At 43.7% G+C, this 576,716-nt stretch overlaps 4 protein-coding genes and 4 long non-coding RNA genes across 11 annotated transcripts; 5 read left to right on the forward strand and 3 right to left on the reverse strand.

The window, feature by feature from the left end:
- The first annotated feature begins 90,064 nt into the window (after positions 1-90,064).
- On the forward strand, positions 90,065-362,706 carry Trio (trio Rho guanine nucleotide exchange factor). Of its 3 annotated transcripts, none has more exons than XM_048368060.1 (57): positions 90,065-90,230; positions 175,827-175,901; positions 185,082-185,196; positions 190,647-190,839; positions 193,129-193,641; positions 195,728-195,850; positions 199,267-199,458; positions 204,328-204,459; positions 210,309-210,539; positions 218,615-218,737; positions 229,182-229,373; positions 236,727-236,896; positions 238,014-238,188; positions 242,449-242,644; positions 243,283-243,449; positions 245,324-245,443; positions 247,136-247,327; positions 247,749-247,898; positions 249,337-249,451; positions 251,745-251,860; positions 254,564-254,686; positions 260,887-261,081; positions 261,176-261,291; positions 262,006-262,072; positions 262,655-262,764; positions 263,842-263,911; positions 264,635-264,724; positions 267,742-267,834; positions 270,052-270,163; positions 270,980-271,170; positions 273,104-273,205; positions 276,921-277,063; positions 277,649-277,748; positions 289,882-290,125; positions 317,379-317,671; positions 319,651-319,821; positions 322,357-322,452; positions 326,178-326,326; positions 327,920-327,986; positions 330,402-330,505; positions 332,472-332,541; positions 334,846-334,935; positions 336,451-336,543; positions 337,087-337,137; positions 337,396-337,473; positions 338,352-338,543; positions 341,608-341,785; positions 344,672-345,477; positions 349,309-349,556; positions 351,019-351,157; positions 351,853-351,880; positions 352,093-352,255; positions 352,520-352,641; positions 355,616-355,694; positions 357,321-357,521; positions 359,785-359,923; positions 360,422-362,706. In XM_048368060.1, exons 1-57 carry the CDS (start codon positions 90,065-90,067, stop codon positions 360,968-360,970), a joined length of 9,318 nt encoding a protein of 3,105 aa, XP_048224017.1. In that variant the 3' UTR covers positions 360,971-362,706. The 3 variants fall into 3 exon arrangements, with proteins under 3 accessions (XP_048224017.1, XP_048224018.1, XP_048224020.1); XM_048368061.1 differs by having other exon boundaries at positions 90,134-90,230; positions 351,019-351,145; XM_048368063.1 differs by lacking the exons at positions 90,065-90,230; positions 175,827-175,901; positions 185,082-185,196; ... (1 more) ...; positions 193,129-193,641; positions 195,728-195,850 and adding an exon at positions 198,268-199,152 and having other exon boundaries at positions 199,191-199,458.
- LOC125367412 lies at positions 134,548-158,908 on the forward strand. Its single transcript, XR_007214081.1, has 3 exons — positions 134,548-135,455; positions 147,824-147,832; positions 158,870-158,908. It is a non-coding gene; the product is annotated as an uncharacterized LOC125367412 (long non-coding RNA).
- Positions 341,794-343,336, forward strand: LOC125367411. Its single transcript, XR_007214080.1, has 3 exons — positions 341,794-342,435; positions 342,481-342,814; positions 342,901-343,336. It is a non-coding gene; the product is annotated as an uncharacterized LOC125367411 (long non-coding RNA).
- A 25,085-nt stretch (positions 362,707-387,791) lies between the features above and the next one.
- Positions 387,792-398,034, forward strand: Otulinl (OTU deubiquitinase with linear linkage specificity like). The gene is made up of 8 exons (XM_048368064.1): positions 387,792-388,014; positions 389,662-389,821; positions 389,905-389,936; positions 390,041-390,132; positions 391,111-391,260; positions 393,652-393,780; positions 395,798-396,067; positions 397,199-398,034. The coding sequence occupies exons 1-8, from the start codon at positions 387,972-387,974 to the stop codon at positions 397,370-397,372; spliced, it is 1,050 nt and encodes a 349-aa protein (XP_048224021.1). The 5' UTR covers positions 387,792-387,971; the 3' UTR covers positions 397,373-398,034.
- A 14,442-nt stretch (positions 398,035-412,476) lies between these two features.
- On the forward strand, positions 412,477-441,368 carry Otulin (OTU deubiquitinase with linear linkage specificity). 2 transcript variants are annotated; one of them, XR_007214147.1, is made up of 8 exons: positions 412,477-412,737; positions 419,461-419,543; positions 424,142-424,236; positions 429,662-429,805; positions 433,995-434,120; positions 436,701-436,967; positions 438,085-438,615; positions 440,866-441,368. XR_007214147.1 is itself a non-coding variant. In XM_048368463.1 (7 exons), the coding sequence occupies exons 1-7, from the start codon at positions 412,571-412,573 to the stop codon at positions 438,277-438,279; spliced, it is 1,077 nt and encodes a 358-aa protein (XP_048224420.1). In that variant the 5' UTR covers positions 412,477-412,570; the 3' UTR covers positions 438,280-439,855. The 2 variants fall into 2 exon arrangements, 1 of the variants encoding a protein (XP_048224420.1); XM_048368463.1 differs by lacking the exon at positions 440,866-441,368 and having other exon boundaries at positions 438,085-439,855.
- A 13,234-nt stretch (positions 441,369-454,602) lies between these two features.
- Ankh (ANKH inorganic pyrophosphate transport regulator) lies at positions 454,603-565,842 on the reverse strand. The gene is made up of 12 exons (XM_048368462.1): positions 565,442-565,842; positions 495,483-495,699; positions 485,414-485,532; positions 482,008-482,091; positions 477,245-477,415; positions 475,193-475,327; positions 473,381-473,473; positions 470,431-470,526; positions 459,167-459,296; positions 456,639-456,762; positions 456,186-456,285; positions 454,603-454,990 (listed from the first exon to the last, which is right to left on the reverse strand). Exons 1-12 carry the CDS (start codon positions 565,535-565,537, stop codon positions 454,877-454,879), a joined length of 1,479 nt encoding a protein of 492 aa, XP_048224419.1. The 5' UTR covers positions 565,538-565,842; the 3' UTR covers positions 454,603-454,876.
- On the reverse strand, positions 522,787-533,161 carry LOC125367771. Its single transcript, XR_007214148.1, has 3 exons — positions 533,149-533,161; positions 524,246-524,252; positions 522,787-523,571 (listed from the first exon to the last, which is right to left on the reverse strand). It is a non-coding gene; the product is annotated as an uncharacterized LOC125367771 (long non-coding RNA).
- On the reverse strand, positions 542,563-553,514 carry LOC125367772. The gene is made up of 3 exons (XR_007214149.1): positions 553,503-553,514; positions 549,984-549,988; positions 542,563-543,625 (listed from the first exon to the last, which is right to left on the reverse strand). It is a non-coding gene; the product is annotated as an uncharacterized LOC125367772 (long non-coding RNA).
- Positions 565,843-576,716: the final 10,874 nt, after the last annotated feature.

The following is a 576,716-nucleotide window of genomic DNA, read 5'->3' on the forward strand; positions in this document are numbered from 1 at the left end:
CGCCTCTCTCTCGGGGGGGGGGAGGGGGGTGGGGGGGGTGGCGGGGAGCCGCCGCCCAGCCCTGTAAAAAGCCAACCTGTGGCCCAGGGTGTGAGTTCCTGCTTTCCAAGAGCTGCGGCTGACCCAGCAAAACCAGGTGAAAGTGATAGGTAGTGCGGTGGATGGAGGAGCAGGCTTTCTAGTGCAAGGCCAGCCTGGGCAAAGGCCAAAGACAGAAAAAAAAAAACCCAAAAGGGTCAGGGCATAGCTCCCACGGTAGAGGGCTGGAGGCCATGGATTCTATTCTTAATACTGAAAAGGGGAAGAGAAAAAAAATCTGCGTATTTTGTGAGTAATGCACATGTCGGTTTGGACAGCTACATCTCAAGTGTGTCACTAACACAGGCCTCCTGGGCTCTAAAACCTGGAAGGCAAGCCCCAGGCCCCCATACGGAAGAGAGGGTTGCATTTGTCTCCCGAGACATCAAAAAGTTGCAGGACTCTGAGCAACTGCCCTGATTCCACCCGCATATGAAACTCCAGGAGAAGCACCAGCAATCTCCATCCGGCCACGGAGAACATTTCAAAGTACATTCGTCCTGAGTTTTGTAGACAATCTGTGTAAATTGACCTAGAAAAAGAGATCTCAGGTGTCGCCTTCCGTGTTCACCTAAAGACCACGCTGACCCCGGAGGCAAAGCAGCTGAGGGCCATCCCCCTCTGCCCTGTCAGCGACGGCTTTATGTCATCATCCTGCACCCCTCATTAGAATGTCATCCTCAATATGGTGACATTGGTGCCCTATAATCACCCTAATAATCACCTTCGAAGATTTTAGAACCCAGCCCTGCAAGAAACGGTTGTTCATTTCGCAGAGAGAAAAACCTCAGCCATAGTGAAGGGAAGAAGCTGCAGGCAGAATGCCGGGCAGCGCGGGCAGGTCTGAGAAGGGGAAATGGAAGATTTCCCTTGTCCAGGTGATAATTGTGCATTACCTCATTTTCGCTTAAAACGCTCTCTGAACTCGACCATTATCATTATTGCTCCTATTATAGAGGAGACACCAGAAGGGAAATGACAAGGCATGCCCGAGGCTGAATAAGCAGAAGAGGAGGATGAACTGTGCACAGTCTGCCTCCACCTGCCACCTGGCCTCCAGTACCTAGTGAGATGACGAGGAACTGGAGGTGTGTGGCAGGGCCGAGTGCCTACTGACCGACTAGCACACCAGCACAGAGCTGGCTGATCCCAGAACGAGAGCAGGGCTCCAACTGGGCTATTGCAATCTTACATTCTCCTAATCTGTGTCCTTGGAGGAAAAATGGTGAACTTGACATTTTGGTCTTTGATGCTTCCTTAATGCTAAAAGAACATCTTTTGCTCGCAGAGGAGTATATGCTGTTCAGGATCCCCCAGTCACTATAGATGTCACCGGCTCTGGTGTGGACCCCAAACCCCCAAGCACACCAGTCCACCATTAATACCGAGTGACTCCTGTGCACTGACTCATGAGGTTTCTGTCAGTTCCCCTGACTAATACAGTAGATTCATTCCTTTGGTGCAAAATCGTTGGGGAGAATGAAATCGCTGGCTGAGCCAACTCTTAGGATCTTCCCAAGGCTGTTTGAAACTTGACCTTCTAGAGGTGGAGTCAGCTCATGGATCCAGGGAAGATGCTAGACTGGCGTGGAAGATGCTCGAGGTAGAAGAGCTTCGGGACTCCTCAGGCCTAGCCTGCCCTGGTTGTGATGCGACTGGAAACTGCCTTATCCTTGAAGAACTGCACTCCGCTGCTTGAGGACAACGATCCCATTCTTTTCCTAAAATATGCTGAAGTAAACTGCAGTCTAAGCCCCCTACTAAGAGACTCCTTTAACAAGAGGTTCATACTTGAGCCTCTCGTAGGCCGCACACAGTGGGTACTCAGCAAACAACTCCTCTGGGGTTGAGGTGAAACAGTGAGGGAAGACTGAAGGAACGCAAGGTGGTTTGCTTTCCGTCTACCACGTAGTATTATAGGTGCCCACACTAACTGCGCAGAATCATAAAGTTCCAGGTCTGAGAATAAATAATCCAGATGATGATTTCATTTTATAGGAAAGATGATCGTGTCACGGAAAAGAAAACCCAGACTGACTCACCGGAGGATGCACAGCTACTGACTGACTGAAATAGCACTAGAAGCCAAGTCTTTTTGTACTGCACTTTAGTACATTGGGTTATAAAATTATGTATTTCTTCTCTGCGTTTTCGGGATCACAGTGCTCTATCATGTCCTGTCCACTCCCTAGTGTTTGGTAAAATTTTTTCTGCCCATTGCTATAGTCATACAATAGTAACTTCTTCCTATTTTACAAACAAAAAAGCAAGCAGGCTAGAGATTGAAATTATTGGATAGAGTTTTTTTTTTTCTTTTCAGTACTGATGTTTCCTTGCTACACTGGTGCTCTACCACTTGAGACATGCCTCCAGCCCCTCTTTGGGTTGGTTTTTTAATCAAGGTTGCGTCTTCATGCTTCATGCCTGGGCCAGCCTGCGCAATTCTTTCTTGTGTGTGTTTCCCCACGTTACTGGGAAGGATAGACACAGACTACTTTCCTCAACCATTGTGTTTCGCCTAAAGCTCGCATAACAGGTGTGTGCTGTTGCACTCAGTCATGGGCTGAGAAGGAGTCTTGTGAACTGTTCTGCCCAGGCTGGCCTCAAATCATCATTCCTCTGCTCTCCACTTCCCAGGGAGCTAAGATAGCAGGCTTTAGCCAGCACACCCTGGATGTTGCAGCAGGTCCGATGAGCTGGGCAAAGCCTCCGGGCATACCTGGGGTGGTCAGCACTGCTGGGAGGTGGGCAGTTGCCCGTGGGAAGCCATCTTTGCTCCTTGTCCGGAGATAATGAACAGGGATGAAGCCATCGCTCCTCTTCCCATTCAGCAATGCTCCCTGGAGGATGTGCGGGCCACACACAGCACTCATCCCTTGCCAGCTGGCCTCTTCCTTCAGGTCATGTTGGTCCAGGAGGCCCGTGACGACACCCCTGCCTGGTTCCCTGGCGCACATATCTGCTCAGCCAGCTCCTCCCGGTCCCTCCAGCCCTGCTTCCCTGCGGTTGTGCTTCGTGGCATCTGGCCTGCTGCTGTCATGCTGGCATCAGGAAGGAGCGATACCAAAGCACCGTCAAGAATTTATCACTAGTCACCCTCCACATCTTTTCCCACGGAAAACAATTTCCTACCAAGCAGAGCCTTCTGTCCTCTATGGAAACTAAAAGCACTCGGCGCTTTCCCAGACACATCAGGTGATCCCGATCTGAAAACATGGGGTGGGAGACTATACTGCGGCGGAAGGTGACAGCAGCAACACAAGCATTGTGTCTCCAGATGCCTCCCACTCTGTGTCCAGGAGCCAGGATGGTAGGAATGTCCTCAGCAGTGGTTTTGGGGCAGGATGTCTGACTCTACTCCTGCCTGTTGCTGTCCTCTTAGCCCCATTGTCCAACTTTCTTGGCTATTTTGAGCTGCCTGATATCCTCATGTCCACATTCTTATAGAGCATTTTTATATTAATAAGTGATGATCAATCTTTGTCACTTGCATTGAAGACTCCTGACGGAAACTAGTTCATTAGAGAGGATGTGTGTGGTTGGGATAGATAGACAGAGAGTGACGGAAAGAGTGATACTGATCATAAATAGAAACATTGAACTGATACCCCTTTGTATAACCAGTTAAAGATTTTTTTAATCTATTTTTTAAAATCCTGATGAATACAGCCACACCAGCCCAGCCTTTAAGTCTGTTTAATAACACACAAAACTGTTGTGTATTTAAGAAATTATGGAAGTAGAGAAAGAAAGAGGCAAAGTAGATTTAATGGTCAGATTTTATAAAGTTGCACTCTTCAAAGGGAGTTTCTTTGACAGGAAGAGAGGCATGGCTTCTTGGTTGCTAGCCTCATTTACCAGTTACAGAAGGGGACTACTCGCCACAGGTCTATTAGAGTATACACCCATTAGGTATATTTGAATATACCCACATAAGGCCCACGTAAAGTTAACACACATACAAATGGAAACTATTTATTGCATACCAAAGGAGATCTTTTTCAGTTAACTCACATGTTTGTGGGGTTGTCAAGTTCAAAATCAGTACAGCAGGCTAGTAACATAGATGGAACTGAAGGTGTGATGCAGGACAAAACTTTTTCTTCCTCTAGGAAGCCTCAGCTTTACTAGTACACTCTGTGATCAAGAGCCTCTTGCTCAGGGAACGTCAAAATGGAGAAGCAAAAGGTAAGAGGTGAACCAAGGCAACAGCAATACTTAGAAGACAATGTGTAGTAAACCAACTGTACAACTCGGGGGATTGGGGAGGGGGAAAGGTGGGGAAAAATGAGGAAGGAGGTAGCAAGTTTGATAAGAAATATACTCACTGCCTTGTGTATATAACTGTAACCCCTCTGAACTTCACTTTGACAATAAATGATTGTTTTTGGTTTTTAAAAAGAGCCTCTTGCTCACAGTCCTCCAGCAAAAATATGAGATGTGCTTCAAGGTGCCCTTGCCAAATTTTAATAATACTTTTATAGCCAAGACTTAGACTTTTCACTGAAACCAAAATCCTGTGTCAGAAAATTAAGCATACAAAACAAATGCTTTTCCAACCATCAGAGAACATTGCCAAAGAAGGTTTAAACTCTGAAGACACTTACTGGGAAGAAAACCCAAAAGCTTTCTCACTTTGCTTTATATGCCTAGAACTACATCATACTAACAATAACAGTATTGGCAGTATTGGAAAAAACAGCATCCAGACTTTAATTATCTGCTAATAAAAGTTAGTATGCAATTTGAGAAGGAAATTGCACTCATGTTAGATGCTGCCATGAAATATTTCTAACAAAAATTGCATTTTTTTCAGCAAGGTGTAATACTCTAGTAAAAATAATAACGATTAATAAAGTAGATTTAATATTTCATCAAGACATGTCTTCAACCTGTATATGAATAGCTTAAATGATAGAAGGAAGCTTAATGAGTAAAAAGACAGTAAGATGGCATATATGCATGATTTCTTGTAATATAAATTGTCTTTATACTGTGTTTTAGGTTAAATCTTTAATGTGTGGTCTCAAATTATCGAAAGCAAATGAATCTTTCCAATTAACAGCTGCTTTCCAGCACTTGGATAACCTTACTGGTATTTTTTAATTGAAATGTTAAAGCAACTTTGCAGCCAACTTGAGAAAAGTGTGTGTCAGTTTTACTTCAAATTCTCCACTGAAGAGGCAGCCAACTCAAAAGTGTTCCTTCTGTTGTCGGGATATTTATAGAAAAGCAAGAGTCCTCAAGAATCAACAGTTAAGAAAAAATTCAAAACCTTGGAAAGAAGAAAGCTTGCTTGACTTTTCAGTCTTAAGTGTCGAGCAATAGAGCTTTGCCACCCAGGTTCTTCAGGAAATTTGTATAGATTAGTGTTTGACATCCCACAGACGATGAAGTAAGAAGTTAGCTTACATATTAATGTCTATAAAAAAAAGAAATGATTTTTGCTACAGAAGATAACCACAAAAATCTTATTGTCATGGGGGATATTAGACAACTGAATGCCTAACCTTCCGTTCTTTCATTGATAAATACTTCAGAAACTACTATAATTCATGCACCAGCAGGATCTCTCATTAGTGAGATCAATATCATTGACACAGATCATATATATATATATATATATATATAATCATAGTCTTGGTTTGAGTATTGGGATCTGAATTCAATTCCACGCTTGTCTGGCAGATAATCTACCACTTGAGCCAGACCTCGGGCACTTTTTGCTCAGTTATTTTTTGACAGGGCTTTGCTTTTTGCCTGGGATAGCCTGGATCTGAATCCATAAATACTTCCTGTTGTAGCTAGGGTGACAGGTGCATGCCGCAACACCCAGCTTTTTCTGTTGTTTTTTGTGTTTTCTTTTTTTGTGTGTGTGGTGGTGTCTCATGAACTTTTTATATAAGCTGGCCTCAAACTATGATCTCTACCAATCTCAGCCTGCTGTGTAGTGAATATTACAGGCATAAGCCACCATGCCCACCCGGAAGCTTTCAGACTGTTTAGATATGATGCAATATAAAATGTAAACATCAGCCTCGCCCAAATGGCCGTGGAAGTCAGGTAGCTTGTCAGACACCTAGATTTCCAGAAGTTTTTAACCTCCTTTGAGTTTATCAGAAACCTGCTCAGGAATGTCACTTTCTTCCCCCAAATGAGTCACAAATTGTATCTGGGGGGGAAAAAGTATGTACCAGATCTTGTTTGGGACAGTTTCCTTTCTCAGTTGCCATTTTGAATTTAGAAAATATGCACACCAGCCACCACCAATCGACAGAAATAACCACAGAACTGTACTTTATCTCAAGATGATCCACTGGGAGAGGACTATCAGGAAGAAAATATGCCAAAGAATTACTAGAATTGGGCACTTAGGAAAATTCCTCCTGCCAATACAGAGGAAACTTTATCGTATGCTGTACATGTTCCATAGTCTATATTCTCCTTTCTGAAAACTTAATCCAGAAAAGAAAAATGAATTTCAATATGCCTCGTCCTTGTAGCACAGCTTTGATGAAACTGCTTTGAGGGGAGAGGGCGTGACACAGGAAGGGTGCAGGAAAGCCAACTCTTACTTTGTTCTTTGGTTTGTTCTTCATTTACCAAAAAGAAGGAAAAAAAAAAAGACAAGACAGCACCTATTGATAACTCTTAGTGACATCATATTTGTGTGCTCTGTTTTCAAGGTGGTTCAATCCCCTACAGTTAAAACTGGATGGCATTTGAGGAACACATTGTCTTGGTGTAGACTACGTGAGTGGAGAGTTTTTGTCATTAATGAAGAATAAAAAGAACCATGTGTTTTTGCTGACTAATTTTAGACAAAGTCATTGGGACAATAAATATCCTGGTGAATTTTGTTTAACTAGGAAAGGGAAGGAAGGCAGGGGTATACAACCAAACCGGGAACCAGGAGTGCAAGGCCCAGACCCTGTTGGTGCTCCCACGCCTAACACACACATGAGGCCAGGGACGCAGCCTCAGCCAACCTCTGCCTGCCGCTCTGAGCCCTGTGTCAGTCACCCAAGCGGGCGGAGCCTCTGCCTGCTTCGAGTACCTACAAGAGATGTCTTCGCTCCCATTCCTGGACGAAGAATCCTGACCCCGCGTTCAGCTCTGTCCAGCCAGCTCTGACCAGTAGATCCAGCAAGACTGAGGGACCCAAATCTGCCAAAGGAAATCCATGAGGTGTTACCTTGGTTGACATCGCTGCCATAACAAAGTACCAGACTGAGGGTTCAAGCAACAGGCCTTGATTTTCTCAGAGTCCTGAAGACTCCAAACCCAAGCTCAGGTGGCAGCACAGCAGTTTCTGGGGAGGACTCCACCTGGCTTGGAGATGGCAGCCTTCTATGCCGTCATACGGCTTGCCTTTCCTGCCTATGCAAAGATCCCTTCCTCACTCTTCAACTCACAGAGCCACTAGTCCCAGGCCTATGCGATTACAGCCCTACTCTTAGGAACTTCTTTACCTTTATCTCCTCCAAGCCATTTCTCAGAATCCAATCACACTGGAGGCTCAAGCGTCAACAGATAATCCAAGGGGGGGGGGGGCGTGGAACAACTCTCTGCATAGCACTGGTCTACGGCAAGCCTCAAGGGACCACTCCATTGGTGTCGAAACTTTCTTCTCCCTCTTTCAATGTCCATCTCTTGCCATAATTTTTCTCTTCTTTCTTTCATTCACTTACCAACCAAACACTGGAAGAAACTAACTACACAAGGTAATGAAGATGAATAATGTGTACATATACACACATATGTATATATGTATATATCCTGGCCCTTACGGAACTTGATGAGGTAAAAATGAAAAAAGACTGAGATCCAGAAATATCAAAGAAACACTCCAATGGTGTGTGTAGGGAAAGGAGGATGCTCCAAGCAGAGACCACCAGGTTTGCCAGAGATCCAAGGGAGACACGATACAGGGACCTTTTGATGGGACCCTAACCGTGAGTGAGACCTGACTCCCACTTCACATTCGTCTAGTTTTCCTTAATACATATCTGTTATCATTGGATTTTTCTCTCAGGCGCAATGAGAAACCTCTCCCTCTAAGGCTTTTGCTCACAAGAAAGAGCATTTGTAAACCCCACTGAATTCCATGAGCAAGTAAGGGCCACGCTCAGAAGGACAAATACCACATGCTTTCACTGATAGGCAGAATCCAGACATCAGCATTCTCCATCATCATCCTGACATGATTGTCATAGAGGCACTCTTTAAGAGAAAACCACTGAGGACAAGGGGGAAAGAAGATTCATAGGGGTGAATATGCTTAAGGTACATTGTATAATAATAGCATAATGAAGCCCACAGAAAACCTGATACAATGATGGGGAGGAGCGAAGAAAGACAAAGTGAATTTGACCAATTTATGTTCCATTCATGTATGTAAATACCACAAGGACACCCTTTGAACAATTAGTGCATGCAAAGAAAAGTGTTTCTAAAAAGTAAGTTTTAGGTCAAGAAATATGTAAAGTCAAGCATATTCAAATGTAAGATTTCTTTCACACTAGATCCTGTTCAATCCATCCACTCCTGATAGGACATCAAGCTACCAGCACCTTCCATCACCCCAGGACTCTCCGATGAAAAGAAACATCAGTTTGGAGAGAAAGCCAGGTGCTGGTGCCTCACACTTGTAATCGTAGCTACTCAGGAAGCTGAGATCTGGGGATCGGAGTATGAAGCCAACTGAGGCAGGAAAGTCTGTGAAACTCTAACCTCCACTCAGATACCAACAAAAGGTGAAAGTGGAGCTGTGGCTCAAATGGTAGAGCTGTAGCCTTGAGCAAAAGAAGCTCAGGGACAGTACACAGGTCCTGAGTTCAAGTGCCAGGACAGACACACAAAAAGAAAGGTTTGTGTGGCAAGATCATTAGGAAATCCTTTGTTTTTGAAGTAACCTTACAAATTCATGAGTTTTAGATTGACATAGGGATCAATCACTCAATACTAAATTCACACTTTATAAAACCAGACATTTATGATAGTACAAACAAGAACAGTATATCTTTTCTTTATGTGTAAAGATGTTATTTGCTAAGTAGATGGTGTGTACGAAATTTATTTGAAGGGGAAAAATTAGCTGATTAAATCCTTCTGTAAGTAATTATGTTTCTCAAATATTTGTAAGTACTTCAGAGAACTATATATTCATAAATCATTGATAAACTAATTGAATAGCATTCTTAAGCATTCATCAAATGTGATTCCTTAAGGATCTCCTGCTAAGCAATTCTTCGCCATCCTGGACTGGATTTGTTGTGTGTATTCAAAATTACAAAACACTGCATCTCTTTTCTTAATAAGCTAAACTACTGAGAAATGTAGGTATATTTTGTGCTTATGCAAATACACATGTCAATATTTTTAAATCTCTGTGTTCCTTATCTGAATTTCCCTCGCGTCTCCCCAATAATTTCACAGGAGTAAAAGTGAAGTGTTCTTCGTAGACAAGCAGGCCAGGTAGCACCCCCCCCTACCTGGAAAGCTGAACTCAAGCAAGCAAGACCGTGGCTGACCTCCTAGGCCGTGGACAACCTTCTGGTCCTAAGAGACTGCAGGATGGCATTATTCAGTTGCAGAAGGAGACCTAAATGAGGCAGTCAGCTCCACCAGAGTTTCAGTATTTCTTGTGTAGTGCTGAAGAATGGTCAATAAAACAATTTCCCCTTCTTATTTTTGCCTAGTTATATTTGTTTCATTTTTACTCTTCAGTATCATAAGTAAAAACAGTTCCTCTGAAAGTTCCTCAAAGTAGCCACTTACAGAGTAAAGCCAATCATTTTGAAATTTCAGAAAATTCATTGCCAGCAAGGAATCCCTCCAAGGTCTTTGTACTTTTTCAAGATGTCTCTTCCTTTTTCTTCAAATCACAGCACGGGTGGATGTGTCTATTTTACTACTTGAATAATCAAAAGTGAGAGCAAAATTCCCAGAAAAGTTGCAGACTTGGTTTGAGCTAAGCAAAAAGGATCATGCATTCTTAGATTCATTATAGAGACACTGATTATATTACTTTCCCAAAGTAGCTTTAATTAACTAGATTTAAAGAGCTACTGAGAAACACGTTGCTATCTATATCCATCAGTAGTAATCACATGAACATCGGATGACACATGATCCTTAAAATGTGCCAATACCTATTTCCCAGATTACATGGGCAGAAGGTGCTAGAATTTACTAGAAGGTTTGGGGTGTTCAAGTTACTAAGACATGATTTCAGATTGTTCAGAGCTCTGCCACAATCGGCAGTGTAATGAAGACGTTAATGTTCAAGCTACTTTGAATGTGCATATTTTAACGAGATGTGGTTACAAACTCCGAGCAGCACAGATGGTTGATCAAGTGCAAGCACTGTGATGGGCGGGAGATCATAAAGGAGAGCCGAGCCAAGTTATAAAATCATAGACCACTTGGATCAGCACTCATACACGGTTGCTCTGGTTACTCGCAATTACAAAAAAAAAATAAGTGTTAATGACAAAGGACCTTTCAGTTCAACAGTGTGCCATCACTTTGTGAGAGACTCGTCTTCTCCACCTTCTTTTGGTAGAGTTTCTTAAGAGCACAGAGTACAAGAAAGTCAGCAGCATCTCCTCACGCTTGCTTGCGTGATTAGTCTAAGGCCCTTCTACATTCAAGTCTGACAAAATGATGATTCGCCAACTAGGAAAACCATGGCCAACTCCTGGGAGTCATTGGCTTCTTCCATTGCTGTCTTTTCTTTCTGGATACCCCCACCTACCTGCTAAATCTAGCCTGCTATACTCCCAGCTCGAAGACAGAGCTCCTATGCAGGTCCTGTGCTTTTCTAGATCCTGAAGTCCCTAGAAGGAGAAGCAGACCAGAGAGCCCCAGACCCAAACTGCTCAGTCTGAGCCTTGTTGCAGATCCTGAGCTATGTGCTTTTTCTTGTTTGCTGCACCCTGCTCTGGCGTGCTTAGAACTCTCTCTTGCTCCCCAGGGCCCATCAACACTTGAATCCTTAAATAGCTACATGGACAAAGCTTGGAACCACTCACAGGATGAATCTCGGAGTAAAAATGGTTTAAATCTACTGTCAAATGTCTTCCTTCTGTTTCTTGTTTCTAAGAGATGCCTTTCAAAAGAAGACTTTGTTTTTTTCTGTCTTAGATTCTGAACAGAATAACATCTGTACGTTCCTGGCTCTGCTTGGAATAGTTCAGTATTTTCAACACTTTCAACTTTGATATGATTTAATAGGCAATAGGATGCAAGGCAAGTGAGATAAATAAGGATCCTGCTCTTCAAAAACTAAATAAATTACAGTATATGTGTACCCAAAAATTTGGACGCGTATGCTCCTAGTAGCATCATTCACAGTAGCAAAATGTAGCAATAACCTAAATTACTAAATGATATTCCATTGCATGAAAATACTATCTTGGCAACCCAACTGTCAAATGGAAGAAAAAAATATTCCCTCCACCCAATGGAATATTACTTGACAATAAGAAGGAATAAAGTACTGGTATATACCACACCATGGATGAATCATAAAAATACAGCTGACCCTAGGGCTGGGGATATAGCCTAGTGGCAAGAGTGCCTGCCTCGGATACACGAGGCCCTAGGTTCGATTCCCCAGCACCACATATACAGAAAACGGCCAGAAGCGGCGCTGTGGCTCAAGTGGCGGAGTGCTAGCCTTGAGCGGGAAGAAGCCAGGGACAGTGCTCAGGCCCTGAGTCCAAGGCCCAGGACTGGCCAAAAAAAAAAATACAGCTGACCCTTGAGCAACACAAGTTTAAACTGCATAAGCCCACTTATATGCAAATATTTTGTTTGTAAAAATTTCACAACTAGGGATAAAAGCTAATGGATGAAGGAAGAAAACTACAACACATGCAATAACACACAAAAATGTATATTCGTGGGCAGTTCTGTCCTGACAGTAAGGCTGCCAGTCATCAGAGGGCTTCCAGAGGAATGAGAAGCTATGTGAAATGCCACATGGGTAGCAAGAGGAGAGGTCGAACCCCAGACAGTCCTGAGCACACCCAGAAATCCCCAAAACATGAGGTGACCAGCAGATACAAGCAGCCAACTGTCAACTGAGAATTCCTCAGGACTGAGCGGGACAGGGCTGAGTAAATGCAACTTTCCATCCCTTTCCTCACTCAAGAAGAAGATAGGAAATGTGAAAGCCAGCCATGAGAATGCCACAAAAGACTGGGAACCATCATGGATTAGACCACACCTACTGCCTGCATATCACAAGGTTTCTACTGTGTTTACGGTAATAGATGGCCCTGTTCAGTTATGAAAAGACACAGCATGTATCTTGTCTCATACCAAGAATCTAGTCCTAAAAACACGTGGCATGCATGGGAAAGGGGTCCCGCCGAGATTTTCAAGAGCTTCATGTTTAATACCTAATAGAAGTTCCCAGTTGTTTTTTTCAAAAGTAATCTTTTCCAGCAAACTGCAAGCACACATTTAGAAAGTCTTAGATAACGTTTATAAACTTTTTTTTTTTTTTTGCCCTGGGGCTTGCACTTGATCTAGGCACTGTCCCTGGCCTCCTTTTGCACTCTACCATTTGAGCCACACCACCACTTCTGGCTTTTTCTGTGATAAATTGGAGATAAGATTCTCATAAACATTCCTGTCCTGGCTAGCTTTGAACAGCCATCTTCAGACTCCACCTCCTGAGTAGCTAGGCTTACACAGGTGGGAGCCACTGGTGCCCAGACTGTTTAAAATATTTCATAAAACTTTCCACCATGATCGATCTGTTACCTTCCTCCAACCTCAGCACTGTTTAAGAGTCAATTGCAAAATTCTGAGTAAGAAACCAATCACAAAAGATCACATATTATACAATTCAATTAGTATGAGATGTCAAGAACAGATTTATAGAGACAGGAGGTAGATTAATGATTTCCTAGCACTAGGACAAGGGAAGAAGGATTGAAAAGCAACTCCCAAGACTAAGGGGTTTCCTTGAAGGGTATTAAAATATCCTAAAATTGATGTTGGCAGCCCAACTCTATGAATATAGTCAAAAATCACTGAACTATACCTTTTAAATGAGAAAATTTTATGGTATGTGAAATATAAGTACCAGTAAAGCTGTCAAAGACAAAGAGAAGGAAATGTTCCATGTGACCTGAGGTCAAATTAGACACATGCTTGAATGTAAATACCAGTGTAATGAATTTCACTTCCCAACAGAAATCAACCCTATACAAGCAACATTTTCTAAAGCCAACTAATTTCCTTGCTTTGCCCACTCTGGAGAATTAACATATTGAGAGTGATAGGTAGAAGGGAGCCACCCAGTTCAGAAAATTATCCATAACAATACTTATGGATTTGGTAAGAATGGGGGGAATTCACATTACAGAATGGAAACTAAATGTAGTTTACAATCTACTTGACTTAAACATAATTATACACCTCAGGCGATAATAATACAGAGTTGGAGGAAATGAATTCAGACTTAGTAATTTCTTCCTTCTCCATTGAACAATGAGAGAGGAAGTTCATGTTTAATGTTCTGGTCCAGTCAGGTCCAGCCCGGTGCTACACCGGGGTTCTGAGTACCCCCAGGTTGCTGCCTCCGTCTGGTGGGTCCTTCAAGGTCCATTTCTTGTTGCAGAATCTCTGTTCTCTGCAGAAAGTCCATCAAACTTTACTTAGATTCTCCAAGTCATAGTCAACAGCATGCCTAACACAGTATGGAGCCTAAAGGACCCAGCCTTCATTTCCTACTGCTCCTAAAATCACTTCCATTTCTCTAGGAGGACACTACCTTCCTGCCAGGTCCTCTGCTGACCACAGTGTAGGTCCTGGCACTCTACCCCGTGTCATATATTAACAATGCTCTATTTAGGACAGTACGTATGATTTAGTTTACCTTTAGATTCACTTTGCCTGTGAATCCGTGGTTGAGGGTCCTGTGCATGTCACTGGGACAGTGCTAGAAGAGGGAGTGGACCTTGGGCAGTAACTGTACAGATGCCCTCTGGAGCTGGGGACAGACACAAGAGTAGGATACTGTAGGAGCTTTCTTCTTCTCCTTCCTCCCACCCTCTACTTCTTTCTCCCTGATGCCAGTTTGGGCTCTTAGTTCTCCAAAGGTATCACAGAAGGCCTGGGCTCCTCAGGTAAAGAGATTCTAAATAGAGAGTTCAGGACTTGACAGCTCAGACTTCTTCTGTACATCTCAAGTCCTTGGGATAGAAGCAGAGGTCAGACAGCCTTCCTTGTGGGGGGGAGAGGGAGGGGCATACGTGCCAGGGACCTCACAGGGAATTGGACCTAAAGCTCCCAAGGCATAGATAGAAGGAAGAGGTGAAGCCAGGACCAACAGGTTCTGCTGTGGAACTGCCTAAGTGCTGATGACAAAACAGAGGAATTTTTTTTTTTTAACTGAGCTGAGTGGTTCCACTACAGATTCATGCATTCCATCTCACAGCTGGGTTCTGAATGCTTCTTGACAATCATTGTCCTAATCAGCCCATGATTTCCTTCCATTCCCCTCTGCAGCTGTTTCAGCCACCACCACCACCACCGCCACCCCCCCCCCCCCCCCGCCATGCCACATCTCTACCACATCATGCCCTCTCATCTCTCCTCCAGTGCAGGGAGGGATGGCCCTGAAGCCATACAACTCCTTTCTTCTGCTCTGACTTGGGTCACCCCTTCTCCTGGGCTTTCTCAAGGAAAGGTCTTGAGATCACTAAGAATCAGCCCTGCAAAGGTAGGGGTTAGAAGTTCAAATCCTCCCACCCTCCCACCAGCTGGAGAGCCTTGAACAGACAAGACCACTCACTTGCATCATCACACAAAGGGTGTGATAGGAGCCGTGTGGAAATAGAGTCTCTGCACATGTAATCAACATGAAGTCATACTAAGTAAGAGTAGGATTCTCAATCGAGTGACTGTTGTCTTGTGAAGGACGGACAGATTTGGTGACACATGGATACACTAGGAACATGGGAGGAGAGAGGGAGCCACTAGCGTTAAGGAATGTCAAGGGCTCCATGTCACATGGGAAGTGAAGAGGAAATCATAGAGTGGATGAACCCAGCCGCCTCCAGAGGGAGCACAGCCCTGTCCACGCTGTGACTGCCAGACTCTGCCTGCTGGAATCCTGACAGAGTGACCTTACACAGTTTTAATCCACGCAGTTCACAGCCCAAAGGGGACTGTGTGATATCTATGCAGCCACTGGCTATGGGCAACTACTGGACATTTAAAATGGGACGGGTGTGGCTGAAGAATTGCAGGCTACATTTTATGCTTTTTAAAATTAATGTAAGTTTAAATAGCAACATTGACGGTGCCTACTAAATCAAATAATGCAGATCTAGATATCCATCGCCTGCAGGCAGGTCTTCCGAGATGTCCTATTCACAATGTGACCTCAATACGTCCACCACGAACGTCTTAGCTTACAGAGTTCCTCCTCCATCTCAGGAAATGCCACAACCCCAAACTGCAAGAAGGCTACTTGGCTCCCCACCTGCCGGTAGCCACCAAGTCACCTCCTAAATGTACCCAATGCTTGTACCCTATGGCTCTTCCAGAGCTGGCTCGGTGCCTCCTTCCTTGCTCCTTTGCACACCTCACTTGATCTTTATGCCCGGCTTTATGTTCTTTTCCATACTGTTCTTCACTGCCTATTTATCCTGACTACAGTCTACAGTGGTCTCCTTACCAATAGGAGATTTGCTTTAGAATCCCTTGAGGATCAAACTCCATAAATGCACTAGTCTGATGGATAAAATGATGTATTATTTGCACATGACCTGAACATATCCTCCTGGATGATTGAAATCATCTCAAGATGATTTAGAAGAGCTGATGTGAAGTAATATGTGCTTTACTATAATGACAAGCCAAAAAAAGTCTGTGCTGTATTCCATACAGACTCTGTGTTTTTCTTTTTCTTGTCAAATATTTTCAGTCTGTTGCCTGTGGGATCCAAAGACACGGACACTGCAGATGTACAAAGTCGATTTGCCCTTTTTTCTGCTCTTACACAGAAATGTCCTGCTGTGCGAAGGTGAGCACTGTATCGTGGCTGTAGGTTACCAGCTGTAGCCGTAGCACATAGCACTGTGCCTTAGTACAGTTGGTACCCATTAAATAATATCAGCTGCATGAATAAATGAATGTATGAGTGAATGAAGAATAGGACTAAACATAGAGGTTGCTAACAATGATAATACATACATACATACAATGATAATACATGCATATATACAATGATAACATACATTGGTTATGGTAATGGTTAACATTGTTGCTAAGTATAGATACTAGAAAAAGATCAAATAGAATAAATTAAAATTTTGTTTGGGTGGCATCTAAGTGATACTGCAGTTATTTATATGAAATCTTACTTTTTAGGCTTAATTACCATTCAGTACAAGTAAGGACTATGTATATCATTAACTGTATCAGATCGAGTTAGTTGAGTTTTATTTCATTAAAGCATACGCTTAAATTGCATAGGTTGTCAGTGTCTATTGAATCTACCTTGAAAAATGTTTATTTTTGTCCTTTTTCACTCCATAACATCCCCAACATCAAGAGCACTGGAAAAATAAGCAACAGACAGAGAAATAGGTGACCACTTTATTCACATTGTCTGCAAGGAATTACACTCAAGTTGTGATGCCAACAAGGTTTTCTTTTTACTACTTATTGTAATGCATTTGGCAGCGACAGAGGGTTTTATAGCTATCATTTTTACTTAATTACGCCTTCAGCTCTGCAAGTAGTTACAATTCTCAGAGTTCCAGTGACTTGTTCTAATAAAATGACAGTGGCAGGGAAAGACCATGTCAAGGCAGGTTTAGATGGGATGGAGCTCAAAGGCCATTGGCTTGCTCAGGGTCTGAAGCATGGTAAAACAGTGGCTTGACGTGGGTCTTCCTGCTCAAGAACTTCCCGTTTTCACTTGACTTGCTAAATGGTGCCTGCTGCTTCATCAAAAGAGTAGGGATAAAAGGCTGATAGTTCCAAGGAAAAAAGTGAAGAAAAGGGTCTAGCAGTGGTTTGGGGGGCTTTCCTAGGGCAGATTGTGAAAACCTCACATTTGCAACCTGGTCACTTGGAGCTCTCCCTCTCTTCTCCTCTCCTCTCCCTTCTCTCTCTGTCCCCTTCTTCTTTTCTCTGTCTCTGTGTCTGTCTCTCTCTGTCTCTCTCTCTCTGTCTCTCTTTGTGTCTGTCTGTCTGTCTGTTTGTCTGTCTCTCTCTCTCTCTCTCTCTCTCCTGAACCTAGATACTGGAAGGCCAAGACCAAGTAAGTGTTGGCACTAAGTCAGATCCCAGCTGAGCTCAGCCTTCCATCCAGCCATCCACACTGAGGTGATAGACTTTGGAGGAACACCGTCTAGGCCCCTCCAGACCAGCCATCTGCCAGCAGAAAACCACTAAGTGACCTCCATGCTCAGCGCATGCACAGAATAATTGAGCAGCTGAGCCCAGCCCAAATTCCTCACCCACAAAATCATAAGGCGGAAAAATGGCCACTGTTTTAAGCCAGAAATTTGAGGGATAGTGGGATTAATACTCAGCAATAAACCACCAAAATATGCCATGAGTTCACTTTATAATTTTCTTCTCTTTGCAGTGCCAAACAAATAGCCAAGGGCCAAGCTAATAAACAATTGTAATTAAGAAAATAATCCCTCCTCTCTTTAGATGTCAATTCCCACACACAAATGATTCCAACTGTTCTGTCTGTCAACGAATAGCCTATCAGAGGAGCTCATCTGAAATGTCACCCATAAAATAATTTTCTCTTTGCAACTTATAAATACTGACAGAAGGGTAATATCTGCAAGAACATAATCAGAGCCTACAGGACATTTCTGCTGCTGATAATTTCACTGCTTCCATTTTTAACACACAACAGCTTTTTTTTTTTTAACTATTCAACTCATCTCTGGGAAGGAAACAAGATAACATCTGTTTCCTCCACTGTCCTTTCCACACATTTAATAGCACCCAGCTATACAAGTTCGCATCTCTCGAGGCTGACATTATTCACGTTCACATTCTGATGGTTCTAAGAGGAAAATGGCCACTTCTATAGATCTATCTGACAGTGCCTGCCAGGAATGCAAAGGAGGTGTGGAGTGGGGAGAATTAGATTCTTCCAACCTCAGTGGCCAAGCAGTTCCCTGAATTGCACAATTAACAGAGCACAAACCTACAGCTGCTAGCAACAGCACCGTGGTATTGCTGACCAGGCGAGTCACTGCTGAAGGCAGGTTCCTTTCTTAAACAAAAGTGAAATGCGAGAAGGTGGAAACACAAGGCCTGAGGGAGATGCCTTTGCCTTGTTTGGGGAGCTGCATTGACCTAGCCACAGCTCTGGCTTTCCCCAGGTTTTTTGAAACCTGCATTCCCGAATAACCCTTTAGGAAACCTAGTGGCTGTCTCCCTGGGTTCCTGCTTATCTCACCAGTCTGACATGCGAGAGTCACTGAACAGGGAAGATGACTCACGGGCCCTAAAGAAAATCCAATTCATTGAATCAAATGTTGGAAAAGAACTGAAGTGAGTCATTAAAACTTTCCCTCTGCCTTCAGCAGAACCACACCTCTATCAAGCCAGCCAGAAGAGACGTAATCACGATTTTAATAAGCCAGTCAGAGAGGGATCATATGCAATAATAAACCCCACTTCTATACATACCTACATTCCAAAGACAATAACAGATGTTGCGAAATTGGACCCCAACATACAAACTGAAGAGCAGAATGAGGCAATGCCAGGAGCCCTGGCTCCCATAGTGCTTTTGTGCGAATGAGAAAAAGGTGACTCCTCTGGGTGAAAGAACTAGGAAAAGCCACTCCCTGGGGTAGCAGCTGCCGGAGCCAGTGCACGGGCTTGCGTGTCCACTCAATCTGTCCCCTGCTCCCCAAATCCCCACCCTCACACTTGTGCAGGGAACAAATTCCAAGATGACAGGCACTCGCCTGTGAGGCAAGAAATAAAATTTTCTATGTCCGCCCTGCCCCCCCCCTTTCTTTTTCTGGAAAAAAAATCCTTCTTTTTCTCCCTTTGTCCCCGTCACTTGTGAATGCTGACACGAGGTGATGGCTGATTTTTTTCTTAATTGATCTGTCGCCCTCTACTAATAACCTTGCAGCTGGCAGGTATTATCAGATCTTTATCCTTCCAGATACCTGGAAGATGCTCACTAACCATTCACTAAAACAATGAATAATTCCTGGAAGGACTAAGGCAGCCCTTGGCCTCCTACACCCACTTTGTTCCCCTTAAGCTGAAAGGAAGAGCGACCTCCCTTCCCTGGGGGAGACAACACACCAGTGGATTCCAGGTAGAAAGGGGAGGTTCTTGAACACAAAGACCCTGGTAGCTGTGGGATTAGTGTCTACCCATCCTGCCATTGCTTCCTGTTTGGACTCCCTTCAGGGACACTTGCTTGCCAAAGAGCATGCGTGACCACTGAGAAGAGAACGTTCTTTCTCTTGCCTGGAGTCCTCTTCCACGGAAGGAAGGCTCTGCCTTTCTAGCACCCGAGGTCACGGCCCCCTCCCCTCCCAGGGGGAAGACTGGGTTCACCACACAGCGACTTACTCAGCTGGGCATGCTCAGTCCTGTCACAAGCCTGCGAACCTGTCGCTCTCACTAGGAGAGACCATTCTGTCCACCGCCAAGCTGACATCAGAAACTTTTTGTTTTGTTTCGGTGTCTTTTGTTTTTGTCATTGATAGCGGTTAACACTTGAACGTTGGAGTCACTTGTCACAAACTCTAATCATCAATAAAACTGAGTAACTAAAAGTGGGACACTAAACAGGACAGGCTCTCATGGGCAGATGGCTGAGCAAGAAGTATGACAGAGCTAGACACCTCGCTGCCTGAGAGACCGCTTGTTTTGCAAGCATGAGGCCCTGGGTTTGAACCCCAGCATGGCACAAAGAAGAAGGGAAAAGTACAAATCTCACAAAAAAATTCCACTAGAAATACAACCTTGCTCAAGGGACACGTATCTCTCACAGGAAATACTTCTGGAAGGACCTAACAACCACCCATCCAACCTGGGACAGATGCTTCCTGGTGATTGATTCTGATTGCCAAGGGTTATCATTTGGAAAGTGCCTATTCTTCCTCATGCCACCTTTAAACGCTTCTTTCGCCCTATCTCAGGGAATATAGTTTACCACAGCAATATTTTGTGCTACAGTTTACAATGGTAAACTCCTGAATGAATTCATCATCTCTGAAGAAGCTTTCTCCTCCATTTGGGCCAGAGAAGTGCGTTTCTGTGTTGGGGGTGGCTATTTTTGTTTGTTTGCAGTGCTGAGGGTTCAACCCAGGGTCTGTTGCTTGCTGGGTAAGTGCACTGCAGTCCTATTTCAATCCTCCTTCATGCATTTGCAGTGCGGGAAATCAAACCCAAGGCCTTGTCCATTTTCTCTCCACTTGGCATTTAAACCAACAATTTCATTGCATGATTTCATCTACATTAAACATCTAGAATGGGTAAATTAATATAAACAGACACAGGCTGGTGGCAACCAGTGCTGGGAGAGGAGGGAATGGGAAGTCCCCTTTGGGGACAGGTTGCTGGAAATAACTTTAGAGGACAAGGAAACTACATGCTAGTGATGCTTGTTCAACATTGCAAATGTGCTAGATTCACAGCAAGCCACACACTGAACTGTCTGTGTGTGCATGTGTTTGTGAGCATGCATGTGTGCATATGCATGCTCGCACATGTGTGTACTGGTGCTTAAACTCAAATCCTGGACACGATCCCTGAGCTTTGTGGTCTCAAGGCTACCGCTCTACCACTGGAGTTGCACACAGCTCCACTTCAGGCTGGGAGACAGGAGTCTCACAAACCTTCCTGCCCCCACGGGCTTGGAAACATGAACCTGAGATCGCAGCCTTCTGAGTAGCTAAGACCCTAGGCATGAGCCACTGGCACCTGGCTGAATTGTGCACTTGCAAACGATTCACTTTATGCTATGTTACATTTACCAGCCCAGGCTGGTCTTGAACTTTCAGTCCTCCTGCCACATCCTCCTATTTTTTTTTTAAGTAGATGAGAAAAAAATAGTGGGAGTCTTCTTATGGCAGTGCTAGGCTGATCCCCTTCCCCAGGTCGCTGTCCGCTGGTGCAGAGCAATAGCCATCGGACTGAAGAAAGGGCATTTTGTGTCCATATTGCCCCTTACCCATGGCCTCTTCTAGGTGGTGGCCCCCTGTTCCCGCCCACAGAGAGCAAGGAGAGACCCACTGACCTTCTGTCTTCAGGTGAGTGTGAAGCAAGAACAGAAATGAAGTCTTGAGAACACAGAGAAAGTGAGAGGAAGGTCAGGAGCCCAGGAGTCTGGAACCAGGGAGCTTGAGGCCCACGGCAAGGGACAGATGCTCCTTGCTTTGCCTTTCAGGTTAGCTATCGACTTCTTTATTCTAGCCATCTCGGTCCTCTAACCTGACTCCATTTCCTTCCCAGTTCTTCCTACACCCTGACTTACTGTATGTATGGATTTCCTAGAGCTTTCGTAATGAATACCACAGCGTGGTTCAAACAGCCAAAATTCATTGTCTCACAGGTCTGCAAGTGGGAAGTTTAAGATTAAAATGTCAGCAGGACCACACTCATTCCAAAGGGTTTTAGGGAAGGTCACTCCTGGATCCTTCCAGCTTTTGGTGATTCCGATATTCCTTGACCTGTGGTAGGGTAGCAACTCTATTATGTCTTCCTCTGTCTTCATATCACGTCTGTCCATTCATCTCTGTGTCTCAACTCTCTCTCTCTCTTTCCCTTTTTCTCTCTCTCTTCCCCTCTGTCTGTCTGTGTCTGTCTGTCTGTCTGTCTCTCTCTCTCTCTCATCTCCTTTTAAGGGCATGAGTCATTGGAGTTAGGGCCTCCTGTAAACCCAAGATGATCTCATCTTGAGATCCTTAACTTAATTATATCTGTAAAAACTATTTTCAGATAAGAACACATTCACAGGCAGGGCTCGTGGGATTTGGACATATTTAGAAGAAAGGACACCATTCAAGCTATTATATTATGTAATGGTTACTCTGTGACTTATGTCATGTAAGTCTCCTGACAGTAGAGACCTTGCCTACTTGATTCAATTGTCAAAATAATAGCCGGCCCCTGGTTCCCCAGTGAATACTTACAGAATGAAGGAATGAGACAATGGCGGCTCAAGCCAAGTCAACCAATAAAGGACCAATAGGAAGGGACCACAGTAGCAATCAAGGCATGAAAGGTAGGACCTGGGAATGAGTATTCCCGGTAACACGGAGACCTCAGGCAGTCATGGTCCGACCTATCTCAGAGGTTTGTCATGGAAACCACAGAGCCTGTGCTTCTGGCAATCCCTGACAGGACTGCACTGCGGCGAGGCTGGGTTTGGGACCTAATACAGGCCCTAAAGAAACTTTCGGGTTGGTTAACTACGTCTGCCGCCCTCTGCTAAGACAGCTGGTGTGTTTGCTGCAATCCCAGCGTTTTAGCTCACTAGGAAAATGCACCTCTTGGTCCTGACTCCAGCCCTTCTAAAGCAGCACCCCTGGGGGTGTCTTTCAGTTCATTCCACTCTATTCCAACTCTTCCCCAAATCCCTAGAATTCTGGAATTGTTGAGAATACCGAAACTTGAGGACAGAGGAAACTATTTCCTTTCACTATAACCAGTAGAATTTTCCCCTTCCTCTACTGTGGTTAGCATCTTACACTGCTGGTTATTGGCTACCATGACTCTCTTCAGCTCTGCAAGTGCATCGGTTAGTTAGGTTACCCAATGTCTTGCCTCATCGTTCTCTGTTCCATACTGTCACCAGAATTGAGACTGCAGAGATGGAGTTATTTCTGCTTCTAACCTCTTGAATTGTTTCTCCATTGTCAAGAGAATAGACAGTGTTGATTAATTAGCCATTCCTTTTTAATTTTGTATTGATTGGGCACTGCTTTCATCCAGAAAACCAGTAGAATAAGTAAATAGTATGTTCATGGAAGGTGGACCTTTCCATCACTTCAGGGGGCTAACTGTAATTGGTTCCAGGCTTGTCAATGATAGGTTCAGAAGCAGACAGGTGACACAGTTCTGTCCAATAGGACATGAGGAGCACTTCCTATGGGGATTCTGGGAAAATTTCTCCACCCTGAGAAAAACACAGACAAAAAAAGGAAAACTCTCCCTGTCCTTGCAATAATGTGTCTCCAGTTGTCTGCATGATATCCTTAATGCGCTTTAATTTCAACTGAAGGGGAACTCCTAGTTACAACTGTAGTGGTTCTGATCGTTTCATTTTCACCCAGTCCATGAGGGAGGGCATCTCCCCCTAGAACTATAAGAGGGATACACCAAACACTCAACACCCATCATGGAACACACAAGATTGATTACAGTTTATTATTAGTCCTATATACTTTATACCATAGTATACACCTTGAAGAGGAGACACCACACCCCAGGAAGGCTCATGAGATTATACTGTAGAATAGAAACAAGCCAGAGCTATGGGAAGCAGGGCTTACAGTAACAAGAAGCGAGGTAACCCCTGGTGCCCATGAAAGAATGAGATGATTTTTAAAAATAATTTCATAATCTAGAAAGAAAAAAAACAGGATCCTCGCTCAGGGGCCATCAGGGACTGTCCTTAACATCCTTGTTAAGGTGGCTTTTTTATCTATGGGAGCAAAGTGGGGAGGAGAATTTGCACTCTTGGTCTCAGATGTCAAGCAGCACACAATATTGAACTAGATACCTACCAGTGATGAGCGGCCTTGCAGAGCTCACACTCCATCACAACACAATCCCACACGCTGAGCATCTCCATTGCTCTCCTGCCACCCTGGGCACCTGCTTTTGCTATTGTCCTAGCCCCTAGGGAGCAGAACAGAGACAAAAAGTCTCTCAGAGCTTCATCTTCCAGGTGAACAGCTCTGACCACGTTGCATGTGTTTCTCAATAGATCCTGGCACAATGTAGCCTCAGCTACCCACAGGCCTGCGTGATCTACCTTGATATTGGCTTTTTCCTTTTTCCTCGTCACATTATCCAGTCCTTTACTTCTGCTTCTGGATCAGCTCCCAAATAAGTCATATGAGGCTCTGCTTTTAGAAGAGCCCAAAATAAAACAAACTTCCTGCACTTGGACATGAGTGTATGAGGAAGTGTTGTCTTACGACCTTGAGAGAACAAAGCTGAGGGTGAAAGTTAACATGTTGAGGATGATGAAGTCGAAACAAAACAAGAGCTGGGGCCCTTTGGTGACACCCCTGAGATGTTAAACTCACTGTGTCTCCTTGCTCCATTCAGGTCAGGCCTCCATTGCCATCATCTAGAACACTTGCCGGGAAGCATCTTACACTGCCCGGCTGGTGTCTCAGGCAAAGGATACATTTTTATGTTAGCTAAGCAAAGCCAAGAGTCTTAGATTAAACGTAAGTTAGAGGGCTGGGAATGTGGCTTGGTGGTAGAGTGCTTGCATAGCATGCAGGAAGCGCTAGGTTCAATTCCTCAGCACCACATACATAGAAAGAAAGGAAAAGCTGGAAGTGGCACTGTGATTCAAGAGGTAGAAGCCTAGCCTTGAGCAAAAGAAGCTCGGGGACAGTGCCCAGGCTCTGAATTCAAGCCCTAGGACAAACAAATAAACAAACAAACAAAAAGTCAGCTCAAAGTGTCAGCTGTCATGCGTCATTCCGTCTCCCTGGAATCCTGCAAGAGGAGCACACAGAAGTCTTACGTTGGTTTCTTTGCCATAGCCATGCAGTGTTGTAAGTGCAATGATTTATTTGTCTTGGTGGTTTCTTTTGTATCCCCACAATCTGATAGCCTGTGATATATACAATCCTCTATCCACCATTCTAAAATCTAACTAGCTTGAAAAAACTGGAATAAATTTGCACCTAGTACATGTGATGGCAAAGCTAAACCTGAGCCTGATGCGAGACTATTAGTAGTCTGCTTCTAATGAAACTATGGATATTATGTGGCAGGCCACATGGAAACAGAATCATCTTTCTAAAATTAGAACAACAGTTCTGAATTCCAAAACACACCCAACCGAAAATGGCTGTAAATTAGACCCACACTATTCCCATTGGGGTTTGTTTCCCAACTACCAAAGGCAGTACCTCAGAACTCAGCTATTTGTACATTTCCACAGCAATAATATTCACAAATTATAGCCTAGGGCTGAAACAACCAAAGTAACTACCAACAGCTGAACGTGGTATATACATACAATAGAATATTAGTCCACCTTAAAAGAGAAAAAAAATCCTACAAATGCTATGATATGGATAGAGCAGTCAAGTTGATAGAGACAGAGATTAGAAGCGAGTTCCAAGGTTACAGAAAAGAATAATAGGAATTAGTGTTTGATGGAAGCAGAGATTGTGTGGGAAGATAAAATGATTCAAGGTAGGGACGACGGCTCACAACAATGTAAATATACTCAGTGCTACTTAAAATACGTTATATATGGTTCATCTAAATGAAAAGATATACATATATTTTAAGGGTATGTCTTATTTTAATCTGTTTTGTGCTGCTAACAAAATACCTATGACTAGGTAATTTTGAAAGAACAGATATTTTCCCCCCATGCTTATGACTGTAAAGATGAAGACCCAGGTTTCGGTATCTGGGGAGGATCTAACCGCATCATCCCATGGTGGGAAAGAACAGAGTGAAAGAGGAGGAGAAAGGAGAACACGCACAAGCTCTCCTAAGAAGCTCACCTCTACAATAGCAGCATTAACCGCCTCTTGAGGGTTTTTAATACTGCTACAGTTAAATTTCAACCTGAGTTTTGGAGGAGCTATCTAGATTATAAGACATGAGAATAGCTAGGCAGTGGTGATTCACCCCTATAATCCTAACTACTCAGGAAGCCGTGACCTGAGGATCACAGTTCGAAGCCAGCCCAAGTAGGAAAGTCCGTGAGACTTTTATCTCTTAATTAACCAGCAAAAAAGCCAAAAGAAAACAAAAAGACTCAGGGACAACGCCCAATGCCCAGGCACTGTTTCAAGCTCCCAGAGTGGCACCAAATATATATATCAGACCTCAGTGCATGGGATGCTGAACTTCCTTCTCTACCTGGTCTCCCTTTCTGTCTCCACTCTCTCTGGATCTGATATCACCCTCAGTCACCACCAGAAACTTTCGTGATCACAGCCCTCAAGCTAGAGACACCACCCGACTTTCCTCTGGCTCAGTTTTTGTATGACCTTATTTCCTACTGTGTTAGAATAATAACTTGTCAATAAACCCATTTATTTCAAAGGCCAAAGCAAATGTCAGTACCCAGGTCCTGCATGGATGCCAAACTCAGGAGAGTCTGCCCAATAGGCCAGTCTTCAACACCCATCCACTCGTGGCTAGTATTAATGTAAAGAAAGAAGCTAGCTCTGTATCTAACTGGCCCACATCCCCTGGGTATGCATTTCTTACTGGCTTTGCACAATATAAATATACTATCTTACATACTATCTTGCCATTCAGACAAGCACAATCCAAAATGAGTTCCACTGGACTAAAATCAAGGAGTTGACCACTCACTGTTCTTTGTCTCATTCAGCTTCTAGAGGCCACTTGCCTTCCTTACCCTGTGGTCCCTTCCTCCATCTTCAAAGTATACTTGTCCATCAGTACCTCTTCCATTAGGAGTCTTCATGTATCCATTTGGATTTTAAGGCCCTTTGATGATATTAACCTCAACAGATAATCCAGAAGAATATCCCATCTCAAGACTCTCTCAATCACATCTGCAGTCCTTGGTCAAACAGAAGAACACAATCACAGTTGTAGGGACTTCACAAATTTCATGGGCATCTTGGGGGAGGACATTATTTATTCAATTTATCATACCTTAGTTGGCAGACCAGAGGCTCACATACAAAATTTGACATCTGAAATGCTGGGAGTAAGTGACAAAATACTTCTTGCAAGACATATATAGAAGTCAAACACAGAACCATACCTAAAAGAGGGACAAAAACCTAAGCTTGAGAAAAACCAAGATGCATCATAAAAGCAAGGAAAATCTGTAAAGGCTATCAGGATCTAGATAGAGAGACAAGAGATAGGACAGTTACTGACGATTTGGGAAAAAAATAACTATATCTTCTCTATGCCAAGCACTAAGAAAATGTTAAATCAAATATGAAAAGTACTTTTTAATTCACAGTCAAGCTCTTAAGAAGTAATGAATAGGGGCTGGGGATATAGCCTAGTGGCAAGAGTGCCTGCCTCTGATACACGAGGCCCTAGGTTCAATTCCCCAGCACCACATATACAGAAAACGGCCAGAAGCGGCGCTGTGGCTCAAGTGGCAGAGTGCTAGCCTTGAGTGGGAAGAAGCCAGGGACAGTGCTCAGGCCCTGAGTCCAAGGCCCAAGACTGGCCAAAAAAAAAAAAAAAAAGAAGTAATGAATATGCCCAAGGCTGAAACCAGAAATATAAACGTGAATAAATATTTGGGTTTCTCAAGTTCTGAGGAATAATTAATAAGTGTTGGTAACCAAAGAATTTGTGTGGTTTTTGTAGTTGTTGCTGTTATTGTTTATGTGCCAGTCCCGGGGCTTGAACCAAGGGCCTGGGCTCTGTCCCTGGGCATTTTAGCTCAAGGTTATCACACTACCACTTGAGCCACAGCTCCACTTCTGGCATTTTGGTGGCTAATTAGAGATAAGGGTCTCATGGACTTTCCTTCCTAGGGCAGGCTTTGTACTGCAACTCTCAGATCTCAGCCTCCTGAATAAGATTACAAGCATGAGCCACTGGCAGCCAGCTAAGAATTTGTGCTTTAATGGCCACCAAGGCAGGAAAGAAATTCTTGGGTCTGTCTTAAATGGAGAATTTAACTGAGATCCCTGGGGGAGTCAAAAAAAAAAAATCTTCCCATTGTACTAGAAAAAAATGCCAGTGCATCTTACTGCATTAGTCTGGACTTTGGGGAGGATATTAAGGGAAGTCTTAATTATGGACTTGTCCTCATTATAACTTGTTCAATTTTGACCCAGAAACTAAAATTCTAGTATGATAAGTGCTATCTATCTCCTTTCTCTAATGGTACTCTTGTTGCTCTGCTGTTCTGCCTACTCAGATCAATATCATATTGGGTTCAGTGTACCCAGCGTACAACAGCAAAATGCAAACGTATTATATAAGGGTCATAAAGCAGACACTGTTACAAATAAAACTACTTTGACTGGAAAGAAACAAATCTCTTAGGGAGAAGTAGTTTGTTTTGAATTCCAAAAGAACTTTCCTTGGAAACATAATGTGTACAAATGCTAACTACAGAGTTTAGGGAACAGATTAAAACCTCTGTGAGGATAAGAGAAGGGCAGTTGGATAGAAGAAAAACAAAAAGTCCCTGGAAAATAATTAAAACTCTGGGAGTTGGGTAGCGTCTGTCCCACAGACAGACCTGAGGGAGTATATTTACGTATTCTGGCACATTATTCATTGTGTAAAGAACAAGATACTCAAAGGTTGTTTTATTCTGATATACAATAACGCAATTTCAGGGCTGGGAATATGGCCTAGTGGCAAGAGTGCTTGCCTCATATACATGAAGCCCTGGGTTTGATTCCTCAGCACCACATATATAGAAAAGGCCAGAAGTGGCACTGTGGCTCAAGTGGCAGAGTGCTAGCCTTGAGCAAAAAAAACAAACAACAAAAAGAAACACACAATATCATACCTGAGACATGGGCTATCTCTTCCTTTCTTTATCGCCCTACCTCTTCTCTGACACTATTCATGAAGACCCTTTCAATTTCTTTCTCACTGAACTCAGAATAAATCTCTATCTCCTTCCATTGTCACTCACTGTCCACACCACTTGAAAGGATTATATCATCACAGACCATAAGCAAATTAGACAAACTATCAAACAATGTTAATTCATGGTTAAAAACTACACAACTTTACTGAAATGTATTAATGACGATCTAGATAAACTAACAGTTATACCATGTTTATGGATTGGAAACATTCAGCACTATAAAGATATCTATACCCTCCTAACATATCTACAGGTTCAAATCTACTAAGAATCTCAGAGACACTGGTGGGGTGGAGGTGGGGGGTAGAGGGGTAGAAAACTTTAATGTAATTTTGAAGGACTTAAGACAAGTAGAAAATTGTATGGAGAGACCAAGATGCAAAGAACTGATCTGATACCCAGGAGATGCGTTACAGACACTATGCTTATCCATTGGATTTTATAGTGTTACCTTTTTATTTGGTATCTTATACTGTGACTGTAGGCTTCTTTTGATAGTTATTACATACTAGCTTGCTGACCTTTTATAAATGTATGCATTCATGCAATAAGTACCAGTTGAGGGTCCTTACATGCCACTGTCCATTGTAGGGCCTGGAAATGCAGCAGAGGGGAAGAAAATAACAATAATAACATTGACTGTCCTTAGGCTATTCACATGCTTAAATAGGAGAAAATAACTAAAATACTATAAGTAGTATACTAAATGATGATGAGTACTAAGACAAAAGAATCAGAGACGTGAGAATGATCACTGGGAAGGAGGAAGTTAGAATTCTCAAATTTTTGTAGGCTGTTAAGAAATTATCAGAAGCCCGCTAGGAAGAGCACTCACTCCAGGGTAAAAGAACAGAGAGTGCAAACGAAGGACCTGAAGTGTGGGCACACCTGGCGAGCTAAGTAACAACAAAATGGCCGGTGCGGTCATAGCACTGTGAATGAGGCACGCGGTAGCAGACAAAGTCAGACAGGAAGAAGAGACACAAAGCCTATGATGAAGATTTGGTGTTTATGAAGGGATGAAGGGAGCTATCCAAGAACAGAAAGGACGTTCTCTAATGCATTGACAAGAGCACAGGCTCAGGTATTAGGACACACTGGAGAGAACAAATTGAACCAAGAGCCTCGTGGGGGTGAGCTAGGAAAGCAAGGTTGGAGCTTTCGGCTGGTGGTAGCGGTGGGGAGTGGGGAGAAGTGATTGGATTCTAGATAGATATAGATATAGATATAGATATAGATATAGATATAGATATAGATATGGATGGTACCATTAAAATTTACTGATGGATTAGACATAGAAATTACAAACTCAATGCTGACTCTAAGATTTCTTTATGAAAACAAGTGGAAGGAAGGAGTTAGATAGAGAGCATGAGTTGAGAGAGATCACAGAGGATCAAAACCTCAGTTGTGGACAGGTTAAAATTACAACCACTAATGGACATCTGACTAGAGATACTGAGTAAGGCAGAACGACATGTCAGTCGGGTGTTCAGGGAAGATGTCAAGGTGGAACTAGAAACTGGGCCTTTGTCAACATGCACATGGAGCTTAAATCCTGGGGATGAACTGAGGTCAGCAAAGGAGGAAGGGTAGGCGGGAGGGAGACCTAAGTACGATAGTCTCGCAGTAAAGATTAGAGAAGAGGTAGAGACAACAGAGGAGATAGAGACAGGAGGAAAAATCTGGAAAATGAGTGAGGTACAAGCGGAGCGAACAAGTATTTCCTGAATAGAGTAAGAGGTAGAGCAGGCTAAGGACTAGTAACCCAATCAGATGATGACTGAGGCTCATCCATGCAATGTAGCGAGCCAGAGGCCACTGCCAACCTTGACAACAGGGGGTTGATTAGAATGGAAGCAATGAGAGTTTCAGAAGACATTCCAAGTATCAATCAACAGGTGAATGGAAAAATGAATGATAGAATATCCAGATGATAGTCATTACTCAACCATGCAAAGGAATGAATTACTGGCACATGCCACCACACAAATAAACCTTGGAGGGCTAGCAGCAAACGAGTCAGTCACAAAGGGCCATATGTTGGATGATTGTATTTATGCAACACAGCCAATATAGGCAAATCCATAGAGATACAAACCATGATGGGTGGTTTCCAGGGACTGGGGGGCCTGGGGAGCAGGAAAGTGAGGAATGAATGCCTCGTGGGTACAAGATTTCCACTTGGAGTGAGGAAACCTTTGGGGATTGGATAGAGCTGATAGTGGCACCACATTGGGAACGTACTTAACACCACTGAATTGTGTGTGCACTTCAGTAAATGTGTTGTGCGTATTTTATAATAAAGCTTTAAGACCACAGGAAGAGAGAGGTTAAACACAGTAAAAATGAAGCTATTCTGTATAAATAAGAAGCATTGGACAGAAGCTTTACCTGAAGTCAGGAAGAGTGCGTGGCCAGGCACTGGTGACACACACCTATAATCCCAGCTACTGAGGAGGCTGAGATCTGAGGATCACAGTTCAAGTTAGGCTGAGGCAGAAAAATTGGAGAAACTCTCATTTCTAATTAACTACCCAAAGCCAGAAGTGGAGGAGTAGCTTAAGTAGTAGAGTTCCAGCCTTGAGCAAAAAGGCTAAGGGACAGTATCCAGGCCCTGAGTTCAAGCCCCAGTACTGGAACCCAATGAAAGTAAGAAATAGGAAGGAAAGAAGGAAAGAAGGAAAGAAGGAAGGAAGGAAGGAAGGAAGGAAGGAAGGAAGGAAGGAAGGAAGGAAGGAAGGAAGGAAGGAAGGAAAATGTGCATACTATTGGGCATGAACAAGTAAGGAAAAGAACAAGGATTCAGGAGACAGAGAAAGGAATTTTTGGAGGATCACCTTGACCAGAAAACCAAGATAATATCATGGAAGGCAGGTGAGATGCGGGACAACATCTGGCCGTGGGGTTGTATGGGTAGGAGGCACAGTGAGCTCCTACCCAAGGCTCCTCTCATGTAGAGAGAGCTCCCCGCACATTCTTGCCCACAGCCTCAGGGACTTGTCCTGGGACCGGGCCATTTCTCAAGCACTTTGTATGAGGGGAGAAACCAGACGGTGGAAAAAGGCCTGAAAGAAACATTGAACTTTGAGGTGACTGAGAAATTTACCCAAAAGATGTTTTTGTTTATATCCAGAAAACACAGAATTACCTTGAAGCGCAAGGTTGCTTTTCTGAGTGGAAGTGGAGCATGATAAGCAGAGCATTTCCACTAAGAAGAAAAGATTCCAAACAAATAGAGAATTCTGGTTACTGTCTGCATATCTGAGTGATGGCGGGACATTTGAGTTCCTTTACATGCAAATGGAACAATGTTATAGAAAGCTGCTCTTTTTGTAGATGGCGTATGATAAAAAGCCTAAAACAATGTTTTGAAAGTTCCAGGTCATCTACTCTAGTGGTTTTCAATCAGGGATGATTTTGCCAGCCAGGGCACCTATGGCTTCATCTGGCAATTTATTGGTTCTCACAGGTGGACAGGTGTTACTGGCATCTAGTGGGCAGAGACCAACACTCAGCTAAACAATGAACAGTGCATATGATAAAAGCCCTCTGCAAAGAATTATGAGGCTCCAAGTATTAACAGTGCTTGAGGATGAAGGGATTGGAGTCAAATCCAAAATCCCACCCAGACACGCACTATTCGGAGGCCTCGCCACCCGGCTCAGCTAGTAGCAGCTCAGAATTCCTAACAGGATTTTCCCACCGCCTCAATCATGGCCACAGTCCAGTTCTGTATGAACTCAGAGTCCAGGGCTCTTGAAGCACTCTGTCACGTGGCATGGTCAGCCAAAGCAGAGACACAGAACTTGTGGCCATCTAGACGCTCTCAGAGAGAGAGGTGGGAAGGTGGAAAACTCTCTCCACCAACTTGTGTTGGTGTCTGGACCCCTTCCCTAAGAATCCTTAGTGAAAGGTGAAGTCTTATGCCTTGCAGAGGCATCCAGGCAGATGGTCTGTGCAGTCCAAAGAAATAACTTTACATTATATATAGTATATCCAAGAATAGAGTGAAGCAGCTTGGGCAAGGTAGTTGAGCTCCTTGGACATCGCTGGGCTTAGCTGTAAAATGGAGATAAGAACTGTACCTACTTTCTGGGTTGTCACGGAAATTAAAATATTTAGACTAGTGATTGACACTTAGTAGGTATGCTATATAATTGTTAGCTGTGTTTTCAAATATTTATGGAGGAAATCTGTTTGGGCCCTTTAAAAAAAAAAAGCCTGGCAATAACCCAGCTTAAAAAAAAAAGTTAGCAACAACAAAAGTGCAGTTGCTGCACTTTCTTTTCAAGCAAGGCAAACTATTCAAAACTGAACACGCATTAATAAATTGCAGAGTTGAAAGCAGTGCCGGGCTGACTATTAAGTTGGTTGCTAAGGACACTCTCCTCCAGGTTTGGAGGCGGGGTGAAGATTACAATGGTGGTAGAAGCAGACTGAGGAAGCAAGCCGTAGAATCTTGTCCTTTCTCTTGGCCTCAAGAGGACAAGCAAGGCAAGAGACTTCCCTGGCACTCAAGTGGACCCATGTGGTTCGGAGAGAAAGTCTTGCATGTGACCTGGAGAGAAGGCCGCCAGCAGCCTGCTTCTCTCACAAAGCTCAGAAAAGCCCACCAGGCCAGACAAGAAACATTAATGCTGCCCGGGTAAGCAATGAACACGAGCTCAGATCCAGAGGAACCTAAGAGCAGCAGAGCCAGCTGAGTTGTCCATAGGTCATTTAAACCTCCAAGGGGAGAGAGCGTTCAATATTTCTTCTTAGAAGGGAAGGAGGAGTTGGGAAGGTGGCTTAGTGGTAGAGCGCTTGCCTAGCAGGCATGAAGCCCTGGGTTCGAGTCCTCAGTACCACCTACACAGAAAAAGGCAGAAGTGACGTTGTGGCTCAAGTGGTAGAGTGCTAGACTTGAGCAAAAGAAGCTCATGGACAGTGTCCAGGCCCTGAGTTCAAGCTCAAGGACTGGCAAAGGGGGGGGGGGTGGAAAAGAATAAATGGAAGGAAAAAGAACTTCAGATGAGTAGTCACAAGAAATGTGAGTGCCTAGACACTGATGTTTCTACTAAGGTAAAATACATCTCACATAAAATTTACCTTTTTCTGCTGGTGGTTCTGGGGTTTGAGCTCTGGCCCTGTGCTTGTAAGGCAGGAGCTGTACTGCTGAGCCAGGCCTCCAACATTGTTTTTCTTGCTTCCTTCCCATGCATGCACCCAGGCCATAGCCCACCTGTTTTAGCTTCCCATCATAGCAGGGATGATAGGTGGGTGTCAACACACAGAGCTTCTTTTACTGAGAAGAAGTTTGCAGCCTTTTCTTTCCAGGCTGGCCTGAAACCATGGTCCTCTTGATCTCATCCTCCATGTAGCCTGAACGAAACGTGTACCACTGTGTCCAGCTATTATTTGAGAAGGAGTCCGATACCCTTTCTGCCCAGGCTAGCCTGACACTCCATTCTGCCTAATCTCAGCTCCCCAGTAGCTAGGATTATAGCCACAGCCACTAACACTCACCAAGCACAGGTACCTAACTCAATGTCATTATTGCATTCATAATGTTGCAGGACTGTCATCATTCACCAATTCCAGAACGTAATTTTCACCCCCAAAACAATCTCTTCCCACCACCACTCCCCATATACACACCGAACTTGCCATTTATCTCTTTCCTGCCCCTACAGACTTATTTATCCTGACACTTCATTTATATGGTACTAAACAATGTACTGTCTAATGGGTTGGGCTTCTTTCAAACTCAGGATGTTTTTGAGGGTCCTCCATGTTATAGTCTGAATTAGAACTTTATTCCTTTAGTGGCCAAAAAAAAAAATATTCCATTGTATGGGCACACCACATTTTGTTTGACCAGTGAGAAACTACAGCCAACGTTGAAATGAGTGACAATGGTGGTTTGACTAGGGTAGGACAGTCGGGAGGAAGAGAAATGCACAGATTTAGAGGCTGAATCATGAAACTAAGAAACTGATGGGCAACAGTGGTGAAAGGAAGAGAAGGGGCCAGCCCCTGGCCACTTCTCCAGATGGAAAGCTTCGGTGGCTTTGAAAGACACATAAAGAAGATGCCACTTCTCCTCAAAACCGAAAGCTTTTGTGCCTTTGGAAGATACTGTTAAAACAATGAAAAACAAATCACCCACCAGTAGAAAATTACACACACATACACACGTTTCTATCCATAGATTTGAATTAAGAACATGTAAAAATGTTTGCAATGTAATATAAAAACTAGTCAGGTTTGGGATTGTTTTTTTAATGAGCAAAAGATTTTGATAAATCTTACTAAAATGAATATGCAAATGAGCAACAGGCACATGAAAAGATTCTCAACATCATTAGTCATCAGGAAGACGCAGATTTAAAAAGCACATTGAGATAGCACCATACACCCACTAGAATGGCTAAAATTAACGGGCCTGGTAATGCCACGTTGGCAAGGAATTGGAACAACGGAGGGTGTGGATTGTGCTTTGGAAAACAGGTTGGCAGTTTGTTAAAAAGTTAAACATACACCTAACATATGACCCAGGAATTCTGCATGTTCTGAAGGGAAATAGAAGCATATGTGCTGAAAAAGGTGTGGATAGGAACACTCATGGCAACTTTGTTTAGAAAAATTCTGTTGCATCTCTACACTGGATATTCCCAACCATGTTTATAATGATATAGTGTCACACATAACCACATGGATAAGACCTGGCGATGTCATTATTAGTACTTCAATGATACTGTCACATTGTCTCTAAGTCAAAGGAATACCTAAGAATGTCATTGATCAAGTCCAAACGAATTTGCAATTGTGGATCCTGTAGTGTTCAACTGATGTCTCCAAGTTTGAGGAGTTTCTTTGTTTCTGCTTTTGGTTTTTGTGCTGGTACTGGATCTTGAACTCAGGGCCTGGGCACTGTCACTATGCTTATATGCTCATAAGCTTATATGCACTGTACCACTTGAGCCACCACTCCACTTCTGGCTTTTTGGTGGTTAATTGAAGATAAGAGTCTCACAGATATTCCTGCCTGGCCTGCCTTTGAACTGTGAGTCTCACATCTCAGCCTCCTGAGTTACCAGGGTACAGACATGTGCCATCAGTATCCAGCTTAATTCCCTCACATTCTTCCAAGTGTGACAATGCATGCCTGTAATCCCAAGAGATCGTGAGGCAAGATGGCTACGTAGTGAGATTTGTCTAAATAAATACACACACACATACACACACACACACACACACACACACACACATATATATATATATATATCCATGGTACACTGTGAGTTTGTTATAGCATGCCAGAGAGATTCAACGTTTGCAAACCATGAGACTAAATTAACCTAGAACACCTGAAAAAGAACAGTATCATCTGGTGAAAGGAACATAAAGGAACTTTCTAGAATGGTGGAACTGTTCTAAATCTTCATGGTGGTTCTAAATTATACTATGAATATATTTGTCAAAAAGCATCACAATGTATTCCTAAAATGGACGTGTCTTATTGTATGCAAATTACACCTTGACAAAGCTGACTTAAGAAGGAAGGTCAGAGATACCTATTGTGGGTATGAAAATATATATCTTGCACACACACACACACACACCACACACACACACCACACACACACACACACACACACACACTGATGCTGCTTCTCCCTGCTCAGTCACAGAGTGGTGTATATTTTGTGATTAGCATCATGAATTGATTTTATTATTGCCTTACTGAAGTTTTGAACTCAGGGCTTCATGCTTTCTAGGCAGGCACTCTACCAGTTGAGCTATACTCCAGACCTCTTTGCTTTAGTTATTTTTCTAACAGAGTCTCTTACTTAGGCGTGAGCTGGCCTAGACAGTGCTTTTCCTTCCTAAGCTTCCTGGGTCCCTAGGATTACAGCACACAGCACTGTACCCTCCAGCTAGGTAGGAGATTCCCAATCTCACCGGTTGCTATTAATTTGGCTGCCCAGTTTCACTTGATGACCATCAACCGAATACTCCAAAATTGTCTTGTTAAAAACCAAAAATTGCTGGGCATCAGTGGCCACACCTGTAGTCCTTACTGCTCAGGAGTCTTTTATCTGAGCATCATGGTTCAAAGCCAGCCTGGGCAAGAAAATCCATGAGACTTTTATCTTCAATTAACCACCAAAAAGCCAGAGGCTGAGTACAACTCAGGTGGTAGAGCTCCAACCTGAGTGAAAAAGCTAAAGGACAGCAACCAAGCCCTGAGTTCAAGCCCCAGAACCAACACACACACACACACACACACACACACACACACACACACACAAAGCACCTGAGATTCTTAGCTAATTTTAAAACAATAACTGAGGTAACAAATGTCTGTTTGATATGATATTGCATAATATATAGTCAGTTACTCACTCCAATAATTTTACAGTAAAAATTATACCTGAAGGCATTTATTTTAATGTAATACATGAAACAGCACCATCTCCTTCACTCAAGAAAAACTAATTGCTTATAAATAAGATTTCTGAGCAAACATTTCAGAGAAAGATTCTCACAATTAGAGTATTCTGCTTTAACCCTAGTTAAATAGAACATAAGGACCATTACTTTGTTTAATTACTGGTCATCTCTAATTGTATGATATGGTTTTTGTTGTTGTTGTTGTATCTTAAGGTTTGTGCTTTAATGACAGTTCCTAGCAATACATTTTTACCAAGCTAAAAGTATTCTGGCAATCTTAGGAGCATTTTTTTTATACCCAATAGTTTTATCTTATCTTGGGATCTGGAGCTAGCAGGCCTCAGGCCAGCAGCTGACTTGATTCCTTGACCGCAGGTAGCTCTTAGGTTAGGGCAAACTGGATTCCTGTCGCTGTTAAAGTCCCCAGAGGCAAGGGCTCCGAGAGGCCTTCAGCACCAGAAGACTCCTCGGCTCTGATATAAATCTCACATTTACCGTGTAGGCTAATTTTCTCTTCTTTGTACTGGCCGGTGGTGACCTCCCAGGACCACGCAGCCTGAGCTGCTTCTGGTGGAAGTCTCTTTACGGTGAACACATACCTGGGTCTACTGGCCCAGTGCTGAAGTAGAGCATGTGTTAACTGCAAAATCATGAAGAGGACACCTCCGTTTAGGCTCACAGTGTCTTGGTTTCCTGAATGAGGTACATGATTGCCTTCCTTACACATAGAAAATCAGGGTGATGTCCTTGTACCTCCACCATAGTCACTCCACACACGAACGCAGTGATCACACACTGGGCTGAGAAACTCAGGACAGAGTGCCCCAGTACTATGCAGTCCAGTAGCTAATAACCACATGGATGTTGAAGACCTTAGACACACTGTGTGTGTAAACTATTCCAGAATACAAAGACTTTGTTTGGAAATATAATGTCAAATAGCTTGTCATTGTGGTTCCATGCCTGAAATTGCAGCCACTTGGGAGTCAAAAGATAAAGGAACACATACATCGGCCCCAGGTTCAATCCGGCACTGCAAGAAACAGAAGACAAGCCCTAAAGAAGCAGAGATTATGAGGATTGAAAAGGCCAAAAGTGGGCTGGGAATATGGCCTGGTGGCAAGAGTGCTTGCCTTGTATACATGAAGCCCTAGGTTTGATTCCTCAGCACCACATACATAGAAAATGCCCACAAGTGGCGCTGTGGCTCAAATGGCAGAGTGCCACTAGCCTTGAGCAAAAGGAAGCCAGGGACAGCGCTCAGGCCCTGAGTTCAAGGCCCAGGACTGGAAAAAAAAAGGGGGGGGCAAAAGTTACCAAAACCTCACCATAACCAAAAGGCCAGGCAAGTTGGTACATTTCTGTGAGTCATGTTGAGCTAGAAGCTGTAAGTAAGTACATCATAATCATAAATACAAATGTGGAATGCTTTCTCTCATTTGTAGAAGTGAGAAGGAAAACAAAAAAAAAATAAGATCATGAACAAAGAATGTGTCTGTGTGTAAATTTTATTATGAAATCTCTTATGGTGTATAATTCAATGAATGCCCATAAAAAAGAAAATTATAAACACACACAGATCTGCAGTGTGGAGAACGTGAAAGCCAGCTGAGCTGGGGTAGCAGAGGTGTTTTCTAACATTCACCATTGCTGCCAGGGCGCTGCAGATTAGCTCCTTGACTCCTTGAGAAGCGTGGGCCAAACTCTGGAGAAGTGGCTGGACATTCGATCATCTTCAAGGCTCTCTGGTTGAGTCTGTGCCATATAGAGCCAATTGTTAAGTAGCCCGGAAGCTCTAGGGATATAGAAAACAGCAAAAGGAAATGAGGTTCCTGAACATGAGGGGCCAGAATAGGGCTCAGGCCAGCAAGAACTGGTCCAAGGTCATGGAGAAGGCAGAGACGTCACTGGAAGGTCATTGGAGGACAAAAGCCCAGGCAATAGAACTCACTTCCTGTCCTGCCTGGGGCCTGTCCTGCTGCTTCCTGCTAGTGTACATTTCCTTCCAATGCTGCTATTAATGAATGCAGAGGAATGTGAAAAATGTGTTCACTTTTTATTGAATTGTTTTCCCTATGAGCCACAGAAATAGTTATTCTAGCAGGAAATGGAAGCCACCTCATCCTCAAGTCCTCTACCACTTTTTTGTCCCTGACTAAGGGCACGGCTACAGGAAAGGGGGTCTGAAAAGTTAGACTCCTGACTAAAGGCCAGGTATGAGAATGAATGATGGGAAGGGAAAATGATGGCTCAGGGGATAGAAAATGCAACATAAATGAGAAGAGGGGTAGATGAGAAAAGCAGAGAAAGTAGAAGTGAATCGAAGCCTCCCTTATAATGTGTGCATATTATTTTTGCAACAAATCAACTTTAAAAGTCTTAAGATAAGTACTATAGGTTGGGGAGTGTCTGTGTAACACTGTTAAGTTTTTCTGAGTTGTTTGTTTGTACTGATCTTAGGGCTTGAACTCAGGACCTGGGCTCTGTCCCTGCACTGTTTTGCTCAAGGCTAATACTCTACCATTTGAGCCACTTCCAACTTTTCGGAAATCAATTGGACATAAGAATCTGAGAGCTGGGCACCAGTGGCTCATGCCTGTAATCCTAGCTATTCAGGAAGCTGAGATCTGAGGACCATGGTTCAAAGCAGCCCAAGCAGGAAAGTCCATGAAACTCTTATCTCCAATTAACCACCAGAAAACCAGAAGTGGCACTTTGGCTCAAAGTGGTAGAGCACTAGCTTTGAGTACAAAAATTGAGGGACAGCATCCAGGCCCTTGTTCAAGCCCCACAACCAACAAAGGGGGGTGGTGGATCTTACAAACTGCCCAAGCTGGCTTTGAACCACAATCCTCAGATCTCAGTCTTCTGCATAGCTAGGACTACAGGCACGAACCACCAGTGCTCAGCAGTTTTCCTGATTTTTAAAGTAACTTGTAGGAACGTGTGCATATCGTTTGCTTACTTTCAAACATAAAAGTGCTTTTAGAAAACACAAAGCCAAAATCAGCAAGGTTAGCATTTGTTAGTTCTGGGTGGATGATAGGTAAATTCATTTTATTTTTTTAATCTGTGTTTTCCTGCATTTTGTTTTGAAGCCAGGGTCGTCATATGGACCCCAAGCTGACTTTAAACTCTCATCCTGCTGAGTGTGCATGGTACATTCTTAAGAGTTCTTAAGTCTCAATTTCTTATATGAGAATTCAGTCCAAACTCTCAGTTTATTTCTAACCTGTGCCTCAGAAAAAAGAAAACCACTCCCTAGCCTAAGGTATCACAACTCCTTATAACAATCTCTCTCTCTCTTCTCTTTCTCTGTCCACCTGTCTTAAACACACACACACACACACACACACACACACGCACGCATGCATACCCACAAGCATACATATGGCAGCATATACAAAACAGACACAAGTAGGACTTAAGCTCTTCTAAACATTTAGTAAGCCAAGTATCGACTGAACATAAAACCTCAGACATTCACCAGGCTCTCCTGCAACAGCCCAGCTAAGCAGAGTCCTCAAGCTGCAGTCGGGCCACTGTCAGGAGCCCACCATCTCAAGGGGGCCAAGACATGGCTTGGCCATCACAGATGGTGATAGACAGATGCTCCTTGACTTTCCCCAAGCTGGGCTGGAATGAGTTCCTCCGGGACTTAATTTCACAAATGCTTTTAATTTCACTTCTTGAAGCAACATTAATATTTGAGTTTGTCTTTAACAGGATATGATTTCTTCTGACTAAAAGATGATTAAAAAAAGAAATACATTCTTAGATAAGAAGAACATCCCACAACAAGCGTATCCCAGAGTCCTAAACCATATCACGGGAGAATAGGTTATGGAAAGGGGCAAGAAATGGAAAGGAACAGGCAAGGATTCTAGAATTCTAGGAAGGTGGGGAGAGCCTACTTAGGAATGCCCTTTGCACTGAATTCATCTGCATAAGCTAGGACTGATACAGTAACAACTCAGCCTTAAATCATTTTAACTTTACCACTGCAAAGGTTTGCTTTCACCTCCAAGGAGCCTGACCCAGAGGCATCTCTCCCCCTCCGCAACATCCATGTCCTCTGCAAAAGGACCCTCTGGGGCTTTCCTGCTTTTCGCTGGCCTGAAACAGCATCACTCCTGTCTGCTTCATCATCACTTGGCCTTTTTTCTCCATCTATGGCTGTTTCCCTCTTCTCATAAGAACAGCAATCTTACACTCTAGAGTCTACCCTAATGCTCCTGCCATAATTTAATGACATCTGCAAACATTCCATGTTTACATTCACAGGTAGGAGTGGTGGGGATTTCAACTTTGCTTTTAGGAAGAAGAAATCCCAACCTGTAACATACACATAGCCTGCAAGAGCACTGCACTAGAGCAAGAGATTGCTGAGGGCTGCCAAGGGACATGTTTAAGAGGCAGACCTATATGTGGCTTCTATTAGTCTGGCCCCACTGATCAAAACCAGGCACAGCAAGGGAGGAGGGAAGCATAGATAAGCAGGTGACCCCAGTAAGCATCCACACCCACTGTGCTCTCTGTGAGCACTATGGTCTGGTGGCCAGCCTTTGTTCCTCAAGCCTCAGGAAGCCACAAGTCATGAGCTTGAAAGGGTAGAATGTGAAAAGTCATGGTGGAGAGGACAGATTAGAGAGGAACACTTGAGGGGAGTAACTTAGTTAAAATGCTCTAGAAATTCTCTAGAGCATCTTGGTTGACTCTGTATCTTAGCTATGGTAAACAATACTGCAGTGAACATGGTTGTGCTGGTGGCTTTAGTGCGGCCTGGTTTGTGGTCATTTGGATAAATGCCCAGGAGTGGGATTGCTGGATCATAGGGAAGCTCTGTCTTTTAAGTAACCTCCATAGTGCTTTCTAGAGTGATTGAACAAGTTTACATTCCCACCAACAGTGAAGTAGTAGTCCCTTTTGGCCATATGTCTGCCAGCAGTCTGTTATTGTTAGTTTTCTTGATAATGGCCATTCTACCTGGGTGAGGTGGAATGCTACCTCAATGGATGAATAGATCAAGAAAATGTGTTATAAATACACTATGGAATCCTATGCTTCCACCAGAAAGAATGGCCTAGCCTCATTAGTAAGAAATGGACAGACTTGGAAAAAAAAAAAAAAAAAAAACTATACTAAGCAAAGTAAGCCAGACCCAAAGAAACATAGGCTGCATGATTTCCTTTATTTGTAGTAATTAGAATGTGCCTATACATCTACAAGTAATCCCAACAGATAGCAAAAAGCAAATAATTACAGTTGAACATGACTAATTAAACCACACTCTAAACATTCACACAGTGAGAGCCGGAGAGGACCACAAAGGCTCAATAGCTATGTGCCTATCATCATATTAAATGATGCTTATCTAAATGAACTCCAGGAAATTGAAACAAAGGATTTTCTAGTATACTGTTTTGGTTTTTTTTCTTTTTCTTTCATTTTTGTCTTTGTTTTTTTTTCTCTTTTGTTGCTGTTTTTTATTTCTGTACCCTTTGTCTTGTATATGTTTATCTGATTTGGGGAAGGGTAGGGGAAGCACAGAAGGGATAGGACAAAGGGTAAACCAATTCAGCAATGACACTCCCTAGACACTCTGTTGGAAATGAATTGTACAACTTGTAGGGGAGGGGAAAACTGGGAGACAATGAGGGAGAATGTGACATTGTTCAAATGGAAATGTATTCATTGCTTGATTTATGTAACTGTAAACTCTCTGTACATCACATTTACAATAAAAAATTTCATATATACTTAAATTTAAAAATAAGAAATTCTCTAGAGCATAGGTGACTAAGAACAAAGAAATGCCACAAGTGTGTATAAGTGAGAAAAGAGATGAGGAAACAGCATAGAGGACATTGCAGAGGTGGAATTAAACAGATGGAGAAAGGAGAAGGCATAATTCCCGTGGCTAACAAACCCATCAGGAGCTAAAGGGTTTCAGTTGGGGGTTGACTCAAAGAAACCCTGCCTTGGAGAAATTTCTGAATAGAGTGCCACAAAGCACACTCTCCAAACCCAAAGTGTTTTTGCTACCTCTACTGGAGGTAGGAAGAAGCATGGCACAGAGAGGAAGAAGCAAATGTGAAACTGCCAATGTCTCTTCGGGGGCTTTCCATTTCATGAGAGGATCACAGAGAAAGAAATGGATGGGGGGAGACAGGGAGAGAAATACACTGGAGGCTTTGTGTTTCCACTGTGAGGCCAGTTCTGCAAGATTGTACCCAAAGTCCTACCCCATTCCTGGAAGGGAAGAAAAAGAGCTCTGGGGCTGGCCGAGTCCTTACCAGATCCTAGCTGGAAGTATGGTGCATGCTTAGCTTCTCTTTTTTCCAGCAAAAACATCCTACTGTGTGCCCTACAAGGTGAATAGCTCTCCTGGAGGGGCACCCCAACTTTGCAGGCACTAGTTTGTCCCCAGGAAGCACGCATGCATGTTTGCTTCCTATCCCACTACAACTCAAGAAGAATCAGCCTGCTACCTAGCACTGAAAGGATTATTGAAACACAATGCTGAAAGGGATTGATTCTTTCCAGAGGGGCCCCCTGGCTCCCCGAAAGGAGACAAGGCTGAGGGTTCCTTCCAGGTACCAAGCTTCCTAGGCACAGGCAGTACAGGTTATGCAAAGGCCCAAGGGCGCTTTGAGATCTCTGCGCTGTGTGCGGTGGTTTCTCCCTGGCATGCACATTCTTGGTCACCCAGTCACGCTGTGATCTAGATAGTTAGCATTCATTTCAGCATGACAGTGCCCAGAGTACGACCACTCCCTCTCTTTTCCCATTCCTGCTGGGAGGAGCAGCAGCTGGGTGATCTCTACTTGGAGATACAAATGCTTACTTCCTCTGGCCAGCCCATTAAACCCTGTTTCCTAAATTCACAAGGAAACACACACACACACACACACACACACACACACACACACACACACACACACACACACCGTCAGATCAGAGCAGACTAGAAAGCTTGGGAACTTGAATAATATATTCCTATTTGGCCGGGGGGGGGGGGGGCGGGGATGGGCGAGGGCAGGAGGTGACAGCCCTGAGGATTGAACTCAGGGCCTGGACACTGTCCTGGAGCTTTTATGCTCAAGGCTACTGCCCAACCACTTGAGCCACAGCTCTACTGCCTGCTTTTGGGTGGTTAACTAGAAATAAGAGTCTCATGGACTTTCCTTGCCCTGGATGGCTTCCAACTGTGATCCTCAGATCTCAGCCTCCTGAGTGGCTAGGATTACAGGCGTGAGCTAGTGGTGCCCTGAAAACAATGTACTCTTAACACATTGAAAATGGTGTTTCACCTAAGATGCTCCTGCTCTTTTTTCATCCCCCTTTCTTGCCCTCTTTTGCCCTGAAAATCTTTCTCATTCCTTACTGATTGAACTGGATTCCACCCTCCACAGCAAAGGGAGGTCAGCAGAAATGCTGGGGAGAATAGATTCACAGTTCTAGGAAATTAAAGACAAGTCAGAGGGAAATAGGATTGTAGCCACTCCCAACAGCAAGCAGATGTGGTTCTCCACTCTTATCTCATAAACTTTTCAAAGGTAGGGACAGTAATGTTCAGGCACCCTTCATCAGCTCAGACACAACTTGCCCGTGGGTATTTTTTAAGGGGCTCAGGACCAGCAGAATGCTTCCACTGAGCCTCGGGTATCTTGAATGGAGCTCAGTAAAGCGTAAGAAAGGCAGCCTCACCAACCATGAAGCCCCACCCTGAGGAGCTTCTCTCCAGCTAAGATGGCTAGAGCAGATTGCAAATGCCCCGCCTGGGTCTCTTCACCTTTCACAGTGGCACAAGTTGTTAATGTATTTTAATCACACGCACAAATACACATGCAAGGTTAATGATTTTTTAAGATCTGCTCTGAATTGGGAGTCAATAGCTAATAGCTCTTCAGCAGTTGTCTCAGCAGTGGTGAGAACAGCTGAAACCCCGCCATCTTCAAGGTTTGCTCTCTTCTGGTTCCATTTGGGTGGGTCAAGTATGTCCGGAAGTGTAGCCCTTTCTTCTAGACTCTCAAGTTTATTTGTATACAGATTTTCAAAGCATTCCCTCTGGATCATCTGTATTTACTTGTGTGTTTGTTGTATATTTGTTGTGTTTGTTGTGATTGTCCATTTTGTATCTCTCATTTTATTTGGCTGGGGGGAGTCTTTTCCTTCCTCCTTTTAGCCACATTATTTAAGGGTTAATCAACCTCATTCATCACTGGAAAGAACCAATATTTTTTTTCTTCCCTTGATTTGTTGTATAGTTTTATTAGCCTCGAACTCATTGATTTTTGCCATCATCTTTATTATTTTTTTCTTTCACCTGCTAGTTTGGGATGTGGCTGGTTCTTGGTTCTCTAGGAACTTGAGATGCTTTTTTTTATTTAGGATTGCTCTGTTATTTTGATGCTCATACCTAAAAACTTTCCTCCTAGCATTGTTTTGCTGTGTCCCAAAGGTTTGAATAGGTTGTATTCTCCTTTTCATTAGATTCTAGGGATCTGGAGATTTCCTTCCTTATTTCTTCAGTGATCTCTTAGTCATTCAACAATGTTCAGCCATAGTCCCTTTTTTGTGGGGTTCCAGTTTTATTCATTCTGGTCTGAGGGAATACAAGGAGTTGTTCGATTTTTCTTATGTTTGCTAGGACTTGTTTTATGTCCTAGAATGCGATCTATTTTGGAGATAGTCCCATGAGCTGCTGAGTGTTGCATTTCTTGAGCAGAGAGGCCTACTTTGTTCATTTTTTTTTTGAGAAAATGCTCTGCACATGTTTGAGTCTGAGCAATCCTAGTTTGAATATCTGCCAATTGTTCTTTGAGTAAAGATTCTAATAAGGAGCGAATTTAGCTCCCAAGTCAATTAAACTCCAACGTCGTTCCCATGAGACAACAATTGAAATTTGGTATACAGCAGAGCACGTTCTGTATTTTTTCTTACCATTCTATGATGTAGAATGTTTAAATATATATTTACAATATGGAGCTTAAAAGAGTAATCTTTACAGCTTCTTCAAGGGTATTATTTTTTCTTAAGTATTGGATTTTGAACTCAGGGTGTTGTGCTTACTACACAGGCACTCTACTGCGGAACCAGGCCTCCAACCCTTTTTTTTTGTACTGAGCTAAATTCTGTCTTCCTGCCAGAGCACATGCCTAGGCTACAATCTGCCTGTTTTAGGCTTGCCTTCGTAGTTAAGATAACAGACTCCAGGGGCTGGGAGTATGGCCTAGCGGCAAGAGTGCTTGAGTCCTATACATGAAGCCCTAGGTTCGATTCCTCAGCACCACATATACAGAAAATGGCCAGAAGTGGCGCTGTGGCTCAAGTGACAGAGTGCTAGCCTTGAGCAAAAAGAAGCCAGGGACAGTGCTCAAGCCCTGAGTCCAAGGCCCAGAACTGGCCAAAAAAAAAAAAAGATAACAGACTCCCACCACTGTGATTAGATCTCCGTAAAGAAGGAACCTGGTGAGGGCTGGGGATATGGCCTAGTGGCTAGAGTGCCTGCCTCGTATTCATGAGGCCCTGGGTTCAATTCCCCAGCACCACATATACAGAAAATGGCCAGAAGCGGCGCTGTGGCTCAAGTGGCGGAGTGCTAGCCTTGAGCAAAAAGAAGCCAGGGACAGTGCTCAGGCCCTGAGTCCAAGCCCCAGGACTGGCCAAAAAAAAAAAAGAAGGAACCTGGTGAGCTGCTCTCTCCAGGCAGGCTTAGAACTGCAGTCCTCCCAGACTCAGTCACCAAGTGTCTTGAATTACAGGCACAAGCACTCAGCTTCATCAAGAGTAATCTTCGGGGGAAACTAGGTTTTATTTTCCCCTATTTGCAAATGCAGGTGAGAAATAACATGTGACTCCTCTTACAGCCTTGATTCAAACTAAAGCTCCATTGTTTTTACTTACTTTTGTTTAGCCATTGGATAATGAAATGTCACAATGGCATCATCTTCGTGATTTTACAAAAAAGCAATCTGAGTTATGCTCCCTGAAAGGGTCCTTGGTAACACTGGCTTCCACGGACTGGGTTTGAGACATCTAACCCGCCATGCTCCGACTGTGGCCAGCTTTTCAGCCTCCTCCTGTCTCACTGTCTGACCTCAGGCTTTGCAAGGACCGGGAGATAACGATTCCAGGGTACGTATTTGCTTGCTAGATCACCTCTGGAGCTGGCTGGCATGGGAGGAGAGGAACGATGTGAGAAAGAGAAGGAAATCAATGCATGGTACATTCATGAGCAGATTAGTCCTGCAGATTGGTGGTCAGTCCCATGGGAAGTGGGAAGGACAGCCCACCCAAGGTGTGGGAAGGCTGGTGCATCTCACCTGCCATCAGCTACAGGCTACTTGCGAAGGCCTCCCTTCTCAACACGTTCCATCCACCCTGCCACGGGGCGACTATTCCAGAAAGCCCCTCTGGGGGAGAGTTGTAGATGCTTCTTTATTTGAAATATCATCACATTCCCTGGAAGTAGAAGTGGCAACGAGAGGGAGGAAGTGGCCCCTACCTCTGCCCACCTCGCCATCTTCCCAGCACAACAATCTACTCATCACCACTCAGGGGCTTTCCTTTCTATTATTCTTGGACCCTTCATGAGGAGGTCAACACTGAACCTGGCCAAGGTCCTCTCCTTCTTCAGGTCTTGGTGCAGATGACACTTCCAAACATACCTCTCTAATCCCTCTGATCTCTACCATTCTGCAACAATATATGTGTCACACTGAGGCCATGCACAGTTTTTCTTCTCAGACACCTGTCCTACAGTCTGCAATCAAATATTTGTGTGAAACTTGATTCATTGTCTTCCTTCGCGTTGACTCAAAATCTCTGCAAGGGCAGAATGTCTATGACTCATTTCCCACCTGGAAAACCAATGTCTAGAACATGCCTTGCACATGTTAGACTCATGGAACACGGTGTGAGGGCATGGGTAGGTGATCAAGATACACCTACTGGAAAGGCACTTATCTAGAATTTTCAGTGGCAATTCAAAGGAAGTGGTGAAGGTCATCATTTTCGAACACAATCCAGGCTCTTTTCTGCTATGCCTCTTCCTAGCTGAAGGTTGGGTCAAAGTGCCTGAAGGAATGACACAGCCTTGTGCCTGAGGGGGGTCACAGGTCGATGGCTGGGTCACGGTTCAGTCACTGTACCCCTGTCCCTCACCTCCCACCCCTGCCATGCTTCCCTCCGTCACCTGGCACACTGTAGGTCCTGGATTCCTGGAAGTCTGCTGATCCCACAAACACAAGGGCACGGGGACACGTGATCCAAAAATGAGAAGCAAAGGAGAGACGAGAGACAGAGGCTCCGTGTGGGAAAAGCTGTCAAAGGAAGCAAACACTGCATCTCACAGAGATGGCAACACTGCTATCTCAATGAAGAATGAATGGTGTGTGAGAAGAAGAACAGAGATGCGAGGAAGGCATTCTTCTTTCTGGATTTCACACAGATTCCATTTTCTTTTTTTCCACAGCAGGTCACTGTCTAACACATTTGGGGGCGGGGGAGGGGTGCTGATGACTTGAGGTGCCAAACCTCATAAACCAGAAAGAAAAACTTAACAAAAGAAGCCTTGCAAATCTTCTCATGACACATGATTAGGATTTGTGTGTCTGCTGCAATTTTCAAATACCTTTTCAGTACAATAGAAATCTCCATAATCGAATCTAATTCCCTTATATGACACTAACACAACCAAATTCCATGATGGACAGAAGGATCCGCAAGCCATTCATTCTTCAGGGTTATTAAATTTGCTGCTGGGAAAATGCTAATTCCTCAAAGCCATTTTTTCAAGCTCAGGCCTGTAGGAAACTCAATCCCAAATTTAAACACCCAGGTGCATGATTTCATATGTGCTTTGAATAATGGTATCTGCTCTCAGAAAAAAAAAATCAAACAGAATTAGGAAAAGCAATTGCTTGCAGGGTTTTTCATTTTGTATTAGTGACATGAGATCATTCATACACCGCAGCCACTGAACAATTCAGCATTGTGGAATCAGAAACCTTTTGACAAATCCACTACAGGATTCAAAGTGTCGTTTTTCTTCCTGTTAGGCTAGAGGTAGGTGTTCTGAAATGCAGGCAGCAACAAGGCAACTGTGGTAGCCATTTTCTCAGTGAAAACTACATGCATCTTTGGTTTTTTTAAAGGACTAAGACAGGATTCCGTTTTAATTACACAGGATTGGTGATGTAGGGTCAAGGAATGCAAATAATAAAACAAAGCACACCACATATGACACTAAAGTATCACAGAGAAGCATTTTGGTATTTATCAAAATGGTGATGAAATATGCTACTCATCAACAGCCTTTTCTTCTCTCCTAATCATGAAGCCTGTCTCCAGATTTCCCCAATGCCCTATATCTCAGGAGGGGCCTCCATCTTCAGGCATCTAGCACCCAGGAAGAAGGCAGCCCATGACCACGTGGTATGCCACGCAGAGCACCTTTCCTGGTTCTTGGACCTGCGAGAAGCAACTGGATGAGACCACATTGGCTCTCTAAAGGGACCCTACAGAATGTCAATAGGGGGCAGGGGCTCCTGAAAAGAGCTTTTACAGCATCCCCGGGACCACTATTCTGTAGAATAGCACCCTGACATCTGCCTAATGCACACTTAAGCCTCTGAGTCAATCTTTACAAGCTTAAGCATAATCAACAGCATCTTTCCACTACTACTAAAAGCCCGCCATTTGGTCTCTTGCTCTTCCTTCCTCCTCATGGTCCTCCCTTGTGACAGCCTTCCTCGTGTGTCCCCTGCAACCTTCTTCACCGCCACCCCCACGTTCTGAGTGTTCTCAGAAGCCAGTTTGCCCACCAATGGCAACAGCCGATCTGCAAGGCCACTCTGACCCATAAACCTCTAACCTCAGCCCAGAAATATTTCCAAGACCCAGAGGGCTGATTCCATCTTCCCTAACCCCCACCACCACCCCCACAATCCACAGAGCTCTCAGCGCTTACTTTAGTGTCATGAGAAGGATCAAAATGGCCTCAGAGAGCTCAGTGGTCCTGCTCAGAACCTGGGCGTGGCTCTTACAGTGATTACACACAGCTCTGGGGGTGCTGGCCACGCCACAGGCACTGTCGCTAGCTATTCATACACATCCATGGACCCAAACCTCAGAGCAATGTTGTCATACTATAGGCTATATTTTTTCAAATTATCTTCAAGTATGGAGTTTCAGTTCAACATGCCAGTTTGTGAGCACAATACATCGTTCAATCTTAAAATCACTTTAAAGATGAGGAATGGTATGTGAATGGTGTTTAGGTGACAAAGAAATCAAATACTTTTTTTGTTTTCTTTTTGGTACTGATCCTGGGGCTTGAACTCAAGGGCCTGAGCACTGTCCCTGAGCTTTTGTGTTCAAGGCTGGTGTGCTACCACTTGAGTCACAGCTCCGCTTCCAGCTGTTTTGTATAATTGGAGATAAGAGTCTCACAGACCTCCCTGTCTGGTCTGGCTTTGAACAATCATCTTCAGCTCTCAGCCTCATGAGTAATTAGGAATATAAACATACACCATCACCACACATGACCAGATACCTTATTTTTTTTTAAGGGCTGGGAATGTGGCTTAGCAGTAGAGTGCTTGCGTAGCATACATGAGGCCCTGGGTTCCTCAGTACCACATAGACAAACAAACAAACAAAAAGATACGCTGGGCACTGGTGGCTCACCCCTGCAATCCTAGTTACTCAGAAGGCTGAGGTCTGAGGATTGCAGTTAGAAGCCAGCCTTGGCAGGGAAGTCCAAGATATTCTTATCTCCAATTAAGAACCAAAAAAATTCCAAAGCAGGGCTGTGGCTCAAGTGGTAGAGCACCAACCTTGAACACTAAAAAAGCTGAGGTACAGCAGGCCCTGAGTTTAAGTCCCACTAGACTGAGACCAGCACCAAAACTAAATAAATAAGATAATCAGAACCAAGTGATTTGAGAGTCATAATATCAAAAATACCTTGCAGCATTAATATTCCTTTGACTTAATTTTAATGACTTAATCAAGACTTAATAATCAATGACTTTGGAGTCAGTCACGCCAGGCTTTGAGACTTGGCTGTCTGGGTAGCTTTATTTTGTGCTTTTTAACATCTTTGAGATCCGCTTCCTCATCTGAAAAATGAACTTTAAACCTCTCTGGGACTCCTCACGCCCATATAGGATGAGGAAATGGAGGCAGGAAAGTTGAGAAACTTGCACAAAGCACAACCTGAAGCAGAGTAGGGCCAGGATTTGAGGCAGAATAGTGAGGCTCGAGCCTTCTTGCCAGGGCTGGCCCGCCACCAGAAGATGAAGAGGGAGTATAGCCATTCTCTCTCTGCCCTTCTTGTTGTGTGGGCTGCACAGGTTCTCCATACCTAGCCTGTGGTGATGGACTGAAACCTCTGAATCTCCAAACCAAAGCATATATTTCATCCCTTAAATTGGTTTGCTCAGGTATTTTGCCTCATCACTGAAGTCTAATACAGAAAATCGGTACCAGAGAAGTAGAGGTCATTGCCATGACTACCTGACCACGTGTGTCGGAATCCCTAGGATGCTCTGAGCATGGGAGCAGGGCCTGATGGTGACCCTGTGGGAGCTCGGAGGACCGAAATGCTGGCAGGAAAGTGGCTGGTCAAGGCTGTGTTCGAAAGGTTTCAGGTGGAAGCAGAGGCTGTCTTGAAAATTGAACCACAGATCACTCATGTCATATACTGGCAAAAATATGTATTTTTTTAACTTGTCCTGAGAACTTGTGGAAATTTAATTTAAAAGTGATGGACTAATTTTTTTTTTTATCTAGCAAGGGAGATTTCAAGGTAGTTTAAGAACCAGGCTATCACATGGGTATTGCTAGTGACCCTTGTGAACTGGAAGTGGAGCGGAAGGACAGGTGTGGTGGATAACACATGTAATCCTGGCTACTTGGGAGGTGGTGGTCAGAAAGATCAAGGTTGATGGACAGCCTGGATTGCTGGGTGCTGGTGGCTCCTGTCTGCTCAACAGGCTGAGGCATGAGGATTGTGGTTCAAAGCCAGCCCAGCCAGAAAGGCTGTGAGACTCTCACTTCCCATTAGCCAGCAAAAAGCCAGAAGTGGAATTGTTGTTCAAGTGGTAGTGCTAGCCATGAGCAAAACAGCTAAAGGGCAGTGCCCAGGCCCTGAGTTCAAGCCACAGAATCAGCAATACATACACACAGACACACAGACACACACACACAGACACACACACAGACGCACACACACAGACACACACACAGACGCACACACACAGACGCACACACACACACACACACACACACACACACACAGAAAGGGACACCTAGGAAAAAAGTTTTTAAATACCCTTTTCTCAGTAAATAAGCCAGATGATGCATGGAGCAGTGAAGGGGGGAACCAAAGCTTCAAGAGACTCCAGGAAGTTAGAGAGCCCAGGAACAGGAAATGTCTGCAGAGGAAAGCTGCAGGCAGGGGAGACAGCCTTGTGGGCTGCAAATGGCCTGGCAATAGAATAGGCCCAGCACTAAGCCTCTGGGGCTCACACCATGTCATAACCCGATGCTGGCCATGGAACCAAATTCTTTGTCTCCCTGCTCAGTTTGAGTCTTGCTCTGGTCTCCTTTCTGTGCTCCTATTCCTCCCTTTTGGGATAGGAATTTTTACTCCGTGCTACTGAGTCTTTAATATATTTAGTTTTTTGGTTTAAAAAAAATTTATGTGGGTTCAGACCTAAGAGTTTACATTGAATCTTAGAGAAACTTTTTTTTTCTGGGATTGAACCTAGGGCACCTCACTCTCAACTTGGTTATTTCACTCACAGCTAGTGATCTGCCACTTGAACCATGCCTCCAGTCCAGATTTTCTCCTGGTTGACTGGAAACAAAGACTTGTGGATCTGTCCAAGCTGGCCCCAAGCTGGGATTACGAGTATGAGCCACAGACACCCAGCTAGAAACAGAGCTAGTGAGACTGTGGGGCTCTTGTTGATTTGTGTGATGAGATGTAGGTGAGTCTTTTGGTGGATTGGGTGCAATGTTATGGTTTAAGGAAATTTGTATTAGTGTCAAGTTGACTAGAAGTGGACTTGCAATAGGTAGTTTTGGTTGTCAACTTGACCTGATAGGTTGACACCCAGAAGATCAGTAAAGAACAACTACATCTAGACCTAACCTGAATGTGGGCAGAGCCATCCCAAAGGTTGGAGAAATCTCTCTGTTTGTACTAATCTCTCCATATGTATAATCATTGTATCCCCCTCCCTCTCTCTTCTTCCTTCTCCTCCTCCTCCATCACTGCCCTGCCATGATGGATTGAAACCTCTGAAACCATAAGCTAGAACACACCTTTCCTCCCTGAAAAAGGAAATGATAAGAAGAGGAAACAAAAGGTTCCAACTTCTGGTTTCTATTCAGCCATTATTTCTTCCCAAGAAAGGCTCTAATTTCAATTTTAATCATTTACTTAAATGATTAAATATGTATTAAGCACTTCCAATTTGGGGCTTAAATGCACCATAAAATTAATCCAACAGCCATAAATAAGTATGCTGTATTTGAGAATTGTGAGATGTTTAATTCGGGAAGGTGATATTCTGAACCTCTCTGGACTCTTCATGCTCCTCAAGAACAGACCATTACGAATGGATGGAATCTTGGGGCTGCGCTCCAAGGAGCCAGCCTCGGTCCTCTGCTCCCAGTGGGAATGCACTGGCTGGTCAAGATGAACCCCAGGGCTGAGCCACATTCTTCAAACAATGCAATCCGTCATGAGGGATCAAAGTCTAAGCTGATGTGTTATCTGCTTTATAAAAACAGCCAGGCACTGGTAGCTCATGTCCTAACCCTAGCTACTCAGAAGGATGACATCTGACGATTGCAGTTCAAAGCCAGCCCAGGCGGGAAAGCCCTTGAGACTCTTGTCTCCAATTAACCACACAAAAAAAGCCAGAAGTAGAGCTGTGGGTGATGTGGTAGAGTGCTAGTCTTGAGCAAAAGAACTCAGGATCAGTGACCAGGCCCTGAGTTCAAGCCCCAGGACCAGCACCGATAAAATGGGGGTGGGGAGGGGAAGCCAGAGGGGAAGCTCCTCTATACAACTCAAAGATAATGAAAAAATAGACATTAAATGATAGCAATAATGATAGACTTACCTTGTTGAGTTTTAAAAGGTACAGAAAATATGATTTTTTAAAAATCTAAGCAAGAGTAACATTTCTATATCGACACAGCTAGAAGTGTTCCTATAAAAGTGAAGCGGATGTATAGAGTAAGTCACGATAGAAAGAGACCAGTGCGGGAGGGGGAATTCAAAGTATAGTGGAAACCATTGGAGGAAATGAGATAGTACACCAAAGATGTTCAGCTAACGAAAGAAAAAAGATAGCTACTCACATTCACAAATGCAAATGAGCATGAGCAACCTGAACACCAAAAAACAAAAAGATCTTCACCATTACGAAGATGCTTCCCAAAAATGTGGTCCACGATCACAATAAATTCAAGCATGTTTTGACATAGAAAGGACAGAAAGCACAATTCTCTCAGGCTTACTCTTAAGAAGAGCACCCCCCCCCCCATGTATTCATTCCTTCCTCGCCATGGGGAAGGTACTATGATTGAAAATGTATCAAGCTGAAGTCACTGACTGGTGATAGTGAAGGTTTGGGGGTAAGAAGTAAAGACAATGGACTCAACACTGTGACAGCAAGGTGTGTAGGAGAGCTCTCACACAGAAGTCAGAACTTCCCCTTGGTTTAGATCAGCAAGCTGCTGGCCACGTGGGACAGAAATTTATTCTGTTCCCTTGTCTGGGAAGTTTGTTCATCTCGAAGGCAGGTGATGCCCTGTGGCTCTGGGTATTTTCAAGAAAAAGGAAGCAAATGATTCCCTTTTAGAGTGCTGAATGACCTGGACAGGCATTCTAACCTCAGCTTTTAAACAGATGAGTGGAAATTACCACATTTCTCCTGGATTACACATAACTGGAATTCCTGCTTGGAGTCATCAGTAAGGAATTTGCTTAATAACCAAACCTGTGGTCCCAAGACTGCCTGCCAGGGATGGGAAGAAATAAGGACAAGGGGGCAGGCCTGCGCCCTCATCTCCCGCTTTTTCTCTCCCTCTCTCCTTCCTCTCTCTTCTCTCTCTATCCTTCAATGTTCCTTCTCTCCCTCCTTCCCTTACTTCTTTCCACCCTCCCTCTCTGTCTCTCTGTCTCTGTCTGTCTCTCTGTCTCTCTGTTCTGTCTCTGTCTCTGTCTCTCTCTCTCTCTCTCTCTCACTGTTTCTCTCCCTTGTGGTCATTCTCCTCGTCTTTCTTGACTATTTATAGAAAAAAATTATTCCTTAAATCCAAATGTATGAGAGCAACATGTACAAATAACTTCATGGCTTAAGCAAATAGTTATGTAAATGATTGCAAAATAGAATCCGATGTCCAAAGTAAATTATTTCCACAGCAAACAATCCATGGAAGGTCTTTATTTTATTTTTAAGCAATTTTAAATCTACCTGTGGTTTGTAATCTCAATTTTAATTTTATTCTAGTGACATTTTTCTAGTGGAGGGATCTTGCCTGCACAGAAGCTAAGCATCCTCCATTATAGCCATTTCTATAGCAAGATCGTATGGGGAATTTTGCCTGTCAAGGTATGCCCTTTCAATCTTCACTGAAGTAGAAAATCAGACTGCGGGGATTGATGGTATGGCTCAACTGGTAAAGCTCTAGCCAATGAGCAGAAGTGTCAGGTACTGAGTTTGAGTCCTGCTCTCAGACCTAAGAAAAACAAACAAAAATCAGACTGAACTTTGCAGCACTTATCATTTTACTATCCCAGTAGTGCATCATTTGAAAAAGTGAACTTTTTAGAGACCAGAGAAAACGTGACTCTTGCTTTTGAGTTAAAACAACCATGAGTAATGAAAATGTAGGTATGTTCAGGAAGAGCTTTAATTGAAGATATTAAGGATCAATCCTTACTCAACTCTTTATCATTGCTCAGTTGTCTGGATTTCTCTGGCTTTGATAGTTTTTCTTTATTTTTTTTCTACTAAAATCTGTAGGGCTCCTTGTTTTGCTGAGGCAGATTAAATATATAAATGGAAATAAGCCTTATTGCTTACCACAGCTAGTATAGGTTGTGCTCTATCTATATATTCATGTGTTTTTATCAATTCTGAAAAATTCTTCCACCACCCTTATCTCTTGGCTATTTTCTTTACTTCTTTCCCTCCATTCTCTTTTCAAAAAAGTGACTCTTTCTCTACCATGTCTTTTTATTTTGTTGTTAATATGAGTATAGTTCTTTGATAAAGTGGGGATATTTGCTTTGTTAAGATAAACAGTATTTTAATTATTAATTAGCACAATTTCAAAATGACCAATTACAAATGAAGAATTTTTCTGGGTTAGGAATGTGGCTTAGAGGTTGAGTGCTTGCCCTAGCGTGCATGAAGCCCTGGGTTTGATTCCTACATACCACATAAACAGAAAAGGCCAGAAGTGGTGCTGTGGTTCAAGTGGTAGAGTGCTAGCCTCGAGCAAAAGAAGCTCAGAGACAGTGCCCTGGCCCTGAGTTCACACCCACTACTTGAAATAAAAAGAATTTTGCTGACCATGCTAACTTCTTATGCTTTACTCATTTCCTCATTTTAAGTAAAACTTGTCATAATTTACATAGAATCCAATTTATAAATTTTAAACAAAAATGGATAGATTCTGTCAAATATTATTATCCCATGCAATACACATATCATTTAAGATATAGAGGTTCTCCCCCATATCGTTTTCCACTTGTAGTTTTTCATTTGGTGAAGTATTGACATTTAGCATCACACCCTGGACAACCGCTGATTTGAATTCTAGCAGTCTAGATTGCTTTCATGCATTCCCGAATTTCTACATATAAATACGACTACATAGTTGCCCCTCTTCTATCTGTAGTATTTCTTGTTCAGGATGACATAGGGCAGACGCATCCACGTTGTTGCACAAATGAGTACTTTGTTCCTTTGATAGTTGAGTAGAATTCCATGCTACAACTTGTATATCCACAGAAGTTCCATGAATTATTATACACATGCATATAACCTGAATTGTTACATTATAAAATTGCATGTATTCAAATAAGATATAAACAAATAAAAAAAAAACAGTAGCCTCTATATTTTCTTGTTCCTACCTCCAATACATTCTTACTGTCAGGATCAGTCTATCTTCCTGCTGACAATCTTCTGTTAACTTTTCCCTTGTCTGTTTTAGGGAGCAATCCCTCTGGCTTTTCTCCTTTGTGAGTGATTTCTCACATAATCTCCACCATGGGCCTCTAAGGTGCTTCAGGTCAGGGTCTAAGGGATATTTCCGTGTGCCCAGGTGCACAGCTCTTCGCAAGTGGCTGGCACATGGGAAGTGCTGGACAAATGTTTGCTGAGTAGATAAATAAATACTTTCAATAGATCCTTACTTGGTAATTTATCATTTAAAATCTTCCACCGTTCTCCCTGACTTAGCAGTGTAGCGACATCCTATAATTCTCCAGATGGTCTCTACTAACTTTTATGCCTTAGCTATGATGTACATTGTTCCTGCCTACTAGAAGAGACAGAGACAGACAGACAGACAGACAGTCAGACACAGACAGACAGAGACAGAGAGAGAGACCGAGACAGTCCTTACTTACCATGTTGAACAGTAGCTAGAACCTTAAGCAGAGGACCCTCCACCACTCATCTTAGTCCTCAAGTACCATTGGCAAACAGGCAATTCCACATTGTGTCCAGTAGGGGGAGGCGTGCACATAATCTCCCACTGAATGTAGCGCTTTGCTGTAGCCCTGGAGACACCAGGTAAACCACGCATTTACAGAAACCTCTTAGTTGAGCGAAGTAGACAGCAGTTCAGCCATCCTTTTCCCGACTCATCCACAAACTATGAGTAATGTCTACCAACCAACGTGCAGTCTTTGAAGCCTAAATCAGACAGACAAAATCATTTGATCATTTTTAACCTTGTAGGACCTCAATCCATTTGCATTCATCTTTTAAAACATCAATAAAATGTGCTCTGAGATTGAAGGTTAAATTTTTTGTTGAAGTGAGAACGGTAATGGAAAGTTGAATATCTTGCCTTTTATACACAGAGGCAGGCTAGTTAAAAAGAAAAATGAAATCCAGGCTACCCATTTTCTTCCCACCCCACCCCTAGCTTCCCTCCACTTAGGTTTTCAGAATGTATTTTGTAATAGTTTACCACACATCAGTTACTTGGTAACATAATTCGGTTTGATTTGAGTGTTACTTTGAAGTCAATTGCGGGTGAAGTTATCACGAGACACACAAACACAGTGTCCCCACGCCACCAGGAAAGGATTGGGGGCTGCTCGACCTGTCTCCACACTGATCACTGAGTCCACGAGGAAATAGGCTGAGCCTCACAAGTCTGTGTCTTCATATAGCTGGAAGAGAACGCCCCATTCCACACATAACAAAGTGAAATCTAGAGACACGGATTGGGGGGGGTGGGGAGGAGGAGAACACAACCAGACAGTTATAAAGCAGTCTAGAACCCTGCGTTGGGATTTGTTTTAGCCAGGAGTTCTTCATCGGTGAGTCCTTTATTGCTCTCCTAGAGTCAACAAGATATACGTCCTAACAAAATCACATTTGTGACCAGGTTACTTAGAGACACTAAGAAGGCAAGAAGAATGCCAGGCCCTCTTGAATGATGTGTGTGTGTGTGTGTGTGTGTGTGTGTGTGTGTGTGTGTGTATTCTGACACTAGGGCTTGAACACGAGCATTCAGCAGCTTTCTTGTTCATGGCTAGTGCTCTACCACTTGAGCCGCTACTCTAGTCCAGCTTTTTGCAAGTTCATTAGATATGAAACATTACACTTTTTCTCCTCCGACTGGCTCCAAACTGAGATCATCCAGGTCTCAGCCTTCTAAGTAGCCAGGATTGCAGGCATGAGTCACTGGTGCCAGCTAATAATTCCTTTTTACCAACACAACCAGACTTGCAGTTTCTTAGGGCTGCTTCATTGACACCATTAAAAGAAAGAATTTGTGAAGGGTCTATCATCAAGGAAGAGCAACAGTGGGGCACATGTGAGCCCAAATCTTATTCATTTCTTCAGTAATTTTTTTTTGCATGAAAGCATGTTATGATATTGGACAGTTTGTTCATCTTTGAATCTCAAATATGAGTGTATAGATCACATACATCAAAATGTCCAAAGCTATATCACGATAACAATGCAGGGGGTGTAGCTCAGTGGTCGAGCATTTGTCCAGCAGGTGCAAGATCCTGGGGTCCATCCCCAGAGCTGTAAAATAAAATGCAAGAATCAAAATAACAGTAGATAAAGTTAAAGCACATCTCTTAACCATGGCACTCAGAGCTTCCAATAGGATACTTAACTATGGATCTCAAAGCACTAGGCTAAGGTTCATTGCTTTTCAGCATGGTATTGTTCTAAAGGACTATCATATTATGACTTCCTTCTTATAAGTCACATAAAACAAAGCTAATTGCCTTTTAAAATCTAGCTGTCAACTTTGGTGTTTAACGCCAGCTTAACATTTTAATTTTGAACTGTGCCTAATTTTATAAACTAGCTTTTAAAAATGCCTTTTGGAAATAAGTTTGTATAAATTCTAATTACATAAAAAAATAAAGTAACTGACTTAATGACAATATGTAACTCCTGGGCACATTCTGAAAAGATATTAAATTCCTTGATTTCCCAATGCAGATTTCATACAAAGCATCCTCACAAGGCTAGATGTGTGGCGTAAATGGAAAAGTGCTTACATAGCAAGCTCAAGGCCCAGAGTTCAAATAGCTGCACCACAAAAACAAAACAAAAAAGAAAAACCTCATAAAATACCATCTGAGATTCTGGGTGGAATGTGTAAAGGCCCCTATTGAAGAAGTAGAGCGAATTAGGGGGGGAATAGATATACATACATATGTATAACAGTAGGCAAAATTCTCTTCCCTGAAGTATCTATCACTATTAAAAATTAATCCAGGAAATCAGGTTTAGAATGAGGTAGGAGGAGGAGTGGAGAAGTCAGAAAGCAAGAAGTAGCAGACAAAGACTGTTTAAATATTTATGATTTTTTTTTCATTTGAAAGCATAAAAGAAAAGATTCTCTACTTTCAAGATCTGAAGTGATGTTGTAATTAAGTACTTCAGCTATGTTATATTATATTTGATGGGTTTTGACTTGAAAGGAGTCTAGAGGACAAAGCCCCAGCCAGCAGAGGTTTCACGCCGCTTCCCGCCCACCCCCACACATTCGACCCCAAGGCAGACAGCTCAGCTTGGTCCTTCCCAAAGGAGCACAAGTTCTCAGCTCCCAAGTGAACAAGGACATGGCAGTAGAACTTAGGTAGGGTCCTCGGAGAATGTCTCAGGAAGAGAACTGACACAACTACCAAGGGAGCGCCTTGGTTGCTTTCCACATGTCTCCTTCTCCCCGTCCAGAATGTGGACTTAGATGGCCGGAGATCCCACAGCCATTTTCTGTAGAGTAGTAAGCCATTTCCTGAGAGTAGTAAGAGAAAGATGAGAAGATAACCTGCATACCTGATGGCTATGTTGATGTCATGCCTGCCCTGAACTGCCTAACATGGGATTTATTTTATACACTACAACACCTCTGACTTAAGCTTTTTCTTATATATTGATTGACACAGCCAAGTCAGTGGCTCCCAGAGTCTAAGTAAAACTGCCTTTAGTTTTTGAGGAGGTCCTACAAGTGGACCCCCAAGTTCATAAACAGTACTCACTCGTATGACCTAAACAGTGCTCATTTAAGATGAAGGGACAGGACCCTAGGACCCAGAAGCTCACCCCACACTTGTTGATTTCCTGCTTACCCTTGATCTTGGGGTTATATTCTAAAAAAAATACATTTTTAAAAAGTTTTTTTTACATTAAGCCATCTCTAATATAATCTGTAATTTTTACCCTCTCATTGAGCTTGTTGTTCTTGAGATGGGATCTCACTGTGTAGTCCACGATAGCCTAAAGTCTAGAACATTCCAGACTCTATCTTCCAAGTTCTAGAATTATAGACACAAATCACCACCCCTGCCTCTCATTTGGGCTAAGTTAGACCAGTGCTCTTACACTTAAAACCCACTGGCCACTCTAGTAGATAAATGTATGTCATAAACCATCTATCATATTTCTATCCACAGCACAAGAAAGAAGAAAGAAGGTAAAAGAAAAGTTGTCATATTCTTAGAATGGAAAGCTTGCTGTTGATCGTAAACTGGAAGAGATCTTGGACTAGTTCTCATCAGAAAAAATAATAATAATGGCAAAAGTAATGATAAATATCTTTATTGTGACAGAGTGTGCTCAGTGCCAGCCATTTATTCCAAGTTATTATGTCTATCAACTCATTTACTCTTCATAGTAAGACTCTGAAGTAGTCATTATTGCCAGGCTCTGATGCCCGTTATACTAGCTTCTTAGGAGGCTGCGATCTGAGGATTATGATTCAAGCCATCTTGGGCAGGAAAGTCCATGAGACTCTATCTCCAGTTAAGCACCAAAAAAGCCAAAAGTGGGTCTGTAGCTCAAGTGGTAGAGCACTAACCTTGAGCACAAATGTTCAAGCCTTGAATTCAAGCCCCAAAGCCCCAGGACAAGTGCGTGTGCGCACACACACATACACACACACACACACTCTGAGAGAGAGAGAGAGAAAGAGAGAGAGAGAGAGAAATAGGTATTTTTGTTGTTATTGCTATTATTATTGTACAGTGAGAATCTGAGGCACAGAGAGCTTACTCAACCTGCTCCATGTCTCATAGTTGTTAAATAGTGGAGTTGGGGTGTACATCTAAGTCAGACACTTGCCCCAGCTCCAAACACAAGCAGTTACCTCACCATACTGTCTCCAGCAGCTACAGTCCACATTGGCACACGGTACCCAGTAAGACTAGTCTAGACCACATGTTCCTTGAGGAAAGATAGTACCTGCATTCCTTCACTGCTCTGGACCCAAAACACTGGCATAGAAGTGGCTCTCAAGTAAGTATTGAATGAATGAAGAAAGGAAAAAAGGAAAGAGAGCCTGCATGAATATGGAGACCACCACAATACCCCCAGGCAGGAAGATCTATGATTATGGTTTAAAAAATTGCTTTGGAGATGCGCTGTCTCCTTATGAAATACCGACAATCCATTTCCATGCAGACATCTGTCAGAAGTGATATGATGCCGTCCTGAGAAGGCTTATGAAGCTCTTTTCATCACACTCCCTGTAAGGACTCCTTTCCACTTTACAAGCGAGAAAATGGAGGCTCTAATGACAGCCAGAGTGCAGACTCAAGTTCTCCCTGGCCCTTACACCCATGCCACTTACTCTGGGATGTCCAGATACCCCGCACCACTCATATTCCACTGCCCACAGCCTTAAAGACCCTCTTGCATGTGTAGCTTCCCTGGCCTACAACCTAACCTCCTAACGTTCTTGTTCCAGGTCTCCATCATAGAGGAACAAACTACCCCCACACTCTCACAGCTTGAACACCTTCTTCTTGTGGGCTCCGTCCAGTGGTTCTTGTTCCCTCCAGCCTCTCATGACCTTACAGCCAACACCATGGCAGCTGAAACTGCAGTCACCCAAAGGTTGAGCAAGAGATCCTGTGGTGACCAGCAGTCAGCTAGTGGCGTGGGCATCTTGCATTGGGTGTCTGGATATCTGAGGCACACATCCAGAAGCATGGCAGGGAGTGGAAGCTGCCAGGCTTCTGAAAGGGCATAGCTCAGAACAGCCACATTGTTTCCACCATACCCCATAGATCCAAGAAGCCAGGGGCCCACCCAGATTCCAGTTCCCTCCTGGTGAGGGGGCGGGGAACTCACATTGCCAAACAGCAAGAGACATGGGAAATGTTGCAGCCATATTTGGAAACTATGATCTACCACTTTCAGCTTCCTTATTAACCTACAACTACCCAACTGCTGATAAGTTTCCATTGTTACACTGTTATTATGTGTTTAATTGGGCACAGAATGATTTGATTTATTTTGTTAACGGTTGCTATGGTGACATTTTTGGTCATGACTACTTTTAGTTCTTACCCTATTATATCTTTCTAAAGCTATTTTAATTAGCTCAGTGACAAGGGTCCAGGGTATGGGTAAATCTACCATCATTTTTCTCTGTCTCTCTCACTGTCTGTCTCTCTGTCTGTCACTCTCTCTCAATGTTGTTTTGTTTTATTTTTGGTCCTGGGCTTGAACTCAGGACCTGGGCACTCTCCCTGAGCTTCTTTAGCACGAGGCTAGTGCTCTACCACTTGAGCCACAGTTCTGCTTCCAGTTGTTTTGGTAATTTATTGGAGATAAGGGTCTCACTGACTCTCCTGCCCTGGCTGGCTCCATTGTAAGATTATTGTATGCAAGTGTATAAAGGCAAGTTAGTTAGCCACCCTGTGCTTCTATTTCCTCAAACAAGAGTGGGGTACTAATGATCCCTATTTCAGAGATCACTGAGATCACTCCATGCTAATACATTTAATGCTTTACAACTGTGTGTGATACACAGAAAGCAATTGAAAACGCTGTTTTCTTCATGTTCAGTCATTGTTGCCTTTGATCTCACATTAATTAGACTTTCTCTCACTGTGACAAATAGTTAAAGAAAACAACTTAAAGGGAGGGATTATTTTGGGGGTTTTCTAAAGGTTTCTATCTTTGGCTCCATTTACTCTGAGCTTATGGTGAGGCAGAATATGATGTGTCGTTGTGGGTCATGTGGCAGGGGCTAGTCGCCTCATGGCAGACAGGAAGTCAAGAGACAAAGAAAAAGGTAGACAAGAGCAAGGGACCCCGTCCCCCAATGACTTCCTCCTGCTAGGCCGCACCCTAACATTCCTATCACCTCCCAAAACAGCATCCAGCTTGGTTGCAGGCTTCACTAGGGGAGTCTTCGGGAGATAGTTCATATTTATGCCATCAGTGGTCTGTCAAATTATCAAGTACAGGAGGTCACTGTTTTGCATCAGGCTCCAGTGCTAGGTGCAACAGGCAAGATTAAATATCAAGATGGAGTCATGCTGAAGTTCCAGATCACTAAACTGAAACTAGGCTGTTTATCTGACCTTTTGAGTGACTGAGCTTAGAGAAGTAACAGCCAAAATTCCCAAACAGAGCAGTTTCATTTGGCATGGTAACAAAGTTCTCCTTTTCTTGATTCCTTAGCAGAAAAAAGGAGAAATGAACCTGAAGCTATCTAATCAATTATTTTCTGTCTATCTGCCTGCTTTCACCTTGTAAGGAAAGTAACTTTGAAATTACTAGCTTTCTTTTTGTTCTCTCTCTCTCTTTCTTTCTTTCTCTCTCTCTTTCTTTCTTTCTCTCTCTCTCTTTCTTTCTTTCTTTCTTTCTTTCTTTCTTTCTTTCTTTCTTTCTTTCTTTCTTTCTCTCTTTCGTTCCTTTTTGCAAGTCCTGGGCCTTGAACTCAGAGCCTGAGCACTGTCCCTGGCTTCTTTTTGCTCAAGGCTAGCACTCTACCACTTGAGCCACAGTGCCACTTCTGGCCTCTTTCTATATATGTGGTGCTGGGGAATCGAACCCAGGGCTTCATGTATACGAGTCAAGCACTCTTGCCACTAGGCCGTGTTCCCAGTTCCTCTTTTTGTTATTTCTAATTTCTTTAGCCCTTCTCTCTGTGAAACAAATCTCTTCTGCTCATCTTATTGAAACATCTATTCTATTTTGGAATGAAAGGTTGCCTAATTCTCGAATCACAGGTAAAACCATCCTACTTTTGTCTTTGACACGTCATGTTTCTCAAGAGCAGAGCCTGAGACAAGCAAGGATGTGACTGCAGACAAAGTCTCCCAGGGAAATCAGCGTCAGTGTAGGCATCATGGAAGCTCAGGAGGATGAGTTTGCCAGGGCAGAGAATTCCCTGGCACTGCTTGCCTTGACAGGCAAATAAGCTCATGACTCCAAAGCAGATCTCCAAATAGAGTGACAGGTGCGGCTCTGAGAAGCAAATCTTGGGAGAGGTGGATCCATTACCGAGGTGACCAATAATCTGGAGACCCTGCCGTGTTCACCAGAGCTGTCCTCTGCAATAGCTTCTCTGGCTTATCCTTTCACTTCCTCGGCCTCCATCCTCTAGCGTACAGTGTAGCTGCTCTTGCCATCTATGGCCTCGTCGTGCATTCAGCAAATATTTACTGAGTTCAACCATGTGTCAAAAACGATACTAGGGCCCCAGCATATGTCAATAAACCAAGTAGGAAAAGAATCCATCACGGAAAGATCTAGCGGTGGCAAATTTTTATCGTTTTTTTTTTTTTTTAAATAGAACTGATTCTTTTAGAAATAGCCCAAAGTTGGAGACAATGTAATGAATTCCATAATAGTGACTTTTGCCCAAAGTAAGTTGAAATTATAAATTAATAAAACTGATTTTTCTTCTAAGCCTATTAAGCTAATCTTTCCCAGGAAATAATTATCATAAGACTTCTTTAAAATATACGCCGTAAAATTACATAGATACATAATCACAAGGCTGAAAAACATGGAAAATAGAAAAAAAAAGTGAATTAATTACCTTTAATCCCACTAGCTTAACAAAATGACTAATAATATTTAGGAGGTGTTTTATTTCTCTTTTCTTGGTGTCTGGTCTATTTTTTTCTACATTTGAAATCATTTGACTATATTCATAATACTTTTTCCCCCTCCATGTTTTCTATAAACACAATCCCACAGTTGTGATAAACAATGTTTTAATGACCATATGATTTCACTCCACTCTACCCTTTCTTTTTTTTAATGAAGTTTCAGGCTACCCAGACTAGCCTTGAGCTCTGGTCTCATCAATGCCCCCAACCTTTCCTTCAGTCATCGCCTCCAAACTGCTGGAACTATAGGCATGTGGCTGATGTCATTCATCATGTACTCATTCCTTATCATTAGCCCTTTAGGTTACTGGTAGTCTTTTATATTATTAGTTATTGAATTTACCAAATCAGAAAACAGTTCCAAAACAGGAGTTCCAACTGCAGTGAAGCAGCAAAATTATCGAAATGAGTTCCCAGGCTTCCAGGATGGTGGTTCTTCGTGCCGGTGGTTCTGAGTTGGATGCATTAGGTTGGTCACATTGGCTCAAGAAAAGCAATGATCTTACAAGGCTTTTTTTTTTTTTTTTTTTGGTCAGTTGTGGGGCTTGAAATCTGGGCCTGGACACTGTCCCTGAGCTCTTCAGCTCAAGGCTAGCGCTCTACCACTTGAGCTACAGTGTCACTTCTAGTTTTCTGGTGGTTCATTGGAGATAAGAGTCTCACAGACTTCTCTGCCCGGCATGGCTTTGAACTGCAATCCTCAGATCTCAGCCTCCTGAGCAGCTAGGATGACAGGCGTGAGCCACTGATGCCCAGTACAAAGCATTTTCTTTTTTCTTTCTTTCTTCCTTTTTTTTTTTTTTTTGCCAGTCCTGGGCCTTGGACTCAGGGCCTGAGCAATGTCCCTGGTTTCCTGTTTTTGCTCAAGACTAGCACTCTGTCACTTGAGCCACAGCGCCACTTCTGGCTGTTTCCTATATATGTGGTGCTGGGGAATGGAACCCAGGGCTTCATGTATAGGAGGCAAGCACTCTTGCCACTAGGCCATATTCCCAGCCCCAAAGCATTTTTCTTTTTGTTGACTTTACCAGTCGGCCTCCATAGGAAGAATTCTTGGAATTTGCTGCAAACCCTCTCCCAAAGCACTCAGCAATCGTTGGAGGAGAAGGAGGCTGAGGGCAAGAGGTCCTGTGATTCAGCAATGTCACTCCTGCCAGGTCTCAGCTGAAGGGAAGGACCTTCCCTGGGCTGTCCTGGGAGGGCTCCTGTCACTGGGTTTACTGAAGGCCCTCCAGGCCACAGGCATCTGTTAGACACAATTCAGGACAAAGGCAGCTGTGAAAGCCCACAAGGAAGGAAATCCCCACTGGGACAAGAACTGCCTGGAAAGCCATCCTTAACTATTGTTCAGTTCCAAAAGGCCCCAGTTGAAAGCCACTGCTGATTCACCAGTCAGCCTCTTGATCTGTGGCAGAGTTAAAAGGAAGGAAAGGGACACAGAAGTATGTGTGTGTCCCCAAGAATGGCTGCCAGCAACGGAGGGAGGAGCTGACAGGCTGCTGCTGGGAGCCAGGGCTCCTCCCAAAGAGAGCCTAGCCCCCAGGTGACCACGGCCAGGTGGCCACGCAGTCCAGGCACCCACAATATGTCAGCAACTTGGCTTCTGCCTATGCAGCCTTGCCATTTGCTTCATGGCCCCTCCTCCCCTCACAGGGATGGAACTGTCTGGAAACTGTAGTAAGTCGAGGTGCAAAGTTTTCAGTGGCCACCTGCACATACTTCCTGAGCTTGCAAACAGGCAGAGTCTACACTTACCTCGCCCCTTGCCTGGCCCAGGAAATAAGAAGAACACGTTTTTCCAAGAATATGAACTGTTCAAAATTGGGTACTCATGCTGATGGCTGGCTGCCTTATGATTTTTCCCTGGCAGATACTTGGCACCAGTAGCAAAAGAGCTGAGGGTGAAGAGAACGCATGTTGAGTGGAGAGAAATGAGCATCGTAGGAGTCTTACAAGTGAAAAATAACCATCAAGCTACTGTCTACAGCTCTCCCTCAACAGTTTCTGCAACTCATCAGAAACTTTCACATAACAAGTGATATGGTCCCTGAAGTGGGCAAGTAGGACAAAGTGTGTGTGGGGCGGGGGGAAGTACCCCTGTTAGGCTGTTACCAACCAGTAGGAAATAAGTTAATTGTGCTCAGATAGGTATGGGCAAAACTGTGCTTCCTTACAGATGCATCATAAACTTTGCACATGTACACATGCGGAATGACATGTCCAATGTAGTCATGAAACACGTACAAAGTTTCCCCGTGTCTGTGACAAGATTGCCAAGCGACAATTAGTAATAATTATCTGGGTCTCCAACCCATCCCTTCAGATGTAATTCTTTTTTTTTTTTCTTGACAGTCATGCCTTTCTATTTTTCGCTATATTTTTTTTCTTTTGAAAATAACCAAACGTATTGTCATTATTGCCAGCCAAAGTATTTACTTCACATGGGAAGTTCTTAGAACCCCAAGGAAGATTAAAAAAAAAAAAAACCCTCATATAATTATCTCCATTTCTTCAGTTTTACCTTGTTTTCCCTTTGAAGGTCATACTTTGTTGTCTTTCATTTAACAAAAACAGGTTACTTTTCTTAAGAAGCTGGAATTAAATCAAATCATCTCTCTTAATATGCCAACATCTGCTATTTCATTAAATTATTGTGTCCTGAGTGTAATCATTACCTACAGATACTCTGAAAAATAAAGTCAGTTCACCAAAGTCATTTACAGTATTTAAATAAAATTAATGTTACTTGGCCCTGGACCAACTGTCACAGACTCATACTAAATTGTAATCACTGTGAGTGGAAATTCTTTCCTTGCTCTGAAACTAGCCTGTTCCAAGATGGGAGCATTATTTTCTATTACTTCACAAGGATATTACTTTGGAATGGATTTAATTTTACCTGATTTAAGTGTCTCAGGATGGCTATTGAAATGCAACTAGTTTTTCCATTTCAATTTTCATGTCTTACAACTCCAAGGAGAGTGGCCTTTTATGTGTGAGTGAATGGCCTGGTTCATTTGCTAACATGAAGGTCATCAGGTGTTTGTCCTCTTAAGGCAGAGCCAGTCACAGTCTCAGCCAGCCTTGCACAGGTAGACAGGTAGCCTGTCAAGTTGGTCTTAAGTTTGGCTGTGATGGCCAGGCCCTCATAGGGCCCAGCAGTCTGTGGATAGGATTGCAGAAGTCGGTGTGACCTTGAGGAGGGTGACAGCTGAGCATCTCTGATGATGATGCCTTTGCAGTTGTGGCAACAAATCTTTCATTGAAGAGACGTCTGGAAGGTGCAGCACCGAGTTCACCACAAATATGGCTCTGTAAAGAAGCAGATGCAAGGGGCTGGGGATATAGCCTAGTGGCAAGAGTGCCTGCCTCGGATACACGAGGCCCTAGGTTCGATTCCCCAGCACCACATATACAGAAAACGGCCAGAAACGGCGCTGTGGCTCAAGTGGCAGAGTGCTAGCCTTGAGCGGGAAGAAGCCAGGGACAGTGCTCAGGCCCTGAGTCCAAGGCCCAGGACTGGCCAAAAAAAAAAAAAAAAAAAAAGAAGCAGATGCAAGTACAACTGACATTACAGTACACGAATGGAAAAGAAGAAACTAAACACAGGACTCTATGGAGTTCAGGGGGTGAAGACAGATTTGATAATCTTGCATGAGCAGTCTATGAAGAGATACAGAAGGATGAGCTACAGTAATGACACACAGAGATAAATCTACATGCACTGAGCCACAGTATAAACAGCTTAGCTTGATGGGGGAGACCGGAAAAGGCAAAGCTGACAGGGAAATCTGGGCCAGAGGTTGTCTGCCATGTTGGAAATTAAGGCTATTTGTAGGAATCCATTGAAGGATTCTAAGTGCAAGCTTTCCTTCCTTCCTTCCATCCTTCCATCTTTCCTTCTTTCCTTCTTTCCTTCCTTCCTTCCTTCCTTCCTTCCTTCCTTCCTTCCTTCCTTCCTTCCTTCCGTCCTTCCTTCCTTCCTTCCTTCTTTCTTTTTTGGCCAGTCCTGGGGCTTGAACTCAGGGCCTGGGCACTCTCCCCGAGCCTCTTTGTGCTCAAAGATAACACTCTACCACTTGAGCCACAGCGCTACTTCCGGCTCTTTCTGTGTTTGTGGTACTGAGGAATTGAACCCAGGGCTTCATACATGCTAGGCAAGCACTCTACCGCTAGGCCACTTTCCCAGCCCTGCAGATCTTTCTTTTAAGTACACTTTGGAATGACTATAATAATTACAGAATGGGGAAAGAAAAAGGGAAGGGAAGTGTAACAATTTTGAATTTCGTAGTAACTCAAGTTTGAGAGGTGATGGTGACTTGAGATGGGAAAACATGGACAGATCCAAAATCGCCATCATTGTCTTCACCATCATCATCACATCATTATCATCAGGTGCTAAAATCAAGAGAATTAAATGCCAGACTGAACGTAAGAGGTGTGGGTAAGAGAGGGGTCAAGATGAAGGCCAGATGTTGGGATGGATGGATGACTGTGGCATTCGTTGAAATGAAGGATGTTTCAGGCAAAGGGTGGAGAGAGGGAGAAGAATGTGTGGACTTCCAACACCTTTCCGTTCTCTACTAAGCAGCTTCCATGTGTATCTGAAGCTCAAGGGGCATTTCTGACCAATGAACCAGGCGAGTGAGTCAGCCACAGGCATCCATTTGGGAAAAGAAGTCTCCTATACGTTTTATTTAGATGCTAAGAGGCTGAACCCAGGGCTCTGTGCTTACCAAGCAAGCACACTCTCACTTGAGCCATACCCCAAATCCTTTGGCTTTTGGTTTGTTTTTCAGGCACCAGGTTTCATGCTTTTACTATTCGATCCTCCTGCCTCTGCCTCCTCAGTATGCCACCATAACTGCCCCGCCCCCTCTTATAGATTTATGTAAGAAAGATAAATATGTCTAGGGCTATTTGAACTATAAGGAACATGGGTATGTAAGGAACAGTGTAGGAAGAGGAACCACTTGGGAAAGCCGGGAGGAAAATCAAGAATGTTTACAATAACACAAGCCAAGAGAAGAGAGTAATAATTAAAGACAGTTGGTAAACCATATCGGGGGTTTGTGGGGGCTCCAGAAACAGTTCTTTGATTTCTCTAATTGCATTCTGGACTGACTAAGATAAAAAGAGAGGAGGCATTTAGAGAGTTAACTACCACCTTCATTTTTGATAAGGCTGATAATGGAAGCTGTGGCTTAGATGTACGGCAGTGATGAACTCTTTGTACTGAGCCTGAATCTCCACTTGTCTAGGCACGTATAGTAGTGGGCCAGCACAGAATCCCCACGTGGGGCCCAGAGGAGAGCCAGGGCAGCATACCAGCTCCCCTTTGCAGCTGCTTCCTGCTCCCAACAGAAAAAGGGAAGGGTGAGAGAACCCCAGTTTTAAGCCCAGATCCAAACCCCTGGGTTGCTACATGTCCATCTGGTTGTTAACTCCATACACAAATAAAGAACATGGTGAACGGCAAGAAAAGGTGTATAATGTGGCCTGGGTAGCCATGGGTAGATAACACTTTAAGTACCTTCTTAGCTACTTGCAAGACACAGACATGAGCTCTGGGTTAAAATAGACAAAGACCGGGGCTGGGGATATAGCCTAGTGGCAAGAGTGCCTGCCTCGGATACACGAGGCCCTAGGTTCGATTCCCCAGCACCACATATACAGAAAACGGCCAGAAGCGGCGCTGTGGCTCAAGTGGCAGAGTGCTAGCCTTGAGCGGGAAGAAGCCAGGGACAGTGCTCAGGCCCTGAGTCCAAGGCCCAGGACTGGCCAAAAAATAAAAATAAAATAAAAATAAAATAAAATAAAATAGACAAAGACCCAGAGACAGGAAAAGACAAGATTGCATAGTTTAAAAGTCTTAGTCACGGGTATGTTTCTGTGGTCAGCAAGGGGTCTGAGAGCCCATCTTCACAGGGTTGATCCAATGGGACCTTGCTGCAATTAGACTGACTGACACCAGACTGGTGGCCAGGTCACCCACCCAGTTCCCTTCTGGGTCCCAAGATGACTATAAAGTAAGTACATCACAGAATGGTGGAAAGCAAAAGATACAAGTAAAGGCAAGGACAGCTAGCTTTTTAGAGTTAATTTGCTGGCACTGCTAGGAAGACATTGTTTTTCAGCAAAAGTAGCTTTTAAGCACTGGTCAGAACCAGAACGTGTCTTCCCAGTTCCTCCTTTAATCTCCTGGCCAGGTAGGTAAATCCCCCAGGCCTGGATGGAAATACTGTGACTGGAGAAGAAGCATCTCCTACCCCTGCCACCCATGCGCATACAGTAAAGACTGGAAAGAGTCTATTGGGTGAAGCTGGTGAAGGGAAGATGCATGGAGCCTAGCTGCAGGAAGCCAGAGAGAGAACAGGAGGTAAGCACTGGAGACAACCAGGCCCTTGAACTCTTTCCAAGAGTCTTTTTATGACTACTCCAGAAGGTACAGCTAGCATCTGTAGAGCCGAATTTAATTTCATTAGCACACATTAGGATAATCCAGGCTTATGGAGCTGAAAAAAGTTTCTGGTGAACTTCCTAAAAAAACAAACAAGAACTAGAGCCATGAAAATGTGTTATGTAAGGCTTAGTGCCAGTAAATAAACAAGGAATCTATCTACCTGGATCAGACCATGGAAAGCTGTGATGAGTTAAAAAAGAGCATTAACGCCTGCTGTCTGGACATATGTATTTCTTCTCAAGATGATTCATTGCCTCAGATGTCTGAGACAGAGAAAGAGTATACAGAGACCTTCAGAAGAGTTTTAAAGCAAACAAGTAAAACAAAAATCACTAATGCAGGGTAAGAGTAGGTTATTTGTCACGTAGGCTGGGCTAACAAACAGATTCTCAAATTTCAGTAGCTTAGCAAAACCAAACATGTATCTTACTCATGTCATATTCAGTTGCAGGTTGAGTAGCATTGTTCCATTCTCTAAGTGTCCCACCAAGGCACGTGGCTTTACAAGGCTGATGTGGATAGAGAAGAGGGAACCGAGGTTCACACAGAAGTGTGCAGATCCCAATGGATGGAAGGTGGCCCCATGGTCCCACCTGACTACACAAAGGCCAGAAAAATGCAGTCCTTGTGCCTTTGGAGAGGAATAAAATGCACACTGGTGAACACTAGCAGAAACCATCTGCTATGGTTAGGATCTGCAAGGTTCCCTAAAGGCTCATTGTGGAAGGCTTGGTCCCTCACTTTGTTGTACTCTGGCAGGTGGTTAAACTTTTATGAACTAGAGCCTACTTGGAAGTTAAGTCATCAGGAATATTTCCTTAAAAGGGGATGTGGGGATCCCAATCATTTTCCATCTCTCTGTTTTCTTCCTAGCTGCCAAGTGGTAAATAGACCCTCTAAGATGCACACCAGCCATGTGTGCTGTGCTACTACAGGCCCCAAACAGCAGGGCCAGCCCACTGTGAACTGGAACCACTGAAATCCTAAGGTAAAACAAAGCTTTCCTCCTCTTAAGTTTATTATCTTAGGTATTTTTGTCACAGTAATGGAAAGATCACTGAGATTTCATCACAGAATGAAAATTTGACATAAATAAAGCAATTCCTCACTGACCTTAAAGAGTTCATTTGTTTTCAAAAGGAACAAATAGTTAAGGGGGAAATGTCATTAAAACAGGTGAGTATTACAACCCATGGCATAAAAGCATTAGCAACACAGTGCCTAGCATATAAGGCTCAGCAAGTATCTGTTATCAGTTCAGATAATGCTTGGTAAGTCTTGAGATTTAACACACAGAGAGAAAACAACAAAAGGCTTCTTCCCTTCAAAGGCTGAAACATTCTGGTTTTGCTCCCTTTCTCAAGCTTTCCCACATGGTATATTTTTGGCTGCTGGTTTGGAGGCCATAATCAGGGAAAACAGAGATGCTTAGAAAAGCAGAGTGGTTCAGCCGGGTTACATCCGGCCACTGAATGTCTCAGCTTGATAGACTTGACTTTGTTCTTCCCTGTTTTCAGAAGGGAACATTAGAAACGGAACCTGATCTGTAGGGATGTTTCACCTATACTGGTGAGGTTCTTGTGGCTCTCCAAAGACCCTTAATACCACTTCAGTGTGGGCTAATATAGGAAACCTCTTTAAAAATATTCTATTGCAGAATCAAAAGAAAGTAATTGAAGAAGAGGTTTTAAATTAGTTTGTGAGAGGCAAAGACTTGACTCACATTCCTCTCCAAAAATAAATGATGGAAATCAAATTTGGATTCACAATTTCCACAAGCATTTATTGAACATTTGCTAAATCTGAAAGCATTGCCATTGTTGCACTGGAGAATATGAAAGATGTGCTAATCACAGCTCTCGAACAGCTACTTGGGAAAGACAGCCATTTACACATCTGATCAGGTGATAAGGGTAAGTGGTTCTGAATAGACTGACAAGTAAACATGGAGTTTGGAGGAAGAGGTGCTATTCAGGCTATCAAGAGCAAAGGCCTGAGGCGAACACAGGTTTGGTGAGGAGACAATGGATACTTCTTGGGTACCTCACCAGCCCTACCTACGGATGTAACTGAAGTGTGTCTGGGTCATGGCATTGCAGTGGTATTTGTTCCCGTTGCTACATCAGGCTGGGAGCTCTGGGAGCAGCACCTCTGCTTGATGGAAGCTCCAGAATGCTGGAATGTCCAGAATTGAGTCCAATTGGTGTTTATGTCAATTTCTCTATGTATTATTGAGCCATCCACCCATCCGTTCACTCATCCATTTTCTATCCATCCATCTTTAATTTTATTAAGAAAAGAGCTCAAGGAAGCATAGAGCGAATAGAAAAGTAAAAACTTAAAAAATATCGATAAGAGTAAGAGCCACATAACAAATTGGAGCTTATTGTAAAGTTGATGCAAATAAGCACATAACTTAATTCTGAGCATCTTGACTTCCAAGGTATAAAAAGAAACACCGTGAGTTACATAGTTTGCATTAGTTCAGGAAAGGAAGCACAACCATCTGTCAGCAGAGACCAACTTTCCTACTACTAAAGTCTAAAACAGGGAACACATCGGGTTTTTATGTATTAAAAGGAAAATAAATAACCAACATCTTCAAATGCAGATGAATTCCAACAAAGGTAGTGCACATAATATGAACTCTTTATTATGCCTGTAGCCTTCCAGGGTAACGCAATCTGGATATGTTCAGTCTAAGGTAGATTTTTAGCGTTCCAGACTGAGGAGCTCCAGCATGGCGTACACTTCTGCTTCTCTTTCCTACAGTCTTGCTTTGCAATGGCATCTCTGTTTTGCCTAGAGAAAAAAGGGGGGTGAGGTAGTGTCAATTAGATAGCAACAGAGAGAGAGAGAGAGAGAGAGAGAGAGAGAGAGAGAGAGAGAGAGAGAGAGAGAGATTGGAAACAGAAAGGCATGACAACCAGTAACCAAGAAAATGTCGTCCATGTGGGGACGGGAGAGGATATACTAAAAGAATGAAGAGCCTGGCTTCAAATACCAGTCACAATCATACATTTTTGGTAATGGATGTCAGTTTCTTGCCTTGCCATAGTTGCAAACAGCTGGGGACAGCTGATCAAGAAGAATCTTACTGGAAGTGGAGCTGTGGCTCAAAGCGGTAGAACCCTAGCCTTGAGTAAAAAGAGCCGAGTTCAAGCCCCACAACCACCAGCAAGGAGGTGTTATACCGGCCCCCAAAATGCAAAATACCTGGAGTTATTCAAACACAATATTTATTTTTCTAATACTACTGGAGCTTGAACACAAGGCCTTGTACTTCCCAAGCAGGTGCTCTTACCACTGAGCCACACCTTTAGCTCTGGGTTTTTTGCTGGTTATTTTTCACATAGTCTTGCTTCCTGTCAGGGCACAGGGCATGATCCACCTGTGTTAGGCTTCCCATAGCTAGGATAACAGACAGGATACCACATCCAGCTGTTTGTTAAAAGGGGGGTCCCAACTTTAAACTGGGACCCCAATAATTCAGCCACCAAAATAGCCAGGATGACAGGTTGGCAAGCTGTACCTGGCCCTCTCTTTTCCTTTTTGGTGGTACTGAGGTTTGACCTCAGGGCTTCATGCTGGCTAGGAAGGTGCTCTCCTGCCCAGCCATGCATTTTTGCATTTTGGTTATTTTGAGATGAGGTCTCCCTTCCTGCCCTGGCACCACCTGAATTACAATCTGCCTAGTTTGTGCTTCTCATCATAGCTGGATTGGCAGGCATGATGTGCCAACAGAAAAGTCTTCCTGCAGGGGCCGGGAACTGCAGTCCTCCTAACCTCAGCTCCTACATAGCTGGAATAACAGGCTCATGGAGTTGGTTTTTTGCGACAGGGTCTTACTATGTAGCCTAGTCCAGCTCTGAACTCACAATCTTCCTGACTCAGCCTCCAAATTGCTGGTATTATAGGTCTATGCCACCAAGCCAGGCTCATTACAAATCATCTGACAATACCTACTAATACTATTTTATTCTATAAAGCAGACTTTTGGGAAACACAACCGAGACCATGCCGATCATATCCAATAAGCTCAGTCTCATGTTGACTTAGCACTATAAAATTTCCAGTTAGTGAAAGCTACCTAGATCTGATTGTGAAATGAAGCAATCTGAACTTCTTATAATCCCTTTCCTAACATCTTATTTCTGAACAAGAAAAGGAATACCCATCACTATATGTGACATTGAGATCTATGTTTAGACCCAAGGCAGAAATTTGCTAGAATAAATTTAAATAGTCACTTCAAATCATTAGTAATAATAACAACAGCGACAACAATATTCAATAATGTGCATCTAGAAAATGGCAACATATTTTCAGTTCTTTGCCTGTGGGAAAATTTCGAATCCTTATACTAGCAATGTCAGATAGGCACTATTTGCATCTTCATTTAACAGATAAGGGAACTGAGGCATAAATCGATGAGACAAATTCCCCAGGGTTATACAAATAAGAAAAGAGCAGAGACCAAGATCTCCAGAGTCTTATCCCTAACCACTCTGCTCTGCTACCTTCTCAAGAAAAATCACACTTGTTCACTTCCGCACAGGGCTGGCATACATTTTAGGGTTTCATTCATTCACAAGATAACACAGCAATAGAGTGATCTGATGTTTTCTTTATGAAACTACCTAAATGTTAATTGATATGGACAGAAGTCCAGTTTTCTTTATTCCATGTGGATAGTTTTCTCTCCACTGTCTACATAAAAGCTGACTTTGCACCTATTGCTTGTACTGTGAGTCTTGGCTTTTGGCCAAAGGCAAGTCAAGTTCTGATCTAGAAACTTTCCTTGTCTGTCCCTTCTCTGTTCTCTGAGTTGCTTGGACTTCCTTGTTCCTCTGAATGTGTATTCTGTTTTGTAACCATAATTGTCTTGTCAAGTGGCTAGGTTTCATCTTTCTGAGACTGCCCCTTTTGAGCTCTTCTCACGCTGTCATGCTCTTAGAAGTGTTGAGTGTCTGCTGATGAACTTACAATTTCCAGATGCTGGAGCATCACATGGTCAGACCACATGTCCTCCCTCCGGTGGACACGCTCTGTTTTCTGCCACCTTGCTTTGCCCTCAGAGAGCTGACCATGAAGACTGACTTCTCCATCAGTCCCGCAGCTCCCTGGCTCCAGGTTGGACGTGGCCAATGGGAGGCACTGGCAGGAAATGTGAGCCTGAAAGGAGAGGAAATTAGAGCCTTTTTCTCCTGGCTTCCTCCTTGCAAACTGTTGGTTGCCATGTTTAAACTACTGCATCCAGAAACTGTAACAAGAACCGTTTTAAGAACCATTCATGAATCTCATATTCCACAAAATCTAGCAATTTCCACTTTTTTTTTTGCAATTGTTGGGCAGGCACTGTACCATTTAAGCCCCTTTGGGGATTGTTTCTTTTCTTTGTGTGTGTGAGTCCAGAACTAGGGCTTGAAAATAGGGCTTCACACTCTCACTCAGCTGGTTTGATCACAAAGGAGTGAGTTCTACAACTCAAGCCAGCCCGTTGGACATTTTCCTGGTCAGTTAGAAATGAAATCAGACATTTTTGGCCCAGGCTGACTTTGAATTCTGACCTTCCACATCATAGCCTCCTGAGTAGCTAAGATTACAGGCATGAATAATGAGCCCTTAGGTGGATAGGCTATTTTCTAGGTATAGTTGCACCGAACTGGCCTGGGCTCAGCTGCTCTTACTGGTGCAACCGTTATGCTTCCCTCATAGCTGGTATAACAGGCACGTGCCAACACATTCTGCCATTGGTGACATGGAGTCTCACAAACTTCTTTCTGTATAGACTCACCTCAAATAGCAGTCGTCCAATCTCTGCCTTTTAAGTAGCTGGCATTACAGGCTTGAGCCACGGTGACAGGTGGAATTTCTGCTCTGACTTTGTTACAATTGTCTCCTGTCATTTTGCAAATTCTTCAACACTTGACTGAAGAGGGCATGTCACTGCCAGACACATACTGTACATAGAACTGCAGAGCTCAATGGAAACAACTGCCACCAGCCTCTCCCTTAGGAAAGTGGGTGACAGCTTCCCACACCCTGGCTGGCTGTTAGAGGGTAGCTCTGTGCATTGCAGCTGGTCAAGGCCAGCACCTGCCATGGACATTTCCAGCTGGCCCCGGGAGGCCTGCGGGAGGCTATGGTGCGGTTCATGGACAGACTCTTGAATTTCACAGTTGTTGGTGTACTTTTCCTACTGTGAGGAAGCTTTTGCGAGGGCTTCTACTGTGGCAGGAGCCCACTTGAGGTCACTTAAAGTTGTTTTGTTGGGTGTTTTATTTCATATATGAATGTGGGGATCCAGTGCTAGTGATTGAACTCAGGGCTTCACACATGCTGGGCAAGTGCTCTAGCAAGGAACTGTGTCCCCAGCCCTAATTCTATTTTTTTTTAATGTATCATTTATGTTAGGTTCTGACAATTTTCTGAGATGCCAGGATATTCTACCTCCTTGTTTTGAATTAGCCATTTCCATGTGCTATGATTTTTTTTTAGGTCTTGAATATATGATGTTTTCTTTTTAAATTAATGTATTTATTGTCAAAGCGATATACAGAGGGGTTACGGTTTCACACATAAGGGAACAAATACATTTCTTATCAAACTTATTACCTCCTCCCTCATTTTTCTCCCACCTTCCCTCTTCCCCAACCCCCTCCCAAGTTGTATAGTTTACACCATTAATATTCTTTCTTTAAAGAAAATATTCTTTAAAAATATTTATTTTTCCCTTTTCTCCCTTTCCAGCCCTTGGCAATCTCTAATCTACTTTCAGATGAGATGGGACGCATTCAGGCCATAGACTCTAATCTACTTTCTACCTGTATGGATTTACCGTTTCATAAAATTTTATAGAAATGGGGGCTGGGATATGGCCTAGTGGCAAGAGTGCTTGCCCTGTATACATGAAGCCCTGGGTTCAATTCCCCAGCACCACATATATAAAAAACGGCCAGAAGTGGCGCTGTGGCTCAAGTGGTAGAGTGCTAGCCTTGAGCAAAAAGAAGCCAGGGACAGTGCTCAGGCCCTGAATCCAAGCCCCAGGACTGGCAAAAAAAAAAAAAAAAAAAAAAAAATCATAAAATTTTATAGAAATGGGATCATTCCATATTTGTCCTTTCTTTCTGGCTTCTTTCACTTACCATACTGTTTTTTTTTTTTTTATGGCTTATCCACAGTAGCAAGTAGCTTTGTAGCATTTCATTTCTTTTTATGGTTGAATAATATTTCATTGTATGGGTAGGCAACATTTCTTTATATACTTATCAGTTGATGAACATTTGGACTATGTCCATTTGTTAGCCATTATAAATAACATTCTGAGAACATTTACACATAGATTTTTTTTTCATTTCTCTCCAGCATATACCTATGAGAATAGCTGATTCATACAGCAGTAACTCTGTTAAACTATTTAGGAACTTTCCAAGCTGTTTTTTTTTTTTTTTTATAAGTAGTTGCATGTTTTACATTCCCACCAGCAACGAATGGGTTTTCAGCTTCTCTACATCCTTGTCACTTGCTGTTGTCTTTTTACTTCAGTGGCATGGGGATATGAACTGTAATTCATTGTGATTTCATTTTACTTTTTTTTTCCCTTTTTTGGAGACAGGGTCTTGCATTGGTACCCATGTTGGCCTCACACTTACTATATGGTCCAGGATGGCCTTAAACTCCTCTTGCATCAGCTCGTGAGTGCTGGGGTTACAGGTATGTGCCACCACATCTGACTTACATACAATCTTTATGTCAATAATAATTCCCTATCTAAAACCTTAGGAGCCAGATGGACTTCAGAATTCTGACCCTTAATGTTCATTAAAATAGCTCATTAAAATATTTTAAGCCAGGTGCTGGGGGCTCATGCCTGTAATCCTAGCTACTCAGGAGGCTGAGATTTGAGACTCGCAGTTCAAATCCAGCCTGGAAGGAAAATCTGTGAGACCACCAGAGAGTTGGGAGTGGCCCTGTGGCTCAAAGTGGTAAAATTCTAGCCTTGAGCTCAAAAGTTTAGTGACAGCATCCAGGCCCTCAGTTAAAGCCCCACTACACACACACACACACACACACACACACACACACACACACACACACACATGAAAAAAAGGTTTCTCATACTATGGTTTGTAAACTCTGAAATGTTTAATATTCCCAGTAGCACTACACATGGTTTGATGTTTCTGCTGCAAAAAAATACTAGTGTTCAACCTCCATGAGATAAAGTTCAGATAGCATTATGTAATGGTAAGTCAGTGTTTGCTGTCTGGTAAATGACAAAAAACAAACAAATCAACAAACATTATTTTCAGAACTTTTTGAATCATCCCATATCTACCATCTCCTTGTGGTTAATAGTCTGTACATAGCTAGGAGGTTTAAAGAGAGGAAGTTTCTATACTACATCAGCCACACCTTGTATTTTTCTCCAACACATGACCCCATAGCAAGATTTGATCCTGCCTCAGGACTTTTGTGCTTACTGCTCCCATTCCTGCACATTCTTATCCCCGAATATGCACCAAATTCATTCTCCTATGTCATTTTTATCTTTGCTCTGACGTCACATTGCTCTACCCCCTAGGAGTGTTCTCCCCTTTCCCTGTTCTGTTGATCTATCTTGTACTAACCCTTTAAGCATAAGGTATTTTACTTGTTTATTTTGTTATACCTCCCATCCTTTTATTTTTTTGTAATTTATTTATTAATTAAACAAATTTTTTTTTGACAAGGTGTTGTGCAAAAAGGGTACAGTTACATAGTAGGGCAGTGTGTACATTTCTTGTGATATCTTACACCCTGTTTTTCTTTCCCTTCCCTAGGTCAGGTAGACATATATACAATACACAATGTACCAAGAACATATACAGTAGCCACGTGGCCTACGCCAAAGAAAATTCGCCTAGGGCTTTAAATGTAATGTCGACATTAGACAATATGTCGACAATAGTCTTATATGAACATACATACATAGCTTTTGAGCTATTGTATTCCACTGAGAGGTCAATTTTTGACCTTTATATGTTGAGTAGTTGTTTGGTTTTAGTTACATAATGTTGGGTCGCTGACCCAATACTGTGGGAAATACCATTTGACAAGCAGTTTTTGGTTTCACAGACCTGGTCTCTACTGTCTCCCCGTCACCCCATCTTAACAGTCATATATCAGGTAGATCATGCCCCTTTGTTTTCTGTGTTCTAGGCTTGTCTCACTCAACATTATTTGTTCAAGTTCTGACCATTTCCCTGCGAATAACAATATTTCACCATTCATAATCGCTATGTGGTATTCCATTGTGTATAGGTACCATATCTTTTGGATCCATTCATCTGTGGAGGGGCATCTGGGTTGATTCCATATTTTGGCTATTGTGAATTGTGCAGCGATAAACATGGAAGTGCAAATGTCTTTTTGATATCTTGGGACCTGCTGTTCAGGATAGATGCCTAGGAGTGGTATGGCTGGGTCATAGGGTAGGTCTATATTGTGCTTTTTGAGAAACCTCCATACTGTTCTCCAAAGTGGTTGTACTAATTTGCACTCCCACCAACAATGGAGAAGGGTTCCTCTTTCCCCACAGCCCCTCCAGCATTTGTTGTTGCCTGAGTTCAGAGTATAGGCCATTCTAACTGGAGTGAAGTGGCATCTCAGGGTTGTTTTTATTTGCATTTCCTTTACTACCAGGGATGTTGAACATTTCTTCATATGTTTCTTTCCCATTTTTATCTCTTCTCTTGTGAAGTCTCTCTTTAGCTCCTTTGTCCATTTCCTAATTGGTTTACTGGGCTTGGAGGGGCTTAGTTTTTTGAATTATCTGTAGATGACAGATATTAGGCCTTTGTCTGTTGCTGTGCTGGTAAAGATCCTTTCCCGTATGTTTGGCTGTCTTTCTATTTTGGTGGCTATGTTCTTAGCTGTGCAGAAACTTTTTTTTTTTTCTTGGCCAGTCCTGGGGCTTGGACCCAGGGCCTGAGCACTGTCCCTGGCTTCTTTTTGCTCAAGGCTAGCACTCTGCCACTTGAGCCACAGCGCCCCTTCTGGCCATTTTCTGTATATGTGGTGCTGGGGAATTGAACCCAGGGCCTCATGTATACGAGGCAAGCACTCTTGCCACTAGGCCATATCCTCAAGCCCAGCTGTGCAGAAACTTTTTTTTTTTTTTTTGGCCAGTCCTGGGCCTTGGACTCAGGGCCTGAGCACTGTCTCTGGCTTCTTCCCGCTCAAGGCTAGCACTCTGCCACTTGAGCCACAGCGCCGCTTCTGGCCGTTTTCTGTATATGTGGTGCTGGGGAATCGAACCTAGGGCCTCATGTATCCGAGGCAGGCACTCTTGCCACTAGGCTATATCCCCAGCCCCTGTGCAGAAACTTTTTAATTTGTAGTAGTCCCATTTGTCCAGTCTCTCCCCTATTTGTTGTGCCCCTAGGACTATATTCAGGAAGTTGCTTCCTGTGCCTATAAGTTCTAGTGTCTTTCCTACTCTGTCCTTCAGTAGTTTCAAGGATTCAGGTCTGATATTGAGGTCCTTGATCCATTTTGAGTTGATCTTGGTGCATGGTGATAGGTTTGGGTCTACTTTGAGTTTTCTGCATATGGCTGCCCAGTTCTCCCAGCACCAGTAGTTGAAGAGGCTATGTCCCCAGTCCTGGGGCTTGGACTCAGGGCCTGAGTACTGTCCCTGGCTTTTTTTTTTTTCTCAAGGCTAGCACTCTGCCACTTGATCCACAGCGCCACTTCTGGCCATTTTCTGTATATGTGGTGCTGGGGAATTGAACCCAGGGCTTCATGTATGTGAGGCAAGCACTCTTGCCACTAGGCCATATCCCCAGCCCACCTCCCATCCTTTTAGAAGGTAAGCTCTGTGAAGCAAGAAGTTTGGCTTCTTTTGTTCATTCCTGGAATTTATAATAACTTACATGTCTACATGTTTCTGAGAAGTTGATGCCCATTTTGCTTTGAATTGTAGAAATTAAAAAATATTACATTCATTTTCACTCATGGGTGTGTTACTCAAGTATATAAAAAATTATGTTCTAGGAAATAGTCTTTTGTTGCACATGAATAATTAGTTATTTAGGGAATGTGGCTTAGTATCAGTTTAATAGAGCCCAAACTATGGTAATTCTTATTTTTTAAATATTAATTTCTACTAGCAAACAAATTTTGCTAAATTTGGAATACTTCTGGCTTAAAGAAAACTTTGTTCATAGAATGGAAAAAAAAGTACTCCCACCATTTTTTGTGCTTTCCCTCCCCCACAAGACAAAAGGTACAGAAATTAAAAAAAAAAAAGGGGGAAAACTAGGGGAAAAAGAACTACAAAAAGTAAAATAAAAAACCTCTTGTTTCCATTTCTTGGAGTTCATTTTGAAAAGCAACATTTCATATGATCATATGTACATAGCTATTGAGCCTTTGTGATCCTCTCCTAAGAATATTCTCCTTTGGTCTCACTGTGTGAAAAGGTGAACTAATTTGGCAGTGATACTCACTAGACACAATGTTGGAAGTGAACTATAGAACTTAGGAGAAAGGGGTTAGAAGGAAAAAAACTGGGAGAAAATGAGGAAAGAAGTGACAGTATTCAAAAAGAAATGTACTTATTACCCATCTGTACATCACCTTTGCAATAAAAATGAAATAAATAAAATAAAAATCCAATTGAGATTCTGGCAAGGATGGAGAGGAGAAAAAAATTAAGAGTCAAGATTTTTTTTTTTAAAAAGCACTTGCTAGGAAAGAATTTATGTTACAATCTCAAATTGCCAGAATGACTTAGCAAGTTCAGATTTACTCTCCCATCTGAGAGATACATTATCTGTATGCATAGGTGCATAGATGTATAGGAGGACCTGCCACATAGAGACTCAGTAAATATTTGCTGTATGAGTAAAGGAGGATTTCTAGAGTGTCCCAGTGACCCTAAAATATAAACTGGATATGGACTCTTTATAGGGTATCCAGTGAAAAATAGGAAGCTTGAAGATTAATTGAGGAACCAGTAACCCTAAAATATAAAAATGAAGCAGAGTAGTCTCGCTCAGGTTCTGCCCTGGACAAAAGCAGCAAGGCAAGCTCTGCACAAAAGCCATTCACTGCTCTTTTCCTTCTTTTTTTTTAATCTCGCATTACTCTCAGCCAATGCTGACTAATCCAGTAATCTTCTCTATAAGGGATTAAGTGATAAAGGTTTAAGGTGTTAGCACTCACAAGAGTATTTATCCCTTATGGAGAAATCTGGAAGACCAAGGGTTGGTCAGGTAAAATTTCCTAAAGCCTGTATATTTGGGGTTAGGGGTCAATTTGGAATTCTTTGAAAATTACTAGCTGAGAAAAGAAAGTCAGCAGTTCTTAAGTAACAAGTCTGGAATGTTTATCAATTAGAAGGCAAGGTAGTAAATACGGAATTGTCCTTTCTCCTACACATTTCTCTCATTTATATACTACTAATAATAAAATGCTGCAGCTTCCATGTTTGGACTGACATCAAAGCCATTAATAGGATCACAGTCCAAGGTTGGCCTGAGCATAACAATGAGAATCCATACAATAAACAAACAGCAGAAAGAGCTGGAGGTATAGCTTAAGCAGTGGTTTTACCAGACTAGCAAAAAAAAAAAAAAATCCCAGACAACAGAGAGAGAGAGAGAGAGAGAGAGAGAGAGAGAGAGAGAGAGAGAGAGAGAGAGAGAGAGAGAGAATAAAAGCAAGAATGAAAATGAAAACGACAGCAACTTCAATGATTCTGCTTGGATCTGTGTGGTTCCTTTCCCAGACCTTCAGGGTTATAATTTTCTCCAGCTTCTTCACACTCTAGATCTTCACGGTTCCTTTGGTGGAAGTGTGGGTAGAGCTGATAAAGAACCATAGCTGGTAGCTGGGTGCCAGTGGCTCACGCCTATAATCCCAGCTATTAAGAAGGCTGTGATCTGAGCATCAAAGTTCAAAGCCAGATAGGGCAGAAAAGCCTGTGAGACTCATATCTCCAATTAGTCACCAGAAAGCTGAAAATGGAGATGTGGCTCAAGTGGTATAGTGCTAGCCTTGAGCAAAAAAAGCTTAGGGATAGCACTCAGGCCCCGAGTTCAAGCCCTAGGACTATACACAAAGAACTGTGGTTGGCCTGTTGGTTGCAGACGAACACTCCACTTGCCCAAGTTAGGATCTTGTGTAAGCAGAAGCCCACAGCTAAGCTGCCCACTCATGCATTTGCATCATGTGCTCTAATAGTTACACAGTGGCCTACTTATCTCCAGCATCTTTTCTGTGTTCCTGAGGGTAGAGGACAAAGGGCAAAAGACTGTCTGCCTCTCCACTGGCCAGCAGCCTGTCACCTGACCACCAGAGTTAGGCAATACAGTAAAAAAAAATTATTTTAAAAAGTTGAGCCTGGATTCTAATAAGGAGAGACAGGATATTGAGAAAACAGCCTGAAATGTGTGTCCTGGCTGGCATTCTACATTTTGTTTCATGCGCTTAGGCCTCATTGAGGTTCTAGAGATAGGGGCACAGTAAGGCCCCTGTCCTAATTGCAAAGGATCATCTCCATCTCTTGTCAGGAAGAGATTGCACATGAAAGATGTAAATAATATAATGTAGCACATGATTAAATTCCAGAATCCAGAGATGGGAGAGATGAATTTGAATTATGAAGGAGCTTCAGGAAAGGGGATGAAATTGGAACTGAATGATGTAGGTTGGATAGGATCAACAGCAGCTGTCATGAAAGCCTGTTTAGATCCTCTACACACGCTCAGATGGCCCAAAAGTGGGGGGGGGGGGGATAAAAGACTGACGTACAGCCTCTTTTTTCTTATTGCAGTCTTGGTGAGGCAGAACATGTGTCTCATACTCCAACACAAATACACACACACAATATATGTACATATATATATATGATTTTTTTAGCTGATTACTTGAGACAGATAACCATAGCCTATATCCCAAGATTGCCCAAATTCATATCAACCATTCTCTGCCTACCCCGAACCCTAACGCTCTTGGTAGTCATTGCCATTAGTCACATTTTCCTTCAAGCCAACTCCTAACACCCAGAACTTGCCTCACCCAGGAATCCTGCAACATGAGCCAGTGTTTTCCAGCTGTCACGTCCTGGGTCCACCACCAATTGTTCTGTGGCTGCATGAGATCACCCAATCTGTCTTTCTCCTCTAAGCAATTTTTACCTTTTCAAATTGTTGACCTTTCTTTACCATTTTATGTTGGCATCAGGACTGTGTATTTTCATTCACTGTCCAAAATTTGAGTTTATGATTGGAGGTATGCCCTTGGCTTTTGAATTTAAAGAAGATCCTTTTGGAACTCTGGGTAGAGAGAACCGTTACAAGGAAAAGATTGTTGAATATTAAAAGCTGAATCTCTTGAGGAATACAAAGGTTATGGCACAAAAAAATGCTATAGAAGAAAGCATAATGAAATCGAAATGAGCTTTTCCTCCTGCAGAAAATGTGAACATTCCTCAATTGTAGGGGGTGGAGATGGACAACACTAAATCCCCATGTGAGTCTCTAGGAGAACCTGTGCTCAGCAAGACTGGGGGAAGTGAAGAACAGAGATCTTAGCCTACTGGAACTGGGCGGGGTCAAAGATCTTGAGTACTCCTCCAGCAGCTAAGTGCTCTCCAGAGTGCCTGGCAGTAACTCAGGACAGACATTGGCTTCCAGATGCCTTGCATTCCCAGGGCTGGGAGAGGAGCCAGGAGGAGACAGGATCCTAGCAATGCCCTGGTCAAAGACAGGTGTCAGGGGGGAGGGAACAACTTGCCAGCATGAACTCATGAAGACCAGGTTCACCTAGGGGTAAGTACTTGATTAACAGTGAAAAGCCCCAGAGGCTGAGTTTCCCTGAAACTTTCTGCCTCAGAGTAGAAAGGAAAGGAATTGGAGATAGAGATTAGGGAAAGAAACAATAAGAAAATATCGTCAGCACACGAGTTACTTACTGTTTATCCAATTTTTTAAAAAGCTTTAAAAATAAACTTTCATCTTAAAATAGATTTGTTTACTGAAAAGTGGGGAAGGTTGTTTGATTATACCTCACGCACACCCAGTTTTTGCCATTCTTAGCATCTTTATTAGGAGGGGAGGGTTTGTTCTTCACAATCAAGGAAGTACTTTTTCATTAAAATTCATGGGTGATTTAGATTTTCTTCGTTTTCAACCTAATGTATGTTCCTGGATCTCATCAAGAACACTAGAGGTGATATTGATCAAGATAGATTGTACTCACAAACTGACATGTGGAATTGAAATCCAGTTGTTCAACTATTTAAAGAGTAAAACAAAAACAGCACTGCTTTGAGCCAGGTATAATGGCACACCCTAGTACTTGGAGGATAGACGCAGGAAGATGTGGAGTTCTAGGCCAGCCTGGGTTACAGAGCAAGATCTGGTTGCAAAACCAAACCAAACCAAATAACAACACACTATCGTCCCTTTAGTAAAGTTCTAATTTTTCCTTAGGGTCCTGTTGGTCATGTTAGTTTCCCTGACTTTCCTTAATTTGGCCTTGATAGTTTGGGGTGCCATTGGTGAGGTAGCTTGCAGGATGTGCCTCATTCATCTGACGATTTTTCTCATTATTAGACAGGTGTTCTGGGTTTTGTGAGCAAGATCACAGAGGAAGAATGCCATTTTCATCCTATCAAACGGGATCAAGGGTACAGACTAGAAACATGGTTACTGTTTCTAGTGTTCACCCCAGGCACCTGGCAGAGGTAGAAAGGTCACACTTCTGTAAAGTCACTTCAGTTCCTCCTTTCCACTTTGTACTGTTTCCAAGTTACTGGGTGCAACCCACAGTTGAGGAAAGGAGGGTTCTATTCGGCCTCATTTAGGGCACAGTAACCTCACAAATTATTATCTGCACGGGAGCACTGTCTCTTCTCCCTTATTCATTCATTTATACCAATACAGACTCATGGGTTTTATACGTTCAGTTCTAAATAGTGTTTTATTTTCTGGCTCAAAAAAGTTCCAGCTTTGACCACGGGAGCTCCTTTAATTTTCTCCAGTGTCTATTTGACACCGCCCCCCCTCCACCGACCCCCCCCACCCTGGTTGTTAAAAATTATCAATTTTTCCCCTAGGGGAGACCTTCCTTATCTTCTGGCACAACAGGACGCTCGAGGCTCAGTCCCAGGGCAGCCACTTCCCCAGGGAGCCCCGGTTCCTTTATTAGAGAAAGGTATTAAAAAAAAAAAGAAAAGAAAACAACACACACAACAAAAACCCAGATCTGAACGCAGCGTGTGCTAAGTGTGTTGTAGGCACCAAGTCTACTCCCGCGTACACAGACGTCGGTACCCTCTTCGTATGAAGTCAAGCAGGAGTTCCCGAGACGAGACGCCGTCTCCAGCTCCCATTCAGTGCCACACGCGGGTCCCCGTCCACGATTCCTTCCCGTAAGCCTGTGCCTTTCAGCTTGCACGCCATTGGATGAACACGGTGATCATTTTCGCAGCGTTTGATCGGTTCAGCTCCGACACTCAGCCCCCTGCCCTCCGCCCCGTTTGCAGCCACCGACCCAGGCGTGGCTCCGAGAGCCGGCAGGTGCCTGTGTGCACTGACAAGGCTTTGGGGGGTAAAGGCCCGTTTGTTTGCTCCGGTCTCCCCAGCCCACTACCATCCTCTCCACACACTTTCTGGGGTGGGAGGGTGGCTAGGAGATGGGGGTTCCTGAGAGCCCCGTTTTGACACAGAAGGCATGGAATTCCGGGACCCGGGGCAGAGGATGATAACCCGTTCTCATGATCCCCCGGGCTCATTCAACAAGTATTGCCGAGCCCCGTGCGCGGTGGCCGACACCCCGGGGCCTGGTGCCCAGTCGGCGTCCGAGGGCCGCGCTCACAGCGCCAGCCGCGGGGAGCCCTGGCTAGGCGACCGGGCGCGAGGCAGGGCTGGAGCAGGCCGGCCTCGGTGGGGGCCGAGCTTTCCGGCTCCTCCCCGGGCTTGGAGGGGCGGGGAAGACCGGGCGAGGGCGACCCCGCCCTCCGCCGCCCCTCCCGGCGCGGCCCCGCCCCTTCCCGCAGGCCCCGCCCCCCGCCGAGCCCACGCTCGGGCCGTCGACGAGGCTCGCCGGAAATCGCCGAAGCCCCTCTTTTTCCTTCCTCCCCTTTCCCTACTCTCCCTTTTCCTTTCACCCGGGTTCCCTCAGCCGTGATTTCCTCCCTCCCCCTCCTTCCTTCCCCGTCGGAAATCAAGATGGAGGCTCGCGGCTGCCGCCGGCGCCCGTGATTCTCCAGCTCCGGCCGCCCGCCGATCCCCCTCCCCGCCCCCGCCCCCGCCCTCGCGACTGCGGGTCCGGCGCGGTGCCCGCCGCTGCCCGCGCTCCGGCCGGCGCCGCCGAGGCCGTGGCTCCGCGCTCCCGACCCGCGGCCGGCCCGCGTTTCCCGGGCGGAGTCCCGGTCTATGTGGGCGCGCTCCCGGGGCCGAGCCGCCGCCGCCGCCGCCGCCCGCCGCCCCGGGGCTCTGCCTTCGTGCGCCGGCCGCGGGCAGCGGGGCGCTGAGCGCCGCCAGGCCCGGCGCGGAGCGGGCGGCGCGCGGCGCTTAGGGGCGCGGGGCCCGAGGCGGGCGCGGCCGCGGGCGCTGCCGCAGCCATGAGCGGCAGCAGCAGCGGCGGTGCCGCCGCCCCCGCCGCGTCCTCCGGCCCCGCGGCAGCAGCAGCAGCCAGCGCGGCGGGCTCCGGCTGCGGAGGCGGCGCCGGCGAGGGGGCCGAGGAGGCGGCCAAGGACCTGGCCGACGTCGCGGCCTTCTTCCGATCCGGTGAGTCGCTCCGGCGAGGCTGCCGGACCGCCCCCCCCCCCCCGCACCCACCCCGCGCGCTCGGCAGACCCCGGCGTGCCCGGGCCACTCGCCGGCCCTGCCGGCCGGGCCCCGCGCGCCCTCGTCCTCCCCCCCTCCCCACCCCCCGTTCACCGAACCTCGGCGCTCCGCGACCCACTCCGGCGTGTCACGCCGTCCGCGTCGCCCCACGCGCCGCGTCTCGGCCCGGGCGCCGCCGCCTGGTCCCCGCAGCGCCCGCCCCTGCTTGCCGGGGAAGCAGCCGGGCTCCGCGGGTTGGGGCGCCGGCTCTTTGTCTCCTTCTCGGGAGGGCCGCGGAGGCGGCGGCGGCGGGGCGGCGGGGCGGCGTGGGTGGAGGCCCCTCCGCCGGAGGCCGGGCGGCCGGGGCTGGGCCGCCCCCCCCCCCCCCCCGTCAGCGGCTGCTGCTCCCGGGTCCGTCTTTTGGTCCACGGCTCCCCGGCTCCCCCGCCGCCCCGCGTAGCAACCTGTTTTCTTCGCCGGGTGCCGCGGTGGCCTGTCACCTCCCGGCCTCGGTCTACGCTTCTGTGAAACGGGGCGGCCATGGCCGCCGCTGCGCAGGGAAAGTGTGTGCGTGTGTGTGTGTGTGCGGGGCGGGCGGGGTGGGGGGAGGCGAGGCGAGCCGGACCTCTGGGGATGCCGCGTCCCCCTCCCCCCGGGCCAGCTTGGGGGTGTCGCGAGGGCGGCGTGGAGACCGAGCCCCGCCGGGCGGCCCCGTTGCCCACGCCCGGGCGAGGAGGGGCAGCGGCGGCCGGGGCGAGCGTGGAGCGGCCGGCGGGAGGCGTGCGGCGCGCGCGCGCGGGGGTGACGGGGGGGGAGGCGTGACAGGGCGTCCCCGGGACCCCGGCGGCGGCGGCGGCGGCGCCTCTTCCCGGCGCGACCCAGATCCCGCGCGAGCCCGGCTCGCGTCCCCGCGCCCGGGGGGCCGGTCAGCCCGCGCACCCGGGCGGCGGCGGAGCTGCGGGAGGCGGCGGCCTGGGCACCCGCGACCCCGTGCGCCGGCCCTGGCAGCCCGGGCTCGGGCCGCGAGGATGCAGAAGGCACGCTGGAGAGCTGTGGAGGGCGGGCCAGGTCGGATCCCCCGAGGGGCAGGCCGGGGCGAGTGCGGGGCCCTGGGGTCGTGGGGGGGGGGTGGTGGGGGAGCGATCTGCGCCGGGGAGCGGGAGTCGCGGGAGTCAGGCCTTCAGCTCGCGTTTCTCCGTGGCCTATTTCATGGTGAGTCCCCCCAGATTCTTCTGTGAGATCACTTCTGCAATCCTGGTTGGTTACGAGGAGCAGTTGGAGAGGGCGGCCAGAGCAGAAGTTAGCAGTGCTGGTAGATGCCTGGTTTAGTACCGTCTTCCCCTCCTGTTTTTTGAATCTTTGCCAGGCAGGGTGATTTTAAATTCATTTTTAGCAGGTTGGTTGTGGCCAAGAGTGATACACTCTGACCCTACTGTGTCAGCTTGGGTTTAGTGCTTGTCTCCTGTGCATTCCCTGCAGAAAGCCAGGGTTTAAGAAAGCATCGATTCCTTGAAGTGAAAAGCCAGCCTGCCTTCTTTTCCCTCTTTCCCTCCTTTCCTCCCTCCTTCTTTCCTTCCCTTCCCTTCCTTCCTTCCTTTTTTCCTTCCTAGAGTTTTTTTTTTTTTTTAAGATTCTAGGTATTATCTCTTAATAGAGAAACTGGAATTTGTTCCTTCATGCCTGATGCCAAAGTCTAGCCTGTTGTCTTTCTATCACCTATTATAGAGTAATAGATTCTGTGCAAAATTCAGCTGCTTCTGCACTAGAGAAGGAAAAAACATGTTGTTATTGCTTCTGAAACTAGACTTTCTTTATGCATGGTTTAGTGTAAACACTTCTAAGCCTTTCCAAAGACATCTGATTTGACTGGACACCCACAGAAAGGCTTGCGTCCTGTCAGTGGTTTTCCCTACACTATCCCCTTGCTTTGCCTCGCTCTATGCTGCTGGGGGTTTCTGTTTGTTGTGTTCATTTTGGGACAGAACCAAGTAATGTTGCCCCTTGCCTTCTTCCATTCTCCAAAGTGTCTTGACTTTTAGCTGATTGAATTGTCACCAAAAGCCAGGCCAGATCTTCAGTGTCCCATCCCAAAGGTAATATGGAATGACATTTGAGAAGTCATTTTCTCTGCTTTGGGAAGCTCTGAATGTGTCCTCTAGATCTTGGCTGTGACATCTAGGCCAATGATATGTAGCAAAGAGTAGAGAGGGTCTGGTAGGTTGGATAGAAGTGGGGCAGGGGATGGGTTAGGGGAAGAGATTGAACAGTCTGGACAGACCAGGAAGGCCCTGAGTGAAGATTCTCTCAGGAAAAGCAGTTCATGCAGAGAGTTCCTAGGGGATTCGATTAAATGTGGATGGTGAGGAGAAAGAAGTGGTCAAATCCGCTGATAAATCTGACTTAATTTCCTCAGATGCCCAAACAAGAGATATATAGGTTCTCTCTGGCTTGAGGAAATCAGGGAAGGGTATGAACATTTTTTCCAGGTTGTTTTTGAGCTGAATGAATACTTACAATTTGATATCAGTGTGACCTAGCCAAAGGCTTTGTATTGGTTGCCTTCTTTTCTTTCTTTTTTGTTGGCTGTGGGGCTTGAACTTAGTGCCTGAGCACTGTCCCTGAGTTCTACTACTCAAGGCTAGCCCTCTATCACTTTGAGCCACAGCTCCACTTTTGGTTTTCTGGGAGTTAACTGGAGATGAGTCTGACAGACTTTTCACCCCAGGCTGGCTTTGAATTGTGATCCTCAGATCTCAGCCTCCTGAGTAGCTAGGATTACAGGAGTGAGCCACAAGTGCCAGCTGGTTGCCTTTGTTTTCTCAGCCCTGAAGTTAGGTTTGCTTGTCTCTTCTTTTAATTCCTCCTTGCTCCTGCATTAAGCATCATCTTTGTAGCCATAGAATGAAAATTCGTACCCAAGGATGGACAAAAGGAGGAAAACTTCAGCCTAGAACTTTTAAGCAGAACAGTTCAAAAATAGAGTGGGATGCTGTGTGATTTCTCCATTAGTGGAGTTGTTCAAGCAAAAGTGCTGCCACCTGCCAAGACATGGAGTTGGGCACTAGCACAGGAGGATGCCTGCCTTCGAGAGGTATTTAGGGAGATGGCATAAAGGGCAGTTTTCCTTTTTGTGTAAACTTTGTGGTTTCCTCAAAACCCAGTGCCTATTACATAGTGTTCCCCATTTTTCTTTGGATTTTAGAGCAGTATTGGCTCTTCTCCTCTCTGCTCTAGGTCACCTAGCATACATATAGGTACACTCCAGCACCAAGGTCTTACCTCCTGTATGTTAATTCATTCTCCACTTGGAACCTTGGCACAGGAAAGTATTCATTTTGATAGTTCTGATCACTGATTTATAGATCTCACAGAACAAATAATGGTAAAGCGGATTGAACTGAAAACATTATGTGTCACAGGGAAGCTAAGAAATTTTCTGCAAGTGTTGGTGAATCTTGAACTTTACAGATCATAGCACTGAAAAAAGTAAAGCAGAATTCAAAGAAATGAGCTAGTACAAGTGACTGTGTGTGTGTGTGTGTTATAGATGAATCATTTTGTAGAGAGATTGTGTGACTCCTTTCCTCCCTTTCCCCAAAGGAACTCAGTAGAGGTGGGGTTAGGGCTAGGAAGCTTGCTCTGGATTCTGGAGCACTTTCCCGGATGCCTCTCATGGCCAGAACATGGCTTACATTAGTCCTCAATCCCACTGGGACCAATCACTTTTATTGCCAATCTATTTTGGGGCCCTTTCTTGTGGCAGTAAATCATTCTTTCAAAGCTCCTTATTTAACCTTGTAAGAGTGTGTGTGTGGGGTGCTTACATAAATGCATTATTTTTAACCTGCCTGGCATGCTTTGGTTGGCAATAAATGAGTATATGGAGAATAAAGGTTTGTGGTTATTCTGAAGTCATCATACTGGGTTTCTTTCTTACTAATTTTTATTCTGGTCTCTTTGCTGTAGCCTCTTGTCTTTCCAAGGAATACACTAAAAAAATAAGTCAGTTGTTTTGTGAGGGAGCTGCATGCATACTTTTCTGTCCTTAGATTTGATGGTTTTCTTATGTTGAGGGAAGCTTTTCTTCATATTTATGCTTTTAATTTAAACTCACTTAATTGACTTGTGTTGTATTTTTAAGCCCATAGCTTTTGTCATTGTAATCAACAAAATATTGTCTTAAGAAGTAGGTCCTTAGTACCTTTAATATTTTGAAAAGAAAGGTGAAAAAAATTACCTGATAGTGAATTTTGGAGCTCAGTTTTAGAGGAAAGTAGGGGCAGTTCTAATAAAAGTAATGCTTTAAATGACTGGAAAAATCAAAGTAGAGCAGTAAAATAATCATTGAAAGAAGCTTTTCGTTGAGACCTTGTATAAACTACTTATTGATGTGGGATAATATTTTTGCAGCTTAACATCCACGTTGCAAATGAAAATATAAATGGATCCACACACACATACACACGCCAGTCCTGGGGCTTGAAATCAGCATCTGGGTCCTATCCCTGAGCTATTTTGCTCTAGGCTGGTGCTCTACGGCTTTGAGCCACCGCACATCTTTGACTTTTTTGGGGTTTTTTTTTTTGGTGGTTAATTTGTGATAAGACTCATGACCATTCCTGCTGGAGTGATTTTGAATAGGGCTTCTCAGATCTCAGCCTTTTGAGTAGTTTAGGATCACACATGTGAGCTACCAGCCCCTGGTGGCTAAAATGATTTTTAGAGGCCTTTTGTATGTGTGTGTATGTACCTGCATGTGTGTGTACATCATCAGAACTTGAATTTAGGATCTCCCACTTGCTCTGCAGTTTTGCTCACGGCTGTTGCTATACTTCAGCCTCCCTCCAACCTCCCATTGGTTTTTTTTTTTTGTTTGTTTGTTTGTTTTTTCACTAGCTAACTGGAGATAGAATTTCATGGACTTCTGCCTGGGCTGGTTTCAAACCTTGATTCTTAAATCTCAGCCTCCTAGGATTTAAGATTAAAGGATGTAAGATTAAGAATGTGAACCACCAGCACCATTTTAAAGACTTTTTAAAATGCTTTGATAGATATGACATTGGTTACTAAAGTGAAAGATATGTTTGAAGCCCTCTTAATCTATATCAACTGGATCTGATATTTATTTTGTTTATTGTTTGACTCCTATTGGCAAAAGTAGAATTTATCTCATATCCTTGGCAGAATTCCAAAGAAAAGTCAAATTCTTAATCAATAGCCACACTTTTACTGCCTAGTTAAAATCACTTATGTTGATAGAGATGAGCTTGTGTTTTACCTTCCTCATTTTCCCCAATTCTCTAGTGAATTGGCTTTTGTGTTCTTAGATCCACTGTGATTGACAAACTTTTAATAACCACTTTCAGGAACTAGTAGCTCAGAAGACAGGGAAGAAATAGATTTCAGAATGCCACTGTTTCTGGTAGAAGGTGTATTCTACTGACACATCCCTTCTCCCATCCTGCTTCTCCCTGGTATTTAGCCCAATAGTTTTGCTGAACTGACAGGTGATTGTGTGACTCTCTTCCTAGATAGGATACTGCCTATTACTGTGTCGTCTTTTTTAGCTGCTGGGGTACAGCAGATAGGATTGGGCTACAATGAAAAAGCAAGGGTAAGCAGATTTAAAAACAGCCAGCACAATGCTCTTGCATTTTCAGATTTTGCCAAGGAGCTGTTTCACAGAGCAGTAGGAAAGGAGTGAACAGGGAGATGTCTTAAAATTCCTTCCACTTAGGAATTCTGACTGCTTTATTCTGCTGGGAGTTCCTATTCATATGTCCTAACTGAAGGGAAAGCAGGATGGAGTGGGAAAAAGACCCTGTGAGGCCTTCCCTGCCTCTGTCCCTGAGCTGTCCTGGGCTCCTGATTGTAGACCCTGGTGTTCCCAGAATAGGCCTTAGCTACTCACTGTACTGTCCAGCACCTGCCAAACTCTGACTTTACCCCAGCTGCCTGCTAGTTTTATAAAGATGAAATAGGATTCCTGACCAGAGGCTCTAGTGCTGTCTCCCAGCTTTATCATTTTATTAAGCCTTATTTATATGCAGACCTTGTTTATGGGGAATCTTGCTCTCATAATGGTTAGCAAGTATATAAATACTCATTTTCAATTCTCATTCACTACTGAAAGTAATTTGTTTATTGAACAGTTGTCTTGTTATCTTGATTTTTCTCTTTTCTGTTCCCTCTCCATGTAAGGAAGTATGTTGCACACAAATTAGTGACCATCTGCCCTGTAGTAAGTTGTATGTCACAGAAGAGAAAGTCTATAGTCAAGGTAGAAGGAGTTAAGCTGCTGAAAGATACCAACTTCTGAAGTTTATCTCTCTTGAGATTTCTTTAGTGAGTGGAATATTTAGTCTGATTGTAGATGTACTACATAGAGAAAGATCTTTTGGTGATAAATATACTTAGGTTTTAGATTACTGTTTTAATTAGCCTTATGCCTACTCATGGGAGGATTGCAGTCTATCGACATATCATTCTATTTGGGTTTTGTCATAAATGAGTACATATTAGTAGTTTCACTGACATGGAGACTTTTCTTGCTTTTAGTTAATATAGAGGCTCAATTGTAAGTCTAAGGGTACTTCAGGTTAGTAGTGTCCATTACAGTATTTTTCTTACTTTCTTACAGCCTGTAGTTGTATGTGGTTTCCCTTCAGGGGGGTTTCTCTAAGTGGTGGCGGATTTGTCCTGGCAACCGTGTGACCTTTTCCCTTCAGTTCCAGGAAAGAGGTTTGCTGCTTGGTTTCTGCCATGCTGCTGGGAAGGGCTATGAGCCCTTTGTTATCTGTGAAGCAGTAAAACAGTATATCTGTGAATAAATGAACTATAGCACATTCATTCCATTAGTGCTGAGTGAATAAAGGCAGTCCTGAAAGTATGATTCCACTTACATACGACATTCTCAAAAAGACAGCTATATGCCAGAGAACAGGTTGGTGATTGACAGCAGGAAGTTGAGGTGGGAGAGTGGCTCCAAAGGAGAAGTAGGAAGAGCTGCTGGAGTGTGAAGGAGCTGTGTTTATGTCCTAGTTGTGCTGGTTCCATGTGTCAAAGCTCATAGAACTGTATAACATCAGGCAGCTAAAAGGACTGATACTTGGAGAGGAAATTTTCTTACAGATCAAAGAATTATATATGAATTACTTAGAGCTTAATTAAATAGGAAGGGACAATCCAAAAGGAAAATAGGTATTTCAAAGGACATGTCTCACAAACATTCAACTCGACTAATAGTTGAAAGAAATGGAAACAAAACAAGGTGCCAATAAAATTCCAAACCAACGCAAATCATTTCTCTAAGTAAAACGGAACAAAATTGAGTTCTCTTGGAAAGACTGACTTGAAAGATGATAGTTGCTTGGACTCCTCTGTTTAGGACCTAAATTTTGATAATTGTTGGGGATAAATGAGGAAATTTTGAAAGATTGGTATAGGGTAATAAAGATCCTTCTTGGATTTCCACGGGAAGATTCACTTGGGGAATCCATCTGGCACATGACTGTCAAGTCTAAATATAAAGCAAGTCTACAATATAAAACACAAATCAATTGTCTTTTATTTTTCAAATTTTTATTATCAAACTTATGTACAAAGAGGTTACAGTTGCATACATTAGACATTGGATACATTTCTTGTACTGTTTGTTACCTTGTCCCTCATATCCCCCTCCCTCCTTCCCCTTTCCCTTTCCCCCCATGGGGTGTTCAGTTCACTTACCAACTGTCTTCAGACATGGACAGTTACCATTTCTGTTGCTTCAAATTTTTCTACTCAAGTGATTTTGCTGTCATCCATAGAGAAAAGACAAGTATGAGACTGGTTTGCAGTGCCTTGGTGTTCCTGGCATTAAAGGACTTTCTGCGATGTGTTTCATATATTGAGAAGGATTGTTACTACATTAGTATTTGTGTGAGATCATTTGCTCTTTGCTCTTGGCCTTCCTGTATGTAATTGACTTTGCAGCTACCTATTTTTACAGTACTAATGGCTAATAAATGGATTGATAAGGTGCTGGTGGCTTTCCTACATAAGACTCATAACTGTAAAATGAAAACTATTCTTTTTTTTTATTGGCTTGCGTTAGTTGAGGGGAGGAGGGAGGGATTTCATTGTTAAATTTCAACACATTTACGCTATATTCCAATCACTCTTACCCCCTCTGGCATTCTCCCTGCCCCCCCAGCTGTTCTTGAATTAGTATAAAACAGTTCAAGGCTAGCACTGTACCACTTTGTGCTGCAGTTCCACTCAGGTTTTCTGGTACCTTATACGAGATAAGAGTCTCAGACTTTTCTGTCCTGGCTGGCTTCAAACCACGATCTTCAAATCTTAGCCTCCTGAGTAGCTAGGATTACAGGTATGAGCCACTAGCACCCAGCTTTATAGCTAGGTTTTATTCCCTTGCTCTGCTCTGCTCTGCTCTCCTCTCCTCTCTCCTTTGTCCTCCCCTCCCCTCCCCTCCCCTCCCCTCCCCTCCCCTCCCCTCCCCTCCCCTCCCCTCCCCTCCCCTCCCCTCCCCTCCCCTCCCCTCCCCTCCTTTCCCTTCCTTTCCCCTTCTCTCCCCTCCCCTATCTTCCTTCTTTCTTTTTCCCCTCCTTCCCTTCCTTCCTTCCTTCCTTCCTTCCTTCCTTCCTTCCTTCCTTCCTTCCTTCCTTCCTTCTTTCTTTCCTTCCTCCCTTCCTTCCTTTGTTGTGGTTGGGATGTGGGGAATGGGTGTAGGTATGCATGCACTATTGGAAAAGTCATAAAATACTCTGCTTTGAAATTCAGTGGAATAGGTAGTTTCAATGCAAGAAGTAAAAGAATTTGTATTTTTTACTGTATATAAAGTGACATGTAAATGCTGTGAACACTTTAGGGCAAAATGTTTTAATCAGAAAATTATGTATATGAGATGTTTTTTAAGATGTTGTTCAAAGCAGTCTATGTATATTGTTGATTTCCATTGTTCATTTTGTTCTCACCTTGTCTTATTTACATCTGTAAGATTGCTTGTTCCTTCTGTCTTTACTGCTGCTGTTGTATATCTTCTCTGACCTTGTAAGAGAGAAATCCTGGCTAATTTGGATTCTGAGTTTTTGTTTTCTTAGTTCTTTTTTTTAGTTCCTTGTTCTGGATGACAGATGTTCTAGGGCCTACAGAGATAACATACTTTTATTTATTTCTTGGATTACTTACTAGTTTAACTTTTTTTTTGCCAGTCCTGGGTCTTGGACTCAGAGCCTGAATGCTGTCCCTGGCTTCTTTTTGCTCAAGGCTAGCACTCTGCCACTTGAGCCACAGCGTTACTTCTGGGCATTTTCTATATATGTGATGCTGAGGAATTGAACCCACGGCCTCATGTATATGAGGCAAGCACTCTTGCCACTAGGCCATATTCCCAGCCCACTAGTTTAACTTTTAAATGACAAGGCCCCCAAAGTAATTCCTATATTGATCTGAAGCTCCTACACAAATTCTGGGAAAATATTTAGGCCAGAATGATGTTAAGTATTTGTACTTAACTAATCTCAGCCACATAATCTAATAAGTTATCTATTGTTTGGACATCCAGAAAGCTGGAATAACTACTAAACAGACCTGCTTGCAGGTAGCTTTTAAACATTTTAAATGTTTTCCTGTGTTCATTACCCTTTTTAGTACCATAGTAGTGATAAACTAGCATGCCAAGGAGCATTACTAGCTCAAAACAAACCGAAATAAAAATGTACCAAAAAGCCATATTATACAGGGAGGGATGTATTTTACACTCTTATTTAAAAGTCATTCCACCTCCATCTATGTTTTGGTGCACTTACCCTAATTACACCAGTCCAGAAGCCTGGAGAACTGGTGGTTTCCAGGACGTGCCTTTTCCTGAGCATATCATTTCTGGTCAGTACACCCTGATAGGTTGCCTACATGGGAACAGCTCCTCATGGGAGAGGTTTCACCGTAGTCTTTCAGTGCTTTCATTTTCTTAGTAGGTACTTAAATTTCCCAACATTTGATCGAAACATTTGCAGGATTTGTTATTAGGCACCTCTTTATATCGCAGTGGCATTCTTGGTTAGGGCCAGTCTGTATCCCTTTCTCTGCTGAGTTTAAAATTGGGTTCAGCCTGTTTGGGAGATGGGTGCTGTTGTTCTAAAGCAATGAGTTGGAAGCTTTTGCAGAATTGAGGTGAAATCCCAGACACTATAAAAACTTGCATTGTTGATCCAAGGCCTTTATTTTGGAAACGAAGATACTGGACAGTCTCAAAGTGAGCAGCTGGACTGGACTGCTTGCTTCCCAATGTTCTCTGTCTTTCAGCATATGTGAGGGAGCAGAGGCTAGGACTGAGCTGTCCTCAGGTGAATCAAGGTCCAAAAGAGTAAAATAGGACAGTTAGAAAGTAGCAACCTGACTATATTTTCTTAGGATATTTAAAAACATTACATTTATTTCTCCTCCAAAAACCAATCCTGTCCTTGAAGAAAATCCAGTACAGTCTTTCCCTGTTATCTCTAAAACTGACATTGATGGTGGCATTTAACTACCTATGATTTGCCAGTCTGGAAGTGTAAGGTGTTTTATGTACTTTTTCTGCTATAGACTAGAATCTCCTTCAGCAGGTGGATGCTATTTCTGTGTTATGGATGAGTCTGTCAGCCTCTGCTGAGGATAAATGACCTGCCCCAGTTTGCTCTGCTTCTAAGGGCTGGAGCTGGAATTTAAATCCAGGTCTGCTGGATCACAGAGCCCTCTCGTGCCTTATCCATCCCTAAAAGGGAAGAAAATAAAAACACTTTTCCCTCCACTTCTTAAGTACACTACAGAGTCCAGTATTATCATTTAAATAAAGTTGAATATGTAAATCCTTGTGTGTTGAGGATCAAAGCTATAATTTACCAGTTGCATACCAAATAAAAGTGGAGGGAAAGATTCCAGGACATTACCGACTTTTTAAAATGTTGGTTTGGCCTATAATTTAGTGTGTGCCTTTCCTCTTCTCACCTAATTAAAACTGACGTTACTGTTACATAAAAAACAAACCCCCTAGTAGTGTCAGCTTTCCAATTGAGGCATATTGGCCATGTTGAGTTTTATTTGCTCACATTCATCTCACACTGAGGAGAAATCTTGGTTGTTTTCTTCTTTCTTTGACTGTCTGGACTGGATCTACGTACTGAGGAAATCTGTACCTGAAAACTTAGTAAGGGCCAAGCCACTTGGCCAAAGCAGGAACATTTCAGAAAAAACAGTTCTCACAAGATTGTCATGGTTTACATATTGTTTTGTTTGTGAATCATTTGAGAGTAAGGTGATATTGGTCCTTACCTTTAAATGGTTTGGTATGCAATTCTCAGAGTGAAGACATGCTCTCACATCATGATTGAGATCAAGAAATTATTTTTAGGGGGCTGAGGAAATGGCCTAGTGGCAAGAGTGCTTGACTCGTATACATGAGGCCCTGGGTTCAATTCCCCAGCACCACATATACAGAAAATGGCCAGAAGTGGCGCTGTGACTCAAGTGGCAGAGTGCTAGCCTTGAGCAAAAAGAAGCCAGGGAGAGTGCTCAAGCCCTGAGTCCAAGCCCCAGGACTGGCCAAAAAAAAAAAAAAAAAAAAAAATTTAGTCAAAAGCAAAAAAAAAAAAGAGTTGTCAAAAGAAATTATTTTTAAAGACAATCGCACTGTGTAACCCAGACTGGCCTTGAACTTGTTATCCTCTTGCCTCAGCTTCCTAGGTGCTGGAATAACAGGTTTGTACCGCCATGTCCTATCATCAGGTAAATCTACTGATTTAGCTAATTGTCCAGGAATGTCATTTTTAGCAATTAAAAAGATAGTGGTTAGAGCTGGGCTCTTTCTGGTAGCTCTTGCCTATTACAATCTAGGTTACTTAGGAGGCTGAGATTTGAGGATAGTGGTTCAGAGCTACCCAGAGTAGAAAAGTCTGTGAGATTCTCTATTTCCAGTTAATCACCAAAAAGCTGGAAGTGGGGCTGGGAATGTGGCTTAGTGGTAGGTTGCTTGTCTAGCATGCATGAAGCTTAGGGTTCAATTCCTCTGTACCACATAAACAGAAAAGGCCCCAAGTGGCTCTGTGGCCGGAGTGGTTGAGTGCTAGCTTGAGTGATAAAGCCAGGTCCTGAGTTCAAGCCCCAGAACTGGCGCAGAAGTCTAATGTGTAGAGTTATGTGTTGAAACAGCAAGACACTACTTTTATTGAAGTGTTTAATCTTTCCTCTCAGAATGTCTAGAGGTTGTGCTTTCTACTGTAGTGAGCAGATTGTTGTCTTTCAAACAGACAGATACTAGGAAAAGTATGCACACAACAAAAGATGATGGTCAAGTGGCCATGCATCTTATTTCTATGGTTGTGTAATTTTGAACATCTCCCTCAATTTGCCTCTCTTTTATCTTGGTATTTTTGAAGTTTATGGGGTAGTTATTTTGAAGACCATTCCTTAGTTTGGGTTATAAGATTCCTTACTGGATTCAGGCCATGCATGTTTTACAAAAGGGCTGAGTACTCAATCACCATATCCATTCAGGATGTGAGCTACAAGCTGTCCCTGAGGTGATGTTCACTTTTATCACTGGCTCAGGTGGTGACTACGTAGGTCATCATTTTAACCTCATAATTAGAGTTCCGTGGGAAGTTACTTGGAAGTGATGTAAAATCAAATCCTCTTCTTCCTTTCATTAGTTTCATTGGCTATATCATTTCTTGTTGATCTTTGCCCAAATGACTTATTACTGTTGGCTGCCAAATGTAATGTTTCTAACTTCATCATTCTATCTTTATTTGTCCTTTATTAGATATGCTTCAGGATGTTGGAGTGTTGGGTAGTAATAAGAACACCAACTTGAAAGAACAGAGCAAGGCAAAGTTGACTTCTGCAGAAGGATGCCTCATCAGCCAAAAATCTGGCAAGCAAGCACACAGAGCAAGGCAGGCTGCTCCCTTTTTATTGCTAACCCAGCAGGCTCTGCCCCTCTCTTCAGATTGGCTGAGCTCAGTTTCACAATCTGCAAAAAGATTTGGTCTATTTAACAGGACTAGGATGTAACTGAAATTCAATGAGTTTGTAACAGGATGTCTTAATTACAGTATAGCAAGAAAAGGACATAACTAAAATTTAATCAATAAGGGCTAAGCCACTTGGCCAAAGCAGGAACTTTGTAAACTGAACAATACAAACAATTCTTTTAAGATTGACAGAAAGGAAGCATAAAGTTTATTAAAGAAGGTAGCTGAACACCACACACCATACCGTGAGGTATTCAGGCAGGAGAGGAAAGTTTATTCCCTAACTGCTGGCCAGAACTGCTGGCCTGTGACCAGATCAGGTGTGGGAGGAAAGAAGGGCTGAACCACTCCCAGGCCATGCCTTACCTGGGGAGTGGGGAGGAAAGGTGTGGCCCGGTAGATTCAGATGTGACCTCAGAGAACGCGGAGATAACTGCTTCCAGGTGGGCCAGTTACCTAGGTAATGAGGTACTGGCTGGAGACTTAAACAGAGGTGGGGGGTTGGGGGGACATCTGCATGAAGCTATTCCGGGTGTGGACCTTACATTTCAGCCTTTTAACAATTATGAAAAAGGACCAAGACACTCTCTGGCTACTTCCTGCTGGCAAGGGGCATTGGCATTAGGGGTAAGAGGCAGAAATATGGCCTCTCTGGGAGAAGGCAAGCAGCAGCTGTCCCTTGGTGGAAGACGTCAGTCCTTGAGTGAAGTCTGGAAGAAGTCTCAAGAGGCAGGGGCTGGACAATTAAAAAAAAATTGAGAGCACACAAAAGGCAAAAGGAAGGGTTTAGGGCAGAAAAATAAAAAAAATCGGAATACTTGACTAGTTTGACTAGTTCTTATGTTTATCTCCTGCATTCCAGGCTGCCCTGGAGTTGGTGGAAAATGTCCCTAGCTACTTCTGCTATGTGGCGACTAGATAGGGGAGAGTATGCTAGACTAGGGCTGGATTGGAGAATGTAAATTCCTGTCCAGTTAGAAGTTAGACAGGTATGGACTCCGGCTCCGATTTATTTTGAAAGGGGTGAGTGTACAGTGACTCCATTTAGGATGTGACATCATTTTCCTCTTCGCTCCATGGTCTCTTCATTCCCCAGACTGGCTGAGTCCAGGGGTCTAGGTGCTCGTTGCTGGGATGGCTTGTCCCAGTTGGCATTCTTGGGGTTTCAACTCAAGGCCTGGGCACTGTCCCTGAGCATTTCTGCTCGAGGCTAGCTCTTTACCACTTTGATTCACAGTGCCACTTCCAGTGTTTGGCTGGTTAATTAGAGATTAGAGTCTTTTGAGCCATGCTTCCAGCCTGGCTCTTTGCTGATTAGTTGTAAGATGGAGTTTTAGAGGGATTTTTCTGACGGGGCTTGTTTTAAACTGCAATCAAAGGAGTCTTTGCCACAAAAGCCCTTTTTTATTCCCAGTTAAAGCAACAAGGAGACCAAGAGGACTAGAGCTTACCTGCACTGTGGCAAGAATTGACCAACAAATACTTGCCAGAATTCTGCAATGACAAAACTCAGCAGATATGATGAGAGTTTTAGCACAGATTAAGCATAGCTTGGCTGCCTGGAAAACCTGATTTCTGGTGACCCTAACAATGCCAAAGTTAGCCAAGTTACTTTAACCAAAGTTTACAGGAGGCTAGTGTGACCTGTACCTATTTAACTAGCATAACTGATAACATTAGCTAGTCTTTTCCAGGTCAGACTAGGTAAGCTTCACAGATCTGTGCATTACAGAAAGAATGTCACACAAGATTCTTAGTTTTTGTAAATCCAAAGCAGTCTTTTGCCAGGAATCAGCTGTGTGTGATGGAGTCAGGCAGGAGTCCAGTCTACTTTTACCAAGGAGGAAGTAGTCAGAATGGTCCAGGCATGAATGAGGCCTTCTAGGTTGGAAGAGAGGGACTGGGTCTGGGCTAGGCTGTGTCCCCTGGATGGATTGTCACACCTCCTGATGGGTTGCCTGCAAATTTCTACACAGACAAGTTAAGGACATTTGACATCTCCCAGTATTTTCCTGGTTGCTTTCTCTGAGTATACTGGCTTTTGCAGGCTGGTGTATACTTTAGATGGATATAAAGAATAACATGCTGGTTTTACATTAGTGTTTAAATCACAGATAACTTAATTACATACCAATTTTAATAAGCTTTATCTTATAAGACTTTAAGACGGACTCATACCATCTTTTCTCTACACTTTATTTCCTCAATTCCCTTTTCCAATGCTTTCTTCACTAACAAATGACTTGATTACAGTGCTAGATAACAAGCTTACACAGACATACACACATGTAACACATACACACTGTGCACATAGTTTTTACAGTGCGCAAAAATGAATTTCAGCCGTAGACTCTGGAATTTCAGCAGTAAATGACATTATTTTGCCCAATATTTTAGAACCATGTGGTCAGTTAGAAAAACAAAACCTTTTCCAGCAAACAAAAATTTTCAGATTATGGGCTGGGGATATAGCCTAGTGGCAAGAGTGCCTGCCTCAGATACACGAGGCCCTAGGTTCGATTCCCCAGCACCACATATACAGAAAACGGCCAGAAGCGGCACTGTGGCTCAAGTGGCGGAGTGCTAGCCTTGAGCGGGAAGAAGCCAGGGACAGTGCTCAGGCCCTGAGTCCAAGGCCCAGGATTGGCCAAAAAAAAAAAATTTTTTTTTCAGATTATAAAATGGGGAAGCCACATTTTGATAAACCAGTTCAGCTCAAGTGGGAAGCCATGGTGATTGGAGAAGGGGCCAGGAGAGGACACGAACAGAGAACAAGTGGTATGGCCTAATGGCACCTGGGCTGGTGCAATGATGCCAAGATGGTGCCTGTTAAACCTGATATCCACCACGCGGTCAGTGTTAGAGAAAATTTGCCACTTTCACATTTCTTTGCTGACAAAGTGCATCGGATTGTTGAGCCTCAGTTTCCAAAGCCTGTGAAAAGAGGCAGCTTTGTTAGCAGGGCATATTATCAGGATGGTATTACTTGGCATTTTATAAAGTAAGCAAGAAGGAGGCGGCAGAAGAGAGGGAGAGAGAGGAGGAGGAAGAGAGGAAAAGAGAAAGAGGGAGGGACAGGAAGAGAGAGATGTAGTGGGCAGGGATGCACCACTCATGGGTAGAGACATAGCAAAGAGAGACTGAATGTAAATGACTTCTGACCATTTACCATTGCAGTGGCAAAACCTCTTCTGAGAATATCTTGAGCAGGCTCCAAAGCAGGAGGGAGTCAGTCTGGTGAGTGAGTGAGAGCTTACTGGGTGGAAGCAGTGTCCCGACTTCCTCAGTGCCCTCCAGAGAGAGAAGGCCAAGCCCCCAAAGCCAAGTGTCCTCCGCTGTGGAGGTGACCAGGCCCAGGGCCCGTGAAGTTCTCTGGTGTGGTACCATGACTAGAAAGAGCGACAGAGAACCTGTTGACTAGTTTCACTCACCAGAGTGTAGACATGGTATGGACGTGGATTTGGAGGCCAGCAATGGTCCACATGGTGCCTTGCAGCAGTTTGTGGAAAAGAGGCCATCGGGACCGGGGGTACTCCTCAAAATAAAAATGGAAAAAAGGAGAAAAACGGAGGGGAGTTCCGCCTGTCCTGAATCAGCCCTTCCCAAGGTCACAGCACCATATGTAAGGTCTATTAAATATGTAGCTGATGAAGGAGAATACCACATGGTATTAGGGCATCGGTATGGAGCCCTCCCAGGGGTGGACCTTACAGGGAAGCATCCTACTTTAATAGAAATGATGTCTTTTCTCATACTTCTACCATAAGGAGGAGGTTTTTCTTCTGTTTAACTTATGCATATTAACTGTTGATCTCATGAATTCCTGCTTTATGCAATTTATTAAATCCTTTGCTATCTTTATTTAGTTTGATGGTCAAGTTGTCCATAATTTGACTAGTATGTGTGATGGCCTTTCTTTAGGCTGGCTCCTTTATATTTTGGGATATGTCCTATAATTTGTATTTACCTTATTTTTAGCACTTTTCTTCTTGACACAGTAGCTGTTCAAGGATCATCTTGTACTTCTTTATTTATGCCTGGGGTAACTTTACTTCAAGCACCCTGGTCATTTTATCAGTAGAATTTAGAAACATGATCAGAGCACTAGGTGTGCTCAGTGCGTCTATAACTTCTATGGACTGAGCTGGAGAGGGACTGTGTTTAGACACCTATATTGCACCTATGCACACACTTGCTCATAATCACATGCATGCATGCTGACCCAAAACTCTTTGTGTACCTACCTCTTCAATAATAACCATGTGTTCGTACCTCTCATTCCAGTCTACTGGGTACATTTAGTTTTTCCTTTTCATGTTTGCAGTTCTCTCTGAAAGTGAAAAACATGGCTTCTCCTGTGCTCAGTTTCTTTACTTCTTTTCAGTCAGGGCATTCAGAAAAGTAATTTCTGCTTGTACAAAATGATGTACAGACCTCCATCATTAGTTTTAAGTGGTTCAGCTTAGCCATCAGTGTCAGCTTCTGTTCAGCTCATGCCTTGTCAGTCATCCAAACAAAACAGATAAAGTAATACCCTGCAGGTCCTCAAAGGCATGTAAGGAAAGAGCTGCCTGACTCCATCAACAGCTTATTTTCTGGTGATGTCGAAGCACAAAACTGAAAAATAAGGAGTTAACAAAAAGAAAGGGAGATTAATTTCTGACAGGTACATAACAATGTACATATTATAGGGAAAAGTTTATAATGTTCATTTCAGTGTATTAACTTTCAGAGAGAGGAAGTAAAAAGGCAAACAAGAATGGAAGAGATGACGTGAGAGTATATGTATGGTACATGAAGTCGGATCCATTTTTTCTCACAAAATCCAGATCATTCTACAAGTAGGGAAAGAAGCTGGGTTCATTTGTCGAAGTCATGAGTCATGGCCTAGAAGATTGTTTACTACCCTCCATTGACTAAAAATGTTTCCACAACCACCTGCAGCAAATTTAATGCAACGATGGATATTTCTGCTTTGGTGCAGGACTTATGGGAATTGTGTGTGATACACTCAGTTCCTGAAATCATGAAACAGTGGGCAAGAACTTGTGTTGTAAGTGAAGTTTTTACTGCTCTGTTTTTCTGCATTAAATGATGACTGGCTAATGGGAGAGGCTCAAGTTGATTTATTATTTTTTGGACATACTGCAAATGTCCTCGTATTTATTAGATTATATTTCAGAAACTGAAAAGCCCTTCCTGGGCTGGCAATGTGGCTTAGTGATAAGAGTGCTTGCCTAGCGTGCATGAAGCCTGCGTTCAATTCCTCACCATCACATAAACAAAAAGCTGGAGTGGTGCTGTGTCTCAAGAGGTAGAGTGCTTGCCTTGAGCAAAAAAGAAGCCAGGGACAGTGCTCAGGCCCTGAGTCCAAGCCCCAGGACTGGCCCCCTTCCCCCCTCCAAAAAAACCCTTTCCTATTGACTAGAAGTTTTAGCAAAAAAAGAAGGTCCTTTGATATTTAAAAAAAAAATGGCATGTAAAAACGTCATGACAGGGTGGGGGATAGCTCAAACAAACATGTCAGTCTTGGAAAAGTTTTAGGGCATAGAGATGTTATGGAGTTAATGATATGGTGACAGTACCGGATGTACTAAGACTACTTGATTGAACTTTTTAGTGTACTTTTTATATTTTCTCTTCTTCCTCTCCCTCCCTCCCTTCCTACTTCTTCCCTCACCTTACTTAATTTTCATAGATTCCTGCAGTGAAGTGGTTCATTCTGGAAGAGTTTATGCTGGGTTTTTATACCAGAGGAAACCAAGATTAGAGAAACATAGTTGTCTGCTATAGCTATTCAGGACAGACTTGAGGTTACTGAGTACCCGGGGTATTGTGCTGTAGGTGGACTAGTGCTTGTAAGTGAAAGCACATATCTGACTAGTTATGGCTTCCCCTCTGAAATGCATGTGATACTGAGGCAATTGACTCCTCTTAGCGACTTCTTCCGACTGTTTGGTGCTAGAGAGTTGAGGTGGTAGTGGAAAACCACCTCTATTTGAAGAAAAGGGGAGAAGATCTCAACTTCATTTGAAATATGGTGTCACATTTTTTGGAATTTTATAAGCAACTCTGGAACAGCTTTTTGTAAGATGTTCCAGTCAAAAAGAAGATGTTTTACTTCCTACAGATTCTCTTAGACCTCGTGGTGTATTTTGGCATAATGAGTAACTCAGTTGAGAAGGTTGAAACTGACGGTACATTAGTTTTCCTATATGATCTAAAGAAGGTGAAGGAAGGGGATAAGTGGCTTTTTGGCATTGCTTCTACTGAAAGTTATCTTAGCAAGAAACCACAGCAGTTTTTATCATATGTATCTTGGAATTGAATTGACACTTCACGTAGAGTGTGTTAGCTTTAGTTAAAAGGAGACATCTCAGAAGGAAGATGAGTTTGTGTGGCTTTGCAATTACCTTGGGCATAGTTACTGAAAGAAATGAACCACTAAAGACTTTTAAAATTTTATTTATTTTTTTACAATACTGAGGTTCAAACTCAAGTCCTTGCTGTTTGTTAGGATGGTGTTCTACCACTTGAACCCCTCTTCTTGCCATTTTTTTCTGGTTATTCTGGAGGTGGAGTCTAGACTTGGAGCTGTGATCCTCCAGGTCTCAGCCTCTTGAGTAGCAAGGATTACAGGTGTAAGCCAGTAATGTAACCCCAGCTTGACTTTTTTCTTGGTAGCATTTTGAAACTTTCTTCCTGTTTAGTATATTAAGAACACATAAAACAGGTTGCTGTTTGTCTGCTATGTAGAGTGCCTGCAAAGCCAGCAAAGGACTTCAGAACTTCAGCCTCTCAGCACAGTACCTCCTGTTGAGTTTTGACCTTCTTGTGATGTTTAACCTGTCATCTTGTCCTCCATTTTCAAATAAATGCTAGCTTAGAATTAGAACTTGAAGTGGTTTTGCCTTCAAAGGAATTTATAAGCATTATTTAATGCATATGACACTGTAATAAATGAACTGTTTATCCTCTGAGCAGCGTCAGTATGCCAGGTGCCATAAAGCTGGAGAAGACTAAAATAATATTCTTTCCAGTGAGAATTTATAGGCAAAATGTGATTAAGCATTCTTCAAAATATGCTGGGGAATAATGTGGAAATAAAGAGATGATCACGTAGCTCAAGTCTAATAGGAATTCTTGTCATGGTGAAAATGAAATAGGAGATGCTCTTTAAAAAGAAATAGTTTAGCTGAAGGTGTGGAAGAGTATAGAGCACTTGCTTAGCAAGTATGAGGCCTTCAGTAGAAACTTCAATACCACCAGAAAAAAAGAGACATATTCGTTTGTTTTTATCACACGTCATTAGGCTTCTTCTGATGTTACCGGTGAGGATATTGGTGAAGATTAGAGCAGAGTCATTCTTAGTTCTTTCCTCATCCCTTTCTACTAGGGAAGTTCCTCTCTTTTGTTTATATAGTCTGGGATGATGCTTCATAACCAAGCTCACTTCGAGTCCCAAACATGCATTTGTGAGTTGTGGATCACAGCAGCTCACCCACATTTGGGCAGAGCTAAGGTCCAGCAAACTTCAACTTAGACTTGTTGGCCTCTGCAGCCCTATTACATGTCCTGCTCTGTCCCACATTCTTGCAGTGTGTTTGCTGTTCCATCTTCTTTGTCAAACATCATTGCTTTGGGGAAACTGCACTTGCCCATCCTGTTCCTGCCTCCTGGGGTCCTGTTGGTTTTGGCATGGCACCTGTGTAGGATTCTGGTATTGGTTTCTTAGGTTGCAGTTGTTCCTTCACTTGTGAGTGTGAACTGCTGTGACATCTGACCCCGTCTTGCTCAGTGCAGTCTCACGTAGAACACAGCAAACAATTGTTGGTTCATGCCTGTGGTTCCTGAACTTAGACTATCAAAATCACCTGGGAAGTTTTTTTTTAAAAAAAAATACAGAATCTCTAGATTTTCTGATACACTAGTCTAGAACAGGGCTCTAGAATCTGTATTTTGAAAAACTTCTATTGGTAATTCAGATGTACAGCTAGGTTTAGGAACCACTGAGTTACATACACTAAGGCATATTGGTTAGTTGTGGGTTTGTGGGACTGTATTAATAAAGTTGTTTTCCGTTACTGTAATATGTATTTGAGACTGGGTACTTAGTAAGAGGTTTATATTTAGCTTATGTTTGTTTTTTAAGTTACTAATTCTTTTTTTTTAAATTTTCATTGTCAAACATGTACAGAGCGGTTACAGTTTCATACGTTAGGCATTGGATACATTTCTTGTACTGTTTGTTACCTCCTCCCTCATTTCCCCCTCCCCTCTCCCCCTTAGCTCATGTTTTGGGAGGCTGAAAACCCAAACTGCATGCTGCTAGCTCTGGCGAGGACCCTTCTGACTTTTTAGCTATGTCTCAAAGGCTGACATCATGATGAGAGTACAGGGAAGGGGTGAGATCATATTACCAGACAGGAAGGCAACTTGCTCTCCCAAGAACTGACTCACGGTCCCAGGAGAACTACCTTAATCCCAGTGACATAAGCTAATCCCAGGGACAACCTTCTAGGCTCCACCTCTGAAAGGCCTACCACTTTTTAGAAAGCATCACCTTTCAGAAATCCTCTCTACCTCTGAAAGCATCACCATAGTGAGGGCTAAGCTGTCCATCCAGTGAACCTTTTAGGGACAAAATGAATCTAAGCCACAGCAAGGGACTATGACCAGTATTAAGTAAGGTATGCTAAGTGCAGTTTGCAGAACCATTCCATTTGCATTATCTGGGGCAAATGGAGAAAGTGTAGCCTCTTTACCATGGGAACATGCTTTGTAGAACTCATGGGGCTTTCTGCTTTGTGAGCAGACTGAACCCAATTGGCCCTCCCAACTAATTTAAAGTCACTGTGTTGCCATAGAGATATTATATAGTATTGAAAGAAATTAGAGAAATCACATCAGAACAGATGGGCTTGTCATTTAACACTCTTCTAGTCCATATTTTTTATCATGATAATTGGGAATGCTGAAAATATCAGTCCTTACTTTGTTTGTATTGTTGGTAAAAATGACAGTTCCTATTAACTAAGATCTAAAATATGTGTTATATATACTACCAATTTCAAATTCTGAAGAGGTTAACTTGGGGGAAATATTTAAGGCATTCAGGAAGGCATTTTAAACTCTGCTCTTAGAAGAAACATGTAGTGTGTGTTGTGTTGTGTGTGTGTGGTGTGTGTGTATGTGCTCTAATACCAGGATTTTAACTCAAGGCTTCTTGCTCACTCAGGTTTCTTGCTCATGGTTGGTACTCTACTACTTGAGCCATGCCTCTAGCCTGGCTTTTTGCTGGTTATTTTGAAGATGGGGCTTTTGATGACTTTTCTGTCTGAAGATTACTCTAAAACGTACCTGGAATTTTAGTAGATACAAACATTTGCCTGTGTCAACTTGCTTATTTACATTACAAGGCTGGCCAAAGTAAATATGTTTCCAAATACTCAAATTTAAGGACGTGATCATAATATTGGTATGATTTAAGAATTGAACAAAATTTAACTTGTTTTTGAAGTACTGGTAGTTACACTTTTATTAACACAACTGTTTCAGCTTGTTTCAGTCTCAGAAGTCTTAACAGGCTTTACTCAAGTACATTTTTATTTCTCATGTGTCACACACTAGTAGTTTTTTGCAAAAGAGGTATAATAAGTATGTTCCTGAGTTGCTCTTGGGTAAATGTGCTTTGACCAAATCTAGACTTTCACAATTATAGGTACTATTCTTCAATTCATTTCTGCCCACATTAGAACTTTGCCAGCTTGCATTGCTTCATTGATAATGGTTTTTGATGTTCCTAGTGGGACACAGGCCAGTCCTGAGTCTGACTGTGATTTTTTTCTTCAGGGTGACTCAGGTGAATTAAGTCCTTTGACACTGATGTTAGTACTAGAATAAAATTGTTTTAAAAATCCTTGGTACTTATATCAAAAAGCATCTGGAAAACAGAACAGAGGGCTTAGCTATTACAGGAGTGAGAGGAAAAATATGGGAATAAGATGTCACATGTACACATTAAATGGCAAGGATGGCTTAACTTCTGGTGATTATCCTGTAGCAGAATGGGTTAGTGCCACCTTGAATGAGTTAGAATGAATTTGCCCAGTTGTTTATATGTCTATTGCATGTCATAGTAATGAGATGAGACTGCTAGTATCATCTGCTCAAGAGTCTAATGTTTAGCAAGGGCAGACAGGCTATGCTGTGCCTTAGCTCGAGATCTTGGTTTCCTGAGATTGTGTGAAGCAGATTTAAACAGTGGCCTCTCAGACTAACTGGAATACTTTTGGGTCAGAGTAGATATGATAGTCTTTTTTCCCCATCATTCCCTTATTGTCAGCTACTTCTAGAGGAGAAATTTCCTGTCTGTAGTATTGTATGTTTTGTCCAGTTACTTTTTACATACACACCCCATGCCCTAAAGTGTTGGTATCTTGTGCTTATTGAGTTACATTAAAAACACAAAGGGGACCCAGGAGACCTGGCATGTACGGCAGGAGGATGGATCGATCTGTGGAAGCCAGTAGCTCTCAGTAAAGCAAGTCTTTCCCCATCCTAAGCTCTTCCTGTAAGCTTCCAATTTTATTTTTCCTATTGACTATTTAATGTCTTTGTTTTTAAGGCTCAGTGTTTTGTATACTCTTCAAAAAGTACTTTCCTATTTTGAAATGTGACATACCTAGATTCAGTCTTCCTGTCCTAGCTCTTCCCAAACACCTTCATCTGCCTAGGAGTTTTTTCAAAAAGCCATGAACTCATTTGACAACAGCCAGACATGTCCTCCTTGAGAGCCACATTAACTTCTACTGATAGACGCCCTCTTAGCCCTGTGCATCTGGATTTTCCAGCTGCCAGAAGTCATGAGGCAACTAGAATAGGATAGTTGGGAGCTGCAGAGGGCACATTTATCAAAACCAGACTCGGGAATTCATACATGTCTTTCTTCTCAAAATGGGCTCATTATCTTTCCTAATCTCTGTATTTCTTACATTTCTTACAGTTTCCCAAAGTTCTTCTCTTGCCTTTCTTCTTTGATCCTCTGAGTGAACTTCAGCTCATATTTATGCAAAGCAAGTGCTCTTTTCATTTTTGAGTTCTTTAAGCCATACTCCAGTCCTTTCGTTTGTGTTTTGAGTTTGAGATAGGGTTTGTTTATGCATCTCAATATTGGGATAACATTAAAGCCATAGTGAGTCAGGAAGGGAGGAAGGAAAACCAAGGTGTGATGTACCAGCTCATTTCTTAAAGTATGAAAAATAATTTCTGGCATAATACTTGAAGAAGTTTCTCAAATTCTAGTGTTTGTAAAATGAGAAAGAATCCTGAATAGCTATGAAAACTGGCTGTGTTAGCATTTGCAACTTCACAAGCATATATCATGGTGTGTCAGTGATATCTTGGGCTAAATCTGTGACATTTGTTGGTGTCTGGTGTTTAGAAGTTAATTTCAGTGAAAGTTGGAAGTCCTCACCCATATGGACAAGCTAGATGGAGACACTTTACATATACATAATTCATCAATCTGGCTTATTTTTTTTAATGTGATGATTTTCAGGCATTTATTTTTCCATCAAGTAACAATTGCATTCTTCTTCATGGTTGGCTAATACTCCATTGTGTTTACATAGGCCATGTTTTTAAGTTCATTCATCAGTTAATAATGCCTAGGCTGATTTGATAGTTTAGCTATTGTGAATAGTGCTTATATAAACATGGGTGTTCAGATATCTAGTGTGTGCTGACTTACATTCCTTTGGGTATAGCTCAGGAATGATAGAGCAGCTCTATTTTTAGTCCTCTCCCTCTCTCCTCTCCCTTTCCTTCTCCCTTCCCTCTCCCTCTTCCTCTCCCTCCCTCCCCCGCCCTCCCTTCCTCTCTTCCTTCCTTCCTTTTTGTGCTGGTCCTGGGGCTTGAATTGTGGTTAAAAATTCAAACCCTATATTAAGAATGTAGAATGTGAACATAATTCCCTCTTTCATGACTTAAGAAGAAATGGTTTTAATTTTTCTACTATTAGTTCCATGTTAGCTGTAGGTTTATCTAACTTGACCTTTTCTTTTTCTTGAGTAATGTTCATTGTATTCCTACTTTCCTTATGGGTTTTTATCATAAGGGAATGTTGAATTACTTAGTAACTTTTTCTTGCATGTGATCATGTGGTTTTTGTCCTTTATTCTGTTTATATACTACATTTATTGATTCGCGCATGTTGAACTCTTGGAATTTCTATAATGAAACCAACTTTTTATCATGTTGTACAGTCTTTTGCTAAATTTTATTTGCAAGTTGGTTGTTTTTTGTTTTTTTTTCCCGGATGTGGGGCTTGAACTCAGGGCCTGGGCAACTCACTATCCTTGAACTCCTTTGTTCAAGGTGCGAGCTCTACCACTTTGAGCCACAGCTTCACTGCCAGTTTTTGAGTGGTTAATTGGAGATAAAAGTCTCAGGGGAACTTTTCTGCCCAGGCTGGCTTTGAACTATGGTCCTCAGATCTCAACTTCCTGAGTGGCTATGATTACAGATGTGAGCCACAAGCACCCAGCTGTGTGCAAGTATTTTACTGAGAATTTTTGAGTCTGTGTTCATTAAGGAAAATGGCCAATAGTTTTCTTTTATTATGTCCTCATTGCATTTTGGTATCAGTAATACTGGCTTCCTAGAATGATTTTGTTAGCATTCCTTCCCTTTCTATTTCACAGACTAGTTTGAGGAATAGAATGTTATAGTTCTTTAAAGTTCCAGTAGAATTCAGCAGTGAATCTGTCCAGTAATGAATTTTTCTTTCCTGGGAGACTCTTAATTACTGCTTCAGGCACATTGCTTTGTATAGTTGTGCTTAAGTGGTTTATATCCTCCTGGTTCAAATTGGTCTGTTTTTTTTACAGATTTATTAGAATTTATCTATTAGATTTTTCCAGTTTATTAGAATATGGATTTTGTTTATTTGTTTTTGTTTTTGTTGCCAGTCCTGGGGTGTGGACTCAGGACCTGAACACTGTAGTCCCTGGCTTTTTTTTTTTTTTGCTCAAGGCTAGCACTCTACCTCTTGAGCCACAGCTCCACTTGTGGCTTTTTTCTATATATATATGGTGCTTAGGAACCAAATCCAGGGCTTCATGTATACGAGGTGAGCACTTTACACTAGGCCATATTCCTAGCCCCTAGAATATGGATTTTTAAAGTACTCCTTAGTTATCCTTTGAATTTCATTGGTGTTGGTGTAATAGTCTCTATAATTTTATTATTTTGTCCTGCTTGCTTTTGGTTAATTTGGATAAGGGTTCACCCATCTTAGTTAAAATCTCTCTAAAGAACCAACTTTGTTTCTTTGATTCTTTGTATTGCTCTTTTAGTCTCCATTTTATTTCTGTCCTGATCTTTATTAAATCTCTTTCTGTCCATTGGTTTTGGGCTTGTTTTATTGAAGAGCTTGAGGTGCTTTGTTAGGTTATTTATTTGGAATTTCTTTGAGTTTTTAATGAAAGCACTCATAAACTTTAAAGCACTACTACCTTATGCTGTATTTTTATTTTCATCTGATTTTAGGAAATTTTTAGTTTTTATTTTTTTTTACCTTATTTCTTTAATGATCCACTGTTTAACAAATGAATTGTTAATCTCCATGTGTTTAGATCTTTTCTAGAGTTTTCTTGTTACTGACTTCTGTTTTTTTTTTTCCATTGAGAAAATACAGGAAATTATTTCAGTTTTCTTTTTTTTTTTTTTTTTGCGCCAGTCCTGGGCCTTGGACTCAGGGCCTGAGCACTGTCCCTGGCTTCTTTTTTTTTTTTTTTTTTTTTTTTGGCCAGTCCTGGGCCTTGGACTCAGGGCCTGAGCACTGTCCCTGGCTTCTTCCCGCTCAAGGCTAGCACTCTGCCACTTGAGCCACAGCGCCGCTTCTGGCCGTTTTCTGTATATGTGGTGCTGGGGAATCGAACCTAGGGCCTCATGTATCCGAGGCAGGCACTCTTGCCACTAGGCTATATCCCCAGCCCCTCAGTTTTCTTGTATTGTTAAGAACTGTTTTATATTGTATGATGTGATCTATTAAGGACAAAGGTTCATGGGCCACTAAGAAAAACGTGTATTTCGTGGTTATAGGGTGGAATATCCTGTACGTGTCTTTTAGGTCCATTTTGTCTATAGTGACATTTAATCCTGAACTTCTGTTGTTTATTTTGTGTCTGGATGATTTACTTTTTGGTGAGAGTGAGATATTAAGTCGGCTGCAGTTATTGTGTTAGGCTCTGTGACCCAATAGTTATTTTCTTGAATTTTTTGAGATTTCATCCCTTTAGGGTCATTAGTATTTTGGAGTCATGTTTCCTTGTCTTTTCTTGCTGCTTGTGTTTCTCCTCCATTTTTCCCTCAAGTATGTAGTTCCATTTTCACATTGAATATATTGGCTATATTCATGTACCCTTCCTCTCTCCTTTGACTGCCACTCTTCCTTTGACATCATCTCCCTTCTCCGTATTTATTTTGTTAAAATATTTGTGTGTTGTTGTTTTTTATTGTTTTGTCATGGGGCTTGAACTTTGAGCCTGAGCCCTGTCCTTGAGCTCTTCAGCTCAAGACCACAGCACCCCTTCTGGTTCAATTGTAGATAAGATTCTCATGGACTTTACTGCCTGGGCCTGGCTTTGAACTGTGATCCTCAGATCTCAGCCTCCTGAGTAGCTAGAATTACAGGCCTGAGCCACTGGTGCCCAGGTTTGTGCTATATTCTTTTTTTTTTGGCCAGTTCTGGGCCTTGGACTCAGGGCCTGAGCACTGTCCCTGGCCTCTTCTTGCTCAAGGCTAGCACTCTGCCACTTGAGCCACAGCGCCCCTTCTGGCCGTTTTCCATATATGTGGTGCTGGGGAATGGAACTGAGAGCTTCATGTGTAGGAGGCAAGCACTCTTGCCACTAGGCCATACTTCCAGCCCGTGTTATATTCTTAATGGGCAGTTTTAATTATTTTTTTTCCTTTCTGTTTTCTTTCTTGGATGGAAAATTACCTATTCTAGTATTTATAGCATATTCATCTTCCTGTAGTCTTTCTGTGGTCTTCTCAATAGTATAAGACTTGAATTTTTAAAGAAAAAGCATTCCTTTTTCTTGGATATATCTGTGTATCTTCCTATGATTGCAGGTCTTATTAATAGTCACTAAAATGATCTTGTTTTAAGATGGAAAATTTGAATTACTCTTCTAGTTTTGTCACTTGAGTCCCAGAAAATAACTTGCCCCATTTAAAAATTGTTTTATGTTAAATTCTCTTGTGGATAATTAATCAAGTCTTTGGTATTCTTTGTTTTATCTCATGAAGTGCTTGAGTTATTGTCATAAAACACTTAATGGTGGAATGCAGTGTAACTTGTTTGCCCCTTGTTCTGCTTACTAGGGGTAATAACATTGTTTCAAACCTCTATAACTTGTGTTGTCTCATGTTGTATTAACCCTAAGTTCTTTTTTAAAAAAAGGGGTGTGTGTGTGGTCACCTATCAGTAGATTCAAATCTAACTTTGAAAAATTAAATAAGATAAATATGACATTTTAGAGTCAGCTTGAAAATATCTGTAAATTGATAGTCTTGTGTTATACGACTATGTAGTGATTATAATACAGAAAAATAGACAAGTACTTTGAGATAGCTTTATATTCTTAGCTTTTCTCAGTATAAGCTGAAAATAAATTTCATAGGAGAAAATATAGTAGTTTGTATTTACTATGGTTAGATTTGACTTTGCAAGTTTGCAAAGAAAATGCTTTTGGTAATCTTTATATACTGGCTAAATCCTTTATCTTCAGTTTAACCATTATTAAAAACAATCTTTGGGCTGGGAATATGGCCCAGTGGTAGAGTGTTTGCCTCATATACATGAAGCCCTGGGTTCAATTCCCCAGCACCACATATATAGAAAACGGCCAGAGTTGGTGCTGTGGCTCAAGTGGCAGAGTGCTAGCCTTGAGCAAAAAGAAGCCAGGGACAGTGCTCAGGCCCTGAGTCCAAGGCCCAGGACTGGCAAAAACAAAACTAAACAAAACAAAAAAAAACAATCTTTGAGGAGCTGGGAATATGGCCTAGTGGTAGAGTGTTTGTCTCTTATACATGAAGCTCTGGTTTCATTTCCTCAGCACCACCTATATAGAAAAGGCCAGAAGTGGCGCTGTGGCTCAAGTGATAAGAGTCCTAGCCTTGAGCAAAAAGAAGCCAGGGACAGTGTTCAGGCCCTGAGTTCAAGCCCAGGACTGGCAAAAAAAAAAAAAAAATCTTTGATGCTCACTTATTCGGAGCATTTGCCTAGCACCTACAATGTGCTAAGCAGCCACTAGAACTAAAACTTTTCTTAAAGTTGATTTGAGGTTGAAAGGGAATATTATGTATGTAGAAATGTATTTTATCATTTGACTCAACTAATTGTATTAAAATACCATAAAAATGTAAGTACATATCTATTCTTAACTCAATATACAATTTCATCATTAGTTGAAATTGGTGAAGATGAAATAGTAGCAACTATAAGTAATGAGAAATTGTTGAAATGTCATCCCCAATTTCAGCATTCACATTCTTAATTTGTAACTAACCTTTCCTTAAAATAAAAAATTTATGAAGATGTATTTGAAGAAGGACTAGAGATTAGGATCCTAGGCCGCTGATTCTAAAAATATTCAGAAGGCCAAACAAAGTCTGAGTTGCATATAAAAATAAGTACACTAAACATCTGCTTGTTATTACTTTAATGTACAAAGAGAGAATAATTTATATTCAACAAAAACTGTACAGTAAGCAAATTGTAGTGTTGTAAAAGGAACAAAATATTTTATAATAGCTTGCCAGAAGCAGTGTCATCATAAGAAAGCCCTTGGCCCTGTTTCCCATTGATAAATCAAGCCTGTTGACTAGGTCTCTCATTAGCCATTGTAAGTAACCTGTTTTGTTTTTTTTTAACCAAACAATGGGAATGGAATTTTTTTTTAGTGTTTGAGAGACTAAAAAAATTATAATATTCTGGAAAAACAAACTTCACAGTATTTGATTGTATATGCAAGAGCCTGAGGTCAAAATTAGCCAACTAAATTATTTGGGATAATGATGGACAAAGGCAAGATTTAGCCAGAAGCAGTTCGTAGGCCAGTGTTCTCTGGCTATGAAACTTTTAAGAAAGACAGAGAGGGGAGATGGAAAGAGGAAAACAAGATGGTTGGTCTAAATAAATGTGTCATAATTAGGTTTGGCACTTTAAAATACCTCAATAAATGGATAGCCAAGCAACATTGATTTGTGACAAATAGGAAACTCAGAACTAGAAATGCTTAGACAAATTTAACATCTTGAATAAAATTCCAGAGTCACTATATACTAGCATGTAGTGACAAGGACTCTGTTGTCTTGTACACAATGGTATTTGTCTTCTGAGTGACAGTCATTATCAAGTGGAGGCAGAGTGTTGGGCCTGGCATGCAAAATGAAGACCTTTCTTGTAGAACCGGATTAGCAGAGTGGGACAGACTAAAAACAGTTGATTAAGCTAAAACACAACTCTTAACTGGACAGAACATGAGGGCACTCTAAGAGGAGTAATCCTATTGTGAGTGTTGTGATTACACAGAGGCAGGAGAATGTTTAAAAATCATAGGATTGATTCGGGTGGATAGATTTACAATGAGGCAAACTGAAAGCCAAAAACACATTGTTAAACCGATGGATACATTTTGGAGGTGTAAGCACAGGTTTACAAACTACAGGATATATCAGTGATAGGTGTTATCCTTGAACCTTGGCTGAAGGTATCAGAGTAGATTCTGTAAAAGACCTGACTGAGTTGGGTCTGTAGAACTCTAGTGGAGCAGAGGGACACTCCATCCTGCATCCTATAAAGACTTCCAAATTTTATGAGCAGCAAAATAATTTTTTTTGGTACAGGCCTAGGCTTTGAACTCAGGGTCTGGGCACCCATCCTGAGCTTTTTTGCTCTGTCACTTGAGTCTTTTTTTTTTTTTTGCCAGTCCTGGGCCCTGGGACTCAGGGCCTGAGCACTGTTCCTGGCTTATTTTTGCTCAAGGCCAGCACTCTGCCACTTGAGCCACAGCGCCACTTCTGGCCGTTTTCTGTATATGTGGTGCTGGGGAATCGAACCAAGGGCTTCATGCATAGGAGGCAAGCACTCTTGCCACTAGGCCATGTTCCCAGCCCTCACTTGAGTCATAACAGTGCCAATTCTAGCCTTTCACTGGATAGATCCCAACATTTGTCTGCCTGGGCTGCCTTTGACCCTCAGTCCTCAGATTTCAGCCTTCTGAGTAGCTAGGATTACTATAGGTATGAGGTTCCAGCACCTGACAGCAAAAATATATAAAAACAAACAAACAAACAAATAAATAAAATAAATGCTTGGTTTGGAGAGGCCTATCACCATCCACTGGTGATTGGTCAGTATTGGTGTGTTCAAAAACACAGTATTCAAACATACGAATAGTGTAACTTCTTTGTTGCTGTTCCCTGAGCAGTCTATGCATTTTAAAGTCACTGAACAGTCATCTCAGGCATTGATGGTGTTCTTAGCCATTAAAATTCACTATTATTTAAAGAAAAAATAAGCCCCACTTTAAGAACACTTCAAGAACATTAGGAGAATCAATTAGGAGAACTCAGGTAAGGATTGGGTGAACCCTTCCTTTTAGTTAAAACAGAATTCTAAAGCTTCACATTTATCACATGCGGAGACCTAGTTTAACCATTTACCTCGATACCTTCATTTTAGTTTTCTGCTTTGCCTTTTATATGATTAAAAGCAGTAAAGTAGGGCCTTGTATTTGGTACTTGCTATAAGATATTGTTACTTCACTATTGGTAAAAAAAAAAAATGTTCTGCCTCCAGATATTTTGTTTTTGTTTTTTATTGAGAGAGAAGCCTTCTAACTTTGCTTGAGCTGGCCTAAAACTCAGTGATCCTGAGTAGTTGGGATTATAGGTGTATGCCACCATGCTTAGCTACAGTTTTTTCTTTATGACTGTTGGGATTCAAAAGAAATTTTTTAAAGGACTTTTCCATTTTCCTTCTTATTTTTCTTACTCTTTACCTGGGACTCCTGTCTCTTTCTACACTTATAGTCCTTCTACTTTTTAATATATAACAATGGATTCTATTTTTTGCTTGACCTTGGTATAAGTCATATATTTTGGAGCTGCAAATTCTCCATTATTTTACTATTAAAATTACAGATGCAGTAGATATCTAGATATACTAGAATACTAGGTCTTGTAGAATAACCCCAAGATATGGAAGCATAGCATGTTTTGCAGACCTATGTTTCTGAAGGTTAGGAATGATGAGATCACTTAAGTCTACTTTAATCTACCTGAGCATTTTTTTATCTTATTTTAGATTTTGTCAAGGTATCTTATTTCTGCATACTACCACACTTCCCCTAGAATTACCTGAGCATTTTAAATAAAATTAGATTTGTCACATTGAAAAATACATGATTATTTTGGAAATATGTCCATATAATACAGCATTTGTATTCTAGGTAGTATACTATAAATCATTTACCTCTTAGTCAAGAAGATATATAGGATATGTAGACTTGTGTATTTGTTTGAATCCATACACCTTATGAAAGAAATGTGATATTACAAGTCAGAGAATGTCATTTTACAGTTTTCCCATTGCATTAGAAATAATGTTTTCTAGCCAGACGCCAGTGGCTCACGCCTGTATCATAGCTACTCAGGAGGCTAAGATCTGAGGATTGTGGTTTGAAGCCAGCCCAGGCAGGAAAGTCTGTGAAAATCTTATCACCAATAAACTACTCAGCAAAAGCCAGAAGCGGTGCTGTGGCTCAAGTGGTAGAATGCTAGTCTTGAGCAAAAGGAGCTTATGGACAGTGCCCAGACCCAGAGTTCAAGCTCCAGGACTGGGGGGAAAAGTAAAAGAAAAGGAATAATGATTTCTGAAGAATGACAGTTACATTTAGGATAAAAAAAAAATCAAGTGTCTAGTTTTCATTTAAAAGTATGTTGTAAGCTAGGTATGTAAGAATATGTGCTTAGCATTCAGGAAGCCCTGGGTTACATCCCCCACACCATGGGACTTAAAAATTCATCATATGCTTTGAAAATGCTATCTTAAAATTAAGAAACATAGAACATTCCACAAGTAACTATTTGTTTTTACTGTCAAGCAAATGTAGATAGAAAAATTAATTCTTTAAACATAATCACTTGAAAGTTTGGCTTTGACTTAGGACAGTTCAATATTTTACATACACACCTACAAGTTTGTTTCCATGTCTTTTTTTGGGTGTGGGGGGGCAGTCCTGGGGCTTGAACTCAGGCCTTGGTACTGTCCCTGAGCTTCTTTTGCTCAAGGCTAGTGCCGTACCACTTGGGCCACAGTGCCACGTCTGGCTTTTTCTTTGTATGTGGTACTGAGGACTAGAACCCAGGGCTTCATGCATGCTAGACAAGCACTCTACCACCAAGCCACCTTCCCAGCCCCTTACAGGTTTGATATTAGATATAGTCACTTAGAAATAAAATGACCATTGAATTTACAAGAGCAGCTTGTTTACTTTGCGTGGCTCAGGTTTTTGACAAGGCTTATGTCCTGAGGTGTGAGAATCAGAGTAAATGCTCCTAGTTGAGCATTCAGGGAAGCTTATGTGGGCCAATGATTTGGAAAAATTAATATTCGTGTTAAATACTTGGAAAAGCACTCTTAAATCATCTCCCACATTTAATATCTATCTCCCACATTTAATATAAATCATCTCCCACATTTAAGTTGTTGTTTTCAATAGCTTATAGTCCACAGATTTGTTTGTCCACATTTAACTCTTCCCTAAGGTTACTCTAAGGCAGATTCCATTTGGCCTTTATTGCCTTAGATTTGCCAAACAGAAGCAGCCTGCTTGTATGCGTGGTGTTAAGACTACACAACCCAGGGGCAAGATCAAAAAGGAAATATGTCATTTGTAGGTGTTAGTTGTCACTACAAGAATTCTGGTACTTAAAAAGGAAGAGAAAATGAATCATGCTCAGCTTTGCTGATTTAGAGATGTCTGTTGAGATTGAATTTTTGAGAGGAGAGTTGGTACTGTGTGCTTTTAACTTTCCTATGGTGTTGTTAGAAACCAGTATTGCTTGGTTCTTGAAAGGTAACAAGTGTTGCTTTCTAATACTAACATATTTTTAGCTTATCATCCCTTACTGCTAGGCTGATCATATGATGTATTGTTTGAGCAGATACTTTCGAGTGAAACAATGTTGCTAATAATTATTCTAGAGCAGTAGGTATAAACTAGGACTGTTCTGTGTCCAGCCATGATAACATGGTGACTAGCTTACTAACAATAATGATTTGAAAATCTCAGTCAGTGTGTAGAGGAAAGTCATGGTAAGGTATTTATGACTCTTAGTGATAATTTTATAGCTTTTCTTTCATTTGGCTTAAAGTGATTCATTCCTGGTCATGTAAAGGCATGGACTGTTGATCAGTAGTGGTCAGAGCGATATGATGCTGAGTCAGAAGCTCCTGTTAGTGGTGCTCTGTCTGAAAACAAACCTCCATTACAATCCAAGCTATCCATCCCCTTAGTCCCTGAAATAGATGACTCTCGTTTTGTGTGTAAGCTGTGACTTGAGTTCTGAATTAGGATATGTTAGCACTGGGTTCTACTTGAGTGCTAATTTTTATCAGAACTCAGTCAGGGGCCTATTCTCTCCTCCCCCCCCCCCCCCCCAATTGTAACTGGAGGTCACTGAAAAGGGCTTTTTCACTGTCCACTCATTTGGAGTAAGTGAAGAGTTATTTTGGGCACAGCCCCTCCTGTTCCTGTCAACATTCCTGCTTGGATTCTCAGAGGGGCTTGGTACCCCAGAATGAGTGAAAGTCTGGACAGCAGTTAGTTCTCCAAATAAAATCCTGGCAACTTCTTCGTTGTATGTCAGAGGAATCAGCCTGTATTTGTTTTTAATTGTCCTGTAATGTTAGATGGTCAATTTAAACCTATCTAAGAAGAAATATGAATGCATTTCCCTTTTTGCATTATGAAAATTCTTTCATAGTTTAAGCATTTAAATAAACTAATAGTAATGTGTTTTAACACATGCCTTTCTCTATGGATTTTATACCTACAACTGTCAAAAATGTGCTGGATACATTTATTATGAGCTGTAATAGAGATAATGGTGAGCCTTTGAATTATATTTCCAAGTTTTCTCTGGCACAGCTTCTTGAAATAACCTAGATAAAAAGCTGGTACAAGCTGATATTTTCAGTCTGTGTGGCCTGAATTTCCATACCAATCATTATATGCCGCCTAGAGGTTCTTATTCTCATTAGATTAAAGGGTTATTTTAAAGGGAATGAGTGAAAGAGGGTCACTAACTTTACTCCTTGTTTCTTCTGTCTTTGTGAAGAGTGCAGACTGTCAGTATTCTCACCCAAATAAGTGACTCAAATTGCACTTTCCCCCCCTCATTTTTAACTTAAAAAAAAAGACCAACAAAAAAGTAGGGCGTGTTAGGTCTGACTTTTGAGTATGAGACTACATATAGATAGCTTTAACTTTCTCTTGAAGTTTATAAACGGCTTGCTTTTCTACTTACATTAAAATACAGATCCTCAAAACGTACAAAGAATATGTAAGAAAAATGGTGTCTGTGGAGATGATGAAAATGGTGATATTGCTTAAGATGTGTTATACTTATTGGTTTGTTGAACGGTAACTCCTTTGTACAACTAATTAAAGACAATAAAAATACAACAAAAGTAAATTCAAAAAGAATGTCTGTATGCATTTATTTTTATAGTTTTTCCTAGTTCCTTTATATGAATATTAAACAATGAAACATTACATTTCGTGTATATTAAATATTTAAGTGTGTAAATATTTTTAGCGGAATTTTAATGATATGTTAACACATTGAACAAAAACTGGTTCTCATTGTGACATTTTCCTCTATGTATATGTAACATGCTTTCTCTTCAAACTGAGATCCTCATATCTCAACTTCCTGAGTAGCTAGGATTACAGGTATGAGCCGCCAGCCACTCAGCTTGTTTCTTTTATTTGTCCTATTTTACAGCGTGTGTGTGTGTGTGTGTGTGTGTGTGTGTGTGTGTGTGTGTGTGTGTGTTGTGGTGTTTGAACTCAGGGCCTGGGTCCCTGAGTTTTATTGCTCAAGGCTAGCACTGTACCACTTTGAGCTACAGGACCACTTCTGGTTTTCTGGTGGTTAATTGGAAATAAGAGTTTCAGAGACTTTTCTGCCCAGGCTGGCTTTGAACTGTGATCATCAGATCTCCAGCGACCCACTCAGTTCCCCCCGCCCCAGCCTCTTTTTGTAGAGCTAACATAATGTGTGTGTGCTGTGCTAGGGATTAAACCCAAGTTCTTGTGCATGATAAGTACATACTCTGCCAACCACACCCTATACCCTGAGTCCCCCAAGACCTACCATCTTTAAAAACAAATGAAATGTATCTTCTCTAGGATGAATGTTGATGTTTTCTACAGATGCCATATTGTTTTGGTAACACATCTTACTTAGACACCAATGTCAGGGGCATTTGAAGGCAAACACAGCATATAGGAGAGTCATGTTCAAGTTCAGATTCTGAATGGGAATCAGGAGAATGGAAAGCAGAGAAAACAAAAGGAGAAAGTATTATGTTCTGGTTTTGTCTTGAAGGCATTGTATGAGCTCCTACTTAGCACTGTGATGGTTGGTTAGGGGGAGTGCTCAGGTCTGTTACTGGGCTTTTCTGTGGGTTATCTCTTGTAGCCCTGCCTTTGTCCCTCTGATGTGCAGGCAGTTTTCTTTCCATCTCATCATTGAGGAAAAGGAAGGCTCAGAGACACACACTCACTACTAAGGGTTACAGGGCTTCAAGAGTAGATATGTTGTGGTGTAGACCTGGCCTTGAGCTTCTTGTGCTCTTTTTTTGGAATTGCATTATCTTCCCCAAATTTTATTTTATTTTTCTAGCCAACCTCTCACAGGTGAGTTGTGTGTAGAGGTGTGATGAAGGTATATAGAAGAGAAGATGTCCCTGTCTGGACACAGTGAAACAGAAAGGATGAGATTCGGAGGGCCAGGCAAATTGAGTGCAAGTGGTTCAGGAGACGTTGATGACAAGTGAACAAGGTCCTAGCGGAGAGGGGGAGTGTTTCCTTGAGATAGACATGTGAGCATTTGGTCAGTCTCACTAAGCAGAGCCTCATGAAGGCTGAAATTCTTTTTAGGATTTGCCTTATCGTTTATCCCCCTCTTTCTGTTATTCCTCCTTTTTACCCTCTTCTCCCTCTTTCTCCTACTTTCTATTTCTTTAATTTGCTTTTTCTTTTTTGACAAGATCTCCAGCCCAGCTGGCATTAAGCTTGTGATCCTTTTGACTTTGTCTCCTGATGATTGGGATTGCTTATGTGTGACACCATTCCCACATAGTATTACGGTGTGATCTTGCTTAAAGTGCATTTAGTTAGTTCATGAACTTGGACAACATGTAAATTTTTGTGATTGTAGCCTTTTAGGGAAAGTTATCCAATATTGGCTTTGTTTTCAATAAATAATGTGGTTTCTTCTAGTCATTTCCTGAACAATTTATACAGCTTGTGGTTAGGCTATCAGGCAGTTTAAAGGCTTGGCAACTGCACCATATGAACTTGCTGCTCATGAAAAGAGGCTGTGTAGTTTCTTCTGACATAGGATAACAACAACAAAAGTGGAGGAGGGATAATGGTTGAATCAGTTTTACAGATTGCAGGAGTTAGTACTGTAAAAGGTATGCTTTCTGAGACAACAGTTACAAGTGTTAAACTCATATTTTAAGAATGACTGCTATAGGACCAAAAAAAACCCCTCAAACATAACACGGAAGACATTCTTAAATACAGTGTATAATTTATAACTTTTTAGTTTTAATTACCTTGTTGGGGGGGTGGGGTTGAACTTTGGGCCTGGGCACTGTCCTGAACTACTTTTGCTCAAGGCTAGTGCCCAGCCACTTGAGCTACAGTTCCACTCCCAGCCTTTTCTGAGTAGTTTTCTGGAGATAAGAGTGTCATGGACTTTTCCGCCCAGGCTGGCTAGGATTATAGGTGTGAGCCACCAGTGTCCGGCTTGTTCCTTATTTTTTAACTCTTTGTTCTTAACCTTCTACTTAAGTGCCCTTTAGAAGTTGAAAACTCTAAAGCTTCTTCAGTTTTAGCAATCATAATCGTAAGAAGCTCCTTAACATGGTTTACTTTCCCTAACTGTCCTTCTTAGGTAGTTTTCACACTTCACATTGATGGGGATTCAGAATCCTGGGTCTGGCTGGCTTCCTTAAAGAACTCTCTGGAATCCACAGATTTTTTTTCTTGTTTTTCTCCTTCTTGTCTTCTAAGACCTTTGTGGACCTGTATTTATGACTAATATTTTCAGAGTAAACATCACTTCCCACACATTGAGTTTCATGTTACTACTTTTAGCTCTTTCTTTTCAAATCTTTGGACTGGATTTTTTTCATCTCATTCAATAGTGATTTCTCTGAACTGAGTGGCCTGAGGAGTTGGTAAACTGGAGTTGTTTATCTTATTATTTCAGAAGGGGGCTGCTCTGTGAAGTATATAGGGCTCCTGCTGTTTAGTCATCTGCCAGACTCAGTGAGTAATGAAAACACCTGCCAAATGAGCTCACCATCTTTAACTGAGGAGGCACCTTGTGCCTAGGAATCTTAATATCAGCTCTCCGATTGCCACAAAGACACGCTTCAACTTTGGGACATGCATATCTGATAGAAATTCTTGCCAAAGGGTGGGCAGTAAGACTTAAGTTTTAGAAATGAAACAAACTATACTGTATAAGCCAACTGGCTTATACTGTATAGTGTCTTATTTGTCCAGAGATAAGGCAAAACTTGCCTGCATAATCATAAAAGGTTGATTAATGATACTATAAATATTTAGTAGTATTAATACTTAATTTTGTTGAGTACTAAAGTATAAAAATTAGTGAGAACTGTGAAGTCTACTTTGTGAGAAAATTCCATGAAGTAATAAAAAGCACAGTATTGCACATCTCCTCTGATTAAATCTTATGTTTTCTACATTTTATTTTCCTTTCTAGGACAGTACCTATTGAAATGTTCACTGTTCTTCTTTCTTTTTTTTTTTTGCTGGTCCTGTGGTTTGAACTCAAGGGCTGGGCACTGCCCGAGTCTCTGTGTTCAAGGCTGGTGTTCTACCACTTGAGCCACTTCCAACTTTTTCTGAGTAGGTTTTTTAAAGAGTATCACAGACATTCCTGCCCTGGCTTGCTTAAAACTGCAATCCTCAGATTTCAGCCTCCTGAGCAGTTAGATTACAGATCTGAGCTACCAGCGCCTAGCTAATGCTATCTTTTAAGAATCAAATTAATTCCTCCATATAGGGGAAGTGTTCCCTCAGTATGAATTTGGCGTTCTAACGATTTTTTTCCCCCGGTTGTGGGGCTTGAACTCTGGGCCTGGGTGTTGTCCCTGAGCTCTTCAGCTCAAGGTTAGCACTCTACCACTTGAGCCACAGTGCCACTTCCAGTTTTCTGGTGATTGACTAGAGAGAAGAGTCTCACTGACTTTCCTGCCCAGGCTGGCTTTGAACCAGGATCCTCAGATCTCAGCCTCTCCTGAGTAGCTAAGATTACAGGTGTGAGCCACCGGCGACCCACCTTTTTTATCAGGTGGAGCAAAAGAAAATGAGAAGCTTCACTTTACCTGCTTTGGAGCCAAAGTGGCATATGACTGGCATTTATGCCCCTCCTCTTTGGTTCATAGCCACCAGGCATTGGTCCTCTGGCACTTTTTCTCTGAACAAGCACCATTTCCGTATCTTCTTCCGCAGCCCAGTAGACAATGCTGGAGTACAGAGGGCCAGATGCTTCCAGGAGCTAAGATGTGGGAAGTCTTTTTAGGGCTCACGGTAGCCTGTTCTTCATCTCTGGAGTCTGACCCCTTATCATGTCCTGTTTGTGTGCTTCAGGCTGATTGAAGTCTTCTTTAATTGCTTCTTCCTTAATTGAGTCTCTGGAACTGCAATTTTGGGTTACCTGTGTTGTTACTTTTAATTTGTCTTCTCCAACAAGCAGATTGAGGTTTAAACAGGTTGTTTTCCCTCTTCTCTGTTTAACTGTAGATGTCCAATAAATATGAATAATGAAGAAATACATGACTGGAAGTTACTCTTTTGGAGGTACAGAGATTTGAACTGTGCCTCATGGCTTGTAGCAGTGTATGCTGATGAGCCACATTTCCAGCTAGTCCTTTTTTGTTTTATTTTTGAGGTAAGGCCTCACTTCCTGCCTGAGCATACACCTAGACTGATCCTGGATTGTGATCCTTCTGTTTTAGGCTTTCCATTAGCTGGAATGACAGGTACGTATCACCATTTCCAGCCATCAGTTGAGAAAGGGGTCTTATTGCTCCGTCTAGTCTTGCACTCAAATCCTCCTATCCCAGCCTCCAATATAGATAGGATTAAAATGTGAGTCATCAGCATTTAGCTGAAGACTTGTTTGGGGTTTTTTTGTTTGTTTGGTTTTTTACAGGTTGGTGTTTTTTTTTGTTTTGTTTTTACCAATTTATAGAAAAAACACTCTTAGAATAATTATTACATCCCCAAAGTGTTAAATCATTGCTTGCTATATTTTTAGAAAGTATGTTTATCTTGCAAAGTAAAACTCTCCTTCTTCCCCTCCAAAAATACCATTCAACAACTAAATAATGAGAAGGAGCAAAGATATTCCACACTGTTGCTTAATTATTGGTCTCAATTTTCCCCCTCCTGTAGTGGGCTTTTAAATTTAAGCTGGCGTAAACTCTGTACTGTCTTACGCTTTACTTGCTGAGGAATCCTTGGGGACACTATTTCTGCTCTCACCTTCTGGATCTCTAGAGGCTATTTATTGTTACTTTGGGTATTCTGGGACCGTCAGGAGCCTGGCCAACTATTATTTGCATTCATTCTGAAATAATCATTTGTTTAAAAATTTATCCAAGAGGCCATGGCTTTAAGGGAAGATAGATTCCAGATAGTTATTCCTGTAGCTCTGATGTGGTCTCAAGGGTCTGCTAAAGAGGACTGCTGATAGGCCTAGGTCTCAGGAATACTAAGCCAGCTGTCTGGACAGTTGCCTGTTCTACTGAAAATCCAGCCTCTCAGTAACTGAATGACTCGCACAACTTATCACATGTGGATTTTTGAATGTTTTTGTTAAAATCTTGTTGTTCACCTTAGCAACAGCCGTATGTTATAAGAATGGAAAGAATACTATGTATTACTTGAAATGTGTTGTCTTGAGACTTTGAGACTCCCCTATTCCATGGCCTCTTCAGGTACTGGATCGTAGAGCTTTGTTTTTGCAATGTGCCATTCACTGCCCCATATTCTCTGAAGGGCACCTGACAATAAGGTTGAGGCTTTGAACAGGCTATTTATTGTTTTTGTTAGATATTGAGAAAATTATATAAAGATTCAGGTGCCTGAATATGTTTGTATTTGCTTTCTATTAGCTCTGTCTTAATTCTGGGCTGTGTCGATGTGCAGTAGTTTTATTTTTCTTGCTAAACTTTTATGTCCTAAATATTACAAATATACTTTGAGACGAAAACTTGGATCTTATCTCTTAAAGTCTCATCATGAAACACTTCCTTTCAGGTTTTCTAGAATGTGTAATGCGTTGAAAGTTTTTGGTGTTTTGTGAAAATTTTGAGTTAGGTTGTGGGAGTATGGGTTGGTGGGAGCAAGGCTGGACATTCTCTAGGATAATCTTAAGGAAGCTCAGTGCTTTCTTTGTGGTTACCCTGTTGGATAAAACATCCAGCTCTTGGCGAAGAATTCTTTGTGGTTGCAGCCTTGTTGCTTACTAGTCATCTTTGCTCTTCTAATTCGATGCTTCCATTGAGCAGACACCTTATACTTGAAGTGTGCTCTGGGCAGTACTTGCTTTAGGCAAGTCAAGTGATCTGTATTTCCTGTTTAGCTCCCATCTCAGCCCTAAGCCTTGGTGCCAAGAACAATGATGGTTGTAAATAGGATTCATATTGACTAATGCAAGTGTTATAATCTTTCATACACATGTACCCTCTGGCCTTTCCTTGGGCAATATTTCCATTTAATAATTACACATACACACACACACACTTTTTTTTTTTTTGGCCATTGCTGAAGCTTGAACTCTGGGCCTGGGCACTGTCCATAAGCTCCTTTTGATCAAGGCTAGCACTCTACCACCCGAGCTACCATACCACTTCTGGCTTTTTCTGTGATTTAATTAGAGATAAGAGTCTCACAGACTTTTATATCCTGGGTAGCTTCAAACCTTGATCCTCAGATCTCAGCTTCTTGAGTAGCTAGGATTATAGGTATGAGCCACGGATGCCCAGCAAATAATAATTTTTTTTTTTTTTTTTTGGCCAGTCCTGGGCCTTGGACTCAGGGCCTGAGCACTGTCCCTGGCTTCTTCCCGCTCAAGGCTAGCACTCTGCCACTTGAGCCACAGCGCCGCTTCTGGCCGTTTTCTGTATATGTGGTGCTGGGGAATCGAACCTAGGGCCTCATGTATCCGAGGCAGGCACTCTTGCCACTAGGCTATATCCCCAGCCCCAAATAATAATTTTTAAAAAATATTTTGTTGGGCTGGGGATATGGCCTAGTGGCAAGAGTGCTTGCCTCGTATACATGAGGCCCTGGGTTCAATTCCCCAGCACCACATATACAGAAAATGGCCAGAAGCGGCGCTGTGGCTCAAGTGGCAGAGTGCTATCCTTGAGCAAAAAGAAGCCAGGGACCATGCTCAGGCCCTGAGTCCAAGCCCCAGGACTGGCAAAAAAAAAAAAAAATTTTTTTTGTTGACTGCTGCCTTCCAGTCTTTTTTTCTGTGTGATTGTAGAAGAGATCTTGGGTAGAATAGATTTTTGTCCTGTCAGTGAGTATCATTATATCAAATAACAATAGAGATGTTTGGAAGGGAGAATAATACTACAGCTGTTCTAATCATACCTGGAAATTATTTGTCATAAATTTGCAATGATATTAGCCATGATTTTTAAATATGGGCTTCTTCAGCCTTTGTACTTAGGAGGTTTTGTCCAAAGCCCAGAAGATAGGATTTTACTTCCTGGATTCGTGTATTAGACTTTTGTGGCTCTAATTAGTAGGTCATTTCTGCGAATTATTATAAAACTTATTTGAAAAATTAGTGTTTTCATAAGTCTTGAGGTATCTAGTAACTAGGCGCTTGTAACCTTCTGAAATCTGTGTTCATCTCTCAGTAGAATTGTTTTTGCGTGTTAATATCTCTTCTTCAAGTGAAAAATTGTTAATAAGTCTTTGGTGTTTTTCACATCCATCTCATACTGATGTCAGGAAACAAACAACAACAGTGGTTGGAGGGGTGGTGGTTTCCCCTAAAATATAAGTGGATCCTGCCATTAGTCACAAGCATTTTCAGTAATTTTATTCTGAGCACCTGGGCCTTGCCATTTTCCCCCATATTAAGACCCATTCTCCTTCCACCCTCCTTTGTTTCTTTCTTTCTGGCTTTTGTAAAGGCTGATACTGGCAAAGCAGTTAAAGTTGTCACAAATGGGTTGGGTTTAATATGTGTGGATTGGTTTCTAGTTAGGGGCGCATTGAAATAGACCAGTATTATATACTTGCTGTCTTACTGAAGTTTTTTAGTAACAAACCCATTATATAGGAGGTAGACATGGGGTGTATGTAATGTGAATTTTTAAAATTCCATCTTTTAGAGAAGAATTTTTTTTTTCTGTTTTGAGGGTACTATCCCATGAGAACTGCTAGAGAGAAAGAGATTGATTTCTACTTGTACTCAGCCTCCTGAGTAGCTAGGATTACTGGCATGAGCCACCAGCACCCAGCAAGTATGACATTTTAAACTAGATTTTGGTTTTTAAAACCACTTGGCCTGAAGTGGAGACATTAGCCTCTCCCTTGTTTTTCATGCCTGGTCACCAGGCCATCAAGCTGTAGGCCAGCCTAACCAACACTCAAATGTATTCCTTTTTTAGAAATGAAAGTACCTGGCCCCTGTGATACATACCTATGAGTCATCCAGTGGATATTAAAGAACTATAAAACCATGCTGCAAGATACTTTTCACTTTGTTCCAAAGCACAGTCTAAATTTGGACTCATTTGAAATTGAAGTGAAAGGCTATATTCTTGGCACTCCAAGGACGCATTCTGGTTGATGCCATCTTCTAAGGAATTTTGATATTTTTGAAAAATTTCACATTTTTGTACAAAGATACATTGTGCGCTTATCTGAGTTCTGGAGTAAGTATTGTGTGATTTCCTGTGATTTTAAAATAATCATGATGCTAGTTAACTATCCTTGAGTGCCAACTAGCCTGTTTTCAATGCCTAATTTCTTACCTAACATTTCATACCCAGTAACTATGATATCATCCCCATTTTATAAATGAGGAAATAGGTAAGGAGAACTTGGATACAGTTAGGAGATGGAGTAGTTTGAATCTACTTTTGATCTGTGCTTTGAATCACTGAGTTGTAACTTGTTAGTTGAACAAATAGTAGACAAGATCATATCATAATTTTTTGTATAGCTTATGAAATCATACCTACTAGCATATTTTCCATGGCTTTTTACAAATCTAACATTACAAAAATGTTTTATTTTTGAATGATCTTTCCTTATTTTCATCATGTTTCTCTTTTCTTGAAAAATCTAGTTTTATTTTCTATGTTGTAGTGTTGTAAGAAAGTTCACTCTTGAGAAACAGAGAAGCTACCACTGAAGAGGCCAAATTATGAGTCTGTATTGGAGAGTGGGAGGACTGCTGGTGCACTGTGGTCTCAAAGACCAGCAGCCAGCGCAAAGCTTATATAAGCCAAAACCACATAAGATGTTTGGAACTAAACCTAACAAGAGTGTTATACACAAGCATAGCAAACTAGATGAGGACACTTAAACCTAAAAATAAAAGCAAACCATCTCAGGAGGAAACCAAGGGCCAATTATCTAGGGACCCAGTCTCCTTACTTCATTAGACAGATCCATTCAGGGTGATCAGTTTTTCCTGAGTATGTAGTAATTTGATCAAAATTTTTCACATTTTTCTCTTTCATCAACTCTGAAAATCCTGACCTAATAACATCCAAATAAAGCTTGTGAAAGAGTGCTTGCCTCACATAAAGCCCTGGGTTCGATTCCTTAGCACCACATATATAGAAAAAGAGAGAAATGGTGCTGTGGTTCAAGTGGTACAGCACTAACTAGCCTTGAGCAAAAAGAAGCCAGAGCCAGTACTCAGGCCCTGAGTTCAAGCCCCAGGAATGGCAAAAACAAACACCCCCCCCCCCAAAAAAAAAAAACTTGTAAAATTTACCTTTTAAAATGTGGCAAGTGTGGCAAGTCTCTCATGTAACTTTATTGTACTGTAAGTGGCTAAAAAGCAATTTATGTTTTAAACAGTAACTAGTATAATAGCTAAAGTTCAAGAAATTAATGTTTTAGTTCACTTTGTTCCAGTTTTAGCCAATATGCTGTTTTTCTTCTTAATTATTTTTTCTTTTGCTTTGTCTTGTTTTGAGGTAGAGTTAGGAGGCACACAATGTGGACTTGAAATTTTTCAGTGTATAAAGAAAAGAACTAAAAGATACCTGAACATTTATTGATTGGTTGATTGTCAGTATTGGGGCTTGAACTTTGGGCATTGTCCTCTTGAATCATTACTGGTAAACTTACAAATAAGGATTGTAAAGGAGAGAGACAAACTTGCCGATCTTAATTTGTTTCTGTTTAATTTTCTTACAGAGGCTTTTTGGCTTTCTTGCTATATTTCCTCACCACTTTTCTGATTTGTCTTCACAAACTTCCAGACTTTTTCCCCCTAGAACCCAATTCTGTGTCTTGATGTAGTTATTGCTTTTTAGTCCATGAACTTTGGGGTAGAGAGAATCTGGTGGTGTGTTAAGCCACAGTTCTATGAAATGATTATTTTTATAAGCCTACATATTTTTGTGCACTATAAATTTAGCCCTAGAGATTTAGCTCGTTGTAGTGAAATTTTTTCCATGAGTAATTCTTTCATGTTGGTCTTGTGTTTTTACTATAGATGTAACCAGTTTGGCTATAATTTTTCCCTTGAAAAATTATTCAAGTTGCCACTTTAATGGAGTCACATTAAATTATATTTTGTTTTATTTTTAGTATTTGTTATTTTTGTGTATTAGAGTTATATTGGGAAATTAGTCTACATTAAGCTCTAATGAGTACTGGTGCATTAACTGCCACGTTGTGCACTTAACTACTCGTGAGTACATGTAGAATTATGGCACTAATGCGCCCATAGTTGGATGAAGCACCCAATACCTTTAATGCTACTTTATAATAAAATTAATAGCCTCGCCAGGTGCTGGTTATTCAGCAGACTGAATTAGAGAGAAATGATTTTAGTTTGAGACTAACACGGGCAGAAAAGTTTGCTATATTCCGTCTCCAAAAATAAACAGCAAAGCCGAGTGCTGGTGGCTCACATCTGTAATCTTAGCTACTTAGGAAGCTGAGATCTGAGAATCAGAGTTCAAAGCCTGGGCAGGAAAGTCTGTGAGACTCTTACCTCCAATGAACTGCCAGAAAACTGGAAGTGGCGCTGTGGCTCAAGTGGTAGAGCAGTAGCCTTGAGCTAAAAATTAGAGACAGTTCCCAGGCCCAGAGTTCAAGCCCCATGACTGGCAAAAACAAAACAGCAAAAAGTTGAAGGTTTGGCTATAATTATGGTAAATGGCCTAGCAAGCATGAGGCCCTGAGTTCAGACCCCATATCGCCAATAGACACTAGCCTAACTGAAAATGGGATGTTTATGAGAAAAGTTTAGTATTATGTAGAATTAGATTGGGAAAGTGGGAGAAAAGTTAATCCTGAAAACACAAAAATAGCAGTTGCCCTTAGTCATGAAGTGTGGCGAGAGAATATGTTTGGTAATGTGCATGTGTGTGTGTGTGTGTGTGTGTGTGTGTGTGTGTGTGTGTGTGTGTTGGTCCTGGGGCTTGAACTCAAGGTTTGGGCACTGTTCTTGAGCTTTTGTATTCAAGGCTAGTGTTCTACCACTTGAGCCACAGCTCCACTTTTGGCTTTCCTGGTAGTTAATTATAGATAAAAGTTTCATGGGCTTTCCTGTCTAGGCTGGCTTTGAACTGTGATACTCATATCTCAGCCTCCTGAGTAGCTAAGGTTTCAGGTGTGAGCCACTGGCACCTGGCTGGATATGTGCATCTTAGGTTGTACAGGTGAATAAGGTACTGGATTAAGCACTAGTACATCATGTATGAATTTTCATGCACTTAGGAATGTATTTTGCACTGTCTCCTCCAATTTGAAGCCATAACAGCTGAGCACTGGTGACTCTTGCCTATAATTCTAGCCACTCAGCAGATTGAGTCTTAAAGATTATTTTTCAAAGCCAGCAGAAAAGGCCTTGAGACTATTATTTCCAGTTAACCAGGAAAAAGCCAAAAATGGGAGTGTGGCTCAAGTGGTAGACCACCTGTCTTGAGTGAAGAAAGCTAAACCAAGAGCAGGAGTCCTGAATTACTGCAGTAAGCTGGGAGCTGCTATTCTGAAGCTACTCAGAAGACCATTCATACCTAGCCTGTTTTAGCCAACAGTAGCTAGTTTATGTAGCAGAATTGATCTGCATAGATAGCAGAGTTTCAGGTTTGTTGTAAGATAGACTACTAATTTTGAAAAGAGGTGGGATAGATTTTATTTCAGAGGGATTGCTTCCTTAATTACCATTGGCATTTGTTAAGATGTAACCTTCCTTCCCACCCCTTAAATGACAGGTAAGAACAGGAACTGGATAGACCATTTTGGCTAGAGGCAAATTCGCACTGGGTAGGATGCTTACACATTGACATGTATATCAAATTCAAACACTCTGATAAAGAAAAATACCATTTAGAAACATCAACCATGTTTCTTTGGGTCTGGCTCACTTCACTTAGTATAATTTTTTCCAAGTCCTTCCATTTCCTTACCAATGGGGCAATGTCATTCTTTCTGATAGAGGCATAAAATTCCATTGTGTATATGTACCACATTTTCCTGATCCATTCATCTACTGAAGGGCATCTGGGTTGGTTCCATATTTTAGCTATGACAAATTGTGCTGCGATGAACATTGTTGTGCTGGTGACTTTAGTATGTTCTTGTTTGTGGTCTTTTGGGTAGACCCCAAAAGTGGGGCTCCTGGGTCATAGGGGAGCTCTATGTTTAGCCTTCTGAGGAATCTCCATACTGCTTGCCAGAGTGGCTGAACCAGTTTACATTCCCACCAACAATGAAGTAGGGTTCCCTTTTGGCCACATCCCCTCCAACATTTGTTATTGTTAGTTTTCTTGATATAGGACATTCTTACTGGGGTGAGATGGAATCTCAGTGTTGTTTTGATTTGCATTTCTTTTGTGGCCAGTGATGTAGAACACTTTTTCATATGTCTCTTGGCCATTCTCATTTCCTCATCAGAGAAGTCTCTTTTTAAGTCTTTAGCCCACTTGATGAGGGGGCTGTTGGTTCTTTGCCGTTTTGTTTTGGAGGAATTTAAGTTTTTTAGTTCTGCATATATTTTAGATATGAGGCCTTTGTCTGTTGTATGGCCGGTAAAGATCTTTTCCCAGTCTGTGGGCTTTCTGTTTATCTTGCGAGCTATGTCCTTTGCTGTGCAGAAGCTCTGCAATTTGATGCAGTTCCATTTGTCCATCCTTTCTTTGATTTGTAGCATTTCTGGGTCTTTGTTAAGGAAGTTCTGTCCTGTGCCAAGGAGCCCAAGTGTTTCTCCTACTCCTTCTTTTAGTATCTGGGTATCTGTTTTAATTTTGAGGTCTTTGATCCATATGGAATTGATTTTGGTGCAGGGTGATATATAAGGATCTAGTTTTAGTTTGTTGCAGGTGTTGAACCAGTTTTGCCAGCACCATTTGTTAAAGAGGCTATCTTTCTTCCATCCTATTTTTTTTTTTTTTTTAGCTCCTTTATCAAAGATTAAGTAGGAGTAGTTCTGTGGATTCATTTCTGGGTCTTCAATTCTGTTCCATTGGTCTTCAGGCCTGTTCTGGAAGTGAGCCAGACCCAAAGAAACATGGACTCTGTGGTCTCCCTCATAGGGGATAATTAGCACAGATTTAGGCTAGTCACAGCAGAGGATCACAAGAGCCTAATAGCTATGCCCCTATGAGTGCATAAGATAATGCTAAGTGAAATGAACTCCATGTTAGGGAAATGAGTGATATATCACTGTTGTAATTACTTTCAACATGCCACGTGAAACCGTAGCTTCTATTGTTGATGATTCTCTTGTATCCCCTTCCTGTGGTGTACCTGCACTATCACTGTATTTTTATGTGAGTACATTGGAAACTGTATATACTGGTATTAGAACTACGAAAGTGAAAGGGAATACCAAAATCGAGAGACACAGGATAAAAAGGCAAACGACTACAACAGCAATACTTGCGAAACTGTTCGGTGTAAACCAACTGAACAACTCATGGGGGGAGAGGGAAAGGGAGGAGGGGAGGGGGGAATGAGGGAGGATAATAAATTAAAAAAAGGAAGGAAGAAAGAAAGAAAGGAAAGGAAGGAAGAAAGAAAGAAGGAAATAAAGAAAAAGAGAGAAGGGGGAGGGAAAGGGGGGGAGGGAGGGGGGCATGAGGGACAAGGTAACAAACAGTACAAGAAATGTATCCAATGCCTAACGTATGAAACTGTAACCTCTCTGTACATCAGTTTGATAATAAAAATTTGGAAAAAAAAAAAAGAAATTTGTTGGCCAAAAAAAAAAAAAAGAAAAAGAGAGAAATAATGGACAGAAGGAAGGGAGGGAGGGAGGGAGGGAGGAAGGAAGGAAGGACACATATACAGAGAGTGACATTTAAAACTATGAGTATTACAAGTTTACCCTGGTTTTCAGGGCATGAAATTTTTCCGAGTAGTTGTTGTATCTCTGGAGCTTATAATAAACATGTAAATCCTTAAAAAAAACAAAAAAAACACACACACACACAAAAAACCCCAACAATCAACCACTTACAAATGTGTAGAAAATACTTTATGTACCTTTTTGTTAAATGGTCATAAGAGATCATTTACAAAATACGTGTGACTAAGATAAATCTGTTCACATAAGCAGCCTGAGTTAGTCCAGAGTGAAGTCACAGATTGGAATTGGCTCTGTGGAACAGGTATGCTCGTGGTCTACCTGTCCCTACAGAGACATGCTCTTTTTATGTATTGTTTTGTTCTGAAGTGAGATGTCTGTCTTGTTATGTTCCTAGGCAGTTTCCATGAACTGAAATGATCCTCCTGCCCTGCAGCCCCTGGCACTGGGATATCAGGCATGCACCATCACACTTTGCCCAGGCCCTGACTTTTTTTGTTGTTGTTGTTGGGGTTTGCATTTACCTGAAATTTCAGTATAAACATTACCATAACCCCTTCAAGTTGAAGTGAGCCTGCCTTGGGCAAGCAGTGATTTTATGCTTTGCAGATACCTGGTTCCGTTTTAGAGAAACTAAGCTGTATGTAAAAAAGAAGTGCTCAGAAAAAAGTGAATGGCTGGCCTGACTTACTCAGAAATATCTCAGGACAGATTTAAACACACATACTTTCACTGGAAACTCGTGGTTTGAAAAGAAAGGCAGATAACATTGTGTGCATAGTCATTTATTCAGTTTGTATCCCCATAGTGCTTCTAGGATCTCCTTCATGCACTAAGGAACAATACCTTTCCCCTGAGATTCTTACATGTATAATTCATGAATTAATCCCACATATACTCCACAGGGGACAGCAGCAGGGTGAGTACCATAGCCTCTGCAGTGACCTGTCCCCCGAGACTCTATTCTTAGAATCGTTAGTGGGAAGGACATGGGATACAATCCTTGCAAGTATGTTGACCTCCAACCTCAGCTAATTGCATGAATAGGTTATTTATCAGATAAGCCAATTTGATGTGTGTACGCGCGTGCGTGTGCATCTACGCATGTGTATCTATGTCTATCTACAACCCATTTAAGTTGTTTTCCTAGGAATTAGTAAGAATTAAATTAGTACCTGCAGATCAATTGTTGGCCCTGTGGGGTACTTTTAAAATTCCTTTAAAATGTAGATAACACAATCAATTTATTTTCATTGTTAACATCATTACAGTGCAGATAGTTTTACATATTGCATATAGAGAATAACATACTATTTTTTTAGAGGAATGGTTAAAAACAGAGGTGAAATGATAGGGAAAGATCATTTGGATTATACACTAGATGGTAATTAGGACCTAAAGGAAGTAAGCCCAGATAGGAAAGTTGCCAATTGGAAAAGAGAATTATTAGGGAAATTGGTATTCTTCTGGGCAATCACCTGTTTAGGCTAGTACGGCAGTGGTCCTGAGCCTAGTCCTTTTCTCAGTGAGCTAAAAAGGTGGGGGTGGAAGAGAAATTGAGACTGTTGACTTATTGGAGAACTACAAGTAGAAATGATATGCAAAATTCAAGGGGACATGAGCTCTTACTGATATTGTACTAAACATGTGGTTTTCCTGTTTTGATATTATTATATTTTACTTCAGAAAATGTCTGAAACATAAAGACAATATGTAGCAAGAATTATACTCTCTTTTTAAAAAGATGTTGGTACATGTCTAATGTTTTTAGACCTTGGTAAAAAGTTCTCAAACTTGTCAGTAGTGTCTCTCTCTCTCTCTCTCTCTCTCTCTCTCTCTCTCTCTCTCTCTCTCTCTCTCTCTCTCTCTACTGTATTTTTTTCCCCTGCCAGTCCTGGATCTTGAACTCAGGGCCTGGGCACTGTCCTTATGCTTCTTTTAGCACTCTATAACTTGAGCCACAGAATCACTTCTGGCCTTTTCTATTTATGTGGTACTGAGGAATTGAACCCAGGGCTTCATGCTTGCTAGGCAAGCACTCTACCACTAAGCCAAATTTCCAGCCCTTAATAGTGTCTCTTAAAAGCTACACAGGCCTTTTATTTCTTGGGAGATGCCTGTTTGGAAATGTATGTCTTGTTTAAAGCCAAACAAGTGCTGCTACCACATTTATCACTGGTAAACCTTGATTTTTGAATGCATCATCCTATCTTTTCACTGAAGAGGTAATTAGGGAAAGTATAGAAGGCCAGGAAGAATCAAGCTTTCTGTTACTAGCTTTTGTGGTACACATAAAGCAGGAGGCACTTCTAGTTGGGTGGGCATAACTAGGGCAGGAGGAGTGTAACCCTCTGCAAGTTGTCTTGATCTGTGTGGTTTCGCAGATTAGTGATAAGCAGGTTCCTGTGAATGGATGGACTTTGTAGGGTTGCATGTGGTATGGAAATGTGTGCAGTGAAGTACACTGAAAATTTTGTGATTACATAGAGGTTTATAGAAATGAATGGTACAGTAATTGTTTCAGGTGAAGGATTTGGGAGAAAGGTTGCCCAGAACAAGACTGTTGTACTATTCTGTCAAGTCTTGAGCTCAGTCAGTCTTCTATGAAAATGCTATTCAGATTTTCAGGCACAAAAGTAAGATAATGGATACAGTATAACACAGAGAATTAAGGTCAACAATGTGCTTCACTCTGTTTCTTGCTGCAAAGTATACATAGGAATAGTACTCTCTTGTAGGTTTCTTCTGATGATTCAGTGCTTTGCTGTCACATACACATTGTATGTATTTTGGAAATACTTGTTTGGGGGTATTTATCATGCTGGATAAAAGTCCAGGGGAACATGCACCTCATTCACTTTTTTACTTCTGATATTTTCCCTCTCTATTTCATCATTACTGCAACAGAGACATGCCAGTATTTGTGTGCAAAGGGAAGTGCCTAGGCAGTAATGAGGTGCAGGATTTTATTGTCCCAAGTTATCAGCTACTGCCAGAAACCCCCAAAGAACCTCCTTGTGTCAACTGCAGCTGCAGGAAGTGTGGCTCCTGACTGAGTTGGGGCCAGGGTCCTGGGGTGGGGGGACATTGGTAGTATCTCTTCAGAGGCCTCCTTGGCTGTTTCTTTTGTGAATTAATAATTCTTTGAAAAATAGAACACATGATCAAGAGAAGTAGCAATTATAATTTCATCCACATAATGAAGCAACTTTGTTTAATTCAGAAACACTTAATTAGTTAAAGTAGCCTCTCAGTGCTTGAAGTAAACTTACATATGAATGAATATGCTCTTCACTGCATTTCCTTAGTGAGGATGTTCTTGTATTGGAAGTTCTTTGGCCCTGGATAGAGGCATAAAAGTCCCTGACAAAATAGGACTCTTAACAACCATAGTTACTAAATTTAAGTGAAAAACGACATGTCATACTTAGTAATGCCTTAGTAATTTTGACTGTCTACTGTGTTGGTGAAACTCAGCATAGACCATACCAGTTTTTCCTTATAAACTACTCTTGTTAAAAAAATACTTTAGGGCTGGGGATATGGCCTAGTGGCAAGAGCGCTTGCCTCCTATACTTGAAGCCCTTGGTTCAATTCCCCAGCACCACATATACAGAAAATGGCCAGAAGTGGCGCTGTGACTCAAGTGGCAGAGTGCTAGCCTTGAGCAAAAAGAAGCCAGGGACAGTGCTCAGGCCCTGAGTTCAAGGCCCAGGACTGGCAAAAAAAAAAAAAAAAAAAAGAACAAAAAAATACTTTATAAAAAGGTAGATAGATTGTTTAAGTCACCTAAACTCTTGATCTGATCTTGAGGACTTCCCATTCTGTGAACTTAACTTGTAGTAGTTAGATTCGCCACATGCTTCCTAGCCTCAGAAGTCCAACTCAACTGTCTTTCCTCTGACTGCTTACGAGGTCCTCATATCTTCCTTTATATGGTCCTTTCTGTTTTGGCATTCACAGAACTGGACAGTTGGCTTCTCTGCCCCTAAAAATTTGGCATTCCATTTTAATGGCATCTTTGTGTAACTTGTCCCTTACTACGTACATACTCATTGCCTGGCTGATATGTAGTTTGGATAGAACATCTAAAAGCCATTGTATTTGTTGTTATTTCCATGTCCTACTAAACAAGAAGAAAATAATACTCCCTAGACTATCTACCTGCTGTTTTGGTGTATATCCATTTAGATTCTTCTTTTCCTGCTTATTTTTGTTTGCATGTAACTACGTACAAGCATATATAATTATTTTACAAATTTTATACATTGTCATTTTCAGTAGTTTTACTTTTAGTGTTAGAACATAGAGAAATAGACCAGTAAACATTAATGTAAAACCTAGAATTTATAGAAGAAAGCAAAAGAGAAACTCTTTATGTTCTTAGGTTTAAGGACTTAATTAAACATGATACAAAAACCATGAACAGTTGTTGATAACATAAATTTTAAATTTTGCTTTTCAAAATACACTGTGAAGAAAATGAAAATGCAAGCCACAGACCAGAAAAAAATAATTTCACTTTATATCAAATAAGTTATTTGTATGAAAAACTTCAACAACTCCACAATAAGAAAACAAATAGCTAAATTAGAAAGTGAGCACAAGATTTAAATAAACACTCAACAGAAGATATATATATATATGTATATATATATGTGGCAAATTAATGTGTCAGAAGATGGTCAATATTCATTAATTGTAACATTTTGCTAAAGGAAGAGACCAGACCAAAATACTGTGGGAGGTATGATTCTAGAGAAATAAAAAAGCTAGAGAAATAAAAAAGCAGATCTTGAGCTAGGGGTGGAAGGAAGAATTGATTACAAGAAGGTATAAGGGAACATTTTGGAGTAATGCAAATGTTAACTAAATGTAGTTTGAAGATGCTTTCATACTTAAGTCCTTATATAATGAGCTGCGACATTAGTACCTTAAATTAACTGGAAGCCCAATTTTGGAATACAGAAATTTTGAACAAAGATTTGAGTTTCAGCCACTCATAGCAGCCAAGTTTAAACCACTCACAGGGTGTACTGGTTAGGCCATGTTCAAATAAGGCAAATGCCCAGCTGCCATCTACTAAAACATTTCTGTTTCTGTAGCTCATTCCATTTTTGGTTCATAAATGCTGCCTGCTCACAGTTAGAGAATAGAACTGTCTAATCTGTGCTGGCAATTTGTGAATCATTCTCTGGTCAGTTCAACTCTTCTAAATTTAATTTATAAAGTTCTAACCCAAGTATCCTATGTGTGCGTTGTGATGTTAGTTGCACAACTATAAATTTGCTAAAACTTCATAGTCCATTTCAGCAGTCAGAATGCTTGACAAATTGAAGTTTGTAAAATTTTACGCCATTTTGCTGTTTCACCTGATTTGAAGAGGTATGTTATACACCTATTTTCAGGATAAGAAGCGAAGGCCTGTTATTGGTGAATGACTTACAGGCATAAAACTATAACTGGTGGTCACATTCCTATGGTTCCAGCCAAGGTACATGAATTCCAAGAGAGAGAGAAGGAGAGGGAGAGGGAAAAAAGAAGAAGGTTACAGAGAGAGAAGGGAGATGAGTTTCTACTGTTGTGATGTAAAAGGTTTATCAGTTAACATGAAGTACTACAAAATGTTTAATAGGAATGATGAGATTTGATACTAAGGTTTAAACTTGGGGTCATATTCTTGCTAAGCAGGTAATGTACTACTTGAGCCACTCTACCAGTCATGCTGTGCATTAGCTGCCCTTGAGATAGAGTTTCACTTTATGCCTAGGCCAACCTGGACTTCATTCCTCTTATTTGTACTTCCTTTCATCAGTGGAATGAAATACACACACTTCTGTGTTCTACTGTTTGTTGAAGTGGAGTCTCAAACTTTTTCTTTGCCAGTCCTGGGGCTTGAACTCAGGCCCTAGGCCACTGGTCCCTAAGCTTCTTTTGCTCAAGGCTAGCACTCGACCACTCTAGTAGCACCACTTCTGGCCTTTTCTGCTTTTGTGGTACTGAGGAATCGAAGCTAGGGCTTCATGCATACTAGGTAAGCACTCTACCATTGAGCTACCTTTCCACCCCAGAGTCTCAAAATTTTTTACCCTTGAACTGTGATCCATGATCTTCAACTATCAAAAAGCTAGCATTATACAATTGAGCTACCGTATCTGACATCTATCACTAATTTTAACATAACAATCATGGCCTTTAACTTGCCCCTGCTGTGAATTAACCAATTAAAGATCATCCTTATTCAGCATTTAAACATGAACCAATGAAATATTTTGTCATTAATTTTTGTCACATACGTCTGAAAGTATGAAACAGTAGAGTAAGCATTTTACTAACTGTATATAGGACTTTCCAGTACAAACTTGTTTTAAATGTTGCTAAAATATACTTATATTTCTGTGTGCTTATAATATCATTTTTGTGTAAGACATGGCATTCCTTTTAAAAATTATTTTTAAAAGTGCTAATTGTGTCACTTGGTTTGGCTTTGTCCTCTGACTTTGAAGGAAACGGATTGCTCTTTGCAGGAGCTTGTGTCCACAGTTCTGAAAGCCTGTGCAGATGAGTCATGTTGGCACCATGTACAGAAGGTCCTGGCATGGTATTCTCTTCTTCCTTCACACACACACACACACACACACACACACCCCACATGCTGGGACGTGTGTGTTGTTTTCATTCAACCTTGGGTGTCTTGGGCATGCAAGGTGCTTTAAAAAACTGGTCCAAAGTTCAGATGCTAGCCCAGGCAGCCAATAAAAATAGCAGGAGTGTCTGAGGAAGAGCTACTATGAACCACAAGTAGGAATTGTTGACATTATTGAAGAAGAAAGGGAAGCTATTTAATTTTATATTTGCTTTTACTTCGCTAAAGGATTTTGAGAACAGAATAAATGACCCTGTTGACCATGGCCAGGCTCCTGATTATAGCCAAAAAATGTGGGTTAAACTTCCTGGCTTTAGTTTTTCACACTGAGTTTAATTTGGGCAAGCGCTCATATTGCTTCATTTATTTTCTAGCAACCAAACAAACAAAAAAAATTGTACAAGATGTATTTTCCCTGTTTGAATGAAGAAAAGTATACAGCTAGTATGCAACAGCGTGTAAACTTGGATCCTAGTGTACTCATTTAGTATAGCTTGCTTATGACCTGAAAAAAGTTTGTTGACTTCTGTGACAGCACTGATGAGAGATGTTTGGAGAGTTCAGAGTAGGTATATTCTCCCAACAGGAGATTTGTGGGTTTTCTGTGTTTCTTATATACATTGACAAAGATGAAAGTGAAGCTAGTCTGTTTTGTATTCCTAGGAAGTTTCTTTGGATGAAATGAAGAGAGAGGGAGAAAATAAGAGTCCCCTCTTCCCCTCCCTTTTCTCTATCTTTCTTTCTTCCTCCATTCTTCTTTTCCTTTGGTAGTTAAGTCTAGCTGATAGCTGGGAAAGAGCAACTTATTCTGCATGCCTGTGAACATTGTTCTTAAAACCATGATTGTGCACAGTTTGTTGTGCTTGTTATCAAAGTCATTTATATCAAGTGTTCCTTTACCACCAGTGTATAAATTCCATAAATACTATGCAGAAATTTTAAGGTATGATGAGGGAAAATTTGTTTCTGTAAAGTATAAATGGAATGATTTGAGATTTTTTTGTTGTTGTTGTTGTTCGTTGTGTGTGGGGCCTAAACTTGTGGGGCTTGGGTACTGTCCCTGAACTTTATTGCTCAAGGCTGGCAGTCTACCACTTAGAGCCATAGCACCACTTCCGGTTTCCTGGTGGTTAGTTGGAGATAAGAGTTTCATAGACTTTCCTGCCCAGGCTGGCTTTGAACCTTGATCCTCAGATTGCAGCATACAGTGTACATGTTTTCAAATTAAACTTGGAAAGACCATTGCAAAGAGTCAGAGAAGATTATGTGAACACCTGTGAGCATTTAGTGAGCATTAGAGGAAGTCTGCTTCTACCTCAATTTGAATGTTGAATGAAAACCGAATTGGCATATTGGGATTCATGTAAGTCTGTGAGGAACTCCCATCCATAAAGTCATACCATGCTGGGCCAGATGGATGCCCTAGTCAAGACTGACACAGGGACAGGGGTATAGGCCTATGTTCAGGAAAAGAAAAGAACATGTTTAACATGTTTTTCTAATGACTGTGTTTTGTGTTGTTTTTTTTCTTTTGCCAGTCCTGGGCCTTGGACTCAGGGCCTGAGCACTGTCCCTGGCTTCTTTTTGCTCAAGGCTAGCACTCTGCCACTTGAGCCACAGCGCCGCTTCTGGCCGTTTTCTGTATATGTGGTGCTGGGGAATTGAACCCAGGGCCTCATGTATACGAGGCAAGCACTCTTGCCACTAGGCCATATCCCCAGCCCCTGTGTTTTGTGTTTTAACTGAGTTGGTTTAAAACTGTCTCACCAGACATGTCATCCCGTTGATAAAGCTGTAATGCTTGGTTGGAGGCATGCCTCAGGTGGTGGAGCGCCCATCAGTGAGTGAGAGCACCAGATACCTAGTTTTAAATTCCCATCTTGGACAAAAAAGGAAAAAGAACAAGCTGTGCTGGCCTGTCAGACAAGCCACAGAGGGGCCCTGTAATACCATTTGGGTCCTGTCCTATTGTAGAAATTGGTCAGGTTCCTAATTCTTCAAATCATAGGCAGAAACCCAAGTTGCCTAGCATATTGGATGCTGGGAATCACTTGGTGGCCATTGTTGTTCTTTGCCTCACTGGCAGACCAGTTTCTTAGTGCATGGTCAGAGATGTGAGATAAGAGGCATCAGTTCTACATTTATTTGTCCCAGCCAAAAATCACAGACACTGTTACTGTCAGCTAGAAGTAATTCTTCACCATCTGAAAGGTCATGCTGTAATAAAGTCAGCTTAGAAATCCAAGTTAATCTGACTCACATAGTTTTTTTTTTTTTTTTTTTGCAAATTCTAGATGGAAATAATCTTACTAAAAATCTATATGTACTACACCAGCTCACCAGAAAGTTTGGGAGAACACAGCAGAAAAAAAGGATGAGATTCTTTTTTTTTTGGCCAGTCCTGGGCCTTGGACTCAGGGCCTGAGCACTGTCCCTGGCTTCTTTTTGCTCAAGGCTAGCACTCTGCCACTTGAGCCACAGCGCCACTTCTGGCCGTTTTCTGTATATGTGGTGCTGGGGAATCGAACCTAGGGCCTCGTGTATCCGAGGCAGGCACTCTTGCCACTAGGCTATATCCCCAGCCCCGAGATTCTTTTATAATACAAACCAGAAATCAATTTCTTTCTTACTTTGTTTTGCCTTACTTGTTTTTTAATGAGCAAATTAAACTTTTATATTTCATCTTGATGATATAGGACTTCATTGATTTGTTTGAGACATTAGTCACTGTGGGCAATGAAATACATCCTATCTTAAATCATTTGGACTCATTGATATCAGATCAACCTATATGGTATTTTGTATTTTTTAATTTCCTTTACAGTTAAAAAAAGTTAATGTTTCCATGTCTATGCAATACATCCTCTTATGTCACTCTCCCTTATTCTTGGATGAAAATTTGTCATTTGTACCATTTCTTTTTATCATATGCAATTTAAAAAGAAGCTAAAATACTCAGTTTTATTAGTAAAAATTGATAAATGAATTTCAATAAATAGCTTAGGGTGGTGTTTTGTGTTTTTTTTTTGTACTTTAAAGAAGATGATTTGGAGTTGGGCTTAATAGCTCTTAACTTTGGAATCCCACATCTTATTTGTAGGTCTTCTAAGTTAAAAAATCTAGCACATGCAAGTAGGTAGCATGGATCTTTTCTATACTACTGAAGAGAGTACCAAGTTGAAGAGTTCTGCATTGTAGCCAAGATTTCTGCCACATCCCTTTCACAAACTTTCTTCTGTAGTGTGTTCTTATTCCTGTTTGCTGAAGCATTCTTTTAATGCTGCTTGGTATATATAATAAACAATGACTGTGCTCTGGATATGCATTGCATTGCGTTATGGTTTTACTTTTTCCATTTATCTACTGACAGAAACTTGACTCTTTCCTCTTGGTTTCTTATTTAGACCTGGGGTGTGTGTGTGTGTGTGTGTGTGTGTGTGTGTGTGTGTGTGTGTGTGTGTGTGTGTGTGTGTGTGTGGTGTATGCGTGCGTGCATGTGTGTGTTCTCTGTGTTACTTGAGAGAGCATTATTGAACTGTGGGAACTTTGGTTTTCCATCCATAATATAACTTTATAGTAAACAGAAAGGTATCATGATACCTTCTCATGAAAGTATTTACCTGTGTGTGCAAATATTTATGTGAAGTTTTGCCAATAACGTGTGAAATTATGCTACTCCAAAATTTGTATGGAGACTGGGAAGCCAAATCATTAGTCTTTCTTTCTAAACAGACAATTAATCTTGAGAATACAAGCTTGTTTTGGGACTTGGTCATTGATTTATACTGATTTGATTATTTTTAACTTACTTATACTTTAGTAAGAATCAGTGTTTTTCCTTTCCTGACCCAATACTTCTGGGGTGATTCAAAAAAGCTCAAATGGTGCCTTGCATAGTGTCTAATGATTGTCAAAGTAATTTTTATTTTATTTTGAAACCATAATGCTCTACACAAAAGGTTGATATTAAGACCAAAGATGAAATACTGTTTCAGTGACCTGATTTTAATTTAATTGGATTGTTTTTTAACTTCTCTAGTAATTAGCATTAGGACCTTGGTTGAACTGACTATGCAAGTCAGGTAAACCATGGAATTGGTAATTGGAAAGGAGAACTGAAAACCAAGGCCAAGGGTAGGGTAGGTCAGGGAGGCTAGTTGAATGCTCTGGCTATATATAGCTCCGCCAGGAAATTGACAGCCAGGGCCGTGGCTGCCACAGACCTGGCACTTGGTCCTGTGTAGCTCATGACATTCAAGCTGGGCACACCAGTGTGGCTCCATGGGGCTGCCAGGACCCAGATCCCACATGGGTACCACAGCCTGTGTTTTTCATGTAGCACTTTGCTAGGTCTTTCTCTCTTTATAACTGTCTGTGATTTTTCTTCCCTTCCAGTTAATAACGTTGTCTTACAGAAGTTTGACTTGAGTCTGTAACTTAAAACTTTTCAAGTAATAATAAAATTTATGAGAGTGTAGAATTCTGGCATACCATTTTAGATGCCAAGTGAGAAATTAAGTTGTTTAATGAATGTAGTGTGCTTATATTGGTTTATTCAAACAAATTAAAAAAAAAACATTTATCTGGTAAGTGCAGTTTAGTAGGACATTTCTGACATCATGAGCTTCTCATTGAGGATATATGAGGAGAAAGGGGGGTTCTTCTTAGTGGTCTAAAGATTGGGAAGTACTGAGGCATTTATATTTGGATACAACTGTAAAAATGGAGTGAATCTTTTATCCTGAGGCTCTTCCCCCCCCTTCCTTTTACACAACAAGTGATCTTCCTTCTCACTTTCCCTTATAATGACAGTTGAATTTAAGCACTATTAGCATTAAAAACATATTTGGGAGGAAATCTAAGCCAAGCACCTGGGTTTCTAAAAGCCTTCAGCTGTGAGCAGTGGGTTTTATGCGAGATGTGAGTCTGGCTTGCAGACAGGAGAATGTGCACATCCTCTGGAGGGGTCACTATATCAGACAATGGAGAAGCTACTTTGTTAACCGAAGGCACAAAGCTCTAAGTCTTAGGTGACCCTGGATATCAGCATCTGATAGATTTCTGCAAATCTAGTTGGTTTGTATTTTCTTCCCTATTCTTCTTTTGTATAACTGAGAATGGGATTTCTTCATTAATATTTTTGCCAAAGCCATGTTGGAATATGATATGGTAGAAATATGAAGTTAACTTTATTTTCAGAGTACTTCTTGGTTCTATAGATGGACTAATTTAAGTACTGGCCATTGTTTTATATTTCTACTAAATAATATAGTAATACATTGAAAGAAACAAGTGCCACTTGATTCCCTTTTCTTTTTAAAAATATTTACTTATTTATATTTGTATTTATCCAAATTGGAATCCACGCTTTATTTTGTTGCTGACTTTGATTTTGGTGCAGACCCGTAAAACATTTTGAGCAGTCTATTCAAAGAAGACTATTTTCCAAATACCTTTCTTTTGTACTAACTACAAATACAGACTTTTTTTTTAATACAACCTGTCTCATATACATTCAAATTTATAATGTGATGTTTTAGGATCATAAATTTGCCTTTTATCATAGTAGGGAATTAAAAGATGTTGATTTGAAGAAAGCAAGCAGGAATCATGGAATCAGCAGAAGCTCCTAGAAGGTTTAGTAATGGTATAGCTCAGTCAGAATCTGACAAGCTGCTGCTGAATTAGCTTCCTTCCTTACTCCATGCCCTGGGAGCCAGCTGTGTAAGAGACAGACTGACCCACTGCTGCTCCTCCTGAGAACGAAAACATGTACTTTAAAAAGTTAAAGGTGTGTGTTTGTGTCCCTGTATGTATATTTGCTTCTGTGTGTGTTTACAGACATATGTACCATAGTACTGGGGCTTGAATTCAGGGCCTGGGCCTCTCCCTTGGTTTAGTTTTTCACTCAGGCTGATACTCTACTGCTTGAGCCACACCTTCATTTCTAGCTTTTTGCTGGCTAATTGGAGATAAGAGTCTCACAGACTTTTACTACTCTGGCTGGCTTCCCATGATCCTCAGGTTAGCTTGAATTTTAGGCATTTTAAGCCAGGTACCAGTGCCTGGCTTAGTTGCTTCAATTTTTTTCTTTAATTTATTTCCTTTATTGGTATTAATATTTTCTTTACTTGTACAAAGGAGTTGCCATTTGACAGAGTTGATTTGATTTTTTATTTAAGAAGTCTTCATAAGGAGAAAAGAAGTCACTGGCTTCTATCTATGAGAAGTTTTGAGGTTTTATTTTCATATTCTTCACGAGTAAGTATTTTGAGGAAAAGATGGTAACTTAGGGTCTATTCATCTCTTATGTGATTGATCAAAGTCAGTCAGTAAACCAGAAATTTGAAACAGGGTCCTTTCCCTCTCTGTATAAACATACTCTTTCCTCAGAAAGTTGAACCTTGAAACACCTTGCTGGTATGTTCCAGCAAAAGGAACATTCAGAACAGACTAGGCAGTTGCCAACTGTTTCCTGAGGAACCCTTTCCTTCTCCGTAGTCTGGGAAAGTGAGCAGATCCTGGTTGAAGTCTTTTTTTCAGGGCCCATGTGAAGAGCTCAGGAGGAGCATAGTTGTGCCAAGTGCTGGGCCAGAGAAGAGTAAAGGCATTTACACCACTGCCTGTTCTTCCCAGATGCTTCTATAGTGTGGCTAGGGGGTGTTCCCACTGCTTAAATGCATGTGTAGTCATCCTTATTTTTCACTATTCAGCCCATGAAATGTTTTTTAAAAAGTTAAATTTTTGAAGGTTATATTCCCTAATGGTAATATTTTTCTCCTTCTAGTTGTTTTTGGCTTCTAATATCTTTGATCGTTTTTTACATTTGTGGCGCTTGATTAAAAAGAGCTGCTGTAGGTCTTATTTTTTAAAACTAATTCTGAGGCTTGAAATCAGGATGTAGGTGCTGTCCCTTTTTTATTTTTTTAAGCTCAAAGCTAATGTTCTACCACTTGAGACACAGCTCTACTTTTAGCTTTTTAATGGTCAGTTGGAGATAAGAGTCTCTCTGATTTGTCTACTCAGGCTGGCTTAGAACCACAATCCTTACATTTCAGCCTCCTAAGAAGCTAGGATTATAGGTGTGAGCCATTGGCGTCTAGCTGTAGTGGTCTCTCTAATGAAAATTTTTGGAGTTAATTAGAAATGATTTTTGGAACAATGTTTCAATTACAGAAAAAAATAATATGATATTGTACCTTAAATAAGTATTCTTTAATATAAAAGAAAAATTTATTCAGCAGGATGTAAGCCAAACTAGTTCTTTCTCAGTGTTTGCTATCCTAGTACATACGTAAGTTAGACATCTGCTATGAAAATAGTTAGGTGCATTAAAAGACCATATTGGCATTTGTATGCTGGCAGTTGTTTCTCGATTGGGAGATTTTTTTTTAATATGATTAGGTTTTTGGTATAGACATGCCTTAGGGCCTCCCGATTCATAAGTAGAGGCTATTTCTAGAAAATAGCAAAGGCCTCATATATGAGCTTCTGCTTGCTGTCCAACAAACTAGCTAGTACCATAACAGCGCCATATGCAGGGCCATGCCTGGCAGAAGGACTCCTCTCAGGAGGAGTGACTCAGAGCCTAAAGCCAGAGCCAGCTTGGCTGTGCTGCTCAGTTGCTTCCAGAATGAGGGAGGCACTAACATGTTATACTTCAGGTATGTTATTTAAGAGCACTAAACCATCATGCAAACATTTTGGGTGTTTTGGGGTAAAACATTTTAGTTTGGATATTGATATTTTATTCATTTAAGTGTATCCTAACACTTAAAAAAGTAAAACATTTTTCAAAAAAATGTTCCTGGTTTTGTGTGCTAATTTTCATTATTTCATTTGGCCACTTCCCAGGATGTACTTGGAAAATGTGGTTTCCATTTCAGGTTATTGTATTCAGTAAAACACGATTCCTGATGAATAGTTTGGCAGTGTATGGCAGTGTATGCATAAATGAGGTAAACATAATAAACAAGGCTGAGGTCATAGAGTATGAATGTAAATACCAGAGGCCTTCTTTAAAGATACCAGAGGTGTTAGGGTGTTTACAACGGTGTATAGGTCTTTTAAAAAATAAGCAACTTACAGCTGATTTTCTTAATTGGTTGTTTATATTCTAGTATGTGCAGACTTGTTACTGATTGTGGCTAGACACTGAGGATTGCACTATAAATGGTCCTGTCCTGTAGTGTAGGGAATTATTTTTACTAAGAGAAAATAAGTTCTAATGTGTTTGTGCTCCCATATTGGTCCCAGTTGCAATCCTTATGGCAAAAAGGTAGCACCCTGTACACACTATCTAGGCGGATGCTTTTATCAGCTTAGGGGCCAAGGGTCCCTAGGGGTAGCAGTGGGTCCCTGGAGGGGGTAGTGAGGAGTGGAGTGGACTTCTGTATGGAGAGTGCACTCACTGAAGCTGGAAGCAAAGGAGAATGAAGCTTGAGGCTTGTGGGAGGTACTGGCAGGGAAGGGTCCATTAGGGCAGCTGGGGGAGGCACAGCCGCAGGAAGAGTCTAGAGATCGCTCCAAAGGGAGGCAGCTTCAGCTGAACACTTTACTACTGAAAGAGAGCTGCGTGTGGTATCCAAGCTGTCTGCAGCCAATACTGAAATTTTATTGACATAGAGCATGAAAAAAAGTCTTTTGAGTCAATGAGAAGAAAGCATTTACTGTGCTAAGCTTCCCTAATATTGTTCCTGCGTGGTGGTTTCACCATTTGCAACTGTGAACTTCCACTCATTCTGTGGTATATCCATTTGTCTCTTAGCATTTAAATCGGGTTATTGTGAAGCATGCTTCACCTATTGAAAATGCTGGCACATTATCTACATGAGTAAGTCTCAGAAATCTGAGCCCTTCTTTCACTGAAGTCTCTTATTTCAACTAGAACATTCCTTTTGAATGTGTGTGATAGGATCAGTGTATAGTTTTTAAATGGTCCAGTCTTCTCTGTAGCCACATGGTTTCTTATTCAAAGGAGTAACTGCAGTTCTCTTTGCCCCTCCTAATGTTTGAATTAAGACAGGCTTATATTATTTTTGAGGCAGCTGCTAACAGAAACCTTATTTTCTTAAGAGCTGTTGCTTGTTATTGCTTACTGGCAGTAGATGTCAGACTGAGCTGGTGACAGTTCTACTGCAATGAATGGGTGATTCGTCTTCAGGGAGAGACTTCTACGTGGAAGTCTATGGCTTTTTACAGTGGACATGCTCTTACAGTTTCTGCACCTGAGTTGGATGGATTGTGAGCATGTCTATCTGTGCTCATTGAAAAGATGGGATGAAGAGTGTACAGGGAGGAGATGGTGTTTTGGCTTCATGCTTCCTATCTAGGATAATTGATAACAAGATGTTGGATTGTTGTCATCACCACTGGCCAATGATACCACTTTCCTAAAGCTCTACTTGCCAAAGATTCCCATTTCAAGGAAATGATAAGGTAATGAAATTAGGTGCCAGTTTGAGTCTGGTATGTGTAGTTCAAGAAGGACAGGACTGAAGCTATCTAGGGTTAGAGTGTATATTGAGTGTTACTTGATGGTTCTGGAAAGCTACTCTTAATGATATTGTGAGAAAAATACTCATTATTTAACTCCTTGATTTGGTCAATTCCCTTGCAAATTTTATTTTCCCTTTCACTTGGAAAAAATGCTTTTATCAGATTAGCAGTGAGAAATGTTATTCCACTGTATCCTTTGAGACAATAGAGTGCCGTGTGTGTGTGTGTGTGTGTGTGTGCGCGCGCGTGCGCGCCAGTCCTGGGCTTGAACTCAGGGTCCAGGAGTGAGACTTTTTGCTTGAGGCTCATACTCTACCCCTTGACCACAACTCCACTTCTGGCCTTTTTGGAGATAAGACTCTCATGTACTTTGCTGTCTAGGCTGATTTAGAACCGTGATCCCCAGATCTTAAGTTTCCTGAATAGTGAGGATTAAAAGCATGAGCGATAGGTGCTCAGTTTAGGGTCCCTTTCTGTTTGTTGGTTTGTCCATCCACTGGCCTGCCTATGTGTGCCTTCATGCACATACACATACATACATACACATGCATGTATGTATGAATGATCTATCTGTCTGTCTCACCTGTCTGTCTATCTGTACCTATCTTATCTGTTGTTATTTAGTTGTACAAAGAGGTTACGATTCCATAAGTCAGATTATAAGTACAGTACTTGTTTTTTTTTATGGATTCATGTATTGTGTAAGTTTAAAAATCTGATCAGTGCTCCTCCCCCTCCCCCTCCCCCTCCCCCTCCTCCTCCTCCTCTTCGCCTTCCAATATAGTTGTACTAGTTTGCATTCCCACCAACAATATGTTAGGAGTCTTTTATCCTCACATCCACACCATCATTTGTTCTTGTTTGAATTCTCGGTGCTGGGGTAATCTCAATATTGTGTTGATTTGCATTTCTTTTATGTCCAGGGATGTTGAACATATTCAAATGTGTTTATTGGCCATTCTTACTTCATCTTTACACATTTATTGATTGGTTTATTAATTGTGGGGGGCAGTTAGTTCTTGAGTTCCTTGTATATTTTGGATATTAGGCCCTTGTTGAAGTATAAGCTGGTAGAGATCTCACAGTCTATTGGCTGCCTTTCTAGCTTAATAACTATCCTTTCCTGTACAGAAACTTAGTTTGATATAATTAGGATGCCCTTTTAAACATAAAAGGCACAGTAATTTTAGAATCAAGAGTTTGAAGTTCTGATTCCTTGTTTCTCTTAACTTTTTAAATCTTGATTTACTAACCATTGAATTGGGAGAGTGGATTGGTTTAATACCATTCATGGCTAGTAGATGCTTGTGTTGCTAGAACTTAATCCTTATTAATATTTTAAAGTAGCAAGCCAATAAAACCAATTTAACATTTTATTCACTCTGGGAACATGGAAAAGTGCAGAGAGAGAGATAGGCTTTCTGTTTCATGCCTTCTCTTACTGTTGGTGACTTCTCAGGCAGGCCCTATAGCTTTCAGTTCTCTTCAGTTCTAACAGATTTGTGCTCCAAGTCTTAAGAGCACAAACATCAATATTGTGACCTGTCATTTTCTTATGGTTTATCACTTTGTTTCTATCTCTGCCATCTGTCTCTTAGTTTCTTTAGAGGACCCCCTCCCACCTTCTGGAACATTCCTCAGCATGTTGGTGCTTATTTCTTCATCCTATATACTGTTAATTCCCTGAAGAGACTCTCCTAACACAACCACCAAAACCCTTAGCCATATTGTTCAGCCTGGCCTATCTCCCAGATCTTCTGCCCACAGTAGAAGTATATACCCACGCAAGCTACAAGCAGTACCCCTCACCACTACTGATACCCTTTCCTACTTCCTACACCTCAGCCCACTGAGCCATGCTGGCACCAAGGCTGTGCCTGGTTGAGTTGCTGTCAGCCCTGCATGATGTGGCTCAGGTTTGATCTTAGGATGCATGGTCTCTTCCTCTACTGTCCTTGGCTTTAAGGCCTGAGCCAACATTTGGACATATGTCCTTTTACTTTGACAATATTGGGGAGATTTGTATTTTATTTTTTTTAAGTGCATGACTATAAATCTCAATTATAGAAAATAGTTTGAATTAGATTATAATAGATTATAATAGCATGTAATAAAAAAGAATTTGAATTAAGATAAATGTTAATTATGTCTTATATGTAATAACAGAATTCAGTTGTTTTCAAGTTGGATTTTTTGGATAGAGGTAGTAGTAAAAAGATGGACTATTTGCTACCTTTCTGCCTTGCTTTGTTTTTAGCTTATGAGTTTGGGAAATTTTAATATATCTTCCACTTCGTTTTATGTTAGAAAACCAAAGGGCTAGAAATTATTAATATGCCAAATTAAATGGCCAAAAGTAGGGTTTGAAAGAATTAAGAACTTGTGCTATAACTTTCACAGATTTGGGATTTGCTTTTTTAATTAGGCACGGAATGTAAACCTTAGGCATGAGGTAACTGAAATCCTCTATTGAACTCTTTGCTGTTAAGAAGTGTGTTAAGGGGCTGGGAATATGGCCTAGTGGCAGGAGTGCTTGCCTCCTACACATGAAGCTCTCGGTGCGATTCCCCAGCACCACATATATGGAAAACGGCCAGAAGGGGCACTGTGGCTCAGGTGGCAGAGTCCTAGTCTTGAGCGGGAAGAAGCCAGGGACAGTGCTCAGGCCCTGAGTCCAAGGCCCAGGACTGGCCAAAAAAAAAAAAAAAAAAAAAAAATACTGGTTCACTGAACAAGATTCTTAATAAAATAATTTTTAAAAAAAGAAGTGTGTTAAATGCACTTTAGTGACTTCTACTACCAATCCAAAGTAACATTGAGTAAATTAGGAAACTAAAATAAGTTGATTCAAACCATTCATTACTTGAATGGTTAATTATAGGTTGACTGTGTAGATTAAATCCACACAAGGCCCCTATAGTGTTCTTGTAAGCAAGTGCTTTCTATGAGGATGACAGAGGGTTCCAAGTCCTGCCTGAACCAGAACACAACCGGGTTCTGTGAGTCAGTCCCCAGGGTGAGCCTCTTGTTACTACATGTGTTATGCTGTATGGAATTGGGCTTCTAAGCGCCTCTCATCCATCGTCCCTTATTGTCAGTAAGTGTATTGGGTTTTGTTTTTGAACAGATGGTAATCGTCAGAGCTGACATTTGTTGGACACTATTAGTATGCCAGGCACTGGGCTCAATGTTTTGCAAACCTTACCTTCAAACCACAGAGTAAACCTAATAATAAGATATTTTTGCCTCACTGAATGGATGATGGCTTTGATGCTCTAAAGAGTTTATTAACTTGCAGATAGTACCTCTGGGGTTTGATTCCTAACCTAGTTGAAAGCAGTGATCTTTCTCATCTAGACTGAACTCAAGCACTGGTCTTTCTCATTTGAACTGAGCTCCTTGAAAAGGATTGGCAAGTCCCTATAAGTGAGGTACTGTGCTATATGCAGGGAGCCCTAGTGAGTTCCTGCAAGGATCAGATTTAGGAGCTGATCTTGGCTGGCTGCTGGCCTCTGTTGCTCCTAGGGAGGGGTAGACTCTGAGCAGCAGTGTCTTCAGGTTGGTGAAGCAGACTTGGAACTGGAAAGGCTGCAGTTATTTCTGATTTAAGTGATTTCTGTTCAAGAACCACCCTAAAATTTTGGGGTAAGAGGAAGATTGTAATTTTAAAGCCAATGATAGCCAGCTGCTGGGTAGGTTTCCCCATTTACTGACCAGCTATCACACTGCTGAAATGGCAGTGTATGAGGGAGTGGGGAAGGTTAAGGCAGGCATCATTACTTCAGCTTGAAGGACAGCTGAACGTTCTGGGTTTTGGAGGAGGAAATCATCAATGGACAATGTGTTCATATGGTTCAGGCTTCATTTATTTCTTTATGTAAGTTTAATTTGCATTTGTTGAGGTCAAGCAACTGGGCAGACCTATGAGTACAAATACTGTGTTGTCGTGGCTAGATGATGAGGTTTCAAATGACTGCAAAGGGCAAGCGTGTTTGCTGCTAGAATACATTTTGTTAGTGGGCTTCTTGGTAATACCATAATTCTGAGCTGACTCCTGCCTTGCCTTTTGAATAGAGTATTTAAATAACTAGAACAATATCCTGGACCCAGTGGCAGCCTTATAGGAAGACCTGCCTAGCTGGGCTCCCTGACACAGGCATTTCAGTTTATGGGAGGAGGAAACATAGAGACTGGGTTTAAATTACTCCCTTAGAGTGGAGAGCTGAATTGGTCTGGAATGAGAGTGAATGTTCCACTGGTTTCCTTACGTTGTTCCTAAGAAGATCGAGTCCTGTCTTCCTGCCCTCCATCCCCCCATCCCTCCCAAGTTTCAGCAGCTACTCTGTTTAGAAATAGTGTGTTTGAGAAGGCATAGAGAAACAATGAATATGAATTTGGTAGAGAAATCAAGCTGTTAAATTATTAACTCATCTTTTGGGACATTTTTGACACAAAGGAGAAATAGGGCGATTTATAGCGAGGGAAAGGCAAGTGTCTGTAGTGCAGCTCTGTGTGGTGCTGTTGCTCCTCCTGCAGTTCATCTTTGCACAAAGGAGGTGATGTAATCCGTTTAGCTGCGGACCATGTGACGAGTGTGTCATCATCACTGTCACTGTCTTCACATGGATATCTCTGTGCTGCCTGTGCTACATTGAGCTCTTCACTGTGCATTTGTAATTAAATTTCATTTTTGGGCCAGGATTATACTTAATCTGGGCATGCATGCCTGTTAAAAGGACAGCTTGACTTCATGGAAGAATTGCGCTGGTGGCTTTTGTAACAAGGAAAATGACCAGAGTGGCTGTTGTACAAAGCTATGGAGCTTCTATGCATGGCCACAAATAATTATTGGGGGTGGGGATGTTCCGTTGCCACTAGCAACCACTTGACTATTTATAATAAATATAATAAAATGCTGGCACCTCAGGCTTTTCCTTTATTTTGCTTTCTCATGAATTCTTAGAGTAATCTATCTAATCTGTACACCGAAGAATGAAGGAGACAACTGCAGTGTTCAGCTAGGTATACATAAAGTGTTTCTTTTCCAGTAGTTGAATTTCGCCACACATATGCTGTCTTTAGCTGTGCCCGCTGCTGTGGTCATAATTCTGTCATCTGAATTTGGGGCAGTCTTAACCATATGACAGCTGCTGTGGTTGTGCTGCATTTGCTCAGGTCTGGGTTAGATAATTTGCATTCAGGTTTTTTGTTTGTTTTTAATTCTCCAACCATTATCTGAACCACGTGACTCATGGAGGACAGGAAAGATAAAATGATTAGCTCTCGGTCCCTTCCATGTCAGAAAAGGGTCCATACAGATGACAGAAGGGAGGTTAGGGGAACACTTTGAATTTGATCCCCAGTTATTTTTTTTTCTTTAAGGAAGTATTAGGTTTAGGATCTTCCTTCTCAAGAGGTTTGGGTGTAATTCTCTTGCCAAATGTTAGAGTCCCAGAGTGTGAGTCCTTAGCTACGGAAACTAATGATACCATGAGAACTTTTGCATTCTTGGGCCGGGCTTTCTTGGGGGTATTAGTACAGTAAGTAAGTGTTGCTTCCTAGAAGATTTAAGAAATGACAAGACTGAGTTGATTTCATGTGTGGCAACGTTTTTGTGTATGTGCTGGTATCCAGGCTTGAACTCAGGACCTTATGCTTTTGTTCTGTCTTTTGGCTGTCAGCTGGCACTCTGCCATTTGAGGCATGGCTCCAGTCTGACATTTTGATGGTTAATTGGAGATAAGAATTCTTCTTTTCTTTTCTGCTCAGGCTGGCTTTGAATCTCAATCCTCTCCATTCTCAGCTTCCTGAGTAGGTAAGATTACATTTAGGAGCTACTGACATCTGGTCTCAGGGCTGACAAATTTGAAGCAAAAATGTCTGGATTGTATGATCAAATCAGCACCTTAGAAACACAGTGGGAGTGGTCAGGATCATGATAAGTTGTTTCAGGACTGATTTTGATTTGTACTTGTAGAAGGCACACAAGGTAATAGAGGATAATTCCAGTATAATTAAAAACCATACCCGCTGGATCCCAGATTCTTGAAGCACTGTGCTTGTGAATAGGAATGGGAAGGAGAATTTTACAATGCTATAATCTTACTTATCACCTGGAAACCCTTGCATTGGTATCACCCTTTGCCATGAGGTACCAATAGTTGAATTGCTTCTCCAAAAAAGTCCTCATCCAAGCCCAGGCTCCTGGTTAGTTGTGGCTGAAGATTTTTTTTTTTTTTTTAAAGAAAAGCAAAACCACGGCCAACAAAGAGCCTGACCACTTTCCAGGTTGCCGACTAAGTGGTGATGTCCAGGCCACTGCTCAGACAAATTTCCTCCCATGCATGCGCTCAAAGCCAGGCCGATAACTTGCTACAAGAGTGGTAGGAATGTTCCTGAAGGTTAAACTTAGGCTTCTTCAGGTGATCTCTCCTGTGTGCCTAAAGAACTTTACCTATGTCCTGACTGCAGTACTAATCCAAAGCATTTGTTCTTTATGTTTTGAATGCCTACATGCTTTCTCTGCTGCCTTCTTGAAAAAGAAGGAAAGATGACAGGAGAGCTCAAAAGCATTTCTTGGACATTTGTTTTAAAACAAATAGACATTAACTTTAAAACTTAATTTAAAACTCCCTTTACATTCATTTACTTAGGTGTGAACTAAGATTAAGTCCTAGACAGCAGTATCTTTGAAGCACATTGCTTGGTTTTCCCGTAACACTGGCAGGGGAGCGGTCATGAGGTTTTGTAGCCTTCCTGCCTTGGCCAAGCTCTCTGTGTGAGTGGGGAGCTCACACTAGGGCAGACTCCCAAGACTGATTTGTACGTTATTGTAGGACCCCTGACTCCAGTATAGTCATTTGCACCACCACTGTTCACCTCACTGGGTAGCGTGGCCCTGCATATTCATTTGACCAAGAACTACCTTATGTGTCAGTACAGTTTTTAGTCAGTGATGTAAATTACCTTTGTTATGTATCATCTTTCCAGTGGTACTTAAGATGAACTTTTATAAAGAAAAGGAGTGTTATATTTACCAAAGGGGCATGTGTATGAACCTGCTCTTTCCAGTATGACAAGAAAGTACTAATTTTTCTAAAAAGTACTTGTTTATGGTTTATGATTTCCAGATATCTATTTGAGGGTATGCAGTAGCAAAATAGTATATACATAATTTAGAAATGAGGACGTAACTTAAAATTCCTTAGTGATGGGAATGTTAATCGAACATATTTGAGCCAGACATGAGTGACTTAACATCTGGATATAGTCCTAGTTACTCAGGAAGCTGTGATCTGAGATTGCAGTTCGAAGCTGGTCCAGGAAGGAAAGTCCATGAGACTTATATCTCCCATTAACTCTCCTCCTCTCCCCCAAAAAGGCCAGAATTGGAGCTGTGGCTAAAGTGGTAGAGCACTAGCCTTAAGCAAAAAAAAAAAAAAAAAAAAAAAAAAAAACAGCTCAGGGACAGTGCCCAGACCCTAAATTCAAGCCCCAGAACCTGCGCGCGTGCACACACATATTTGAAGACTGTTGTCTCACAGCAATAATTTCCATAGTGCCGTCCCTGGACACCCTCTCCCCGCCCCTCCGCCCCCACTGCCCCAATTGGGAGCCTCAGGATGCTTTTCAAGATGTCTGAGTTAGACAAATGAAGTCTTAGCTTTTCTTTACTCTCATTCTCTTCCAAGTGTGTAATGACCTCTTCTAGAGGTCATATAACATCACCACAAAACAGATCCAAAGGCAAGTGCATGTGAAAACTTGGATGTTCTCTACTATGACGGACTTTATTAAAGAGAGTCTCAATAGTGTAAACTGCCCTGTGACTCACATCTGTATCCTAGCTACTTAGGAGTCTGAGATCCAGAGGGTTATGACTGTGAGCCAGCCCAGAAAAGTCCTTGAATCTCCATCTCCAAAATAATCAGCAAAAAGCAGGATTAGATGCGTGCCTCAAGTGGTAGAGCATCAGCTGAGCAAGCAAGCCAAGCAAGCACTAGGTCCTGAGTTCAGACTCCAGTATCAACAACAAAAAGAGCTGGCATAGTTTATGCCTTCTTTCTAATTTTAAATTATTATGTTAATATGCATAGATTTATTATATATTTGTTATTATAGCTGAGAATTTAATACGTCTGTCATAATAAAGAACACTCAACTTTCCTTATGTTTCTGACTTTGATCTATTATGATGTTACATATTATGTGACCTCTAGGAGACTTCAATATACACTTGGAAGAGAATGAGAGTAAGGAAAAGCTTATTAAACATTAAAACTCAATAAAATGTTCTTTCATTATTTCCAGGTTCAGTTCTTATATAGCAAATAATACTGCATGAGATACCTAGTTATTTATATGGGTAGACCAGATAATACTAACCAGAGCTCTTGGGGATGCTAAGAGTTTTTTTAAAGGGTGTAAAAGGGTCTTGTGTCTGAAGCCTTTGGGAACTGCTTCTTCCTGCCTTAGAGATGGATGGGTTGGCTATGCCTGGAATGTGCAGTAAAGTGCTGAGTAAGGCCCTGGGAAGGAATCACATAGACAGAACACAGTGAACTCCCACTACGGTAGCACAGTGGCACAGCCTTCTCTGGAGAAGAGCAAGGAGGTTTTTTTGTTTTTTAAACTTGTTTTATGTGCTCCATCATCCCCTACTTGTGCTTCAACACTTACCAGTAGCATAGATTGGTTATTGTGTACTAAATCAATATTTATGTTCTTCCTAATAACCTAATACCAACTTACAGCACCATTTCTCTTGGGAAATGCATTCCTGAAATTTAGAAGAAACAGACTTAACTGAGGTTTTTTTGGTTGGTCATGGGACTTGAAATCTGGGCCTGGGGCACTGTCTCTGAGCTCTTCAGCTCAAGGCTAGCACTCTATCGCTTGAGCCACAGAGCCACTTCCTTAATTGAGTTTTGGTCAGGCCAGTTGGAGGTTAGAGGCTTGATTGAGCTTGTGCAGGCCCCCTGCAGGCCTTTTTTGGAACCTCTCAGGGGAATCTTAAATAAGAGGAACTATTAAGGGAATTTGAGGTAGAAATAGAAAGGGAAACATCTGGGGTATCCTGTTCTTTCAATCTCAAACTTTTAACATGTAGTAGGAAAATCTATTTTACTCTTTTGTCCACAGAGTTTGGAGCTCAGAGTTGTTTTCAGATTAATCTCTTGTCAATTAGTTAGCTTGTTATTTAGTGAAGGGTAGAAATTATATTTATACTTGTTAAAAAAAGATGTAGATTTATATGACAGGGAATATAATCTTTGAATAGGACGTGGAACACACCTACTTAGGAAAACAGATTAATAATCATGGACTTGAAAAGATGCATGTGTTCTGCCCAGCTGTTCCACTTTTAGCCATATACCTAAGTCTGGACACGTTCAGGTAGCGTGCTCAATGATTGACAGGATTGTCCATGGCAGTAGCATTTGTAATAATAACACAAACTAGGAGAGAATTCAGATATCCATTAAGATTGTATAGCTAAGTTTGTATAGGTAAGATTGTAAGCTAAGTGGTCACAGATGCACACTATGCCAAATGAAATTTCCCTGAAGCTCTGCATGTACATTGATGAGATGACTTCCTTAGCCATACTATATATCTGTAGAACTTGGGTTGGTACCAGTGGTAAAATTTATGCAGCTTGATTTCTGTATTGAATGAGCTAATATCAAATTAACTTACGTTTGGTTGCTAAAAGAAACCATTTTGTCCTTATATAGTCTATTAAATACCATTGCCCTCTATCACATAAGGAAATAAAAACTTCCTGTCCATGTATATTTTTTAAATGGAGGTAGCTGTCTATTCTATAAAAAGTTATTGGAAAGAAAGCTACAAGTCTTCGTTTCTTTTATACAATATTTTTTATTGTTATATAAGAGTAGATGACAGAGTGGCTTTTACCTACAAAGAAGTGGTATAAACTGGTGATGTAAAAACTTCATTGTACACAGAGATGCCCCACAGGGGGCAGGGTGGAGGCTTGTACTGACCCATAGTCCTGTTGAACTCTGTCTGGAAAAGCAACACAACCACTTCGACAACCCAAGGAGCAGGGAAGAAGGAAGCCCTGCTAGCCTCATAGTTGTACTTCTCTGCAGTCAGTGGTGTTTTCATCCAAGAATTGAGAGGTACACTGAAGTGTTTTAGTCATGAAATTTTTGTAAACAGACTAAGCACGATGAAATCAGCCAGTCAAGTTAACTCCACACAATGAAAACCAAACTTGCTTTGAATTGCACCTGATGGCTAGGTATAACTTGAGGTGAACTACTGAATATTCATATGACTGCTTTCTATCACATGAACTGAACACAGCCATACCTCTAGGAGAGCCAGGTACCATAAATACTGAACTCTCTGAATGTCAACACAGCTTCATAGTGCCACCCACAACTTTCTGCCTTGGTGCAGACTGTAAGTACAAAGGGTGGAGAACAAACATAAAGCAAAGAGGCTGAGCCAAAGCATTCCAGTCAATCCAAAGATTTACAGATGTTAAAGGGATTTAATCCCCAACTGCATGAAGACTGGAGCTTAAAATTTGGATTATTCAATTTTGAGCCTATCCATAGAGGTAGGAACGGGTGTCAAGAAAGGTAGGAACAAGTTCTTGTCACTGAAGTCCACAATTCTGTCCAAGAGACTTTCAGGGCTTCTCAGTGATCATAACAAATCTCCATCAATCCCTTCTACCTTCAAGACTGTGTCGATCAGATTTCTATGAAAATGTAAATCAAGGTTGAGAGTCTTAATAAGCCATTTAATAAATGGAGTAACCTGTGGGTACAGCTAAATTAAAATATAGTATTTAGAATCATTTTATTTGTACATATATCAAACATTAAAGTTTCTCCTAAAATTCAGCAAAATTAAGACATTACAGAATTTTTAACTGAAGCTAAAAATTAATTTCTATGTTAGCATATATTTAATTCGAACATAAATTTAGCAAGAAGATATTTCTTTAACAATAACCAAGAATTTGGCAGAGCTTTCTATTAGCAAATCCCTTCAAGAACCTGTGAACTGTGTTTTTTATTCACTTGACATCCATAAAGGACATATTTACAAACAGAGCTCCCCTAAACTGTAGAGATTCCCCCACCAGCAAATATTCACACAATGAGTTCCTGATGTGAAGAAGCTTATATAGTCTTCAAAAAACCCCACGTATTAGACCAAATAGTGGACTTCACTGTGTGTACAAACCAAGCAAAGTCTGAAGGACAAATGTCTCACAAATACATATTACTGTTATTTATACAAAAAAATAGGCATCATGATTAACTAGACAAACCCATTTAAAGGTATTTCTTGTCTCACTGAAACATTCTGTCAGTTATGGGCACAAAAAATAAATCTTTGACATAAAAATACAAAGGGTGCTCTAGAACTTTGCAGTAAGGATTAAAAACTCAAACCAAGAAGGGAACAATAATGTAAGTAACATGGTCAAAGATTAATATTAGGATTAATCATTATAAAAACACATTGTTGCTTACAAATAGAAATGTTTTGCCTACAAGTTACTTCAATTAACAATTTTGTTACTATTTTCTTAATGTGGTTTTCTGTAGGCTGTGTGGATTCAATCAGAGCCAGATGAGTTCTGTCCATCTGTTTAGCCAAGAAGCCAGTAAAGGAACAGCAGGAGCAAATTTGTTACCCTTAAGAAAAATAGTCCAAAACAAACAACAACAAAAAAAGAGTGGAACTTTTTAACTTGTTAGTATTTAGGCTGAATTTTGAATGCACTCTACTGCAGGATTTTACCTGGAAGGCATAGGGTAACAACTCAAAACAAGATTGTGGGTAGAGTTACTTAGGGGTCCAAGCACAGACTTGATCTTGTGGAAGGAGTCTCTCACATCTTGCATTTCTCATCTGGGATTTGGGAGCTTAGAGTGTAACCTCTAAGAACTAACTTCCCAGAACTAACAAACAGCTCCTAGAATAATACTATTACCATTATCATTGACAAATCTAAGGCTGACTCTTGGCTGGACAAGTTTGCCAAGTGCTTTCAGTGATGGACTGGGACAATTTGGAGTCATTTCCCCAAATTCATTTTAATGTATTCTGTAAGGAAAAGAGTATTAATATAAAAGAACAAGATTGAGACCTGTTTTTGTTTTTTTTGTTGTTGCTAAAAGCCACCGAGAGACAGAAACAGAGACAAAGACATTTTAAAAATCACGACAATTTCTCCTTGGATTGACTGTAAGTAAATAATAAACATGGTGTAAGCAACTAAAAAGTCAGACCCCTCTTCTAAGATCTTTGAACAGTTCAGCTGACTCCTTTGCCATACTCCTGCATCTTGTAGTGAGCAGTCCCAAGTTCTTGCCTTTTCCTGTGGAAAGGGGCATACCAGAATACAATTTTAAATGAAAACAGTTAAGTCCAAAACCACCAGAAGGAAACAAAATTCATTTTTTAAAGAAACTACTGCCTCTAAAGGCATGGCTACAAAAACTTGAGTAACCTCAAAATGGTCCTTATTTGAGACATAATTTTACATCCCTCTCTTAAAAGCCTGTGCATTGGTCAGGAACTCTTCTACTTCTCTGAAAGATACAGATGGGAGTATAGTAATAAGTGCTATTACTGTGGTTTTAGCAGACAAGGTCCTGACAACTAGATCTGGTAGTAAAACCAGTGTGAGCTTGTCTGGTATTCAGACAATGGGCACTGACTTCCTGTCCCTGTCCCTTGGCCTCTGGAAAGCCTGTAGCCAAATGCAAGAAGGAACTCCCTCCCTACAGAACTATCAGGCTTGGGCCTAAGGCCTGAAGGAAAGAACAGACCACCCTTCCCTCTTCCACCTTCAAAGGCTCCCTTTAAGTGATCTTCCCGCCCTGCTGTGGCATAGAGACAAACAGTGAACTTCAGGCTGAACAAAGATGCTTGGGACACACACTGCCCTCAGCACCACACCCTTGGCTCCATCTGAGGGCAAGGCTCATTTGAAACCCGTTTTGTAAGTGCCAAAGCCAGACCATATGGTTTAGGGGAGGCTCACAGCATGACCTCAACCAACTCTGCAACCAAAACACTGCACAACCTTCACAATCTTAAGAGGAGAAAGACAAGGGGTGCTGTTACAATAAGTAACTTCTAAGAGGCCTGGTGTATCAAATACTCTATTATCCTCTGATGGCAAAACAAAAGGCTTTTAAGTCAATTTTTTCTAATTCTTTTAGGTGCTAAAACGAAAAGTTACAACAAAATATGCAGATTTCATCTATAGGAAGGTGTGTATATATTGTATGCACGTTTGAAGCCAGCTAGCACACTACCAATACCTCAGAGACCCTCCGACTGTCTCACTTTATCCACAAATCCTCTGTCTCTTCCTAATCATTATGAGGACTTTTGAGGATGACCATTCATTCCCTTGCTTTCCTTTTTAGTTTTGCCATTTGTGAATCTGTCACAAGATACTGCTTCATTTGCTAGCTTTACATAAGTGCATTCACACAATGTGCATTCTTACTACAATGTGCATTCATACTAAGACACATTGGTGTCTGTTTTTTTCATATATATATATATGAGAGAGAGATAGAGAGAGAGAGAGAGATGAAAAGTGTGGTCCCAGAATATAACCTCAAGAAACTTTCCCAGACTTTACAAGCATACTAGGTAGCATAAGGCTGCCAGAGGAGTATATTTTCTTTTCACATCTTTGTTCTGGTTTTGGCTGTGAATATGAAATGCTCTTCTAGACATGTCCCCCTCCCCCCCCCCTTTTTTTTGCAGTGCTGTGGCTTGAACTCAGAGCTTCCTCTTGCTATAGAGTCAGGTACTATACAGCTTGAGTCTCACTTCCAAGCCCCCCCCCCCTTTTTTTTTTTTGCTTTTGAGCTAGGGTCTTTTTGTCCAGGCTAACCTGCCCTGCAATCCTTCTATTTGCTCTTTCTGCTGTTGTTGGGGTGACAGCCACACACACCACAGCTTTTTCTGCTGAGGTGGCGTCTCAAAAGTATTTTTGTGTTGTTGTTGTTACAGCTGGCTTGAAACTGCACTCCCCCCTCCCTTTCTCGGGTTTGCATGTAACAGGTAGACACAGACACCGACACCGACACAGACACACACACTTCCCATCCAGCACTTGGTTATGATGAAATCTCTTAAGCTTTTTGCCTGGGCCGGAACCACTATCTTTCTGACTTAGTGGCTAGAATTAGAGATGTGAGCTACCAGTGCCCTGCCTCTTTATTAATTGATGATTCTAGAAGAAGATAGAACTTTCCTTTATAATGCTACTTTTTATTTACTTTTCAAATCAGGTAAAGAGTGTATTTCTTTTTGGACAATGTTACCCCTTCCCTCACTGTCATTCTACTTTTTTGACTGTTGATTTCCTCTTCTATTGATCTTTTAGCTCTAGTGTATCATTGGTATGTAATTGAAACACCAAACTTAAAGTCTATAGATTATTTTGTTTGCATTAAGAAACATATAATAGAGAGTGAGGGCATGGGTCAAGTGGACAGTAGAACACTTTTCAACAAGAACAAGACCCTGTGTTTAAAATCTCAGTATGGGGGGGGGGTTGAAGGGGGGAAGAGAGAATTAAAATGAATAGGGGTGTGTGTGTCAGAAAGAGAGAGAGGACAATGCAAATGAACAAATGTAATAGTTTTAAAACTTCTTTTTTATCTTATTGGTAATTTTGGCTTGTCCTTTATATTTTGTTGGTAAGTCATTAAAAGTTGAAATTTCCTACCTTCCTTGAACCAATCAAGCTCTTACTTATAAAGGATGTAAGTGAAAAAACAAACTATGTTGATATTCTTATTCTTGGCTTGTGAATATTTCTATATTAACAGTTGATTCATTTTTGTATGCATCTTGTAAATGTGGATTGTGCTTGTGTTTTATGATTTTTAAAATATATGCCATATATATTATATGTAACCTTGTCTCTCTCCTCTCAGATATGTTCATAGAGGAGCCAGGGCTCATTTTTAAATAAATCCTTTCTCCACATCACTGGTCTTAGTGATGGAACAATTAAAACTCTTTATAGCACAAATGTTCTGCCTCCTTGCACTCAGGCTTAATCCTGCAGGCTCTGCAGTGAAGCGCTGGTCTGAGGGTGACGTCACCCTCCTGCGCATGAGCGGAGCTAGGAAGGCATGGGGAGGAGGGGGAGGCTGGCAGAACAGACATTTATGCCCTGCTCTTTGTGTTCAGAACTGTGTGCATTCTAGAAGTTTCTACCTATTCATCAATGAGTAAAATTCAGTTGCCACCAAGACACATTACTACCAAGAAGCTACCATCTTACTTTTAATGTGTTTTTTGTTGTTTTAAACAGATGCCATTGTAACCCCTTTTTATTATTGCTGCAGGCTGTTTTTGTCTACAAGTTTTTTTTATTTTTAGTCTTTCCCATGGCCAGTTTTCTCACTTAGTAAATACAAATGTGGAGTAGCAAAGAGATTCCGAAAGTGGATAGGAGCACAGCAGGATTTGTTCTGTGAGCTGGCTGACTTCTTGCAAGAGATGAAACAGAACAATTGACTGGGCTAATTTATTCCAAACCTTAATTTGTCAATAAATAACCCTTTAAAAATATAGCACTGTTGTTACTTAAAAAAAACTTATCTGACTCATTTGAATATTAAAATTTTAAATTATTGAATTTGCTAGTTGTCTTTGGAGGCATGAGATTAAAACATTTACCCTGTGGTTCCATTAAAAATTAAATTTGATTTACTTCTAAGTTCATCTTATTTTTTTCTTACTACTTAGATGAAAAATACTATTGGGGTAATTATTATGTAAAAGCTTTAGTTGTGAAAATACTTTATTGCTTTTTCTTTTTAAATTATAAAAACATTGGATGAGGGTAGTTCTTTTTCTGCTGGTTTGTGGTTTAAAATCTGATTCCACTGAATTGAGTGACCTGGTGAGTCTTCAGTGACTAGCTCAAAAAGGGACTTACCCAGTAACAGTGCAATACCATACAGTGTAACAAGAATAAATTGACCCAGCCTCTGGGGGATCAGATCATTGACATTCCAGACCATTGATTCAGCTGCAGAATTTTTCATTGTTGAAGAATAATGTGTGGAGTATTCCTTCCCAGGGCAGAGAGATTAATTTTCCTTCTTAAAAACATGAATCAGGCTGGGGAGTAGGGCATGGGTTTAAGTGGTTTAGCATATGCCAAGCAGAGTGCAAAGCCCTGACTCAGTACCTGTATGGGAAGAATGGGCTGTTTCTCTTTTTCTATTTCTACTTACTTTATCTCTGTTAAAACAAATCATTGGGAGGGGAAGAAGAAAACAGTTGGAGCCCAGCCGTAGGCTTGTCTTTAGTTAGGTACTGATAGCTCAAACCTGTACTCCTAGCTACTCAGGAGGCTGGAAGTGGGAGGATTATTGGTTCAGAGCAAGCTGAGGCAAACAAGTTAGAAGGACTGTATGTAAAAAACAATATAGGCTGAGAAGAAACCACAGCTGAATTCTTCAATACACACTATAAGAAGGCCCTACAAGTTTAGTTTTAACGGCTATAGAATCTAGAACTGATAGGATAGCAAATAAATCATTAATTTTTAAAGACATTTTTATACCCATGCACAGTTTCCATAGTTTTCTAGGGCATGGAACAGATGATGACTTTTTGATCTGAGGATGGGTTTGCCTTGCTTTTATTGTAAGTTTATGTGATGTATTTGATGTAATTTTAGTGCTTATACATGCTTCTTGAGTCCTGGACTTGTGTGTGTTTTTACAAGATGAAAACTTTTTTATGATTATACTTACGCGACTACTATAGGAGCCACAAATTCCTTGTGTAAGTTCATTTTCTATTTCTTCCTTCTCTTTTTTCTTCTCTTAGGAGCTTTATTTAACATTTGCAATAAAATTAACATTTTTTTCTGTTGCATACTCACCAAAATATCTTAGAATTAATAAGAATGTATTTTTTAATATTTAATTTTATTGTCAAGATGATGTTCAGAGGGGTTACAGTTACATATGTAAGGTAATGAGTACATTTCTTGTCAAACTTGTTACTCCCTCTCTCATTTTTCTCCCACTTTCCCTCCCCCCTCAACCCACCCCCCAGTTGTACAGTTAATTTCCAACATATTGTCTGTGAGTATTGTTGTTGCATTGGTTCAGCCTTTGTCGTCTCACCATTTCGATAAGTTAACCTTTTCCTTTCCTTCCTTTCCCTAATTCATATAAACATATATACAGTAACCAGGGCACCCAAAAATCAAATACAGTGACAATGTATTTTCTAGCCTATATTTGGACTATGGGTTTATCACAATAAAAGTACAAATCTTTCTACACTAATTTGTCATTGAATTATGTACCTTTCTTGTAGAAAATTTTGAGTCTGTTTAATTTGAAGGTGAAATTAAGAAACTGCTGGGCTAGAGTATTAACTGAAGAAGCCCTAAGAAACTATAAAGGCAAGGTCATGGGAGTGAATCTGTGGCTCCTAAAGGAGCCTAGGAAGTTCAAGGTTTTATTGAGTTTCACTTTCTTCACCTTGTTTTCAAATCACTGTGCTATTCTTCCTGTAGTGTGAATGAATGCTGTGTTTTTGAGACTGCATATCCTTCCCCAGAGCGTTGATTTTGTTTGCCTGCTTGTTTTATCAGACAACTAATTTGACAGGGCTGTAAACTCTGTGTTCTTTATAGCAGGTAGTCACTTGAATCTCTGTTCAAGTATTTAATCCTTAACAGAACTACTTGGATCCTGCCCTGTATAGTGGATGCTAAGTGGAAAGCTGCCTCAAATACATACAACAGCTCCAACTCCTGTGGTTCTCATTATGTATCTTAAACAGATGTGGTTCAGAAAGCCATCAGTAAATGTCAGAAATGCTTTGAAATGACTGAAGTTACATACTCATGTGATTTTCTTTTTTCTTTTTGGTACTGGAGCTTGAACTTTAGGCCTCACACTCCTGTTCTACTTTATTGCTCATGGCTGGCATTCTGCTACTTGTGTTATGCCTCCCATTTGTCATAGTTAGAGATAAGGTCTGTTGGACTTTTCTGCCTAGGATTGCTTTGAAACCCCGTCTTAAGATCTCAGCCTCCTGAGTAGCTAGGATTATTGACATGAGAGACTGGAGCCAGCACAGAGCATTGTTTTTACTGAGGGGTTATGACTGGCAAGCGGGGCCAAGTTTCTGTAGTGTAGAGTCTAGGACTGCATTTGGTCATGGTACTTCTGAGGGCTGTGCTATGTCCTAGCTTATGGGAATAAGAGTATATATTCTGTATATAATCTGTTCAAATACTTAATCCTTAACAGAACTACTTGGATCCTGCCCTGTATAGTGGATGCTAAGTGGAAAGCTGTAGACTTGGCCAAGTTGATAAATAGACTTTGGGCTCTTCTTCCTTCTAGAATTTCTCCTCTATTTCAGCTACTGAGGTAGCTTTGGTTATATCCTAGTTCTTGATTCTATAGCCCACTGGACTTGCCCTGCCTCAGGCTGATAACTTATAAAAGTGTACCAATGTCATTCCCTTTACCCAAGTCCATCTCCCTGCTTTAATCGAGACACTTGAGAGTGTCTCGATTGATTGAGCTAGAGTTTCTCTAGTCTAATCTAGGCTTCAGCTCCTGTTCATCCTGCCTCAACTTCCCCAGTGCTGGAGAAGGTACCTCTCTGCAAAGTTACCACTTATAGATGTCACCTGTGCCAGGGCTGGTCCTGGAGGCACAGAAGAAGCCAGATCACTGGCTCATCTTTTAGTTCTTATTTCAATTACCTAGTATAAATGTGATAGTTGTCTTATCAAGGTAACATTTGGGATGTTTTTCTTATAATATTTGGTAAAAACAGAAAAATAGAGGTGGAGAAAGCAGTCTTTTATTCTTCCTTGAGGTTATTTGCAAACAATGATAGCGGTTTTGATGAACATCTCTGAACCTAGATTACCTCTGTTAGGAATACTTCCAAGAGAGTATCCTGAACCATGAGCCAAGAGGGAACAGGGGCCCATTCTGCTGTCTGTAATGCCCTCACTGCCAGGTTTATTTTTAACCATCTCTTAAAGTTGGAGAGGAGGAGGCATTGAGCTCCCTCTAGAGGGTTTAATGTGCCACAAATAGCAGTTTTTACAAAGCAGTCACAGTGTCTTTGCCAGTATCTAAATTAATCAGCAAAAGCAAAATGAAGATTGGGTAAATGATTATGACTGATGCTTTGTGATCAAAATTTTGATGGTCAGAAATGGATGTTTTGGGACACTAGCCCGTGGACCTGTGTACAACTCATTACTCAGCACCTCATAACCTGATTTTCATGGAATTGAGATGACAATAAAGATGTTTTTAACTTGAATTGTTGGGTAGGAAGAAAGTGGCTGTGTTGGCACTGGATACATTGGCTATTGAATGTCACTCAAGCAATCCAGTAACATTATTTTCTCATACATTTCAGGATTTCGGAAAAACGATGAAATGAAAGCTATGGATGTTTTGCCAATTCTGAAGGAAAAAGTTGCATACCTCTCAGGTAAAGCTAGACTTTCTAATTTTATTTGATTTTTCTGTCATGTATGTTTGACATAATTAAACTAGCTTACTTGCTACAACATATTAAACCTTGGCATTTCATTGTTTTTTGTTTGTTTGTTTGTTTGTTTTTGGCCAGCCCTGGAGCTTGCCTCAGAGCCTGAGCACTATCCCTGGCTTCTTTTTGTTCAAGGCTAGCACTCTGCCACTTGAGCCATAGCACCACTTCTGGCTGTTTTCTATATATGTGGTGCTGGGGAATTGAACCCAGGGCTTCATATATACGAGGCAAGCACTCTTGCCACTAGGCCATATTCCCAGCCCCTTTATCTGCTTTAGTCTCATAGTATTTTCCTGAGAAATTATTGCCCAAAGTGCTTTCATCTAGCCAGTGGGCACATCATAAATCAGGTCATCAAGTTATGTTTGTCATTTTACAAACATTTGGCCTTTATGTTCAAGCAATTAAAAGTAACAGCTACGTTTTAAAAGCCAGTCACTGGTAGCTGACTCCTTTAATCCTAACTACTCAGGGGTCTGAAATCTAAAGATTGTGGTTGGAGCCCGCCTGGGCAGAAAAGTCCTTGAGACTCTTTATTTCCAATTAACCACCAAAAAGCCAGCCATGAAGCTGAAGCGATAGAATAAAGTAATAAGTTGTGATAGATAGTGATATACAGATAGGCTGAAGTGATAGAGTGCTAGCCCTGAAAAAAATGCTCATGGACAGTGTTTAGGCCCTGAGTTTAATTCTCAAGACCAGTATAAAAAAATAAGTCAATAATATCAGCCTTAGTGAGGAGAAAGGACTGTGAATGTACATAAACATGTCTTAGATTTTTACTTCTGAGCTTTATCTTTTGTAGCTTTTTGTTGCCTTGTCTTCTGGGAGGTGAGAAAAATCACTTACACAGAAAGCTTCTCCTCTAAGGCTCTCTGGTTCTAGAGTTCCTAGAACCAACTTTACAGGCCATAAAATCTTTATGATCTGTAGCAGTTGAGTCCTCCTATTTCTGTGGAAGCCTGAGTTTTAGACCTGGCCCCTCAGATGTATGGAGACAGACTCTGGACAGTCTCCTGGGCTATTGGGCACCTAACTGTCCTCTCATTCTGCACAGGAGGGCAAGTTTCAGTGCTTTGTGGCTGTCTTGGAGCATTCTGCACAAACAGAACAAAACAAAGGTTTTCATGATTTTCCTGCTGTTGTTTAGCAGGAAATGAGTCTGTAGATTGTCCCAGTTGCTAAGCAGTCTTGCTGGATGCTTTTTCTCTTGACAGATTTTTATCTTTTTCAGACAGGCACTCTTTGCATATATGATATATCCTCTTAAATATGTTACATTTTCAGTGTATAACTGCTATCTGCTTTCATTTGTTTTGGAAGTTCTTTGGGCATATTGTTTTGGTATACATTTAGAGTGAAGCTTCCAATGGTATTTTTGCCAGTATTCTTTTACTTTGTACCCAGTAATGTTTCTTGGTCTCTAGTGAATAAATGCTTGATGATTTTGGAGCAATGAATCAAATTCATAATGCATTTCCAAGGTTAGTAGTAGAGTGTTGTAAGAAGTTCATGAAGAGAAAATAAGTCAAGTTGTTGGAAATACTTGGTTAAAACAAACGAATTCCTGGCTTGTAATATGCTGAAATTTTAAAGTAGCACTCATTTTCTGTTTTCTGATCATTTACTGACAAATTGCAGAATAAGGACTCATGCCAGCTTATGGATTTTGTAGTTTATAGATAGCTTTAAAGTTAGTTCAAAAGGCTCTGCTTTGCTGGGCACTGAATCCTAAGTACTCTGGAGGCTGAGATTGGAAGATAGCAGTTGGAAGCCAGTCCAGGCAGGGTAATCCATGAGACTTGTATCTCCAGTTAACTGCCAAAAAGTAAAATAAATAAAAGCTGGAAGTGGAGCTGTGGTTCAAGTGGTAGAGTGCTAGCCTTATGCACAAAATCTCAGGGACAGCACCCAGGCCCTAAAATCAAGCTCCAGGACCAGCACATGCCCCTCCTCCCCAAAAGTCTCTACTTCTAAATATTAGAGCATTAGAGGGGAAGGCTTAAAGCCAATTCTGTAAGTCCTTTTGTTTCATATGTTGAGTATGGGTCTAAAATGAGAGTCCTGCTTCTCTGTCCGCTCCTGGGTTTCAAACCTTTGTTGTTCCACTGTCTTCCTTAAGCATACTAAATGGACATATGCGGACAAGTGAATGTTCAGATCAGTGGATTTTATTTGCATAGTATCAGTTGGCATTTTTATCTGATTTCCTGGCAAATATGAAACTTCTTTACCTTATAACTAATCAAGGATATAAAACCAGTAATGTTCCAGAATTTGTCATAAATCTTTAATGAAATTTTAAATTCTTCAGGGTTAAAATTGGGTATCTTTGGCAAGAAGGGATGTTTTGCAATGGCAACAAGTGAGGACAGAATCATTTTAAAATATTAGTGATGGCAGGACTTGGACTAGCTTTGAGCAAAGTGCTGCCACACCGCCTGTGACAGAACTGTCCAGATGGGTTGCATAAGCTCCTTGCTGGTGATCTTATGTGATAAAGGAAGGCATGAAGAAAACTCCTACAAAATTAAAAGCAGACTGACTACTTGTATTTTTTTGAAAAGTTCCTAATATTTCAAACACAATTTTAGCTTTCTAACACCCACTGCTGACCGCCCATATCTTTTTGGGAAAACTTCTTGCACTTTCTGTACAGGCAGTCTACCACTGAGATAGGGAGCTGAGCCATACCTCCCCATCTAAACACTGCTTTTTCTTTTTATTAGATAAAATGTGTATACCCTTTAAATCCAGCGTTTTAAGGTGTATGACATTACCTTTTACTTTTTTCTTCCAGCAGTGCTAGGGTTTGAACTCAGGGCCTTGTGGTTTCCAGGCAGCCTCTCGTATCATTTGCTTTCATTGTATCTTGAATAGGGCTTCATGTTTATGCCCAAACTATTCTAGACTCTGATCTCCTCTTTACACTTCCTACATAGCTGCGATGACAGCTGTGTGCCATGGCACCCAGCTTTTTATTAGTTGAGACGCAGTCTGACAAACTTTTTATCTGGGCTGATCTCAAACTGCAGTCCTACTGATCTCCATGTCCCAAGTAACTGGGATTGCAGATGTAGCTAATTGCATAATCACTGTCTTTCCAGAACATTTTCATCACCTTCCAAACAGTTACACTCATTCCTCCTTTCCTTAGTCCTGGCTAGCAACTATTAATCTACTTTCTGTTTTTTGTTTTTTTTTTTTTTGGCCAGTCCTGGGCCTTGGACTCAGGGCCTGAGCACTGTCCCTGGCTTCTTCCCGCTCAAGGCTAGCACTCTGCCACTTGAGCCACAGCGCCGCTTCTGGCCGTTTTCTGTATATGTGGTGCTGGGGAATCGAACCTAGGGCCTCGGGTATACCGAGGCAGGCACTCTTGCCACTAGGCTATATCCCCAGCCCTACTTTCTGTTTTGATCACATTTTTAAAAACCATATTGGGGAATATTATAGTACCTTTCTGCATGCAGAATTCTATGTGCAGGTAGTGTACACCTGTAATCCTGGCACTTGGTAGGCAGAAGCAGAAGAGTCTCAGATTCAAGCTTGCCTGGACTGCATAGTAAGACCCATTTTAAATAAAACAAAAAAAGATTTTTGTGCTAAGGCTTTTGTAAAAATAGGCCAAAAGATAAATGAGTGTAAGACATACTTACTGTAAGTCTATAAAACCAACAAATCAGCCGGGTGCAGTGGCTCAGGCCTGTAATCCTAGCTACTCAGGAGGATAAGATCTGAGGATTATGCTTTAGAGCAGGAAAGTCTGTGAGATTCTTATATCCAATTAAGCACCAAAAAAGCCAGAAGTGGACCTGTGGCTCAAATGGCAGAGCACTAGCCTTAGGCAAAAATAGCTCAGGGACAGCACCCAGATCCTGAATTCAAGCCCCAGGACTGGCAGTCAGTCAATCAATAAATTCCATTTTTTCAAAAAGAAAAGAATTGTAAGATGAATTTCTCATGTTTACTTGAAAAACTTTGATTAATCTCCATTCTTTCTTCTCATGTTTACTTGAAAAACTTTGATTAATCTACATTCTTTCTCTCCCCTACTATTTCTCCAGATAATTCTTTAGTATGTTTTTATTATCTTTAAGTAATTGTACAAAGGAGTTGGCCCTTCAACATAGCAGTTGATGAATACAATGAATCGTGATCAATGCCACCCATTTCATGATTCTGTCCATCACTCCCAACTCCACTCCTGTTCTAGATAATTTTTAAATGAATTTTAGATCTTATATCATTTTACTTGTAAATATTTAGAACATATTTCTAAAGGATAAAGGCTTCTAAAACATTGGGCCTACAGCTTATATTTATGATTCTCTTGTACCAAGGCAAAGCCAGTCATATTGCTCAAGAGACCAAGTCCCCTGGAGTATTTATTTCCTTTAAGATGAGGAAAATGAGATGCGATTTAAGGAAAAAAAGTTTTGCACAGACATTGGTAACTATATAGGACCCTTAGGACCTTTTAAGCCTTCTCTATCATATTAAAATAAAATTATTTACCACCTGTTTTCCTATAGGAAACCAGGAAATTACATAGTATAAAATATAGGCAGAGTCCATTCAATGAGTGTTTGTTAAATACACATTATGTTTACTGATGTCAGTCTGGATGCATACATACCCTTTGGAGTTTACCTTCTGGTGGAGAAGACTATGTGTAACTTATTAATTAGAAGTTAAGAAGTGCCTTGGAAGAATGAAATGGTGTATGGGAGAGGGGAGGGTTGAGAGAATATGGCACTTGTATGATTGAAAGTAAAAATGGCATCATTATTAACAAAACTGCCCTTTTAGTCTTTTTTACTAAGGCAGAATTTGGTAGGTTATGGCCCTTAGTGGGCTGTTGGTCTTTGGTTCCAGGCAAGCAGAGGTCCTGTAGGTAGGCATTCCATGACATTGACAGGTTCAGGTAATGTATTTCCTGCCCTTTTCTTTACATTGTTTCGTGATTCTTAAAAATTTTAAATATAATTTTATTGTAAGGGTGATGTACACATGGGTTACTAAACTAAACTAAAAACTAAAAATAGAAGAATAATTCCAATGTTTCAGGTTTCTTTGTAGAAGTTATATAAGGTAATGAGTACATTTCTTGTCCAATAGTGTTACCCTCTCCCTCCTTTTCCCCACTTTGCCTCCCTCCACTCTTCTTCCCACCAAGTTGTACAGTTCATTTCCAACATAGTATCTTGTGAGTGTCTCTCTTGCATTGGTTCACTCTTTGTCCTTTGTCTTACCATTTTGTTACAAAGGCTGACTTCTGTCTTCTCTCACCATCAGGTTAGCAGCAGACACATCTAAGAGTACATAGTACATGTACATGCATGTGTGTGCACCTGCACAGTCCTGGGGCTTGAACTCAGGGCCTGGGCTCTCTCCCTGAGTTTTTGCACTTAAGGCTAGTGCTCTTATACAGCACCATTGAGCCAAAGCACCATTTCTAGATTTTTGGTAATTGGAGATAAGAGTCTCACGAGCTTTTCTGCCTGGGCTGGCTTTGAACTGCAGTCCTCACATCTCAGCCTTTTGAATAGCTAGGATTCCAGGCATGAGCCACCAGTGCTGGGCCTGTAGTGTTATTTTTAATAGTTCAGGAAAAGGAACACAAACTTGAAACTCAAAATTTCCTGCTTTATACCCAGGTACCTCCTTTGCCACTGGCAATCATTTTAAATCTTGGAAAGTATGATTTAAATAGACATTTCTGGAATAGATTCTAGGCTCCCTGAAGTTCAGAGACCATGTTTCTCTTAATTAATACTGTATTTTATCCTTTCTAAAATTTTTGTTTGAACCTGAGAGTATTTAGGGGGAGCCTGAATAGTCCCAGCCTGTCCTAAACATGAAATAAAATCTTTACAGAGATAAGTTATTAGGTGAAAAAGATTCATTGGCCATTAATAAATAGCATTTAATAAATAAATATGCATTTTTTAGCCATATAATAATGTTCAATTAATCCTCCTGCCTTACCTGCCCAAGTTGGGACTGTAGGTGGGTACTACCATGGTGAAATTGTACAACTGAAACTCTATTCTGGGAAAAGGAAAATGACCACTACTACCCCTTTAAGATTAAGCTTCAGGTTTATTCTATAAGCTTTTTGGGCAGAAGGCAGTATTGTGGTTTCCACTTTGGGCCTTGTGTTTGCTAGGTAGGTGCTTCACTACTAGAGCCACTCTGCCAGCCCCTTTGTTTTTGAGATGATCAGTTTGTGTCTGGACTAGCCTGAACTATGATTTTCCTCTTTGTCACTGGGACCACAGATACCTATTACTGTATGTAGTCATTGTGCTTTCCTTATGGCTAATACTCATAGGTTGAGATGACGTTTTACCTGGGCTGTCCTTGAACCTTGATCCACTGATGTTCCTCTGTCATGTAGCTAGGTTTACAGGATTGAGCCACTGTAACCAGTTCGTATAAGCTTTTCTTACACTTGAAAGTGTCTGGTAGGTTAACTTGCCTAGCATGTCTTGGGCTCCTTGCTAGCACTTTCCAACCTGGAAACAATCCTTGTACTTACAAGTTGGAAGGTACAACAAAGATGGCCAGAATATCTGGCATATGGTTGCCTTTAGTTGCAATGTGCATACCTACTGACTTCCCACAATGCTTTCTTTGGAAGAACTTGGATTCTGCTTCCTGCCCCTGTGGTGGTAGAGTGTGCATTGGTTGTATTGTGTGCATTGGTTGTATTGTGAGATGCAGAAACAGAGAGGAGACTCTAACACTGGCCGTTGGTATTTATTCTCTCTGTGGAATCAAACATTAAGTTGAATTTCAAAAAAATTTAACATTCAGATTGGTGAGCCAGAAAAAAAAAATTAAATGCTGGTCTTCTCTTTACCCAAAGTGAGGGAAATGTTTTAGTTTAAATGCTATATTTCAACTACTTAAATGTCTATAAGTATTGATATTAGTATTTTTTATTAAAGAGAGTCCTTTTTATAAAGAGTGGAAGATAAGGGGAAGAAATGATAAATATTATCTTTGAGATAAGAGGTATTTAAAAAAGGTACAGACATTGATTACCCTAAAAAATAAATAATATATTAGAGATTACATGTTAATGATCTTTTAGCCATTATGCTAGTATTGTCCTCTCAAATGACCAGGAACTCTTTCTTTAGTTACTCTTTTCATATTTTCATCACCTTAAAAAAGCATGAAAGCCACTAGTTTGAAATTATAATAGTGATTGTTAGGGCAGAGAACTTGGCTGTACCAATGCTGCCGTCAGTTCCTTGGTCCTTGTTTTAGCTCTTGGAACCTCAGTATCTTCATGAAGTTGGGATGTAATACCTGTTAATGGAGTGTCACTGTGAAGAGCTTATCAGCAAGTATATATGGAGGCCATGACACCATAACTAGATCTGTTAATACCTGTGATTTTGGATTGTTTCCTTTGAGTGCCTAACTTTCTGCATTACAAATCACTTTTTAGATCATATGATTAAGTATGGCAGATGGATCATTTTAAGCATTCATAATCAGAATTATGTTTCATTACTGTGAATCCACATTGGTAAAATACTAGCATCTCCTGCTTCTGAATCATTGCTCTCTATCTCCTTCCCTCCCTGGGATTTGTTAACTTGTTGCCTCATGCTCTCAGGACATATATTTTGATCTTACTAAAGGAAATAACCTTTGCTGATACTTTTTATTTCTACTGATGATTTTTGGTGTACAGAAAATAATTAAGTCTCATATTTTGGCTTACAGTTTGAGATCGTCTGTTTGTTTTAAAAACAAAGGGTTTGCTTGAGTAAGCGAAAATTTCCTTTTATACTTTTTAACAGCCTTGATTGAATTAATAAAGTGACAGTTCTAACCAAGAGTGTTTGGTGACACCAACTCAACTTTTTTTTTTTTCCCACGAGACTTGGGGCTTGAACTCAGAGCCTGGACGCTGTCCCTGAGCCTCTTTGTGCTCAATGCTAACACACTACCACTTGAGTTACAGTGCCATTTCTGGCCTTTTCTGAGTAGTTTACTGAGGATAAGAGTCTCATGAACTTTCCTACCCCACTGGCTTCAAACTGTAATCCTCAGATCTCAGCCTCCTGAGTAGCAAGGATTGCAGTTGTGAGCCACCAGTGTCTGGCTACCTATTCATCTTTATTAGCTTTATTAGGATGGTGTACATATTAATGAGAAACCTTTCTGCCTCTCTGTCAAGGTCAAATACTCTGAAGTTTGTACTCTTTAGTATATGATGTAATTTTCTCAAGTCCCCCCCTTTTTTTTTTGCCAGTCCTGGGCTTGGACCCAGGGACTGAGCACTGTCTCTGGCTTCTTTTTGCTCAAGGCTAGCACTCTGCCACTTGAGCCACAGCGCCACTTCTGGCCATTTTCTATATATGTGGTGTTGGAGAATCGAACCCAGGGCTTCATGTATATAAGGCAAGCACTCTTGCCACTAGGCCATATTCCCAGCCCTCAAGTCCTTGTGTTAATCTAGTTCTGCTTTACAATTCTTGTATGTTCCCTCTCTCTCTCCCTCTATCCTTCTCTCCTCTCTCCTCTCTTATTATCATCTCTGAGTGTGTGGCTTTGTCAACATTGATAGCAGATACTATCCATGCCAGTTTATATAGGGTAATAGTCATTATAGTATAAAGTTTGAAGCACATTTTTTTTCCTCTTTTAAGACTGATAATCTAATTTGGCTGGTGGAAAAGAGAAAGTTTAGAATGAAAGGGAATGGGACAGTAGGGGGGAGTGAGAAAGAAGAAAGGCTCAAGAGAGGTGATTATTAAAGAGAAAAGGCCCAAGACAGTGGTTTTTGTTAAAGTGAATGAAGTTCTTTCCAAACAAAGGAGTTTCCTCTAACACATTGTAAGAAAAAGCAAGGCTATTTGTAATATCTGCCATTTATTTTTCCTAACTCAGATTTTCCTCCAGAGCTCATGAGGGATAAAATATCCCAACCCTGCCCCAGTGATACAAGGTTTCTTGGGTTTTGCACAATCCTCCTGACTGTATAGTCAATTCAGGTATAGTTTTGAGTAATGATGATGGGGTAGGTTCATAATGGCATGTAGAAAGTTCTACATAATCTCGATTTTGCTTAAGTGTTCCCAATGTTTGTTTCTTTAGGTGGTAGAGATAAGCGTGGAGGTCCCATTTTAACATTTCCAGCTCGCAGCAATCATGATAGAATACGGCAGGAGGATCTCAGGAGACTCATTTCATATCTAGCCTGCATTCCTAGGTAAGTTCTCTGTGGCTTGTGACTTGTCACCCTTTTCACAGTTCCAAGAGATTTGGTACCATTTTCTTTAAAAAAGAAAAAGAACAGAAAAAAAAATTTGGTGATAACTAAATTTCAAGGAAATAAAGAATAAAATTAGGGTCATATTTTCCTGCTTTCCATTTTGTGGCCATTATTGACTTGTGAAAAATATTCTGTATTCAGGGAAAAGAAGTCAGGATTTTTGTGTTAATGAACTTTATATATTGATTGTAGATTTGGTATATTATGTAGCTGGGATTTTAGGATCCAATGTGTGTGAATCAGAAATCAGTCACTGTGACAAGTCTGACACCAAAGCATACTGGATACTGAAATGGTGCTGCTTTTCATCACACATTTCTATCTTATGCTGAGTTTCTCTGTGCCTTTCAAATAGTCTCTTGATTTATAGCATGAAGTTCTGAGGTAATTAAAAATCCTTAGCATCCAGTATACTATCGTCTCAGTTTGGAAGCTCCATTAAATCTGAAGACTTCATTAGTGATAATCAGAGAGATTTTTTTTTTTAGAGATGCTGAACACTGAGGGTAAGCTGTGGTTTACTTTATAAGCAGTTCTGAAGTGAGGAAAAATGAGTTGGTAGGAAGGTAGCCTTGATCACTGAGGAAATTAAATCTTTATTTCTGCCGTAGTAATATGTGTTATTTAAATTTGGTTTGTAGAGCTAGCTGACAACTATGGAGATTTTTTTTGTATATTAAAATTTCAATTTATTTTTCCAATTATGTTTTGAGAAATAGAATATTACTCTGATATAATCCAATGATGTAGCTATGCCTCATACAAGAGATAGAATATGTGTATGTGTTGAGGATTGGAAGTATTTTTCCGTGAAGAAAAGGCAGTTAGCTTTTTTTCCCCCAGAAAATCCCATGATAAAAAAAAGGACTTCTCCCCCGCACCCCCCCCCCTTTTTTTTTGGTGCTGGTCCTGGGGCTTGAACTTAGGAGCCTCAGTGCCATCTGTGAGCTCAAAGCTAGTGCTCTACTACTTGAGCCACAGCTCCACTTTCCACTTTTTTAGTGGTTAATTTATCCAGATAAGAGCCTTGTGGACTTTCCTGCCCAGGCTGGCTTCAAACAGTAATCCTCAGATCTCAGCCTCCTGAGTATCTAGGATTACAGGCATGAGCCCAGTGCTAGAAACTTGAGGAGACATATCATTCAAGAGAATAATATAAGAAGATCAAGTGTAATGTAATGGATTTTAAAAAGGTTGACGTAAATGTTAATAAATCTCCTGGATTATGTTGTTTGCAGCACTAACCAGGGAAGACGGTTATGCTTCCCTTTGTTCACATCTTCACAGTTGCTGCTGAAAGTCAGCTTTTGGTATGGATGATTTGACCTGCTGAGGGTGCTCTTGAGTTTCCCTATGAGATGTAATTGATGCAAAACAGTCACTGTGTGTCCCCAGTGACTAGTTGAGCCCTCCTTGAAAACATTTACATTTTCTTTTATTCTCATACTTCTTTGGACTATTTCACTTGATAGGCTTGGGAAGGAGTTTATTTAGAAATAACTGGTTTATAACTATCCATTAATGAGTTCTTAGGTTCCGTGCTCATGATGGACAGAAATAACAAAAGGTAAAATGGCATTGTTAAAAGGAATAAAGAAACCAAGAGTATCTCAAAAGTAACCAGAACAAAATGTTTGGAGGTGTGGCTCAAGGGTTAGAACACTGCTTACTCAGTGTAAAGCCCTGAGTTCAGATCCCATTACTGTTAAAAAACAACACAAAAAACTGTCTTACAACAAAAGACTTCATTGTTATGAAATGTAAATGGAAATTGAAGCTGAGGCTGAGGATATATTGCTCATAGGTCATTGGTTCTGCTTCTAGAACTTAAAGGAAAGAAAAAGAAAGGATGGAAAAGAAGAAGGAAAAAGTTGAGTTAGATATTCATCCAGATGATTTAAGCATACTTTTAAAATATTTTAAATAAACGTTAAAGAATTAAAAAATATTTTTAAAATATTTCTGTAATTGGACAGGTGACCACTGGCTCATCCCTATAATATTAGCTGCTTGAGAGGCTGGGAATGGGGGCATCATGATTTAGGGCCAGCTGGGCATGGTGGCTTTAGCCTGTCACTCTAGCTTTGTGCGAGGTTGAGGTTGGGAGGATTGTGGTTCCTGGACAGCACTTCTTCATTGGAAGAAGCTAAGCATGATGATATGTGCTCATCATCCCAACTATAGCAGAAAGCATAAAATTTGAGAATCTTGAGCAGGAAACAAGCCCCTTCCTCAAAAATAACCACCACAAAAAAGAGGCTGGAGGCAGCAGTAGTGTTTCTGACTAGCCCGTGTGATGCCCAGAGTTGAAGCTTTCAGTATTGCCCCCTTCCCTAAAATACTTATCTAAGTGGAATACTGTGTACAACTTCAGTAATTTGCTATTTGATTTTGAAGTCTATACTGATAAAAATGTAAAAAATTACTTTTTATTTATATCAGATAATCAATTCAAGTACATTATAGAGTATCTGAATAACTTAAAAAATGAAACTTTTCCATGGAAAATTGTGTGCATACACAAGAGTAAGAGAATAGTGTAATAAACACCTATCTATATACCTATCAATGTTTCAGCATTTGTCAGTATGCTAATATTATTTTTCTCTAAGTTTCCTTTGATGTATTTTGTAACAAATATTAGACCTCTTGTCATCCCTCATAAATACTTAAGTATATTTGATGATTCTTCTCTTACTAAAAAGGTTATGTTACTTTATCTCATTGTTTTGTGCTGTCCTTATATTTATAGGCTCAAGTGACAAAAATGCCATTTTATTTGTCCTTGGTTCAGGACCAAGTTAATGTGTAGATGATGCCTTTGTCAGCTTCTCCCTCCATGATGTGCTCCTGCTTACTGTGCTCACGAAGCCCTCAAGGAGCACGAGACACTTTGGTTTCAGGCAAACAACAGGAACAACCAGTACCATCAGTAAATGAATGGTGTGGGATTTTTTTTCTTTTATGTGTGTTTGCTCATATATATTTCTAAGTCACTTGTTGTAGATTCCACAGTGTCTTTTCTATGAGCCCCAAGACCTCTTTATCTGTTCCTTATTCCAGCATTCCTCTGAGATGTCAAGGCATCCCTCAGGCACATAAGTCAAGGCTCTATGTTCATGTGTGGAGTAATGTGCTGATAGGGAAAGCAGGGGCCCCAAATTGGACCAGTTACTTAATTACTTTGTTTTGCTGGTTCTGTGGCTTTGAGCACAGTGACTCATACTCTCACTCAGCTTGCTTTCTTATTGTTGCTGCTCTACCATCCTCCATCCTGCTTTTCGCTAATTATTTTGGAGATGGAGTTTCTTAGACTTTCTTGCCTTGGCTGGCTTCGAACCATGATCCTCAGATCTCAGCCTTCTGAGCAGATAGGATAAAAGGTATTCATCATCAACACTTGAATGCTTACTTTTCATTGTGTTTTTGATGTACAAAATGTAATAATATTTCTATATTTTGGGATTGGGTGAGCATCAAATAAGGTTATTAATCCAATGAAGTGTGCAGTAGCTGCCTCAGAAAATGTAGTGATTTCCTTCTTTGGTATTTGCTTTTCCATTTGTCTTTATTTTTCCAATATTTTTGCTTTCTAGAGGCAGCTGTTTTCTTCTGCATGTCTTCCCAAGTGTCTTGAGTTCTACAGGTGAACACAGATGTGATCTGAGCAGTGCCTGCACTGTGTTGAGTCTTATGACTTGGGTCATAAGACTTTGGAGTCTTGGGGCTGGAAATATAGCCTAGTGGTAAAGTGCTTGCCTCATATACATGAAGCCCTGGGTTCGATTCCTCAGCACCACATATATAGAAAAATCCTGGAAGTGGCCCTGTGGCTCAGGTGGTAGAGTGCTAGCCTTGAGCAAAAAGAAGCCAGGGAAAGTGCTTAGGCCCTGAGTTCAAGCCCCAGGACTGGCACAAAACCAAACCAAACAAGACTTTTGAGTCTTATGACTTGAGTCATAAGATTCTATTTAAGACAAAACAAAACCATAGCAGCAGGGTGGATCTTATAGGGTTAATTTGCAGAGGAACTTTTGATCTGATCCAGCCCCAGCAGTTCTTGCCCACTCTGTTGGGATTCTTGCAAGGAAGTGGGAGTAATATCTCTAGAGAGTTATTGCTCTTGTTGTTTAAGTTACATTTTCTTCCTGTTGTGTTCTGGTACATTTTACCTTCTTTAGAATCCTTTATAGCTAAACTGAAACCATTTGGACTCTTGTTGCTGATGAAATGATGTGAGGACCATTAATTGACTCATTTGAGAACACTGACATATAAAGGTGTACTTTCTTTAGGAAGAAAGTAGAGTTTCTCTATTGTGAAGACAGACCTTCGTTTCACGTTTTCTTTATTTTACAGATAACATGGAACTCTCAGGCAATACTAAAACAACTTGTTATGCGAAAAGTTTTGCTTTCCAAGCTGAGTACTGATAGCTCACACCTATAATCCTAACTACTCAGGAGGCTGAGATCTGAGGATCAAGGTTCGAAGCCAGCCCAATCAGGAAAGTCCAGGAGACTCTTCTGTCCAATTAACCACCTAAAAAACAAAAGTGGAGCTGTGGCTCAAAGTGGTAGCGCAGTAGCCTTGAGTGAAAAAGCTTAGAGACAGCACCCAGGCCCTGAGTTCAAGCCCCAGGACTGGCCAAAAAAAAAGTAAATAAAAAAATTTAAAAAGTAAAAAAATAAGTAAAATTATACTTTCCAAAGAACAGTGTAAATCTTCAAGTTAGCAGCAGCACTTAAGAGACTTTCTGTGGGCAGCTTCATGTGTTTATTTGATCTTCATATATAGCAGCTAAATTTGGGGATATTTGTAAGACTGCTTTCTTAACAATTACTAACTTTTAACATCTTGATAACAGATGCTTTGAAAGTTACTGTGAACTCTCAGCCCGGCTCCTGTGCTATTTTTAGTCCTGGGGAAAGTACTGGGTTGTAAAAGTTTGAAGATGGAAGAAAGAGAATAGTTAATTCTCCTATATCTTTGACTGCGTTAGTCACACTGAACTAGTATGTACAAATAGTTCATACACAAAAATCTTGAGAAATGAGTGTGATGGTGGTTGTTTTTTCTCAAAGAGAAAACAGGACGTAGAACCAGTAGAGAAGTAAAATTCTAGAGGTTTTTGAAGTTGAACCCTCTTTGAATCCGTCATTGCTCCTGCATGTATGTCTCATTTTATTTTTACTAGGGAGGAAGTCGGTAGAGTTGGAACTGAGTTGCCCACGTGAGATGGTGGCTCTCAAGGGTTCTTGAGGTCAGTGCACAGCTCTGAGCATCAGGCAGGTTAAGAAAGCCACGTTGGACCCTCAGCAGGACTCTGAACAGGCTAAGTGGCAAGGGCAGAAGCCGATGGCTTCACTTATTTTCTTTCTCTACAGTGAGGAGGTCTGTAAACGAGGCTTCACAGTGATTGTGGACATGCGAGGGTCCAAGTGGGACTCCATCAAGCCCCTGCTGAAGATCCTGCAGGAGTCCTTCCCCTGCTGCATCCACGTCGCACTCATCATCAAGCCGGACAACTTCTGGCAGAAACAGAGGACGAATTTTGGCAGTTCTAAATTTGAATTTGAGGTAACTTCCCCTGTGGAGGCAGAGCCTAAACGCACAGGCATGGTTTATTAAAAGCTGACTGTGTTAGGATATATCAGATCTTAAACCACGTCGTGAACAGGACTTGCGTGATTTACTGACACAGTTGCATTTGTTATTCCAGCAGGGTCCTTTGAATTAGGGTGTTGGACTGCTGAGAATGTGGCAAATAATCATGGAAGGAAAAGCCTGTTGCTTCACTTGACCATCTGTGTTGCTCAGCCCAGGCTTTGCATGGCTACAGGCTTCTGGTGGCTTTATCCCTGGAGATGAGAGAATGGCAGGGAGAGAGCCCCATTAGAGATGTCCTGAGGGAAAAACATGAAGGAGATTGAATTTATCTTGTCATTGATACCAGGAAGAATGGTCTGTTATTTCATGTGTAAAAACCTGTCAGTTATGAAAATGGAGATATTCTTACAAGTTACACAGAGTCCTGAATTCAGTCCTGTTGTCTTTTAGGTGGTTATAAAAAGCAAACCTCACCTGCTAACTTTATTCTCTACTAATCCCTTCTCCTTAAGCTACCACAGTTCTGACAACTTGTTTAATGTGGTCAGTTTAATGAGATGATTATTGGAACAAAGAATCCCTAACAGCTTGAAACTTGGTTCATACTCTGTTCTGTAATAAAATTAGATGAGTTTCTAGTAATGCCACAACAGTTTCTGGTTGTATATCTTATTTCTTCTTGCCAACTCTGCTTGAATATTAGGTTCCAGTATACATGCAATTTAACCTAAATAATAGTAAATACATGAAAATTACTCTTTAAAGCATAATACAGTACTTTTCAAGGTGTGTTCTCATGTGTATTGCTTAAATTTCTAGTTTTTTTTCCTAATTTCTATCTGAAATCTGCGTTTGGTCTTAATTTAAATCTGAAACTATATTGAGAGGGTTTAGTGAAAAAATAAAGGTATGTTTTTATGTTCCTACATGATAATGTGTGATTTGGGAATATAATATGTTGATTCTTTGTTATTTCACAGGTGGACACTTTAAAGTGTGTTGTATAATTATGAATGTTTTAAGTAAAAATAATGGTTTGCATTCAAATAAGTATTTTAACAATCTAATTTTCAACTCTCCCTCTGGGTTCTTAACAGTACCTATCTCAGTTTTCCTACTGAGCTAGTTGTCTTCAGGTGCACCAGCCTTTTTTTTCTCTGAGCCTCCATGGAGGTGGGAGATGCAGCACACAGACACGTAAATAGAAGTGCTTGGTTAGAAGTACTTCATCTTTCCAGCCCTCTGCTTTTTGGTGTTTATTATGCCAGCCAGCTAAGACAAACTAGTTTCTAGAGGGATGACAGGGATAGAAAGGGGGCTTTTCAGCCTTTTTCTGCTTATGTACTTGTGTAGGCCACATTTCTTTTTCTGTCTTTGAATTTTATTTATCACCCCTACCCTATGCTTTCCTTGTGACATGATAGGAATTCTAATCTGCTTCACATTCTGATAGCATAAGTTTAATATTTCTTGCTTAGACTATAATGGACTGAAGTTTTATTACTGTTAAATTGATTTGATTATGTACAGCACCCAGACTGCTCAGAATTGTAGCAGATAATTACAATGTATGAGAATTTCTTTAGCCTTTTGATCTGTGAAAAGAACTTTCACTAGTATCCTGGGATTTTTTTTCCTATATTTTGGAAATGTTACTCATGTCTCATCATATGTTCCTTGATCAGAAGTGGGGAAGCACAAGATGAATATTAAGAAAATTGATTGGAACAACATGTATCATTTACTAAGCAGCTCACAAATAAGTATGTTTAAACATGTTTTTGATGTTGTAAACAAGACATTAGTATGATGGCAGCTAAGAAGAGCCTGTATATTTACTGGGGATGAGATGCCAAATGGTGGATATGTGAAAGAGCAGATAGAAGAATGCATTGATGAAAGGGAAACTTCTGAGATGTCTACTCTGTACTTACACTTTAAAATATTTCTTGGTTTAAGTAACCCTAAGAAAGTAGGTTCACCTTTAAATTTTTAGACAGAAATTAATGCTTTAGGTATTGTGAAATCCATGATTCTTTAATTCTAGCTAGCAAATATCTGTGTCTGTAATGAGTTTACTTTTCATTGTGCTGTTATTTTTCTCATCCACGTTTGTATTTTGGGACCAGAAACAATTATACTATATTTTCTGTAAGTAGATTAGCTTTGAAAATCTGTGATTAGGCACTGCAAATTATAACATGTTAATACCATACAAAACTAGTTCACCTTCTCATATTTAATTTTTTTTTTCTTAAGACAAATATGGTCTCTTTAGAAGGCCTTACCAAAGTGGTTGATCCTTCTCAGCTAACTCCTGAGTTTGATGGCTGCCTAGAATACAACCATGAAGAATGGATTGAAATCAGAGTTGCTTTTGAAGACTATATTAGCAACGCAACCCACATGCTGTCCCGGCTGGAGGAACTTCAGGACATCCTTGCTAAGAAGGAGTTGCCTCAGGACCTAGAGGGTGCTCGGAATATGATTGAGGAACATTCTCAGCTGAAGAAGAAGGTGATTAAGGCCCCAATAGAGGACTTGGATTTGGAGGGACAGAAACTGCTTCAGAGGATTCAGAGCAGTGATAGCTTTCCCAAAAAGAACTCGGGGTCGGGCAATGCAGATTTGCAGAACCTCTTGCCCAAGGTGTCTACCATGCTGGACAGGCTGCACTCAACTCGGCAGCATCTGCATCAGATGTGGCACGTGAGGAAACTGAAGCTGGACCAGTGCTTCCAGCTGAGGCTGTTTGAACAGGATGCTGAAAAGGTAACGGTGGGGTGGGGGGGAAAAGGACATGCCAAACTACAATATGGAGGCAAGTTCTTGAGTCCACCAGGCTTAGGCAGTCAAGTGCCATTCAGAGATAACACTTAAATTTGGTTTCTAGCATTACTTGAGAAGTGCAGTGCTAGCTTAGAGATTCTGAGCTTAAATTACTGATAGTTGGATGTAAAATGCCAGCAAAATGAACAAGAATATTAAGTATTCCAATTTTGAATGAAAATTTCATAGGATTGTGCTATTGACAGCAGTAACTGTCTGCATTTTACTAATAGTTGCTCTTCCAATCATAAAAAGCAAATGGTGAAACCCCATTTAAGCCTATATAGTTGAGTGTGCTTTCAAAATAAAAGCTGAATTTCTGCGTAAAAATGTAGTAATTATGTCTTCTTGTTTTATTCTTACATACCAGACAACCCAACTGGTTGAAGTGCATTCTGAATAGCTACTGGCTGGTGTATTCTTTGCATTGTAAAAACAGGACTCTTGAAAATAAGAATATACCACAAGCCACAAACATGAGTGACTTCATTGATTTGTTTATTTATTATTTTTTTGTGTGCCAGTCCTGGGGCTTGAACTCAGGGCCTCTGTGCTATCCCTGAGGTAGGCTAGTGCCCTACCACTTGAGTCACAGCTCCACTTTTTGGCTTTCTTTGGTGGTTAATTGGAGTCTCATGGACTTTTCTGCCTGGGCTGGCTTTGAAACATGATCCTTGGACCTCAGCCTCCTGAGTAACTAGTATTATTATATATGTGAGCCACTGGTGCCTGGTGATGTGTGTGTGTGTGTGTGTGTGTGTGTGTATGTGAATTCATACACACCCTCCCCATATTAACATGGACAAGTGGATATTTTGTCAGTAAAATAGCTGCATCAGAAATACAGCTTATATAAATCTAAAATATAAAAATCATTCTATTTATATAAAATCTTTGATACAGAATATAAAAGACTATATAAAAAGTTGAAAGGTGGTCTGGGAATGTGGCTTAGTGGTAAAGTGCTTGCCTAACATTTAGGTAGGCATGAAGTCCTGGGTTCGATTCTTAGTACCACAAAAACAAAAATCCAGAAGTGGTGCTGTGGCTCAAGTGGTAGAATGCTAGCCTTGAGCACAGATTGGCTCAGGCACAGAACCCTGGTCCTGAGTTGAAGCCCCAGGACCAGAAAATTAAAAAAAAAAAAAAAAGTTGAAAGGTGAAAATCTTGTATTATTTATTTGTTAAGTTTTAAGCATTCTGTTAATGTGTTTTGGCTTAGGTAGTGCTTTGTCAAAGATAATAGAATATTTTCTAATTACTATAAAAACTGGCCATTGATTCTGCTCAGGACTCTGCAGTTAAGTTAATTGACAGTTGCCTCTATTTCTTAACTATTTTTCTTGGGAATCTGTTACACTGTTGCAGGAGATCAAGCTCAGGGCTGACCTTATACATGCTAGGCGAGTACTTTAACCATTGAATTACACTCCTAGCTTTCCCTTTTAAACTTAATTGATAGTCTTACCCAAGTAATAACTGTCTTCCAAACAGCAAAAGGAAGGTCATCATTAAAATCCAAAAGTGCTTTAATCTTTTTTGGTCAGTTGTTTATATTTGTTCAAGTTTCTTCATAATTGTTGCAATGATGTTCAGGTTTCTTCATAATTGTTGCAATGAAAGGTATAGTATTTTAGTTCAGTGTACTGCTGTTAGTAATCTGTGAGCCAGAGCCAAGCCCCACCAAAAACCTTAAGGAGAAGACCCAGTTTCACTGATGGTTTTCAGTTGGAGAACAGGATAATCCGTGCATGAAACGGTTCTGGTGGCAGAGGCCCATGTTTGCTGAAGGAAGGCAGGGATATTTCATGATCCCAGAGGTTTTATCTGCTTAGTTCCTGCTCATTAGATAAGATTTTCTTGTCAATGCTGCAGGTTCTGGAACCACTGACTTCTTAGGAGTCCAGACTCTTTTGAGTCTAGACACCTAAGAGTTGTCAGTGGAAGTAAGTCACTCTTTAACGGCTGGGCACCATCAGCTGTTTCTCTCTTCTGCAGTGATTGCAGGTTGTCTTTTTCCTTCTGGTAGATGTTTGACTGGATCACACACAACAAGGGCCTGTTTCTAAACAGCTACACAGAGATTGGGACCAGCCATCCTCACGCAATGGAGCTTCAGACGCAGCACAATCACTTTGCTATGAACTGTATGGTAAGCTATGGTTAGACCAGGCAAATCTTGGCCATGTGAAATGTTTTAGCACACAGATAGAATGTACAAGCTCAAGTCCTAGTGCCCTCACAGAGGCAGCATGTGGCCTGCAGAGTGACTGTGGACCTGCAGGGTTTTAGTGCTAACTCTTCTGTTTACTAGGACCTTGACAGACTGTTTGATATCTTTGACCCTTAGTTGCATAATTGTGAAGTGGGGTTACTGTTATACATACATTCCCATAGTATTACATCACTTACTTTGCTTTTGTAAACGGTAAGCATGGTATATGACATAAACTCATGCTCTATAAATGGTATTATTACCTGTGATAGTGTCAGTATAATTAAAAATGAAGCTAAACCAGGCAAGGAACTCCTAAAAATATGAGCAGAATTTGTCTCCCTATACTATTCCTTTTTCTTAGGTTTATTTTTATTTTTTTATTTTTTGGCCAGTCCTGGGGCTTGGACTCAGGGTCTGAGCACTGTCCCTGGCTTCTTTTTGCTCAAGGCTAGCACTCTGCCACTTGAGCCACAGCGCCACTTCTGGCCATTTTCTATATATGTGGTACTGGGGAATTGAACCCAGGGCCTCATGTATACGGGGCAAGCACTCTTGCCACTAGGCCATATCCCCAGCCCCTTTTTCTTAGGTTTAAATATTTTTTTCTTTATTTCATTTTTTTACAATATATTATTACTTTGCCAAGTTAAAAATTTTAATTAGTAGCCCAGAACCAGTAGCTCATGCTTATAATCCTTGCTAATTAGAAGGCTGATATCTGAGTGTCCAGCTGGTTTGAAGTCAGCCAGGGCAGACAAGTCTGAGTCTAGCCTAAACTGGAGGTATGGCTCAAATGGTAGAGTACTAGCTATGAGCAATGAGCTTAAGGCTGGAGTTGAAGCCCCAGTATTGGCACACGCTCGCACGTGCAACACACACACGCGTGCGCAACAGAAAACCAAAGAATTTTAATTAGAAAGAACACGGGAGCTCTGTACTGTGTTGGATGACAACTACCAGGGAAACTTTCTTGACGGGTACTGCTCTTAGTTTTCAGTACATCCATGAATCTTTAGCAGCTATCCATGATATTTTTTTATGCAAAATAAGGCCTACTAACCAACAGCCCTTTTTCCTGCTGTCTACAATGTTTTAAATTTGTTTTTACAAAATCAAAAACCAGTATATAAATTAGTCTTTTGAACAAGCTATAGTAAGAGATACCAAAAATTATGCTTGTTCTACCATTACAGGTATATATAAAAGGTATTATAATAACATATGTATAGGTATTTTTAATAGGAATTTGCACATTGCTTTATCTGCAAATAGTCTGTGGGCTACAATGCCTCTTTATATTTGCTGTAAGTGATGGAGAGATGGAAAATGTGTAATGTGTAGACTGGTACAAAAGTAATAATGGTACAAGAAATGTACCCAAGGCCTAACATATGAAACTGTAACCTCTCTGTACATCACTTTGACAAAAAATAAGAAAAAAAAAGTAATATTGTAATCTATAACAAAATCTCAGTGTGAATGAGTGTTATGTGGTTAACCTAGCAGAGCTACCTGAACGGACTGGGACTGCCCCTCTCCAGATCCTAAAGGTATCTTCATGAGCTCTTCTAAAAGATCCTTTGGATTTGTTTTTGTTCTGAAGAATTCAGATCAATCAGCATTAGCCAATCCAGTCAACTGTCACTTTAAGAGGAAGGCAGTTAGAAAGAATGTTTACGAGAAAAGATTGGCATTATGTGTTAGCTTACCCTAGTGGTGACAAAATGCCTAGGATAAACAACTTGAAACGAGGAAAGATGTATTTTGTGTCAAACGTTTGCTGGGTTTCAGACAGTAGTCACTTGACTCTGTTGTTTATAGGCTGCTGGTGCGGCAGTCATCCTGGCAGGGAGCAGGGCAGATGTATTCACCTCATTTTGCTTCTTGTACCAAGAAAGCAAAATAAGAGAAAAAGGGGCAAAGGGATGTGGAGGTTCCAATATATCCCTTAGGGGCATGCCATTAATGACCTGTTTCCTTCAGTTAGATCCTACCTGTAGTTTAACAGTTTAATACCCTTTGTGAGATGTGTCCAGATCCAAACTGTGCATTGCTTTTGATGTAAAGGAAATTATTTAGACCTTTAATACGACCACACAAGTCATAGAGGTTCGTTTTCACTACTCATGGCGTTGACTGTCACAGCCTCACAAAGCATCCTCTCTCCCTGCACTTCAGAGCAGATTAGCTGCTTCTAGTCTTTACATGCTGCCCAGAGAAGTAATTCAGCCTAGAGTCTTAGAGCTTTGAGTCCTTGACAGAGAAAACCCCACAAGAATCTCATTGGGTCAGAGACAGAGGGAATGGATGAGTAGAGAAGCTCTGAAGAGAATTGTTTCAGTCACTTTGGTAGGGATGCAGACACCCACAGGACAGGGAAGAGGTTACTGTAGTGTCACCTGCAAGGCAGTAGCAGAGGGACACTATGGGAAGGGTAAAAAGGGAAGAAATGTAAAAGTTTGGACAGATTGGGTAATTAGATTAGGACAAGAGGAGCTAAAGATGTTATGTTAGTATGTTTTGAGAATCCACGGACAGAAGCCAAGTGGCACTAGTGACTGAAAAATAGTAAATATGTGAAGAATACCTTGGGATTTGTTACCTCCTTTCTGCTAACCTGGATGTAATACTGAATCTAGGGAAAAATGAAGGCAGAAAGGAAAATTCCACAAGGAGAATATATTTTACAAAATGAAAAAACTATTTTTGTTGTTATTTTTTAAGGTTCTCTACCATTATTTTTACATTAATCTAATGAACTTAAAAAATTTCAACAGTAGAAAAGCCTTATTTAGAATTTAAACATGGCATTGCTATGGTTACACTTCAATGCATAATCTTGAGAGAAATTAGATTTGGAGGCTTTCCATTGGCACCTAAAAGATGTCTTGGGCTTATGCAGAATAGAGAGCTCATTTTCACACAAATAGCCTTAGATACATATTTTTCAGTTTCTGGGTTCAAGTTAAAATTGAAGTCTTGGGTGTCTTCAGTTCTGCATAACTCTTAGTAGTCTTGCCACTTGACTTCTTTATCAGGTTTAGTAGCAAGACCTGAGGAGTACTATATTTGTTTATGTACCGACTTGTGTATTTGATTGATTTTTTTGATTTATAATTATGCCTTTCAGTTAATTGCTTTGTAATTTTCCAGGTTGAAAAATAGAAATTGGAACCAGTATTTAGGGGTTATGAAAATTCTGACAGCAAGTGTAATATAGTATGCTAAGTGATTTTACTGTTAAAAGTAGTGTAACTTTTAGTAGGCCATCTTATAAAGTGCTATCTGGGTTTCTTAGAAAGAATTCTCTTTACATTTCCCTAGTAGGCCCTTTTCTACTTCTTTTGCAGAACGTATATGTAAATATAAACAGAATAATGTCAGTGGCCAATCGCTTGGTGGAATCTGGCCACTATGCCTCTCAACAAATTAAGCAGATTGCAAATCAGTTGGAACAGGAGTGGAAGGCGTTTGCAGCAGCCCTGGATGAACGCAGCACCTTGCTGGACATGTCCTCCATTTTCCACCAAAAGGCAGAAAAGGTCAGTGCCCCCCGGAACTACTAACCACCAAGTATCAACCAGAAATTTTGCTTCTCCTGGCATTTTGAGATGCAGAACAAATACTTACAAGTTTTTGTGCAGCCCTTCCTGTGGGCTCTAAAAGTACCTTCCATCTTGACTCTATCTTACTTAGGCAGAGTTGTTTTTCACTGCTCTGGCTTTTTATTTTTGGGGGTGTGTGTATCGGGTTAAGATAGGGTCTCCTTATGCACCCCAAGCTGGAGATTCCATTGCCTCCTCCACCAGTGTGCTGAGATTACCATGCTTAGCTTTGGACTTTAATTTTTACATTAGTGAAGAGGAAATGAAAGTATCTGCTTGAGAGGATTATTTTACCATGTAAATAGAATCATGTGCATTAAGTGACCTGTACAGAGCATGGTATATAACAAATACAGTTGAGTAGCCCTTATTTTTGGAACCAAGAGCTCTATCAAAATTTGGGGCTTTTATAAACATTTCACTGATGAAGCATTCCTATTCTGAAAATTTAAACTCTAAAATGCTACAAAATCTCATTTTTTTTTCTTTCAGCTGAAAAAAGTTTTGAATTTCAGGTTTTCCAATTAGAGGTGCTCAACCTGTACTAATAAACAGTAGCTGTGCTTTTTCCATCCCTCCCTTTTTGTCCTGGTAGAATGTTTTGGTAGCAAGCAGCAGTGGAACTCTCAGTGGTTTGAATGTCAGAGTCAATGTCAGAGTGAGTGTTTAGGTGATAGACTTGGTGTCTTGGCTGGGCTGTGTTTCCCATGCTTGGTTTGGCCTTCTAACAAGCTATATGGGCAGCACCAAACAACAACTCAATGACTGTGCCCCTTACTAATAAGACAAGGGTCATCTCTGTCTCTCTCTCAGGAAAACAGTTCTTGTAGGAGGCTTCTCCATCTCTTAGATACTTTCCCCTCGTTCCTGTTGGCCAGGATCGGGGTACATGCCATGCATGGTTATAAGGGCATGGAGAAAGAATGGATCTCACTTTTAGTCCTCTTCAGCCTGAGGGAGATTCTGCCAGCCATGGTTAAGTGTAAAATGGCACACAGGTAATAAATTACATAGATGCTAACTTCATGTTATCTTCAATTGCTGTTTCAGAGTGTCTTTTTGTTAAGGAATGTGTAATACTTGCACTTGACACTCCCCAACACCTACATACACCTGACTCAAGCAAACCTGCTAAAACAGATCCACTGTGGAGGCAGCAGGAGAGATTGTTGTGACTCAGACTTTATTGGTGGGAGCATGCTGCACATAAAATGCCTTTTCACGACATAGACAAAGATTGTAAGACCTTTTTGGATACTGGGAAGACTTAGGGGGAAGAGGTAAATAGATCTAAAACCAGTCTCTGTTGAAGAGTGGAATTGTCACCTTAGGTAAAATAGATGCAAACTTGGCCAGGGATTTCAGCAGAGTAGTTAGTATTGTACAAGGGCAACAGAGACCTCAGCAAGAAGCTCAGCTCTAGATACCTTTAAAGTATGAAGCAAGAGAGGAAACTAGTACAGTATGTAGAGAGAAAATCTTAATATCATCATATAGAAGCTAAAGTGTAGACTTTCAGGTTTTGCCGGTAAGTGACTACTCTATTACATTGCACAGATACACATTTCCATCCCTGCATTTTGTTCAGAGTGTACTTCCAAAGTGAGCCAGAAGTCTGTTTTATGGTTCTGTGACTTGAAGGGATTTCTATACTTGATAAAAGCCCAAAGTTAGGCAACAACCCAGGAGTTGCATAGTTCTTTGACATTTACATAGCTTTTTAACACAAAATTTCATTTCAACCTTCCATTAACCTAATAAGGTAGATGGGCTGTTTTAACAGTGTATGTGGAGAGTGATTTACCTTTGTTCCCAAAGCTGGGACTTTGATTGGCAACTAAAGCACTTTGCACTTATATTAATAGTCATTGCAGTCATTGCATTAATATAAAATTTCATTTCCCATAACAAAAGTAACTTTTACTATAAAATGATTCATACATGATAGTTATATATAGTAAACATTTGGATGATTTGCTTTGTTTGTTTTGGAAATTCAAAGGGAACTAATAATACTACTTTAGTATTCCATTTTGACTTTCTGGAACATGATCGCTCCTTATGTCACTCTGCAAATTACTTTCTTCCTTGAAAACTTTTATTTAGAGCAGGTATCCAGGCTTGTAGTGGTAAAAACAAAATTCTTCTGGAATAGCAAGGAATTGGGATAAAAGAGACAAGAATAGGATGTTCATAGTGTACAGATGGAGGGCACTCACTGAGTTCAAACTGAGCTTGTCTCTCCCATGTTTCTTCTCTGGAGCTGTCAGAGTGAAATTCAGGATGCATGTGTAGAAATGCTTCATCTGCCCTAGGGTATTCTGGGCAGAGGAGGGCATCTAGTGATGTAGTGGGAATGATGAAAAAACAAAAGCCAGATGGTAATCTCTAGAAATTACAATAGAAAATGAGATGAATCATAAGAAAGGAACTCTGAAGCTTGCATTTGTGTGCGTGTATCATGTTCACACATGTACTTTTTAGCCAGTTCGATGTTTCCAAAGAGGAGAAATCCCTTCTCAGTAAATATTTTTAAAGTTCGTAGTGGAGGATTGAGGTGGAAGAAGTGGGATTGAAAAAGCAGTGACAATGAGATTCACTGATTTTTTTTTTTTTTTTAACGGATCCTAGCTCTAGATTGTGGGAGGAAGAACAGGCAGGAGAGCTGATCCCCTCTGCTCTTAGCCTGTGGGGAGCAGGGAGTTAATTAATGCTTACAGAAAATCAATCTGCTAATTAATTATTGAAGGTCTCCTCTTGAAAAACTATGCATCTCATTCCCTCTCCCCTTGTCTGCTTGCCTGAATTTTGCAAAGTGTGTGACCCAAGCTGTTCTTATTTTCTACTCAGCTACACTTTTTAAATACTTAATTTTAAAAGCCATCTTTTTGCCCAGTATCAGCATCTCTCCTCTCTGGTGTGACAGGGATCCATTCCAGGTGTTCTTGTGCATAGTAAATTACAGTGCCTGCCTGTTGCTCATAGAAGACAATACTATGGCACCTGTTTTATACTGTCAGTTAGAAGCAAGGGTAGGGAGCTGTACACTCTTCTGATCAGTTGGTATGGGAGAATTTTAAGAGAGAGAGTAGAAACTTTTTGTTGATTATATAATGAAAAGGAAGTTTTAGGGTCTTTTGTGCAGGTATAAACTCTTTACAGATAGCTTGGTTTTTTTGAGCTCATGTCATCACGAGCTTGATGTTCTAATAATGAGGATTAACTTCAATTCATATTCAAAAAGGATATTAAATGAAGTAAAGGAAAAAGAGAACATGAAATAGAGCTCAAGAATACTTACAGTTGTTCAACCTGACTTGATTGACATTTATAAAACACCACCCAAGCAACAGTTAGGACTAAGTAGTCATATGTGAATATACGTGGGAGGAGAAGAGGTGTGAAGTGATTTTATTATTACTTCCAATTCCTGAGAGTATTACTACTTCCTCAGTGATGCATAGTAATAAAAATGTTCCCTGGTGCTTGTGGTGGTTTGGTATACTTTGAGTCATCAGAAACTTATCTGTTGTTTGGTAACACTTCATGTTATATACACTGATTTTAGGCCCTGCAGCTGACTACAGTTATTTTTCTAAGCCAACATTAATAATAAAGGGATTTTTGAAACAATTATTGGGTGACTTTTCTGTTTTAAGATCCTACAAAATACCATAAGTAAAAAAAAAAATACCATAAGTAACTGGGAAATTACTCTCATTACTTTTTTGGAGGGAGTGACTATTGGTGTTTGAACTCTGGGCATTGTACTTGCTAGGCAAATGTGCTATTGCTTGAGCTATGCCTGCAGCCCAACTCCTGTTACATTTTAAGAGAATTATGGTACTCTTCTTTTTCGGTCAGGACAGTTTTAAAGTATTTCATTTTAAAATAGCCATCCAATGTATGCCTTCCTAAGTATAAAAATGGAAGAGGAATTAAAGGAGGTTAAAACTCAGGAAAATGTGTTGCTATTCAGCTTAATTAGCTTCTAATTAGGCTTTCAACACTTGCCTTTGACACTTAACTTTGAAGGATTCTCATAGCCTCTCCCCAGGAAATTTGGTAGAGATTTATTCACTACTGATGGGTAGGTATCAGTGGAGAAAATTGAGGTGAGATTAGAATTACAGTCAGAAGCAGAGCTAGTATGGCTCAGACTTCTAGTTTACATGTAAATTGGAAAGACATGGTTCCATGGCTTTTTAAAGCCTTTTGGAGGTTCACAGTTTAGGCTGCTTTTCTTCCCCTTCTCTCCCCTTAATTCCTGTGCTAATTTCCTCTTGAAAGGCTAGAAAAATGGGCTGGCTGTACTTCTGAAGACTAGGGAAGTGGTTTTAGTTACCTTAGTCATTTCTGTTTTACAAAAGGAAAAGTAAGACCCCTTGTGGTGTTGAGGTAGATAAACAAGTTCTTTTGACATCTGCTATTGCTGAACACAAGGCAGGTAGAAATGTAGATTCAGACATGGATTAGGAAAGCTGGCCAGGAGGCCATAGTGCAGTCTTGCCCCAGAGACATGCCCAGATGCTGGGCAGCAAAAACCTGAGACTTTGATTAAAATGTACCTTCCTCATCCTTGCCCAGGCCCAGCCTGTGCCTAATGGTGGAGTTTAAGAACACATCACATTCAGGAATTCATACCATGGCCATTTGAAATAGAGATTCAGCAATGTTAACTTCTTAACCTTCTTTCTTATCTTCTTAACCACCAACCCTAATTTTCAAATTCATGTTTCAGATGGTCTTTTCAACTTAGTAATACTTTGATAGAAACAATCAATACTATTTTTTTTATCCTTCAAGTACATGAGCAACGTGGACTCGTGGTGTAAAGCCTGCGGTGAGGTCGACCTTCCATCTGAACTGCAGGATCTGGAGGATGCTATTCATCACCATCAGGGGATCTATGAGCACATCACTCTGGCTTATTCTGAGGTAAGAAAATCCAGTTTTACTCAGATTACAAGGCAGAAGTGTTTTTGCATCATAGCAATAGAATCTGAAATAGCAGTTTGGGCAGGCTCAGAAAAAACCTAAGGCTAACAAATCAGATTGCACTGTAGCCACCGGCATCTGAACTGATTGCGTGCATCTGGAGTGAAGCTAGATAGTAGGCAGCCAGCAAACTTTACATGGCCCTGTGACTTTTGTAGATTTGAGTGTTTATATTTTTATCTCCTCAATAAAAAGCAATCCAGCCAGGCACTGAGGACTCATGCATGTAATCCTAGCTCCTCAGGAGGTTGAGATCTGAGGATCACAGTTCAAAGCCACTAGCAAAGTCTTTGAGACTCTAATCTCTAATAAACCACCAAAAAAGTCACACGTGGAGCTGTAGAGTACCAGCCTTAAGCAAAAAGGCTAAAGCACAGTACGATGGCGCATAGCATCACCCCCCCCCATGAATAACAATGTAATCTTGTCTATAGATTTAAGAAATTTATGTTTGTATGCTAGTCTACTTTCATTCAGCTTACCTTCCTGAATTAGAAGGGAGAGTAAATGCTGCAGCTTCCTGGTCTGGATTGCAGTTCACACACCCATTTTTTTTTAATTTTTAAAATCTACTTTATTGTTGTTATAGGGGTGATGTAAAATTACATGAGTCAGGGAGTGAGTACATATCCTTTTTTAAAAATTTATTTATTGTCAAATAATGTACAGATGTGTTACAGTTTCATATGTAAGGCAGTGAGTACATTTCTTATCAAACTTCTTACCTCCTCCTTCATTTTTCTCCCTCCTTCGCCCCTCCCTGCCCTCCCCCCACTCCCCCGAGTTGTACAGTTGGTTTACAGAACATTATCTTGCAAATATTACTGCTGCAATACTTTTACCCCTTATCTCTCCATTTTGGTGTTCCCCTTCCCTAGTTCTGATAAATATACATACAGTACCCAGTGTACCAAAGTCAGTTACAGTAACATCAGGGGTAAAACCATGGGGAAGAAAGACAAAAGAAAAAGAAGGTAGAGCTTTTACCATTAGTTTTAGGAATCTAAATGCAGCATGATTTTTAAGGTACATTCCATTATTTAACATGTTTATTTTCTGTTACCTCCTCTGTAGGTTTTGTAGTACAGACTTTATGTAACAATGTACTTCATGATCACACATTTGAGGCATATACTGTTATTGATCCTGCTGTTGTGAGGAAACTGAGGTATAAAAATGATTTGACTTGTGCCAGGTCAGCAGCTAGTGTTGTGGGTCAGCTCTGTGAACTCAGGCAGGCTAGCTTCATGTTCCCTGTCACTACTCTCTGCTACCATGTACAGCCTCAGCCACATGTGGGTTATGAGTGTCATCCTTGCCCCATCTTCTTCACGGGACCCTCTATACAGGTGGCCTCAGTGACAATGGTTATACTCTTGGAAATGTTGAGGAGGTAGTAATTCTATGCACTGCTTTTATGTAAGTAAGACTTTCTCTATTTTTCTTTTTTTTAAAATTTAAATTCTATTGTAAAGATGATGTACCAGAGGGGTTCCAGTTACATAAGTAAGGTAATGAGTGCATTTCTTTTTGAACAGTGTTACCCATCCCTCATTTCCTCCTACTTTTTCCCCTCCCAATATAATGTCTACTGAGTATCATTGTTGAATTGGTTCACCCAATTGAACAATGATTTACAGACCCAAAGAAACATAGGCTGCATGGTTTCCCTCATTTGTGATAACCTAGAGTATATCTATAAATCTACAAGTTAATCCAATGAATAGTAAAAGACAATAATTAACATACTTGGACGTGATTAAGGAAACAGCACTTTCAATTTTTCTTTAGGAGGAAGCATCTATATGTCCTTTGTTAATGTGAATGATTATTTTGAAGCTTAAGAATTTTTTATTTATTTATTTTTTTTTGCCAGTCCTGGGGCTTGGACTCAGGGCCTGAGCACTGTCCCTGGCTTCTTTTTGCTCAAGGCTAGCACTCTGCCACTTGAGCCACAGCGCCACTTCTGGCCGTTTTCTGGATATGTGGTGCTGGGGAATCGAACCCAGGGCCTCATGTATATGAGGCAGGCACTCTTGCCACTAGGCCATATCCCCAGCCCCAAGAAAAAATATTTTAAAGTACCTCACAGAGGCATTGTAGAGGTTGCAGGGAAGAAGTGGCCATTTTCATTTTAGTGTGGCAGTTCTTCTGCTTCACTGATCCGCTACTACTTTCATGCCCTTGAATACCAGTCTTTTGACTCTAATAGTTGTGGGTTAAGCGGGCATGAAAATTACTATACTTGGCTCCAGAATGTGGTTTATCCTCTTCCCATGAGAGCTGATAGGTAATTGTTTCTAGCCACCCTTCTCCCTAACAAGACCCACTGTTACTTTACCACTATTTCATATTTCCCATGGAATTAAAAAAGTAATCAACTTCGTATTGTTTCTGAATTTTACATGCAGTGTTTATTAGCTAATTTGGTGGACTAGTTCCTTAGGAACTATTTATATAAATGACAGTCTTTATAGTATAATTGAAAATTGAACAGATTTCTAATGTTTTATCACATTGATTCATGAGGATTATGCAAGTTCTAAAAATCATTAAGTTCTTTTCCCTAGTGTCGCATCTTTGCAACAGCTAATTCCAACCTATAATACAGAAAGTGAATGACCTCATATGTGCTCATGTAGTGAAACTTTCACTCATCTACTTATGTCTATCTTTTTCTGTGAAGCTGTTCTTTGATGGAAGTGGTAGGCTTGCAGCCAACCATCTTCATACCCCTGCCAGATCAAGTGAGATTGAATGGCTTTTACTCACAAGATTAGCTTTCAGGAGCTGGTTACAATCTCTGTGTATGTGACCAACTGAGAAAATGCAAGGTATACCCTGCATTACCTTGACCCTGACCATTGTCCCCTTCCAGCTGAAATGACCAGTTGCAGTACACCTATTGTCATCAGTAATCTATAGAGGTTGTACTGAAATAGAATTGATTTTATGAAGGTTTATCAGAGAGATGGCTAGTATGAGCATGTATTTGGAGTCGTGTTCGTCAGTATGTGTGAGAAGTGTATTTTTCTCTTGGGTCTTTACTGCCACTGCCAGGTACCAGTGGTGGCAACATCAAAGACCCTTTAGTAAATGCTGTCTGTTAATTTTCAAAAGGTTTTGCTTAATGATTTATCTTTATGTCTTCTCAGTAGACATTCCTTACTACCTTTCACCAGTATTAGTAGTGTAATCTTTCTAATCAGTAATGGCATCTTCTATTGAGACCAGCTCAACAGCTTCAGAGAAAGAAAGAGTCATATTATTCCATTCTTAGCAGAAGAATATTAATCTCACATGGATGCCTTTGGGAAACTTTGTGGGGGCCAGGAATCCACTTGTCATTTTGCATGGGTGGTTTAAGACCCAAGATAATGGTTTAAAATGTAGATTGGCTTTCTACTTGAGTAAAAGTCTAGAGATTGGCATTCCAGGACTAGCATGTGGTAACCTGTGTTGTTAAGAAGATCTTGGGATCATTCCATCTTTCTATATTGCCTTGTTTAGCTGGTGAACTATTATCTCTAAATTTACCTATAGTTATAAATACGTGCTGAAACTCCTTCTGTCAGATCTAAGTTCTTTTTTTAGAAAAATTTTTTTATTGTCAAGGTGATATACAGAGGGGTTATTACATATGTAAGGTAGTGAGTACATTCCTTGTCAAACTTGTTACCTCCTCCCTCATTTTTCTCCCACCCTAGATCTAAGTTCTTGATAGCAGAGAAAGAAGAATGAACATGCCTGCTATTTTCGCTCCTGAAACAATATTTAACACCTTTTATTTCTGTAAACTGGTCACATATATAAATAAGGAATGCTGGGAAATGCAGCTTTTTGGCTGGATTATTGCCACTTCAAGGAGGGCCAGTAGACTCGAGAGAGTCAGCTTTCAGTTTCTGTCACATTTTCTAATCTTGTCTGTTACAGATATATAGTTCGTATTTCTTGACTTACATAGGAGAGGAACTACTCACTAGGAATATTCTCCAGGGCCAATTAATATGGAATACATGATTTAGAACAGTGGTTTCCAGTTCTAAGAAGTGTAGCTCTCCCTACTAGATAACAAAGTTTTATGACGTGTTCTTTCCCATCTTGGAATAAAATTTTAACCATGTTCACATATAACTTTTAAGTATAAATTGTGTATATGCTACAGTGTAAGTTAGAGACAAAAGAAAGGTGATTTGTCTATGAAGTATGTTTTGGTCTATCTACACTAGGGGAAAACCATTTGCCATTAATACTGGCCCCATGTATAAAATTGTTGTGAACTACAACTACAGATACCGGCCAGACATGTTATATTGGGAATGGAAATGCTAAGAATGGTGTTACTTCGGTGATGTAATGTTTTAAAATGTACGGTCTTAAGGAAAGACAAGCACTGCCTTGCTGAAGCCCGCTACACAGACCTCGTCTCCAGAGCCCTCTGACTCCCAGAGCCTTCTTCCCACTGACGGCCAAGCAGTGCCCAGACAGATAGGTCTCCCACTCTAGTAGTCATGTTTCCTGCTTTTGTTTGAATACATTTTAGTTTAGTTAACACCACCCGGGTTAAGATAGTTCTTCATTTTTACCCTGTTGTATTAGCTGCACTTGATTTTTTTTTAAACTTTTGCTGGAAGGTTGTATTAGGTGAATTTTGAACTATGAGGTCTCCATAATTAGCAGTCAGTACTTCCAGCAAATGTCTCAAGTACAGTTATTAAAAAATTCCTACACAACCATAGTTCTTTGAGGTTAATTAAGAAAGGTTTGAAAGCATCAGAGACCTTCCTTGTGGCAGGCTTTGAGTTTCAGATGCCCCAGATGGAGTAGTATTCTCCTGTGCGGTTTGTGCTCTTCATCAGAGTCTGAGCTATTTGTTTTCCTTAACTAGAGATCCCAGGGGTTTTCAGATGCGAGGCTGTATGAGTAGAAAGGCCTGTGCGATGACTCGTTGAGATGTCCTAGCTCACGCAGCCTGTGACGCTGTGTGCCACACGTCCTTGGTGCTCTCTAACTGCAGCATATTTTCCAAGGCTTCTGGCATAATTACTCATAAATGTTAATAATCATTTATAAATATGAAAACATAGGTCTTTCTTTGCACATTCTAGTCTTACCTTTTCTTTTTTATGTAGTTAATTTAATGTTTTTTAAATTGTAATTTGATGATTAGCTGTTCCAATATAACACTGAACTCTTTTAAATAATAGCAGTTTAATCAGAATTCCTTTCTTAAAAAAGTAACATACTAAATAATGGCACTGTTTTTTTTATTTTATGAAGTCAAATTGCTTTTCAGGTATGTCAGAGAAAGTTTGAACATATTTTCTTTCCTTAGTGCTAGGTTTTTTAAACCAAGATTTTTAAGATTCAGCACTATAATTTTACTCCATTATGATGATCCATTGTATTTTATCATAGTATCGTGAGAGAAAATTGTCCCTCTTGAAACTTAATTCAGCTGCCCAAAAGTGGAATTTAGATTTGTTGATTCATGTTATTAAAGGCAAACTGTTTATTAAGAATACTATCTATTTTCAATGTTAAATGACAATGCATGTTTTTTAACTTGATATATTTTGGTTTTGTATTGTTATTAGATAGTGGATGGGTTGATTTAAATTTACATAAAATATGCCTTTGAGTAAACGTGTGTGTGTGTGTGTGTGTGTGTGTGTGTGTGTGTGTGTGTGTGTACAGTGTATACACATGTGTACCCAAGGATGGCTTCTGCAGCCTTTGCTGATTAAAGTTGTACATCTTGGATAATTGCTCATTCACATTGCTGGCAGGTGAGCCAAGATGGGAAGTCACTCCTTGACAAGCTGCAGCGGCCCTTAACTCCTGGCAGCTCTGATTCCCTGACAGCCTCTGCCAACTACTCCAAGGCTGTACACCATGTCCTGGACGTCATTCATGAGGTGCTGCACCACCAGCGGCAACTTGAGAACATCTGGCAACACCGCAAGGTCCGACTCCACCAGAGGCTACAACTCTGTGTTTTCCAGCAAGATGTGCAGCAGGTCAGTGCACACAGCCCTGTTGGGCTCTTCTTTTCATAGGCATTGGCTTGAAATTTTATATTTGTCTGTTATCCTCTTACGTAAACGGTGAGCTACTGATGCTTTTGTTTCTGTTAGGTAGATAGTTCACTTGTGGTACGTAGTACATGTTTAGTAATTGATCACTGAGCAAAGTAGACTTTTATGACTTTCTCTAGGTGGCAGTGGTATAAAATAAGAGTAAGTCCAGGGTCTCGGGCAACAAATGACCTTATTAGAGAACGTTTTGAAGAGTAAAGCTGTGGGACCTTGTTAAATGCTCTATAGCTTTAGTGACACAGTAATAGCTATGTCCTTGTCCTAAAATGGAAAGAACATAAGGTGATAAGATTCCTATTCTGGGGGTGTAGAGTTTTGGGGATGCAGGAGTGCCATGAATGAAATCCAGAAAGTTGGTCTGAAGCCACAGTGATCTGTCTTCTTCTGAAGCCACAGTGTGATCTGTCTCCTTCCTGATGGTTAGCAAACCTCTGTGCATAGTTCAGGTATGTGAATCTTAGATTGTAGCTTTCCAGAATCATCTGAATGGATTGAGCTTTTGGAAAGTGCTGTGTTCTGATGAACACCTTCTCCTTTTAATGTGAATAGTTCAGAGTATTTTTAATGGTCCTGGAATTTGTGATTTTCACATGCTATTCTTTTGAGTTCTCTGAGGATTGTGGGTGGGAAATACTTGAGGAATGATTGTTCTGATGCTACTCAGCTTCTTTTTTTTTTTTTTTTTTGGCCAGTCCTGGGGCTTGGACTCAGGGCCTGAGCACTGTCCCTGGCTTCTTTTTGCTCAAGGCTAGCACTCTGCCACTTGAACCACAGCGCCACTTCTGGCCGTTTTCTGTATATGTGGTGCTGGGGAATTGAACCCAGGGCCTCATGTATACGAGGCAAGCACTCTTGCCACTAGGCCATATCCCCAGCCCCGCTACTCAGCTTCTTTCTTAACAATGCATTTTTTGTCAGTCCAAGAAGAAGCTGACTGCCAGAGAAATCATGAATAGAGGAGGAAAAGAAGAGGGTGAGAGAATGGAACTTGCAAGGTTGAAGACAGTAATACTCATTTTATGAGTTGCTCAAAACTTTAGAAACCAGGAATGTTAACAGCTTAAATATAATTATGAAAAGATTTTTCTCACCTACCTCATGTCTCTTGGATCACGCATAATGAGATAACCCATATACCTTCTGAAAGGGTCTCACTTCCTTTACTGAGGAAGCACCCACAGGCTTCTCCCTTTCCCTGGTCCTTTGGGGTACCTGGCGGCATAGGACTAAGTTACTGGACAGTGCAGAAAGGAAATCTTTTGGGAAAGGCAGAGGCGCACTGATCTGGCACCAAGTACTTTATGCACAAATTTGAAAATAGCAAATATGTGGAAAGGTAATTATGATAATTATGAGGCCAGTTCTTCAAGGAAGCACTTTTCTCCCTCAAGAATAGGATGTTAAGCTGGGTGCTGGTGACTCTTACCTGTAATCCTAGCTACTCAGGAGACTGAGATCTGAGCATGGCAGTTTGAAGCCAAGCCCGGTCAGGAAACGCCATAAGACTCTTATCTCCAGTAAACTACTCAAAAAAGCCATAAGTGGTGCTGTGGCTCAAGCAGTAGAGTGCTTGCCTTGAGCAAAAGAAGCTCAGAGAAAGCTCCCAGGCCCAGAGTTCAAGCACTAGGACAAGGGGGGGGGGGGAGGATAGGATGTCAATGTTAGGTTGAATGTCAGCAGAAGAAAATATTTTGAAATCATACAAATGTGACCCTATTAGTATTCATAGAACCTAAATAGTGCTTGCCTGGCACTGGTGGCTCATGATTAATTCTAGCTACTCAGAAGGCTGAGCTCTGAGGATGGAGGTTCAAAGCCAGCCTGGACAGGAAAGTTCGTGAGACTCTTTATCTACAGTTTACCACCAGAAAACCAGAAGTGGCACTGTGAATCAAAGTGGTAGGTAGAGTGCTAACCTTGAGCTGAATAGCTCAGGGGCAGCACCCAGGCCCAGAGTTCAAGCCCCACAACCAGCAAGAAAGAAAAGAAGAGAGAAGAGAGAGTGCTCATTAAGGGAAATATTTCTTCTTAATTATCTATGGGATGGTTTGGACCTGCTATGCAAATAGAAAATTGCTTAGTAGGCTTGATTTGGAAAGCAAAGAGCAAAACTGGTAAGATTAATCAAAGCAGGCACTTTGACAGTAGAGTGTCAAAATCAAACTGTTTTTAGAACTCAAGTAATGGATAACAGTGACAAGTTCTTGCCATATCATGCACAGACTAGAGGAGGTAAGCTGAGAATATGTAATAAAAAGGGGGGGGGAGTGGTACTTTGGAAAGAAATTATCAAAAGAGGTAGATTAATAAAAACAAAGCCCATCTAAATTCACAAAATACTACAAGCCAATTAGAATGCTTTTTCCTTGGCTGTTTTTGGTGATGAAAAATATCAGCAAATATTGTCAAGAACAATGATTCCATAACTGAACAAAGTAGGTATGAAGTGATTATCATTTTATAAAAACTGTCCTTCAAAAATTCTTTATTTGTTGAGAAATACTTGAAAGGACACGAGTTTGATTTTTAAAACATGATTGTTCTGCTTAGTAGTTGATTTGGAATGGTAATAAGAGTATAAGGACAGGGAGATGGTGAAAGCTGCTATTGTGTAGCACTTGTCACACATCCAAATCAAAGCCTGGGTACATAGAGAGTGGGAAGTTTTGGTACAGCAGGACCTTTCTTTTGACATCATTAACTTAAATGAAACTGGTACCACATTTCTTTGTGATCAAATAATTAATACATGTGTTCCCAGTATATGTTTACTACTAGAGTAGCCCTTGGTGAATGTTTGGTTGAATCAATGAGTAAAAAATTGGGTTCCACATATGATTTAGTTTTCTATGCTACAGTACTTGTCCATATGGGGTAATAGTCATGGAAGTAGTTCAAATCAGGGTGGTATTAGACTTGTTTTTTTCTACCTTACCTGTCCAGTTTGAGTTTGGGGGATTCAGTTACTCCAGTGCCACAGGGAAGTGTATGTCCCCACGAGTCTACTTTCCTGAAGCAGGCTAGTAAAACCTCTCAAGCAAGGAGACCTTTTGGGGAAAAAAAGCTTCTGGTTCCTGGCAGTTCTTCATGTATGAGCACCTTTCCTGTGGAATCATCTCATGGAAGAATTCCCTTCAAGTTACTGTTGGATCATTAACTGTTTGGTAAACATAGCCAGGTGTGGTGCTGTCATTTTTAATTTCAGCTACTCACAAGGCTTAAGTAGGAAGATCACTTCAGCATTGAACTTTAAGGCCATCCTGGGCAACATATCAAGTCCCTATCAAAAATCAGTTTTTATTCTTAAAATAAATAAATAAATAAAGCTTACACCTATAATCCTAGTTATACAGGAGATGAAGTTTTGAGGATCATTGTTCAAAGCCAGCCTGGACAGGAAACTCTGTGAGTCTGTGAAATTCTGATCTCCAGTTAAATCACAGAAAAACCCAGAAGTGGTGCTGTGGCTCAAATGAAGAGTGCTAGCTTTGAGCAAAAGGAGCTCAGAAACAGTACCCAGACCCAGAGTTCAAAGTCTCAGGACTACCACCTCCCCCCCCCCCCAAATTAATCATGTGGTTCTTCAAGGACAAGATATGTTAAAAGACTTAAAGTTCCTTTTCTCAAGAAATTATAATCTATTTAGAGCCATTCTGTTTTCCTTTTTGTTTTGTTTTTTGCTGATGGTTTAATAGAATTTCTGTGTTTAGTTATGTCAAGCATAATGTTGCTGGGCATAAATTTGAATCAGGTCACCAAGTTGCCACTGGTGGTAATTAGGGATAAATGAAACTTTACCTCCCTCATCCATGATGTCCAGCAACCTTGCAAATGCAGTTGGAGGGCATGTCTCTGCTTTAGTAATCTGGATAAATTTATACATTCCTGAGAGCTGTCTCTATATAGTCTCCTCAACCTTCATAGGTTCAGTGTCAAATGAAAAGTCCTATAGTATTTATCCCCCGGTAATAATAATTATTTAGATATAGGAATCCACAAAACATGGTGAATATTTGGTGGTGGGGTTTTATTACAGAAGACTTATTTTACAATACATACAGGTTATATAAGTTGTCCAGAATTCTATCATGGAAGTATGGGTGTAAGTACCTGTGGCCTCTCCTGGTATTGGTTTAATAGCAAGTTGGTTAGTGTTGGCTGATTGACATTTCTTAACTATTCTGAATAAAACATGAAGTTCCCCCCCCCCCACCTTTTTGTACTGCATGTATGTCAGCTGTGCCAACTCAAAGAAGAGGCAGTATACCCTGAGCTTAGGAGAATTCTGTGAGGTCAGGCTTACCTGTGCCCGAGTCTGTAGACTGGCTCCCCTATAAAGTAACAGAGGATCCACGTTCCTGTGTTGTATTTGTTAAATGAAAATTGAGATCATTTCTGCCAGTGGTATACTGTAAGAACTATGTCTTTATGCATACACATATTTGCTTTAATAGCAAGTGCTCATATTTGCTTCAATACCAAGTGCTCAGATAATAACTTTGTTATAACTTTGCAGTGATTTCCTTTTTAGAACAAATAGGGATTTAAGGCTCAACAAAATGCATGATTTCCTACACATTTGGCTTAAGCACTTGGGTTTTAAGCGTGGCCATTGTATTTTGCCCATGTAATTTGTGTCCATTAGAGGGCACCACTGTACAGAGAAAGGAGCTGCTACCATGCTGTCTGTCTGGGAGAAAAAGTTGTCTTGGGTTCCCGGCTTTTCTGTTTTGTTTGTTGGGCTTGAAGTTGGAGCCTGAGTGCTGTCCCTGAGCTCTTTTGCTCAAGGCTAGTACTCTACTACTTTGAGCCACAGCGCAGGTTTTCTGGTGGCTATTTGGAGATAAGAATCACACACACTTTCATGCCCTGGGCTGGCTTTTAACTGTGATCTTCAAATCTCAGCCTCCTCAGTAGCTAGGATTACAAGCGTGAGCCACTTGAATCCAGCTGCTCTTCTGTTTTAAAGAGAATGATTTCATAAGCACGTCTCTAACAATTACATTAAATGCATTGATTTTTCATAGTCTTTGTTGATCTGAGATATCTATCCATACTTGTAAAAGAAGCAATAGCTTTGTAGAAGAGTTTGGGAATGTTTGTTGGATTTCATAACTATAGCTATTATTTTAATGTGTTTGGAATTTATTCATTCTCCTTCTAATCAATTTGTATTTGTTGGAAGAAACTGAATTTCATCTGTTATTTACATTTCTGTCTGAGAGAACTGATGGTAAAAGAAAAATGCAAAAACAAGTGTTTATGTTTTACTTTGAACTCGTGTTCTTATTTCATATTTCTGTGAAGTTCATATTTCTGTGAAATCATCAGATATGTACTGCTCCTTGATGGCTTATTTTAAAGTTAAGGAATATATGGATTATATTATGGTTTGGGGGGGTTTTGTTTGTTTTTAATGTCTCCCTACCCTTCATGAAGATCTTATAGATGGTGGACTGATGCCTGGGTATTACTTAGCCACTTCTAAATCCTCAGATTTAAAATACTTTATACTTGCCTTCTGCAGGATATTAACTTAATGCCCAAAGGTATATTTCAGTAAATATACTCATTCTTAGGGGTACGGTGGGCTTAAAGTTGAGACATTCTTTTAGGAGGGAATAGGACTTGTGTGTTTTATAAGATATACTAAGAAACGGTCATATAAACAGTTCAGCAGCTTTAGATCTGTCATGAAATAATAAATACAGCACTAGTGAAGGAAAAGGAAAAGGACTCCTTTGTTACCTTGTGTTGAGTGCACTAGGTGAAAGCAAATGTACTAGATGTCAATTAGATGGAAATGGGCCAGACATGAGTCATGTATCTGCCTCACTGATATTAAGATGCTTTCCACAGATATTGTCAAATACAACTCCTCATGATTACTACCACTGAGTAGGGAAGGAAACTGAAGCTCATAAAGGTTACAGAATATTCCCCCAAATAAGCAGTCGGATTCTGTCTTTGTACAGAGGCTCAGAGATGAAGTAGTAGCAGTAAGAGGGCTTTCAGAAGGAGAGTTAGCAATCCTTGGTGACGAATTAGATTGCATTGACAAAGCACAGCTGGATCCAATAAGAATTACTCTACTAATATAATGCCATGTGACTGGCAGAATGCTGATTGAGAAATGAACTGTAGTTGCAGGTAGGCATATAGCTTTGGACTGAGCATCTACTGCCTCCACATCCCCTACCCCAGCTCTGCTTCTGATCTCAGGTACTACCAGTTCTGCAAGAGTCTTTACTGAGAACCAGAGGTTTGTGAAGGTTTGCAGACATTGTATTTATGTGACGTACTAGCATACAGAATAGCCATCCGTTTTGAAGAACATTGGTAGTGAGCAGTGGGGAACAAGTTTGTCTCTTTTTCTGTCAGCTTAGCTGATCTTTCTGATTTATATGATGAAAGGCAAGGTGCCCCTTGTGGCAATAAACAAGTTGAGCCTGTTTTATTTGCATCATTGAAGGCTAAGGCTGTCCTCTTTCTAGGTTGCCCTTGAGACCACTGATTTTTGCTTGATATGGTATACTTTTCTTTCACCCATGATCTTTCAGTTTTTTCAGGTAGCTGATGCCATCAGAATCTTTATGTCCCCTACAAGTTTATGTTGAAATGTAATCACCATTTATTGGTATTGATAGGGTCTTTAGGAGGTAATTAGATCAGGACTTAATCCTTATGAGTGGAATTAATGCTTTGAGAGGCCTGATGGACCTCGTGCCATATGAAGACACATAGAAGGTAATCATCTTTAAGGAAGAGCCCTCACTAGACACTGAATCCCCGTGGACATATTAGGTTCCTGAACTATTCTCTTGCTTACAGGTAATCTGATCTGAGGCATCTTGCTAGAGCAGCTCAATGAACCAACACCATAGTTGCACACATCCAAAGTGTGAGTCTTCAGCACTTTTTTCAGGCGAGAGGAGTACAGCCAATATTTGTCTTTGAACGTAGGGGCTTGCAGTTCTTTACAGCAGAACTATGCCTCCAGCTCCATTTACCCCCCCCCCCCATTGGTTATTTTTGAGAAGGGTTTTAAATAATGCCCCTCATATACCTGGACCTAATCCCTCTATATTAGGCTTTCTCTTCCATGGTACATACCATGGCATTGATTTCCTTCTGTTGAGATAGCTCCTCATGGGCTTTTCTCTCCAAGCTGGGCTGGAAACAGTACTCTCATTCTTAGCTTCATAAGTACCCAGAAATATAATCACTGAGCCTTTAGCACTTTAATAGCACATTAACAAATATTTAAAATATTAAAAAATTTTCAGATAAATGTTTTTTGTTAGAGACTCATGTACTTGTTTTTTGCTTTTTGGTCAAAGACTGAATTTGATGTAGTACAAATATTTGTTAGATACTGTCAGGGTCCTATGATTTCTCAGTACGAAAACCAATGAACTATTTACTGCGTCAGCTATGTAGAGCATCAAGTTGCACTGCATTGCTTTTTTCTTTAGTACATTTCAACTAATAAAAACCTTTAAATAATTGAGTTCATAGAGTACTTATTTTTGTTACCTTCCTACTTCATAGTATGTCTTGTTTTCTGAGGATTTACTTATATTTTTTGATCTTATAAAGTACACATAGGGAAAAAACTTAATTCTATAGTTAAACTTTAGTTACTTGCATTGTGAAGCTTTAAGTCTTCAAAAATTACCTAGTTAACTGGCTCCGAATGCTTTGATAACTATTCCAATGCACAAAACTCATTCAGTTGAATGGCTCAGTTGTATATCAAATGTAGTGAGATTTAATTGAATCATTACTGCATGTAATATTTATACATAGAAAGATTTACTTTAATATAAGACCTGAGTAAAGTCCTGGTAGGCTGATTTAAGGTGTAATTATCAAATGTGTTAAATTAGTATCTAAGTACTTTGTTCTGATTTGCTAATCTCTTAATGGGTTGACAACAGACTTCACTGGATAAGGCGAGCATTGTTTTTATGACACGTGGCTGCATTTCATTGTAGGTGCTGGACTGGATCGAAAATCATGGAGAAGCTTTTTTGAGCAAACACACAGGCGTGGGAAAATCTCTTCATCGGGCCAGAGCTTTGCAGAAACGCCATGAAGATTTTGAAGAAGTAGCACAGGTAAATCAAGTCCTTTCCCTGTTTTCTCTCCTAAATATCTATGCAGTTGGCTTTGAGCTACACTCTTAACCACCTTTGCTAGATGCATTTGAAATAACTCAAAAGTTTTAAACACTGATTTTAGAATAAGGCTGTCATTGTCTAGGCATGATTTAGATCCGCAGTATTGAATGCTTGTGTCATACTTGTTATTCTACTATTTATTGACTAGTTTGTCACATTTTGATTCATAGTCAGAGAATAATAGTCCTGTGATGGAACCAACATTGACTTTGTCTTATTTGTAACTGTGTGTGTTCTTAGGAAATAAGAGCTGGTGTCTCATGTGTGAACAATCTCTTCCTCTCCCCTCCTCCTTCCTTCTCCCCCTCCCTTCTCATATACATCGGTATGTGGGAATTATAAGAAAGTAGGGGAAAGTTGTCTTGAAAAGAGAGGTTGTCTAAGTAGGAAAATCTAAATTCAGACAGCATCGTGAAAGTAAGGAGTATCAGAATTCTTAAAGAAGAGAAAAATGACATCTATGAGAATATCTATTGAAACACAATGACTTTTCTTTAGTAACCATAGATTCTGGAGGACAGCAGAGTAGAGCCTGAAGCTTGGATTCTATACCCAACTGAATTATCTTCTAATAATGATGGTAATATAAATAAGATATAGTAATCTGTCCAAAAATATCAGTAGTTTCAGTAAATGGTAGATTATGCTTGTTTTTAAGACTAAAGATTTTTCAGATTAAAAACACCATACAGAATAGTTAATTTCTATTAAGTATTCAGTGGGCACATCTAAAACATAAAAAATACCCAGAAAGTTTGAAAGTATAAAGTGAATTAAAGAAAGATCATCAGAAAATAGTAACTCTTAAGAAAACTAAGTAGAATGCGGCTGCTCCTGGGAAGAGTTTCAGTCCTTGCTCAGCACTTCTTGCTCCTGGGATTCCAAGCATACCTGACCCTAACTGCAAGTTGGAAATGCTGATACCTGTATTGTGAGCTACTTGGAAAGATGAAATTGGGAGGAGCACAGTTTGAGGTCAACCTGTGCAGAAAAGTTCACAAGACCCCTTCTCAACTATGAGCTAGGTATGGCTTCAAGCATTTATTATTCTAGCCACAATGGGAAGCCTAAAATAGGCATGTCATTTTCCAGGAGTTCACCCAGGCCAAAAACAAGACTGTATAAAAAATAACAGCTCAAAAAGCATGCCTACAGCCTGTTTAGCAAGTGCAAAGCAACTGAGTTCAAACCTCATTATTAGTCCCCCACCAAAAAAAAGCCAACCTAAAAACAGGGATTGCCTTCAAGTGTTGCCGCACCAAGTCTGCCAGCCCCCGAGTTTATTCCCTAGTTGACCTCTTCCCTCCACCCCGCACCTCCCCTCCAAGAAAAAGGTTGGTTAGATTATTCCTGGGGGTTGTGGTTTGAAGGTTCTTTGTAAAATTAATTCTAAATTAGTTTTAGCTTACAGATCTTAAGTTAGCAATTTATTTAAGCTTTTTTCACATAGTAAACTTCTTTGAGTAAATGGTGACATGATGAAGTAACATAAGAAATTTAAGGAGGAAGTAGTGAAAGCCTATGGTTGAATTCACTGAAAATGCACTAAATATAGACTTGATTATGTAGAACAATTCTAGTCTTCTGGGAAGGAGGAACCCAGAAAGAACCTCATGTTTACTTGCTGCAAGCAAGTCATATGGCCCAGTATAACTTGTGCAGACATCAGATTTACAGGAGTGCTACTTTTCAGCGTTTGTTTCAGACACTGGTGACACTTTCTGCCTAGAAACCACTTGGATCACTTTTGCATGCACTTTTTCAGAGGCAAGAACTTCCCTGTGATTAATATGAAGATGCTTTATTTTGTGCAGTGATTGTGAGTACATCTGTCTTGTTAAGTGAGTCCATGCTAATGGTGTTATAGTGTGTGGTATGTACAACTCTGCATTTTCATTTACTAGTGTAAAAAAGAAAAGTGCTTTCCAACTGAAGCTTTTTGCAAATGACTATTGGAAAGAAGTTGCTCCTTAGCAGCGATTTTTTTTTTTAACCTTTTAAATAGTCTCAGGCAGTGTTCTTTTTTAGATTTAACAGCTCTGTTGCAACAGGCAGAGAATTTCAGTTCAGTGATCACGTTAACTTTGAGAGCACCGAAATGCCCTGCTATTAGTGACCCTTTGTCATTGCATCTTCCCATAGGACTACTCTTTAAGTGTTTAACTTACTTGACTGCCTTCTACTTATCCCCTGGGATTCAAATTGCCTTCCAAAGACAACTTGTCATAAATTCATTCTCCTTGAAGTCATTCCCCAATTCTCTTGACAGCTTTTTATGTATGCCATAGAATTACCTTGTCTTACTGGATCAGCAGCTGCCATTTAGAAAACAAATGACCTTAAGTTCATTCCAGATTTTTAGAAGATACAGATGTGCCTCCTGAACTCCTTCGTCTTTAGGACGATACTGTACCCACAACATGTGGGCATAGATATGCTTCCATATTCTTAACATACTCTAAATTTCTCCACATATGCAGTAGGCTTTCATTTTGTAATAAATTCAGTGCTTATTTTAGGTGTGTTTGTTAATCTTGTAAAATCAGTTAATAGTGGAGAATTCAGGGAAAATTATTTTCTGTTCAGAATATCCTTTAGTTGGCATATACTTAAAAGGTATTATCTTTTCAGGTAGTTTTCTCTTATTCTAAAGTGATACCAATGCCTCCTTTCCTCCAGTTGCCGTAAGACTACTGTTGTTTTTTTTAAAATCCCTGACAGTAACAGCTGGTCAGTGCAAGTCCTTGCTCTAGAATATTGAGACCATTCAAATTATCCAGGCTTTGAATGAATACCAATATAGTACTTTAATATTGGAACCTAGCCCCAGATTGATGTTGTAGGTGAATGTACCCCCTGACTCACTTTACCTTGTTGAATCTACCCACACTGAATAAAAACTCTGGTCAACTGCTAGCCTGTCATTAGTGATTTTAGTTTTATCACAGTGAGGTCAAACAACTTTTCACTTCCATGACATGTATTTGTTAGGTGACAGTGTTGAGTTTGTCTCTGTAACATTGTCTTTTCCCTTCCTGGATGGGTGGTTATCTTTGGGAATTTAGGAACCTTTTAAATGGCCAGTAAATTTTCTAGACCTTTCCTGACACACCCCCTCCTTCCCATTAGTTTGATAGTAATAGAATGCCTTGGATACGTCTATACATGGACTTTTCTTTGCTAACTTTAAACAAATAAATAGAATAGGAATATTTGAGATTGGTAATACTTGTTTTCTACCTTTCCTGTCTGTTCTAAAATCAAGAAAACCATCTTTTCACGTTCTGAATACAGGTCTAGCCTCCTTTAATGAGAATCAGCCTCTAGCAGCTAAGGATTATAGGAAATGGAAAAATCTACATTACACCTACTTCTGTTTGCCTGAGTCCTACTAATTATGCAACTTAAATCTGCTTCTCTAGAAAAAGCGGAACTGGTTTGAGTGGCAGTCTGCCCCTTACATTATCTCCTTTAATCTTCAAGAAAAGAAGGAACAGAATGGCTCAAAGACTGACTTTTAAGGGTTAAAGTAGTAACTCCGGCTTTCTCACGATCCTTGCCGAGAGCTCTGGGCCTATACTTCCCAAGTACCCTGAGGCAGGTGGTTCAGCCTGTTCATGTAACTTTGATCATGTGTGCATGTTCTGTTCTTGGCAACCCTTCTTGTAACCTTGAGATTAGGTGCCTCTGTGTGGCCTTATTTAACCATAGTTGGCAAGTTGCCACTTTTGTCTAATGGGGATATAAACAAGCACCACTGGAGGACAGGCTGGTAGACAGAATGTGAACCTGTGAGCAGTTTGCTGTTATGCTTGGTGCTAGGCTGCTACTGATTGATCTGCAGGCAGAGAGCTTAAATAAAACCTGGCCTCGATCCCTACCCTGCCACAAATCTTATTTTGTCTTTCCAAACCCTCATTCAGTCTAGCTAGGGCTGAGAGCCTATACCCACACAGGTGCCTTGGGATAGGACAGTAGTGAACAGAAGGAAAAGTCCATCTCTTCCCCTAGATGACATACCCCTCACCATACGTCTCTGGGAAGGCCTTGCTTTTTAGAAGAGTCCCAGCTATCCTGACTGACGTGAGCAAGTTACTTCACCTCTCTCCATCTCCATTTCCTTATGGAACAAGTGGGGGTTAAATGGTCTCATGTCATAAGGCTAGTATGAGCCACAGAGTAACTATTCAAAAGCCAACACTTCGGTTTGGGATGGCTAATACTAAGCACGTGGAAGTCACTGTTTTTCTATTTCTAAAAGATCTAGGAAGGCCTGGCTGGCCAGGTTGTCAAGGTGCCAGTGATGATATAGCCTGCCAGCACTTGGTACTGTGCTGAGGGAGGCCTTTAACCCTTTGTGCAGTCTCATGTTCTTTAAGCATAAGCTGACCACTGGGGTGTACCAGTGCAGTATGGTATCCCAGGATTGCAAGGTAAATTCCCAGAGAAGCCACATTTTGAAGAATTGAATCTTGGAGTCTTTATTAGAATGCTAGCAGTATGCAGGCAGCCAATTGTTACAAAGGCCTGCAGCCTGCAAATATACTTAGCACTGTTAGGAAACAGGCCAGATAGAAAAGAAAGAACAAAAACAATACCAATAAACCAATTCAGCTCCAGTAGGAACTGGAGATGAGCCAGGAGACAGGACACAGGACAGGAACACCGAAATATGTGGTATGGCATAATGGTGCCTAAGCTGCTCTGTGCCTAAATAGGGTCAGGTCAGGGGGCGGGGTCACAGGAAACTCAAGAGTCCCAAGCATTGGACCGACAGGTTCAGTGACCTATAGACCAAGTGCCCACCCCTGCCTCTAAGGATTCAGGCACATCCATTACCTGGGAGTGGGACTTCCCTAACTCTAGGAATTCAGGCACACCCATGAAGACAATGTGCCAGAACCTACAATTCACCATGTGGCCAAGTTGGCACGGGCCAGACCTGACCTCCTTACTTCACTAGATTACTCAAAAATATACTTGTTCCTTTAGCATGCTGTTTTCTCAGTGCGATTTTCTACTGACTAAAATGAAGGAAAGCCCTCAGAAATTAGGTAATGCTTTACTAATGGAAACCATTGTCAACTGAAAATTTACTTATCAAACACAAAAGATAAATGACTTCAAAGCTGTAATGCTGATCAAGAAGAAAACAATGGCGCTGTGACTCTAGTGGTGGAGTGCTAGCCTTGAGCTGAAGAACTCAGGGATAGCACCCAGGCCCAGAGTTCAAGCCCCGTGACTAACAAAAGAAACAAAACAGGACCCAGGTCTTCAGTAAAGTACGTTTTACATTCTGCACAAATCACTGTTATCTCTGTTAGGTACCACGCCCCATATGCCTGCTGAGATGCAGACCTGGCTCTGAAGTCACATTGTGAGGCAGTTAGGGTCTCCATCATCCTAGAATAATGATGGAGTACAATCTCTGAAAGAGAATCTGGTAGGTAGGTAGAGTGCGTGCAGACCTAAACAGGTGATGGATACGGTTTTGTCACTAGGAGGACTATTGGTATGGCCAGAGGTTATACCAGGTATTTGGAGTTCAAACTCCAGAGGGTGAAAGAAAATTTGGATGAGATAATTCCTGGAAAGCCATCAGGAATTTCAGAAATTGTACTGTAGGTGAAAACTGGCTTGTAAATCTCTCACATAGCTTACTCTTACCACACACACACACACATTAGTAAGCTTTGTATTTCAGGACACTTTTAGATTTTGAGGGTTCCCATACTCTGCATCTAGCTTCTCCATTAATACCTTTAATTAGTAAACCAATAAATTATTATTAACTAGTATCTATACTTTATTCAGGTTTCCTTAATTTTTCTCTTAGTGTCTTGATATTTTAAGGTCCCTTACAGCATATATTCTACCTTGCATTTAGTGTCAGTTTTTCTGAGCTGTCTCTCGGTTCTCAGAGTTTTAAAAATTAATTTTTATTGTTGGTAATCCTCATTATTACTGCTGTTATTCTAACCCCTAGTCTACTGACAAAGGAGGCCATACCATGAGAGGGTCTACTTTCATGTTGCCTAGTTTAACACCTCCATAATTCTGTAAAGTGAACTTACTGCCACAGATAAGGCTTGAGGGGAAACCTGCTCGGGGCAGGAGCCGTCCGGGGCTGGAGCGGTCCGTGACAGGCTGAGTCTTGTCAGTCAGGCTGTAGAAGTTTGGTAAAGTTGTTGATCTTCAGGTTCTGATTCCGCCATACATTCAGGACTGCTTGTGCCACAGTCATCATCCTTTATTGTTGCCACACTGGCTGGGTCTGGAGCCCAGAGTTGCTTAGTATCAGAGTAGCTATGGCTTCACCATGGAGCAGCGTGAAAGAACTTTGGCCCAACAGAGCTTTTGCTGTAACAAAGCTCCTTTGAAATGGACCGTTTTCTTTCCTGCATGAATTATAACTTGGCTTCTCAGTGTGTCCTACTAAGTGTATACAAAACCCTTTAACTATGCTTTTAGGCTTCATATTAAGATTGAGAACCCACTGTGCTTTCCTAAAATATCTGATTACAAAGAATATGTATAGTAAATACTTAGGTATTTTTAAGGGATTTGTAGATAACTCATATTCTAACTAATTGCTAAGATGCTCTAAAAGACCCTGTATTAAGAACACTCACCACAATCCTAAATGTTATCGACATTCTCATGAGGATTTTGGAAAAGATGGTTTTTCGGGGTTGACAGGGAGAAAAAGATAGTGGTGAAGTTTGTCTCACAATACGTACAAAAAGGCTTGACTTGCCTTTAAAGTGCTAAACAATACATTGGGGTTAATGATAACACAGGCTTTGTCAAACATTGCTTTTGGATTCTAAGTCCCCTGTCTACCAGTCTTGTACCAAAATTGAGGTTCAACAGGCCTCTTCTGTAGTACAACCTGTGGTTGGAAGACACAGTAATGTAGCATGCTGTTGTAGGATATGATTGAGATGATAATAAACAGACCAAGTTTCAAAGGATCCGTAGTAACTACACTCCCCTGGTGGCTGTTTGCACTGTGCCCCCCCTCCCAGCCGTGGCACCTGAGGTTTCTGTTGCTCTGTAAATGTGAATCATAACGACATTGTTGACGGTACCCTCACCTATCCCCCTGCCTGTAACTTCTTTTAACAGTTGTTTTACACTTGAATAGGTTGGAAGCATACATAAATAACATCCCACAGTCCACCCCCAGACCATTTACTTTAGTGTGTACTTCCTACTATGAAAGAATATTTTACTCAGCTGTCTTTAAAATCAGGAAATTGGCTGCTATCAAAACCATGAAAGTGATGCCAGACACTGATGGTTCACACCTGTAATCCTGTGTATTATTCAGGAGACTGAGATTTGAGCATCATAATTCAATTCCTAACCCAGGTTTTTTTTTAAAAAAGTCCACAAAACCTTTAACTCCAAAAAATGAAGCAAAATGAAGACTGAGGGCATGGCTCAAGTGGTATAGCATCAGTTGTTAACAAATAAGCTGAGTAAGAGGATGATCAGGCACCGAGTTCAAGTCCCAGAACCAGCACAAGAAAGTGACATGCCAGCTTTGGGCCATTGGAGCCCATAGGTTCTTTGTAGCAGAATATCCACTTCAAAAATCACCTATTCATTTTATGTCTCTTTGGACCTTAAGTTCAGAGTAGTTTCTGGATTCTTCCTTGACTTTGGAGGGCTGACCCATGGCAAGATTTGGGGCCCTATTTTGGGAATGGTTCTTATATGGAGTTTCTCCTAAGCGATGGGCATCTTGGCGGAAATGTCACAGAAACAGTGCTTCCCAAGGCATCTTGTCAGGTGTGTACCATTTCAGCTTGACTTCTTAGGTATATCTTGGGTTAAGATAGTATTTGCCAGGCTTCTTTTCTATAAAGTTATTCTTTCCTGCTTTGTAATTACTAAGTACTCCGTGCTGATATAGTTTGGAAGTCTATGTCCCATTCCATATCCAGTGTTACTTCATTAATATCAGTGTGGATTGGCAGTTTCATTGTGTTAAGTGGTTTCTGCTCTAAGAACTGTTACTGTTTATTCTTATTTGACTGGCAATCTCTTCATGCTGCTTCTGTATTCTGACTTGTCCATATTGGCCTTAAACTTTTCCTACTTTTGTGTATTATAAAACACTGTGGACTCATGTACTTTATCCTACTGCAACCCTTAAACCAGCTGTTTCTCCAAGGAACTCTGGTTCCTTTTATAGGTAAATAGTGTTTCGAAGAGAAAATCTAGTGCTAAGTAAACATACTTAGTGCTGTTGACCTATTGCTACTTTGGGGCACTTCTAGTGGACAGAGGAAGAGTGGAAATGTGTGTGTGTATGGCACACACAAATGCATGTTCCTGCCCGTTTGTTCTGGTTCCAAGCTACTTCCAGTGCCAGGCTCAAGGTTTTTCCCTTTCAGTATTTATAACTTTGCTAAATGGAGGGTTTTAGCTTCGTTTTCCTTAATATATTGACTGAGTTGATTGATCTTCTTGGATCTTTCAACTTGGAGACCATTCCCTTCCCAATGAATTTGCAGTGGTTGGATGTTACCTTCCAAAGGGTTTATTTGTTGGAAGCTTGGTCACGTGACCTAGTGTGAGGTCCTTAAATCAGTTGGTGGCATGGTAACTTTAGTTGTTGAAAAACCCCTCTCTCTGACTTCGTATTTCAATATGTGATTTTCTCTCACATGTGCTCCTACTACTGTAATATCATCTTCTATTAAGCCCCAATTCGGGGCCAAAGAAATTGGGCCTCTTGATTTTGAGCTTTTCAGTTCTATTAGCTAAATAATCCTTTTTATACAATCTGTCTCAGATATTTTGTTACATTAGTGAAAAACAGAGTAAGACAAAAAGGTGATACTAAATAATAGTGTTTTCCTAATAGCAAATGGCTGAATTGGGGTATAATGGTAAGAGAATTTGGAGGGGGTAGACTAGGAAAACACTACAGTGTCTTCAGTGAAGCATTAAAGCATCAATGAACCAGTACAGGTGATTCATTAAGGACTCAGAAGATAGGGAACTAACCTGAGATGGAAATGAAGGTTCTATTGGAAAATGGACAGAAGGCCAACCTTTTTGCATTGAGATTAAGTACTAGCTGTCTTGTATCTATACCCTTAAAACTTTACAGAAGGCTAAAATTAATAATAATAGACTGGTGTTGACTTGCTAAGGAGATGAGCCAGAATCATAATCATCAAGTGTTAAGGTTTGAATATAAAATATTCCTCATAGACTCATATGTTGAAACTTGGTCCCCAGCTAGTAGCACTGTTTTGAGAGGTGCTGAAGGCTTTGAATGGTGGAGCCTTCCTTTTGGAGGAAGTGCTAGGAGGTGTGTGGCAATATCTTTAGGGGCTATATTTTGCCCAGTCCTCCTCCTATATCTCTGCTGCTTTCTGTCCACTGTGAGGTGAGTAGCATCTGTCACCCCATATGGAAACCTTGCCCACACTTTGGGCAACCTCTTACCTTCTTGGATGAAACACCTTGCTCAACTGTTGGAGTTAGATACTGGAGGAATAGGATGAAGGATTCAACTTGTGGTTTCCCTGACCTTCCTGAAAAGCCTTAGTTTAGTTGTTACTGCCCAGAAGTCCTCTAGCATTGTCACATCTCTCTCCTCATTACTCATGCCCCTTGCAGATAGTTTCTAGTACTAGTCTCAAAACTAGCACATTTGCCAATGTGAAGAACCTACTTGTAGTCTCATATTTACCAAGAATTGAAATAGGGTAAACATCAGAGTATTTTACACAGCTATTAAGTTTGCTTTCAGCTCTTGAAAACTGACTACTTTATACCCATTATAATTATTATTTCCTTCTCAAAAATGTTTGCCTTTAGTAGAAAAAAAAGATAAGCATGGAATTAACTAACTAAAACCATGTAGGGGGGAAACAAAACCATATATTTCTCCATCATATTTCTTTAACTTGTATTTTGTGAATCAACAATAAAGCAGCATAATATACTGAATGACACAGAAGTAGTATTCTCTACTTTGCCATGGAATAGGGAAGCAGGCATTTGTAGTTATTGCTTGTTTCCTGTTTCCACTTTTGTAAGTGTCTGGAATCTTTTATTTATTTTTTGTAATGGAACAATCCCTTAGCTGCACCCTGTCGCTGCTTCATATGCAAGGATTTTGTCATGAAGTCCAATGATTAATAAGCGTATAAGATAGTATTAGAAAAAGCTGCTGATACAGATGCATAGAACTCCTGCAATTATCTCCCTATCATATATATCTTCTGTCCAGCTTAAGTAAATGGACAGAAATATCACTAATTGGCTTTGTGTTACTGTGTGTTAAGGCTCCTTGCCTGGCTGATGTGCTACTTATTCATTCACCTTCTGTTTCTCGGGGTGTTCTCTTTTACAGAATACATATACCAATGCAGATAAATTGCTAGAAGCAGCGGAACAGCTAGCTCAAACTGGGGAATGTGACCCAGAAGAGATTTATCAGGCAGCCCATCAGCTTGAAGACCGGATACAAGATTTTGTTCGGCGAGTAGAACAACGAAAGATTCTACTGGACATGTCAGTGTCCTTTCATACCCACGTAAAAGAGGTGAGATAACGGGACAAAAATGTTAATTTTCACCTAACAATGTCTTTGAACTTCCTAGAAGAAATGTAAATTTGATCATATATGAGATAGTAGGCAAAAGGTAGCAATTCTTAAGTGCATCTGTGCAGACAAGGAAAGAGCTGGGTTAAGTCTAGAGAAGCCTCGTCGTCGTGCTTGTTGTGCAGTCAGTTTCCACACTCTTCACATTGCAGTTTAGAAGGTGGCAAGTCAAGGCGGTGGTGTTCAGGGTTCTTGGGAATCCTACCCAGAAAGGGTGGTATGGTAGTTTGGCAATCTAGTCAAAGACCCTGGATTCTTAATTGTTTTACTTTCTTCCCCACTAGGGTTTATATGCTTATTTTCTTTATCTTAAATGTTTGTATACCCTAGCTGAGAGGGAGGAAGAGAGTTAGAAGTGTTCTATAGATTCTGAATTTCCTATCCCAGAGGACAGAAAGGAGGACATTTGTTCTGGGAAGACAGATGAGGATGTGTTTTCATGTTAGATCTAGCAGGTAATTCATGGAGATTGCAGCTTCAGTGTTCCCTTCAAACCAAACCTCTAAAAGTAATAAGCAAGTGCTACTTTACTTCCTCTCTAGAAATCTTCATGACTTGTACTTTGTCTCCTACCTTTTTTTTTCTTTTCCTTAATAAATATTTGAAAGAAATGTTGATTAGCCTAACAAATTTATGGTTGGTTTTTGTGAGGATTTTTAGATCTCTACATTTTGTACTCACCTCTCAAATCTTCTTATTCCCTTATTCCAGTATATTTGTAGCATTTATTCTTACCAATTCTGGTTATGCTTTTACTCTTGTTTTTTCCTTGTTACCTGACTTCCTTTTCTTTCCAATGGGTTTCTACATTGTTTAGTCATTCATACATTTTACTTGTTCATCTCAAAATTTCATGCAAGCCCAACTGCATAATATGCAAGAAGATAACAAAATGGCTAGCAGAGTGTGCGTATTACACACTTGGGATGTTTTAGATTTCAAGTTCCTTGAGGGCCAGGACCAAGTCTCATTTTGCTTTGTGTTCCACTTCCTACTTCCAAGACTTATATCCTTTGTTTGTGGATGTAAGTGGGTGTTTCCAGCACACCATTCTGAAATGTAATAACAGACTTGTTGATTGAATGATGCTAATTTCAAATATAGTAAAAGCACAACTATTCTTAATCTATTCATACTCATCTTCATTCCCAAAATTAGTTTCTGGCTTAGTTGTCAATTACCTTTGACATTTGTGGGTTATTTGAGGTAACGAGGAGGTAACATTGAGCTCTGCCAGTTTGTTTCTGGAATTGATTCAGAGACCTTGCATTAATTTTTGTTCTTAGCAACCATGGTTTCTCAGGAAAGCACATTCCTATTTGAATTGGTCTGCTGAAATTCTAGCTGGGTCAAGTCTAGAGAAGCCTCTTCATTGTGCTTTGCAAACTTACACTGGGAGGGAGGGAGGGAGGGAGGGAGGGAGGGAGGGAGGGAGGGAGGGAGGGAGGGAGGGAGGGAGGGAGGGAGGGAGGGAGGGAGGGAGGGAGGGAGGGAGGGAGGGAGGGAGGGAGGGAGGGAGGGAGGGAGGGAGGGAGGGAGGGAGGGAGGGAGGGAGGGAGGGAGGGAGGGAGGGAGGGAGGGAGGGAGGGAGGGAATAATGGATAAAGGGAACCTTTCATTTTATGGGGGGGGCCACTGGGAGAGGTAACTAGGTAGGGCTATTGTTATTGCTTCTTTGTGGGCAGTTGGCTTCTCTGAACTATTTGAGCTGTTTCCCTCTGCTCTTGCCCAGTTTACTATAGGACTGTACTGAAAGCACACTCAGTGCTTTCTTGGCAGCCACTGTTAAAGGGTCCAGGGTTTTCTCTCAGTTTATCCATGGTAGATAAATTGAAACACACACAAAAAAAAGTCTAGAGGTGTATATTGCTCACTGTTTAGACTAGCTTCCCTCCAGTGGATTCTCTTGCTTAATGTTGGTTCCCATCAAAAGCTTGTTCACAATGCTTAACTTCCTCTGGAGCATCTCCCAGAGACACCTGCTCTACTCTTCATGGAAACAACTGCAGTACATAGAATGTAATGGTTGTCCATTGATTCAGGTTCCACTGTCAATAAGGGATCTAGTCATTCATGTTTGCTATCAAAATATAATCTTCATTAAAATAACTCAGAAGCTGGGTATTGTGGTTCATACCTGTAATCCTAGCTTCTCAGGAGGCTGAGATATGAGGACTTCTGGTAGAAGCCATTTCAGGCAGAAAGCCTGAACCAGCAAAAATCCAGAAGCATGTGATACAATTGATATCACACCTGGCTAGAAAAAGCAAAAGCCCCCAAAATGGATGAAAGTTATATGAGAAAGACTTAGGTCTTCTAAGCAGGTTCAAATCTTAGTTCCAAGACATGCTGTATCTGGAATAATCGGATATTCTGGTAATCAGATAGGTGCTGTTAAGTCACTAGGGAACTGTGGGGCAGAGACTTTAAAGGTTTCCATCATATTTTTTAAGAAAATAGAATTTATGAATTTATTCAAGTTGAGGTTAATCCTGTGCAGAGTTCTAGAGAGAAGGAGTAAATGAACATGCTATAACTGATTAAATTTGTCTTAATAGGTTTTTGGTTGGATAAAAAGCACACAGTGGAGTTAATGGGTGAACATTTGACTAAGTCTTTCAACATTTAAAACATTTAGATAATGATAAGGGTTGTCGGTTACAACAGTGACTAGAAAGGAGATTGTTGAAAGTGACAAGCTAGAGCCTTACCAAGACCAACATTGTCCTCCAAAGATTCCAGGAAAATATTTCCAGGAGAAAAGCATGACTCTTTACTCAGAATGTGAAAAAGGAAGTAATTCCCAGTTCAAAACCATAAGCAGATCAGAAGTGATAACAAAGATGGTAAAAGGAGAAGATACATTGATCATCTCAGATGGACCTCAAGCCTAAGAGACACTTTGTCTTAATCTCTATTACCTCCTTTTTATAGGGTAGAAGACTCCACAATTGGACCTTTGATTGTTCCTTCTTAACATGAGGAACTGCCCTAAACCTGCTTCAATTTTTTTCCTGTTTTTTTTTCTCTTACGTACATTCACATTGATATTATATCATGCTGCTTACTGATTGACTCTCTGCTCCCACCCATACCCTGATTGACATCCTGTATCAATTGTCTTTCAACATATAAAGTCATCTTTTATTGCACCCACTCAAGAATAGAAAGTCACCACTCAAATCCCTACAATTCCTTCTGAGCATACACCCAGAGTACAGTTTGTCATTTCAGGTAGATGGTGTGACCCATTCCCTGTCTCTCTGAAAGAGAATCTCATTTTATGCACATAGTAGATGCCCTCTGAAATTTTATTTGCAAGTTGTCATTGTAATTGCCCACTTCTGCTTCTAACTTACAGTCGCTCTGGGAAGCTATGGCTTTAATACCAGATTGGTTTTATAGTACCGAGATGATTGTCTTTTATCAAAAATAAGAGAAAGGAAACAGGTACAGTGGCAGTAGCTTTTGTGTCCAGAGCCCTTGTAGTAAGTGAGCACTTTTGCACCTCTGTTTCATACCTCTGGATTTTTATAAACCAGCATTGGAGACTAATGAAGATGAAGACCCCAGTTAATAAATAGGAACCCCAAGGATTTTTACCATGGTCATAGATGGGATCCCGCTGGTTTATTGGGCTCTCCTTCCATGTCCCATTTCTTGATGAAAATCAACTTGTACACGAAAACAAATTTGTATCTGCTGCTGACCTATCTTGGAGTACAGAGGGGATCACAGCTACAACTATTTTAAAGTCTCAGAGCTCTGATACCATCATGCACTTCCATCGGCTGGTCTCTCAGTCCATTTCCAGGATCCCCTGCCATCCAAGAGTTCTTTTAGGAGCCTTTGCTGACCTCCATACTCTGTCTTTTAGTCCTCTGTTAGTAGGAAAAAGAAGGTCTCTTCTTGAGGCTAGATCTTTCAGTCTTTCTCACTGCAGAGTTTCAGGGAGCCTGATATGAGTCTCTCGTATCCTTATTTCAGAAGTTTTCTACATAGAACCTCATGTGTTTCCCTAGTTCATTCTTATCTTTGTAAGCAAGTCATGGGCTGGGCCTGGACACACACATTTGCAACCTGCGTTCAAGTTCCCTTCCTTAGAACTTCTCTCCTGGCTTGCAAAACCCCTGGAAGTCTCAGTGCCCATGGCTGAGTCAGCCATGTCTCTGAAGGCCTCTAGGTGGCAGTGCTGTCTACACCTCCACCTCGACCAGATCAGTTTAGGGGGCCATGAACTTGTACAGAAGTGTACTTTTCTTTGCACCTTGGGGAAATTATTAATTAAGAATTTCATAGACATCCTAGAGAATATTTTCGTTACTTATTCAAGGCTACACCTTAGATGTCATGTGTACCATTTTAAAAGCTTACAAATAGATTTCGCTTGCGCGGTATTGCAGTGTGTCAGTTCTTGGTTGGCATTGCAAAATACCTGTTTGAGAATAATTTCTCCAAATTGTCTGGTTCTTGGAACCAGACAGAAAAATTCCAAAGAAACAAAGGACTTTGAGCCATCGTGGTTCTTAGATAGCTTTTTTTCCCCTTTCTTTTCAGTTGCAATCCCATGATCCTGTAATCTCCTGTTGAGTTTTAGCTCTTACTGACTTCCCTGACAGGCCAGGTGGGTGAGCACATTCCACCAGGGAAACATATCCAGGATATTAGACAGGATATGCCAGCTGTTTCTTCTTTTCCTTTTTCTTTTTTAAAACCACCAGATGGAAGGGCAGAAGTTTGACCCCTGAATACTCCAGGCTCTTCCTGTAGAACTCAGAAGGAAATAATTTCTACAGATTCTAACAAACTCATGTAATGCCTTTTCTTCATACTGTGTTTTTTAGGAGCGAAAAGATTTAAATGGCATGGTGTTTCATTTACCAGACAAAGTAACATTATGAATAGTTAATAGGAACCTGGATACATTTTGAAAAATGCCTAGAAAAAGAGTATTTTTATACTTACTTTTCTGAGACTAAAAATAGTAAAGGTGGCTATCTTTAACTTATTTACTACACATACATCCTCTCATTTAATCTTCCATCTATCTATCTATCTATCTATCTATCTATCTATCTATCATCCATCCATCTATCTATCTATCTATCTATCTATCTATCTATCTATCTATCTATCTATCTCTGGTCCTGGGGCTTGAACTCAGGACCCTGGTACTGTCCCTGAGGTTCTTTTTGCTCAAGCCTAAGGCTTTACCACTTGAGCCACAGTTCCACTTCCAGCTTTTTGGGTAGTTTAGTGGAGATAGGAGTGTCACAAACTTTCCTACCCACGCTGGTTTCAAATATGCCAATTTTGTAGATGAGAAAACAAAGACATGGATCTAGGAAAGTAATATACCAAGGGTTCTACTCTAAAAGTGTTAAGTGGGGGTTTTAGCTCAATCATCTGGCTTCATAATATACATTTTTCTTATGAGCAGTGTTTTCTCTTAATTGTACATATATATATATAATTCTTTATAATGCAGGAACATTATATAGAAACCCACCTTCACATTGTGCTTGAGCCAGTTCAAAGAGCTTTTTATTTCTCATCTTCTCTTTACCTGTATAAAGGTGAGATTGGTTACAATATAACCTAAAGGGTACTTTTGCTAGTGCTTTTTAGGGAAAAGGAATATTGTGGCCATCTTCACTCACATAGCCACACTGCCCTGCTTGTCCTACAGGCTCTGGGTCCTTGGGTTGGACTCATAGCAGGTCTAGAAAGAACCACTGAAGTTCTTAGGCAGCCCAGAGATCCCTGAGGTTCACAGGGCAATCTGGGCACTACACCAGGAAAGACAGCCTGTGTCAGGGACAGGCTTGATGCCCTGGCAGACCTGATGCGTAGGCGAGGACACTTGAGGACACCCTCCTTCCTAGACCCATGTAGTAGCAGTTCCTGGAGCAGCTTCAGTGAAGCCAAGTATTTAGGTGGGAGCTCAAGTTCAGATTTTGAGAGAAGAGAGTGAAATACATGTTTCTGATTTTTTTTTCTTTTCAGAAGAATAAATGCAGTTACAAAGGCCTACTACACTTTTAAAAAATAATTTTAAGAGTGTGGAAGAACTACAATGTCTGCATGCTCTGGGCTTTAATTATGGGGAGTAGATGGATGATTTCTGTAGCTGGTCAGTCACCTGCCTCCACTCTGCTGCTTGGACATGGAAGGCAGGCTGTCTTTACAGTAGAAGTGCCCTGATATAGTACTGTATCAGATGTTTTTGGTTAGATTTTTTTTTGACTCAATAAAATATCACAAGCTTGTTTTGGTAAGGTATGTGTTATTGCTCCAAACAGCCAAATTGGTACTTGATTGTCAGGGTTTCCTTGAGCAAATCTCTGTTCAGTTAGGTTTTTTGTCCTTATAATTTCAGTCATTGATGTGTCTAGTGCATGGTTTATAGAGGGCCTTCCTGCCTCTTTGTCTTTCATTTGCTCCTCTTAGTAACTTCTGTAGTGGAGGCAGTGGACTCCATAGATGCCGTGCGATTCACACTGTACAACCTCTGAGGAAACTATAAGTCCTTATATGCAAAGCATATTATCAAGCCACCAGGGCCTGTTTGGTCTGACCAGTTGCCCTTTTGATTCCAAGAATGGTGCCCCAGAGATCTGAAGGAGTTGAGTTGTTGGCCTTCCAAGAAGTGAGCAGTGCTCTGATTCCCAGCTCCCAGCAGGCCTGAAATAGTTCTTACTGCTCTTGCGCCAATGAACTGGACCTGACTGGCCTTGCAGGCCTGGGCTGAGTGCACTGTGTCCCCACTCTTCCAGATATAATAGTGAATAAATGTCATCACACTGTGTGCTACCCTCTCTTCTGAGGGCTGAAAACTTTGTGCTTCTGCGTGATGTTTTAATAATGAATAATGGAGTGGCAAGCCTCTGCTAAGAATAAAACTTCATCTGCTAAGGCTGAGGACCAGAGAATGTCTGTTGTGTCCAGCGCATGTTCCTGTTTTCTGAGGGAGTGTTTATATTTCCATTGCACTCCAGACTGAGCCTTAGAAGAGGGGGAGAGCAGCTTCCTTTTCCTTTTTCTCTTTAGTGACAGTCCCTTCTGCTTTGCTTGTTTATTTTTTCTCCACATAGTGGTGGCATAATGCTTTTTTTGGTACATGTGTTCCCCTGGCCGCCAGACTGTTTGTGGTGCTTCCTCCTCTCTCCCTCCCACCCTCCCTCCCTCCCTTCCTTCCTTCCCTCTCTCCCTCCCTCCCTCTCTCTGGGAGTACCTTCCCATGCAAGTGCCCAGTCTGTACTGCCTGCTCACTGTGCCCCTGTCCATCTGCAGCTGTGGACATGGCTGGAGGAGCTGCAGAAGGAGCTGCTGGACGATGTATATGCCGAGTCCGTGGAGGCTGTGCAGGATCTCATCAAGCGTTTTGGGCAACAGCAACAGACCACGCTGCAGGTGACTGTCAATGTGATCAAGGAAGGGGAGGACCTCATCCAGCAGCTAAGGTGAGCCTTTCTCCCTGCCAGGCACACATGCATTCGGAACTGCTGGAGTTCCCCTCCTCCTGTATGTTTCTGAGCAAGTAGCTCTGATTCTCTGTCCTGCTAAGTGGAGCACAGATGACTCCTGTGAATTCAGAGGAGAACAGCAGCTTTCTTTTTTTCCTCTCCCTTCTTGCTTTCGCAATTTTTTTTAATTCCATAATTTTTCTCATTACAACATTGACCCATAAGCCTCAATATTTGGCTCTAAATATGTCCTGTTAACATCTAATAACTACTGAAGTTTCTTTTTAAATAAATTATTCCAAACCTCCTAGGGAGGTCCCCAGGCCCTCAGGGATCTGCCTGTCTCATGCATGGCGTCACATCTGTCCTTTACTGTTGCACTTTACAGTGCTGGGGATCAAACCCAGGACTTCTCACATGCCACGCCAGTGCTCTGCCTCTTAACTATGTCTGTAGCACCAACACATCCGTCCGTGGCTGGTAGTACATGGGTGTAGTAGGACAGTAACCCTCAGTGTCCTGCAGAACAGGCAACAATGCCAGATGTGGTTTTTGTTTCCTTTAGAAACAAATTCAAAAAATTCCTTTTTATTGGTTCATGGGGACTATACACTAAGATGTAGTCCTCTATGTATTACTTAAGATGATTGGTAGAATCAGTGGCTGATAGCTTTACATGATGCTAGATTTTCTTAGTCTTGTAAAAGCTAGAAAAGGTTTCATTGATTACATTAAGGAGCAACCTCTCAAGCAGTGTTCTAAACAGGTATTAGCTGTTTGCTCTTCTGAAAAGGGAAAAGTGGTGAAACTAAAACTTGACCAGAATAATTTTCCATAATTATTAGACTGCTGTTGAGAGTGACTTAAAAATATTCCATAGAGCCACAGATACTCTGCAGCACATCCTCAGGTTTGGCAGAGCAGCCGAGAGGAAGGAGACTGATGTTGTTTTGCAGAGGGAAGACTCTTCCATTTTCTGAGACAAAGTCCAGCTTCCTGCCAGCTTCTTCCCCTGAAGATTTGAGTTGCCGGATCTGATGTCTAACAATGTGAGACTTTCTCATCCAGTTCCTGTTTGTCCTGTTAAAATCTCGTTCTTTCTTTGCCCTTACAGGGACTCTGCCATCTCCAGCAACAAGACCCCCCACAATAGTTCCATCAATCACATTGAGACAGTGCTGCAGCAGCTGGACGAGGCCCAGTCACAGATGGAGGAGCTCTTCCAAGAGCGCAAGATCAAGCTCGAACTCTTTTTGCAGCTACGCATATTTGAAAGGGATGCCATTGAAGTAAGTGTCCCATATCCTTGTGCTCCCATCTGGTGGAGAAGCAGAGCCCCTAGCACCCTTCCCCTTCCTCTATCTACCCCGTCCCCTGCCTCCTTGTCCACAGCATCTGTGCAGGGAGAGCAGAGGCAGAAGGAACATCACAGAGGAACTCAAGTCTGCCTTGTTCTCCACCCCCAGAGACCAGGGCCTCATTTTGGGATGGGAGACTGCAGTAGGGTCAGATGGGAAGAGCAGGGAGATAGGATAAGTGTAAGAATCAAAGCAGAGCAGCATTGAGGGGGGGATTTGGAGACAACTTCCTTGCCCAGGTCCATGTAAGGCTTGATCAGTGTGCCGTCACACTGTGTATATGCTTGATCAGCACTCGCCGTCCCTGAAGCAGACAGTAGCTACCACCCGCACTTCTTCCTCTTGCTCTTCCCCCCCTTCACTGTGTTTCTCTTCCTCCCCCCACACTATCCTTGTAGTCCATCCATCCTTCTCTTTTCCCTCCAAGAAGGAAAGTGATCTAAACCATCATTTTAAGTAACAGCAATCCTAATTTTCCCTCCACAAAGCTGCTCTGAGATTTTCTATCATTTGTATCTCAAAGTGGACTTTCATACTTTTGTATGTGGATAAGAAAAGTACCTACTCCTTTTAACTTTATTCAACAAAAAGTGGTAGTTCTGAGGAAGATCTTTTCTTTCAAACTTGATTTGTACACAGAAGTAACTACAGGTGGACAAAACTCTCTGAAACTGATGAAAGGAACTCAGTAAAAATGGAGATATAGGGCTGGGAATATGGTCTAGTGGCAAGAATGATTGCCTTGTACACATGAAGCCCTGGGTTCAATTCCTCAGCATCATATATATAGAAAATGGCCAGAAGTGGCACTGTGGCTCAAGTGGAAGAGTGCTAGCCTTGAGCAAAAAGAAGCCAGGGACAAGTGCGCAGGCCCCGAGTTCAAGCCCCAGGACTGGCAAAATTAATAAATAAATAAAATGGAGATACGATGAAAAGTCTGTTCCTCATTTAAGAAGCACTGATACAAATAAAGTAAGAATTATTTCTGGATAGCAAACTCTTCTAGAAGTAGTGGTGTTATTTGTGGACCATAGAAAGCTATCAGTATAGGCAGACAGCCTCAGGCAGCTAATGAAACATTTGAGGAGTATGCATGTCTGTGGCATCATGGACCAAATGATTTTGAAGGCTTATATGGCATACAGGACATTCATTCCCCCACAAGCCTCCACCCCTGATAGAACAAGCTAATGGGCCAGACCCCAAGTCGTGCAGGAGGAAGTCAACCCACACTTTAATGTCAGGCTGGAATCAGATATGGCTTATAGCTTTTCAGAGGCTGTGGCTTAAGAATGGATATGACCCATTCTCTTTGAACATTTTGACACGTGGAAATCTGAGCCAGGTAGGCTTGTCAGAGATCTTCTCCTCTCCTAGGAAAAGCCTCACCTCACTGTCATAGGAAGTATGGAATTGGGTTTATGGAAAAATAAAATTCTTCGGTTATTGGGTTCATCTCTTTGGTTTTTGTTTATTTGAAACCTCTAAAGGTTGTATAAGGGGGTTTACAATGTAACATGTCCATTTAAGTGTGCAATGCTTCTGTTATTCTCTCCAGCCTCATTTCCCTTTTTCCATTTCCTTTCTCACATATGTGCATTGAGTATTCAGACTATATTTGTCCCTTGTTCACTTTCTTATTCATTTCTCCCTTCCTCTAGCCAAACTAGATCCTTCAGCTTGATGAGTGGATCAAAAAAATGTGAGCTATACACACACACACACACACACACACGCACGCACGCACGCATATTTGAACATGGCTCATTTTCTGAAAGTCTCTTCTATGTCCTGTTTTCAGTTGGAATAGCATGCACATCACACAGAGTATCAAGGCTTTCATGGGGTTCTCTTTTTAGAATACAAGGATTTCAGCTTATTTTACACATGCATTTTTGAAAGATAGTCTAAATAAAATCTTCTCTGATGATCTGAAAGAACAACAAAATGATTAACATATCATCCTATGACAGTTTAGTATATGTATATTTAGGAAGAGATACAAACTGTCTACAAATTTTGAGGCACTTTTTAAGTTTCCTAGTTATTTCTCCCAAGAATCAATGTTCACATCATGACTATACTTTTTGGGTTTTGTTATTGCCGGGACTCCTCTTTTTTGAGTTTTTTTTTTGGTTTTGTTTTTTTTCCTCTCTCTATGGTGTTGTTAAGAAGCTATAATGCTAAGCTTTGGATCAAGATCTTTTCCTAATGGCCTTTTGATTGTGGCCCTTAAGGGTTTTCTTTATGCTCAGCAAAGGTCTTTGCTGATTTAACACACTAATCTTTATTATACACAGTTTGAGTGTATTGTGAGCCTCTTGTAATCTCTAGTAGACAGTATTGCCAGTCTGGTTCGTTGTCACACCTAAGCCTCTCCAATCTGAGGGTCTGTAAAGAAATAGCCTAAGAGAAAACTCTCATTAGAATAGACAGAAAGATGAAAGTTAGGGTTGGTTTTTTTCCCTTCCAACATTTTTTTTACTCAGTTACTTCCTGGCTTATGTCTCATTATTTATTAATTGTACAGTCTTAAGTACAGTGTGTTATGTTATCAAATTTTATGAATATATGCATATTATATGTAAATGTTAGTAATAAAAGAATAACTCAGAATGATCTGTGCAGGGGGCATTTGGGGAACTCTGAGGCATTGATTATTTTTTCTGGAAATAACTGGATTCTTAGGTAAAAACTTCCATGCTAGCTTGGTTAATGTTCATATGGATTCATAGAGTCATATCATAGGAAATTGCTATTTGCATTGCAATATATAGTATGTTCTTTCACAAGAAGTTCCTTTTATTTTTGGATTGTTATTTTTAGAGCTTTTTAAAACTGTGATGTAAAAATTCTTAAACATAGAAGCAGATTCAGAAGGACAATAGAGTTTCCATTTGCCTATCTCCCAAATTCAACAAGATTTATCACTCTTGCTTCAAATGGCCCTTGTTTTCCACTGTGCTAACATATTGTAGAGAGTGCCCACTTGTCATTTCACTCCTAAATGCTGTGACTATTTCTTATGTACCCACAGTGCACTTGAATAACTCACTCATTTAAGTCATCTCCTCCTATCTTATGATACCCGGTATGTGCTCAGATTTAAAGTGGGGCCTCGCTTAGGAAGCACACAGGGTAACTAGTCTTGTTAAATCAACTCCTCTTGCCCTTCTTTCCCACACCCAATTCCACGGTTCATTTGTTAAACAGTAAGAGCAACAACAACAAAATACAGTGACACTCTACAATTTCTCACTTCCTTCCCTAGTATTTCTTCTAAACTTAGATGCAAAAATCTAATTAGACTGTGCTCTGTTTTTGTGCAAGAATATTCCAGAGGTGCAGTGTCACAGCTCTGCTAATGAGAAGATAAAACCCACTGGCCCACTTCTTTAGGGAGCTGAAACTGAGTGTCTTCACATAGTGAGTTCCAATCCTTCTGCTGGTAAATCTCCCCAGTACTTCTGATGAAACAGAACTCTTCACTTCTGTGTTGATGATGGTTTCCTGGAGTAGCTATTTACTATAATTTGAAAACAGATAATTTTAAAATTCTGTTCTTTCCATATTTAATAGATTTATCTATAAATGTTTTATGAAATGTTCAAATAATTATTTCCTTTAGTAATTTTCATGATAAAGGTGGTTTCCCATTCTGTTTCTAATCAAAACCAAAAGAATATTTAAGCTTGTAGGAATAGATGTTTGTATACTCAATATATTTTACTCATTGTTGTAAATTTTCTTTTTGAATAATTGTCTCATCTTTGTGAGTACTCTTTTTATGTCTACCTGTTGGTTTCCTTTTTTTATCAGCTCTGGTTACACTATAATCCTAGCTACTCAGGAGGCTGATATCTGAGGGTTACAGTTCAAAGTGAGCCCAGGCAGGAAAATTTATGAGACTCACATCACCAAAAAGCCAAGTACAGCTATGGTTCAAGTAGTAGAGCTCTAGCCTTGAGCAAAGGAGCTCAGGGACAGTGCCTAGGCTCTGATTTCAAGCTCTAGGATCAACACAGACACACCCATACACACACGCACAAACCAGCTTTAATAAGGCTGTTTATTGTACCATAAAATGTAACCATTTTACCTATACGATTTCTTTGTCCTTTTGGCATTGTCTGTTCCTTAGTGAGCACAGTGAGTTTTGGTACCATATATTTGTTTCATTTCCCTTGTCAGATCATCTCAGACCTTGAGTCTTGGAATGATGAACTTTCTCAGCAAATGAATGATTTTGACACAGAAGACCTCACAATTGCGGAACAGCGCCTCCAGCACCATGCTGACAAAGCCTTGACCATGAATAACTTGACTTTTGATGTCATTCACCAAGGGCAGGATCTTTTGCAGTATGTCAATGAAGTCCAGGCCTCTGGTAAGAAAGTTGCTTCTGTCCTATAGCAGCTGTGGATTATTAGTGTCACTGGTGGAATTAAGGTTTCAGTGTGATAACTGCAAATTCTGTAGCCTTTATAGCTACTATTGATATCTGTTCTTTTAAGAGGAAATGTTTTGCATTTTACTTCATACAATAAAAGTTATCACATTTAACTTTATGGTTAGGAAACTTATTCATAAACAATTCCATGTACTATTTCCCTGTCATGAACATATTTTACAAAATAATGGGTTTATTTCTGAGTAAATCCTAACAAATGTTTTCACAGTATTTAGTTTGCCTTAGTTTATATTTTGCCAGCAGATGTCACTGTAAGCTCAGAAATGTAATTAGTTCCCATAGGAACTTATTTAACAACTTGTGTATTCATTTTATACAAAGTGAAAATGCTGCACTGCCACTAAATGGCAAGTGGATTTATTTGAATTCTCTACATGTCTTCTCCTACAGTAGTATGCTAAGAGACAGATAAATCCATCTCTGCTCAGATGAGACCCCTCCCACAATGTATAGAGCCTAGTGTGCAAGTCATGCACAGCCAGACTCTGTATGCACTAGTTTTGAACAGGTGAAGATGAGCATTGGATTTTAGGGTCTTCTTCCAATGTCCGCAGGTGTGGAGCTGCTTTGTGATAGAGATGTGGATATGGCAACTCGGGTTCAGGACCTGTTGGAGTTTCTTCATGAAAAACAACAGGAGCTGGATTTAGCTGCAGAACAGCATAGGAAGCACCTGGAGCAGTGTGTACAACTGCGCCACCTGCAGGCAGAGGTGAAGCAGGTGAGCAAAGGGCAGAATGTGTGGATGTGAGGATGCTTTAGGCCCTTCACATTGACAAGATGGAAATTCTGTCCTGTCACTATCTAGGAAGGTCTTCCCTGATCACAACACAACTGTCTTATATGTAAAGTAATATTCCAGCCCCTCCCCCCAGTGTAATATCTAATAAGACAAATGAAGCCAGCAGCCCAGACAGTGGCCTGTCTGCTATGTAGTAGGGATAAACATCCCCTGCCTAGAAGCTGTAGCCCTTGAAAATCATGGCCATGAGGTTGTCCTGTTATTGGTGGTCTCTCCCTTGAGATCTTGAGCACATTCTTCCTAGGCTAAGGAACTATATGGGTTTTTTCCCCCCAATCTAGCAGGATTGATAAAAAGCTGAAGCTTTTCTTCAGTTATCAAGATTCTGTGAAGTACATGGAAGAAATAAAAAGGACAAATGAAAAGGATTGTTAGGCGCTAAATGCCAAAGGGGTTGTACAAGTAAATGTTGCATCTCATTCTGTGGGCCGAGTCCCCAGATGAAGTGGCTCTTCATAGGAGAAGTGAGTCTATCGTGGTCTCTGGGTATACAGCCAGCCAGTCCTGCTGTGGTTGGATGCCATTATTAGAACTGACCCAAAACACTTGTTGGTCCTTTCTGTTTTTACATTTTAAGTGAAACAAAGCATTGTGACCTGCCAACTAAGTGTTTCTTCTTGCCCAAATCAAAACTATTTAAGAAATAACGGAATAAACTAGTGTTCCTCCTACAAGTTGATGTTGCTTGTAGAACAAGTTAACAGGTAGTACATGCTAATATCTGGTTAGTGACCCTATCTTGGTTATAGGTGGCTTTTCTCTCATGATTGAACTATAGTAGTTGTAGTTCCAATCATCACCTCAATATCCAGGCATTTGATCCCTGTGTCAGAAAAGCAATATTGTCATAAACTCCCACAGAGACTATAGCTTTGATCTCATGAGCTAGAATTGTAACATCCTATAAAGAAGCTGTGCTGAGAAGTATTATTTTTAAACTCACCCCAGCTTGCTTGATTTCTTCCTTCCTCCCCCCTCTCTCTCTCTCTCTCTCTCTCTCCTCTCCTCTCTCTCCTCTCTCTCCTCTCTCTCCTCTCTCTCCTCTCTCTCCTCTCTCTCCTCTCTCTCCTCTCTCTCTCTCTCTCTCATGCCAGTACTTGAACTTAGGGCCTTAAACTTCTGCTTTGGTTTTTTCACTCAAGATTACCACTTGAGCCACATCTCTACTTTCCAATTTAGTTTTATTTTTTCAATAAACAAGAGGAGAATATTGTGTATATAACTAAAGGTCTTGGCCATAAATAGCTATCCAGATTGAACTTCCACAATTTCTATGGCCTCTGCTGTCAGAATTGATTTTGTGTGTGGACTTAAGAATCTGTTGTTGAGCCTTGTAATGCAGCTTACTTCACGTTTGGTTTACCGTGCCCTTAACTGACACTAAATTGGAAAACAAGTTGCGGAAGCAAAATAATTGCCTTTATCAAACAGTTTGCAAATTTTGTGTATTCATTAGGTCTGGAAATGTTTGAAAGAAAAGGAAAAAAATTTTTTTTTGAGCATCAGGGGAGTCTTTGTGTTGCTATGTTTGCTAATGTGATCTGCAAACTGTTCTGACCTGTGCTCTTACATTAACAATCCAGTGCCCGTTCCCCACTGGCCACTAAAAACAGGAGTGCAGTTCTTGCGGTAGAGCTCTTGAAGGAATCGGAACTATCCCAGTGGAATCCTCAGGAAATCAGTATTTCACTCCTTCTGGGAGTCCCAGACCACCTTGCAAACTCACATCCCCTCGGTTATGTGCTGCAGCATGCTCTAGAGAAGCCACCACTTGGAGTTACCCTGTGTTTCAGGTGCTGGGCTGGATCCGAAATGGAGAGTCTATGTTAAATGCTGGCCTGATCACAGCCAGCTCACTGCAGGAGGCAGAGCAGCTGCAGAGAGAGCATGAGCAGTTCCAGCATGCCATTGAGGTAAGGCAGCACCCATCTCTGTCGTTGGTTTGTCCAGCCACAAGACCAGCCTGCCATCTCCTATATGGAATCCACTATTGGAGCCAGAGACTCCATTGGTAAAAATGACAAAATCAATTGGTAATTCTAGGAGAAAGAAATAGTACAGCAAAAAAAAAAAAAAAAAAAGAAATAGTACAGCAACCCAACCCCAGGGAAGTGATGACAGAAATCCTGTCCAGTGGTCTCATAACAAGGATACAAGTGGCTAGAGTCCTCCTGTCCTGCTGAAAGGACCCTGGCAGGATGTACTTCTTTGATCAGGATCACATTGAATCAGGGAGTTCAAGACGTAAATGATCTTCTGGGCACATTTTTGCTGTGTAATGAGCTTCAGCAAAGAGAGCTCTGGGGGCTCTTACCAAGACCAGATGCAGATTGTAAATTCAGCAAATGATGCTGTGTGCAAAACTCTTTATGATTGATCTCTCCTTAAAAGTAGCATATTTCACCACGACAAGGGTTTTGGGTCAGTGTTGGGCCAAAAACTATAGTAGAAAGCGTTGGCCAGTTTAGCATGCACACGTTCACTATCAACAGACACACTGGTTTTAGGATTGGTTTCTTTGTGGGTAGGACAAAGTTCTGATGATTGTTCTCAGAATAAAGTTAAAAGCAAATAGAACAGTTGGTGACAGAAAGCTTGTTTCTGGCTCTACTAACATACATATTGTAAGTTGGAGAAAAAAGTCACAGAAATCACTAGTTTCCCCAAATTAACTTACTTTCTTATTTTCATCTACATGGTGCCAATGGACACATGTTGACACTTCCTGAGGCATCAATTCCAGGCCGCTCTTGAGAACTTCATAAATATGCTGAGCCAAATGTTTCCTAGTAATTAAATTGCAAGTTTTTAAAGTGACTTGTGTCTGGGTTAAGTTTGAAACTGTATATTATGTTGAATGTTTTATGGCATCAGTCCCACTCACTTCAAGTGAAATGGAAGATTTTTGTCTGTCTTTTTGAATCCGAATTTATCCCAGCCCTAGCTGCTCCCTCCCTAGGGTTCTCGTTCTTCCTTGGACGGTCCTTGATCCCCAGGCCCTCAGGAAGCCCATTTTCTACCCATGAGTACATGTGATCAAAACTGATGCTGTGTTTGTCATGTCATTTTCTTAGATTTATTACATGGCAATAGACCTTCAGAGAATTGGTACACCCTGAGCTCCTCATTTCTAGTTTTCTTTTCTTTTAAAAATCACTACTAGTTCCTTCAAAAGTTTTCACTGGAGTCTAGAGCTTCATTTGAAAATGAAAATAAAAAGTGTTTACTCTGGCCTTTTTTCCCCTTGTTCATTTGCCTCCAGCATCTATTATAAGAAAGACTAATAGAAGTAATAAAGTTGGAACTGTTCAGTGGGCTTTTTTTGAATATCACTTGTTAAAGTCTTTTCTGCTCAGCTAAGAACCCCACTCCTAAGATTCATTCTATGAGGTCTTGATATAGTTTGTCCTTCATCACATAAACTGAATATAATCTCAGTTGTGCCTAGTTAATAGAACTTTTTCACTGGATTGGGTACAGATCATTTCAGAAGCATCCTAGTGAGTCTTAACTGAAGTTGATTCTGTAAAGTGAAGAGCATCCTGGTTCCTTCAGACAGCACATGACACCCAGCTGAATAAGCCTCTTGTCTTCCTTTTCCCTAGAAAACACATCAGAGTGCCCTGCAGGTGCAGCAAAAGGCTGAGGCCATGCTGCAGGCCAACCACTATGACATGGACATGATTCGCGACTGTGCCGAGAAGGTGGCTTCACACTGGCAGCAGCTCATGCTCAAAATGGAAGACCGCCTCAAGCTTGTCAATGCTTCTGTTGCCTTCTACAAAACTTCAGAGCAGGTCAGGGGAGAGATTCATTACCAGCTGACATTTTACCTTGGACTTGATTTTTTGTGGGACAGCTCAGTCATCCTTAATATGCTCATCCACATTAAACCAGTCAGTTGCAAGTTAAGCAAGAAAAGACACATCCTGGAATTAGAATTATTCTTGCTACATTACCTATCAAGAAATAATTGGTTGGAAAGTAGTTGTGAAGATACCTTTCAAATTTATGATCCAAAACATATCAGAAGGATATAGGAAATTTAGCTTTGGTTTTGTCCTTTCTCTGAAATGTCTCCCTGCTTTCCTTGATCCTTGCATTTGTCCTTAGCTAGGGAAAGACCATGGCTCTTTGCTGTATTCTTGATTAAAAGTGCTTCCAGTGATGTTGATCACATGCTGTGGTCCTAGAGCTTGGAACTTCTTCGTCTCATAGGTGTGCAGCGTCCTTGAGAGCCTAGAGCAGGAGTATAAGAGAGAAGAAGACTGGTGTGGTGGAGCTGATAAACTGGGCCCTAATTCTGAAACAGACCATGTCACTCCAATGATCAGCAAGCATCTGGAGCAGAAAGAAGCATTCCTAAAGGTATGGAGCCAATGGTATTGGGTACTGGGTACACTACACAGATCCAGAGGGTCCACTTGAGGACAGTGAAGAATGCCGCGACTGTGACCTAGGACCAACACCTGCAGTCTGCACAGATTCTTGTGGCCACACATAGGTAGCCCCATACTTGACTTGTGTGGAAAGTGATGGGGTAACAGCATCAGTGATAAGCTAGTTAATGAAAGAAAAGGTTGAAAATATTTTTTTCCATGTGAGATTATACTATCTAATTTGTGTGGTGAAAGAAATAGAAATCTGTATAGATAAAGATCAGTTGATTCTACCATAGTGGTTTTCTTTTTAAGGAAGTTTAGGTGGAAAACCATTGTAGCCTCCACCATCTCAAACAAAGTGGTAAAAGCCCCAACTGTCACTTTGTTACTGTGACTAAAGTTTACTAAATGCAACCACTGTTAAATACCTGAGTTGGAATCACTCTAACTTGCCTTTTATGCTTCAGAATCCATTTAGTAGAAAAGAAAAATCACTTAGTTAATATAATTAGGAAAGATATTTAGGTAAAACTGCAAAAGAAAACTAACTGTAATGAGTTGCAGCTGGTGGTTCATGCAGGTAATTCCAACTACTCAGGAGGTGGAGATAGGAAGATCAAGATTTGAGACCATCCTGGGTGGGGAAGCACTTGTCTTGTCTGTCTGTGGTCTCACCTACTTGGAAGGCAAAGGGAGGAGGATCTTGGACCAGAATCGGCCCAAGCACAAGTAGAAGAGTTTATCTAAAAAAAAACAAACTAAAAGCAAACAAGCTCTGATTACAGCCTACCCTTACTAGGCAAACTTCAACACCCAAGTACTGGCTTTTGCATCACTGAACTAGTCCTTCATGGATACCAGGAATTTTCTGCACATTAATGAAATTACTTGGTCTATTCTGCTATCAGCACATAAACCAATTAATCTATTATACAGTAACACAAAGTAACAAGCCACCTTAAAACATACTGGTTTAAACCTGGGATTGACATACAAAGAACCAAAAGCTAAATATGAACATGTTTATTCATTTACACATTGATGACTGCTTTTATCTACTGTGAAGAATGGAAAGTGTTTACTCTCTACCCCTTATAGAAGTCCATGTACAGAGTAGCTGAGCCTGTAGCACAGAGTCTTTCATAGGGCTATAGTCAAGTATCGTACAGTAGGGCTGCAGGTGGCTGCATCCCTACTCGAGTATACTGCAGGGGAAGGGCTACTCTTGCTCTCCAGCTACCTTCATTCCCCTGCCTCTCAAGTTTATCCATTGGAAATAACTTAGCAAAATATTGTTTTAATTGAAACAGGATTTAACATTCACATTGTTTCAAACAGGTTGGCGATATGACATGCACTAAATGACATATGTGCTAAAATTCATGTTAACTAAAATTCACATTAACATTATTATTATTTCTTAGGCTTGTACGCTTGCTAGAAGGAATGCAGACGTCTTCCTAAAATACCTGCACAGGAACAGCGTGAACATGCCAGGAATGGTGACACACATCAAAGCTCCAGAACAGCAAGTAAAAAGTGAGCACAGGATGAGCTTTAAGTCTCGGGCTTCATCTTACTGTTCACCTCATGTTGGTGAAGCCCCCATTAATGATGTCAGTTTACTAATAAAATACAGAATAAATATATAGGGGCTGATAATAGATTGAAAAATGTACAAAGAAAATACAGCATTCTGGTTATTACTATTAACTATTTCTTAAAGTAAATGAGCATATAAGTAACGGAAAAAAAGAAAACTATAGTATGTATAGACAAAATATTTTAAAGTTAATTCAAGAAATATACCTAAGGCATGTTTAACAAAAAACAAATTGCAGGGCTGGGAATATGTCCTAGTGGCAAGAGTGCTTACCTCCTACACATGAAGATCTCGGTTCGATTCCCCAGCACCACATATATGGAAAACGGCCAGAAGGGGCGCTGTGGCTCAGGTGGCCGAGTGCTAGCCTTGAGCGGGAAGAAGCCAAGGATGGTGCTCAGGCCCTGAGTCCACACCCCAGGAGTGGCAAAAAAAAAAAAAAAAAAAAAAGGCAAAATATTATGTAGTTTAATACCTTTTAAGTATAAAAATATATAAAATATTTTATTTGTTTACATATAAATGCATAGAACAGGCTCTGGGAAAATGTATACCAAGTGTTTGTATGAAAAAGTAAATAAGAAAATAGACACAGCATAAATAACTATCTTGACTTAAGGCCACATAACCAAAGTTGAGTTTTATGAGGGGGAAAATTTGTGATAAACAATTAACAAATGATTGATCTCACACTTTTATAAAAATAGATACAGTTTCAGCAAGCTTTCCACATTACATTTTACTCACTGTTCATCAGATTTATCTGCTGTCATAGACGTCTTACTAGTTCAGTCTAATCCTCTTAAGTTCTATTAGCAAGCATCTGGAAGATAAATTCCTAGTTCCAAGTGACACCTATCCTCTGGTTTACCTAATACCAAATTTCCCTATGCTGTGGTTGCACTCAGTAATACAGGTATATGTTCCTATCCCATTCTCCAATAACAGTGGAAGAGGGCCTCATAGTTTAAGACTGATTAAACATGGGTACATAGTGACTGTGTTTTCAAACTTATATACTTCAGGGCTATGAGTAGAGTTCAGTAACAAATCATGTGCTTATGCATGTGCAAGGCCCTAGATTCAATCTCCAGCAAAACCTCCTTCCCAATGAAAATGAACCTCATATTTTATTTATTAATAGATCATTAGCCCTTTTTCTGTTTACTATAAAATATGTCTTGTGCCTTACATGTTCCTAATAGTTTGAGATTTTTTTGCAAGGGGTAGGAGGAGTCTTCCATACTGGGGCTTTTGTTTGTTTATGCCTATACTGGAGCTTGAACTCGGGGCCTGCGCACTGTCCCTTAGCTTTTTCACTCAAGGCTAGTGCTCTACCACTTGAGCCACAGCTCTACTTCTAGCTTTTTGCTGGTTAATTGGAAACAAGAATCTCACAGACTTACTGCCCAGACTGCTTCAGACCTCAGTCTTCAGATCTTAGCTTCCTGAGTAGCTAGGATTATGAAAGGATATGTCCCGACCATCCCAGGGGACCATGCAGAGATAATCACAGACAAGAGAAAAGGTTCATAAGGAGGTTTATTAGTAGGGCCGTAGTTCCCACGGGAGAGGGAGCTACATGGCGTCTGCACCTTATCCAGGTGGCAGCTTCTCTCTGGGGATAAAGGGGAAGTAAGTAGGTCTTAATAGTGAGTAGGAGTGGCTCATTAGGTATGGGTGGATCTGGGGCTAATGGGAGGAGCTGAGGACCTGAGGCTAGGGAAATGCTAACAGATTACAGGCATGAGCCATAGGCTCCCAGCCCCAGTAATTTCTTCTGCCTTTTTATGTCACATTTTGATGGTGGTCATGGTTTGCTCATGACATTTTTAGTTTTTCTATATTAAGAATTTTTTTCCTTACAGCTTCATGTTTCTCTGCTTCTTAGTTTCTTTCTTCATGCCCCTTTCTTTCCTAAAGCTTTGTTGAAATAAAAAGCTTTGGAATAAAGCTTTGTGGAAATATAGAGAATGAAATAGCCACAGCACACAAAATCTAGTGCTCTACCCTTTTGCTTTGTCTTTCCTTCCCCTCCCTTTCTCCTTAGCATGTCCCACTGATCCAGCCAACCTGAGATGTTACAGACTGAACCTAAGTTTCTGCTGATGTTATAATCATAGTACATTGCTATGGAATTTGCATAAAAGTCTAAAAAATATGAGATTTTTTTTCAGGTGCCTTAATGGAAGTAAACACCAACACACAGCTGTTCCTTTTTTCTCTCAGATATCTTGAATGAACTCTTCCAGCGGGAAAACAGGGTATTACATTATTGGACCATGAGGAAGAGACGGCTAGACCAATGCCAGCAGTACGTTGTTTTTGAAAGAAGTGCCAAGCAGGTCAGCAAGTTAAGCTCCTCTACCTCTACTTCCCCCTCATGGTCATATCTCCATCAGATAGGCAGAATTTGTCATGGAAGACATATCAAAAACCTCTTTGTAATGCCCAAAACAGTCTTGCCTTTGAAATAACAGGTATAAAAACAAATGTTAAAAATAAAGTCAAAACAGAGTCTCACACCATGGTGACCCTCAACAAGTGTGCCGTATAGTTTCCTCTGCTGCCTTTGCCTCATATTTAAGACAGGCAATACAAGTAGTAATTATAATTATTACTTTAAAATATTGTAAAATCCTTTGTCATGTGATTATGTAAATCAGGATTTGATTTTATATTTATTTGTATTTTCAAGACAATTTGTTTTTTAGATAAAGTCAATCTAAAATTAAGTTAGAATTGTGACAGAATTTCTGATAATTCAAATTAGTTTTAAAAGGTTCTTACTTGGCTGAGACAGATAAAAAGGGGTATATTTGACGTGTCCCCTTTTGAAATCACTGGCAGTAAAGAGTGTTGTCAAGGTCATTAGTCATGAAAGATGATTTTAGGGTAGTCTGTTTATTCTGTCTAAAATTCTGGTCACTTCCCTTTGGCCTTCATAGGATAAGCAGCATGTTATACTATTCATTCATAATGAGGGTGGGGTAACGAGGAAAATGCAGAAGAGAAAGCATACTTCTCCAACACCTATGGGAGACATGACCCGAGCTGGAGGCTCACTCAGGCCTCAACTGTCTTTTAAATCCACATGTGACACTCTGAGCCTGCCACAGAGGAAGCATTCAGTAAAACATTTTGCCCCCATGAAGATAAGAATTTCCTCATCATGGTTTTGTACTTAGGAAACAGATTTTTATCACCATTTGATACATTAGCCTTATGATGGATTGGGGCCAGAGCCCAACACTGCTCCTTTGCCCTGAGTTTGGTAAACTAGTGTTTATTGGTTGTAGATCTGGAGCTCTAGTGGCCTTTCTCTCATCTTCACTGACTTTACCAGATGCAGCACTAAAGTACCAACAGTGAGGTGGCTGGAGTCATGTTTTGTTAATGTTGGATTACATTTTTCTAACTTTTAACTTAAAGGTAGTTCAAATATACTTCAGAATTATTAGAGGACTGCTTTCGTTTCTAGCTAGAAATGGTTTTATATTTTTTCACGTTAAAATATAAGGTATCACTCAACTGAGGAGAAGCAAAATGCTAATTAATTGTCCTGACATAAAAGATAAGCTTATAGCATTACTGATGATGATCCATTAGTCTTGCATCCCTCCCAAGTTCTGCTCCATACCACAATCACTACACTAGTAATTACTGCTTACTGATGGCAGCCTTGAGATCCCTCACTAATTTTATAATTCTCAATGTAGAACACTGATATTACTAAGATGTCACTCTCCGTGGTGGAAGTCTTGAGAGAGACTTATTCCCACACACACTCCCCACACTGCCTCTGGACACGTTCTTCCTCTCGGGCATCTCAGGCCCCTCCTTCCAGGTTCTCTTCTTATCTTCACTCTGAATGCTGTCTTTCTCTGGGCTTAGTTTGTACTGTTTTTGTTTCTCTTTCCATTCTTTTTATCTCTCTCCCTGGGGTATCTCTCAGCCCTGACCTTCATTTCTGGTCTTCAGAGTTGTCAATCCCAGATACCTCCTTGACATTTCTCTACTTTGGCCTGAACAGAAGCAAAACACCAGAAGCCTTGGGTCCCTGCTCATGGTACTCGTTTAAGAGGGACCAGGTGTGTTGTTCCTCCTGCTTTTTCCTTATCTTCCCACTTTCACTTCTTTGGGTCTGAGGGATGCCAACCTCAGAAGTGTCTCATGCCTCATCTCTGCCTTTACACACCTCTCCACTGTCTTCTGGTCTGGACTTCTGCTCCTTCCACTAATTCTGCTCCAATTCCTTTTCTACACAGTACTACCTTATAGCCTGTGCTACCCTCCATAGCTCACTTCCAGCCTCTCCTCCTCCACTCAACAGCCATAATGTGTACTAATCTCTGTTATTCCTTAGCCTCGGGTCCTCACACTACTTCCTTGACCTCCTTCTGTTATGGTCTCTTAACTGCCTTTGCCATTGCAACTGTATTCTGAGAATTTCCTTCATATTTGTCTTCCTTTCTGAACTGCAGTGTTAGAATCCAGGCTTCTATTACCAAAGGCCTCCTGGATTCAGCTCTACAGTATATGCTTGGGGGAAATTTGCTGCATGAATGGAGAAATTGGCAGTGATAACATTCATTCATGTCAGTATTAATAGTGTTTTAGAGGTGGGATAGCCATAGTCAAGCATGACGGAAGTAAAATGCCCAGTCTGGAAGCTAAAGTTCTCAGGGGGTTACAATTTACTTTCATTTCTGCTATGAAAATGCCCCAAACACTGGATATTTATAATTAAAAGGTTCACAGACCACTTATTAGTCACACCTTCTCTGTATTCTTGAAAAGACATCTTGGTTGTGGTTTCTTTCACTGTACTATTAATCTGCCCTTAGGATATAAGAAACTCTTAACTTTTTATTCTTCCAACTCAGAATGACAGGATTATGCTTTTTCCAGGCCCCCCCCCCCTTTTTTTTTAACCTTTGGAATTTTGATTCTCTACCATGTCTCTTCAAGGGGATAGCTTGTGCGTACAGGGTACTCAGCAATTTTCATCTTCCTCTTAAACGTTTTTCCATTCCTTCCCTCAATAGGCTTTAGAGTGGATCCACGACAATGGGGAGTTCTACCTTTCCACACACACCTCGACAGGGTCCAGCATACAGCACACCCAGGAGCTGCTGAAAGAACACGAGGAGTTTCAGATAACTGCCAAGGTAAATTCCTCCTGGAGTGAACTGTGTGCAGTGGTCTGTTAGGCTATCTAGGTTTTTCCACAGTAATCTATAGCAAGGCACCTCAGGTAGGTGAGATATTTCTCAAAGACATCTTTTAGAGCACCCTGTGAAATCAGAAACAGGATGAGGAAGGTGGGTTGTTAGTGTGAATAAGGTGATGCTTCCTCCTTACACTTGCCCCTTCAGTTGTCCTTGTCCCCTTACCTTTGTTTCTGTGTCCTTTTGTCCTTCTGATTTCTATGAACATGTCCATCCCCTCTTTACCTTTATCCCTTCCATTGTTTATTTCTCGTCTTTTTCTCTCTCTGCCATGTCTATTCCCCTTTTTCCAAGTTATTTTCTCAGCTTGTGTTTTGTGAAACACTTTTGGGTGGTGACACCTTAACTTTTATGTATTGTGTTGCCCTTACCTGTCTTCAGTTGATGGAAATGTCACAGTAACATCCCTTAACCTCCATCACTCATGAGGCTGTATCTGTCTTATGACTGGCAGAGTTTGTGTCAGTGTCTCTCTGGCTAGGTCTTCTTGGATTTGTGATCCAGGAGACATTACAGATTTTTTTTTTGAAAAATGAAAATAGAATTAAGTATTTAATGCAATTGTATCTTTATGTAAGTATGCAGTATGTGTGAATATATACATATTTTAAAGAAAACATGTAAGAATACACACATGAACTTAAATGGTTCCACAAAGCACACACTTGCAGAGACTGTTGGCTTTTTTTTTTTTTTTAACCTCAGAATGATATTGCTCCCTCGGCCTATGGTGTTTTTGTTTTTCAGAATTTATGAATGAATATTCTTGGAATTATTTTTAGAAGTGATTCTAGTCTTTGTAATAGATTTGAGTTCTTAGGAGAATCTAAAACTTAGGTATGGAAAACAAATACTCAGACTGGATAAAATACTTTGGTTAAAAAGGAGTGTTCTTAATAAAGTAGCAAGAATGATTATTTTCTGAGGCACTTTGCCTGGCTTTGAAAACAAGTAAACAGGAATTTTAAAACCATTAAGAGAAATTAGCCACTTTGTATTGTGCTTTTCTCTGTGTATTTTGCTTTCTGTGACCATTTCTGATACCCATTATTCTTCACTGTTCTCTGCTCCCTATTTCCCAGGCTGTAAGTCTATTTTCCTGTAGCCCGGAGGCTACTTTGGTGTTGAGATATCATTTGGGTTTTTTGTGATAAAGGAGGCTTCTTTCTTGATTATATCTGTCATTCTCAGTATCCTCTAAGAAAACATTGTTCTTTTATTTACAGAGAATTCTTAGCTCTGACAGAACCATCTTCTAGTTGTTACAATAACTACCCTTTAAAAAGGCTTTTAGTGTTCATAGATTTAAAGCTATAAAGCCAAAACAAAATTCTATCTATAGAAAAGTTTATTCAGTTATAATACTTATGTACTTTGTAAGTAAAACCTGTCTTTGTAACAAATGGTAGCTTTATACCTTTAATCCCAGTTGGTCAGGGGCAGAGTATGAAGGATCATGGCTCTTGGCTAACTTTGGCAACAAGTTTGAGATACCTCATCTCAACCAATAAAAGGTGGGCATGGTGCCATGAGCATTTCAGCCGCAGGGGAAATATAACTAGGAGAATTTCAGTCAAGCCTTACCCAGGCAAAAACACATGATCCTGTTTGAAAAGTAATTGAAGTATAAAGGGCTGAGGGCAAGGCTCGAGAGTACATGCCTTGTGAGCGCAAAAACATGGTTTCAAAACTCCTCAGCGTATATTTTTTAAGTACTTATTAAAATAAGTTGAGATGGGATAGGTTCATTGGTTAGAAGATTTATTATACTTTTTAATCACATTCATTCACTCAAGTCGCCCCTACTCAGTGCCATAAACTATTGAGAGCTGAGCTCAGGAATTACACACGCTATTTAGAGATGCAAACATTAAAACAGAAAATTAGTCAATCATATCTCCAGGTACATATCAAGTAAGAAAAAAATAATAAAGGAAGGGCCGCCGGAGGGGCCAGGATCAACATCTTGGAGAAGCCTTTTGACCATCTGATTAGCTTGTTTTTGTTGTTTAAATGAAGTTTTTGAACAGAAGACTTAGCTCACTTGGCTTTGTTTTTAGGAAATTTTTCACATTTTAATCTAGCTTCTATAATCTCAGCCTGTTGGTATTGCATGTTGACAACTACTGTATTTGTGATGTGTGTTGAACATATACAAAAATCTTCCTTTAGCATCTTCTTGCTTTTTGTTTTCCTAATGGCAAGCTACATTTTTGTTTTATAAATCTTTTCATGCAGCACTTAAAACACTAAATGGTTTTCACAGCCCCTTAAAGGTATACATACAGTAAGTAATTTACAGTGCTTCCATGGGTGCTTTTGTCACTATGGAAAGGTAATAGCAAAACAAGCAAATATCCTTGGACTGTGGAGGTGACATTCCCTTAGGGAGGGGAGACCATAAATAAACAAACCCCTGGTTTAGAAGGAGTGATAATCTGAGCAGAGGCTAGTTGCACTTCTAAGGTTGTTGGGGTTGACTTGATAGGAAGGTAGCTCTTATCTGAGCAGAGATAATCTCATGACACTAGTTATAATGTTTAAAAATCATGGAATTAGCCAGGCATCAGTGGCTCACAACTAAACCTAGTTCAGGAGGCTAAGATCTAAATATTCTGGTTCAAAGCCAGCCCTAGCAGGAAAGTCTCTGAGACTCTTATCTTCCTATTAACCACCAAAAAGCAGAAGTGGAGGTGTGGCTCACATGGTAATGTTGCTGCTTTATAAGAAAAAGGAAGGGCTGGGGATATGGCCTAGTGGCAAGAGTGCTTGCCTCGTATACATGAGGCCCTGGGTTCAATTCCCCAGCACCACATATACAGAAAATGGCCAGAAGTGGCGCTGTGGCTCAAGTGGCAGAGTGCTAGCCTTGAGCAAAAGAAGCCAGGGACAGTGCTCAGGCCCTGAGTCCAAGCCCCATGACTGGCCAAAAAAAAAGAAGAAAAAGGAAGGCCTTGAGTTCAGACCCCAATGCTGAGACACACACACAAACTATCATGGAATTATATGCAATTTGTATCATGTAGAAGCAGAACCGTTTTGTATTCCCTCTTATAAATGCTGAATGTAATTGTTATGTGTAAATCCATTTCATTTTATGTTCTAAAAGAACTATTTGTGCAACTCAGGGTTTTCAGTAAAGTAATATTGCCAGTTTAAAGGAAAAAAAAGACAACACTGAAGGCATCTAGAACATCTGTCTTGACCAAGCATTAGTCTAGGAACCAGAGGAAGATAAGAACTTAGAGCAGGTGATGATCTGGGGACCAAATACCCTACTCTAGGTATTAATACACCCTCTGGAGTGTCTTTATAGCTGACTTGACAGGGTGCCTAATGAACTTTGGCTCAAAACTCACATTTTACAAATTAAGATGTTTGAGTAATTTGTTTTGAATTCTCAACACCTTTTGATGACTTCTAAAGCCAATTTCATGGATGTGTGTTAGTATTAGGACTGAACTCATGGTTCTGTCCCTTAGCTTTTTTACTCAAGGCTGGCACTCCACCACTTGATTGTTTGTTTGTTTTTGTTGCGAGTCCTGGGGCTTGGACTCAGGGCCTGAGCACTGTCCCTGGCTTCTTTTTTGCTCAAGGCTAGCACTCTACCTCTTGAGCCACAGCGCCACTTCCAGCTTTTTCTGTTTATGTGGTGCTGAACCCCAGGGCTTCATGCGTGCTAGGCAATCACTCTACCTCTAAGCCACATTCCCAGCCCTCCACCACTTGAAATGCAGCTATACTTCCAAGCTCTTTGATAAATAAGAGCCTCATTGACTTTTCTTCCCAGGCTACTTTCAAACTGTGGCCCTCAGAGATCTCGGCCTCCTCTGTAGCAAGGACTACATGCCTGAACCACTATAGTTTAGCTAAAGCCAGTTTAACCAATAAAACCAGGTTCCATAACAAAGCTGATTATACTTCTTTGAAAATGCAAATGCCCAAATATTAGCTCATAGTATAATTCTAGCTGCTTGGGAAAAGTCTGTGAGACTTCAGTTACATCAACAGAAGAAGCTAGGCATGGTGGCATGTACCTGTCATCCCAGCTCTGGTAGGAAGCAAAAAGTACAAGGATAATGGTCCAGGCATATACCTAGGCAGAAAGCAAGGATCTACTTTTTAAGCAAATAAATAAATAAACAACCCAAAGGCTTAGAGGCATGGCTCGAGTGATAAAGCCCTTGTCTTATAAGTGTAAGACCCTGAGTTCAATCCCCAGTTCTGCCGCCAAAGAAAAGGTTTAGAGATTTAAGTTTCAAAGTAAAGACGTACTGCAAGGCACTGTGCTTTTGGTAGGGTGTATTTGTATTTGTCTGACTATTTTTTTTTGTCTGACTTTTTTTAAGTGCAAAAAAGGGCTGAAAGGTATTGCTTAGTGCTAGAGTGCCTGCCTAGCTGGCACGCAGCCCTTTACTCAAATCCTACTTAATAGAGAGAGAGTGATAGGACATATTCCATTTTGAGGAGTCTCAAAGCCTGTAGTAATAATCAGTAAAATGAATGTGATTTGATGTGAAAGATGGGGTAAGAAATCAGAGCTGAGGGGGCTGGGAACATGGCCTAGTGGCAAGATTGCTTGCCTTGTATACATGAAGCCCTGGGTTCGATTCCTCAGCACCACATATATAGAAAAGGCCAGAAGTGGCGCTGTGGCTCAAGTGGCAGAGTGCTAGCCTTAAGCAAAAAGAAGCCAGGGACAGTGTTCAGGCCCTGAGTCCAAAGCCCACGATTGGCAAAACAAAAAAAAAAAAAGAAGAAGAAGAAGAAGAAATCAGAGCTGAGTAAATTTGTTGCCATGTATACCTAACTCTAAGTTTTAGGGGGTAGTCTTAACTTTATTCAAAGTAATAAAGTTGCAAGTCAAAGATTCTTCTATGTACATATAAAATGAGTAATGAGTATGCCCAACCAAAACAAAACTGAAAATTACCTCTCGTGAAGATAATTACTGGACTAGAGAATTTTCCTTTGTATCTCTTGAAGTTTAAAAAAGGAACTGAAGGTGCACTATGGATGCATTTCAGGAAAGCCAAAAAATCCTCTTGCCTATGTCCTCAGGGTTGTGGATTAGGGGGTCATGCAGAATAAACAGGCAGGAGGCACAGAACTGTCTGCACATGTGCTTCATAAGAGGACACAGGCATCCCCAGGAGAAGAGTAATAGAACTGTGAAGAAAACCTCCTGAGGGAACATTCACTCTTCACATTCTGACTAGTCTCCTCACAGGTGAAGACACTGTTGACAGTTGGTATTAGAGTCTTGCTTTATTATTTTTATTTTTTTGGTTCTTAAAAATTACATTCACTAGGGGCTGGGGATATGGCCTAGTGGCAAGAGTGCCTGCTTCATATACATGAGGCCCTGGGTTCGATTCCCCAGCACCACATATACAGAAAATGGCCAGAAGTGGCGCTGTGGCTCAAGTGGCAGAGTGCTAGCCTTGAGCAAAAAAGAAGCCAGGGACAGTACTCAGGCCCAGAGACCAAGCCCCAGGACTGGCAAAAAAAAAAAAAAAATTACATTCACTAGCTTGAAATGGGTGGCTCATGCCAGTAACCCTAGCTACTCGGAAGGCTGGGATCTGGGGATCAAGGTTCAAAGCCAACACTAAACATCCCCATCATTTTGTTTAATTTGCTTTATGCTGTCTTCTCCTTTTCCTTAATGAAACTATGTATGTTTTAAAAAAAACAAACAAACAGCTTTTTGAGTTTTGTGTCAGTAGCTCATGCCTATAATCCTAACTACTAAAGAGACAGATCCGAGGATCACAGTTCCAAACCAGCCTAGATAGGAAAGTTCATGAGACTCTTATCTCCAATTATTTACACAAAATGGAAGTGGAGTTGTAGCTCAAGTAAGGAACCACAGTGCTTAGGCCCTGAATTGAAGCCCTGGTACTGGCGCTGCCTCTCCCCACTAACCTCTCCCCCCGCCCCCAACAAAAGAAACCATGCACTGTAAAAGAACTGAGAAAGATGGTGAGTCTCCACTCAAGGGTAAGTTGAGTGGATTTTAGACCACAAGCCATCTTTCTGTTAGCTTCATTTCAGGCAGCTTCCCACTGCCACTGTTTTTCTGGGTTCTGACAGTTGGGTTTATTTGCTTCACAATACTTTCCTGTTGTTTTTTGCAGCAAACCAAAGAGAGAGTGAAGCTATTGATACAGTTGGCTGATGGCTTTTGTGAAAAGGGGCATGCCCATGCAGCAGAGATTAAAAAATGTGTCACTGCAGTGGATAAGAGATACAGAGATTTCTCTCTGCGGATGGAGAAGTACCGGACCTCTTTGGAGAAAGCCCTCGGGATCTCTTCAGATTCCAACAAATCGGTGAATTACTTTGTACAGACTGATCAAATCCTGGTGCTTCTCCCCAGTGTCATGTCTTCTGATTTAATTAACTGGCTTCATTGACTCATTCCAGAGTAAAAGTCTTCAGCTGGATATCATCCCAGCCAGTATCCCCGGGTCAGAAGTGAAGCTTCGTGATGCTGCTCATGAACTCAACGAAGAAAAACGGAAGTCCGCCCGCAGGAAAGAGTAAGCAGTCTTTAAGAGTTTATTAGCAGTGGTTGAAAAAGCAAAGGAAATGCATCTGCACAAAGAGGCTTCTGTGTATGCTTAGCAGTTGAGTGGCTCTGAAACTTTCTCTTCAGAGGGCTTAGACCTTGCAGCACACACAGCCCCTTCACTACCTGGTGAGACAGTGTCTTCATTTGTTTCTCGGTGCCTCTCTTTCTTTGGAAGTTTGAAAAGTTGTTTCACATTAGTAGGAGAAACGAGTAACACAAGTGGAGGTTTTTAGAAGTTGTACGTAGAGCAAAAGGTTGCTCTGCTCAGTAGTTACCACCTGAGGCACTTTTATCCCTGAGATGTTTGACAGGTGAGAAGAGAAGAGGTTTTGGTTGTCACCAATTGAAGGAGTACAGATGCCATCCAGTGGGTGGAGACCAGGGAGCTACTAATCATCCTCCAACCATGCCATAGAGTTATCCCACCTGAGGTCAGCGAAGTGAGAAATCCCTGACCTATGGCTATGTTGATAAGATATTTTCAGAAAACTCTTTGTCTTTGATTTCATTAGTGGGTACTATTCTTCTGTCTGTCCTTGATTTACTTTGGTAAAGCCATTACTTTAGTCCTAAAACTTTTGATACTCTCCCTCTTATTTCATAAATTTTCATAAAAGGACCTAGAAAATTAAGCATGTATCCTGGAAGGAACTAACTTACTTGCTGTCTTATTTTATTTAAGGTTCATAATGGCTGAGCTAATTCAAACTGAAAAGGCTTATGTAAGAGACCTCCGAGAGTGTATGGATGTAAGTAGGCTGGGTGTTTGTTGAGATTGAATTTAATTTTGGTGTTTCATTCCTACCTATTGGTGGTTCTTAGAATGAACCAAGTTTAGAGTTCCTATTTCTCCTCTTCTGTGACATTCTAGGAGTGCTTGTAGCTAATCACAGAGATGACACAGCACTAACTTCTCATGCCGTGCATCACATGATGGCAGGCTGACATTCTCTCTGTGCAGAATGTTACAGCAGCTTCAGAGAAGTGTGCCTGCTAATGATGATGCCACTGAACTCACTAGTGTCCTAAATGTTAGCCTTTGACATAGCTTAATTCTCAAATTTGAAGCTGGTAATAAGTTTAGAATAAAAAGAATAAGAAGTCTTCTCAGGAATTACTAGCAAGTGAAGTTTTTTTATGTTTTATTTATGTAAAATAATTTATATCTTATTTATGTAGAATAGTTTTAATGTGTCATGAAAGATTTCATTTTCAAATTACATTTATTTATGCATTAATTCTGAGTGTGTATTTACAGGTGTCAGAAATAGCTGTCTCTTGAAAGTTTAGTGTTGAGTTGTGCTTAATCCCTCTGTCTCCTTCCTGGCCAGACCTACCTGTGGGAAATGACGAGTGGAGTGGAAGAGATCCCACCTGGCATTGTAAACAAAGAGCTCATTATCTTCGGGAACATGCAGGAAATCTATGAATTTCATAATAAGTGAGTGGCATTAGCTTTGAGAGTGATCACTCTTGAAATCTACACAGTCTGCTGAAATTTCATCACAAGAAATAAGTTTTCTGTTGAACTAAAGTGCAGATTTCAGTGATTTTTTGTTGCAATTTGAATGAAGCTTTATAAGTACTTCCTGCAGAATCATAAGGAAAACTGAAAGTGTGTGTGTGTATGTAGGAATGCTAACTTCTCTTAAGTTACTGAGTAGAGGTAGAGGAAAAGAGAGCTCCCCAGGGGCCTACATGCAGGCTGCTGGTGTTTATTATACTGCTGCTTTTATCATAAGAGAGAAGGGGAAACTAAGGATCAGTGTGCTCTAAAAGTTCTTTTTTTTTTTTTTTTGGCCAGTCCTGGGCCTTGGACTCAGGGCCTGAGCACTGTCCCTGGCTTCTTCCCGCTCAAGGCTAGCACTCTGCCACTTGAGCCACAGCGCCGCTTCTGGCCGTTTTCTGTATATGTGGTGCTGGGGAATCGAACCTAGGGCCTCGTGTATCCGAGGCAGGCACTCTTGCCACTAGGCTATATCCCCAGCCCCTCTAAAAGTTCTTTGATAAAATATTTATACATGTGAGCTCAACATGACATTTTCTCTCATGTGTACATTCAACTCAGTATTTAACCTGTCTTAAACTTTTACCATTGTTTTTTTTACGGTGAGGACATTCAAATTCCTTTTTAGAGCTATATAATGAATTATTAAGTACATTCATCTTGCCATGCCATAGAACACCAGAACTTACTGTTCCTATGAGGCAATAGCATTGTACCTGTTGACCTTTACGCCACCTCAGTCCTCTGTACATTCCCAGCTTCTAGTGACCATCATGCTATTCTGACCTCCTGTGAGATTTGCTCCATCTGTCTAGGCCTCGCTTATTTCTCCTGACATAATGTCCCTCACATCTATCCATATTGTCACAAATGACAGGATTTCTTGCTGTTTTACAGTTTTTTATAATTGTAAAAATCTATACATAAACAGGGTTTTAATTTTGTTTATGTATTTCCCTAATAAAATGTTTTTAAAATACCTTCTTAATGTAATGTTTTTATTTTCTACAGCATCTTCCTAAAGGAATTGGAAAAATATGAACAGCTGCCAGAAGATGTTGGACATTGCTTTGTTACCTGGGTAATGAGGCTTCAGATGCTTGTTCTTTATCAGTTATGTGGTGACGCTGAAGGAAGTTAGAAAGGAGGCTGCTCATTTCTTTAAGTACTATCTTAAGTGCTGATGTCTCTACACATAGAGAAACATACATATTCGCCTACTAGCTGATACTAGGGAATGAGTTTTTGTTTTTGTATTATCCTGGAAGTACTTACGATTGAACTTAGAGCTATATATACTTGCTCTGCAAATGCCCTGCACTTCATCTTATACCCCTAATTCCCTTTTCTTGTAGTGCATTCAACCCTCTTGCATCTGTCTACTAGGTAGCCAGGATTACAGGCAAACGTTACCATGGTTGGTCCTGGAATGAGTTTCTATGGCTAGTAGTGATGCTCTGAAACAGAACATTGAGTGTGCTTGGCTACTGCTTTAGTGTAAGAGTTCATTCCTAGGTAGTACAGGAAATAGGCAAGCAAATGATCTGGAAAGCCTTTAGCCAGAATCTGTGCTGTGGGAAGGGGCAGGACAGGTACCCAGTTGACTTGACAGGAGGGACCTTCTGGAGGTGTAGATAGTAGCAGGATGTGCCTCTTGGATCAGTAGCTTTGTTTCTTAAAGACTTTTATTTGAGGCTTACATTCTTTAACTCACAGCTTATTTTCTATGCAAAAGATTTTCATACTTTGACTTACAGTTTGAATTAGATATTCTAAAAGGTTGTTTGTTTTCTTTTTGCTATAGGCAGACAAGTTTCAGATGTATGTCACATACTGTAAAAATAAGCCTGATTCTACTCAGCTGATATTGGAACATGCAGGGTCTTACTTTGATGTAAGTAATAGATTACTAAAGAAGCTGCAAACAATTTAAGATTCTCTTTGGTATACATAAATGCATCATTGCTCATAAATTTTATTTTCATTTTTATCTTTTTTTTTAATTAAATTTTGACAAGGTGTTGTGCAAAGGAGGTACAGTCACACAGTAAGGCAGTGAAAACATTTCTTGTGATATCTTCCACCCTCATTTTTCTTTTATGCTTATGCTGGGATAGTTTTTTTTGTATGTTATTATGTATTTGTACAAAAGGGTTGCAGTTTCATAAGCCAGCTTATGAGTACAGTGATTCTTGGTCATTGTCACCCCTTCCTTCATTCTCCCCCATTTTCTCCCTCCTGTCCCTACCCTCAAATTTTATAATTTATTTTTTATATAATATACATTGAATACAATAACTGCATTTGCTCACCATTCCTCCCTCCTCCCACTCATGTGCCCCCCTCCCCACACTTCTGTGCCCCCTCCACCCTTTATCCACCCCCTAAAACATGTTTCTCCTTCCTGGTATTCATTTTTATAAAGAGTACATTAATTGTTCAGAGACTTAATGCCTTTAAATTTCCCCTAAGTATACCCTCCTTTAGTCAGTTTGTTTGTGTATAAATGCACTGAGTCCTGTATATTATTATGCATATAAGTTATATTTTAGATCTAGCTTCCACATAGGAGAGAAAACATGTGTCTTTTGTCTATCTGAGTCTGGCTTACTTCACATAACATGGTTTGTTCTAGGGCCATCCTAGAACAAATCGTCCTGCAAATGGCCTAATTTTCTTTCTAATGGAGGAGTAGAATTTTATTGTGTATATGTACCACATAGTCTTGGTCCACTCATCCACTGTATAGCCTCTTGGCTGATTCATAACTTGGCTTTTGTGAATACTGCATATGTTGGGATATTCTTATGTTTTCTTTGCTTTTAAGAGATCTTACTGAAGTAATGGAATTCAGGATTTATTATATACATATATGTTTGTATGTGTCATTCCTTATATGTTGTCATGAATTGTTGCCTATAACATTCATAAAAGCTATAAGGTATTAAGCTGCTTTTTGTCCTCTATAAAGAAAAAATAAATTGTATTCTTTTTAATCATTTAGCTTTCCTATTTTAATTCAACATGTTATGATTCTCCCCAGATTATTTACCACTAAAATGTTTGAACTGTAATGACTAGGATCAGTTACAAGGTTTATTAATCATATTCCTGTGTTTTGAAAGATTTTTCAGGAGAATTATCTGTAGAAAGGGGTTAAGTTTTATGACATAATATACAAAATGCTATTAGAGTTCCAGCCTTAATAAATATGTGCCAAATACACTTTGATTGATCACAAGGTCCTTATGAATGTATGTATACATTAGTACACAAGGCCATGAAGATATTGGATTTGCTTTTCTATTTATATTTGTGCATGGACAAGTGTGATAACCTGTTCTTAACCTGGAAGTATAGGAAATTGAATGTACTTCACTTCCTGTCTTTAAGATGAGCTCTACCTAGTCACACACAGTTGGACTCAAGGAGGATATGCATAGAGGAAGAACTGAAGGGCTTAGCTCTCCTGAACATTTAAAGTACTATTTATCGAAATAAATTCCAGGAAATGGAAACATGGGGTTTTGGTGGTGGTGCCTGGCGGTGGTCGTAATGGTAGTATTTGGTTTTGCTTTGGGTGGTGTGTTTTGCTTTTGGGTTTTTTGTCCTTTGGTGGGGGCTAAGAGTGCAGAAAAGGTGGGAGGAAGGGTAAACAAATGCAATCATGATAGTCAATATATACTATATGGAAAATGTACAACTATGTAACTTGTAGGCATGGAGAGGAAGGGGCAACTGAGGGAAAATGAAGGGATGATATTGTCCAAAAATGTAAAGCCAGGTGCTGGCGACTGAGGTCTGTAATACAAGCTACTCAGGAAGATGAGATCTGAAGATTGCAGTTCAAAGCCAGCCCAGTCAGGAAAGTCAGTGAGACATCTCCAATTAACTACTCAGAAAAAGCTGGAAGTGGCGCTGTGGCTCAAGCCATAAAGTGCAAGCCTTGAGCCAAAGAAGCTCAGGGACAGAGCCCAGGGCCTGAGTTCAAGACCAGCACACACAAAGGAACTGCATTCATTACTTGACTTACGAAAGGGTAACTCTCTGTAAAGCACCTTAATACCAACAATGAAATTATATTAAAAAGAAAAATATGAGACATACCTATTTGAATTATAATTATCATAGAGCAGTAATTGTGTATCATTGCCTTTGTAAATGCAAATCTGACTCCCAGCCTAATACTTTTAAAAAAAATATTTCACTTGCCCTTCACCAGCAGATGAAATCCATCCCCGTGGTCATTTTCAGACATGGAATTATTTAAAGCTTTAGCAATGAGTTTGTGGTACATCTAATGTTTAGAATCAAAGACATTCTTAAAACCTTTGTCCCAGAACATGTCTTTAGTCATATTGGTCTGACATATGTCACAAGTCATATGTTATTTTACAAAACAACCTTTCTGGTCTAACTTTCCTCTGTTCTCCTTCAGTTGCTTTTCTATGGCAACCAGCATTACTGAACATCCATTGGGTATAACTGTAACTCTGTGCCCTGTCACTGACGCTCAACATAGAGTGGAGAACAGCACAGGCAGGCATCCTGTCATTAGTGCTCAACATAGAGTGCTGAATAGCACAGGCAGGCTTTCCAACTTTCCATGAAGGATCCCACCTCGTGCGTGTAAATGACATGAGTCAAATCAGCAATCCCCATATTAGATCGACCATGGACCAATAATATTGATCCTCCTTTACGTTCATGCTGTTCTGCCCTTCTCCTGCCTAAAGTTTTAGAAGCAAAGTAGTTTCTGTTAATATTATTCTAATAGTCTTTTAAGAAAAGAGAATTTTATTATTTCTGCAGATTTAATATTTGTCACTTTGGAAAATCAATGTGCAATTATCGCAATTTAGTTAAATACTGTGACACTAATAAAGTTTGTGTTTGTTTCGTTAAATACAGGAGATACAACAACGGCATGGATTAGCCAATTCTATCTCTTCCTACCTTATTAAACCAGTCCAGCGAATAACAAAATATCAGCTCCTTTTAAAAGTATGTATGATGCATCTTCAGCCAACAAAATTCCATGAATTATGAACCATGTATTTCTAGAAATAACATTTTGCAATTTAGTTTCTTTCATTTATAACTATTTCTTGCCCTGCCTAGTAGTGTCTTACTGAATCTGTTAGAGATAAAGAGCACATTGCTTGATTGTACACCTGAACTGCCTTGAATAATCCTTCTCTGTAAGAAAAAAAGAAATACTAGTGGAATCATCAGGTTTTAATCTTGTGGTAGCCCTAGTCCCCTGCTGTAGCATACTGACTATGAACCAGGTACTGTGTCCTGCACTGTGCATATAGTAACATGCAGCAGTGCTCTTCTACAATACACGGACCAGCCATTGAGCATCAGGAAGGTGCCCAGAATCATCATTGATACCTACCATCTAGGCTCAGCTTCGAACGAGAGTTCTCCATTAAACATAGAGTACCTGCCCTTACACACTTCCCTCTGCCTGCTATCCTTTTAGCACACACATGATTTAAAGAATATGCTCATGCCAATCACAGATGCTTGAGTCAAATTGACCTCTGTTTTTCCTTGATGGTGAATGATTATAACTAAAATCACACTTGCAGAAACTCAGTAAGAATTATTTTGAACAATAACAATACAGAGGTTAAGAAAACATGTCACAAAGCATTGTTTTACCAATGCATATTTTCTTGACTACATAAAAGTTATTTACAGTTTCTGCCTAATAATGTACCATACAATTTCCTTGATTGATAAATTTTATTAAACATTGAAATAAACCATTAGTAAAGTGACAATACTTTTATGATTCTGCTATGTTTCTGATGCTATCCTGAACTGTCCTGAATGAATTTTATACTACAGTAAGCCCCATTGTATAATAAGACCCTTACTCACATTTCAATAAGAAAAACCTAGCAGGAATAAGCAGTGGCCACATTCTTTCATGCGATAATCGTGTGGGGCTTTTCTGTTAGGAAAGTGCTTTTGTCTTTTGTTGAATCTTCCCATAGTGCTAGGGGTGAAATGCAGAGCCTCATCCATTGTGGGCAGGTGCCCTGCCCTGCATTTCTCACCCAGCCCCACTTTTGAACTTTTATATTCACATCTTATTCAGGTATATGGCCATCACTAGAGAAACATGTTGCTATGAGAGTAAATATGTCAGGAGCCTAATATGATTATCTTCAAATTTTCCCTGTGCTTTCTAAACTTCTAAAAAGGCACTTTATCTTTTAATGTTCCTACATTTAAGTATTTTCTTTTTAACATGTGGCTCTACTAAGCTCATGCTTCTGTTTCTAAATTTTTACTCATTTTTCTCAGAAGTTCATTTAGGAGAACAGTAATTAGCTAAATCAAACTCCCAAGGAAAGTAAGTATTCTGCCTGTGTAGATAGTCTCAGTTTTAAAGCTGTTCTTTCCCAGTTGCTCAGAATGATAATCATCTAGTTATAAGTAAAGGAGCTTATCAGATGGCTTGAGTTACTCTAAACTATCCACGCTGAGGTCAGAGATGACCACAACATCCTGTTTCCCTTCTATTGGTTATTAGGACTCAGAAGACTGTTGTTAATGACTAGTCATAGTCAGTAATTAATACCCAAGTAAGAAATGTCTCAGTGTCCATCATTATGTGAACTTCACTATTCTTGCTATAATTTATTTAATAATGTATGTTCCTCTTGATAGCCTTGAAACGTAATTACATGTGCAGATACCCCACAGATATCACCCATTAGAATTTTCCTAAACATCCTAAATGCAGAGGAAAAGTGTTTGACCATGGGTGTTCATGCTCATGACCGTTCTGCCACAGGGTATGGCTGGTCCAGAGTAGATAGGCATTGCTTCAGTGATACTTTTGTGATGCATAGTCAGCATGGCAGTTGGACTCTGGAATAGCCATCAGCTGTAACCAATTACACATTGCAGTACAAAGATCTTGTCCTTTTTGAGGCTTGGAGGTTGACAGGTATCCTAATTTTACCTTGAGTAATGACAATATCTAGTTTACTCTGAGTTCCTCATTAAAGAAAAACAAACTGTCATCCATTAAATAAAAAGTCAGCAATTCATTGTGAATGAGAAAATGTTACAGTTCAACACGGCCTGATTTTTATCTTAAAAACCATGCGTTTTCATAGACTCCTTCATTTCTGCAAAGATCTCTTTGGAAGGACATCTTGCAGCTTTCCCCTAGTTCATTGTTTTGGTCTTCTACAGGAACTGCTCACATGCTGTGAAGAAGGAAAGGGGGAAATTAAAGATGGCCTCGAGGTGATGCTCAGTGTGCCAAAGCGAGCCAATGATGCCATGCACCTCAGCATGCTGGAAGGTAACAAGACTCAGCACATCCGCAACATGCACGTGTATGGCTCCTGTTACTGCTGGTCTCCCGACCCGAAAAGAGCTGCTCTCCACTGTGTACTCTAGTAGCACTTGGTGACACTTGCCTTGGGCCATCAAGTCTTTCTGTTAATGGAGGAGTAAATAAACAGATAGATCAAAACCAAAATTATAAAAGTTAAAAAAGCTTCTCCCATCTCTGTATATGTTGCTGAGCTTTAGACACCGTGGGCACAAGTATTTGCTAATGCAGTTGTATTTGATGTGAAACATGATAAAGATAGTTATGATGAAAAATTATACCAATTTTAATTTTCATGGATGCTTCTATATTTCCACGGATGATGATTGTGTATTTAGTAGAACATCACAAAGCTTATATTTATCAGATTACACAGTATCATTTGTAAGAAATAACCCAAATATTGCTAGCCTGTGGTCATTTCATAGGTAACATTGAGCAGTATATTAGTCAGGACCTCTCTACTTATGTAAGGAATGAAGAGAAGTTGAGATTTCCACCAGATGTCAAGTAGTGTGAGTGCTAACTGAAGGGCGAGGGGTAGAAGCTAAAGAAAAAAGCTATGAAGAATCACTGATTTATTTTTTTTTAGAAATATACAAATTGGTGTTCTGGAAGAAATTCTTGGTAAGACAGGTCAGTGGTTCACAGAGTAGAGTCAGATGGCAAACTAGTGTGAGGTCTAATTAGTGGGCATTTTACAAATGGCGGAATAATGATAATACTTCTGCACGGTTTCTTCCTTTTAACTTGATCTACCTACTCTGTTTTTCTTGTTTGTAGGGTTTGATGAAAACATTGAGTCTCAGGGAGAACTCATCCTGCAGGAATCCTTCCAAGTGTGGGACCCAAAAACCTTAATTCGAAAGGGTCGAGAACGACACCTCTTCCTCTTTGAAATGTCCCTAGTATTTAGTAAAGAAGTGAAAGATTCCAGTGGGAGAAGCAAGTACCTTTACAAGAGCAAATTGTTTGTAAGTGTGGGTCTTCAAAACTCTATGTCTCCGGGTGACACAGGTTAGAACCACTTTGTAGGTGAAGACAAATTACTGTTCGTTTTCTTCAGCTTAATCTCCCAAACTATTCTAAAATGCTTGTCTTCAGGGAAGTTCTCTGTCCACCTCCAGCGTCCACTAGAGGGCATGCTAGAGCTTCATGGACTTAGGAAACAACCCCATAGCACCTAAGCAGGATGTGAAAATATAATGTTTTATCTCTTCTGTGTGCTATGTAACTAATCACTCATTTCGTTGTAATTAACTTTTTTAGCTATAAGCATTAGAATATATTAAAGTAAACTTATTGGGTGACTCACTATAGATTAGTGATGGGGCTTGACTTTTTTTTCATTAAAAATAAACTTACATAGAGTAAATGTATGAACAAATTTGCAACCTCATAACAGCATAATATTATTAGAGAATATCTGTTAGGAAAAATAAAGTTTGAAAGACCACGTGCCCTCCCTGTGTACAGACACTGCTATTCTGCAGTATTCCATTGGTGGGTATAATTCCTGTCTGACCTTGTGAAGTGCTTCTGGTGATAAGCATGCCTGGCGTCACCCTAGGCCTAACCTGGCTGGCCACCCAGCCAGCCTCTACAAAGCCACACGTGTTGTTTGAAAAAACTGAGGCAGGGAACGCCATCCCAGGGAAAGTGAGGCAGGAGAAAAGGACAGGAATCACTTAAGACTGATAACAGACATTGCTAGATATATGGATAATTTGTATGTTATAGAAATATATTATATCTGTATATTCACTAAACTCTCCCACCAAGTATAGAAACTCTGCCCCCAAGTATAGAAAGCATCTGAATAATCATCTGGGATTTATCAATTCAGCCTAATAGTTTTCATGCCAGTTTCTTTGACTGACATTATGTTTGGGATTATCTTTCAGGCCACAGTTTACCTTATGTCATTTTAGGTCACATTCTAACTGGGAAGAAAAAAGAGCAAAGTTGTTGCCTGGTAATTTCCCTAGCTAGCTTAATCTGCCTTTAGAGACCAAGCTAGTCTGTTTCAGGTGGTGGTACATCTTCACTTAATTTAACTTTTAAAAATGAAAATTCCCTCAGAGGTCAGTTGTGGGAGCTCAAGATCATGAATCATTTCCTTGGCTGGAGGGAAGTGCATTAGGGAAGAATTTGGTTGTGGGGGAAGGGCAGAAGACTTCAATCTTCATCTGTACATGCCCATACGCTGCATATATCAAAGCACTTTTATCTCTCAGCCCTTAAAATTACTGCTAAAATACAAAAAGCTAACATCATCGACAAATAAGAGAGCTGAACTGTTAAAACATTTGCCTTCTGTGAGGATACATGATAATGCTGATAATTCATGGTGTCAGCTTTACTTAACTAGGAAAGACTTATTGCAAGATTAAAAATTGTCACCTCTTGGGCTGGGGATATAGCCTAGTGGCAAGAGTGCCTGCCTCGGATACACGAGGCCCTAGGTTCGATTCCCCAGCACCACATATACAGAAAACGGCCAGAAGCGGCGCTGTGGCTCAAGTGGCGGAGTGCTAGCCTTGAGCGGGAAGAAGCCAGGGACAGTGCTCAGGCCTGGAGTCCAAGGCCCAGGACTGGCCAAAAAAAAAAAAAAAAAATTGTCACCTCTTGATTTGGTACAATAGGATATTCATATCTTCTGGTTTCCTTCTGGATGTTCTACTTCTAGATCTGTATTGAGATCTCCAGAAGTGGGCAGGACTTGGAAGATGAAACCACTTATTTGTCATAGGAACAGAATTTCCTCATTTTTACCAAAAGGAGTTCTAAAATTACCAATTAATGCAAAATAATTCATTGCTATAGCCTGTCATGACCAAACTATCTTGTCTGTTCTACATCCTGGCAGTTTTACTGTCACCTAATTCTCTACCTCTTTTTATTTAGACCTCAGAGTTGGGAGTCACAGAACATGTTGAAGGAGATCCTTGCAAATTTGCACTGTGGGTCGGAAGGACGCCGACTTCAGATAATAAAATCGTCCTTAAGGTATGTTCATTTAAAGCTGAGAGATGTGCTGTGTGAAGTTTATTGTGGCTGCGAAATTTTATTTTTCTTTTTGCTGGAGCATACAGGTTTCCATATAATTTGTCCCATTTTATGTTCTGTTGAGATTGGTGGCTACCATAAAAGAAAAAATTTAGTGGAAAAATTCAACTTAATACGCTTGTAAATTTTTGCTGTAAGAGAGCAAATAAAGGAAGATCTTTTCAAGTTTCTCCTGTCATTCTACTCTTAGAAATTACTAGTTGATAAAGTACACTGTAGACACCTGTGGAATTATTCTAAGAAAGTATTAATGTATGCTATTCAAGATAAAGTTGGTTTTGGTTTTTGTTTTGCCAATATTGGGGCTTGAACTCTGGGCCTGGGCACTGTCCTTGAGCCTCTTTGTGCTCCAAGCTAGCTCTCTATCATTGGAGCCACAGCACCACTTCTGGCTTTTTCTATTTATCTAGTTCTGAGGAATTGAACCCAGGGCTTCATACATGCAAGGCAAGAACTCTACCACTAGGCCACATTTTCTAGCTCAAGTAATTTTCTTTTTAAAGATCTGCAGAACGTATGATTACCAATCGAATATATTCTCTTAAGTGCTGACTGCAAACAGTCCACTGATCTCATGTAAAAACAAGACCTTAGAAACATAATGGTTTCCATAGTCTCTGAAGTGTAATTTCTAAAAGAGCAATGTACAGATGAACAACTCAAGAGTTTCTGCCAATATCTAACAGAGATTTAAAATGATGCAAGACACACCATAGCTCACATGCACATTCACACAATGAGTCTCCCTCACATACTGAGGTTTCTCTCCAATACTCGCCACAAATCCAGTACTCTCTACAAACCTTTAGCTACATCTTCCCCATAAACATTCTAAAGTCATTAATGGCTTTTCCAGATAGCTAAAGAAGACAGTTTCGTCTGAATTTTCTCAAATACAGAAGGCAGGTAAGTATAGTAAGACACCCTCAGAGTTATTTGTGTATTCTCTGGAAAGTTTAGTACAATTAAAACAGACTTCAAGTTAAATTTTCAAAAATATTTTCCTCCCTCAAGGCTGTTTAATCTAAAAGCACCTTTTGTGTTTTTGAACTTCAGATAACAGTATCAAACCCTGTCCCTCATGCTCACACCCCCTTTTTTCTGCTCACAAACTAGAAAGATAATGAGCACCAACTCCATGAAGACTCATACCATTGGGACCAAACATCCTGTCAAAGGCTCTCACAAACGCACAGGAGAGTTTTTTCCCCCCTTTGGAAATACAGGGTCAAGTGTACATTGAGAGTTGTTGGCTCTGATTAGGTGTATTTTGAATAATATATTTTTCTCTAAGATATAAAACTATTAAAGTATAAGTCCTTAAAATGTCCAGTTTTTATTAAGAATCCATATAAGCTGCAGTGGCAGATGTCAAAAGACCCTTCTAAGAAACAGTGCCCGATAAGGACTGATTTTATTAGGATGTAAATAAAACAATGATACGGTTAAAAAATATAACTTTCTGCAGGCTTTCCCAGATGAAAATTTTCTGGAGATTGGGATAACATCTTTCCAACTTCTAAGAAGGAACTAGAACAAATGATAGAATCATTAATTTCAGAAATTTCTTTAAGGTGTTGGTGGTAGAGATAGTAATGGAAATGAGAATGGAGGAGATAATTGTTAATGATGACAGAAATATAAGTGGTGGTAGATTTTGGTGATGATAGTAGATAAGATGTATAGATGGTAATGAGGTATAGATAATGGTAGTGACTAGTGTCAGTAAAGGAGGAGTGATATAAATGGTGAGAAGGGTGTAGTTAGTAGTAGTAGAGATGGTGGCAGCAAAATATGTAAATGGTGTAGCATCTGGTGTAGTGGTAGTGGTGTAGAGGCACTGCTGCACATAGAGGTATAACAAAATGATGAGGAAGGTGATTACAATTGTGATAATGACAATGATGATGATGGCCTAGGAGTGAGTTCTCTCTTTTTTAAAAAAAAATGTGTATATTTCAGAAAGAAGAATTATATCTCTAAATCCTCACTTAAAATAGTTTGAATATACATTGAGTATGAAATAAATTATTCTTTCCTGTCAGCCATGTCGTACTTTTTACTTGGTATTTTAGTTTGAGTTACTTTTCTCTTATTATCTGAAAAATTAGCTGCATCTAACTATTATCTATATATTGAACAATTTCTATGAGAATTTTCATCACTTCTAAACCATGGTTGTTTGTAAACTACCAAATATCCTTCCTAGATATTTTTATTTTTTAACCACCAAATACTAGTTTGAGGCATTTAAATCTCAATAGAGGGGTTGGGAATGTGGCCTAGTGGTAGAGTGCTTGCCTCGTATACATGAAGCCCTGGGTTCGATTTCTCAGTACCACATATATAGAAAAAGCTAAAAATGGTGCTGTGGTTCAAGTGTTAGAGTGCTAGTCTTGTGCAAAAAGAAGCCAGGGACAGTGCTCAGGCACTGAGTTCAAGCCCTAGGATTGGAAAAAAAATCCCAATAAATCTCTTAAGAGTTTTCCCAGCTACTACTCTAAATAACTTTGAAGACATATTATCGGGTGAACATGTTTTATATAGAAAGGAGAATTGTCTGTTTCATTTTCTTTCCCAACATGAGTTTTGTTTTTCTGTTTTAAAAAACAAGGTTTTTGGTGAGAAATGTTGGGTTCCCCTCCCTTCATGATCTCATCTGTGATCCCACTGGTAGTTACTCTCATCATCTACAAGGCATGATCATAGAAGGAAGATGGTTTTCTGTAAGAAAGTTACAAAGCTGGTACTAATGCCTAGAGCGTTTAAGAAGAAATGGAAAGCGGCTGGAGCCTATGCTGCCACTCGCCTTTGTTCCCCAAGGGCTCTCTAAGCACCTATGTGTGCCATTCCCAGAACCTTTCCTTGTTGATATGAGGTAGATCCACCTCAAGTGACTGGCAGTTGGTGGTCTTGTGGTCTTGGACACATGTCTCATGTACTCACTCCTAAGTTCTTCAACTGTAAGCGGATAACAGGTCCCCTCTGCAGAGCTGCTGTGGTTGTGAAATACCTGCCTGGCAGTGGGAAGGGCCAGCAGCTACCATCCCAGAGTTCAGTGGATGAGGCAGCAGGGTTGTGGGGTTTGCTCGCCTTTCCTGCTCAAAATATACTGGCTGCTAAGTAACACAATCTGTTTAACTGGTCTTAGCAGTGTTTTGTTTGGGAATAGCTGTTTTTACATTTCTCTTAAGGCTAAGGCTGCTTATCAGCTCTTAAAATGAGCTAAATGCAGCTGATCATGTATAGTCCTCTCTACTCAAGTCGCTGAGAAATGAGGATTGTGGCTCAAAGCCCGCACAGGCAGGAAAATGGATGAGACTCTCATATCCAGTTAACCACCAAAAAGCCAGAGATGGAGCTGTGGCTCAGTTGGTAGAGCACTAACATTAAGCAAAAAAGCTCAAGGACAGCAGGCGGGCTCAGGCCTTGAGTTCAAGCCCCAGTGCTGGTACAAAAAACATAAAAGGTAAAATAAAATTAGTTTTCATTTGACTACTTAAAATTTGTATGTTGGCAAATTAAACACAGAATGCTTGCTTTTCTGCTGAGTTCTTTTGGAAATGGGAAACTTGAGGAATGCAAAACTGCATAGCTAGTTTTCCGCATGTGGTTGATAGACTGCATCCTGAGTGACTCTTAACACTTTGCTCAGGCTTCCAGTATTGAGAACAAACAGGACTGGATAAAGCACATCCGCGAGGTCATACAGGAAAGGACGGTCCATCTGAAAGGAGCCCTGAAGGAGCCCATTCACATTCCCAAAACAGCACCAGCAACGAGACAGAAGGGAAGGAGGTGAGGACCCCATGCAGTGGGGTATTCTTACAAGTACCCTTGTTGGATGGAGGGAGAGCAATGCACTTAGCTTACTATTTCTCTCAAGCATTTTGAGATACCTGTTTTAAATTACTGCCAGTATGTGACTGGTCACTCTTAGAGATGACCAGGCTTTTTTTCTTTTAAGATAGGAAGTTACACTGGGAAATGAAAAGCTTTGTACAATTCAATTCCCTCATTGTTTTCCTTGTCCCTGCCTGCTATTCTGTGCACATGTGTAAATTATACATGAGGCCTTGGACAAATTACAAAACATCTAGACATTTTGGTTTTCTCATTTTTAAAATGAAAATGATTCTATTAGATATGTTTTATTATGGTGAGACTTCAGTGGAATGATATATGTTAAACCTGTAGCACATTGCCTAGAAAAAAAAGTATGCTTAATACAAAGTCATTGATCATCAGTAAGAGAATGCTAGTCAGGAAAGGTTTGCAATTAATATATTCAGCAGATCTCTTATTTCTCCAATGACTGAGAAGATGATCCATACCAGTCCAGCAATGGCAACTTTTCTACCGAAAGTTTTTTTGTGTCACCAGGGATGGAGAAGACCTTGACAGCCAAGGGGATGGCAGCAGCCAGCCTGACACCATTTCCATTGCCTCTCGGACATCTCAGAACACACTGGACAGTGACAAGGTGAGCTACCACCTGCACTGCAGCTAGTGCCACTTCTCTCTAAACATGGCCGGTTGTCAACACCATTTCCAAATGGTCACTGGCTGCAGGTTGGTGAGACTGCTTTAATCCTGAGGACTCACTGGATATCACTCAACTTTTTCCCTTTCGACTTTCCAGTCAGTCATAGGATTTTTTGTTAGAATGTTTAAGAACAGTGTTCTTTAAATTTAAGCTTTTATATTCTATTCTTAAGCTGAAGAACTTAGTATTTAGAACACAGTCTAACACTGTGGAGTTTCTGTGGCTGTAGCAGGAGTGCTGACGTCTCCTCAGAACTTGAAGTACACAAAAAATGTGCCTGGAATTGCCTACAGCAGTGATAACCCCTGAAAGAAAAACATTTACATGCATATGCCTTCTTCAAAAGTGGTTTTGCTTGATAGAGTTTTTTTTTTATCCTGTAAAATAAATTGATAGCATAACTTAAATTGCTGGTTTTATAAGACAAAAAACCAGAAGGTCCTGTGTCCCAGCATTAGGGACATATATTTTGACAAAGTGCTCTGTTTCTGAGATAAATGGGCTACCCTTGTTACTAGAATTCTAAGTCATATTATTCAATTAACTATTCAGTTCACTCATTAATTAACAGAGGTGGGTTTTATTTAAGTTTTGGTTAGTTCAGAATTCATGAATTTCTTAGTTTGTGATGCAAGCTAGTCTTCGTTACCTGAGACCTGAGTCACAGCAAACAAGCTTTCCTGTCTTGAGAAGTGACTGGGAGCAGTTGGGGATTATTTTGGATGGCCCAGTTAGGCCATTTCTTACTGAGTTTTTCAGAATTCATATTTGGCATTATAGTTCCTAGGACAGAAAGTAAGTAGATTTAAAAGTCTGATTTGCTCCAGTGATTTCATTTTCAAAATACTTCGTGTGAATATGGGGGGTGGAGGGTGTTTTTCATTCTACTTTTTTATACCACTAAGTCCTTAAAACTATCTCACATAGTAGGACTAGAGAATTTTTTTATGCCTTGTTTTGTTCACAGCCTATGTATTAGCATTCAGAAGATATTTATTTATTTAAATAGCAATAAAAATAAGTAAGTTAAAGACATTTTCAAGCATTCGGTGTCTAAGAGCATTTCTCCATGAGGCCCCATCCCATAGCCATGTACTTTTCAAAAATACAGTTGGAACTTGGAATTCCAGTTATTTTGGAGAGATGTTTTTTGTTTCTTTAACAATTGTGGGGTTGAGTTACCTAGTCAGTGCATGAAACAGACATCATAGTTGCTAAGTGTAAAATGATGGTGTTTACATGCAGGTAATTTCTCGGGTGCTCTTTTGAGAATCACTTCACAATCCAAGCTTACATTCTTAGGAGGTATGTTTTCACTGGGCACTGGTGGCTCATGTCTGTAATCCTAGCTACTCAGGAGCCTGAGATGTTAGGAACAAGGTTCAAAGCCAGCCCGAGCAGGAAAGTCTGTGAAACTCTTATCTCCAGTAAACTGCCAAAATGCACTAGCCTTGAGCTCAGGGACAGTGCCCAGGCCCTGAGTTCAATCCTCAGGACCAGCACTGAAAAAAAAATAAATAAATAAGGTACATTTACATGGGTCTACTCTGGGTTTGCCCTAAAATAAGTTTATAAGTTCATAATCATTTATTAATGAGTCATTAGAAGAAAATTGCCAGTGAGATAAATGTAAAGTAGTTAGATCTTGGAAGGTTGACCTAGAAAACAAGGTCACTTGTATTTTTCAGGTAGCATACAGATAAATGGGTTGCTGTGTGAGTCTGGGAATGTCCCTCCATTCCGTAAGGGACTCTTGAGTCTCCAGCTTGTCATGCAGAGGTAGATGTAGATAAACAGGGCCATACCTTGCCTACTATCAGATGGAGAATTCTTTCCCAACCCCCAAAGTGTGAGAGACATGTGCAGATTAGAAATTATAGGGAAAGGTTCTATTCTGGAGTTAGGAATAATAAAACAAGCACTATCTCAAGTCTGTTATACCTTGATAGGGCTTACATAAATTTGGAACAGCCATTTCTATTTATACTCAATATAAAAGAAAGACTAATCACTACCAAAAGTATAGGTTTGCAGAAATGAATCATGTTACCCTAGGATCTACTGGGGTATTAGAATTTAAAAATACTTCCCTTTGATTATTTTATCTGTGATGATATCTCCTCATCCGGTGCATTTTCTCACTCACTCGGCCTTACTCATCCTAGCAGTCTTGAAGTAGTGATGTGGTGGCACTGAGACCAGGGGTCTTCTTAACAGGCTCTAAAGTGGAGGGGGGGGGTGAACACCACACATCTGCCTAAGTGTTAGAATTCACTTGCTGTCTTTAGTTCTGTGTTACAGGTTAGTGACTTTGCATTCAAGAGATGTGGCCAAAGGCTTGCTTTTAGTCCTTGCCCTGTTTGTGCTTCTCTGGCGGGTCAGTAGATGACTTGAGAAAGAATGTGTTGTGAAAATTAAGGACTTACCTCTTGCCACGAGTCAGCATGTGAAATGCTTTGTTTCTGCAAACAAAGCTTATCCACTACCCACCCTTTTCTCCTGGAACAGCAACTTTTTCTGAGTTGCAAGATTCTCTCCCCCCTGCATATTTAAAGTTTAAGCAGCCTCTGATGATGTGGGCAGATGGTCTGGCAAGGGAAGTCCATGACATTTTGCATGTTCAACTTAATTTATGTCATGTCTGTTGTGAGTTAGTCGTTATCGTGGAATTTGGTTCCATTTCAGAAACTGGGTGGGGGGATGTTTTTTTACTCTGGCTCTTGGAGAATTCTGAGAGAAAAGTTAGTTATCCGCCAGAGCTGTTAATAATCTTCAGATGAAGCACAAAAGGTTTAGGTTAAGAGCATTCAGGAAAGGCTCCAGAGGGCCCCTGCTCCCACCCCTGTCCAGGGAGCAGTGTCAGCAGAGTTCTGCTGGATTACTCAGGATACAAGCCACAGATTCTCTGAGCACATTTCCTCCTTTGAGGACATCAGTTTTAAATATTCGATCTTTTTGTTCCCAAAGTGAGTTTAACACCAATTCTTACTGATATTCATAGCACTTGGGCTGACAAAATAATCTTATGAAAATATAATTTGAGTTCCAAAAAATAAAAAGAAAGAAATGGTTTCCAGATTCTTATCTCATCTGTCCTGAGCACATCTCCCTGAGGTAAGCTGAGCCCGCCCTGGGGCACTGAGGAGATGAGGCCCGGGAAGCCGAAGCTAGAATTGGAATGTGGATTCAATCAGCTGTCATCTTCCAGACCCTATTATTTCATACTAGAGCTGAAAATGGAACTAAATGTGTTCGGTATGTTAAGGAAGTATATATTTTCTAATTTTTTATAACTCTTTGCCTTGTTAGTCTGTGATCATTTAACTAAAATTTGTGATATGAGAAAAGTAGTGTGAGGCTGGGGGGCAGAGCTCAAGAAGAGTGCCCGCCTAGCAACATAAGGCTTGAGTTCAAACCCCAGTTCTTCTTAAAGAATGGGGAGGAGAGAGAAGAGATGGGAGGGAGCGGAAGAAAGAAAGGTAGGGAAGGAGAGGGAGAGGACAGACAATGGGGGCCATGCATGTCATCTAAGTAAACTGAAGTGTCCTGCCAAAAAGGCGCAAGCAGCAGGCCGTTGGTGAGCAGTCCTAGGACCTATGGTGACATAGTTCTTTCTTTGGAGAGAAGAATCCAATTGAGACTGATACTTTGCATCAACTCCACCCAAGCTTATAGCATGAATATATGAGTCCACAGCTGGAGTTAATTCTTTTTTTTTTTCCTTTTGTACCAGTAATGAGACTTGAGCTCCAGATTTCTTACTCAGCTCTCGTACCACTCATACTCAGCTCTGTTGCTACTCGTGGCTGGGCCCTACTACCTGAGCCACAATTCCAGTTTTAGCTTTTTGCTGGTTAGAAATATGAGTCTTAAGGATTCGTCTGCCTAGGTTGTCTTCAAGTCTCAGCCTCCTAAGTAGCTAGGATTACAGTGAGCCACCAGTGCCCAACGTCACATTATTCTGTATTAAGCTGTAACTTCATACTGAAGACATGACTATGTCATTTTAAAAGTCAGCTTTTTCTGTCAAATGATGTTCTATATACTGCAAAAACTTGGTTGGACATCTGTGAATTATAAAGTCAAGTTAGTCTGTAAAATGGCTTATGCCAATTTTTAAATACTCTTTATTTCATGATCTTGAAGAATGAAATATAACAGTTTTAAAATGCTGGCATTTGCCTGAGGAAGTACTGCATTCTTTGTGCCTGAACTCTGCAGCTTGAGCTCAGAGCTCCTGCTTTTACTCAGAGAAGGCACTTGACTTCCTAACCTCTTCAGTTTTGCATTTTCCAGCACCTCATGTAGGTTGCTGATGTAAGCACAAAAGGGAGTCATTTAATTCAGAAGTCTTTCACAGGATAGAGCATGGTTTTCATCTCCTCAGAGTACTAAGATCTCAGTTGATATTTCTATGCTCAAAGTGTACATAGAAGTAATGGAGAGTATATAGTATGTCAGAGAGCTGATGGTTGAGAACAAGGATACATTGACCAACAGACCTGTAGTTTCTGTGTGGCCTCTACACCACAGCATCTGGTGATCTTGTACAAATTACCTCAGGGATCTGGGCTTCGGTTTTCCTATCTACTAATGGGAATAACAATGCTACTCCTCTCATCAGTCTGTGAGCCCCATCTAGCACAGTGGAAGGAAGCCCTGTATTACCTGTCTGTGTTTGTCTTTGTGGTAAAGAATAGTTGCTTACTTCCTCCCAACAGGGAGGTTGGTTACTACTTGGTTACTACTTCCTAAGTCGACCTACCTTTGCTCTAACTGGACACTCAGAGACATAGTGGATTTGGAAACCGATTGTTAGGATCTGGCATCTGTCCCGAGAACGAATTATACAGTTTTAGTGCTTGGCCTCATGTACTTTGATGATTCACCAGCAATACACTATGTACTGAACTGGCACAGTTACTACAGAAGATAGAGACTTGTATAGTGTTTTCCTGGCTATTAATCTTTAATCTAATGAACTAATTGTCTCCATAGGCCCTATACAGAGAGTATTCACAGGATAGGTCCTTTAGCTCACAGGATTTTGTTGTTTTTGTTTTTTTGCCAGTCCTGGGGCTTGGACTCAGGGCCTGAGCACTGTCTCTGGCTTCCTTTTGCTCAAGGCTAGCACTCTACCACTTGAGCCACAGTTCCACTTTCAGCTTTTTCTGTTTATGTGGTGCTGAGGAATTGAACCCAGGGCTTTATGCTTGTTAGGCAAGCACTCTACCACTAAGCCACTGAGAGCTGATTACCTGTGATATTTCTTTCTTCCTTTCGCTAATTTTTTTTCCATTGTTCTACGTGACTATGGCTTTTCATAGCGTTTTCTTGGCTAGTTTTTTGACTACTCTCATAAAACCGCAAAATAAATGTAGTCCTTGATAAGTTTACCCAATCAAAAAATTACCACACTAAAGTAGAAAGACACATATCTAAGTAAAGACAGATATTTGTAAGAAAATAAAGTTTGATTAAGAAATGTGGCAAATTTATAATGTTTATAAAAATGATGGGGCACTGAAATGTACTTCTTAGTGTAAATTTTAGATGCCATGATCAAAGTTACTACTGAAGGTAGTGATGCAGCTTGCTTTTTTTAAGGCTCTTTCCTGGTTAAGGGGCCCAGTCAACAAGGTAATGTTACTTGGTTAATGTTAGTTCTTCAGAATTGCTTCCCCCCCTTAAAAATGGGAAGGAAATCCAGAATTTCTTTGGGTGAAATTATCTTTAAAAGTTTCTTGCTTTCCAGAGCCTAGAAATACACAAAAATGGATGTTGTGTCATCCATCCATGTCCCTCCCCCCCCCCCCCAATACACACACATCACTGTAACAGAGCTTTTAATTACTAAGTGCCACCTGCAGCTCCTGGCCAGCACAGCACAGCATCTCTCATTCTAGTATGGTAGAAGTGAGGGGAATGTGGCATTGGTCCAGGTCTGCTTCTACAAACCCTTTAAGCCATATTATATGTGTGTGTGTATGTGTGTGTGTATATATGCATGTATGTGTGTATAAATATATATGTATGAGCTATCCTTACTTGATTTTTTTTCTCTTACATTTAAAGTTTGCCTTTTTAGAACTAATATTCATGTATTCATGTAATTCATGTATAACTCATCTAAGAAGGCCTTCCAAGATTTCTTTTCACATCAGAAAACCAGTATGTGTGGGGCTGGGGATATAGCCTAGTGGCAAGAGTGCCTGCCTTGGTATACCCGAGGCCCTAGGTTCGATTCCCCAGCACCACATATACAGAAAACTGCCAGAAGCGGCGCTGTGGCTCAAGTGGCAGAGTGCTAGCCTTGAGCGGGAAGAAGCCAGGGACAGTGCTTAGGCCCTGAGTCCAAGGCCCAGGACTGGCCAAAAAAAAAAGAAAAAAGAAAACCAGTATGTGGGCATGTTAGTAAGAGCAGAAGTTATATCCCCAAATACTGCAATCACTAATTCTTTTGTAGACAAAATGTGTAGAGTCTCCTAAAGTGATGGTTTTGAAAAATATTTTCTCTGTTTTTTTTTTTGTTGTTGTCACTACTGTTTTCCCCCATTGTAGTTAAAAGGCTATAACACAAAATTTATGACCTTAACCATTTTTAAGTTCTCAGTCAGTTTTTTGTGTATACCCCATGTGTAAGAGCCTGCCACAGTAGTCCTCTTTTAAACTCTTGAAGTTGCAGGTTTTCATGAACACTTCTCCTTAAACTTGGTTTTACATAACCATCTTTGGCACTGGTGGGAGCCTGAGAGGCCTGTTGTGTGTATTGTTAAGATGGCTGCTGATCGGCCCAGCTTCCCTGAAGCTGCCCAGCAGTGGTAAGAACCCAGGGTATAATAGCATTTACTCAGGGAACTGTGCTGGCTGCCTGTGGTTGCCTTTTTGTGTGTGACCATCACCAGTAATGCAGCTGTACTCTGTAATCCCCTTTAACCAAGTAATCATTTTTGGTCTACTCTGTGTGAAACCTTCACAAAACCACAGGACCCTTTTGGGAGGCTTCTAAATGTAACTGGCTGAAGGGTATGGGGTATGACTGTATACAAAAGTTTTCTTGAGGAAAACGATAGCTTTTATTAGACTACATTCCTCCATTCCTTTGGAATTGTTCTCACAGAATTGGCCAGATACCCACCTGTAAAATCTTCAACCCATTAGTCCTTAGATTCTTATAATGGAATCATTTTCAAGACAGCCTACCACACCATTATAAGCGAGCTCTCTCCTGCAGCAGAACTTGCTCAAAATTCATTTTGGAGCTTAATAATTCAACCCAGGTGTTCGCTATTGTCCATGAGAGATATATGTTCTTGTAACACAGACTGCCTCATTATAGTACACAAGGGTGTCGATGCTGAGGAGTGAGGGGAGGCTGGGGCCAGGTCCACCAGTGAGAAGTCCTATGGCTCTGTTTAGTTTAACATCGTTAAGAGTTGGGGCAAGGCAGTCATATCACTGGTTTCTTTGGAAAATATAGAAAGTAAAATTCTGTTTTGTGATAATTGAATATTCATTCTTTTGGGGAAAGCACGGCCATTGTTTATGTCCAATCATTCTGGAGAGAATTCAAGACTATTTGCTAGTTGTCCATAGTCTGGGTCATTGGTGCTACCAGCTAGGCCTGCTGGAGTATACTGGTCTGGTCTTAGGAAGAAGCACACAATGGATGATATTTGTAGCCTATGACCCAATTAAAGCTAATTTACTGCCATGCTCACTACTTACCACATTAATACCTTAAAGGTGAAAAGCTCAAAGATGTTTAAATCTCTCATGTGAGTTTTATAGGTATTAATGGGACTGTGGAATGAGTAACATTGCTGAGTTACATGCATACGGTAAGAAGTCTTTAGTAGAAGACTGTAAACTACATAAAAGTGAAAAGGATGCTGTGGAGTCGTTATGAAATATAGCTAGAAAAGAAAAATGAGATTTCAAACTAGATAAATAAAATGTTTAAAACTCCTACCAGGAATGTAAAGAAATTGGGCTACTGGGGTAGAAATATCCACATAAACAACTTTTATACACAACTGAATTCTTCTTAAAAAGCAGTAGTGCTGGGAATGTGGCTCACTGGTAGAGAGCTTGCCTAACATGCATGAAGCCTGGGTTCGATTCCTCAGCACCACATAAACAGAAAAACCTGAAAGTGACGCTGTGACTCAAGTGGCAGATTGCTAGCCCTGAGCAAAAAGAAGCTCAGGGACAATACACATGAGTTCAAGCCCCAGGATTGGCAAAAAATAAAAGTAACTAGGTTATTAAAAAAAAGAAAAAGACAGTAGTTATACCAGGCGTGGGGGGCTCACACCTGTAATCCGAGCTGCTCAGCAGGCTGAAGTTTGAGGATTTCTGCGCAATGCCAGCCAAAACAGCAAAGTCAGTGTGAGCAAAAGAGCCAGAATTGGAGCTGTGGCTCATGTTCTAGTGTGTTAGCCTTGAACAAAACAAGCTCAGGAACAGTGCTAAGCCCTGAGTTCAAGCCCCAGGACTGTCACACACACACACAAAAAGCAGTCATTTATACCGTTTCCTCAAAATAGATATTACAAATGTTCTTATATCAAGAAAGGAGATTGCTTTTTAATTAACAAAGTCTTCTTAGATGTTTGCTGGCAAGAAGCTTAAAATATTTATATTAAGACAGAAACACACAGGACAGCTTTTCTCTGAGAAAACCATACATTTAATCCTTCCTTTCATGATATGGCTTTCATTTTTCCTTATGGACAAAGCCAGCTGACTAATTGAGAAGTGCAAAGTATATATTTTACTGGTAATTTCCGCATTGTTTGAAATATTTTCTGGGACTGAGTTTTGTCATCAAGTTCTGGAAAGCCTTTGAGATTTTTTTTAACTCAGTATATGAGTCTTTGCACATATGTTTCCAATCACTTTTAGTTACTCTGTAAGGAACTTTAAAAAAAAACACAAAACTGAATCTATGCCAGAAATAAAGTCTAGCTTAACTCTCCCTCCTGAACAGCTCTTCTCCCTTTCTCCCCTTCCTCCATCCACAAACCCAAACCCCTCCTCAGCTTATGCTGTCTGAAGTTGCAAAAACTCTGAACAAGACAGCAGGCAGAGAGGTAGGACAAAGCAGGCAAGCCTGCCCCCGGCCTGTCCCCCAGCCCAGCGTCCAAGCAGGCCTGTCAGGGAGCCAGAAGAAGGGCTCAGTGAGGAATGGCAGGCCGCTGAAGTCTGGGGTTTATCAGCAGATACTGTTTTTCCTGAAACAGGAAAAAATCCTCCTCTCTGTTACAGAGGTAACTACTTCCATAATCTGGAGTGGGTTCTATAAAGAAAACTCCTCCAGGTTGGGCCATTACCCTTGGCCTTTTTACATTAGCACCTTTGATTGTTCAGAGGGAAGTGTAAATTTAGCATGATCTTTCTACATAAAAATTGGAAAATTTAGAAGGGGATTAAACATTTGTGGGTGTTTTCTTTGAGGCCTAACAAAGGTCATTCCTTTTATCGTCATTAGCATTTGATCCTGGAAGGGCTTTGTTTTGTTCTTTGTGGCTCTTTGTGTTAAGAAACAGACTTTTAGGGCTGGGAATATGACCTAGTGGCAAGAGAGCTTGCCTCCTACACATGAAGCTCTCGGTTCGATTCCCCAGCACCACATATATGGAAAACAGCCAGAAGGGGCGCTGTGGCTCAGGTGGCAGAGTGCTAGCCTTGAGCGGGAAGAAGCCAGGGACAGTGCTCAGGCCCTGAGTCCAAGGCCCAGGACTGGCCAAAAAAAAAAAAAAAAAAAGAAAGAAACAGACTTTTAGAATAGGAGGATTGTTGACAATGCAGATCAAGGACAAGGCAGTGTACAGTCCTCACCATGGGCAAGTGGCAGAGGATGCAGAGTCCCAGTTCTCTGTGCATTTGTATGACTCTCCAGACAGGATAATAGTATTCCCCAGCATGAGGCAGGACCACTCCTCCTTCATCCTCAAAGACATTTTCACTTAATACAGCAGTCAGTAGTCCCTAGTATGCTAGAAGCTTCAGTGGCTGTCACCCCTCAGGTGACATGGACACCTAAGTATTCTTCAGGTGGAAGTCAGGCACAGTGATCCTGAACTTAAGAGAGGAAAAGCCATGTTTTATAATGATTTTCAGTGTCATCGCCCTCACTGTTAGAGCAAACTTGAGTAAGCATTTAAATACTTGTGAGAGACAAAGAGCATACAAAATACAAAGCATGCTTTCATAGGAGCTCTGCTATTCACTGCCTGCTTTGTACAAAGCTGTGTGCTTGCCATTTTTGACATTTAAAGCTCAGTGGTGACCAAGACTAGCCCCCTCTCCTCCTTCCTTATGCATGAGCATCATGGTTCTCAGATGAATGAAATGGACCTACTTTCTGATGATGAGGATAGAAAATACGCATGCACATAGACAGAGCTCACTTCAGAACTAAAGTACAAGTTGCCACAGGCCAAAGCACTGGGAACTAACTCCCTAGAGGACTAGAGTAGGGACCTCAGACAAGGTGAGCACATGGGGGCTCTGTGCACAGTTGTGCTATGGACCTGGTACATGTAGAACCCAACTAACAGATGGACATTTCAGCGGTGAGCACGTGAGCCTGGCAAGGTGGATAGGGATCGACCCATTGTGGGAACTTTGAACCCAATTTCAAAGCATTTGGCCCTAAGATTTTGAAAATGGCCACTTGGAAGGTCACAGGCAATATCCCAAATGCAGCCATCAGTGTGTCCGTCCTCAGGGAAAGAAGGTAATCAGAAAGCCACTCTGGAGTCCATTTAATAGCAGTTGAAGGAGGAAAGAGTAAGATTTGTTTAGTTTGGGTAGTTTGCTAGTGATACCATCACCCAGGAGACAACACTAGAGGAGGAACAGATGGGAGTAGGGACATAATGAGTCATGTCCCAGCCTCACAGTGTGGGAGGGAGAGGGATGTGTGCCAAATTGCCCAGCAGGAGCCAGTAGCTGAGATGTGGCTAGAGAACCCACATGGGTACATGGAGAAACAGACAGAACCTGAGGACAGGGAGTCAGTCACAAGTTTCTTCTGTAGATGCTAATCAGTCCTATCCCCAAGAAGCTTACAGTCCAAGAGGAGACACACCAGCACACAAACCATAGCCAGCAGTAAGGAAACCGTATTCTTTATTTTTTTTATAGATAGGTTCCAAGGGCCTAAGAATTAGTAGATTTTCAGATAAGAAATGAGAGTGAGCATGGTGAGAGGAAAGAAGAGAAAGAAAGGCATTTCAGGTTGAAAAACTAGCGCAACCAAATATGGGATGGCCAGAAAATGGATCCAAAGTCTTGAAGGGTCTGATGGGACTCACCAAGGAGAGGTGTGATTTCTCCAAACCTCTTTACCTGAGGCAGTCTTTCTCCCTCCTCAGAAAGTGCTATATGCTCATCTTTTTAACTTAGAGAATACTAACAAGTATGTAAAGGCTACCCGGAGGTTCTTGTGAACTGTTATAAAAATGGAATACAATGCACAAAAAGGGAGAGAACCCTCCAGGGATCCTAGGAAGATGTTTCAGGTCACCAGCCTTGTGGCCTTTTGTTTCTTGTTCTTGGGTCTGCTTCCTTCTTATTGCACACGATGCTTACTTAGTCTCTGTGGTCCTCCAAAGTTGGGAATGCTCAGTTACCATTCCAAAGCAGAGCACTGGATTAGCGCTTTCTCCCATTTTATCATCCTATCTTACAGTAATCCTCTAGCCTTTAAGCAGTTTTCATTAGTTAGCTGTAAACTTGAAAAATGAGTGCACAGTCTTTTTAAGGAATGTTCCAGATACAAAAAGATGTGGAAACTCATGAAATATTACACCTGATTTTAACAGTGAACACTCAGAAAATTACACCGCAGGTTAAACGAGAATTTACATTACCATCTGCCTGATTCCAAAGGAAGTGTAGGGATAGCAGAGCCTTGGCGCCTCCCCCCACCCATCCAGGGATTCCTTGAACCCCACTGCAGAATAGAAGATGAAATTTCTAACAGAGTTCATAGCAGTGCCTGTTCAAACCCAGTGACTTCTACTTACTGACCTGTCCCTCTTCTTCTGTCTCTACCCAGCTCTCTGGTGGCTGTGAGCTGACAGTGGTGATCCACGACTTCACAGCTTGTAACAGCAATGAGCTGACCATCCGGCGTGGCCAGACGGTGGAGGTTTTGGAACGGCCCCACGATAAGCCTGACTGGTGCCTGGTGCGCACCACTGATCGATCCCCTGCAGCCGAAGGCCTGGTGCCCTGTGGCTCTCTGTGCATCGCCCACTCTAGAAGTAGCATGGAAATGGAAGGCATCTTTAATCACAAAGGTAAGACTGGAGGGTCAAGAGAAAGCATACATTGCCACATAGTTCTTGGGTATGAGCCTCCTGGTCAGTGATACATTCAGTGCGTTATCACCATCTCGTAGGACATGTAATAAAAATAAGGGTTTCATCCGTTCTTCATAAATTTATCTCTTCACTTCCTGAAGTGGTGGAAGGGAACCTAATGTCAGCTTAGAGGACAGGGTCATTCAAAAGTGAGAGGAAATAGAAGGCATAGAACAGGAGGTAGATTATTAGAAATAGATAAGAGAAGTAATAGTAAGGGAGGTGGCACCTTACTCAACCATTCCTCAATTAGATTTTCTTATGGTATTGTCTTTGTTAGCATTATATTCTAGAAGTCAAATAAATGCATGTGTGAGAATATAACCCCTCATTTTTATAGCCATGAAAACACAAGCATCTTTTTAAGCATCCCAACTCCAACAGCTGCCTTCTGGCGAGGGAATGGAGCCCTGAGTTGTGAGGGGCAAGGCTGCACCATGGAGCATTCGGTGATACGTTCCATGACTGAGAGGGGAAGGTTTTTTTTAAGCTTTATTATTAAATACCAAGATAATGGATCTTGATCAGTGTCATTCATTTCGTCATTCCTTCCCCATTTTCTCCCTTTCATCATACCTTCGAGTTATAGAGTTCCGTTTTTAAACAATTAAGTTGACTATATGCTGACTGTATTTGCTCTCCCTTCCTCTCTCTCCGTTCCTTTCCCACCTTCCCCTCCCCTTATTGCTTGATGCGTAAAATCTGTTTCTGACTCCTGATACTCACTTTGTTAAGCAGTTCATTAGTTGTTCAAAGGAGTTACACCTTTAGACTCCTAGGTAGCAACTAAGGGACCTTTTTTGAAATTTTTTTTTTTGGGGGGGTGAACTTGAACTCCAGGCCTGGGTGCTGTCCCTGAGCTCTTTTGCTCAAGGCTAGTGCTCTGCTATTTTGAGCCACTTCCGGTTTTTGAGGTAAGAGGGGTTTTTTTCATTATTGTCTTTAAGGTAGTAAAGAGGTTTCATTTCAACATGTCAGTTTATGAATACAGAGCCTCATGATCAAGGTCGACCCTTTTATCATTCTCCCAACCCCACAAATTTTCCTAGTTCCATTTACACACACACACACACACACACACACACACACACACACACACACACACACACACTGAATGTAATTCTTTATAAGAGGGTTTTCAGTTTGAAACTAGACTCCACCACAAACTACTCCATTGAGAAGGGCAGTTTGTAGGAAAGCTTGTTTTTGTAAGAATGCTTTTAGGGCATCCACTGTGGAAGGACTGTTGTAGATGACCATTAGATGGTGCTTCCTTTGGTCTTGCTCTGGTTGCTGCTTTTCTTCCTCACAGCATCTTACTTAGTCACAGACTCAGCAGACATTGGACATACTAAAATAGAACAGATTCAACAAATCTTTGTGCTTCACCATTCTTATTTTGTATGGGGTTTGTGCTGTCTACTGTGAACTCAAAATCTGGGTCTGGGCTTCAGCTTGGAGTTCCTGCCTGTGACTGCAGCTTGTCTGAGGCAGAGCTCATGCTAAGAACCACTGACCTCCTTCCTTGCCCTCCCCTGGGAATATGTGGTTACTGGTTGTAGAAATAGACATCAGGTAGTCACCTTTAATCTCCAGCCGATCTACAATTTTTTTTTAACTGTAAAGTCACATGTTACAAGTTTTTACTGGACTCATTACTCAACATTCAGAGAATTAGGCACACAATGCCAGGGGCTATTTCTCAAAATCACTTATAATTTCTTTAAATGAATGACTGGATGAACCTGGACTCTGTGCCTGGAAGTAGTGATCTCTACATCTGATTCTAATGACTAACCACTTGAATAAGCACTATGTGAATATAAAATAAGGGTGTGTTTCCATTAAGGCCAAAATTACAATGTGTTTGAGCCCCTGATATTCTCACTCCAAGGCTTATTTTCCATTACCCCACCTATTTTCATGCCTCCCTGTCTAATGTTTGGGCTCTGTGAGATCATGGCTACATGTCCCCCACCCTGCCCTGGATTTGGGGTGAAGCCAGGTTTCACCATAGCTCCTGCTTCCCCATTGGTACACAGGAGAACGGATGACTGTGATCTTCCCTTGAGGTTTATAAACAATTCAGACTGATAGATCTGCTGTCAAGCCACACCCAGGCCTCACTTGAACCTTCAACTAACCTCCAGCATGGAGGATATGCCAAGGTGTCTCCCCATCCAGAATATAAACAGTCACAAAAGACTGCCTCTTCTCCAACCCACCCGGATAATAGCAGCCCTTTCTCATGGTGGTACAGTTGACAAAGGAGCGTTCTCTCCTTGGAGGGGAACTGACTCCTGCTGCAGGCCTCATCTGTTCTTCTCCGGACGTTCAGGTCACAATGGAGATGTGTGCATCATGATGTGACTTCTTGGAGTCCAGGTTCTTGAGCTGGAATGGCATCCAGTCAGTCATGCTGAGCTGTGGATGTCAGGTCCACCTACCTTTTTGTCACCTTCCCTGACATGAGGCCGGCTACTGCAGCCACTCATCTCTAGCCATCATCTGCAGCAACATCTGTAGCTATCAACTCCTATCTATACCACCCCCAAAAGCACCGGCTTTGCAGAGACCAGGGTGCTTCTCTACCTCTAGAAGTTTCTGTAACCAAACCCAGTGATCCCCAGTCTGAGGTGTCTGCCACTTCCCTTTGAATATTTCAGATGACTTGGCTTATTAATGCTCTGCCCCAGATGGTGAGTCTTAAGTTACCTCCAACAAAGACTGAAACTGCTCATGACTTAAATGACTTCATAAATGTTAAGAGTATTGACAAGGCTGTAGCAGCATTAACCGGCATTGTGCTTCTGCTGTATTTAGACATTTATGTCATGCCAAAAGGCCACTGTGATCAGAAAACACTCTGCAGGCACACTACTACTTAGATATTTCAGACCCTTACCTGCCCACACATTTTGAAAATACATTTATAATGGAGGATCCTTGTAAAGTTTTTCAATTCACTTGGGAAAAAAGCATCTTACTCTGTTTGAACAGCTGTTAATGTAAATCCCTGTGGGAAGAAAAACTGAAGAATATGGAGTTATACCAAGAATTGAAAACAAAAACATGGTCCCCCTTTTGAGCTGTGTGATTCCAAGACTAAGTGATCTATCCAGACCTGTGATTAAGGCGCATCTTCTGTGAGCATGTAATTATGGAGCCACACAAATAGGCTATTATTCTGTTCAGTGCTTTGTGTTTGAGGTATTTTTACATTCCAACTTTACATTAAAATATTCATTAAAAAGAAAAATCCATGAGCAGGTATTGACACTATCCATATTAGATCATCACAAAATTATATGTATGACAGTCATAAACAGTGAATGAGAAACTGTCTTCCCATACTTTAGATGCCCACAGCTTGCTGGCTGGGAGTGACAGTGCGCAGAACCAGAAGGAAGGGTTAAGGCTTTGCTATATAGGTAGATCCTGTCTCAGAAATACTTTTTATACAGCTACTTAAAAATAATGAAAGTTAGGCGCTGGGAATATGGCCTAGTGGCAAGAGTGCCTGACTCGTATACATGAAGCCCTGGGTTCGATTCCCCAGCACCACATATATAGAAAATGGCCAGAAGAGGCGCTGTGGCTCAAGTGGCAGAGTGCTAGCCTTGAGCAAAGATAAGCCGGGGACAGTGCTCAGGCCCTGAGTCCAATGCCCAGGACTGGCAAAAAAAAAAAGAAGAAGAAGAAGAAGAAGAAAAATAATGAAAGTTAAAAGCCAAAGTAATAAAAATGCCCTGGCTCAGAGTTAGGGAAAGCAAACAGTTCGTAGAGGAGCATACATAGACTATGGAAGATGCCAGCATGCCTGCAGCAGTTCCAGGTTCAAATTTCACTCTGGAAGCTGCCTTAAATCTCCTATTTTATAGATACCAGTCTATTTTTTTCAGAAAACTTAGGAGTTCCTTACTTTTTTTTACTCTTAACACAATTTTGTATAAGCTGTAACAAGTAATAGAGAAATGATGTATTTGGTATGAGATGCTCTGAGTTTGTTGTGTTGTGACTAATTTGAAATGAATAAATGCTGTACATGGAGAAAAAGCAAGGGATACTTCCATCTAAGTTTGCACTAAGTTTAGCAGAACATGTCCTGGCAGCTCTTGATATCCTAGTAGCCATGTGTCTGTTGTAAAGCACGTACCATGCAACTAGTGTGGTTTGACTTTGGCCTCTGTGTTCCTTTGTTGGTGCAAGTGTGAGATTTGAAATGGTTATTTTGTTCCTAGATTTAACTTTCCCAGAAAATGAGTTTTGATAGATTTGATTATTAATCTGGATTGCCAAACTCAAGTACCAGAGAAGAGAAAATGCTGCCTTAAGTAATTCTGCCTAGTCCTGGAACAGTGGGCCTTGTAAGTCTTGGGCTGATATCCCTAAGCAAATACAATAGATGCACTGGTATTATTCCCAGAAAACATACATAGGTTCAGAATTTCTACATGCAACTCAAAGAGCCTACCCACACTCAGAATTCTTTTCTAGACAAGAACAGGGGGAAAAATACAAATTTTAAGATAAAAAAATACTTTTAGATATTTTGCATTTCGCATTTCAGAAATAGAACATGAAATGGTGTAAATTGAGAAATCTTACTCCCACAATGCTGTTTGTCATAAATAGGTAATCCTTGGGCTGGAAATGTTGCAAGTAATGCAGCACTGGATAACTTAGCACCTGTATTATCGGTTTGTGTGCAAGCATATGTAAGATAGCATTGTAGAAATATTGATTATTCAAAAGGAAAATCAGCTTTTAAAGGTACATGAGCCAGTAAAAATCACAATAAACATGGTATACAATGACAATTGCTTTCATATACTTTTTACCTCAATAAGATCCATGATATTTGAGCTAACCTATACCCCTTTTGTTCTCTAGCTTCATTTTATCCAGTTAGGAAAATGTGAAATATGTGCCCTTCACATAGGTCACGCTTTAAAATCACTCATATGTGAATTAAGTCATGATTCTCTCTGTGTGACTTACCTTTAGTGAGATTTTGAAGAGGATTTTCAGTTAGAACAGGAGCATGTGGTGAAACATTTAGGTTCAATATTTCCCCAAAGATTTTTCATTTTTATTATAGATTTAGTCAAAGAAGTACAAATTAGAAGTACTTCACAGAAAAAAAAGGAAGTAGCAGTAGTTCCCAAAAGACAAGTAACATCCCTTCACTCTGCATGTGTATAAAAATAGCTTTTATGGGGTACTGTTTTGCCTTCCATCCAAACCATACACAGTTGCTTATCATCACCTACAAGAAATACATTCATGAGACAGTGCCATCTGTGTCTCTCTATGTTCTCTACGTCTCCTAGTAATTTCTGAAGGATTCTGAGTCTGTAGAATGTTGGATTTATTAAAAGGAAATAATATTGAAGTTCTGTTTTTAGATACAGATTAGTTTCTACTGGTTTAAAAATAATTATAGCATTTCAGTCCTGGATTACAGGGCATGTGGTTATCAGGTGAGGGAGGAAGTTGTATTCCTCTTTTAAGCATCACAACAGAAACCCAGACTGGGTGGTGCTCTCAGAAGCTTATTCTCCCACAGTTCAAGAGGCCAGAGCCTAATATCCAGACATGCCCTGTTGGTTAAGGCCTTAGACCTTGATTTGCACGTGACTATATCTTGCTGCCTCAAAAGCCCCTCCCTTGTACAACCTCTCTGTCTTCACATCCAACTTTCATTTCCTTGTGAAGACTCCACCAGATTGGATCAGAATCCATCTTAAGAGCCTTGTTTTAATCATCTTTAGTCATATCCTGAGGTACTAGAGTTTACAACTTCCTAAGAATTTAGGATGACATAATTTAGCCCATAACAAAGGAGCTATTGGAACTTTAGAAAATTCACATTAGCAAAAGATAAATATAATTTGCTGAGGACTGCAGTGTGCTGAGCACTGTGCTGCTTTTCTCTACATTTCACCTTCACCTGTACTCCCTTGGCCAGGGTGAAGGGAATTCTAATCATCCCATTTTATAATAAGAAAATAGAAGCACAGAGAAATTAAGCAACCTAACCAAACTTTTAGTAGGGGATAAAAAAGATTTTTACAAATAGTGATCAGTCTTTGGGGCTCAAGTGCACACTGCTCTGTGGATAAGTTCGAATCTCAAACTGTTACCTAGAACCATCCCTGGTCCCACCTCCTAGATAGTACCACAATGTCTATCTACTTGTTAAGATTGAGTCTCAATAACTTTTTTCACCTAGCTGACCTCAGACGGAGATCTTCCATCTCCTCCCATGAAATTGTGATTACAGGCATGCACCACCATGGTTGGCCAGTTTACAGTCTTTATATAGGAATAGAAGATCTTTGTTTCACAGCTGTTCTGCCCCTGTCCCCAAAACCAAAAGCAGCTACTTGGTCTCCTCCTTAAAAGAAGTAAGAGAATTAAACTTGTTGTCAGGTCCCCATGTTGTCCGCCCATGAACGGGTGACCTACATCTCCTACTCTCTGAAGTTGCACATAGAAAACTAGGACATCAGAAGCCCATACCGGCTATCCAGGGGTGGCTTCGGTGCTCTAATTTGCTGAACTAAAGTTTGTTTAGGTTGTTTGTGTTTTTTTTTAGAGAGAACACTATTTGGATGGTTATCCTCTCAGATTGCAGTTCTGCAAATCATGCACAATGCTCATGCAAACAGAGAATGTCACATAGTGGCTTAAAGTTAAGTGGGAAAAAGGGTATTTGAGTGTTAAAGAAAGAAAAAATATTCACATAGTTGGTAGTAAGTAAAGCAATGAAAAGGGGCCTATCAGATTTTTGGCACCCAAATGAAGTGTTTGAATGCCTTGATAAAGGTGCTTTTGTGGGTTGACAACTGCTCGAAAGTAGCAGGAACTGGCCTGCTGAATGGAGCCCTAAGAAGCAGGGGTTTCATCATCCCAGGCCCTCCAGAACAGGAGGTATTATCTGTGGGGTAAAGAAACCAGAGAAAACTTCCTCAGAACAGGAGTATCTTTGTGCATGGAACCTGAGAGACTCCATCATGGGGCCACAGCTGTGCTTGAGTCCAGATCTGTAGGCATATTGTGCAGAGCGGAAATGTACAGGGGAGAAAAGGAGGGCAGGCTGCGGAGGTGGGGAAGGAGAAACGGTCCAGGATGGCTGCTCCAAGAGAGTAGTCCTGAATTTCAGAGACCCAGTTGTAGGACAGTGTGCTCCTTAGAAGTAGGGTTGAGGGCTGACTTGAAAATAGAATACCTAAACTGAAATGGTATTATTGATAATGTCTTCCAGTCTCAAGGAAACACTAGCAATTTTTAAGACAGTGGTAATTCCTGTATTTATGCTATTCATGACCTAACGTCAGAGTTAACTGGTGTTTTGTGTATCTCATCACTACCTAATTGAGAACATGTGCTTCCTCTTCAAGTACCATACCATAAAAACATCAGTTCCTTTGGCTCATCCTAATTTTGGCTTTAACTATGTTTTTAGTCTTCATTTTTAAAACCACCTTTGTAAAGTGGTCCATTTAAGTACTTTTGTTTTGAGACATGACATCTTTTGACAAAAATGACCTGTCTTATAATTTCACAGGTAGACTAATAACAGGGACTTGCATTCCCAACCTTAAGTATTTGAGGAGTGAATATTACAATAGAAGTTTTACAAAATGATTTTTGGAATTAATTTTGACCGTGAACGCAAGAGTTTCCTTTCAAGTAGTCAAAATAGAACTATCTTTAATTTCACAAGGATAAGATTGGTTCTTGTTATTTTGCACCTGCTTTTGCCCCCTAAAGAAAAGTAACACTTCCATTTTTGCCCCCACCCCAGTTGTCCTAGCGTAGGCCTCACGTGTCATGCTGGATTAGTGTTCATCTTGACTTCATCTTAACTTGATGACGTCTTTAAAGACTGCCTACAAAGTCAGATCACATTTTGAGACAAAGGAGGTCAGAAGTTGGCACATGAATTTGGAGAGAAACTATTTAGCTATAACTTTCTGTCTTGATTTTACTTACTTGGGGGTTATATGGGATATCACAATGACTCCAAGAGTCAAAATTCAATGTTCTTTTCTTTTTCCCCCAGTGATAGGTATTCAACCCAGAATCTTATACATGCTAGACAAGTGCTATACTTAGCTATATGCCAAGCCGCCCCTCAATCTTTTTAAATATACACTTGCTTCAATTTATGATGACTTTATGTCCCAGAAACCAGTAAAGATATCACTATGACATCGCATTGTAATGTGAAAAGATTGTAAGTTGAAAGTGCATTTAATCCATCTGACCTGCTAGACATCATAGTTTCACTAAGGTAAACATTCTCAGAATACTCATTTCAGCCTACAACAGAGCAAAATAAGTTGTTGTATAATAACAGTGTTGCCTATCTCATGTAATTTATTGAATGCTGAGCAAAAAACTGAAGGACTATACTGAATATGCTTTCAAACCATCATAAAGTCAGAAAAAATTGTTAAGCCAAATCCTTGTATATCGCTTGTTTCTTCCCAGAAATTCTCCCCAGCATTTGTTCCTCATAAGCAAACATTATATCCCTTAAGCATTATCTAAGACTGTCAATCTGCTATTTTCTTCGTGACATTTTAAATTATATTCCTAGCCTCAAAACTAAAATGTCAAAAAAATGAAAGATACACCCTTAAATTTTTCCTTTTCCTCCACAAAGTCCACTTTCTAATTTCTACATTACACATCTCCTATTCCGCCAAGTTTCTGACATGCTTATCTTGTACCCACCTCACTTTGTGTTCTCATCTTTTGTTGTAAAATTCAGCTCTCTGTGTTCTAAGCTGACCTCATACTTCCATCTCTTTCAAGGACCTGATCCTATGAAAGCCAGGCTGTTGCCATCATCTCCTGACTTGATCGTGTTCTCACACCGCGTGTAGACTCAGGGAACACAAAGAGTGAGATTGAACTCAAAGCCTTCTAGCTTTCTTTCCAGTCACATCGTGTTCACTTTTGACCCCATCCCCCACAGCCATAGTTCCTTCCACTTTACTTCCCACCAGCTACTGAAGGCACTGACTTCTGGGTCCTGGATGAACCTTTCAGACTTAGAATCCTGGTCATACACAAATCTGAATAAAGTAGAAATAAGCCTTGGAGACCAACCTGGGGAGTTGATGCCTGTAATCATAGCTCATATGTATAATCATAGCTACTTTGAATGTGGAGATCAGAAAGATAGCAGTTCAAGTTTACCCTAGACAAAAAGTTCAGACAATCCTATCTCACCCAATAAAAGTTAGACATGGTTGCACATACCTGTCATCTCAGCTATGCCCAGATCAGCCTGAGCATAAACCTATGAAATCCTATTTGAAAACTACAGCAAAAAGACCTGGGTAGATGGTGTATGCGGTAGAGTACCTGCCTACTAACTACAAGGCTGTGAGTCCAAACTTGAATACTACCAAAAAAAAAAGGAAACCTTGGAATCTAGACCTTACTTCTAAGTTCCGGCTCTTTCATTTGCTGACCTGTGCATTTTTGCTGGTTAGCGCTTCTGTCTGGTAGGTTAGCTGTTTCAAAGTATGATCAGTGGTACCTTAACTGAGTATATTTTATGTTCACATACTGTGTAAATGACCTTAAACACTCTGTGACCCACACTTCTGTGGACAGAAGGAAGACAGAATAAGAAAATGCTCTCCTTATACCGCTTATCCTGCTGCACTGCAGCTTTCTGACAGATGTGAGCTTGAAATTCAGAGAGCTGTCACTGGGGAACTTTCCCATACATCTTTAGACAAAATCACTCTTTCACAGAGAGCTTATATTTCCCATAAGGTACTTCATTTTCTTGACAGCTCGTTTTCTATTTTTTTTAAATAATAGCCCTTGCTTGGCAGTCTGCATTTGTAGGAAGAGACCAAGTAAACTGTTGAATAAAGTTTTGGAATGCCAATTAGCTTCATTTTCTGTAGGTCATAATTTCAGTATTTTTTTAACCAGCAGAACATGATATTTATTTGGTTATGTTTTCTTACATAAAATGTGTTCTATGCAAAATTCTACCTCTTGCTTAGTCCCGGCTTAAGTATGCCCTCTGGATCTATTACAGGACTGTTTGTATGGAAAACAAGCCTATGCTTTGCTTTAGGTCTTTTAAGAAAAACATGAGACCTATTATAGGCCATAAATGCCAAATCTCACTTTCTAGTATCTGAAACCATTTTCTTTGGGCGCCATGGATATGTGACATGTTGTTATTGTTACTAACAGTGCTAGTTGCCTTAAGAAAACAGAATACTATACTTTACAACAAAAGTAGGGAGGTTATGGTAACTGAGGAAATAAAAAAGACAACATTCTTTTTAAAGCATTAGAAGAGCACAGTAAAGGGCTAAGTTCAACAGACATGAGTGTTGAGAATCTTCCAGGTGATTCCAGAGCAAGGGACGAATCCTTGAGCCCTGGTTTAGAGAGTAAGTACCACGAATGCTGAGTTGACTTCACAAGGAACAAGAGGGCTCACAAATTCACCATGAAGTGAACATTTCAACTTTGTGGCTTTTACACCGAGGATATTCTCCCTTGCAGCCACTGCTGTGTGAAACAAGGGAGAGAACATATGGAAACTTTCAAATGGCAGCAAGAATTTGTAAAGGCAGAGGAAGATATCTAGTTTCCAAAGAAGACAAGAATGAGCTTTTTAAGATACTACTAAATGTGCCTTTAAAAATAACATAGAAGGATATTTAATTTCACTTTTGTGGCTGCTTTCTGGAAGAAAGAATGAAGATATGCTTTTAATAAGTAAGCAGCATTGCAGCATAGTGATGTAATCAGTTGGCTCTCTGGCCATATTACATCTCTTTTTTATCAAGTCACATCGGGAGGTGCTGTTTATTGTGTGTCTCAGGGAGAACCTCCCTCCAGATGTACACAAAGCCCAAGTCAGTGAAGCCAGCCAGAAAGCCTGGCGCAGGGAGGGCATCTGTCACTTTACATTTCACTGAGTGAGGAAACTGCAGAGCTGGCTAGTGCAGGGGAGGAGAGACATCTGGTTTCCAGAGTGCCTGAAGAATTTTCTTGAGCTCCAATTAGAATCATTGTGGTAGATGTAATCTCCAAGGTCTGGATATTCCCACATGTGAGCCCAACTGTAAGACAGCACTCAGCAAGCAGAAGAGAGACACTGCACACAGCCTGGCCATGGGCTGGCACTGTCGGAGCAGCCGACTCCCCATCAGCGTGCCCATTTCTGTTGTGTTCCACATCTGTGTCTGAGTGTCTGTTGAACCGGTCGCTCTCTGACTTTGCTGCCCAGAGGTAGAGCCGGGGCTTTAGCCTCAAGTCAGCTCTCCATTCGCCATGCCAAACGGAACTAAACCAGTTGAGACGCTGGACTCGCTTTCCTCTGTCAGCACAGCCTACTGCAGTGGCGGGCAGCCAGGCACCTGCAAGTACTGGATCCTCGACCTAGGTACACAGTTTTCTTGGTGCTCAGCCTGTACCTCTTTCTCTGTCTATTTTCTTTCAGGTGGCTGCTCAAGTGATTGAAACAGAAATGCTTCCTCCTCCGGAACTGAATGAAGTGTGTTCCGTGCTGTTGAGGGGCTGTGTTTGGGGGGGACCCTGAGAACATGATGAGAAACCAAGAGCAGTACTCTGCTCAACCATTCCATGCAAGGCGTTTTAAGTATTGGATACTGCTTTTGATTTTCTGCTAGTGAGCAAACGTTTGATAAAAGTGTAAATGTATCTTAAGTCATAGCTTTTGTTGTTGTTGTTCCCCTGTGGAGGGAACTTTGAATCTCGGCAGTGTTTCAGTCTCTTCAGAATTCCTTTAAAGAATACTATTAAGTTTTTTTTCAATGTTAGAGGGCAGTGGTTATTATATTTTTTGTTATTATATTCTTTTATGATACTTATCAAACTATTAGGAAATGCTTAAGATATTTTGTGTATCTTTTAGTTGATTTTATGTATGCCTCAGACTTAATTTTATCTGGGGCATTTCAGACTTGGCTTGAGAAATGTTCTGACATAGATACTTGGATTCTCTGGTTCTCCCTCATAAAAACTGTGGCAATGTAAGGTAAATAAACTGAGATGGAACAATGTAGGCCTCTCAACATCAAGGATAATTGTGCTAGGTTCTGGTTTTGTACACACAGCTAGAGAAAAGAAAGGAAAATAGGATTCCTTCTTTACGAAGGAAACAAGTGCTGCTTGATGAAACAGGAAGATAAGGAACAAAGGGGAGGGGAAGAATTAGGTGTGCAGATCCTCACAGAATCTGCCAGTGACACCCCAGAAGCAACCAGCTTTTATCAGTGACTGTGATGTCTGTCTAGCCTGAACCAACAAAATGGGTTTCTCCCAGGCCATCACCTTCCTTACGAGCAGGGCTGGTTTCTGCCGGAACTTTAGCCTGGCCTGGTTTACATTTAATTTCTGCCTCCTCCTGTTCTACTAACTCTGCTGTTCACATATACACTTGAGAAGTAGACAGTGGGTCTATAGAGAGACACAGGAAGCTAGTGAGACTTCCTGGGCTCCTCCTAGACCTTGCCAGCTTGATAGAAAAGAAGCATCACTTGGAGCAGAGGAACCCACTATAGAACAGGGTGTGTCAAATTAGAAAATATGCATTTGAGGATCTGACAGGGAAGTGGCACTGATACCACTATGTGTACCTCTGAATGTCAGAGAAAAACAAAATTGTCTTTGATTCAAGGTTCTTTATTAAGGAAGTATTGACTATTTAATGTGTTCCTATGAATATAATGCTTTAATACCTTTTATATTGCAGTTCATAAAACTAGCAAAACATAGCCACTGACAACAGTTTTTCAAATCACTTTTATGTTAGTCTTCTGCCTTGAACGCTGCAGAATTCCAGCAACAATCAAAAGTTATTTGCATAGTAACTTGTTTCACACAAGACTTTATTGCCCTTTCTGTATCCCTTCATGATCCACATTTTAAGGTATTTGTGCATTATTGTATAGAGGGAAGATTTTATTTCGTACAACCCCACCCATGTGACCTTGGATAAAACTTGATGAGTCTTACTGATTGATTTTTTTTCCCACCTGCAGTGGGAGGGGGGGTGCCTTTAAACAAGCTGCATTTAAAAAATGATTTTAATTTGATTCCTCACTTTCGAGGAGAGGTGAAGTGCTGCCTTAAAGAGCCACAGAAACCTGCTGGTCCCCAGTGAGAGGCCTTGGAGAAAATGACCTTTCCTAGTTCTGGAATTCTATCCCCTCTCTAGACTAGCAAGCATCTTGCTGGTTAGCTGCAGTCTCTTTTTTGTAAAGTATATCTCTTCAGCTAGGTTTCATTGGGAACACAAATTTATGATTTTTATTCTGAAGGATTTCCTCCAGGTGCTCAAAGTTGGCCTCTAGGGTGAGTGAGCACGTTCAAAAATGCAAGGATTCTTTAGGGAGCTGGTAATGAGCTATGGAATTTGTCCAGAGAGACATCCTCAATTTCCTGTTCCTGTCCGCCAGCACTGGGGCTGGGGGCCAGGCAGCCACAGTCCAGATGCTCCTGGTATTTTTTTTTCTCACATAAAAATCACACAAATGTGAGCAAAGTATCTTATACTTCCCTAGTTTCTCCAAAACTGAATGGAGTAACTATAACAAAACTAGACAATTCAAAGGTATAGAGCCGCAGAGTAAGAAATGTTTCAACACATACTCTTCTAGTCTTTTCCTATTTAAGTTGATCTCCCTTCCCGGTGTTAGTGGCTCACATCTGTAGTCCTAGCTACTCAGGAGACTGAGATTTGAGGATTGCATTCACAGCCAGTCCAGGCAGGAAAGTTGGTGAGACTCTTATCTCTACTTAACCACCAAAAAGCAAGAAGTAGAGCTGTGGCTCAAGTGATAGACACCAACCTTGAGCAAAAAGAAAAGCTCAGGGACAGCACCCAGGCCCTGAATTTTAGCTCTAGTACTGTACTAACACCAAAAAACAAAACAAAACCTCCTTTTTATTGATCGCTTTAACATTTGATCATAAATCATTTTAGTCATACCCATTGTCTATTTTCTCAGATCTTTGGTCAAAATAAAAGCTACTGTTATTGCATCTTAAGTAAGTGATTTCTTATATAGTGAAAATAGACCTATCTCTTATCAGCATGAAAGGGAAACATCAGTTATTCTTATATGTAAGACTTCCATTGAAAAACTTTGAAGACTTAAGTTTATTTATTAATAAAGTCCTAAGGCAAATTCCCCTTTCTCTCTTATCTCTTAAAGCTGATAAGCTATTTTGAGAAGCAGGCCAAAGAGACTTCCTAAGGTTGAATAAAAGACTGTAGTGGCAAAATGGGAAGGTGCTGTGCTAATGATAACTTCAGAACTGAAAATTGAATGCCTTTTTCCTTGTTTCTCTCTAGCTGAAAAGAAAGACAGCCTACAGTGCCTGCGCAGTCATTCTGCACCTCACTCCTACACAGAGGCTGTTTGGTTACTTCCTGTGGGGGCTCATTTTATCACATGGGCGCTAATGAAAGCCAAGGACAGGATCGGGTAGTAATTGGTGTTCCAAGCAGAGGCGTTCTTTTCATTCCCTTTGTTACCCAGCCTGGAACAACTGTTTCTTCTTGGAACAACTCCAGGCCTCCCTTGCTTCCTTCCTTCTTACCAGTTGAGTGGTTTGAACAACAGATGAGCAGGACAGAACTGAAATTACATGCGTTCTTAGAAAGCTTCCTAGGCCTAAGGTACCAGAGTTTTTCCTCCCCCTCCAAAGGCAGGCACTCTACGCCTGTCTTCTTTTTGTTATTTGGATTTTGGTGTTGTTTGATATGTGATATCCCACCAAAGTGGACGAAGTCTTCAAGAAACTATAAAACGCTGATTTAAAAAAAACAGCAAAAAAAAATTTAGTATATAGTGAGGGCAGAGAACAATATGTCATAAAATCAAAGTTACAGATTGCAGCCCAAACCTTTTGTGTGCTTGGGAGCCGAGTGGACTGTGCTGATGCTACCCACACTGGGCTTTCTCCCCTAATCAGTGGTTAACTGATGACCCTCCCCCCCCATACACGCATCCTTAGAGGACTGTCGTACTTCTGTAAACAGACATGTTACTAAAATACAGTTGTAAAAAGGCATTCCTAACACATGTAGGGGCTTTCGTTTTTGTAATACCCAAGGACTCCAGAATATAATGTGCCAGGTACTGGCTTTGTGGTTTGGGGGGAAATGGTCTGCTTCCTCGTTCTGCACAGCTGTAACCCTTTCTGAACTCGTATTCCCTCCCTGGGGACTGACGCTAGCTAACCTGCCCTGTGGAGAGGTGGAAGGTGGACACTGCAGTGTTTGGCAGGCTCATTACAGGCATTCCAGAGCCAGATTTTTCTCTTAAAGCTCATACAAAGGAGCATATTTGTTACGTGACATTTATAGTTTGCATGTTTTGGTTTTGTGTGTCTTTATGCAATTCATACTTTCAAGGCAGTAAAAAGAAATTGTTTTTCCATGCTGACATTCTGAATCTGGACTTAATTTAATAATAATAATAATTTATATCTGAATGAAAAAAAAACTGTCAGTACCTAAGATAAGTCAATCATGTAATTTAAACTACTACCTGTAGAACATGCTTTTAAACTATTTTGTAGTGGAGGGTGTTTGTAGTGGCCCCTGTTTCATTTAAAGATGTTTTTTCAACTTAAAAAAATACATGTTGCCCCCAAAGAAAGCATTTTTTTCATTTCCTCTAACTTACTTGGTTTTCAACATTAATAACAGAATAGTAGCCAAAAGCATATTAATTGTGCAAGAATACAGCCCCAAATATACACTTTCTTCAAGTAAGACTATATGTTTTAGTGAATACTCTGTGTTGACATGAGGAAGCATTGTACCCGTGATTAAACATTCATGGCTCACAGTGTTGGAATCTTGAAAGGCAAATCAGACCTTAGAATGGAGTGAGAGCACCAGAGTGACTGCCACCATGTTGCCTTCAGAATTCATTTTTGTTCCCACACCTCATGATTGCCTAGTCAGCACTGTGAGAAATACTGCATTGACTTGGGAGTAACTTCCCAAACAGAATTTAAATATCAAGAACCCTTTGTGCCAGAGTGTGTGTGTGTGTGTGTGTGTGTGTGTGTGTGTGTGTGTGTTATACACTGATACTGGGGCTTGAAATAAGGGCCTGTGCTTTTACTTACCTTTAAAAAAAAAAATCCCTCAGAGCTGATACTCAACCACTTGAGCTATCATTCTACTTCCAGCTTTTTTGTGGCTAATTGGAGATAAAAATCTCATTTTTTCTACCAGAACTGTCTTCAAACAGGGATCCTCAGATCTCAGACTCCTGAAGAAATAGGATTATAGCCATGAGCCTCCGATACCTGGCCAAGAATTTACTCTTTTATAACAGAGAACCTCCTTATCCTTAAGTCAACAAACAGTTACTAAATCCTGAGTAATCTAATAGGCACACTGTTGTTGTTTTAATGCCCTCTTTTTAAGTGGCATTACTCTTAAAAGTAGTTGTGTGGGAACAACACCCATTTGACTCTTTGGGAATAAGGAAAATTGCAACTATGGAAAACAGAAATAAAAACAAGTGAATAGCGAAAACTTTAAAAGAACTCCTGGTTTCAGAGCATTTAAACAGACCAGAGCACAGACTGGCACTGCAGGATCTCGCCCTACAGGATGTCATTCATTGCCTGTGTGGACATGGGACTCACATAGCTGCCTCCCCCTCAGTCTTCTGAGTAAGTGGCCCACAGTCCTCCAGAGCAGCCCTAGTCCTGGGTTTCTATTGTTCACCTTGCAGAAGGAGGAGGCGGAGGTGGTCCTGGGCCTCTGCTCTTGACAGAGTCAGGCTGAGGTATATTCTCTAGAGCAGTCCCCCGCCGGACTTCACGTGGGCAGTGAGTCACTTGCTGGCTAGCAAAGGCTGATGCACCCACCCCACCAGCACGAATAGCCATGTAAAAGAACATGAAGAGTTTGTGCCCAGGTTGGGAGTGGGTGGCAGAAAGTTGTCTTGGGCTTGCGAGATTTGTGTGTGTGTTTCCAGTTTCATTTTTATGAATGCCTCTCTTTGATCCAGCAAGGTTATCTTGAAACATCTGCTTTTGTCTTAGCATAGAAGTTAGGAAGGAACCCAAATCCCCACCCATTTATCACTGGCAAGATGGTTACTTGGGGATTTTTCTCCCCTTTGTGACAGCTCAGACTCCAGGTTGCAGGAAAAAAAAAAAAAAAAGCCTGCTCTTTTTCTGCCAATATATATGTGAGGGGCTTAACTCACATAAAAAGCTCTGAAAGTGGCCCTGTCCTTACAAAACAGAAATATGAACTAGAAACTTCAAATAAAGTCAGTATTTGTCCATAGTAGAAAAGGCTTCTAGTAAAAACTGTAGCATAAAAATAGAGTTTTAAAAAATAACAACTGGGACTGGGAATGTGGCTTAGTGGTAGAGTGCTTGCCTAGCATACATGAAGCCCTGGGCTCCATTTTTCAGTACCACATCAACAAAAGGCTGGAAGTAAAACAAAAAAACAGCCAAAAAACTTAGCTGGGCACTGGTGGCTCACACCTGTAATCTTTACTACTCAAGAGGCTAATATCTGAGAATCACAGTTCAAAGCCAGCCTGGGCAAAAAAGTCCCCAGGGTACTCTTATTTCCAAAAACTGCTCAAAAAAAATAAAATGGAAGTAGTACTGTCACTCAAATGGTAGACCCAGGCCCTGCATTAAAGGTCCAGGACTGGCAATAATAAATAAACAAATAAACAACTTTCTGGCTGCTTTTTTTCATAGCAGTGTGTTTTTGAAAAATATTTGGAAGTCTTCCAGGCTAGCAGTCAGCCTGGGCTGCCTAGTTCTTATTGTCGTACCTCAGGAAGGAGATGGAAGAGAGGCTGGTAAGCCAGATGCAATAAGGAGTGTTGTCTCAGTCTTCTTTTGCTTCTGTCTTTGCTAGGGGGTAGCCCAAAAAGTCCTAAGAGACACCAATTGGTATTACCTTGGTTTCTTGTCACCATAGATGCTTATGCCAGCCCCAAGGCCTAGCAGTTACCAAGCTCATCCTGGTTATACCGTGGATCATTTTATAGCCGAGGATTCCTGCTCCATCCATTCCGTAGATTGAATTCCTTACATCAGTCCATTATTTCCATTATCTACTATCCATGATGAGTCTTCATTGTTTCATCTCTGAAGTGTTTTAAAATTTCTATTTAGTAATATGTGAGATCCTGTTCATCCGACTAGCCTAAGGATTCTACCATCTGTTTCACTTTTTATTTAATTTCTTCATTTCTCTATTAAAATATTTAGTGAGGATTACAAGGGAAAGACATTTAAAGTGAAATGGCTTTCAGACTAGAAATACTGACAGTCAGAATTCACTCTCAGGAATAAGTTTGAAAGAAACAGTGATGTTCAATGTGCTGTATTTGTGGGCACAGACACATTTTTCTGGTGCTTCGGTAATGTGTGTGTTTGGAAAGACACATTGAGAATAAATTGTATTACAGACTCCGGGAGCCCTCCGAGCATATCTGCACATGTGACGTGGTCACTGTTGGTTGAATAGGTAGTCCCGCCAAGCCTTAGATCTGTAGCACTTTGAGGAGATGTGTTGGTGAGGAGTATTTGATGTATTAATAAGGATGTCATTGTCTTCTGGGTCACTAAGACTAGAGCACAAAGGTGTGTGTGTGTGTGTGTGTAAGTGCTCAGGCATGTGTCTCACTCTTAAGTCTTCACAAAGAAAAAGTTGTAACAATTGCTTCTCACTGAGTTGGTTTTCGTTGGTGCTGGTGGCCACATTGCATTGTAGTTCAGGGGGTCACGCCAGCAGTTGATGCTGGTAACTTCTTCTGTGTGAATGTATGGGAGGGGCCGCCGGGGAGCTGGGGATACAGTGGTCATTTATGCACATTTTCTCAGGCACCAGAAGCCATATGGTCCTCATTACTGCATGAGCCATGGCAGTACTCTGCTGGGCCTCTGCTTGAATCTAGGGATTACTTTTTTTTTTTTAAGTTAGGGCATTCCTTTTTCTCCTTTGTGTTTTCTGTGTTTATTTCGTATTTGAAATCAGATATAAAGTTCAATTTTTTTTGCATTACAGACCTATGCTGCACCAAACTGCAAATATGTAAAGTTTACTTTTCACATTCTTTTGTCACATTTTCAGTTAATTACCATTCTCCAGACTTGTACTCAGTGACTCTCCACAGCTTCTGGCTTTTGAAAAATAGTTTCCTGTGCTGGAATGACATCCGCATACATACCATGCAAAGCCAAGAGTGAAATACAGGACCATGGTGTGTGTGGAGAGACAGACTTGAGTGGACACACTGTCCAGTCCAAGGCTGATGCGTCCACACTAATGGGTCCTATTGCTGCGAAATAAGCTATGGGTTGCTTAGTCTCATGGAAAAAGCACTTCTGAGCACAGTAAGGATAAGAGGACCAGAGCTAGAAAATAGAAATTAGTCAAGAAAAGTTTCGAAGTGGAAAAAGCACTTCTGAGCACAGTAAGGATAAGAGGACCAGAGCTAGAAAATAGAAGTTAGTCAAGAAAAGTTTCAAAGTACTTAGCTTCTGTAACCTTTACCACCAAAGGTATAACCTTATCACTGGGCCAGTCAGTTTCTTGTTCGTCACAAATTCTCCAGTGATATTACCCAGTTTTGTCTTAACTTTCATGATCTTAAATTAATATTGTGAACTATGAGGCAATGCTAGTCATCCTGCAAAGTGAAGACAAAATGTGGTCCCTAAAAATATACCCCTGGAAAAATGACCAATTGATAGACTAGCTCACTATTAATGTGATAGAGAGGATATATGTGACAGTGGCTTTTTGTTTGTTTTTGCATTGTAAGAAAAGTACTTTGATTCCAAAACCAGAGAATTAAAATCTGCCTTGAAGAAGGTAAAGATGATAACCATTTACTGAGATATTTTGCTCTAAAATAAATTCTGAATAGTTTCTCTGAATTTGAGCTAATTCAATTAACAGTCATAAGCTAGCAACTTATTTGGTCTTTGCTTCCTAAGTAATTTAGATTTTCATGCATACACTACTACCTTCCTGTAATATTAAAAGAGCTTCTTGATTAGAAAACAATTTGCTACATTGAATTCTTGATAAGCCAAAAGTTTGAAAAATGGCTACAGGCCAAGTAGACTTCATTTAACCCTGCCAAGCTGGTCTCAGATAGACTGATGGAATTATTTTCAGACTTTACAAGCAGCTATCCCCAAATGCCTTTGGTTCCTTTACTTGAATGCGTAACTGAACTTCATTTCTTCAAGTCCTTACAAAAAGAATTGGAAATAGCCTGTTACCTTGAGAATTTGCCTCTTGAGTTATAATTTTCCTAGAGTTTTTATCAAAACGTGCATCCTTTATTATTTGTCACATTTTTTTAATTCCCACAGTGGGCACAAAGATGGGAATCACTTTTTAAACTAACTAGGTAGGAGTTGGGAATTTGGCTCAATGGTGGAGTATTTCAAGAGGGAAAAAAGTAAGTTTGGGGAGACTCTACAGAGAATTTGAAATGTAAGACAGATGTTTATTGGAAGTCTCCCAGTCCTGAGTGCAAGCGTCTCCATGGTGGCCATGCCTCATCAAGACACGACTCGGCTGTCAGCATTGGTCCCCTGGTAGATGGGGTGTGTGGGGGTGTGTGGGGGTGTTTCTTCGCTTCCTCACCCCAAGCAATGTGGTAAGGCCAATGAATTGCTACGTAATTCTACCTAGAAAAAATAAAAAGAAGGTAAGAAGGTCATTGACTTTGAAGATCATATACCCAGCAGGTAAGAAACAGGTTTGGAAGCCTGCCTCATGGCCTTACTGCCAGTGCGTGTGGAGTGCCCACTCAGCAATACTGCAGAACCCCTGCTTGTATGTCAGGCAGGCTTCAGATGCACAGCGTGAGCAAAGCAAGGCAACTCTCTCCTCCCTGGAGCATATGTCCTGTTGATGCTATAAAACCAAAGAAATGCAGATTTGGGTGAAACATTTTTAAGTTCAGGGTCTAGGGTCTTTAACTCAGTTTACTGCGGTACTTAGCAATCCAAGTATTACTCTAGGAGGCTTAAGAGTGTCTAAAACATTCTGCTATTGTGAAAATGAGGAGAGAGCTAAAGTGAAACATGATCCTCCTTCGTCTCCAACTAGCAGGATACGGACTCTTCCCCCTGTTTTCTGAATTTTTTTAAGTGCTTTTATTAATCACAGATGTCCAGATTTACAGACTGGGAATAGAACGATTTCTCTTCTCCCAGCAATTTTGGCACTGTGTGCTCTCACATGGTGAGACTCTTCTGTGTGGGGCTGGGGGTCAGCACTTTTGCTTTCCTCTTTTTCTTTAACTTTGAGCTTCATTTTGAAAAGGAAAAATAACCTTTGTATGAACTCTAGTCCTCACAAGCCATTTATCTGAGGATTTTTGCCCTCCAAATCAGAAAAGATAAACTTTAGTTTGCTCTCCTAGACCTACAAGCAAATCACTTTTGAGCATCTTTTTGAGTGACTGATGGGTCAGTAGTATTACTTTACTCTGAGGTTTGCCATCCTTATAAGAGACAAATAATTTTTAAAACAGAACTAGAATGATGTCACTCATCAAATTTGTTTAGTCCATTGTCAGTGTTTTCAGGACACCTTTCCAGGTCTGTGATTATGATCCTAATCCCTATTGTCTGTCAGTATAGTCATAGATTACATAAATGCAGTGTACTAAGTCCTGTACAAGGGAGTCCTGGATACTTCAGGCCCACTGACATTGGTGAAACACACATTACAGTTCATAAAGCTAGTTCAGTCCCATTAAACTAGTGCATCCCATTACAATCCCGTGAGATGTGAAAACCAGTTGTCACCATGTCTGCTTGGGGTTGTAGGTGTCAAGTGAGAGAACCCGCCTCAGATCCAGGCCTGATGAGTCCAGGGTGCTTTGTAACATGAGTCATCAGCCCTTCTTCTCCACCTAGAAGCAGTGAATTCTCTCCAACTGAGAAAAAGGAAGCATATTCTCCACTGTGGTATAGTATGAGCTGAGGGCATTCCTACAGACAAGGCAGTGCTGAGGGAGGACTCTTCCTTCCAAGAAGATCAGCAGTGAGGGAAAGGCAAGGAAGCAGGAACAGGCAGATGGACCTACCCTAATGTTGCTCAGGTCATCTTGGTCCAGAGCATTCTTCCTGGCCCTGTATCCTTTGACAGGCCTATGAGCTCTGCCCTGTGAGAAGGAAGACAACTTGTAACCAGAGAGTGAGAGTTGGGCAGCAAGAGGAAGGTCTTGGTCTACTTCTGATTTCCACCTGAGAAGTAAATAATTCACAAACTTGACTAAAGTTAGGTAATGTAGTTTGTCACAAAGCTATTCAGGATATGTAACTGACTCCAGTTGTTGCTTCCACTTGTTGACTTGAATTGTCATCTAGGAAAGGAGAAATGGTAATAGCCGGTAGTTGGTTCATTTGTTCTCCTGTGCACCATTTATCCAACACATGCATGCATGTGCAGACACACACACACACACACACACACACACACACACAACTTCAATGATACACCAGTAATTGAGCCTCTAGTTAAAAACAAACCAACTATAACACTGCACGAAGCCCAGAGTCTGTGATCCCAGTCAGCTTCTTACCTCGACAGCCAGGCAGAAATGCTGGGAACTTGTCATGTAAGGCTCTGACACAGGACGACTCCTGAGAATTACCCTGGCTGTTGAGAAAAGCTGTCCACAGTCAGATCGTGAGGCATAGGAGAGGAGGCAATGCCTAGGGAAAAGAACACTGCAAACGGTGAACTCCAGTGTGGAATTTATGCTTCACTCCACTAGAGGTGCCATTAGGGGGTAGGGTCTTTGTTTGGGGGTTTTTGTTTGTTTTGTGCTGGTCCAGTGGCTTGAACTCACCTGGATGCTGTCACTGAACTTTAGTGCCCAAGGCTAGTTCTCTACCTCTTGAGCCACAGCTCCACTTCCAGCTTTTCATTACTAGAAATAAGAGTCTCGGGGACTTTCCTGCGCAGGCTGGCGTTGACCCACAATCCTGAGTAGCTAAGATTACAGGGGAGAGCCACCTGTGGCAGCCTAGCGTGTGTTTTGTTCCGTTGTCAATATTAGAGCTTAAACTCAGAGTCTTGAACTTGCTCAAAGCTTGCCTTCTTCAACACGGGTGCTCTACTATTTAAGTCATGCCTCCAATGCAACATTTTGATGGGTATTTTAGAGATGGGGTCTCAGGGGTTTTTCTGCCCAAGCTGGCTTGGAATGCCATACTCCTTGTGTAGCTGGGATTACAGAAAAGATCCACTGGGATCCAAGGGAGGCACCTACTTTAATTCAAATTTTCCAACAGGGCATTTGGTCTGATGAGCAAATTTGTTCTTTATATAACTAAAAACAGATACTTTCTATTAATGTGGGAAGTTACACTACTTTTTAAAGTTTTCAAAGTTTTGTGTCACAACCTGGCATAGGGCTGTTAAGATCTATGGATTTGAATTTTTGTACTATGCAGAAAAGTTTTAAGCGTATCTTTCCAAAGGGGGTTAAAAAGAGGGTTAAAAAGCCTAAAGAAATGGACATTATAGCCATGAAATTGGGGGGGGGGTCATGTATCTTTTTACCATTGGCTTGGACTTTTCAAAATTTGCTTCACCAAAATTATGGTTATGGATAGAATCATCTTAAAGACAGATGAGGACTTCTTGCCTCCACATCTTCAGCCCTCTGAAATGAAATATGTTTCAAAGTAAAATTCAAAAGTTGGCAAAATGTTCTTGGAGATAGTTGCTAGCACAGTGGCCTTCTCTAGCAATGGCTATTCCACTTAAGTAGTACTACTTTGATGACTTGGTAAGTCCAAGCTCAGGGAAAGAGCTGCTCCTTCCCTTCACAGTTCCCTTTCTCAGTGCCATACCCCTTGGCATCCATGTGTGGCTTGAACCTTCCTGGCTCTAGGATGGACTGTTTGGGTGGCCAGGGTTTCCCACAGTTGACCTGCCAGAAGAGCAGGAAATCACTTTGACCTGCTTCCCAAAGGACAGAGGACCAAATTCCACAGAGGTGGTAGGAAACGATGTTTCTCATTTCTTTTTGTTTTGAAATGTTTATGACCACCAGTTCCTTTCCCAGGCAAGGCTAAAAGGTCCTGATAATGCTGCTAACAAAGCTGCCTCTGGAGCCCACAGTGTTACTGGCTGCGGTTCATTCATTTGTGTATGCTTGCTTGCAGAGTGTACAGGCTCTGCCGAGTAGCAGAGTTCTGAGTGCCTTGGGACAACCATGCATCCTGGCCTGTACCCCATTCTTTCTTCCCTCTAAGACCTCGCTAGCTTCTCTAACTAACCCTGCAAGCAAGGGTGGACAACAGCACTGGAACACAATCTGAGAGGCATCTACTTTAAACTTGGGGTTCACTACATTGCTTCCATTTCAAATTGGCCCCAGAGTTTTTAGGCTCAAAAAAAAAAAAAAGTGGACTTAGATAAGTTATCCATCATTTATTTCTACTGTGTAAAAATAAGTATCCATGGAATAAAGTGTCATCGCACCTGTGCTCTCCAGGCCCTCCACCTCTTTGTCCTTTCTGTTGTCACTGCACTGAGTCCTGAACAGAGGATTAACTCTTCGTCTTCTGTACCCTTTATCCTAAGTAGGAAGTGGCAGGGAAAGAGGTGGGCTCTCTGGCTTAAGAAAATGGACTGGTGTGAAAATATTTTGTAGGTAAAACTTTAAGTATGTGCAAAAAAAATGTGTAACATAAAGCATATGTACACTTGTATTACTCCTGAATATCTCTGGGTAGTTTTTAACCAAAATTTGCCTCTTGGAAAAATCAAGATTTTTTTTTCTTTTTGTGCTTGTCCTGGGGCTTTAGCTCCTAGGTGCTGTCCTTGCTTTTTTGCTCAAGGTTAGCACTTTACCACTTGAGTCACAGCTTCACTTCTGGCTTTTTGTTGGTTAATTCGAGATAAGAATCTCACAGACCTTCCTGCACCGACTGACTTTGAACCATGTGATCCTCGGACCTGTCTCCTGAGTAGGGAGGATTACAGGAGTAAGCCACCTGTGCCTGGCAGAGTCTAGATGTTTTTAAGAATGGGTGATGCTACTTATAATACCTCATGTTGTTTATAGGAGATTATGCCCTTCACCAGGCTCTGTCTTGGCCCCAGGAGAAATGGAGTAGCAATTAGATAGTCATTGGCTGTCTAGAGCCCTCCGGGGAACTGCTATTGATGCTATGTGTAATCACAGGCTTGCCAGATTACCTCTTATGCCTTTTAACTGCAGCATGTTTGGTCTTCGAGGCCACAGAGGCAAATACAGCTAATCCAGGTGTGTCTATCAAGGAGTATTTCCAAAGGTGAACATGTTACAGGTCCTAAAGTTGTGCGTATCATTCCGGGTCATCAGGTGCTCAAGAAGGGCTGCGCAGAACTCATTCATAGCTGCTGCCTTTTTTAGTTTGTAGTGACACTTCCTCTAGTTCTGTGGATCCTTTGACTGTCTGCTGTTACTAAATCTATGAATTTTGTTTTCTCTTGAAAACTTATAACCCAGGGTTGGCTCTACTTTTTAGAGTCCAGTAAGAACTATGATTTATACGTGTTTCCTATAGAGCATTTTTGGTTCGTTGGGAAGGTTTCTCCTTCCCCCTTTGATTTTAAACTGCATTGCATTATTGCTGGTTCTTCCCTAAATGTGTGAGATAACTTTTTCTGAGGCTGCTAGTGAAGAAGCCATATGTGGTCTGGCTATGACTGGGAGGCCATGGGCTGGCTCTGGCAGCAAACCCACCAGCTGTGCCCTACACCCAGTCACCACCTTCACCCCGCATGCGACCTGTTCATGTGTATCAACTTATATAGCTAAAAACTTTCTAACTTTTACTTTAAAATCTTTTTTCATGATTTTGTTAATCCAGAAGATGGGTGAAGTTTTGTATTGTCAAGGGTCAACAAAATAACACCAGGAAATGCGTGCTTTGAAAGGGGTGTGGTGGATCAAGAGGAAGGAGGAATAAGAAAGGGGAGTAATATAGTAAAAAATTCACTGCGGACTAGGAACATGGCTTAATGGTAGAGTGCTTGCCTAACATGCATGAAGCCCTGGGTTTGATTCCACAGTACTACATAAACAGAAAAGGCTAAAAGTAGCACTGTGGCTCAAGTGGTAGAGTGCTAGCCTTGAGCAAAAGAAGCTCAGGGACAGCACCCAGGCCCTGAGTTCAAGCCCAAAAACTGGCCAAAAAAAAAAATCAATGCATATTGTACAAAATTAAGAAAAATGAGAGAAAGGGGGTTGAGAGGATGGGGTGAGAATGCTCAAAGGAGTGACATTAACCAAGATGCATTGTATCATAAACTGCCTTGCTGAATGGTAATTCCTTTATTCCAACTACTTAAAGATGAAGAAAGTGTAAGTCTTCCAATGTGTGATATTTTAAGCAATTTATGGTGTTTCAAATCTGCAGTAATAATGCAGATTTCAGAATTTAGCAAACTCAAGTTTGCTAAACATTCATGAAGTAAGAGAGAAGGCCAAGCATGAAGAAGCACAGGTCTAGGGCAACCTGGGCAAAAAATTAATAAGACCTCCCATCTCAGCTAATAAATCCAGGCATCTTTACACATATCTATGATCTAAGCTACACAAGAGATAAAACATAGAAGGGTCGTGGCCCAGGTCCAAGGCAAAAATGTAGGATCTAACCTGAAAAAATAAACAGAAAAGAGGGCTGGAAATATGGCCTAGTGGCAAGAGTGCTTGCCTCGTATACATGAAGCCCTGGGTTCGATTCCCCAGCACCACATATGTAGAAAATGGCCAGAAGGGGCACTGTGGCTTAAGTGGCAGAGTGCTAGCCTTGAGCGAAAAGAAGCCAGGGACAGTGCTCAGGCCCTGAGTTCAAGCCCCAGGACTAGCCAAAAAAAAAAAAGTGAGAACACTTGCCTAGCTCCTGACGCTGTATCTTCAGAACTCCAGCCCAGGACAGGCAGACAGACAGACAGCATCAGCCCTTTCCTTCATGTTTATACCCTAAATCTAACAAGCAAGCTCCAGGCTGCATGAGCTTCTGTCCAGGTGGTGCACTAAAGCATGCTGATTGGACGACATAGACTCTCCCTGCGGGATTTGTACCATGTTCAGTAAAACTCCCTCTTTGCCTCTCCTGTTAGACTCGCTGTCCGTGTCCAGTAACGATGCCAGTCCACCTGCCTCCGTAGCTTCCCTCCAACCTCACATGATCGGGGCCCAGAGCTCACCTGGCCCCAAGCGGCCTGGCAACACTCTGCGCAAGTGGCTCACCAGTCCAGTGAGGCGGCTTAGCAGCGGCAAGGCTGACGGGCATGTAAAGAAGCTCGCCCACAAGCACAAGAAGAGCAGAGAGGTCCGTAAAAGTACTGATGCCGGCTCGCAGAAGGACTCGGATGACAGCGCAGCCACCCCACAGGACGAGACAGTTGAAGAGGTGGGTCTGTATTTTTGGCCTATGGTTACAGCTATTTAAATCATGGGAGGTCAAAGGCCAGAGCCTTTCAAACATTTCCTTTCCTTTCCACTTAGGAGTAGTTGCTTGTCTTGTGAAACAAGAAAGAACTAATTTGGTTTAACCCCCAGTCAACAGCATCCTATGTTTGATGCTAGCCTGGGGTACATAGTGAGACCCTCTGTCAAAAGTAAAACAACAGGGGCTGGGGATATAGCCTAGTGGCAAGAGTGCCTGCCTCGGATACACGAGGCCCTAGGTTCGATTCCCCAGCACCACATATACAGAAAACGGCCAGAAGCGGCGCTGTGGCTCAAGTGGCGGAGTGCTAGCCTTGAGCGGGAAGAAGCCAGGGACAGTGCTCAGGCCCTGAGTCCAAGGCCCAGGACTGGCCAAAAAAAAAAAAAGTAAAACAACAAGGGGTTGGGGGCATGGCAATAAGCGAAAACATCAGGTACCAAGTTCAAGTTCTGGTATCAGACCTTAAAAATAAATAAATGAAGCCAGGTTCACATCTGTAAGCCTAGCTACTCAGGGGGCTGAGATTTGAGGATTAACTCCTAAAAAGCTGGAAATAGTGCTGTGGCTCAAACTGGGAGAGCATTAACCTTCAACACAAAAGCTCAGGGAGAGTGCCTAAGCCCTGAGTTCAAGCCTCAGGACCATAACAAAAAATAAAAATGAAAAATAAAACAACAGAAAAGGAAAAGGATGGAGAGAAGGAAAACCCATTTGAAACCATTTCTCTATAAGCATAATTGGACTCCACATGACTTCTGAAAAGAAATCAGGCCAGACTGAGCTGCTCCAGCTGGTCAGCTCTCCAGACCTGCACCATAAAGAAGTGGGCACAAGGGGGTTCAGCCCGCTCTTCCTCACTCTATCTCCAGGCAAAGCCCGCCAGCCACTGTGCACTGTATACAGATGGTGAGTAGCCTGATGCTAGCACCACACACCATGTATCTCCTTGTAGAGAAAGTCCATTGAAGAACTTTTGGAGTATTGACATCCTCCAATTCTTCTTCCACAATTTATACTTACATCTTGTCCTGACTTGAAAGTATCTAAATTGATGATTGCCTTCACTGACCATGTCACCAAAGTTAGTGACTTTGAGGGCATTTTTTTCCCTTTTGTTTAAATTACTCTGCAAGAAACAGCTCTTTTATAACCCTTATACAACCTTTAGAACTGGCAAGATCAATGAAGGGCCCTCAAGCTTCAAAGTCCACACAGGCTCAAAAAAGTTAAGACAGTGGCTGGGGATATGGCCTAGTGGCAAGAGTGCTTGCCTCGCATACATGAGGCCCTGGGTTCAATTCCCCAGCACCACATATACAGAAAATGGCCAGAAGGGGCGCTGTGGCTCAGGTGGTAGAGTGCTAGCCTTGAGCAAAAAGAAGCCAGGGACAGTGCTCAGGCCCTGAGTCCAAGCCCCAGGACTGGCAAAAAAAAAAGTTAAGATAACAGGAAGCAGGATCAGACTTGTTTCGGTTCATTAGTTTGGTGGATGTGTTTTGGACCACTTTTTCCTGGACATGTTTTTAAGCCACAGGTTTTTACTGGAGTGGGTGGGTCATTATATACCTGAATTTGTGTTTTATAAATCTATATCCTCTCAGTAGAGATATAACTGATGTTTTAAATGGTTGTTATTGTTACTGTTATCATCATCATTGTCATCATGTTCTTGAAGATGTGATGGGTACAGATAGATGTGGCATCGATAGATATGATTAAAATGGCATGTTCATCCGAATTGGCAAGCAGAGTAACTGGATTGCAGCAAGGGGATGAAAAACTACCACCAAGGCCAGAAAGAGCTTGTTTTGCTTTCTGCTATCCCCGCTTCTGGCCACTTATGACGGGGTGTGTGAGCTGACACTAGATGATCGGGTATGTGAGCTGACACTAGAAGTCAAGGCCTACATTTTAATGGGCAATCGCTGATTTGATTTCAGAGAGGCCGGAACGAGGGCCTCAGCAGTGGCACCCTCTCTAAATCCTCCTCCTCGGGGATGCAGAGCTGCGGAGAAGAAGAAGGGGAGGAGGGCGCTGACGCGGTGCCACTGCCTCCGCCCATGGCCATCCAGCAGCATAGCCTCCTGCAGCCGGACTCGCAGGATGACAAGGTACAGGGGAGCCTGCACCCATCTGTGCAAGGGGTGGGAGCCCTTTAGCAGCTGCTTCACGCCAGCCCCATCGCAGGGGCTTCATAGAAGACCCCAGGGTGTGGACAGGGTCTCCGGCAGCCCCGTGCTTTCCCAGGCAGAGTGAGACTATGCACCTGAAGTATAAAGAACCAGTCCACTGAGACTAAGCACTAGGAGTCCTGGGCAGTTTCTCATATCCGTGGGGTTGAGTAAAAAACGAACGTTAATGCATGTTGAGTGACACATCAGGAATTTTTAAGTTTCCAAATTCATTGATTAGTTTCTGAGAGGATGAACCAAGAGGAACCCCATGCAGCCTTCTTGAATTAATGCAAACAAACAGTAGGATACCTTATTCCTTCTGTGACGTGCTTTTGCACACCGTTTTTGATTTAAAAGAATGTGTATGGCTGTCTTAACTACTTTCCCAATATGCCACAGTGTTGATAGGATTTGCACCCCAGAGCAGGAGTATCATTATTACCAAAGTGCAGAAACTAGGAGTTTCCTTCTTGGACACACGTGAAAGCGTCAAGCCATGTGAATCTTTTCTTTCCTGAGTTCTTACATGATTTTAGATTATTTCATCCATTTCACTTGTAGAGCTGTAAAAGTAAACCATCATAAAGGAAACCTGATGAATGTAACTCACTTATCCACTCTAGCATTCTAGTATCTTATAGTGCCCATCAAAATTGTCAGGTGTTAAAAATCATGCTCTGAAGTCATTGCTGGATTTTTGTTTTGGCAGCAACTTAAAGTTTTCTGAAGAAAACAGATGTGCCTCAACATTTTGTTTCTCCATATTGTTTCCCTTTTCCTTCCCTGACTCCCTTGTCAGTCCTGGCAGTCACTGGCCACCTTAGTTACCCTGTGGTTGATGACCGCAGGTCTGCCTCAGACAGTGATTGGCAGCTGTGAGCCTGCAGCACAATGCTGTAGTCTTAAACCAAGGCAAACATTTCCATGGCCCCTTACCTATGCTTTTTCTTCCCCCTTCACAGGCAGGCCTGCACAGTGAGGTGAGGGTGCCGTAGGTCTGGGCACAAGGGTTGTGAGCTAGAGCTTAGCTTGGTTTGGGGTTTGTGGAGCTCTGAGTGCATCATTACTGTAGGCCCAAAGCCCCTGTGCATATGGAACTGTTGAAGAGGGTAAAGGCTGTGTGGGTGTTCTCTGAGTCCCTAAGTTACTCTGTAACACTCAACTATGCCTTCCCTAAAGACAGAAAATTGGAATTTATTAAGTCTGGGTGGTGCCAGACAATGAGGGACCAAGCTTGTTGGCTTATTCATCAAAATAAAGAATCATGTTCTTCATTTAAAGAGTAACTGCGCTGTATTCGCTAGTGTTTTCGAATCACTAGCTACTGTGTTACATCATTGAATATTATCAATAAGAATTTTTTTCATTAAAAAAAATCTAGTGATGTTCCCAAACAGTATATTATCTTGTTGACTAATTTTTTGTTTTGTTTTGTTTTCTCTTTTTGTAAACTTTCACTGTAGCACTATGTTGATTTGTGTTCTGTGTCTGTTTTGGCTCAGTTTCCTTACCTTTCCATTTGAATTTTTTTCTTTGTTTTGTTCACTTCATAGTCCAAATTTCATCAGACCAAACCAGTATTTGTTTTGTACAATGCATATTTTGATCTACATATGTAAAAGCCTTGTAAATGTATAAATATGTATGTCTACTGTGAGAAATGCATCACTAGGACAGCTAGCCATGTGTCGCATGCATCTCCGCTGTCCATAATATGAAGCAAGGTTCATATTACTTATGCCCCTCCTCGAGTTCCCAGTAAATCAACGGTGCATGTAATCTGCAAACCTACTGTGTTTGCTAATTACTGAAACTGGCGATCAGTAGCCCTTCCCCGAGAGTTCCCTACTGTCCACCCGTTACACCCTTGATTCTAGCCATAAGTGGCATCTAGCTTGTGAGGCCTCAGCTCTTCTGTACTCTGCACTAAGCATTGGGGAAATGGATGGCACAGGAAATGGTGAGCTTGTCCCCCTCTCTTCCCTATCTGGTCACTGCACCCTGGTTCCTTTCCTTATCTCTTGATTTTTTTTTTTAATCTCATGAATACAGTGAAGCCATTGTTACTAGCTTGTTTTATTGCCTGACTATTTGAGGATTCGCCCATTAGACTTAAGTCTCTCTTCTATTGACCAGATTCTGATTCCTGGCCAGCAGTTTCAATGGCAATGTTAGGGCATCCTGGCCCAGTCACCTCTCTGAAAACCATTATAGTCTTACATGACAACAGATTAAAAACAGACATTGTCTGCTTTCCACATGTAGCCTAAACAGGTTATATCTAATGTTTCATATCAGATTATTGTAAATTTAAAAGAATGACTAAATAAATGCAAACAAAGACAAACTGTGGTCTTTTTTGTCTGGAATTCCTTTTTAAAAAGACTTGGAGCTTGCAAGGGAACTTGCCGTCAGTCCAGTTATTAACCTGCGGCTTCTCCTCCCCTTCCCTCTTCCAAACTTCTCCTGTAGGCCTCTTCTCGATTACTAGTTCGGCCCACCAGCTCCGAAACACCAAGTGCAGCTGAGCTCGTCAGTGCCATTGAAGAACTTGTGAAAAGCAAGATGGTAAGGCTTCCTGGGTCAGGTTGGAGGTTTGGAAACTTGTCTCCTCTGCTACAGGTGGGCTTGCTTTTGCCTGGGTCTCGCTGTGTTCTACAGACAGTGGTCCCATATTATCCTTACTTCTTACCCACAGTGAGTTTGAGAGTCCGCACACACGCTGCCCTCAGGCTTACCACTGTGTTTGAAGGACTGTGCTCCCATGTAAGAGGACAAATGAACACCGACGTAGGGAGGAATTGCCTAGGGAAGCATCTAGGAGACATCAAGTCCAAGCTTCCAAGGCCTTTTCTTCTGGGGTTTTGCAGTAGCACTGACATGGCGGCCATTCACCCAGACCTTGAGGTCCAGACTTGTTATTTGGGCTGTCTTGTTTGCTGGCCCACAGCAGCTGGCCTTAGCAGCTGTGTCTTCAGAGTTGCAGACACCAAGTGACGCAGAGCCCCCACCATGCTGCTGGCATAGACTGTGCTTGTCTCAGCCTGAGGCCCCAGGTAAGCAAAGCCCCTCCCTCACTGCACACACATTGGCTGCGAGCACAGCAAGGTGTGCAGTCTGTCCTGCAGGAATAGGTGCCCAGGTCCGTGGCATGGTACACAGCTTGGCTTCTGTGGCTGCCTCTAAAATCCTATACTTGGATTTGGAGTGCTGATGAGAAAAGACTTTGTGTTCATATATAATGGCTTTATTGTCTTACGAAAAATTTTATATTTTAATTGCCATGAAAGCCCCAAGTTAAATATAGGTTCTGTGCTTCTCACTGACTGAAATAAATTCATTTCTATTAACAATAAAGTATGAAAACACCTGAAGGAACTCCAAATGTTTGGCAAGGCCCCTCGTGAGCCTTTCCATGGAGATGCCAGTTCATTCTCCATGGCACAGCCTTTGTCCCTCTTCCAGGTATTTCCTGCTGGCACAAACATGTGGGAGGAAGACACATTTGTCACTTTTCCTTTCAAAGCTAATTTCCTTTTTAAGATTCGAAGACTGCCAACATATGGTACATGCTAGTGTATACACTAAGTACTTCCTTTTCATAACTGAAATACCCTATTCCATGGGTTTTATGATGATAACACCATCTGATGGCTTGCTCTAAGTGCTAATAAGCACTCTAATACAGTCCCCACGGCAACCCTTGAGGTGAACATGCCTGAATGTTTACAAATTAAAAAACCAGGGCACTCAAAACTTTGACCAGCCAGTAAGGGTCAAAGATGTGATTTACTATAGTTTATTTCAGCAGATTTCTAGCATGTTTATTTCCAGTTGTTGTCTTTTCAAATTCATTTCCAATGAAAGAACCCAAATGAAATCGGACGTTTTCTTTAAAAAAAAAAAAAAACTTAGAAAAGACTGTACAGACCTATATTCAGATAAACACAGACACTGACTTCCCGACAAAACACAGCAAAGCCAGAGGGGTCTAGAGAAAACTAATCCACAGCCTAGTATTGCAGCATGAAAGTCTTAGGATTGCAGTTGTATGGCAACTTTGTACTAGTGCCCTCCTTGTTACTCACTCGCTCACACAGCCTTGGGTGAGAAACCAGAGGACAGCTTAGAGGCAGTGGACGTCACCGAGGTGAAAAGAACATATAATCACAATTGTCCTTATCAGATTGTTAACACCCTTGCAGATCACCTGTCTTGTTCAGGTCATAACTGAGGGCAGCCAGCCCAAAAGAGCTTTGAGTTCCTGTCCCGGATCCTGACAGGGCCATCTAGTTTATAAAGATGGTTCTCATGGATAACAGTGAGATCTGTGACTTTCTCCTTGCTCTCTCTCCTCCACAGGAGGAATAATAGCTACTAATGCTTATTTTTTCTTAGTGTTCAAGTGAACAGAGAGAGTTCAGTCTAATGAGCTCCAGCTGCCTAGGCAGCATGGCAGAATGTCTTCCATCACTCTGTAGATCTGGGCTTCTGACAAGAACTTCATGATATGATGAGTTATGAGAACAGGGCTGATGCTTATGGCCAACATATGCATCCAGTAAAGGTTATTTACTATTTAAAAGAGTACAAAAGAGATCTCCGTGTGTGTGTGTGTGTGTGTGTGTGTGTGTGTGTGTGTGTGTGTGTGTGTGTGACTCATGGGCTCTATTTAAAAACAGTTTTTTTGGTTTGGTTTTTACTGCTTCATGGTTTCATTTAACAAGATTGCACTACAGAGCATTGTCTCATAGCTCCTATTAATGTTGACAATTCAGTCTCTTATTATTAGGGGGAGAAAGTAGAAAAAGTAACTAGTATCAAATCAAGTAATTCAGTTACTAAATGTTCTTGAGTTTTGCATTGTGCTGTTTGTCCAAAGATAAATTAATTGCATTTTCCTAATTCCTTCATATACCCAGCTAGATGCTTTGGAAATTTTAAAGTTCCTATAATCCCTAGGAACTTTGTAAATCAGGTAGAGAAACAAAACTAATGTATGCTATTTGGAAAGTAATCTAAAAGAAGAAAGAAAAAAAAACTAAAGGAGAAAAAGAAGAGAAAGTAACCAATTGCTAACCATTGTCACATTATTTCACAGTTTTATTTTGTATGCCTACCAAGCTCTGTGCAAAGTTCTACAAGTGGTACAAGAAAAGCAATCAATCACCTGTCGAAGCTTAAGATTCAGTAGGGGAATGTGTTAGGTTTCCATTACTATAACAAAATGCCTGAGATAATCAACTTCAAAAGAGAAAGTTTATTTCTGCTCATAATTGTAGATGCTTTATTTCCTGTTATCTGACCCCATTCTTTTGGGGCCTATATACTACAAGGCAGCATGTTATAACAGGAATGCATGTTGGAGGAAATGTCTTTCACCTCATGGTTGAGAACAGAAGACAAATAAAAATACCAAGGGTATCCCCTTCAAGGACGTTTTCCCAGTGACTTGAGATCTTCCAGTAGGGCCTGACCTTTTCGAATTTACACTACCTCCTAACACTACTGTCAGCAAGAGACCAAGCCTTTACCCATGGGCATAAGGGGCACTTACCCAGACCATGGCAGGGAGGGAGAACTGTAGAGAAGGGATTGAGACCAGTGTGACCACTGCTTCCTACAGGAGGGACATAATAAAAGTTGCAAAGTAAAGATTAATTTTAGCTGTTCGCTGAGCGGTCTGTGTACCCTGAAGTATGCTTCATAGGCATCCTGGGTGTTCAAGAACAGCCCAAGTATGTTTGAACTGTAGATTTCTGTTGTCGCCCACCAACATAGGCCCATTTCTCGGGACAACATTGGCTTGACATACAAAGACACACACTTATGAAATGCCCATGCTTTCATATAGCCAAGAAAAACTGGCAAAAGAAGTCATATATCCACAAATTAATACAGTGCTCTGATGTAAGTTCTAGCATTTCTCATTAATAAATAATAATGAAATTTTAATGTATATAAGTGCATTATCCTTTTCACTTTAACTTTCCCTTTTTATCTAGCTCCTCTAACTCAGCTTTTTTATTTTTTCAAATGTTTATCATCAAACTGATGTACAGAGAGGTTACAGTTTCATACGTTAGGCATTGGATACATTACTTATACTGTTTGTTACCTCGTCCCTCATACCCCCAACTCAGCTTTTTTAGTACTCAACTTTTTTGTTTTTAAATGCTGTGTAATGTCAACATACAGATTATATAATTTTAAGAGCACATTTGTCTTATCCTGATTTCAGCTGTCATATACTGCAGGCAGTAAACATTGTTCATTCTCTACATTTCTTCCAGGCGCTGGAGGATCGTCCTAGCTCCCTCCTTGTCGATCAGGGAGACAGTAGTAGCCCTTCCTTCAACCCTTCCGACAATTCCCTTCTCTCTTCCTCCTCGCCCATTGATGAGATGGAAGAAAGGAAATCCAGCTCTTTAAAGAGAAGGCAGTAAGACAGAAACATTTTTGTTCTCATTTTTTTATGTTATTTCCTGTCTTTGACTCCTTCAAAACTGGGATTCATTCAAGACTGGGATTCATCTCTGAATTAGTGAAGATCCAGGGTCTCATTGAGAGAAGAGGGAGGGAGAGACAGAAAGAGAGAATGTAAAGTACCCTCCCCCCCCTAAAAAAAAGGGTGCAGTAAGCCATAGCTTCCATTTCTGTTGTTAGATTTGTAAATAATAATGCTACAGGAAGAATTTTCTTGTCATATGTAGTAAGAAACTCCTAGAGTTTCTGTTGTATATGTAGTTGGGGATTTTTTTTAAGGCCACATAAAATTAGAACTAGTCCCCAAAACGTATATGTGTCTCAAATATAACTTAATGGTAGTATTCCTCAATTCTGGTACAATGGCTAATGATAATAAGAATCTTGAGAAGTTAAAAGAAGTTTAACTTGTTCCCTAGAGAAGAGGAAAAACTGCAAGGTACCTGAGGGAGGAGACTTGATTGTATTCACTAATATATCTCAGTGACGAGTGGCATTGGGCATACGAAAGGTACCAGTTGATGTTCACTGAGTGAATGAACTAACAAATAAATGAATTTTTTTCAGGCTGGTTGAGATCTTTTCCATACTGATCAAATTATTATCTTCTATTATCTGAGTGCCTTTAGTTCCAAAACACTTCAAGTGATGCATTCAGATCCATAATGTTAAACATCTGAATTAACATTTTTTTTCTCTACAAGCTTAAGCTTGTAATCAGAGCCACCTGGGAGGGAGATAAAGGTTTGAGGCCACCTGGACAAAATAGGAGGAGGAGGAAGAGTTGTTCACAAGATACCAACTCAACAAATGGCTCAGTATGGTGGTGCTTGCCTATTATCCCAAGCTACCATAGAAGCACAGTGGTGGGTGGGTATGGGAGTGTTCACCACACTTCATGATGAAGTACAAATAGGAAAATCACAGGTGAGCCTGGCATAAACCAATAAAGATCCTTTCTTGAACATATCCAGCATAAGCTAGGCGCTGGTGGCTCACTCCTATAATCCTGCCTACTCAGAAGGCTAATAAGCTTGGTTCCTATCTAGCCGAGGCGAAAAGTCTGTAACACTCTTATCTCCAGTTAACCAGCAAAAAGCCAGAACTGGAGGTAAGGCTTCAGTGTCAAAACAGGAGTTGTTGGAGTGGCTCAAGGGATAGAGCCCTGGTAGGCAAGAGGCCCTGAAGTCAAAACTCAGTACCACCAAAACTATATATATATAAAATTTTCTTTCCTAGAACAACCATTTAAAAACCAGTTGCTTCCCCTATTGTCATACCTTCATAATAAAGTTGTGTCCAAGCTTCTTTTGCTTTCATCAGACTGAGGTATGCTGAAGGCTGATGGTAGGCATTCAGATGTGTGTGAATGCTTTTTGACCCCAAGAGTTCTTATAGGTCACTGACTTGAACCTGGAAGTGACTGAAACATTCAAAAAGCTTGCGTCCAGTTGCGTAAAGGTGATACATTACTATAAGATCCTAAAACATATCTGTCTGACAAGTGAAAAGTAATCTGGTTTGTAAACACTGTTTTTCTTTTTCCTAGTTACGTTTTGCAAGAGTTAGTAGAGACTGAAAGAGACTATGTACGTGACCTTGGCTATGTGGTTGAGGTATGTATATCTTCACAGCCACAACCATTATCTGAAAGAAGTCGTGTTAGACAGTTTAACAGTGATATTTTCTCAGAAACCTTAAAAACACTTTTTAATTAATTGGTTAATTGATTAGTTCACTAATTAAAATGCAAACAAAATATTTCAGTTTGGCCAGTTGTCTTAGCAATAGTCTGTATTCAGTTGTAAAACTTCTTTTTTTGTATAGTACATCCTCATGTAATTTTTTTAAACAACTAAGTTTTTTTTGTTTTGTTTTGTTTTGTTTTTGGCCAGTCCTGGGGCTTGGACTCAGGGCCTGAGCACTGTCCCTGGCTTCTTTTTGCTCAAGGCTAGCACTCTGCCTCTTGAGCCACAGCGCCCCTTCTGGCCATTTTCTGTATATGTGGTGCTGGAGAATCGAACCCAAGGCCTCATGTATACGAGGCAAGCACTCTTGCCACTAGGCCATATCCCCAGCCCGGCATTCTAGTTATCTTACAAGAGTGGATGACACTATAGAAATGACAACATCATTGGTTGGAAAGTCGGTATGGTCCAGCTGTGGATTTATTTCCACTTGGCCTCTGGCTATGTCTGATTATGTGTAGTTTTATGTAGATTACCTGTATTAATATTTTCATTGACCTGAAATTGCTGAGTGCTGTGTAGCCACAGCAAAACCACTGCCTTTTATACTAGTAAGCAAAAATCATAATCATAAGGCTATTTTTATTTTAAATTTTTTGTTTATTCTTTAAACTTTACAAAAAGGTACAAGACAATACCTTTCAGTGCATGCTCAATTAAAAGTAACAGCTGTGGGCCAGGTGCTAGTGGTGGCTCATACCTATGATCATAGCTACTCAAAGGTCTCAGATCTGAGAACCCCAGTTCAAGCCAGTCTAACAAGCCCACGAGACTTTCATACTCCAATTAACCAGCAAAGAGATGGAGTGAAAGCGTAACTCAAATGGCAGATGACCAACTGTGAGCAAAAAAAACAAGCAGCAGCTCAAGGCTCAGAATTTAAGCCTCATTACCAGCACTAAAAAGAAAAGTTAACAGCTGTAGGTCTGATGGTGGGGTTAGCTCAGAGATTGACTACTCACCTAGCATATACAAAGCCCTGGGGCCTTTCCCTACCACTTCAACAAAGACAGAGTGGGGGGGGGGAAGTAATAGCCTATAGGATTTAACAGCTAGCACTGGTGCAGTGATTCACACCTGTAATCCTAGCTACTCAGGAGGCTGAGATCTAATGGTTGAAATTCAGCCAGCTAGGTCAGTAAAGTCGTTGAGACTCTACACCTCCAACAAGAAAAAAAACCTGGAAGTACGGCTATTAATCGGGTGCTAATAACCTTGAGGGAAAAAGCTGAGGGAAAACTACCCAGACCCTGAGTTCAAGCTCCATAACCAGCCAGCACAAACATGCTCACACACAAAGATTGGACATATTTGATTCGTTTGTAGTCGATGATAACAGTGAGGCATATGTAACTTAAATACGAAAAAGGCTCTGGTGTAGGCTCTCATTGCAGTTGAATGGAAGTTTGGTTTTGAGGGAAGGTCTGTGGTAGCTCAAGCAAGACATGCAACAACACACATAACTGAATGGAAATTTTAAATCATGTTTCATCTACATACTTGTCAAAAACATTTTTTTTTTTTTTGGCCAGTCCTGGGCCTTGGACTACATGCCTGAGCACTGTCCCTGGGTTCTTTTTGCTCAAGGCTAGCACTCTGCCACTTGAGCCACAGTGCCACTTCTGGCCATTTTCTGTATATGTGGTGCTGGGGAATTGAACCCAGGGCCTCATGTATATGAGGCAAGCACTCTTGCCACTAGGCCATATCCCCAGCCCTCAAAAACATTTTATAAGGGACTGGGAATGTGGTTTAGTGGTAGAGAGCTTGCCTAGCACACATGAAGCCCTTGGTTCAATTCCTCACCACCACATAAACAGAAAAGGCTGAAGTGGCGCTATAGCCCAAGTGATAAAGTGCTAACCTTGAGCAAAAATCAGGCCCTGAGTTCAAGCCCCAGGACTGGCAACAAAAAAAAATAATAATTTTGTAAAAATAATTTTGTTAAATCCTTACTTTAAATTATATAATCAAGAAGAAAGGAAAATCCTTTATGAGATAACTGCTCAGAATAGGAAGTGTGGTTCTGATCAGATATTTAAAATTTACTAGCTAATATTTATGTGAATAAAACCATGTACATTTATTTAAACTGTTTCAGTTCCTTATAAGAAAGACTAGGTTATAACTCTGTAGTACACTTTTCAATTATCTTTATTTGTTTTTAAATCAAGGATTGGTTATAAAACAGTGCATGCTTGTTTTTCCCTTCTCTAAGCAATAATACTCTACATGATTTAAATATATTGCATAATAAGCTTGTTTTTAAATATTCTACCATAGGGCTACATGGCACTCATGAAAGAAGATGGAGTACCTGATGACATGAAGGGAAAAGACAAGATTGTATTTGGCAACATCCATCAGATTTATGACTGGCACAGAGAGTACGTAAGATACATGTTGTGCTGGGGTATGCGGAACATCAACAGGTGATAAACTTCATCAGGCCAGGCCAGGGGTAAAGGAGAGATTTATGGATCCATTTCATTTTATTACCTGGGTAGCCTCATGGGGGAACCTTGTACAAAGGACATACTAGGTACCAAAGGGTTTAGTAGTAGCATTTCAAGCTTGAGAGAGAACCTTAACTTTTTACTATTGGGCTATGCCAGGCTACCAGGTTTCTAGGTGGATGTTCACCACCTGGGCTGTGAACTGTTTCTGACCCTGAGGCATTTGCTTCCCTTCTCTGTGAATACAGCTTCTTTGTCTGTACGACCTCGGGGGGATTTTTTATTTTAACAGTAAATGAATTGATACTTTTAAAAGCACTTAGAACAACATATGCATAGAGTAAGCCTTATAGTAAATGTTGCTAGTTAGAATTGCAGCCCCTTTTGAGTATAAGTTACTATTAAAGGATTTTAAATTTATTTATTTGTCCAACTCAGTATTAATAGGAAAAGTAAACACAGTTGCCTAAGTAAATGAAACTTGGTCCTACCTAGTATCTTGCCCATTCTTACCCTGACCAGGAGGACAGCCACTGAGGTTGCTGCTCCAGCAACTTGCCTCATTTGCCAGAGCTTGCCACCAAACACGTTCACGTTGCCACTGATGGTGTCCATTAGAATATTCTAGCTTCAGACCCTCATTCCCACGACCTACCTAGACAGGCCTCCTGCTTTCTGCCGTTATAGGCATGGCTGTTCCCTCTGTCAGAGCATGCAAATCTATGCCTTCTCTTTAAAGCTGAAGCCAAGTGCTGCTTGTTAGTTAGGCCTGCACATTGCATGCAGTTGATGGGTTTACTTTCCCCCACAGCTTGCAGCTTGTGCCCTTTATAAAGTCCAATGCAGAGATAAGAAAGTATTGCCATGATAAGCGTCAGCAGTGTTTTGTTATCTGTTTTTCTGTCTCCTTATAAAATGAAAAAGCCTATGAACCCAAGTGAGGGAATCTTTATTTTTATATCATGATGTCTAATTAATTGACTTGAACTCAGAGATAGTTGATTGCTCAACTTTAAAAATGACACTCCAGTGTATAGATCTTACCAAAAGCACACTGAAACCAATTTGAAAGGGATGTGTTGTTTTATTATTTAGTCTCCTCAAAAGGCTTGTCTTTAAAGCAACACAACATTCCTGGGATAGCCAGAGAAAAATTGCTCCAAAAGATTCTGTCTGCCACACTGTTTGCAGAGTTTGGGGATAGTAAAACCACAAGTGCTGCAGAATTCCACATGATATTAATTGTTATACTGGGCTGCTGGTTAATAAACACAACATATGCAAGTGATAATTCAGTTAAATACTGAAGGTAAGTATAGCAATGAAGAAATGAAGAACAAATTACCTTACAACTATTTTGAACCTGTGATTGTATCTAATTTTAATCTTAATGGGAGCTAATATTTACACCCTACAAGTTGATTTTGATATTTGAGAAAATTTCATATAACTGGCACAGATAGCATGTTCAGTATTTAATACCTGTTATCCAATTAGAGTCCCTAAAACTATCAGAAAAAGTGTGACATTTACAGGTATGTGGACCAACTTTTCAGAAGTAAAAATTGGTACTATGCTTTGTAGTATTCATTTTTTAGTCAGTATTCAGCCAAAGATAATAGTGTGTGTGTTCTTGAAAAAAATGAGACTAGGATTGTTAACTTACCAACACTAGGAAAGATTACCAATAAAGGGAGAATCTCATTCTGCCTTAGCTTTTTAAACCGTATGTCTTTATTTTGCTTTATATCCTAACAATGTTCTCTGTGGTCCATATTTGACAAGTATATACTTTTCTCTCATCAACTGCCCTTGTCTACATAGGCAATTTGGGAAATACACATCTAAAATTAGGAATCCAATTAAAAATAGTTCTGATGTTTTTCTGTCTTTTCAGCTTTTTTTTAGGAGAGTTGGAGAAGTGCCTTGAAGATCCGGAAAAACTAGGATCCTTATTTGTTAAACATGTAAGTACAATGGCATTATTTATACTCTGTTCTGATACTGTCATATTCTAAATACATGAGCAATAAAGTCAAGTTCTCTGACTTGTCTACCTATGAATTAACTACTTTCCCTGTCCTGGCTGGAGCTTGCTATTTGGCTTACAACACTACCAGTTGGTCAGAGGGGGCCTGAAGCAGGAACTCTACAGGAGGACAAGTACTTGGTGAACCTGCATCTGTACCTGCAGTGGGCCTAATGCTACAGAAAATGTATGCTTATATCTAAATGAGCTAGCATTAAAGTTTTAAAAAAAAAAACTACTTTCAAAAAAAGTATTTTCACAAATCTCTGGATTAAAGAAGACAGCAAGGATATAGGTGTAGCTCAGATGGTAAGCAGTGTCTAGCAAGTGTGAAGCCCTGAATCCTCAGTACCACAAAAAATAAGTAAATAAATTAAAAACTAGGTTTTCATGTCTGTTTCTACATTCAGCCTATTCTGATTTTTTTCTTTCATATACTTTAATGTAATGAAATTAGTTGGTAATGAGTGTCTTGATAGATTTTCAAAGTAATTGTAAGTAATTTTCTTAGGTACTACACCAAAACTTGACAAGTGATAGTCTCGTAAAGGTTAGCTGCAGTGTAGAGTCAGGAAACTTGTCTGTGAACTTCTCCCTTACTGTGAAATGAAAGCTTTGAACTGCTCTCCAAAGTTCTTTCCCTGGGTGACATCATAGCTTGATGGATTAGGCAGAATTTCTAGATGTTGGTACATTTTGTTACACAATACCTTCAAATCAAAATTTAATATTGCTACCTGTCACTTAGGAAAACTAAGTACTGTCATGTTCACAGTGGTAGACACATTTTCCAAAATTCTATTTTTTCCTTAAAAGCTGAAATTTTCACTGTTCACATACATATTGTCAGTTACTTGCCTTGAAATGACAGGCTTGCATTGTGCGTGTTCAATAAAATGTCTACCAGATACCCAGATGTAATTATACTTTCTCACCTTCATTCTTTGAAACTGGTAGTCCATTAAAAAAGCAGTTGGTTTAGCTTGCACTCAATCGCAAAAGTTCCTCGAAGCAGTGATTCAGGGAGTGGAAGAGTTGTACAGACCTCCCTCATGATACAACAGTGTCTTAAACTGCAGACTGGCCGTAGTGGCAGATTGTGTTCCATGATGCCAACAGTTCCATCCACGGCTGGTATTGTGCATTGGTGCAGGTGTCAACACAATGAGAAAGGCAAACAACATCTCAATGTTATTCTGGAAATAGTATTGATCTAATGGGGCTACTGGCAAACCCATGGAATCCCCAGGGATCTTCTTACCTTACTTTGGGAAGCTCTGAATTAAGGGACAGTTCATTGTCCTCTTATTCCCTGCCTGTAGGACTTGAGACTAAAGTCTTACTAAGAGTCAGCCACCTGTGACTCATCGCTATAATCCTAGCTTCTCGGGATGCTGAGATCTGAGGAATGTGGTTCAAAACCAGCCTGAACAGGAAAGTCCGTGAGACTCTTATCTCCAACTAACCACCAAAAAGCTGGAAAAGGAGCTACAGCTCAAGTGGTAGAATGCTCGCCTTGAGCACAAAATCGTTCCCAAACAGCATCCAGGCCAAGTTCAAGCCCCAGGAGAGAGAGAGAGACACACACACACACACACACACACACACACACACACACACACACACACACACACACACACACACACACACGACCTACTACTAAGAGTCAGGCTTGGTGATTTATACCTGTAATCTTGATTACTTGGTAGATTGAGATTGAGAATCCACTCTAGGCACGAAGTAGACAAGACCCCATCTCAACCAATAAAAAGCTGTGCACAAGTGGCATGTACCTGACATCCCAACTATGGAGAGAATAAGTAGGAGAATTACAGCCCAAGCTAGCCTAGGCTTAATATGAGACCCTATCTTTTAAGAAAAGCAAAAAGGACTGGGGCATGGCTTCAATAGTAGATTACCTGTTGAGCAAACCTGAGACCCTTGGGACAGACCTCCAAAAGCACCATCAAAAAACGAAAAAGAAAGAAGTAGTACCTACCAAGAAACCTCCCTACCAGAAAGAGGACTATTTGAGGATTGAAATAACACTGCTGCCGGTAGTATTGCTGGGATGACAAAGTGAAAGGTTGATCTGTGTGACAGAGCCATGAGAGTCTCAGCCATGTGTCCTTGTGTATTAAGACATTTCCTTATATGAATGTCAAAGGGTGTGTGCCTATTATATCCAGACTTAACCAGTGGTCATTGGTTTAACTCATCTGTTTGCCTTTTTTGTTCCTAGGAGAGAAGGTTGCACATGTACATAGTTTATTGTCAAAATAAACCAAAGTCTGAGCACATTGTGTCAGAATACATTGACACTTTTTTTGAGGTAAGACACAAGATACAAACAAAATATTTCTGAATCTTATGTTATATTTTAATTTCTAAAAATTAAAATACAGTTGGATACCTTCCTAGGAGATCAAATAATCCTCAGAATATTGGGCTAACTGATAAGATTTCTGAAGTTGTCTTTTTTCCCCCTGTAAATTAGAGAAACTAGTTAATTCAGTTTGAGATCCTCCGCCTGGAGGACTGGAGTATGTTGAATAATATGATGCAGAGGGATGAGGAAAGTGAGCATAAGCAAGAGGGTCATTCTGATTACAGTACTGTGTATGCATGTGTGAGATGTCATGGTGAAACCCTTTAAACAGCATACACTAAAAAAAGATGAATGACAGGAATGTAAACAGATCCTCTCTAGGATATAGGCACTGAGAGGGGCAGTAAGAAGTAGGGACAAATGGAGAAGGTAAATGAAGGTTAAAAATTCAAATTATGAGCTGGGTGCTGGTGGCTCATGGTGTAATCCTAACTATACTCAGGAGGCGGAAGACTGAAGTTCAAAGCTAGCACAGGCAGGAAAATCAGTGAGACTCCAACTAACCACCAAAAAGCCACAAGTGATAGGGTGTTATCATTAAGCAAAACTCAGGGACAGAGCCTAGGTCCTGAGTTGAAGCTCCAGGACTCACTCTGTCTCTGTCTGTCTGTCTCTCTCTGTCTCTGTTTCTGTCTCTGTTTCTGTCTCTCTTTCTGTCTCTCTGTCTCTCTGTCTCTCTCTCTCTCTTTCTCTCTCTCTCATACACACACAGCAGGTGAAAATACTTCATGTACAAGTTTCATTTTCACACATGTAAATGGGACAAGGAAGCTTGTTGAGATTGGTTTAAGAATGGGGAGAGTAAGGGATTGAGCCTGGCCAAAGTACACTGTATGCCAATGTAGGTATGTCAAAATGTAACCTCCTCATACAGGTAATTGATGCTAATAAAAGTGTGGGGAGCCGGGTGCCAGTGGCACGTTCCTGTAATCCTAGCTACTCAGGAGGCTGAGATCTGAGGATTACAGTTCAAAGCTGGCTCTGGCAGAAAAGTCCCTGTGAGACCCTTATCTCCAGTTAACTGCCAGAAAACCTGAAGTGGCATGGTAGCTTATAATAGTAGATGACTACCTGGAGCAAAAAAGCTCTGGTACAGCATAATAACATATGTGTTTGACTATTAAGAAAACAGTTAAAAGAAGGCCTTTATAATACTGGAATTCAGTAATCAGGAGAATAGCAAGTTCTAGGCCAGCCTGGGTTGTTAAAAAAAGAGGAAAGGAAGGTCTTTGAACAAATATAAAAGACTTCTTTGAAAAACAGCTTAGAGAGATTACTCTAAAACTTGGAAATCTTGAAAATTAGTAAAGCACTATTTGGATTTACTGCAAAGCAGCTATTTTTCTTACTATTTTTACCAACAGTCATACTTAGCCTTTCTGATAATTACAAGGAATAGAAAGCTGCCTTTTAGTGAACAACATGTTTGGATTTTTTTTTTCTCCTTAAAAACTCCAGGACTTAAAACAACGCCTCGGCCACAGGCTGCAGCTCACAGATTTGTTGATCAAACCTGTGCAGAGAATTATGAAGTACCAGCTGCTGTTGAAGGTGAGTGGGTGGAGGGGAAGTCCTCAGAAGCCTAGACTCCGGGGGGCAGGGAACAACTGAGAAGTCAGGGGATAATACTTTCTGAAAGGAATACAAAGCCCCCCATTACTCTTGACTTTATGTACTTCAGAGTATTTTTTTGCAATTTGTTAAGATGTTTTACACTGTTCACAAAATTTTTCATTTGCCTGAAGTTCCGGATGAAAATGGCAGACTTTGCTTCCCTGCCATCAACCTTGGAAAGTAGCTCTGTTAACCTTAAATAACTTATTCTTGGAGCCTTGGACAGAATTAAGTTTTTTAGACTACCTATCTCAAAATTGGCTTATTAGCAAATTCCTAAATCATTTAGAATTCTTAAGCACAACTAATGGCAATGCACATGAAACAGGATCTGCACATGAAGAGAGACAAGACCTTGTCTGAAATGGAACCCTTACAGACTTTGCCATCAGGATACCTTCTTTGTTGTATATTGAAGAGAAAAGGAGAAAATCGAATTGAATCTCTGAACCTTACTGTATCTTTCCTTCCCCCTCACAGGACTTCCTCAAGTACTCCAAAAAAGCTAGCCTGGACACGTCAGAATTAGAGGTACTTTCCATATTAGCTGTACCCTTGCAAGCAGACCTCCTTCTAATTCCTGAGTATCTCAGAGGGGTGGGGGCATGTCTGACCTTGAGTAGGGGTCACAGCAGGAGGGGCAGGGTCTCCCCAGTGCAGCCAGTTGCTCACTCTGCTAAGAGTGGGAGGGAAAAGCACAGAGCTTGGCAGCACAGTGAGGGAAGAGTAGCACTCGGATTTCTTCTAGAACAACCTAAAACTCTTGCTCTGCTTTGTCCTCACCCACAGAAAGCCGTGGAAGTCATGTGCATAGTACCAAAGCGGTGCAACGACATGATGAATGTTGGGCGGCTTCAAGGATTCGATGTAATTCGGATGTTATTCTCTGAATGGCTCCTCTGCTCCCTCCTCTTTTGTCTTGAATTCATTCCACATGTAGAAAGATGATTTTGGTTTATATCTTCTCTCACTTCTCTTCAACCTGACTGACATTTTTTTCAACCTCTTTTTCAGTGTATTTGATTTGCTTTTAGAGACTTTTCTCTGTTCAAAACTGCAGCCACCACTGGCAGAAACAAGCAGGACTGTGCTTTGTCCCCTATACCTCTTATGTCGTAACAGCTGAGTTTCCTTTCTTGGCATCTAAAGCCATGGGAGCTAGCCACAAAGTATGACCTAGGTAGCCTTTGCTCTTCTGTCTCCCCTGGGAGCTTGATTTTAGGGTCAAACTGTTCTTTGGTTGCCACATTGCTATTATATATCACCTCTTACAAACCCTGGGTAGTATAAGTTCACGGCAGATTCCTTTCTTACTATTAAGCAAAGTGATGGTATGCATTTTGCTTTTCTTTCCATCTGTTTGGCTAGAGCATTGGGGTTTAAATGGCTGATGTGGTGGAGCTGAGGGAATCTGGCACAATCACGCATGGCGTTTTCAGCGACACACATCTCACTGCGCCTCTTTGTCCTGCCTGGCACACTCCTCGGGAGCCACTGCTCTTACTCTGATTTTAACTGAGGCCAGTGGTATACAGATGTCGGCCAGATTTTTAGAGTCATTCTGTTTGGGACCAAGAGTTCCCTTATAGTAAAAGAATGTTCCAGGGTGGGTGGGTGGAAAAGCTATGTAAGTTTATAGGAAAAAAATGTATTAGTCTGTGGCATAAATTCTAAAGAAAGCAGAGCATCTGATAACCTAGAATGCATTTTTTTTTCTTCATTCCTTTGCTCCCTTCTTGTTCTAGGGTAAAATTGTTGCCCAGGGTAAACTGCTCTTGCAGGACACATTCTTGGTCACAGATCAAGATTCAGGACTTCTGCCTCGCTGCAGAGAGAGGCGGGTTTTCCTCTTTGAGCAGATTGTCATATTCAGTGAACCACTTGATAAGAAGAAGGGCTTCTCTATGCCAGGGTTCCTGTTCAAGAACAGTATCAAGGTAAGGTTTGTTTGTGGGAGTTTTTTTGTATGCCAGTGAATATATCTGTCTCATTGATAAAATGTTTTCTTAGGGCTGGGAATATGGCCTAGTGGCAAGAGCGCTTGCCTCCTACACATGAAGCTCTCGGTTCGATTCCCCAGCACCACATATATGGAAAACGGCCAGAAGGGGCGCTGTGGCTCAGGTGGCAGAGTGCTAGCCTTGAGCGGGAAGAAGCCAGGGACAGTGCTCAGGCCTGAGTCCAAGGCCCAGGACTGGCCAAAAAAAAAAAATGTTTTCTTATAAAAACATCATAATATGTTTGAAAACCTTCTAGTTTGTTCCATCCCTTTTCTGTTTACATTTTGGAGCTACTGATGTCTCACACACACCTTTGTGAAACACGATTCATTCGGTAGTGTTTATGAACTAGGGATATATACGGTATTTTTTTAGACTCAGATACAGCTTTTAAGTGTCACTCTGGCCAGAATAAATAAATAGTTAGCTCCATGTCTCTTTTTCTCATTCAACAAGGAGGTATGAGCACTCTGCCACACATATGCATAAGACTAATGATGGATCAGACAGGTACCTTCCCTTCCTTGATGATAGCCTTCTGGTGGGAAAGAAAGACAGACAAAATAGTTGCAAATGACCCTACATAAAGAAGACAAACCAAGGGTAAGACCAAGAAGAACAGAGGCAGGCTGAGGTCCCAGCTGATGGTCACTGAGATGTGTTCATTGCCTCGAGTTCCTGCCACCTCTGCAGCTGTGCAGGCCTTGAGGTCAGAGGACCTTCTTTGTGAGGATCACATACACTAAACCAATAGAATCTCCACTGTGGACATCAGGGAACATCTTAGACTGTCCAAGCCTGCAGACCTCACAGCACAGTGGTAGGACCTTCTACCCTCGTCCTTCTGGCACACTGCCAGCGTTTCTGTTGTCTCTGCAGCAGCCTCTGTGTCTGAACCCAGGGCAAGGGTAGATCTGTCTGTGTATGTTCCCCTTGAGGTAGGGATCTTCTGCCTACCAGTTCCTGCCGAAACTTTGGAGCCAGGCACTGGGACACAACCACCTCCTTCACTCACATGAAGGCACATTCCTGCCACCTGAACTTCCCACCCATCCTCTTCACAAGTCCCTAGGTCAAAAATTAGCCTGGTGACAGCTTCTCTTTTTCCTTTTCCTTTAGTGTGTGTATGTGCGTGTGTGGAGGGGAGTACTGGGGTTTGGACTCAAGGCCTTATACACGTGCTCAGCACCTTGCCTTGTTGATGCTCCACTACTTGACACACCCACCCCCCATACTGCTTTTTCCTGGTATTTTGGAGATCTATTCTTTTGTTGTTGTTGTTGTTGTAGGGCTTGAACTCTGGGCCTGAGCGCTGTCCCTGAGCTCTTCAGCCCAAGGCTAGTACTCTACCACTTGAGCCACAGTGCTACTTCCAGTTTTCTGGTGGTTAATTGAAGATAAGAGTCTCACAGACTTTCCCATCCTGGCTGGCTTTGAACCGCACTCCTCTTGAGTTGCTAGGATTAGGGGTGTGAGCCACCTGCACCCACTTAGAGATCCATTCTACTAGGCTTTCCTGACTGGGCTGGCCTTAAACTGCCATCCTTCAAATCTCAGCCACCTGAGTCTCCACAATTACAGGTGCAGGCCAGGCCAGCTGGACATTCTTATACAACATCCAGCTGGACAGTCTTGTATATATTCTGCTGTTTCTGTGAAATAGTCTTTCTGTTTTTAATTGTAATATCACATGTATTTCATGTTTCTTGAGTGCCTGCGTGTTTTTATTGTTATTATTAAGGTGATACGCAGAGGGGCTACTATTTCATAAGTTCAGGTGGTGCCCATTTCTTTCTGGGCACTGTCACTCCTTCCTGCACTCTTTCCCAGTTTTCCCCTCCCTTTTCTACACAAAGATTGTGTAGTTCATTTTCAACGTAGAATGCCTGAGTTTTTTAATGTTGTCATTTCATTCCTGTGGAAGTAAGTGATGAACTTGGAAACATCCCAGGTCCACATTTCTAGTTAATTGTTCAAGCTCTTAGTCAAAATATTAATGTCTGATAATCCCCACTTACTGAGTTTTTAAAGGCATCCAAAAGCTTCACAGTACAAGTTGAACACCCCTTATAGGAAGTACTTGGGGCTAGCAGTTTTTCAGAGTTAAGAATATACACAAAAATATAATGAGAGATCTTGGGGATGGGACCTAGTTCTAAACACACTTTATGTTTCATACACTCTTTATACGCATACCCTGAAGTAATTTTACAGAGTACTTTTTACCGTGCTTGGTTTTTTTGTCCTCAAGGGAGCAATAGCTCCACTTCCAGCTTTTTGGTGGTTACTTGGATATAAGAGTCTCATGAACTTTCAGATCTCAACTTCCTGAGTAGTGATAATTGAAGGTGTGAGCCACCAGCGCCTGTCTGTGCCTGTGTTTTGTTGTCTGCAACCGCCACATGAGGTCAGCTATAGAATCTTCCACAATATCATGTTGCTCTCAAGAAGTTTTATATATCAGACATTCAGGGTTTCAGATGCTTAGTTCAGGATTACTCTACATAGTAATTTCAGAGGACATGAAATGACAGCTCAACCAAAAGTGATTGTTTCCATCCTGATATAGGATGAAGTTTCTCTTTGCAGTTGGCCATTGGTGATAAATGTGCTTTTTTAAAATTATTATTGTAAACAGTGACACAAAGTTTACTGTCTTCAGTGTACTGTTTAGAAGTATTAAGAATGATTGCATTGTTGCACAACCTTCCGACTCCAGAATTTTCTTCATCTTGCCAAACTGGAGCTCTGTTTTCATTAGACATTAAATCCCTGTTCCTGCTCTGCAGTGCTCATTCCACTTTCTGTCTCCATGAACTTGACAATTCCTGGAAGCTCACAGAAGTTATACCATAGAGAAGATCTCTTTCTCTGCGCAGCTTTTTGCACTCGTCATGTTGCAGTATATACAACATGGACCTTATACAAAATTTTGCTTATTCATTCAACAGTTACTTAGTTACTTCTGCCTCTTAGCTCTTGTAAATAATGTCTTTTAAAGGTGAGTTGTCTTTGCCTGGAGGAAAATGTGGAAAATGATCCCTGTAAATTTGCTCTGACATCGAGGACGGGTGATGTGGTAGAGACCTTCATTTTGCATTCATCCAGTCCAAGTGTCCGGCAAACATGGATCCATGAAATCAACCAAATTTTAGAAAACCAGCGCAATTTTTTAAATGGTAAGTTCATTCCATTACTCAAAGATTCTCTTCTCTCAAATGAGTATTTATCCTTCTTATCTATCTTCCTTCCATCACGTATTGGTAGTGATATAGGTTAGCAATTACCATATGTCAGGTACTATCCTGACCTATTTAGCAAGCATTGGCGTTGTCCCCAGCTTATGGATGAGGAGGCCAAGAGAGAGAGTGGGTAATTTGTGTTGAGACCCACAGGAGGTAGGTGACAGTCAGGATTTGAAGCAGCCATTCAGCTCTTGGCTCATACCCTCAGAGTATATACTGTTTGGTTCTGCCATGCATAGAATACATACTAGATACTGTTCTGGGAAAATGAATATTCAAAAAGAACATGAGGCAGGTGAAACCCACCAAAGATGGGGTTATTGACAATGCATTGCACACACTTATCTCACTCGTCTACTAGAAAAACAAGGTATGAAGCGGTGAGTTGGCATACACCTGAAGTCACAGCACTTGGGAGGCTGAGGCAGGAAGATTGCAAGTTGAGGTCAGCCTGGGCTACATGGTGAGAGCATGTCTCAAAAACAAAGCATGGCTTTATCTTCCCAGTTTCTATGACTCGAGTGATTCTAGGTGAGCTTCAAAACTAAGAATGGTCAACTCCCTTGCCATGTCCTTTAATACATGTGATAATCTCCTGTAATTGCTGGCTCCCACTCTGCTTTTAGTAGGACAATAATGAAGAGTGTGGCAGATTCATTGGGTCTGTGTTTTCTGTATGCCCATGTTCTACACCCCTTTGTCTATAGTCCAATTTAAAAGATACTGTTATGTTCACTCATGAGAAAACCACCAACATACTCTGCATGTTCTTGAGCCAGCAACATAGGCACATAAGCACTTAGTGTAAAACCAAAGCCTAGGCATCTTTGGCCAAGTGATAACCAGATGCTTGGTGTTCACTCCAGGCTACTGTCCAGCTCCTGGGCTAATTACATCTACCCTTGCACTCAGAATGGGAACCTATGGCGCTGAGTGAGCACTGGTGTCTGTCTCTGTCATGCTGTCTGTCTCTTTCTCTCTCTCTTCTGGTACTGGTGTTTAAATCAGAGTTTTGCTACATTAGCACCACTTGACCTGTGCCCCACAAGCCCTTTTTCTTTAGTTATTTTCCACATAGGATCTCATGCTCAGGGCTATTATGAACCTCCTGTCTAACTTCTCCCGTGGAGCTGGAATCGCATCAGTACACATCAGTACACTTTTCTTATTGATTGAGATAGGATCTTACTAACTTTTTACCCAAACTGCCCTTGAACCCTAATCCTTCCAGTCTCTATCTTCTGAGTATCTAGTTATAGGCTTGAGCCAACACATCCAGCTAACACAAGTCTTCCAACATGTTGTGCTTAAATATTGTATTAAATACCAATTAATAGCATAGGATTGAGGAATCTCTGTATTTTTGTCTTTCAAAAGAATCAACTCAAAGCTGGATGCCATGGCTCACACCTTGTAGCTCTAGCTACTCAGAAGGCTGAGATCTGAGAATATGGTTCAAAATCAGCCCATAAGACAAGAACGTCCATAAGATTACTCAGCAAAAAAGCTGGAATGGAGCTATGGTTCAAGTGGTAGAGCGCTAACCTTGAGCATAAATACTCAGGAACAGTATCCAGGCCTTGAATTCAAGCCCTAGGACCGGCACACACACTTAAAAATAGTGAACTCAAATTGCACGCACCATTAAGCTATGATGTTAATACATTTATTGACACCCACACAAGTTGCTGAGGAACAGAATCCTGAGTGGAACAGAGCCCTAGATTCAGGAGCCTCCTGGTCATTGCACCTAGTCCTGGGCCATGTCCTGACCAGCAGTTTATAAAGGGTGTCAGGCGCCAGTGAGTTTCCTCACACATGTCCAGGCCTCCTAGGTAGCAGTGCACATCTGCTTGTTGTGATTCTCAGAGTCTGAACACTTTAAAAATTTGTGTTAGTCTTTCCATGTTTCTTTTTTAGTGTTAGTCCTAAGGTTGAATTCAGAGCCTAGGCCCTGTTCTTCAGCTTTTTTGCTCAAGGCTCGCACTCTACCATATGAGCCACAACTCCACTTCCAGCTTTTTGGTGGTTAAATAGAGATAAGAATCTCAGGGCCTTTACAGCCTAGGCTGACTTCAACCCTTGATCCCGAGTTCTCAGCCTTCTGAGGAGCTAGGATTACAGTCCTGAGCCACTAGCACCTGGCTTTCCATATCTTACTGTACGCTTCCTGTCTTCCTGCAGAAGACCATGTGATACAATTGCACAAGTTGAGGGGTAGGACAGCTTCCTAACCAGCAAGCAACCTGATGGAACTGCGTAACTGCCCTTGTTTGCTTTGTTCCATCCGAAGAACTGTGTGGCCTGCAAGTCACGCCTGGATGCGGCGGCCGAGGGGCTACTTCACCCCTCAGCCACTTTCTTCTTTTGCCTATCTCCTCCTCGATGTAGAGAAGACCTTTGGGGAGGTCACACTGCCGTTTCCCACTCTGCACAGTCCTGTGCACTGTATGTAGCCTAGCCATGCTCTGGGCCTCCCGGGCCTCTGGGCCATACACCTGTTTCCACAGAAGGGAAGCAGCAGTTTTGCCCGCCAGTTCTGAGGGCCTGATCTCAGCATTCTCAGCTTTGTTCAGTGCCTTCTCCTGCTGCTGCTCACACCTGACGGTCCCTCTTTCCTCTGTCTGAGACAGGACAGTGGCACTGACGGCTTTCCTCCAGCCATTCCTGCTAGTCTGGACATTGCTAGGTCATGGTGACTGCACAGCCCCTCTGTGTGGACGCTCGCGCCCTGCACGTCCTTTTGTGCGCATGCTCTGCTGTTCGCTTTCCCTTGGTGCCTTAACGGAGTCTTCTTCTGCTTCTCTTGCATGGTTGCAGCCTTGACATCACCTATCGAGTACCAGAGGAACCACAGCGGGGGCGGCGGCAGCAGCAGCGGGGGCGGCAGCAGCGGGAGCGGGGGCAGCGGGGGCAGCGGGGCCTCCAGTGGTGGCAGCAGCAGTCATGGCGGAGGCCTCAGCAGCTGTAGCGGCGTCCCCAGCTCGAGCAGGAGCAGGCCCTCCCGGATCCCACAGCCTGTCAGACACCACCCCCCTCTGGTCTCCTCTGCAGCCTCCAGCCAGGCAGAGGCAGACAAGATGTCAGGTATGTCCGCTTCCAGCCCCTCACTGCCTCCCTCCACCAGCAGCCCGGCCCTTGACACTGGCCTTGGCCAGCCTAGCCGGGTCCCCACAAGTGGAGACTCTGAAGGTCCTGAACGAGAAGCAGAGCCCATCCCCAAGATGAAGGTGATGGACAGCCCTAGGAAGACCACCGGGAATGCTTCTTGTTCAAGCCAAGAAGGAAATGCCAAGGAAGCGCGGGGCAGCCTGGGCCCACTGCCCCTGGGCAAGCCTAGGCCTGGCGCCATCTCACCGCTGAACTCTCCTCTTCCCACCACCTTCCCTTCTCCTTTGGGCAAGGAGTCCTTTCCCCCCAGCAGTCCCCTGCAGAAGGGGGGCTCCTTCTGGAGCTCCATTCCTGCCTCCCCGGCCAGCCGACCTGGCTCCTTCACCTTCCCGGGGGACAGTGACTCCCTCCAGCGGCAGACACACCGGCACGCAGCCCCCAGCAAGGACACAGACCGCATGAGCACGTGCTCCTCGGCCAGTGAGCAGTCTGTGCAGTCCACGCAGAGCAACGGGGTAAGAACGCCTGTGAGCCTGCGCCTCGCAGCCCACCGCCTCTGTCCTACCAGCTCTTCTAAACCTTCTGTGTCAGCGCCACCCTCCTCCGTACTAACTCCAGCTCTCCAGCTCTCCGAGGCAGTAGCCGCCTCCTCCAGCACGCCCATGCACTGCCCGAGTAGACACGCCTGTGGCCTCTCTGTGTGTGCATGTGCGTCCACGCGCTGCGGGCCCGGGCCCACGCACACAGCCACCGAGTGAATGCAGACGCCGCTAACCCCTGCTGGGACTGTGGACTGCACCTGCTCTCGTCTCTACTAACTTGCTCCTTGCTTTGTTCCTGTCTCCTTAATAAGAAAACGCTGATCATTAACACTCTCAATGTAGCATCTTTAAGTACTTTCATCTTTCCAATCAGCAAAGTATCTTGGAACTGTTTTTATCCCCTGCCTCACTCATGCTGTTTTTTGTTTTTTTAACTTTTTTGGCTTTTATGATTGAAAGGGCCTTTTTTCTGCTATTTAAATTGTAATCACAGATTAGTGAGCTTTTTCTTCACTGCTTAGTTTTGTTCTACACCTTAAGTTATCTTTGCAGCATTTTTGACTCATCTGATGAAAACAGTATTCCTTCAAGAAACCTTCTAACAGCAACTCAAAGCAAACTGAGCTGGCAGAATGGCACGGGGGGTGGAAATAAGCTGTCTGGTGAGAGTGTGTCCTCCACCCAGAGTTGAGCTGTAGAGAGAACGGGCCTGGTGCCCCTGGACACACAGCTCTAGCAGAGGCTGCTGGCACCCAAGCAAGGCAGGCTGTGGCCATGCCCCACTTCTCTCCAGCAGGGGGCGCTGTGGGTAGTGTGCGTGCCTCTGTGATGGCGGTCCTGCCCGTTGTGCTGTCCCTTACCTTGTGTTCTCAAGCAGAGAGTGGCTCTGCTGGGTTTCCCCTCTATTCTGTGACTTCCTCAGTGTCCTCCAACTGCTTCTCCATGGGAGATGAGCTGGCCCATAACCCTTTCCTGAAGGCATGCATGAGTGAATAGAACTGTTCTAATGAGTCTGTGTTTGATTGCTTTATAAATTTTTAAATACATTTCCCTGAAAGGGTCTGTGTATCTCTATCTCTTTGTACATATGGGGGGAAAAAAATCTAGATTTTGCATGTCTTCCTCTTTCCTCTGGAGTTCTGTTAAATACTCATTCGGGTTGACTTGGTCTTATCCTTTGTTCCCATTTTTTTTTTTTTGGTGTTTTGTTAAATTCACATCACAAGTGGTTTTGTTAAACTTTATATTTAATTGAGGAAGAAATTAAGAAATGGGTAATGATACTTCTATTTACATGTGTCCTGTCCTCAAAAGTAAGAGTTTAGCAGGTATCTTCTGTGGTGGACTTTGCTGTAAGCACCTGGCTCTGTTTCACAGAGCAAGAGAGACTCCAGCTAGATTACAAGTACAGTGAGCAACCAAGTGCAGTTTTAGTCAGAAAAGAAGGTGCAGACAGTCCAGTGATGAACCGCACTGGTCAGCACCTCAGTCTGCTCAGCATGTAGGTCTGTGCTTATAGCTACAACCCAGACAAAACCAGCTTGCCATCATCTGCGGACTTCATCCTAACCTGGACACATCTCCACTAAACACAAGAGACGTTTTCAGAGCCTTGTGCCTCAGACTCAATCACAGGAGCCAGTGCCTGGTCTTCTGTGGACATTGCAGAGTAGGCATGGATTAAAGACCGCAGCCCAGCTCTACCTGTGCATGCTCAGTCCTGAGAAAGGCATAGTCTACCGTTAATATATGGTCCAGCAATTGCCTCCTACTTTTTTTTATGTGACAGCGAAGTTGTCTGGTTAGACAAATCAAACTGCCTCGCAGAAATGGCCAGGGAGCCTGGGAAGACTGAATGGCCCAAAGTAGGGCTTTGAAATGTCTTACAGCACTTTTTGGTATTCTGTTAAAAGAACTCATTGCCGCTGGTAGCCATTAGCAGATCAGCAGAGCCTTCTTTCCCCTTAACCGCTTCTGTGGAGCTGTCTGGGGTCACAGTCTAGCAGCTCTTTGACCCACAACTGCATCTGTCCTCTGCAAAGTTCTCCTGAGATCAGGGTGAAGTGGAGGAAGTTGCCCTTGCTTCGGCTGGCTCTGTGGGCTTTTCCTCCCGCTCACCTCCCAGGCAACAACAAAAGTGCCCACACACAGGAGCCACTCCAGACCCTGGCTTTCCTCCACTTGCAAGTGGTCTTTGCTTACATACCACCTCCCACTCTGCCGGACTGCGGACTAAGGCCCACTGACAGGGTGCTAGTGAGAACTGAAGTTGATAGATTCAAAATGCCTACCACCTAGCTTAGCACATATGTCGTGTTCAGAAAAGTTAATAGCTATATGATTATTGTGACCAAATACTAAAATGCTCCCTGGCGTGACTTACTAAGTAAGCAAAAGCAGCTTTGCCATAGAAGTTTGTATTTACATTTTCTAGCACATTTGACTGTATAATCTCAAAACAGGGATGTCATTTTCATCAATATGAAAGTACATGCTGAAAGTATGATTGTCTGAATGAATAGGCAGAGGCTGAGGGCTGACGTGCATGGCACGCTTTGAGTTGAAGGGCCATAGACTAGCAGTAGACATCCACGAGGGAGAGGAACAAGCCACAGACCGCTCCGTGGGTGCTTGTGGTCGCTGCTCTGTGTTCTATTTAATGTCCGCTGTAAGTCATATCCACAGTCCTGGTCTCTACAGTTCCCGAGTTTGGTTTCACAGACTCAAGAGAGTGGCTGTGTCAGGGTTGTTTGCTGCACAGTTGTCTGAGAGCCCAGCAGAGGCTGATGTCTGCTGAGTCCTTCCCTCCCTCCCCCCATCAGCATTTTGCAGCAGCAGTGTGGAATTAAGATCACAGAAACTGTGAAGTAGAAGCCATTTTCCACATCCTTATTTAACAGAGACGACGTGGGTAGACTCAGCTCATTAGATAAGACTGGAACAGGTACTTGCTGTTTATATTGCTTCTACTCAGCTTGTGAGCCTGGATAGATAGCCTTAAGAAATCATGTTTGTTTTACTTTTGTATTCTTGCATATTGACTGAGTCACCGAACAGCTGTTGATGCTGACTGTATGTCAGTCACTGTGACCAAAGAAAGAGCAGGGTAAGGCAACCCCACATGCACATGAGGATATCTTCCAGAAATCCAAATTGCAACACCAGGACCAAACAGCACTCCTAATACTGTGCTCCCGTGCATCAGTACCTTGGGGACACTTGAATCCAGCAAGCTCAATAAGAGAACCACCCATAAAGGGACACGATAGAGACAGCGACTGTTCTTAGGAGCAGAGAGTAGTTTGTGCTTTCCAGCATCCACACTGTTCTTCATGAAGGGGAAAAAGCGGTAGAAGAGGTTAGGCAGGCCAGCAGCCTGTGTTCTGGAAGAGGCATTCCCAGTAGACATTTTACTGGAAAGACTGAGGGACGTTCGCATTATCTGATCTGTCAGTGAGGTGAAGGGTACTCTTGCAGCTTTTAAACTCAGTAATTTATGGTTTGAGTTAGACATTCTCCGTCCTGGGATCTTCATGATGGCTCCGCTACTCCTAGGAGACCCCAAGGAAACGAACTGAAACGGTATCAAACGCCCAGAGTGAAGTGTCATCATTGCCGTTGTTTGGGGAATCGTTTCTAAGCTGCTGTCCAGAGTAATCTTGGCTTTCCATTGCTGGGAAAGGGGCTGCTGAGTGAGCTGAAGCCCTCTCTGTCTGATGAGCCCTGCCGTGGGGCAGTGACTTCTGCTGTCAGATCTTATCTCAGTGCCTGTCTGCCTTGTTTTCTTCATCTTCTCCTCTCCAGAGTGAAAGTAGCAGCAGTAGCAACATCTCCACCATGCTGGTGACACACGATTACACGGCAGTGAAGGAGGATGAGATAAACGTCTATCAAGGAGAGGTCGTTCAAATTCTGGCCAGCAACCAGCAAAACATGTTTCTGGTGTTCCGAGCCGCCACTGACCAGTGCCCTGCAGCCGAGGGCTGGATTCCGGGCTTTGTCCTGGGCCACACCAGTACAGTCATCATGGAGAACCCTGATGGGACTCTCAAGTGAGTGCTCAAAGTGAAGCCAGCCATGTGGCAGGGCCCTCCCTGTGCACTGGCAGAAGAAAGACCCTGAAGAGCATTTGGCTCTATTATATATCATATATATCATATATGTATCTTATATATATATATAATATTTCATATATATCAGTGCTGAATTTGAAACTGTTCCCCTCCATGAATCTCCCTGAAATGCTTAACTGTGCTAAGCATGACTGGGTTAACTTTTTTTAGGAACTGGAGTTTGAATTCAAGGTCTCACACTTGCAAAGTAGACATTCTACTACTTAAGCCATGGCCTAATCCGTTCTAATCCGTTGGTTTATTTTTCATATAAGGTCTTCTGTTTTGTCTTGTCAGTGCCTTGCACTGCAATGTATGCCTCCCACATAATTGGTACCAAAGACACCACCATGCCCCAACTTCCTGGTTGAAATGGGTTCTTTACTTTTTGTTCATGCTGACCTCAAACCACAATCCTCCTGATCTCTGCCTCTCAAGTAGCTAAAATTACAAATGTGAGCCATTGTGCCAGGCCTACTGTGTGTTTTTGATGTCACAAAGACCAGACACAGGTTGGGAGTCTGCACCAGTGTCTCAGTAACTACCTCTGGGCTTTGTTTCTATTTTTGTTGTTGTTGCCAGTCCTGAGCCTTGAACTCTGGATCTAGGACTGTTCTTAAGCTCCTTTTGCTCAAGGCTAGCACTCTACCATTTGAGCTACAGCACCACTTCTGGCTTTTTCTGTGATTAATTGGAGATAAGAGTCCTATGGACTTTCCTGCCCAGGTTAGCTTCAAACTGTGATCCTCAGATCTCAGCCTCCTGAGTAAGTTTACAGGAATGAGCCACTGGTGCCCAGCTTTAAGCTATCTTCTTAAGCCCTGCATTAGGATTTTTCAGGAAAAAAGACCAATAAGGTCCATGAATATAGAGAAACTGGTAGACTTTGAGGACTCAGCTCTGCGGTTAGGGAGACAGAGCCGCCTCCTGCAAAGGAGGCATGGTTTGTGTTTTGTTGGTTGTTTTTTTTTTAAATTTATTTTGTTTTTGCAGTGCTGCAGTGTGAACCAGATTCTCAAGCACACTAGGCAAATGCTGTACCGCTTGGCTGCGCCCAGGCCAGGCTTTGAGTCGTAGCCGTGCCTTCACTGGTCACGTGAGGGAAAGCAGTGTCCTTCCCACACTCAAATGTTCACCTCGCCCCAAAACCCACAAAGAAGCAGCCGTAGTGTTTGACCAGATAACGGGTACTCAGTCAGGTTGGCATGCCAAATTAACCATCACATGCCCCTTTTTATTTTAATTCTTACCATTTTCTTTTAATCTCCCGTTTCTTAGGTATCCCTCTGAAGGCTGTTTAATGGAGATTGCTGTTACTAAAGGATTTTCAGTGCCTCTGTACAGCATGAATTCAATATTGTTGACAAAGCATAATGCAACAGTGTGTGCTTTTCCTCCCTAGGAAGTCAACATCTTGGCACACAGCACTCCGTTTAAGGAAAAAAAATGAGAAAAAGGACAAAGACGGCAAAAGGGAAGGCAAGTTAGAGAATGGTTACCGGAAATCACGGGAAGGACTCAGCAACAAGGTATCTGTGAAGGTGTGTGTGAGATCCCTCCGAGGGCAGGAGGGCAGGGGAGGGGGACACATCTGTACCCCTGCACTGGGGCTGGGCTCCTGCCTTGCCTCCCACCTGCCCCCTCAGCAGCGTCCTGCAAGATCTCATTAGCAGCTTGCTGGGCTGTCGGTGCCTGTGTCACCAGGAGCCAGGGGCCCACGTGGCTTCAACATACACTGTGACATTCCCAGAGGGAAAAGCCTCGACTCTCAGACACAGAACGCAAAGAAGCCTTGGCTCCGACTTCCTTGTTTCTCCGCTAGGCCAGAGGGGAAGTAATGAGATGGTTAATACAGGGTCATTGGCTCAAAGTTTCCTTGAGGGCAGGTTTAGCTGGCTTTCATCTCTGAAAATCACATTGTTTTTTTCTGGAGAAAAAGTGACTACCTCCTGAAAGCAAGCTGGGTCCGAGACCCTTCTGCAGTGGGAAGGGACCCAGCCCCAATGCCTTGGCCTGTGAAGTAGGGGGTTTAAATAGCACGTTTGTGTTGGTGGGCAGGAACAATAAAGCTCAGCAGTTTTCACATACATTTAACCGCAGTGAAGGGTGCTCTGTTTTTCTTGATTTGCAGGCAAACCAAATTCTTTGAACAAGAATTGTAGCCCGGGAATCTTAGTAACCTATCTGAAAGTATCTCGAGTTTCTAGTTAATGCCTGTTTGCCTTTTCTGTTTCAGCTTCTCAACCCCAACTACATTTATGACGGTGAGTTGTGTTGTCTTGCCTCCAATCTTAGTGATCACGGATCTGTGGGTCCTGTTTAAGAGCATCAGGTGCAGCCTAGAACAGGACTTCCGTGTCACTCTGCTCTCCAGCTGCACGTTAGCCCTTACTGACTCATTAGGGGCCCATGGGAGTGGAAGGATATGGGAGGAAAGCAAGGGAGCTCAGTGTTGACTGGATCCTTTCCTTTGCAGTTCCCCCAGAATTCATCATCCCATTGAGTGAGGTCACGTGTGAGACAGGGGAGACAGTTGTTCTTCGATGTCGTGTCTGTGGCCGTCCCAAGGCCTCAATCACCTGGAAGGGCCCCGAACATAACACCTTGAACAACGATGGCCACTACAGCATCTCCTACAGGTAAGGGCTTCACTGACTAGGAACACAATTGGTCTCGTTCCATGGTGACTGGAAAGGCCCTGTTCACTGTGCCTGACATGCTCCATTTCCTCAATTACCTTTGGCTCTGAAACTGCCCATGAGGGCACAGTTCATACCTAGGCATGCCTTGTGAACTATGGAACTTGAGCTCTTAATTGCAGTGGGTGCTGAAGGAGGGGAGGTCGGAGCTGGTGCCCAGGTGACAGGCCTTCCTGATACCCAGTGTGCTCTCCCGTATGGCAGTGACTTGGGGGAGGCTGCTCTGAAGATCGTTGGTGTGAGCACAGAAGACGACGGCATCTACACGTGCATCGCTGTAAACGACATGGGGTCCGCCTCGTCTTCAGCCAGTGTGAGAGTTCTAGGTAAGTCCCCTGGGCTGGCGGGCACTTCTGCACTGTCTCCTGGAATCCGTCATGGGAGCTGACATGTGGAATGTAAAGTCACTTTAACTGATAGTAGAAGCCAGGTCCCAGCTGAAAGAGTACCTTCCAGAAGAGGCGCAGGTAACAGGTCCCAGTCTCAGGTGTCACAGGGGATGGGCCTTCTTGGCACCGTGCAGGAGCACAGGAAAGACAAGAATATGAGTAAAAATGAAAAGGGTGCTGATGGCTCACATCTATAATCCTAGCGACTTAGGAGGCTGAGATCTGAGGATCATGGTTCAGAGCCGGGCTGGGCACGAAAGTCTGTGAAACTCTTAATCTCCAATAAACTACCAAAAAGCCAGATGTGGAGTTGTGGTTCAAGTGGTAGAGAGCTAGCCTTGAATAAAAGAAGCTGAGGGACAGTGGCCTTATGCAGGCCCGTGGCTCAAGGGTGGTGGGAAGAGAACAGGCCAGGCATATGTCTCGCTTAGTAAGAAATAGAAGTTGTGGCTAGGAAGGACCAAGGGTCTCTGGCTGGAGCTTGAACTCAGGGCCTGGGTACTGTCCCTGAGCCTCTGTGCTCAAGACTAGTGCTCTACCACTTGAGCCTCAGCACCACTTGCTATTTTTGGTTCATTGGAGGTGAGAGTCTCACGGGGACTTTTCTGCCCCAGCTGGCCTCAAGCAGAGATCCTTGGATCTCACTCAGCCTCCTGAGGAGCTAGGATTACAGGCATGACCCACCAGTGCCCAGCTCTCTGGCTGTTTCTTGAACTGGCTTGTAGTCAAAAGTGACATTTATGTTTTTTTTTGTTTTTTGGTTTTTTTTTTTGGCCAGTCCTAGGCCTTGGACTCAGGGCCTGAGCACTGTCCCTGGCTTCTTCCCGCTCAAGGCTACCACTCTGCCACTTGAGCCACAGCGCTGCTTCTGGCCGTTTTCTGTATATGTGGTGCTGGGGAATCGAACCTAGGGCCTCCTGTATCCGAGGCAGGCACTCTTGCCACTAGGCTATATCCCCAGCCCGACATTTATGTTTGATACACTTTTCTACACTGTTTTCAGTATTTGAATAAAAATATTTCTAAAAGGTTGGGCCAAAGGGGGTAAGAATGTTGAAGGAGATATGATACTGATCAACATGCATTATATGCATAAACTGCTACTTAAAGCTGATTTCTAAAATATTGAAAACAGAAGAATATACAAGTCCTTTCAGTGAAAAATAGAGGGACAAAATATTCTTTAGATAAAAATCCAGTATTTCTTCAAAATTACCTGGTACACTAACTTTATATGTGAGGCTCATGCCATAATTCTTCACAGGGCAGAAAATGCGTGGTTAGAAAGTACTAGCCCAGAGTGACTAGTCAGCCTCCTCATCAGCAAGCCACTTGAAAGGAGTGAGAAGAGTTACTCCTTTCATTACGAAAAGTGACCGTACGCACTGTGTTCTCTGGTGTAGTTATTGAAATGAAGGCGTCGCTTCCTCTGCCTATGTTTCAGTGAGGTCTTGAGGCTCTAAGTGTTGCTTGGGCTGGTACCTCCAGACCACAGATCTGGGGCACATGTGGGTTCTCTCTAGTCGAGTGGTGACCCCAAGCGCTCCTGCAACTCCTACAGCTCTGGCTGAGGAGTTTTCAGCAGGCCGATGCTCTCTTTGCATGGAGGAGATAATTTCCAGCCACGAGTGGCGTGGGGAAGGTGCTGAGGAAGTGGCTTTGCCACACAGAGTCTTGGAAGACAAATCAGTTTGCATGTGCCTATTGACCTGGCAAGAGCTAGCTGGGGATGTAGATGAGCAAGTGTTGTAGCTGAGCTGGAGCGCAGGACATGTGCGAGGATGACAGAGGAACTAAGTGGACTGACGCCAGTGAACAGTGCCCAGAATTCGAGGAAAGCTTAAGACTGGCGGAAGCTGTACTTCTGGGGTCGTCTGGCAACTAGGTCACCTGGTTACAAAATGAGAGGCTTAATCGTTCTTTTTTTTTTTTTTTTTTTTTTTTTTTTTGGCCAGTCCTGGGCCTTGGACTCAGGGCCTGAGCACTGTCCCTGGCTTCTTCCCGCTCAAGGCTAGCACTCCGCCACTTGAGCCACAGCGCCACTTCTGGCCGTTTTCTGTATATGTGGTGCTGGGGAATCGAACCTAGGGCCTCGTGTATCCGAGGCAGGCACTCTTGCCACTAGGCTATATCCCCAGCCCGGCTTAATCGTTCTTGCAAGAAGAATATAGAAAGAATATTTTATTTTCTTTGTACATACATAATACTGCATTCCTTTTGAGTTGGCACTTGCATGATAAAATTCTATCTTTGCAGTGTGCTTTTTATTTATTAACTCTAAAATCCTATGGTCACAATCACATGATTTCTGGTGGTTATAAAATGGAGGCATAGCTTTGAGCCAGGTAAACAAAAGGAAACAATCTAAAGCAACACTTCCCATTAGTAACACAATGAAAACCACATATAAAGTTTTATATTTTTTCTAGAGATCATATATATATTACATATATATTTTTTTTTTTTTTGGCCAGTCCTGGGCCTTGAACTCAGGGCCTGAGCACTGTCCCTGGCTTCTTTTTGCTCAAGGCTAGCACTCTGCCACTTGAGCCACAGCGCCACTTTTGGCCATTTTCTATGTATATGGTGCTAAGGAATCAAACCCAGGGCTTCACGTATACAATGAGGCAAGCAATGAGGCAAGCACTCTTGCCACTAGGCTATATTCCCAGCCCCTAGAGATCACATTGTAAAGCAAAGTGAAATTAATTTTATTAGCACATTTAATTTAATCTATTTGTACCACTTGATTCTAATATAAGATCAATATTTTACTTTCTTGCTTCATGCTAAGTCCCAGTGTATAAGTTACACTGTAACACATCTTCACGTCATTGAGAGCATTTAGGATGTTTAGAGGCCCTGCATGGCTGCCGGTCTATGATTTCTCACCAAGGTGCTTTTCTTACAGGTCCAGGGAGTGACGGGATCATGGTGACCTGGAAGGACAATTTTGATTCCTTCTACAGTGAAGTGGCCGAGCTCGGCAGGTACGATGTGAAACCAGATTCCCTGGGTTAATGAAGTTACGTGGGGATGTTCCCAACAGTAGAAGCTGCTGTCTGCGTGTGCAGAGTAACCTGTGAGGGCCAACACTGGAGAAGGAAGGAAGCCGTTTTCAGCTTGGTTCCTAGGGAGAATGAGGTACTTTGAAGGCCATGGACTCTGCATGGGTGAAATGAACAAGGCTGTCCTCTGTGCTTCTAGAAGAGTGCTATCTAGGGCCCCCCCTGGGAGAGTTCAGAAAAAGGACACGAGCTTCTTGTGGAGTTTGTTTTGGGAAGCCCAGTTGAAAAGACTGTGCATGTAGATTTAAGAGAACTGCTATATAATTAGGTAGATTATCAGGGTCCCCTTGACCAAACTGAGAAAGCAGTCTCAACATAGTGGGGCTACTGTCCCAGAAGAGGCAGCCACAGCCAGGCGGTTCAGTAATGCCACCGAGAAAGGGCCAGGCTCCTTTTAGCCTCTGGCTCTGCCATGTGTACTGCACAGTACGGCACTCTCCCACTTCCAGGCATTGTGCTCCCTGGGCAGAAGACGAAGGTCGAGAAGCAGGAGCACTTGCCTTATTGCTCTGAAGAGCGAGCTTTCCAGGAACATCCACTGCAGCATCCTCTTACATCCCAGGGGCCACACACGTCACCCAGCTCCCAGGAAGGACCTCCCAGTTCCATAGCGCAGCATCCCCAGCCCGCCCCAGGTGCAGTGTGGACAGTACAGCAGGGCTGTGCTCGTCCTCCCAGGGCCGCGGCCAGCTGGCACGCCCCTCCTCACGAGTTCCAAGCACCCTACGCAGGACTCCAGCTTCTTTCTATGCAGACATTTCCCCGGGCTTTCTCACATGATGGCACAAGCAAAAACGACAAAGCCTCTTAAACCTCTGCCTCGGAAACCAGCAATGGCATTTCAACCATATTCTGCAAATCAGAATGAGTCACGGGGCAGCTGCCCAGTAACTGGGAAGGCGAGGAGACTCCACTCCCCAGTGGGACTAGCAAGTAGTAGCACCTTTAAACCATCTCAGCTGGCCCTGTCACAGGCTTATGCATAGTCTTCCTCAGGACCCAGTGCACTAGCCTTCCGCACTGTCCACATCCCAACCCGGTCAGACAGCCGGCTTGAGCATGGTGTCTTAGGTCAGCTTATCCTGGTACGTTTACAGTGCTGCTCGGGCTCTGGTGTGGGTATGAGTGCAGCTCCAGGGTCCCTGGTTGTGAGCTGCAGGGACAGCTGCCCGCCCTCCTTTCAGCAAGTGTGCAGAGGGCCACTCACCCCAGCCTCTGCTGTGATGATGAGAGTTGTGACAAGGACAGTGGTAGAGGCTGCCAAGGGTCCCAGGTGCTGTCACTTCTGTCAGTTCAAAGGTCAGGAAGCCATGGGGCCTGCCCAGTCCTGGCATGAGAAATGGAGGATGGAGGAACGGTAATCGTGTGGCAGTCGGGGTTTGGACAAACACAGGATTGGAGACCTGGCTGGCACCCATCTTCTCCCACAGTGTGGACTGGAGTGGGGGCAGCACCCGTGGAAGCGGCCCTATGTCCAGCCCATAAATAAGTCTTTTCCTCTTCACATACTTCAGAGTTCTCTGAAAGTGACTTTAACATATTTTGCAGGGGCAGATTTGCTGTTGTTAAGAAATGTGATCAGAAAGGAACCAAACGAGCAGTGGCCACAAAGTTTGTGAACAAGAAGTTAATGAAGCGTGACCAGGTCACCCATGAGCTCGGCATCCTGCAGAACCTCCAACACCCCCTCCTTGTTGGCCTCCTTGACACATTCGAGACTCCCACCAGTTATGTCCTGGTTTTGGAGATGTGCGTACACCTGACTTTGTTCCCTGTAGTCTTTGGCCTCAACTCCAAGCACTTTTATTGATTCTGTTTCTTCTCTGGGGAAAGATACTAAGGGTTGTTTTTTTTTTGAGGTGGGGGGTTATTTTGTTTTAGATTTTTGGTCATGGGGCTTGATCTCTGGGCCTGGGTGCTATCCTGAGCTCTTCAGCTCAAGGCTACCATTCAACCACTTTGAGCCACATCGCCACTTCCCGTTTTCTGGTGGTGATTGGAGATCCGAGTCCTTCTGACTTTGCTGTTCTGGCTCGCTTTGAACTATGATCCTCAGATCTCAGCCTCCCACTTGCTGGGCAGGTACTCTACCAGGTGAGCCACAAGTGCAGCCCACCACTAGGAACATCTCCATCTGTCCTTCCATGTGGGGAGCAGGGTCGATAGAGGAACCACTGGGTCGGGTGGCGGGAGATTCACCTTCTCTTGCATGGAATCCCTCGGGGCCCTGCACCTGGCATTGTTTTATTGTGCTCTTTTTTTGAAAAAGAAATTGTGTCAAGATGCATAGCACTTAGAAACTGATTTGTTGTATGGTAACTCCTTTGTACAACTACTTAAAGACAATGAAAATATCATTAAAAAAAAAAAGAAATTGTATACTTAACACTTGGGAAGTAGAGGCAGGAGGAGCATATCTGGAAAGACCCTATCTTTAAAGAAAAAAAAAAAAAGGAAAAAGGATGGGAAAGAGGGAGGGAGGGAAGGAAGAAAAGAGATTATAAATGCCTCTACCCTCTATTCTTCATAGGGCAATGCTGTTGCAAGGCCTAAAGACCTTGGGTCTGGCCTACCACCCTACCCAATACCCAGTCCCCTGGGGTCGGGGATGTCTCAGAAGGACCTAACCATCCTAAATCTTCCCCTGAGGCCCAGAGACCCAGTTTTCCAGACCCTGCCCCTGGGATGGGAAGCACCTCACATAGCAAAAGGGGAATCCGGCAGCATGGCCAAGGCCTCCCCGCTGGGTTCTGTGCTCCGTGGCTCTCCCTGGCTCATGGAAGACCCCTTCTGTGGACAGCTGCCCTGGGGATATACAGAGCCGATACTCATGGACAGGACAGGCCAAGCCCCCATGAGCCGCCGCCTGGGGCTCCTTTCTGGCACAAGCTACTGTGCCTTTTCCCCGTGGATTTTAACGGCACTGTTGCTCGAATCCTTGAGAAGTCTCCTTTTTTCTAGTCCAAAGCTTCCCTTTGCTCAGCTGGTTTTTTTTTTTTTTTTTAATTTTCTTCTCCATGCCAGGGTAAAAGCCCAGCCCTAGCATGTGCTCCTTCTGAGCTACTCTTGATCCTGACAGAATGGATTGCAGTAGCATCATTATTAACTTCGTTCCCATTAATTACAGGTCGCCATTCTTCTGTAAATTCCTGTTTTGCAGAGGGCAGCATAGGCTAGGGTTCAGGGGCCTTGACCCACTTATGGGACCTTAGGAACATTCTGTACCTTTTCCTGCCTCAGTTTCCTCAACTCTAATATGAGGGCAAAAGAAGCCCTTTTTCAGAGAGTATTGAGAGTAAAGTGAAGTGATAGAAAGCTTTTAGTCCAAGCACATGGATGGTACTTTTTTAACCTTCAAAGTGAATTCAGTTGGGTGCCCTTGGCCACACCTGTAATCCTAGCTACTCCGGAGGTTGAAACCTGAAGGATCACAGTTCAAAGCCAGCCTGGGCAGGAAAGCCTGTATCATTATCATCTCCAAAAGTAGTAGAATACAGTTGAGCAAGCATGATGCCAAGTTTTGTTTTTTAATTAAAGTAGGAAAATGTGGAACATTAAGCACTTGCTTCCTGTGCAGTGATATCTGGCTCTACTACGTGATCTTGTCCTGTCGTCTGGACACATGATCTCATCCAGCCTCTTTACAGATGAGGAAACCGAGGGAGGCTTGGGGAGGCAGAGCATCCCTTTCTTTCGTGCACCTACAGAATACCTGTGTGCCAGCTGCCGTCCAGCAGCCTGCCACGTCATTTCCTCCCGTTGACAACAAGGAGGGCTTGGGGCCTGACTGCTGCTCTTCTCCGCCTGCTTTCCTTGGTGGCCAAGATCCTTGCGCCCACTTGGATTTTCACAGTGAGAGGGTGGAAACTCACCCTCCTGTCAAGCGGTGCTTGCCGTACTGACGAGGCAGCCGCGGCGAGGGCCAGCGCCACGTGTTGAGCGCTCCCCGACCTGCACGGGTCTTTGTAAGCGGACGCACGTCATGACAGCTCCCCCCGCCTTCCTTCCGTAGGGCTGACCAGGGTCGCCTCCTGGACTGTGTGGTACGATGGGGAAGCCTCACGGAAGGGAAGATCAGAGCACACCTGGGGGAGGTTCTGGAAGCTGTCCGATACCTTCACAACTGCAGGATAGCACACCTGGACCTAAAGGTTAGTGGGTCGAGGGCTGGACGAGGACAGGTCTGACCAACGCCCCGCTCGCCAGCCTGGCCAGTCCTCTGAAGTGAGGCCCGAGCCCGGGGGCCGGGTGGACATGGCGGGGAGTGGAAGGCAATTGGAACCCAGGTCCATTTCAGTCTCGCAGCATGTCAGGAGACTTTTGGAAAGTTCCTGTGAGTTCTCCTGAGTTAGTGTGGCACCTGGTTCGGTGGAATGTTAGAAGGGGAAGAAAGTGTTGCTCTGTTAGTGTCGAAGGTAATTGAACACTCAACGCTAGGCCTCCCAGCTCAGAGCCGCCCTGGCTGAGCGGGTCAGCGCCCCCTCGGGTCACTTTCTCCTCCTCCCCCGGGAGAGGGCTGCTCCTGCCTGGCACGTGCTGTTGTAGTGATTCAGACAGCCGTCCACCTCACTGCAGGACGCTGACAGTCATCCCAGCCGGCTTGAGCTCGGGGATGCGTGGAAATGATGCTTGTCTTACCTGTGTTCTAGCCTGAGAATATCCTGGTGGATCAGAGCTTAGCCAAGCCCACAATTAAACTGGCCGACTTTGGAGATGCTGTCCAGCTCAACACGACCTATTACATCCACCAGTTACTGGGGAACCCGGAGTTTGCAGCCCCTGAAATCATCCTTGGGAATCCTGTCTCCCTGACCTCGGACACGTGGAGCGTTGGAGTGCTCACCTACGTGCTTCTCAGCGGCGTGTCCCCCTTCCTGGACGACAGCGTGGAGGAGACCTGCCTGAACATTTGCCGATTAGACTTCAGCTTCCCGGAGGACTACTTTAAAGGGGTTAGCCAGAAGGCCAAGGAGTTTGTGTGCCTCCTCCTGCAGGAGGACCCGGCCAAGCGCCCCTCGGCTGCACTCGCCCTGCAGGAGCAGTGGCTACAGGCGGGCACCGGCAGTGGCAAAGGCTCGGGCGTCCTTGACACGTCCAGACTGACCTCCTTCATTGAGCGGCGCAAACACCAGAATGATGTTCGACCTATCCGTAGCATTAAAAACTTCCTACAGAGCAGGCTTCTGCCTAGAGTTTGACCTATCTTGAAGTTCTTTCTCATTCTCTTTCACCTGCCAATCAACTAATTTGAATTTTGAAGAGGAAAACAATCAAACCTTAGTCCTGGCTGCCGACGTTGAGTTCATCGTGTGCCGCTGCGTTGTCAGTGAGCTGCGCTGGGGTGGAGGACCTGCACTTACCTCTGCGAACGCAGAGATTGCATTGCTGTACCACAGTATTTTATTCAGGTTTCTGCAAAAAAAAAAAAAAAATTTAAAAGATACTTTTTTAAATGAACATGGATAGAATTTTGCAAATTTAAACATTTTGAAGATTTGTTCAAGGAAACACAGTGCCTGTGTTCAACCACCGGCATTCACGAACAAAACGATGACGCCGTCCATCCCGGGGAAGGCCGGCCAGGCAGCCGCGCTCTCCTGGCCTCCTCGCCAGCCTCCGCACCTGCCTGGCGCTGGCCTTCCCCGGCCGCCCCGGCCGGGTCTGTCCTGCCAGACACCAGACGCGGCTTCTGAAACGTGCATTTCAACCTCAACTTTTGCATAAAATAGAATGAATTGTTTTGCTCTGATGAAATGTAGGCCTTACTTGTACATAAGACTGTTCCTGCCTTCGGTCTGTCATTCCCCCTCTTGTCCCCCACCCGGCACCTGGGCCTTCCTTGAGGTCCAAGGGTCTGCCCGGTAAATGAAGACCTCAGGGGAGGTCCCACTCCACGACCCCCCTCCCGCCCCCGCCCCAAGCCATCCGTCAGATAGATTGTTGAGCGGTATACAGTCAGATGAAAATACTGTAAATGCACTCGTTGGGGGGGTTTTTTTGGTTTTATTTCATATCATGTGCAATGTTGTGGCTTTAACATTTTATGCAACTATTTATGAAGACCTCCGTTGTATCTGTAATAAATATATAGAAAAAGCACATACTTCGTACGGTGAGCTTTATGGTTCTGTGTGCGTGTTGGGGGAGGGGTTGTAGCCCTGTGCCATCAGTTCAGAGAGACCTAACTCTTCGTGAAATTTGTCAGTTTTGAAAACTGTAAAAGGTGATTTCATACTCTGAATAAAAACCTGGATAATAGGGTAATTTTTTTCAAATTTATTATGCTATTATTCAGAATGCCAAAGTATTATTTTTTTCCCAAAATCAGTCTGGACATTTACTACTTTCTAAACTTTTTGACATTCAACTTTCTGTACAAAAATTGGCTGGATTTTGAACTTTTTGGTAAGAAATTAAAGCCAATTTCGCACCGGCCCCCCGGGAGGCTGGTACCTAATGCCCGAGTCACTGTGGCAGTCCGCGCTGGTGTGGGAACGCTTGGAACACAGACGCTGGTTTCTGGCATGTTTGAATTTTTCTGGATGTCTTTTTATCTTTGTGTGAAATACAGTAATAAAATAAAGAGACCAGCCTGCTTCCCAAGCCAGCTAGACATCTGGGTCTTGAGCCATAAACTGGCATGATGAAGCCTCACAGCTTCCAGTGGAGTTAATTTATTCTTTTGTTGAGTTTTTGTTTTCTTCTTGTAAAATTGTACAGAAACTTTTTAAAAAGAAATTGGATTCAAAAACTGGATGTGTATCCGTAACCTCATAACTTTCATTTGTGTATTGTTTCTTTTATTTCAGTTAATTTTTTACATTATTTTGCATGTATATTTCTTTGTACAGAGACTTTACATGTTTACACAGTATGATGTGATGTAAATATTTTATTTTACCATCAGTTATTTTAAAAAAATTAAACATATTTGCCTGATTTTTGTCTTAGACCTTTTATTTCCAATGATCACCGCTGTTGCATCTGAAATAGACCCCTCGGGGAGAGATCAGCCGGCCCCTCTCGTGGCGGGAGGGACAAGACACCCTGAGGTAGGAATGTGCTACACCTGGCCAGCAGCCAGAGCCAGCTGGGGTCCTGAAGATGGGTTCTCACAAACAACTTCCAAGACACCTGTGTTTGACCAGAATGCAAGGCACCCCACTTCATAATGGCTATGGAGTTGGAGCTGAGGGAAGAGTTGCTGTGTCCTAGCCTCAGAAAAGCCAGGTTAATATGCTCATGTATTCAAGTTACAAGGAAGGTCCTGGGGGATCCCACCCCCAGCTTGAGAGGGGCTCAGTCTGCCATCCACAGCTCCCTTCGCTGGCAGGAAGCCGTGGTCCATGCCCACCAGTATCTCTCGTTTTGGTTCTTTTTGGTTTTCCATCTGGGGTGGTGTCACAGCACTCCATAAAGATCGGGTCTTCAGCTCGACTCTGCTGGCTCACACCTGTAATCTTCCTAGCTCCTCAGAAGGCTGAGATCTGAGGATCGTGGTTCAAAGCCATCCCAGGCAGAAAAGTTTGTGAAACTCTTCCTCTCCAATTAACCAGCAAAAAGTCAGAATTGGAGATGTTGCTCAAGTGGTAGAGTGCTAGCATTGAGCGAAAAAGCTGAGGGACTGTGCCCAGAAACTGAGTTCAAGCCCCAGTACTGGCACCAAGAAAAAAAAATAAATGGGTTTTCATCGGTTTCTGAAATCCTGAGCAGAGATTGGTATTGGAAGGAGGATGTGTGCCCCAAGTGTCAAGTCAGGGTGCAGCCCTCCCGCACCCCAAAGTGACACAGCCAGGAGGGAGGGAGCCAAATGCAAGCCAGCTGTCCCCCACCTGAAGCACAACATGGAGCCTGGAGGGACGCGAAGTGTTTTCCCTTTAACTGTGTACTGCCTGAGTGAGGAATCTGGCCTACATTAATCAAAAAGGTATTTAGCTGGGTAGGGTGGTGCATGCCTGTAATCCCTACTTGGGAGGCTGAGGAAGGAGAATCATGAGTTGTAGGCTCACGATCTGCCTAAGTGAGACTCTATCTTATTTAATTTTGTCATGCAGTAGTAGCCCCCCACAAAAGTAACATGATGATAAAAACCATTGTGGACCCCCGAGGTTTTCCCAGCTCCCAGCTTCAGTGAATGTGTGCAGGTTTTCATAACATAAACATCTGAATTTGCAGATGGTGAATGTGCATCGGGTCCTATTCCACCACCAGTGTGTAATTCCTCTGGCTCCTCTGCGCCTCACCAGGGCTGGTAGTGCCACTGTTTTTCCTTTCTAAAAATCTGGCCATTTGGGGGCTGGGCATATGGCCTAGTGGTAAAAATGCTCACCTTGTATACATGGAGCCCTGGGCTCAATTCCTCAGCAGCACCACAAACACAGAAAAAGCTGCAAGTAGGGGCTGCCTTGAGCAAAAAGAAGCCAGAGACAGTACTCAGGCCCTGAGTTCAAGACCCAGGGCTGGGGGGAAAAATGTGGCCATTTTGACAAAGACGTGCTGCTAATGCAGTTTGGGTTTGTTTTGTTCGTTTGTCTTGTCTTGAGATTTGAACTCAGGGGTCTGGGTGCTGTCCATGAATTTTTTTTAATGTGAGCTATAGCTCCATTTCCAGTAAGGTAGGGGTGTGTGTGTGTGTGTGTGTGTGTGTGTGTGTGTGTGTGTGTCTGGGTGCTGTCCATGAATTTTTTTTAATGTGAGCCATAGCTCCATTTCCAGTAAGGTAGGGGTGTGTGTGTGTGTGTGTGTGTGTGTGTGTGTGTGTGTGTCATGGACTTTGTAGTTCAGGCTGGCTTCAAACCATGATCCTCAGACCTCAGGCTGGCTTCAAACCATGATCCTCAGACCTCAGCTTCCTGAGCAAGGATTGCAGGCATGAACCAGTGCCAGGGATAATGTAGGTTTGATTTTCTTTTCCCTAGTAACTATGTTTCTGTATATCCTCTTCTGTGAGTTGCTTCTTCATGTCTTGTTTGCCTTGGTTTGCTTTGGGCTTGACTGTTGGGTTTTGAAAGGTTTTTTTTATTCATTCTAGATGTTGAAAATGTACTTTCCAAGTACTTCCCTCTCTTTACAATGACTTTTTAACAGGATATTCCACAGAGAAGAGATTTTTAATTGAGATGAACTCCAATTTCTCTGTGTTGCATTTTATAGATCAAGCTTCTGGTGTTGAGTCTAAGAACCGTTGTGTTTGCGACAGACTCTTGCCAGCTGGGTAGACCAAGTTGGCCTCAAACTCAAGATCTGTCTGCCTCTTCCTCCCACGTGCCACAAGTGTGTACCACCACACCTAGCCATGTAACATGTTTTCAATAGGTAGTTTAAGTGTGTACAGTGTTTTAGGTGTTTGGCCTCACGCGTGCTATGCTGGTGCTCCATCACTCGAGCCACTCTGCCCGTCAGCCCCTTTGTTCATTGCTTATTTGCAAGATAAGGTCTCGCATGATGCCCTGGCTGGACTGGGCTGTGCTTTTTGTCACTGGGTGGACAGGTGCATGCCCCCCCCACACCCCGCCATTGTGCTCCCCCATAGCTTTAGCTGACGGGCAGGTGCGCTTGGGCACCTGCTGCCTTTCCTTTCAAGTGGAGAGCTACATACCGATGGTGGGGAGAAGGTAAGCCCTTTACATGGTTTACTGTTGTGTATCTTTTGTGAACTCGTTTTTGTTGAAATCATACTTAACCAGCAGCACTTAAGAGTCTACTACTTTAGACCACCCAGACCAAAAATACATAAAACAGGGTAGGAAGGGAGGGGCAAAACTGACTGCTGAGTGCCGGTGGGTCTTAGGGACTGTGTACAGGGCGCTGTAGCAAGACAGCCAGATCTGGATGGAGGGAGAGGCAAAGGGTTGCATCAAATACTACTAGAATGATGTAGCCGAGGTTCGGACACAACAGGAGCTGGGTCTTCAAGGGCCACCAAGGTCTGCAGGCAGGGGCTTTGGAATTGCTCCAGTCCTTCATAGCTCTTGTTGGGCGAGGCAGGTGCCACTTCCATACAGTGTGAGTCGACAAAGCATTGGCTTCTCAGGCATGCCCTTGCACTGCCTCTTTGTTATTTACAATTCAAAAACCTTAGAGGTTGACCTTTCAGCCTGTGGCTCTCATCCTCTCCAGGACTGCCTGTTTCCAGAGCCTTCCAGCTCTCCCTGCCCCAGGACAGGAAAGGGGAAAGGCAAGAACACATGGGAATGTCCAAGAAAAGTAGAAACATTTGAACCCATCATTCCATTTATCATTAATTACTGCTTCTAAGAAAACGGAAACTTCCAAACAAATCATCCCATTTATCATCACTGCTAGATAACTTGTGTCATTGTTCTAGAAAACATATACATCTCTGCTCTATGTTTAAAGGCTGCAAGCCTTTTGCTCAGTTTTACGTTATCCATCAGTTTCTTCAGGACTGCATTTATCTCTTGTTAGTGTATGTAAGCCAGAAAGACCATGGCAGAACAAGTGGCCTAAACCAGGCTTTGCAGGCACACCCAATAGAACTGCCTAGACTGTGCGTGGTTAAGATAGGATTTCCATATTCACTTTATATTGCTTACGCTGAGGGAGAAAAGATGCAAAGCATATATGTTTTTGCACACATGCAAATTACCTCCCCGCATTCAGCTCTCCCATGGCAGGAATGGTCTCCATGGGCTCACCTCCCCCCAAAGTGAAGCCTTGATGGCCTTTCCCAAGTGCTTGGTGAAAGAGAAACAGAGAGCAGTCATGGACAGGTGCAAAGACTGATTTTGCCTTCCTGTGTTTCTTTGGCCACTTCTGCGGTCCTCGTCTGCGGGGGACAGCTGGTCACTGCCACCTGTGACAAGCTCTATCTGTCCCTCGGTGGCCTCAGTTGGCCTCACTCCCTTGTAGCATGGTTGGAAATCACCACAAACATGGTGGTTTGAAATAGAAGAAAACCCTCTCACGTTCTGGAGGACAATAATCCAAAAATCAGTATGATGAGGAAGAAGGAAGGCAAAGAAAGTGTTCCCAGATCTGCCCCCACCCCACTGCCTCTGACGGTGGATGGGAGAATCCAGTCCTTTATTCTTCCAGTCTCTCGTGATTGGTGGCATCTCCTGTGGCCACGAGTTCCAGCATCTTCAAATTTCCCTCTACTCCAATGTCATGCTGCTGCGCTGTGTTAATCCCCGTCTACCTCTCTTTCCTAAGAACATTCAGCACTTACCTGGATATTCCAGGATAATCTCTCTATACCAAAATCTTTCATCACATCTGCAAACACTTTTCTAGCCAGACAGGGTAACTGTCCTCGGCTGAAGAGCAGGTTGCAGCTATCTTTCAGTAGGCATCTTCACCTGGAGCGACATCTGTGTGACAGCAGTTCTCCCCTGGCCACCGGCACAGACCCCCAGACCTGACATGAACCTGTATGCTGGACAGAAGGCCAGGAGCATTGCTGATCCTCCCTTTCTCCTGCCTTCTTCATTCCATGCAGGCCCTGGGGTCATCTTCACAATGACCCCTTCACCCCTGCCCACTGCACTCGATGTGGCTGTGCCTTGTGCCTCCTCCCTACCGGCATTCCCTCTTCCATCTGATCGCTGGGACTGCTGGGGGCTCCTGCAGGCTGCTGTCTTCTCTCTTAGGACTGTTGCACCTACCCAGCGGCTTGGGACCCGCAGGCCTCCTGCCCCTCTCATCAGGTGAGATGTCTTTGAAGCTAAGTCTCCCTGTCCTCCTAGAAGCAGCCCTTAGCCCCTCACAGGCTGTAGTCGTGTGTTTTACTTTTCCTGCTTTGAACTTACGTACATTAACTGTACATCTGTGGTTGTTTCCTGTTTCCTCTCCAAGATCTTAAGTTCTGGGAGGACCGGGATCTTCTCTGTCTCATTCATTACCAGCCCAGCCCTTCCTGTGCACTAAATGCTCCCAGCTGATTTTTAAGCCGTGTAGATCTCTCCTGGGCCTTCTCCTTCCCACCGTGACGATTGCATCTGACAAGTAGGTAACCCCTCGCTCCGATTCACTTCAGCACCGCCAAGACCTCCAGGCCCCTCGTGCTGCGGTGCAGGCATTGCGGCCAGCCCCCGTGGACCGCAGTGCTCAGCCTCCACGGATGCCCAGCGCGCACACCCAGGAAGCCTGCGCTCAGGGACAGCATGCGCTTCCTCCTTCGCCAGGAACTGGTGAGTTCCATGAGCCTCTATGAAGCCATGTCTCCATCAGATCCATCAAAAAAAAAAAGCTTTCTGAGGCCTGGGAATGTGACTTAGTGGTAGAGTGCTTGCCTCATACGCATGAAGCCCTGGGTTCGATTCCTTAGTACCACATAAACAGAAAAAAACTGGAATTGGCACTGTGGCTCAAGTGGCAGAGTGCTAGCCTTGAGCAAAAAGAAGCCAGGGACAGTGCTCAGGCCCTGAGTTCATGCCCCAGGACTGGCAAAAATAAAAATAAAAAGCTTTCTGAGTCTATGAAAACGTTCTGTCTGTCTACCATCAACTATAGCTGCCACAAATTTCACATGGCCACTGGGCGCTTGAAATCTGACCATGGAAGTTACGTCTATCTCTTGTGGGTTGTGCTAATTAGAATTAGCTTAGAAGTAGTTCCTGTGGTAGAAACCCTGGCGTCTCCTCTCCTAGTCTGGATGGACCCCTGAGTTCCGATAGCTACTGTCTATGATTCAGCCTTGGTTTCTCCATTGGCTGAAGAATTAAGGGGTAGGGAAGTGTTGAAAGTCAACAGAACAGGTCTATTTGAAAATGAAAGAAATGGGGGCTGGGGATACAGCCTAGCGGCAAGAGTGTTTGCCTCATATACATGAAGCCCTGGGTTCAATTCCCCAGCACCACATATACAGAAAATGGCCAGAAGTGGCGCTGTGGCTCAAGTGGTAGAGTGCTAGCTTTGAGCAAAAAGAAGCTAGGAACAGTGCTCAGGCCCTGAGTTCAAGGCCCAGGACTGCCAAAAAAAAAAAAAAAAAGAAATGGCAAAACAGACTCCTTGTGCAAACAGAATGCAGCCCTGCATCTACAGTCTCGGGGCCTGCGGGAGACAGAGGCCTCCTACCCAGGCATCCCGAGCGTGTGTAGGACCAGGTCATCTGAAGTAGTGTCTCCTAAGACAGAGTTCTACAAGTTCAAAGCCAGCTGGCCTTCATAGGAAGGTACTGTCTCAACAAAAAGAAAGAGGGCTGGGGATATGGCCTAGTGGCAAGAGTGCTTGCCTCATATACATGAAGCCCTAGGTTCGATTCCTCAGTACCACATATATACAAAAAGGCCAGAAGTGGCGCTGTGACTCAAGTGGCAGAGTGCTACTAGCCTTGAGCAAAGAGAAGCCAGGGACAGTGCTCAGGCCCTGAGTTCAAGGCCCAGGACTGGCAAAACAGAAAAGAAAAAGAAAATTGCCACATTAGAAAAAGGATTTCTGTGGGGATGGAGCTCAAATGGTGTAACTTTTTAGTAAGTTCAAGGCCCTGAGTTCAATCCCCATGTAAGGGAGAAAGGAAAAGGAAGAAAGAAGCGCCAGAAAGGGAGGGAGGGAAGGAGGAACAGGGAATTTGCAATGCTAAGTGGCAAAGTCCTTCTGCGTGCAGTAAACTCCAAATCCGTGTTGATTCCTAGCACGGCCTTCTGCTCTTCAATAGCGTTCAAGAAAACGGATCTACTCTAGGATTCTCATCAGTCCTCTTACCAGCAGAGCTGGAGGTCATCTCCTTCCAATCAAATAGCTTCCTCTACCCACAGCAGGAATGAGCAAAGTGTCTGGAAATAAGCAAAGCAAGCATGAGGTAAGCCATGGAAGCAGGTAGCTTGGGACTTTAAATTAAAGATCTGGACATCCATTCCCGTCCAGAAGAACCTGGCAGCAGCTGGAGCTGCCTCGGGTGTTTATTTGGCTTTGTTAAGGTGAGGCTCTGCGGAGGGTCAGGTCATTATCACCACCATCACAGCCATAAAGATGAAATCCTTGCAGTCCTGGGAAGAACTTGAAAGTGGAGGGTTAGCTGAAGGACACAGAAGGCCCCTGGAATGTAAGTCCTGAGATACAGAGTGGGGGGGTTGGAAGCAGGGGTTAGCACCAGAAAAATGTCCATTTGTGGGAGAATGGATGAGTCAGAGCAGAAGAGCTGGGAGTGTCTCCTTTTCTCTGTCCTGTCCTGGGAAAATCATGTTTCTTCAAGCACGGTAAACACAGCGTGTTTGTTAGTCTTCAGTGATAAACAAAGCAGATCCGTGTCCACAACCCATCAAACAGTGTTCCACAGAGCAGAACACTCAAACCCACAGAGTACAGCAGCAACTGGGAAGGAAATTGTCTGGCTAGAGACAGGCTTGGGAATGTGTCACTGGGAAAGGAAACCCCCTTCTCAACTAGTAGATGCTGGTAAAGCAAAAAATAATAGAAAAGAAAAAAGAATTATTATCCAGCCAACCAGGACCTTGGCAATAATAAACAAGGGCCTCTGCCCCTTCTCTCTGTATACTGACTTTGTAAACTGTCTTGGATGACAGTGTGTCTTTCCTTGGCAGGGGGTAGATTTGTTTTCCGAGCATCTCCCACAGGGGTAAGAGTCCAGCCAATCTGCCTACAATCCACTCATAAAATCGGGGGTTCCCAAGTTCTGGGTTCTTCCGCTGTGATGTTCTGTGGTCTGCATCTGCTTGGCTACCTCCACATCCCTGGATTGTGGAGGCCCAGGAGCGTGGTGTGCACACAAAGCTGGGAATTCCTGCGGGACTGCCACAGCTGGACCCCTTTGCCTCCGACCCGGAGGGATCACATCTTCTGCTAGCACGTGTGAAGCTACGGCAGGCTGACTTAGCTTACAGGTAGTAGCCTAATAGCTCAGACCCTTCACGGTATTTGCCATATACAGTTACATGTATAATAGCATAAAAAGTAATTCATAACTCTATTAAATTGTAACTATTGATGCTTTGCAGGTAAATTGTTTATAATCACTACAGTATTAATACTAATTAGTCATTAAACCTCTCGTTAGATCTGGAACTTCTCTCTCAGTCTGATATAAAGAGCAATTACTAACCATCTGCCTCCCTTTTGACCAGTAATTACCTCTGGGAGGTCCTGGAGTTGTTGGGAAAATCAAACTGGAGAGGAGGTGAAAATAGAGGTGGTGGGGGGGAGTCTTGGAACCTGCTGTTTGCTGAATGCTTGTATCCCCTAAGTGTGCATGTTGAAGTTTAGCCCTATAATGGTGGGACCTCCAAAAGTGATCAGGTTATTCTGGTTGAATGTCATGAAGGCATCAGTGTTATGAAAGACATCTTGGGGCTGGGTATGGGTATGGTAGGGTATGTCTGTAACCTAGGAGGCAGAAATTAGGAGAATCCTAGTTTAAGGCCACCTGGTAAAAGCACAACACTCGGTCTGAAAAGTAAAAGCAAAAGGGCTAGGGGTATGTCACAACTGGTAGAGTGCTAGCATCGCAAGCACAGGATCTAGATTTCAGTCTCAGGAAGGAAGGAAGGAAGGAAGTGTAAGGCTCGCTGGAAAGGAAACCCACCACATGGTCCAGAAGAAAGGAGTTTATTAGGGAGAGAGCAAACTGCCAGCAAGATGGAGGCACTGGGAAATAGAGGGGAAGGAAGAAGGGAAAAGGAAAGAGAGAAAGGGAGCCCAAGAAAGTGAGAGAGAAAAGGAAATAGGGCGAAAAGGAAAGAGAGCGGGGACTTGTGTTGAGCCAGATTAGACAGGAAAGGGTGGGAGATGTGGCCAGGTGGATTGGATGGGACCTCAGAGAAGGGGGGCGGGTAACTGCCTCTAGGTGTGCCAGTTACCTAGGTAACTCAAGTACTGGGCGCAAACAGGTGGGGTATCTGCATGGAGCCCTCCCAGGGGTGGACCTTACATTAAGGAAGGAAGGGAGGAAGGGAGGAAGGGAGGAAGGGAGGAAGGGAGGAAGGAAGGGAGGAAGGAAGGAAGGAAGGAAGGATTATCTGAGCAGCTCGTTTTGTTGGAAAAGCTGATTAAAGCAGGAAATTAAAGTAGAAGGAAAAAGATAAAGGCAGAGCAGGCTCACGCTGTCCCTTAATGAAATGCCTGCTCGTTCTCCTCCGGTTCTTTCCCTGCCCCTGTGTCTGCTGATTGCGTTTCTAAGTCACTGTTGTCAAGTAACTATACCTGAAAAGCACTGTCTACCATGTTAACAGCCGGACTTGCTGGAGCAGCCCTTGTGCTCCATCATTGTCTGCTGGACTCTTCCCTCTGCCGCCCTTGCCTTGCCCACAACCCATGAGCAGATCCACCTGTTTGTAGCTGTAGCTACATCTCTACCAGGAAAAAAAAATCATCCTATTGACTTAACTAACTCTTAGAAAAGTAACATCTGATACAAAATTGGCTACGTAATTTCATTCTTTCTTGGGAGGGCTTGACTTGTTTTTTCCACTGATGCAGTTCTCATTTGTATCAGTTGGTTGTACAAGGGAGTTTCGTTTTGACCTTTCCCTCCATGAACAATGTACTTTGGTCAGACTCTCCCAACCCTCTCCCCCTCCGCATCTCCACTTCACCAAGCTTCTGGGTTCCATTTTCACACTTGTGCACCAAGCATTCCATCCACGGTCACCTCACCCCCTTTGTTCTCCCCATTCCCTCTCCCGGGCCCCCCACTTGCCATTCCTGTCATTCGTTTTCTTAGCATATGCTAGCTCTTCCAAGGTTTCCTTGCTCTCCCGTGGTTCCGCACACATACACAATTCCGTGGTGGCTTCCCCCACCCCCAGGGGCCAGGCCTTTACTGTTTCAAAACGATGGCTCTTGCATCATCTTGCAGTGACTAACGCAGCAAGTATCTTTCTAAACATTCTTGCTTTATGAGGGGGGAATTATCATTCTCTGAGATTAATTTCAAGTATCCTGCACATAAATATTCTCATTTCTGGGAACAAAGTTATACCCAACTGCCATATGGAAACCTCATAAAATCTTCTTGAAGATACTTAAATTGTGGCCAACCCACACAGAGCAGAAGAAGCTTTATCTGTGAGTACTCGACATCAGATTTAGTTATACTAGAAATAAATTATAATCTGGAAATAGTGGAAAGCCAAGCTGTGGGGGATGGGCTAATAGCCAACTCCATTTTTATGCTTGGGGTCCTCCCTTCATCTTCTTTTTTGTAAACTATTTGTCACATATGGCATTTATGTATTTATTTATTTATTTGCCAGTCCTGGGCCTTGGACTCAGGGCCTGAGCACTGTCCCTGGCTTCTTTTTGCTCAAGGCTAGCACTCTGCCACTTGAGCCACAGCGCCACTTCTGGCCGTTTTCTATATATGTGGTGCTGAGGAATCAAACCTAGGGCTTCCCGTATACGAGGCAAGCACTCTTGCCACTAGGCTATATTCCCAGCCCCGGGTCCTCTCTTCTTAAACCTTCAGGTGTCCTGTCCCAATCTGGCTTGCTTGCTGTGCTGGGGAGCGGGTTAGAAGCTGGAACACAGTGGGATGGCTGGGTACTGTCCTCCTGGGGCTCCATTAGTTCCCTTGAGTTAGCCTGGACTGGAGCCGTAGCTTTAGTGGTGGGACAGTAACTTAGCATGTGGAAGGTCCTGTTTTACATTCCCAGTACAACAAGAAAAAAGAAAGTGGGTTTTCCACTCCGGCGTTTACTTTTAAAAACTGGTGTGGGCTGGGTGGATAAGCACCGCGCCGCTCTGTCCTTGTCCTCTTTGACTCAATACCAACAGTTAGCTTCTGGTTAATCGGTGCTCCCACCCAGTAAAGACTGCTGCTCTCCAAGTAACTTCTAAATGCAGCGTGTTAGGCTCACTGTCTCTCCATGCGCCGGGTTCATAGGGCCAGTGGCTGCCTGGCCCTGCCGTCTTCAACTTGCCAGGCATGAGGAGAAAAGTGAACTCGTGGGCATGGGTGCGTGGCACAGAGCCCTGTGGTGGAGAGAGGGAGGAGCTACACTGCAGATTTGGGAGCACGGTGCTGAGAGCCTGGGGCCTGAGCCTCGGGAGACAGCCACAATCCCACCTCAGCAAGCACTCCTGCCGTGACCGCCTGACACGTGCAGGGGACCCTGAGAGACAGGAGGCCATGCAGGAAGACACACTAGCATGGAGACCAGCGCCTGGGAGGCTCGAGAGGTGGGAGAGGCTGGTGGGCACTGTCTCCCAGGACAGAGAGGGAGGAGCAGAGCTCAGCGCGAACACCAAGGTCACCCTACGCCTGTCAGCATAGCTACTCGGGAGGCTGAGATCTGAGGATCTCAGTTCAAAGCCAGCCCGGGCAGTGAAGTCCATAAGACTCTTATCTCCAATGAACTTCCAAAAAGTCAGTAGTGGAGCTGTGTGGTTTAAGTGGTGGAATGCTAGCTTTGAGAAAAAGGTTCAGGGACAGCACCCCGACTCTGAGTTCCAGCCCCTGTACCAGCACATCTGTACCGAAAGGCCCCATGGGATGAGCTAGCACCGCCTGGCAGGCAGGACAGGTGTTAGGAATTTGGGGAAGAACAAAGTCATTTAGTTTGCTAAAAATGATGGGGGAAAAAAGGAAATACTATGTTGTAGTCTGGACGGACACAAATCAGGAAGTTCTCCACACACCACCCCCACATCTTTCAGTTCCCTTTAGGGATCCTGGCTGGCCTTGTTTTTCCATGTAGCCAGCTCGCAAACTCTCCCCGCTGGGGACAATGACATTAGAGGCCACCAGGGCCTGCTGGGGCTGAGGTGAACCAGCCTGGGGACAGTGCTGTCACCTGGCTGTCCCGCCCTGGAGTAGAGACCCCACCAGAGCGACGGCACACAGGCAACCAGGCGTTTGCACGTCCACGATCACAGTGGCATCATTCACACTGGCCGAAGGGCAGAAAGCAGACATGCGGACCCATGACAGGTGACTACAGGAACAAAACGTTATGTTTCTATGCGAGGGAATATTGCTCGGCCTTAAAAAGGAAGGAAATTCTGACACATACTACAAGCAAGAAGTCAGGATGCCCAGTGAAATAAGCCAGTCACAAAAGAACACATAATGTAGCCTTCTACTCCGGTGGAGTCGTCAAACTCACAGACACAGAAAGTGGACAGTGGTTGCCAGGGGCAACCAGGAGAGTTTGTGTTTTAATGAGCATGGGATTTCCATTTTGGAAGATGAGGAAGTTTTTAGAAATGGTTAGGCGGTGATGGTTTTACAATAGTGTAAATGTATTTAATGCCACGAAACTCTACACTTAATGGTGGCTAAAATGGTAATATGTATGTGTATGTAAATGTATGTGCATGGGACAGAGTCCCACTAGGTAGCCCAGGCCGGCCTAGAACTCCCAATCCACCTGCCTCAGCCTCCCAACTACTGAGGTTATAGATGAGATTACAGGCATGTAACACTATGCCTAGCTCTATGTTACCATATTAAAACATACATACACACACACACACACACACACACACACACACACACACACACACACACTGAATTGGATCAGGACAATTGGAAGTGAGTGGACTTTTTTTTTCACAATTCACAGTGGAAACCCGGCATTCATTCATGGTCTCATTTAGTAATATCAATATCTCCCCCAGGCCAGGCACCGTTCTTGGGATACGAAACATCACAACTGACTCATATGTTCTTTTGAAAATCTCCTATTAGCTGAGGACGCACAAGCGGATGTCAGTCCATCAAGGAAGCTTTCTGTCCGTACGAGTGGACATTCGAATGGCTGCCGGGACAGGAACAGATTCACTGTCCACTCGTGACGTGAGGCTGGTAGGATCCGAATAGGCAACCTCTGAGTGCAAGGCTTTGAGAAAGCCACAGAAAATAACATTGTCCAAGTTTGAATGGCTTGGATATCCACATTTTGTCTTCAGAGCTCAAATGGCCAAGAAAGTACAAAGCACAAAACCAGGTTTTCTTTCCCTCCCTCCTGCCCTCCCTTCCTTCTTCCCTCCCTCCACCAGAGCCTCAGCCAGGAGGCTCTGAGCACAGTGCTAAGCACTGCCTTGGCCTGCTCATTCTAGGCGGATGCTCTGGTGACTGCCATTTGTGTGAATGTCTGGGCGTAGGCTGTTGCTGCCAAGGACTTTTTGAGCTCCATCTTTAGCTTTTCTCACACCTGGTCTCAAAGTACTCATTTGTAAATAGTCAGGCTCTGAGCTAGCCCCTGGGGTGCCCAGGTCAGAGTTCTTGTGCCCAGACAGCTCACAATTTCTTTACTTAAAAGTGACACCAGTGATTCACACCTGTAATCCTAGCTTCTCAGGAGGCTGAGATCTGAGGATCAAGGTTTGAAGCCAGCCTGGGGAAGCAAAGTTCATGAAACTTTTATCTCCCAATTAACCACCAAGTGGAGCTGTGACTCAAGTGGTAGAACACTACTAGCCTTGAACACCAAAGCTCAGAGACATCAACCACAACCAGAGTTGAAGCCCCAGGAGGGGCAAAATAAAGTCAACTTAAATGAAACCCTCATACGTGTCAGTGTGTAAGTCACCAATCTGTATGTTAATTCTATTACTAGCACTGTGTTTATGTGTCAGGGGTTTGGTGGGTCTCCCCCTCCCCCCACCCCCAGCCTTCCTTTTCAGCAGCTGGGGTCTTTCTGATGCTTCCAACCTCTGCCTTTGCTTTTCTGGCCCTGGGGTGGCTTGGCTTGAGATCCTCCGATTTCCACAACCTGCGTAGCTGGATGACAGATGCACATCACTCTACTGGCTATTTATTGGTTGAGATGGGGTCCGGGGAACTTTTTACTTTCCTTAGGCTTGAGCTGTGATCCTCTCATGCCTTCCAGGTAGCTAGGACTCCACACTGTATTACTGTGCCCAGCTTATTCAAATCGTGCAATCCCCAGGAAATCATCTAACTCCCTATGAGCGCCACTTTTCAAATGAAGAAACTGAGACACGAGAATGTGAAGTCACCGATGCAAAGCGAAGTGGCCAATGCGTGGCAAACCGGGGAGATCTGGCTCTGAGACGCAGGCCTGGGAGTACCCCAGGGCCAGGGCACTGCACTCGGGGTTCCCAAACGACGGCAGCGGACTCCCGAACCCAACACGACATGCTAAGTGTGGATTCACTGAAGGGATTTCAGGCTAAATCCAAACAGCTGTGTCCACAAATATTATCCTGCAGGGGATGGAGAAGAGAGCTGGCTGATGGGTTTTGTGGTTAAAAGGCTTAAGTAAATTTCATTTTATTGTACCACAAGAAATGAGTCTTGGTATTTTCAGTTTCTAGAACCCTCTGTACTCATCACTGTTCCTAAAGTTGTTTAGGCTTAATTAGGCTCAATCCTGTTTTGGTCACTTATTTTGGGTAAGTCAAATGGCACCGCCGGGCAGCAAAGCGCGGACGCCCGGCTCAGCTCTCCCACCTGCGGTCTCCGCGCACCCCCGCGGCATCCCCGGGCCGCAGCCCCGACGGCGCACGGAGGCTCCGCCCTCCTCCCCGCCCCGCCCCCTCGGCCTCAGCTTCTGATTGGCCGCGTGGCGCATCCATCGGCGCCGTGGGCGGGAGCGCGGGCGGCTGTCTCCGCCCCTCCCTCGCCGCGCTCGTCCGCCGGGTGCAAGCGCAGCCAGCCGGGCGCCGGCGGCGGCCCCCCGCGCAGGACGGAGCCCGGAGGCCGAGGCTGCGCGCGTGTCCGCGGCGCGCGGCCCCCATGGCGGCGCCGAGGAGCCCCCCGCGGGCGCGAGAGCGGCTGCGCGCCCCCGCCGCAGGTGGGCGCCGGGCGGACGGAGGGCCGAGGCGTGGGGGGGCGGACGGGGAGACGGGGGACGGGCGGGGCGGGGCCTCGGGGGGGGCGGGGGCGGGAGCGAGCCGGGCTGGGGGCGCGGGCCCGGGGTACGCGGTGATGGGGGTGTACGCGGTGATGTGGGGGTACGTGGTGGTGATGTGGGGGTACGTGGTGGTGATGTGGGGGTACGCGGTGATGTGGGGGGGCATGTGTAGTGGGGAGGCATGTGGTGGTGGGGGTCGGGCCTCCTTCGCCCTCCCCAGCTGTTCCTCGTCTTTGACGGATCGCAGCTTCCTTCTGTTTCCTTCGGCGGTGGCGCCAGGAGTTCGAGTCCACTTGAGGCCCTGGGGAGCATCGTGGCTGTTGGGGGCCGCGGGGAGTCCAGCTTTCATGGGGGGGGTGGCTTGTGGATGGCGGGCCCCAGTGGGGTCTGGGCGTGGGGACCGCGCGGGACGTCCTGGCACCCAGGAGCCCTCCCCGCCTAGCGTTCTGTGATCCACCGCCCTCCGGCTCTGAGAAGGTTGGAGAGGGAACTCTTTAACCTTTCTGCACCTTGGGTTATTCTAGAATTCAACTCCATCCCGTGGGTGTGTTCACTGTAACTTTTTGTTATGTTCCTTCCTTGCCTTCTCCTTGCCAGAGTTTGGCAGAGAAAGGCAAGTTGGAGGTGAAGGTAGGGGCATGGCTGGGGCGGCAGAAACTGCCTACTCTGCCGAACATCCTCGCCAACGTTTTGTTCCTCCCCCCCCCCCCCCCATCAAGTTCAAGGTGTGCCCGAGCTGTCATTCCAGGGAGGAAGCCTTCCCGCTGCTCCTGCTTGTCTGAGGTCTGCAGTCAGCAAGCAACAGAAGAGACTGGGATCCAGAGATGAATTATGGGAGACTGTTCCTCCCGAACAAATGATCTGGGACCATAGTTTCTCTTCTTTGCTGGTTATGTTTGGAGAGAGAGGGGGGGCGAGAGAGAGAGGAGAGATTTAACAAAAATCAGTGGTCCAGCCGGTTGCTTGTGCCTTATGCCTGCAATCCTAGCAACTTGAGTCCAAGCTGAGATCTGATTGTTGTCCAAAGTCAGCCCAGACAGGAAAGCCTGTGAGGCTCTTTATCCCCAGTGAACCAGCAGAAAGCCAGAAAGTGGAGCTGTGGCTCAGGTGGTAGAGCACTAGCCTTGAGCGAAAAAGCTCAGGGACAGCACCTAGGCCCTGACTTCACCACCCAGGACTGGCATAAGTGGACACATGCACACCGCGTGCACACACACACACACACACACACACACACACACAATTAATGGCCCATGCTAGGACAGAGACAGCTTTTTTTTTTTTTTTTTTTTTGCCAGTCCTGGGCCTTGGACTCAGGGCCTGAGCACTGTCCCTGGCTTCTTCCTGCTCAAGGCTAGCACTCTGCCACTTGAGCCACAGCGCCGCTTCTGGCCGTTTTCTGTATATGTGGTGCTGGGGAATCGAACCTAGGGCCTCGTGTATCCGAGGCAGGCACTCTTGCCGCTAGGCTATATCCCCAGCCCCTAAAGAGACAGCTTTTTTTATTTCCCTTTTGATAAGAAATATAGATGTGCTTTTAAGATAACAGCAAGATAACAAGTAGCATGGACAAACCAAAAGGACAAACACGGAAGAAGCAGAACCTACAGGGATGGAGAAGAGGTCTTTTGATAGCTACATTTACTCTTTCTTGTTGAAAGTGTTTCAGTAGTGAGAATCACGAGCCCAGCATCTCTACACGCTATTACTAGAAAGACGTCCTCAGAATTAGAACATTACCCCCCAGGAAGAGGCAGGGGCCAGACCTCGGAGAAGATGCCATTGGGACTTCAGAGGAAGCTCCCAGCTTGCTCTCAGCGCACGCTCAGGCCTTCCAGGCTCTGTCCGCCGCTGTCCTGTTTAACCCCGTGTCTGAGGAGCACCCCCTTTCCTCGATGGCCCTTGTGGGCTGAGGCGCAGAAAATGGGGGACCCGCCACAGGTCCTCCCAGTGCAGCTATATCCAGAGAGGCCGAGAGGCTCTGTTGTTGATTTTAACATTGCTCATCTAGGTGAGATTAGGGTGGGGAAAGGTCGATTAACAGTGACATCAAGGGCTGCTCTTTCTCAGCCCCGTCCTTGTCTTACAGGCACACTCACGTCAGTGCAGTTCACAGCGAGCATCAAGTGCCAGCGGTTGCTCGGGGTTTTACGGTCCTTGCCTTATTCCAGAATGCACATTGACCCCCTTGTAATCAGCTGAGGGTTGTACAAGCCTGGGGGGGTTGCACACCTGCCGGAGGCCAGTGTGTTCCCCAGCACCGAGCCCTTGGTGACAAGCGGCTCTGGGTGTGAGGCAGATGTTCCCCACCCCCCTGAGCAGCCTCGAACCTGTCCCCAGGGGTAATTACAGGTGGTCGTCAGGCAGGCAGGTATGTTTACCTGGTAAGCACTTGTGGGTTTATGGGGAGACAAGGCAAACAGGGACAGCCACTGACTGGTCACTGGCTGGTCTGGTGGGGACTGGGCGGGAGGGGCTCGGTCTAGGACGAGGGCCTGCAGGGCCACTGCGCTGATCAGCTGCTCTGTGAGTCGGGGGTGCCGGCAGGGCACTGTGCCCAGGAGAGAGCGGGTTGCCCGTGTGCCATTGGCGGCGCCTTCCTGGAGCTTGACTAGCAGGTGCAGTCACGCTTAGATGGGAGAGGTGCAGGACTGCGGTCTGTTCGTACCCCTGCTGGGAATCCTAGGAAATAAGGAGCCCGGAGACTGGCATGTAAAATGCTGTTTTCTCAGTTGAGAATGTCATACTCAATCTTGTGTTGTTGACCTGACCCCTGGCCGTGGCCGGCAGTCTGTGTGGAATCATTGCGTGAGCGGCCACAGTCATTTAAAATACCCCATTAGCTTCACCTCCTCTTGAGGGGTGATGGGTGTTTGATGGGTGTCAGGGTTAGTCTTGTGGAGGGAGTAATAATGTCGGTGGAAGTCAGTGTGTCAAGAGAAGCGAGTCACATTGGAATGAAATGTTAAAAAGAAGCATGCAGCCCTCTCCTAGCTATCTTGGGTTAGAGCTGGCCACCAACCTAGGCGTGGGTGCAAACCAGTGGGGACAACCCAGCTCCCAGTGGTCCCCGAGTGCTGAATAAGTTGTACGTATTCCCTGTGCCTGCTCACAGAAGGCTCCAGTGGCTTTGTCACCCACGTTTATGAGCTGTGAATTAAATTGTATCTTGCCTGGTAATGAAAGACTCTATCCATAGGTCATAGACAAATGCCCAGTAGATTAGGGGGTGTTCCTCAGTCACAGGAAAGCCTCCGCGTCTGTCCGTGTGAAGTTAAGGGACTCTGGGGGCTGCTGAGTGGCCACTTGGATCCGTGGACTGGCCTGGGCCTCCCTCTCAAATCAAGCGCTAGACGGAGCTTTGTGTCATTTGACTTGACATTTGCAAAAGGAGCTTGGAGTGGAGTTTGCCTCTAGGGAGTAGGGTGGCCACTGACTGGGAAATGGAAACAGTATAAAGGTTGCCTCCTGTAGTCTCCTACCCCACACAGGGCAGGACCTGCGCATAGAACTGCCTTCCTCCGAAACAGATACAAACTCCTTTACCCAAGAGGGTTTGCTTGATCACTTTTATTCTTTTGCACTTATAATATATCATCAGCCTAATTTGGGGTTACTGGTTATCATGATAGAAGAGTCTTATAGCCTATGCTTGCCTTCCTGGCTTCGTATTCCAGTACATTCTCCCATGTATATGCGCTGCGCCTCGTTCGTCCACTCGTTCGTTCAAGTTTGGAACCTGTAACATGGGGACACATAGTTCTTCCTGTCCTGCTTCCTCCATCCCGTCGCTTTCTCGTGCCATTGTGAGGTCCTTGTGAAAAAGGTTCTTTGCACAACGGCCCGAATAGCTTGTAGGGATTGGAGTTTTGCTGGCATTAGTCAAGATGGTTCGTGTCTTCTGTTTGTGCACAGGATGTTGTTGCTGTGTGCTTGTTTTGTGTGTGTGTGGTCCCGGGTCTTGAACCCAGGGTCTTGCACACGTGAGGCAGCACTCCCGCCCGTGTGCCGGCTGTGTGGAACGCTTCGCGATCAGGTGGGCATTGCTACCTCACGGGTGCCCCGAGGGACCGCCCCTGCCACCTAACCCGAGCCACCGAGAAAGGGAGGCCTGGGAGGAGAGGGGAGGAGGGGGGAGGGGCCTCCTGTTGTGCTCACGGGGGGGGGGGGGGGGGGGAGAGGAAGCTGAGGTCCAGTGCTCAGCTCTCTAGGACCGGGCTCAGCGTTCCCTCCTCCCGCCACTACCTGGAAACCCGTCCCTCCAGGTGACCGCTTCTCCTTCTCGCTTCCTGCTTGGTGTTCACGCGGGGCACTGAAGGGAGGAGACGCAAACGCGCCGGCAGCTCAGCGGCTCTGATGCGCGCAGAGCTGGAGGGGAACCTGAGAGTCGGGGTGTCCTTGTGTTCCAGCCGTCAGGGAGGAAGAGCAGCGAGGAAGTCCCTCCTGGCGACTGGAAGGAGCCTTCCAGAAAGGTGCCCGTTCCGGATTTGAGGCCGGCGTCCACGCAGGATGTCATGGGCCTTTGCTGGGAGCAGCCCTGTGCGCTGTGACTATGGAAAGAGGGGGGAGCAGACCCTGGGGCGGCCTGGGGGGGGGCGGCCAAGGCCATGGGGGGACCCGCCTCCCCTGTGCCTGGGTACAGGGAAGGTAGGGAGAAAACAGACCCAGCCTCCACCCTTGGTCAGGCTCAAGTCAGGCACAAAGACAACTGTGTAAACTGGAACAAGTGCGGGGGTGGGGGGGGGCGGGGGGACCCCCTACCCACCCACCCCGCTGAGAAAGGAAAGCAGATTTGTCCAGCCTAGGCTTGGGGATGCATCAGACAAAAGATGCTTGACGTTGAGAGCAGAACTGAACCAAATGACCTCGGCCGTGAGCAGGACAAATGTTCCAGACCCAGGGCAAGCCTAGGCCAGAGCAAGGCCTAGGCAGAGGCTGAGGCCTGCACAGGAAGCTCGGGAGGCAGACCAAGAGGAAGGGCTCCTGACGGACCCAAGGGACTGCTGGCCCCCCTTCCCAGAGTGCCTGGAACACAGGCAGGGCCTGCACTGTGGGACTCCATCGCCCAAGCTCGAGGCGTCCCAGGCAAACTGGATAAGTTGGCCCACCCTCCCTGGAGGCCAAGGGCCTGCACGGGTTCCTTCCTCATGATGAATGTCTGGAAAATGCTTTCCTAGATAGGTTTAGTGTCCTGCTATAGGAAGGCAGTCACCTAGGAGGGGACACAAAGCAGAAAGCACGCTGGACCCTTTGGAGCACTTGACACACACGTGAGATTTTCCTTTATCTGCCTTGACTTCTTCTAATGGAGACCTTGGACGTGAATCAGCATGTGCTGAGCCATTTGAGATAACAGAAGAAACCAGGGGTTGGGGAAGCCCTTGCTCTGTAGCAGATTCTCAGCACACATCGAAGTCTCCTGAAAAGAGGATGCCGGCGCCCTGTCCACGGAGTCACAAAATCCACAGGGACCCCACAGCAGACTGCCCCATCATAGCCTCTCAGGTCGTTCCAGGCTCTCGTCGTGGCATAAATGGGGCTCAGATGTGAACATTCAGCAGTCTCAGGTTCCCAGCAGCTGCTTCTGAGACGTCCCAGGGGGATGTTGATCCCGTTCCTCTAGATTTGGAGTGGCGAGGCGCGGTCAGGTCTGATGAGTCTGTTGGAAGTCGCTCCTGTCTTTAGGTCTGTGTAAAGTTGCATGGGCTCAGGTGAGGCCCAGCTTCTCAGTTGGTCCCAGGGAGTGGTTGGGGGCTAGAGGGTGAGGCTCGGCTTAGAGCAGTGATTGGCACCTGGATTCTTGGTGACAGATGAACCCGGTGTTGGGCTTCTGGCTAGGATGGTAGGAAAGATCACAGGGTACGTGTCTTTAATCCTCTCACCTCTTGGCCAGGGGCCTATCCAGGCTAGTCAGTGGCTGCCAGTCGATGAATCTTTCCACTCAATAAGAAAAGCCAGGGAAAGATTTTTAAAATAGGAGATGACACAATCCATTTTTTTAAAAGCACTAATCTGCTCTTGCTAGAGTGGAAAACAATCGGGGAAGCCGATTAGAAATGGGAACCATTACCAGCTGTGCCCGAATGCTTCCCGTGGATGGGGGACTGGCTAGCACTGGGGTGAGAACGGGGCGCGCTTGCCTCGGGGTGTGCCTTGCTCAGGGCCTTCCGGATGTCACATAGGCATCGCATGTGGAAGCCGTGAGCCCCGTCAAGTCGCATCGCACCAGGCCCTGCCTGGGCCCGCGGGCACGGACGCCGCACCAACGAGCCGAACACCCTGCCTTCCTTTCTCGTGCTGACTGGACAGGCGCACCTCTCAGTGGTGAGGCTCGATGGGCGTCCAGCTCGGGCCTCCTTCCTTAGGAGGACGCAGGGCCACCGTTCCCCCTCTGTGCAGGGAGGTCCAGGTCCTGAGCGGAAGAGGAGGCGGGGAAAGGGACAGAGAGAGGGAGAGGCCCAGACACAGGCCCCGGGCGGCGCTGGGGACGCCCAGGGTGGTCTCGCAAACCTGCCCGCCCTGCGGTGGCTCAGCCTCAGGCAGGGACGGCGAGGAGGGATGGCTGAGCCTGACCGCCAGGGAAACCCTCTGCCTTCAGAGGGTGAAACCCCGGCCCAGGCCCAGCGAGCTTCACGGGGACGGGCGGGGCACCCAGCAGCCGCCGCCTCCCGGGGGTTGTTGCTTTACAGCTGTGTGTTTGGCAAGCCGTAGCTCGTGGCCACATTGCGCGGTTTTGCTGTGACCTAAGAATGACCAAAGGAGAATATATTTTTGACATAAAAGTGCACTATTTCATTGTCCATAAATAGAGCTTTTTTGGAACACAGCCCTGTGGGCTACTGTGCTGGCTGCGTCTCCACTGGAAGCAGTGTCGAGTGATTGGGACAGAGGCCGCGTGGCTGAGGGAACCCGAGGTTCTCCCTGACCCCTGACCTGGAAGGCAGGAGGTGACCCCTTGTCGAGTCCTGTCCTGATCAGGCCCCACCTGGGGAGTCAGTTCAGGGCATGAGGGGACCCCCCCCCACTCCCAATTGGAAAACACCTCACAGGAGGGGCTAGAGGCGCTGGGTGGAAATAACAGCACTTCAGAACCTGTCGTTTGGGAATGAAAATTAGTCACCTTCGTTGTTGGCAGAGCCACTCTTCGGGGAAGGCAGCAGTGAGTGAGACTGGAGGCCTCTGGCCCTCGGTCAGAGCGTGGGTCAGCCGTCCCCCCTCGGCCCCCCACGGCCCCCCTCGGCCCCTGTGGCTTCAGTCGGTCGGTCTCAGAGACGAAGCGTGCTGGTGGCAGCTCGTCAGATGGCCGGCTCTGGCCTGAGTTGACGTTCAGCGTTCGCTCTGGTTTCCTGTCCGCTCTGTGGTAGCTCTTCCTCTTTCTGTGCTCTTGCCCGTCCCCCCTCTGCCGGGACTCCATCACCAGAGCCTCCCGATCGAAACTGCCTTTCCCTATGAAGTTCACATCTCCGCGCTGGCCTTGGCGGCGTTCACACGTGCGTGGAGGAAGCGGGCGTGCAGGACCAGGCCTGCGAGGAGACAAGGGCCGAGGATCGCCCACTCCCGCCCGGGCCAGGTAGAATCGGGCTTCAAAGAACATTCCAGTGCCTGCATCGCTCCACAGTCTGCCCTTCTGTGAGACGGCAAAGGTTGTCAGGCCTACGAAGCAAGAATCGGCGTTGTTCTTCGTAACCCCAACCAGCAAGGGTTTGGGCGTGGTCACAGATCTGCTCACGTCCACCTCTTCCTTCCTGAGCGGCAGCATCTTACCTGACTGGCCTTGATCTGCCCCCGGCCTGCCCTCACTCTACGCGGGCTCCTCCTACACACTGCTCACCCCGGCCGCGCCTCCTACGGAAGCCTTCCCTGGTTGGGGTCGGAGTCTCATTTCTCCTTGGCGAGGCCCCTGGGGCTCCGCTCCTTGAGGAAGGCCCATCCGCGTGTCTCAGCCAGGAGAGTCCCATGGTGGAATCAGCGCTGTGTTATTAGGACTAGGACAAATACTGATCCACGAAGAGGAATAGTCTGAAGGAATGGGTTGCCAGGGCGTGGTGAAGAGCATTTGCCTAGCTTGCCTAAGGGCCTGTGTTTGGGCCTTAGCACTACCAAGGGGAGCCAGGACGAGGGGGAGCAAGGAAGGAAAAGGGGAGAAATATTCTGCAAAAGATTATAGCTGTCATAGCTGGAGCTTGGTGGCTCGCTTCTGTAACCCTAGCTGCTCAGGAGGCTGAGATGTGAGGGTCCCAGTTCAAAGCCAGCCTGGGCAGAAAATTCTGTGAGACTCTTATCTCCAATTAACCCCCCAGAAGCCGGGAGTAGGTGTGTGGATCGAATGACAGAGTGCCAGATTTCAGGGGGAAAAAATCAAGTATTTGGTCCTGAGTTCAAGCCCTAGTATACATACACACACACACACACACACACACACACACACACACACACGCACACGTGCATGCACGAAAAGAAAATGAACTCCCACCAAAGGGAGTGGGGTCCATGGCAGGTATAGTGCGCATTTGGATAGTGCTTTTTAGTTAGTTTGGTTCTTTACATTATTTACTTTTGTGCCAGTCCTGAGGCTCGAACTCCCAGCTTATCGCCCAGCCTTTCCAGCCTGTGGCAGGGGCTCTGCCTCTTGAGCCACACCTCCACTCCCAGTTGCTTTTGCTGGTTCACTGGAGTTAAGAGGCTTCCAAATGCGTGTGCCTGGGCTGGCGTGAGCTGCATCTTCGGGTTGTAACCTCCTGACTAGCTGCGATTTGGGGGCGGGGGGCCCAACACCCACTGCGGGCAGTGCTTTGGAGGTTTTCTTCCAGCCAGTGGGGCAGCTTTATCCCAGATCCTGAACTAGAAAATGGCAGCATGAAGACAAAAGGTTTGGGCTCATTTTTTTTTTTTTTAATTCTGTGTTTTTATGGAGGACGAATGACAGCTTACTTTTGCACAGAGCACATCCCACCCACGGCTTTGGTGGTTTTATTATGGGCGGGCTTTTAAAATCCCGAACATGACTAGAACACGAAGCTTCCTTTTACAATGCCGAATTGCTTTTAACACGCCTACAGGATGTACCCAGTAAAATGAAGACAGCTCTGACTGAGGGTGTTATGAAAAGCACATGTCTCGGTGAGGCAGGGAGCAATTTCCTGTTAGGTTATGGGTGTGTTGGGGACCCCTGGGTGAGCCATGCCCCATCTGTGGGGTTGTGGTAACAGCTTAAGTAGGCTCGCGTGATAGGCTACGGGTAAATGTCTTACTGCTCGTGATAAAAAACTTTCCACTTGGTGATTCTCTTCCTCAGCGATAATGATCTTGTAGCTGGCTTTCATATCTTACTAAGCGAAAGGGCTATCCCTGCTTAATTGAGCAGACTTAATGCCTAAAATACAAAAGTTAGGTTTTTTTTGACCTCACCATTTCGAAGAGTAATTAAGGTAGTGTTGACTTCTGACCATCATAGGGCAGTAAAGCAGGCCGAAACATCTGTTGCTTATTTGTTTTTACCTTACCTTTTTTTTTTTTTTAAGTAGGGAAATTTTAACTGAAAGTCTGTTCTCTGTGTGATACAGTAGACATGTAAATTCAGTCGCCTTTTCCAGCCTTCTGGCTTAGTTTGATGCTGGGTCTACCCTGCTTGGGAGGAAGTCACTGGGCTGGATGTGTGCAGGGAGAAACTGCCGCGCTAGGAATAAGCTTGTGATGAGGAAGTAGCTGAAGTTGAAGAACCCACGGGTATGTGAAGAATTAGCCATCGTGGGCCAGCGACAGCTGGAAGTTTCCGAGGCTACTGCTGAGCTTTCCTCAGAGTGTGTTACCCGGGCCGGGCCCTGGGGGTGGGGGGACCTGTTGTCTGCATTATCACTTTGTTTCCGGCTCTTCAGTGACTTTTGGTTTTGTTTTCAGGGTTTGGTAGGTGTGGTTTTTTTTTTTCCTGTTTAAATTATTTCAGCTTTGAAATGTAGAGAATGGGGTGGAGGATGGAACCCCAAAGAATGCAAAGAAAAGCAGTACTTTCTTGTCGTTACAGCAGTTGTCTGTCGTGTTTAGCTGGAGCGATCACAGATGGGCTGCAGTGTCAGAGGCCTCTGGCTTGCTTGCTTTTAGGAGGACATGGAGTGTTTCCTCAACAGCATCTTAATTGCTGAAGTAGTTTTCCTTCTGAGGGTGAGGCCTGGGTTTCACTGGTGGTTGGGGGAGATGCATGGGACAAAGTCAGTAAAACTTCCAGCATCACAATGCACGGTACAGTATTATAGATTCATTTTAGCCAGCACTCGAGCATTTAGTGCGAAAGAATGACAAGGAAACTCGAGCTTTTGTGTCTGTCGACACGTGTGACGGAGGATCATGTCCTTAATTCCTGGCAGCACGTTGGAGCCCTTGCTCACAGTGCACACTTCCAGGTTTTGGCACTCTTTGCCACAACTTGCCCCCGCCATGCTCCCTTGTGTTCTTTTCATGCCATGAGATGACTGAACCTAGAGGCGGAGCCTCCCTCTCTACATTGTCAAGTAAGGTTGAAGCCAGCGTGGGTCGGAAAGTCTGTGAGACGCTCATCTCCACTTAACCACCAAAAAGCCAGAAGAGGAACGGTGGCCCAGTGCTAGAACTCCAGCCTTGAGTTACAAAGCGAAGCGACCGTGCCCGGGCTCGAAGTTCAAGCCTTAATACCAGTTCACACAGAAACGAAAAATCTACAGGTGTAAAGGAAATGTAGCCTTTCATTTTTGAACGTAAGGAGCCTTACTAGATTTCTAGGTGACAGTGATATAATGATTTAAATAGCTAATGAATGGTTTGAAATACGGAGACCCTTGTTTGAAAATGTCCTCGTAAGTAACTAGATATATACTTTTAATTTGCTAGTAATATTTTTTTTTCAGGTAAATTCTTGACTGAGTGAAAAATGCATGTTAAGTACTCAGGCAGTGAAAAAAATATCAGAATAATAGATTCCATATTGCTGATCACACTTCCCTAAATGTTGTGCGATGGAGGAAGTTATTTTGCCACAAGCCCCCGAGGGCTGGCCACCGCTCAAAAATCCACTTTGTCATTTGTACCTCAGCATCTGGCATGCTTAAGCAGAAGGTCTGGGGAATCTCGCGAGACCAGTGGCAGTTGGCAAGTGCATCGTTCGTTTTTCTCTGTGGTCCAGTCAGAGCTCACAGTGCACATCCTAAGGTGCATATCTAGACCCATCTTGTGTCTCTTCTTTTACACGGTCCGTGTTGTGGAAATGACGTCTGCATGCCTGCCGTTCTGAGCCACTTGTTCCGGCAAATAAAGTGACGCCATGTATTATGGCCTACAGTGACTCAACAGCACAGCAGTGGGCAAAGTTGGAACCCAGTGGTTACGTGGTTTGCTGGTCTGACATGCATTTGGGCTGAACTGCGTTGTGGAGTTGAGGGTGGCTTCCGCACCATTTGGGTGTGTGTCAGGCACTGTACAGGTACTTTCAAACTTTCACTTGTCCACAGTAGGATCTGTATTTAGATCTTCATTTTCAAGTCAAGAAAATTGGTGATGAAAAGAATTAGGTTGCCACATTCACAAAACTTGGTACAGTCGTGGAATTTGGAAGCCCATACTTTATGTACCTCCTCCTCCTCCTTTTCCTCCCCCCCCTCCTTTTTATTTGCTGGTCTTGGGTTTACACTCAAGGCCTGGGTGCTGTCCTTGAGCTTTCTCAGGCTAGTGCTCTACCACTTGAACCACAGCTCTGCTTCTTTCTTATTTTGCGTGATTAATTGGAGATAAGAGTCTCATAACCTTTTCTGCCTGGGCTGGCTTTGACTGTGGTCCTCAGACCTCAGCCTCCGGAGTCGCTGGGATCTCAGGAATGAGCCACCGGTGCCTGGCTGCATTATTCTTTTTTTTTTTTTTAATTTTGTATCCTATATAATATGTTCTTAATCATGACACTGTGGGAGAACTGGATATTTATTTGATTTTTGAGTTGGATCTCTGAATACTTAAATACTTGGGATCCTTTAGAAATGTGCTGTGGATTAGTGATGCCATTTTGTAGGCAACATGTGCTTGCTTGGCTGCGTGTATATTTTATAGAGGTTGTGTCTCTTATCAGTCACACCCGCACAGCTTAAAGCAAACTTGTAGAGTTGTGGCATGTTTTCTTCTTCTTCATTTTGTAGGAAACGACCAAGTACATTCTTGGACACTAGTTACAAACCAAGCTCTTGAACGCGCCTGGCGCCTGGCGAGGGGCTCCGTGACGCTGGCGGCTGCTTTCCTGACAGCCACCCTCTTCTACTTCAGAGGGCTGCATTTAGGCTTAGGGCACTGGCTGAAATGGTAGGTTATTTTACATCACTACGTTTCAAAAATGCCCTCGTGGTACAAAGCTTCATTTTGCTATGGTCCCCTTTCTCTTTCAGGTGGATTGGATATCTGCAGAGAAAATTCAAAAGTAAGTCTTTCCAGCCATATCGTTCCCTGTTTTGAAGGTGTGGAGAAGGCTCGCACAGAGGAGAAAGGAGAAGGGAACTGCCTTTTCTATTTTGTTTTGTCCAGGAAACCTCAGTGTGGAGGCGGAAGTTGATTTACTCGGTTACTGTGCCAGAGAGTGGAGGGGAGACACCCCCCGGGCCAAGCTGATGAGGAAGGTGAGTCTGTCTGTCTGTGGAGGTCGTGGAATACCTAGACAAGCAAGTTCCGGACACATCCCATTCGGAGTCACCAACGCCAAATAGGGCACAAGTGACAACTGTGGCTCTCTTTCAAGAGACTTTGGCCTTGGACCTTTGACCTGTGCCTTTGCATACCTAGGTGAATTAGGTCTGTAATTCAGAAAAGTCTAGCATTGTGCTGTGTTTCTGTCTCTCCTGGCCTGTGCCACATCCGCAGGCGTAGTGGAGACTCATCCGTGAAAGCGTCAGTTCCCTGAACATAAATATTTTGACAAGTTTTAGAATTTTTCCATTGACTTCATTTTAGTAGCTGTTCCTGACAATCTTCCCCATCTTGTCACTGGCAAAACACAAACACGGGCTGAGCAGGGAAGTCCACGCCAAGGACTCCTCGCTAGGAGGCTGAGATCACAGCATCATGGGTCAAAGGCAGCCAGGACAGATAAGTTTGTATCTGTCTCCAATTAACCAGCAAGATGTTGGGCTGGAGGCGTGGCTGAAGTGGTAGAGTGCCAGTCAAGCAAGGACATGAACCCTGAGTTCAAGCCATAGTACTAGCACACACAAAAGAAAAGAAAGGAAGGAAGGAAACAAGGAAGGACAGAAGAAAGGGGAGGAGGGAGAGGGGGAGAAAGGAAAATAAATCTTTACTATGCTCTTAAAAGTATTCTAGTGGTGCAACAGTTTAAAGATAATAAAAATAAAATTGAAAAAACAAAAGCACCAAGAGCAGAAGCGTCTAGAGCAGTTTTAATTAGATTATCTTTGTTATTAGTCTTCTGGGATTAGTCATCTAAGATAGTTCCTTGCACACGAGTGTTCCTGGAAGATGACAGGCAGCAGTGGGCGCAGCTCTCGTACTTTTTTGTCCACTTTCTTTGGGAGTAAATGAGCCTCCTCAGTGCGTTCACGGACTTACTCTCGGTCTCTTGCTCGGTGGACTCTTCCTCTCAGGCTCATGAGGAGCTGTTCTGGCGGCACCACATCAAGTGTGTTCGGCAGGTCAAGCAGGACAACTACAATGCCCTGCGCTCCGTGTTGTTTCAGATCTTCAGCCAGGGCCTCTCCTTCCCCTCGTGGATGAAGGAAAAGGACATTGTCAAGGTATGTCTTCACCCTGGGGCCCAGGACTGTCCCAGGGGACACCCGCAACTCCCAGGCTCCTGGTCTTCTCTGAACAGCTTTGTCCACAGAGGACCATGCGCCCGAGGGGCAGAGAGAGGCCCGTTAGTCCTCGGTGTCTCCTCAGATTGCAGATAAACCATTTCAGAAAGATAGTCAAAAGCAGTTTTATTGGGCTGGGGATATAGCCTAGTGGCAAGAGTGCCTGCCTCGGATACACGAGGCCCTAGGTTCGATTCCCCAGCACCACATATATGGAAAACGGCCAGAAGCGGCGCTGTGGCTCAGGTGGCAGAGTGCTAGCCTTGAGCGGGAAGAAGCCAGGGACAGTGCTCAGGCCCTGAGTCCAAGGCCCAGGACTGGCCAAAAAAAAAAAAAAAAAAGCAGTTTTATTCACTTTGTGTGTTGGTGTGTGTGTGTGTGTGTGTGTCCTAGGACTTTGATCTCAGGGCCTGGGTGCTGTCCCTGAGCTTTTGTGCTCAAGACCAGCATTGTACCACTTGAGCTACAGTTGCACTTCCAGCTGTTTTTCAGTAGTTCATTGGAGATAAGAGTCTCATGGACTTTCCTGCCAGGGGTGGCTTGGAACCTTGATCCTCAGATCTCAGCCTCTTGAGCCTCTAGGTCGTGAGCCACCAATGCCCAGCTCACCCATTTGTTTTGAATGCTCCTGTCTTTCCTTGAGGAGCCTCTGTCCGTTTAAGTCTGGAGGTCTACATGAAAATGAGTTTTAATAAATGCAGGTCGTGGCCAGGCGCCAGCTGCTCACGTCTGCAATCCTACCTCCTCGGGAAGCTAAGCCCTGGAGGGTCATAGCTTGAAGCCAGCCTGGCGGGAAAGTTCACAAGACTCCATCTCTAGTTAACCAGCAAAATGTCAGACGAGAATTATGCTTCACATGGTATAGCACCAGCTGTGAGCCAAACCAAGAGCATGGCGCTCTGAGTTCATGTCCTGGTGGAAAAGAGAGGTGGGGGAATACATACATAATACATATGTGTATACATACACACACATACATACATACACACATACAGTGTATCAAATGTTCCCCAAATGCTCTTGTATACCTCTTATTGCCAGTTGGTTTAGACCTCCAGTCCTTGGCAACCCCTGAATCTGTTTTCTGTCTCTATCATTTTCCCTTTTCCAAATGTCATATACCTTGAATCATCCAGTATGTAATCTTCTGATTCTGCCCGTTTCCCATAGTGAAGTGTATTTGTGACTCTTTCATGTTGTTCCATGGATGTGTAATTCTTCCCTTTTTGTTTGGTGTGATATTACTTAGCAAATGTAACTCCTCATTCACCAGTTGAAGGACACATGGATTGTATCTGGTATTAGGCAACTATAAGTAAAGTTGTCATCAATATTCTTATACAAGAGGATGTGGCCTAGTGCTTGCCTCGTTTACATGAAGCCCTGGGTTCGATTCCCCAGCACCACCCATACAGAAAATGGCCAGAAGTGGCGCTGTGGCTCAAGTGGCAGAGTGCTAGCCTTGAGCAAAAAGAAGCCAGGGACAGTGCCCAGGCCCTGAGTTCAAGCCCCAGGACTGGCAAAAAAAAAGGGGGGGGGGGAGCTGGGAATATGTCCTAGTGGCAAGAGTGCTTGACTCCTATACATGAAGCCCTGGGTTCAATTCCCCAGCACCACATATATAGAAAATGACCAGAAGTGGCGCTGTGGCTCAAGTGGCAGAGTGCTAGCCTTGAGCAAAAAGAAGCCAGGGACAGTGCTCAGACCCTGAGTCCAAGGCCCAGGACTGGCAAAAAAAAAAAAAAAAAAAATTCTTGTACAAGATTTTGTATGAATATTAGTTTACATTTTTTGTATAAATACCTAGGAGTTAGATAGCCCGGTGCTATGGTAGGTGTTATGTTTAACCTTATAAGAAACTACTAAATGGATTTTTTAAGTGATATGGCCGTTTTGCATTCAGCCAGCAATAGATTTCACCTACAAATAGTCGGCAAAGGGATGTATCAGCAAATGTAGCACCTTATACAGAAAGATTACTTGATGGCCATATTATTTTTATCACGTGTGAAATGCTGAAGATTGTCATTTAAAAATCACTTTATCCACAAATTGAAGAATAAGATGACTATAAGCTATCTGATTTGAGTTTTTAGACAAGGTCTTAGTATATAGCCCAGGCCTTGAGCCCTGGATCTTCTTGCCCCAGAGGCTGGGATTATAGGCATGTGCCACAGGACCTAGGAAATACACGCTTTGTACATACTGTTGTTATAGTCATGGTAAAGGCAGATTTCGAGGTGAGACAAGATTGTGGGCTGTGACTACTGCGAATTGTATGCGACAAATGTGGAGATACTAACCACTGTTGGTGTGCACTTCCTTTTCAAGCTTCCTGAAAAACTGCTATTTTCCCAAGGCTGTAATTGGATCCAGCAATACAGTTTTGGTCCTGAGAAGTATACAGGCTCAAATGTGTATGGAAAATTACGTAAATGTGTGGAATTATTGAAAACACAGGTGAGCATTTAGAGGAAGAAGCAAAAGGACTCAGGATCTAAAAGCATATATTCCAGAGGTAAGCCAGTAAGAGATGTAAACAGGAATCTCTCTTCTGCAGCTGACGATTTCCTCGTCTCCAAGGGTGGGCCCGGAAACCCAACCAGTCGTCTACCTCTGTTTCCCTTGAAAAAGTTTGGCCAGTTTCAGACAAGGGACTCTGAAAGACCGCTCTGCAATGTGGAAGTTGGAGATGGCAAAGATGCAGCAATCTAACTATAGGTTCTGCTGTCTTTTTATAATGACATAAATTTCAGTGTGAGTCGCTGAGCATACTAGCTGGCTTACCTGGAATGCCTTCACTTCTCTGAGCCATCATTTTCTGCTCTGTAAAAGGGAATTAGGAGTAGTATATACCCTGGTGGTTATTGTGAGAGAGGATTCAGTGAGTTAATATGTAAGGAGTGCTTTGAACTGTGTCCTGGTATAGGGAAGGGCTAAAGAACGCTACCACTATTTGCTGGAATATCTCTTCATAATCCGACTGTCTGAAGCATTTCTAGAGTACTGGCTCTCTTAGTGTTTTAGGTAATAGGTGATGCTTTTGCGAAAAACGTTTTATTTAAACTAGCTTGTTGGGGAAGTAATATGTGCATGTGTGTATATGTGTGTGTGTTTAATACAGCCCAGGGTACTAGAACAACATGTCATAAACTGAATGGCTTAAACAACAAATGTGTAGGGGTTGGGAATGTGGCTTAGTGATAGAGTGCTTGCCCAGCATGAAGCCCTGGGTTCCATTCCTCAGCGCCACATATACAGAAAAAGCCGGAAGTGGCACTGTGGTTCAAGGGGTAGAGTGCTAGTCTTGAGCAAAAGAAGCCAGGGACAGTGCTCAGGCCCTGAGTTCAAGCCCCAGGACTGGCAAAACAACAACAAAAAAAACAACAAACAAAACACAACAAATATTTATTGCTCCCAGTTCTGGAGGCTGGAAACCTGAGCTCAGGTGTCAGCAGGTGGGAGGTGGAAGGGCCTTCTTCCTGGTTTACAGGAAGGTATCTTCATGCTGTGTCCTTGCGTAGCACAGAGGAGGTAGTAACAGTTTGTTTGCTTCCCTTTTTTTTTTTTTTGGTCCTAAGGCTTAAACTCTGGGCCTAGATGCTGTCTCTGAGGTCCTTTTGCTCAAGACTAGCGCTCTACCACTTGAGCCACAGTGCCACTTCCACCTTTATTGGAGATAAGAGTCTCATAGACTTTCCCACCCAGGCTGGCTTTGAACCGCGATCCTCAGATCTCAGCATCCTGAGTAGCTAGGATTCCAGGCGTGAGCCACCGGCGCCCAGCTCTGCTTCTTCTTGTGAGGTCACCAGTCCCACTCTACCTGCAAGCGACCATCCGAAGGCCTGGGATTAGACACTCGGGCTGGGGGAGGGGCAGGAGTGGCCCACCGCAGTGTACCTATGCTTAAAAAATCCGTACTAACAAAGAACATGACCAAGTTCTCCTTTCATCCATTCCTTTCGGGCTTATTTTGCTAGAATGGGGACTGTTGGAGGAGGGGTGCGAGGATTAGAGGATGAACAGCATCTAACCACATTCTGTAAATGAACAAAGATCACGGAGTGAAACTCGCTGGAAGCTGACGAGTGGGGTCGTGGGGATGTCGAAGGTGAGCGTAGACAGGGGTCCGTCTGATGGAAACGCTGTGTATGCAAGCGTGGTGAAACGTGTGGCGGTGCCTCCGCTAGGAAGGTGAACGGCAGGCGTGGGCATGGGGAGCTGAGAGGGGAAAGGACGGAACACGGTCAAGGACTTCCTGTTACCTGTGTGAACAGAGAGAAGGGGGAGGGGACGAGAAACAGGACAGAGGGGTGAGTCTGAGGAAGAGCCACTGTGACAGACGTGTCCCAGTGAAACCCCATCGTCCAACGAATTGATGCCAATAAGAGATGTGAACTTGGAAAATAAAGCAGAAAAATACTTGTACAGTAATATGTCGCTCTATTCAGCTTTCCTGTTGCATCCCTCCTTTTAGTGGGCCGAATTTAGTGGCGTTAAAGATTATCACAAGAGAGGAGCTCGGTGCAACATCCTTTTCTCCAACGCTGTGTTGGAGCATAAGCTTTACGAAGCACTGAAGTTCACCATGCTGTATCACGTGACTGAAGTCTATGAACAGATGAAAACGAACAAGAGCATCCCCGGGCTGTTCCGACTGCTGTTTTCCAGGGAGACATCTGCGGATCCTTTGAGCTTCATGATGAATCACCTGAATTCTGTGGGCGACACCCATGGGTTAGAGCAGGTAAGTGGGGGGAGGGGAGAGGGGGGACCCTCCTGGGCGTGTTGTGAACGTGTGGACCTTCTGGGGTTCCGTGCAGCGGGATACAGCCAGCTGTACAGAGGTGGCCGGCTCGTGTGACTGGCCCCACGCGAGGAGAAGGAGGGACAAACCTCCCAGCTGTCCGCCGCTTGTCTTGGGGTCTGCAGACCCCCTGCCTGAGGCAGCAGAACTGGAAAGCGGCTGACCTGCCCCCTGGGTCGCAGGTTCCCATGTACAGGTTAGCGGGGAGAAAGTCGATTTTGAGAGCTGTATAGCTTCCTGAAAGCATTTGGTTACTTATGGCCAATAAATAGGGATTATCAGAAAATTTAAACATAGGAAGTGTTCTCCCCCCTTGGAAAAGGGTTCTTTTGTTTTGTTTTTTTCTTTTGCTTCCTAGAGAGTGGACACAGTTGTCTGATAGTTCTACACAAACTGGTTAAAAATAATGTTAAGCCGGGCGCTGGTGGCTCACACCTGTAATCCTAGCTACTCAGAAGGATTGCGGTTCAAAGCCAGCCCAAGCAGGAAAGTCTGTGAGACTCTTATCTCCACTTAACCACCAGAAAATTGGAAGTGGTTCTGTGGCTCAAATGGTAGAACACTAGCCTTGTGCTGAAGAGCTCAGGGACAGCATCCAGGCCCCACGACTGACCTCCCCCCCCCAAAAAAAAAGATAAAGTGAGCTAGGTGTTGGTGGCTCATCCCTGTAATCTTAGCTACTTAAAAGGCTAAGTAAATAGTAGGAGGAACAAGTAGTAAAGTGCCAGCGTTGAGTGAAAAAGCTAAGGGACAGTGCCCAGGCCCTGAGTTCAAGGCCCAGTGTGGGCACATGTATACAAGGTGTAATTTCCCCCCTGCCTAACAGTTTTTTCCTATGATTTCATCACACTAGAGAGATGTCCCCTTCCTTCCATACAATGGACATTTTCCCCTAAGCCCACTCAAGGGCTTATGGGTGGGTCTGTAAACAAGTAGATCATTTCATAAGCTGCAGAACACCCCCTCCTTGACGCCCCCCTTCACTCCACCCCCTTCATCCCCGCTGCATGGTGGTGGGAGACAGGAATTCTAAAATTCATACTGCTGACCTCTCTTTTATCTCATCCCCAGATTGATATGTTTATACTTGGATATTCCCTTGAAGTGAAGATAAAAGTGTTTCGATTGTTCAAGTTTAACTCCAGAGACTTTGCCGTCTGCTACCCAGAGGAGCCGCTCCGGGAGTGGCCTGAGATCTCTCTGTTGACGGAGAATGACCGCCACTACCACATTCCTGTCTTTTAAGTCTGCCGTGGGCCAGGCGCTGGCTCTCACCAGGGACAGTGGTCACCCTTGCAACCAAAGTATTTCCCCCAGGAAACCAAGGTAGCATTTCAGCTGTGGAAGGAATGAGGACCCTCTGCTGGGAATTGCAAGTCCACTGGGGAGGAGATGCACGAATGGCTTTCCTTTTCTTTTCAGCGATTTCCTCCAATGTAGCTGCACTCATACATTTGGGAATTAGAAGTTTGACCTCTTTCATCAAGGTCAATTGACCTGGTCACTTCCCATCGTGGCAGGCCTTTAAGACACAGCGAAACTTAATATAGACGACAGAAAGAAAAGAAAATAAGTAGAGGGAAATGGCTAACCTGGAAAGAATTTCCTTATCTCTGACCTTTGTGTTCTACAGTAGGAATTTCACCTTGGGCTGATTTTGGATCTTCATAAACATGGCAATATTTTATAAGCATTATCCTGGGAATCTCTGCTGTACTTTAATTTTTCTACAATCATTGGATTAACATTAAAAGAATGTGTATGTGTGTTTATGTATATGTGTTTACATACAAACATTGATACACATACAAATAACCACTACTTTGTACTATTGTACAGTTGATTTTGTTTCTGCATCTGTTGTTACTATTGATCTGCCCAGCTTGATAGGTGTCACTTAGATTTTTTTTTTTTTTGGCCAGTCCTGGGCCTTGGACTCAGGGCCTGAGCACTGTCCCTGGCTTCTTCCTGCTCAAGGCTAGCACTCTGCCACTTGAGCCACAGCGCCGCTTCTGGCCGTTTTCTGTATATGTGGTGCTGGGGAATCGAACCTAGGGCCTTGTGTATCCGAGGCAGGCACTCTTGCCACTAGGCTATATCTCCAGCCCCTCACTTAGATTTTTTTAAAGATCAATTCCATAGATTGAGGCAACTGAACAACAATTCTGAGGCTGCCAGTGTTTATTTACACGTGGAATGTCAGTGTGGGAGGCCGTACCCTCAGACACGAAGATGCCGTGACCCCTACCCCAGAACCTGTGAACTCATTGGGAGAAATGGCAGAGGGGAATGCAGCTTGTGGGTGGGATTATGGTACTAAGTTGCTGTTTGGAGGAACAAAATGAGGCTAGGTTAGACTATCTAGCTGGCCCTGCTCCCTAAAGGCGGAAGAGAGACTCAGAAGAGTGTCATAGTCAAATGAGATGTGAAATGTGTTTGGAAGACAATTCAGAGTTGTTCCAATGCTCAGGCTTTGAAAGAAGAGGAAGGGGCCATGAACCAAGGAGTGCGGGAGGCCTCTGGAAACTGGAAAAGGCCCAGTGACACAGTCATCGAACCTCCAGAAGGCACGCAGCCCTGTCAACATCTGGATTTCAGCCCACTGAGACAGGAGGCAGAGCTCCAGCCTATAAAGGTATAGGTTAACAGGCTCACGTTTCAGCTGCTGCTGTTGAAGACAGTGTGTCTTAGCATCATTGGAAAAGTAGTATTCTTGGTCTTAATTTTGATCGTTTTTATTTTAGAAGTTCTTCGCTAGTTCATTTGGCAATCGATATTTTGGAGGTACTTTGTCCATCTGTTTTGAGTTCCACTAAGTAAACAAATTTTTTTAACTTAATTTTCTTTTTTTGCCAGTCCTGGGGCTTGAACTCAGGGCCTGAGCACTGTCCCTGGCCTCTTTTTGCTCAAGGCTAGCACTCTACCACTTGAGCCACAGTGCCACTTCCAACTTTTTCTGTTTATGTGGTGCTGAGGAATCGAACCTGGGCTTCATGCATGCTAGGCAAGCGCTCAACCGCTAAGCCGCATTCCCAGCCCCTACAAACTTAAATTTTATTATTTTTTTTGCCAGTCCTTGGGCTTGAACTCAGGGCCTGAGCACTGTCCCTGATCTCTTTTTGCTCAAGGCTAGCACTCTACCACTTGAGCCGCAGCACCACTTCTGGCTTTGTCTATATATGTAGTGCTGAGGAATCGAACTCAGGGCTCCATGCATGCTGGGTAAGCACTCTACCACTAGGCCACATTCCCAGCCCCAAATTTAAATTTTAGAAAAAATTTTAAAATGACACACCACTTCTTTCTAATGTGTAAGTAACTTACTAAACAAGGTATTTGGGGCTCTCCCTTACGTTTGTATTGCTTCTTCAATAAACAGAATGAGCATGTGGTGTATAAAATCAGTATCCACATTTGATTTTTTTTTTCTTCCTTTTCTGCACTGGCTATGGAGCTTGACCTCAGGGCCTGGACACTGCCTCTGCTAGTGCTCTACCACGTGAGCCAACACAGCTCTACTTGTGGCATATTTGATTTTGGTAGTTGGAGATATGAGTCCCATAGACTTTCCTGCTGGCTTCCATCTGCAGTTTTCAGATGTCAGCCTCCTGCGTAGCGAGGAGCACAGGCGTGAGCCGGGCTGCCCGCGGCATCCACAGTCTTTTGTAATGGAAACACGGTCAGGTATATGAGCCACGTGAGTAAGATGTCCAACAGTCTCCATTGTCCATGAGTCTTCTGGCTGGGCACTGAGGAGCCAACATCATGGGGCTTTCCCTTGCCAGAACAAGAGCTCTGACTGGCTTCTTCTACAGCTCCTTCCTGTTCAGACTTCCCTACAGACTGAGCTATTTGTTACTGTTTGCTTTTTCTGTTCATGTGTAGACATGGTGACAGTCTGGCCACTTTGGCTGGTATTTATGGAACTGCTGTGCTGAACTTTTGGCTCCAGGGAAACTATCCAGGTGGCCCTGGCATTTGTATATTACCACTCACCTTGGCTGTCCTTACCAACGTACTTACTTCCACCGCAATCCAGGATTAAAAGGAAAAAGGTATTCCCTGAGATTTGCTCCCATCAACCCAGTGTCCTCTACCCAAGCACTGGAATCACTGGTATACACCACCACACTGGATCCTGCCAACAAAAGCAAAGCTCATCCGAACGGTTTAGGTGTCATAGCCACATGGTTTGTAAGTTAATGGGAAAAGCACACACACAGTCAGCCATTTCTAGACCAGAAGGTTCTATTGGATGGCCAGAGGTGTCTGCCTGCCTCTATACTTGAAGGTCTTGAGATGTGTTGGGAGCACACTTGTGCTGGGTGTGCAAAATGGCTCAGAAGTGAGCCTGAACATGTGCCTCACATGGAATGGCAAAGTCATTCATCTGACATCTCTGGAAAAACACCACCCTGTTTGAAAAATCGGATTTATATATCGATTCGATCTGTTAGTCCTTATAGTCAATGTCATCAGGTCTTCGATGATATTTAAGCCATTTTGCTCTCGTCAGTGTCTCTCACTCACTTGGAGTGATTCTTGGGACTTTGGCTGAGAGGCTTTCCTTACACTGAGTGCCTGTGTAGCTCAGTGTGGTGGTGCATGGCTGCGCTCCCAGGAGGCTGGAAGGGGAGGATTGGAGTCTGAGGCTAGCCACAGCAAGAAGTCATTGTCTGAAAAATTACCCAAAGCCCAAAGGAGGGCTGGAGGCATGGTTGAAATGGCAGAATATCTGCCTAACAAGTGTGAGATTCTGATTTCATGCCCCAGGACTGATAAAGGAAAAGAAAAAAAAAGTCTTGCTCGAAGTATTTGCATCTCGATCTAGAGGACTGCAAAGATGATTTGTGAAACATTTGTTTACTTATTTTTTCAATTTATTTAAACGCAGAGACTGCTGAAATACAGAACGGTTTTCCTCTATTGAAATAGCTTTGTTAGTTATTGTTCCCTAGAGCTAACCAAAATACCTGACAGAAACCACCTGAGGGGAGGGTGACTTATTCTGCTCACGAGTTCAGAGGGGTCCAGTCCATCGCTGCTTGGCTCCCCTTGCATGCACAGAACAGCATGGCAGCGGGAGCCTGTGGTAGAGATTCTCCCCTAAGAGGAAGCCACCAGGCACTGGGTGTCACCTTCAAAGGCACGCCCCACCAACCCACTTCCTTCAGCAGAACTGTACCTCCCGGGGTTTCACCGGAATAGCCACACTGGCTGGACATTAAACACTCAACCCATCAGCCACTGGGGGACCACTTCATCTTCAGACCATCACAATAGCTTATTTGTACACAAAGACTATTTCCTGTTCCTGACATACAGAACTTGAGTTCAGACTTCTAAATAGACAACAGTACTTACACCCCATGCTCAGCATCGTATCTCAGCATTATGTTTCACTCCCAACGTGGAAATGTCAGGGTGGGATAAGAGTATGCACTAGCTTGGTTTATGGATAACATGACTTCTACTTGGTGGCACTCAGCAAATGTCTTCAAACTAACACACAGCCTGAGACTGTTGACTCCATTTCTTTTTCTGTCTGTCCTGGTGTTTGAACTCAGGGCCTGGGCACTGTCCCTGAGCTTTTTTGCTCAAGGCTAACACTATCACTTGGAGCCACAGAGCCACTTCCACTTTTATGGTGGTTAATTGGAGCTAAGAGTCTCACAGATTTTCTGCCTAGGCTGGCTTTGAACAGTGATTCTCAGCCTCCCGAGTAGTTAGGATTTTAGGTGTGAGCCACTGGTGCCTGGCTCTTGGCTCCTTTTCTTGCCACGGTTGTCATTCCCTAGCAAAACGTGGGCAGTGCCTTGGGAGCGGCTTTGAGAATGTGTTGAGTCTCTGCTCGCTGCACCCGATGCTGGGGGATTCTGTTGGGTTGCTGGCTTTTCTGCTGGGCTCAGGACTTCAAGGGAAAGACTTGAGGAGGAGGGCTACGAGGAGAAGCAACGGGCACAAACTGACTTGTATGGAGGTCAAAGCCCAGAAAGCCGATCATGTGTTCTGGAGGTATGGATCCAAGTAGTTATACGTATGACTTCCTTAATGCCGGGGACATGGAGGGGGGTGTGGAAAAGAAAGGCAGAAATGAAGGTCGGCTGGTGGAAGTGATTTATTGTAAAATACTGGTACCAGTACCAGTATAGGATAGGAAAGACAAATATTTATGTTTCTCTTATCGGAAGCTACTTTTAAGCTATAGTTAAACTTGCTGGGTAGGTTAAAAGAAAAACAGCGCTGGAGTAAATCTGATTTGTGTTTAATCAGCAAACAGTAAATGGGTAAATTTTTTTTTTTTGTTTGGTTAGATTTAACAAGGCAATAATGGAATACTTTTTTTTTTTTTTTTTTTTTTTTTGCCAGTCCTGGGGCTTGGACTCAGGGCCTGAGCACTGTCCCTTCTTTTTGCTCAAGGCTAGCACTCTGCCACTTGAGCCACAGCACCACTTCTGGCCGTTTTCTGTATATGTGGTGCTGGGGAATTGAACCCAGGGCCTCGGGTATACGAGGCAAGCACTCTTGCCACTAGGCCATATCCCCAGCCCCAATAATGGAATTCTTTAAAATATTTTTATTAAATTTTTCATTACTATACAGGTGAGATGTAGAGGGGTTACAGTCGCGTAAGTCTGGTAATGAGTACATTTCTTTTTGGACAATGTCACCCCTTCCCTTGCTCTCTCCCAGTTTCTCCCTCCCATCCTGCCTACAAGTTGTATAGCACATTATCAACATGATGTCTAGTGAATACCCAGGCTGCGTTTGTTCACCATTTGTCTCTCCATTTCTGTGTCCCCTTGCCCTCCCAAGGACAGATAAATGAACAAACAAGACCAGAAGAAAAGAAAAACAACAAAGAAAAAGCCCTTGTGTCCATTTCCCGGAGTTCATTTCAGTAAATGTTATTTTATAAGAGCAAAAGGCAAATGGGCGTTGTGCGTTTGTGTTCCTCCCCTAAGGCTAACCTTCTTTGGTCTCACTGTGTGAATGTCTACAGTCCCGTATAATTTATCATGTCCCATGAGATCATTTACATTATAGCTACATTTAAAAAATAATTTTTTGGCTGCCCTTCTTCTATGTCCTCACAAATACAGCACACTGAAGAGACTTGGTATGCTGCGTTGAACAGGAAAGGCAAACACCCCAAGTTCATTCTCATTCTCTCTCTCATTTGTTTTTGCCTGTCCTGGGGCTTGAACTCAGGGCCTTGGTGCTGTCGCTGAGCCTCTTTGTGCTCAAGGCTAGTGCTCTACCACTTGAGCACCACTTCCAGCTTTTTCTGAGTAGTTTATTGGAGATAAGAGTCTCACGGGCTTTCCTGCCTGGCTGGTTTGAACGGTGGTTCTCAGATCTCAGCCTCCTGAGTAGCAAGGATTTCCAGGTGTGAGCCACTGGTGCCTGGCTCCAAGTTCTCATTCATTCATTCATTCACTTTAATTACTTTACTGTGTTTGAGGTGCTATACAACGGGTTACCTTTATGTACGTCAGGTAATAATAAGTACATTCCCTTCCTTTTTCATAGTATCATCTATTCCTTCATCCTCTCCCATCTCCACCCATGGCTTACACGGTTCATGTTCATCAATGTCCAGTGCAGCCAGTGAGCTCCCCTGCTGCGTTCTCACCTGTCTTCCGCTGACTCTGTGCCCTCCCCCCACCTTCCCGAGATGTGCAGTGAGTACACTGTATAGAAGGTGAAGAATACAGAGTCATCAGAAAAAAAAAGAAATTAAGAAAAAGGTCCTTTGTTTCCGTATCTCTGGGGTTTGTTTCAGTATGTATCCTGTTTTCTATACATAGGAAGAGGCACATGGGTATTACAACTTGGTGGTTTTCTCCTAAGACTGTCCTCTTTTGGGTTCCCTGTATGTGAGTGTCTAGAATCCTGTATAATTTGTCATGTCCCATTGCATTTTAAATCCAACTTCTGAATATCAGGGAGAGCATGTGCTGTTGTCTCTCTGATCTTGGCTTATCTACTTAACATGATTTTAGTTCCACCCATTTCCCTGCAAATGACATTACTTTATTCTTTCTAATGGCGGTGTAAAATTCCATCATATATAGGTACCCCTTTTTTTGATTCATTCATCTATTGTGGGGCATCAGGGTTGTTTCCGTACCTTGGCTATTGTGAATACTGCGGGAATACGCATGGACGTGCAGGTGTCCTTGTCATATCCTGGTTTGTGATGTTCAGGGGAGATGCCTAGGGGTGATATGACTGGGACATAGGGAAGGTCTATGTTTAGTTTTTTGAGGAACCTCCAGATTGCTGTCCAGAGTGGTTGTTACTAGTTTACATTCCCACCAGCAAGGACTGAAGTGGCCTTTTCCTGTTGAAAACAGTAATGTACTCACTACTGGTGGCTCACACCTGTCACCCTAGTTATTGGGGAGGCTGAGATCTGAGGATTGCAGTTTGAAGCCAGCCTGGGCAAGTAAGTTCATGAGACTTATCTCCAATTAACCACCAAAAAGCCAGAGTGGAGTTGTGCCTCTAGTGGAACAATACCAGCTTTGGGTGAGAAAGTTAAGGGACAGCATCCAGGCCCTGAGTTCAAGCCCAGGTCTGACAGACACTGACACAGACACAGACACAGACACAGACACACACACAGACACACACACACACACACACACACACACACACACTGGTGCATGTATATAAATCTTCCAAAGGAAAAAATAAAACTGATCCAGCTGTCTAAAGAGAATTTTCTGTGTATTGTACTATAGCAAAAGTAACGGGCAGAATCTATTTATACAGTGGTTCAATTTTGTTTCAGTGTTTAAGAAGCAACAACTAAACCCTCACCATAGGAGTGTGTGTGTGTTTGTGTGTGTGTGTGCTCAAATCTCTGTATCTGTGGCTCCCCTATCACACATTAACGAATTCTGGATTGGAAATAGGTAGAAAAATTCATGTATAGACTTTTATTGCCATTATTTCTATAGACAGTATATAATAATAGCTATTTATTTAGCATTGACATTGTATTGGTTGTTATAAATGATCTAGAGGTGATTTTTTTAAAGTACACAGGAAGATGCTCATAGCTCATAGATAAACTTCATGTGAAGAAAACCTTGGAACTTTGTTTGGTTTTGTTTTTCTTTGCCAGTCCTGGGGCTTGAACTCAGGGCCTGAGCACTGTCCCTGGCTCAAGGCTAGCACTCTGCCACTTGAGCCACAGTGCCACTTCCTGCTTTTTCTATATACATGGTGCTGAGGAATCAAACCCAGGGCTTCAAGTATATGAGACGAGCACTTTACCACTAGGCCATATTCCCAGCCCAACTTTGGAACTTTGAAGCCTGTTGCCATAAAGGCTTTTTATTGGATTAATCTTAAACCTGAGTAGATGCAGAACTCTTGTCTGGGCTTCTGCTGTCATGGTATAATTTGTGCTCCCAGAATAAAACAGATTGCAATTGGATGAGTTGCATAGTTTGTCATGTATGTACACTGATAGGTTTGGATGGGAAAATGAAGCTAAGAGACGCAAGAGACCTAAGTCAATGTCCAGTATGTAACCCATTTATGTTGTTGAATGGACGAGGGTGGTAGATCTTTTGTTTCATAGTGTTTTGCTCACAGAATACATATACAAAGGCACTCATGGCTGTCATAGCACATTTTATTATCGAAAAGAAATGTGTAATGAAAATCTCACTTTGGTTAGACTTCAGCAGGCTCTGGTTACCCTCTCAAAGGTGGTCTTTGAAAGGATGGCAGTTGCGAGGGACTTGTCCATGGTGCTGACACTCGACATGTTTTAGAGTTAGCTGATGGCCTTCGAGATCTGTATGTTTCTTTCTGGGTTTCTATCACCTGATAACACTATTATTAAATATATTATTTATTATATTATATATTGTTTTCTCCTTAAGGCTTTGGAGGACTTTTTAAAATTATAGCTTTATTAGGCAGTTTGTATACCATTTAATTCACCTTTGAAAAATATATGTAATTCAGGGCTGGGAGGGTTGGCTTGGGTGGTACAATGCCAGCTTAGTGAGTGTGAGTCTGGATGTCCAACTCCACTACCACCACCCAAAATTAAAAGTGTAGTAGATCTTAGTGTCTCCAAAAAGTCTGGAACTGCCACCACTATCTAATTTCAAAACATATTTATTACCACAAAAATATCCTATTAGCAGTCACTTTCCATTCTCCATTCCTCCCACCTTGGCCGCTGCCAACCATTAAATACTTTCCATCTATACAGTGGCCTGTTCTGACATTTTATGTAATGGGAATCACTCAATATGTGATGTGGCTTTTGATGACTGCCTTTCACATACTGTGTGTGTGTGTGTGTGTGTGTGTGTGTGTGTATGTGTGTGTGTGTGTTAGCATTGAACCCAAGGCCTTGCACATGCCAGGCAAGTGTTCTACAATGGAGTGACAGGACACTCTCACATAGCATGTTAAAAGCTGGTCTATGAATTAGGATGTGCCAGTAATTTGTTATTGACTATAGCATTTTATATATATGTATATATTTGTGTATATATATATATATATATATATATTTCCATTGGTTGATGGACATTTGAGTGGTTGATTGGTTGTTGCTGCAGTTTTTCTTTGGGTCTGTTTTGATCCCCTTGGATGTCTACCTCAGAGTGGAATCCCTTCATTTAATATCTTGAGGAACTGCCAAATAACTTTGCAAGCAGCTGCAGTTTTACATTCCTAACAACAAGGAATATGGGTTGCAATTTCTCCATATCCTCACCAACATTTGTTGTTGTGTGTTTTCTTGATTTTTAGCTGTCCTAGTGGATATGAAATTATATCTCATTTTAGTTTTGATTTGCACTTGGATTTTTCTTGTGACCGTTGATGAACCAGTTTTCTTGTCTTTTTCTTTTGCCAGTCCTTGGGCTTAAACTCAGGGCCTAGGCACTGTCCCTGAGCTTCTTTTGCTCAAGGCTAGCACTCTACCACTTGAGCTATATAGCACTACTTCCCATTTTTTCTGTTTATGTGGTACTTAGGAACCGAATGCAGGGCCTTGAGCATGCTTTTGTTATTTTCTCTTGAGAAATGCCTCTTCAAATCCTTTGCTCATTTTAAATTGGGTTATTTTCATTGCTGAGTTGAAAAAGTTCTTTACATAGGCTGGAGGGTCCCTTATCAGGTGATTTGCAAATATTTTCTACTGTCCCATGGGTTGTCTTTAGAGACCTTTTATGGTGAGAAGAGATACGTTCAACACAACAACCCTCTGATTTTCTCCAGTAGTTCCCTCAACCATCTTCCATGGGTTGGTTAACATAATGTAAGAATTGCAGTATCTGTGCCTTGACTAGGTCATTATGGAGCAACAAACTCATTTCACAATGTAATTATTGGGAAATAACAAATGAATATAATAAAACACAGGAGGTATACTCATGCCTGGAAAAAGAAGAGACCTCTCTCAAACACTGCTTTCCCATCATTCTGCCTGCTGTCATTCAACACACCAAACTGATTTAAAGTGACGACTAGGAACAAAGGTATATGGCAGCCTAAAACTGTCTTATGTCCTAGAAATTATAAAATTCCTGTGTTCAAATATAATTTAGTATACAAACTATACTGTTGCCACATAGCTGAAGTTCCCACATAATTTATAAAGCTTTTAATATCTTTCACCCTAGTATCATAAAGTCATATTGAGTAGGGTCACCTGAGATACTTTTAGTATTTTATCCCAGTAAGTCCTGTATAGACTTTTGCAATGCACAGTAGGAGTTAAATGACTGTTTTTGATGCACTGTGGTCTGTAGGAGGTAATGGAGTACTCCTTTATGGATGTGACATGAAATAATTAGGTAAAACTGGCCTCTAGGATGTTACTAGAATTATAGCTTTGGCTTTATGTGTTTGTCTTAAAACCACTGTTCACTACTGGGTTATAAAGAATTCATACTCTCCAACAAAAAGTCTGATACAACTCCGTGGGTAAAAGGAGGGTGAAGCCAGGTGTTGGCGGCTCCCTTCTCTAATCCTAACTACTGACGAGGCTGAGGTCCAAGGATTGTGGTTTGAAGCCAGACTGGTCAGGAGAGTCCGGTAGACTTATCTCCAATTAACCACCAAAAAACCAAAAGTGGAGCTGGGGTTTAAGTGGCAGAACACTAGCCTTGACCACAAAAGCTCAAGGACAGTTCCCAAGTGCTGAGTTCAAGACCTAGGACTGGCATAAACACACAACAAATGTTTGGTTTCCTTGAGTCAATCGCCAGTCTGGTGTGACTCTAGCCTCCTAATCTCAAATGGCCGAGAGTCTGTTTCTTCACTCTAGATCCTGAGCTAAAATGTTTTAGGCTGGGGTGGCAGGAGCTGTTCCAGGAGAGGCTCTCCTGCTGCCCCCTAGTGTTGACAACTGCATATCCACAAAGCTTTGCCTACAAATAATCAGAAAAACTTATAGACGGCAATAGCCTAGTAATGTTAAAGGTTATTTAAAAGTTACCACATTCTATAAGGATTAGATCACCTTGCGTAGGTTCAGGTCATTAAGCCTGGCTCCAGAAATGTATGGCAAGTTCAGATCTGATCTTGAAGGGTAGTATATTAAAGATGTTTCATAAACCATGAGGTTTATGAAACCATGAAGTACCAGATATAAATCTAATTTTAAAAGCACTGTTAGAGACCACCCTTTCAGCCCTTCATAAGCTACTGGTAGGAGTTACTACCTAGATTTTGCATCTGAAGAATCTGAGGGTCAGAGAGGCTAAATGATCTGTAAAAGGTCCTTCTATCTGCTGTTGCCATTATAAGATGTATGGAACTAACAGTAAGTCATCTAGACAAAAATGAGGTGTGGCTCAATGTTAAAGTGCCTGATCAGCAAGCTTGAGCCCCTGAGTTCAAACCCCTGGACTGCCCTCCCCCTAAAACAATATAAAAACAATGAGAACCTTGTAGTAACACAGTAGTGTTCTTTGTAAATTGCTTATTTTTTAATTAAGTAGTTGTGCAAAGCGGTTTCTATTCTAGAAGTCGGGTTATGAGTACAAAGCTCCTGGATCAATGTTATCCTTTCCACTGTTTGTCTCCATCCATCCCCACCCAGAAGTCACACAGTTCAATCTCACATAATTCGCATGAATACAATGACTGCTCAGCCTTCCTCCACACAGCAGTGAAACTTGAGTCTTTTGTATATTATTCTAGGCAAAGCTCTGAAGTACAGGCATGAAGCCCACGTGATTGCAAATATAATCAACTGTTACAAATCACAATATCATCCTTGAAATGATCTAACATTTCAGTCAAGAAGACTGGACACCAACTGGAGTTGGCTCTAGCAGCGTTATTATATCGGCTTTTATTTAAGTTTACGGTGTTTTTATGTTATATTCACCGTGATGTAAAAATGGGTGCTATATAGTCTTACGGTTTTTTCCCCACTCATGACTGACTTTAGAAACTGTCTTTTTCAATTTAAAGACACTTAAACAGTTCTCTCGTGACGCTGTGTTCTAGTCGGTGAGCGTTAACGCTCTCTCCGGCAGGCGTGCGAGAACGCCACGCGTTCCTCACAGCGGTGGGGAGCGTGTGGCCCGGGCAGGCGGGCTTCCCGTGTGCCTGTGCGCGGCCTGCACGCATCCGCCCGTGCTGACCACTGGATGGCCTGCCAAGCATGCCACACAGTGCATGGGTACTGTTCTTGAGCTGTTTTGCTCAAGGCTAGTGCTCTACCACTTGCCACAGCTCCACTTCTGGCTTTTTGGTGGTTCACTGGAGATCAGAGTCTCAGGGTCTTTTCTGCCTTAGTTAGCTTTGAACTGTGATCTGCAGATCTCGTCCTCCTGGGCAGTTACAATGACAGTTGGGATTACTGGGAGCCACTAGTTCCAGTAAGTTTTTAAATTTTTTTAGTACAATAGATTTTGTATTTTAAGAAGTTTTAGGTTTACAAAAAACAAGGAGATGATAGAGCCACACCATAGCAATTTCCTCTATTCCTAACAATGTGTTAATATGTGGCATATTTATTACAATTACTGAACCAGCAAGCCTGTAGTCTACTGAGATTTCTTTTATTTGACCTGGTATCTTGTTTGTGCCAGGATACTACTCATGCCTCCCCTAGGTAAATGTTCCTTGATTGTTTCCCTAGATGGTTTGCTTTTCTATTAGGTTTAAGTGTCCTCATCTGGTTTGCTTTGCTTAGGTATAACACTTTTGTTAGGTTTAATTCCCCACACTTACGTTTTGGCTTATATAAGCTTTGCGCTGGCTGCATTAGGGGCTGCTGGTCTTTGAGACCAGAGTCCGCCCGCAGTCGTCCAGCTCTCCAATAAGGACTCATAATTTGGATTCTTCAGAGGTGGCTTCTGTTTCTCACAACTGAGTTTCCTTACAACAATACTAGTTGTTTGACTGTCTCTGGCTTTGGTTGTGGGTTTCTCAGGCTTGTTATTGATGACTAAGAATTTTGAAAAGTTCTAATCAGGCATTCTGTAGACTGCCCTCAAACAGATTGCCTAATACATACATTAATATTTGGCATGGAATTATGGGCTTGGGAGAGAAATCCACTTTCGTCAGGTCATATCAAGGTGACATACTAGCAGCATGACTTACTACTGAGGTCAGGCCTCGTGCTAACTTGGTGCCCATAGTGAAGCATTCAGTCTACCAGGGTCCAGAGTGCTTTTCCACAGAAGATAGCAGGTTTTGCAACAAAATCCTAAAGGTCTGCATTGTAATTCACCTACAAAAGACTAACCACCATGTAAACCTTCCACTGCTCCTTTCAGTACGACTGGACTTGCTGCATCACAGGTCTAAGTGGCAGAGCAAGTTGCATACCAGTCCAGACTTGTTGCGGTGTCTGCTTTTCTCCTCCTAGACACCGAGCCTTTAAACTCCTACCCTGAAGCTTCATTGTGATAGAAGACTCCTCAAATTTTGGGAGATTCCCCCCCCCCCCCCCCACATTCTGACATGCAAATATATTGCCAGATAGTCTGGTGCGCTAGCTACTTCTTGCTCACTGAGCTAACCTGTGAGGTTCTTTGGAAGTGGAAGGCGAATGAGGTTGGTATGGACTACATTATGACACAAGGCCTAAGAACTGATTATCTTTTGGGGAGGACAGGAAATGTATATTGCTGGTCTTGCCAGTGGGAAGTAAACTTGTTTTTTTTTTTTTTCTTCCTCTTCCTCTCTCAACAGGTAGACAGGAAAAAAGTCCATCCATGCCTGCACACTTAATACCAGATGTGCTGGTCTGCTGTGTGTGTGTGTGTGCCAGTTCTGGAGCTTGAACTCAGGGCCTGGGTGTTGTCCCTGAGCTTTTGTGGTCAAGTGGTAATGCTTGTAACTCCACTTCTGGCTTTTCTGGGGTGTGGTTAATTGGAGATAAGAGTCTCACAGAATTTCCTGCCTGGGCTGAGCTTCTTCTCCAGATGTTTTAGACTAATTCTTCATGGTGGTTTCTTCACAATTGCTGACTGCCAACATCCTTTGGCTTCTAGCTGTCTCTCTCCACACTCTATATCCCTGTGTCCGTATGTCTATGTGGCCTCTCCTCTACTAAAGACTCTTAGTCTTTAGTCCATTCTAGTTATTCTTCTCCAGTGAATCTCATCTTAATTACACTGAGCTTCCAAAGGGGCATAAATTGGGAGGGGCACTGTCCAACCCACTACAACCCCATACCTCTAAATTCTGAGTTTCTCATCAAGGGTTTTCATCATTTCAAGCAAAGTTCAAGCAATGGCCCCAGAGTTCTTTGCCCCCCCCCTCCAAAAAAAAAAGCAAAACCTTTTGTGGATGCCCAGCTCTCTCAGATGGTCTCCTAGGGCTGTCCTCCCATCTGCACTCCAATTGCTGTGATCTTGCAAAATGCTCTTCTCAAGGTCGCTCAGGGAAGACCGATCTTCTTAAATAACCCAAGAGTGTTCTCCCCCCCCTTTTTTTTTTTTAAAGGATTGCACTCAGGGCCTGGCCCTTGCTGGGCAGCGCCTACCACTTGGGCCACGCCTCCAGGCCCCTCCCAGCCTCTCTCCGGGCTGGCTTCGTGTTTGCACGAAGGCGCCTCCGACTTGATCTATTCCCCACCCCACCTCGGGCCAGGCTCCTGCGCTGCCCCGGCAGGCCAGTCCCCGCGTCGGGCCCGGCCCTGCCCTGCCGGCTGGACCCCCGACGCGCACCGACGCGGCGGCGCTCGGGAACTGAGCCTGCGCAGCGGCCCGGGCGCGCGCCGGCGCAGGGCGCAGGCTCCGCCCCCTCGCCGCGGGGTAAAGGTCGAGGGGCGGGCCCTGGTGACGCGCGCGGAAGCGCCGGTGCGGCCTGGAGAGCCGCTGGCTGGGCGCTGGAGCGGCGGCCGCAGGGGCGGCGGCGGGGCGCCGGCAGGGCAGGGCCCGGGATTGCCGGGAGCGGTCGGGACCCCGTGGGCGCCGCGGCCGCCGCCGCATGAGCGAGGGGACCATGCCTCAGCCCGGGGCGTGGCCCGGCGCGGGCTGCGCGGAGACGCCGGCGCGGGCCGCGGGGGCCGCGGCGCGGGACGGCGGGAAGGCGGCGGGCGGCGGGCAGCCCCGGCCCGAGGTGCGGTGCCCGGCGGCGCGGTGCCCGGTGGAGCCGTGAGTCTGGGGCCGGGGCGGGCCGGGGCGGGGCGGGGCGGGGGTCCTCCCGGCGGGCGGCGGCGGTCCCCCGGTGCCCTCCCCCCGGCGTCCTCACCCCCACGAGGACCGGGGCCGTGTGGTCACCGCGTCTCACACCCGTCACGGTCCGCTCGCTCGGTGCCCGAGACCCCTGGTCCACATCGGTGGGTGCCGGGGCGCGGGGGTGGGGGGGCTTTCGGGAAAGCTCCAGAAGCCCGGGGCTCCAACTCCGGAAGAGTCGCGGTCGGTCGCTACCTCCCCGGAGCCCCCCCTCCGCCCCCCGGCCGGGGAGGAAGTCGGTCTCGGGCGTCCCACCCGTCGGACAGACTTTGGCCCCATTCCGTGCACCCTCACCCGCCCAAAAAAGAGTCTCGAAAGTCCGTGCTGGACTGTGGCGAAAACCTCCCGGCTGTCTGCGGGGGGCGGGGGGCGGGGGTGGGGGGGCGGCTGTGCACTAAGTGTGAAAGTCGCCCGCACGCCTCCTCTGCCTTCGGCCTTCCAAAGATTGACTACCTAAAGCATGAAGCACTCAGCCAACTTGACATCTATTTCAATTGGCCGGGAGGGTAACCAGTTAGAGGGGTTTGAGAGGACTTGGAGAGCTTTTTTTTTTTTTTTCTCTCAACCCTTTTGCTCTCTTAAAAAGGCTTCCTTTGGAAGCTATTGTGTAGATTCTGTATTATGATTGTGCATTTGCATGGCACTTTGCCTTGGGCCTTGATGGTTCTCTTTATTGGGCACCCAAGTGTGATGGCAGTTTTAAAGGGTCACTGGGGAAAAGATTTAAGAGACCTGCTGAGCTTGGGTCTCTGTTGTGGGCAGTTGTACCTCAACTCTAGTCTCTACGGGTTGGGGTTTTCTGGCTGTTGTACGAAATACCCTGATTTTAAAATAGCACCACTTATTATTTTCCTTTATATTGATACCCAGGTGGAGACCTGTGTGTGAGCTAATCTGTGATTACCAGTGTACTGTTTGGGTTAGAGAGCTGCTTCCCTAAAGTAGGTCTCTTCCCTCTGCCCCAAACTTAATTCCTGACTGCTGCTTCCTTGGCTGGACCCTGGACCCCACTTAGATGCCTTGCTCCTGGGTGCCTTTGGTCAGAGCAGTTTTCCTGTCCTCTGAGAGATGCAGAAATGTGAAGCCAGTCCATGTTCCAAAAAGCACACATGGTGGTGGCAGATTTTCTGGTGTATGTCCTTCTCAGACTCTGTGAACACAAAGGGGAATAGAACACTGGGGAAATGCGCTTGGAGGGGCCTCTAAGAGGAAGTTTTTATGCTGCTTTTGTCTCCCTTCAGTGCTCTGAAGTTGAAATGAAGCTAGACGTCCTAGCCCAGGCTTGTCATCTTCCCCACCAGAAAGCAGTTGCAGATTCATGAGGGCAGCTCAGTCAGGAAGACCTAAGAGTAGGCTTCAGGGCCTCCCCCACCTCTTCCTGGACAACTCATAAAAACCAGAGGACATGATTTATAATGATTTATTATTCTTCCATAGATTTCTTTTTGTAGTTTTATTATTAGCGTAAGTTTTTTTTTCTTTTCCCCGCTTTCTGTTGTCTTTAATTATCCCATTTAACTCTTTAACTCATTAGATGGGGGAGAGAAGGGAGACGGGTGTAACTTTCAGATGTTTTGAACCTTGTATCTTAAATTTTGTTCTTTCTAGCATATTTGTCTTTTGGAATCAGTGCTATATAGGCTGTTTCTCCTTGTGATGTTTTCTTAGGGGCTAGAGAAACTGGATTGCAGCTTTATGCAAACATACAGTTTACAATGTAATGCATACATGTAAAACCCCATAGGATCTTTGAATATAAATTAAAATAGTGTAATGTACTTTTGAGATCTCTTTTTTGGTCGTTGGAGCCAAAGCCATTCTTTACACTAGATAGATTCAATGAAAATATTTGCATCCAGAAATATATTGAGTCTAAGTTTCCTTTTGTAGAGTCATTTTGAATACACAGGGTGGAAGGCAGTTAGAAAAATCAAGGCGACCATTTGCAGCTGAATGACACATTTGGGATGTGACTCTAAAGGGGGCAAGGGGTGGCAGCATAGGTTACTTTGATTCCTTCCCAGTAATGTCTGCCTTTCTCAAGGGAGAGAAATAGGGAAGAGGGACAAATAAGCCACAGGGATAAACTACTTCGTAAATCTTGAGATTTTTCTTTCTTTTTATAACAGCTCATATGAAGGACAGCCCCCAGGAGATGCCCGCGTAACTTAGTGTCCCATTTGAAGAAGTTTTAAACCAGATTGTTTGTCTGGACGTTCTCTCACCGCTACGGTCCCCGTGTTCTTTCTTCCGCCATCGCTACCCTCCTGCAGTTGCTGTCTGTCGGTCTGCTGCTTACCCTTAGCTGTGCTAAGTCACACTGGTTCTCATGGGCATGGCGCATGGCCAGGCCAGAATGACTAGGGAGAGAGACCTCTGTGTTGCTCTTGTCAGTCTGCCTGAGTGGGGGGGGGGGGGGGCAGGTTTGAATCCAAGGTTCATGTATGGCTATGCTGTGGGGGAGCCAGATGCCCTATGACATTGAGGGAAAATTTGTGTATGTTTCTGGGCCAACATTATGGTGAAAGATGAATTCTCCCTCCCAAGTCATACATCTGGTCCCAAGTGTGGCTGAGCATACTGTTGTGTGGTGTGTCTTCTGGCCCAGCTTCTAAGGCTTGCTGCTGATGAGGTTGGGGTAACAGTGGCTCCCCTCCCCCCTCCCCATCTGATAAATAGCTTGCTTTAGTGATCAGGATTGGAATGTCACAACAGATCAAGCCTCATTGTCGAGGGTGGCCGCATTGTCTCCACAGAGCTCTGGAAGTCACATAGAACATGAGCAAGCCAAGCAAAGTCCACTTGCAGCAGGAAGGAGGTGGAATTTTGGCCTGGGTGTCGGTACTTTCCTCAGTTTGCTGTGTTGCTCCTCTTGACAACCACTGAGCGGTGGAGAATGGCTAGGTTGAATGGTCTTGGCTTTTTTTGTGTCTGTGTGGGAAGATGTGTTAGTGTCACAGTGGTTGACTAACACTGCCGGGCAATTAGTCTTCTAAGACAGGTCAAGTTAAGCATGAACTGCAGGGCTCAAGTTCAGAGCTTTACAAAGCCAACGCCATCCTTAGTTCTTTTTGATAAATAAAGACAGATTGGTCCACAGGTTCATAATGGTGAGAGGTTAAAATGTTAGGCTGGAGGGATAGCTCACAAGGAAGCCCAGTGAGTATGAGGCTCAGAGTTCAAACTCCAGAACTAGCAAAAGAATACAGTGTCCAAATTTTTACTATCCTGTAACTACAAGAAACTAATAGTTTTCCTTTGAGTTTGTGGGCTCTTTTCTCTGGGCCTTGAAGGGTCATTGTATTCTGTATGTTATAACTAATTGAGGTCTTTTATAAATAAAATGTATATTATAAAGGGATATAACAGTTCATCTTCAGTTTGTGAGAAAATGAGCAAATACTGTTTAATAATGCATGGTGTGATCGTCTGTATGGGTGGCAGAGGCCCATTTACCAGAGTGGATGCTTTCCTCCCCCTCATCCCCCAGCCCTTCCCCACCCTTCCCCACCCCAAAACTCAGTGGCAAAGGAGCCAGATTTCTGGAACCATTCAGCATTGATGATTCTAGCTAGTAATAACTGCTTTCCTTTGCACTGTTCCTCTATCTTCCCTTTCCTTAAATAAAATTCAAACAAAACCTCGAGATAGCTTTGAGTAAAAGTTCATTTTTGTCATCATTTTAAGTATTGTTAAAGTATTCCATTGCTTAAAAAATTGAAAAAAATTCATCTAACTTTTTTTATTGTTGAAAAGGGTTTTTTTGCATATTGGAAAGTACTAAAGTATATTCCTACCATGAAGTATTTAAAAATAGTAAATATTTTTTTTCTCTTTTCCCCCTGTCCCATCTTCCCTTCTTTAGTTGGACAAGTAGTTTATTCCCTTTTTTCTGACTGTGCTGACTGAACTTGATTACTTAAACTTGAAACTTTCTGCAAGGATTTGCAGCTTTGGGATCCTTTTTGAGGGCTGTATTACATGCAGCTGATTTCCATATATCATCGGTGGCGAAGGAAGTTAGCAAGTATTTGTTCATAGGGTCGTACTGAAATCCATCTGTGGCTAAAGTAATTTGCGTGTAGTCTGGACCTCTTATTCTGCAGTTTCTGATCTGCTTCTCGTGTACAGGATCCAGTGTCACTGCTTATTATTTCCCATAATCTCCCTTGTTGGTGTTTTCCCTTTGCATGTAGTTCTAGTGCTTCTGATGTTTGTTTCATTCTGTCTTTCTTTTTTTTTTTTTTTTTTTCTTGTTCACCCTTGTAGAAATTCCTATTTGTGGCTGTCTGGTGAGTTTCTTGTTTGGAGAGCTTTCAGAGAACTGGGATTGTGATTAAATTCTTTGTGTTGTTATTTGTAGAGCAAAAAGAGGACCAAAGTAGAGCCAAGTGTACCTACAGTATAGCCACAGCATTTGCTTGAAGTGCACGTATCTGCAGAGTGTTAGAACTCAGAGTGGAAGAGGAACCTTGTTGATCATACAGATCTTGTCTAGTTTGTTTTTTTTGAACATGAGAAAACAGAGCAAAATTAGGGAAGTGACTTGCCCAAGGACATGCTTCTGATAATACAAATATTAAAAAAGTGATTTGCTTAAATGACTGACAGAGGATCAGAATTTCAGTGACAGAAGCGTGAACAGATCTAGTCAGGTCTTATTTTAGGTCTTTGATCTGTAGTTCTCAGGCATCTGCTTGCATCTGGCACAGGCTCCATGAGTGATGTCACACTTTTACTTAAAATCTCCCTGGAGTCACCACACAGGAAAATACCTTTCCCATAATACTTGTTTCTCATCCCAAGAATATTAAATTGGTCTTTCCCTCCTCTCCCCTTCTTTCATCTCCTTCCTCATAACCCCCTCCCCCATTTGCTTAGGGAAAGTAGAATAATACTCTATGTAGATGGATATATAACAGTAATAAAAAAAGAATAGCTAAGATTTTGGGGTACTAATTATATGTGCCTTTTCTTTCAGCTGTCCTGAGATGAATATTTTTATTGTGGTTTTTTTTTTAATAGGGGGTTATACTTAGATACTAGTAATCATGGTATGTATAGCTAATAAGGATTGGAGTGAAGGGTGGCCAAGCTCTAGTTGTAAGTACTTGATTCCTACTCCAACTGTTGCTCTTAGAGAGGGCTCACCTGCACAGTACCCCTCCAGCTGTACCATGCAATAGGTGGGTGAGGAGCATGACCCAGTTGAGAAGAGAGAATGCCTGGAGCCAGTCACAGGTGTGAAAGTGTAGGATAGTGTTGACCCGGTGTGTGGGCTGAAAGGTAGGCACTGCCTTTGCAATAGCCAATGGAATTCAGGCTGGAGTGGAATGATGGGGCGGGTGCACATTTTGACATGAGTCCCTCCAGCATCTCAGTTCATCTCTTTTAGTGCCCCTTCTTCTGTCTGTCTTTCCTGACCCCCTCTTCTTTTCCATGTGCTGGGAGTTAGGTGTAAAGGGAGTTGGAATCACAGTCATTTGCTATATTCCTTAGGTTGTTTTTAACCTGACCCCTCCTACTTCCTGTGTTACATTATGTCTGGAGGCTCTCCCAGCCTCCATTATCGTTTTAGGATGTGCTGTGCCGTGGTGATATAGGTGTTAACATCCAGCCCTCAGGATGGTCCGTGTACCTTTAGATAGTTGTCACTAGTTACTGAGTCTTTCTGGGGTTCTGCCTGGCTTAGTGGCTTGCTTCCCAAACAGGTACCTTTCCACTAGCCTTTTTTTTTTTTGGCCAGTCCTGGGCCTTGGACTCAGGGCCTGAGCACTGTCCCTGGCTTCTGTTTGCTCAAGGCTAGCACTCTGCCACTTGAGCCACAGCGCCCCTTGTGGCCATTTTCTATATATGTGGTGCTGGGGAATTGAACCCAGGGCTTCATGTATACGAAGCAAGCGCTCTCTGCCACTAGGCCATATCCCCTCCACCATTTGCCACTGCTTTCCGACTGGGTTTTCACAATGTCTTCTGTTTTCAGCAACGATAGAATGCTTCTATTTCTCTTCATTGTCATTTTGGAGAGAATCAAGGGGAAAAAGGGGCAGGAGTCTTGTTCATCTTTGTCTAGTATCTACTGAGATTTTTCTCCCTGACTCCTTAGTAAGCTTTTGTTAGTCTAGTAAAGAGAGTGAGACACTTTAGGAAGCTAGTGTGTGAGTAAAAAGCCATCATCAGTAGTGGTTAGCCATTGGAGCATTTGGAAACATAGTGGTGTGGCCAGCCAGGTGGGTGTGGGGGCTAGGGAGAGGAGGATCTTTAGCTCCGGAGATATGTAATAGTGACTCTGAGCTCTGATTTTGGAGGAACTGTTGAAATTTGCCTGTGACATATTACAAAGGTTGTCAATTGGCCTGATAAGATGCATGCTAATAGATGTTAACTTAAATGGCGCTGGGGCCTTGTAGCCAGTGGAGTGGTGTAAATTGTTCCATTCAAAGAACTGCTGAAGTAAGAAGAAAGTGGTGATGTAGAAGGATAAATATCCAAAGATGTAGAACCCCTGTTTTATCAGGTTTTCATCATGAAATGTGAAAAATGTGAAACCTTTTTCTGTCTCATGCATTTTGTAAGTAGCTGCATATTGTGTTGCAGTCAATGCAACAAGTGTTTGAAATGTCTGCTTTGGTGTGATTTCAGTGAGGAGGACATGGACATGTACCGTGCTGCAGATGAAATAGAAAAGGAGAAAGAATTGCTTGTTCATGAAAGAGGGGCACCAGGTATGTTTCTTGTTTTGTTTTATAGAGTTCTTACTGCTTATAGTAGAAGACAGTTAAGTCAGTGAATCCACTTTCATAAAATGGGAGTGTACTCCATTGGATACAGTCTTATATGAAAAGCCTTAAATGCATTTACTATTTCACTCAAGTTTGTTTGGGGCAGACTATTTCCTGAAGTTTTACAATTTTAATGCAAGTATTCTGTCTGCACTCTTTGCATGTTTTTTTTTTACCTGTGAAGATTGCTTTTATCTCATAGTTACCCCATCTCAGCTTGTTTCTTCACATTCATAAGTAGGTTTTGACTTTGAAGTGTATTTTCCATTTCCAATGAAAAGACTTACTAAGAAGCTGGCTGTCCACATCCTTGCACTCAGATGACCATGGCAATCTGATCATGGCATCGAAAGCACAATCGGTATTTTATAGTTACATGTCATTTGTGCTCCGTCAGGCCTGCTCTTGTCACTTCTGCTGGGGCCCTTCACAACGTAAGGTGTTCTTTGGTCTCCTCTGCTGGTCGATGGAGACTTGTCCAGCAGTGTTACAGGTGGAGAAAATCCTTTCTTCTCTGGGAAGCCTCAGGCAGAAGCCAAGGAGGGACTGCCCCATAGATAACTCACAAATCACGTTTTCTCTCTTATAACCATGTCATTTGTGTGTTCTGTTGGTTTGTTTTCAGCACTGGCTTCTGTTTACTTTATGGTTAACAAGAGCATTATCACTGTAATCAGGAGCAAATGATACACAGGACATTTGATTATTTCTTAGTCTTTCTCAAAAGAAGTTTGTGAAGTCTTCTCTGTGGTAATCACTGTTGGTGTCTTTGTAGTAGTTCTGGAGAGTTGTTGGGTCTCACTGCGCCAGTTCTCCCTGGAATAGCAGAGGATGCTCAGTCTACTACCCTGTTGTTCTAAACCATCCGTGTTAGTCATATAACTAAGGAGAATGTATATTGTCATGATTTGTTACTGCTGCAGACCCTCCTGCTTTCTCTTCCACTTTCTAGGTTTTGTCATGTTCCTCTTTTGTTCAGCATTGCACTCCACACAGATGGCCAACTTTTTCAGTGAGTCTTGTAACTTCTAGCTTTAGTCTGAGAGTAAAATTAATCCTTTTACTGGCCTTGTTCTTAGTCCAAGTTCATTGCCTTCTTTGAAATAATATCCTTTGACCATATCTGCTCTAAATGAGAGGCCAGATGGACACAGAAAGTGTTCTCAGGGGCTGGGAATAGTGGCAGGAGTGCTTGCCTCGCATACATGAAGCCCTGGGTTCGATTCCTCAGCACCAAATATATAGAGAACGGCCAGAAGTGGCGCTGTGGCTCAAGTGGCAGAATGCTAGCCTTGAGCAAAAAGAAGCCAGGGACAGTGCTCAGGCCCTGAGTTCAAGCCCCAGTACAGGCAAAAAAAAAGAAAAAGAAAGTGTTCTCATCCTCTTGGTTGGTGACCATCTTTTTTATCTTGCCCAGGAGTCAACCTGTGGCTTCCAGGCCATCGGACCTGCCATCTGTGTGTTCAACGCAGGGCCTTGTGCTTGCCAGGCAGGCACTCTATTGCTGAAACACGCTTTTAGCCTTTTTTTTTTTTTTTTTTTTGCACTGGTTATTTTTGAGATAGAGGATCACTTCCTGACTGAGCATGCACTCAGACTTTGATACCACTGTGTTTGCTTCTGGCCATTACTGGGATGGCAGGTGTACACCATCAGCCAGGCTCCCTCCATTGAGGTGAAGTCTCTCAGACCTTTCTGCCTGGCTGGCTTGAAGCTGCAGTCCTTCCTTTCTCCGCCTCCAGTGTTGGGGAGAGAGGGGATCTCATAACTTCTTTGCTGTGCTTGAACTTGGATTGCCTTGAACTGCCATCCTTTCAACTTTAGCCTCCCAAATAGCCGGGGTTACAGATATAAGTCACTGGTGCCCAGTTTATAATTTTTTGTTTATGAATTTCTATGGCAGCGTGAAGTTGAGTAGTTGTGACAGTTACTACACCTCCCACAAAGCCTAAATTATTTCTTAACTGCCTTCTTACAGGAAAGTTTTACATTCCTATCTTAGTCCGTCTCCTGAGAGTGAGCATCTTAGAGGGGTTTCCCTTTTAATTTCTCACTCCCCGAGGGTCTGAGTCTTATTTTTCTTTTCTTACTCATGTGGTGGTTAAGCACCAAACCTCTTGGTTATTTCAGCTCCTTCTTACCAGTTGGGGTTTCAACTTCCCTTATTTATTTTTATATTTTTGCCAGTAGAAATATGCTTTTCTGCAAACAGTGATGATAGACAGGTGAGAGGTAACAAAGGGCCTGTCGTCCTTAGCACTCAGGGCGCTGCTTGAAGTCAAGAACTGCACTGCTCTGTACCTGTAGCTTCTCGCCTTCCTGGGGAATGTGTTAGCTGCTGGAGTCCTCCTTCCAGAAAATTATGGCAAAATGGATTCAAGTGATATTTGGTGCTGTCAGCTATGCAAATAACCCATTTTCCCAACCTACCCTCCTCCCACAGGCCTCTGGTGTAGCCTGGGACTGGGGCTTGTGGCTTGGCCTCTTGCCCACCTGAGGTCCTGGGCCTCCTCCCTTCCCTGCTGAGGTGGTGGGCCTGGTCATCCCTGTAGAGGGGCCAGGCATGTCTTGGTGTAGTAAGAGCGAAGACAGCAGGAAAGGAGACGTCCTGTGCCACAAGCGTGTTTTCTTTTTAGGCTCATACCCCTGCCTGGTGGGAACATAAGGCTTAGGGAGGTTCAGTGCATTGCAGTTCTTCCTGCTCTGCTGGGAGGTGAGGGGAAAGGCATCTGCCTTCCCCTCAGTACAGGAAAGGGATCACATTCTTGTGTGAAGAAGACACTCGAAAAGTATATCTTGAATTCAAAAGATGCAGGATCTTTTCGGAAAGTTTGGCTGTGTGGCATTGTTTTAGTGTTCTCTGTATATTACCCTGTTGTAAGGTCATTTCACCTCTAAGCTAACCCTGATGTGTGCCACAGATAAATGTGTCTGTAGTACTGCATATGTGCTATCTTCACTCTTATGTAAAAGGCTGATTTTCTCTACCAAAGGATTCCTACTGAGATTTGAAAGAAAAAGGAAAGGCAGTTCTTAATAGTTACTTTAAAAAAAAATAAAGGATTTAATCTCCCTACATTGTAGGGAGAGTTATGTGCTGCTTAGTCATCCTGGCATTCGTTATGCGCTCTGTGGTCTTTTCTTCTTCAGTAGTCTGTATTTTTAGGAAGAATCTGTTTTTATTGCCTCTCTCTCTCTCTCTCTCTTTCTCTCTCTCTCTCTCGTTCCTGCCTCAGTGTTTGGCATATATTATACACTCAGTAAATATTTGTTAAATTGAGCTATAGGAAACACTTTGTGTTATGGATAAATTCCTCAGGAATAAACATGTTGTGAGGTTGTTTCAAGACTTATGTCCTGAAATCACCAACATATATATCTTCACCAATTAAAAAAAAAAAGTCAAGGTGTACCCAAGAATGTACTTCATTTTCTTCCTGAAACATACACTTGTCGTCATACGCATGATCATAATAACTACACTCATGTCCTGTCACAGACCCCAAACCTCATGCTTTAAACAAAGAAAATCTAAAGTTTTTTTTTAAGCCTGTAATATTTGCATGATGATGAGCTGTAATGCTAATTTGAGGCATGAATCAAATGAGGTGTATGGATCAACTAACAGTGAGTGCCGTATTTCTGGTTTATTGTCAGGAAGTTATAGTTTTAAGGTACCAAGGCAGCATATAAATAAGCACAGCTAATTATGTGTAATTTTTATTATGATATGTGCTGCCCCTTTATAATGGATATGAAAAGCTAATTCAAATGGTAGAAGTATTTTCTCATAGTTCAGACTGTTGAGTCTCTAATTCAGAAAATGTTTACAGAAGCCTGTGGGTCAGTGCATTTTCAGATGCTGTGTGAGGATACAGCTGAGAAACAAAACAGTACTACTGTCAAGGACCTCAGGTTGTACTGAGTTCAGGTTAGAGAAAAAGAAGTAGGGCACATACTGATAAGCATTAAGAAGAAAACAAAGTGGCATGTGACAGAGAGCAAAGGGATATATGTGCTGTTATGATGTAGGGCCTCAGATGACAGAGGCTGCAGGGAGCTGTCCTGCAGGGATGGCACAGAGCTTGGCAGGGGTGTTGCAGAGCAGCTGGCGAGGCCACAGGTAGGATAAGAGCACATTGAGTGTGAGCTGATCCAGAGGGGCAGTGGGGGCCATTCTGGGGCTTTATGGGTCAGGACGCGGCTTTCTTGCAAGTGAAGGTGAGACAGAAGGCTCTTGGAGCTCTGAACTAGCAACGAGGACTGTTATCCTATGAATCTTATTTCAGACGGGCAATCCTAGCTAGCTTCCAGGTGGAGGATGGGCACGGTGGTGTGATGACAAGGGAGACCCAATGAGAGACTGCCCTGGCTATCTGTTGATGGCCTGGACTAGAGGCACAAGCAGAGGTGGAATTGTGGAGCTTTAAAAGTGAAGTCAGAAAGTAGGGAATGAAGGGTGACACCTTCAGGTGAAGCAATACTGTTGTTTCGGTTATTCTTGGGTTTATTATTTGTTTCCTGTTTTGATTCTTTGACAGAACTCAGATTAAGCGTGGCTCCTGAGATGGACATCATGGACTACTGTAAGAAGGAGTGGAGGGGAAACACCCAAAAAGCAACATGTATGAAAAAGGTACAGCAGAGGAGCACATATTTTAGGTCTTTCAAGTAGTTGGTCATAACTTATATATCATATTTTTAGACATTGGTTAAGGCAACTGCTATTGGACTTTGTAAATATTGATATTCTAATTTTAGCAATGAGGAAACATTTCCAAAGGTAAGGACTTATTTGGGTCATAGTCCTAATATAGAACCAGCATCAGTGTTTCAGTAACTCAGTTTCTTTGAAAAACACAACTGAGTGATTCAGACTTGGGACCTACATTGATGGTTGTTTGGGGCTGTTGTGAATGCTCTTCTAATTCTTTTTTTTTTTTTTTTTTTTTTAGATCATGTAATGATTTTTCTTATATTATTCTTGTAAAGGTGATGTACAGGGGTTACAGTTACATATGTCAGATAATGAGTACATTTCTTCTTGAACAGTGTCACCCTTCCCTTGCTTTGTCTGTTTTTCCTACCCCCCCAGTTGTATAGTTCATTTTCAACATAGTGTCTAGTGAATATCACTACTGCATTTGTTTACCATTTTCCCCACCATTTCTGTGCTCCCCCCATACCCTTCCCCAAATAGATAAACTTAGATATATGGCAAAGGTATTGAAAACAAAAAGTGAAAAAAGAGAAAGGAAAACAAAATAAAAATCCTCTTGATTCCATTTCTTAGAATTTGTTTCAACAAATACCATTTTTGTTTTGTTTTGGTTTTTTTGGCCAGGCGTGGAGCTTGAACTCAGGTCTTGAGCACTGTCCCTGTCTTCTTTTTGCTCAAGGCTAACACTCTACCACTTGAGCCACAGTGCCACCTCTGGCTTTTTCCATATATGTGGTGCTGAGGAATCGAACAGGGCTCATGGATACGAGGCAAGCACTCTTGCCACTAGGCCATATTCCCAGCCCCAATAAATAGCATTTTATATGGTCATATACATAGTTCTTGAGCTTTTGTGATCCTCTCCTAAGAATATCTTCCTTTGGTCATTGTGTCCAAGTGTATTTTTTTGTCTTTTACCATCCAGTGTGTTTACTTGAAGATTTATAGGCACTTACTTTCTAGTTACAACAAATCAGGCAAACCAAGTACTCTGTGTATCTTTGGGTCTGGCTTACTTTGTTAATATAATTTTTTCCAAGTCGTTCCATTTCCTTATGAATGGTACAGTATCATTCTGATGGAAGTATAGAATTCCATTTTTCCTTGATCCATTTGTCCATTTAGGGGCATCTGGGTTGATTCCATATCTTAGCTATGGTAAGCAAGCTGTAATGAACATAGTTGTGCTGGTAGCTTTAGTGTGGCCTTATATGTGGTTAATGGGATAAATTCCCAGGAGTGCGATTGCTGGGTCATAGGGAAGCAATATGTTTATTCTTTTGAAGAACCTCCTTACTGCTTTCCAGAGTGGTTGAACAGGTTTACATCCTCACCAACAATAGAGAAGTCTTCCCTTTTGGCCACATCCCCACCAGCATTTGTTATTGAGTGAGGTGGAATCTCAGTGTTGTTTTGATTTGCATTTCTGTTATTGCCAGAGATGTTGACTATCTTTTTGTGTGTCTGCTGGCCATTCTTATTTCTTCTTCAGAGAAGGTTATCTTTCAGTTTTTAGCTCATCTATGAATTGGGTTGTTGTTTCTTTGAGGGTTTATTTTTTTGGAGGGGGTCAAATGTTTTGACCTCTAAGTATATTTTAGATATGGGGCCTTGTCTGATACATAGCCAATATAACTCTTCTCCCATTCTGTGGGCTTTCTATTTATCTTGCTAGCTATGCCCTTTTCCATGCAGAAACTCTTCAATTTGATACAGTCCCATTTATCCAGTCTTTCTTTGATTTGTTGTGATTCTGGATCTTTATTTAGGAAGTTTCAACCCATGCCTAGGAGCCCTAGTGTTTCCCCTACCCCTTCCTGTAATATTTTCATGGTATCTGGCCTTACTTTTAGGTCTTTGATCCATTTAGAATTGACTCGGGTGCCATGTGATATATGAGGATCTAGCTTCAGTTTTCTGCATGTGAATAGCCAATTCTGCCAGCACCATTTGTTGAAGAGACTTTGTTCCAACTTGTGTTTTTGGCTCCCTTATCAAGTATTAGGTGGGTATAGGTCTGTGGGTTCATTTCTGGGCTTTGTGTTCTGTTCCATTGGTCCTCAGGCCCATTGTTATTTGAAGTTTGGTATTGATATTCCTCCAACACTGTTCTTCCTGCTAAGGATTGTTTTTTGTTATTTGGGTTCTTTTGTTATGCATGCTCTTCTTAATTTGGTATTGTGACAGCCTCTGAGTTTAGTCCCATGCTCTCTAGTCTTAGAGGCCTAAGAACCCTGTTGTAAAGGGGCCTGGCACAACTTCCTTTATTTTGAGTGGTCTCATAGGTAAGCCCTGAATATATTAGTAACCCTAACGTTGTCTCCAGGACTGTGAGACAGTATCAGGGACTCGTTATGTGGTGTTGTTTTGGCTCTGACACATTGGCCTACTTACACTACCTAGCTGGCTGAAGAACAGACCTCATGGGCTCTACCTTCACTATGTATGCTTAATCCAGCATTCCTTATTAGTGAGTTAAAGCAGGTCCAATTGCTACTACTTGGCCATCCTTGACTAAAAAAGGTAAGTGCCAAACAATTATCTTTCACAGCCTCTGGATTGTATCTTCTGTTTATCTTTTTCTTAGGATTATTTATAAATTGAATTTGAATATGCTTCTTATGTTTTAGAAAAACTGACCTATCATATTTGATAGACATATCTTCTAATTCTGTTTAGAACTTTGTTTAGGAATTTTACTTTTTAAATATTTGAATGCACTTAGGCTTTTCCTCAAAGTTTGTTTTGTAGAAAATGTTACTCATCTTTCAGTATGCACTTTAGTTGCCTGTGAGCTTTTAGGTAAATGCAACTGCCATTTGGAAAACTGAGAAAAAATGCTATTGGCATGTCTGTTGCAGACTCTACCTTGTAAACATATGTTAATGAACTCAGTCATGAAATTCCTGAGACTTGGTGTCTGCCAAAGATGAAAAACATTGGAAGCCATCTGCTGACTGTATTTTCTGCCACTCATATTCCAACTTTCAGTCCTGTGTCAAACTCGATAATCAGAAAGCCAGGTGTCCACATTTTCACTTTCCCAGAGATGCTTTCTCTGACCTATAATTCTATTTTATGGCTCAGTTCTCTTCAGAGAACCGGTTTTAACTATTGTCCTCTTGAAATCCTTTTCTGAAGGTGTCTGAGTTGCCTAAACATTCTATAATTTGAAAGTCTGTATGGGATTAGTTGGGGGGGCGGGAATTGACCTATCAGTTGACCTCTTTTCAATGATCAAATCAAAGTACCTCATTTTAGAGGCATATTTTGTTAAGGTCTATGCATAATCAGAGTATCTTGGATGTCTACTAATAGTTTAGATCTTGACTGTGCCTCATTGTCTTTTTGTTTGGGAAAATGAGTGGATTCAACTATAATCTTAGAAAGCGTGGCTCATCTCTGAAATCGCGTGAGTAATCGCTGCAGTAGAAGGGCGTCGTTGGATAGTTAGTGGTAGCTAGGAATACCTGAGGGAGCAGGTACACATTAGTAGGTGTGAATCTGCGTGATGGTCCTTTATATTTACAGTGAAGACCCCTTATATGTTAGTGTGGTTGGATAATTAAGTGCAAATGTAATTTTAAAGCTTTTATCATTGGAAAGAACTTTCATATTCATATAAAACATCATTGTGTGACACAGACTTTGAAAGTGACTAGTAATGAGATTCCCATATGCAGATACCCAGGATGAGATGTGCATTGTGCTTGCTTCTTTCTTTGTATGTAAGTTCAGGGTTGGGGGTGGGTTTTTGAGTGATGGTCAAGGGAGAGTAAGACAAAGGAAAGGATTGACTGATGGGCAGAGGGGAAACACAATCAGTACTAACGAGGAAGTGTCCCGACCCTGGAGAAATCAGAGTAGCACTCATGACTGTGAACCAGAGACACTAGAATCTGAGGGACCAAACATGTCACTGATCATTTGTATCCCAACTTTACTTTAAAAAAAAGTCTAACAGAATTATCTAGACATTTCCCAGCAGTAGACTGTGATGCCACACATACACAGGTATGTGTCCCATAAGTGTTTTGATCAACAGTAGACCACATATACAGTTATGGTCCTCTGAGATTGTGAAGGGGCTGGAAAATTCCCAACCTCTAGCAATACAGCTATTGTACGTTGTAATGCAACACATTGCTTAGGTATTTGTAGTGATGCTACTGTAAACAAACATATAAAAATGTAGTACATGCAGTTAGATATAGTCTGTAATACTAGGTAGCAAAAGCTACATTAGTAACATATTGGTGTCTACTCTAAGACAGTTTTCCACATTATTCTAGCGGCAGCCTCCTGCATCTCAGCCGTGGGGCGCTGGCTGTCCCTGAGCTTGATTCACTCAAGGCTCGTGCTCTTCCACTGTGAGTCTCATGGACATTTCTGCTCTGGCTGGCTTTCAACTCAGATCTTACGCTCCGGAGTAGCTAGGGCTATATAGAGAAGAGCAGCTGGCAGCCGGCTTTCACTGCCTATTTTGAGTGGATAATTTACTCTTGTGTTAATGTAATACCATCCTTTTTTTCATGATGGCTCTTGAACATGCAAAGTCTACTGCTGAGCTTTATTAAGAGGTCATAGAGCATGTTGCAGCATTTAGGTTTGTGTAGGTTCACTCTGATGCTTGCACAATATTGACTTTGCCTAGTGACACGTTTATCAGGAATCGATGACCATTGTTAAATGATAGGTGATTGCACATAATACACACATACCTTGGAAACTTGGGACTTTGTGTTTTGTTTTTTTTTTTAATGTAGCGATATTAACTTAGTACATCTGTCTCTTTTCCTGTTCTCTTAGTTGAAAGAATTTGGGGTCATTTTAAACACAGGTTTATTTTACAAAAATTTTTTTATTTTAATTTTGTTAGCATAATTGTAGATTCACAGCAAAATTATGCATGAAGGACAGAGTTACCATAAGCCCATCCAAAATACATATAATCTCTCCTACTATCTGTGTTAGTACAATACTACTGTGATGCTTCTTAAGCAGTAAACCTTCCAAAATGGCACTAGTGAGTGTCTGCACAGTTGCTTACAAGTAACATGACTCTTAACTTTGAGGATGGCTAGTGGCTTGAATATTTGGTTGTTATTTTGTATATTAGGCTTATTGCATCTGTTGCGTATGCAGATACCTTATACAATACTAACATTTTAAGAAGAGTGGAGTAATAAAACATTGTTTGACTAATTTATGTGGAAGACTCAGCTAACTCTTGTGTTCCATTTTTCCAGTGGTCTGAGGGAAGTTTCTCCCCAGGAGCAGAACTCTCCTTGCTATTGCAAGCCAGTAACAGCACTGTTGCATTCTTTGATCCTTCTTGCAGGGCTACGAGGAAGTTTCTCAGAAGTTCACGTCCATCAGGAGAGTCCGTGGTGATAACTACTGTGCACTGCGGGCCACGCTCTTCCAGGCGATGAGCCAGCTGGCAGAGCTGCCCCCGTGGCTGCAGGACCCAGAGCTCATGCTGGTATGATGTTGCTTCAGGCTTGGCTCTTCCGTGTTCTACAAAGTTCTTGTGAGAAGATTTGCATTTTCTGCTCCTGCTGGCTGACGGTATCCTCTGCAGTGTGGTGTCAGCTCATAGGTTTTGTGTACCTAGGCTGATTTCACGTAGTGAACTGATCGGAAGTCGTTGCTGTTTTCCCAGAAGAGATGAGTCATAAAACTGATGTTTAGCATTCACTAATGAGCTTATTAACAGTTTGAGTTCAGTTTTTCTGTAAGGAGCTATATAATTTACTCTTTGAGGAGCTGCTAGGGCTCTAGGGTACACTTTTCTTTGGTCTTAGCTATGGTCCAAAAGTTAGGACTCTGTCTTTGGTGTGATGGTGTAATATGAAGCCCTCCTGAAAGAATTACTTCTAAAAATCAAGACGTGGAACTGGGCTGGTTAGAAGGCCAAGTTGAGCACTGCCTTTTTCCTCAGAAGCAGATGATTGTGTGACCAAGATGACTCATTTCATTTTTGGAGCAGTTAAAGGGGACGAGGTATTCACCAAGGTGAAGATAACTGTCCAAGGACACTCATTGCTGACTAAGCCACACCGGCCCAGGGCTCACCCAAGACTAGTGGGGTAGAGAATGCTGCCTACTTCAGGAAGTTTTTAATGCCAGCCCTGCCGCTTGAATTCAGGGCCTGGGCACTGTCCCTGAGTTTTAAAACATTTTAATCTATGCCTTATTGAATGACAAGAGGCCTGTGTCAAAGAGAAGAAAAGTACTGTGCATATTTATGAGTTCCATATTTATGTTTATCAAACTTTAGTCTACTGAATGTCTTCAAAGAAATGTTCCTTTGTATGTGTTCTAATCTACTTAGAGGACTTGCCCTTGTGGTGTTGTTCCAGTCTCCAACAATTAACTTGCATTGAACACTTTCTTGACACATTTTGCCCTTTTTTTTTTTTCTTTGCAGTATAGGGGTTTGAACTCAGGGTTTTGCGCTTGCAAAGTAGACATTCTGCTGCTTGACCTCTGCCTCCAGCCCTTTTTACTTGGGTTATCTTGAGATAGGTTCTCCCTTTTTGCCTGGGCATCCTGAGCTGCATTCTTCCTGTCTGTGCTTCCCATCACAGCTAAGAGGACAGGTATGTACCACTGTGCTTGGTTAGCGATTGAGATGGGGGTTGGGTGAGCTTTGTTCCTGGCCTGACCTCGAACTGCAACTCTCCCAATCTCTGTCTCCCAAGCAACTAGTATCGTAGACATGAGTTACTATTGACACACTCTGTTTTGTTGGTTCATTCCTACCCAGGAATTCACCACAGCTTCACATTGGAGGCAACAGTGAAGGAAAGGATAAGCAAAAGTAGTCTCTTGCGCATGACCAAGCTACTTGTAACCTCTTCTGGTCATCCATCCCCTCAGACACTGGTGGCACCTCGCCATTTCTGTTCTCTTCTCCACCAGCTCTTCTGTTGGGCAGTTCACTCTGACATGAACTTTATCAAGTGAGAAAGTGCATGGCAGTGTGACTGCAAGAAGTCAAGGATGGAATCTGTAGCTTGCAGTATCTGCTTTCATATGAAGATTGAATGATGTTCTCTTGGAACTGGATGTGTAGCTCAGGTGGTAGGGTGCCAGTCCTCAGCCAGAAGGTCAAGCAAGAATGAAAGTCCCCGAGTTCAAGTCCCAGTACTGATGCACATATGTGTGTGCTCTCTCTCTCTCTCTCTCTCTCTCTCTCTCTCTCTCTCTCTCTCTCTCTCTCTCATACACACACAAAATGTTCTCTGTCGTGTTTTGCCCTCTCCTTATCTCTTAGAACAAACTTGGGTTTCGGGATATCAAAGAGACAGAGCTAGATAGAGCTACACTCTTCTGAATGTGAGCTCAGTGGGAGTCGACTTCATTTCTGCTGGCACTCAGCTTCTCTAGCCTTACTCTGTTCTCTGCCTGTGAGTTGAATTTTATCCTCCTGTCCCTGCTGCCTGTATTTCCGTTCATATTCAGCTTTGCCTCATCTCCTGTCCTTTTCTGAGCTTCTGTTTTTCTTATTTCTGTTCATATCCCAACCTGTGTTTGACTGCAGTCAGATCATCTGAACTGGACCCTAGCCTGAGTAGTGGTCTAGCTATCCTCACCCTAGGAAAGCACCTTGCTCTCTGAGAAGGGGTGCCTTTCATAGTAAGGGCGCTTTGCCTTCCACATCCACTACAATTTAGAAGGTCTCTGAGCAGGTAGGACCTGTGGCAACATTTCTTAGAGTAAGATACCATAGCTCATTTGTGAGTTCATTTTGGGTAAATGACACATTTTAGCCATTGGGTATCTGTCATGCTGTCAAGAATTATAGGCATTTACTAGAGTAGAAAGCAATTTGTTCTATAGTTTAGTCACAAATGAAATGATACTTAGGCTGTATTCTTAAATATTTACAGTCTTTGTTCCCTATTTATATCTTTCTCTTATTCTAACAGAAGTCCCATTTCTGCTTAGTAGAAAAGAATGACTATGTATGCTCTGTTATGACTCCTGTGAGCACTTAAAGTTATATTTACTCTTTTCTTTGGAACAAATAATTCCAATTTCATTTTTGTTTGCTAATGATTTCTTTTTCATGTCTCATTTTTTGGATTTTTCTCTAGGATTTTAACATCTGGGGTTTTCACAATCCTGAACTGGCTAATCTAGTACAATTGACCAGTGAGTGAAAGAAATAGGAAACTGGTTTTGTTTCCACACATATGGTTAAGTCTTTGGGTGCTCCTAAATAATTCAGTTGACTTTTGTACCTGTCAAAGGTACCTGTAACCTGGGCTCCCCTTTACCTCATTTCTCAGCTCACACTTTCCAGGCCAATGTTTTCCACCTGATTGTATTTCTGGGAGCCCAGTTGTAATTTTACTTGGTGGCCACTTGAGGGCACCCTAGGATCTGGTGAGAAATCAGAGGGTTTGGCAGAGGCGTGATCTGCTAGTTTCTGGAGGGCAGGGTACTGTGACTACTGAGCTGAACTGAGGCAGCGTAGGTGAGTGGTCCTTCCTCCGTGAAGTTAAATGACGAGGACTGGACCCTCTGAAGTTAGTGAGTGAGGTCTTTGGCGATCACCGTGGTCACAAGGCGCGTACTTTACATTGCTAGTGGGTTCTGTGTTTGGCAGAGTAGATATCGCCTTGTTTCACATGCCGGCTGTAGATTGAGAAGGGACAACCAGTATTCCCACTCCTGTCAGTGTCTTTGAGTCTTAGATTCCGGTAGAAGAGAACACTCGGTCACTTTGCTGAACAAGTTTGACTTAGGAAGTTGGAGGATTTAATGATGCTTTGACTCAGAGGTGAACTTTTTTTCCTTTCTAAATTTTGTAGCAGTAAAGTGACATTCTCATGACTTTTCTCTTGTCACACTCAGGTTTGTGGAGGACGTCTTGATTTTTCAAGTTGTCATTGACAAAGTTATGCCTCAATCAAACTCCAGATTCTGTTGTTCTCTAGGTTGAAGTGAAATATTCCAGGAACTTAAAAAGAGGAAGGAAGAAAGGCAGTGAGTTTTGTAGTTTGGTAGTTGTCCATGTCTCCGGAGCAAGGGGGAAATAGGCTCCATATATCTCTGTTGCTGATTCTCACTTGATCTTTTCGGACTGTGCTGATTCCATGGTTGAACTACAGTAATGTTGTTTCTTGGAGTATATGTGTAAATATTATTTAAAGATTGTTTTCTCTGTCTTTGAGTGGATTTTTTTTTCGGGGGGGAACCCCTCTCAGTATTACTGAGCTGACAGGAAAGTCTCAGGTGTTGGTTTTATGCTGGCTGTCCCCAGGTGTCCAGAAGCGTCTTCCTAAGTCGAGCTTTAGGGAACGAGGGAGGCTGCCGGTGCGTGTTGAAGTGGGAGGTGTGTGGACACTGCCTTAGCTTGTCCTTAGGATTGCTGTGGCACGTTCCTGGCTGTGGCTGGCATTCGTACAGCCTGTATTTCTTAGCCCAAAGCTCCACTGATTATAGCTGCCCTCTGTGTGGTAGAGCTTCTTCAGTTCCTGACTTCTAGATTTAGGTCCTCCATCCTACTCATGTGACAGACTTGGCAGGAATTAATTCTGGCAGTCAGGGTAAAGTTTTATAGACTTCATGGTTGGTTTTTGTTTTTTTTCCAGCTTGGATCATGTGATGGACTTCTTGGAATGTCGACACCTCTTTAATTCTCTTTCTTGGTATTCTAGTTGCCAGAAAAACTGATAAGAAAATACAGCTGGATCAAGCAATGGAAATTTGGACTGCAATTTGATGGGAAGAGTGAAGACCTGGTTGAAAAAATTAAGGAGTCCCTTATCCTGCTAAGGACAAAGGTTTGGAATATGTCATTCCCCGTCTGTTGTTAGTGCAAAGTTGTTTCTTTTTTTGCCAATCCTGGGGCTTGGACTCAGGGCCTGCGAACTGTCCCTGGCTTCTTTTTGCTCAAGGCTAGCACTCTGCCACTTGAGCCACAGTGCCACTTCTGGCTGTTTTCTGTCCATGTGGTGCTGGGGAATTGAACCCAGGGCTTCATGTATACGAGGCAAGCACTCTTGCCACTAGGCCACATCCCCAGCCCCAAAGTTCTGTCTTGATTGCCCCAGCAGATCAGTTTGTAGCCTTTACTAGTGGATAGTTGGGTACTCTTTGTTAATTTATTTAAATCTCTAAGGAAAATAAGTTTATTTATTTTAGCTCACCATTCTGGAAGCAGATTTGTGAGCCAAAATTTTAGTTTTTAAAATTGCTTTTTTTGTTTTTTTGGCCAGTCCTGGCACTTGGGCTCAGAGTCTGAGCACTGTCCCTGGCTTCTTTTTGCTCAAGGCTAGCACTCTGCCACTTGAGCCACAGCACCTCTTCTGGCCTTTTCTATATATGTGGTGCTGAGGAATCGAACCCAGGGCTTCATGTATACAAGGCAAGAGCTCTTGCCATTAGGCCATATCCCCAGCCCCTAAAATTGCTTTTGAGTAGTTGTACCAAGGGGTTTCAATTCAACGTGTCAGTTTTTGAGTATAATTCATACTGATAAATGTTATCCCTTCCATCATTCTTCCCCGTCTCTCCCCACTCCAACCATTCCCTCAAGTTACCTGGTTAGACCATGGGCTTTTGAAGTCCTTCCTAGCATGTATCCCAGATGGTGACTTACCTGCCCCGGGTAGACTTGCAGCTTCCTGAGAGACATTTTGTTCCTTCTCTTGCAGCCAGTGCCTCCCACCACACCTGGCACATAATAGGCATTCAGTAAACGTTTTGTTGAGCTGAGCAGCCTGAGGTCCATGTCTTCCTTGAACTTAGTTCTTACTTACTAAGAAACACACTGTTGAAGGAAGTGCAGTGATATTATTTTCCACTAGAAAGGAAAGAGCTCTAGAGAGAAGGGAACAGGGATTCTGTCTTGCTTACCCATCGTGCGCAGCATAGGCTGTTGAGGGGCTCGGGGCCTGCGCTGCTCCGTCCCTGGGCCAGTAAGGCATTAGTGAAGGATTCTAAGCCTGTGTAGCTTTAGCTCTTGAGCTGAGCCACACTGTGTGCATGTGCGTGTGCCTGTGTGTGTGTGTAAGAGAGAGAGAGAGAGGGGGGGGTGTGTGAGAATGCGTGTGGGGGGGAGGGATGTACCAGCTTTCAGTCCACGTATTGGAGAATGTTCTGTGTAGTCATTATTTATATTGATGCTTGTTTTTAAAACCCAAATAGGTTTTGAAAGGGACATTAAATTGTGATAATAAGGTCTGGTTTATGTGATTTCTCTTTTCTCCTTCCTGTAACTTAAAAGCACATATAATAAAGGGCTTTTGTGTTGATATAAAGGGTTGGTTTATGTAGCTGAAAGCTGGACTCTCTTACTTGGAATTAGTAGTTAGTAAGAATTTCTGCATGGTTTTATTCATTTGAATCTCATGTTTTGTTTTGTTGTGTTTTTGGTGGGACCAAGGTTTGAACTCAGGGTCTCATGCTTGCTAGGCAGGTTACCTACTGCTTGAACCATGCCTCCACCCCTTTTTGCTTTCAGTAAGGTCTCACATGCTTGCCTGGGCTGAATTGGACTGTGAGTCTCCTATTTACACAGATGTGCACCACTACACTTAGGTGGAGTCTTGTTAATTTTTTGCCTAGGCAGCCTTAAACCATGATCCTCTCAATCTCCATCTTTGAAATAGTTGGGATTATGAGCCACCACTGCCCAGCCTCGTGTATATTTTTAAGAGCTTGGTGGGAGAGTTTAGTCATCGTAAACTATAATATTCAGGAATCCCCTCCATCTTGTCTGCCTGTCTGTCATTTTGGAGGGTTGGCTGTATGTTTCTAGGGTAACTAGAAACATACCCCTCAGATGGTGGAGTGGATAGCTTCCCTCACGGCTCCACACACAATCTTTTTTTCCCCAAGTTTATCCAGTTGTCTGGTTCATTCTCATTGTCTGGGAGATTGGAGGAGTTGAGATTTCTATTCTACCGTCTTAGTGCTGCTCCTTATTGTATTGTATTTCTGTTTCACATTAACAAGGGGACAGTTGAATAAGGAGTTAGTGTGGTCTAAAGAGTATCATTGTACCATTCAGAAACTTGAAGTTGGGGCTGGGAATATGGCCTAGCGGCTAGAGCGCCTGCCGTATATACATGAAGCCCTGGGTTCGATTCCCCAGCACCACATATATAGAAAATGGCCAGAAGTGGCGCTGTGGCTCAAGTGGCAGAGTACTAGCCTTGAGCAAAAAGCAAACCAGGGACAGTGCTCAGGCCCTGAGTCCAAGGCCCAGGACTGGCGAAAAAAAAAAAAAAAAAAGAAAAAGAAACTTGAAGTTGTGAGCACTGGGATGTGATCTATGGTCCTCTACTTTGAAGAATAATTTTGTGTACCAGTGGTTTTGAGAAAGCGAATTCTAATTACTTACATCTTTCTTATTGTAGTGGGCAGGCCTGGCTGAAATGAGAACTGCTGAAGCAAGGCAGATAGCTTGTGATGAACTGTTCACAAATGAAGAAGAATATAGCCTCTATGAAGCTGTGAAATTTCTAATGCTGAATAGAGCCATTGAACTCTATGATGATAAAGAGAAAGGAAAGGAAGTACCATTTTTCTCTGTGCTTCTCTTTGCTCGGGATACATCGAATGACCCCGGACAGCTGCTGAGGAACCATCTGAACCAGGTGGGCCACACAGGTGGCCTCGAGCAGGTGCGTGGTGCTTTGGAGAGGGTATGTATGTACGTAGTACCTTAGATCATGGCAGCTTTTGCTATCAGATGTGGCCTCAGAGCGTCTGTAGGTTTGGGAATCAGTTGGGTGGTTCTGGCCCAGCATCTTGTGGAGCTAGTATTGTGTTGTTTAGGATGGTAGTCTTAACAGTCTGGGAAATTTACTTCATGGCTTTCTCCCATGGTTGTGGGCAGGAAGCCTACTTCCTCACTGATTGCCAGGAGGGTTCAGTTCCTTGCCTCATGGCTTCTCCATAGGCCTGCTTAGGTTTCCTTGTTTGCGTGACAGCTGGCTTTTCTCAGAGTGATCCACACAGAATATAAAGAGGAAGCCACAATGAACTAATCTTACTCATCACATACTAGCATTTATTCCTTGTTCTCTTTGCTAAAACACAGTCTAAATCCACTGCACTCTCAACGGCAGGGAGATTGAGCATCTTTTCAAGAGAGGAGATGCCTTTGCAGTGTTTTTTTTGTCTTGTCAGTTCCAGCCATAGAGCTTGGCCCTTCTCCTGTCTTTTATAGATGTGCTCTGTAGAGTAGTGCACAGATACCTAGTATAGTACTGGTCCCTATCCACTGTACTGTTCATTTCCATAAGGGATCTGTGTTGTTATTATTACTTTGTTTTAATTTTTATTTTGATGTACCAACCACAAAAGTAACATTAAGGCTACCTTCCTGCTTCCATGACAGACTCTTGTGAATATCTTTTCCTGGAATGACCCAAGTGCCAGGAAGAGAGAGCTGGCCTGCGGGATGGAAATCTATAGTAGTTTTTCAGAGGAAAGAACTGTAGGAAAAGAACTGTACTCATTATGGTGGAGCAAACAGGATTGTTGATGATTACTTAAGATAATTACCTGTATTCAGAATGTGGGTTGTGTCTTTTGACATAGCCATCCATTCTTCACTGCTTTTTTTGCCCATATGTATATGAGAAAAGATTAGGGCTGGGCTCAAAAGGGAGCAGCAAAGTTACAGCGTAACCATTGCCATGTCTTGTCTGGGAAGATGAATGAATGGATGAAAGGCAGTGTTGAACCATCTCTGTTTCGCTTTCCTCACAATCCTTACTTGCTTTTTCTTCCTAGGTTGAAATGTTCCTTCTTGCCTATGCAGTTCGCCACACTATCCAGGTGTATCGACTGTCCAAGTACAGCACTGAAGAGTTCATCACAGTCTACCCCACTGACCCCCCCAGGGACTGGCCAGTGGTGACCCTCATTGCTGAGGATGACCGGCACTATAACGTCCCTGTTCGAGTGTGTGAGGAGACGAGTCTGTGAGAGGGACCCCACCTGAAGAGCCTCGTGACCTGCAGGGCACACCGGCAGCTCCTTGCTATGGGCCTTAGACCTGCCCGTTCTCAAAGAACAACTTGTGAGGGCTCCTGAGCTCCCGGGTGCCAGGTTAGATTAGGGGGTTCAAGACTTCCTTTTGATAGTAAGAACTAACGGAGTCTGTCCCCTAGTCTGTCCCGTGGTGTGTCTCACTGGGGGCCATCACAGCGTATCTTTTAGAAGGTACAAGCTACAGTTCTACAAGACAAAGATTTTTGTATCAGAGGAAACCACTTTTGGAGAGGAATATGTTCATGTCTGGAATCAAAATTCTCTCTAATGGTAAACTGGCTTTTAATTTGTTTTGTAAAGGCAGTAATCTTTTGGTGGTGGTGACAGGTGTCTTTAGTAGTCTTCCTATATGATCTGTTTGAATGGTAGAGTTCTGAGATGGATGTGTTGATAGCGTAGTCAGGGCATCCTCTGATAATCTCATCAGAGCAATAATTTGAAGCAGAATGTGTCCTGGAAGACTAAGAATTTAGGTCCCTGGGTCCTTGGAAGGCGGGAGACACTGCTCGAGGGAACAGCAGAGGGCTCTGGACCTTCCTGCGCTGTGTGACTGTGACATGGGTTGGGTTGGTCAGTGCTGCTCTGTCACATTTGTGTCCGAGTTGATACTTACTCAGAATCTCCAAAGAGTCACGGGCTTAGTCGGCAAAGAACGTATATCCACCTGTGATTTTAGAGCTGGAGTCCAAGGCCAGAAGATCTTAGTAATCTCATCTTAGTGGTGGAGCTGAGCCGCCCCAGTCTTCCTGTGCCCTTTTCACACTGCTGCACATGCGTGTGACCTACCTGGTGATGGGATGAGTAATAGCAGTCTCTCTAGACTGTTCCTGAGTCAGTTGAAGTGGAGGCATGTAGTCAACACAAGTGTAGAAGCTGCTGTGCTCCTGATTGGGCTTGAGCAGCCTCAAAAGGACAGCTTATGTGGCCGTAAGCACTTGCCTGTGTAGCACAGGGCAGCCAGGTGACGGGTTGGGGGTGGGCAGCTGCGCTGAGCCTGGTCGACCTGCGGGCTGATGTTGCCCTTCAGGGACATGGACTTGGTCATTGTTCATGAGAAACAGGCACGTCACTCTTTAAAGATTCTGTCCGCAGAACTGGCAGCTCAGCTCTGAAGAGCTGATGTTTCCTTGAAGTACTGAGTCTATTTTATATAATTAAAATATTTGATCCAATTTAAAATTTACAGACTTATAGTTTATAAGCTATGTAACCTGTTTGGGGGAAGAGACAAACCTTTGAAAACTTACGTTTGGCTTTTAATTAAACTCATGCCTTAGTTAAGAAGACACAGGATGTGGAACTATTCAGACAGCTACATTAGTATTTCTCGCATTACTTCATCAGTAATGTCTGACACGTTCTGCTAGATGTTTATTGGCCTCTGTTAGAATCCAATCCTGCTCTAAATGTGTATGCATACATTACAGAGGCTTTCTGTTTTTCACTGAGAAATGCCACGGTGCCTGGAATAAGTAGATACCCAGAAGCCACATTAAAGTACTACTAGAGACTTCTTGTTGGCTTTGACACCTCATTTCAGTATTTGTAACGATTCAGCCAGAAATGCCCACCCTTAATTTTGAACACTTCTGAAAGCACAACTTGAATGTTTTAGGTAACCTGTCAGGATGGATCTACTCCCTTGGGGTACATTGAATCTGACCGTTAGTTCATATCCACAGTGAATTTTTTTTTTATTGTTGTTGGTCATGGGGCTTGAACTCAGGGCTTAGGTGTGGTCTTTGAGCTTTTTTGCTCAGGGCTAGTGTTCTACCACTTTGAGCCACAGTGCCACTTCCAATTTTCTGGTGGTTAATTGGAGACAAGCGTCTCATGGACTTTCCTGCCCGGGCTGGCTTTGGACCATGATCTCAGATCTTAGATCTGAGATCTCAGACCTCAGATCTGAGCCTCCTGAGTAGCTAGGATTACAGGTGTGAGCCACGGATGTCTGGCTTCCCACTGTGAGTTTTAGTAGTACTCATGACTACATGCATTTTAAAACTATTCTAGCCTTACTGCACTTGAACTGGATTTTGGGGCAACTTCATACATTTTTCTTGTTCCTGTGTGTAATATTGTTCCTTTCATGACATATGATACTGCCTCATGCTCCCTGGAATTAATAGGCCTTTCCAGAATGATTTCAGGGTTGGCTCTTCCCCTGAGCCACTGGCTGCGCAGTATGGGTTGGATTCGCTCATGGGCTCGGGTCGTGATGGTACAGTAGAGAACGGGAAGCCCACAGGTAGCCTTTGGCTTAGAGTTGGGGCATGTGTGGGTTTGACTTGAAATGTTTTCAGTTTTCTTCCTCCTTAGAATGCAGCATACAAAAATGTTTTCAGTGCATAGGTCAGGGTTAATCCTGTTTTAATATACACACTGTATATATGTTTATGTACGTCTACATATATATGTATATATATGCACACAGAGCATATTCATTCTCACACACAGATTTGTCTTTGATTGAGGAAAACAGACTTTACCTTTGTATATTGTTACTTTTTCCCTTTCCAGTTTGCTGCTTATTGAGAAACCTAGGCCATGAATTGATTACGCCTCAGAAGAACCCTCCTCCATGGTGCTGCTTTGCCGGAGAGTCAGTCACTAGTTTACCTTTGGAGATAAGGACTGAAGTGCTGCGCCACAGCTAATGACACGCACCCTGACCCGCCACAGGCGTGCGCAGGACTCACACGCTTCCTGCTTGTGACTTCTTTTACTGTTGAACCGTGGTCCAGCCACCTTCTTGTCTCCTTGTCATATGGAATACTTTCCAGAAGCATAAACCATTGAGGAATCCTGCTTTTAGATATGCACAAAAATAAATGTTTTTACTTAATACCTGTGACTACCAAAAAAAGAAAAAAAAAGCCTTCGGAGTGTGTGAAGTGAGTCTGAAATGTGTATGAAACACACAGGGTCCCAAGTCGTGTAGTAAAGAGGAGGCACAATGTCAGCTACTTATCTAGAGAACTGAGTGAACTCAGGATGACTTTAGAATAAACTTTAAAACATAAGAACAGTGGAAGCCCAACAGACTTTCTATGCTTGAGCTATGAAGCATACGAATCTGAATGGGAAGAATTGTGGGCACAGATTCTGCAAATTCCTGTTGCTGAAATTTAAGTTGTCTATTAGAGAGCAGTGTTTCATGTGTAACTACGTTTTGGGTAACTGATCTGTTGAGGAAGGAGACAAGGGAGCCAGTACTAAAGTCATGGAGTGGGCAGAGAACATGTGAGCAAAGACATAGGCAGTGATTGTTAACATTCTCGTGACTCAGCTTATAACTTGGAGCTGTGGAAAGCACCAAACTGAAATGATTGCGCTGCTTACCACCCCCTGGCCTTGGGAGCCAGGTGTGTTCTGGGAGGATGAAGACAATTGTTGCATGTATTTGAATTTTCTTCATGGTAAATTGACCTTTATTACTGGGGATGATGGAATGTGCTAGTATATATAATTAAAATAGGATAACCATTCTATCTGGAAACATTAACTATATTGAAATGGCATATCAGTAGATCATTTATTATGTATGTCTCTATTCTCAGGCTTTCTAGTCATCTGTATATTTAAGCATTTTGAAGCTTATAAGTGCATTCAGTAGCAATAATGGAGGAGGATACTGAGTTTTATCTCAGTTAATCTCATTGATTTCTTGGGTACAAGTTTGGGTCAGCAATGAAACTGCCAAAACACGACTCAATAACAGGAAAGACATTGATCTTGAAATATCCAATCTCGGTAATCATATTCCAAATAGCTGTGTGAGTCTGAGCTTCCTTCTGAACTTGAAACTCATGTTTTTGCGCTTAATTTTAGGTGCTTTGGCTTATGTATTGAAATTGCCTTGATCTGTAACTGTCTCACGTACCTGGTGCTAACTGTACAGTCATCTGTGTGAGAACCCACAGCAATCCAGTGCAATGGTGATGACTTCTGAGTGATTTCGGTGTGGGAACAATGCCAGAATGAATGTTTAGTGAGCTGCTTCTCGTCTCCATTGTGTTTATAGAACTGCTTTGGAACTAGCACCTGCATTTTAGCAGCTTCTCCCTTCTGTCTTACTATTTGGGCAGGACTGCAGCCCTGTTTTAGCACTTCAGCCCGTGACGATGGTGTTTTCTTCCCGGGGACCTCTCCGGGACGGGAGCACCGGCGAGCTAGCTGCTCTGCCCTTGGCTTGTGTCCTGGCTCTTTGCAGTCAGCGTAAGGTGGCAGTCTGTGCCGAGAAGCTTGCCCGCCCAGCAGCGGTGCCGTGCGGGCCCCGGGCTTGGGCCGGTGGAGGCCTGGTTCCCACTGGAGCCTGGCTCACGGCGCCGGGGTGTTCTCAGCACTCGTCTCTTGTCTTCGCTGGCAGAGGCTAGGCCTGCTTGGGTTTTGCTCTTGATCCTTTTAGCACACCTGGCTGCTGAGGATTGTAAAAAAATAAAATAAAAATGTTGCTGTGGTTAACTACGAGCGTTAGAGGACTTTGGCAGACCGTCCCGCAGTGGTCCGCCAGTCCTAGGCAGAAGCCACACGCGACCTCCCTGCTGTGGGTGGGGGAGGGGGCGTGGGCACGTGGTGTTGGGCGGTGCTTGCAGAGTTAGATGATGTGATGTAGCACCGTGCCTAATTGGTAGTAAGCACTCTAGGAAGGTACGTAGTTTCGGATTTGGCTCTCGATGGAATAGCAGCCCCACAAGCTTCTATAGCAACGTGCGTTTGGTAAGTTGCTGACACTCCCTGAATTTCAGTGTGTTCATCCGGCCCAGGCAGGCTGTCCCCGGTGCCGTGGGGATTGGGTGAGTTGCCAGCATGCAAACAGATGTGGAGGGCTCCCTCCAGAGCAGGGCTCCAGCCCTAATTGTGCCCTAGCCTGGCCGTGTCAGGATTGTGTCGCGTGTGTGAACCTTTGTGGCTCTCTGGACCGCTGAGACTGTGGGAGATGCGTCTAGAAATGTGAGAGCAAGAACTTGAATGTGGGGGCTGGGAATATGGCCTAGTGGCAAGAGTACTTGCCTCGTATACATGAGGCCCTGGGTTCGATTCCTCAGCACCACATATACAGAAAATGGCCAGAAGTGGCGCTGTGGCTCAAGTGGCAGAGTGCTAGCCTTGAGCAAAAAAGAAGCCAGGGACAGTGCTCAGGCCCCGAGTTCACGGCCCAAGACTGGCCAAAAAAAAAAAAAAACTTGAATGTGTTACACATGAGTCAAGACTGCTGCCGACATATGGATCAAGACTTCCTTTATTTTTTTTCTAAATTATATTTTATATTATCTTTAGGTAGTTGTACAGGGGGGGCTTACCATTCAGCGGATACATTGCATATTTTCATTGTAATGCGAAGTAGCTATGTAAATTTTTGTTACAGAACTTAACTTGCTAGTATAAAATACCCGGAGGTTGTACAATTTTCATTCTTGGGTACTATAGGAAACTTAATATTCAGTTTCTTTTTTTAAAAATAGCTCTAAGTAGTTGCACAAAGGAAGCTGGCATTCAACAAAGCAGTTTATGAATACAATACATCTTGAACAGTGTCACCCTTTCCAACATTCTTCACCTCCTATCCCTTCCCTACCCAACCCTTCCCTCACTCTTAATTTTGTAGGATGTATGTTAAATTCTTGACTGAATTCTCCCCTTCTTCGTGTGTCAACCCCTTTCCTTTTGACTTCCATCTGACCATTTCAGGTACCTGCTACTTGGTGTTTATTATGTGGAATTAGACTTTGCCTTTCTAAGGAATTACACTATTTGATTTCTCCCTTGAATCTACCATATTTCAGTTAATATATTTGTATATGCTTGCATACCACCCGACATACTTACTTACAGGTTTATAAACGAAATCTACCTTTTACATATAAGGGAAAACATGCATCCCTTGCCTCTTTGGGCCTGACTTCACTTAATACAATTCATCCCAGGTCTTTCCATTTAAGTTGTACAATATCATTTTCTAATGGATGAGTAAAATTCCATTGTATATATTCTTGATCCACTCATCCGAGGGGCTGGGCTGATTCCATAACCTGGCTCGGGTAAATGATGCTGAATTGAATGTGATTGTGCTGGTGGCCAAACAGGACTTTGAAAGGCACTTGGAAGCTGGGGGCCTGGGGCTCACACCTATATTCCTAGCTACTCAGGAGGCTGAGATCTGAGCATCACAGTTCAAAGCCAGCCCGGGCAGGAAAGTCCATGTGACCCAGTTAATCACAGAAAAAGCTGGAAGTGGTGCTGTGGCTGTAGTAGTAGAGTGCTAGCCTTGAGCAAAACAAGTTTAGTGCCCATGCCCAGAGTTCAAGGCCCAGGACTGGCAAAAAAAAAAAAAAAAAGGCTCTTGGAGAGAATGAAGGTGGATCTGGTTCCCATGAATCAAAGAGCTACAAGTCTGGGAGATTTTGCAGAGAACGTCTTGACATTGGAAATTTGGACTTGGGCTCTTGTGCTTGGTAGGCAGGTGCTGTACTGCTTAGCCACATTTTTTTGTTTCTCTGCACTGGTTATTTTGAGGTAGGGACTTTGCCCCAAGTTCTCAGCTGGACTTGAGTCCTCATTTATGCTTCCTTATCTGGGTGACAGGTGCATGCCAGCGTCCACATCTGCTGTGCGGAGATGATGGAGTCTTACTCATTTTATGTTGTTTTATTTTTTTGCCTCAGAATACAATCCTCTCGATACTATGCTTCGAGTAGCTAGGATGGTGGGCGTGAGCCCCTGCACCCTGCTAGCGCTGGGCTTTTGAGGCCTCACCGGGTAGGGGTTTGTACTCCTCAGAGTACATTTCTAGATTGGTAACAGGCAGAGGAAGGGCCTCCGAAAGAGATTCCAGCAGCCACAAGCCATTGTTGAGTCTCATTCCTGTGGGTTAGGTTTTTCAGTGTGGGATGTAGATTTGCTTTCCCTCTTAAGTTATGAGGCCTGGCTCAGCTCCTGAGGGAGTGTATCTTGCATGTCTTCTTCGGTGACCATCTGACACCTGGGAAGGGAAGAGAGAAACAGGTGGCAGGTAGGGGGTCTTAAGGAAGCCGGTCCTGAAGTTGAGAACCCATGTATTTGATTGCCACTTCCCACTTACTTGCTCCAAGCTTGGGTATTCTTGAGGTTTCTGAGTTGTTTCTCACCTCTCTACTCCTACTTGTGCCTTCTTTCCTGGGTTCTGTTGCCTGGGTTTGTGCATTGCCCAGAACTCGTAATCTCCTTTCCCCGATGAGTCCCTGATTTACACTACTGCCAAACAGTGGCGTACTAGTTTCCTTAGGCGTTTGCCAACAGGCTGAGCGGATGGTGGGAAGTTCAGCTTGTATTCACTACTTGAGTAAAGTTGAGCATGTTTTCACTTGGACAAGCCATTCGGAAGTCATTTTCTGGGAGTCAGCCAGCGGTTCATGACCTTTTCTAATGACCTGTGGTTTTTGTATGTGTTTCACAGGAGGGCTTGTGACGGGCGGGAGCAGCGCCGATGGGAGGCCATGGAAGGGCCCGGGGTCCTTGTTGGCCCTTTGGTTGCAAGCAGCAGGCACACTCGGGTTATCTTTGCTCCTGGAGGGCCTGGCTTCAGAGATAAGGAGAGAGGCTGGAGGAAGGAGAAGTTGGGGTGTGGGGGGACCTGAGCAAGCCCAGGGGAGGATGGGATGGGAATGTCCTGTCTGTCCCAGGTGTGGTTCTGAGCTCAAGGAAGCGAAGCTCGGCTGTTGGAGTTCCAGCCCTCCCAAGCCCCTCTGCTTCCCCCCCGCCCCGGGTCTCTGTGGCGTTCTTGTGCATGAGGCGCAGGTGAGCTGAGCCAGCGAGGGAGGGGGGAGGGATGGGCTCACAGAGCGCTCGGTTCTCCCCGTTGGCGGCGATTTCGAGGACATCTCTCCCCGGATGGAAGCTCAGCTGGCTGTCCTGTCACCTTACTGAGTCAGCACTCCGGGCAGTAGAGTTTGTGCTTTCAATTGCCAAGTGCTGTGTGAGTTAGCTCTGTGTCCACTGCAACCGAGACTGGAGACGGCCCCTTACGAGGCGCTCCCAGTCGCCGAGGCTTCGGCCCTCGTTAGGAAGACTCCTGTTGTTCAAGCAAACCTCACCTCATGGCGAGAGGAGGCAAAGAAGATGAGATTGGAGCCCCACAAGCTCCTGCAAAGGCATGCCCAGCCGTGACGGAAAGACCTTCCACCCGGCCCGCCTCCTAAAGGTTGTGCCACCGCCCAGTACCCAGGGCCAAGCCTTGAACCTGTGGGCCCTTAGGGGGCTTCACTCGAGTCACACCGTGGCAGTTTTGCAATGCAGGAAGAGCCTGAGCTTCCTTCACCTGGCAGCTGACGGCCCTGGCTGGCTCTCTGCAGTTAGACCTGGAGAACAGAGAGCGGCATGCGGGGAGCCGTCCCCCACCCCCCCCCCCGCCCCGCCCCTGGCTGGGTGCAGCTTCTGAGTATCTGTGGGGGTCTGCGGAGGCTCCTCTGAATCCCCGGCTTAGGGATCCTCATCAACAGTTACCCAGGGGGCCAGTGCCCTCTGGCCCACTTCCTCCCTGGCAGCTCCTCAGAAGCATCTACTGGGCCCTGTCCACCCCTCCCAGGGAATTCTGCTGGACGGGCTTGGAGGTGAAGCCCTAGCGCAGCCTGGTGACAGATGAGGCCCATCGGAGCCGAGACACCTCTGCGCCCCGCCCTGGCCTCTGTGCCTTCCGCCATCCAGAAGTGCGGCGGCTCGCGCAGAGCACACGGCGCCCCAGCACGCCGGGGGCCAGCCGGGCTCCCCATGGGCCCCGAAGAGCCTGTGTCTTGGTGAGGTGCCTCCGTCATCAACCACGACCCCGTGCCCTCAGGGAGAGTGGCACTCTGGGGATAGCTGCGCAGACACCATCTGCACACGCCTTCTTGTTAAAATGGGTCTTTCTGTGGTCTTGCTATGGATGACAGCCCTTGTAGCCGACGGCCTCCTTGCACCTTTAGGGTCTCTTGTGTTGCTACTTCTTAGTTGCTGTTAATCCTCTTTAGCTTTTATTCTTTTTCCTTCCTTTTTTTTTTTTTTTTTTTGGTCCTGGGAATTGAACTCAGGGCCTTTTGTTGGGTAGTGAAGCACTTTCTACTTGATAGAGTTCCCTAGTTCTTTTGTGTTTAGTTCATTGTTCAGGTAAGGGCTTGCACTTTTGCCTGGGCTACCGTCAGACTATGATCCTCCTATTTCCACTGAGTCTCCGGGATCGCAGGCAGGCACCACCACGCTACTTTCTACAGACAGCCGGATGGAGCCTGGAGCCCATCGTGGAAGTGCCACACTGGCTTTGCAGCCGGCCTGGAACAGCAGGGCACGGGACTCGGAGCCTGGGGGCTGCAGGCTGGAGAAGACCCAGTTCTGGAGGCCTTGTGGCATCCACACCCGGGGAGCAGCCGCGTGGGGTGGAGGTGGGCGGGCCGGCACAGTCTGAGGGAGGCGTAGGGGGTGGAGTGGGCGTGGGGGGTGCTAATGTGAGTCTCTAGGCGGGAGGACAGCCCCCCTGAGAACACGTTGAGATCGCCAGACCCGCAAGGCTGCCACTTGGGGATCGCAGTGCGTGGAACTGGAAAGCAGCCGAGTTTGGCCAGGACATGGGGATATTCTATCCTTTTCCTAAGACAGCAGACAGAAGCACAGTAGCGGACGAGGAAGCAGCGGGGCCTCTGGAGAGATGGGGTGAGGTGAGTTTGAGTGAGTGGAGGAAGTGCTGGGGAGTCGGGGCTCAGGGCAGAGACGGCCAGCTGGCCGCAGCCTTTCCCTTGGATGGGAGAGCTCTCCCCGCACGCCGGACGGGAGACGCGGGAGGAGCCTGGTGGGGATTATAACGCAAAGACTGGGAAAGCATGGCTCCGCGCTTCTGTGCTGGTCTTTGGGCTCAAGGGCTTCTGAATCCGAGCTCAGGTGGGGCTTTGACACAGGAAGCTCTCGTGGTGTCTGCGGAAGGCAGACCCGGTTCGCTGGCTGAGGCTGTTTCCCTCTCAGCAGCTGTGGCAGCCGGGAGCGCCGGGCCCAGTGGGCGGGCGCTGCTGAGGACGGGAGGCTAACCCCGGGGGCAGTGGCAGAAAACGCGGCCTCGGCTCCTGCCCTGCCTTTTCCTTTTGTTCAGGCCAGTGTGCTGAGCCGGTGAAGTTGGCATGTTAGGTCCTGGCGCGTGCCGTCCGCCTAGGAGGCCTGGGCTGAGCCGAGTGGCTGCGGCTGCCTTCCCTCCACCCAGCCAGGCCTCAGAAAGGGAAACTGGGAGGAAGACGCTGTCTCTATGATCTCGAGACACTCAATCGAGTGCAACCAATCGAGCTGGGGCCCTGCTGGCAAGGTGGAGGTGATGGAGGGGATTCCCGAGACCAAGGGAAGGGCGGCGGGGCAGTGCCATTCCCAATGGGGAAAATCAAGTCTGCTTAGGCAGACATTATCTTTAAAGGCTGCCACGCCTAGACCTCACCACAACGCCAGCTATGAAGCCATGCACACAGTACTGTGGGTGGAAGCCAAGAGGAGGACCCCTTATGGCCTCAAAAACACAGATGACTGGGCATGGCGCTACACGCCCGCCACCCCAGCACTCAGGAAGCCAAAGCAGGAACGCCTCCCATTCCAGGCCAGCAGGGGCTGCCTGGTGACAGAAACAAGGACATCATGGTGAGTAGAAGAGAAGCACGCTAGCGGTAGGACGGAGGGCTAGGATGTTAAGTAAACGACATAATAGCAGACTAAAGAAGAAAACTTGCAGTCTCAGTAGAGTTGATAACCGCATACAGTGTAAGTGTGTAATAACGCATTTTATTTGAGGAACTAGAAAGGAGTGGTCTTTGAGGTTAAGATGTTAGGGTTTTGGGGTCGTTCTCCCCCCCCCCTCCCCCGGTCCCAGGGCTTGAACTGGGGTCCAGAGCTATCCCTGAGCTTCCTTTGCTCAAGGCTAGCAACCTACCACTGGAACTACAGCACCACTTTTGTGTTTCTCTGAGTGGCTTTTGGAACTAAGAATCTCTTGGACTTTGCTGCCAGGGCTGGCTTCAAACTGAGATAACCAGATTTCAGCTCCCATAAGAGTAGCTAGGATTATAGATATGAGCCACCAGTGTCTGGCAAGATGTTTTGTTTTAAAAACATTCTTAGTTGGCTACTAGTGGCTCACTAATGTAATCTAGCTACTCAGAAGGCTGAGATCTGAAGATCATAGTTTAAAGCCAGCCCTGGCAGGAAAGTCGGTGACACTCATATCCAAGTAAGTACCAGGAAAGCCGGAAGTTGAGTTGTGGCTCAAGTGTTAGGAAAGTGCTAGCCTTGAGCAAAAGAGCTCAGACAGCACCCAGCCCCTGAGTTCAAGCCCCAGGATCAGCACATGTGCATGCGCGCGTGCGTGTGCACACACACACACACACACACACAACTAATTCTTTTCACATAGAGATGGAGAAGAATAAGACTGAAGTGTGTGTAGGAGCAGTTTCCAGTTCTGTGCTTCTCGTACATGGTAAACATTCTGATTTTGGGATTCCCATTTTAGGAGGGTAGAGAAGTTGGGGGGTGGTTCAGATACCAGCTTTCAGTATTACTAAAGTTAGGGGAAGTTATAGTCATTTTAGCACCTAATCAAATCTGAATATATAGGATATGTTTAAGACAAAACGTTAGAATTACCCTCTGCTAAGAGGTTTTAACAAAGGGACAGATTTTAGTGTCTCATTTAAATTTCAGAGAAGAAAGTTATCAGGATTAGGAAATCAAGTATCTGTTTTGAGTCAACAGAGTAATGGTCAGGATGAGAAAATCAAGAAACTAAAAGCGATCTCAGTTATATGCCACGTGTTGGAGCTCTCTCCTTAAAGCAAAGTGAATATGAAACCTGTTTGACAGCCTATGGGTACAAGCTCTCTTCCCCCAGTAAGCATATTAAGTACTCCTAGACAGCAAATAAACATATAAATAGCAGTTGTTGGAATGCAGCATGTGTGTTATACTGATCTCTGCAGTCTGAATCAAAGGCTACACCAAAGATTTTAATTTCATAATTATTTTTAATTTTCAATTTTAATATGACTGTTTTCAACCTTTCAAATGAAACCCATAATTCTGATGTGAAACGGAAGCTGCTAAGCCAACAACCATAGATGTTGAGGACTGCCTCCCAGTGGACTTCATTTTGTTGGAATAATAAAGGAAACCCCGGCGTGCTGCTGGTGTTCAGGTCTGAAGGGAAGTCTGAGGTACGGTACCGCGTTCAAAATGGGACACAGCACCTTGGACCAGGAAGGCCCCCGGGCAGCACCCACCCCCGTCTCTCCTTGGGCAATGTCACCCCAGCTTAGAAGGATGCACGTTGGTGCTGAACACAATCTCATATTGGCATATGGGGTGCTGGGGTCCCCCCCCATAACTATGGCTTCTTGGTCATACTAGCATTAGATAGTCCCCCAGTTAAGACACCATTAAGCCAACAAAAATATAGCATGGAAACCGCGGAACAAGGTATCTTCCCCACGAGCCTCGTGGGTGTGGCGCGGTCCACGTTGGTGGGGCCACCATTGTGACACGTGCGCTGGCTGATGGTTAGCGAGGCACGAGGCTGGTTTCTCCCAATTGTGGGTCCCTGGAGTTCTCAGCCCCACACTGCGGGGAGCCCGAGTTCACTGGCGGCGATGTTCCCCCAACTCCACGGACCCCTCGTCTCAGCCTGTGCGTCTCGCAGTCATCCCTGCGCCTTCGTGAAGATGCGGCGAGAGGCGCAGCCATTTTACAGCTAGTCTGTCCCCGTTGTTTTTCTGTTCGGGTCACGTCTTCTATTTCTGAAAAGACTCTCCGCTCTTGTCGCTTCTGTTATATGTGCTTGCACAGACGCTGGTAAAGTGCTTGGCGTATTCAGTATCGCCTGACTTAAAAAGCAATTGCCACTCCCCAGTGGAGCCTCTGCTAGCCAGGGCAGTGGGTCACGCCGTTGTGAGGAGACCGTGGTCTGCTGCCAGTGAAGCAGAGCAACGTGTCTAAAAATTAAATATTTTTGACGATATTGGTTATAACACCGAGAACCACCTGGTCTTGGCAAAGAAATCATTCTATTGATTTATGTTGCACCAGCTAGCAGGCTTGACCTTCCATCTTGAGAAAAATCTCAAAGGAGTTTCAGAGTCGCTTTATTCCTGCCCTCTTTTCTTCCCTTAAGATCAGACAGCCCTAATTGCTTCTGACTTCTGAGGCGAGTTTGGGCTATTTTAATTACAAGCTCTGATTTCGTGTTGCGCTGTTGTGTGGTAATTTTAGGCATTTAGCCTTTGGAAGAGCAGGCAACAGGACCTTTTCTTCGTTTCCCTTCAGATATTCCCTCCACCCTGTTTCGTGTGTGGTTAGATCAGCTGATGTTTTGCTGCTACAAATGCCTGAACTAGGAGCCAAGGTAACTGCCCCAGAGGAGGGCCTGAGTGTTTACAAAACACATTGCCCCCAACAGGCTTTTCCATGGCTCAACCCCGAGGTCCTCCGGGCTGTGAGTCAGCGCAGGGCCCCGGTCCTGGGCGGCCTGGGCCGCGGCCGCTGTCCCGCAAAGCCCCCGGTAGCGCTGGCTGCTCAGCCAGCATCCAGCAGCAGTGCACGGCTCAAGGCTGTGTAATTTAATTGTAGGAATATAAACACTTTATAAATGCACAGTTCACCTTCTTATTCTCCTGATTCAGGCTGAAGGAAAAAAAAAATTCAGTGAAGAGTCTTTAAAATGGACAAAAAAGTTTCTCTTCCTTAGCTCTTGGAACAATGAAGAGTAATCGTAGCTACTCCAGGCCCACGCCTGGAGCCTTGAACCTGGAGCGTCCACGCCTGAAGCCAGCCCAGGCATGAAAGTCTTTAAGCTCCATTTCCAGGGAACCAGCAACATGTTAGGCTGGTGACGTGGCTCACGTGGTAGAACGCCAGCTGTAAGAAAGTGGAGAGCGAGGCCCTGAGTTCAAGCCCAGTATTGGCAAAGAGGTAGAGGCGGGTAAAGGGAGCCGGGTATGGTGACTCAGGCCTGTCACCTTAGCTGTGTGTGGGGTGGACAATGGCAGGGTGGTGTAGGGTTAGCCTGAGGAGAAGCGCTCACGAGACCCCGTTCGTCACCCCCAGTGGGGTACGGTGGCTCACACCTGTCACCCCGGCGTTGTGGGTGCCTGTCATGGAGAGGACTGTGGGTGGCATTCCGTCTCCGTGGGAGAGGCCGGGCGCGGGTCCCGCCCGCCCAGCCCCCCAGCCCCCGCCTCCGCTGACGAGCAGGCCCCGTGCGGCTGTGTGCAGCTCCTGGGCGGCCACACAGCTGCCCTGGTGCCCAGGTGACCATGGTGACTGCATTTCCAGCGAGTCCTAGTGGCCCTCAGAAGAAAGCCTGGACGCTCGTCCAGTCAACTCGGCGGTGCTTTGCGTGGCCCAAACGACTCTGTCCTCAGTTAGATGAACACCTGCCGATGCCCTGGTGTCTTCACACTGTATCTGTCAGCAATCATTTAACCTGGACAAAAGTCACCCCGGGGCTTTCCAGGGCCCTTGACGTGCGACCCTTCCAAATGCCCTGTCCCCACATCACCGTGTGGTGGAAGACAGTCTCGGGCTGGCCAAGTTAGAAGACTGGAAAGTGGGGGGCAGTGCTGTCCCTACCCCCCCCCCACCTCCATGATGGAAATGTTGGTGTGGACAGGAGAATCTCATAGCTGGGTTCCCCTTACATCAGGCGATACCGCAGCACAGACGGGAAGGCTCGGAGGAGCCCGCACGTCCGGGTGCGGGTGCTGAAGGAGCTTGTGTGCAGAGTCCCAGCTCCGCAGCTGAGGTGCGGGCCTGGCGCTGCTTCCTGGATTCCTGGGACTGCACCCCCCCCCCCCGCCCATGCCATGACCTTCTCTCACTCACCCCACCGCAGCTCCAGAGCTAGAATCATGGTCTCAGAGCCATGACCCGTCATTCACTGGATTCAGGATTGTTTTGTTGCTGTTGCAGCTTAATCTTCAAGCTCCACCCCAGAGGCAGGAACTAGCCACGCAGGTTCAAAACTACTGCTGTTTAATCTCCTAGTCAGGTAATTTAAAAGAACCCATACAGTAAGACGACCCTCCCTCCGGCTTTTCAGATCTACCTCTGACACCAACGGGAAGCAGCTGCACGTCTTACTGTTGCGCTCACGTGGGTAAGTGGAGGCAATCTGCCTTAGGGAGGCGGGGGGGGGGGGGGGCTTGTCTCCACGGCGGGCGTCTCGGGGCACTGGGCCTCACTGGGGACGCAGTGGATCGGGCCCCACAGTCTAGGAGGAGCAGGATGATTACGCAGCACTGAAAACAATAATAGACTTTCGGGGGGGGGGGGCGGGCATCTTTTTGCCCTTCCAATTTCCCCTCATTTTCAGAATGAGGGGAACTCCCCCCCCCCCATTCCCTGGTTCCCCAGGAAAGCTCATCATCCGCTGGTCCTTGCATTCAGGAGCAGAGGAGGGGGCCCCCGCCTCCAGCCGTGGGGTCAGCGCCGCAGGACTCCGGTGCTGGGGTTGCGAGCACACAGGCAGTCACCGTATTGTATTAGAGACGTTTTATTGAAAATGCGAAAATAGGAAATGTATTATAGCCTAAAATAAATTACATAACATATACAGCATATATTTATATCTTTAAAATATTCGTTTTGTTTAGGTTCTTTCAGTCTAGTTATTTTGACGAAATCGAGAATTTAGTGAACTGTGTCCATAATTCTGAAGGGGGAGAAAAAAAAACAAAAAAAAACCAAACCGACCCCGCTTTCCAAAACTTAGAAAAATAGACTGCACTGAATGGGGTTCCGACGCGCTGCTGGGGGCGCCTGGTATCAAATGTCTTGCTTCCTGGCGGGAGGGAGGGAGGGAGGGAGGACACCCCGAGCTCTCAGGGCCGCAGGGTCGAGACCGGGGCAAGCCGGCCTCAGAGGCGAGGGGAGGCCTGGAAGCTTCTGTTCCGCCCCCCGGGCCTCGCTCTCGTGCCACCTCCGGGAAAGGCGAGTGAAGAGCAAGCTGGGGAGGGCGGGGCGGGGGGGGGGCGGTCATGCGGGGTACCCGGCCGCCACGGACACGCGCGGGCCGCGACCCGACGTCAGCTCGCGTGTGTCCGCAGCGGCCCGGGGCCGGGGATCGGGTCCGCAGCACCGTCTGCTCCAGGCGGCTGACGGCGCGCGGGGCTGCACCTGTCACCCCCCCCCCCCCCGGGCGCACAGCCACGGTCCTGGGGGGGCAGTGGGGGGGGCTCCTGAGGGGCAGGCAGGGGCAGGCAGGGGCAGGGATGAGCCTGTGGCCTGGGTGGGGGGGGGGGGGGGCGGCCGGGGCGCCGGCACCGCCGCCATCCTTTGGTTCCAAGTGGAGATTGTCCCGGGGAGGAGGAGAAACGTGGACCAGGAGGCGGCCATGTGGGACGGGGGGTCACGCAGCGGGGGCAGAGTCCGTGGGTGTGCGGGGTCCCCACCTGGCGCGCGGCTCCCCCATCGGGGCCTCTCGCGTCGCCGGAACAAGCACAGAAGGAGGAGGAGGAGGAGGAGGAGGAGGAGGGGAAGATGGCGCCCCGGGCGGGCGGGAGCCTCACTCGGCCTCCTCTCTCATCTCCACGATGTCTGTCACCTCCTCGGCGGGAGGCATGTCGGTCATGGCCGAGTCCTCCCCCTCCGTGGCCGACTCGTTCTCCATCTTCTTTTTCTAGAGCACAGAAGCCTCGTGAGCGTGGGGCTGTGGGAATGGGGTGCCACGGCCGGGGGGCGGGGGGCAAGGGGGCCCCGGGCCTCTGGCTGTCCACCCCGGGGGGGTGCCTTCCAGGCTGCCGCTCCCGGGCTGTTCCTGCCGTGCTGTCGGGCGCCTGGGGACCCCGTGTCCCCTCCCCGCCTCTGCCTGCGGGGGTCGGCTGACTCCCCCACACCCCGGATCTCCAGAATACACCGCCCCGATCCATCTGCAGTTGCCCCCTCCCGGGGCAGCTCTGCCCTCTCTCTTGATTTCCCGTCAGGAAATGGCCTCCCAGCCACCCACCGCACCCACTGCGGCCAGTCTTGGGGCTCGGTGCGGGCCCTGCACCTCCACTCCTTCCGCACCCCGACGGACCAACGGGAACCAATCATCCCCACTCCGCCTCTTCCAGGCTCGCCCTCTGCCCTCCCCGCACGCCCTCCCCGCCCTTCCCACTGGTTCTGATTGTCAGGCAGACCCCCGACCTTGCTTAGGTCCACACTGCCACCCATCGCCCGCCTGGCCGCCTGGCTTCCCTGGTGGGGAATCACAGGAGTGGGGGGGCGGCAGGCCCCCCCTTCCCGGAGCAGGCCTCCCTGTGGCCCGGCTGCCACACCCTGCTTCCCCGGACCATGCACTCCTCCCCCTCCCCCACCGTGTGGCTCCTCTGGGCCCCTGCTCGGTCCTCCCCAGCTCCTCTGAAGGAGCACCCTGGCCCCTGCTCGCTCTGCCTCCTGTCTGCCATGAGGGGTCACTGGCTCGCGTCCTCCTCATTGTCTAATGCCGGAGCCAGGTACCCGTGGCTCTGGGCCCCCCAGGAAGCTGAAATCAAAGCATCTCAACGCCAGGCCAGCCTGGGCAGGAAAGTCTGACTCTAAGGGTTGGAAACATGGCTCAATTGGTAAGCGGAGCAAACGCCAGGCCCTGTGTTCAAACCTCGGCTACTGGCCCCAAACACAAAAGTGTCTTCAAGTTACTGCAAGCTGACCGAGGCGAAGGGTGGTGGACTGCAAGGTTGTTGCGAAGTCTGGCACGGTGGCCATGGTAGGCACTGCAGGTCCTTAAAGGACAAGACAAAGGCACCGCAGCCCTGCCCCCCACTGCCCTGGCTCACGTGGGCCTTGAACCCAGGTCTTCCAGTGCCTGCGAGGAGACCTCGCTGCTGTCTCACCTGCTTCCGATAGACGTAGCATGCTGCGATGGCGACCATGGTGGATTCTCCCACGAACCCCGCGAGGAGGGAGCCCACGCCCAGGGTGGCTCCGTGGACCCTGGGGATGAGAACACACAGGTGTGTGCCAAGCAGAGGGACCGCCCAGGGACGGAGCGGGCTAGACAGGAACAGGAGCAGCCTTCTCCATGTACTCGGTTCAGGTCGGTGCTGAGCTGACTCCTGCACCAGCCCCGGGCCCCCCACTCGAGAGGGGGAGTCTCCCGAGCCGCCTTCCTGTCAGCTACCACCGAGTCCCAGACCCCACTGCGGGAGGACTTGGGGAGCGGCCCGGGTGGGGGGGCTCCGCTGGGCTTAGCCTTTGGATTTCTAGCTCTCCCAGGCTCGAGGCTCCCCCTCAGAGCGCTCACGTGGCAGAAGGGCCCCTCGCCGCCCCGACTCCTCGCCACATACCCCAGGTAGGGCAGCACCACCAGGCTGGTGATGAGGACGATAATCCGCAGCACAGAGCTGGGAGCCAGGACGAAGGTCTTCTTCAGCGTCATCAGCCAGCCGGTGAGATGGGCCCGCACGGTGACTGCAGGGGGAGAGGGACGCGTGAGCCAGGCCCGCCGCCGTCTTCCACACCCCAGGGGCTGGCGGCGACGCCGGCCGTGCCCGTGGGGCCCTTGGCACTTGCCCTGCAGGGCCGGCCCTTGCTGCTGGGCTTGCCTGCTGTCAGCCACTGACCCACACAGGCCCTGCCGCCCCCGCTCCCGGCCGGCTCTCTGCTCCGCAGAAGAGGAAGCGCAAGGAAAGCGTTGATACACGTGAGCACAAGTGGTGGGACCAGAAGCTGTCACTTCCCCACCACTCCAGGGGTGAGAGGTGAGGGAAGAGGAGAACGGCTGCTCCCCACTTCCCATTCTGACCCCCCCTCGTCCCCCGGCCTCTGGTGCTTCCTCCTCCTCCTCCCCTGCACCACACTGTCTGTCACTCAGATGCCACGCTGCTATTTCACAATCGCTCTGCGCCTCCGTACTTCTTCGCGTGTGCAAGTGTGCAGCGCAGGAATAAGGCTCCTCTGCGGGACACAGGCCTTCGTCCTTGCTGGCCGGAAATGTCCTGAAGGTCTCGATCCTACCTGAAGCTGGAAGGGGCTCGGAGGAGCCTCGTCCCACCCTGGGCAGTGGCAGCAGAGGCTCCTGGCTCGCACCCCATCCCCAGGGCTCTGTCTGCTGGGCAGCACCTGCTGCTGCTGCCGCGCGAGGGCCTGGCGCGGGCTGGACGCCCGCTCTACCCCTGCGCCCGCCGGCCCTGCGGACGCCCCTGCCCAGGGGAAGACACGCCGCACTGACGAGCCTCATCATCTTCACTTACACACGGAGCCACTTAAATAGGGCCAAGGGGAAGGGGAAGGGACAGTCACGTGACAGTGTGGTCACCCCAATCCAGTAGATTGCAAAGAGGGTTCGGGGCTTCCGGCTGTCTGGAAGCCTGCTGCCTCACCAGCAGGAAGTAGGGTTGAGAGGAGATTAAAGTCGAACTCAGACACCCAGAGCCCGCCGGGCCCCTGCGGGGCTCTCCAGGCTCCCTTGCCCCTCCTTGGGTTACCCCTTAAGGAGTGAACCCCGTGTCCTGATTTCCAGCTGCAGCGTCCTCCGATGCCATCCCCTTTCTAAGGCCTGGCTCCCAGCGTTGCCGGTTACAGAGCCCGGGCTCGTCCATTGTGGTCTTGCTGGTTTCCTGCATTTCTTCCACACCGTGCCGTCTGGGAGGTGACATCGCAAGATCACGGGGCGGTGCCCGAGTGGGGCTGCGTGTCCCCAATTTGCGGACACCACGGGATGACAAGCGCGCACTGGCTCAGGTCTCAATGAGCAGCTGCACTCACACCTCAGCCTCGCTGGCTTCACAGAACCTGGCTTCTCAGTGGATTGATTTGGGTGGGGGGTTTTGGCAATTAATTTGTTTTAGCAATTAGTTTTTCTTTCCTCCCTCTTTTTCTCTTGTAGGGGATTTTTTTTTTTTTTTGGCCAGTCCTGTGGCTTGAACTCAGGGCCTGAGCACTGTCCCTGAGCTGCTTTTACTTAAGGGTGGCACTCTACCACTTGGGCCATAGCACCACTTCTGGCCTTTTCTGTTTATGTGGTGCTGGGGAATCGAACCCAGGGCTTCATGCTTGCTGGGGGCAAGAGTCCCCTTGTTGGAGATTGAACCTAGGGTCTTATGCTCTAGTGCTAAGCTTAGTACACAGCCGGCCCTGGCAATTTATTCTTGACTAACTGACATGCGCTTGGTATAGAATTTCAAGGTTTAACAGGAAGTACCAAGCAGTCTTCCATCCTGCCTCTCACAGGTAACCACTGTGAGCAGTGAGGTGGATTTCTCTTACAAACAGAATATAGATGTGTGAGCACAAATGACAATACAGATTTTATATATAAATAAATATATAAACATATATATGTTGAATATAATTACCGTGCTATATAGTTTTTATAACAATGGTTTCATACTAATCGATCAACTTGGTTTTCTCTTTTAATCTAGAATGCTCTCTTTTTTTGTACACAGTACCTCCTCCTACTGCATTACTTACACTAGCTATGTTTTCACGATGGAATTTCTCTTTCTGGCCAAGAGCCATCTAGTCTCTCCCTTGTCTCTGGATCTTTCTTCTCCCCAGAAGTCTCTTTTCTTTGTACTTCTCCAGGTTAGTTCATTCAGGCTTTGGGATTTTCAAGCCCCGGGCTGATGTCTTTGTGTCTTTCTAACTCAGGGTGACATTTTACATTTTGATTGTTGATGTGCTCAAGAAATTTCAAGGAAGCGCGCTGGGTGAAAGGGTGAACGGGAAGAGGACCGCTTGTGGCAAGGCACGCGCGCTGCCCCGGCGGGAGGACCACGGGGAGCGGGGGGGGGGGGGGGGGGGACCATGTGCGCTGCCCTGGGTGTGAGACCCGCGGGGGGACCCCGTGGGGCACGCGCGCTGCCCTTACCTGGAACGGGGAAGAAGGAGAAGATCCGCAGGGGAACAACGCACAGTTCCGCGAAGGCGAAGTCCACGCCGATGATGTCTATCAAGATCTTCTCCGAGACGTTGGGCGTCCAGAACATCACGAAGCAGAGCTGGAGGGGGCGGCATGAGACACGGGGGTGAGGGAAAGGCAAAGGCAGGTGAATCGAGGCAGGCAGGCGGGCGGGCGGGCCCCAGCCGAGTTCTGGGGGTGCCAGTTCTGGGAGTTCTGCAGCTGTACACTCTACCTTGCCGTCACCTGCCACCGGAAGCTACACTTGCCCCAAGGTCAAGGGGGGGTGGGGGGGCAGATGTGGCACATCACAGTGGGGCAGATCTCGGTGAATAGACAGGGCCCCCGACGGAGACCACTGTGCTCTTGTCAGGGCTTAGCCAGGACCCCGCACAGCTCAGGCTGCACGGGGTGGACATGCATGTCCATGCAACGTTTACAGCCTTTGCAGAATTCCAGAAGCGCACTGGGAAGCCTGTGGAGGGTTCAGAACCCCACTGAGCCCACAAACAGGATGAGAAGGGAAAATGCCATGTTGAGAGTCAGCATCAGAATGCCCGGCCCATCAGCATTAGTGTTTACGGTGATTATCAAGGACTCGTGAATGGGGGAGTTGAAAATGACTTCAGAAAGCAGAACCCTAAACCGACAGGAGAGTGGGCAGCTCTTCCCACGTTCCTCTCCCGTCAGACCAGGGAGGGGAGGAAAGGTGGGTCTGGCTCAGGTGACTGGTGTCAGGTGTCCGCAAGCCACGCCTTTCCCGCACAGCTGCAGGGACGGCTTCCACTCAGAGGACAGGCACCTTAGACGCCTCAGTCTCTGGACAAGGTAGAACTGTGCCTGGCCTGGCCGAGAGCGGGGTTGTGCCCCAGACAAGGCCCTCGCCATCTTCTACTCAGCTCCCATGACTCAAGAATACCACATGAATCCTCCAGGTCAGAGATTCAGAGCGCTCCCCCCGTCCGCCCAAGAGGCACAACCTAAAGTTCCTGAAGGTTCCAGACACCTCCCCGGTCCCTGGTGTTGACAGCTCCCAGGCAGCAAGGCAGGTGGCCAGGGTCTGAGAACAGCTCCTCAGTGGCGAGGCACGGGACCTGATGCCCGAAAACATGACAGGAGTTTTAGACAAAGAAGGAAGGTGAGAATAAATTAGCGTAAGGTACACAGACAAGGAAGGGAAACATAAGGCAGCTATTAAGTCCCGGCCAAAGTGAAGGTGTGTAAGAAAGGAAGGGCATCGGAACTTGCCCGCGATCCATCAGAAGAATGGATGGAGGTGTCAGTTTAGCTGAAGGGGTGCCCCCTGGGGGGGGCCTGGAATGGAGAGCTGCTTGGGTGAGTTTAACAATCTCTATTGATCTAACTTGGAAATTTGGTGCTGATTTTAAACACATGAACTTAGGAGGTAACAAGTTGGAAATGTACTCATTGCCTTGCGTATGAAACCGTAACCCCTCTGTACATCGCTTTAACAATAAAGAAATGGAAAAAATGTCGTCATAGAACGTTGGGCTAGCATGTTCAAAACATTCTAATTCCATTGAATAGTTATTCCTTCTCCCTAAAAAGCAAGTGATTTGCCTCTAAGAGAAAAGTGAACAGATTCTAAAATGAATTATGGTGGTATGAAAACAGAACACTGAGATCTTAGCATCAGGTATCTCTCATATGCTTTGGGTGAAGTGAGTTTCCTAGAATGAGGCCCATTTCAATATGACGTTGTGCGGACACATTTTAAAGAACACCTCCGGGAAATTGACCATAGATATAGCTCACTTCATAGAGGTGGCAGGTCTTTTCCCTGTCTCTTCAGCCTGAGAAGTCTGGCTCACTGCTTTTCAAATATGGGGGAAACACTCTCATTTAATCCTCCTGTCTAAGCTACAGCCCAGCATGGCAAGAGCATCGCGCAACAGCTCCGAAACAACTCTGAGCACGAGGCTGGGACACGCATGTCCCACTGCAACCCATTTTACCCCCTCTGCAGCCTTGCTGTTCTAACCCGGCGTTCTCCACGGCAGTGAGACGCCACGAGTCAAGGTAAGAGCGTGCCTCCTTGAGTCTGGAAGGCTTCTAGGCTTCCAGACCTGCAGAGCGAGCCCTGCCATGTGTTCCTAATGGTTAGAACGAGACACAGAGGAATATGTGGTAAGCTTTCGGGAGAGTCATTAGCAGGCTTGATTTTGCAGCCAGGGATAATCTGGATGTAAGACAATGCCTCCCAGTTGTGTTGCAGTCTCTCTGGGCTTTGCAAAAAATCATTGTAAAAGGGCTTCTAAGTTACAGGCAAATGAAGGGAAAGGAGGGGGTAATCGCACATCAGAGAGCGGGATGATGCCAGCATGCCTCTACAGGAAACCAGCCGGATCCTTCCACGCAGGTAACGGTCGCCCGGAGAGCTGGCACTATCTTGAATCTTGTAGGAATGATTAGCTACTTTCCGGAGGAGGAGTCTGGTCAGAAGACACAGGCATAGTTGATCTGCCCCTGTCACGTGACACACTTCCATCTAAATCAACTAGCCGGGGCAGGCAAGGACCTTTCTGGGCCCTTGAATACAACCACGATGTCCAGCTGATGGGTCTCTAATGGACGGCAGCTTGATACTCCATTTCTAAGGTTGTGCAGTGTGACGTGGCACTAGCGAATCACTGTTGCTCTGCTAGCTACCTGTGCCAGACCCACACTCATCCAGGGCACAGGCCACAGAGCTGCGTCCTCAGGCTTTTCAACCACGCACGTGGGGCTTAGATAGAATCTTCTAGAACATCAACACTGAAAGCCGTCGATCCAGTCTGAGGCTTGAGCAGGTGAGGGCTGGTAACTCGAGGGAAGGAACGCCACATTTATCAACGTCTTCTTCCTTCCTGATGTGAAGTAAGCCTGCACCATGCTTCCAGCATGAAGAGGTCGCCTCACCTTCCAGCAAGTTCTTCAACAAGGCTATTCCTCCATTGTCCAGAAGGGGGCACAGACAACTCAGAATCAGGCACAGTGCTGGTTAAAGCTGTAGTATCGCCCCGTTGGTCGGCTATCCCTGAGCAAATAAACATCCTCGCCAACGAGCCAACCCTCATTCAAACAGCATGCTCCAGAAAGCCTGAAGCTTTCGACATTCCCCTAACCCAGAGTGCTTCAGGAAAAGCGTCCTCCTGCCCCCCCGCCCAGCGTCCACGCAGGGTGCGCTCCTGGCTGACCACGCGCGCTGTGTTCCTCAAATATTGACAGAGCTCAGGGATGCGGATTTTTCCAAACCAGATGAGAACCTAATAAAGCAGCGACAAGGAGCAAGGCTTGTTCCCGGGCCGTGGGGGACCGGGCTTTTCTGCTGCAGTTTGCTGTCACTATTGTCTCATTGGGAAGCAGCCTGCAAAAGAGAACAAACGCCCACGTGCCCAGATCGTGGCTTTTCTATTTATTCTCCAACGACAGGAGCCAGCGCTTCGTGGAGACATGACTCCCTCGGGGACCGGGGCTGGGAAGACCCAAGATACCCCGCCTGAAGTGTGCAAAAAGCAAAACAAGAGGACAGCGAGGGGACACAAGAGTCACCCTCCCCCCCCAAAAAAGCTGCCAGCGACCACAGCTGGAACCATTAGAGCAAAGTAAATATATGCATACATATATAAAATACTATCCAGCAGGGGAGCGAGAAATGTTTGGATTAGTAAGTATGTGAAGAGACTAGAAAGGGCAAGGGCCCAATGTGGAACCAAGACAGGAGTGGGGTGAGCGGTACGGGGTGGGGGGTGGCGGTGCTTACAACCGAGTCCAGTACCGAGGGGGTGGACACTTCTCATGGAGCGCCAGGCTGGCAAAATGTTGAGTAGGCTGAACAAAGCGGTCAGTTACACCTGATATGGAAACAGAGTCGTCTCCTGTGCTAGACAGCTTGAAGAAGCACAGGACAACGGAATGTGTTTTTTAAAAACTACGATACCTCATATTCACCATCTGGCTTGTTGATAATCGTAATATCACACATCCATCTTGAGTGATTCCACTAGGGAGTCAATGTTAACGCATAACCACAGGGAAAAATTTAAGATTGCTGAGTGCCCGTGGCTCTGTCTAGCTAGGCGCGCCCTATCGACTGGGGAGGCGGAGGTTGGGGTGACCGCAGTTACGAGGTGACCTTGCGCGGAAACGTTCGTGAGCGTCGTTGTCCGCCGCGAGCTGGGTGTGGTGGTTCGCACCTCATCCCGGCTGCCGTGGGAACCCTCAAAGAGCATCACAGTCCACCTGCATGCCAGGGCACTGTATCCCAGCTATAACACCACGCAAAGGGCGCAGGTGTGGCTCAGCGGTAAAGACCAGCAGATGCGTCTTCTAATGCCTTCCCCCTAATTATCTTTATTTGTACCAAGGGGTTCCGGTTCAACATGCCCGTTACCCTGCTCCTCCATGTTTTTGAGAATAAGAAAACCGAATCATTCCGGCTGCAGTTTGAGGCATGCGGAGGGCGTGGCTCATGAGAGCCTTTCCCATCCCAGGCAAGGGAAGACTCCGCAGGGCACCACGCCTCCAACAGCAGGGGGCGCCATGCACCAGGCCCGCTGGCTCTACTCGCTGTCTCTGAAGTGAGGTGCTTTCCTAGTCTCACCCTGTCTGATTCCCGACTTCGGTTTAACTTTTCCTTCCCACTGACTCTCATCTGTAAACTTGAACTTGTTTGGGGGAAGGAGAGATCTGGTGTGGCAAGATAACAAAGAGTTTTCTGGTGGATGGATGGATGGTGGTGGTAGTACCATGACCGTATGGGGTATTTAATTAACGGTTCAGGCCAAAAATGGCTAGCATGGTAAAGTTCTTTTTTTTTTTTAAACTGTAAATTTTATTTATGATCTCTAATTTCAGATTTGAAGTCTAAAATTAGTTTGGCAAAAATGCACAGGTCATACACATTATGTGCTATACTGGTAAAATATCCTATTTTGTGCTTCTAGTAGCTCTAGTAGCAACAAATTATAAAACTCTTGCTTCACATTAATAAAAATTGTGTTACTACACAATGAACACACTAATAAGCATCAATTAGTAGGTAAGGAGAGAGAAAGTATTAAACTTTTGTATTTATGGTAATGTATCATTTCTCTGATAAAGATTTTTATAAGGTAATAAACGGTCCCAATTCAAACGTTTACATTTGCGAATAAAGATTCAGGGGTGAATGGTGGGCGTGTGAACGACTGCAGATCTGCTTATAAATTTTTCCATGTCACTGACCTGACCAGTCAGCCCAGATGAAGGACAATAACACAGGAAGTGTGGCAGATGAGTGATGTGATACTCATGTGGAAATTTCTAGAAGGCATGATCCATTTCATGTTTTATGTATTTTACTGACGTTAAAAAAAGTTTAAAAATTGGAACTTTCTCCCAATGGTACCACATGCAACGCGTTACACATGCAACGTGTAATCATTTTTGAAACTCTCATGGGGACCTGTACTCGCTTTAGGAAGCAGCTACAGTTGTCTTAATCTCTCCCGAGTCTCTACAATAATCCGAGCCGTCCCCTCGGATCTACCAGGTGTGCTGATCTCAAAAGCAAACGCTGAGCTGGGCGACATGTCTGTAACCTTCGCTACTCAGGAGCCTAAGATCTAGGGATCAAGGCTCAAAGCCAGGCTGGGCAGGATAAGCCTGTGACATTCCTGCCTCCAACTGACCACCACAGAGCCGGAAGTGGGAGTGTGGCTCAAGTGGCCAGCCTTGGGCGAAAAAAGTAAGGGGTAGCATCCAGGCCCTGAGTTCAAGCCCTCATACAGACACAAAACAGGATGTGAAAGCAAATGGTGCAGAAAGGGAAGAGGCAGCCCTGGGACTCTCAGCAATTATTCACGATAAGCCAGGAGCTTTCCACAGGCCATTTCTCACCCCCCCCCACTCAGGATCCCAGGTCAGTGGCCTTGGACTGAGGTGGCCTTGGTCTGAGGTCCTCCACGATGAGGACGCAGTCCCGTTGGGGCTGCATGCCTTGCCCCAGGCCACCTGTTGCAAAAGGGTCTTGAGGACCCCGAAACCTCGCCCTCTCCCCACGAGCAGGCTGTCCCGCGGTGCCGGAACCTTCCTGCCCGCTGGGCCTGGGCTCACTTGGTATGAGGCAGGGGTGAACTCTGTTCGTTTACCTTGGGTCCCTTTTTCCATCCCCTCATGCACAAGAGAGTCCTTTAGCTCGCTGGATCCTGGGAACAATGGGGAGCAGTCTCCGCCTCATGGCGTGGGGGCGGGGCGCCTCACACAGCTGCCTTTGTTCCCACCAAGGGTCAGCATGGGCCGCGGCTGGGCCAGGCCCCGGGCGTCCTGGGCAGGCTCGGGGTGGCTTAGGCAGGGAGGTGAACCTGGGTCCCTCTTAGGAACCCACTTTGAACTCGCGTATCAGGGCCACCTGGGCATCCTCCTGGGCCAACGCACGTTTGTCTTTCTCTCTTCCCACTCGGCGGCTTGCTAAGCGGATCATAGAGGCGTCGAGGACAAGCTGGGCCGAGATGCGGCTCTGGACCAGCGAGCAGTTCCCGGGGTGACCCGCATGCGAGGCGGAGGCCCCCAACAGCAGCCCCAAGTCCCCGAATGGAGCGGAGGAGATCAGGTTGCCCTGATCTGAAAGGTCAAGACGGGGCCTTCAGGCATGGAAAAAGAGGCCTAAGCGGGGAAACTGAGGCCATGAGCCTCTGACTTGTGGGCGGAGCGCTTGCCCCGGCTGCCTCTGGCTTCATCTGCCAGCAGCGCCTGAGCCCTGGAAAAGCAGGCAGCCCCTTCTGGGGGGCTAGGGCACCAGAAATAGGGGCGCCACGGTGAGCTGGGAGGGGGCGGGCAGCGGGGCTCGCAGGAGGCCGCCCCGGGGGTGGTGGTGGTGGGGGGATCACGCTTGCACGTCCGCAGGAAGACTCAAGAAGGAACTTGTGCAGATGGCCGGCCACCTGCTCCTCCCCTTAGCATCGGCGCCACCCCAGACGGGCGACAGCCTAGGCGGCCCAGGGCAGGCCCGGCGGGGGAAGGGGGCGCCCCGGCCGGGTCACAGCCACAGAAGGAGCGAGAGAACAGCGGAGAAAACCGCCAGTCAAGGGCGAGGAGGAGCCCATAGGCCCGAGGAGCCAACGGCTCTCAACGAAAGCCCCTCAATACCAGCAGACAGGAGGCCAGCAAGGAGCGGGGGGGACGGGGGAGCACGTCCACCCCGCACTGCGGCCTGCCCACCCTCTGGCCCTCCCTCTCTCACGGAAGGCCTGGCTGCCCGCCGGGAACGTCTGTCTGCCTTCGAGGGCGCCCCGTTCTGGCCGAGGTCACGCGCCCAGGGGTGTGGAAAGCGAGGGCCTGGTGTGGGGCGCACTCCGGGAGGCGAGGCCCGAGGAGGGGGCGGTGCCGAGAAGCCAGACCTCATGCTTGACGGCCAGATCCGGGGGGACGATCGGCTGCTGACCTCGGCTGACCTGCAACCCGCCGGCAGCCCCATGTCCTGGGGGGGGAGGGAGGGGGCTTTGCTCTGTCCCGGTCCAATCGCCGCCATGGCCCCCCCCAGCCGGCACCCTGCTGGCGAAGCCGAGGGGAGCCACTTCCCAGGTGGGAGGCAGTCTGGGGCCCAAAGCGTGGGGAGAGCCGCCTTCCGCGCCTGCCTTCGTGACAGGGCCAGTTCACCAAATCCCAGGGGCTGTGCCCCACCCCCCACCCCGCACCCCACTTCCACCCCTCTGCTCTGGCTTCTGTGACAAGCTCTTCTCTCTGGGGTCTGCTCCTTCTCCCTCCATCTCTCTGGCATGGAGTCTTTCTCTCCCTTCCCTGTTCCTGGCTCCCCGCCCCCCCCCCCGCCCGACTTCCCGAGGAGGGGGGGCTGGGCACGGCTGCGTGGGCCCGCTGCACAAAAGTGCCCGCTGCTCTGTGCTTGCCAAGAGCCGTCTGGACGGACGCCCACCTCCACTGTGCACAAAGGGGTTGGGGGAGCCCCAGCAGCAAGCTCGCTGTGCTCCGCAGAGATTCTTCCCCACTCAGACCACAAGTGCCCTCCTCTGCCCCCCTTCTGCCCCCAGCTCCCCAAAGCGCCAGAGAGCCCGAGAAGACGCCAAGCTCCGAGAACGCAGGGAACGCCACGCGTGACTCACGACGGGGACTGGCCGCGGGGACTTCCACGCGCCGTGTTACGGGCGTCAGGGAGTTGTAAGAAAGGAGGATGAAACAGGTTTCAATCGGGACACCTGATGACTTTACGCCGACTGGGTCTGTCGCCTGTCCCAAGCCGGCGTGGCATCGAGGAGCGGGGCGGTGTGTCACTCTTTAAAGGGCAGAGGGGCCATTTGCTGGGACCCAGCGCCAGTCCTCCCTGCCTGTTCTTCGAGTCCTGCGTTCTCCTCCCTGTCCGCGTCAGCGCGTGAAGTTCAGCCTCCCTGGGCGGCTACCACAGGTGTCTTGCAGGGGACACCATCTTCAGAGCTGCAGTTTTGGACTGTTTTCCCTCCCCTCACGCAGTTGGTTAGCATGGCCTTGCCCACTGCATTTGCATAATGCCCACACCCTCGGTGCTATTAATCTGACTGTTTTGACCCCCCCTTCCCCCCTTCTTCCCACCTTCACTTCTGTGTGATGGCTTCAAGAAACCAGTCAGTGCTCCTACAGCCTCTGGGGGCCAGAAGGAGCCAGGAGGAGCAGGAACAGAGAATAAGTTCTGCTCTTGACTGCTCTGTGGAACTCCTGGATTTACTCTTCTAATTGCGCAGAAGAATTCTGCTACCTTTCATCAAACCTACTGATTTAACAAAACAAAATGGTTTTTTGGCTTAGAGTATGAAGCTCGCCCAATTTTTGATGTAGAATACTCTACATTTAAATTACCGTGTGTAATAGGGAATGCACGTGTCATTGAAGCATACCGTAATATCAGTCCCTTACTAGCTGTCAAGAGTGATCAAGTGGCCAGGCACTGGTAGCTCACGCCTGTCATCCTAGCTACTCAGGAGGCTGAGATCTGAGGATTGAGGTTTGAAGCCAGCCTGGGCTGTAAAGTCCATGAGACTCTTATCTCCAGCTAATCACCAAAAGCCCAGGCATGAAGCTGGTAGAGCACTAGACTTGAGCAAAAATTCTCAGAGACAGTGACCAGGCCCTGAGTTCAAACCCCAGGACCAGTGCACATGCGCATGTGCAGAGGTATTATCACAGTAAATGACAGGTTGATGTTTAATTTAGAAAAGCTTTGCTTTTTGACTTTCTCCATGTCTTTTGTAATCAAGCCAAGAGGTTGAATCAAACAAACTGAGTCACTGTAAGGAAAAGAGTTTGCGAGGTATTGCAAACTCAAATACTATGACGTTTAATGTTGAAGAGTTGGTTACTTCTTCAAGCAGTGTCAACATTCCCAATCTGAAGGCCTGAGGATCAACATTTTTTCTCTATTCTTTGGGGACAGTGAAATTCAAGGTAGAAGGCTGAGTTCTAGCAGGTTCTATTCTTGGATACCTGGACAAATAACTGTTCTGTACTGAGTCTTTTTCTGAAAAAATGACAGGTTTTGAGTAGTTCCTCTCCAAGTTCATCTCGCTTGTGACATTCTCAGTCTTTATTTCTAGGGTGAAAAATTCACCTCGAGATACTTCTAGTTAAAGATTAAAAAAAAATCTGGGATTAGAATAAGTAAAGAATTAAAAACCTTGGAGATGTAAGAAATTTTCCAGATCCTTGGTCATCATTTCAAAATAAACTTGCTGCAGAACTGTTTTTTCAGAGGTACAAATGGCTGGCCACGAGCCATGAGCAAGCAGAACTCTCCCGGCAACCCATGCGATCAAGATTTCCATCACCCTCCACTCCAGCTGCGAGGACTCCTCCGGGAGCAGCCACCAGCCCGCCTGCTGGCTTCCCCCCCGGAGAAAGCCCAAGGCAGAACCTGGCTTGGGGCTCAACTTTCAACTCACTGTCCTCTAACGGTGTCCAAAAGCTGAGGTCCCTTCTTGGAATAGAAACTTCTCTGTTTTTCCTAAAATACTCCTCTTCTCTTCAGTGTTTGGCTGATATTTTAGGGCACCATGGAAAAACCTTGCACACCATAGCAAGGGAGAAGGCCAACAGAGGGGCAGGGACACTTGGGGTCACTGGCTGACTCCAGCAGTCCTATGAGAACAGACCTCCTTTGCACCGAGGACGCCCCACCCCCACACTCCAAGGGCTGATGGTGGGAAGGGGCAGTATGGGGCGTGTTGGGGGCTGAGAACCCTGGGCCTCTGTGCTGGGGATTTGTCTTGAGTTGTCCCTAGGATACTGTATTCAGGCATTGGATCCATAACAATAATGTCCGTGAGGGGGTTAGCAGGGGGGCGGGGCTTGATTTTAAAATGACTCTCAGGCCTCATCAAGCTAGATGGTTCCTAAGATCACCGTAAGGTAAGCAGGGACGCAGGGACGCAGGGACAGTGTTCTTGCTCTCAGCTGACATCTTAACTCGCCTTCATCATTGGTAGCTTATGAAGATTACTGTACACACGCGGGCATTCTCGTGACGCGGCACGTGGAAATGGAAATGAAGTTCCACAGGACTTCCTAATGCATGTGTAGTCACGGCAATAAACCGAAAATCTGAGCTGAGTTCAAAGACTTCCATTTCTTTGAATCTCCTTCTCCGCAAATCCTTACAACCCAAAGGGCACAGTCTACCATGCCAAGATGCTTGTACATGGGAGGCGCTTTGCTATTGTATGTCACAAACAACATGATACACCATGTCCCTTGGGTGAGGAAGCAAGCACATGCGATTGTATATACTCAAGGAGCCCCTGGAGCTCAGACCCCAACAGACCGCAGTGGCTCATGGTCACCCACAGATGTATCCTCGGCAGATGGGGAGGTGCTCCGTCACGTAGACAAATAAATATGTAATGTAATTAGGAAGGGAACGTCTACCAGAGACACTGAAACAATGCCAGTGAAGTCTGGGACAGGGCAGGGATGGTTATAAAGTTGAATTTGGATGTTAAAAAAATTTGGCTAGCTGATTATTTAGCTAACTGGGAATGTCATTTAAACGAAGGCCCGAAAGCCTCCTTTCCTGATCCTTTTTAGGGGTCCCGAGAAACGCTGGCAGTCGACAGACTTTCATTCCTAGAGTCAATGACTTCTCGGACAGTAACCGCTCACATGGAGAAGGAAGACGATTTGGGATGGTGTTCATTAATCTAGCACTCTGCATCCCTTTAAAATGGCAGTTTCCCCCTTTACCAAAACAGAGTGGGGCCAGGCTGGGCGCTTACCGTCAGCGACAGGGCCATGCAGACGAACGTGAACTTCTTGATGTGCGCGGCGGTGACGGTGTTGCTTGTGTTCGCCAGTTTATTGCTGGGGTTATTCTGGGGAAAGAGGACGGCAGTAAGGCTGGGGTCCAGGTTGTCCCTGTCTGACCTCCCCCACATCTCAGAGTCTGGTTGGATGTGTCTGAAGTACGGATGTCAAGTGACCGTTTGGAAAAGGTCTGTCATGCTCCGTCTTTCTCAGACAGCTGCCGTACTCCTGGATGTGCATGTGCACAGACTAAGTTCTGGACGGATTCAATCCTTTCCCCTTGCCGTGCCCGTGGCTCCTGTGCCGCCTCGCAGCCCGTGCAGAGGCTGCACCCGCCATCACGACCGTCTCCCCAAAGCGGAGCCCTGCTTGGTGTGGCCCGGACCACTCTCCCAGTGTTATTCCTCCACCTGCTCCCAAGTGGGGCTTTCCTGCGCTTCCCAACGCCCCACTCCTGTTACATCCCTTGGTTCTCAAAACTCTCTTCCAGGCGGAGTCTGGGCCATGCCTCTCGTGCTACCCAATGACCCCGAGGCTGTCTTTAGGGTAGAAATCAAATCCTGCCTCATCCTCTGACTGTCCAGGGACTGTGCACTGCTGAGAGCCAGCACTGTGTGTCTCATTGATGTCTTTGGCTCTGGAGCACTTCACCCAACACGGAGCAGAGGAGACCCCAAAAGAGCCTCTGCGGGTCTGAATGTTAAGCCAGTTGTGTAGGAAGCATGGTATCCTCTCTCAGGTCACTAACCTGAGGCTTGCTGAAGCTTTCCCAGCCAAGCTCACGCCTCCTCCATCACAACAAACACTGGGTCCTGAAGCCAGGAAACTCCTCCGAGAAACCCTAGCTCATTAGGGGACCAATTAGTCCCAGAGCTAATAAACAAAAACAATCGTGACACCTGGCTCCACATCCCGCCTAAGGGAAGATTCCAGAATTCTGTGAGGAAGCTCAGTGGTTTTCCTTCACTGTGGAGGCCGAGTAGATCCCCGTGGATACTAGCGGGAACTTGGATGGACTGTGCATTTCTTAATTCTAAGATATATGGCTCTTCTGAATGGCTGCTACCATAGCGAAGTTGAAAGCTCCCGATGGAGGTGCTCCCTTCTTCATGCGTCTCAGGAGTGCTGCTTTGGCTCCTGGGAGACTTAGGTCGGGAGAGAGCCAGGCAGCCTTCCGCAGACGCACACTCTGCCCTCGCTAACGCGGCATCAGAGCAACGATTTCACAGCAGACGTGAATTTGCGGGGTCACCAGATGCAGACAGATGACAACCAAACGTGAGAGATTTCACACTGGTGGAAACCCTTCTCCAGGTACTAGAACTACCTCAAGGCATAGGAGAAAATTTAAATTGCTTCTGGAAACCGCAATGAAACTTAGGACCTTGATGGCCAAGATAGTAAATTCTGGAAGCCTGCCTAGAGGGGTCTACAATGCTGGAAACGAAATGGCATTTCCATAAATAGCTTAGGGTTGGCTCAGTGGATGGGGTAGAAACAATGGCTTTTTAGAAGGATTCCAAGCAACCGAGTCCCTGGCCAGAGGTACGCTCATTAAAGACTTTTTGTCATGGCTGTAACCTCTGTAATGAAGTGAAAACAATGTTTTCTTTGGGCGTTTCCACTGAAGGCATACACTGTGGCATTGTTAAGTCTTATTATCTCAAGGGAGCCAAAGCCAATGTCAGATGAGACTTTGCTGGCCAGGGCTGCACCTGCTCTGGCTTCCGAGCTGCATCATGTAATCTCGTTCTCCAGAGCTCAAAGTGCAAGGTAGCGAGAAGACTCACTTTTCTAGGACTTACCTCTATGTGCGCGTTTCTTGGAGTGAAAGCAGTGATTTCTGCCCACAGACTGCGTGACACCCACTGAACACAGGCAGCCTGCTCCCCTCTTCTGTGGGGGACTCAGGTCTGGAAGTTGGTGAGTGTGTATGGAGAGAGGGGGGTGTGTGGCTTGCGGCTGGCCCTTGCTTACGTGGCTTCCAGGGCTCTGACACCCACGGGGAGCCACCGAGAGAGGTGTGTGGCGGGGAGCACGAAGAAGGGGAGCCGGTGTTAGACAGAGTTGAGCCCAGATGGCCTGTTCTGCCACAGCGGCTCCACTGGGGACCCCTGGCTCAAAGCTGCCTGCCTCGCTTCACAGGTTCTTGCTGGGAGAAGAGCAAACAGTTCCACCAATGGCTCGGGGCCACTGGGCTAGAGACCCGAGGCGAAACAGCTGCTGGGAACGGCCCCAGTGGCGGGCTGCTTGCTTCTTTCCCATTTCAAATGGTTCGCTATTTGTCTTAAAGACTATAGTTGCAAAACAATGTTATTGCTGTTAAGGAAAGAGACAGCCAGCGATACCGTGTCCTCAGCCAGCAGGAGCAGGCGTGCCTCCTGCGGTCACACGGACAGCTGGAGGGGCACCGAGCTGTCACCTGCTGACGCTTTCAGGCAGAACAAGCCCGCCCTATCCAAGCCAAACCGGGCGCAAGCCGTGCCCGGTACATGCACCGGCCGCTCCTCCCCGACCCTGGCCACAAAAGACAGCTGTGTGCCTGCAAGACTCCCCCCCCCTCCCACCTGAGCGGTGTGCTCTGAGCTCAGCCGCACAGCTAACCACACACACAGAACTGACCCCGTCATTTCTTGAGGGTTTGTTTGCCCTTCGGCAGACACGTGATTTCTCAATAGGAACACCCTGGAACGACCCAGAGGAGCCCCCCGTGTGGAACAGCTATCATGGGGTCGGCGTAACTCAAAATCGCCCCGTTATGTTTAGAGGGAAAGACTCCCGTTACCTCCAACACCCCAACGCCACGCTAACCTCACAAGAGGAGGAGGGCCCGGGAAACAGCACTGTTCCCCGGACGCCCCTTGTCCATCAAATGACAACCTGAGAGAACTCCTCTCCAACGCCACGCCGGGCGGGCCTCACCTTGTCAAAGGCAGGGTAGACGGCTCGGATTTCTGTCAGCCAGCCGTATGGCATGTGACCCACAGGGTACGTGGCTGTCAGAATGGCCACTGCCTGCAAGGGGAAGAGGGGGGCAGAGTTAGAGTGGGCACCGGCATGAAGTCTCCCCAGAGCTGCAGGGCTTGGAACAGGGCTAGCCGCACATCCCTCCCCGTGGCCAGCCACAGAATGGCCTAGAACAGAGAGGGCAGGTGACCTACAGCAGAGTACTAGACTCATGCTACTCTCCTTTCAACTCTACTCATTCCAGACTGCTCGTCACTGCGGATCAATTAAACATTTTAATTGAACAAAAGCAATAAAGAATTTGCAGGCAAAAAGCTCTTGGTGAGTTTCCATGAAAAGGAGAGCTTTGCTTTTCTTCTGGGGGAGAGACTGAGAGAAAAATGAAAACATGATGTCTAAGCTGCACTCTGGCTGAGTTCAACTCTTCCACTCTCAAGTGAAGAAGACAGGCAGGCTTTATGGATTCTAATGCCCAGCATCTAAGGTCCAGCAGCCTGTGGAGGGACTGTGGGGTGAGGTGATAGAAAGAGCATTGTGTTTGGGGTATACTTAGCTGCAAGCCTTCCCCTCATGGCCTCCCAGCTCTGGGAGACCGGAACCCTTCTCTCTCCTCCAGCAGAACAGCCATGAACCCTCTGTCACAGGCTGACGGGGAGTCAGTGAGAAGTACATAAGTACTGCCTCCTCTGTAGACATCCCACAAATGCTGGTTCTGGAAGACACATGCTGTCTTCTATGCATTGCCGTCCATTTAAACACGGCTCCACTACAAAACTGGCCCTTGGTTTGTTGTAAGGAGAAGATGGCAAGTGCACTAGGGAGGGGAGGGAAGTCCTGTTCTTTATTACTGGGAAACGAAGTAATCTAACAGCGAAGGCTAGTGTGTGACAGACGCCAAGATGGCGTCTACGATGTGCACACAGAATCCAGAGACACACGGAGGCCAGAGAAAGCCTGCTTTCTCCGCTTTGGGTGTACAGGCTTCTCGTGCCCAGCCAAGCCGAGCTCTTCCCAGGGCATGGAAACTGGCAGATGCCCGGGGCTGGACAGCTGCCGACAGCGCAGTCAAGGACGGCTCCGTCGCAAAAGCCGTGTGGAAACGGCAGGCCTTAACGAGGAGCCACCAGCCTGCCCGGAGCATGGCCGGTGCCAGAAACAGAACGATTTCTCCAGAAGGCAGTGGGGGCGGACACACATGAAGTCACTCTATTTGTCCATATTCAACTTGAAAGAGGGAACAAATGAGTCAACTCTTTCTTTGGAGTGGTTGCCAGTTTCCAGATACATTTTGGGAGCTGGGAAGGAGTAAATAAAAGAGGCCCTCACTTGGAGGAAGGCAGATTGCCAAAGAGCCTGGAGTCCCGACGGGTGGGGTGGGTTGTGCAGGAGGGCGGTGGTGAGCAGGTGAGCGAGGGATGCCTCGGAATAAGGCACTGGTCCTGTTTTTCAGGGTACCACGTCTCTCCTGTTCCCATGTGGCATGGCCCACGGTCAACCTGCACAATGCCAGTCAAGAGGCTCTTTGGAGACTAAAACCACGGAGAAACGGAAGGCCCTCAGTGCCTTAGGACCTCGGGGGGCCAAGGAGACCATGACGTAGACGCTGTTTTCCGTACTCACAGACATCGACAGCTACCTGAATACTAGTCACTGAATGGGATCCTCATAGCTTGCTCCTGTGGTTGTGCCACATAATTCAATACTGCAGAATTACTTGAGAGACGCTGAAGATGAATCTGAATCCCCTCCCTGCCCAAGGGGCCTTACCTCTGTAGCCGCAGAGCTGCCACCCAGGTCCCGAGAGACAAAGAGGTTGACGATGGGCCGGCTGATTCTCTGGGTGGCGAGAATCAGAGCCAAAGGCCACCAGAAGCTCAGCATCTTTCTTATCGTTGCATCTCCCTGCATGAAGAGATGGAGATCAAAGTTCACTGAGCTCCTGCGATCTACAAAAAAACCCCAACTCAAATCCAAGCATTTTTAAAAATGCCAGTCATGAGTTAAATTCACTATACTTAACAGCAATATAAGGAAAAGCCTTGTAGGCCTGCCAAGTTGAGTTAAAATGAAAAGAAATCAGAAATTAATTCAGACAGCTGAGTGGCTACAGTGAAATTAAAGCACACATTGAGGCTCAATCAGCCCCACCTTATTTTCCACATTGGATTCAGTCTCTAGCCCTCATGGAGTCCAGAACCAGAGCCTTTGTTTGTGTCACCACAGTGATTAGCTAGAAGCCATGTCAGTAGGAGGTAACTCTTAGAAATGCAAAATAACGATCATCTATGTTGGAATCAGTCAAGGTATACAAAGGTGATCATCTTGGCCCTGTGTAAGTGGACTAGAGATTCTTACTCCCAAAGCTGTCACAGAAGCCACAGAAACTGTGCTGAAGCCCAGGCAAGATAAAAGCACGGCAGAGGAAAGCCATGTCCAAGGACTCTGCCGCCGAAGTGTGTCCACCCTCAGAGCCTGGCTTTCATCACGCCGTTTTGGTTTTGATTCTTTAAGAGGACGGACGAGACTGTGTTGCGGAAGCATCCTATGCCACTGTTATATCCTTTACGTGGCGGTGGGATGTGTCAAGACTAATTTGATGTGGTTAGCCCCATGGTGGAAGTAACTAGGTAGAGTTTATTGATAGCCTGACCTCAGATGCAGGTAAGTGGTCAATATAATTACTGTTTTGACACAATGGAAGCAGTGTGTGGTCCAGGAGGAGGTTAAGGGATTTATAATCACACACACCTGCCTTATAGCCAGACAGAAAAAAGTCCAGTGATGTCTAATAATACCTACCTATGGATAGGAAAAATTTACACATGCATAAATCAGAGACAGTTTATGCTTAGGACGTACAGAATGGCCACTTGTGAGAAGTTAAGGACCCAAATCTGAGTCTTATTCAACTTTTAAGGTACCGATCAGACTCTGCCCTCCTCTGAAGGCGCTTCTGGGGCCTCATGACTGTGTCTCTCCCCACAACTTTGGGTTTCTTAGGTTCTCACTACAGTCCATGTCTAACTGTTGCTTCTGCCTTGGTCTGATCTGCCGCAAGGGAAATATCTGAGATTCTAGCTCACGGACCCTATCTGAAAATTTTCTGTCACCCTATTGCATGTACTGTTCTGCTTAAGAACTAGGTAGATGAATAAAAGGTTGGGATTAGCCAGTGCAGAAAGCATAGGCAAAACCTAGATCCTTGCTATGAAATTAAAAAAAAAAAGTAAATAATAATAATAAAAGTAATAATAAAAAGTAAAAGGAGCCAGCGGATCTGAAAGCTTCCTTGATTATAGAGTAATTTATAATAGAGAGCTAACTGCTTGGTGCCTCATCTGTCAGTGCGGAGGCTGGCTGGCAGACTCTACGATCAGATCAGTGGGAGAAAATGAAGGAGGAGGTAACGCTGTTTGAAAAAAAATGTACTTATTACCTTTCCTATGTACCTGATAGCCCCTCTGTACATCACTTTTACAATAAAAAAGATCAGTTCATTCTCCAGAGTTCTTTTGTTCTCCCCTGTTTTTCCTGTGGACACCGGCCAGCTCTTGGCCATTGGCTACAGCATCCCTGAGTTGTACTGTTATACTGAGTTCTCATGTCACACGGAACTGGAATACAACCTTACTCGACCGAGTCATGGAGAAACTGTGGTTGAGTTGGTAAAGCCAGAGGCTGTGTGGATCAGGACATGGGCTAGGAGCAAGGACAGAAGGGCAGATGCGTGTGGTGGACGCGTGGTATATACACGCATGCACCTGACAGGCCAGTCCCACTCATGAACAGGCATGCATCGTCATTTATAAGAAGGCATACCCCCAACTCTGGCCCGCTTCTGTCTGGGATGATGTCGTGGATGTTCCTGTAGTAGCCCAGGCACAGGGTGGTACAGCGCACGAGCGCGCCCATGTACAGCGAGAGGATGGGGATGAGCAGGGGCTCGCGGCATTCCAGGTGACTGTGGAGTAGAATGGCTACGAAAACCACCTGAGAAAGGGCAAGACGTGATTGGTTAGTGGGAGGGAGGGGGCCGGCCCACACAGGCACAGCCCACCCCCCTGAGCCCGCACGCGGGACGCTCCCTGTTGAGGCGGACAACTGAAACGTGGGCTTATGCGCAAGTTTGTTCGGATAGGATTTGGGGGCAGATGTTCAAGGCTCACTGAGGGAACACACTCATCCTCTTGCTAAACCCGCCATTAAGATTTCATTAAGCAAGTGCACATTGGGTTAATACGATTGCTTAGGAAAGATCTAGAAACTCTGGCTTTCCAGCCACCCTCTGCAAGTGGAGTAGAGCTTTTCCCTCTAGAGGCTGGAAACCATGGTGCTCCCATAACCTGCCCCCGAGGAAAATCCAGGGCTCAGTAACTCTGTAAGCAAAGGAACCCGAGCATTTATAAGACAGGAGTCACTAAGGTACTGTCCAACGCACCACCAGTATTTATGACAATAAAAATGGAAACATAAACAAATGAAGGTGGGACAAGTTGAAATTCCCAGAGTCAGGAGAGAATCAAGTCATATCAAAGTGCCAATCTCTACTGAAAGGCACAGTCTCTAAAGCAAATATCACAGTGCATCCATCTCCCCATCTCGCGGCGATCAGAGAGATGGCCCAGCTTCTGTGCAGGGGATCTTAGGATCCACTCAAGCAGAAGATTCTGGAAACAACTGAACAGAAGGATACTCCAGGGCAACAACTTCAACGGTCCCATACTCATGGGAAAACCAGCAGGTGAAATATAACGTCGAATGATGCTGAGACCGTTTAAGGACAGAGTCTAGGTTTCAGACCAGATGATAATGTGGTTGATTTACTGAACAAAATACTTGATATGAAGGACCTTTCAATCAGGATCTGAGTACCATTGAGAGACCTAAGTGAAAATGCCCCAGAGACATCCGAATAGCTTTGGCCAGCACTCTGAGCACGAGAGGCTACAGCTATTTAATAGGAGATCATAACTATGTTATGGAGGCTATAAACCTAGGGTGCTGCATTAGTCCATTTTTCATTGTTATAACAATATGCCTATGAAAGGATAATTTTATCTTCTGAAAGGGGAGGGGTATCTGACTCACAGTTGGAAGGCGAAAAGTCAACTTTATGGCTGAGGGCCTTGGGGGAAGTGTAGGAAGTAGGAAAAGATCACCAAAATCCGGAGAAACGGAGATCCACAATGCATTTGAAGGTTCCCTTCAATGACTTACGGACTAATGACCTCTCACTAGGCCTCGGCTCTCAGAGGTTCCATGACCATACTAAGGAGTAACTTCCCTATGCATGACGCACGGGGACTAACCATTGTCCCTCAAGAAGGCAGAAACTGCTTAATGACGGTTCTAGTGGCAAGAATTACCCATATGAACTGACCAAAGAGAAGCCACCTGTCATGGAGAACAGAAGGAAGGAAAAGGAAACGAAAGGATGGAGGCAGCGAGCAGACACTGCCCTTCTACAAAGTATTACCTAGGCAGGCGAAAGGGAAATGGTTGCTCCCGAGGTACATGGCGACCCAGAGAGAACTACCTGCTGTTGTGTCTGCAGATATCTGAGAAACGTCCAAGAAGGCAAAAGAAGATCAAGAATTGATCAGTACAGCCAGGCCCCGAGGAGCCTGTACCTTCAGTGTCCTGGATGAGAGGGGCTTCTGCCCTTCTCTAGTGAGGGAAAGTGCAGATGACACCAAGGCCTGAAGAACTGGGGAAACAAAGTCATCTGCTGGGAAGTGGGTGGTGGGGAGGGACGGAGCCTCCCAAACAGTCTCTTGGGTGAGTTGAGGCGGGCACGAGTTTTTTTTGTTAGTATTACAGTTTGGTCACGAGTCCCTCCGTGGAAGTTTCTGCAGAAGTATTTGCTGCTGCTGGGCAGGTGAGAAGGGACACCATGGCTGCGGTTAGCCAAAGGCTGAGATGCAGTGGCATCGGGCAGGGAACCTTAGTCATGCAGGGAGATGTTCGTCCCAGAAGGCAGGGCAGACGGCAGGAGGGAGGTCAGGGAACAGGAGGTCCCAGGGATAATGGCCTTGACAATTCTCACTTCAACACTGAGTGGGCCTGGAAAGTCCTGATGACAACGGAATAAAGCAAACAGCAGCATCGTTGATCAGAACGGCTGGAACTGTGCTGCAGTAATGGCGACAGAGAAGGCTGTCTATTGCATGTCCAAACAAACCAAGGGCTTTTTTTTTTTTTTTTTTTTTGCATTCCTGTGTGAAGCCAGTTAGTTTAGGATATTTTTTTAAAAATGAGAGTGGCCCTTGAAATTAAGGAATTATTAATCAATTTCATTTGGTCATTGATGACAATTTATGCCAAGATGGTAGTTCAAAGTATTATGTATAAAATCTATTTATAAATTTATCAAATTAGGCAACTTAACAAATGCTTTCAGATAATGAGAAGAATACAGGCTTAGGTGGGGGAGGGAGGCTTAGAAAAATGGAATTTATTCCCTAACTTCAGTGTGGCAGGAACTCAAACAACAAGGTTTAAAATAACTCCACTAGAAGCAGCTCAAGGACAGATGGTGTCTGAACCCGGGCCTAGCTCGCTCCTACGAACCAGATCTATTTATTCCAGTAGGAAAGGCCAGGACCAGGTAGAACTGGGGAGAGAAGGGTCTGTGGGCATAGCGGCAAAGCAATTTTCAGGGATATTGTTTTTCTTCTGCTCTTGGATGCTTAAGGGCATTCTGCTTTTCTTTTTCTTTCTCTTTTCTTTTTTTTTTTTTTGTCCTGGTTCTGGGGCTTGAACTCAGGTCCTGGGCACTGTTCCTGAGCTTTGGTGTTCAAGGCTAGTGCTCTACCACTTTGAATCACAGTATCATTTCTGGCTTTTCAGTAATTAATTGGAGATGAGAGGCTCATAGACTTTGCTGCCTGGGCTGGCTTTGAACCTCTGAGATCCTTAGATCTCAGCCTCCTGAATAGCTAAGATTGCAGGCGTGAGCCACCGACACACCTGGCTTCTTTTTGTTTCTAAAACAAAATTCATCTACAAATATTCACTGACTTGCTGATGCCAGTGTTAGAATGAGCAGTTCTTCCTTCATGTCAAATTAAGTGATTAGAGGGAATAAGGCAGCTTAGTTAGTCTTTCAGAAGATTCTGAAAGGAAGACTGGGACAAAACTCTAATAATGCTACAAGAAAATTAACAGATATATCAAAGAATGATGTTAGCTAATATTAAGGCACTCACTTATATGTGTTTATGGTAATTAATTTAAATTACTTTTAATAGTGATCCATGGAGTAAGTGCAATTAATTTGGAAATTTAATTCTTGCTCCTTAGGGAGGTAAATCTAAGTTCAACAGTCGATTATTAAAGAAGTGGATGTTAGGTGAAGTAAGTCAGGCCCAGAGAGACAAAGGATGCATGCTTGCTCTCATATGTGGAAGCTAGAACTAATTTATAACTGTACAAGAAAATAGATAGGAGGGGTGTGTACAAGTGTGCACAAAAGCATTCACCAGAAGATAGTATTTGCAAGGGAGAATTTGAAGGACCTAATTCCTTAGAAAACGCGAATTCACAATCCAACAAAATGACTATCAGGGAACCAGCCCTTGAAGGGTGTGTATGGGGAGGTCAAGAGAAGAAGGGCAGAGGAGAAGGAGGGTGGGAGGGATGCAGCCACAATATTCAATGCATATCATGACATGAAGGAAATGAGGGGCAGGGGAGGGTTGAGAGGGAGGAGGGAGGAGGACGGAAGGCGTGACACTCATCAAGATACATCGCACTTATTAACTGATCGGTGCATGGTAACTCCTTTGCACACCTTTGAAAGTGAATACAAACGGAATTAAAAAGATAATAACAATAAAACTTAAAACCGAGGAGGCTGTTCCGCAGGGGAAAGGGATGGAAATGCTTGTAGACAGAATGGGCCATTTGGATTTGGATTTTTGATAGTGGGTGCCATCTCATTTCCACCTCTTCCGTATGGTCCCTCTAAGCCCCTAGTTTTAGGAACTTGTTCTAACTGATAAATTACAGAGATGAAATCTAAGACTGTCACTGAAGTTTTCAAGTGGTGCCCTAGGTGAAAGAAGAAAGGAAGCGCGGATGGCCAGGCCTGTGCAAGCCCTTGGCAAATTGCACCTGCAGAAGGTGAGACGCGGACTTCTCAGACAATGTGAAAAGAGGAACCAACTTCTGGGTTCTTCCAGCTGTGGAGAAATGATGAATGAATCCGACCACTCTTCATGGAGTCCACACTTTGAGAACCAAAGTGGAAGAAAATTTCCCAAGTGCTCCTTCTGGAATAGAGCGACAGACTGGACTCCGTAATCCAACCACACAGAGAGAACCTGGCCAAGGGTGCCAGAAATGTGCGGTAGGCATTTCTCAAGCACACGCCTTGAAAAATAGAGGTCCACACCTTCAGACTGACAGTCAATTCAAATTCACACAATCCTAGCACATTTCCTTTTCTCATTCCTTTACAAACATGGATCACAGTCCATACAGGGAATGACTGAATCGCCGCAGGTCAGTTCTGTCATGTCTAGCTCGCCATTAACTCACAAGGCCACTCTGTAGCTGACCGACACGCTGACCATACATACCTGAGCTATGACGTCTGAGATCGAGGCACATCCCACCAGGAAACTGTATTTGTGTTTCAACAAAATGCCAGCATGGGTCCATGCCTGTCAGATAGGAAAGAAGTGACTATGAGTTCTCCCTTAGCATGGTAATGTTTATCTCCATTGTGATCCTCCCCCCCTGGGGCTGGGGATTGAACTCGGGGGCCTCAGGTTTGCTTCTGCTTGAGCCTCGTAGCTAATCCTTTTGCTTTTAGTGTTTTAGATGGGATCTAGTGCTGTTACGCCAGGCTGGTCTCAGAGCATGGGCATTCTGCCTCTTACCTTCTCAGTGGCTGGGGCCACAGGTACGGGCCACCATGTTTGGATTTATGAGGTATTCCTGAGACATCTTTTCTATCTCTCAAAGTCCTTGCAGCATAGGTTTGGTAAGTTTTCACTAGGTAGAATTCCCATGGTTGGGTGGCACACTCCATATTGAAGTTCTAAGTGGAATAAAGGACTACACCTATTTATTTAGTAGCAATTGGATGCAGATGAGTGGGCTTGTTAGGTTTAGATGCCCACCAGGAAGCTGAATAAATAGCAAGTGTGGAGGGGGAAGTGCTTTCACCCAGAGCGGCTTTTCCTAGGAAGCTTGGTGTACTCAGGCTCAGGCGTAACGCGGTTACGACCATAGCCACACTTCAGTGACTGATTAGGGTTCTGCTATTTTCTTGTCTTGATGATTTTGATCCTGATGTTGTACCTTACAAGGGAGTTAAGAGGAAAGTCTCAAGACAGGAGTAGCAGCCCTAAGCCTGGGCATTAGGCTTGAAGTTCATGATAGGATCTGTTTAAGGATCATCTTTCTGACTTTTAAGGAGGACTTCAACTGACCCAGAAATAACATTTCACTGGAGCTAACACAGTCACACAAGGAGAATCTATTCCCCAGGTTCGTGTCAGGCTTTCTAATACCAGCTGCTACATCTCTGCTCAGTGGTCTCACGGTACCAAATGTTCAATGAAGGGCAAACTGTAGATAACATTTGCGAATAGCACCTTGTGGGCTGCCTTTGTTGTCTGGGAGCCATCTGGATAATAAGCCTCGTGGCTTAGAAACATTATCTCTCCAACCGATATATGAAAGCTGTGTGTGTGTGTGCGTGCATGCGCGTGTGTGCGTTCGTGTGTAGGTGGGAGAGGAGACATATGGTCTGTTTTGTACAGATGTTCATTATTTCGGTTTTCATTAGCACTCTCTTACTGTTATATTAAGGCCCTTGGGAGAATTTATAGATCAAACATGGAACAAAAGCGTATGGTCACACAAATGAACTCTACTGTTAGACAGGTTGAGAATTTCTTATTCAAAATCCTTGGGATTAGGGCTGGGATATGGCCTAGTGGCAAGAGTGCTTGCCTCAAACACATGAAGCCCTGGGTTCAATTCCTCAGCACCACATATATAGAAAGGCCAGAAGTGGTGCTGTGGCTCAAGTGATAGAGTGCTGGCCTTGAGCAAAAAGAAGCCAGGGACAGTGCTCAGGCCCTGAGTTCCAGGCCCAGGACTGGCAAAAAGAAAGAAAGAAAGAGAGAGAGAGAGAGAGAGAGAGAGGGGGAGGGAGAGAGAGAGATACTTGGGATTAGGACTATTTTGGATTCTGAATTTCTTTGGACTTTATGTATATCTAAATTGAGATACCTTGGATTTGGGACCCATGTCTAAACGTAAATTCCTTTATGTTTCACATACACCGTATAGCCTGTAGGTAATTTGTAATATTTAAAGAAAATGGTGCATGAATCAGAGCTTCACACTTTAGGCTGGGTGTGGAATTCTCAGGTTGTGCTATTGTGCTGGCTTTTGAAGCGTTCAGGACGTTGGATTTTTGGACTAGGAATATTCAAGTCCAAATTAGTCCTATACTGTTTTAGGAGCTCTCTTCCGGCAATTAAAGTAGCACAAAAGGGCAAGGGCAGAGCGGCTATTTAACAGTCCGCTATTCACGTCCGCTAACTGTCCCGAGGTCCCAGCAGCCACTGCGTACTAGGAATGCTCTACTTAGCTTCCCCGTTCGGTTCAGAGGGGAGGATGGGCGTTAGGGAGGCCTCTTGGCCTCCGTCTCGGGGGTTAGGCCTAACTCGTTCAGGATGGGAAGAAGGTTGCTTTATCACTTTTCTGCTAAAGTCAGTGGGCTTACATTAAAAAAGCAAGTGGGCTGTAAGCCAGGTGAGCCGGGGGAAGCTGACTCAGAGCGCAGCCCCCTTGCCCTCTCTTCCCTGGAATGTCTGTTGGTACCTCACTGAAGAAACACAACCTGCAACAAGGAAGGAAATCCAGAGCATGTGTCCAGATGACTCAACCCTTCCACCCAGGGTGGCGGCCCCACAATTAAGAACCAGAACCTCCATGGCCACCTGGGAGCTGAGTGTGTAAGGCTGGCCTGTGCACAGGGTGAATGCTGTCTGGGAATCACGGAGGCTATGCCAACCATCTGCCCAGTGGCCATGCTTCCGAGGACCTGGTGGGAGATGGCTATATGTATTTTTTTTTTTAACCTTGTTTCATTCTTCTAAGGATTTGTGGATACAACCTCATCTCAACAGAGGTCTACTTACTTATATGTCTAAAGCTCATGAGACTTAAGGCGGGGAGTGGTATAAAAATATAATTATATATTATATTATATATAATTATGTATTATATATTATATTATACATATAATATTATATATATAAGACTCCTGTTAGAGTCAGGAGTGTAGCTCAGTGGGAAAGCACCTGCCTAGCACCCGTGAGTCCCCGGGTTCCATTCCTTATACTACAATAAACAAACAGAAAATGAAGTAATATTAAAATGCATTAACTACATCTATGCAAGGGAACATTCCTGAGCTCTAATGCAATCCAGAATTCAGTGTATGGCCTATAAAATTAGGAAGAATGAGGAAAAGGGAGGGATGGGTGGGAATGTTGAAAGGTGACATTGCTCGGGATAGCTTGCATTCCTAAACTCCTTTGTTAAACGGCAACTCCTTTGTACAACTACTTAAAGATAATAAACATAAGATAGAAAAACATAAAAAGGAATGAAACTGTAACATGTGCTACAACCTGAAGGGAGTAATAAGGGTATCTTGTAAAATGAAATAAGCCAGTCACAAAACAGCACATGCTCTCACTGACATGAGGTGTCTAATGGAGAATGGAGCCAAATTCCCGGAGACCGCGCGGAGAGGGGAGGTTTCCAGGGCAGGGGATGGGGAACTGTCTTAATGGACACAGAGCTCCAGTTCTGAAAAGTGGCAAGGACTCTAGATTGGCTGCACAAGAACATGAGTGTTCTTCATGCCACTGAACTGTACGCAGACACATGGCAAACACAGTGAATGTTCTGTCCTGTATGTTTCACAAAGCAAAACCCCAACGGCTCCTTGCTTACCATGGCATCCATGAAGGGGAAAGCGGCGAGATACAGGAAGGCCCTTCGTGTTTTGCTCCCCACGGACTCATCCACATGGTGCAGTTTATTGATGATGTAGTAGCCTAAGTCACTATAAGCTGAGGGCCAAGAACACAGACGTGAAACATTTAGAAAGGGAGTGCTAGCCGGGAGCCAGTGGCTCATACCTGTCATCCTAGCTACTCAGGAGGCTGCGATCTGAGGATCACGGTTATAAGCCAGGTCGGGCAGAAAAGTCTGTGAGACTCTTAGCTCCAATTAACAACCAGAAAACCAGAAGTGGCATTGGGGTTCAAGTGGTACAGCACCAGCCTTGAGCTGAAGAGCTCAGGGACAGTGTGCAGGACCAGAGTTCAAGCCCCATGACTGACAAAAAAAAAAAAAAAAAAAGAAAAGGAAGAAAAAAAGGGAGTTCATACACACTTTTTATCTAAGAAAACTTAAAAATGATTTAGAAGATCCAGTGGCTATAGGAAAATGACAAGAAAATCATCTAGGACCTCATCCCTCTATCCAGAGGAAGCCACAGCTAACTAACACTTTGGGCTCTCTAGTCATCCAGCTCCTCTACAGGTATGTGGGGTGTATGTGTGAGTTTTAACAGGAAAAGGGGACCACCTTCGAAGGCATGAGAACACCTTCCACGATATGCTTCTACCTTCTAATCCACTGGCTCCTTTCGGTAGTTTAATGTCGGCTTATTCAGTCTACAGTTGCACATTTAGAATATCATTTCTATGTAATTAAAGAATGCTCTGTGGATGTATGTGAAGCTAAATGTATATATATGTTAATGTAGCAGGTGTTCTGATACTTTAACCCTAGCCTTAGTGCTCAGTACAGTGTGTGTGTGTGTGTGTGTGTGTGTGTGTGTGTGTATGTACTGGTACTGAGGCTTGAACTCAGAGCCCCGAAACACCGTTAGTAGCTTTTCTTTGCTCAAGACTGGCACTCTACCATGTGAGCCACAGTGCCACTTTCAGCTTTTTGATAGTTAATGGGTGACAAGACTCTTACAGACTTTCCAGCTGGATTCAGATGCCCGGCTCCTCAGTACAAGTTTTCAAGCTAGCTTTTCACACTCGCCAGTCTTTCCATTCCACCTCCTGGGAGCAGGTGGCAGCACCGGGAGGGGTCTGTGCTATAGAAAGTAACATCTGGAGGTGCAGAGAAGGAAGTGTCAGCATGTGTCAGATGTGTGACAAACCCTGCTGGCACTCAACACATTCCACACCCAGGCATAAGGGGAGGGAGCGAGGCGTCCTGACAAATGCCACCAGCCAACCTGGATTGGCCCACCGCAGTGGGCTCTGGGTACCGACAATGCCACCAGCCAACCTGGGTTGGCCCACCGCGGTGGGCTCTGGGTACCGACAATGCCACCAGCCAACCTGGATTGGCCCACCGCGGGGGGCTCTGGGTACCGAGCCTCTAAGGTTCTCAGGTGCGCGCTCTCAGTGCGCGGCTCTCCGCGTGAGGTCAGAATGGAGCAGTCTCACACTGTGTGAAATCAGAAGACCCATCCCTCAGCCGTTTCAAAATTTGGGGGACAGCTCATTAGTACAGAACGCAGGAAAGAGGAAGAACCCTCTGTTCTTTGTGGGGATCAGTTTAGAGCCCCAGGCATCTGGGGCAGGAGAGGTCGGGAGGAGGCCGCCAGGCTGCTGAGCTGCACCCATGGGGTCCCCGGCGGACATGTGGGTGAGGTGTAGGGAGGAGGGAAGATGCGTATTCAGACCCATGCTCAGCTGGTGTGACACACAAGAGTCTACAAACAGCTTGCTCCAGACGCTGAGCGGTGGAAGCTTTACCTCCACGTGTATCGTGGCTTCTGTGTATCTGTACATGTGTCCTCGTGCAATCCACAGATGTTCACTCTGTTGCGTCCTGTGAGCAGTCTCCACACCCATAGTACTGACCCCACCCTGACACAAGCCACTGGCGATGGACAAGGTTGTGATGGCGGGCCCATGAGCACGAGGCCGCTATGACTAGCCCATGAGCTACATCCCCTGGTCAAGGTGTCAGTCAGTAGAATCTCTTGTTAAGTGATCTTGGTTGCAGAGGTCAAAGCTGGGGATCAAGGAGGGGTTGTGCTGAAGCAACCTATGTCTTCTTAAGGTTCAAACATCACAGTCCCAATGCCCACACCTCAGGACATGATCTATGGAGCACCAGGGTGACTGCAGATAGGAGTTAAGATGAGGTCGTCCTGGACACCTGGTGTGGCTGGTGTCCTCATAAAAGGGGGTACCAAGAAAACCAAGATATCTCACAGATAGGACCCCCGGGTGGGGATGAAGGCAAGCACTTCATGGTGCCTTTATGTGCCAAAGAACGTGGCAAAGGCCCACAAGCCAGGGCATAGGCACAGTCAGGTTTTTTTTTCCTCACAGTCCTCAAAAGGAACCAAGACTGCCAACACCCTGTCCTGGGCCTTCCAGCCTCCACAATCAAGAGCAGAAACTTCTGGAGACAGCAGTGCCCACAGTAGCCCTTCCAAATGAAGGCAGGCAGCCTCTGAGGAAGAGAGGGGCTTATTTTTGTGTTAAAGTCTGGGTCAGTGGTAGTAGAAGAGATGGGGCAGGAGTTGGAACTGTTGAGAGCAAGGTGTGTGTGTGTGTGTGTGTGTGTGTGTGTGTGTGTGTGTGTGTGTGTTTCATCAATGGAACTATTTATTTAACTAAAACATCCAGACAGTGCTTTTGTGTAGGGCCTCCCGCTTAGTGGGGCCTGGAGAATCGCTGGGCCCTCTTTTCTTGTGAGGAGGAGCCAGCCTAGCTTTCTGTGTGAGCTTCATCATTGTTCTCGGCTCCCCGAGCCTTTTGGGGAACTCTCTTTGGACCCCAAGTTTTAGTCTTGGGACTTTGGACCCAAGGCTTCTTTGCTTTCTTTTTTTTTTTAACTTCTTTTCATTTTCAGCATTTCCTCTTTCAGCTACTTAAGGAAAACATTTTCTTACCTCCCTCTCATCTTTGATGGTGGAGGGAGAATCTTCTAGTGGCAAGGGTGACTCCCACTCTGGGCACTGTTGAGTGTGAAACCCCGGCACCTGTCTTCACTCAGTCTCTCCTGTCCCCCAAGTCCTTCCTGCCTCACTTGGCTGCCCGTGAGCTATTTCCAGCACAGGGAGAGCAAGGCTGATGATGATTTGCCTAGAGTGCTTTGCATAGAGTCCCTAATTACCAGGCTAGCTGTGTTAGCAAGATTTAGTAACAACTCCCATCCACTGCCTCACCAACACCGTTCTGCAAGCGAGTGCTCATAATGAGGAGCAGAAAGTTATAAAACAAAATGAAACAAGGCTTCTGAGCGGGTATAAGCAGGCTTTACGACATTGTAAACCGCAAGAGGATGGATGCTGACTTGACCTATTTATAGGTAGCTAGCTTTGACCTTGACCAAAAGAAGGAAAGACAGAATGGGCTTCTAAGCTCACAGCCCCCATGACCTCCGCCACCGAGGGGGATGGTATGGCCCCTTTCAAACGTGCTCCTAAACTACTTACCAGCACATATTGCAAACTATGAAGTAGTAACATGAATCAAAACCAGTCTACCTGACGATATCTTGACAATGTAGATTTCCAAGAAATGAAAGACATGCATGAGGAGCCTTTTTCTCATTCGAATCTCCAGGTTCATGATACTTAAAAGTCCACCTCTGTTGTCTACTGAGCACGGAGCCCTGTTTACGAGGCTCCTCACGGGAGCAGCTGCCTTCCGCCCCGGTTTCTGATGTATCACTTCCCAAGTGTGTGCGCTCGCACGGCTGACAGACCACATCTAAATCACTTCAGCAAATATGTGTTGAACGCCTTGTTTGTACCAGGCACCGTGCCAACTGGCCAGCCGCGAAGGGGAAAGTTTCCTGCACGGAGGTGGGGACACTGATGTATGACTCAAGTGTAATCTGGACTGGGCAACACCGTGGGTCTGGAAAACGGGGTGGGAGAGGACTGCGTGGCCTAGACCTGGGAGAAAGATCAGAGAACCGTGTGCAAGTAAATACCGACTTCAAACCCAAGAACAACCTTCTACCTGGCAGCACGGGGCGCATCCTACTTTCCTGCTGGCATCTGCTTCTCTCCGGAGAACTTACCTCACTCGGGTCTGAACCCACAGGACCAGGGTCTAGTCCAGTGTTTACCATGTAGTACGTGTGTGATAAATGTAGGCTGAAGAGATGCACGGATCCATTCCACCCAAAGGAAGTAATTGTGAAGGCGTCCCTAGTTCCTCCTTCCTCCTTCTGTCTCTACTTTGTGACTTCACAACTTGCTCTGTCAAAATCTGCAGCGGATGGCCCTGCCCTCGGCCCCCGCTGGCCGTCGGGGAGGGGCGTGTGGCCCTTGTGGTTCTTGCCTCAGGAAGCTTCTGCGCCTCTACCCTTCCACCTGGAGCCTGGCCACAGCTGTCAAACAAGCTCAGGCAATGCTAGGGGGCCATGAAGGACCAGAGAGGGGAGTCCAGCGGCCCCCACAGAGGCCACCTGGGTGGGCCGGCCCGTGGCTGACCTTCCGCTGGCCCTCCCGACCTTCGGTGAGCTACACACGCGAGTCACCCTGACCACGCAGGTAGCCGGCATGTGGTGAACAACAACAAAGAGACCCTTGTGTTTTGAGCACGAGTATTAGAGTTGGTTTTAGAAGACCGAACAACAACAAAGCACAAGACTATCAAGCCGTTCATTCCCAGCACCTTGCTGGGGTGACTGACGGGAAACCAGACTCATTTCCCGCTCTGCAGGGATGCTGCTCCACAACCCATGCATAAGGGTGACGATTTGGGGAAAAAACAACAACAACCACCCACCACTGGCACATGGACCCGGTCTTGAAATGACTTCAACTGCTCTCTCCCTACTGCAACCATTCAGTCCTTCTGACCACCAGGCTGAATCTGAACAAGGCACCCGTCTCTAAGGAAAGAAAGCCAAAAGCCACAACAATGGCTCCTGTATTCTGTGAGAGAGAAAGGAAGCACTAATTTCCTTGTAGGTAAAATTGACTTGGATCCCAACGAAACCCCGTTGCAAGGTCAGCCAGCTTTCTCTTTTATAGATTCCCTAAGAGTGAGAAACAGGATTAGCGTGAGAAACAGGATTACCACCTTCAGTGACCATGGGCCTCGATGACAAGGCCGCGAGGGCAAGCCCTGTGCTCTGCAGCTTTTATAAACAGTGCCTCATGGATGAGCCCACGACAGAGGACATGGTTATAATTAAGTTCAAAGGGGACGCTAGGTCAGGAGGCTGTGTGGTCTGTGGAATCTGTTCCGCCCTGAGTGGGAAGCCCACACTCAAGTGGTCATGTCTGGAGGATGGGAGAATGCCCTGCTGAGCCGTGATGAGATGCAGTGAAAAAGAATTCCTCATCTGGAGCAATTGTAATGACGAGGACCCCATATAAAGTTCTTCCCTTTAGTGGTACAAATGCAATTAGTAACAGACGACGCTGCAAATGAGCTTTGGCTGCTCTTTGACCTGAGCCTATTTTGGTTGTCCTACTGTGACCCACTAACTAATAATAGATACGGCACAGGGTTAATAGCGCGAGGAGCTGCACCTGTGCCCTACTGTTTGGAGGTGGACATGGCCACGTGTGAAGGCCCTGCTAAGAGAAGAAGATCCCACAGGGATCTAATTTCTTAATACTAATAACAGAAAGCATGGCAGGGCCAGCCAGCTAAACTCAAAGCCATGCTGGGAAGAAAGCAGGATTTCTCAAATGTTTGGAAGTACCATGAAATGCAAGGCCTTTGAAAGAAATCATAGGGTATCTAAACCAAGACAAGGAGATGATGTAGTTAGAAAATACAGCCAGCTTTCCTAAAGACAAAATGATTTCTTTAGAGATGAGGAGGTTACGAAGATGAATATGAATCCAACACAGCAACCTCCTTGGTGAAAGGTGATACAGACACACATAAGCAATATGCTTATCTGTGAGACATCACAAAAAGAGCTCAGTGGAGCCAAAGGGTTTCCAAGGGGCTCCGCCCAGAGCTGCGGGCAATGTGGCCACGTGACTCCCTCCGACAGCTTCCCCTCTACCTCCATTTCCCTGATGCCTATTCCTTCCTCTTTCCCTTAGCTTTCCATGCAGTCTACAGAGCTCTTCCTCATCTCAGGCTCCAAACGTCCTTCTCCTGGTTCCTAGAGTGCCGCATCTACTCAGGGACCTCATAGAGTCAGAGCTGGATTCTTGCTTGCTTCACATCTCTTCTTCCCAATGATCAACGTGTGGCCGCTGCCTGTCTCTCAAAGACTTCCTTCCTCTGTTTTCTTGCGGGCACTAGTCACTCTGTTCTTTTTGGGTCTAGGGATGTTTTAATGCACCCAGCTTTTGCTTCAGTTTATTTTCACCACTCTCCAAAGCTCTTGCTGACAGCATTTTATTAATCCGCACTGGCTAGATGCACACACTTCTCCGTCAGTTGCATATACCCATGGAGAAGGGTGTATCTGACTGACTACCATATCCTCTGCAGTCAATCTCTCATTTATTTATTAATTTTCTGGTCCTGGGGATTCAACTCAGGGAATGGGGGGCTGTTGCTGAGCCTCTTTGGGCTCAAGGCTACTGCTCTACCACTGAGTCACAGCATCACTTCCAGCTTTTTTTTTTTTTTTTTTTTTTTTTAGTAGTTTATTGGTGATAAAGAGTCTCTAGGAGACTTTTCAGCTTGGGCTGGCCTCAAACCGCAATCTTCAGATCTTAGTCTCCTGAGTAGCTCAGATTACAGGTGTGAGCCACTGGTACCTGGCCTCAATGTCTTTGGATCAGTAGGTTCATTCATTCATCACATAACTTTGTTGAACCACACCAATGAGAAGTTACTGGGTCATTCAGAAAGTAAATGACACAAAGCAATTCTTACACTTGCTCTTCCATTCTCTCCTGTCAACATTCCAAGAGGAAGGCGGGCTCCAGCAATGTGCGTGGTGTTAAAATGGCTCAACTGATGTTTAACAACATCCTATGGTAAAATGGATGCGCTTTATCAGTAAGAACACATGAGAGGAGAAACATGTTCCTTAAAAGTACAAAATGCTTCACACTAGGGAAAAAGTAATATCTTACAGAGTAAAGCAAACAGGTAAAGTAGAAAGCAAACCAAGGAACTGGCCACTCACTGCAAAAGTGCAAAATGGGACAGTGCAGCCAAGTATTAGAAAAGGGTCAAGCACTTGAATTTATTTTATATTGAAAACTAGGGGGGAAAAACAAGCCCTAGAAAGAGCTGGATTAGAGCCATTCTACAAGGCCTTTGAGTCCCACCGCTGCCCCCCAAAAGAAGCTCTTCCTAATCCACGTGCTTCTAAAAATCACACCACCACCACTACCACCACCACCAAAAACTGGGGGGGGGGATAAATTCATTAAAGTGGTAAGGGAAGTGGCAATTAATGAAACATTTAAAGCAACCAGCCTGGTTTCATCTGAACAAAGGACACAGAAAACTGAAGTGTAGGCCAAGATGTCTGTGCACACATGCCGACCCTGAGCTAGCCAGATGCCTTGTGGGTAGGTGGGGTCTGGCTGACTATAGGCCCCGCTCAAGGCAGCTCCTGCAGATCAGATGCTCATCTCCATATCCACCTGGGCAAAGCTGGCTGGCCAGGCTTCCTGAGATCATACCACAGTGCCTCAGGTTCAGCACATCCATCGCGTTTGGGTTTTATCCCATGACAAGCACGGTTATCCAAGCACTGACTGCGAAAGTGGAAATGTAAGCATCTACTGTTAACATTACTAAAAAATGAAAAGAGGCGGAAGGCTCTATTGAACACCTTCAGGAGATACAATTTAGAAACTGGTACTGTGAGGTTAAAGGTCACTGATACAGGAAAATGATGCCAGGAAGACTGGGCATGGATGGAGAAGTAGTAATATCCCATTGGGGGCTGTGCTCCAGATGAGAGAAGGCAAACATGGCCAAGACCTGACACACCAAAGAAGAAGGAAGGAGGGAGAAAGGTGAATGAAGAGGAAGCTGTATCAGAGAGAAGAAAACAACAGAGACTAAGCATTCTGGAGGAAAACGGAAAGGCGGCCCATGAAACAGGAGATTTAGGAAAGAGGTGACATTGATCAAGTTGCATTGTACTCATAAATTGTCATGCTGCATTGAAACCCCTTTGTACAACTACTTAAAGCTACGACTCCTACTACGACTACGACTATGACTACTACTAACAATAATAATAAAGTCTTCTCAAATCAAAAAGTATTTAAAAAATATGAAACTTAGGTATTCTACAGAAATTGATATGTTCTTACTTATCCACTGCAGAAGGTATGTTGCTTGCTGCAAGCAATAAGAGCTTTCAGTGTACAAAATATCAAAGGTGACAAAAAGATTATTAGATAACTCTTGAGAGTTAAATTCCAAATTTTATGATTCTACTCTAAAAGAGAAAAACTTAAGTTTAAGTTGAAAAACCATGCTCATTTCTATTTCAATGACCACACTTGCCTCAAATACAGTCCGCTCACTTTCCACTTTCTTAGCCGTTGACAGCTAGCTATTAGCTATTTATCTCAAATTCTCATTCCAGCATGGTTAAAACAGGGTATGTGAGGTTATTTTAGAGACCCAAGTAAAAATACCAGTAACAAAAGGGAACTAATTCACTATTTAGATAAGATCTTTGCCTCAAGGATGTACGGAATTTTCTCACTGCGTAGACTATCTTTAGAAATAGCTTAGATTATATATAGCTGCAAAAAGACTGGTAGTTTCAGGAACCAACTGAGAGAAAGAAAAGCATCTTCCTCAGCCTATCTTCACTCTGAATGACATTTTGAGCACAGATAAAATGATCAATATCAACACTCTGGTTGAATAATTTCATTAAGCCGAGTTGTTCTCTTCCACATAGTTCTTAGAACGAAATTCGATTCCATGTTAAAGAGGAAAACCACAAAGGCCATGCCCTATTAACTTTGAGATCACAATGATGTGAGTAAGCATTAGCTGTCCGGGAATACACCGTGAGTTTGGATGACTCCTCTATTGCCATTGGCATCCAGGCCTACATAGCAGTTACAACAGCAGGGCTCACAGTGGCCTAGGAAGTGACAGTCACAGTATTTTACCAACTGGCTCCAAACACACATGGGACTTAATATTTATCCTGACAGATAAGCATAGAAGCAGGGGCACATTAGGAAATAATGTCTTGGGGTTTCAGAACCACCAAGAAGACGGTGGAAGGAGAAGCCCACGCCTGAGGAAATGTGCTCCCCAAGGCCCTGCTCCACTTGTGGGCATCTCCGTAAGTACCATCTAGCTTCCCATTTTATGGAAAGAATGCTTTGCCAAATGCCATCAGTCTTGTCTTTGACTAAATCAGCAAAGAGAAGCACTAGAACAAATTCATTTGAACAAATAATACAGCCTGCCCTTTGCTCACAATACCAAGAGGATCAATTTTAAATAACAATCCTATGTTTATTCTAGGATCAATAAACTGGTACATGTGTGCCTCTAACAAAAAGCTGTCTTTTTGGGGGGGGGGGTGGTGGTGGCGGTGGTAAGGCTTGAACTCAGGGCCTCGGCACTGTCCCTGAGCATTTTTACTCAAGGCTAGCATTGTACCACTTTGAGTCACAGTGCCACTTCTGGTTTTCTGGTGGTTAATTGGAGAGAAGAGTCTCACAGACTTTCCTGTCCAGGCTGGCTTTGAACTGCGATCCTCATACCTCAGCCTCCTGAGTAGCTAGGATTACAGATGTGAGGCACCACCACCTGGTGGGGGTGGTATTTTACCTTACACAATGCCATTCGTAGGAACAACCATCGCTTGATCAAATCACTCCCTCCTTGACTTTGGGAACCAGAGATACAAAACTACAGCTCTCCAGGAAGATAGATTTATTTGCTGGAGCTAGGAACATGAGCACTATTCCTTCTACCCTTTGAAATTTTCATGAGGGATATTTCAGTTAAGAAATCATTTATTCCAGTAACTATAAATCCGTTAAGAGGAATAAAAAACATGGCTACAAAGCCAGAGGCTTCAGTGCCAGTCAAAGCCTTACCTATGAGGGTGTGAAAGACGGCAGCGATGGCGCCGGCTACCACCATGCACAGGACGGCTTTGGTCCTGTCTCGCTTGCTGTTCACAAACACCAGGCCCACATTTTTGAAGTCACTCATAGGACCTGTGAAGAACTTCATCAGGGAGTATGCCAGCCCGTAGCTGGCTAGCATCTCGACAGCATCTTCCTTGACAGCGGCAATGCCCCGGTTCAAGGCCTGCAAAGGGAAAGAAGAACACCCACAGCATGAGGAAGCGGGAAATCACAGAAAAGCAAGCATAAAACTCAGCGGATCAGGTTTCCATAGCAACGCCAGGCAGGGGAAACCTCGCTGTGATTTGGGGAAAGACAGTGGTTCTCATGTGGACCCAGATTAATTTCATTTTGAGTAGTGTGTGTGTGTGTGTGTGTGTGTGTGTGTGTGTGTGTGTGTGTAGACAGTCCAGGAAAAGTCCACTGGACTAAAGTAATAGAAAAATCCAACAAGAATTTCATAGTAATACTGGAAAATGATTCTACGGAGTTTTGATCATTTGTTTTAGATGTTAGGTAAGTATGGTGGGACACATCTGTATTTCCAGCATTTGAGAGACTGAGGCAGGAGGATTGCAAGTTCAAGGCCAGCCCAAGCTACACATAGTGAAAACCTATCCTAATAAACAAACCAATTATTTTAGACTGAATCTACATAATGGAAACCCATTCTGGAGGTGCACTGGGCAGTTTATATCAATGGGTGACATTTTCTTTAAAGCAGGTGTGTGTGTGTGTGTGTGTGTGTGTGTGTGTGTGTGTACACACACATCCATGCATGGCAGCTCACATGTGTAGTAAACTCCTGGGCACGTTCTTGCAGGGATCCTATGTTATGAGAAAACGTATTATGCTATCAGTGGGTGGTGACTTTAATTTGCAATACAATCCTGAGCTCTGGACAGACAAATGCATAGGAAAAGAACAACTTGACACAGAACACATGATTTCTGTCTTCTTCTTTCATCTTTGTGCAGGGCAGTAAGTGGAACACAGGTCCTTGTACCTGCTAGGCAGGCGTTCTACCACGGAGCCACAGCCCTAGAATCAAACGGTTCTCTGCATATTATTTCTTTCCTTTTACCTCCAAGACTGGGACTTGAACTTGGTATCTGATACTTTCACTCAATGGCTCATCATCTACCCCTTGAGCCACACCTCCAGCTTGTGTTCATTACTTCTTGAAGAAGGAAATGTGACCGGTGAACGTTTGAGCCCTTTAACCATCCTCTGGGGGGCCCCTGTGAGGCTAGAAGGCTTATCTGGACGGATTTCCAAACCAATTCTCCCAACTGGCACACAAGGATCACGAGTTGGTGGGGATGAGAGGCTTCTGTGACTAAAATGTCTCCAGGACACTGCCTCTGTCCTCAGGAACAAGCAACTGAGCAGGCAATTTAGTTCTTAGTGCACTCGGTTACTTTTAACAACAGACTTCACTGCTGAGAGTTTGCTGAGGTCCAAGGCACAAGTGAGTGGAAATTAGTTTCCATTTCCCCTCTGCCCCAGGAACTCCCGCCTCCCCACTGTCACCATCATGTGTGTGTGGGGGGGGACCCCACACTGTCACCATCCATGCGGGACCCCACACTGGCACTTGGCTATCACTCCGCCTCAAGTGCACCGAAGGGCTCACTCTATCAGTTTTGCCTACTGAAAAATGACAGCTATCCATGGTCAGAGTCAGATAAAAAAAAAAAAAAAAAGACACCATAATGCCTTGCCTGCATTTCAGTCTTTGAACAGGACCTCATTATATCTCTGTGGTATAACCCAAAGAAGATACATTTTTTTCTTGTCTCCTCTATCTCTTACTTTCTTCTGTCTCTCCTATTTTTATTACCTTTAAGTAGTCTCTCTCTCTCTCTCTCTCTCTCTCTCTCCCTCTCTCTGTATGGGCTGGTACCAGTGTTCAAACTCAGCTTTACACTCAGCCTTCTTGTTCGCAGGTGGTACTTTACCACTTGAGCCATACCTCCAGCCCAAGGTTTTTCTAATTAATTGGAAGTGGAATCTGCCTAGGCTTGCTTAACTTTTCCCCAGTGCCCAGGCCCACAGCCCCTCCCCTTCTCCCGACAGCCCTTGCGCCTTGCATCCCAGGGAATGAGATCCACACACAGGCTCTGCTTCCAGACAACCCAGCTCGGGAAGCTTCACGTGACTCATCTCACACTTGAAGAATCTGTTCAGTTTGATCTTTCTCTTTCCCATGATCCCCTAAGTCTATGATGGTGAATTGCTTACTTTGTTTTTGATTCCTAGCAGGTGAATTCTAATTTAAATGGCATCTATTCTTTAGCACAAATTGCAAAAGCACCTCAGAGTGCTGGTCACCTGTCTGCTTGGCAGAACTCTACTGTTTGCTAAGAAGACAAGTTCTGGCGGGGGCAACCATTGCAAAAGCTTTCATCCCCACCAACTGTTTCAGAACCTGGCTAGGGCTGCTGCACCAGGAAGCAGGAAGGCTCAGGTAATGATAGCTCTGTCTGCAGGACCAGGGGGGAAGTTCCATTTAGCTCAACAATTATGGTAATTTCAGGACAGAGCACTGGTGCCCAGGCAAGCAGACTTGGGCTGGAATCAGCTTCTACCACTTAACTACTGAGTGACCCCAGGGACTCATTTTCCCAGAAATAACCCAACCGATCACAGTAGGGTTGTAGAGTTTAGGGCACCGGGTTAAAAGCTGGAATAAGTATCCCAATGCAAGGAGGATTTTTTTTTTTTCCGGCAGAGGTCAGGTGTGACACTTAGATGATGCTATAATTAATTAATGAGTCTATTATTTCCTTCCTTCCTTCCTTCCTTCCTTCCTTCCTTCCTTCCTTCCTTCCTTCCTTCCTCCTTTCCTCCCTCTTTCCCTCCCTCCCTCCCTTCCTTGGAAAATCAGGCGATGCTGGGATCATTTGAGATCAAGTGAAGAGCATTCTGTCTTGTACTGAGACCAGTAAGCACTCATGAAAGGTCCTGAAAAAGGCAAGACAGGGACTCACATCAGCATGGGCTCTGTGGGAATGCAGACCAGAGAAGAGGGGTTGATGTGGATAAGGTGGGGGAGAGAAGCAGAGTGACTGCAGAGTGTTCTGGAAGTAGCCAGATCTAGAGATGGACTACATACATGGTGGGTGTGAAGAAAAGACAGAAGTCTAGGATGACTGTGGAATTTTTTGGCTTGAGTCTCAAATGGAACAGTGATTTACAGAGATGGGTGTGTGGGGGAAGGGAGACTTGAGATGTCCATTGGAATTCCAAATAGAGCTGGGCACTGTTGGCTCACCCTTGTAATCCTAGCTACTCAGGAGGCTGAGATCTGAGAATCACAGGTCGAAGCCAGCCCGGGCAGGAAAGTCTGTGAGACTCTTACCTCCAATTAACCACCAGAAAACTGGAAGTGGAACTGTGACTCAATGGTAGAACACTAGCCTTGAGCAGAAAAACTCAAGGACAGTGCCCAGCCCCTGAGTTTAAGCCCCACCACCAACCAACCAAACAAACAAAAGAAGAGTTCCACATAGTTAGTAAGAGCTGGCTTGAGGATCCTGGAGCATTTAAAGCCAGAAGACTACACGAGAACATCCCAGACAGATACAGATAGACAGGAACAGAGAGCCCCACACACGTCCGAGAGTGCCTGTGACTTCTATAGTTTAGTGTCAGCTGTTGGTGAGCTGCCTTTTTCCAGCAATGCTGCACCTGCACCTCTGGGAAGACCCGGGGGAAGGAAGCTGCCAGGGTCAGTGATGAAGACCGGATCAAGCCTTGAAGTCCAGCTCAGGGAGTGTCTAGATTATCTGCAGGATGAGTGAGGTCTTCAGGATGTGTCTGGCCCCAAATATTCATAGGCACTGAGATCCACCTGCTGCTTCCCTAGTTTCCCAGTCAGAGGTATTCTGCTTCACACGAGGGCCACACCTAATAGCACTCTGGCCCCTGTAGATATGAAGCTGCCCCTTAGCAACAGCTGGTTCTCATCCACGCTTCAGACCCTAATAGGAGGCACCTAGCAGTGGGGACATCTGACGCCAAAGCACATCTGCTTCCAGCAAGCTCCGGGTGCCTCACTCCTATCTCCCTATCTTCCGGTGTGTTCCAAGGTCATGGTGTTCTGATGTGTGCTTTATTTAAAAAAATATTCTTATTCTCTGTTTTTCTACAGTAAGTTGCGAAACCACAGGATATTAAGAAATATTAAAAAAAAAAAAACCACCCACAAAGTCCCAGGAATTGGCTACCAAAGCCCACAGGTATGAACAGAGCTTTCTGGTACAAACTGTCCAGATCAGTAAATACTAAAAGATTTCCTGACATGGTAAATTTGGAGTCTGGAAACCAGAAAAATCCCAGTACTACGGACTAAGATTTGTCAGGACAAGTACTCCACATCCCCCCTACCCCCAACCTGCTGTCATTCCATGCTGATGGGGTACAAGCAGACTCTGCAGGCGGGGCAGAAGTCTGGACCCCATGGCTCAGGGTGAGGGGGTCCTTCCTTCCTCTCTACCTTCCCGTTTGTCTCCTGGCTAGGATGCCTGTGACCCCTAAAGTGTAGAAAGCTTATTTGTGCGGTCTCAGGACAAAGTTTGGGCCAATGAGCCACAAGCATGACTATGGCAACAAAGGGGTCCATTAATCTGACTCCTCTGGCCTCTGATTGACGCTGCTGCTTTCCATCCTGCCTGTGGTTTCGGCTGTGGTTCACAAGGCCTGTGTGAGCGCCCGAGGTCCTGCACAAATAACCCTGCCCTCACCACGGTCTTCTTCCCCCTCTTCTGGGGTGGATGAAGGCCTGGAGAGGAGGAGGGCAGGAGGCCCAGGGAAAGAGCTCTGTGGCTGCTCTGTGCTTCCCGTCCTGGGGGGGGGGGGGGCGGTGGGTGGATGAACACCCCCATTCTCCATGGCTGCTGCAATCATTTTTCCTCTGCTCTCATAGAAACTCCCTGCTTCTCCAAGACCCCCACCACCTAGCCACCTCCCATCTCATCTTAACTCCCCTAACGGATGCCCGGTGGGATTCCAAGCAGAAGCGTCAACTCTCTGTGTCCGCCAGACCCGGATCCCCTCAGCTCTTCCACCTCCTCCGTGCCAGTGACCTTCCCTGCCAGGCTCCGGCTCGCCATGCTCCAGCCCTACCTTTGTCACTGATCTCTCTCACATTTCTGTGGAGACCCGATGGGGACAGGTGGGATACAACCAGAGGCAATCTTCTGCCACGCCAGCGGTTTCTCCCACAACGTTCATGCTCAGTTCCTTGGATTTCAAATCATGTCTGAAATCTCCAACCCAAGATCCACTCATTACTCAGCAGTGCTGCTCTCGCCTAGAGCTGTTGACTTCCACTTGGTCTTCGAGAGAGTCACAAACATAACACGATCTGCGGCTCCTCCACGCGTATGGTCTCCAACCTCCCTGGGCTGACGGCTGCCCATTCAGCCACCTCATCTTTCCCATTCCCTTCTCTCAGTATTTCTGGGCCGCCTACTTCCCTCTCACTCAGCCAATAGCTTCACCTCCTACTTCATTGATAAGAAGGCATCCAAGGTACAGACTGAACTGCTTGCTGTTCTCTCCCTAAAACATAAAACTCAATAAACCAGTCTATCTTAGGCCAGGCATAGGGGTGCACGCCTGTAATCGCAGAACTCATGAAGATTATGAGTCTGAGTCTGGCTGAGGATGTATAGTATTCAGCCTGGGTTATATAGAAAGGGAGACTCAATTTCAAAAGCAACCAACTCGCCAAAATCTGTCCCACGCCCTTCTTACCTGTGAGCTCCTACTACAAGGGAAAAGCCAGTGTGACCACGCACCCTGGGCTACCCAGCTGAGGCTCAGCATGTGCGATCCTCTGACCTTGTCAAGAGTCTCACTCAGTTCTACCATTTTCCTCTTTTTGCCTGATCTTTGTTACTTGGCTGCCAATACTGATCCATCTCTTCCATCTCAAAAGGAATCTCTCTCCTGACTCCATACTTCCTCATCACCAGCCTCTTCCTCACCCCAGTGGCCTCATCGCTGTCCTCTCCAGGTGGGCTGCAGTCAACTGTGTGCTCAGCGGGCCCGCTCACTGGTCTATTATTCCTTGAGGTATGGACTGGACCGGTTTGCTATCAGTTTTCCTGAGTCTACTTAGGCCCATGAATAACTGAACTCAGGATAGGAAGAAAATGCATGCATTAACTGTGACCTATAACTTCCAAATCCTCTGACTGTTTGGTTTTCTGGGTAAGAAAAACATTTTTTTTTTTGAAGAGCCTATAGACTTAAAGGGTTATCAAAATGGTGATAGTATAACATTTAAGCAAATATTTTTCTTCCAATTTTTTTCTCACTTTCTTTGGATGGCAATTGGGACAACTGGTTCTTAAGAAGGCAAATCCTCTAGCAGAAGTTAGCTGCTAAAAGAAGATTGGACTTAGATTCCAAGGATAAGACAGTCATTTCTGACCGGACCCTGGATAAACTAAAGGAACTCTGCCAAGGGCTGCGTAGAGAGCTGATGATAGGGCTCATATCCATACCTGAGGCCCTGGGTTCAACACTGCAAAAGAGACAGTCCAAGAAAAAGATGGCTGAGGGTGTCACCGACTAGACCACAGGGGCAGGGTCCACGTTCTTAAAGACGGGTGCTTGCGAGGGCATCAGGATACGGGAGAGAGAGGGCTGCACAATCTGGCTCTGTGGCCCTGATGCTGTACCTGTCACCATGGCTAGCCGGGGAAGAAATGATCCTGTTCTCCCTATAGAAACGTTTCCAAATTCTTCCACAACAAGGTGCCCAGCTGGAAAGGAATAGCATTCTCTTAAATGGCAAGAGATTATTATACAAAACACTGAAGTCACCATTAACATTTTCTTCTTAAAGTAAGAAATACTTCCTTGAATTGCTTCATCCTGGATGAGAGGAAGCAGCTAGGCCGAAGGGCCAGACAATCATTTTGTCTTGCTGGGAAACCAGATCATCTGCTAATCCCTTTGCTAAAAGACTTCTCTGTTTATAGCTTCCATGTCTCTGCTACACCTCACACGACTTGAAATAAACCGGCCTTTGTAGAGGTGAGAGGTAGTTTAAAAAAATCTTTCCTAAACATCATATCTTTAGAGAGTTGACATTTGTGGAAGGGTGGGAAACTCCGTCTGTGTCTAGCAGAGCCACCTGTGGGACATGGGAACCTGCCATTTTGGATTACAGTCCTTTCTCTAGGAGTCCGAGGTCCTGTAATTTTCCACTGTTATTGTTCTGTTTGTCTGTATTTTAAAAAGTGGTTTGGGTTAAATTAGATCATTTGTCTTCCCGGTAGTTTTCCAGCTCTGTTTTATTTTCTCAAGGATCTATATTGCTCTAAATGAGACAACCTCCCTGTGTTTAGCTGGAGATCCAGCCAAGAACTTGACACCCACACATGAGGTTGTGGTTTGAAGAGCGTGGAAGTCAAATGAGCCCGTTCTCTTCAGAAGTCAGGGTTACTGCTCGGTGCAGGGCCCATATTTAGTCCTTCCTGAAATCCCAAGATGAGTCTGGGTGTGACACTGGTGTTCCGTGTCACTTCTCAGACCTGGAGGAGAGAGTCTTGAAAGAACAGAGACAATCTGCTGTACAGAGCATGACAATGCATGGCTAACTCAAGTGTTCTGTTGTCAGTTTACCCATGTATCCAAGGAAATAAAAACCATAGTTTGGGATGCTCTCTGAATATGGAAATTTTAGGTTCATTGTAGAGAAAATACGTTCATTAGAGAGTATTTCAGTGTCACAGAACTCTCCGCAAGTCCTCCCATCTTTCATTTAGATATAAACCTTATTACCTGGCAAATTCCTTGTAATTCAAGATGGCAGAAGGCTTGACACAGAAGGAGTATTACTGGAAAATTCTAGAGTTATTTGAAAAGCCAAGGGCTTTCTGTGCCACTTAGGAATCTTTACTTTTTCTTTGTCTTTACCTCATATATGAACTCTAATTGAAACACTCATATTGCTTATTGTTCCTGAAATCACCACATTTCCCAGTAATTTTTAATACTTAGGAAGATACAAAGTTCCTAAATGATAGTCCTTTGTTGATACCTCAAGATTATGCCCACTGATTTCAGAACTGAGTCTTAAATATTATATTTAATATTAACAACAACTGCTGGGTGCAGGTGGCTCACGCCTGTAATCCTAACTACTTAGGAGGCTGACCTTCTAGGATCACAGTATAAACCAACCAGGGCAGAGAAGTGTGAGACTCCTATCTCCAATTAATCACAGAACAAGTCAAAAGGGGAGTCAAGTGGTAGAACAGTAGCCGTGAGCAAAAAGGAGCTCAGGAACAGCACTCAAGCCCAGCGTTCAAGAAACAACAGCAACAACAAAAACCAAACACAAAACTCCATAAACAACAATCTGGAACAAGAGGCTATCTCTGGGACCCTACAAGTCTCTCCACCAACTCTCCACATTTGCCCTCTTCCTGCTTGCTAGCAGAAAATTTCCCTTCATTACTCTAGCATTTTCTCTTGGCTGCTGATCTCTGAGCCACTCAGAATCTCTAGCTCCTTTGTTGGACTTGATGCAAGATTGAGAAGCATCATCTGCCACTGACTCTTGAATCAAATGAAGGTGCATTTGTATTTGACCTGTAGGAAACCCAATGACACCAAAGGACAATGGTGAAGTATCCACACAGCTCACTTTCACTGAGCCTTGCTCGTGGCAGACACTGTTCTAAGAGCTTCACTTTTGCTGATGACTCAGAGCTTGGGTTTCACTTTAAGATATTATAAATGGTCTCAAGTTTTGCCTAAAACTTTCAGCACAGTTCTTTCGGCACAAAGGACTGACTAGCCACCAGGTCAAGGAGAATGTTTGGATAGACTTTTAAGAAAAAAAAAATCCCACTGGTCCTTAAATAAGGGCTACTTTTTTAAGCAGTTTTATGTGACAAGATGACAGAGTGAAAGTGCAGGATTTGACTATGCCCAGAGAATGGAAGTAAAGGAAGAAACCCTGTCAGTGACATTCTGCATCAGCGTTGTGCACTTGGTGAAGCATTTGGAACCTGGGACTCTAGCCCATGGGGGCTCTTCCCGGCTCCACCCTCTGCCCGGTGTGGGGGTGCTAAGAGCCCCTCTGCTGCTGCCTCCCGGTGTGTGGGCAGCGGGCAGGCTGCTTCCGTACCTGGGGATGAGGCACCAGCTCGGTGAGTTTCATGTGTCCGGTATGCCTGTTTGCTTGTCAGCTCTGCGATTCATTCATTTCTGAGCGTGTTGTATGGGGTGGGGTGAGTGAGAGGTCGGGATTCACTGTGGGGAATTACACAATGGGTGCCCACTACACTGCCTTGTGAGTGATTTGTCAGGCTCTGGGGCTTTTGATTGGCTAGCTCTTAGGTGAGTGAGAATTACAATTCATCACTGAACAACTTAGGCCATCCAGACCTCGCCTAAGAATCAGTAACATGGCCAGCAATGTAAGGTGTGGCAATGTAGCACAAAATAGAGCTGTCCAGCCCACCCCCCGCACCCCCTTGCAGGAAGAATCCTACCAGCCCTCAGACAGACAATGATGAACTGCAACAAAGCTGTTTTCAGGGTCTGCTGTTCACATAGACTCTCCACTGCTGCTATGCTAGGAAAAATAAAATCATCTTGCTGACGTAAGCACGCCTAGACACCGTGCAGGAAGGGACAAAGGACATCATCTTGGCACCAGGAAATCAGGAAAGCCTCAGAGGGTATCCTTAGTTGCAGCAGGTATTTGAGACTATTCCCCAAATTTATTTTGTATTTACAACTATCACCTTGTATTATGCCTACCATTTTGCACATAAAAAGTGGTCTGACAAAGTACAAAGCTAGAGGAAAAGATGGAAAAGATTAGAATGCTTTTAAATGTCATAAAAGTATGAATGTATATGTATATATGTTAACATTTACTATTCCCACACATAATGTATGAGCAGAGCTGGGTGTAAGTGACGCACACCTGGAATCCCTGTATTTGGAAGGCGCAGGAGGATCATGAGTGAGAGGCCAAACTAAACAACGTATAAACTCCAAACTCCAAAGCCAGATAAATACATCAATAGCAAATCCAGACACAGAGATTCGTCCCACAAACCCACCGTCATCTTGGACTTTTACCTTTGCAAATTAGAGCCGCCCCAAGAGTTCTAAACCCCTCTTGCCCTTTCTCTTTGACCTCTACAGCTGAGAAGGCAGAGGGGACCCAGGGGAGGAGAGACCTTCACCCTTCTCTACTTGACTCTCAGGACCCTGGGGTATAAGCCTCTGAGCACATAGTTGTTTGGCAGATTATAATAATTCACCCCAGAAACTCCCGTGCACCACAAGAAGAATGACTTCTGCTACCCACGTGGCATTGCGAAGACTTGGACATGACGCTGCACAGCCTCTTACTGGTTCTGCCGAATCATGCCACAGCTGCACGGCAAGGAAGGGAAACCCCAAGTTGTAGATGAGGTGGCCCAAGGACATTCTATGCCTTGTCCAAGGGTCCTGGTCTTTCTTTGGCAGTGCCAAACTGGAACAAGTGAGCCTGTTGACCTGGTACTTTCTCCTCCTTCCTGCAACCCATGCTAGAAGACAGTGGGGGAGGGGGGCAGGACAATCCACTGTCCATGGGTGACTGAAGGACCTAGGGGCATGCCCAGCACACTTGGAGCAGTTTGGGATACTTCACTAGGAAACCTCCACAGGCATGGGCAGTGAGCTCTTCTGTAGTTTCTGTTCATCTTTGCAGTAGGGTGAAGGCTGAAAAGAGACAGCAAAGCTATCAAAAAACTAGTGTCCAAGTAGGGTGTGTCCTGTGTGATTTCTACTCAGGCAGAATAGAGATTTGGTCTAAAGACTCCAGAGCAAAACCCACTAATATATATGTACTCAATATAACCAGTTAAAATGGAAATTAAAGCATTATTTAGGAAAATAATATTATAAATGTGTGCTAGGAAAATAATGCTCTTGTCTTCTCTAGTCAGACTCTTTAATGTATGTTTATTATTTAAAAGTAATCTCAAGGAAAAAATGAAAACTTAAGAGTTTATTTGCTTTCACCATTTTTGATGGACCATCTATTCTGTGACTTATTAGACTGATAAACTTGCATGAATGATAATGAAATGAATAAATTGCCTCTCTCAAGAAAAAAACAAGACCGTAAAATTCTTGGGACTGGTTCAACAAATATTCCTAAATGAACAAAGAAGTTTTATTGAAGTACATAAAATAAGACTCAAAAAAATGGAGAAGCTGGCTATGTTTCTGAATGTGGAGACAATGTCAGGAATAAGAGAGAGACCTCTCCGAGTGCATCTGTGAAGCTAGCAGAGTTTCAGTTGAATTCCAATCATTTGCATTTGCAGTTAGACCCAGGCAAAAAGGAGTTCTAACTTTATAGAGGAGAAAAGCCAAGAGAAACGTGATGAAGCGCAGTGGTCGGAGCTGGTCTTACCCAACAGTTAACCACAGAGAAGCTAATCGGGGGCTGGTGCACATGGAAAGGTACTCTGAATCAACAGAAATACAATGAGGTTGTTGCCATCAGATTAAAACAACCAAAGCAACTGGTAACGCGGAGTCCTAGCAAAGGTAAGGCATAAGGGAAGTTTTATATAGTACTGACAGACATGTACCCTGCTGTAACTTTGAGGGAAGAGAACATGTCAAGAGGGATTAAGATGAAACATGTACCAACTCCTTGATCCAGTACTGTAATCTCCTTTAGAAGTCTATCTAAACAAAGCTGCAAGACAGAATGACACACATACAAAGACATTTGTCAAAGCATTCTTTGTAAGGGCAGAGAGCAGACGAGTCAGCTGTCCAGCAATATGGGGAAGGCTAAAAAAAATTATAGTACATGTGAACAGTACATTTTCCACGCAGAGGGATATCGACTATGAAGCACAAAGTGAAACTAAATGCATTATTACATTGGTGAAAACCCATGATACAGTGTTAAGCAGAAGTAAGCTGTGCCTCACACAATATAATGGATACAGTTAAAAAGGTGAAAAAGAGACTTTGAAAGATGTGTAAGCATACCTGTGTGCATAGAGAGAGAGCGTGAGAGGGAGAGACAGAGTACTGGAGAATAATATATATCAAGCTGGAAATACTGGTTTTTTTAGGAGACAAGGAAGAATGGAGGAAATGTGTAACTTTATATGCATCTTTATTGTTTTTCTTATGACAAAGACCAGATGCTACTTTCATTAGTTTAAAATGATGGAAAAAAACCAAGAACCATCGTTAGAACACAAAATTAATGAAGTGTCTAATTTCCTAAGGTCTGAAGCCAAATACTTCCTCCTATCTCAGTTAATGTTGACATGTGATTTGCATGCTTTGAGTGGTTACCTGGGCTGATATTTCTAAGCAGACTCCTCCCTGGTCCATCTTGCTTGAGAAACTGTCATTTCCAATAGTTTGAATCACAAGGCTACATATTAGGAGCTGTGTTCTGGCCAGATGGGAGCTGAGGCTCCCAAACCCGGACCTCTGGGCACGAGAAAGGAGGAGTCTTCTCTGCTTAACCCCAACTCATGCTGCTGCTTGTTTAAGCTCTTCATGACCTGTTTCCCCCGCCCCCCCTTTTCTGTCATCAGTACCCAATTCCTGATTTGTCAGCAAATCCATAAAGCAAGGATCACATAGTCTTTTGAGCTTGAGAACATTTGACCCAGGCGGTGAGTCAATGAAACAATAAGAGGTCTATCAGTGTGGTTAGAAAGCCCAATCTTTGAATCTCCTCAGAAACGCCACAGAATGACTTTCTATTATCTTCGGCCCATCCCAGGTCATCTCCCTCCCAGGAATTTTCTCTAACAAGTCTGAGCCCGCAATACTGTGATCCAGGTACTCTGGGCACCTTTGATTATTTCTGTAGCTGTTTCATTCATCCACACAGACTCAGTGAGTGTGGCGTGTCTTGCCGGTGCTATGTTTGCTCCTGATCACTGTTAGTTTTTTATGAGTACTGCATAGCATGTAGAGATATGGGGCCGGGTAGATATACTGGACTTCCTCAGTGTATGGGCGCAGCAAGTACCTTCCTATCCCTAGAAAACGTGAGCACCCGAGGCTTGTGTGTAATATTCCTGATTGATGGGTGTAAGGGCCGGGGCCTTGGTGGAGGACAGTAAAGACACACTCAAAAAGCTGCAGATGGAGGATATGGGGAGAAGACAGGAGAAAAACACAGCAAAGGACCAACAAGGAACAAAGGCTCAGATGTAGTAAGCATAGTACTAAGTCACTCAGGTAGGATGACACACCTAACTAACCAAAATCAACAGAAGGGAAACTTTCAGGCAAAGGCTTACAGAAGGTATTCTCAAAAGTGTTTCACATGTTCCTGATGTAGTTGGGGCTCTTTGGATAGGACCAAATCTGAACACATTTGGCATCATATATAAAACAATATTTAGAATGTGAGCCTCAGTGTTAACTTATTTAAGAAAGTGTCATGTTGAAGCTTCCTATGACCCAAATGCTTATTTTCAATGCAAATGTAATCATCTCATTTCACACCTATATCCAGTACAGTTACTTCCAAACTTTATCCCACACTTGTGGGGATGGACATGCTAATAATCTTCCTTCCTAAGGTGCCCATTCATACATTTCCTGACATGTTCAGTATTTTGGTTTGGCTACCTCACCAACAGGGAGTATTCTGTTTTACTCACAAGATGAAGGAAGCTTCTTGGGTCATTTGATAAACTTCAGAATGTCCAGAGGCAGAAATTTTAAATTGCACTTTGAGGATAAAGGATGATGAGAATCCTGGACTTTGAGTAGAGCACATACTTTTCTATGTAAAGTTGTTACCTCTGAAAATATGGGTTAGTCCACTTAAGTAAGTTTTCTGGTATCTTCCTTTTTCAAAGCATGGAACAGGAGGCTTCTCTACAAGCTAAGTGCATTAAATCTTCCTTATGAAACTGAGTACAGATATTCCTCTTTAGCTACTTACTTTCATGTGAAGCATGGAAATAAACTAAACAGGTAAAATATGACAAGCTATGTTATCAGCGAGTGTTTAATCCTGTTTGACACCTATGGAAGTTAAGACATGTCCCATGGGACTGTGTTACACATGTATCTGGCTGATTCAAAAACTGAAGAATTCAAACAGCAAAACACTGATGGGGAAAAACAGGAAGCCCTAACTTTGAAAAACACCCAACCACCTTCCATGCAAACCACAAAAAGATTAGACAAACTAAGTTCATATTGACATTGGCTGTGGATTCTAAAAAGGGACTGGATCTTAAAATCTATCTGGGATGAGACCAAATCACCTATTTACTGGTTCTTTTCCCTTCCCCTCTTAAAAAATACATTTTTAAGGAACTGCTAATGGAAATCTAAAACTATTTTTGTAAGGGGTGACATTGGTCAAGATGTATTTATTGTCCTTATAAGCTAACAGGTTGAGTTGAACCCCTTGGTATGACTACTTGATAATATTTCGAGATCAGATTAGACTGGAGGAGGTGCAATCAAGGACCTCCTAGGTGGGCTCTGGGGCCTGGGTGCACTCTTCTCATGTGTGGCCACACTTGCTATGGTTCTCCTGAAGAGCCACAGTGTGTGGGGGAAATGTCCTACCTTGCTTAGCTCTAGGAAAGAGGGAAAACATAGGGCTTATAGGGGAAAATAACTTACTAAAGGCCATAGAGCCACTTAGTAGTTCATTCTACAAAGCAGAATTGCAACTTTAGTCTCCAAATCCAGCGAAGTGAGCTCAAAAGCCTATAGGGTTGATATCGGAGGGGAAGGAACAAAGCCTCAATGTCCTCAGTCAAGTAGGAATGCTCCCCACATTTGTCTCATGGAGGGCAGGCTGTGGTTAACGGATCATGATCTGACGGAACCAATCCCCTAGCCTCTCATTCTCCCCCAAGAAAAGACAGCCAGTGTAGATGTGATGGATTGGATTGGAAGCCCTGGTCCACAGAGACCCGAGACCCTCACAGACCTCGGCATGCAGGTTGGAATCATCAGGCCCTGAGGATTGGTCATGAAGACTTCTGACATGGCTGAAGACCTTTTGAGATGGTTTACTTTTGAGGATAGCCATCACCGATGCACAGAGTCAGTTCAAACGTTAGTCCCTTGATCACCCGACAGCCACACGGTGCCTTCGTGTGGTCAGATGGGGGGAGGGCTGGTGAACAGATGGGCCGTGTCTTCCACCAGTGACCGCGCTGACCCAGCTGCTGAGATTTAATGCCTTTAGTCAGCGAAGGAGAGAAACATCAACAAGAGGAACCGCAGTAGCTGCGTTGTGATGTTTTTTTCCTTAAAAAAAAAAAATATAGACTCAATGAAGCCATTCTAATAGCACCTTCTCCCCCACGTCCTCTTGACAGGTCGTGTGGGTCCTCCCGTTCCTGGGAGCCTTTGCTTGTTTTCATTGACTTCTTCCAAACAGGGCTTAAAAATCGAGACCAGAAGTTGGTTTTGAAGAAGCGGAAGCACGCCGTCTTCTCACGGCTGGACGTCTGTCTGCTCGCGTGGGCCGGCTTTAGAAGGACGTGTGCAGAGGCGCAGGGAAGTGCAGCTTCCGGTGCTCCCCCCTGCAGTCTGTCTCCCCGCGCTAGCCCCAACCGCGCTAGCCCCCTGCCACGCCGAGGCTCCGGCCTGGGGCCCGCCTGGCAATCGCATCATTGCCATCTCTTCACATCCTGCCGGGTGCCCATTGCTGCCCAATGCCAGGACCACGGAGCACATCAATGCGGCCTCTGCCTCCACTGAGGTCACAGTGAGAGCAGGAGGAGGCCGACAAAGCCCGGCCGAGGGTCATAAAGACAGATGAGAACGTGAGTGAGGGCCCACAATGACAAGCGAGCAACAGCGTACGCTCATGACGCGTGCTGGCGGTGGGGAAGGAGGAAGGGAGCTCACATACGATGGGATGTGAGAAATACCGTGTGGTCCTTGTCTGCCTCCACCATTGCTCCTCCGGGGTCGATCCCTGATAGGAAGGTCAGCAATGAACACCGATGAAAGGGGAGGATTTCAGAGTTATTAGCCAGGGCAGGAGTGGAGGGGTAGGGGGCAGGGTGTCTCTGCTTGGGACTGGGTGCCGGGTAACACAGTTGAAAGCATGACCCGGGCTAACTGCCCATTCCGACAAAAATGAAACAACATTACTTGCAGCTCAGGGAAAGGTGGACACTCTTACCCAGGTCTGGAGAGGGAAGGAGGTGTTGTCAGGCAAGCTATCTCAGACACGGGCCGGCTTGACCTTGGTCTAAGGACTTGGGGCTGAAAGCTGCCTAGAGTGATACTGAGCATCTCAAGCCCCGGCAAGGACGCCCCGGTCACTAGCTGATCCACACTGATTGATGTGTGCAACGGCTGCTCTTGGGATCCTGTTTATCCTGGACTCGAAGTAAAACCAACAACAGCCTGACTCCTAAAGGTCCTTTGCCTCGGGCAGCTCCGCCCAGTCACTCAGGGATTCCCAATATTCTGAGGGCTTGAGCACAGCTGGCCTTGGGGGAGACCAGCGAGGCCACAGACCTCAATCCAGCAGGTGCAGGGTAAGAGGATTTAGATACACAGGGCACAAGAAGGCCGAGCAGGCAGGCAAAGGGCCAAGCCAGCCCCAGCAGCTTTGCAGGAATGGACGCCGCCGCCCTGGCCTTCCTGGCTACTGCTCCTCTTGCTCCATGGGGAAACCCACACCTGAATGAGTCCGGGTGCCAGTGATAACCACGGGGCCCGTCAGCTGGATGGCCTTGGCGGCAGCTAGCGAAACCCTGACAGGAGCCATCTCCCGCCTGTTTGCTTTCTCAAGGGGTGTTGAGCCTGCCTCCCCTCTGCACTTGCTATCATTGCATTTCTGTGTTGCTGACTGTTGACCAATGAATGGCATAGCCGCCCACTGGGAGAAACATGTTTTTCTCTAAGTGCAAGAAGTAATGCTAAGCAACGATCCATTCTGGCCTGCAAAGCAAATGTGTTTGCTAAGCTAACACTTATATCTGATGGCAGACTGGTGTGGAGATAAGCACAAATGTCACTAGGGTCTGTTTGCACCGGTAAGAACCAACTCTGTTGGATGTGGACAGCGTTAATGTACCTGCAGCAGACGGTGGGTATGCCAGCTCCAGAGCTGAATGGCTGGGGCAGGAAAGCATGTGTGAAGAGTGTTCTGGGAATACCTGCCTGGCAGGAGAATATTTTCAAAGGACACTTATTGTAGCCATGGCAGAATGACTTGAGCTGGAACACTTTGGAGTGGGTTCCTGTGCACCTAGCACAGAGGGTGAATCCACGCGTGGGTATCGGGGCCACACAAGATGGGGAATTGGGGTTACACAGAGCAGCCTTGACCATGACCTGGAGCCAAAGACAGCCGGTACAGTGCAAGACCATGAACCAGACAGTGGGGCGCAGTGTGTGGGGACGCCCAGAGGGCTTTGGGGATGTCCCAACTAAATGCTTTTTCTCTCCCTCTTTTCTGTTTCTCCTCTGTGAATTATTTTACAGTTCTACCAATAGAAACTCTTTGTCTTTGCTGTTACGTCACAGTTTAAAGACAGATGTCCTCAGAATTTATTAACTGCAGTGCTATGGTTAAAAGGAGCACTGGTGGCTCACATCTGTAATCCTAACTACTCCGGCGGCTGAGATCTGAGGATTGATTAGTCCATGAGACTCTCACCTCCCGTTAACACCAGAAAGCCGGAAGCAGAGGTGTGGCTCAAGCGGTGAGCCAAAAAGTTAAGAGACAGTGTCCAGGCCCTGAGTTCAAGCCCTAGTACTGCACACAAGCTAGCCCTCATATGCAGAGACTGTAAGCTGTATGGAAGTGACAACCATGGTAAGCAAATGAGAGACTTGGCTATTTATCTTAGATAATAAGCTTACGTTAAAAAAAAAAAAGCAGATTTGTAAACCAAGACTGGCAGTAACCAGTTTCCTTTTCCCAGAATTCAGTAAAGGTTGCACTTAGCATTGCACTGTCCCAGAACTTCGAAGAACTAAATATGACATTTGCATTAGCACCAGGGGAGGCAACAGAAAGACACAGGATTCCTTTTGTGCCCTGGAAGGCTTGCCCTGTGCGTCCACGGCTCTCCTGCCGATTAGAATCCAAGATGTGTCCAGGACCACGTGCGCCTCTTCGTGTTCATGCAAATGAGACCAAGATGTCGGGACCGCAGGCCTGGTCCGCTGCGTCTCACCCTTACGTGCCACGGTCAACGTCTGCTCATCTGCAGAATCCTTCATGTCTATGCAGAGGTTCACGCCCACGGGGCTTTGTGGCAAGCAGGTGGCCATGAAAACCTTGCTCCTTGACTCAGAGCCATCCCCTCCACATACGAAGACGTGCAAGAGGGGAAACAGTCTACCTTCAGCGGTGCTAGGACAATCCCATCCTGACTGAGTATACACTGCTGCTTATTATTTGAATACACAGCATTTTCTGCATATGGAAAAAAAAAGTTACAGCTCTTATCCTAACCTAGAGAAATCCCTGTAACAACACATTGTGGCTCTTATACTCATTTGAAAGGAAACAATGACAAAGGCCTGTCAAACTTATTAATAAGAATCAAACAAACAAAAACAAGAAGGGAAATGGATTCTTTAAGCAAACCCTCACCCTTTTCAAATGAGAACTGGACAAGGGATGGTGCAAAACAGGTGCCACAATGCATAAAACCTGCAAATGTAAATCTGAGCTTCTGTGCTCAATGCTAGTGCTCTAGTACTATGAGCCACAGCAACACTTGCAGTTTCCATGGGCTCCTGCTGGGGCTGGTGTCAAACCCTGAGATGCTCAGATGTCAGCCTCCTGAGTCGCTTAAATTACAGGCCTGAGACATTGGAGCTCAGTTTGATGTGATATCATCAATAAGTTTGTGCTTCTATCTTTTGAGAATACAGTTTTATGTATCTGTTTAGAAGATTTTTACAGAATCACTGGACTAAGTGGTTTGACAGGGTTTTCTCTTTCTCCAGCCCTTCCATCACTGCGTGCGTGTGCGTGTGTGCGTGTGTGCGTGTGTGTGTGTGTGCGTGCATGCATGTGCTGGTCCTGGGGCTTGAACTGAGGGCCTAGGTACCATCCCTGAGCTTCTTTTGTTCAAGGCTAGCACTCTACCACGTATGCCATAGACCTACTTTTGGCTTTTTTGGTAGTTTCTTGGAGATAAGAATCTCATGGGCTTTCCTGCTCCGGCTGGCTTTGAACTCTGATTCTCAGATCTCAGCCTCCTGAGTAGCTAGGATTACAGATGGGAGCCAGCTGCACTCAGCTTTATCTCATATTTTTAGCAGGACTCCATTCAGTGCCTTCTTTACTAGCTCCTTAAGATTCTCTGTGACCTTCATAAAAACAAGTTCCACTGCTTCCAACACCCTCCCGTGGCCTCACCAGGCAATGGCCAACTGAAATACCTCAGAGCTGGACATTGTCAAGATAATGCTGTGTCTTGGGCTGGGAATATGGCCTAGTGGTAGAGTGCTTGCCTTGTAGACATGAAGCCCTGGGTTCAATTCCCCAGCACCACATATATAGAAAATGGCCAGAAGTGGCGCTGTGGCTCAAGTGGCAGAGTGCTAGCCTTGAGCAAAAAGAAGCCAGAGACAATGCTCAGGCCCTGAGTTCAAGGCCCAGGACTGGCAAAAGTGTCTGAAAGTGTGTCCTAAGGAAGTAGTTTCTTCTAGATGGCAACAGGTACTTGTAGTAAAAGTTTTAAAAGCACAGGAATTACTCTAGGAAATAGATTTTTTTTTCGGGGTGGGGTGGGGGGGAGTCTAGGATTTGAACTCCAGTGCTTTCCTTTGTAAGGAAGTGCTCTCCTATCGGGAGTTATGTACCTAGCCCTTTACAGAGGGAGTTATGTACCTAGCCCTTTACAGACTGTCGGGGTGCCTCTCAGTGGAAAACTGCTTTTTTTTTGATGAGTTATTTGTACAAATAATTTTGTGTCTCTACCTTTTGAAAGTGTAACTTGATACACTTCTTTAAAAAGATTTAACAGAATCCTTGGACTAAAAGCTTTCTTTGCAGGGATAGGATGTTTACCTCTTATCTTCACACAGGATCTGGAAGCAGACACTGAGTTACCACAACAGGGCACAAGTAGATACATAGTTCCCTGGGACTTGGCTGAAACTTTGTAACCATAATCCTCAGTTTTTCTACTCCTGCCATTTCCACACTCTTGTTTTGAAACACTTAAACTACAATTGCCTAATTTAATGCCTACTGAATAAAATGAAAGCATCAGTTAGTTAAAGAGAATTGCATTTCCTACCAATCACAATCTACTTCCAAAGGGGGGGGGGCAGAAAACAAACTCTCCAAACACAGCATCATACAACATGCGTGATTGTGTGTGTGTGTGGGGGAGCCAATCCATCTAAGTCTCTTGTTTATTCCTAGTGAAGCCAAGAAACTTCAATGTGATAAGGGGGAGGTTCACCTCAATTTGAATAATTTCTATTCACAGATGGACTCCACCATCTCCACTCCTCCCCTGCCAGTGATCTCTGATGTTGGTGATTTTCTCATCATTTCTGTGGGCATGGTAGCTCTTGGGGTGCTTTTGCTAGCTGTCATCTGTCTGGGAGCATTATCAGTTTTCACTGTCCTCTTGTGACCTCTTGTAAATGGAAAGAGGAAATGCTAGGGAAGACGGAGCTAGCTTCATCCCGGATAAAGCAACAGAAGAGGTCGAAACAGCAGGCAGCCCTGCTTAGGAGAGTATTCTCTAATTCAGGAAACTCGTGTTATTATTATTATTATTATTTTTTGCCAGTCCTGGGGCTTGGACTCAGGCCTGAGCACTGTCCCTGGCTTCTTTTGGCTCAAGGCTAGCACTCTGCCACTTGAGCCACAGCGCCACTTCTGGCCATTTTCTATATATGTGGTGCTGGGGAATCGAACCCAGGGCTTCATGTATACGAGGCAAGCACTCTTGCCACTAGGCCATATTCCCAGCCCACTCGTGTTATTTTCTAAGCAAAATGAATGCGTTACAGTATTGGTTCAAACATTTGTTTACAGTATTCAAACACATTGCTCTTATTGCTTATTCCATGTGACAAAAAAGTATTGTGTATCTCTTTCTTCCCACCCATGCATAACAATGACTATCACCAGTAAAGTTGCTACTAAGTCACAGCTGTGCACTGTCTGGCGTGGGGTGCTATGGTAACTTCCACTATGTTGTATGAGCACAGTGAGTTTGTGAGCATTAAGCGTTGTTTCTCTAGAGACGTGTTCTTAGCACGAACCTGCGGTGAGAAAGGTAAACATACTAAAATATATTCTTTCGTTCTGGTGGTACAGTACTAGGGTTTGAACTTGTGCCTCTCACTTGCCAGGCTGGTGCTCTACCACTTGAGCCATACCTCCAGCCCTGTTTTTCTGCTTGTTTTTTTTTTTTTTTTTGGGCCAGTCCTGGGCCTTGGACTCAGGGCCTGAGCACTGTCCCTGGCTTCTTCCCGCTCAAGGCTAGCACTCCGCCACTTGAGCCACAGCGCCACTTCTGGCCGTTTTCTGTATATGTGGTGCTGGGGAATCGAACCTAGGGCCTCGTGTATCCGAGGCAGGCACTCTTGCCACTAGGCTATATCCCCAGCCCTCTGCTTGTTATGTTGGTGGTGAAGTCTTCTGGGCTCTTCTGCCTGGACTACCATAGAATGGTGTTCCCCCAGATCTCAGCCTCCTCAGTAGCCAGCACTATATGCATGGGTCGTTTGTGTATAAATGGGGTCACATGCTAGAGTATCAATCTCTAGAAGGCAAGTACTGTGTCCCTATATGAAAATTTATATGCCAGTCAACTGGCATATAAACTTAAGGGCAGTGTTTAAATGTTTTAATGAGTATACAGCCCAATGGATTAAGAGCTCGGATTTTGTTTTTCCCTCCACTATCCTCTTTCTCCTCAATACAAGTTATTGTTGGAAATGAAGATGCTGCCTTTCTACAGGTCCTGACATGCAGGGAGCAAGTAAGAGCTGCAAGTGTTCACGTCTCATCTTTCAGGCTTCCCAGCTCTCCCAGGCTGAGTCCAGCCAGGGACCGCTTGAGTGGGAGGCCTGGAAAGAAAACAGAGCCCACACGAAGTGGGTGGTGACTCAACGGGAGGGATCCTGCCCGAGTCAGCCGGTCTTAATGTGACTCCAGTGGGCACTGGACACCCGAGCCAGAGCAGAACGGAGAGTTACAACCAAGACAGTGCTCACCACGGAGCAGGAAGTCCGGAGTTGAATGCCAGCCGAGTTCAAGCCACAGCCACAGGTTTCGTTTTCTGTCTCTGCTTTCTTTGGTGCCCATTATTTTGACTTCCCCAGGTACTACACACCCAGCAGCTAATGAGTTCCTCTCATAAGAAGAGGACCCAAGACGCCACTCTAACTTCTATAGGAGAGCAGCGTATGGATGATGAAAGCAAGAAGATGATGAAGGGTTGAAGATGAACTTCTGGAAACACAAAGTACAGGATGTGGATGCACGGCAGCACTGGGGTCAGAATTCACCTTCATCGATTTTGAGTGTAAAGGACCCAGGAGATATTACTAACGACATGCACCAAGCCTGGCCATTGATCCCAGCCCTTTCCAGTGTTGGGGACCTTTTGTGGCTCTAAGCAATCAAAGAGAGAGCTGCACGTTTCCTTTCTATTTCCTGTCCTCTCCCAAGTCATTGCTTTGGGCTTCTCAGGCCTATTATTCCTGGGTCTATTTGTTGTTTTATTAAATTGAAAAGACTGCATAAGGAAACAAACACAGGATGAAATAAGATCTTACAAGGTGTTGCCAGAGTCGTGTTTTTACCTCTTCATTACCTGGACTGTTGGAACAGGATGGTTCATTCATAAGATTCTAGGTTTAAAGGTGGCAAAAATACTATTCCACGGAGAACTACGTCTTCACCAGGGCACTGAGGGGTGACGAACGCATGGAATATAAAAAATGAACCGTAATGTCTATACAGGCAGAAATCATGGTTCCCATGGTGTAGCTCACACAACCTCCTCAAGGAGTTTTCCTCGTGTCCTGAGTGGCACTTTGCACTCTCTGCCTTTTCTGTGGCTGGTAACAAACAGTCCCTTGGCTTTCAGAGTCTCACTCCTGCCAATGGAAGAAAGCTCCACCACTACCTCCATCTCTGCTGCGGAGACAAGACTGCTGGAGAACGGCACCACAGAGGCGGGAAGGGAGAACAGCAAACACGTGTAGTATCCATAAGCAGCGGGATTATTTTTTCTCTGACAACTCCATAACCACTGAGGCGCCTCCCACGGTCCAGGTGGAGCCTCCCGTACAATCACATGACCCTGGCGGGAGGGCAGGGGGGGGGGGGCTGCTGGTTACAGTTCACGAACGTCTCGGAAGACCTAGATCCTTTTGAATTGTCTTCTGGACAAGTAGTAAAGTGCATTCTGATTAGGTTGCACACCCAAATACAAGCAAATATTGTGTGCAATGGAACAACTATGAAAAAATACTGAAACTCTGGCTTTCAATTAACTTTTAGTACTAGCATTTGAACACACTTCTATGTCCTATGAAACCTCAAAAATCTCCTTGCTTATTGTTCCTAGAGTCCAACTCAAGGAGGAACGTCCTGCTTTCTCCTAAATTCTTGCTTTCTGCTAATCAAATGCCTGAGTACTTTTAGTTCTTTACTAAGCAACTGAATCACCCATGGCAGAATGCAGGACTTGGAATATGGCCTTCATTTTTTTCACCGTGAGTCTATGCTAAATATAACTCACCCCAATTCAATTTCTTCTTCTATTCTTAAATCTGCAAAGCCTAAAGACAATGGGACAAATAAACTGTAGATTGTGGCTCATTAGCACTAATGTTTCAAGTTTAAGTATAGAAAATATCCTTCTAGTTTAATTTGTGGTGCTGATAGTCTATTTTTCCATTTCTATTTCCTTCCATAAAATTCTTACTGAAACAGTTTTGTGTGTGCAAATGTGTGTGTGCTGGTACTGGAGCTTGAGCTCAGCGCCTTGGTTTTTTGGTACTTGAACTCTCCATTAGCTTTTTTTTTTGCTGAATGTTGGTACTCTACAAATTGATCCACATCTCTACTTCTGTTTTTTTTTTTTTGGCCAGTCCTGGGCCTTGGACTCAGGGCCTGAGCACTGTCCTTGGCTTCCTTTTTGCTCAAGGCTAGCACTCTGCTACTTGAGCCACAGCACCACTTCTGGCTGTTTTCTGTATATGTGGTGCTGGGGAATCGAACCCAGGGCCTCATGTATACGAGGTGAGCTCTCTCACCACTAGGCCATATCCTCAGCCCCTCTACTTCTGTTTTTTGCTGGCTAACTGGATATGAGACTCAAGGAATTTCCTGCCCCATCTGGCTTAGAATTGCTATCCTCCTATCTCAGCCTCCTGGTCAGCTAAGATTACAGGTGTGAGCCACCAGTACCTTAAGATACTTTCAGTTGTTTGACTCTGAAGCTACTGTCTCTGTCAGGAGTACTAGTGTACGAAGAAATGAGAAAGGGTCCCACAGAGTTGAAAAATTACCCTGGAAAAATGTCTTTATTTGAGAGTTAAAACAAAGTTCTTAAGTTAAAACAAAAACTCAAAACTTGAGTCGGGTACTGTTGGCTCAAACCTGTAATGTTGGCTACTCAGGAGACTGAGATCTGAGGATCACAGTTTGAAGCCAGTCTGGGTTAGAAAGTCCTTGACACTCGTCTCCAGTTAACTACCAAACCAAGGCCAGGTTGAATCTGCTGATGTGAAATCTAGATCCAAAGGGTAACTCAATATTGCTAAATTCAAGTGGGAAAGGGCTCCAGATCTGGCCTGGTTGAGTGTAGCCACTCTCTAGGTAAGGACAAAGCTGACCAATGAGCCAGCGGTCCACCTTAAGGAACAGCACCAACACGTTTTCTGTTAGGGTAGCCACAGTCTCTTGGCTATCCTATCTTGGCTCCCAGCTGAAGCGATTATTGGTGCCAGGCTGAAAAGTTCTGAAAATAAACTGGCGAAAATGTTCTCCACCAAGATTTCTTCAGTTGTTACTTGAACGTGAGAAGCATATTCTGTTGCATTTCTTTTCCCACTGAGAGACGGCCTCCTTTGCTTGACCTCCTGAAAGTGGCTGGGTAGGACACTGAACTTATGCCAGGGAAGCAAGCTACATCCATCTTCACAAGGGCGAAGAGACAGGGTTACACGTTCTGGGGTGTTATCTTTAGCAAGGAACCCCTCTGGGCCTCCGTTTCCTCCGATCAAGACAGTAGAGTTGGTTTAGAAGCAGAGAGAAAGAGAGTAGAAGGAAGGGAGGAAGGGAGCGAGGAAGAAAGAAGGGAGGGTGAAGGGAGGGATGGGGGAGAGGGAGGGAGGGAGAGGGATGCAAACTCCTTTAAACAGGTGCAAGTTGAACTTATTCTAAATCTCAGAGAGCTATAAGGATTGCAATGCTATTTTTTTTCCTCCTAATGCTTTCGTTCTTAAGTCAGACTGAACGCCACAGTCACTTGAAACTGGAGAAAGGAGCGGAGCATGAGAATGGCTCAGCAGAGACACTAAAGCTCAGAAGTGAGGAGGCATGGTAGTCCTCTTAAAGGTGATGCAAAAGGCCCGGGAATGACTTGGGTGTGTGGCTCTTCTCTCACAAGAGTCCAGTTTCAATGCTAATATTTGCAAGAGGCCCACATGTTCTGGCTGCCTTTCTTGAACATTCGTGGCAAGCACACCTCACTGTTCCTCAGTAGAGTCTGTAAAGGGTTGGTCTGGCCCCAAGAAAAACCTCTCAAAACTGCCCCCGACCCAGCGCAGTGCAGTGAGCTCCAGGAGCTCCGCTCAGTACGCGACAGGCTGGTGTATAAACCACCCTGCAGGGGAAAGCAAAACACTCCTTTGGGCTGTGAGGAAAGGCGCGCCCACAGGCTGCGTGCCCAGGCTTTTACCTGACCCTTTCCATTTTATTTATTTATTTATTTATTTTGCCAGTCCTGGGCCTTGAACTCAGGGCCTGAGCACTGTCCCTGGCTTCTTCTGCCCCTTGAGCCACTGTGCCACTCCTGGCCATTTTCTATATATGTGGTGCTGAGGAATCGAACCCAGGGCTTTACGTATCCGAGGCAAGCACTCTTGCCACTGGGCCATATTCCCAGCCCCCCCCTTCCCATTTTAAATACATGTATTGCCACCAGTTTCTGTTGGACACAAATTTTAAGTAAAAAAAAACAACAACCCACAGTATAAAAATCTTTGATGAATCTGTGGTGCCATGTTTTTCTACATTGAAATATTTCACTGTATAAAATGCTTCAATTCCTTTAGACATGAGCTGTCTCCTTTTTTCTGTTGTTTTTGCCAAACAGGCAGATGGAAAGATGTATCATGCTAGAGTCTAGGATTGACAGTGCAGGGCAGAAGGGATGAATCAAGGCTTACTGACTCTGTTTGGCTTTCCACGGTGCAAGCTGGCAGCCTGGTGGTAACTAATAATGTGTCAGAGGACATCTGACCAAGCTCCCTGCTGCTCAGCGGTGGCTTCCAGGAGAGGCTAAAATGATGGAGATTGTTCAATCTGAGTGGTCACGAGTGAAATGGAAGACTGGGAATACGGGAGAAAAGAGGGATGAAAGAATACGCCACAGAGACATTTCTGAACTGCCATGGGAATGTATTTGTCACCTTTAATTCCCACCTCTCTGTACATGGTATGACACATGGCCTGGCTAGCTTTTCTAACTCCTCATTCTCCCACTGTATTTACCCTGTGTAGAACCGGCCAGGAAGACAGACTTGACTTCACGAAGTGTGACACCTGCCATCGCTTTGTTCCTTAAGTTCAGAGTTGTGAAGCATCAAAACATGGCGTATTTCTCTTGGGTATTTTGACTAGAGGGCTGGTGACAGCAATGTCTCAGACACAGCCCTGTAACCCAGGTCAACATTTGGCTGAAACAGGCTTCACTCCTCTTACGACAAGAAGAGAAAGGTTTAAAACATAAAGATTACTGCAAAATGGGCTAGATAGAAGACAAACAATAGCTTGCTGCATTTGTTATCTGTCTCATTAGTCTTCCCTGATCCCTAATTCACCAAGCATCCAGAGGAAACTGGTAGCGTTGTTCCTTCCTCTTCATTAAAAAAAGTATTATTCCTATGATGATGATGATGATGATATTTAAATAGTTGTACAAAGGAGTTCAAATTCAACACATCAGTCTATGAGTACAATGTCTCTTGATCAATGTCACTGCCTTCATTATTGTCTCCCATCTTGCCTGACCACATCCCTGCCCTCGTTTCCTGTTTCCATGGTCACCATGTACATCGAATACCATGACTGTATCTAACCACAATTTCTCTCTCCATTCTTCTGCCCCTCTCCTGGAGCCCTACTCCCTCCATTTCCCGTGTGGAAGTTCAGGGTTTGACCAGCTTCAGGTTGAAGTGTTTATCACTTTCCAGCAGAACCAGAAAGAGGGGAACGTTGGTTCCATCTACCTTCTTCACCCCTCCCTCCCTCCCAGCCCAATTTTATTCTCTTCTTTTTCTGAATGAAGCAGCAAAAAAAGGGTCACATTCATAAAACTGTACCCATAAAAAATGAGTTTTCAAGTGACTCTAGTTTCAGGGTTACCACTTTTCTAGTGGCAATGACAACTCTGGCCTTGAGTCTTTCACAAGGAAAGCTAAGGTCTCATCAGAACATGAACATTCTGGTCTGGGACTCTTAGAAATGTGTACACAGCAGGCACTCAGTAGATGCCCTGGAAGCCCTCATCTGTCGGGAAGAGGCCCATGGCCGGCATTGAGAAGTAACCGAAGCAGCCGTGGGAGTCACTCTCCAGGGGCTTTCCATTACTGTCTTCACAAAAAGGAAATGCTATGTCATAGTCTGCTCTCGCAACCTTTTACTTTTGTATAACTTGCAATGTAAACATCAAGGGAAGGAATTTGGGCATGAAATCAGCTGACACACAAGTCTGTGTCTCTGTCTGTCTAGGACTATCTTGCTATCAGATGGTCATGAAAATCAGCAAGGAGAGCCTGGGCTTTGCAATATCTATACGAGGAGGTCTGGTCTCCAATGATTCGGTGAGCTTTCAATGCAATTCTTCATCACCTTTCACATCAGGGGTGATTTCTGCCATAGAGCCAACCTTCAAACATACTCTTGGTGATTTCCTAGGAATGGATTAAAACACATCAAATCTAATCTCTAACAGCTCAGTAGACAATGGACGATAAGTGGCCATATATTTTGGGCCCAACATCACTATGTGAATTAGGAACAGCTTAATTTCTATAGAAATGTGCCATTTTCTCATGGACCACACTATGTTAAAAATAAACATTGCACAAGACTAAGTCTATATTTTATAAATAAGTACTCTGTCATGTTTTTGACAAGTTTTTGGTGTTAAATATAGGAAGATGTCTATATATAATCAAATTGGATTTTCTAAGTATGAGTTTCGATGTTAACCAAAGGACTTAGGTTAGCCTCCTTTCCATAGTGTTTTTGATGCTTGAATCAGATGAAATATGGACTTCCTGTGTATCAATCCACAATAATATTGCTCTGAAGTTTTTTTTTTTTTTTTTTTTTTTTTTTTTGCCAGTCCTGGCCCTTGGACTCAGGGCCTGAGCACTGTCCCTGGCTTCTTCCCGCTCAAGGCTAGCACTCTGCCACTTGAGCCACAGCGCCGCTTCTGGCCGTTTTCTGTATATGTGGTGCTGGGGAATCGAACCTAGGGCCTTGTGTATCCGAGGCAGGCACTCTTGCCACTAGGCTATATCCCCAGCCCCGCTCTGAAGTTTTAATCCATGAATTTTCTGTGGTACTTATGGGTCATTGTGTTAAAGAAAAAGAAAGTTACTTTGACACTTGTCAAAATTATGAGGAAGATTTTATCCAGTTTACCTGCACCAGGGGTCAATTCTACTGCAATGTGGGAAAGAGATGGAGCTCAACTCTGAATGAAGGAATGATTGGGGATTTACAGCTGGCCAGAGGCGTCAGGTGATCCCTGGACGGAAAGTGACTAAGAGGAGATACACGGATAGGGGAATTTCTGGCTGAAGGCATTCCAAGGGCTTTATATCTATGCTGTAGAGGAACTTTACCAGACATTCTGGGCTATCGAATGTTAAAGATGGAAGGATCATCACGAAATATACTTTATCACTTTGCTAAAGGCAGGCCAGGGAAAGACCAGGCTGAGAAGATGGTTCACAGAAGTTTGATCAAAGGTAGAATAACCAATTACTACCATCCAATGAATGTAAGTTTAATATTAAAGTTCAAAACCATGTGAAGAGTTTATTGAGAGTCTAATACCATACAGAGGACAGATTTGTGGGTTTGTTGATATAGTATTTCAAGTTAATTCCAAGTACAGGCCTCTACAAGCAAGCCCTTGAGGAAATACTTTAATAACACTTCTATCTCTAATCAGCTGCAACACTCAAAAAGTCAGAGCTTTGTTAAAAAAACAAGAGCTAACTGAAGGGCAATGACCCTTTTAACTGGATGCTAGATTGTTTATCACCTTATTCCGAATTAGAGTTCTAAGTCTTTTACCACGAAAATGGAGGACACAAAATATACCTTCTTCTGAAGATAATGCTGTGAAAAAATGTTGAATCACATGAAGACTTTGAGCTTAGTTCTGGTTATGAGCAAGTACTAATTGTTTTTAAAATAATTATGGTTTACACTTCTAAATGAGGTCTTTGAAGCATGTAAAATGGTGTTAATGTGCCATTTTCCCCCAATGGCATGTTAAGTCAACACACAAACTTTTCACAAATATTAAGAAAACTACCCTGTAGTTTGGGAGAGGGGGTGTCTGATATGAGAAAAACAGCCAATAATTAAATATTACACTTGTAACTGGAGTCTTTAATCTCTATGTCATTCTATCGACATGACTACGACAAGAGTAAACCAGATAAATGAGTGAAGAAAGGAATCCTTTATATTAAGGGTCCCTCATGTGGAGTTTTCATTTCCTTGAGGAAATGACAAACATTAAATCAGAGGTTTCTTTTTTTTTTCTTACCCTTCCCGTCCCCTCCCTCCTATGAAAATAAAGTCAAGTCTGCTATGGAACAGCATTCAACCTGTGCAAATGAACACCAGAAATATAGTTACATTTTCCACAAAGTCCTGTCAACATTTCAAAAATTGACACTTATGAATGGCATGTCACACAGTCTCATCCTTCCTTCTCCTACCTGAAGCTGCAACTGGACCATGTACAGGTGCACTTTACATGTGCATTAGACATGCACAGACCAAGGCAGCAGCCAGCGGTCACGTGACCACACAGTGGCTCACCGGAAGTGGGATGTCCTCTAAGTGCAAACAGAGTGGAGTAAATATTCCAATAATGATTTTATTTTGGCTACGTGTTGAGCGGATAGTATTTTAGATAGGGTAGGTTAGATAAAACTTCATCTATTTATGTTTGCTTTATAGATGGGGCAACCAGAAAAATTTTAAATTTTCTGTGTGGTGCATACTGCATTTCTGTTGGACAGGGCCCCGTGAGCCACACTTCCTTGGGGAGATTTTTCCTAGCTAGTCATCTGAGCAGAGTGGATATTTCACACTTCAGAAATAGCACACAAGCAGAAGCTCATAATGACCCTACAATGGGCCCATCTGCTCATCAGCTATGGACTCAGCACTGTTATATAATCTTTCTGTCATATATTATAAAAGACTTTTATCTTGCATGACATACAGCCTGCCTCCAGAAGCAACACTCAGAAGCAAAAACTCTGAATATTAGGCATGTGAAAACCACTTTGTTCTTGCGCCCTGTTATTAAACACTAATATTTAAAGCAACTCAAGGGTATCTGGGCTTGATGATATTAATTGCCCTCTCATGTAATTTTATGACAGTAAATAAAACCTAGCACTAGACTACAACTGATATTGACCTTGCAAAGGTCAGATTATGAGCTTGATTGAGAGGTTATTGAAACACTTGTTGGGATAGTCAGGCAGCTGAATTTATACTACTTGATATTATAAAAAATAACTTTTGCTCATTTATTCTCTTGGTTTAAGTGCTTTGCACAATGATTCACTTAGCTGCTGTTGTACCAAGACTAACAACAACAACAGTTTTAAAAAATAGGAGCGATCCTGCCTAGAAAGCAAATAATTCACAATATATGGCAAGAAGACAATACAGCACAGTTTGAGTGGTGGACTCCTATACATAATCACATAACTGGCAAGTAGTAAGGAAAAATGTAGCTATTCCTAAGCAAAATGGAGATCAAAATTCACAACTGACTTTCAAGTTCATAGCCACTGTCACATGCAAAGTCATTTCCATATTTAAACATCCGTTTCTTCCTGTGGTGCCGCTGCCCAGATAAACAGGCAGTAGACAGAAACCCACGGAGCAAGTAGGTGGCATGCAAGAATATCTTTCACTGACCAAGAGCCCTTCCACTGTCTGCGGATCCTCAGACAGCTGACTGCAGAATAAAGTTGTCTCCATGACATGCTTGTCTCCACAAATATAAAGGCTGAGACCATCTATTTCCAGAAAGAGCATCATCTCTTCCTTGAAAGAGGAAAAAAAAATAGGTTCTATTTAAATACAAGCAGGAAAAAATTTAAAAAGTGATAGAGCTGGTGGGTTAGGCTTGTAATCTTGGCTACGCAAGAGGCTGAGACCTGAGGATTAAGGTTTGAAGCCAGTGTGGGCAGTAGAGTCTGTGAGACTCAGCTCCAATTTACCAGCAAAACAGTTGCAAGTAAATCTCACACTGTGACTCAAGTGGTAGCATGCTGGTTTTGAGTACAAAAGCTCAGGGAGAGTGCCCAGACCTTGAGTTTAAGCTGTAGGATAGGTGTGCAAGTATACATGGGTACACTCACACTCACATACAAAGTGATACAAGTAAACTTTTTTTGTTGTTGTTGCAGATTTTGTACTGGCCAAATGGAGAGAAAAAGGAGAGTCAAGGAGACGTAGTGAGGAACGATCTGTGCACTGCCTAAAACTTGTTCCTGTTTGGAAATCAAAATCAAATGTAGAGTAGAAGCCTAAAAGTCAATCATGTCTAGGTGATTAATTTTGCCGCCAAGAGTAGGGAAATTTTTTAAAAGTGTTTTATTAACGCTAAAAGTGGCTGCATCTGGAATGACAAAGGATGTCCGTAGTCATGAAACTGCAAATACCATAGTTCATTATGCCAAAGGACCTAAAAATCAGTCCCACGGAATAAAGACATTAGAGTAATGAAAACAACCAGTTATGCTGGAAAAAACTAAGTTAATAAATACAATGAAAATCTCTGTAGCTTTGAGATCATGTTATTACTGATGTGAGTGATTGCTGACACTCCTGTTTTCTGATGTGTAATAAAAGGGGCCCTGGCTCCTAAGAATGAGGCTCCAAGTTCAGAGGTCCTCCTCAATTACCATGGCTGCATGCCCAAGGAGTTGGCCCTGACTGTTTCTATTTTCTGCCTGGCCACTGACTTAAAATTAGCCTGCCGAAGATCAGCTCAGTGGCCTCAAGGCTCTAATTACACACCTCAAAAGGTGTACAATACCATCTTTCCGATGAAATGAAAATTGTTCTAAAGAACAAATGTGATAACGAATATAACGACACAGTGAAAAATGCTGGGATTACTTCCTATCTGTCATGGATCCATCAGACCATTTTTCTAATTCTTCCTCAAGTTTTTATTAAAAAAAAATCCAAACACAGCAACATGAAAAAAACCCAACAAACAAACAAAACACACACAACAAATATTGAAAAAAAAAAAAAAGGTTCTTTCCTTGTTTAGCTGCCATTACCGATTTTTTTTAAAAAAGGCAAATGAGGTCAGAAACAACTTGGCCACCTCCAACAGTCTTGTGACTTGGCCAAAAGTGTTTAAGCGCATACACCAGCACACAAGACATTCTAGTGACTCAGCTCTTCTACTGTTTATCACAGCTCTTTGTACTATTACACATCTGGGGCTCTTAAGTGTCACTTCTAAATGCTTTCACAATGTTTCCGAGTTTCATAGAGTTATATCCTACAGTAATAACTCATCTTAACTGACCATGCAGAATCTTCTCAAATTGTGCCTGCAGCTTTTTTTGTTCATTAAAGTTCAAATATTAGAAACATAAGTTAACATATATGATTGAAATACTATCTGTAGACCTAAGTTAGGGTCCTAATAGATCCTTTAAGAAATCATTAAACAGACAGCAGAGATTAAGACACTAAAGTGCTTTTGCTGGCTGATTCAATGCATGCACGGCTAAACTGATAAGCAAATAAAGTAAACCAAAGGACACATTTGTGTGTTTTTCCATGGAGATTTGAGTATAATGTTTTCTTGACAAAGCACCCAGCTCATGACACATTAACAGGTGCTCTTTCAGGCAGAATGATATCATGTTCTGGATTAAGTGTCTTCTATAATCTAGGTTTGGTCTCCTTATACAGAAAACTAAGTCCTGCCACTACCAAGTTTTGTCACATAATGGATTAAAAGCATAGTGGATAAGACCAACTAGTACCTGTGTCAATCTTATTTACAATTCTTCATAAGCTCCTATTTGTTTGAATTACTGACTTCTCGGTTAATTCAGTTTCTTCAACTATGTGGGTAATTCTAGTACCTACCTTGAAAGACTACAGTGAAATTAAATTCATTGTCTATTATTAAATAATATCAAACAAGTCTGTATTTAGTATTTTGGTACACAGTAAATGCCCCCATAAATGTTTGCTCTCATTTAGTCTGTAAAAGTAGCTGAATTTCTATATGAACATTAGAATTTGCATGTTGCATGTGAAATAAGAAAAAATTTTATATTAATTCTTAAAATTAAGATTTTCAAAAGCCAGTGCTTTCTGGTGAGCTCATTAATTATAAAGCCAAAATCATCAAATTGATATTGGTTTATCCATGTTCTGACTAATATCTATGTTCTCTACTTCCTGAGCAAATAGCTACACTCCATTTCCCAGTTTCCTCCATTCTTAGGTAGAGTCATGTGACTGGCTCTGGCCAATGGAATATAGGAGAAGAAAGGAAGTGTAAAACCAACAAAAGTAGGAAAAGGGAAGAGGTCTGGCCCAGAAACACTGTGGAAAGTGCTTCCTTCACCTGCCCACTGGATGGATGAAAAGCACGGAAGGATTCAGAGGCCCCAGAACGCAGTAGAACGATTATATTAAGATCCAGATGTCTGCTTGGAGCCAAGTGACCTCATGGACCAGGGCTATGGCGTGAATGAGACTGTGCACGGCTAACGCGCCACTGTCTGCTCTGGTAGATAGCAATACTCGAATCCATGATTTTCCCTTCTTCTTTTCCTAGGCATGACTCAAGCATACTTTACTAAGAAAGCAAAAGCTACTATTTTCAGCATATGCCAGACATTCTCTAAGCATTTTTCACAGTCATGTGCCTCACAATGCAATCACAGAGCAATAGGCTATACTGCCTACACCATCTGTATAGAAGGATATTACATATATGTTTGTGAAAGTACATCCTAGCATGTTCTCATTAAATGGCATATGATTGCATTGGGGCTTCAATTTTTTTTTTTTTCCAGTTAGGAATGACGGTCAGCTTCTGGTTCTGTAAAGTTTTCATCCTTCCTTTTAGGGTTCCCCTTTACCTCTCAAGGCCATCTGTGGATACCACATGGCCATTTCCATTTTAGCCCAGCCAGGAAGCCCCCAACAGGAACAGGACTTGTACTATTTTGGTTTATTTTACAGGAATCAGCCAGGGCTGAAGTTCCAAACATCAAGTGGGAGCCAAAACATTTCCAGAGATTATTATTCTGAATTCCCTAATCTCTATCAACGATGAATAGTGAAACAACCACGAAAAGAAACAGGGTTCTATGTTATTCCTAATATCAGAAAAATAAGTAAACAACAAACAAACCAACCAACCGACCAGTGACAAGCAGGTCGCCTGGCCTCACAGACGACCCCGGGGGCCAGCCGACGCTTGCAGAAGTGCCGTGGGAGGGAGTTTTGCTGCCGCGTGGGCCGATCGTGGCGGAGCCAGGGGGAAAAGCGGATGCTACGGCTCGGCAGGCGTCTTTGGTTTCTCACTGTGCATTGGTCTCATCCTCTGCCTGTGAGTGAAGAAGCAACCCAGCCTACAAAATCTGGTGTTTCAGGATTTAGTGCCTTATGCATGATTCAGCAATTGTCAAAGTTGTCATAATTTCCTTTGAATTACATCCCCTTTATCAGACGAGGAGTCACTTCATCTAGAAGTGTCTTTAAAAAGAAAAAGAGAAAAAGAGAACTGGGTATGGTGGTACACGTCTGTAATTCCAGCATGAAGCAGGAGCTTTGAAAGTTCAAGGCTAGCTTAGACTATATATAGTGAGTTCAAGGCTCGTTTGGGCTACACAGGAACCTGTCTTAAACAAAATAAAATAAGAGCCAGGAAAAGAAAAGACCTCATTGCCTCCCTAGGGGCTGTACCGAGGAAAGGATTCAATCCAGGACTCGTGTGGGGTGGTCCGCTGGTCCCATACCAGGACTGAGGTGAGACTTTTCAGGATTAAAGCTTTGGAAAATTGGGGCTGACTCCAATTCAGGGCTTAGCCAAAGAGAGCAACTAGATTCCTTTCTGGACATAACTTGTGCAAGTGGCCAGTGGGGAGTGGCTTGGGACACAGGCCTATGACCCTGAGATCCTAAGCAGCTTCTTGTTCTCTTGGTTGGATTTGTTCTTGTTATTCTCAATCTGTTATGACTACATTGTTTTTCAAGGTTAGCAATGTTTTGGTTTTTTTTTTTAATCCCCAAAGCTACACACACACACACACACACACACACACACACACACACCCTAGTACTCTCACTCCTATCCCACGTTGTTTAAATACCCGAAGCCATCAGGGAAGATTTTTCCAGCCACTTCCTTCCTCTGCAGGGAGGGATGTGTTTGGCTTGGCCTCTTCCCTGAGCACGGGAGCACGTTTCTCTTACCTCCTATTCCTGTCTCCCCACCGGGGTTACTCTGGCCCAGGTGGGTGAGTGCCAAAGTCCGAAGGCAAGGCACAGGCAGTGTAGAGTTAGGAAAACACAGTAGAACCAGACACCCAGGTGTAGAAGATGATTGTTTGGAAGGGTTATCGGGAAGACTTCTGTGTAACAACTTTCCACACTACACTGCTTAAAAATACATGCGTTGTGGTTATCCTCATGCACAGACTCAGTTTGTCCCTGTGGCAGGAGTGCATATTTTCATGAGGTGCTTTCAAACAAAAAACACTAGACTCTTCTTACAGCAATTCATCCTTCATCCATCCTACTACGGATCAAGACACTGCAAAATGAGGATCAGCAATTACAATGATAACTCCCTGATTTATGTAAGATGGCCAACTTGCTTGTTCCTTTGAGAAGGATGAGGTTTTCCTGGCTGAAGTTATTCAGTTATGAGATGTTGAACTCTGATGAAAACACTACCTTATTTATGATTTCTGTCTTCTATTTGTCCTAAGGAAAGGGAGAACTGTTTATATTTGTCTCAGGTCTCTGCCTTAAGAAAAGAAAAAGCCACAGGAAATGTGTGATAACTCCCGCCTCATTCCTTCCCCTCCCTTCTTGTTTTTTCATGTCTTCTCTCTTTTTCCTTTTTCCTCTCTCTCTCCATCTCTCCATCTCTCCTTGACAGGGTTTATTATGTAGGCTAGGCTGGTGTCAAACTCACAATCCTCCTACCTCTACCTCAGGCTCCCAGGTGCTAGAATTACAGGCATCCCTGCGACAGGCCTTTCTGTGTATTATGGTTAGGGGAAGAGGCTTCTCAAAGCCTGGTTCTTGTGGCACACGTGATTTGTGGTAGCTGAGCAGCACCAGCCTGGCAGAAGAGAATTCTGGATCACACATCAGGCATTCCTGTTGATCTGCTGCTTGAGAACAGGCACACTGCCCAAACCCATCCTTCCCAAGCATGTGGTAGTTTATTTATAAAGTGGGGATCTGACACATTTTCCTTTCGTATCGCAGAGCCTGTATTATTTGTAGAACTTTGACATTTTCCAGTAGAAGCTGAATCCTAATTACCCAGCATACTCAGCTTTTGACAGTTCTACGGGTTTATTTCTAGACACTTGACCACCAAGACTGAGAAAGAAGAACAGAGAGGGTGTGAGCATCTATTTATCAAAATAAATATTGCTGGTTATGTGCAGTATAGTGGGTGGACATGAATTAACCTGAGTTCAACTTCCAGCTTTACCGCCTGTTAAGGACATGACCTTGCCTCAGTCTCTTGATCTCGCCCGGCCTGCTTCCTACTCTGTAAATCAATAAAGAAATGATTGTGAAACTTATTCCATAGAGGAATTTCTGACTAGATGAAGAAAGCAGAGCAATTATTTGGTGGTAAAAACGTTCTTCTGGGTTCTACTGTTCTCTTCATCGTAACAGACAAGAGTCATCGGGTAACTCAAATGGCAGGGAAGGTCCACACTTGGAAATGATAAGCATAATAAGTAGATAAGCAGTTCCCCCGTGAAACTCAGACCTTAATGATCTGCGCCTTGGGTTCCTACAAGCACCACTTCTAGCCTATGCTTTTTACATTACAAAGGGGTGTGCACTATTTTAGTAAGTAGGTACTTTGCAGTATCTGGAGTCAGTTCCCAGGGGTAGTCTTCATTCTGCGCATGGTTTGGGCCCGTGGTATGGGTCCAAAGAACTGCATTATGACAAAAGGCAAGCTTGCTGGAAGATGCCCGGGCAGAATCCGCACCGCTCGGTCACATGTGGCTTCATTGGCCGTCTCGCAGTGAGCATTCCATGCGAACTTTTGCTTTCTTTTTTTATTGTCAAGATGATATACAGAGGTGTTACAGTTACATACTTAAGGTAGTGGGTATATATGCATTTCCTGTCATACTTGTTACCCCTTCCTCATTTTTCTCCCTCCTCCCCTCCCCCCAACCCCTCAACCCACCCGCCCTTGCTTTCTGCATTGAAAAAAAAAAATCTTACCCTTGATGTGCATTGTCAATCTAGTCTATAATGCTTATGACCTCTATGACTATTAACTGTAAAACCATTCCTTCCAGATCGGGTGATATATACATATATATCTCTTTCCTTTTGCTTAGAGAAGTCTGTCCCTTCTTTTGTTCTCAGTTCTTCCCTCCTCCCTGCTGTCCTTGAGTTGCTTAGTTTGTTCTCATCAGTGTCCACTGCAGCTGCTGAACTCTGTCTACTGTGCTTTTCTCCCATTGTCCTTTCATTCTATCCATGCCACCTTTTTCAAAGTAACGTAGGGCAGACGGTAGTTTTATGTAGCAGGGTGTTGTAGTGCTGAGGGTTTACTCAGTGAACCGCTGAATTAGTAAGCATGAGACCCTAGGTTCCACCCCCAGCACTGCAAAAAACAAAAAAGAGAAAAGAAAAGCACCTGGGAACAAGGCAACATGTTTTTCTGTTTGTAATGGACATGCCTTATCCTCTGCCAGAACAGGGGCCCTGGGTTATGACCTGAAGTGTGCCAAACACTCTTCTCTGTCCAAACTGATATGACCTCCATTCCTACCTGGAGATAACAGGACATTCTGGCACTCAAACGACCATTCCAGATTATGGTAACTGAAGAAGGCCTCCACTGAAATAAAAGATAAGTAAAAGAAATAAAAGGCCTCCACTGAGAACCTGATGCAATATGTCCAACTGCCAAGTTATCAGCTCGCAGGGAGCTGGCTCCCAGACCAACAGCCTTAGGAAAGCAGCTTTCCTCTAAGGACAAACACGGCAGAGGGAGGTGCATACGGTCCACAGGTGGGAGGCTCAGGCAGGAGCAGCAGGAGCTCAAGGCCAGCCTGGTCTGCGTGGTAAGATCCTGGCTCCTCAAGGTGGGTAACCAGGGGGTGAGAGGCCATGAAACACCCGACCAGCAGCTCCTGGATGTGATGACCAGTTAGCAGAGGGAATGGGATGTGCAGAGAAAATGTGCCTCCTCTGCCAGGACTGACCCCATCTAATACTCACATGATTAAGTAATCCCAAAGACGTGAGGTTGACAGGTGTGCACTTATATTTAAAAGTCTAGGCTTTTGTATGAACAAGGGCTGCTCTGCAGTCGGCACCTGGTTCCTCTACTTGCCTGGCTGTACATGTTAGTCTGATTCCTTAAGCTCTATGTGTTTCACAGCCCTACCTGGCTCATAGGGCTCCGGAGAGAAGACACAGAGGCATGTACCACTCGCTCAATGATGGTGCTATGCTCTGAGAAATGTTATCCGTCAGTGTGTGAACATCACAGAGTGCATGTGTACCTACGAAACCAACTAGCCACATCACTGTGCATTAGAAACGGAAAAGGATCATCATATACCGGGTCCATTGTTGACTGAAATGTCACTATGCAACGTGGGACTATTTATAGCTGTGATTGGCATGGTAAAAAGACAGCCTGTGGCTAAATGTCAGAGGGGGTTCCTACATAGCCTCTTGCCCCAAGAAACTCCCTTCAGGGGACAAAGCTACCGTCACCCTTCAGGGTGTTCAGCCTAACCTGGTCCACATGACCTGACCACAGGATCCACTTTCCACTTTATCCTGTATCACAGGCTGGAAACACACTCCGCAGGGCTTCCCAGAACAGAGGACACTCTTCCTTCAACCAAACATGTTCATCTCACTGACTGAGAGAAAGAGGGTACCAAACAATATTATCCAGTAGATACCACTCTCGCGCTCATACCAGATTCATGATTAACAAGAACAAAGGAGAAAATTAACTTGTTTTAGATAGAGGGTCTCATTATGTAGCTCAAGTTCATGAACTTCCTGCCTCCACCTTCTGAATGATGTCATTATAGGCATATGCCACTAAGCCTAGCATGCCAGCTAGACATAATGTTTAAAGATCAAAGGTTAATGACTTAGGAAAAGTGTTGTTTTTTCAAAACCTCCCCTAAAATATTTTTAGGGAAAAAAAAAATCCCTTCCCAGTGAAACATCCAATGCTCTATGGTATTTCACAATAGTTCACAATCTAAACAGTGCCAGTTTTACTGAAAATCACAGTGAAATTTAGACCAATAAAAAATATTTTAAATTCTTTTCTGGTCTGAAAATCCTACTAAGAAGTTAACTTTAAAGCCGTGTTCTTTCCAAAACAGAACAGAATTCAAAAAATAAGAATATCACAAAAGACACTGAGAAGTTTTTAAACGGTTGCCGCTTTGGGCATAAATTCTATTAGCTCAGTGGGAATTCTGACAGCTTTCCTGGTGCAACTAAGTACTATTTCTACTACTGTGATTTGTTTTAAGCTCTCAAAATATTTCTAATGAGGAAAAAATAGTATTTCTAAATGATAATCCAGTTGTATTCTTCTCCCTAAATTCAATAACTACAGTCAATTATCAATTGCTAGTGCCAGGGATCAAAGAGGAGGGGAAGTAAAACTTAGTAGATTATACTCAATAAATAAGTAAGTTTATAGAACCATTCAGTTCAACTAGAGAGTATAAAAGTCCTTAAAGCTCTAATAGATTTCCTTAAGAGGTCTATAAGCTACCTACATAGTTTATTGTGCTACTGGAGAAACCAACTCTGATAACATCTGGAGCAAGAGGAGGCTGAAACAAGGTTCAAAACTAGGATGTGAATGTCTATTCTACTATGAAAGCAGTACAAAACTTGGGGCAGAAAATATGGCCTTCGAGATGCTGAAACATATACCAAATGGAACAGTTTGTTTGAAAAAAGAGAAATTTAGTTCCCCCAAAATTATTTCCAACGGACCTTCCATTTAACACTTAAAATGTAATTGGTACAAATAAATGAATGCCAATTTTGGAGGCCTAATATGTTTTCTATCTGCTGATGTTGGGCACAGTGCTGTTGTGGGGGTGCTGAGCTTGGTTCACCAGCCCCGCGTAACAACTGCAACTCTTGCTCCTCTTGTCTCAGAGGGACCCACCAGGACACACAGCAAACCAGCGCAGGGCATGGTTTCCCTCCGGCTCATGTTAAAGCTTGTGATGGAGTATGTATCCAGATGTCTCACAAGCCGGTAGGTAAACACTCATTCCATAGTTACATCATAGCATAGCCGTGTATTTTGGGAAGTCCCACCAGACAATTAAGCCTAAGAAGAAGAACTGGCTTACCACAGCCATGTCAACATGGTATACGTAGAGCCCTGCTTTGGAATGCCCAGGTCTTGAGCAGCTGTCATTCACACACAAGGTGTCAGCTGTTCAGGGTGGTGGGCAGGAGACCAGCTAAGGTTCTCATTGACCGACCACCTGGCAGAGCTTGCTGGGCTGTAACACTTGGATCAAGAGAGGCCAGAACCAGGGGCTGGGGATATAGCCTAGTGGCAAGAGTGCCTGCCTCAGATACACGAGGCCCTAGGTTCGATTCCCCAGCACCACATATACAGAAAACGGCCAGAAGGGGCGCTGTGGCTCAAGTGGCAGAGTGCTAGCCTTGAGCGGGAAGAAGCCAGGGACAGTGCTCAAGCCCTGAGTCCAAGGCCCAGGACTGGCCAAAAAAAAAAAAGAGAGGCCAGAACCAGAGTTTTCTGGTGCTTTCCCTGGTCTAAGGATGTGATCCCTTATTGAAGGGGTCAGAAGTCAAGTCAGAAGCCAAGGTGTGGTCCTTCCCAAACCTGCCTGGGATGAGCCGAAGGGAAGCGAGCTGAACTGACTTAGCCGATGTAAGTACAAGTAAGTACAAAAATGATCTCGTGCACACTAACAACCCCAGATGGATCTTGCCTTCATTCCAGAAATGTAAAATTGACATGCAAAGGCACTGCTGGCTGGACTCTTGGTCCTCACCACCACTCTACCTTCTTTCCTGTCTGGAAACTTTTTCCAACTGTGTCAGAGTTGGCGGCAGGCAGGCTTGAGCAAAACAAACAGAAGGAGCACGGGGATTACCTGGGGTCACGCCGGCATGCACACCCTGTGCAGGCAACCTGGCCCGTGTTCAGAATACACTCACCTTCCAGGAAACGCAGGCGCACCTCAAAGTTCAGCCGCCGACCCGAGGGAGAGACCTGAGGCACTTGGTATCGCTTTGAAAGTATAATGAAAGGAAGGCTGGTGGAGTGGAGAGAACTCTGGACCTTATCTGACCTCCTTAATGTCAGTCTCCCTATCAGTACAGTGGCGGTAGCCAAAGGGCACATGGCCACAGCGGTCTCGGGTGAGGCTGAGCACCCATTGCGAGCTACAGGCACCAGTGCACCGCGTGACAAGGGGAAAGGATAGTGTTCTATCGGATGGAAAACCCTATCCTGGGGATTTACGAAGGAATTTCTTGAAAAAATTCTTCGGAAAAAAAAAAAAAGATAAAGATCCATTGTGTGGTCATAGGTAAGTCTATTTATCCTCCGGTGCCTACAACTGAATTTGGAGACTTGATAAGAGCCGGTGGTGCCTCGTCTAATCATTCCGAGGATTAGTAAGGTAATACACAGAAGGCACTCGGAGCAGCCGGGCCGCAGTCAGGGCTAGCTAGCTTTCCCTCTTACCACCTCTGAGACAAAAAGAAGGCATCATTCTTGAAAGACACAAGTGGAAAAGAAAAGAACTTTTCAGAATGATCAACATTCATGAATCAATCAGGACTTAGTCATCGTCCTTTGTTTTATGCCAGTGCAATTCAGGTTTATTGTTATCGTGACACAATCTTTAACAAGGCTTTTTTTTTTTTTTAAATTCTGGATTTGAGGAGGGCTTGTTAAACCTTCAAGTGCTTCCCTTATTTTTAATTCTGGTGAGACTGGAAAAGAAGTGTGTCACCTCTGGTTAATCATGGGCCTTGCTTTTCTCTTGGCTGAGCAGCTCCATGGCAGTGCAGACCCTCTGGGAGAGCTGTCTGCACCCCCCCACCCCCGGCCCAGGCTAGAAGGATTGCCAAGTTCAGCACTATTGACTTGAGCACCGTGTTTGCAGCCGGCCATCCATCCTTGCAGTCTTGGTGTGCCGAGAAGCAGCACAGTCTCCTCCTCCCCCTCCTTGGCTTCTGGTCCTGCCTTCCATCCAGAAGCTCCGATTCTACCTTACTGTGCGTTTTAGGCTGCTAAAGGCCTGGCAGATGCTTTTCCTGGATACGAACTGTTTCCTGTTTGCCTTTCTGTTAACTAGTCACCCTCCCTGCCTCCTGCTGGGGTCCTGCTGCTTGGGGGCAGGCCTCCCTCACTTTCTGAAGACCACAGCAGGGGCTCCGCACCTGAGAGCCAAGCTCTTCCCAGATGGGAGCTAGAGACTGGAGTGGGCAGTGGTGGCTCATTCTGGGCCATGCTCCCACTCAGCTGAGCACCAAGGAGACTGAGGACAAGTTGCAACATTACCAGCCCCAAGGGTCTTTCACTCAATTCCACCGGAATTATTTCACTTGGCAGGTGATACTTGGTACGCTTTCTGATAAAGGAATATTTTGAAATCATTTATTTTTCCCAATAAATCCAGTTCATACGCACAAACGAAACATTCTGTGGTGTGGCTTTTTCTGCCAGTATATACAAACGGCAGGTTTGCCCAGGCAACAACCCCAGCCAAGTCCTTCCTGGCCCCTAACTTGTGCATATGTTGGACAAGGAATGGAATCGCTATCCACATAAAAGCAAAGAACACTCAGGCCCTGCGCTCCAGGGACAGCGTGTTTGTAGACATTGTATTTGAACACTAACTCGAGTGAAAAATTATTCACAAAAATCTCAGCAATGATCTGTAAAATGATTTTGACCTGGTTATCCTAATAGATCTTGAGCTGCTTTGAACACAATAGAGCTTAGTATCCTGTTAGCTTAATGGGATCAAAGGTCATAAAGCAGCTAGGGAGACTGAGGGACTCAGTCTGCAGCCAGGGTCTCCACAACACAACAGTTCATAGCCTGACTTGAATCTCGGGCTTAAACTTAAATGCTGAGTTCAGAAAAATACAGGTTGATTTTTCATTCCTGTCAAGAAAAGACTGTATTATTTTAATTCTTAAGAGCAGTGAAATAAAAAAAAAACAGATAAGTTAAAATGCTATAGCTTGAACATACACACACGTGCATGCACACACATACGCATGCATGCACGCACACGCGCATGCGCACATACAGCTCATTTGGTGCTCCCTTAGTGTCTTACTTGGTCTTCTTAAAGCAGCAGAGTTTATCCGTGATTTTCTCAAGGCCAAGTTCTAGCTTTTAATTCCTAAAGCTTTATCAGTTAAGATAAACAACAAAAAAATTTCTTTAGGGAGAAAAAAAAAAGGGTCTTTGTTTGGTTTTATTTTCAAGGCTAGCTAGATTCGATCTGTCTCCAACTCATATTACCTTCAAGCTGAAATCAAGACAACAAGCCCTAGATTTCTTTTTTTCCTAGAAAAGTAAAAACCCCACAGGACACTGGAGAATGCAAGGTAAGTCTCAGTGGCAGCCCCTATTTAGCCATTCATCCTCCATCCTCTACTTCAACATCAGGCATAAGATTAATGATGAATACTGTGATTGTTTGTGGGACCCAGTATTTTATTTTGACCCAGGAAGGAGTACAAAAATACAACATCCAAAGGCAGAGACATCTACTGACAAAGTACAATCTAACAAACAAAGGTCAAATACATGTCCTGGCTGACCCTCGAAGAATGTCAGAGAAATAAGTAATGGAATATATGCAGTGTTTTCACCTTTTAAAAGGTGGACTCTTCAGGCAAAAAAAAGGTAGTGAGACCACATTTGAAAAAACAAGCCAGATGTTGTGGTGTGTGTCTATGGTTCCAGCTATTCAGAAGACTGGGTAGGAGGATTGCAGTTAGAGGCCAGCCCCAGGGGTGGGAGGTAGGAGTGGTGAAATAGGAGACTGATCAAAAAAGTAAAGGGAAAAAAAAAGTGTGGCTCAATGGTAGAGTGCCTGTGTAATTAGCAGAAGGCCCTGAGTTTAAACTCCAGTACCAGCCACCCACACACATACATATATACATACAAACACATACATACACACACACATACATACATACACAGACATGCCAAATAACAAGGGGTCTCTTGCCGTGTATGTGATAGGATAGTACCTACCTCCTCACCAAACCTCTTAAATATAGTTCGCTCATTGTCCCAAACCTTTTATTCTGAACAAGTACGAGATATGGTCAGGATTAGCAATTTTCCACAGTTAAAATGTTAAATTTTCCTTTTCCTATACCCAAATTTGCTCTAAAGATTTCAAAATACGGAACAGATGTATTTACTGCTTCCCATTTTGTTTGAAGACAGACCCGCATTAAGAAAGTTGTTTCTGCTACAATTTTCTGGAAAGAAAAGCATGAAAAAAATGGCATATAAGGAATTTTTTTTCCTGGATGTAAAGCTCAGTCAAATCTTATTTTCTCTGAATTTTGCTCTTACCACATTTAACATTCAAAGTAAACGAAGCTGTTCTTGTGGCAGTGCTCTCCTAGTTTGTTTGTTTGCCCACTTCAAGCAAAAGTTGATGCTTATTGAAAGGCCCACCCCTGGGAGGGTTCCATGCAGATGCCCCCCACCTGTTTAAGCCTGTGCCCAGTACCTGAGTTACCTAGGAAACTGGCACACCTGGAGGCAGTTACCTCCTGCTTCTCTGAGGTCAGATCCAATCCACCTGGCCATAGCTCCCGCCTTTCCCTATGTAATCTGGCTCAACACAGTCCCCACTCTCTTTTCCTTTTCTCTCTTACTCTCTCTCTCTCCTTTTCTCTCTTTGTCTCTTCTTCCTTTCCTTCTGTCTTCCTGCCCCTCCATCTCGTGTTGGCTGGCAGTTTTCTCTCCCCCCAATAATCTCCTTTCTCCTGAACCATGTGGCAGGTTTCCTTTCTGGAGAACCTTACACTTATAATTTTACCTCTTAAGAAATGACAAATGAGGGCTGGAAGGTAGCTCAATGGGGAAGCACTTGCCTAGCAAGTGCAATGTCCTGGGTTCGATCCCCAGTACCAAAAAAAGACAAATGAAGCTGAGGACCGGTGCTCATGCCTATAATCCTGGCTACTTAGAAGACTGAGATTCAGAGAGGATTATGTGAAGACACCCTGGGCAAAACGGTGAGGTTCTGTTTCCAAAAACACCTAGCATAAAGCTGGTCTGGAAGTATGGCTCACATGGTAAAGCACCTGATGAACAAGCAAACACAGTGACTAGCAAATAATTTCTTTTTCAAAGACAACTTTCATTCATTTTAATAAGTACTGCAGTGTCAAATTCTCTTTTTCAAACCTCTGCCATCTTAGCAGCTTCTGTGAGTTCCCCCTGGCTTTCTAATGATGCCCGGGCAACTTCATTCACTGTTATCCCCAAAACAAAGTTTTCACACCTAAAGATAGCCTAGGAGCATTCTGGAAGGTGACTCAGGGGCATCTACAGGAATGGCAAAGGACTGGAAAAATGGGATTTCTGAGGGAAGCCACAGAAAAAGAACGCACATTTGTGCACAGTTCCGCTTTTTATAGCTTGACAGGTAAACATATTAATTATGATTGTCTTTGCTTCACTCTGTAGTACACATTTGGAAGTGTCTGGGACACTTTGCGGGGCGATAATATGGCCAAAGCACATGAGGATACTGTCACTATCTGGAAGACAAGGTTTTACAAGCATTATATAAAATCCAGCAATGAAACTGGTTAGAGGAAGGAAGAGCTAGCATACAAAGTTTGGCTTAAAAAGAAACAAAAAGGAAAACGAACTTTGGTAGCTTCAATCTGGACAAAAAGGGCTCCAAAAGAAACAATGTACAAAATGTATGATATCTTAAAAATCATGGTAAGGTGGATAACGTGTAGCATCTTTCACTGGAAAGCAGCGGCACCAAGACCATCCCCCGCCACCCTCGTTCCTCCTCATCCTGCAAAACCGAAACGCAGCCTCCCTGAGCGGCAGCTCCCTTAGTTCCCATCCTTCAGCCCCTGCCGGGTACCCCGTTCCACCTCGTGTTCCTGTGAATCTATTCTATGGGCCACACATGGATCATACACTATTTGTGTTGTGGGAGAGGCCTACTTTAGCTTGCATAATATCTTCATGGTCATTGTAACATTTCTGTCACTATGCAATTATTTAGTCTCCCAAGCCCTAGAATTCCAGAAACAGAAGTCAAGTCTAAGGGAATTTTAAAGGAAAACAAAAAGAGATTAGTGGAAATAATAAACCTTGAGCATTCTCCACCCGTTAGATAATAAAAGGCTAAAAACAGATGAGTGCTTCCAATGAATTTCTAGGAAACAGATACATATGGGTATTTGTTGTGAGGAAATTTAAAATGTCATTCTAGCCTGCTTTCACAGGTAGGGATGACAAATCGGGATGATAATTCATGTCCTCTCTTCAGTTTTGCTCTCTGGGAGCTTCCTGGCCATGGAGTTTCTTATTTGGCTAAGTGTCCACCCAAATCATTTCTATAGCCTGCGGGGCCTTAAGATAGCTGGTGTGGTTCAGACAAGAATGAACCACTTGAAGGGATCAGCTCCTTGGCAAGCTGAAGGCCAAGGGCAGGGGCGCTGGCCTGGAGTCTCGGAGCCAGGTCTATGGAGTCCAAGGCAGTGCCGGCTGTTCATTCTTGGTTAGCTAGCACATTCACGTTTATAGGACTTCTTTAGGGACTGGCTGGATCTCAAGCTGTTTACATACAACAAAAAAGAGCTGATCATCAAGGCCTGAAGAAGCATCTGAAAAAACTCTGCTGAGTCTCCTGGGCTGGGCTTGGAACAAACCAGGGATCCGTGTGTGAGAATTTTCTCCTGTCTAGCCAAGTCTGAAACAGGCAAACCCAGGAGGATCTCTTCTGTCCAGTACGTGCGGAAGAGCCTGGCAAGGGCATTTCATCACCCATGGGCGAGGAGGCCTCCCTGTTTCTCTCAGGAACAGCACCCAGAGCAGAATGTTCTGAACATTCGAGGCAGAACACATGAAGACTCCGAGAGAGAAACATGTTCTGCTCAGTTCCCTCCCTGCGCTCGGCATGCGCTGTTCCCATTGTGCTCGGCTGTGGAACAGCAAGGTCTGCGTGGAGAACTTCAAGGTAACTGGGCTTTGGACCGCGTTGGGGCCAGATGCCCCGAGTGACGAGGACTTCACAGATATTGCTTCCTGGGTATGCTTCCTGGGTATGCTTCACCACAGACAGCCCATCCCCTGGGCCCCTCACCTCCCCGAAGAGAGGCCTCAGCACAGACCCCCCCAAAAGCAGCTTCCCTCCTAGGAAGCTCCAGGGGTTGATCAAAAAGGAACACAAAGTCCAGCGACCCTGGCAGAAGAGACGGCATGGGGGAAACAAGAACAGAGGGGCAGACTCTGATCAGAAAAGACCTTGCGCGGGAGGGACGGGAACGTCCGTCTGCTCACGCTGACCAGGTCCTCTGGCTCCAGGTGAGGGACAGCCATCACCAACCAAAGATTTCATAAGAGAAGACGACTTAAGGGTGCAGTCGTGAAATCCTGACGTCCCAGTGTTGCCTTGGTAACCCCACCCACACCTCTTCTGTAGAGATGGGATGTGAGCATGAGCTATTTCAGACGCACCAACGTGATCTTTTCGTACCAGGAGCCATGTTTTCCCCAGTCCTCCTTTAAGTCCAGGGAGAGAGTGGAAGGGGAGAAGAACAGGGTTCTTTCACCATCCACGCGACCTAACTTGAGGTCAAGTTCATTCGCAGAAGAGCACAGAAGCATCCTGGCTGGAGAGCAGAGCAACATGGTGGAGCCCGATGGCAGTGATCTGTGTCACTCGGCAATGCGCCTTTTGCTTTTGTTCCCTGAAGTCAGGTGTAACGTAAAGCCTTATAAAAAATATCTCCTGATTTGCTCAACTCTGAAGCTTACGAGCTTCTTCAGTAGTCCAGTCTTTCTTGGCACGTTAGGCAATAGGCTTGTTTATTTTCAAAAAAAGCATAGCTGTAGTCCACATACCAGGTTTCTCGAACCTTAACTTTTGACCTAACGGGTTGGTAGCCACACACAATATTTGAGTGTATTTGCCAATATCTTTGGCTACCAGCTCAAAGGAAGTGGTCAGACTTATATCCAGCAATCTTTCATATAAGAGATACAGTAAGGATTTAATGTGTTGAGTCGAAACCACTTAGTACGACTACTTAAAATTAAAAAAAAAAACAAACAGAAAGCAACTGTAGTTCAGCTTCTAGCATGCAGAGGTGCTGAGATCTCACTAGGTGTCTCAGGTAGAGCTCAGCCGTGGAGAAGCAGGGGGATCGAGGGCAGCTCTGAGTTTTCTGTACACTGGACACAGGGAGCCCCATGACAATGTGGCCCTTGGATGCTGCCACATTCTCTCCCCAGTGGCACAAGCATGCCGGCTGGTCTGGGATGTCTTCTGGCACATTCCTTGGCCTTGAAGGGTTTTTCATATTTGTTTTGAGTCTGGGCATTATTTCTGTTTCCCCCCCGCCCCCCCTCCTTTTTTTTTGTACCTAACAAGCCCTTGGCTGTGGCCTCCGAAAACTCAGCTTCTGGGGGTGTCTTCCAGCAAAGGCTGGGGCCACAAGTTTGGTATCAACTTTCTACTAGAAAATGTTTCCCTCAGGGGGAGAAATTTCTTTCCAACCTATCATATTATCAGCTTCTTCCTGCAATTCTATTCCTGCTTACCTAAGCAGGCAAGAAGGGGGAAAAAAAGTGCCAGCCAAAAAAGCAAGCCCTTTCTCTACAGAGGAACGCACAAATAAGCCTTTTACCATATCTGGCCACATACCACCCAGATTATTGGTGTTGACAGAAACATACTTTACAATGACTCCCCCATTTATCTTGGTAAAGAACAAAAATGATTTCTGCCCTAGCTCTTTGATTGGTAAGTGTGTAAGAGACTGGTCTGGATGCATAAGTAGACGGGCATAGTGATATCTTTCTTCCATCCACCTGTGCCTAACACGACTGTAATGAGGCTTTAAGGCATCTCTGTTGGCAAAAGAAAAATACTTTTTTTTTGGTACTAATACTGGGGCTGGGACCGAGGAACTAGACACTGTCCCTTAGCTGTTTCACTCAAAGTTGCTGTTCTGCTACTTGGGCTCCAACTCCACTTCTGTCTTGGTGGTTTCATTCAAAAAGATAAGGAGAGAAGACGGTATAAGGTAAATGAAAGAAAATGATGTCGATGCTTAGGGCTGTATATCTAGAAAGAGCCACCCTGGGGGTTTCTTGTAAGATTTCAGTGCCCGCTGCCCTCACCACACAGGTCCACAAACTTGCGGGGTGCCCTCAGCACCTTATGGGGTGTCCTCTATTGGAGGAGCTAGGCTGCAGAGAACCTGGTTTGGCTCCAGTGCGTAAGAGACACAACCCAGGAAATGCTGCTCTTTCCCCTGGCTCTGACCAGGGAGCCAGGCAGACCCTAGAGCAGGCTCCCCACACGGGCCTCACAAACATGCCAGTGCCTTTAATGTTTTACGGTGCCAGTCAATGGCCACGGGTGCAAGGTGACTGCGGAGTAGCTGGCCAGCTATGAGTCACGGGTGACAGCTACCACAACCGTACTGCAAGTTGCAGCAATGGGAAACTCCTGCTCAGGGTTGTTTTTTTTTAACCGACTATGAGCTTCTGAATTCTAATCTCCGTGTGTCTTTTGCAAATGCTGTTTAAGGAACAGTGTCAAACTGGTGGGGAGTGGTTCGAATTTTGAAAACTGAAAGACAGTTACCCACGTGTCTAAGAATACTATTCCCGTGAGTCACATCCATCACCACCCCTTGAGTTTTCCAAACGAGTAAGTATCTACAACTGTATTTACATGAATACAGATTAACAGCCAGTAGAGTTTAGACTAAAACAAAACACAGACTGTAGCCTTTATTTGATTAATGTGGTTTTTAGTCACTCAGCTCTCTTTCTCTTCCCCCGCCCCCCCTTCTCTGTCTATGTATCTGCAGCACTGGGATTTGAACTGAGGGCCCTGAGCTTGCAAGGTAGGCATTCTACTGCATGAGCCGTGCCTCCAGCCCCGGCAGCCCTTTAAAGGATTTCTGTTTAAATCCTTTCTATGTGCGCAAGGAAACAGTAGTCACTCAAGAGTAAAATGGCAAAGCCCCACATAAGCCATTACTGTCTCCTGGGCCATCCCTGACACGGCCCATCTTACATCATCCAACACAATCAGCTGAAGAGAATGCGCCACACGAACGCCTGGTGAGCAGGACGGCTAAGAAGAAACTCCAGCTTGCGGTTCTCCAGCCGTCATGCGGCAGGACAGGCTATGACCGCGATGAAGGATGCTTCATCCTCACGAGGACGGGAGCCAACAAACCACCAATAGCTCAGTGCTGGCTGGGGAGAGCCCCTTCCCTGTGTTATTCCCAGCCATATTGGGGAGCAGGCAGAGAGGCAAGAGTGGGCCCCTCAAAATGAATGAATGGGTAGGGACTCGTGAACGGAGAAGGGCTGTTAGTAGTGGCAGAGGCCAACGGCCGTGACACCTGATCGCCCTGTGGTCCTCAGGGACCTGCAGGTGTGGCAGACAACGTGCGGCTCCCCAGGCTGCGCGGGGAGCCAAGGGGAGCAACCAAGCAGGCTGTGTGCGCCTCAAGGGCTCCCTCCGTGTCCCAGGGTGGCGGCCGGCCCTGCACACACGGCCCGTTGGTTTCAGCCGCGTTCTGGATCTAACAACTGTGGAGGGCGTGTCCGCAGGACGGCAAGCCACAGTCGGGGCTGCGGAAGGAAGCACGTGGACTGGCGGAGTGAGAAGCTTTATTCTGTGCCAACAGATAGCAGCCCCGTCTCTCTGGCTATCTTGGAACCAAGATTTTTCTTTTGCTCAGTAGGGGAGGAACATAGGCTTCCAATTAACCACAGGGCATTAGGAGACTCTAGGAAAAGGTCAATGGAAAATTCAATAAGGAGGTTTTTGTGTTTTTTTTTTTAAAGGGGGTGGGGTGGGTTGTGGGGCTTGAACTCGGGGCCTAGGCACTGTCCTTGAGCCTCTTGGTGTTCAAGGTACCACTTCTGGTTTTTGAGTGGTTAATTGGAGGTTAAGAGTCTCATGGGGACTTTTCTGTCTGGGCTGGCTTTGAACCATGATCCTCAGATCTCAGGCACCTGAATAGCTAGGATTACAGGTGTGAGCCACTGGTTCCCAGCAATAAGGTGTTTTTAATGTGTTTTTTAATTTTATCACTTTGTTCTATAAGGAAGAAAAACTTTGTCACTTTTTTTGTTGCAATAAGCAGGGACAATTATTAGGAGGAAAGCATTGGATTATGAGAAAAAAGTTATAATTTTTTTTTTTTAGTGATCTGATGAAAAATGAGCTTTTTTATTCTACCCTTATCCTGCTGTTCTGCCTTGCAAGAAACAAAAGACAAAAATAAGCCCTCAAAATGGAGGAAAAGGAAGAAAAATGCTTCCAGTGGGTGTTTTTTGGTAATTAATTAGAGTTAAGAGTCTTCTAGACTTTCCTGCCTGGGCTGGCTTTAAACTTCAATCCTTGGATCTCAACCTCCTGAGAAGCTAGGATTTTACTTTTTTATTTTATTGTTTTATGTGTGTGAGGTTCCTGGCTTGAACTCAGGACCTGGGCCCTTTCCCTGAGGTTCCCCCTCCCCCCCAAGGCTCACATCATTTTACCACGTGGGCCACAGCTCCACTTCCAGTTCTTTGTTTTTGTTTTTGGTGGTTATTTGGGGGTAAGCGTCTTAGACACTTTCCTTCCCAGGCTGGCTTTGAACCTTCATCCTCAGATCTCAGCCTTCTTATTAGCTAAGATTATAGGTGTGAGCCACCAGTGCCAGTCTTGGTTGGTTTAAAAAGAAAGCAAAAACAAAAAAACTGAACTCCATCCCATCAAAAAGAATAGTCTAGTGTATTTGAAATAGCCTACAAATATTTTATATCATGTTAAGGGAAGCCTGAAACAACAGAAAGCTATCAAAATGGTGCCCCGGTTATATAACCAATTGTTTAATAACCTCAAAAAAAGAGAGAAACATTTAATTTTAAAATAATTCTAAACAAGGAGGTACCAGAGTTTTATACACAGGCCACATTTATTTCTGTCATTTTCTCTTGGGACTGGCACCTCCATCTTACTAAGAAACTGGGACATAGTAGAGATCAGATCTTTTCTCTTTCAGGTTTATACGCAGGTGATTCCCACACCTATTTTTCTCTCTCATGCTCTCAGCTGGATTCAGGAGAAAGAAGGCTGGCTGTTCCATCTCTGGGCACATTCTTTCTTTTTGGGTCATGACAATAAAGTCAGAATTCCTTCACCAAAAGGCTTTTGCCCCTACATATAGAAAGCCCCACAATTATGGCTGTTGAGCTCACCTGCGCGGTCAATCACCATGGTATCTAGTCACAGCAGATAGAGCAGAGGAAAGGGAGGCTCTATAAGCAATAATGTTTGTCGGCTGTTGGATTGCTATGGCTTCAGCATTATTCTTTTTCATGTCCATTAATAGGATATATAACATAACACATAGTAGAGGGCATTCAAAGCTTCTTGGTTTGGCCATAGCATGAGAACATGTAGCCTAGAATGTTCTGAACCTGAAGGATGATAATCAGCAAGATAACAACTCTTCTTGTGACTATCACTTTTCTGTTCCATCTATTGCTGCAGAATATCCCTCCACCTGGGTGAAAGACACAAACTTGTCAATGATCCAGGAAGACACTTCTTTGCATGTCACTGGGACGTGCATGCGCAGGAGAAGCGTGTTCTATGTCGTTCCAGACTGTAGTGGTCAGGAGCCCTCTCCTCATTCCCCGACCCGGCTCATTTTCACCTCCCCACAGTGGACTCTGGGACTAAGACTTCCTTCTAACCAGGGAGGTATTCTAGAAGCTTCGGAGCACTCCAACTTTGCTTCCTTAGGTGCAATCACCTCACATAAGAGGCATATTCCCTATCCCAGAAAAATGATTCTCACCAAATGCAGAGTAAAATGTGTTTTCACGTTTGCTCATCTCACTGGCTCCTACATTAGAACCAGTTTAAGTCTGGGCCCTGCTAACTCCAGAGTCTGCCTTGAGTGGGCGCCTTCCTCCCTGGGCAAGCAGGAAGCCATTTCACAGGCTCATAAACATGTGGCTGGTTTTTCTGCCACAGACTCAGAATTACATGTATGGGCCAATGCGTCCACTTAGGAAAAGAACTTATAAACTCAGTTTGTTGTCTTTTTAGATAGGGAGAAAATGGTGCTTCATTTGATTGTCAGAGTGGGCCTCTGCATCAGCCCTGGCAAAAAAATCACACTTGGTGCCAAGCCCTTGCAGGCATTCCTTCACTCCTTGCACATCATTTCTTCAGGCTCTTCTGTGGGAGAGGGAACACAGACAAGGGGCAGCAGGCAGTGTCACAGGGCAGCCCGGGCTGCAGGAGCTCAGGGAAAGACAGGGGAACCCCAGGTCAGGTGGAGGGTGGGATAAACACTGTGATCCCCTCCCTCCCCTCCGGAGCCCATAAGAGGAAAGGAATTCACTGTGGCACAGCAGGAGCAACTTAATCTACCATTGATGAGAGCTCAGAATTGAAGGAAAAAAAAACCAACTGTAAGACAGCCCTGACTTATTATGAAAAGGTGCTGAAAAGCAGAGAAACTATAATGCTTGCCAGAAGGCACAGCCAGCCAAAGAAAGACAGAGAGCTCACGTGACTTGGGGTTTTGTTGTTTGTTTTGTTTTAACCTGACAGTAAGATTTTCAGAACATCGTGCAGGTAAGCAGAAGGAACTGTATTTCTGCTGGTTTAGGAGAGCGCAGAGGGGACTGAGAACAGGCTGGGTGGGGCACAGTCTGTGCTCAAGGATGAAGAGAATCCCAGGAGGCTGCGTGGACCCCAACATCCGTGCCAAGGGGGACTTGCTCAAAAGAGGGGAGGAAGAACTTGGAACATTGATATTCAGAGGGAGAGAGGCTGGCCAACAGCCAACCAATGGCTTCTGGCTCCTTTCTTCAGGTATCTGTGACACCAAGACCCCACTCCAGCCTCTCCTTCCTGCTAAGAAACAACACAAGGTGGAAGGGAAGAAAGATGTTGCTCCTCTAGGGTGGCTGGGGGCTTGCAAATCCTTGCTCACTCCCTCTCAACAGACAGCCACCTGGCTGGCCTTGCTCTCCTAGACAATTACTAAAGGAAATGAGAACACACTGCCCCCAAACTGTGAGGCGCTCTGCATATGTAAAGCATACACCAGGCAAAGAAGAGCAATATTCATTCTGTTGCCCTTCAAAATAAGATGGTCAACTTCTCCTGAAGTTACACAGCGTTTGTCATGCATTGGGGATGATTGATTCTCAAACAAAACAAAACGAAGTGTGGATATAATATTTATGATTTAGAGATACTCCTTTTACATCATGAATAAGTTTCAATCATAGAATGTACTTTCTCTTTTGGAACTCTCACTCAAATGCTGAGCTGTCCTTTATGGGTCTTTTGCTAACCAACGTTGCTTTTTTTCATTATTTTGCAAGAAAAAGATCAACCAAATGGGGGGTATAGGTAAGCTGAAGCCAAGGGTAGACGGGTGTTTCTAAATTTTATTCTCACTAGGAAATACAAGAGAAATCTAAGTACCACGTAAGAAACAAACTGGAACCTCTTTACACAATTACTTAATAAGATAATTTAAAAAATGAAACTAAATAATCAAAGGAAAGGAAAGATGATATAGAAGGTCCTTACAAATTGGTCAGGCACATAGAACACAGCTAGGTGACAAAGACACAGGGCAGAGAACGTAACTTCTCAAGTCTAGGTGGCTTCTGAGAGTGATAAGCAGAACAAGCATTTCTCTCAGGAATGTGGGTGACTTTCCCTGCCGACACATGGAAAGTTGCGTTCCTCGGGCTTTGGGAGCAGAATGCTTGCTGCTCCAGTACTTTGCAGCGCGAGGTACAGTCAGGGAGTCCTGGTCCCTCCGGAGGAACGTCTCTCCATGCAGTGACGGAGGCTCGTTCTCATCCTCCTTACCTCTCCCCTCTCCACTCCTGCAGTCCCAGGCCCATCCTGCATGCAAGCCACCAGCCACCAGCAGGCATCCGAAAGTGTTCTGCAGGGGACCCAGTGTGACCTGAGAACATTAGTGGTAGGTAATTCCCCACCTGGAGGCCTCTCCCATCATCCTCCTGGCTTCCAAGCCTCGTCAGGACGGCCCCCATTCCCAAGGATCCTCCTTCTCACACGTCTCTCTTCTGAGTGTTCAAACGTTCTAACCACAGCGCTAAGTCAAGCGCATCCAGAGGACATTTTAATTTTAAATTAATGCAATCTGGAAGGCCCTTGGCAGTAACCTACTCCCCAAACTGCCATCACCCGCTGTTATCCTTTGAATGTGGAAAGTCTCCCCTGGGCTCATGAACTGGGAGTTTGTTTTCCATCTGATAGGCTTTGGGGAAATGATCGGATCCTGAGTGCTCTCCCCTAATCATCAGATTAATCTCTTGATGGAGTCACGTGATTGCAGTCCTGGGAGGTGATAGAAAGTAGGAGTGGGGGCTCGGAGGTGTCTGTGGAGACCATATCTGGCCCTGGACCCTTCCTGTAGTCTGTCTTTTCTGCTTCCTGTTTGCCATGAGGTGAGTAGCTCTGCCCATGACCCAACGCCATGAGGCTCTGCCTTACCAAAGGCCCAGAAGCAGAGCCAGGAACTACGAACTGAAACCTCTGACACCATGGGCCAAATCAATTATTTTCCCCTGAAAAGGTTTATGTCACATTGTTACAGAAGTGCAAAAGTCTGGCTAATGCACCTGCCTTACGTTGTAATTAAAATCTTCTTAAAGAAAAATAATACGTCAGTGATAATGCTTCCCCCAGTTACTATTATATCAGGGTAGTTTTCTACTACTCCTAATGACAAACATCTAATGTTTTAATAATGCTAGGAGTTATGCAAGAATAGTAGAGTGGCCTGGAAACTTAAACACACTTTATAATGTCATTTTTTTTTCATAGAAAAATGCAATCCGCTGTCCTCCCCCCTCCCCCCCAGCGTATTGGGGTTTGAGCTTGGCCTTGAAATTGCTAGGCTTGCATAATACTACTGCAATATACCTCCCCTGAAAATAGTATCCTAAATAAACTTTGTGATTTGAAAGACTTATTATAAGCTGCTGATATTAAAAACAAACATAAAATCATAATAGGAAGCCCTCTAAGGGTATCCCACCTCCTACTATTTACATAGCAAGCATAAAATGCAAAGAAAGACAGCACAAACCAAAGAGCTTCATCTAATTTAATTCTAGAAGGCTATGCTATCACCAGGGGCCTGGTTTAATGCAATATTACCTTAGTACAGCACAATGATTTAACAGAAGAATTTTCTGCACCCATGGACTAACATATTCCAGTGCCAAATATTCATAAATAGTTTTAAATTTCCCATATCATTATTTCATTCAGGCAAATGGCTGAGAAGTGATTGTATTATGATAAAGCATTTTTATATTTTAAAGAAATAAATGAATTGTCATAGCCTTTACAATCAGGTAAAAAGATGCTCTAAGAAAACTCATACAGAGAATGTACTGAAGTTACAGAGGAGAGGGATGAAAAGAAAGACAGAGAAGAGGGAGGGAGGAGAGAATTTCAACACTAAATATTCCCTCTAGCTCCTACTCACTCATAATCTGTATTCTTTCAGCTGTCTATACTCTCACCTATGTCTACTTTGGTGGTCTCCTTCTCCTCCGCTTCAGCTAATCCATGGGAGATTCCCTTTGAGTCTAGATGGGCTTCTCTATCAGCCTTCTCTTCCTGGCCCAACTCTAATTGAGGCCACTGACATCTGCCTGGTGTTTATCACTACTATTGGCTCCTAATTGATTTCCTTACCTCAGAGTCTCACTTCTCTCTAACTCATTAGCCACAGTGAAACCAAAGTTATGTATCAAATATGCGAATGCGAGGACACTGCACCTTTCCTCTTCCCCATTGCTCGGGACCAAGTCCAAACTGCACGTCCTGACTGACAGGCACTTCCCAGTCTAGATCTGCTTCCCCAGACACCCCGACCTCCTGCCACTCTGCTGGTCACGCTCCCTGCTCCAAGTTCCCTAAGCATTTACCATTCCTCAGCCAGAACTCTCTTAGCAACGGAGACACACCATTCTTTTGGGGTCTCAACTTGGACAGAACGTGTCCCTGCCCTTAAATGGGCTACAGGTTACTGCAGTAAGATTCCAGAGCAGGGCCTGGTCCCTCTCTCAGCCCCAATTCCATTATTTAGCAGGTGCCTGCTGGCTTATTTGCTGTACTATAATTCACTCGAAGGCAAGGACTGCTATAGTCCTTTTCACAACTCTGCGGATATTTTGGAGAGAAGTCCTCCTTATGTTGCTCAGGCTGGCCACAACTTCAAAGGTTCTGAGGGCTCGGGCTCCAATGATCCTCCTGTCTCAGCCCTTCCCCCAAGGGCTGGGGTTATAGGTGTGTGTTCTACTGGGCTTTGCATTTTCAGTGGGTAGCAATGCACCTGGGACATCGCATGTATTCAAGAAACATCTGATGGGGGCTGGGGATATAGCCTAGTGGCAAGAGTGCCTGCCTCGGATACACGAGGCCCTAGGTTCGATTCCCCAGCACCACATATACAGAAAACGGCCAGAAGAGGCGCTGTGGCTCAAGTGGCAGAGTGCTAGCCTTGAGCGGGAAGAAGCCAGGGACAGTGCTCAGGCCCTGAGTCCAAGGCCCAGAACTGGCCAAAAAAAAAAAAAAAAAGAAACATCTGATGAGCGAACATGCTCATGAATGTACTCTCGCCCTTTGTGCTCTCTGATCACCATTCTTTAATAGGGAAAATGCTCTCAAGCAGCCATTGCAGGCCTTGGGAAGGGAGTCAGAACTTTTAGCTCATGAAGCAGTTACCAGATGTTGCCTCAAGCAGCTTGGTGTGTAACTGTCACAATGCTCAACAAAAGTAAGAAAAGACTGGTCCCAGTTGGATGTCTAGATTAGAGAAATTGTTGATGGTACAGAGAAGAGCCACCTTATCTCCAATCCTCTGTCAAATGGTAGCCTACACTGAAAAGAAAATTAAATTCCACCTGTCGTTTCATAAAGCACATATTACTCAAACCATAGTGACTCAATTTTAAAAAACCAAAACCCCAAAACCCACTACTAGAAAATTCAGCTGTAAACATCTCTCCCTCAAAGCGGAAAAAGCAAAGAACAGTAGCATGCTGACAGACATGCTGTAAACGCGGAGGGCTCCCAGTATCTGCCATCTTCATGTTCCTGTTCACCACTCATTCCCCTAATGCAAATCACTGAATGAAGACAAAGCACCCATCAGCCCCGGATGTATACAGACAAACGGTGTAGCAGCAGCATATGAAGCTCAAAGACTTAGCAGTACTACCTTCCACATACGTCACTTACTCACACGACTTTGGCATTTGTTGTTTGGGCTACACTCCAAGAAAAACAGATCCATCAACACTTCATCCCCACCATTTGACAGTTAGGAAGGCCACAGAGATCAACGTCATGGAGCCAGTGTATAGAGACCGAAATCTGAGCCAGGGGACCTGACAACCAGGAGACTGTGGCCCTTCAATGTACCACCGCTCGTCCTGTGCCTCCGCTATTGGGGAAGCAGAGAACAAGTGGCAGGAGTGTAATCTGCATGTGCATGACAGGCACCTGTCTCCTCTCCCCGAATCGCCTTCTTCTGCCAGGGTATATTCTAAGTGGCAAGACCAGGGCCAAACAAGGCAAGGCCAGCATTACAGAAAAGGGAGAACACTCTCATTCCCTTTCATATCACTACCTCTACATTTTCTACAACACCAAACATTCATCTGGCAGCCTGAGCATGAGACACCTGTCACACAAACCTGCCTCCACAGGCCCAGCCATTCCTCCTTCTTCAAGGTGAGAAGGTGACAGCCCACAGCACCTGCTCCCTACCTAGGACAGGGTCTGGCTCCTATTCCTCACCCACCTATGTGTTCACATGTGAACTTGGGGGTTCTGAGGTAAAATGGGGCAGCTTTCCGTAGTGGAGTGCCCTCCCAGCCCTCCCCCCACCCCCGGTCCCTGTAACCACGGGTCCATTTTCTAGCTCTCTAACATGGCCATTCTAGGGATCTCGTATAAGTGCATCAGACAAGAGCAGTCTTTTTGCATCTAGCTCATTTCACATAGCATAATGCCATCAAGCTTCAATGACGGTGTTACATACATTATAGTTTACTTTCTTCTTAAACCTGAATATTTCATTATATACATGTATACACACATATTTTAGCTTTTTAAAACACATGTCAGTGTTTAGTGTGAACAATCAGTAGTTCGTATAATTTAAGACAGATATCATTGGAAGAATTTTAAACACCACATAGCACAAATGAAGGGGAAAAGTCATCCTATACAGAAAGTCGAACGCTCTCCTCTCAGTCACGAAAGCATGTGGTGTTCGGTTACACTTGGGAATAAGAATTATGGCACTGCATACTGTAATCACAGGGAGGGATGCCAAGCCCAGCTGCCCAGGGGCTGCATGGATGTGTGTCGTTTTGTGTAAACAGAAAGACTGACACAGAGATCAGAATAGTGGCTGGCTCAAGAAGTCAGTGAAGGGGTACAGGGAACTTTCTGTGCTGATGGAAATGGTCCCTATCTGGATGGACAGTCTATGCACACAAATGTAGTTATCATTTCTCAAAACTCATGGACGGAGTAGAGAGCCAGTGACTCACACCTGTAATCTTAACGACACAGGAGATCTGAGATCTGAGGACCATAGTTTGAAGCCAGCCCAGGTAAAAGAGTTCTTAAGACTCTTACCTGTAATTAACTACCAAAAACCCAGAAGTGGAGCTGTGGCTCAAGTGACATAATGTCAGCCTTAAGCAATCAAGCTAAGCGATAGTGTCTAGTCCTGGCGGTCAAGCCTCAGCACTGACACAAACAACCCCCCCCCCACCATAGACCTCTATGCTTCAGAGCTGCACATGTCATTCTATATTCATTATACTTTGAAGAACATTTCCTCTTCAGCCACTGTTCTGAAAGGAGGTATCAGAGGCACTAAGAATTGAGAGAAACAAGCACTTCTGTAGCTCAGCTGGTGCTTACTGTTGGTTCCCTGCTGTCACTGGCGTGACACACAAGCAACTTCACATTCCCCGCAGAAGCGGATGCACTGGTTGGTCTGGAAAACACAGCAGGATGGGTAAGCTACCTACAGTGCCAGGGCACTGCCCCACACTAGAGGCACAACAGGTGTGAGCCCTCGCATGGTGCAAGGCCTCTGTGTGGGAGGAAGAATGCGGTGTGCCCTGTTGCATGTCAGGCTCCAGGACGAGTGTCTTCCCAGGTGACGCAATGCTTCCTGTAGAGCCATTCCCCATCCAAAGAAACCAGCAAGGCCTCTGGAAGGGCATGAGGGACCCTACGATGTCTCTGTATGAGGCCTGAAGTTGAGCAGGCAATACCTTGACTCCCTTATCAGGCTGGCTGCAAGCTGTCTTTCTGGTTACTGTGGCATAGACTGTGTACAACTATGAAGATATGAAAGTGTCCCTCTTCTTATTAAGAAAGGTTAGCTGCTACTCTCTGTGCAGTTTGTCTTGTGAATGACAAGTTCAAGGCTATATATATATATATATATGTGTCAGGCTGGATTTCCTGCCAAACTATTTAAAGCACGCAGAAGTCAGATTAATCCAGGGGTCTACACATCTCCAGGTTGCTGACAGGGCAAAACGGGAGACTCACAATGCCTTACCACCAGAAAACAAGTCTTGGAAACACAAAATAGCCACGCCCAAGCCAAATGGCAAATTTGAACATGACAGTCAAGAAAGCCAGTTCTTCTCTAACTTCATGTTGTGTTTTTAAAAACATAGAATAGAGATCCTAAAGATCTTGCTGACAGAGATGCCGGATAATTTTAGTTCAGTTACAGAAGCAGCCAGACTCACTGATAAGGCTCCTTCGGGGACTATGGAATAGGAGAGCTTCTGGATCAAGACATGAAATGACCTCCCTCTACGTCTCACATTCTCAGAAGACTGTAATCAAAAGCTGCCTCTGCCCTGCTTGTTCTTGCCTCATCTTGCTTCCTAGAAAAAGTCTCACTAACCTTCCAACAGCTGATCTGTTTCCCAACCATTTCATTCCTGCCCAATGTCCGGAGGTGCCTTGACTTCGTTTCTTATGCCACCTTTAAAGGGGCGCCCACTCTAGACCTCCCTAGCCTCAGCCACAGATCCTCACTGACAGCTCCACCTCGGTGTAGGGGGGTGGGACTAGCCAATGGGCCAGGGAAGGAGGGTGGGGGCAGGGTCTAGTGCCAAGTGCCTGTACCTCTTGGGCTCTCAGATAAGGTATTGCCCCTCCCAGGCCCCTGGGTGGGGAACAGTGATGTCAGCTCAACTTGGTGAGAAGACTACACATTCTTAAAAAAACAACAACCAAACAACACAGAAAACAACAATACACACACACACACACACAACCCATGACCTTTGTAGAAAAAAGTAATCTCACAGCGCCAGTGGTATCACAGCCACTGGAAAGCTCACCAATCAATTCAAGTCCTATGAACATACCACTAAAAAAAAATCTAAAAACCAGCACCAGACATGGTAGCATACGCCTGTGATCCTAGCACTGGAGAGGCCTGGGCAGGTTTGTGAGTTTGAGGCCAGCCTGGGCTACCTAGAGAAACCCTCTCTGCAAACAAACAAGCAACCAATCAAACAATGGATAAATTTCAAAAACAGGGAGGACCAGTGAGACCACCCATAAGGGAAATAAATGTACAGCCCCACCTAGAAGTGAAGACAGTCAACCTGTGCCCGTTCCTGGACTGGAGGCACTGGCTGTTAACTGGCTGTTAACTCTTGATCTATGGAGGAAACAAATTTCTCCACCACTCTGACTAATAACCAAGTTATCTGCCCTCCCAGGTTAGACCTTAAAAACAGGTTTAGAAGGAAGGAGTGACCACAGAAGTTGTAATCAGTAAAGCTTCTAGTCCACAGAGATAATCCTCAAATGTTGTCTTTATGGTTTACTCTATTGTCATTGGATGAGTACTGTCTGGTTGACAGACTAGGAAGATAATGATCCCAAAACAATGGAAATTGCAAAAACAAGCAAATAAAAATAGAACTTGGGTTTGTATGGCTTTCTGTGAAGGTGCTCGTTTACCTGTCTTGTTACTGTCTTCATCTCCTTAGGCCAGAGCTCGCCACTTTGATAATAGCATTCCAGTGACTGCAGGGCAGGGCCCCAAAATGTCTTGAAGAGAACTATGGGTAAACATCTTGCTGTTTCATCCCCAGCACCAGAGTTTCCGCTCAGTGGCAATTACTGAAGCACCTCAGCATGGGTTTTAATCACTGTGCCATCCGATTAGACCTTCTACCCAGTGCTGCTCTGACTAAAAAGGTGTTTCATGTATGACTTATTGCTGTTTTGTGGTGCTGGGTATTGAACCTAGGGCCTTGTGGATGCTAGGCAAACATACCACTGAGCGACATCACCAGCCCTTTTTCAAGTTTTTATATTGAGACAAGGCCTTACTGAACTGACCAGGTTGACCTTGAACTTGCTATGTAGCCTAGGTTGGCCCTGAACTTGTGATTCTCCTGCTGCAGCCTCCCAAGCAGCTGAGATTATTGGTGTGCACCTCATGACCAGTTCAGTGTGTTTCCCTAAGCAGGATCTAAGCAATTTGAGGGCAGGGGCTGTGTCAAATACAAAAATGCTTTCTTTTCCTTCTCTTGACATAAGGTCACATCGAGAATAACAACTAAGTTAATGAAGAAATAAGTGTCCCAAAGTAATACACATGTTTCCCCCACCCCAAAAGAGGCCTTCAAAGTTATTCACTCTCCATTCTTCATATCATTCTAATGCATTTTTAGTCTCCTAGATAGGAGACGAGATGAAGCAGAAAATTGAAAATCAAGACATCAATGTGTGTTGGCTATATTTATTGCATTTTGATAATTATCATTAGGTGGACACAATACACAGCAAAAGAAAAAAAAATCCTGACAGTTGCTAATTGATCAGTAGAAAAGTAATGAGCTAAAAATATTTTTTTAACCCTCCCATACTCTGAAGTATGTCAAGAAACCCACAGGAGTGCTGTCCGATGTCCAACACTGGGGCCGGCTGCTTGCCCTCAAACTCTTCGTTGGGAATTTTGAATGCCAGTTGTCAAGGGACAGCTTGGACTGCCCAGCCTCCACAATGTTGCACTACATTTTGCATACTTAACATTTATTTCACAGGGGAGAGGGCTATGCAATATAGGCTCAACACTCAATAAGATTTTCCTTCACATTTTCAAAAAGGAGAAAAGTCCATGTTTCTCAGTTAAAGGCATAAGCTTCCCTTCTCAAGAAAATTCACACATATAAGTAACTGCTATCCAGTTACTATTGCAGCAAGTATGGTTTTCTGTAGTCCATTTCTACTGTAACTACTAAAATCATATGTGCTTGAGAATTATCTGATTTAAGCCAAGAGCTGGTGGCTCAGGCCTATAATCCTAGCTACTCAGGAGGCTGAGATCTGAGGCAGGAAAGTTCATGAGACTCTTATCTCTAATTAACCAGCAAAAAGCTGGAAGTAGAGCTGTGGCTAAGTAACAGAGTGCCAACCTTGATCAAAAAAGCCAAGCAGGGGCTGGGGATATGGCCTAGTGCAAGAGTGCTTGCCTCGTATACGTGAAGCCCTAGGTTCGATTCCCCAGCACCACATATATAGAAAATGGCCAGAGGGGGCGCTGTGGCTCAAGTGGCAGAGTGCTAGCCTTGAGAAAAAAAAAGCCAGGGACAGTGCTCAGGCCCTGAGTTCAAGGCCCAGGACTGGCAAAAAAAAAAAAAAGTCAAGCAAGAAAAGGAAGGCCTGAGTTTAAGCCCTACTACTCACTTGCTGTCTCTCTCACTGTCTGTCTGTCTGTCTGTCTGTCTGTCTCTGTTTCTGTCTCTCTCATGCACACACATCCAGAATTACCTAATTTATCTTAAAATTTTAATATAGATACCCCCCCACCCCCCCACTGTGTGGCTGTGATATGTCATCCCAGGAGTTTAACAGTTTGTTTACCAAACACTAATGGAATGATTACAATGCAGGACTTGTCCAGTTCTACCCCAGCTTGACCTCCCCATCATTCCAAATCAAACAAGAAAGACTGAACAGCAACGACACAACCAGACCACGAACACAAAGCTGGGCTCGTCATATCTAACATATGCTACAGTACCCTAAACAACGTTATACTTTAAAGCCCAAAATGGCTTCTAAAGAACTGGATGCAGAGTTGGTCTTCACATAAGAGGGACATACTTAGAAAATAGCATTTAGGCTGGACATCAAGCCACCTCAGTACATTAACAAATGAGTAAACTAACCAACTAAGCACAGGGCTAACCTCGGTAGCTCCTGAGACAAGCTGGTACCTAAGTAATCTAAAGAGAAGGTAGGAAACATGGCAGGGAGGTGAGGATTAACAGGGCTGAGAAGGTCATGGTGTCCTTGACTAAATATGGACTGCGAGAAAGGTGTGACCTCATTTTCTATGTATGAATGAGAAACCGAAATAGACACCGAAGTATGCCAGGCATAAAGCCCAAGGCAGCAGAGGCAGCGCTACCCAGTTATTGCACAAAGATGTTCACTCGGACCTCAGATTGCAAAAAGTAAACAAGAAAAGTCACTGTCTAAACAATAGGACAATATACAGCAAAGGGAAGAACAGCGTGTTTATATGGTCAAATATTACATTGCCACTGAAATTCATAAATTCTTTAATATTTGCTGTACTAGAGATGGAGCTCAGGGCTTCAAGTATGCTATGCAAGTGCTCTACCACTGCGCTCAAACCCCTGCCTACACTTGCACACTTGTAAGTGATTTGGAAACAACATTTCCATGTTCTGTGAAGCACTATAAACAAACAAACAAACAAACACACACACGTGCGCACACTTTCCTCAATTACTTTTCAAAAGGGGCAAGAGATACTCAACTTATTAAAGGAGTTTTCTGCTCTTCACAGTGAAATTAGAGGTACTTTTTTCTGTCTTTTTTTTTTTTACTACTTACCAAAGTTCAAACAATTAGCATATATTAATTTTATAATGAGGAAAGGTAGTTATTGAAATTGGAGGGCAAACAGTCTCCCCTGCAGTTCCGCAGGAAAGTCCCTTGGACTTCACTTGGGTCTTCAACCCCCCTGTGGGGTCCCCCACGGACACACTGAGCTTCACTCTGGGCCCACTCTGCCCTGGAGGCCCGGGCCCTGGCTCCCCGCCCTGGGGAACTGTCCCTTCCATAGCTGGACCCGTGCCACAGGCTATAGTTGCACTTTTGATCTTCATACCTCTTGTCTAAAGGAAAACTTTTGTTTGTTTGGGGGTGGAGGGAGGCTGTGTTTCTCTACATTTTTAAACTTCTTTTTCCTGGGCTTGTCTTTTTTTTTTTTTTTTTTTTTACTGTTTATGACATTAATATTTCAAGATCCTCTTTTACTCAGAAGCTTAATTCTGACTTTCCTAAATTAGAAAGGGCTTTCCTAAGATGGGAAAAGTAGGCTGGGGGAATACATGAATATTCTTACTACCTATCTTACTTCAGTAGTTAGAACAATCTACACTTGCAACTCATGAAACAGATAAACACCTCAAACTTCAGACCATTATATCAGACCCTACCAAATTCAGTGACTTCTTCATTTGAAATACCTAGCCAGCATGGTAGTGCATACCTACAATCCTAAATCTGGAACCTGAAGCAGGAAGATTGAAAGGAAGCAAAAAGGGAAGGAAGGGAAGAGAGGGGAGGGGGGGAGAGGAGAGGAGGAGAGGGAATACCTGACATTATTTTGTTGAGTCTGAAAGAATGATTACCTGACATAAGCAGCAAGTTTCTTCTTGAGAATAATTTACCTTGCTTTTCTCTTTTGCAGGCTTCATAGAAAAGTTGTCTTTGCCTTTTTTTTTTTTTTTGCAAGTCCTGGGCCTTGAACCCTGGGCCTGAGCACTGTCCCTAAGCTCCTTTTTGCTCAAGGCTAGCACTGTACCACTTGAGCTACAATACCACTTGTGGCTTTTTCTGTGATTAATTGGATCTCAGTCTCACGAACTACCCTGCCAGGGCTAGCTTTGAACCAAAATGCATAGATCTCAATTTCCTGGGTAGTTAAGTTTACAGGGAAGAGCTACCAGGCTTGTCTTTAACATTTTAAGTGCTATGAAGTATCTTTCAAGAAAGTTCTCTAATTTATTTTATATAATTTGGTGAACTTGACTTTCAAGCAAGCTATGGACTTTGTACCAAATTTAGTTGAAACAGAAATATCAGTCCTTTGAACACAGTGAGATCAAATGGACTGCAGCTACACTGCCAGGCTTAAAACTGCATGGTTTAAATTGAGCCCCCTCCTTTCTTTTACAACAATCTATATTGTTGTAATGATACATAAAGACTCCTAAGTAATTTATTACAAAGGAGTATCAGTTATTTCTTAGTTCCCCCCTTAACCAAGATAAACCCTACTAAGATAAAAGGTTTTGTTCGAATTATCTGAGTAATTAAGCTCTTAGGGGAACTTATTGGTTACAATGTCTCTTTCCCAGGCATGCTCTGATTGTCCTACACATGTTCTGACTTAAAAGATGAAATACCAGCGCTAAAATTAAATTTATACTTAGGTTGGGATTCTGAAAAGCTAGAACGTATCCCCAAATTTCTAAGAGTCCTGGAGAAAGCTCATTGTGCAATCCATGAGTACCAGGGGCTCATGGCAGAATGGGAGGGGCCTTGAAGTTGGGTGGGGCCTTGAAGTTGGGCTCGGTCTTGAGCTTCAGCTCTGCCATTTGCTATTTGCTACACAGGTCATCTCAGGCAAATGACTTAACCATGCCTAGACCTCTCATTCTTCTCTCAGACACAGCATGGATGAGAATTATAAGCATGAACTTGAGGCTCGACAAACAAAACAGATCATTGATACTTTACACTCTTGGTCTGTAACAATGGATAATTCTAGAGGTGCCACAGTCATCATAAATTGTTTTATGTATCAATATGGTCTTTAGTTTCTGCAATAATAGACATAGTTTCAATTTTTACTGTGGTGGTGCTTATGTTTTGTGTTAAAAAGGAAAGGCCTTCTCTGCCATGTAATTTGTTTTAGTATAGAACATACTGCACTCCAACTTCTTAAGTTACTATGACTACCAAATTTTGAGAAGAATGATATAGGTCTTGCTAGTTTTGTTAGAGCCCATCATATTTAGGTTTCCTCCCTGATGGAGCTATACAATGATAGAGATCTATACACGCAGAATGGAATTCATGGAGAATTCGAGAAGGATCTCGATTGACTTCCAGGTTTCCTGGCAGCCCTGGGCCACACCAGTGGCAAAGGCTGGGAGACCATTCTTTCCTTTACCTGGCCTCCTTCTGCACAGCTCAGTTAACTTGCAGGGGACAAACTTCCGCCCCCATTTTCTGAAGCCATCACAAATCGATGCTTACAACCACACACCTCATCTAGAGCAACTGTTTCTTGACAAGTCTTAAACACTTAAACACTTCACGGGATGCTTTAATTTTTTTTTGCAGGGGGGGGGTCTTTTCTTTTTTGGTACTGGGGATGGAACCCAGGACGTTGCAAGCGCTTTGCCACTGAGCTCCATCCCAGCCCGAGATGCTTTAATTTTTGAATCTCCCATTTCTTAATAATCTCCAAACCCTGGGAAGCAGAAGTTAGCGTTCACCTTTATTCTCCCACGTCACACCTCTCCGCCTTAAGATTTCTCAATTACTCATCTATAGATCATTCACTAGAGCCCGGTGTGTGGTATACCTGCCCACTTGTGGCTGGATTATATGTGTCCATTTGTCTAAAACTGGAGAGAGAAAAAAAAAACCCAAACCAACAACACTAACTCATAATGATCAAAATAGCCTTTATCTGAAGTGCTCTGAAGCACAGTCCGGAGGAGAAATAAGCCAATTTGCAAAAGTAGGTCCACTTCGACTTCAGGCTTTTGGAGATCTATTTGCAGCTCCCACCCCGAAACCCTCCCCGCCGCCCCCCGCCCCCTCGGGCCTTAGAGTGTAATTACCAGCCGCTAGAGTCCCTGCAAGCCGGCACCGCAGAAAGAAAGTGCCGGCAGGCTTGCGGGGAGAGCCTGCGGCGCTCGATTTGCAATGACGCCACATGGAGAACGCACGACAAAAAAGGAAGGAGGGCGAGAAACCCACGGCCCGCGCCGGGGCGCTCCGCTTCTTCTCTCACGGCCCAAGGCCAGGGGGGTGAAGCAGAGCGAGGGGCGGGGGATCCCCAAGGAGGGATGGCCGGTAGTCCCCTCCACAAGGCCCCCTTGGGACACCTTTCATCTTTGCCCAGTCTACAAAGGGGGGAAAAAAAAAACCAAACACGTAGAAATCAGAAGTACCTGGGATGCCACCTCGAAGCCATTAGTAAGACCAATGCTCCCCACCACCAAATCACCATCTCCGCCCACCGCGGGGAAGTAAAGACCCGGCCCCGGAGGCCCCTGGAAACTCCGTTTAGCCAGGGACCCGAGGTTTACATAATCGCAAATTACATAAGACTCCTTTGGTGGCACGAAAGCCCCCTGGCCTCGATGAAGTTCTGCCCCCCTGCTTCCCAGTCCCCCCCACCCCATCACCCCGTCCTCCCCTCCGCATGTTCCCAGAGCAAGCAAGCCAGCCGGACGAGCCGCCTGGCTGTGTGTGCCGCGGGGTGGGTGGAGTGGGGGGGGGGACCGAGGGCGACGCGGTGCTGGGTGGAAAGTCACCCCTGACAGGCTGCACCGGGGCGGACGATCGTTCCCGGGTAACCGGGAGCGGGGTGGTGTGTGTGTGGGGGGGGGGGGAGCAGGTGACTCGGTGCGCCCGGGGCGCGGGGGGCGCGCGGGGCGCGCGCGGGGCCGGGGCTGGCTTACCTGCTCCCCGAAGTCGATGGCTATGTTGGTGATGCCCAGGGGCACCAGGAACCGGATCAGGGGCCAGTAGTGCGTGAGCGCCGGGAATTTCACCATAGTCCCCGCCGTGGGCTGACCCCACACACATCTGCCGCGGCGCGGGGACGGGGGGCGCGGGGGGCGCGGGGGGCGCGCGGGGCGCGCGGGGCGCGCGGGGCGGAGGCCTCGGGGCGGCGGCGGCTCCTCCCGGCGGTGCGGCGCCCTCTCGGAGCGCGGCGGCTCTAGCAGCGGCTCCGCGCGCTCAAGTCCATCCCCGCTGCCCTCCCACACAACAAAGATCCGCCGGGAAGGAGGAGGCGCGGCGCGGCGGCGGCGGCGGCGGCGGGAGGCTCCGCGGACAGCGGCTCCATTATAAGCGCTCGGGGGCCCGGAAATAAATAAATAACCGCGCGCACGAGGCGCCGCCGCCGCCGCCGCCGCCGCCGCGCCGGGGAAATCAGGGGCGGGCGGGCGCGCACCCCGCGGGCGGGCGGGCGGGCGGGCGACCCGGGGCGGGGAGCAGGGAGGTGGGGAGGGGAGGGAGGAGGGGAGGGAGGACGCGGAGGGGGCCGGGCCGGGCGCGCCTGGGCCTCGCTCCCCGCCGCCGCCGCCCGCTCTCGGCGCGGCCGCTGGGGGCGCTGCGCGCGCACAGGCCGCGGGGCCGCCCCGCCCGCTCTCCCCGCCGGGGCTCCGCGTCCGGGACGCCGGGGGTGGTGGGTAGGGGGGTGGGAGGGGGGGAGCGGCCGCAGAGCCCCCGCCTCGCGGTGGGAGTGGGGGGGGTTGTTGCCCGGCTGGGGCGGAGACCGGGGCTCCGGGGGCCGTCTCGACGCTCGGCGGCCGGGCCTGGGGTGCCCCGCGCGCGCGCGCTCGGTCCCGGGGAAGCGGGGGCAGGCGAGTCGCCGCGGGCCGGGCGCTGGGACCCGGGGGGAACGGGGCTGGGAAGGGCACGGCGGTGGTTGGGCACCGGGCGAGCCGCGCGCGGCGGGGCCGGGGCCGGGGCCGGGTCTCCGGGCCGGGAGCGTGTGTCTGGCTCGCTCTGGCTCTGCGGGGTTGACGGGGACTCGCGGGGAGGGGGGTGCGGGGGGTAAAGCCCTTGGTCCCCCGGAGGCCGCCGGGCTGGGGTGGCTGGCGGGGCCTTCAGATCTGTCTCCAGCAGTTTGCTGACGAGGTGCAAGTGGTGAAGGCTGCTTTTAAAATCAAGGGGGATCGAGGGCGAGCGGTTGTTGTAATGCTGTGCCCCCCGGGGCTGTGCGGGGACTCACTTGCACTGAGAAAGGTGCCCCACAACTCCACCGATCCACACCACCAGCCTGCGTCCCGCACCCCGGCATGCGCGCGCGGGGCGGTGGGGTGGATGCTTCAGCCCCTCTCCTAAGGAGGGCACGGGGGGGGGGCGGGTGGGAGCTGCCCTCGGGGCGCTGCCTGTACGGGGTGCACACGGTCCAGATCCCTGTAGGACGCTCTCCCTATCTTGACACTCTTCACATTTTTAATTTGAACAAGAGGCCCTGTTGTTTTGTTTTTGATTTTTTTTTTTTTTTGGTGCTAGACTGAGAAAACGACACAGTCGATTATTGTTTTGTACCCCGGTGTGCACATCTTTTTTTTTTTTAAGTTAAATAAGCACAATGAATTGAAGTAATTATTATTATTTTTTAAAATAATGAACTGGTGCTGCCACTTAGGAGGCTGAGATCTGAGGCTCAGCGTGAAGCCAGCCCTGGCAGGAAAGGCCGTGAAACCAACGAAAAGCTAGGAGCGGAGCTGGGGCTCAAATGGTGGAGCACCAAGCTTGAGTGAAAAGCTAAGGGACAGTGACCAAGCTGGGAGTTCAGGCCTTAGTCCCCCCCCCCTCCCCTCCCCAGTGTGCTTACTAATGAACGTGGGCCACACCATTCAGCTGTGAGCTTGAGACCACAGCTACTGGAGTTCACCTACTTCGCAACTATACCGGGAGTGTTCTCTGGTTCTGTATTTGATGGTCCTTTAAAATGCCACACAACCTGAACAAGACCTTGAGAAACAGGAAGCTAATTTGCCTTGCGACTCCATGTAACCCTAAATTACATCACCTATAATTAAAATGAAACTTTGGGAATTGTTGAATATGTCAAACAGCCACTTTGGAAAGGTTTTCCAGCCGAACAGGAAGTTCTTGTGTACAAGACTCTCCTCCGGAGCAAGTTCCTCAAAGGTGTGTGTTCATAGAGTTGATGAATACTTCTAAGTATACCAAAAAAAAAAAAAAAAAAAAAAAGGAACAGGTGTTTAAAGGAATTCCCTGCGAGTTCTCTTCTAAAACAAACATAGCCTCCACATTTACCCATTCTGTTAGTCTAGGTTTTCATAGGCTCCATTCACTTAGGCCAATCTAATTACACAGACCTTTGTCTGGGATGTGGAGTGATGAGGGCCTAGATCGATCCGCATCAAGACCAATTTGCGTTCAGAGTCTCTGGACCCGGGCCGTCACCTCTCTAGTGCAGGGAACCCAAGCTGAGACTCTTAAGGAGAAAAACTGAAGAAATTCAGTGAGTCAATCAAAGGTCATCATTCTTGTTTGAGTACTCTCAAGTATATTTTTAATTAGTGATTTTGTGTCATCTTTGATTAAAGCAAAGAACATTTTTTGGATTTTAAAAGGCTGTGAATTTCCAAGCATGATAACAACTTGGAAGGGAATGGGACATTTAATTCTTTCTTTTTTTTCCCATTGAAGAGTCACACCAGATGATAGATTAGAAAGGGAGGTTCCCCCCTCCCCCCACTCCTTTAAAAAACTTTAGTTATTGTTTGAAAAGAATACCCCAGGATATATGATAATAATGAGCAGACCTTTTCTAAATTGCTCAGAAACTAAAAGATCCCAAAGTCAATTCAGAATGTATTGTCTTTGAGAAGATATCACTATATCTTTTATTTGTAAAATTTCATATTTGAGTGCTTAGGACCAACGCTCATTACAAAATTTACAAACTCTACACTCATATGTACAACAGGAAAAATACTGTAAGAAAAGATACTCATCTCTTCATAGCAGTTACAGCGCTAAGAACAGGAGTGATTATCATTTTCCTTTTATACTTTTCTACATTTAATGTAGTGAGCACATGCAAGTTTTTTTGTTTTTGTTTTTGTTTTTTGGCCAGTCCTAGGCCATGAACTCAGGGCCTGAGCATTGTCTTTTTTGCTCAAGGCTAGCGCTCTGCCACTTGAGCCACAGCACCACTTCTGGCCATTTTCTGTGTATGTGGTGCTGAGGAATCGAACCCAGGGCCTCATGTATATGAAGCAAGCACTCTTGCCACTAGGCCATATTCCCAGCCCCCACATGCAAGTTTTTAAAAAGAGAGAGTGCTTAAAATAATTATTTAATGTTGCATACTGGATACCCAGGTGGGCCTCGAACCTACACAAATAGTCACCAGCACTCAGTCCATTGGGTTAGAAGTCTTTATTTAGCTGTGCACAGCATCTGCTGGCCACCGCCAGGATGGTGACAAGCAGCACAAGGGCCAAATAGGGCTGCGCAGGTGGTCATGGGGTAAGAATCACATTCACCTACGCAGGTGGTGCGGGTGGTGGGGCAGGTTAGGCAAAGCAAGGGAGCAGAATCTCTGTTAGTGATTATAATTCCAGTAAACCTCAGCAATCAAAGTGATCAAAGCAATACAATTTCAGTGAACTCCAGTAAACAAGGCAATCAAAGCAATACAGTTCCTGGTCTTAGTTCTAGGTGCGACTGGTCTTACCCTTACATCGTTCTCTTCCTAGAACTTCCCCTAAACTGAGTGGTCTTCCTCATTCCTTTCTTTTGTCTAGGTCCAGCTCCTGTTATTCGGCTTAAATTTGCCCCTTCCCAGGCCCACTACTTTGTCTAAGCCTGCTGTTTCTAGGGACTCAAAAAAAGGGGCTTCCCCTATACCTTTCACTTGGTTTATAAAGCATCGGAAGAGTAAGCACTGATTTTGAGGCATTTCAAAAGTTCTTTTGGGTCATCATGTCCAGGAGTATAATCTTAGGGTCTAAAATGTTTGTAGCTGGCTGGTCTCGGAACTCAAGAATTCATCTTGTTTGAGGCTCCTCACTTCTAGGATTACATGTACACTATTACCAGACCTAGCTTAAATCCTGTATTTAAAAAAGTAATGCAAAAAAGAAAGAATAAGTGTGTACAAGTCTGATTTACTTTTCTTTCTAAATTAGCCTAAATGTATACATTTAAGTTGTCTCCAAGAGTAGTTACAAAAAAGTATTTAGCAAAAGGCTAAAAAAAAAATACTGTGCTTAAACAATCTAGTTGTAGAACTGTGCAGTTCACACATCCTTGGCTTGAGGAGCGCAATAGACCAGATCAGGTTGGTATTGATAGGGATAATTTGGGAAGAGATGCTCCGTAGATCTGTGAATGTGTGACCTTGCAGAGTCACCTACCTTGCTCACGGAGAGCTAGCTTGTTTCATTCATTTACTATAACCAAATTATTAAGCAGAGAGTTTTGATGGAAGATGTCGTCCCAGAGATGGGTGTATGGCTATCAAATGAGCCCTCAGCCCACAGACAGACACACTATAAATGCAAGCCTTGTAGTTTTAAATCTAGGCCTAGTGTCATTTCGCTTCATGGCTTACTGGGGGATGTGCTAAGGGAAAAATCACCCGTTGTTGCCTATTTAATTGCGTTCAAGTAAACGCCAATCTACTGATGAAATCCTGATTCCCTCCTGGGATGGAAAAAAGGAGAAGTTGTTTCCTTCTCCCTAATTTTAAATTTTACTTGGCCCATCTCTGCATTGTTCCAGCTCCAAATCTAGTAATTTGCCAAGGAGATGGCTGAAATCGGTTTTGTACTACTGTGTCAATAGTTGGAGACAAAGGGTGAGTGGCAGTAAATAAACTAGAAGTAGCTCAGTTCTGCAGAATTAGAGTTCTCACTTTTAATGGCTTCTTTAATGATAATTTTAAGTGACCATCCAGATTCTGTATGCTGTAATGCTGTAAGAATAAGGAGAAGTGAGGCACTGGTGGTTCAGGCCTGTAATCCTAGCTGAGACTGAGATCCGAGGATCGTGGTTTGAAGTCAGCCCAGGCAAGAAAGTCCATGAGACTTTTATCTTCAGTCAACCACCAAAAGGCCAGAAGTGGAGCTGAGGCTCAAGTGGTAGATTGTCAGCCGTGAGTGAAAAAGCTAAGGGTCAGTGCCCAGGCCTTGACTTCAAGCCCCAGCCCTGGCACACAAAAGGATAGAAAAGATTTGTACATACTGTTAGGGCTGATCTACACAATAGTTGAAGTGGAAGCAAGGTACCACACTGAATCATGCTATGCTATTTGGGGCAGGAGAGAAACATTAATATTGATGTGTTCAAGCATGTAAATTTTTATTTTATTTGCAAAGAGGCACACCAGAAGGAAAAGCCCAAAATTAATTAAATGTTTATGAGGGAAGGAGGAGAACACAGTGTAACAGAGATGGAAGAAAGCTTTCTTTGGATATACCTTATTATCTGATTTTGGCTTTGAAAGCATGCATGTTTTACATGTTGAAAAAAAAGGAAAACTGAATCAAAAGCAAACCTCATGGATAGCAGACCAAAAAAGTCATGCCACATTTTCTCTTGTGAATTCCTTTTTTATTATTCTGAAGGATATTTTTGAGGCGGCCCACAATCACAGCTCAGCTGTAGGACTTATGTACTTTTATAGATTTTTATTTCTCTTGAATTGCTATACAGTAAACATGAGGGAAGACTATTGCCAGGTCAGTTGCGTAACCTGATGAATTTGTGGATTGGTAACTATTAACTCTGCCCTTCCTCTGAAATGTGGCCTGAGACACAAATGTGAGTTTGGGGATGAATTCTGTCGATGTCACTCCAAGACACCACCACCACCGAGATTTGGAGGGTCTTGGAAATACATGTGACCAAGCAGAAAAGGTGAGTGTATTGATGCAGTCCTCTTGCCCAGCTTTGGCCATCTTTCCTAGATGGAATGAAACAGACAGACAGAACTGAGCTAAAAAATGGAACCAGTTCTCGATCTTCTTTGTTCTTTCTGTCTTCACCTTCTGCTCATTTTATTTACATGACCGTAATGACCTAAAGCGCCTGTAGCTAAAAATACTTAAGCCTACATTTTCATTTTTACTACCTATCTAAGGTCTATTTATTTACTTATTGGCAGTCCTGGGGCTTGAACTCAGGGCCTTGGCACTGTCCCTGAACTTCTTTCGCTCAAGACTAGCACTCTACCATTTGAGCCATGACTCCACTTAAGGCATTTTTAGCAGTGAATTGGAGGTAAGCATCTATGGACTTTCCTACCAAGACTGGCTTTGAACCATACTCCTCAGATCTCAGTCTCCTGAGTAGCTAGGATTAAAGGTGTGAGCTACTAGTGCTCAACTAAAGGTCTTAGTAGTTTTTAAAAACACCTCACAAATACTATGTATTTCATAAATATTCCTTGTGTAGCTCTTGCTCACTTTTCCATTTTATATTTTGGCAAAAAGAGTAAAAGCTGCACTAATATCTAGTACTAGGCTGTAAAAGTGATTTTCTACCACAAAATATTAAGAGATGGGATCCTTTTAGAATACCATATTATCCTTCCTACTACTTTCTCCCCACATCTAAAACAATAATAGACATGAAAAGATATTTAGATTGAGTTTTCAATGTGTGTGTGTGTGGTGTATGTGTGTGAGATATTTACATTGAGTTTTCAATGTGTGTGTATGTGTGTGTGTTGTATGTGTGTGAGTACTGAGTCTTAAATCAGGGCCTGGGAACTCTCCTTTAGCTGTTCTTCTCAAGGCTGACACTCTACCACTTGAGCTACCGCTCTAACTGCAGCTTCTGTTGGTTAAATGAAGGTAAGAGTCTCATGGACCTTTCTTCCCATGCTGGCTTTGAACTACAATTCTCAGAACTGAGCCTCTTGAATAGCTTGGGTGACAGGTGTGGGCCCCCAAGGTGCGGCCTCTGTAAGTTTTACTAATGGTTTTGTGCTTAGTCTCCAGGATAGCAAGTGGACTGGCTTTTCCTTCACACAGTGAGCACTCACAGGGTCTCTTTAGCATTGTGATAATGTGGGGAAATCCGGTTCTCCGGCTCTGGCTACACCTTAGAAGAGGAAGATGAGCCTGGGCTGTCTGAATCGTCACTGCGTTTCAATTGTTTTTAGGATTATTACTTTGGTTAGAGCAGATATCAGTTCATCAGAAGTTCAACTTCACCTGGACATGGCCTGTCTCCAAATTCCAAAGCCCACTAGAAAATTTTTACACTTGAAAAATGTTACAGCTTTCCATATGATAGTGTCCTAGAAATCACAGAATTTTGCTTGTGACTGAAGAGGATGATTAGATTAGCTGCACAAGTTGATAATGAAATGGATGTCTTTGCATCTCTGTATAAATCAGTTGCCTTGGTTTTAATTCATTTGGTAACTTCTTTTCAGTGTTTATTATGTGCCAGACATGGTCCACGATGCTGGGTATGTTTCTGTACTACATAAAACAAACAAAAGAATCCTTCCCTCAAGATAGGGAACAATGTGCTCTCTGACCACTCTTAGTACGTAGTGGACATCTGGTCTGCACAATCGGATACATCAAAGAAATAAATGGCACACGCATTTGGAAAGAAAAGCTGATTCCTAGGCCAAGTTCAATGGTACTTGGCAATCAGGACACTGAGGTAGGAGGATGAGGAGTTTGAGACCATCCTGGGCCACAGAAAACTCTGAAACCCTGCCTCCCCAAATAATAAAACAAAAACCCAACAATCCCACAAAATCAACTTCTTTATTCACAAGTGGTGTGATAATTTACACACACACTCACACACACATGCACACATAAACTCCAAAGATTCTACAGGGATACTGCCAGAACTAATATTTACACTCAGCAAGGTTATAGGATAGGCTCATCATAATGTTATTTAATCCTCAAAGAGATCCTGTGAATTTCCTACTGTTACTCTGTGTGTGTGTGTGTGTGTGTGTGGTGTGTGTGTGGGAAGCAGAAGTATAAACTCAGAAGTTGAACAAATTTTCTAAGATCTCAATAACAACCAGCAAAGTTAGTACTCTAGTTCTGATATTTATGACTTAAATGCATTGCCTTGCCAGATCGTTTTTAAACTTAATGTGCTTAAAATGCAGAGTCTCAGTTCTCATCTGGAGGCTTTGATTCTACTCCAGAATGGGCGAGTCTTGGCGAGCTGCATTTTCTTAAGCACTCCAAAAGACTCTGATGCAGTTTGAACAAAGAACCTCGAGTGTAAACGTACAGTAGTCCTCCCTATCCACTGGGGAAGTGTTCCAGGACTTCCAGATGGAAGCCTTACGAGTATCAAGACGTGTGTGTGTGTGTGTGTGTGTGTGTGTGTGTGTGTTATGATTCTTCCTACATAGACTTATGTGCCTGTGATAAAACAAGGCACAATAAGAAATTCGCAATAGCTAATAAATAAAATAGAATTATGTTGATAATAGACTCAACTAAAAGTTAAGTGAATGTACTCTCACTCTCTCAAAATATCTCTGGTGGTTGCTATTGTGAGTTTGAGATAAGAGTCTTCCTATGTAGCCAGGGCTGGTGTCAAACTCATCATCCACCTGTTTCAAAACATCTCATTGGATGCTGGAGAGAAAGGAGAGTCCTGGGGTGTGTTAGGAGCTCTGCGGAGGTACTGAAGATTGACGCTACAGAGCTGTGTATTGAGCACACAGGTAGCTGAGCGGGGAATCAGTGAGGATGGAGGAGAGACCAGTGGGTAAAATTGCACTCAGCACATTTTACCACTATGGTCAACAGCGTGGGAATTATTTACTGTGTAGCTGCTAAGTGCATGATTGTATGCGGTGACCCCTCAAGATCTTAAAAGCCTCACAACTCTCTGAGTTTGGGGTAATTTATTGTCAGCTCCATTTTATGGATGAGGAAACTAAGGAAAGAGAACTTTGACCCCGACCTCTAAGTTATTCTGCCTCTTGACTGTGTTTTCTTTCCAAGAGAAACTGCAGTTTATATATTGCTTAGAATTGAAGGGCATCCCTTCCAGATTGCACAATGTGGGATGGTTGGAAGTATTTAGATAATGACAGAGATTCCAAATCGTAAAAGAGCAAGAAAGTTTATGTTGTGTTATTTCCCTGGGGCCTTCCCCAATTCTAGGCGAAAACTCTACCACTGAGCTCCACCCAATGCCTATATTCAAGGAATTTTAGACGTTATTTAGTCTAAATGAATCCCGTGCTTCTGCTTTGAAGGACAAAGGGGAAAACCAAAAGGTTCCCTGAGAAAGACCCGCCATGTGGGACATTTCTCTGTATGTGTCTCTTTGTGTCTATCCGTCTGTCTGCCTCTCCCATCATTCTCTGCCTTTCCGATCTAACTGGGGGATCTTGCATTATTTATTTATTTTTCCTATTAAGTGTTCAACCTCCTTCATCGTGCACAGGTGCCAGCTTCTCTGTGCATCGGTGGTGATTTAGTTGGTTTTAGCCTGGGGCACATCGTATCTACCATGGGGTCAAGCTCTAGCAGAGGAACTCCCCTAGGACCTCTGGCTTCAGAGAGGAAGAGTAACTTCACCCAAAGGACTAAATCCCTTGGGCTCGGTTGCCTGGCACACTAAGCCTGGGTTCAAGCTGTCTAGAGGAAGGCAGGAAAAGCCAGCTGCCCGGTCCTAGGAGACCTTGCTGTGCCTGCGTTGTCCTGGGGGAATTGATGTCAAGACCGTCCCTTTTTGTGGCCGTTGTGTGTGGCCATGCATGTGGGGGGAGGGTGGGGGAGGGGGCAATGACTGCTCCTTGGGTCCCACAGGAGATGGAACTGCACTTGGGTCACTGGGCATGCCTGCTGATCTGCACACTTGAAATGGTAGAAACAGGGTTGGAGGGCTTTGATTCCAAGGCCAGTTCTCTCAACTTCTTCTAGATTCGTTGACCTTTTCTGGATTCATCCATACCAGTGCAGGACTTGGACCCGGGTTGCCACTTAAGGTGGAAGGCGTAGGCATTTCAGGGAGGCAGCCCCCAAGGGGCAGCCTGAGGTAGGGACAGCCTGCAGAGCAGGGGAGGGCTCGGGCAGACAGCAGTGGCAGACTATAAGAATTGGGACAAACCAGGGCACGATCCACATGGCCAAGGTAAAGACTGGAGCTTCTAGAAGAACCTTCAGGTGTGGCTAGACCTGGGGCGGTGGCGAGGGCTGCACTGCTCGCAGGGAGACTTGTTTTGGATGGAGAGGAACTGTTAAATTGTTTGTTTTTCAGTGAAATGCTCCGCCCAAGAATGTTCCAGTCATGCTTTAAAAGGTTGAGCCCCTCCAGAGAGGGTTTGGTTTCCCTGAGTCAGTGATTTTTGTCTCCTTCTGTCTAAGAACTCTGCCAATTTGTCTTCAAGTGTGTTTTGCCCCGAGGGTGGAGGGGAGTTCAGCTGAGGCTGGCAGAGACCCAGTCCCCTTAGCCTTTGGCTCAGTAACTTTCCAGGTCCCTCTCTGCATTGGGGTGGCAGGTGGATGGTTGACTTGAACCTGACACTTGCTGGGTCAGCTCCAGTTGCCTGGGCTGTCTGTGTAGAGCAGCGTCCATGAACACTACAGACGAGCAATCTTTATCTTGGTGTCTTGGCTGCCTACCAGCCGAGGGGAGAAGACTGCGCATGGCCCCATTCCAGAAGAAAAGAAAAGCATCTCTCCTGGCTCTGGTGTTTCCCAAGGACACATTGAAGTGCATTTAAAACATGTTTGCAAGGATATATTTCATGCATGCTCTGCTCCCCTGGCCCACCCAGAACTTGTAGCACAGAGCTCAAAACCTGACAATTGATGATGAGTACTATTTGCATTCTAGGTACTAAGGCAAATAATTCTGTGGGTTTATTTAGTTTGCTTTTCCCAGGGTTGGCCTCACTTTCTCCCTCCCCCCCCAACTCCCATATATTTAAATCTATGCAATCTTCCAAACAGCATAATAGTTATTAAAGATCAGCTTGATTCTGTTTTCTGAGCAAAAAAATATATCTCTCGGGGTTACTTTTTAGAGTCAGTCTGGGAGTTATATCAGGAGGCAGAACTATTTAAGTTGCTTAAATTTTGTCTACTACTGTAAACTTACCTTTATTTGGGGACTTATTATATATGGTTTTTGCCAAGTATGGTCAAAATACTAGCAGGTAGATTAAATCAAAATAAATTTCAAAACAAACAAAGAATAACCCTCGTGCACCCATTACCCAGCTTG

The sequence above is a fragment of the Perognathus longimembris genome, chromosome 19, assembly GCF_023159225.1.
Source record: "Perognathus longimembris pacificus isolate PPM17 chromosome 19, ASM2315922v1, whole genome shotgun sequence".
Taxonomy (NCBI): Eukaryota; Metazoa; Chordata; class Mammalia; order Rodentia; family Heteromyidae; genus Perognathus; species Perognathus longimembris.

What these genes read in the sequence shown, in the direction of transcription:
- Trio (XM_048368060.1), top strand. Translation starts at nt 90,065, where the DNA reads ATGAGCGGCAGCAGCAGCGGCGGTGCCGCCGCCCCCGCCGCGTCCTCC. An exon ending in GACCTCATCCAGCAGCTAAG is followed by an intron (nt 236,897 to 238,013) that starts GTGAGCCTTTCT and finishes TTGCCCTTACAG; the next exon opens with GGACTCTGCCATCTCCAGCA. An exon ending in ACATTGACACTTTTTTTGAG is followed by an intron (nt 334,936 to 336,450) that starts GTAAGACACAAG and finishes TAAAAACTCCAG; the next exon opens with GACTTAAAACAACGCCTCGG.
- Otulinl (XM_048368064.1), top strand. Translation starts at nt 387,972, where the DNA reads ATGACTGAACCTAGAGGCGGAGCCTCCCTCTCTACATTGTCAA. An exon ending in AGGAAAAGGACATTGTCAAG is followed by an intron (nt 391,261 to 393,651) that starts GTATGTCTTCAC and finishes TTCCTTTTCAAG; the next exon opens with CTTCCTGAAAAACTGCTATT. An exon ending in TGGAATTATTGAAAACACAG is followed by an intron (nt 393,781 to 395,797) that starts GTGAGCATTTAG and finishes CCCTCCTTTTAG; the next exon opens with TGGGCCGAATTTAGTGGCGT.
- Otulin (XM_048368463.1), top strand. Translation starts at nt 412,571, where the DNA reads ATGAGCGAGGGGACCATGCCTCAGCCCGGGGCGTGGCCCGGCGCGGGC. An exon ending in TTATCCTGCTAAGGACAAAG is followed by an intron (nt 434,121 to 436,700) that starts GTTTGGAATATG and finishes TTCTTATTGTAG; the next exon opens with TGGGCAGGCCTGGCTGAAAT. An exon ending in ACACAGGTGGCCTCGAGCAG is followed by an intron (nt 436,968 to 438,084) that starts GTGCGTGGTGCT and finishes TTTTCTTCCTAG; the next exon opens with GTTGAAATGTTCCTTCTTGC.
- Ankh (XM_048368462.1), bottom strand. Translation starts at nt 565,537, where the DNA reads ATGGTGAAATTCCCGGCGCTCACGCACTACTGGCCCCTGATCCGGTTC. An exon ending in GCATGGCCCTGTCGCTGACG is followed by an intron (nt 459,297 to 470,430) that starts GTAAGCGCCCAG and finishes CGCCCCCTCCAG; the next exon opens with CTCTGCTTCGTGATGTTCTG. An exon ending in GTGGTGCTGCCCTACCTGGG is followed by an intron (nt 456,286 to 456,638) that starts GTATGTGGCGAG and finishes TCTCATCCCCAG; the next exon opens with GGTCCACGGAGCCACCCTGG.